At 48.0% G+C, this 512,850-nt stretch overlaps 4 protein-coding genes and 2 long non-coding RNA genes across 10 annotated transcripts; 3 read left to right on the top strand and 3 right to left on the bottom strand.

Moving 5' to 3' along the window:
* Positions 1-28,738: 28,738 nt before the first annotated feature.
* IL4R (interleukin 4 receptor) lies at positions 28,739-79,691 on the top strand. 3 transcript variants are annotated; one of them, XM_030799405.1, is made up of 11 exons: positions 28,988-29,033; positions 33,690-33,822; positions 55,164-55,251; positions 57,116-57,254; positions 59,859-60,010; positions 61,484-61,635; positions 67,521-67,677; positions 70,773-70,872; positions 73,853-73,931; positions 75,677-75,726; positions 77,162-79,691. In XM_030799405.1, exons 2-11 carry the CDS (start codon positions 33,814-33,816, stop codon positions 78,738-78,740), a joined length of 2,505 nt encoding a protein of 834 aa, XP_030655265.1. In that variant the 5' UTR covers positions 28,988-29,033; positions 33,690-33,813; the 3' UTR covers positions 78,741-79,691. The 3 variants fall into 3 exon arrangements, with proteins under 3 accessions (XP_030655256.1, XP_030655275.1, XP_030655265.1); XM_030799396.1 differs by lacking the exon at positions 33,690-33,822 and having other exon boundaries at positions 28,739-29,033; XM_030799415.1 differs by lacking the exon at positions 33,690-33,822 and having other exon boundaries at positions 28,974-29,033; positions 67,526-67,677.
* Positions 79,692-116,906: 37,215 nt separating this feature from the next.
* On the top strand, positions 116,907-169,329 carry IL21R (interleukin 21 receptor). Of its 3 annotated transcripts, XM_003261551.2 has the most exons (10): positions 116,919-117,363; positions 117,814-117,954; positions 144,754-144,818; positions 149,095-149,197; positions 152,213-152,412; positions 160,337-160,491; positions 161,916-162,093; positions 162,550-162,649; positions 163,312-163,393; positions 165,817-169,329. In XM_003261551.2, the coding sequence occupies exons 2-10, from the start codon at positions 117,905-117,907 to the stop codon at positions 166,564-166,566; spliced, it is 1,683 nt and encodes a 560-aa protein (XP_003261599.1). In that variant the 5' UTR covers positions 116,919-117,363; positions 117,814-117,904; the 3' UTR covers positions 166,567-169,329. The 3 variants fall into 3 exon arrangements, with proteins under 3 accessions (XP_003261598.1, XP_003261599.1, XP_003261600.1); XM_003261550.1 differs by lacking the exon at positions 117,814-117,954 and having other exon boundaries at positions 116,907-117,363; XM_003261552.2 differs by lacking the exons at positions 116,919-117,363; positions 117,814-117,954 and adding an exon at positions 141,974-142,065.
* Positions 169,330-177,879: 8,550 nt separating this feature from the next.
* GTF3C1 (general transcription factor IIIC subunit 1) lies at positions 177,880-268,601 on the bottom strand. Its single transcript, XM_030799353.1, has 37 exons — positions 268,355-268,601; positions 263,988-264,197; positions 256,868-257,044; positions 256,472-256,615; positions 251,688-251,784; positions 247,012-247,135; positions 229,272-229,424; positions 226,037-226,152; positions 224,340-224,649; positions 223,394-223,611; positions 220,340-220,476; positions 218,728-218,881; positions 215,859-215,962; positions 214,891-215,075; positions 212,463-212,744; positions 212,016-212,161; positions 210,466-210,563; positions 209,888-209,984; positions 209,609-209,786; positions 206,871-207,012; positions 206,316-206,451; positions 205,827-205,908; positions 205,525-205,713; positions 203,290-203,447; positions 201,504-201,646; positions 200,336-200,417; positions 198,377-198,489; positions 195,766-195,828; positions 193,750-193,843; positions 189,064-189,236; positions 187,422-187,709; positions 186,609-186,868; positions 182,546-182,826; positions 181,604-182,120; positions 180,831-180,882; positions 179,583-179,775; positions 177,880-178,839 (listed from the first exon to the last, which is right to left on the bottom strand). The coding sequence occupies exons 1-37, from the start codon at positions 268,573-268,575 to the stop codon at positions 178,627-178,629; spliced, it is 6,330 nt and encodes a 2,109-aa protein (XP_030655213.1). The 5' UTR covers positions 268,576-268,601; the 3' UTR covers positions 177,880-178,626.
* A 237-nt stretch (positions 268,602-268,838) lies between these two features.
* Positions 268,839-503,071, top strand: KIAA0556 (KIAA0556 ortholog). Its single transcript, XM_030799359.1, has 28 exons — positions 268,839-268,861; positions 294,645-294,700; positions 337,783-337,859; positions 347,656-347,825; positions 349,680-349,777; positions 367,683-367,814; positions 396,421-396,688; positions 400,129-400,260; positions 417,174-417,346; positions 418,370-418,435; positions 420,466-420,572; positions 422,797-422,899; positions 427,870-428,085; positions 440,914-441,051; positions 458,912-459,791; positions 468,417-469,127; positions 470,524-470,729; positions 473,015-473,093; positions 482,159-482,336; positions 489,001-489,166; positions 492,554-492,711; positions 494,277-494,341; positions 495,835-495,945; positions 497,689-497,828; positions 499,630-499,731; positions 500,312-500,472; positions 500,583-500,671; positions 501,276-503,071. The coding sequence occupies exons 1-28, from the start codon at positions 268,855-268,857 to the stop codon at positions 501,329-501,331; spliced, it is 4,845 nt and encodes a 1,614-aa protein (XP_030655219.1). The 5' UTR covers positions 268,839-268,854; the 3' UTR covers positions 501,332-503,071.
* LOC115831445 lies at positions 386,126-397,915 on the bottom strand. The gene is made up of 3 exons (XR_004026928.1): positions 397,658-397,915; positions 389,180-389,533; positions 386,126-386,531 (listed from the first exon to the last, which is right to left on the bottom strand). It is a non-coding gene; the product is annotated as an uncharacterized LOC115831445 (long non-coding RNA).
* Positions 427,586-438,366, bottom strand: LOC115831446. Its single transcript, XR_004026929.1, has 3 exons — positions 438,050-438,366; positions 437,580-437,792; positions 427,586-428,083 (listed from the first exon to the last, which is right to left on the bottom strand). It is a non-coding gene; the product is annotated as an uncharacterized LOC115831446 (long non-coding RNA).
* Positions 503,072-512,850: the final 9,779 nt, after the last annotated feature.

The following is a 512,850-nucleotide window of genomic DNA, read 5'->3' as shown; positions in this document are numbered from 1 at the left end:
TAGGCTCAGAGAGGCTTTAAAAACTTGCCTCCACCCCTGCCCCTCCCCGCAAAAAAGAAAAAACTTGCCCCCGGCCCGCAGACCCCCAGTTAGAAAGCCCACACTTGGCCTTTTGGAGACCAAGGTCGATGAGACATTCCTTGGCATCAAAAGATTCTCAGTTCAGAGGAAGGCCCAGGCCAGAAAATAAATGACTGAAATATCATGAGTGAGGTAATCTAGGAGAAATAGGGTGTTAGCAAGAAAGCGTCTGGCTGCAGCATCCCTCGGCCCCTCTCCTGGGACAGCCAGGCCAATCTTGTGTTTCCAGTGAAACCTCGCAGGGAGGAAGCGAACAGAAAGAAGGTGCTTGAGGGGCATGAGCCAAAGCTAGGACCTCAGTTGGGGAAGCATCCCCCAAACTGGGAAGATGGGGGCGGGAGCATTTTGGAGTGTGTGACAATGCTGTGTTGCCTCAAAGTGCCCAGAGAGGCACCAGGACTGTAGCAGGAGTAACTGCATGACATTATAAGGGAGGTTGCACCCCCCAGCCACTGCCAGGTGCCTGTGCCCAAGCTGGGAAGGAGTAGCGAGAACACCCACCTTCCAGGACCAGATGGAATTGGAAAATACTGCACTGTGGTGCCTTCTGCAGTTAGGAGACAGAGGGCCCTCTCTAAGTGTCTGTGCTGCATAGGACACTCCATCCCCTATCCTCTGTTTCCCCCTTTGCTTCTCTGTAGGCACAGAGAGAATCCAGACAACCACTGAGAGCAATTTATTATACTCTGGGGCTTGAGGGCTTGGCACCAGACTTAACTGTATTTGAAACAACAAATTCCTATGGCGTGTCGTACATCCAGAGAGAAAGCCAGTCTGAATTTGGGGCTGCATGTGCAGATCGGTGGGAATGCAGTAAAAGATAACACTATGTCTATCATAGGAGAAGGAATCCAAGAAGTCTCCCGTATACTTTCATGCCCAGATGAGGGGCAGTGTCAGCAGGGTACTGAAGGATGAATAGGAGTTCACCAGGTGGACAAAAAAGGAAAAAGTTCTACATACGGCAAAGAAGTATGAAAGACATTCTGGAGCTGTGAGCGTTCTGATATTGAGCACACAGGCCCGTAGATAAGGCAGGTAGAGAGGACCCAGAGGCTTTATCTTGTGCTCCAACACTTTGGGTAGGGAAGACTAGCTCTTAAAAAGGCTGAAATGGGTCTGAATGAGGGCTGTCCAAACTCGCACTTTTATTTTATTTATTTATTTTTTAGATGGAGTTTCTTTCTGTCACCCAGGTTGGAGTGCAGTGGCATGATCTCGGCTCACTGCAACCTCTGCCTCCCGGGCTCAAGTGATTCTCCTGCCTCAGCCTCCTGAGTAGCTGGGACTACAGGCATGCGTCACCATGCCTGGCTAATTTTGTATTTTTAGTAGAATCGGGGTTTCACCATGTTGACCAGGCTGGTCTCGAATTCCTGACCTCAGGTGATCCTCCCGCCTTGGCCTCCCAAAATGCTGGGATTACAGTCATGAGCCACCGTGCAGGGCCAAACTTGCACTTTTAAGTACCAGGACGTTTTCCTATTCATGAACTCCTTTATAAGTTGAAATTACCTGTAACTCCAATATATACATCGGATGTCATAGGGATACCTTTTTCCCTAACAACAATTGTCTTGGATGCAGAAAACGCCTCCCGATTTTACTAATACATGAAGTTGAGCCTAGGGCTGTGTCTGCAGAGACAAGGCTGGTGAGAAAGTTAATCTCTGTCATTACGGGGAACCCTCCCTACCAGAGAGTCGAGTGGAAATCCAGGGTCTGGTCTATTCCTAACTGTTGAGGGGGGCCCTGAGACTTTCATCCATACTGGTGACTTCCAGAAGGCTGACTGTCCTCTGCTGTCTCCCCAAGCTGACTTCCTGTTGCAGAACTTGGGATTCTTCTGTGTGTGTGTGTGGTGGAATCTTGCTCTATTGCCCAGGCTGGAGTGCAGTGGTGTGATCATATTAAACAGCTTCACTGACGCCTCCAACTCCTAGACTCAAGGGATCCTCCCACCTCTGCCTCCTGAGTAGCTGGCCTAAGGGTGTGGACCACCATGCCCAGTGACTTGTTTGTTTTCTTATTATTGAGTTTTGAAAGTTGTTTATAAATTTGGGATACAAGGTTTGTATTCGATAGATAATTTGCAAATATTTTCTCAGTCTGTGGCTTCTCTTTTTTATTTTCTTTTTTTTTTTTTTTGAGACGGAGTCTCGCTCTGTCGCTCAGGCTGGAGTGCAGTGCCGCAATCTCGGCTCACTGCACGCTCCGCCTCCCGGGTTCACGCCATTCTCCTGCCTTAGCCTGTCCGAGTAGCTGGGACTACAGGCGTTAATGGTGTCATTTGACGATCAGAAGTGTTACATTTTGATGAAGAGCAATTTGTCAATTTTGTTCTTTTATGAGTCATGCTTTTGGTAGCATATCTATATAATTGTTTTTATTCATCTATTTATTGTATGTATTTATTTTGAGACAGGGACTCACTCTGTCACTCAGGCTGGAGTGCAGTGGTGCTATCACAGTTCACTGCAGCCTCGGCTTCCCAGGCTCAATCAATCCTCCTACCTCAGACTCCCGAGTAGCTGGGACCACAGGCACATGCCACCACACCCAGCTAATTTTTTGTACTTTTTGAAGAGACAGGGTTTCACTATGTTGCCTAGGCTGGTCTCAAGTTCCTGGGCTCAAGCAATCCACCAGCCTCGGCCTTGAAAAGTGTTAGGCTTACAGGCATAAGCCCCCTCACCCAGCCCATATTAACACTGTTAAACACCTTTATTAAGATATAATTCATAAACCATACAATTCATCCATGTAAAGTGTACAATTCAGTGGCTTTCATCTTCAAATGCCTGTGCTGGAATTAACACTTCAGCATGCATGTCACCAACTAGAAGAGCTCGCCTTTTGTCCATAATTTTTTAAATGTAAAATTCACATATAATGAAATTCACAGATCTTAAGTGTATCATTTGATGAGTTTTGACAAAATTCATTCACCTGTGCAATGCACATCTCTATCAAAATATAGAACAATCAAAATATAGAACAATCTGGTTGGGCGCAGTGGCTCTCATCTGTGATCCCAGCCCTTTGGGAGGTCGAGGCAGGTGGATCACGGGGTCAGGAGATGGAGACCATCCTGGCCAACACAGTGAAACCCCATCTCTACTAAAAATACAAAAAATTAGCCAGGCGTGGTGGGGGGTGCCTGTAGTCCCAGCTACTCAGGAGGCTGAGGCAGGAGAATTGCGTGAACCCCAGGGGCAGAGCTTGCAGTGAGCCGAGATCGCGCCACTGCACTCCAGCCTGGGCGACAGAGTGAGACTCCGTCTCAAAAAAAAAAAAAAAAAAATATATATATATATATATATATGTAATGCATTATACATATAAATGCATATATATAATGCATATATATATATAAAATGCATTACATATATATATATATAAAACAGTCCCTGTGCTGGGATTACAGAAGTGAGACACTACACCCAGCAAATTTATGCCTTTGCATTTTATTCTGTGTATTCACAGATTTGTGCAAATATCACCACAATCAGTTTTTGAACATTTTCATGCTGTCAAGGAGAAACCCCAGACGCCTTAACTGTCAGCGTCTCACTCTCCTGTTCCCACCCTCCAAATCCCGACAAACAACCGTCTACTTTCTGTCTCTATAGATTTGCCTATTGTGAACATTTCATGTGACCAGAATCGTACCATTTGCGACCCTTCGTGTCTTTCACTCAGCATTATGTTTTCAAGGTTCATCCACATCACAGCGTGCATCAGTATTTCATTTCTCTTTATTGCCAAATAATATCCCTTGTATAGATACACCACATTTTATGTATCCATTATCAGTTGATGAACATTTGGGTCATACAAGTCGTTGTGTGGGTATATGTTTTCACTTCCCTCGGTTATGCACCTAGGAATGGAATTGCTGGGTCATGAGGTGACTGTATGTTCGAGCATTTGGGAACTGCTAGGCTGTTTTCCAAAGTGGCGTCACCACTTTGTATTTTCGCCATCAGTGTGTGAGGTTTCCAATTTCTCAACATCCTGACCCACACTTGTTATTATCTGATGATAGCCATTTTAGTGGGGGTAAAGTAGCACCTCACTGCGGTTTTGATTTGCTTTTCCTAATGATGTTGAGCTCCTTTTTAAATTTGAGACAGGGTCAATCTATTACCCAGGCTGGAGTATAATGGCACGGTCACAGCTCATTGCAGTCTTGACCTTCTGGGCTCAAGCGATACTCCTGCGTCAGCCTCCTGAGTAGCTGGGACTATAAGTGCACACCAACACACCCGGTTGATTGTTTTTATTTTTTGTAGAGATGGGGGTGTTACTATGTTGCCCAGGCTGGTCTCAAACTCCTGGGCTCAAGCGATCCTCCTGCCTTGGCCTCCTAAAGTGCTGGAAGTACAGGCTGCACCCAGCCTGAGCAGCTTTAAATTGTTTGTTGGTCACTTGTATTTCTTCTTCGGAGAACTGTCTATCCAAGTCCTTTGCTCATTTAAAAATTGGATAGTTGTGTTGTTATTATTAAGTTGTAATTGTTGTATATTCCAGATATAGTTCCCTTATCAGATATATGACTTGCAAAAATGTTCTTTCATTCTGTGGATTTTCTTTTCACTTTCTTGGTGGTGTCCTTTAAATCATGAAAGTTTTAAATTTGATGATGTCTAGTTTATCTGTTTTTAGTTTCATTGTGTCTACTTTTGGGGAATAGCTAAGAAACTACCACCTAAACCAATGTCAAGGGATTTACAACTGTGGTTTCTATTTTTTTTGTTTGTTTGTTTTAGAGATGGAGTCTCACACTATCGCCTGGGCTGGAGTGCAGTGACTTGATCTCGACTCACTGCAACCTCTGCCTCCCGGGTTCAAGTGATTCTCCTGCCTCAGCTTCCCGAGTAGCTGGGATTACAGGCGCCCACCACCATGTCCAGCTAATTTTTTATATTTTTAGTAGAGATGGGATTTCACCATGTTGGCCATGCTGGTCTCGAACTCCTGACCTTGTGATTCACCTGCCTTGGCCTCCCAAAGTGCTGGGATTACAGGCGTGAGCCACCGCGCCTGGCCTACATCTGTAGTTTCTTAGAGTTTTATCGATTAGCTCTTACATACAGGTTTTTGATCCATTTTGAGTTAGAGTTATTATTATTATTATTATTTTTTTGAGACAGAGTTTTACTCTTGTTGCCCAGGCTGGGGTGCAGTGTCACAATCTTGGCTCACTGTAACCTCCGCCTCCTGGGTTCTAACAATTCTCTTGCCTCAGCCTCCTCTGTAGCTGGGATCACAGGTGCCCACCACCACACCCGGCTAATTTTTATATTTTTAGTAGAGATTGGGTTTCACCATGTTGGCCAGGTTGATCTAGAACTCTTGACCTCAGGTGATACACCCACCTCGACCTCCCAAAGTGCTGGGATTACAGGCATGAGCCACTGTGCCCAGCTGAGTTAATTTTTGTATATGGTGTGGTGTGAGTCAAGGATACAACTTCATTCTTTTTTTTTTTTTTTTTTTTTTTTTTTTTTTTTTTTTTGAGACAGGATCTCTCACTCTGTTGTCCAGGCTGGAGTGCGCTGGTGGGATCACAGCTCACTGCATCCTCGACTTCCCCAGGCTCGGGTGATCCTCCCGCCTCAGCCTCCCAAGTAGCTGGGACTACAGGCACACACCACCATGCCAAGCTAATTTTTGTGTTTTTTGTAGAGACGAGGTTTTGCCGTGTTGCCCAGGCTGGTCTCAAACTCCTGGGCTCAAGTGGTCCACCTTCCTCTGCCTCCCCAAGTGCTGGGATTACAGGAGGGAGCCGCCGTACCCAGAAACTTCAGTCTTTTGTGTGTGGATATCAGGTTGTCCCTTTATCATTTATTGAAAAGACTAGTTTTTTGTTTGTTTGTTTGTTTGTTTGTTTGTTTGTATTGAGACAGAGTTTTGCTCTTATTGCCCAGGCCGGAGTGCAGTGGCACAATCTCAGCTCACTGCAACCTCCACCTCCCGGGTTCAAGTGATTCTCCTGCCTCAGCCTCCTGAGTAGCTGGGATTACAGACATGCACCACAATGCCCAGCTCATTTTGTATTTTTAGTAGAGAGAAGGTTTTTCCATGTCGGTCATGCTGGTCTCGAACTCCCAACCTCAGGTGATCCGCCTGACTTGGCCTCCCAAAGTGCTGGGATTACAGCCGTGAGCCACCACGTCCGGCCAAAAAGACTAGTTTTTTCTCATTGGATTGTCTTGACATAGATTAATATTTTATTATATCTACTGTATCACATATCTGTCAATCTTTCCATTCCTCTATTCATCCAACAATCTAACTTATTTTTTGATGCATTTGAAAAGGTAGGCTGTAGACACTAGAACACTTCCTTCCAACACTTCAACATGCGTATCACCAACTGGAGTTCAACATTTGTCCATAACGTTTTTAATGTAAAATTCACATATAATGAAATTCACAGATCTTAAGTGTACCATTTGATGAGTTTTGACAAAATGCATTCACCTGTACAATGCAAATCTCTATCAAAATATAGAACAGCACCACCACCCCAGAAAGTTCCCTCATGCGCACTTATTTTTATGTATTTGTTTTTGACAAATGCATGTGCGCGTGTAGCTACCACCCTAATGAAGACATAGAACATTTCCATCCCCTAAGAAAGTTTCCTTTCACATCTGCAGTCAACCTTGCCTGAGCCACCTCATTTCTACCACTATATATTAGTTTTGCCTGTTATAGAAGTTCATACAAATGAAATCATGTGATATGTACTAATTTGTGACCAGCTGATTTCACTTCTGATTAGGATTTTGAAAACAACATAGAGCAGAATAAAAAATAGTAAAATAAGTAGCTGCTTGCAGGGTGAAATACTGCTTTGTAGATCTTTGTTTCAGATAGAAGATAGATGTGTATGTGTGTGTGTGTGTTTGTGTGTGTGTGTCTGCGTGTGTGTGTGTGTGAGAGAGAGAGAGAGAGAGAGAGGCCAGGCCTGCTGGCTCATGCCAGTAATCCTAGAACTTTGGGAGGCCAAGGCAAGCAGATCACTTGAGCTCAGGAGTTCGGCCTGGGCAACATGGGGAAACCCTGTCTCTACAAAACATACAAAAAAAATTAGCTGGGCATGGTGGTGCACCCCTATAATCCCAGCTACAGTGGGGGCTGAAGCAGGAGGATCACTTGAATCTGGGAGGTTGAGGCTGCAGTGAGCCAAGATGGCGCCACTGCACTCCAGCCTGGGCAACAAAGTGAGACCCTGTCTCAAGTAAGTAAATAAATAAATGTGAGAGAGAGAGAGAGAGAGAGATTGTGTACCGGGGCAAAAGAGAACATGCGTTTCTTCCCATGGGTTATAATAAAAACGGTTTAAAAGCTATTGATCCGAAAGTTCTAGATCAGAACCCTGTCTTGTCACCCTCCCCCATTGGCTGCCTTGATCCCATATCAATGACCACAGTACTCGCTCTTTCCTTTAGGCCTTCACCAATGCCAACCCTTCACCACTGCCTACTCATCCATCAGGTGCCTGCTTGGCTTATTCTTCCTCTAGAAAACCTCTGCTCCCAAGTTTCCCTCTCAGACCCAAGTTGTATCCTAATTATTTGGCCTCTCTTTCCACCAGCTGACAGGTACTGTGTTTCATTCACCTTTGCAGTCCCTAGCTCCTGGGATGTGATGACATGTAACAGGCATCAATAAATATTCACTGAATGAATGAATGAATGAATCCCAGAGTTCCAGGTGACAGGGTTTGAAACAAACCAGCCTGATTATTTTCCAAGGCTCCCTTCCTACTTATTTTATTGTCCTATACACCTTTTTTTTTTTTTTTGAGACGGCATCTCACTCTGTTGTCCAGGTTGGAGTGCAATGGTGCAATCTCGGCTCCCTGCAACCTCTGCCTCCCAGGTGCAAGCATTTCCCCTGCCTCAGCCTGCCAAGTAGCTGGGACTAAAGGTGCTTCCACCACGCCCGGTTAATTTTTTTTTTTTTTTTTTTTGGTATTTTAGTAAAGACGGGGTTTACCACGTTGGCCAGGATGGTCTTGATCTCCTGACCTCGTGATCCGCCCGCCTCGGCCTCCCAAAGTGTTGGGATTACAGGCGTGAGCCACCGCACCCAGCCTCCTATGCACCTTTGACTTCTTAACCATCATGTTCTATAACCTCCGTCAATTGCCCTGAGACCTTATTAGCCTTTCCCTTTTTCCTCTCTCCACCCCCAATATTAGTGCTTTCGTCATGGCTACTTCCTCCAGGCCATGCTGCGGCAAACAAGGTCAGTTTGTCATCATGAGGTCACATAATATCCTTATATGAATGACTTTGCTCCAGAACCCTCCCCCGTCTTGCCAAAGGGATGTTAATTCTGTGACTGTGGATATGAGAGGAGGTGTGTGTGTGTGTGTGTGTGTGTGTGTGTGTGTGTGTGTGCATGTGTGTGTAGCAGGATACATTCTTATCGTTAAAGCATATTTTTTAACTTGGAAATTCTATGTTAGCAGCTATGTCAGGTCCTGTATCTTCTTTTTGCAGAGGGTCAGATTTGTTGACAACCAGTACATCTTGCCGAAATAAATTTCTGGGTTTTTTGTTGTTGTTGTTGTTTTGTTTTTTGTTTTGAGACAGAGTCTTGCTCTGTCGCCCAGGCTGGAGTGCAGTGGTGCCATCTTGGCTCACTGCAACCTCCATGTCCCAGGTTCATGCAATTCTCCTGCCTTAGCCTCCCAAGTAACTGGGACTACAGGTGCATGCCACCACGCCCAGCTAATTTTTGTATTTTTAGTAGAGACGGGGTTTCACCATGTTGGCCAGAATGGTCTCGACCTCTTGACCTCGTGATCCACCCGCCTCAGCCTCCCAAAGTGCTGAGATTACAGGCGTGAGCCACCACACCTGGCTGCTGAAATAAATTTCTAATAAGACAGCTCTCTCACCAAAAAGCAAATGTGTTTTAAGGGACAAATGCCAGAGCAAGTGAAGAAGAGAGGCTAAAGGGTTAGAACATTTCCATCTCCTAAGAAAGTTTTCTTTTACTTCTTTGCAGTTGACCTTGCCCCACCCATCTCATTTCTACCACCATAGATTAGTTTTACCTGTTTCAATGTCATAAATTGAATGAAGCAATTCCATTTCTCAGTATTTTTCCTAAGGAGATAAACAAGTGCACAAAGATAAATGGTCATGATGTTCATCACAGTGCTATTTAAGATAAGAAAAAATAGGGAACAGCTGGCTCACACCTGTAATCCCGGCACTTTGGGAGGCTGAGGCAGATGGATCACCTGAGGTCAGGAGTTCGAGACCAGCCTAGCCAACATGGTGAAACCCCATCTCTACTAAAAATACAAAAATTAGCCAGGCATGGTGGTGTGCACCTGTAATCCCAGCTACTTGGGAGGCTGAGGCAGGAGAATTGCTTGAACCCAGGAGGTGGAGGTTGCAGTGAGCCGAGATTGTGCCACTGCACTCCAGCCTGGGCAACAGAGTGAGACTCCGTCTAAAAAAAAGTAGGAAACAACTTAAATCTCTATCAATAAGGGGTTGATTAAATGCCCATACAGTGGAATTGTATGCTGCCAATAAATGAGTCATTATTATCTATGTCTGGGTTGGCAAACTTTTTCTCTAAAGGGCCAGAGAGTAAATATATTAGGCTTTGTGGGCCACATGGTCTCTGTTGCAACTACTCTACCCTTCCATGGTATTGCTAAGGCAGCCATACATAGATGATCTGTAAATGAATAGGTGTGGTTGTGTTCCAGTAAAACTCTATTTATACTTGTTTTTCTTTATAACCACTTAAAAATGCAACAACCACTCTTTCCTTCTGGTTTGCACAAAAACAAGCAGTGGGCCAGATTTGGCCCAAGGGATATGGTTTGCTGAGCACTGATCTATTTTCGTGGACACAGAAAGATGACCAATTGTTGGGGTTTCACTCAACAGTTACCACTTAACTTGCATGGGGTGAGTCTGTTTATATAAGTGGGGTGTGTATATGTGTATGTGCATGTGTGTGCATATAGAGAGATGTTCATCAGGATGTCACCAGTGGTTACTTTCATGATTTCAGATGATATTCACTTAATTAAGAAGAAAAAATAAAGGAGGGGGGGATCTCACTATGTTGCCCAGGCTGGTTTCGAACTCCTGGCCTCAACTGATCTTCCTTCCTCAGCCTCCTAAGGGCTGGGATTACAGGCGTGAGCCACCATGGCCAGCCTTCACTTAATTTTTTATTCTTTTCTGTGTGGCTTCAACGTTTTAATTGAGTATTGTATCAATCAATTATCCAGCTAATATAATGCTGCCAGAGCACGCATCAGGATGCAGCAATAAGTGTTTCTTGCTTGCACTGCAGTGGTTGGCTGGGCTGCTGCATAGGTTGGCTGCTGGCTGATCTAGAGGGGCCTCAGCTGAGACAACTGAGAGGACCTTACTCCACATGTCCCTTATTCTCCTATGGGCTAGCCCAGCCTGCAAACTTTCTGTAGCCATGGCAAACATGCAAATAAGTCTGATCATAGCTAATTACAAGCCTCTGTGCCATTGCATCTGCTAACATCCATTGGCCAACACAAGTCACATGGCTGAGCTCAAAGTGAGAGGACACTTGTAAGTTACATGGCAAGAAGCAAGGACCGGTAAAGAAGGGAGCGGTAAAGAATGGGAGTGTCATGGCAGTCTTTCACAAACATGGGTTATCTTCATAGTCAGCAAAGGCAGTACAGCTGGTTTTAAGCAGAATGGCTCCCAGAGCTCTAGCCCTGCATCCTCTGGGTGGTACAGGTGATAGACACCTGTGGAAGGACAGGTGACTGTCTATCTCAGCAGCTCCAGAGAAATTTAAAAGATTCTCGTTAACTCCTATCAGGTCGCATGGCCATCTCTGACCCAATCAGTAAGGCCAAGGCACTGCGGTGTTCTGACTGTCCACTCCTGAAAATCACCTGCCCACTTTTGCAGTCAGAGGTGGAGTCAATTCTACCTGAATTTTTTGGACTGAGTGTTAGGGAGGGGTGGTTCACTGGAGGCATAACCGGATGTTACAGAGGTGGCTGGCTTGGATTAGCTCTCTCCTGAGATGCAGATTGGAGTGCCAGTAGCATACTTGTGATGTGATCCCAGAGGGCACCAGTAACGGGGAGGGGGAAATGAACAGGGAGGCAAGAAAGTCAATAAAGGGAGTATTAATGAGCAGATTATTGCTGGGGGAAACTGGGTCCTCTGGGAGACTGTGTTGAAAAACCCTCAGAGAGGCCAGATGCGGTGGCTCTCGCCTGTAATCCCAGCACTTTGGGAGGCTGAGGCAGGAGGATCACCTGAGGTCAGGAGTTCGAGACCAGTCTGGCCAACATGGTGAAACCCCCTCTCCACTAAAAAAATACAAAAAGTAGCTGGGCATGGTGGCATCTACCTGTAATCCCAGCTACTCAGAAGCTGAGGCAGGAGAATTGCTTGAACTCGGGAGGTGGAGGTTGCAGCAAGCTGAGATTGCGCCACTGCACGCTAGCCTGGGCGATAGAGCAAGATTCCGTCTCAAAAAAAAAAAAAAAAAGGAAAAGAAAAAGCCCTCTTCTTGTGGTTGTGAGATGGCATCCAACCATAACAAAATTAAAATCCCATGCCTTCCACATTAAATTCAGTACAAAAGGGTGTAAGTGCTCTTGTCCCAGAAATCCCACAGAGTCTCAAGATTCACCCTGATTGGACTAGCTTGGGGCATTTAAGTAACATGCTTACCTCTGACCAAGCTCTGCGGCACTGTGTCCAGAGAAACTGGGGTACTAGTTGACTTAGGTTCGGGCCACATGCTCCAATCCTAGGCTGGGCATGGAGCCCCATCTCGACATATGAATGGAGAGGGGCGGTTGGGAGGTAGCCCCCAGGGTCAAAGCAGGACTTTTGCTGAGCAACAACGGGACAAATCTACATGGGAGACAAGCTACCCAAATCCACTATAAACAATCTCTGTGGCTTCAGCCAAATAGCTGAAAAGGAAGAACTCTGGGAGCTGACAGGTTGTCGTCCTGCAAACAGGTGAGGCTGCTCTTAGACTATAGAAAACCTTCTAAAGGAGCCCTGTTGTTCCAAGAACTAGTGCCTTAACTGTCTGGGGCTTCAGCTCCTCCTTTGCCACTTCCTGGGCAGTCATGGGTGACTCACTAAACCTCTCTAGGTCTCAGCCACATTGATAACTTCATTGTCCATCCATCCATCCATCCGTTCATTCATTCACTAAACATTTATAAGCATTTAAGTATGCCATGCACTCTGTAGATTCTGAGGATAAACACAGTTGTTCACAGCTGTATCACAGTATCTAGCACAGTGCCTGGCACATAGTAAGTGCTCAAGAAACACTGATTCAAGGAATAAATGAACAAGATAAAGTCACTGCACTCGAAGAGCTGACTGTCTAATAGAGAAAACAGACACTTAGAATTACAATATACTGTGGCATCTATCCAATGTGCTTCAGGTAAACAAGAAGGAGCCTGTCTGGAAGGCTCAAGAAGGCTCCACTCAGGAAGTCACAGGCCTTCAAGGAGAGGAGGATTTCATTCAGCAGGCTGAGAAAAAGAGGCAGCCCACAGCCAGCCCAGGGAACCGTGTCAACAACGGCGCAGAACTGGAGGAGAAGAAATTAATTTTTTTTTTTTCCCAGACATAGTCTCACTCTGTCGCCCAGGCTGGAGTGCAGTGGCGCAGTCTTGGCTCACTGCAACCTCTGCCTCCCAGGCTCAAGCGATTCTCCTGCCTTAGCCTCCTGAGTAGCCGAGATTACAGGCGCCCGCTACTACACCCAGCTAACTTTTTGTATTTTTAGTAGAGACAGGGTTTCACCACATTGGCCAGGCTGGTCTCAAACTCTTGACCTCATAATATGCCCGCCTTGGCCTCCCAAAGTGTTGGGATTACAGGCATGAGCTACCGCGCCTGGCCAAAATTAATATTATTAATCACTTTCCATGGACCAGACATTTTGTTTTTGCCTTTACACTCTTAGAAAGGACTAGAATGTATCCACCATGAAATCTTGGCATGCCTAGACTCCTTCTGCCTCTTGCTCTCCCCTCCTCTGGGTCTCAGCTCTCACTTAAATTATTGTGACACTCCCCACCCCCCAAACCCATCAGTCAATAGTTGTGTCTCCCTCTGGTTCACCATCCATACAGCTGCCAGAGGGATTGTTTCAAATTCCAAGGTTGAGCCTCTCAATCCTTTGTTTGGAATCCTTCAATGGCTCCACATCCCCCGAAGGCTGTGTTTAAGACCTTTTGTAATATTACCCTGAATTGCATTGCATGCCCCACCCCTGGCACTCCCTATGGTATACTTGTACATCTTCGAACTTTGCTCCCACTGCTCTTTCTGCCTTGGGTGCCCATCTCCCCTTCTGCCTCCAATCTGGGGGCTATTTTTACTCTCCAGAGGACGTTTGGCAATGTCTGGAGACATTTTTGATGTCACAACTAAGGGGATGCTTCTGCAATCTGCTGGGTAGAGATTAAAAATTCTGCTAAACATCCTAAAATGCACAGAAAGTCCCCCATGGCAAAGAATTATCTGGCTTGAAATGTCAGTAGTGCTGAGGTTGAGAAATCCTGCTTTGACTTTTCAGGAATGGGGAGCTACAGAAGGATTCTCAACAGAGAGTGAGAGATTTAGCTTTGGAAACTCTGGCAGCTGTCTGTAATGGCCAAGAGGAAGGCAGGACTGCAGACCAGTGTAAATCATGACCTTTCTTCCTCTTTTCTTCCTCCTTCTCCTGGAAATCAGTGAGGTAAGCTGGCAAGAGTCTATTGCTCTTCAGAAGGCCATTACATAATGGTAAAGGGATCAATTCAACAAGAAGAGCTAACTATCCTAAATATATATGCACCCAACACAGGAGCACCCAGATTCATAAAGCAAGTCCTGAGTGACCTACAAAGGGACTTAAACTCCCACACAATAATAATGGGAGATTTTAACACCCCACTGTCAGCATTAGACAGATCAACGAGACAGAAAGTTAACAAGGATATCCAGGAATTGAACTCAGCTCTACATAAAGTGGACCTAATAGACATCTACAGAACTCTCCACCCCAAGTCAACAGAATATACATTTTTTTCAGCACCACACCACACCTACTCCAAAATTGACCACATAGTTGGAAGTAAAGCTCTCCTCAGCAAATGTAAAAGAACAGAAATTATAACAAACTGTCTCTCAGACCACAGTGCAATCAAACTAGAACTCAGGATTAAGAAACTCACTCAAAACCGCTCTACTACATGGAAACTGAACAACCTGCTCCTGAATGACTATTGGGTACATAATGAAATGAAGGCAGAAATAAAGATGTTCTTTGAAACCAACGAGAACAAAGACACAACATACCAGAATCTCTGGGACACATTCAAAGCAGTGTGTAGAGGGAAATTTATAGCACTAAATGCCCACAAGAGAAAGCAGGAAAGATCCAAAATTGACTCCCTAACATCACAATTAAAAGAACTAGAAAAGCAAGAGCAAACACATTCAAAAGCTAGCAGAAGGCTAGAAATAACTAAAATCAGAGCAGAACTGAAGGAAATAGAGACACAAAAAACCCTTCAAAAAATTAATGAATCCAGGAGCTGGTTTTTTGAAAAGATCAACAAAATTGATGGACCACTAGCAAGACTAATAAAGAAGAAAAGAGAGAAGAATCAAATAGATGCAATAAAAAACGAAAAAGGGGATATCACCACCGATCCCACAGAAATACAATCTACCATCAGAGAATACTACAAACACCTCTATGCAAATAAACTAGAAAATCTAGAAGAAATGGATAAATTCCTCGACAAATACACCCTCCCAAGACTAAACCAGGAAGAAGTTGAATCTCTGAATAGACCAATAACAGGTTCTGAAATTGTGGCAATAATCAATAGCTTACCAACCAAAAAGAGTCCAGGACCTGATGGATTCACAGCTGAATTCTACCAGAGGTACAAGGAGGAACTGGTACCATTCCTTCTGAAACTATTCCAATCGATAGAAAAAGAGGGAATCCTCCCTAACACATTTTATGAAGCCAGCATCGTCCTGATACCAAAACCTGGCAGAGACATAACCAAAAAAGAGAATTTCAGACCAATATCCTTGATGAACATTGATGCAAAAATCCTCAATAAAATACTGGCAAACCGAATCCAGCAGCACATCAAAAAGCTTATCCACCATGATCAAGTGGGCTTCATCCCTGGGATGCAAGGCTGGTTCAACATACGCAAATCAATAAATGTAATCCAGCATATAAACAGAACCAAAGACAAAAACCACATGATTATCTCAATAGATGCAGAAAAGGCCTTTGACAAAATTCAACAACCCTTCATGCTAAAAACTCTCAATAAATTAGGTATTGATGGGACGTATCTCAAAATAATAAGAGCTATCTACGACAAACCCACAGCCAATATCATACTGAATGGGCAAAAACTGGAAGCATTCCCTCTGAAAACTGGCACAAGACAGGGATGCCCTCTCTCACCGCTCCTATTCAACATAGTGCTGGAAGTTCTGGCCAGAGCAATCAGGCAGGAGAAGGAAATAAAAGGTATTCAATAGGAAAAGAGGAAGTCAAATTGTCCCTGTTTGCAGATGACATGATTGTATATCTAGAAAACCCCATTGTCTCAGCCCAAAATCTCCTTAAGCTGATTAGCAACTTCAGCGAAGTCTCAGGATACAAAATTAATGTACAAAAATCACAAGCATTCTTGTACACCAATAACAGACAAACAGAGAGCCAAATCATGAGTGAACTCCCATTCACAATTGCTTCAAAGAGAATAAAATACCTAGGAATCCAACTTACAAGGGATGTGAAGGACCTCTTCAAGGAGAACTACAAACCACTGCTCAATGAAATAAAAGAGGATACAAACAAATGGAAGAACATTCCATGCTCATGGGTTGGAAGAATCAATATCGTGAAAATGGCCATACTGCCCAAGGTAATTTATAGATTCAATGCCATCCCCATCAAGCTACCAATGACTTTCTTCACAGAATTGGAAAAAACTACTTTAAAGTTCATATGGAAACAAAAAAGAGCCCGCATCGCCAAGTCAATCCTAAGCCAAAAGAACAAAGCTGGAGGCATCACGCTACCTGACTTTAAACTATACTACAAGGCTACAGTAACCAAAACAGCATGGTACTGGTACCACAACAGAGATATAGATCAATGGAACAGAACAGAGCCCTCAGAAATGATGCCGCATAGCTACAACTATCTGATCTTTGACAAATCTGACAAAAACAAGAAATAGGGAAAGGATTCCCTATTTAATAAATGGTGCTGGGAAAACTGGCTAGCCATATGTAGAAAGCTGAAACTGGATCCCTTCCTTACACCTTATACAAAAATTAATTCAAGATGGATTAAAGACTTATATGTTAGACCTAAAACCATTAAAATCCTACAAGAAAACCTAGGCAATACCATTCAGGACATAGGCATGGGCAAGGACTTCATGTCTAAAACACCAAAAGCAATGGCAACAAAAGCCAAAATCGACAAATGGGATCTCATTAAACTAAAGAGCTTCTGCACAGCAAAAGAAACTACCATCAGAATGAACAGGCAACCTACAGAATGGGAGAAAATTTTTGCAACCTACTCATCTGACAAAGGGCTAATATCCAGAATCTACAATGAACTCAAACAAATTTCCAAGAAAAAAACAAACAACCCCATCAAAAAGTGGGCAGAGGACATGAACAGACACTTCTCAAAAGAAGACATTTATGCAGCCAGAAAACACATGAAGAAATGCTCATCATCACTGGCCATCAGAGAAATGCAAATCAAAACCACAGTGAGATACCATCTCACACCAGTTAGAATGGCCATCATTAAAAAATCAGGAAACAACAGGTGCTGGAGAGGATGTGGAGAAATAGGAACACTTTTACACTGTTGGTGGGACTGTAAACTAGTTCAACCATTGTGGAAGTCAGTGTGGCGATTCCTCAGGGATCTCGAACTAGAAATACCATTTGACCCAGCCATCCCATTACTGGGTATATACCCAAAGGACTATAAATCATGCTGCTATAAAGACACATGCACACGTATGTTTATTGCGGCACTATTCACAATAGCAAAGAGTTGGAACCAACCCAAATGTCCAACAACGATAGACTGGATTAAGAAAATGTGGCACATATACACCATGGAATACTATGCAGCCATAAAAAATGATGAGTTCATGTCCTTTGTAGGGACATGGATGAAACTGGAAAACATCATTCTCAGTAAACTATTGCAAGGTCAAAAAACCAAACACCGCATGTTCTCTCTCATAGGTGGGAATTGAACAATGAGAACTCATGGACACAGGAAGGGGAACATCACACTCCCGGGACTGTTGTGGGGTGGGGGGAGGGGGGAGGGACAGCATTAGGAGATACACCTAATGCTAAATGACGAGTTAATGGGTGCAGGAAATCAACATGGCACATGGATACATATGTAACAAACCTGCACATTGTGCACATGTACCCTAAAACCCTAAAGTATAATAAAAAAAAAAAAAAAACACTAAGCTCTGTGGGCACTCCTCCCAGATGGCAAATTATATCTATCACAACAAGCAAAGTGAGTATGTCACATCTCTTAGGTTTCTGGGAGAGGTTTGTTTCTCCTGAGAAAGTGTGCTCACTCACACTCAACAGCTATGGGATCTTCAGAGAGTTACTTTCCTGTCTGTGCCTGTTCTCTTGTCTGTGAAATGGAGCTAATAACAGTACCTACTTCTTGGAGTTTTGTGAGGATTAATTAATATATTACAAGAGCCTACAACAGGGCCTGGTACATAGTAAGTGTGGTTATATGTGTTAGCTCTTAACATCATCACATCTTCCTCCCCACTATCACCATCATCATCATCACCACTACCACCATCAACATCACCACCACCACCATCACTATCATCATCATCACCACCACTGCCACCACTACCATTATCACAACCACCATCGCCATCATCACCATCACCATCATCACCATCATCACCATCAATATCATCACCACCACCACCATCACCATCACCACCATCAACACCATCATCACCACCATCACCATCATCACCATCAACACCATCACCACCACCACCATCATCACCGTCATCACCACCACCACCATCACCATCATCACCATCAACGTCATCACCACCACCATCACCAACACAATCACCACCACCACCATCACCATCATCACCATCATCACCATCAATATCATCACCACCACCACCACCATCACCATCATCACCATCACCACCATCACCACCATCACCATCATCACTGTCATCATCATCACCACCACCACCATCACCATCATCACTGTCAATATCATCACCACCACCACCATCACCATCACCGTCATCATCACCACCACCACCATCACTATCATCACCATCAACATCATCACCACCACCACCATCACCATCATCACCGTCAATATCATCACCACCACCACCATCACCATCACCGTCATCATCACCACCACCACCATCACCATCATCACCGTCATCACCACCACCACCATCACCATCATCACCATCAACATCATCACCACCACCACCATCACCAACACCATCACCACCACCACCATCACCATCATCACCATCAACACCATCGCCACCACCACCATCACCATCATCACCATCAACATTATCACCACCATCACCATCATCACCATCAATATCATCACCACCATCATCACCATCATCACCATCAATATCATCACCACCACCACCACCATCATCACCATCATCACCGTCATCATCATCACCACCACCACCATCACCATCATCACCATCATCATCACCACCACCACCACCATCATCACCATCAACACCATCACCACCACCATCACCATCATCATCATCACCACCACCATCACCATCATCACCATCAACATCATCTCCACCACCACCATCACCGTCAACACCGTCACCACCACCACCACCATCACCATCATCATCACCACCATCACCATCATCACCGTCAACACCGTCACCACCACCACCATCACCATCATCACCATCATCATCACCACCACCACCATCACCATCAACATCATCATTTTATTTTAGAGAAAGTTTATTTGTTGAACCTGACTTGCCAGAGGTAAGAGGGGTATGACTGGATATCATTCTTCCCCAAGGGTGGAAACAAGGAATCAACTCTCAGCCTCTGCACAATCTCCTGGCTATATCCACAGAGCTTGACTCAGGTTGTTGGCAAACCCCTGTGTCTTCACCCACCAAAACCAGTTGAGCCATGATTCCCAGATGGCTCCCACTCTCAAAATAATCCCACTGGGTCTGATCTGTTAAGCTGCAAAATAACAAAAAACTTAATAATAGGAACATAAACAGAGGTTAAATTTTCTCCGGTTACATGGAATCTGGAGGTTGGTCACAACTGGTGTGGTTCAGCTGCTCAAAGATGTCAGGGTCCAGGTGCAGTGGTTCACGCCTGTAATCCCAGCACTTTGAGAGGCCAAAGCAGGTGGACCACTTGAGGTCAGGAGTTCAAGACCAGCCTGGCCAACATGGAGAAACCCCATCTCTACAAAAAATACAAAAATTAGCCAGGCATGGTGGTGGGCGCCTGTAATTCCAGCTACTCGGGAGGCTGAGGCAGGAGAATCACTTGAACCCAGCAGGCAGAGGTTGCAGTGAGCCAAGACTGTGCCACTGCACTCCAGCATGGGTGACAGAGCAAGACTCCATCTCAAAAAAAAAAAAAAGATATCACGGCTTCTGTGTCTAGAAAATTCTTCACCTTACAAGAATTCCAGATATTAGCTCTTGCTGGGGTTGATTCAGTTGTTCACAGATGTCAGGGCTCCTGTACTGCAGTTGTCTTGGCCGTCTCTTATGGTGGCAAGATGTTTCACAGCAGGAAGACCCTTTCAATCAGGAAAGCCAACCTTTCCCCAGAAGCATTCCCCTACACACAAAAACTTCCATTTGGGTTTCTTCAACAGAACTGGGCCACTCAGCCACCACTAGCACAAGGGAGGCTGAGAAAGATGAAATAGAATTGTCATGATTAGGCCAGGCTTGGTGGCTCACGCCTGTAATCCCAGCACTTTGGGAGGCCGAAGCGCATGGATCACGAGGTTAGGGGTTTGAGACCAGCCTGACAAACATGGTGAAACCCCGTCTCTACTAAAAATACAAAAATTAGCTGGGCGTGGTGGTGGGCGCCTGTAATCCCAGCTCCTCAGGAGGCTGAGGCGGGAGAATCGCTTGAACCCAGCAGTGGAGGTTGCAGTAAGCAAGGATGGTACCACTGCACTCCAGTCTGGGCAACAGAGTGAGACTCCATCTCAAAAAAAAAAAAAAAAAAGAATTGTCATGACTGGCCACAGTGAATCTTGATCTATTGCCTCACGTAGGACACATTGCTGACCACAAACAAAATCTGAGTTCTGTTGACAGAGAAGACTGCATAAGGTGAGTATCATAGGTATCATAGAAGTTCAAGACGCTGTGGCTGCATAACAAACTATCCCCAAACTTAGTGGCATTTGTTTTGCACATGAATCTGCAATCCAATAGGGTTCAGTGGGGACAGGGTTCAGTGGGTTCATCTCTGCTCTACTTGGTTTAAAGTTACCTAGGATTAAACTCTTGGTTTAAAATTACTTGATTACTCAGATTAAAACAATAGCAACATTTATTTTGCTCATGGTTTTGCAGTTTGGCCAGATTTCAATCGGCTCAGCTGGGATGACTTGGTGTCAGCTTAGCAGACTCCAGAACTGGGAGGTGGAATCATCTGAAGGCTCATTTGCTCACATATCTGGACCTGGGATAGGAAGTCCTAAACAGATGAGACTCCTTGGGCTTCTATCTCTTCTCTCCAGCATGGTGGCTTCAGGGTACTTGGGCTTCTCATATATTAACTCAGGGATCTCAAGGTGTGAGGAAAGAGAGAGCGGGATTCAGGTAGAAGCTGTAACTCCTTTTTTTTTTTTTAACTCAGCCTTGGAAGTGCTGGCATAATTTCCACCATATTCTATTCATTAGAAGACAGTCACTGAGGTTGCATCATCGTGTAGGGGAGGGAAATCAGGCTCCCATCTTTTTTTTTTTTTTGAGACGGAGTCTTGCTCTGTCGCCCAGGCTGGAGTGCAGTGGCGCAATCTCGGCTCACTGCAAGCTCCACCTCCCGGGTTCACGCCATTCTCCTGCCTCAGCCTCTCCGAGTAGCTGGGACTACAGGCGCCCGCCACCACGCCCGGCTAATTTTTTGTATTTTTAGTAGAGACGGCGTTTCACTGTGGTCTCGATCTCCTGACCTTGTGATCCGCCCGCCTCAGCCTCCCAAAGTGCTGGGATTACAAGCGTGAGCCACCGCGCCCGGCCAGGCTCCCATCTTTTTGTGGAAGAAGTATTAAAGAGTTGAACCTGTTTTCAACAGTTAACCATGTCTGCCACATCTCCCATTGCAAGAAAGCTGCAAGTAAGTGGACTGTAAAGTACCATGTTGGATGGAGAATGAAGGAGAAGTTTGAAATACGCCCCCTATCTCTCCAGGTCCTGAACCATGTATCTCTATTTTTTGAAGAATCAGAATAAGTTATGCTCAGAAAAGATAATACTTCATGTTATTTTATTTTATTTTATTTTATTTTGAGATGGAGTCCCACTCCGTCATCCAGGCTGGAGTGCAGTGGAGCAATTTTGGCTCACTGCAACCTCCACCTCCCGGGTTCAAGCGATTCTCCTGCCTCAGCCTCCCAAGTAGCTGGGACTACAGGCACGTGCCACCATGCCCGGCTAATTTTTTGTATATTTAGTAGAGACAGGGTTTCACCATGTTAGCCAGGATGGTCTTAATCTCCTGGCCTCATGAGATTAAGTGCTGGGATTACAGGAGTGAGCCACCACGCCTATCCTTATTTATTTATTTATTGAGACAAAGTCTTGCTCTGTCACCCTGGCTGGAGTGCCGTGGTGCAGTCATAGCTCACTGCAGCCTCAACCTCCTAGACTCAAGTGATTCTCTTGCCTCAACCTCCCGAGTAGCTGTAACTACAGGTGTGTGCCACCACACCCAACTAATTTTGTTAAATTTTTTTGTAGAGATAGGGTCTTGCTATGTTGCGCAGGCTGGTCTTGAACTCCTGAACTCAAGTCATCCTCCCACCTCTGCCTCCCAGAGTGCTGCAATTATAGGCGTAAGCCACTGCACCTGGCTTATTTCCTTATTTTAGATGAAGAGAAGCTGTGCTGTAGTTAGTTCATTGCCCACATCCCATCAGCTGTGCCTTTCTATGTGTTTGCCTGACTTCCAGTCTCCAACAACAGCAGTTCTTTGCCTGAGTGCTTTTCTCCTGGCTGGTGGAGTCTGGTCTGCTCCCATTCCTGGTCTCCTATAGTCTGTCTGGAAGTGCTGGGAAAGTAACCACTTCTATTCCATCAGCCCTAAGCCAATGACCAAGCCAATGATGCCCACTGTCACCACTCCTATTCAACATCATACTGCAAGTCCTACCTCATGAAACGAGACAAAGAAAAAAAGAAAAGTTACACAGATTTGGGAGGAAGAAACCAAACTTTCTTTGTTTGCAGATGACATTATTGTCTATGCAGAAAACCCTAAAGAGTTGAATAAAAAACCCTCTTGGAACTAATAAGTGTGTGTAGCAAGTTTGCAGGATAAAAAGTTAACATACAAAGGTCAACTGCTTTCCTACATACCAGCAATAAACAAGTGGCATTTAAAATTAAAAACACAATGCCATTTATATTAGCACCAAAAAAGAAAGAAAAACGAATACTTAAGTATAAATCCAATAAACGTATACTGGATCTTTATGAGGAAAACTACAAAATTCTGATGAATGAAACCAAAGATCTCAATAAATGGAGAGATAGTCCATGTTCATGGAGAGTTCTTCCCAACTTGATCTTACGGATGCAGCACAATCCCAATCAGAATCCCAACAAGTTATTTTGTGAGTATTGACAAACTGATTCTAAAGTTCAAACAGAAAGGCAAAAAGCCTGGGATAGCCAAGACAGTACTGAAGAACAACAACCAAGTTGAAGGACTGACATTACCTGACTTTAAAACTATAAAATAAAGCTACAGTAATCAAGACAGTATGGTACTGGTGAAAGAACAGACAAAAACAACAATGGAACAGAATACAGACCCCCAAAATATACTAACACAAATAGAGTCAACTGGTCTGTGACAAAGAGGCAAAGGCAATTCAGTGGAAAAAGGAGAGTCTTTTCAACAAATATTCCTGAAACAACTGGATGTCTACATGCAAAATAATAATAATAAATTTAGACACAGACCTTACACCCTTCACAAAAAATAACTCAACATAAATCATAGACCTAAATGTAAAATACAAAATTATAAAATTTCTAGAAGATATCATAGGATAAAATCTTGGATCTCAGTGACCTTCGGTTTGGCAATGAGTTTTTAGATACAACACTAAAAGGATAATCCAGGAATGAGAAAAAAAATTGGTGGTTTGGAGTTTATGAAAATTGAAAACTGTATTAAATTTGAAAATCTTTGCAAAACACATATCTGATAAAGGACCTGTATCCAAAATACACAAAGAATTTTAAAACTCGGCAATAAGAAAACAAGTAACCCAACTAAAAAATGGGCACAAGATATCAACAGACAACAAATAAGATATACAGATGGCAAAAAGCATATGAAAATATGCTCAACATCATATGTCATTAGGAAATTGCAAATTTCCTAATTTGCAAACATTGACATATGCATCATAAGTCACTAGGAAATTGCAAACAATGATGAGATACCACTACATACCTACTAGAGTGGCTAAAATCCTCAAACTGACAATATCAAAAGCTGACAAGAATACAGAGTAATGGAAACTCTCACTTGTTGTTGATAGAAAGGCAAAATGGTACAGCCACCTTCGAAGACACTGGCAGTTTATTGCCAAACTTTCTTACTTTTACCATATGATCCAGCAATTGTGCTCCTTGGTATTTACTCAATTGTGTTGCAAACTTATGTCCACTCAAAAACTTGCACATGAGTGTTGATAGCAGCTTTATTCATAATTGCCAAAAATTGGAAGCAACAAAGATGTCTTTCAATAGGTAGAATGGATAAACTGTGGTACATCCACACAATAGGGCACTATTCAGTCACAAAAGGAAATGAGGTGTGAAGCCTGGGAAAGACATGGAGGAACCTGAAAAGCATATTGCTAAGTAAAAGAAGTCAGTATTAAGAGACTACATACTTTCTGATTTCAATTATGTGACATTCTGAAAAAGGCAAAACTATAGAGACAGTAAAAAAATCAGTGGTTTCCAGGATCCAGGAAGAATAGGTAGAGAATTGGGGATTTTTAGGGAAGTGAAACTACTCTTTCTTTTTTTATTTTTTTTATGTTTTTATTTTTTTATTTTTAGAGATAGGGTCTCATTCTGTTGCCCAGGCTGGAGTGCAGTGGCATGATCGTAGTTCACTGCAGCCTCGAACTCCTGGGCTCAAGGGATCCTCCTGCCTCAGCTTCTGAGTAGCTGGGACTACAGGTGCACCACCATGCCTGGCCTGTTTTTGTTGTTGTTGTTGTTTGTTTTTGTTTCTTGGTAGAGACTGAGTCTTGCTATGTTGCCCAGGCTGGGAAACTATTCTTTTTGTTGCTGCATGTGTGGATCCATGACATTGTACATTGTTAAGACCCAGAACTTGGCTGGGAGCAGTGGCTCACACCTGTAATGCCAACACTTTGGGAGGCCGAGGCAGGTGGATCACTTGAGGTCAGGAGTTCAAGACCAGCTTGACCAATATGGGGAAACCCTGTCTCTACTAAAAATACAAAAATTAGCCAGGCGTGCACCTGTAGTCCCAGCTACTTGGAAGGCTGAGGAGTGAGAATCGCTTGAACCTGGGAGGCAGAGGTTGCAGTGAGTTGAGATCATGCCACCGCACCCCAGCCTGGGCAACAGAGCAAGACTCGGTCTCAAAAAAAAAAAAAAAAAGACTCAGAACTGTGCAGCAGAGGCTAGGCACAGTGGCTCATGCCTGTAATCCCAGCATTTTAGGAGGCTGAGATGGAAGGATAACTTGAGCTTAGGAGTTTGAGACCAGCTTGGGCAATGTAGCAAGACTGTCTCTACAAGTTAAAAAAAAAAAAAGAGCCTGGTGTGGTGGCCTGTTCTTGTAGCCCAAGCTACTCGGAAGGCAGAAGCAGGAGGATCCCCTGAGCCCAGGAGTTCCAGGCTGCTCCAGCCTGGGCAACAGAATGAGACCTTGTTTCCAAACAAGCAAACAAACACAAAACAAAACAAAACAAAACAAAACAAAACAACCCCCCCCCCCAGAAACAGTGAAACAATGTATGCTATGGACTTTAGTTTATAATAATGTATCCGTATTATAAGGAAGGCACTACACACTAATGCAAGATGTCAATAAAGGGGGAAATTTTGCATGGGGGAGGGGGATGTATGAGAACTCTCAGTACTATCTCCTCAATTTTTCCATAATCTACAATGGTTCTAAAAAATAAAGTCTATTAGTTTTAAAGACCGAAAGGCTTGGAAACAAGTAAGCGTGTTAGGATGTAATGAGGATTGAGCTTATACTGAGGCAAGACTTGGGAACCCCTAGATGGGGGAACAGAGGTTTTACTATCTTGGTGCCTTTGGACCTGCTCCCAGGACTGACAGAGCAGTCACAGATAAAGTCTGGGCATCTTGGGCAGGAACTTGAACAGTGGGACTGTATGCAAGAAGACGAACTTCACATTATCTCTCTTGCACCCAAGAACAATGCCCTGTTTTCTTTAACTTTGTAATTTGACATAATTTCAGACTCGCAGGAAAGTTGGGAGAAGAGTACAAAGAATTCCCGAAGTCTCTTCCCCCAGATTTCCTGAAGCCTCTGACCACAGCTGTGCTTTCTTTGCCTGTCTTCTCAATGCCACATTCATCTCCATTTCACAACCAAGCAACAGACCAAGGCAACAGGCTTCGACTTTGCTTCTTTCTCATTTTCATCCTAATAAGAACAGCAATTGACATTCTGAATGCCTAATCCATGCCAGGCACTGTTCTGGGCGATGCGAAACGTACCTTGCCATTTCACCATTTCATAGCTCTATGAGGTGGGTCTATTATTATCCCCATTTTACAGATGGGGAAACTGAGGCACAGGGAGGATGATCTACTTTGCCCAAAGTCACATAGTCAATACGTAGCAGAGTTGGTATGCCAATGCGGGCAGTCTAGACACAAGTGAGGAAACTGATGAAGAATGACTTGACTGGGAAAACAGGATGGGAGCCCAGTTTGGGAGTCCAGGAGGGTATACAGCCCAAGCCACACATTCCTAAAGGACTTCAAAGTAGACTTTTGCTGTCGTCTCCTGATGACATGGGGCACAAACTCAGAAACACAAAGACAGGACAAAGGCAGCTTGCAGGGCTGAACTGCCTGGGATGAAGCATCAACCGTGTGGGTGTGCAGATGTGTGAGTAATGAGTGTGAGGGAGTATGAGTGTGGACGGGAGTGGAAGTCACACCTAATCCAGAGGATTCCTATTCCTCCTGAAACCCAAGCTTCCAGGAAAGCCCTTCCTGTGGCCCTCTCTCCCTAGTCCTCTCAGCGTCTGCCTGGGCTGCCCCCAGTACGGGGTTTATTACACTCAATTGCTTAGTCTGTTCACTTGTCAGTGCCCCAACCAGATCCTCAGGGCTAGGAAGTAAGGGCTGGATCTATTTCTTGCTCTCCCTAGCCCCCAGCTCACGACTTGGCATATGGAGGCATCCACAAACAGATGCCGAAGGATGGGAGTTTTTCCACACTCCCACGCCACCTCCAGGTATTTGCTCATGCTGTCCCTTCCACCTGCATGTTTTTCTGCATTGATTCAGGCACTGGTCAGAGGTCACCTCCTCCAGGAAGCCATCCCTAACCCCAGGGAACTGAGTCATCTTTACTTTCACTTCCGGGGGTGGGTTGGTGGCTGTCTTGCTCACTTGGTTGTAAGGTCTCATAGGGCAGGGATTGTGTCTGTTTCATGTCCTCAGGTCTGCGTCATCGGCGCTTGTCACAGGGTTAGACACACAGTAGGACCAAGACAGACCGAGTACAGGAAAGAATGATTGACATACGGACCAGGCGTGGTGGCTCACACCTGTAATCCCAGCACTTTGGGAGGCAAAGGCAGGCAGATCACCTGAGGTCAGGAGTTTGAGACCAGCCTGGCCAACATAGTGAAACCTCATGTCTACTAAAAATACAAAAATGAGCCAGACGTGGTGATGCACGCTTGTAATCTCAGCTACTCAGAAGGCTGAGGCAGGAGAATCGCTTGAACTCAGGAGGTGGAGGCTGCAGTGAGCTGAGATCACCCACTGCACTCCAGCCTGGGCAATGGAATGAGACCCCATCTTCAAAAAAAAAAAAAAAAGAATGATTGACATGCAGTGGCCCCTGCCCTGGGAAGCCAACCCTCACCCTCCACCACAGCACTTGATCCCATTGGGTTGTCCTTGGCTTCCACCCTCAGACTGAGAGCTCCTTGAGGGCAGGAGGGGGTCAAATTACTCTCTGGGTTCTCAGCGCTGCCCAGTGTGAGTCCAAGTATCTCCCACCTCCCCTCCCTCCGCTCTTTCCTCACTCAGGGCTCCACAGCCATGCTGGCCTTCAGCAATTCCTCCTGCAGGCTGAGCTGGTTCCCACAGGGCCTTTGCACTAGCTCTTCCATCTCCCTACACAAGTCTTCCCCCATAGGCTCTTCTGAGTCTCAGCTCAAATGGCCTCTACTCAGAAAGCCCCTTCCAGACCATCTGCCCCACTGGTCTAAGAGGTCCCTACTTTCTTCTTGGGCCCTCCTGACCTGAAATACTTTGTTGAGTGTTTTCCCCCAAGTCATCTGGCTGCATCCGGGTTCTTATGGTGTCCAGAGGTTAATGGTCTATGGGGCCTGTGTTCGAATCCCAGCTCCACCCCTGCTCCTGCTTACCTGCAGAGTGATTCTGAGTTTCTTTCTTTTCTTTTTTAAAATTTTATAAATGTCAATTTTTGTAGATATGGGGTCTGGCTAACAGGGTTGCCCAGGCTGGTCTCGAACTATGGGGTTCAAGTGATCCTCCCGCCTTGGCTTCCCAAAGTGCTGGGATTACAGGCATGAGCCACGTTGCCCAACCCATTTTGAATTTCTTAAGGACTCTGTGCCTCAGTTTCCCGATTTGTAAAACCAGTGATAGTATCACTGCCTTATAAGGTAGTTGCCAGGATTGAAGGAGTTAACATTTGCAGTGCCTGACAGATTGTTACTAGTTACTGATTGAAGGGCTGTTTTACTATCCAAATGTGGCTGGAGTAGGAGTTGGGTAAACATTTATTGAAGAATGTGCAAACACTGGCACTTGGAAACTGGGCTGTTAGGAAGGGGAGGAGGATTCCAGTCGCCCAGCCCTCCCACCCCAAACGCAACTGCTCCCAGCGCAGAGGAGGCCGCGGAGGCCTGGCAGCAGCAGGTCCTGGAGGCCTGGTCGGCGTGGGCGTTTTATTTCGAGACCAAGGGGATCCACTGCGGAGTCTCCGCTGCGCGCGACCTCGGGCTGCAGCGTGGGAGGAAGCGCGCTGCAAGACACCCCGCGGGGTGCAGGAGAGGACGGCGGCTCGGACTGTCCGGCAGCAGCGGGGACAGCGACAGGGGCGCGAGGTGGCCGGGACCCGGGCCGGGCGCGCCGGGCGGGGCGGTGCATGCAAATCTGCCAGGCGCCGGGGCGGGGCGCAGGAAGCCGGGGCGGGCTGGGTCTCCGCGCCCAGGAAAGCCCCGCGCGGTGCGGGCCAGGGAAGGGCCACCCAGGGGTCCCCCACTTCCCGCTCGGGCGCCCGGACGGCGAATGGAGCAGGGGCGCGCAGGTAGGATCCGGGGCACTCGCGCGGATCGGGTTGCGAGGGTATCGCCCGGGCACGCCGGCTGAGGGCGTTCGGGAAGGGCTCGGCCGCCGGCGGGGACCCGGGCAGCGGGGACCGCGGGGACCACGGGGACCACCCCGACTCCGAGCAGGGCCCGAGCCCGCGACTCTCGGTGCGCGCGGAGCAGCGCCCGGTTCCGTCCTTGCCGCCGAAAGGCAGCGGAGGCGCGAGGCCAGGGGTAAGTGGACACCCAGCGCTCCCCAAAGCCGGTGCTGGCAGTGAGACCTCCGCCGGGACGGCCTGCGGGGGTGGGGGGCTTGGGGTTAGGCTGTCGGGGGCCACGCAGCACCTCTTCTCCGGGCAGTGGCGCCCTGCCCCGCGCTCAGGAAGTCAGTGAGGACTTCGGAGACAGAAAGGGTGGGGAAAGTTCTGAGAACTGTAAATTTGAGTAGTAGGTCAGTGAATCGGGGCAGTCTCCGCCTCCGAATATCAGATGGACCCAATAATCGAGATCATTGACTGGGACTTGTTTTACTGAAAGGATGCCAAGTGAAACCTCCCACTAACTTCTCTGTGGCCGGTGCTGTGCGTCATGGCCATTGTACAGATGAGGTCACCGAGACCCTGGCCGCTTTAATAACTTGCCCCAAGGTGCCGCCCACTTGGGAGTCCGTGGGGTAGCAGGACTAGAGCCCAGGCAAGCCCACGCCAGATCCAGCTGCTCTCCATCTCTCAATCACGTTTGAGGAGCCCCCACATAACCAGAATCTCCGGGAGATTTGCTTAAAATGCAGATTCCCAGGTCCTTGCCCTGAGATTCAGATTCAGTAAACCCAGGAAGCTGATCTTTATTTTCTTTTTAAAAATTTATTTTATAGAGATGGTGTCTCACTATGTTGCCCAGGCTGGCCTAAGTGATCGTCCCACCTTGGCCTCCCAAAATGCTGGGATTACAGGTGTGAGCCACTGAGCCCTGATTTTTTTTTAAACAAAATCTGGATTTCTTAGAATTAAGCAAGATAGGGGACCGCTAGTTTTTCTGCTTCTGGGGTTCAAGGAATTCCCCCAGGCCAGCGCTAACCCTGCTCCAGTTCTAGTCTTTCCCCTTCCCCAGCCCTCTGGGAGGCATGACCCGCTGCACTTCCCTGCCCCCAGTGGCCTATGAGGAGCCCAAGGCATTTGCTGGGACCTCAGTGCCTTTATCAAAATCCCAAAGTCCAATGGGGAAACAGGCTCAGGTGTAGGTTTGGCCAGGATGTCCTGCACATTAGGGCATTCCAGGGTCCTGCGGGGGTTTCTCAGAACTCAACTAGCCCAGCCCATGAATGGGAGGTGACCCGCTAAACCACTCATTCACTCACTAGCACTCATTCAGCTCCTGCAGGGCCCTGGGTGGTGTTCTGGGCACTGGTGCTTGCCTCAAGGAGCACCCCCTCTGCAGGAAGACAGATGTGAGTGTGGGGGCTGGGAGGGTGCGGATGCGCCAGCGGCTGCAGGACCACAAGCCAGAGGGGATCAGCTCTTCACAGGGCACTGGGCCAGGCTTCCCAGCACCCAGGGACCCTGAGCTAGCCTTGTAAGTGGAGCAGGGGAGTCTGGCAGGTGGAGGATGGGAGGTAAACGGAGGCACAGAGTGGGTGGAGGCTGGGAGGTGTGAAAGGGCACTGTGTACAGAACCTAGGGAGTAAGCAGAAGCCAGAGATGGATGGAAAGGTGGGCTGGGCTGCATTGTGGAAGGCCGTGAATGCCGTGCCAAGGAGCTTGGGCCAGTGTATTTTACCTTGGCTTGAGTTGTAAAAGCAACAATGCAGATTCCTGGGCCCCACCCTGGGCCTCTGGATCTGAATCTGGAGGAGGCACTGGGAAGGCAGCAGGGAGGAAAACCTGCAGTCACTCCAGTTATAACACATCCAGTTACCAGCAGGTCTGAGATAACCTAAGGGTTTCCAAATGCTGGGAAGTGACTCAATGACTGATATGTTTAATACAATACAATCCCAGGTTGCAAAATGCCCAGGGCATGGGTGGGGATGTTCAGTTTTCTAATGCTCCCAGTTCAAAAAGGAGCTGAAATGAATTGTCAAAGAAGTGAGAAGAAGCCGGGCACAGTGACTCACACCTGTAATGCCAGCAATTTAGGAGGCTGAGGAGAGAGGATCGCTTGAACCCAGGAGTTTTAGACCAGCCTGGGCAACATAGTGAGACCCTGTTCCTACAAAAAAGTTTAAAAACTTAGCCAGGCATGGTAGCAGGTGCCTCTAGCCCCAGCTATTTGGGAGGCTGAGGTAGGAGGATGGCTTGAGCCCAGGTGGTCAAGGCTGCAGTGAACTATAATCGTGCCACTGCACTGTAGCCTGGGTGACAGAGCGAGACCCTGTCTCAAAATAAACAAATACATAAATACATGAGAAGAACCTTTTCTACCTCCCCCATCTCCCTGCCCTCTTCCACCCCATCTGGGAGGATGGAGGAGAGCGTTTGGGATTAGATGCCCCACCTCTTGACTGCCCTCACTGGTACCTGGGAATGAGGCCAGGACAGAAGCCGCCTAGGTACTGTGCTTCCTCACGTTTGTAAAAGTGAACTTTCTTGAGGGTTGATGACATGTTTTATAAGCTATTTCACACAATGTCCAACACCCAGTGGGTCCACAATCAATGTATATGTCTGTTGTTACCTGTCAAGACGTATAGCTGGGGAGTGACAGTATGGACTTGAGCCAGATCACCCAGTGCAAATGCTGGCTTTGCTGCTTACTGTTTAACTGACTTCCCAGAGCCTCAGTTTCTGCATTTATGAGATTATAGTGACTATGCCATTGTAGTGATTACTAAATGAGTTAATATATGTCAAGCATCCAAAACAGTACCTGGTACTATGTATTTGTTAAATGAATAATGAATACTTTTTTTTTTTTTTTTTTTTTTTTTTTTTTTTTTTTTTTTTTAGAGCCATGGTCCCTCTCTATTTCCCGGGCTGGAGCACAGTGGCACAATCATAGCTCACTGTAGCATCCAATACCTGGGTTCAAGTAATCCTTCCACCTCAGCCTCCTGAGTAGCTGGGACTACAGGTGTGTGCCACCATGCCTGGCTAATTGTTTTTATATTTTTAGAGACAGGATCTTGCTATGTTGCCTAGGCTAGTCTTGAACTGCTGGTCTCAAGCAATCCTCCTGCCTCAGCCTCCTAAAGTGTTGGGTTTATAGATGCGAGCAAACGTGCCTGGCCTAAATGAATAAATCTTTATTGTTGCCTCCTTTGAGCTTTATTGGTTGGGATTTAGTCTACTCATTTTGCAGGTGAGAACTCAGACCCGGAGATGAATGCAGTAGCCTTGCCTCAGGCCCACATCTGAGGGACAGACTCCATCCTACTTTTCTTCCCATGTATTCTTTCCTGCTTGTACCAGTTCGCTGGGGTGACCAAGAAAGACATTTCTGAGTATTCCTCCTGGCTGGCACAGCGGAGACATGCCCAGCCACGTTTAGCTAGACTTACCATGGCTGGGCTAGAAGAGAGGCCAGGAGCTTGCCTGGAGGTTGCACAGACTTGCCCTTGGTGAATGTGGATCGGAGCGCCCCAGCAGAGGCTTGAGGTCCTACAGAGGCTGGGGGATCCACTGTCAGACCGGGTGCATCACCATTATTTTATGATATCCAGCAAATTGCTCTGCGTCTCTGAGCTTGAGGCAGAGAGAAGGGCCTGAGCTTGAAGAGGGGGTCCCAGGTTTAATCGGAGCTGGCTACTTCTCAGCTCTCCAGTGTATAATCTGGAGGAAGTTGTTTAACCTCTCTGAGCCTCCCTTTGTTTGTCATGGGTATTTGCAGGGAGAGCATTCATGAGATAGTTTGTATAGACATTTTGCCCTTGGAAGGGGCTCAGTGATTGCTGTTTTTCTCTGCATTTTGGACCGAGTCCCTTCTGCATATCCAGCACCTGGCTTCCTCCTGCATTTCTTCCTCAGGAATTTATTGACCACCTATATGTGCCAGAGCATTGGACCAAGTCCTTTGCTCTCCTGGGGTTTAGATTCTAGTTGAGCACACAGGCAATGTACAACCAATACATATGTACAGATCGGCAGCTTTATCTGTTATTCTGAAATCCACGATTTCTGAAAACCGAAAGTTTTTCATAACTCATTTTGAAGCTAAACTTGAGGCTTTTTAGAGTCTTTATCCTCTTTTGTGTGATGCTCAGATGTCTTTCTGCAGAGATATTAGTGCAATTGATCGTTGGGTGCTTTCCCGCCCTGCATGATGGGCACATCGGTGGGTATTTTATACAAGGTGACCTTTCTACAGCCTGAGTCATTCTGAATTCTGAACTATGTCTGGCCCCCAGGATTTTACAGGAGAGAACATGGACCTGCAATATCCTATCAGGTGGAGACTGTGCTAGGAAGGAAAGCAAAGCTGGGTGCAAGTGGAATCAGGGAGGGCTTCCCTAAGGAGGTGACATTTGAGAGGGATGAGGAAGAGAGGGCCAGGTGGAGGGACTCACAGACAACGGAAGACTGCACTTCCTGACTGGCCTGTGCTTACCCCTCATTCTGCATGCAGAGTTCTGTCTAAATGCATCCGTTCTTGCCTTTCCAAGAAGTACTGATGTCTCTTAGGTTTCAGGTCTGGCTCTGACTGACTCATTCTCTCTTTAGGTGCCCCCACAGGCCTCCTCACCTCCTCTCGGTTGCTTAAGAAATCTGAGGTCTGCGCTAAAGCCAGCCTGGGTGCTGTAACCTCTCTGCTGAGGATGGTCCCCAGCTGGGCTTGCATCTGGAGATGGAGGAAGTGGGTCCCGGGAGGGGAAGAGGAGCCGTGGGGCCTTCCAAGGGTTTGGTGGAATTGAGTTCCTGGTGGGGAGGGGCTGTGTTCTGGGTCTTAGAGCCTTAGCCTGCAAAGCAAAGTTGAACGTAACACGCGCTCACATATCTCGAGTGCCAGCCCGGGGCTAGATGCTTAACGCTTGCTTAGCCAATGTGCCAGGGGCTGGGGACACGGGAATGAATGACCCAGAAATGAGGGCCCTCATCGAGCTGAAAGCATTCTGGGCTTGGTGACTTTGAGGAAGTGGCTTTTAAACTGAGACCTGAAGTACAAAGGCATGTGGATATCTGGGGAAAGAGTGATCCTGGCAGTGGGAACAGAGAGTGCAAAGGCCCAGAGGCACGAATGAGCTTGGTATGTTTGACCCACAGCAAGGAAGCTGGTGTGGTTGGATGGAACCAAGCAAGAAAGAGGTCTAGGAACAGAGACCAGGGAGGGAGCTGGGGCCATTTAACTTGTGTAATAACCCTACCAGATAGGAGCTACTCTGATGCAAATGTTACAGATGAAGTAACGGAGGCACAGAGAGGTTCAGTGGCTTGTCCAGGATCACACACCTGAAGGTGGCAGAGCAGGGCTGTGAACCTAGAAGCTCCAGAGTCCTCAGTCCTCACCATGGTGTTTAAACACAGTAAATCTATGCGTGAGTGCTGAAGACACACCTGCCATTTAGATCAATCTACTTTTTTACATTGTCGGTGTACTCCCTGCCATCCGTCTGCCCAGCAATACTGTGAATGTGGGCAGCACAGGACTGGTTCCTCCAAGCCCCATTTTACAGACAGTCCAATCATTTTACATATTATTTTATGAATGAGCACCTTCCTCAGTGTCTCAGACCAGGGGTCCCCACACAGCAGGGCCACACAGCAGGAGGTGAGTGGCGGGTGAGTGAGCAAAGTTTTATCTGCATTTACAGCTGCTCCCCATCGCTCGCTTTGCCACCCAAGCTCGGCCACCTGTCAGGTCAGCTGAGGCATTAGATGATTCTCACAGGAGCACGAACCCTTTTGTGAACTGCACATGTGAGGGATCTGGGTTGCGTACTTTTTCTTTTTTTTTTTTAAGACAGAGTTTCACTCTTGTAGCCCAGACTGGAGTGCAATGGTGCGATCTTGGCTCACTGCAATCTCCGCCTCCCCATGTTCAAGTGATTCTCCTGCCTCAGCCTAGTAGCTGGAATTACAGGCCTGTGCTATCACACCCAGCTAATTTTTGTATTTTTAGTAGAGACAGGGTTTCACCATGTTGGCCAGGCTGGTGTCGAACTCCTGGTTTCAGGTGATCCACCTGCCTCAGTCTCCCAAAGTGCTGGGATTACAGGCAAGAGCCACTGCACGCGGCCCTGGATGCGTGCTTCTTATGAGAATCTAATGCCTGATGATCTGTCACTGTCTCCCATCGCCCTTGGATGGGACCATCTAATTGCAGGAAAATAAGCTCAGGGCTCCCACTGATTCTGCATTATGGTGAGTTGTATAATTATTTCATTATATGTTACAATATAATAATAATAGAAATCAAGTACATAATACATGTAATGTGCTTGAATCATCCCGAAGCCATGGCCCCAACGACGGCCTCTGGCAGTGGAGGCTGGAGTCCACATCATGCTCTGTGCTGGGTGCAGGAATGGAGATGAGTGGGTGTCCTGCTCATTTCCCTGGGGAGGAACCTGAGGCTCAGGCTAGAGACTTACCTGGGTGACACGGCTCCTAAGTGGCAGAGTCCAGATTCAAACCCAGGGCTGTGGACCCAGAAGCCTGCGCATTTAACCACGGTTCTGAGCTATCCAGCCCAAAGAGGAGAGTTTAAAAGGATTACATTTCTTGGTTGGAAATCAGCGAGCATAGTCACCCAGAACCATTTTTGAAAAACTCAGAGAAGGCCTTATGTTTTCCTGAAGCGGCCAGGGAAGTATTCTGCCTTTTCAAAAGAGAAGACTGAATTCTAGGGAGGAGAGGCACCAGCTCTCTGGGCTGGGCAGGTCTCCAAGCTGGCAGGGCCACAGCCTCCCGACGGTCTTGCCTCTAGCGTATTTCTTCCAGAAGCCACATTTCCACAGGTGGGCAGCTCTAACTGGGAGAAAATCTTCTTGAGATTTAGCCAAATCAGCTTTCTTTTTTTTTTTTTTTTTTTTTTTTTTGAGATGGAGTCTCCCTCTGCTGCCCAGGCTGGAGTGCAGTGGCGCAATCTCGGCTCACTGCAACCTCTGCCTCCCGGGTTCAAGCGATTCTCCTGCCTCAGCCTCCTGAGTAGCTGGGATTTCAGGCACACACCACCACGCCTGGCTAATTTTTGTATTTTTAGTAGCAATGGGGTTTCACCATGCTGGCCAGATGGGTCTCAAACTCCTGACCTAGGGTGGTCCGCCCACCTCGGCCTCCCAAATTGCTGGTATTACAGGTGTGAGCCACTGTGCCCAGCCCAAATTAGCTTTCTAGGAGCTTCCACTTTCTGAGTCTGTTTCTGCCTCTTGGAGGTAGTGACCATCTCCCTCCAAACTCGGATATTTCTCTTATTCAGATTACACAACTGTAGTTATTTCAGGCATTCTCCCCGACTCAGGGAGTTTGGCCTGGCTTTGGACATGAGTCAATTGGTTGGAGTCCCACACAAAGACTGTTTGGTCAGAGAGGAAGGAGACTATCACCTCCTTGGATCTAGAGCTTATACTTCTGTCGATGCAACCTGGAATCATACTGTGTAGCAGCCATATCCCACTTGGAGTGCATATTGGGCTTGTCAGCTAAAATCTCCATGTTTTTCTTCTATATGAGCTGCGGTTAATCCAAGTTTCTTCTATTCCGAGAGTCCTTGTCTGAAGCTAAGAGGTTCCAGTTTTTCATGCTCTCTAATAAATCTACTTCAGGCTAAAAGGCTATCATTTTTTCTTTGAGTACTGCTTTGGTTTCATTCCACAACTTGTTACACAATGTTATTCACTGCCCAGTTTAGAATTTCCCTTTTGGTTCCCATTTTAAGACTTATTTAATTATATGCTTTTTAAATTTTTGAGACAGATAGAATTTTTTGTTATCTTTTTATTGTTGATTTCTAAATTTGGTCATCATGGTTGTTGTGGTCAATATATGTGGTTTCTATAACATCAGTGGTAGAGAATTTGCTGAGATCTTTATAGGATTTTCTGGTCATTTTTTTCCTCTTGTGTTTGAAAAGGATGTATATTTTCTGTTGGGTATAAGGTTCTAGAAATGTATCTATTTGTTTTGTTATGTTATGTTTGTTATCTATATTTATTATGTTACTATGTATTTGTTATGTTACTATGGTTTTTTTTACCTGATTTACCTCTCACTGTAATACAATTACAATTCACCATAATAGAGGATTTGTTAATTTCTCCTTTTGAGTCTGTCAGTTTTTTGCTTTATTTTTGAAGCTATGTTGTTAAGTGCATAGCCATATGAATAGAATAAGGGTTCAGGATTTTTATACCTTTTTGGTGAATTGTTCCATTTTTCTGAGATAGGGTCTCACTGTTGCCCAGGCTGGAGTGCAGTGGTGCGATCATGGCTCACTGCAGCCTCAGCCTCCCCAGGCACAGGTGTTCCTCCCACCTCAGCTTCCCGAGTAGCTGGGACTACAAATGTGCACTGCCACGCCCAGCTAATTTTTGTATTTTTTGTAGAGATGGGATTTCGCTATGTTTCCCAGGCCAGTCTCAAACTCCTAGGTTCAAGCAATCTGCCTTCCTCAGCCTCCCAAAGTGCTGGGATTACAGGCATGAGCCACCGCAGCTGACTGAATTGCTCCTTTAATCAGTATAAAAGAGCCAACTTCCAGCCTGGGCAGCATAGTGAGACCCCCATCTCTACCAAAAAATAAAAATTAGCTGGGTGTGGTGGCGTGCACCTGTAGTTCCAGCTACTTGGGAGGCCGAGGTGGGAGAATCACTTGAGACTAGGAATTCAAGGCTGCAGTGAGCTATGATTGCTCCACTGCACTCCAGTCTAGGTGACAGAGTGAGATATTCTCAAAAAAACAAAAACAAAAAAGCCATCCACCTTCTCTCTTCCAATACTTACTCAAGACGTCATTGTCATGAATTCTATTTTATTGACGTCAGTACTCCTGTACTAATAAGCCAGATGAGTTAAAAAACAACAGCAGCAGCAAAGCTTGCGTTGACGTCTCTGCTCTGTAACTATAATCTTGGGCAAGTCATTTTCTTGGTTTGGGCTTCAATTTCTTCATCCATAAAATGGGAATATGACCTGTCCTGCCTTTCCCTCTGAGTTTTTATTTATTTATTTTTTTGGTGGGGGGGTGGTTATAGGCACAGGATGGGGGCATGGCAGGCCAGGGTGGTCTTGGGAAATGCAGCATTTGAGCAGGAAATGCCTGTCCTCACCTAGGTCCATGGGGGTGGAACCCTAGCCAGGGACCACGCCCTCCTCCTTGTAGCCCTTCCCTTCTACCCTTCTATATTATTTAAAGGGACCACACTCTCCCTTCCCAGCACTACTCCCATACCAGTCCCAGCAATTCGTGAGGCTGAGGCAGGAGGATCGCTTGAGCCCAGGAGGTCGCAGCTGCAGTGAGCTATGATGGTGCCATTGTACTCCAGCCTGGGCAACAGAGCAAGATTTTCCATCTGAAAAAAAAAACACAAAAAATCAGGGTAACACACATAAAAATATAAATTTCTAACTTCTTTTGAAAAATCAAAAGATCTAGCAACATGCAAGTCTTCATTTTCATGTGGCAAAAAAGTAGCTGTTCTTTATCACAGGGGGCTGTGTTTTCCACTTGTCTCGCCTCTACTCCTTAGGTCATACAACTGTGTCCCTGTAGAAGAGGTGGCTCTGTGGCCTTGGGGGAGGTGGCTGTGGGCTGCAGGCCAGAGGCAGAGAAGTAGAGGGTTGGTGTTGGGACCGAGGTATCATCGGGAGTGGATTAAGGGGCCACTGGGATCCCACCTACCCTGAGGGTTGGTGGTTCTGAGATCTTTGCTGTCCACCCAACAGCCTAGATGGCAGCCTCTGCCCTCTCCCTTCCTTCTTGTTCTTGTCTGTTTTCTTTTTTTTTTTTTTTTTTGAGATGGAGTCTTGCTCTGTCACTCAGGCTGGAGTGCAGTGGCATGATCTCAGCTCACTGCAACTTCTGTTCAAGTGATTCTTCTCCTGCCTCAGCCTCTTGTCGTTTTCTTTACCTTTTTTTTTTTTGAGACAGAGTCTTGCTCTGTCATCCAGGCTGGAGTGCAATGGCGCGATCTCAGCTCACTGTAACCTGTGCCTCCTGGGTTCAACCATTTCTCCTGCCTCAGCCTCCTGAGTAGCTGGGATTACAGGTGCGCGCCACCACGCCTGGCCAATTTTTGTTTTTTTAGTAGAGACGAGGTTTCAACATGTTGGTCAGACTGGTCTCAAACTCCTGACCTCGTGATCCACCTGCCTCGGCCTCCCAAAGTGCTGGGATTACAGGCGTGAGCCACCACACCTGGCTTTCTTTGCCTCTTTATCACAGCAGACGTGCAGACACATGCACAGACAAGTGTAAAGCTTCATCCATTTTCACAAAATGAGTGCATGCATATGACCTAATCAAGCAGCAGTGCGTGGCAAGCCTCCCAGAAGGTTTTCTCCTGCCACTGCCAGGTCACAGCCCTGTCCTCCAAGGCCACCGTCCTGACTGCCAACTCCAAGATCAGTTTATCTCCTTTATCTAAACAGAACCAAGCAGCATTGCTGTTTTGAGCCTGGCTTCCCTCACTCAGCTTGTGCCTGTGACATCCTGTGCGTGCTGTCGTGGCAGCTGTCATTTGCTCAAGGTCTCAGAGAGTTTTCTTGGTGCTCAGAGATGAGCCTTTGCCAACCACTCCACCAACTCTGTCCCAGGTCTCTCCCACCCAGCCACGGCCTCTTCACCGCCTTGCAACCAGCCATGAAGCAAGTGATCTTATTCTCATTTCACAGATGAGGAGACTGAGGCTCCGAGTGGACCCCAGCCTGCCACGGTCTCCCACCCAGTCAGATTGGAGCCTGCACTTAGGCCCAGAGTTATGCTTCTGTGTCTCAGATGCTTGGGGGTCCCTGCCCACAAAGGTGGCCCCCATGTCAGTGTGTTCCCACCCATCCAGAAATGGTATGGGTTGAGATAACAGGAAGAGCTCCATGGGTAGCCCCCACCCACCGCCTTCCATATGCCAGTCTGCAAGCAGAAAATGAACGGGAAGCTCTTACCTGTGCCCATGTGTTGTCCTGGCTTTGGGTTTGCCCAGGGGGCAAAGTCCTGGTCATTGTTGAGACAAGTTCACTGCTGCTGAGGGCCGAGCAAATGGTGACAAAGGCCAGATTCTGAATTCCTGCCTGGTTACTTCCTGCTCCGTCACTGTCACCGTCACCTCGGGCAACTTCTGAACCCCCCTCAGCCTCATTCCTCCCTCTGTGCTTGCAGGGAGAGTGTTTGACTATATCTTCCATAGTGAGCTTTCCAGGAGAAGCAAAAAGAGTGGTGTATAAAAAAGCGAGTTTATGACTGCTTCTGTGCCAGGCACTGTGCTGTGGACTCCAGAGCCAAAGGCCTGGGTTCAAATCCCAGCCCACTCACTAGCTGTGCATACTTAGGCAGGTTCCTGACCCTCTCTGGGCCTCGGCTTCTCCATCTCTGCAATGGAGATGATATTAATTGCATCTGCAATGCTCCTTGGATTGGGTTCATGGTTAAGTGAGTGAGTGAGGCTCAAGGGCTTCTTCTTTTTTTAGAGATAGGGTCTCACTCTGTTGCCCAGGCTGGAGTGCAGTGGCATGATCACAGTTCACTGCAGCTGCGACCTCCTGGGCTCAAGCCATCCTCCTGCCTCATCTCCCTTAGTAGCTGGGACTACAGGCATGTGCCACCATGCCTGGCAATTTTTTTGTATTTTTGGTAGAGACAGGGTCTTGCCATATTACCCAGGCTGGTCTCGAACTCCTGGACTCAAGCGATCTACCTGCCTCAGCCTCCCAAATTGCTGGGATTACAGGTAGGAGCCACCACGCCCAGCCTTCAAGTGCTTTTTTGTTAGTAAGACTGGTACAACCAACGCCAAGGCTGATGAGCAAAGTTGCACCCAGTTGGGGAGGGGCTAAACCAAGGGCAGAAGGGCCCAGGGCATGGCCTTTCATGGCTGAAGGAAGTGGGGACACACAGCCAGTCGCAGTGACCTCTGCAGACCTCAGGAAGGAGGCCAGCTAGGAGCCATAGCTGTCACTAAGACAGTCAAAATCTAATCAGCACCCTGGCGCCAGAGGCCATTGTCCGCTGCTCAGGACAGTGAGTGATAGTCGATAACCAGCTCTCTGGAGGTCAGGGCCCCGAGGTGGCTGAGATCTGTGCCTGCATTAGGACATTTAAGGGGACTCCAAGCCAGGATTTGCTAGCATTTGCCCAGCAGGGAGAGGTGGAAAATTGGGGATGACCAACCAGGCCTCCCTGCTCACGGCCAGGGGAATTCATCCGGTCCTTCTTCCATTCAGCAAATATTCATGGAGCATCTGCTGTGTGCCAGGCACCGTGCTAGGCTCTGGGGAGATGGCTGTGAGTGGGATCGACACTGGCCTTGTGTGAGCTGGCCTTGCAGTAGGGGATATGAGCACCAAACACATAACGCCCGAGTGTGCAATATGCCGCAAAGAGTGCAGAGAAATAAAGCAAGATAATGGGTTGCAGAAAGATGGAGGCCAGGCTGGCTGCTGCTCCTGAGCAGGTGGCTTCTGGACACAGTTTCCTCAGGCTCTGTCTCCTCCTTTGGGCCTCTGGAATCTTCTGAAGACAGGCCTGGCTTCCAGGATCCCAGATGGAGTTGCCTGTTGACTGTGTGGACTCAAAGTGTCCAGAGTGCGCCGGAGCGCGTGGTCTTCCCCAGCAAATCTGCTTCTCTTCTCAGCTCTCCATTGTGGGAAGGGTCCCTGGGGTCCTCCCCCCCACCCCAGCCCAAGGCCACTTTCCCTCTGTCCCCGCTCTCCCCGCCCTGCTTTCCCTGCCAAGCACCACCAAGTCCCTGCTGCCTCCCCCTCCCAAACAGGCTCAAACCTGCCCCCTCTTTGCCAGCTCTCATTTCAGCCCGCTCCTCTCCTGCTTAATAGCCTTCACTGGCTCCCCACTGCCCTAGAGACAGAGTTTGAGTCTACTGCCATGGCTTGGCAGACAGTGTTGTCCCTGGCCTGCCAACCTTCCAGCTGCCATCCCAGCCACTCCTTCTCCCCCTTGCTCCAGCCAAGGGCCCCGCTTGTAGGGTGGGAAGTGGGCCGTGCCCTCCCTCCTGCCTGCCTATTCACTCGGTCTTCCCTCATTCCCTCCCTCACCCCGCCCTCTCATAAGAACCTTCAGAATCTGCCAGACGCAGTGGCTCACGCCTGTAATCCCAGCACTTTGGGAGGCTGAGGCGGGTGGATCACCTGAGGTCAGGAGTTCGAGACCAGCCTGACCAACATGGCAAAACCCTGTGTCTACTAAAAATACAAAAAAATTAGCTGGGCGTGGTCGTCGGCACCTGTAGTCCCAGCTACTCGGGAGGCTGAGACAGGAGAACTACTTGAACCTGGGAAACAGAGGTTGCAGTCAACTGAGATCCCACCATTGCACTCCAGCCTGGACTACAGAGTGAGACTCTATCTCAAAAAAAAAAAAAAAGAACCTTCAGAATCTGTAAAATGGGTTTAATAATTATACTTATCTCAAGCACCTAGGCCAGTGTCTGGCACCAAGGAAACACTGTATACCTGTTAAAATAAGAATAAAAGAAAATACCCATGATCATGTATTGAGTGCCTGCTGTATGCAGGATGTCGGGCCCCTCCCCGGAGAACTCTGGTGCGTCCCCGATAAAGAAACCTGACCCTCTCGGATGAGGGAGGGTCTTCCCTGAGGATCTGCTAACAGCCTCCTCTGCTAATCTGAAGTCCTGCAGCTTGCCCAGCAGGCTGGCTTCTCACACAGGCTCCCCCACAGGCCGCCATCTTGGAAAAGGCCAATGGCTGTGGAATCATTCTTGACTCCTATTAGCCTTCCCGTTCTCTCTCCCACCCCACAGCATCCATCCTGTCAGCAAATCCTGTGGGCTCTATCTTCAACACAGATCTAGAATTCAGGCCCTTCTCAATCTCCCCATCCCCACAGCCTGGTGTGAGCCCTGGCACCTCTCTCTGGGGCCAGTGTGGTAGCCTCCTCACTGGTACCCACTTCTACCTGTGCCCCCACCACCCAAGCAAGAGAGGTCTTTTTAAAAGTCTCATCATGTCACTTCTTTGCTCAAAACGCTCCAGTAACTTTTTCCTTGCTCAAATATTTGTTAAAAAAAGAAAGGAATGAATGAATGGCCTGTTGGCATTTGTAATAGCCAGCACATAGGAAGTGCTTGGAAAACACGCACAGCAAGAATAAATGAGGAGATGGCTGGACGCGGCATCTCATGCCTGTAGCATGTTGGAAGGCCGAGGCAGGACGTTTGCTTGAGGCCAGGAGTTTGAGGTTGCAGTGAGCTATGATTGTGCCATAGCACTCCAGACTGGGCCACAGAGAGAGATCCCATCTCTACAAAAATTTAAAAATTATCCGAGCATGATGGTGTGTGCCTGTAGTCCCAGCTACTTGGGAGGCTAAGGCAGGCGGATCACTTGAGCCCAGGAGTTCAAGGCTGCAGTGAGCCATGATGGTGCTACTGCATTCTAGCCACAGAACGAGACCCTGTCTCTAAAACAAGAAAGAGAAGGAGAATAAATGAGGTACTTGAGCAAGTGGGTGAGGATGGGTGAGCCACAGCAGGCCCACAGGGAGGCTGATGGGTGCTGTTGGTGGAGGGGGCTGATTTGTGTTCCTGGTGGCTGCAGAGCCAGTCTGTTGCCTCCCCTTCCTCCCACTGGCTGGGGTGGGGACGGAGCCAACCAGGCAGAGCTCGGGCCATTCTGGGGCCCTGGCCTGGCCTGCCTTACCATCCCAGTGGGGCCACCTACATGACTGCTGGTTCTGGAAACCCCAGTTATAGGAAGGTTGCTGTCCCAGGAAGAAGTGCATGCCTAGCTTCCTGCCAGCCCAGCCCAGCCCAGCCGTCCCAGAAGCCAGAGGAAGCTCTGGGCTGGTTTCTTATAAGTAGCATGACTAACGGATTGCGCCACAGGAGCTGAGGTTTCAGGCCAGTTTCTGTCGTGGAGTTTCAGGGGTCAGCGGCTCCAAAGCCCCGGCCCCCGCCCGAGGCCCCTGCTGTCCCTGGATTCCTCTCCACATGCTGCCTGTCACAGAGCTGCTTGCATCCTGTCTGCAGAACCAGCCGTTCCTCCAAGCCAGGTTTCCTGCCCAGAGGGAAGAAGAGCAGAAGGCCTGTACTGCCCCCTGCACGCCCCCACTCCTCTGCCCCCCGCCCCCAACCTGCTGTGGGTTCCGGAAGAGTCCTGCTGGGTCGCTTCCAGGCTGCTGCTGGCTTCTGACATTTCTAGGCTTAATCACTTAATCTCCCCCCGAGTTTTTTTTAAAGAAGTGAGTCAAGTGTGTTCTCCTGCTGGCGGGCGTGTTTTCCCAGGCCCATGCTTCTGCTCACTTCCTGGCTGGGGCCTTCACTGACTTTGCTGATTCCTAACTCTGTGACCTTGTCCTTGTCACTTGCTGTCTCTGGGGCTCAGGCCAAAGGGTCTCAGGCCAGTGGGGCTCCCCGGACAAAGTTCCAGGGTTTGGGGGACTGCATTTCAAGGGTCAGCAAGCACAGTCCTTAAACACATGGATTCTGGAGTGACAATGCCTAGGTTATGGCTCTGTGACCACCAGCAAGTGCTCTAGCCTTTTTATGCCTCAGTCTTCTCATCTATAAATGGGAACGTTAATGGCACCTACCTCATAGGGTCGTTGGGAGAACCAAATTGATTAATATATTGTAAGTACTTAGAACAGGGCCAGGCACAAAATAAGTACTGCATATACAGTTAACTATGGACAAAAGCTTGGGACCTGGTTCATGTTTAAAAATGATTATTGAGGCCAGGTGCGGTGGCTCATGCCTGTAATCCCAGCACTATGGGAGGCCGAGGTGGGCGGATCAGGGAGTCAAGAGATTGAGACCATCCTGGTCAACATGGTGAAACCCCATTTCTACTAAAAATACAAAAATTAGCCAGGCATGGTGGTGTGCTCCTGTAGTCCCAGCTACTCAGGAGGCTGAGGCAGGAGAATCACTTGAACCCAGACGGAGGTTGCAGTGAGCTGATATCGCGCCACTGCACTCCAGACTGGTGACAGAGCTAGACTCCATCTCAAAAAAAAAAAAAAAAAAAAAAAAAAGATTATTGAATTTATTATTGCTGACATTTCTTTTTTTTTTTTTTTGAGACAGAACTTTGTTCTGTTGCCCAGGCTGGAGTGCAATGGTGTGATCTCAACTCATTGCAATCTCTGCCTCCTGGGTTCAAGCGATTCTCCTGCCTCAGCCTCTCAGCCTCCCGAGTAGCTGGGAATACAGGCACCCACCATCATGCCCAGCTAATTTTTGTAATTTTGTAGAGACGGGGTTTCACCATGTTGGTGAACTCCTGACCTCAGGTGATCCACCTACCTTGGCCTCCCAAAGTGCTGGGATTACAGGAGTGAGCCACTGTGCCCAGCCTATTATTGCTGAATTTTAACCATTCATTCATTTAATATATGTTTATTGTACACATGCTATGCCTGTGTCAGGCACTGTTTTAGGCACTGGGGATAAAGCAGTGAGCAGAGCAGACATAAAGCTCTGCCCTCATAGGTCTTGTGGTCTCACAGAGGGAGGCAAACAATACATTTATAGACAAATACATAATTTAAATTTGAGGTTACCTATTATACTCCCAACTTTAAAAACTAGCAGTATATTGAGAGTGGCCATTTGACATCTGATGAAGGAATATGTCTTTTGTGAACCATTTATGTTCTTTGCCTATTTTTCTTAAAGGGGTGTTTGTCTTACTGATTTGTAAGAACTCTTCCTATATTAAGGCCATTAACCATTCATAATGTAGATTGCTACCTTTTTCTAGGCTTTTGCTTGCTGATATAGTTTGGATGTCGTCCTCTCTATATCTCTTGTTGATATGTGGTCCCCAATGTTGGAGGTGGGTCCTGGTGGGAGATGTTGGGTCATGGGGGCGGGTCCCTCATGGTTTGGGGCTGTTCTTGCCATAGTGAGTGAGTTCTCACAAGATCTGGTTGTTTAGAAGTGTGCGGCACCTCCTTCCTCTCTCCTGCTCTGGCTGTCACCATGTACGCCTGCTCCTCTTTTGCCTCCCCCATGAATAAAAGCTCCCTGAGGCCTCCCCAGAAGCCAAGTAGATAGGGTGCTATGCTTCCTGTACAGCCTGCAGAGCCATAAGCCAATTAAACCTCTTTTCTTTGTAAATTACTTAGTCTCAGATATTTCTTTATAGCAATGCAAAAATGGACTAACACACTTGAGTTCTGTCTTTTTCTTATGGCATATTTTAATCTAGGCTAGACACAGTGGCTCATGCCTGTAATCCCAGCACTTTGGGAGGCCAAGGTGGGTGGATCACTTGAGGTCAGGAGTTTAAGACCAGCCTGGCCAACATGGGGAAACCCTGTCTCTACTAACAACACAGAAAATTAGCTGGGTGTGGTGGCACACACCTGTAATTCCAGCTACTGGAGAGGCTGAGGCACAAGAATCGCTTGAACCTGGGAGCCGGAGGTTGCAGTGAGCCGACATCACGCCACTGCACTCCAGCCTGGGGAACAGAGCGAAACTCCGTCTCAAAAAAAAAAAAAAAAAAAAATCTAGGGAAGTTGAAAACATTTTTGCAATCAAAGCTATCTTTGCTATCTGCATCTTGAAATAAAATAAACATTCACACATGTAACCTCACTAATCTGATTAGAGATGGTGATAAGTACTGTGACAGAAATAAACAGGGTGCTGTGATAAGAAGTCACAGGGAGGGCCCACATTAGATGAGGGGGATCATAGAAGGCTTCTAAAGTGTTCCTGGTGCAAATGCCTGGAGAAGGGAGAGCTGGGAGTGTATCCCAGGGCTCAGAGGCCTCTGCAGAAGAGGGAGAGGGGATAGGAGGGGAATGTTAGAGGGGTAAGCAGAAGCTAGATCGTCAGGGGACTTGGCTCTTTTCTTCATTTTCTTAAATTAAACTTTTTATTTTCAGATAATTAAAGATTTACACACAGTTGGAAGAAATCATACAGAAGCCAGGCGTGGTGGCTCATGCCTATAATCCCAGCACTTTGGGAGGCCGAGGCGGGCACATCACTTGAGGTCAGGAGTTCGAGACCAGCCTGGCCAATGTTATGAAACCCTGTCTCTACTAAAAATACAAAAATTAGCTGGGCATGGTGGCTCGCCTGCAGTCCCAGCTACTGGGGAGGCTGAGGCAGGAGAATCACTTGAGCCTGGGAGGTGGAGGTTGCAGTGAGCCAAGATCACACCACTGCACTCTAGCCTGGGCAACAGAGTGAGACTCCATCTCAAAAAAAAAAGACAAGAAAAAGAAAAAGAAATCACAGAGAGACCCCTGCTTCTATGCTGTTCCCCCCAAGGGCAAGATTGTATAAATCTGTAATACAGTATCACAGCTGGGATATTGACACTGATATAATCTACTGACCTTATTCGGATTTCCCGATTTACTTGTACTCATTTTTGTGTTTGCATACGCATGTGTGGTTTAGTGCTATGCAATTTTATCACCACATGGGTTTGTGTATGCAGCCAGGATCCAGCACAGTTCTATCATCACAAGGATGGCTCAAATTCTCCTTTTATAGCCACATCCAACTCCCTTCCTGACCCACCCCCTCAGCCCCTGGCAACCACTAATGTGTTTTCCATTTCCATAGTTATGTGATTTCAAGTATGTTACATAAATGGAGTCACGGGGTGTGTACTCTGGGAACTGGCTTTTTTCACTCTAGGGCTTGGATTTTATTCTAAGTCAGAGATGCTTCTCTAATGAGCTGTGAAACCCTTGGGGATCTGTGGCCCCTGTGAAGAAGCCCTTTAGGAGCCAGGGGGCATTGGATGTGTGAGCTGGCCCTGGCCTCATTTCTGATTTTAAAATGGCTCTGGCTGTGATGTGGAGAAGAGGCAGGGTGAGCCTCATCTGCAGCAACTGCTAACTGCCCACATCCCCCCAGACTTCTCAAAAATTTGCCAACTCCCCTGCTCAAAGACCCTCAAAAGCTGCCCACTGCTTAGAGGACAGGCCTTTGACCTGAGGTCCTCACTTGGGCTTCAGGGATTCTGTGAACCCCTAAAATGGAATGCAGAATTAAGTGTATGCACATTGCCAGAAACAGGGTTTGGGGTTTGCATTAGATGCTCGATAGGTCATTGACCCCCAAAACACTAGGGACTCTGACTTCTAGACAGATAGTAGTTAAGAACCAAAGCTTTGGAGCTTGAGTGCTGGATTTAAGACCCATGACTGTCACCGCTGTGCAACCTCAGACAAATCAACTCAGCTTTTCTGTGCCTTGGTTTCCTCATCTAAAAATGGAGAAAATAATATTACCTATTTCATAGAGTATTAAATGCATTCGTATATGTAAAAGGTGTAAAAGAAAACTTGGCATGTGGTAAACTCTGTGTGTTTAAGTGAATGGTGAGGCTGCCCAGTATAGGAGGGCAGAGCTTTCTAGGTAAAGACTTTTCTAGGCCTCCTGGGATTCTCAGGCCCTCTCTGTGTTGGTTGTTGTCATACATGACAGCAGTGTTCCTTCCAAAGGGATGCCAAGTTGTGGTTGCACACTGTACTTAGATCCAGTTGATTGACAGCACTGTTCAATTCAACTATGTCCTTACTGATTTCTGCCTGCTGGATCTGTCAATTACCAAAAGAGTTGAAGTAATAGTAATAATACTATTATTATCCAATAATAGTATTATTCAGAATAATCACAGATTTCTCTATTTCTCCTTGCTGCTCTCAGTTTTTGCCTTACATATTTTGACCCTTTATTGTTAGTTGCATACACATTAAGGATTGTTATTTACATCTTCTTGGAGAATTAACTCCTGAATCATTATATAGTGCCACTTTTTTTTAATTTAAAAATTTTATTTTTTATTTTTTGAGACAGGATCTTTCTCTGTTGCCCAGGCTGGAGTGCAGTGGCGTGAACACAGCCCACTGCAGACTTAACCTCCTGGGCTCAAGTGATCCTCCTGTCTCAGCCTTCCCAGTAGCTGGGACTACAGGCATGTGTCACTTCTAAGAACTTTTCTTTAATTTACAATAGTATCAGTTTGTTCTCACGATGCTCTAAGGACATGCCCAAGACTGGGTAATTTATAAAAGGAAGAGGTTTGACTCACAGTTCTGCGGGGCTGGGGAGGCTTCAGGAAACTTATAATCATGGCGGAAAGGGAAGCAAAGACATCCTTTTTCACATGACGTCAGGAAGGAGAAGTGCCAAGAAAAGGGGGAGAAAGCCCTTTATAAAACCATCAGATCTCATGAGAACTCACTCACTATCATGAAAACAGCATGGGGGAACTGCACCCTTAATCTAATCACCTCCCATGAGGTCCTTCCCCCAACACCTGGGGATTACAATTCATATTACAATTCAAGATGAGATTTGGGTGGGGACACAGAGCCAGACCATATCACATTATTATTAATTTGTGCCTTCTCTCTTATTCTTTTGATTTGCCTAGGTAGAGATTTATCAATTTCATTGATCTTTTCAAATAACCAATTTTTGATTTCATTAATTTTCCTCGATTCATTTTCTATTTTTAATTTCATTGATGTATGCTCCAATTTTGCATTTTTTTCTTCTGCTTGTTTTAGACATATATTGCTTCTCTGTTTCTAGTACTCTAGATGGAAACAGATTATTGATTTTAGAACTTTCTTTCTAAGATATACATTCAATAATATAAATTTCCCTCTAAACACTGCTTTTGCGACATCTCACAGATTTTGATAGGCTATATTTTCATTTTTATTTAGTTAAAAATATTTTTAATTTCTCTTGTGATTTCTTCTTTGATCCATATGTTATTCGGAAGTGTGTTTTTAAATCTCCAAATACTTGGGAATTTTCCAGCTTTCTTCCTGCTAGTGACTTCTAATTCAAATCCATTGTGGCCTAAGAGCATACTTTGTATGATTTCTAATGTTTTAAATCTCTTAAGGTTGTTTTATGTCCCAGAATGTGGTCTGTCTTGGTGATTATTCCACGTGAACTTGAGGAGAATGTATATTCTGCCGCTGTGAGATGTAACATTCTATAAATGGATACCTCTGTTAATATGACCTCAGGTGACTCATTTTTTTTTTTTTTTTTTAAGTTGCTGCTTCACCATTGGCTTTTGGAGATTTTGCAGATGATAAAATCCCCAGGACTTTTCTGCTGCTCAGTCAGATTTTCTTATCCTACACTGGCGGAACTGTTGTTTGAAATTGACAAGCAGGATGGCCAGCACTACCCGGCTCATTTTATTTCATCTTTTTGGGTTCAGCCTGCAGTTTTAGGAGATGAGGTTGAAGGAACTGGTATACTGGAATCCACGGTGGGCTCAGAAGCAAACAAACGTGGGTTCTGATTCTAGCTCTGCCCTTTTACCAGCTGTGGGACCTGGTGGATGGGTTATTTGACCTCTCTGGCCTCAGTTTCCTTAGCTAGACAGTTGGGATAACAGCCTACCTTTCAGGATTCTTGTGTGGATTCGGTGAGGTAATACTTCTAAAGCGCCTAGCAAAGTGTCAAGTACAAGGTAAGTTGCTGGGCAAGCAGGGATTTTGTTTACACAAAGCCTTGACTCAACATAAGGAGGCTGTTTCCAATGGCTCTGCTTAACTGAGACCTGAGAGTGATTGCTCCATCTGTGGCGGGATACGGGCTGAAACTGCCTGGCAACATGTCAGAGGTGGGGTATTCGCAGGACATCCTTGTCCAGGATGGCAGTTGAGCTTGGCAGGTGACCCCTGAGACTCCTTCCAACTCCACCACTTCAGGAATCTGCTTTTTTTTTTCTGAGACAGAGACTCGCTCTTTCGCCCAGGCTGGAGTGCAGTGGCTCAATCTCAGCTCACTGCAAGCTCCGCCTCCCGGGTTCACGCCATTCTCCTGCCTCAGCCTCCTGAGTAGCTGGGACTACAGGCACCTGCCACCACACCCAGCTAATTTTTTGTATTTTTAGTACAGACTGGGTTTCACCATATTAGCCAGGATGGTCTCGATCTCCTGACCTCATGATCCACCCACCGCGGCCTCCTGAAGTGCTGGGATTACAGGTGTGAGCCACCGCACCCGGCCAGGAGTCTCTTGATTTAGAATGGGAACTTGAAATCATCTCCTCTTGCCGTGTACTTGACCACGATAACCTGACACTTACCTTTTTAATTATTTTACTCACCATGACAGACAATTTAAAAAGGGACAGTTGTCCCAGGCTGGCTTGTCCTTCGCACCCCCGGCACGTCGTGAGGAGTAGCGGCCAGTTCCTGCATATAGACTGGCCCTTGGTGTATATTTGTCTGACGTTTCCAAATGATTTATGCATCCTTGGCAGGAACCCAGGAAAAGACATGCTGTGCCCTTCTCAGGCATTGTTTCAGGGAGGTGATGTTGGAGATTTGTCCCATTCCTGTTGGTGAGTTTAGATCACTTGGTGAAGGTGGTGTCTGCCAGGTTTCTGTATTGTAACGTTCATTGATAAGTATTTTCACTCATTAGTTAATAAACAATACAAGTTTTGCGGGGAGTTACTTTGAGGCTGTCATAGTAAAATAGAGCTTTCCCTTCTTCCCTGCTTATTTATTTATTAGAGATGAAGTCTGACTCTGTTGCCCAGGCTGGAGTGCGGTGGTGCGATCATAGCTCACTGCAGCCTCCCAACTCCCAGGCTCAAGCCATCCTCCTCCCTCAGCCTCCCAAGAAGCTGGGATTACAGGCACACACCACTGCACCCGGCTTCCTCCATTTATTGATCTATGTCGATACAGACTCCTGGACTTTAACTCCAAGGGTTCCAAGTGGATACCATAATGTTCATTTTCATGCTCAAATTGTGCCCATTTTGTCCAGGTCAAGCTAGCTGCTGAGTACTTCCTTATTGTCTGGCACAAGAATTCCAAGCGTATCTGGTACTTTTCCTTCTCCTGGAATCAGCCATTTCTCTAAGGAGCTCTGGTTCCTTTCAGTACAGAATAGTATTTAGAAGCCAAGACCTGGTCACTAGGAAGGAATGATAATCAAATGTGATGAATGATCTTGGATTGGATCCTGGATGTATAAAGGGCATTATTGAGGCAATTAGCAAAACATAAATAGGGGCTGTGGATGATATGAGATAGCAGTGATGCATCACTGTTAATTTCCTGATTTCGATGGTTGTATTGTGGTTATGCAGAGAATGTCCTTGTTTTTCTGATATGCACACTGAGGTATTGGGGTAATTTATTCATTATGGAGATATGTGAGTGTGTGTATTGTGCCCCAGACACTGCACACAGTGCTTCAGAGGCAACACCTCAGTTCCTATGTGCTGCAAGCCTGTGAGGTTAGCCTTGGAACCATTCCTGTGCCACAGAAACACAGCCAGAGCACCAAAAGAGAAATGCTGTTAATGGCAAAGAGCTACTCACTAGCAGAACAAAGCCTGGGAGCTGCTTTTTTGAATAAGATCCCAGGAAAGAGACCCAAGCGGGAAGTGAAGGATGGGCACTTGAAATATTGCAGGGGATATAACCCAGTGCGTGCTTTTTTCTTTTTTTCTTTTTCTTTTTTTTTGCAACAGGGTCTCACTGTGTCGCCCAGCCTAGAGTGCAGTGGTGCGATCTCAGCTCACCACAACCTCCACCTCCCAGGCTCAAGCGATTTTGCTGCCTCAGCCTCCTGAGTAGCTGGGATTACAGGCACGCGCCACTACCGCCCAGCTAATTTTTTTTGTATTTTTGATAGAGACAGGATTTCACCATGTTGGCCAGATGGTTGTGAACTCCTAAAGTGCTGGGATTACAGATGTGAGCCACCACGCCCAGCCCCAGTACACACTTTTTGGAGGGGATTTGACATTATGTACCAGAAGTGCTGGGGAAAAGTACACACTTGACTCCGTGAGATTCTGCTTCTTAGCATTTTTTTCCTTTCTTTTTTTTTTTTTTTTTTTTTGAGATGGAGTCTCACTCTGTCACCCAGGCTGGAGTGCAATGGCATGGTCTCGGCTCACTGCAACCTCCGCCTCCTGGGTTCAAGTGATTCTCCCACCTCAGCCTCCCATGTAGCTGGGACTACAGGTGTGTGCCACCACACTCGGCTAATTTTTGTATTTTTAGTAGAGACAGGGTTTCATTATGTTGGCCAGGCGGGTCTCGAACTCCTGACCTCGTGATCTGCCCACCTCAGCCTCCCAAACTTTCTTTTTTCTTTTCTTTTTTTTTTTTTTTTTTTTATGACAGGGTCTTGCTGGAGTGCAGTGGTACAATCTTGGCTTACTGCAGCCTTGACATCTCAGGCTCAAACGATCTTCCCACCTCAACCTCCCAAGTAGCTGGGATTACAGGCATGCACCACCGTGCCTGGCTGATTTTGTTTAATTTTTGTAGAGATGAGGTCTCACTCTGTTGCCCAGGCTGGTCTTGAACTCCTGGGCTCAAACCATCCTCCCTCCTTAGCCTCCCAAAGTGCTGGGATTACAGGTGAAGCACCTGGCTTCTGAACATTTTTTCTTAATGATAATAGCTGGTGCTATGGTCTGAATGTGTTCCCCCAAATTCATATGTTGAAACTTCATCCCCATTGTGGTCATATTAAGAAATGGGGCCTTTGGAGAAGTGATTAAGTCATGAGGGCTCTGCAGTTGGTCATGAATGGGGTTTGTGCCCTTATGAAAGTGCTGAAGGAAGTGTGTTTGCCCCTTCTGTCATATGAAGACACAGCAGCATGGCATCATCTGTGAGGAATGGGCTCTCACCAGATCTGGATCTCCTAGTGTCGTGATCTTGGACTTCCCAGCCTCCACAACTATGCATTAGAAAATTTATTTACTTATTATTTATTAATTTTGAGACGGAGTCTTGCTCTTGTCACCCAGGCTGGAGTACAGTGGTGTGATCTTGACTCACTGCAACCTCTGCCTACCTCAGTTCAAGTGATTCTCTTGCCTCAGCCTCCAGAGTAGCTGGAATTACAGGTGCCCACCACCAAACTCAGCTAGCTTTTGTATTTTTAGTAGAGACAGGGTTTTGCCATGTTGACCAGGCTGATCTCAAACTCCTGAACTCAGGTGATCCACCTGCCTTGGCCCCCCAAAGTGCTGGAAATACAGGTGTGAGCCACTGCGTCTGGCCTGAATAATAAAATTTAAAACAATTTTTCAGAAATTCACCATGAGGTCTCACTATGTTCCCTAGGCTGGTCTCAAACCCCTGGACTCAGGTGATCCACCCCACCTTCCCGAGTAGCTGGGACTAGAGATACACACCATTGCACCCAATAGAGCAATACATTTCTGTTCTTTGTAAATTACCTGCTCTAAGGTATTTTTGTTATAGCAGCCTGTATGGACTAAGCTGATTGGTAATGTTACTCGAGACTTCACTGTGTTCCGGTCACTGTTGGAGGGCTCTGTCTGTGTTAGCTCATTTAATCCCCACAACACTTCAATCAGATGGGGCTATTCTTATTCCCACTTTATAGATAAGGAAACTGAGGCACTGAAGCACAGCTTGCTCAAGGTTCACATCTAGTCAGTGACAGAGCAGGTATTTAAACCTCAGGAAATAATCAGAGAAACGTGTAGAGGGTTGTCCAAGGAAGGCCACATCCAGAAGCATCTCCTGGGACAGTTGTTGTGTGGCTCACCCTCTGGACTTCGTGGGTCTGGGTGTTGTTTCATGATTATAGAAAGAGCTCTGTGAACGTGGAGGACCTGTTGTCGGCAGAGACACAAATGGCCAGGGCATGGCTGGGCGCAGTGGCTCAGGCCTGTAATCCCAGCACTTCGAGAAGACCAGAGGGGCAGATCATGAGCTCGGAAGTTCGAGACCAGCCTGGCCAACATGGTGAAACCCCGTCTCTACTAAAAATACAAAAATTAGCCAGATGTGGTGGTGGGCACCTGTAATCCCAGCTACTCGGGAGGCTGAGGCAGGAGAATCGCTTGAACCCAGGAGGTAGAGTTTGCAGTGAGCTGAGATTACACCACTACACTCCAGCCTTGGAGACAGAGCGAGACTCTGTCTCGGAAAAACAAACAAGCAAACAAACAAATAAATGGCCAGGGCAGGGGAGGGTTGCGTGTTGAATAAGATGAGCTCTGCTGGAAGCACAGATCAGCACTAACCTGCTTCCTCTCTCTCTGCAGATGCCTTGGCATCTCCCAATGGGGTGGCTTTGCTCTGAGCTCCTGTTCCCTGTGAGCTGCCTGGTCCTGCTGCAGGTGGCAAGCTCTGGTAAGTCACCACTTCTCAATCACTCATTTGTTGGCTATTAATGGCATGCCAGGGTCCTGTGGTATGTCACCTGGCCTTATGGAGATTACACTGCAGTGGGAGGGGACAGCCAATGACAGGTGGCCCTGATTATCAGTAAATTCTAAAGATTGTTGGAAAGTGATGGGGGCCGGGTGCAGTGGCTCACACCTATAATCCCAGCACTTCGGGAGGCCGAGGCGGGAGGATCGCTTGAGCCCAGGAGTTTGAGGTCAGCCTGGGCAACATAGGGAGACCTTGTCTCTACAAATAATAAAAATATTAGCCAGGTATGGAGGTGCATGCCTGTAGCCCCAGCTACTCCGGAGGCCGAGGTAGGAGGATCCCTCGAACTCAGGGGGTCAAGGCTGCAGTGAACTGTGATCGCACCACTGCACTCCAGCCTGGATGAGAAAGTGAGACCCTGTCTGAAAAAACAAAGAGAAGGTGATAGGGAAAGAACACAGAACAGCATAAGAGGGGGTTGGGGAAGCTGGGTGGAGTGGGGGGGATTGCAGTTTAAAGTAGGGAAGTCAGGGAAGGCCTCATTGAGCTGACTTGGAGGAAGCGGGAACCGTGCGGCTATCTGGGGAAGGCTCATTCTTGGCAGAGAGGCCCGGCACTGAGCCTGGCGGGAGGGTTGAGCACAGGAGGGAATGTGGCGGAGGAGAGTGAGCAGCAGGAGGAAGCAGCGAAGGTCAGCAAAGTGACAGGGTGGCTGAATCAAAAAGGACCTTGCAATGTTTGAGCAGAGGATCCATATCATCCATTATGTTCCAAAGGACCCCTCAGGATGCCGTGTGGAGAAAGGACGAGGGTGGAAGCCAGGAGGTCTGGAGGGAGGTCTGGAGTGGAGGAGATGAGAGGCTCCGGATCCCTCTGGGAGGTAGATTTGAGGACAGATTGGAATTGAGGTGAAAGAGAGAGAAAGAGAAGTGGCCAGGATGACTCCAAGATTTCTGACCTAAACTACTGGGAAGGACGCGGTTGTCCTTTCTGAAATGCAGAAGGATGCCAGAAGAGAAGGTACTTTGGGGAGGGGCAGGAATCAGGAGTTAGTTTTGGACATGAGATAAGCGTGGAATATTTATTTGCTATCTAAGACAGCTCCTTAACATGGTAAGCCCTTATGCAAGTTGTTGTCAGCTGAGATGGGCGTGGCACTGAGCTTGGAAGCATGGAGGCGCCTGAGGCTCGGGGGCTGGGTGGTCTCATGCTCAGGTGATTTAGCAAACTCAGTGTACATCCTGCCAATTCCAGTCCTGCTGTGGCCACTGACAAGCTAGGAGGGTGCTGAAAGGAGAAGGACCCCGATGTTTCCTCCAGCCCATCCATCTCCTCTCTCCCATTGGCCAAACTCAACCAGAAACCAAAGGCCAAGGGTACCCGCTGATGAAGACTGTGGTATCAGCCTCCTGAGCACGGAGAGGGCAGAAAGGGGTGGAGACTAAGAGGGGCGCAGATAGTGGGCAAATGGGGAAGTGGCACTTCCCCTAGCTCGAGGGCAGAGGCGTGGTGTGATGGAATGGCACTCCTTAAACTGCTACATGTTTTCCCTTTAATTTGGCCAAGAACAAGTTGTGAAGTTTGTGTAAGATAAAGGTGCACTTGGTTCGTTCTTCTCTAACGGCCCCCGCACCCATGGGTATTTCTTAAGCTTCCACAGTCATCCCGACACTAGCTGGGAAGCTCCAGCAGCCCTGGTCCTGGCCCCAGCTCTGTGGGCGCCGGCCCTCAACTCTGCCTGCGCTGTGGTTTTGTGCTGTTCCCCTCGGTCCTGTTTGGGTACAAGTCCCCCTCACGCATTGCATTCCTGGCCGCTCAGGCTGCTCCTGTGTATCCCCAGGGAACATGAAGCTCATGCAGGAGCCCACCTGTGTCTCCGACTACATGAGCGTCTCTACCTGCGAGTGGAAGATGCACGGTCCCACCAATTGCAGCACTGAGCTCCGCCTGTCGTACCAGCTGGTTTTTCTGCTCTCCGAGTAAGCCTGCGCTGGAGCTGGAGGTTTGGGGAGGTTGTGCCCAAAGGGTTTGCCCCAAGAGTGAGCTGGGTCCAGGTGGTGCGCTGGAGCGCAGGATGCTGAGTACGGTTTGCTGCTGTTTATATGGTGTTGGAGGGGAGGTCCCATCTCCGGGGACGTGTTATGTAAGATACAGGGGAGCGCATGGTGGGAGTGTTGGTCCACATGGCACATGATTATGGCTGGAATACTGGACTAAACCAGCAGTTCTCACACTTTTTGGTCTCAGGACCCTTTTTCACACTTAAAAATGAGTGAGGACCCAAAGGGCTTTGGTGTAGGTAACACGTCGTTCTATGTTTACCTAATTAGAACTTGCAATGAAGAAATTTTGTAATTTAAAAAAAATTAAAACAATTAAAATTTTTTTTTCTTATTGAGATGAAGGTCTCACTGTGTTGCCCAGGCTGCTCTCAAACTCTTGGGCTCCAGTGATCCTCCTGCCTCAGCCTCCCAAAGTGCTGGGATTACAGGCGTGAGCCACTGTATCCGGCCCAAAATGGAGAAATTTTAAGTCACAACAAACACAAGCCTGCATTCAACAAATCGTCAGGTCAATGACATGATCACAGGTCATGTAGCCTCTAGAAAATTCCACTGTACGCCAGTGAGAGAGAGTGAAAAGGCAAATAACGTCCCTGTATTATGATGAAAAGAGTTTTACCTGGTGGGCCCAGACCACACTTTGAGAACCACTGGACTAGACCCTTGATTGAGGAGTACAGTGTTGAGTGTGGAGTTCTCTGTGATGGTGGATGGACCAGGGGACCTGGCATAGGAGTCAGGTGGTTCCCTGGGCTACTCCATGGTGCACAGGATGCTTTGCTACACTGGTGCCCAGGACATAATCACGTACACAAGACACACAGTTGTGGGGCAGACTGGGGATGTACGGCACACCAGCATGCAGGGTACACCAGTAGAGGTGGTATTCCATGATTATTCTAAGGTAGATGGGCTGTGCTTTGTTTCCATTGGCTTAGTCCAGGGATTGGCAAACTATGGCCTGTGAGCCAAATCCGGCCCACTGCTTGTTTTTGTAAATAAAGTTTTATTGAAACACACTGGCTGCTTTTGTGCTACATCAGCAGAATTGAGTAGTTGTAACAGAAACTGCATGGCCCTCCTTTATCTTTTGTTTTTTTTTTTTTTTGGGACAGAGTTTCGCTCTTGTTGCCCAGGCTGGGGTGCAATGGCACAATCTCAGCTCACTGCAACCTCTGCCTCCCGGGTTCAAGCGATTCTCCTGTCTAGCCTCCCAAGTAGTTGGGATTACTGGTGCCTGCCACCACACCTGGCTAATTTTTTGTATTTTTAGTAGAGACTGGTTTTCACCACGTTGGCCAAGCTGGTCTCGAACTCCTGAACTCAGATAATCCACCCACCTCGGCCTCCCAAAGTGCTGAGATTACAGGCAGGAGCCACTGAGTCCAGCCTCCTCCTTTATCTTAATTGAAATAATTCAGAAATGGAAAGTCAAATACTGCATGTTCTTACTTATAAGTAAGAGTTACATAATGTATACACATGGGCATTATTCCATGTACGATGGAATAACAGACATTGAAGACTTGGGAGGGTGGGAGAGGGGTGAGGGAAGAGAAGTTACTTAATGGGCATAGTGTACACCATTTGGGTGATGGACCCACCAAAACCCCAGACTTCACCACTATGCAGCATATCCACTAAGAACAGATCTGGGGCTTGCCATCAAAATTGCACTCGTAAGGCCAGGCGCTGCAGTGGCTCGCGGCTGTAATCCCAGCACTTTGGGAGGCCGAGGTGGGCAGATCACTTGAGGTCAGGAGTTCGAGACCAGCCTGGCCAACATGGTGAAGCTCCGCCTCTACTAAAAATACAACAATTAACTGGGTGTAATGGCACACACCTGTAATCCCAGCTACTAGGGAGGCTGAGGCAGGAGAATTGCTTGAGCCCAAGAGGTGGAGGTTGCAGTGAGCCGAGATCGCACCACTGCACTCTAGCCTGGGTGACAGAGTGAGACTTTGTCTCAGGAAAAAAAAAACACTTGTACCCCCTAAATTTATACAAATAACCAAAAAAAAAAAAAGAAAAAAAGGAAATTGTGTGGCCTTTGAAGTCCAAAATATTAACTATTTGGCCTGTTACAGAAAAAGTTTGCAGACCCCTGGCCTAGCCCATGAGATGTGGGTTGGCTGTTAAGGTGGAACATTGGAATTATCCTACTATGGCCAAACTGTGCGATGCAGAGCTTATGTCGTTCTAAATTAATTAGTGCCACAGGTTCTTCCCTTTCATGGGCTTTCAGGGACAAGCTAAGTCCCAGGACCAGGGCTGGCAGCTAGGCAGGTGTGAGGAGCATCCCTGGTGCTTGTGGTAAGAGGCTGTGGCCAGCAAGGGAGGCAACCCTGGTCGGCTGCCCCAGCACACCCTGGCCGCTCCCAAGCCCCCAGATCTGTCCTCACATCCGTGATCGAGAAGGTGGAAGAGTCTGATGCAGTTCCTGGAGGCATGTCCCGGGCACAGCTGTGGGGCCCATCCAGCCTACAGGTGACCAGCCTAACCCAGCCCCTGTATCTGCAGAGCCTACACGTGTGTCCCCGAGAACAATGGAGGCGCGGGATGCGTGTGCCACCTGCTCATGGATGACATGGTCAGTGCAGACAACTATACGCTGGACCTGTGGGCTGGGCAGCAGCTGCTGTGGAAGGGCTCCTTCAAGCCCAGCGAGCATGGTGAGCAGGGCGGAGTGCGGCGGCGGGGGTGGGTGGGTGTGTTCCCACAGCCACCTGGGCTGAGGGTGGGGTGGGCAGGGGAGGAGGTGGGGTCACAGCAACAGCAGGAGGAAGCCGCCTGTATTTTCCCAAATCTGATGGGATTCCTGCCCCTGCCTGGGCCTCAGTCCTCCCATCTTTGAAACAGAGCTGGGCGCAGTAGACCACCAAGCCCCCTTCAGCCCAGCTGTTTCCACCCCTGAACTTAAGTGCCCAGGAAGGCATATTGAGATGAGGCGTGCTCGCTGGAAGACATGCCTGTTGCTGATTGAAAACCAAACTGGGAACAGTCCTTCCATTCTGTGTCCACTGGTCAGCTGCTGCGGCTTTGGATGGTCCCACCATGGAAGGCTGACCTTCTCCTGGTACCTGGAGTCCCTGCAGGAATCCCCCATAAGCTTGCTGGGGTGTGGTGACAGGAGTTTAAAACATGCTCTCTATTCCGGTGATGCATGATATAACATGCATCACAGGAATATAAACCTGAGGTCTCATGGGTATGATTGCTTCAAAGGAGACCAAGTTTTAAAACAGATGAATCAAAGAAAAATACTCAGTAACTCATCATAAAGTACAGAGAGGTGGCCAAAGGTGTGAAGGATGCAGCTGTAAAAGCTGAAGTTTGAGGCCGGGTGTGGTGGTTCACACCTATAATCCCAGCACTTTGGGAGGCCGAGACGGGCGGATCACCTGAGGTCAGGAGTTCGAGACCAGCCTGGACAACATGGTAAAACCCCGTCTCTACTAAAAATACAAAAAATTAGTCCGGCATGGTGGCGGGCGCCTGTAATCCCAGCTACTTGGGAGGCTGAGGTAGGAGAATGGCTTGAACCCAGGAGGAGGAGGTTGCAGTGAGCTTAACTCGTGCCACTGCACTCCAGCCTGGGCGACAGAGCAAGATTACGTCTCAAAAAAAAAAAAAAAAAAAAAAAAGTAAAATAAAAAATAAAAATAAAAAAATAAAAACATTTTTAAGAAGGCTGAAGTTTGGGTTACTTTGGCTCATACACTTTGCCTTCACTGTAGAAAGGTGGTTAATAAAGACCAGGCGTGGTGGCTTATGCCCGGAATCCCAGCACTTTGGCAGCCCAAGGCAGGCAGATCACTTGAGCCCTGGGCGATTGAGGCTGCAGTGAGCTGTGATTGTGCCACTACACTCCAGCCTGGGCAACAGAGTGGGACCCTGTCTCAAAAAAAAAAAAAAAAAAAAGGTAATTAATAAACACTAAAGTTCTATGTAGAATTTTAGCAACATTATCATTATTATAATCTTGTTTGCTATGGCTCTGAATCTGTGTGGTGCTCCAGAAGTATGCTACAGAGGTTTTGTCAACCAAAAATCTGGGTGCTGGCTGTGGTTTGCAGGCTGGGGCTGGGCTGGGTGATGGGGGAGTCACTGCATAGATCCTCACATAGAGGCCACTTCTCCCGCAGTGAAACCCAGGGCCCCAGGAAACCTCACAGTTCACACCAATGTCTCCGACACTCTGCTGCTGACCTGGAGCAACCCGTATCCCCCTGACAATTACCTGTATAATCATCTCACCTATGCAGTCAACATTTGGAGTGAAAACGACCCGGCAGATGTGAGTGGGCATGCTTTGACGTTTTTCTGTGACCTCTGGGGAACAGGGTGGGTGACCAGCAGAGGCCCAGTCCCTGGAGCCAGGAGCCTGCGAGGCAAGCCCTGGGGCTGGATAGCAAATCCCAGGAGCTAGAGACCTGGCTTCTCACCTGGCTCTGCCCTAGGCAAGTCCCTTTGCTTCCTGGCCCCCCACCCCTCACATCAGAGAAGGGGAGTTATCTCTGCACGCCACTCCTCATCTGTAAAGGTAGGGCTGTGGGCCACGTCTGTGTTTCCCAGTTTGGGGGACGCAAGCAATCGTAGGTGGCACATCGACAGCTCACTTGAATAACCCTATTATTGAAGAGAATAATAATGACTCAAGAGAGAGTGACCCGTGTCAGTTCCCTTTTGAGGCCAACCGGATAAGGAGGAAGTCTCCATAGAGCTGACTTACTAATTCCTCTTAATGAAGAGAGCAGAGGCCACACCCCAGGCTTGGACTTTCCCAAGAAAACAAGATCAGTTTGTTGGTTGTTCCCTATGGAAGCTGGTCCTGACATTCCCTTCACAGTAGTGTTGGTGGAGTTTTTGTTGTTGTTGTTTGTTTGTTTTGAGACAGAGTCTCACTCTGTCACCCAGGGTGGAGCTCAGTGGCGTGATCGTGGCTCACTGCAACCTCCGCCTCCTGGGTTCTAGCGATTCTCCTGCCTCAGCCTCCTGAGCAGCCGGGACTACAGGCACCTGCCACCGTGCCCAGCTAATTTTTGTATTTTTGGTAGAGATGGGGTTTCACCGTGTTGGCCAGGCTGGTCTCAAACTCCTGACCTCAGGTGATCCACCCGCCTCGGCCTCCCAAAGTGCTGGGATTACAGGTGTAAGCCACCGCACCCGGCCAGTGGAGTTCCTTCTTAAATACATGTATTGACATCTTTAAAAAGGGCGAGAGGATTTACAGGAAGCTATCAGGTCAATAATGGCAGGGGCCGTCCACAGTGGGTGGCTGAGTCCCCCTATTTTTGCTGCTAGTGTGCGGAGAGGTCATTTCCTGCCACCTATGTTTCCCAACCTGAATCCACCTTCCTCACATTCCCACTGGAGGGACAATCTCCGGGCATATGGGACCTGGCGTCCCACAGAGCTGCATTCCAATGCCTGCTCTGCCACTCGCCAGCTGTGTGATGTTGAGCATATCCCATAACCTCTTTGTGCCTCAGTTTCCTCATCTGTAACACAGGAGTGACAAGAGCATCTGTCCACAGGGCTATGAGAGTACAAGGTGTGTGATACAGATGAGCTCCCCTGTTTGGCACACATGCATCCTAAAAGCCATGTACCCTTTGTCTTGAGTGCCCCAGGCCACAGAGATCCCCATCTGCCCGCTGTCCCACACACTGGTCTGTCATTTGTTCCTTGAGGTTTGTGAGGGCCGGCTCTGTGCATCCCAGGAGCCCAGGCTGGGCCTGGTTGGCTGTCAGGGAGCAGGCACCCGCCACCTTAAGCTCCCATGCTGGCATCTGTCGCTGCTTCCTCTCAATCTGACTAAGCCAGGGGTGTCAATTTACATCTCTCAGGTCTGGTTTCCCCTTTGGCACTGGGCCAGGTATGGGGAAGGAGCAGGAATGGGGCAGTTGGCTCACACAGCAGAGGCTCAGAAAGCTGGGGGCATGCGGGGAAGGAGTGCACAGATGCTAGAGAATGGGGCAAGTTTTGTTTGGTCAATAAATCTCCTTCTCATGCCCCAGGCCTGTGCAAGACCCATGGAGAGTCCCAAGGATGGGCTGGGGGGAAGAGAAAGGTACCACCTTTAGAGTCCAAAGATATGTTATTTAGTATTTTCATATTTCTAGGTCTGCCTTCAGGCATGGCTGGATCCAGCTTCTAGGAACCTGTCCAGCTCTGTGCCCTGCTTTATTCTGTACTGGCTTCGTTTTTAGGCAGGCTCTTCCCTCACATAGCGGCAGATATGCCTACTAGTTGCTCCCAGCCTACATCCCAAAGCCACAGTGGGAAAAGGGTTTTTTTCTTGATGGTTCTAATAAGAGTCCTGAGGCTACTGCTCAGTGGCCTGGCTTCGATCCTGTGCCAGCCTCTGAACCAGTCACCAGCTGTGGGTGGAGAGGGTGCTGGTGGAGGGCCCTACTTGTCCAGGGAGGAGTCACATACCTGCCTCTAGGGCTGCAGGTAGGCTCAGCTCCACCCAAACCAGATGAACTGAAAATAAGGCAGGAGTGGCTTCCCCAGGGGAAACTGGGGAAGAGGAAGCAGGACTGTGCTGGCTAAAATGCCAGCCAGGTTTAAGACCTGGCACCAGATGCCAGTCATGGGATTGGATTGGTCAGCATGCCTGGGCTATGGCTTAGGGGCATGTTGGTGCTCAGGGATGCCACAGGCCTCCAGATACTGGGTCTGAGGCAGAAGGATGAAGTCCAGCTTCTCTTGTGGCTGGAACAGTGGCAACTGAGATACCCCATCTCTCCCTTCCCAAGGACAGAGCTGAACATAAAGAATTTAGTGATTGGCCAGAGCTTGGCCACATGCTCCCCCCTGATGAATGATAGGCCAGGTGATGGGATTGGCACAATTGGCTTAGACCAGTGAGGGTTGGCCCTGGAGTTGCAGGCAGTGGAGTTCTGTCCTAAGCAGTGGGCACCTAAACCCAATGACATAAAAGCTGGGCGGGTGTCCACCTGCGTCTGCCACAGCACTGCAGACACCAGCTGTGGCTCATACTGAGTGGGATAAATTCCAGAAAGAAACATTAGGAACTTACTATAAAATTTTGGGGCTAGAGCTACTCATTCATTCCCCTGGATGATTTCTAGGCAAGGTTCCATAGTAGAGGGGGAGTTTTGGCTTGGGCATTGAAGGATGTATAGGAGTTTTCTAGATAGGAAAAGAAGGGAAGGGTAGACCTGCATGATAAAAGGTTTATGGGTCTGAAAATTCATGGAATGTTTGAGGATTATGGGGATGGGGGATGTGGGAATATGTGTAGTGAAAATCACCAAACAAAGCCAAAAGTTTAGTTAGAGCCCTGAATGCCTGCCTCATAATGGTTTCCATATTTTATATGCCTACTATGTGCCAGGCACATCGCTCAGGGTCACACAGCTGGAAGTGGCAGGGCTGAGTTTCTGTTGTTGTTGTTGTTGAGACAGAGTCTCACTCTGTTACCCAGGCTAGAGTACAGTGGCGTGATCACGGCTCACTGCATCCTTGACTTCCCGGGCTCAGGTGATTCTCCCACCTCTGCCTCCCAGGTAGCTGAGACTACAGGCACAGGCCACCACACCAGGCTAATTTTTTTGTATTTTTAGTAGCGACAGGGTCTCGCCATGTTGTCCAGGCTGGTCTGGATCTCCTGGCTTCAAGTGATCCCCCTGGCTCAGCCTCCCAAGGTGCTGGGATTACAGGCTTAAGCCACTGCATCCAGCCCAGATCTGAGATTTGCACCCAGTATTTGAACTCCCAAGCCTGTGCTCTTTTTCCTCCCATGGACATTTCTCTCAGAGATGGTCTCCCAAACACCTGGCCTTCTTGTTAAAAAACAGACAAACTATAAGTAGTTCTTTGGAAGCTCAGATTTCTCTTTTGTTTCTTAGTAAAACATTGCCCAGTTGCCAGCTCCCTTCCAGGGTGTAAGATTTCTTCGGTAACTTACATCTAGCTGTTGCTTCTTGTTTACTCATGTTTAGAAAGAAAGACGAAAGGGAGTGAGAATTTTCTCTCCCTTCCCCAATCTCCCCCTCAACTCACACCCTACCCTCAGCTCCTCTGTAATAGGAAAACCTCTGAACTCCCTGTAGTTGCTCCAGCAATCTATTGGGACTTTGCTTCTTTCTTGTGAAAAAACCTCCCCTTGGCTCACTTTGCACCAATTTCCCCAAATGTGCTTCCAACCACAAGCAGAAATGGAGCTGCCAGGAACCAGAAAGAAACTGCTGGGGGCTGAGGAGGAGGACAGGGAGGTGCATAGCCCTGGATCTAGCAGGGAGAGGGGTGACAGGATGAGAACTCAGGTTGCTCACTGCCATCATAGTCAGTCATGAATATAGTGTTCATTTATCACATTTTAAAACTTTTTTGGAGGGTAAAAGTAATAGTTACATGAAATAAAAATACAAATGGTACAAAAGGACTTAGAATGGAAATATGTTTCTCTCCTGACTCCAGCCTCCTGTTTTTCTTCCTAGAGATTGACCACTGCTATCTGTCTCTTGCCAGAAGGGAAAGGGAGGCAAGGTTAGGGCAGGCAGAAGGCATGTGCATCCTTTAGCGAGAGCTTATGTCTATACAAGCAAATGTGTGTGTTCATTCATTGCTGTCTTAGTTTTCTATTGCTGCATAATAATGGTACCACCAACTTCACAGGTTTAAACAACACCAGTTTATTATCTCACAGTTTCTGTGGTTGGGAGTCTGGACGTAGCTTAGCCAGGTTCTCTGCTTCAGAGTCTCGTGAGGCTATAATCAAGTTGTGGGCTGGGGCTGCAGTTTTATCTGAGGCTCAACTGGGTAAGGGTCACTTCTAAGCTCATACGATATTGGTGACGTTCATTTCCTGGCAGGCTGTTGAACCGAGAGCCTCAGTTTCATGCTGGCTGTTGGTTGTAGTTAACCCTGAATTCCTTCCCGTCTGCTCTTTGCAAAGCCATCAAGGCAGAGAGACTTGCCTAGCAAGTAGGATATGTAAAGTCTTCTGTAATATAATCACATCCATGAAATCCTCTATATACCCCATCACCTTTACCATATTCTATGGGTTAGAAACAAGTAGCAGGTCCTGCCCACACTTGAGAAGATCAGATGACACAAAGACGTGATTCAAGGTGGGGATCATGGGGGTCATCCTAGGTTTGTCTGCAATGATCACTGTGCCATCTCTCTCTCTCTCTCTCTTTTTTTTTTTTTGAGACAAAGTCTGGCTGTGTCACCCAGGCTGGAGTGCAGTGGCATGATCTCGGCTTACTGCAATCTCTGCCTCTCAGGTTCAAATGATTCTTCTGCCTCAGCCTCCTGAGTAGCTGGGATTACAGGTGCCCGCCACCATACCCCGCTAATTTTTGTATTTTTAGTAGAGACAGGTTTCACCATGTTGGCCAGGCTGGTCTTGAACTCCTCACCTCGAGTGATCCACCCACTTTGGCCTCCCAAAGTGCTGGGATTACAGGCAGCCACCATGCCGGGCCCCATCTCTCTTTAAAAAACAAACAAACAAACAAACAAACAAGCAAAAAACATAAAAAGAAGCAGAGAACACATATACATCTACATCTTACCTTGTTTACTTAACAATAGATCTTGGAAGTCACTTCTCAGTGAGGGCTAGGTTGGGCAGAGCATTAGATTCTAGGCCACACTAGGAAGCCCATGAAGGACAGAGAGAGATGCCTTGACCCTGCCAGTCCTTTAGAAAGATCACCCTGTGCTCTTTGTATACCAAACCCTATTTGAAATCCTTACCTATATTAACCCATTTCCTTATCACCACAACCCTGCAGGAAGGGAGATAGGCACTTTTATTATCCTCATTTTGCAGATGAGGACATTGAGGTCCAGAGAGGTTATGTCACTTACTTAAAGTTCCATAGCCAGGAAGTGGTGGTAGGGACTCTTACCCTTGTTTTACAGATGAGATTGAATTATCTCACGAAAACTCAGAAAGGTTAAACGACTTGCCTAAGTAACATAATATGGCTAATTAGTTGGGGAGCCTGACCCATGTTGCTCTAGCCTGGTCACAGTTACAGAGGTGGCAAGCAATGGCCTAAACAGGACAAACAACCAAATACCCAGGCTGGTGGCTCTTAAACATGGTGGGGTCAGCTAAGGACAGCAACCAGGGTGGGCACTGGTGCCCCTTGCCCCCGGCTGGTGCACTAACGTCTCCCTTTTCTCTACCAGTTCAGAATCTATAACGTGACCTACCTAGAACCCTCCCTCCGCATTGCAGCCAGCACCCTGAAGTCTGGGATTTCCTACAGGGCACGGGTGAGGGCCTGGGCTCAGTGCTATAACACCACCTGGAGTGAGTGGAGCCCCAGCACCAAGTGGCACAACTGTGAGTATCAAGAGGCCTAAGCAATGCTAATCTTCACTCTCCATTCTTCCCCTGTGGCCAGACACTTCCCCTGGCTGAGTCTCTGGGTTTTTATATCATAGGATGCCTGTAATGGCAAATAATGAAATTACCACCTGCCATGGTGTATCTGTCAGGTAGGCAGGCTAGGCTGCAGTAACAAGCAAGCCCACAATTTCCATGGCTTAACACTATAGGAATATATTTCTTGCTCACGTAACAAGCTAACGAGAACGTTGCTGGTTTGTAGGTGGTTTCCCTTCCTGTAGAAGTCTGGGGAGTGAGGTTCTTTCCATCTTGTGGTGCCATCATTCTCCAGGACAAAGATTCTTAACTGTTTTTGTGTCCTGGTTTCCTTCGGCAGCCTGCTGAAGCCTATGGACCTCATTTCAGAATATTTTTAACTACATAAAATCCCAGCCTGGGCAATATAATGAGACCCCCATCAGTACAAAAATTAGCCAGGCATGGTGGCATGCACCTGTAGTCCCAGGTACTGGGAAGGCTGAGGTGGGAGGATCACTTGAGCCCAGGAGTTTGAGGCTGCAGTGAGCCGTGATCATACCACTTTACTCCCACCTGGGTGACAGAGCAAGAGCCCATCTCTAAAAATAAATAAATACAATGAAATAAAATAAAATAAATAGAACTACAGAGGAAACTAATTGTATTGAAATGCAGTTATAAAACATTTAAACACATTTTTAATCTAGAGATATATGTGCTTCTTTATTAAGATATATAAATAATAAGTTCTAGGGGTAGATCTCATAAATACTGTAATTTCAAAGTAGCTAAGCATAAATAATACTTTATGATACTGAAATTGTGATGTGATATGAGAATAGCTGTGAGTTTTGGTGGGGACAGGATCACTGATGCTGTCATTACTGGGGTCTCTTCCCTCCATTCTTTTTTTAAAATTTTATTTTATTTTATTTTTAAAATTTTAAAATAAATAGACACAGGGTATCACTATGTTGCCCAGGCTGCTCTTGACCTCCTGGGCCCCAGTGATCTTCCCATCTTGGCTTCCCAAAGTGCTGGGATTACAGGTGGGAGCCAGTGTTCCTGGCCCCTTCCTCCATTCTTAATGGAAGGAGATGCTAGGTATGAGAGGTTAGGGAAAGTAAAGATGTAATTTCTTTCCCATCCAAGTTCTCAGACCCCTGAATTCTACCTGCAGCCATGTTGGTCCATCAACCCCAAGTGAAGAATCCCTGCTCTAGGGCCCCACCATTGTCTGTATCCAGCCAGCAGAAGAGGCATGATGGTGTGGAGATCATATCTGCTTCTTGAAAGCAGGCAGCCCGGAAGTGGGCTGCATCACTTCCTCTCAAATTCTATTGGTGAAAATGGTCACATGACTACACATAGCCACAAAGGAGGCTGGGAACTTTCTCACTTGGAACCTGCATCCCAGAAACAACTCTTTTCAGTGAGGTATCCCACAGTTCTTTTGCAGTAGAAATATTATCTCACATAAAATGAAGTCTTACAAATGGACCTACGGGGGTTTGTGCAGCAGCCAAGTGATATCTCTTCCCTTCTGCCATCTTCCCTTCTGCCATCCTTCACACGGTGGCATTTTATCCTTAGACTTGCCACCCATGCGCTCAGGTTGGCTGTTGCACACTGCCTTACATAAAGCAGGAAGGAAAGGAAAGGCTGCTACGAGAGAGTGTACCTTGTGCATCTCTCTTTTTTAATCAGGAAGCAAACATCTTTCTAGAAGCTTCCCTAGCAAAATTCTCCTTACTTCTCATTTGCCAAGACTGTTACATGTTACATGGTTACTGTTATTACTTGCTCATTGCAAGGAAGACTGGGAACTTAAATGCCTGGAAAAGGGAACAGAATAATCGTGATTGGCCCAAGCCTTAGGGAGGGCATGGCTCCCTGACAAGGGAGAGAGGAAAAAGCTGTTGAGTGAAGAAGACTGCTTCAGTTTCCCCATCTGTATAATGGGAGGAGTAAGGGCTGTTGTCAATGAAAGAAGATTCTTCAACGTGGTGGGTGCAGTGGCGGCTGGCAGTACCCCGACCCTGCCACTGCACAGCCCTCTCAGCATTGCTCATCCTGCTCTGTGGATATCAGTTGAGCCACGTGTCTCCTGCCCTGGGCTGTGAGCTCCATAGGCAGGGTCTCCATGGCTGTATCTCCAGAACCCAGCACAGAACCAGGTGTCTGGGAACATTTTGAATTGATTCTCATCTGCCATTGGCCTGGGGAAGGGAAATAGCTTGTATGAAACAGATAACAATGTGTGGGACCCTCATTCATTATTTCAGCAAATAGTTGCTGAGTTCCTCCTACATGGCTAGCCCTGTGCTAGACACTGGGGAATCAGCAATGAGCAAAGCAGATAGAAATCTCCACTCTTGTGGAGCTGACATTCTGGAGGGGAGAGACAAAAAGCAAACATATAAAGAAAGAAGGAAATCACATGGATCTGGATGACAGTGAATGCTGGGAAGAAAATAAAAGCAGAGGAAGGGGATGGAGTGATGGGAGGGCAACGGTAGGGAGGGTGTCGGGGAAAACTTTTTGGAGAATGTGGTGATGAAAGTGAATAAGGAGAAGTCAACCATGTTGAGATGATGGCAGCTAATGGTGTGGACAGGCCACTCTGTTCTGAGTGCATTATCTATTGATTCATCATGGAATCCTTGCAACAGCCCTGCACGATAAGTTCTGTCATTAACCCCATAGTACAGATGAGGATGCTGAGGCACAGAGAAGATAAAGGACTTGTCCTGTGTCACACAGCAAGGAGCCATCCAGCTCCTAAGTTGGTGCATTTGACTTCTGTGTTTCCGGAAAGAAAGAGCAACAAGTTCAAGATCTGGAGGTGGCACTGAGCTTTGGAGGAGCAGGGGACAATGAGGCGGCCGGTGTGATGAGGACTCAACGTGCAAGAGGGAGAGTGGCGGGGAGATGAGGTGGAGGGGTGGTTGGTGGTCAGATCGTGGAGGGTCTCGGAGGAGGGTCCTGACCCTGCGTCTCCAGTCCTGGGAAGTGGAGCCCAGGCTGTATCACGGCTGACCTCAGCTCATGGCTTCACCTCCCACTTCCAGCCTACAGGGAGCCCTTCGAGCAGCACCTCCTGCTGGGCGTCAGCGTTTCCTGCATTGTCATCCTGGCCGTCTGCCTGTTGTGCTATGTCAGCATCATCAAGTGAGTCCTGGGCCCAGTGCTGCCAAGCAGTCCCTCTGGAGTGCAGGGTGGCAGGGACTTGCCCCTCCAATCTGCCCCTTTGCAGTCCTCTCGTTCAGTAATACATATTTATTGAGCAGCTACTACACACCTTGAGAGTGGAGCTGAGAACAAGATTGACAAGGACCCCACTTTTTTTTTTTTTTTTTTTTGAGACGGAGTCTCACTCTGTCACCCAGGCTGGAGTGTAGTAGCACGATCTCGGCTAACAGTAACCTCCGCCTCCTGGGTTCAAGCAATTCTTCTGCCTCAGCCTCCAGAGTAGCTGGGATTACACGCGCACGCCACCATGCCTGGCTAATTTTTTGTATTTTTAGTAGAGATGGGGTTTCACCATGTTGGCCAGGCTGGTCTCGAACTCCTGACCTCATGATCTGCCCACCTCAGCCTCCCAAAATGCTGGGATTACAGGTATGAGCCAACGCACCCAGCCAGGACTCCACATTTCTAAAACCAGCATCCTACTGGGGAGACAGAAAATACGTATCAATCACAAACAGGTGGTTTTCCATAGTGACCCGTGCTCTGAATGCACTAGACCAGGGTGGAGGCCAGAGATCTTCTGGGGTGCTTTTTGCAAGGGGGACCAGGATAAGGCTCTCCAAGGAGGGAAAATCTGAGGGGGGCCCTGACTGGGGAGAATGAGCTGGCCAGGGATAACCAAGATAGAGTCATCCCATATCCCCTTACGACGCTGGGTGCCTGGGCAATTGGGGCCATTTGGGGGCATGTGGTAAGAGCCAGAGGAATTTGCGACGATTGCCCTGATGGAGTCAGGAGACCTGGGTTTGAATCCTGGCCTTGGAGCTTGGTAGCTGGTGGCTGACAAGTTGCTGAAACCCCTAAGCCTGGGGTTCCTGCTTTGCAGATTGAGAGTGATGGTGAGAACATATTTCATCAGCCAGAAAAGGCCGAATCACAGTAAAGGCTGAGGGAGGAGATGAGTGGCGAGTGGCTGGGAGGTGGTGGAAGGAGCCTTGTTTCCAGAGAGCTCTTGCCAGCCCTTGGAATCATGGTGTCTCAGAACCTCAGTCCTCCCATCTCTGAAATGGGACTAGCAAGCTCAACCTCACCAAGTCAGGATTAGAGGTGGCTAAGAATTATTAACATGATTGATGAAAGTGCCCACTCTGGGCCCAGCACACACCAGGTAGGCAGGGAATGCAAATTCCCCTCCATATCTTGTCACTGATGCCTCCAAGCAACCTTGGACTGATCGCCTTGCTCTAAGCCTCAGTTGCCCCATCACCTGTACCTCTTCCCACTCCCCATCACCATATCCCAGCATGCCAGCCTGTTTGCTGTTCTTTGTCTTTGGTTTCTTGTTTTGTTCTGTTTTTTAGACAGGGTCTCACTCTGTTACCCAGGCTGGAGTGCAGTGGTGCGGTTACGGCTCACTGCAGCCTCCAATTCCTGGACTAAAGTGATCCTCCCATTTCAACTTCCAGAGCAGCTGGGACAACAGGCGCATGCCACCACGCCTGGCTAATTTTCTTATTTTAATTTAATTTTATTTTATTTTTTGAGACAGAGTGGAGTCTCAAAGACCAAGCTGGAGTGCAGTGGTGCGATCTCGACTCACTGCAACCTCTGCCTCCCGGGTTCAAGCGATTCTCCTGCCTTAGCCTCCCGACTAGCTGGGATTACAGGCATGTGCCACTACACCCAGCTAATTTTTGTATTTTTAGTAGAGATGGGGTTTCACCATGTTGGCCGGGATGGTCTTGAACTCCTGACCTCAAGTGATCCACCCACCTCAGCCTTCCAAGGTGCTGGGATTACAGGCATGAGCCACTGTGCCTGGCCAATTTTCTTACATTTTGTAGAGACTGGCTGTCACTTATGTAGCCCAGGCTGGTCTTGAACTTCTACCCCTTTATCTTTATTCATGGCACTTATTGCCACGAATGAATAACCTCATATAAGCATTTCTTTCTTTTTTTTTGAGATGGAGTCTCACTTTGTCCCCCAGGCTGGAGTCCAGTGGCGCGATCTCGGCTCACTGCAACCTCCAGCTTCTGGGTTCAAGCAATTCTCCTGCCTCAGCCTCCTGAGTAGCTGGGATTGCAGGCACCTGCCACCATGCCTGGCTAAGTTTTGCATTTTTAGTAGAGACGGTGTTTCACCATATTGGCCAGGCTGCTCTCGAACTTCTGACCTCAGGTGATCCACCTGCCTTGGCCTCCCAAAGTGCTGGGATTACAGGTGTGAACCACCATGCCCGGACTCATATAAGCATTTCTGTCTCCATTTATCATCCATCTGCCCCTCTTGAAGGTCAGTTTCACCAAGGCAGGCATCTTTGTCTCGTTCACTGTTGTGGCCTCAGGGCCAGGCACAGTGAGTCAAACGTAGAAGGTGCTCAATAAATACATGTTGACTGAAACCATGGGCAGAGGCTAATTCAGAAGCGGTCTGAGGACCTTACCTCCCAGTGATGATGCACCATGGCCCCAGGCAGCCCAGGAAGAGAGAAGGGGTGTGTTTCTCCCTAGGTCCCCCAGCTTCCCAGGCCATCCCAGGCCACTCCCTGGTCATTGGCCCTCAGCTGCTCTGAAAAAGGGATTGTTGAGGGGTACCTAGAATCCTCTCTCTGCAGTTTGAGTCTTTCCTAATCCCCTGGGGTCTCATTCCCACTGAGGACACAGGTGGCCTCATCAGGAACTCTGCTCTGGGTAACAGAATGCGGGAGTGTGAACCTGGCTCTGCCACCTACCAGCTGTCACTCCACCTCCTTGGGCCTCACTCTCCTCATCTGTAGAACAGGGTTAGCAATAGAATCCATGTCACCAGGTTAGAGTGAGGAGTCAGTGGTTTGACCTCCAAAAACTAACCAGCCTGATCTCTGATGCCAAATAAGTGTTGGTGATAACGACCACTTTTATGGGAGGAGTGTTCACCTGTCATTCAGAGATCAACACCTTTTCCTTTTGTTTTTCAGGATTAAGAAAGAATGGTGGGATCAGATTCCCAACCCAGCCCGCAGCCCCCTCGTGGCTATAATAATCCAGGATGCTCAGGTAGGAGTAGGCGTGGATGAGGATATGTGAGACTGTGTACATGAAGAAGTGTGGTTCAGAACACCTGGGCTGTTAAGGACATTCATTGGCTTCTGGAATGGCAAATAGACAGTCAGGAAGGTTGCAGGGGAGACAGAGGCAAAAGCCGAATGAGGTCATTAGCAGACCAGAGGCTTTCCCTCCCTTCCCCTTGGCAATCCCAGCCTGGGGTGGGCTTCTCTGGGGTTGGTTTCCTGTTTTTTCCCTCCCCTTGGGAGAATGACCCTTGGGTCATCATCACTGTGTCATTCCCTGGGGAGGTGCCAGTACCAGGGCTAGAGGCCAGAAGGAGAGGAGGAAGGAGAGAGTGACAGGCTTCCTGTGTCTTCTTCTTAAGCATAGGAAACTGCCCCCGAAGCACCAGCAAATCCCTTCCGGGTTCTCGTTGGCCTGAAATGTATCCCACCCCTAAGCCAGGGGTGGAGTCACCTTCCCCAAGGCGATGGTCCTGTGGGTGAGTGGGTGGGGTTTGCCTGAGCAAGATGAGAGTTCTCTAGGAAGGAGAAAGGGGGGATATAGGTCCTGTCTAGAAGGGAAGGTCTGAGGGTCCTTGTGTTTCCAGGGACTCTGGAATCTAGTGGTGTTGGCTTTGAATCCTGACTCTGCCACTCACTGGCAGTGTGGACTTGAGCAAGTTGCTTAATTCTCTGAGCCTCAGTTTCCTCTTGTGGGTTATAACAGTGTTTACCTGGTAGGGCAGATATTAGAATTTATTGAGACGATATGTATAAAGTGCATATTCCAGCCTCTTGCAAATACCAAGTGCCATTTATGTATCAGTGTCTGCTGTGTAACAAATGACCCTGAAATGTAGAGGGTTACAACAACAACTTTATTTAGCTCATGCTTCTGCAGCCTGGCATTTGGGGCTGGGCTCAGCAGTGAGGGTGGCGGGGGAGGCTGGGCTGGACTGGGCAGATCTGGATTGAGCCGACCCGTCCCCGTAGCCTCCCTCTGTGTCTGACAGTTGGCTTTTTTTTTTTTTTTTTTTGAGACAGAGTTTTGCTCTTATTGCCCAGGAGTGCAATGGTGTGATCTTGGCTCACTGCAACCTCTGCCTCCTGGGTTCAAGCAATTCTCTTGCCTCAGCCTCCCGAGTAGCTGGGCTTACAGGCATGTGCCACCATGCCAAGCTAATTTTGTATTTTTAATAGAGATGGGTCAGGCTGGTCTGGAACTCCCGATATCAGGTGATCCACCCACCTCGGCCTCCCAAAGTGCTGGGATTACAGGTATGAGCCACTGCACCCAGCCTAGTTGGATGACTTTTACCTGGGACAGTGCAGGTGCCTGAGCCATGTGCCTCCCACTCTCCAGCAGGCCGGCCCAGGCTTGTTCATAGAGTGGCTCAGTTTTCAAGGGTGGGAAGTCCCAAGGCTTCTTGAGGCCTAGGTGCAGCACTGGCATGATATCACTTCCATCACATTCTATGGGCCCAAGCAAGTCCCAGGGCCAAGGTAGATTCAAGGGATGGGAGGAGATTCAGAGCACTCCTCTATAGCCACTTTTGCCATCGACCACAGTCTCTGTAAATATTAGGACAATGTCATTAATTCCCAGGAATCTGAGGCTCAGAAAGCGTAAGTGACCTGTTGGACTTCTGATCTGTGTGATGTCGAGGCTTGCACCCCTTCCTGAGCATTGCCGTACTCCAGGCCGGGCTGCAAGGCCACGCTGCTCTTTCATTGGCTGTCTCTGTATTTTAGGTGTCACAGTGGGAGAAGCGGTCCCGAGGTCAGGAACCAGCCAAGTGCCCGTATGTATCTGAACTCAGGTCACAGCCTGCATGCATTGGGAAGGTGATAGAATTGGAGAGGCAAGCCCCTAGCTCCATGTCTGCCTTCTCTTCCCCTCATTCGGTAATTGCCCTGTGACATTAGCCTTCAAGGGATGGCAGGAGGAGGGGTGTTCTGGAAACGTGGACTGCTGGCCAAGCCCCCTGAGTTTCACTGGTGTGTCAGGTACATGGTGACGCCCCTTGGGAGTGCTGTTATAGTTAACAACCAGAGCAGCCGTGCCTGTTGTTAAAATCTTGACCTAATTGTCTACTTGTTGGCAAATAGCCACTATCCTGAACACTCCCCTCCTTTTTTTTTAATATACAGGATCTCTCACTCTGTTGCCCAAGCTGGTGTGCAGTGGTGTGATCATAGCTCACTGCAGCTTCAAACTCCTGAGCTCAAGTGATCCTCCCACCTTAGCCTCCCGAGTAGCTGATACTACAGATGTGCATTACCACGCCTGGCTGTGTTAAAAGGTTTTTGCCTGTAATTCCAGCTACTCAGGAGGCTGAGGCATTAGAATCATTTGAACCCGGGAGGCAGAGGTTGCAGTGAGTGCAGACTGTGCCACTGCACTCTAGCCTGGGTGACAGAGTGAGACTCTTGTCTCAAAAAAAATAATTAATACAAAAAAAAGTTTTTGTAAAGACAAGCTCTTGCTGTGTTGCCCCGCCACCGTGGCCTCCTTAGCTTCTTCCCTGGGGCCTGCTGGGCCTTTCCATACTCCAGAAACTAAAGGGGGTCCAGGACCCTGCTTCAACCCTAGGACCCTGCATCCTTTTGTTTTTTTGACACGGGGTCTTGCTGTGTCCCTCAGGCTGGAGTGCAGTGATTCACTGCAGCTTCAAACTCGTGGGCTCAAGTGATTCTCTGGCCTCAGCCTCCTGAGTAGCTGGGACTACAATCATACACCAACATGCCCAGCTAATTTTCCTTTTTTTTTTAATTCTTGTAGAGATGTTAGAGACAGCCCGGGCTCTGTTGCCCAGGCTGTTCTCAAACTCCTGAGCTCAAGCGATCCTCCCTCCTCAGCCTCCTAAAGTGCTGGGATTACAGGCATAAGCCACCGCACCCGGCTTCCATATCCTTTCTAATTGGTCATGGCTTGGGATAATGGTGTTGCTTTTAGTTATCATCATCCATAAAGACTTTTTCTTATTCAACAGATCTGAGCTTGTATTTGGTGCCCAGGACATGTGCTGGGTTCCCGAAATCCCAAAGACACAGACCCTACCCTCAGGGATTTCCCATTCTAGCAACATAGACTGATCAATTACTGATGATAATGTTAGAAGGCATGTCTGCAGTAGACAGCCATCAGGACATGGTGATTTCAGGCTGGGCTTTGAAGAATGAATAGGAGTTTTTCAGGTGTCGAAACTGAACCCTGACCAAACTTTGCTTTTGCAGACACTGGAAGAATTGTCTTACCAAGCTCTTGCCCTGTTTTCTGGAGCACAACATGAAAAGGGATGAGGATCCCCACAAGGCTGCCAAAGAGATGCCTTTCCAGGGCTCTGGAAAATCAGCATGGTGCCCGGTGGAGATCAGCAAGACAGTCCTCTGGCCAGAGAGCATCAGCGTGGTGCGATGCGTGGAGTTGTTTGAGGCCCCGGTGGAGTGTGAGGAGGAGGAGGAGGTAGAGGAAGAAAAAGGGAGCTTCTGTGCATCGCCTGACAGCAGCAGGGAGGACTTCCAGGAGGGAAGGGAGGGCATTGTGGCCCGGCTAACAGAGAGCCTGTTCCTGGACCTGCTCGGCGGGGAGAATGGGGGCTTTTGCCAGCAGGACATGGGGGAGTCGTGCCTTCTTCCACTTTCGGGAAGTACTAGTGCTCACATGCCCTGGGATGAGTTCCCAAGTGCAGGGCCCAAGGAGCTGCCTCCCTGGGGCAAGGAGCAGCCTCTCCACCTGGAGCCAAGTCCTCCTGCCAGCCCGACCCAGAGTCCAGACAACCTGACTTGCACAGAGACGCCCCTCGTCATTGCAGGCAACCCTGCTTACCGCAGCTTCAGTAACTCCCTGAGCCAGTCACCGTGTCCCAGAGAGCTGGGTCCAGACCCACTGCTGGCCAGACACCTGGGGGAAGTGGAACCCGAGATGCCCTGTGTCCCCCAGCTCTCTGAGCCAACCACTGTGCCCCCATCTGAGCCAGAAACCTGGGAACAGATCCTCCGCCGAAATGTCCTCCAGCACGGGGTGGCCGCAGCCCCCGCCTCGGCCCCCACCAGTGGCTATCGGGAGTTTGTACATGCGGTGGAGCAGGGTGGCACCCAGGCCAGTGCGGTGGTGGGCTTGGGTCCCCCGGGAGAGGCTGGGTACAAGGCCTTCTCAAGCCTGCTTGCCAGCAGTGCGGTGTCCCCGGAGAAATGTGGGTTTGGGGCCAGCAGTGGGGAAGAGGCGTATAAGCCTTTCCAAGACCTCATTCCTGGCTGCCCTGGGGACCCTGCCCCAGTCCCTGTCCCCTTGTTCACCTTTGGACTGGACAGGGAGCCACCTCGCAGCCCGCAGAGCTCACATCTCCCAAGCAGCTCCCCAGAGCACCTGGGTCTGGAGCCAGGGGAAAAGGTAGAAGACATGCCGAAGCCCTCACTTCCCCAGGAGCAGGCCACAGACCCCCTTGGGGACAGCCTGGGCAGTGGCATTGTCTACTCAGCCCTCACCTGCCACCTGTGCGGCCACCTGAAGCAGTGTCATGGCCAGGAGGATGGTGGCCAGACCCCTGTCGTGGCCAGTCCCTGCTGTGGCTGCTGCTGCGGAGACAGGTCCTCGCCCCCTACAACCCCCCTGAGGGCCCCAGACCCCTCTCCAGGTGGGGTGCCACTGGAGGCCAGCCTGTGTCCGGCCTCCCTGGCACCCTCGGGCATCTCAGAGAAGAGTAAATCCTCATCGTCCTTCCATCCTGCCCCTGGCAATGCTCAGAGCTCAAGCCAGACCCCCAAAATCGTGAACTTTGTCTCCGTGGGACCCACATACATGAGGGTCTCTTAGGTGCATGTCCTCTTGTTGCTGAGTCTGCAGATGAGGACTAGGGCTTATCCATGCCTGGGAAATGCCACCTCCTGGAAGGCAACCAGGCTGGCAGATTTCCAAAAGACTTGAAGAACCGTGGTATGAAGGTGATTGGTCCCACTGACGTTGGCCTAACACTGGGCTGCAGAGACTGGACCCCGCCCAGCATTGGGCTGGGCTTGCCACGTCCCATGACAGTAGAGGGCACTGGGTCGCCGTGCCCCACGGCAGGCCCCTGCAGGAAAACTGAGGCCCTTGGGCACCTCGACTTGTGAACGAGTTGTTGGCTGCTCCCTCCACAGCTTCTGCAGCAGACTGTCCCTGTTGTACCTGCCCAAGGCATGTTTTGCCCACCAGATCACCATGGCCCACGTAGAGGCCCACCTGCCTCTGTCTCACTGAGCTAGAAGCCGAGCCTAGAAACGAACACAGCCATCAAGGGAATGACTTGGGCGGCCTTGGGAAATCGATGAGAAATTGAACTTCAGCGAGGGTGATCATTGCCGAGAGGTGCTCATTCATTTAACAGAGCTTCCTTAGGTTGATGCTGGAGGCAGAATCCCGGCTGTCAACGGGTGTTCAGTTAAGGGGAGCAGCAGGGGACATGAAAAATTGCTATGACTAAAGCAGGGACAATTTGCCGCCAAACACCCATGCCCAGCTGTCTGGCTGGGGGCTCCTTGTATGCATGGAACCCCCAGAATAAATATGCTCAGCCACCCTGTGGGCCGGGCAATCCAGACAGCAGGCATAAGGCACCAGTTACCCTGCACGTTGGCCCAGACCTCAGGTGCTAGGGAAGGTGGGAACCTTGGGTTGAGTAATGCTCGTCTGTGTGTTTTAGTTTCATCACCTGTTATCTGTGCTTGCTGAGGAGAGTGGAACAGAAGGGGTGGAGTTTTGTATAAATAAAGTTTCTTTGTCTCTTTATTTTTTATGTATTAACCAAACATACCGCCATACACTGCTGTGAGTGTTGTGTCTCTGTTAATTCCTGGAATTCACCCATCCAGAGGAACCAGGATGCAAGAGGTTAAGAAACTTGCCATCTGGGTTTGGGTTCCCCAGACAAGGATTCAAATAGTTGATTAAGGAAGTAATCCCAGGAAACCCTGCTAAGGTAGTGGGAAACTGAGGCAGGGAAGGACACGAACCAAGAAAGTGTTACCTGAAAGGGGTCCAGATGCAGACCCCAAAAGAGGGTTCTTGGATCTCACACAAGAAAGAATTCAGAGCGAGTCCGCAGAGTCAGTGAAAGCAAGTTTATGAGGAAAGTAAAGGAATAAAAGAATGGCTACTCCATAGACAGAGCAGCCCCGAGGGTTGCTGGCTGCCTATTTTTATGGTTATTTCTTAATTATATTCCAAACAAGGGGTGGATTATTCATGCCTCCCCTTTTTAGACCATATAGGGTAACTTCCTGATGTTGCCATGGCATTTGTAAACTGTCATGGCGCTGTTGGGAGTGTAGCAGTGAGGACAACCAGAGGTCGCTCTTGTTGCCATCTTGGTTTTGGTGGATTAGAGACGTCTTCTTTACTGCAACCTGTTTTATCAGCAAGGTCTTTATGACCTGTATCTGTGACGACCTCCTATCTCATTCTATGACTAAGAATGCCTTAACCTCCCAGGAGTGCAGCCCAGTAGGTCTCAGCCTCATTTTACCCAGCACCTCTTCAAGACGGAGTTGCTCCAGTTTAAATAAACTTCTGACAAAAGGGTGAGTTATCCAACAGATTACCAGCATGAGCAACTGACGCTTACCTGCTGGGGATCTCTGGAAGACCTTGGACAGCACATGCCCAGTTATGCCTGCAAGGGAGAGGGAGCTGGGGTATTTGTCCACCAGCTCCCATCTGTCATTGGCTGAGAGCTGCTTCCAGGAGCATTAATTCTCCAGCACTTCCAGCTACTCCAGGAAAAAAAAAATTCTTGAACTGAGAGTTGGAGGTGTTGAGAGACTCTGGCACACCAAGGAGACATGGACAGGAGACCAACAGTGGCTGATACACTGCCAAGGTCACACAGCTAGTTAGCAAAAGATCTATACTGGAATCCAGACAGTGTCTCCATCACTCAGGCTCTCTGTAGTGATCTGCGCTTCACATCCCAGGCAGGCAGAGGGACGGTGTGGGCCTTAGATGGGAGGGCTGGGAACCTGAAGCTCCTATGTCTGTATCACTTTGCGTCTCTGAGTAGCTGCCCTGATTTCACACTTGAGGGGCTTAGCCATTTTAGATTCCTTCCTGCTCTAAGAGCCTACATAATACACTGAAAATGATGGGGAGCCCTTTACCTCACATGCAGCCTGACGTTTGTTAGAAACACCTCCTTGTGCCAGGCGTGATGGCTCATGGCTGTAATCTCAGCAATTTGGGAGGCTGAGGTGGGTGTATCACTTGAGGTGAGGAGTTCAAGACCAGCCTGGCCAATATGGTGAAACCCCATCTCTACCAAAAAATACAAAAATTAGCCAGGTGTGGTGGCAAGTGCCTGTAATCTCAGCTACTCGGGAGGCTGAGTTGGTAGAATTGCTTCCACCCAGGACACGGAGGTTGCAGTGAGCTCAGATCGTGCCATTGCATTCCAGCTTGGATGACAGAGTGAGACCCTGTCTCAGAAAAAAAAAAAAAGACCTTGTTCTAAGCCCAAATCTACCCCTTTAGCTGCCCAAATTACACAGTTTACAGATGGAGAAACAGTTTTAGAGACGAAAAGGGCCTTGCCCGAAGTCACCCAGAGAATGGCAAAGCCTGAACTAGACTTCTGGACTTCTTGCCTCCAAAAGCTCTTTATAATAAAATATAATTTTAAATTAAAATAGGTATCTATTTAGGGCCAAGCAATATGCTAAGTGCCGTCCAGCCACTGTGTCATTTACGTCTCCAAACAGCTCTAGCTGGCAGGCTCAATGATTAGCCCAATTTTACAGATAAGGAAACAGGTCCAGAGAGGTTGAGGATTAGCTTAGAGCCACACAGCCAGGAAATCCTGGAGCCAGGATTTGAACCCAGGTCTGACCTAAGAGCTCCCAGCCATCGTGATATATCAGCTCATGTCATCCTGACACCTACGCAGATGTCGGCTCGAATCCACTTTGCCTGAGCATTGTCTCAGAAAAATCTAATTTAAAAATTAGGCAGCAAATAAAAAATACATTTGAGTGCTAGAGATGCAACTGGACTGGGAGCCCAACAAAGAATAGAGACTGGACTCATGGTTCCCTCCCCAGGAGCTTAGGCAAAAGAAATCCAAGTTGTTGGCCTCAGCAACTATTACTAACTGGCTGGGCTTTGGGAAGCTACAGAGGGATGGGAACACCTGGTGGATCAGGTGGGCCCAACTCAGGCCGGCCCCCACCCTGCAGGAAGTAGGCAAGGTTCAGGGTCGTGGGCCCAGCGAGATGCCGGCTGTGGGAGTTTCCCTGCAGCCTCCGGGGCTGGACCAGAGGGCAGGAGGGGACGCCCCTGGGTAGCAGCGCCAGAGTGGGCTGAGTGACCTGGGCCCCTGCAGGGGGGCTTCCAGAGATGTTGATTTTGGGGTACTCCCTCAGCCCTGCCTTTACACAGAATTTGTGGGGGATGAGGGGAGGGGGAAGGAGCGGGGAGGAAGGCAGTGAGTGCATCTGAATTTTTTTTTTTTTTTTTACAAAAAATGGCTTATTGCATTTTTTGATTACTCTATCAGCACGTGCAGACCTTTTCCTATTCAGAGAAAGCCTGAAGGTATAAAAAGGAAAGTGAAGAAAAACCACCGGAAATCCCATCCCCGCCCCAGCATCTGGCACTGTGTGGGCGATCACAAAATGAGCGCTTGTTTTTGAAGGCGTAGTATCTCTGTGAACATCCGGTTGAACAACCTTTCTGACTTTATTTTTCCCACGAAAGTTATTAATTAAAAAACAAAAAGCAAAACACCAAAAAAAAAACCCAGCAAGTGTTTGAGCTCCCACCACGAGGGAGGCCTGACGTCACTGGATCCTCCCGACAGCTGATGAGGCTGCGTGGGACTTGCCCACGACGTGCCATTACCGAATGGCATAGCCGGGCTTCGAACCCGAGTCCTAACTAACCACCCTGTATATACCATGGGCTCATCGTTTTCCCTGGTTCCAGCTCAGAACAGAGACTCAGAGGAACAAGGGCTCTGTGCTCACCCTGCCTGGTTAGGTCCAGGCTTTCCAATTCCAAGCTGTGTGACTGTGGGAAAAGTGTTTGCCCACTCTGGGACTAAATTTCCTCCTTGGTAAAAGGCACACAAGAGCAGTACTCTGCATGCCACAGTGGTGGGGTGAGCAGCAGATGACCTGGTGGGTGGAGGCCAGGTGACACTCGGCTGCCTTCAAGCTTAACTTGCCTGTGGTGGTGGCAGGACCGTGTCAGTTCTTCCACAAATCCCACCTGTTTCCACGACATTTATTGACAAGTCAGGGGCACCGGGCTGTGGTGGAAGGGGTGCAAAGAGGAGGTCAGCTCCCTGGTCCCTGCTGCCCTCTGGTGACCACATCGGCATCAGCGCCTGCTCCATCCCAGCAGCTCCAGGTCCATGCCATGCCCAGAAAACTTGGCCTGGGAGATCCCACCCGCCCCGACCCGATCCCACCTCTCTTCCATCTCTGCATTTTCCAGAAATTCCCCTAGCACCAGACAAAAGCGCCTAATGTCCATTAGATATGCTGTGTGGCGCCAGGCCAGCATGTAACCTCTTTGTGCTTGATTTGTTATCTGTAAAATGGGAATCATTATAGTATCTGCCTCATGTAGCTATTGTGAGAATTAAATATGTTAGTACCTGTGAGGCCCTCAGAACTATGCCTGCGGCTGGGCACAGTGGCTCACGCCTGTAATCCCAGCACTGTGGGAGGTCAAGGCAGGCGGATCCCCTGAGGTAGGAGTTTGAAACCAGCCTGGCCAACATGGTGAAACCCTGTCTCTACTACAAATACAAAAATTAGCCAGGCATGGTGACGGGTGCCTGTAATCCCAGTTACTCGGGAGGATGAGGCAGGAGAATCGCTTGAACCCGGGAGGCGGAGGTTGCAGCGAGCAGAGATCGTGCCACTGCACTCCAGCCTGGGCAACAAGTGGGACTCTATCTCAAAAAAAAAAAAAAAACTATGCCTGCAAATAGTTAATGCCTTAAAAGTATTTGCTAACATTCTTCTTCATTTTTTTTTTTTTTTTTTTTCTGAGACAGGGTCTTTCTCTGTCACCCAGGCTGGAGTGCAGTGGCCCAATCCCGGCTCACTGCAGCCTTGAACACCTGGGCTCATGTGATTCTCCCACCTCAGCCTCTCAAGTAGCTGTGACCGCAGGCGCACACACCACCAAGCCTGGCTAATTTTTTTCAAATTTTTTGTAGAGACAGGGACTCACTATGTTGCCTAGGCTAGTCCCAGACTCCTGGGGTTCAAGCGATCCATCCACCTTGGCCTCCCAAAGTGCTAGGATTACAGATGTCAGCCACCGTGCCCAGTTTGCTGACATTATCCTTAATATTACACTGAATATGTCTGCGGATTTTGTGGGAGGTGAGGGTATAAAATATAATTAGAGGAAATAATGACATTCTAAATTTAATTTGACTTTATTACAAAAAGGGCAGAATGGAGCAACAGTAATCCAGGACAAAAAAATTGTTCCAATCCCATCATTCAACCCACTTGTGTTTGTAACTGTTTGTGCCACTTCTGTATGTTGTTTGCATGCACAGCCAGTGTTTGCATATTTGCAGTTTTATATCATTCATTTCTCATCATACATATATATATATTTATATTCCTGACATTTTTCTACAGACTTTCTCTCTTTTTCCCTTATGTTCTTCCATACCGTGACTTATAGGACCTTGCCCAGACTCAACTTCTCTCTTCCCCATGGACCCAAGTTGCTGAGCTTCCAACAGGTCTTTATAGCGAAGGAGAATGAGACAGAGAGAAGCAGAGATGCAGAGAGAAAGACAGAGAGAGAAGACTAAACTGATTGATCTCAACTCCATTATGATATCTGATTCCAACCACAGAATGACCCCTGATCCAGCCACAGACTGACTTCTGATCCTGGCCACAGTCCACCTCCTGTCCTCAGCCACAGAATAGCTCTGACTCAAGCCAGGAACTGAGTCCCAACCCATGTTACTGACTTACTCATGATCCTGGTTGCAGGCTGGCCCCAGCCACATGCTGACCCCTGACCCTCACCACAGATGGATCTTTGACCCCACCCATAGAATGATCTCTGATTCTGGCTGCCCTGAAGCACCACTCCTATATACTGATGACCCACCTTAGCGTGATCCCACCCAGGAACTGGCATTTCCTGGAACAGGCTCTTGGCCACCTGCTGCTCGGCCCTGGGCACACCAGGCTGTACTCATCCTCCCCCTTCCACCACCATCCATGATTTCCTGATTTCTAGCAGCAAATTTAGCTTGAGTTGGTCAACATAGCTGGGCTGCCTGACTTTCCTCTCCGCCATGGAACCACAGAGCAAGCCAGCAGTTCTCCTTCCTAATCAAAAAGCAGCAGGGAGGAGAAGACTCCTTTGCCACCTTCCTTTCTGCTTTGGATGGTGCTTTGGCAGCCACTTTGCAATCATGAGGAGACAAGCCTGGAGATGAAAGGAGGCATCCTGAATATGGCACAGTAGAAGAAGAAAAAGGCCTGCCTGGATCTTTGATTATATCACCAAGTGATCAAACCAACCTTAAATTCTTAAATAAACTCTAAGTGTGCTTTTCTTTAAACCACTGTGAGTTTTCTTTTGCAGTCATAAAGCAACCTTAAAAATTGTAGTAGGTACAATAATGAACCCCTAAATATGTCCATGTCCCAATCCCTGGAACATGTGAACATGTTACATTACATGGCAAGGGGGGATTAAGGTTGCAGATGGAAGCAAGGTTGCTAATCAACTGACTCTTAGATGTAGAGGGAGATTATCCTCAATTATCCAGACAGGCCCAGTATAATCCCAAGGATCTTCATAAGTGAGAGATGCAGCAAAAACCAAGTCAGAGAGAGATTTCAAGATATTATGCTGCTGGCTTTGAAAATGGAGGAAAGGGCCATGGGCTAAGGAATGCAGGTGGCCACTTGAAACTGGAAAAGTCAAGGAACAGACTTCCCTAGAGTTTCTGGAATGAACACAGCCTCGTTAACACCCTGATTTTGAGCTCAGTGAGACCAGTTTCAGACTTCTGACCTCTGGAATTGCAAGATCATAAATTTCAGTTTTAGGCCACTAAACTTGTGGAAATTTGTCAGAGAAGCAATGGGAAATGAACACGCAGGTGCATTCACACATCCAACTTTAGGCTCTGGACTCTTCCTCAAGCTCCTTCCCCAATCCCCATCCTCTCCCTCTTTATTGGCACTCATTCTTCACTTCCACAGGATCCTGCCAAATTCCTATCCATTCCGTATAGGCATCCACCCTCTCTTGTTAGAGTGGACATAGGGCAGGCCGGCTCCACAGCTGTGCACCAGACAGCAGCCCATACCCCCATGCTCGGAGGACCCCTACTCTTCAATGTCATGCTCTGAAGTCCCCATTTTGAAATTCTTGGCCAGGCACAGTGGCCCACACCTGTAATCCCAGCACTTTGGGAGGCCAAGGTGGGCGGATCACTCGAAGTCAAGAGTTTGAGACCAGCCTGGCCAATATGGTGAAACCCCATCTCTACTAAAAATACAAAAATTAGCCAGGCATGGTGGTGCATGCCTGTAATCCCAGCTACTCAGGGAGGCTGAGGCAGGAGAATCACTTGAACTCGGGAGGTGGAGGTTGCAGTGAGCCAAGATTGTGCCACTGCACTCCAGCCTGAGCAACAGAGCAAAACTTTGTTTCAAAAAAAAAAAAAAAAGAAATTCTTAAAAATTGTCTCTCTGAAGTTGTGTTTTGTAGGGGGGTTTAGTGAGACCAAGGAGCACCCGCTGAGGGCTTGGAGCCTCAGCTCACACATGGTCCCACCTCCTGCCTGCTTCCCTGGGACACCTGCCACCTGCCTGCTTCCCTGGGACAGGCTCCTGGCCACCTGCTGCTCTGTCCCCGGCACACCAGGCCCTACTCATCCTCCCCTTTCCACCACCATCCACGACCACTGCTGCCTTCTGCCCTTGAATGAGGCCTGGGCACAGGTGCAAAGGATGATCAAGGTCAGTAGCTCACCTCACGGGACCTTGAGGTGGAGCTTGGTGACAGCCATTCCTACCCCAGAGGTAACTGCTGGGCAGCCAGAAGCCACAACTCGGCCCACTCCTAATCCAGGAACCAAGAGTGACCATCTTGATTTCTCAGCCCTTTTGTTTTGTTTTGTTTTGCTTTTGAGACGGAGTCTCGCTCTTGTCCCCCAGGCTGGAGTGCAGTGGCTCAATCTCAGCTCACTGCAAATTCTGCCTCCTGGGTTCAAGCAATTCTCCTGCCTCAGCCTCCCAAGTAGCTGGGATTGCAGGCATGAGCCACCATGCCCGGCTAATTTTTTATTTTTAGTAGAGATGGAGTTTCACCATGTTGGCCAGGCTGGTCTCAAACTCCTGGACTCAAGTGATCCGCCCGCCTTGGCCTCCCAAGGTGCTGGGATTACAAGCATGAGCCACCGCGCCTGGCCAAATTATCAGCCCTTTTTGAATAAGAAGACCTGCATTTTTATTTTGCAAAGTGCCCCTCCAATGATGTAGCCATTCCTGATGCGGGGTCATTCCCTCTCTCCCAGGCTGAGCTCTCTTCTCCCTCTGGACCCTAAAACATCATCACTCCCCTGTGTCTTCACCTGCCTCCCTCTGCTGGCCTTTCTTCATTGCCACGCATGTCTACTCAAGTCTTTCCATCTTCAGACAGCCCAAGCTTCCCTCCACCCCGGCTCCTATTTCTCTCTCTCGCCTTCTCTCCCTTAGCCACAGTGCTTGTGTTCAAAAGCTGTCTCCTCTTTGGGCTCCACTTCCTTCCTCTGCACCCACTCCTCAACCCTCTCTGTGCAGAGTCTGCCTGACTCTGCTACAAAACTACTTTCACTGAAGCCAGCTCCACCACCCAAGCCAAGTCTCAGTTTCAATCCCTACCACTCTGTGGCACTAGCATCTCCCTCACTCCTGAAACTTGGCCCCTCTTGGTCCTCTGACACTGGCTATTTGTTCCTGTCCAGTCTCTTTTTCTTTTTTCTGAGGCAGAGTCTTGCTCTGTCACCCAGGCTGGAATGCAGTGGCACGATCTCAGCTCACTACAACCTCCGTCTCCCAGGTTCAAGCGATTCTCCTGCCTCAGTCTCCCAAGTAGCTGGGATTACAGGCACCCGCCACCACACCTAGGTAATTTTTTTGTATTTTTAGTAGAGACGGGGTTTCACCATGTTGGCCATGCTGGTCTTGAGCTCCCGATCTTGTGATTCACCTGCCTCGGCCTCCCAAAGTGCTGGGATTACAGGCGTGAGCCACCATACCTGGCTCCAGTCTCTTTTTCCAAGGTCTTCTCCTCTGCCCTCTCTTACACGTTAGGGGTCCGCAGGGCCCATCTTGGGCCTTCCCCATCTCCTCTCCTCTTTCCACAGAGTTAATTACAACCTTCACTAAATCTGGACTGGAGTTGCATGGAGCAGGAACTGTGTGGTCCACAGCCCAGCACAGTGCTTGGCACATAGAGTATGCTCAATAAACATTTACTAAGTGAATGAATGAATGAATGAATGATGTCTTCTAAATATATCTCCCAAGCTGAGATCTCTTGCCTGAACTCCAGAGTCATACATTCAGCTGCAATTGGGTATGTCACAGTTTCCACATCTCCCACCCAAACATTTCGCATGTCCTAGCTAGTAGCCATTCCTATCTCATGTGACATGTTATTATATATTGTATATACTATTAAGTCTTTTATTTCTTATTTCTCACCGGGTCTCCCATATCTCCCCCATAGAAAGTAGACTCATGGTGGGCAGAGATTTCAGTTTGGTTGGCTCATTGCTTTATCCCAGGGCCTAGAACAGTGTCTGGCATATAGTAGGTGCTCAATAAATACTTCTTGGCTGGGCACCATGGCTGACGCCTGTCATCCCAGCACTTTGGGAGGCCAAGGCAGGTGGACTGCTTGAGCCCAGGAGTTTGAGACCAGCCTGGGCAACATGGCAAAACCCCATCTCTACAAAAAATCCAAAAAGTAGCCAGGCATGGTGGTGCATAACTGTAGTCTCAGCTACTGGGGAGAGGTCGAGGTTGGAGTGAGCCATGATCACACCACTGCACTCCAACCTGGGCGACAGAGACCCTGTCTCTAAATAAATACATAAAAATAAGTAAATAAATACTTCTTGAACAGATGAATGGATCTCCACAGAGACATCCCCACATCTCAGATTCAGTATATCCAAACGAGCTCTTTCTCATCCTCGCCAAACCTCCTCCTTCTGGTTCCTGGTTTTGATTGCTAAAGCAAGAGAGCGGGTGCCCCTCAATTGCCTACCTCCTTCCTCCCTGCAGAACTTCCGGTGCTGTGAGTCTGTCCCTGGGACCCTGCTCTCCAGCTCCTCTGTTCAGCCATGTCAGCCTCCCTATTGTAACCCCTGGGTTTATGTCAGTAGTGTCTTTATCAAACACTCCCCCATGCCAGGACCAGGACCATCTTTGTGACTGTGTCCTTCCCTGCCCCCTGGGGTCCCTAAGATGATTTTAGGTGGCATGTGGGCATAGTGAGCTGAGAAAAAATTCCTTTTTCAGTTCTCTTTCTCTTCTCCAGATCAGCCTCCCACAGGCTGCAGCATCTAGCTGGAAGTTAATCACTCGGTTTTGGTTTCAGTGGGCTTGTTTTTACAGTTCCCTTCTGTTTACAGTAAAGGATCCTGATCGTTCATGTGTGATGGTGACAATGTTTCATTTGACAATAAAGTGATTTAAACAAAACGAGGAAGCCAATATGAAGAAAATGTAATGATGGAGAAAAAATGTAAATACAGCAGAAATCACTTGTGTGCATAGGGATGAGAGTTTGGGCAACACTGGCGTACAGGCCCTGTCCAAACCTCTTTGCACCTGGCCCTGGTTCCCTCACGTCTCATGTCTTCATACACATGACCTGACCCCTCTAGACACCATCATCTGACTACACACCACCACCCAGCCACAGTTCCCAGCCCACACCATGCAATTTCAACCTCCAAGCCTTTTCTCATGCCTTTCCCTTTGGCAGGCACGCCCCTCCCTACCACTCTCCGGAGGAACCTTGCTGTCCTGCCTGCCCTGTATCTACTCTCCCTTCTTCTGACATCACCACCTGGTGGTCCTTGCGTCTTCCCACTCTCAGTTCCAGAGAACTGATCTCACTTCCAGAGAACTGATCTCACTAACTCCTAGCTTTCCAACAGGGTACATGACTCAGGCTTGGCCAATCAGAGCATTCCTTCCCCAATCTGAAGATTGGTTCAGGGACAGGCATATGATTGAAACTGACCAATGAGAGCTTTTCCTGGTAGCATCATTGGAACCATTAGGAAAACATGCCTTCTTTCCTTTGGGCTTTGAAAGCTGGTAGGTGATAGGTCTTGGCTTCTGAGGGCCCTGCTTTTCTTTGGCCACCATCGAGGCTTCCTCAGCTTGCTTGAGAATGAGACTAAAGCCAGTACAAAAGAAAGCAGATCCCAAAGTAGAACCTTGCAACCTGAAGAAATTATTTGAGAACCTTGATCCATCCATGCCTGAAACTATACTCATAAACTTCTTATTTATTTTTTATTTTTAAAAAGTATTATTATTACTTTAGACACAAGGTCTTGCTCTGTTGCCCAGGCTGGAGTGCAATGGCATGATTATGGCTCACTGCAGCCTCAAACTCCTGGGCTTAAGCGATCCTCCTGCCTCAGCCTCCTGAGTAGCTGAGACTACAGGTGCAAGTGACCAAGCCTGGCTAATATTTGTATTTTTTGTAGAAACGGTGCCTCACTATGTTGCCCAGGCTGAATGTTGCCCAGGCTGATTTCAAACTCCTAGTCTCAAGTGATTCTCCTGCCTCAGCTTGGGATTACAGACGTGAGCCACCATACCCGGCCTAAACTTTGTTTTTAAACAGCCATTTTTGTCACTTACAATTACAACCAGAAAGCTCCCTGTGGTTGAAACATAAGCTTATTTATTTATGTATTTATCTGAGATGGAGTTTCACTCTTGTCGCCCGGGCTGGAGTGCAATGGCATGATCTCGGCTCACTGCAACCTCTGCCTCCCAGGTTCAAGGAATTCTCCTGCCTCAGCTTTCCGAGTAGCTGGGATTACTGGCACCTACCACCACGCTCAGCTAATTTTTGTATTTTTTAGTAGAGATGGCGTTTTGCCATGTTGTCCAGGCTGGTCTCAAACTCCTGACCTCAGGTGACCCACTCGCCTTGGCCTCCCAAAGTGCTGGGATTACAGGTGCGAGCCACTGCACCCAGTCATAAGCTTATTTTTTATTGAGATAAAATTTATATGACATAAAATTCACTATTTCAACCACTTAAAAATATATAACTCAGTGGGTTTTAGCGTATTCAGAATGTTGTAGTACACACATCTCCACTGTGTAATTCCAGAACATTTCCACCATTGCCTTTTCTCTAAAAAAAAAAAAAACCAAAATCCTTATCCATATCTGTCGGTCTGAATCGCCCTCCCCTGATTCCCTGGCAACTGCTGTAAAACATCATCTTCTCAGGCCCAGTGGCAGCAGGCCTTTCCCTGTGAGTCCTCCCCTCGATGGGGGGCAGAATTATTCTCTCCTTTGTCCTTGGGCCTCTTTGATCACTTATTGTGATCGTCATTTATTGCAATCGACTACTTGCGCCTGTAGTCCCAGCTATCAGGAGGCTGAGGCAGGAGGATTGTTTAAGCCCAGGAGTTTGAGGCTGCAGTGAGCCATAATCGTGCCACTGCACTCCAGCCTGGGCAACAGAGCAAGACCTTGTATCTAAAATTTAATGTAAAAATTATTTTTTTATATTAAATCATGGAATATTTCAAACATACAGAAAACCATGTCTCCTGTATGTCTCCTAAAATGCTCCTTGATGACAGGGACACAGATTCACTACTTCTTCTATGCCCCAATCCTCAGCCTAGAGCCCAGCCCAGATTAAGTGTTCAGTAGAAAAACAAAACAAGGCCGGACGCGGTGGCTCACGCCTGTAATCCCAGCACTTTGGGAGGCCGAGGTGGGCAGATCACAAGGTCAGGAGTTCAAGACCAGCCTGGTTAACATGGTGAAACCCCGTCTCTACTAAAGATACAAAAAATTAGCTGGGTATGGTGGCAGGCACCTGTAATCCCAGCTACACAGGAGACTGAGTCAGGAGAATTGCTTGAACCCGGGAGGTGGAGGTTGCAGTTAGCCGAGATTATGCCATTGCACTCCAGCCTGGGCAACAGGGCAAGACTCTGTCTCAAAAAAAAAAAAAAAGGAAAAACAAAACAAAAATGTGAGCAGACGTTCACTGCAAACATCCCAGTCCTAGGCCAGACCAAGACATAAAGATTCTGACAAATCTCTGTTGACTGGCTGACCGACAGCCTCGGTCAATGTGTCCATGATGGACAATACTCTTATCTTTGTGTGTGAAGGGCTGGCAGGGAGCAGGGGAGGGACCGAACCCATCGCTTCCCACACTCTGACATTTCATTAAACCCAGAACTAAATTTACAGTTGTTTCCCATATCTGGGTACCCTCTAAAATTTCCCCAAGCTGCACCTACTTCAGATGCTTCAAGGTAGCATCGTGGAGAGGAAGGGCAGACCAATGATCTTGGGGATATTGACTTATTAATAACTTCCATCTGTCTCAGTGGTCCCATCTGTACAATGGAGCTAAGAATATTAAATACTCCATAAGATCATCTGAGGATTAAATGAGTGAATACTTGTAAAGCACCTAGGATGGTGCTGGTTCATTTACAAAATCTGCTCAACGGGATGCTTTTGCTGGGGGAACCCGGTGGTGCATGAGATCACTAAGCTGTTGCACATCCTATTTCCTCTGCTTGCAAATAACTCTTTTCTACCCCTCACTTGCTGCTTTACTCCCTTCCATTTCAGCTTAGATACTACCTCCTCCAGGAAGTCCTCTAGCTCCCCAGGCACTTGGTTAGTGCCTCTCTTCTGGGTTCCTTAACACCAGTACTTCCCCATCAGCACAGGCAGCAATGGTCTCAGCACCTTCAGGTGCACAGTACCTGGCACAGGGTAGGTGCTGAGTGAATGAAAGAACAGATCGGAATATGCATCAAAAGATGAACAAGAGGTTTGGTTCTTGTCCCTGGCACTTCTAACTGAGACTCCTTACTCTGTTCCAGGCACCGAAGCTCTGGCTCCGTCCTCCTTGTGTCTGTGGGAAGAAACAGTGTGTTGAGTCCAGCTTACACCAGCTCCTGTGGTCATCTTTGCCTCTGCAGCCCCTGACATCACCTTGGTAGCCTGAAATTGGCCACACTGAGAGTATCTACACCATGCAAAGCAGCAAACACTGTGTTTCAGGATTTTGCAGCAAACACACATATTGGGTTTTTGGTTTGTTTTCTGTTGTTTTTGTTGGTTTACCAGCACATCACTGGTTGTGATTTTAGGGGCCATAAAAAATGGTTGTTTTGAGCTGGGTGCAGTGGCTCGTGCCTGTAATCCCAGCACTTTGGGAGGCTGAGGCGGGCAGATCACAAAGTCGGGAGATCGAGACCATCCTGGCTAACACGGTGAAACCCCGTCTCTACTAAAAATACAAAAAAATTAGCAGGGCGTGGTGGCGGGCGCCTGTAGTCCCGGCTACTCAGGAGGCTGAGGCAAGAGAATGGCATGAACCTGGGAGGCGGAGCTCGCAGTGAGCCGAGATAGCGCCCCTGCACTCCAGCCTGGGTGACAGAGCAAGACTCCGTCTCAATTAAAAAAAAAAAAAAAAAAGTTTGTTTTGGTCTCACCAGGGCACATTCTTTTGATGCCAGGTTTTGGACAAGCAGTTCCCTCTTCCTGGCCACTGAGTCCCTTGCTGGGCCAATCACAGCTCCCTCATGGCCCCTGAGCTTTTATGTAGGACAAGGCCTGTGCTTATTCATCCCCACTCTCTCCCCAGCGTGTGAGCAGCAGCTGTCCATAAATGTTTGTTGATTGACTGACAGACAGTTCTTGGTAAATATTTTTGTGAGAGTTTGACCTTTCCCCCATGTGAATGCGGGGAAACCACGGCAGGCTGAACTTTCAGTAAAGCAGAGCCTCTTTGAGGAAGGGAGTCTTTGCAGAAACTCACCACAGCTGCCTGGAAGCCGAGTCATTGCAGCCCATCCTCCGCCTGTGTGTGCAGCCTGTTGGAAGATCCAAATGTCTCCGCCCCGCAGGTCCCTAAGGTGCAAGATGAGGGTAGGGGAGGAAGTTGTGACTTAGGGACAGGGTCTCTTGATAGGGTGGGAGGCCCTGAGGAGAATGGGGCACTGCTGAGGGACTTGCACACATACAAGCACGTGGAGAGGTGTACACATGTCTGCAAATTGCATGTGCATTTTGTCCCACAGGCCATGGTCTCATCTTAGGGAAGTTGCTGGAGGCTTGAGGTCCTTGGGCCACAAGGGGGGCTGAACGTAATGCAGATCCCTGTCCCCTACACCCCATCCACTCCTGTCAAGGGCCCAGGTTGTGCCATGTGGCTTCTGCAGGGAGGGAGGTTTATATTCATATGTGTGCATGTAAGCATGGGGGCTGTGCTGTTTACGGACCCCTAATGCATGAGGCAAATTCAGCTCTGCAACTTGTGCATAATAAGCACTCCCTAACTATGAGCTTTCTTTTTTTTTTTTTTTGAGACGGAGTCTTGCTCTGTCGCCCAGGCTTGAGTGCAGTGGTGCAATCTCGGCTCACTGCAACCTCCTCTGCCTCCCGGGCTTAGACGATTCTCCTGCCTCAGCCTCCCAAGTAGTTGAAATTACAGCATGTGCCACCATGACCAGCTAATTTTTGTATTTTTAGTAGAGACATGGTTTCACCATGTTGGACAGGCTGGTCTTGAACTCCTGACCTCAGGTGATGCGCCTGCTTTGGCCTCTCAAAGTGCTGGGATTACAGGCATGAACCACTGCACTTTCTATCTGATTTGGTCACACATGCCTCCCCCTCCCCTGGATTACACACTCTGGGAGAGTAGAAACTCAGTTTTCTTCACTTTTATATTCCCAGAACCAGCACAGTGCCTGGCACATACATAGTAGGTGCTCAAGAAATGTTTATATGCAAGTGTGCACACATATATATGCCTGTGCCTACGTGACAATGTGTGTGTACTTCCACATGTGTGAACTTGTGAGTGGAGGTTCTGCATGCTTTTCACGCAGGCATATTAACAGGGACATGCACACCTGTGTGTAAACATGCGTGAGTTGGGTGAATTCTCGCTGCCTATTGACCATGTATGATGAATTTCATGCTACAGGGGAATCTATGTCTTGGTGATGGGGTTGTATGGGCCTATGAGTGCATGAGCAAGAGTGGGATTTCATATGCTGATTTGCACATATATGTATGTGAGATATGTTGATATGTACACAAGGGGACTTGTGTGGGCATTTGTGAAAAAGATGAGAGTGTCATGTTTAACAGCTCAAGCTCTGCAGCCAAACTGTCCCAGTTTGAATCCCAGGTTCACGTCTTCTTATCTGTGTGACCATGAGCAAGTTACTTAAATTCCCTGTGGCTTGGTTTCCCCATCTGTGATATGCGCTAGTAATAATGCCTGCCTTCTATTGTTGGGGGGTGATATGGTTTGGCTGTGTCCCCACCCAAATCTCATCTTGTAGCTCCCATAATTCCCATGTGTTGTGGGAGGGACCCAGTGGGAGATAATTGAATCACAGGGGCGGGTCTTTCCTGTGCTGTTCTCATGATAGTGAATAAGTCTCATGACATCTGATAGCTTTAAAAATGGGAGTTTGCCTGCACAAGCTCTGTGCCTGCCTCCATTTACATAAGATGTAACTTGCTCCTCCTTGCCTTCGGCCATAATTATGAGGCCTCCCCAGCCATATGGAACTGTTAAGTCCAAGTAAACCTTTCTTTTGTAAATTGCCCAGTCTCAGGTATGTCTTTATCAGCAGCGTGAAAACAGACTAATACAGGAATACAGGGAGACAACAGAAGGCAGACATTATTATTATTACTAGCTCTTATCACAGACAGACAGAGATCAGGATTATTTTCAGTCCCACTTGTGGCCCAAGGACCCTAAGCCTCCAGCAACAACACAGGCTTGGAGTTGTTTAGTGGAATAAATAAGATATTAGCATCGGGCACCAAGTAAGTACTCAACACCTGCTACTGCTGCTGTTTTCATTTGTGTGTTGTGCAAGCCTGTGTATGCACATCTGGGTCCTCCAGCATGTCCCCCATCCCAGCCCTAGAGAGAAAAGGACAGTGTTTGATGGGTACCGAGATTAGCATGTGGGTTCCAAGAAAATAACCAAGTCATGGTCTCAGATGACTGGAGGGTGGGGAAGGGGTCTCCACTCTGAGCATCGCTCCCTCTTCTTGGGGGACCTCACTGCCCACTCATCAAAGAGGACATAGTCACCTGACTCCATCCTCCCCACCTGGAGAGGCCAGACTTTTCCAGGCCAGCTCACTGCTTAGGGGAGGCAGAAATGAGAGAATGGGTGGGGAGCTCTCTCCAAGGCAGAAGGTGGTCCCAGCATGTGCCATGGTGAATCCATTTGGAGGTGGTTCTAGGTGTGCCCATCAGAGGTCTGTTGGGCTGAGTTCTTTCACAAATGCCCATAAAACTGAAAGAGCCAGGTGCCTTTCAGGGGCCTAAAAAGAGCTGCAGTACTCAGGAAGAAAATACAGTGCTTCTAAAGGCAGCCAAGGAGATTGGCACTCACAAGAGTGATTAAGGAGAATGCCCCAGGTCCTTCGTGGTGGTGTCATTCAGAGCATTCATTCATCCACTGATTCACTCAAATTATGTTTCTTGAGTCCCAGCACTGTCCTAGGCCCTGGAGGATACAAGACTGGCCCCTACCTGCATGGAATTGGCATCAAGTGCATAAGCAACAACAATGCAGTGTGTTCATAAAAAGACTCGGAAGCTTGGGCTCAGAGGAGGGACAATTGACCCAGACTTGGGCAATCAGGGAAAGCTTCCTGGAGGAGATGACATCTAAGTTAAAATCTGAAGGACTGGAACTAGTTTTCCAAGAGATGGCAACAAAAAGACTGCACCAGGTGGAGGACACGGCCCATGCAGGAGCCCGGAGGAAACAGCCCATTCCGGCTGGAGCACATCATGCGAGAAGGGAGGGTGAGGTGAGAGGCTAATTCAGCAGGAGGGAAAGGCAGAGCTGTGTAGGCCACATGTGAGATTTGAGACTGAAGGGGCCTTGCCATTTGTAGGCCAACCTGACTCAGGGGGGCAGGGGTGATTCTCTTTCCTGGAGTGAATCCTAAGTGGGGCTGAAGCAGGGCTGACTTTTTAGTGAGCACATACTGTGTGCCAGGCACTGCCCTAAAGGGACTGAGGAAGGTTCTGCAGTGAGCAGAACAGAGTCCCTGCTCTCATGAAGTGACACCTATGAGGACAGAGAGCCAAAAGATGTGCAGGTGAGCCCACAGTGTGACGTCAGAGGGCTTGAGTGCTATGCAGAACAGGCAGGCAGGGGAGGGGCCAGGGGAAATTAGCGGGTGGAGAGCTGTTTAGGAGGTGCCAGGAAAGACCTCACCAAGGAGGTCTGAATAGAGGCTTGAGCGAACTAGGGGAATGAGCCACGCAGATATCTGGAGGGACAGGGAGAAAGAGATTGTTCTAGGAGGAGGGAACAGGCTGTGGGAAGGCCCTGGGAAGGGAATGGCATGATGGGGATGCAGCCAGGGGGCCAGAGTCAGAAAACCGGGGAGAGGAAAGAGACAAATTCAGAGGCAATGGGGATCAGCCACGGAGGCCCTTACTGGCCACACACAGGACCTAGGGTTTGTTTGACCAACCATAGGAAGGCTTTGGATGTGGAAGTGACATGATCAGATGATTGTCGCAAAATAATCGTTCCGGCTGCAGTTAGAAGGGGATGTTTTTGGTAGGGGAGGCCCTGATTTTCCAATGCCCAGAGCAGGCGGCGACCACAGCTGTGGATTCTGGGCATGCTTTGAAAGTGGAACCAACAGGAATTCCCAACAGGTGGGATTGGGGTGGTGAGAGAAAGCAAGGAGGCAAGAATGATCATGCTATTGTCGCCATGGGGACCCCGCCCCACACGCCCTTCAGCTCTTCAGCCTCACTCCAGGTACAGGGGGAATGATTCCCACCTAACCTCTGCTGTTTGTGGCAGCCTGCTCTTCCAGGCACAGCATCCTCCTAATTATCCCGGGGGGGTGAGTATTCTCACCCCAATTGGCAGGTAGGGGTGAAGAGGCTCAAAGAGAGGAAGGACCTTGCCTGGGGTCAGGCAGCCCTGGAGGCTGAGTTTGGCACTGCCGACATCTTCTATAGGACTCTGGATCCAGTGCTCCTCCCCCTACAACATGAAATCAGAGGTTCTCAACCTGGGGGCAATTTTGCCCTCCAGTTGACACCTTTGGTGGTCACAACTGGGGGAAAGGCATCTAGTGGGAAGAGGCCAGGGATGCTGGTCACCATTCCACCATGCACAGGATGGCCCCCACCGTAAATGATCCAGCCCCCAAATGTCAACACTGTCAAGGTGGAGAAACCCTGCCAAATATTCTACTGAAGGGCTGGAGATACCATAGCTCGGCAGCCTCCCCCGAGTCCTCCAGGGCCTTCTCAGACACCACTCAATGGGTCTGGGTGCCCCTCCCTGAAAGGGAAGCCAGCCTGTGCCAAGATCGCAGTGCACAGCCAGCAGCTGTGGTGGCCGTTTCCCCAGCGACAGAGGCCGGTTCCTGGAAAACTAAACTTGGTATCCTTTGTGGCTTATCTTCTCCTTTCCAATCAGACCCAGGCACATGGGCCACATTCCCTCATCTGCAGACAGTCTCCCAGAGCCCTACAAGTCCCCAGCCCAGTTGGATAGGGACCAAGGGTAGCTTGCTCCCATCACTCCCCTCCTGAGATCCTCCCATGGCTCTGGCCTTCGATGGGGTGGGGTTCTGCTCCTGCTGCTCTGCAGCGAAGCTTCTCCAGGCTCTGGCACTGTCTTTGCCAGCAGGGTATGGCCTCGACACTTCCTCCTTGCTCTGGTGGCCCCCTTTGCCCTCCCCACCCACACCAGGGCCCTCATCATTCCCCGAACAGGCGGGGAAGTCACGCCCTCATGTCTTTGGCTTACCAGAGAACCGACTCCAGGCTCGGTTGGTCCTCTGCTGTGCTTCCTTCCTCTTTCAGCCAATTCTGATCTTTATGATTTTCCTTTTCTTTCTTTGGGGTTTATTTCACTGTCATTTTCTAACTTTTCGAGAGAGACGTTTAGAACATTAATTTTTAGCTTTCCTTATTTGCTAATTTGTGGATGTTAAGGCTACAAATTTCCCTCTAAGTATTTTTTTAGCTGCAACCCACAAGTTAACATGTGATTTTTTTTAAAACCATTCAGTTCAAAATGTTTTCTTATTTTCCATTGCAATTTTTCTCATTGTCTCTTGGGTGATTTAGAGGCGTATTTCTTGGTTTCCTGTCCACGTTTTCAGAACGTTTTGAAATGCACTTTCCTATCTTTTCAACATGCTGAACTGTTCTTCATCCTTCCAAGGCCAGAACAAGTGACCCCTCCTCCATGCAGCCTTCCCTGACACTCCCTCCACACCATGGCCAGTATCATCAGGGTTCACTCATGTCTGCTGTCATTGCACTTTGTACCAACCACCAATATAGCACTCTAAGGTCACACAGTAATGTATCTGTCAAGATTCTTTCAGTTTCAAGTGAAAGAAACTTACTTAATCCAAACTGGCTGAAGCCAAGAAGGAACTTATTGTCCTATTTAACTAAAATGTCTTGGCTTTCAGGCATAGCTGGATCAAGGGATCCTGATTCCTGATGGCCCAGTTTATCTCTCGAGTCACTTCTTCCAGGTCAACCCCATCCTGAGGCAGTTTCTCCCATGTGGCCACAGAGACATACAGCAGCTGCAGGGAACACATGAATACATTCTCCCGGCTCCAAGTGCAGAGTCTTTGCCCCAATCAATCCCTCTAGAGTCTCATGGGATCTCTTAGACTCTGACTGGATCTGTTAATGTGGCTTAGGGAATACAGTGGATTGGTTTAGGCTAGGGTCATACATGCTCCTAGGTAAAGGAACTGAGAATGGAGGGGGCATGATATCTCAGAAACAACCGGGATACAGTGATCAGGAGAAGAGTAAATCAGGGCTAGAAAACAAAACAAAACCAAAACCAAAACAAAGACAATATGCTACTGCTGTTAATAATAATCATACTAGTCTAGTAACAACAACAACTATAAGTACCTTTTTTTTTTTTTTTTAGATGGACTTTTGCTCTTGTCGCCCAGGCTGGAGTGTAGTGGCACAATTTCAGATCACTGCAACCTCCACCTCCCGGTTTCAAGTGATTCTCCTGCCTCAGCCTCCCCAGAAGCTGGGATTACAGGCATGTGCCACCACGCCTGGCTAATTTTTGTATCTTTAGTAGACATGGGGTTTCACCATGTTGGCCAGGATGGTCTCAAACTCCTGATCTTAGGTGATCTGCCTGCCTCAGCCTCCTGAAGTGCTGGGATTACAGGCCTAAGCCACCATGCCCGGCAGTACCTCTTATACTTAGTACATGCCACTAACCCAAGTGCTTTGCTTTTAGACCTGTGTATCCACCTTCCTGTTGAATTTAAAACCTTTGACAGTGAAAAGAAGATCTGTTTTGTTAACTGTGAAAATTTTGGAGGTGGCAGGGGAGGGAGGAGATGGGCAATTCCTCCTTTACCCTAAGACTGTAATCAGCTCACCCCACCGCACCCCCACCCCGATCTTGGAGGCTGGGGCTCAGCCCCAGGGCCCCCTAAGAGAAAGCTTGCAGAGGTGCCCAATCAGCTCAGTGGTTGCTGTAACCCTCTGTCTTAGCTGCTCAGAATGCTATAACACAATGGCCGGGTGGTTTGCACAACAGACGTTTATTTCTCACAGTTCTGGAGGCTGGAAAGTCCATGATCAACAAGTTGGTCCAGGAATAATATTAGGGATCAGAATGCTAAGGAAATTCCTTCGCCCATTTGTGCCAGTCTCTGGTAGGCATATTTTCAGTGCACCACCTGAATTCTCTGTGCAGCATCTGGAAAACTTTGGTAAAATCCCATCTCCCCAGCTCTGCAGTTAGAAAGGAAAGCCAGCTGATTCCATGCCTGACAAAGTCTCTCTTCCTGGCTGGCAGACAGCCACCTTCTTGCTGTGAGGGAGATTGAGGGCAAACTCCCTGGTGTCTCTTCTTATAAGGGCACTAACATTATCAGATCAGGGCCCCACCCTTCTGAGCTCATTTCACCTTAATTACTTCGTTAGAGGCCTCATCTCCAAATACGGCCACATTGTGGGTTAAGGCTTCAGCATATGAATTTGGCAGAGGTTGAAAGCGGCACATTCAGTCCATAATTATCTCCTTCCATTGTAAGCCCTCCTACGTCTTTCTAAGAATCAGAGACACACAGACACTCAGCATGAAAGGAGACTTCATTGCCCTTGGTCCAACCACACACTCAGTTAATCCAACCATACCCCCACAGTGAGGAGTTGTTTACATACCACCAGGGACAGGGAGCTCAATGTCTTCTCCAGTTCATCAACTCTCACTGTGCTGGTCTGGACCTGCTCATGACCCCCACCCTGAGTCTTCTCTTTCCAAATACTTCTGCTGTCTCATGGTTTTTTTTCACTGTCTCCACACCAGCTGCTCTACCTTCTCGGTTGCCTGTTCTGAATATACATCAATTTGCCAATGTTCTTTAAAAAAGAAGGCCCAGAACTGGATGTAGACTGTAGGTGTGGCCGGTGCAGTGAGTATAGCCTCCCTTGTTCTGGACACCATACCTCTATTAATGCAACCCTAGGGTGCTTCAAGTTCCCCTTGGCTGTGACACACTCTTGACTTTGGGAAAATCTCGCAAGCATTTTCCATGTGACATGTTGGTTCTGTGGTTCTAATCTTCATATACAAGTAATTGAGTATCTTGCTTGAAGTAAAGGACGTCGCATGCTTCGGAGGGACCATGGCTCACATCTCTATAGATTTTTTTATACCTTCCCTTCTCTGCACCCTTTTCCCACCATACTGAGGTTTTGTGACCTCCATTTTTTTCTCTTCAAAACGAAATGGCTTGGTTATTTTTCTGAGATTCCAGAAGTAAGATATCATTTTAAAAATCAGATAATACAGAATAATATAAAAAATTAAAAATAAAAATTCCCGCCATCCAGAAATGGGCCTATTAACCTTTGAGGCTAGATGGCCCAGGTTCAAATCTTGACCCCGCCACTTACTGGCTGTGTGCTTGTGAACCAGTTGCTTAGTCTCCTGCACCTGTTTTCTTATGTCTAAAATGGGTATATTAAAAGGTAGTTTGGGGCTGGGCACAGTAGCTCATGCCTGTAATCCCAACACTTTAGGAGGCTGAGGCAGGAAGACCACTTGAGCCCAGGAGTTTGAGACCAGCCCTGGCAATATAATGAGACTTCATCCCCACAAAAAGCTTTTTAAAACTTAACCAAGCGTGGTGGTGCACGCCTGTGGTCCCAGCTACTCGGGAGAGTGAAGAGGGAGAATGGCTTGAGTTTGGGAGGTTTAAGCTGCAGTGATCACACCGTGATCACACCACTGCACTCCAGTTTGGGCGACAGAGTGAGACCCCGTCTCAAAAATACAAAATTAAAATAAAAGGTGGTTTTGATAGCTTAGTGCAGACGGCAAGTCCCTTACAACTGTAAACAATTTTGTATTATTGTTATTAATAATTGTGTTGGTTACAGTTCTGTTTCTCCGGAGAACCCTGACTAATACAGATACATCTGTTTTAGTCAGCTCAGGCTGCCATAGCAAAATACCATAGACTGTGTGGCTTAGGCAACAGTTTATTTTCCCACACTTCTGGAGGCTGGTAGTCTAAGTCAGGGGGGTTGATGGTTGTTTTCTGAACAACCTTTCTAGCTTGCAGACAGCCACCTTCTTGCTATGTCCTCACATGGCATAGCTACAGAGTATTCTGTTTCACAGATGTTTTATAAATTATTCATCCAACCCTCTCTTCATGATTCATTTCAACCTAGTCAGTACTTTATACACACAGCATACCTGGTTATACCTAGCATAGCTTGCTTCACCTGTTTGGGCACACAGATAAGCCCCTTCCTCCTTTTGATAGTCACTCAATCCCCTTGTATGGTTAGAAGTTCCAACTTCTAATAGAGACCAACCACAGTGGCTTAAACACTTAAAAGCGAATTCCTTTATGGAATGAGAAGTCTAGAGACAAGTGATTGCTGACATTTGTTCATGACCCATGATATCAGGGCCAAGTTCTCTGTGATTATCCTCTTCTTTTTCTTTAGCTCCAAATGGCTGCTTGAGCTCCAGCCATCACATCTACACTTTACGCAGGAGAAATGAGGAAGGGGAATACTGGAAGGGCCATAGGGTGCTTCCAGAAGTTCCATGTGAACACTCCCATCACTAGCTGCAAGGGAAACTGGAAAGTGGTCTATTAGCTGGGTCTGTTGCCATCCAGAATTATGCTATGGTCCTGATATGAGAAAGAAGGACAAGATGGAAGCTGGGACACAACTAATTGTCCCTATCATGGTCCCTGTAGCAGATGTTGAAGCCTTACCCTTAACTTCTCAGCTTTATACACTAAAGCATTTTTACTGCAAACACCTGCAACTCCCTGCTTGAAGGTTCATTTTTGGCAGCAGGGGCACACAATCGGCAAGCTGGAAGTGTCGGAGAGTCGTGGCCCTGGAAGCAGCCCTCAACTAACAACAAATGAAGTCCTGGAAAAGAAATATCCCAGATTTCTTGTTTCTCCTTTGGGACAAGTTGGAGACATGTTCTATATTGTCTCCCAGAGAGGTACCCAGTGGGATTCAGTTCCATTTGCCAACAGCAGTGGCCTTCTCCTTAAAGCACCCTCTACTGGCTTCCTCGCTTTCCCTGCCCCACTTCTCTATTCCCCTGTAAGTGTTTCCTAGGATTATTTCCCAAATCTATGACTGATCCTTAAATCCTTGTCTTAGAATTTGCTTCTGGGGGAACCCAACCAAGACACAACTCATGTGCCAAACAGCAATTGATGTGATCAATGGCTAGGGCAGTCTGATCAGCCCATTAGAGATCCTAATTTTGGAAAGAAATTTACAAAATTCTTAGTCTTATCATCTGCTTAAATGATACCCCTATTAGTCCAGAGCCTAATACAAACCAAGATGAGCCTTTAAGGCAGGATAAACATATTCTTTCTGTGTTACTCATAACTGAGGGCACTATTTATTAGTTTTTTTCTTTATATTCAGCCATTGCTCTTAAACCTGCTGTCTCAGGGTAACTGAGTGAAAAGGGAGTTCCCAGTTTCAGCCACATGTTGCACACAATCCAGCCCTCTAGACGTCTCCTTCCTTTGTGGTTTGCTCCCCATGAAACATCCCCTGTCCTTTCTTGGCTGTGGCCCTCAGCAGACCATCTGGTCTGTTAGAGGAACCCCACAATGTTGGACCTCAGAAAGGAATGCATCAGTTAATACCACTGAACTTACACTTAAAATTGGATAAGATGGTACATCATATTAGTCTGTTTTCACGCTGCTGATAAAGACATACCCAAGACTGGGTAATTTATAAAGAAAAAGAGGTTTAATGGACTCACAGTTTCATGTGGCTGGGGAGGCCTCACAATCATGGTGAAAGGCAGAAAGCAAAGGGCACATCTTACATGGCGGCAGACAAGAGACAACGAGAACCAAGTGAAAGGGATTTCTCCTTATAAAACCATCAGATCTCGTGAGACTTATTCACTACCACAAGAACAGTATAGGGAACACCACCCCCATGATTCAATTATCTCCCACCGGCTCCCTCCCACAACATGTGGGAACTATGGGAGCTACAATCCCAGATGAGATTTGGGTGGGGACACAGCCAAACCATGTCATACATGTCATGTGATGTGTATCTATTACAATAAAAAATTAATTTAAAAAAAAGAATGGATGAGGAAGGGGTTGTCTGAGAAGAATTTTCAAAGATCTAAATAAATGGAGAGAGTGCCTATATCCAGGATTGAAAGCCTCCAAGTCTTTAAGGTGGTAGAGTTCCTCAAATTGATCTATTGATTCAAGACAATCCTTGTCAAAATTCCAGTAGGAGTTTTTGCAGAAATTAGCAAGCTGAAACTTATATGGAATTTAATATTTATAATGGAAATGCAAAGGACTCAGAATAGCCAAAACAATTATGAAAAAGCAGAACAAATTTGGAAGACTTCTACTTCCCGATTTCAAAACTTACTACAAAGCTGCAGTAATCAAGGCAGTAAGGTACTAGTAAACGGACAGACATATAAAGCAGTGGATCAGAATACAGGGTCCAGAAGTTAACCCATATATTTATAGTCAACTATCAAAATAGGTGCCAGGGCAATTCAATAGGGAGAGGCAATTCAATCTTTTCTAAATATTGTGCTGAAACATTTAGATATTTATATGAAAAAAGATAAATTTAGATCATTACCTCACAGCATTCACAAAATAAGTCAAAATCATAATTTTAAAAAGGTAAGGCTGGGCTCAATGGCTCACTTTGGGAGGTCGAGGCAGGTGGATCAGTTGAGCCTGGAGTTCAAGACCAGCCTGAGCAACATGGAGAAACCCCATCTCTACCAAAAATACAAAAATTAGGCGGGCATGGTGGTGTGCACCTGTAGTCCCAGCTACTCAGGAGGCTGAGGCAGGAGAATTGCTTGAACCCAAGAGGTGGAGGTTGCAGTGATCTGAGATTGCAGTAAGCCACTGGACTCCAGTCTGGGCAACAGAGCAAAACCCTGCCTCAGAAAATAAACAAATAATAAAAAATAAAAATGCAAGAGCTAAAACGATTAAACTTTTAGAAGAAAATATGAGAGAAGATTTTTGCTACTTTGGTTTAGGTGAAGATTTCTTAGATATGGCACTAAAAGTCCAATCCACAAAAGAAAAAAAATTGATAAATTGGGTTTCAATAAAATTTAAAAGGGTTATGCTTCAAAAAAAGAAAAACCATTAAGTACATTATTTAAAAATGGCAGAGTAAGGAACTCCAAGGATCAGCTCCTCCACTAAAGCAAACATTAAGCTGGAAGAAACTGTCAAAAGAAACTTTTTTGAAACTCTGAAATCTAATCAAAACCCTTTAGCAACCAGAAGAGGCTGCTAATTCTTGGTAAGAAAATATTGTAGCATTTTTGCTTACTTGCCTACCATCTCACATTCATCAGCTTAGTCGTGGCTGTGAGTACAGTAGCCTGCATTCTTGGCATGTCTTGCTGGTACCAGAAAGAACAACACAAGCCTTGGTGTCAAAGAATTGTGTTTCTACATCTTGATCTGTTTGGCATCTCCCTAAAGGATCAACTCAGGTGCTTGTCTTTGTTTTGCCCTCCCCCTTCCCCTGAACTCTAGGCTGGAGCAACTTCCCAGGCAATGTCTGTTGAAAAACTTTAAAGACACAAACTACCCATGTGGGGCAAGGGATGACAGACAAAGCAAAAAGCAGAAACCGACCAAAAAGCCGGAGAAGAAAAAGACTAAGGAGGAATATATATGGGGGAATAAGAGCTTTGAAACGCTTCCATGTATACCAGGGAATCTAGAATATAACACATATGCACAGGGCTGAAGTCATGCACAGAAATGATATGAGATGACCCTAGGCTTGCACCTCTGGCTAATTGGGCTCTGCACAAGCAGAGGTGAAGGCTAAGACAGAATTGTAGTCTGGCTGGCTAAGTGTAAAGAAGGATCCCAGCTCAGAGCCAATTTACAAAGACTAGGGGAGTATCTTTTATTTCGTTTTTCTTTTTGGCTGCAGGTATTTAAGGAAACCTCTCACAGATCTCTCACTAACTGCTGAGATAACAGAATGGAGATTTCAGTGAACATACACAAAAAGGGATATAGTCTTTGCAAAAGTAGTTTGGAAAAGTCACTAAATAAATGAATGGCTGAAGCTCACAGCAAATGACAAAAGCAAGGCTTGTGGACAGGGGAAGGGAGAATGTAATTTCTAGAATTACCACATTGTAACATTCAAAGTGCCAAGTTTCCAACAAAAACCTATAAGGTATACAAAGAAACAGGAACACCCAGCCCATTCACGGGGGGAAGAATGGATAGAAAATGTCCCTAAAGAAGTCCAGACATTGGAGCTGCTAGACAAAGACATTAAATCAATTGTCTTAAATATGCTCAAAAAGCTAAAGGAAACCATGAGTGAAGAACTAAGGTAAACTAGAACTATGTAAGAACAAGTAGAGAATATCAATAAGAGCTAGACATTATTTAAAATAACCAAATAGAAATTTTGGACCTGAAAAATATAATAACCAAAATGAAAAATTTATTAGAGAGCTCCAACACCAGGTTTGAGTAGGCAAATGAAAGAATCAATAAGCTTGAAGCTAGGTAAATTGAGATACTCCAGTCTGAGGAGCACAAAGTAAAAAGGAAGAAAAATAAACAGAGCCTGAGAGACCTGTGAGACACCATTAAGTGTATAAACATATGCATTATGTGAATCCCAGAAGGAGGGGAAAGAAAGGACCAGAAAGAATATTTGAATAAAGGCCAAACATTTCCAAAATTTGATGAAAGATATGAGTATGTACATCCAAGAAGCTCAATGAACTCCAACTAGAATAAAACCAAAGAAATCTACACCAAGACACATTATAATCAAACTGTTGAAAGACAAAGACAAATCGAGAAACTGGAGACTAGCAAGAGAGAAGTAACTTGTCACATACGAGGGGTCCTCAACAAGATTAATGACCAAAGTCTCATCAGAAGCCACAAGGCCAGAAGACAGAAGGATGATATATTTAAAGTGCTGAAGGAAAAAACCCTGCCAACTGAGAATTATTTATCTGGCACAACTTCCTTTCCAAAATGATTAAGAAATTAAAACATTCAAAGATTGAAAAAAAAAAAAAGGTGAAGTACTTCATCACTAGGAGGACTTCCCTATAAAAAACACTAAAGGGAGTCTTTCAGGCTGAGATGAAAGGACACTAGAGAGTAAATCAAAGCCGTATGAATAAATACAGAACACCAGTAAAGGTAAATATAAAAACTAGTATAATTATATTTTTGGCTTATGACTCCTCTTTTTGTTTCCTATATTATTTAAAAGATACATACATAAAAATAATTATAAATCTGTGCTAATGAGCACATGCCACATAAAGATGTAGTTTGTGACAATGACAACAAAAGAGGGGCAGGGATAGGAGTAGTATAGAGTAGAGGGAGCTGTGTAGGAGTAGAGCTTTTGTACTGCTATTTAAACCAAGTTTTTATCAATTCAGACAATATTGTTATAAATTTCCTGTTAAGTGTAAACCTCAAGGTAACCACTAAGAAAATAACTACAAATATACAGAGAAGAAATGAGGAGGCTATCAAAATGGTGCACTAGAAGAAAATCAATCAATACAAGAGAAGGCGGTAATGAGGGAATTGAATAACAAAAGAAAATTTGATATAAATGAAATGAATTAGCAAAATGCAGAGGTAAACCTTTTATCATGAATCACTTTAAATGTAAGTAGATTAAACTCACTGCTTAGAAGACAGAATGGATTGGCAGAAGGAATAAAAAACATGATCCAACTATATGCTGTCTACAAGAGACTCACTTTATATCCAAAGACGCAAATAAGTTAAAAGTGAAAGGATGGAAAAAGATATTCTACGAAAATAGAAACCAAGAGAGAGCTGAGGTGGCTATACTAATGTCAGATAAAATGGGTCTTAAGTAAAAAATTGTTACAAGAGACAAACAAGGATATTATATGTTGATAAATGTGTCAATTCGTCAAGAAGATTGGTCAGGTGGTGGCTCATGCCTGTCATCCCAGCACTTTGGGAGGCCAAGATGGGTGGATCACCTGAGGTCAGGAGTTCGAGACCAGCCTGGCCAACATGGCGAAACCCTGTCTCTACTAAAAATACAAAAATTAGCAGGGCATGGTGGTGCACATCTGTAGTCCCAGCTACTCGAGAGGCTGAGGCACGAGAATTGCTTGAACTTGGGAGGCAGAGGTTGCAGTGAGCTGAGATCACACCATTGCACTCAGCCTGGGTGACAGAGCAAGACTCTGTCTCGAAAAAAAGAAGACATAATAATTATGACCATACATGTGCTAAACATCAGAGCCCAAAAATATATGAAGCAAATATTTACAGAACTGAATAGAGCAACAGACAGTTCTACAATAATAGTTGGGGACCATCTAGACAGAAGACTAAGAAAGCAGGGGATTTGCACAACTATAAACCAACGAGAGCTAATAGACACACATAGAACCCTCCACCCAACAGTAACAGTGACCACGAAGTGCACATGGAACATTCTCCAGGACTGACTATATGTTAAGCCACAAAACAAGTCTTGATAAATTTTAAAAGATTGAAATCATATGAAGTATCTTCTCTGATCACAATGAAGCTAGGTATCAATAGCAGAAGGAAAACTGGAAATTTTACAAATATGTGGAAATTAAATAGCATATTTTTAAACAGTCAATATGTCAATGAAGAAATCACAAGGAAATTAGAAAATACTTAGAGACAAATGAAAATGAAAGCACCGAAAACACACCCAGAATTATGGGATGTAGCAAAAGCAGTGCTAACAGGGAAATGTGTAGCCCTACATGCCTTCATTAAAAAAAAAGAAAAAATAAGATCACAAATCATAACCTAAGTTTACTTTTTAAGGAACTAAAAAAAGAAGAACAAATGAAACCCAAAGGTAGCAGAAGGAAGGAAATAATAAAGATTAGAGTGCAAACAAGCAAAATAAAGAATGCAAAATAAAGAATACAAAATCAATAGAGAAGATGAAAGAAACAAAGAGTCGTTTCTTCAAAAAGACTGACAAAATTGACAAACCTTTAGTTGGACTAAGCAAAAGAAAAAATACAAATCACTAAAATCAGAAATGGAAGTGGGAATATTACTGCAAATCATACAGAAATAAAAAGGATCACAAGGGAGTACTGTGAATGACTGTATGCCAACAAACTAGATAATAATAATTGGCAACTTAAATATTAAAGTTTGGTAATGCAAGTTGCCAAAACTGACTCAAAAAGAAATAGAAAATCTTAATAAATATACAACAAGTAAAGAATTGAATCAAAAACCTCCCAATGAAGAAAAGTCCAGAGTCAGATGGCTCTACTGGTGAATTCCACTAAACACTGGAAGAAGAATTAACATCAGTTCTTCTCAAACTCCTCCACAAAACAGGAGAGAAATCCAGACAACAGAACCACAAGAAAATAAAACTACAGACTAATATTCCTTATGAATATAGATATAAAATTTCACAAAAATACAAGCAAACTAATTCTACAGCACATTAAAAGGATTACACTGTGACCAAACAGGATTTATCCCAGGAATGCAAGCGTGGTTCAACATAAGAAAATTAATCAATGCAATACATAACATTAATAGAATAAGAAAACCCCCATGATCATCCAAATTGATGCAGAAAAGCATTTGACAAAATTTAACACCCTTTCATGATAAAAACAGTAAACTAGGAATAAGAGAGAACTCCCTCAACATGATAAAGGCCATATATGAAAAACCTGGCTGGGCGCAGTGGCTCATGCCTGTAATCCCAGCACTTTGGGAGGCTGAGGCAGGCAGATCACCTGAAATCCGGAGTTCGAGACCAGCCTGGCCAACATGGTGAAACCCCGTCTCTACTAAAAATACAAAAATTAGCTGGACATGGTGGCACACACCTGTAATCCCAGCTACTTGGGAGGCTGAGGCAGGAGAATCACTTGAACCCAGGATGTTGCAGTGAGCTGAGATCATGCCACTGCACTCCAACCTAGACCAGAGTGAGACTCCATCTCAAAAAAAGAAAGAGAGAGAGAGAAAGAAAGAAGAAAGAAAGAAAGAAGGAAGGAAGGAAGGAAGGAAAGAAAGAAAGAAAGAAAGAAAGAAAGAAAGAAAGAAAGAAAGAAAGAAGAAGAAAGAAAGGAAAGAAGAAAGAAAGAAAGAAAGAAAAAAGAAGGAAGGAAGGAAGGAAGGAAAGAAAGAAAGAAAGAAAGAAGAAGAAAGAAAGGAAAGAAGAAAGAAAGAAAGAAAGAAAGAAAGAAAGAAAGAAAGAAAGAAAGAAGAAAGAAAGAAAGAAAGAAAGAAGAAAGACCCACAGCTAACAAGCTAACATCACACTAAATCAGTGAAAGGCTGAAAACTTTTCCTCTGAAAAAGGATGCCCACTTTCACCACTGGTATTCAACATTGTACTGAAAGTTTTAAACAGAAAAATTCAGCAAGAAAAAGAAATAAAAGGCATTCAAACGGGAAAAGGAAGGAGTAAAAACTACTGCTATTCGCAGATGACATGATCATATATATGGAAAATTCTAAAGAACCCACAAAGAAATTACTAGAGCTAATAAATTCAGCCAAGTGATGGGGTATAAGATCAACATACAAAAATAAATTGTGTTTGTATATACTAGCAATAAACAACCCCAAAAGGAAATTAAATAAATTCTATTTATAATAGCATCAAAAATAATAAAATACTTAAGAATAAATTTAACCAAGGAGGTGCAAGATTTGTACACTGAACACTATAAAATATTGCTGAAAAAATTAGAGAAGACCTAAATAAAGTTTTTTAAATTCTATGTTAATGTAATGGAAGATTTAACATTGCACTCCTCAAAGTAATTTATAGATTTAATGCAATTCCTATAAAAGTCCCAATGGCCTTTTTTAAAAAATGAAAAAATTGATCCTAAAAATCATGTGAAATTTCAAGGGACCCAGAAAAGCCAAAACAATAAAGTTGGAGGACTCAAATTCCCACTTTTAAAATTTACTGCAGAGCCAAGATTGTGCCATTGCACTCCAGCCTGGGCGACAAGAGTGAAACTCTGTCTCAAAACAACACAAAAACAAAAACAAAACAAAAAAAAAACAAAACTTACTGCAGCGCTACAGTAATCAAAACAGTTTGATAATACTGGCACAAGGCTAGACATATAGATCAATGGAATTGAACTTAGAGTTCAGAAATAAACCCATGAATCTATAGTCAATTTTTTTTCATTTTTTTGCATTAAAGCACACTATCAAAAAAGTGAAAAGACAGCTACAGAATGGGAAAAATATTTGTAATTCATATATCTGATAAAGGTGAGTTTCCAGAACATATAAAGAACTCTTAAAATTCAACAACAAATGATGAACAATCAAATTTAAAAATTGGCAAGGGGCTGGGCACGGTGGCTTACGCCTGTAATCCCAGCACTTTGGGAGGCTGAGGTGGGCAGATCACCTGAGGTCAGGGGTTCGAGACCAGCCTGGTCAACATGGTGAAAACCCGTCTCTACTAAAACCACAAAAATTAGCTGGATATGGTGGCACACGTTTGTAAGCCCAGCTACTCGGGAGGCCGAGGCACAAGAATCACTTGAACTCAGGAGGTAGAGGTTTCAGTGAGCCAAGATCACACCACTGCACTCCAGTGTGGGAGACAGAGCAAGACTCTGTCTAATAATAATAATAAAATAAATAAAATTTGGCAAAGGACTTGAATAGACATTACTCCAAACAAGATACGCAAATGACTACCAAGCACATGAAAAGATGGTTACCATCATTAGCCATTAGGGAAATGCAAATCAAAACCACAATGAGATACCACTTCACATCCGCTAGGATGGCTATAATAAAAACCAATAGAAAATACATATTGTCCGCTGGGCACGGTGGCTCATGCCTATAATCCCAGCACTTTGGGAGGCCGAGGCAGGCAGATTACGAGGTCAGGAGATCGAGACCATCCTGGCTAACACGGTGAAACCCCGTCTCTACTAAAGAAAATACAAAAAATTAACCAGGCGTGGTGGCAGGCGCCTGTAGTCCCAGCTACTCGGGAAGCTGAGGCAGGAGAATGGCGTGAACCCGGGAGGCGGAGCTTGCAGTGAGCCGAGATTGCACCACTGCACTCCAGCCTGGGCGACAGACCAAGACTCCATCTCAAAAAAAAGAAAAAAAAAGAAAAGAAAAAAGAAAAAAAAAGAAAATACATATTGTCAAGGACATAGAGAAATGGGAACTTTCAGACATTGCTGGTGGGAATATAATACAGGGCAGCTGCTGTGAAAAACAGTTTGTCAGTTTCTTAATAAGTTAAACTTATTTAAAAGTTAATAAGTTAAACTACCTTTAACTCAACAAGTCTCCTTCTGGGTATATATCTAAAAGATTTGAAAATGCATGTCTACACAAAGACTCACATGCAAGTGCTCATAGCATGCTTGTTTGTAGTAAAGGAAAAAGTGGACATACTCCAAATGTCCATCATCATGAAAGGATAAATGAATGTGGCATATCTATGCAATGTAATATTCTTCAGCAATAAAAATGAATTTTTATTTATTTATTTATTTATTTATTTTGAGATGGAGTCTTGCTCTGTCTCCCAGGCTGGAGTGCAGTGGCACTAGCTCTGCTCACTGCAACCTCCACTTCCCGGGTTCAAGCAATTCTCCTGCTTCAGCCTCCCGAGTAGCTAGGGCTACAGGTGCACGTCACCATACCTAGCTAATTTTTGTATTTTTAGTAGAAACGGGGTTTCACCATGTTGGCCAGGCTGGTCTCGATCTCCTGGCGTGTGCAACCACACCAGGCTAATTATTGTATTTTTAGTAAAGGCAGGGTTTTACCGTGTTGTCCAAGCTGGTCTCGAACTCCTGATCTCAAGTGATCCGCCCACCTTGGCCTCCCAAAGTGTTGAGATTACAGGCATGAGCCACCGCGCCTGGCCTAAAAATGGATTTTTAGATATGTGATGCCAACACATGCTACAATGTGGTTGAAGCTCAAACACGCGATGCTGAAAGAAGCTAAAAACAAAAGACAACATATTGATATGAGATGCCTAGAAAAAAAAAAAAGCAAAATCAGTAGAGGCATAAAGTAGACAAGTGGCCCTGGAAATGGAAATGGAGATTGACTATAAGCAGGCACCCATCAGGGGTGATGGGATTGTTTTAAAATTGGATTGTGGTTATAATTGCACATTCGATAAATTCACTAAAAATCATTGAACTGTACATTTACAGTGGCTCGATTTTATGTTATGTAAAGCATAGCTAAATAAAGCTCTTAAAATAAAAATAAAAAAGAGGAAATGGGTTGAGGGAGGGGGTGTGTCAATTATTTTTTCCCAGGAGGCCCTTTGGCTGAAATGCAAATGTGACCACTTCCTCCCCGCTGACCAGCTATGAGTACTGAGGCATGGTTGGAGGGCTGCTGAGATCCTATGGTACCTTCCTTCCAAGGGTATAGGGGCCATACTTATGAGACATTTACAGACCCAGAGGAACCCCTCAAGGGACCACATGTCTATTTCTGAGGGGACTCAGGTTTACCCCAGTGGACATGGGCCTGGCAGCTCCAAACGCATCTACTTTTTAAGCACCAAGGGACTGTGACCCCTGCTGATCCCACCCACTCCCCAACTCCTGGCCTGAATTGAAAATGTAAACTGAATTAAGCCACTCTTAAGATGAAACCCTCCAATGAGACTTCCCATTTCCTTTGGAACAATCTACCTTCCTCACCCGAAACTGTGAGGTCCCGTGTGGTGTAGATGTGTGATTTCCATGCCTTCATCTTCTACTGTTCCTCCATTTGCTCACTGTATTACGCCATGCTGTTCTCAAGTTCCTGGAGCCAGCCACATTCTTTCCTACCTCAGTGCCTTTGCACTTGCAGATCCTTCTGCTGATGATGTTCTTCCCATGGCTGGTCCCTTCTTAGCACCTAGCGTACCCCCAAATGTCACAATCTTGATCTCTCATTGGTTTTCTATGACATTTGGTACAGCTTGCATTGAGTTTGTCTGTTACTTCTTTTTGTCTACTCTCCCTACTAGAATATAGGCTCCATGGGGGCTGTCACTGTGTGTATATTTCTGTGGGCTAGCCCCAGGACGTAGCCAAACTGCATAATTTTGGACAAGTCACTTAACCTCTCTGAGCCTCAGTTTCCTCATCTGTAAAACAGGGATGATGATGATGATGATAACTATCTTCTAGACTCATTCTTTTTCATTTTGGGGATTTTATTTTTGGAGACAGAGTCTTGCTCTGTTGCCCAGGCTGGAGTGCAGCACTACAGTCAAAGCTCACTGCAGCCTTCAGCTCCTTGGCTCAAGTGGTCCTCCCACCTCAGCCTCCAGAGTAGTTGGGACTACAGGCGTGCACCACCATGACTGTCTAATTTTTAATTTTTTTTGTAGAGACAGGGTCTTGCTATGTTGCCCAGACTGGTCTTGAAGTCCTAGCCTCAAGCGATCCTCCCACCTCAGCCTCCCAAAATGCTGGAATTATAGGTGTGCACCACTGCACACAGCCTTCTCGAGTATTTCTGAGGTTTAAATGAGAGGGTGCATCTTTAAAGTCCTTAAAACCCTGGCACACAGTGAGCTTTCAGCAAATATTAGCTCTTTTTACTGTCTCTTCTCCTGATCTTTCAACCACCACAAATTTCAGTGCATGTTATCAGAGAATGCACCCTGAAGATCAAGAGAAAGAAAAACAAAAGCTGCATCTTCCCAAGATTCGTTCTCCAGAGAACACGACACATTTCGGTAGCTGGGAAGAGCTCTACAGGGCCAGGATCCTTCAAATCAGCCAGAGGGGAATTTGTACCAAGTTCCTCAAAAACAGCTAGAAAAAAAAAGAAAGAATAGCAAGACGCTTTCTCTTTTTTCTCTGGAGTGGTCACGAAGGTCAACAGCAAGTTGATTCCCAAAAATGAGTCAGCAGGGAGAGCTACCAAGTGCATCTGAGCTGACCTTGTTATCAAAACAGCACAAAATAGCCTCCCTTAACTGTGGGACATTTCATCCTGGTATGGCCCTATTTTCACAGCCTGGTATAAGCTTAGAAATCAATTACATCCAGGTTCAAATCCCAGCTCTAATTCTTCTTGGCTTGTGTGACGTTTCACTCCTCTGGGCCTCAGTCTCTCCATCTGTAAAATGGGACTAATCTTGTCTGCCTCACACTTTGTGGGATAAAGTGAGATCATGTAGGCACCAAAGTAATTCGAGGTGGTGGTGATGGCAGTGGTAGCGGTGGTGGTGGTAGCAATTCTCTTGCTCTCCTTCTTTGGAGACTGCGCTAGGCATTAAGCTTGTTAAATTTTGTCTCCTGGTTTCTTAAATGTCTTCCAGAAACATCTGACCCTCTCATGGGCCTCTGGCATGTTAGCAAGATGAAAACTCTCTTGAGAATTTCTTTTCTCTATTTTCTTCTTGAATTCCCATGTGTTAAAGTCTGCCCTCTTCCTCATAGCTAGGCACCCCCATTTGACAGATGGGCAAAGTGAGGCATTCAGAGAGGTGATGTGACGTGCCCAAGGGGTCCTGTTTCCTGGAGCTCTGCAGCAGGAGACTGGATCCAAAGGAAATGGAGGCAGAGAGGCATGGGGATCAAGCCGGAGCAGAGGGTCCCAAGCTCAGACCCTACTAGGCAGGTAAGTCTCAGGAATAAGAAACAGGCTGGTTTGCAAAGTCTGCAAAAGGGGCTTCCGTGGGACCTTGGGCAAGGTTCTGGTCCTTCTCTCTGTGCTGAGGGGTTGGACTCGGCCACTGAGGACTCCGGGTCCACGGGTCAAACTGTGCCACATCTTCACACCTCTGGCCTCAGTTTCCACATCTGTGCAACGTGGTGGTTCCCGGAGGCACTGCCTGCTTCATGGGTTATGACTGAGAGGCCTGTGGGGATGATGTCACAGTTCCCTAAGAGGGAAGTGTCACCCCGATGGCCCCAAATGTCTTACTTGCAGGTGACCTTTGGTGACAGTGGGTGCCTGCTGTGGGGCCGGGCCCCCTCCCACCTCTTTCTCACTCCCTCCCAGGAGGAGCCCAGCTGCGGGTGGGCGGGACTGGTGGGGAGCCGCTCACCACATCCTCCTCTTCCTCCCCACTCTGCACATGCGGCTGGGTGGCAGCCAGCGGCCTCAGACGGACCCACTGGCGTCTCTCTGCTGAGTGACCGTAAGCTCGGCGTCTGGCCCTCTGCCTGCCTCTCCCTGAGTGTGGCTGACAGCCACGCAGCTGTGTCTGTCTGTCTGCGGCCTGTGCATCCCTGCTGCGGCCGCCTGGTACCTGCCTTGCCGTCTGCTTCCTCTGTCTGCTGCTCTGTGGGACACCTGCCTGGAGGCCCAGCTGCCCGTCATCGGAGTGACAGGTCTTATGACAGCCTGATTGGTGATTCGGGCTGGGTGTGGATTCTCACCCCAGGCCTCTGCCTGCTTTCTCAGACCCTCATCTGTCACCCCCACGCTGAACCCAGCTGCCACCCCCAGAAGCCGATCAGATTGCCCCCAGCACACGGAATGGATTTCTGAGAAAGAAGCCGAAACAGAAGGTAATTCCAGCCCTGGTTTTCTGCTGGGACCAGGGTGCCTTCTCTGCCCAGGAGAGACTGTTCCCTGCCTGCTGCATCTAGTGTCACAGTGGGAGGCCTCGGAGGACTGTGCCCAAGTCACAATTGGGGACACTGAGGCAAAGAAGGTTCATGCAGTGAGGCTGGGCAGAATTGAGGTTGGGGTCTCTTGTTCAGCACAGCTTAGGGGCCCGGCAGCAGGGAAGTGGCTGAGATGACCCTCTGTCTTGAAAACCAGCCTCCAAAAGGTAGCGGGCTGGGGAAGGAAAGCCAAACCTAACATGTCAATCACCCAATTCTGGGCGGCTGAGCCGGGAGGTGATAGGCATGGGTGCAGAGCCTGATGGGACCCATTCTGTGTCAGTTTCTGTGTCTTACCACCTTGATTCCACCCAGTCATTCAAAACAAGGGCTGGTGTGCCCATTTCGCAGATGAGGAAATGAGGCTGTGAGAGGTAGAGTGATTTTCCCTTGGTGACTCAACCAGGATGTAGCAGGTCGGGCAGTCAAGCCAGGTGACCCCATGAACTGTCGCTGCATCTTTCTCATGAAGCACGGGGAGTGGGTCGGATGGTAAGAGGCCAGCCCAGATCCCTGTGCATGTGGAGGAGAGGAGGGTGGGGAGGTCGGTGGAGGCTGAGCCTTGAAGGATGGGAAAGGGAGAAAGATTTCTGGTGGAGGAGTCCTGGGGAGCGGGGACTTAGGACTCGCACCAGGAATGATGTCTCTGCTCAGTGAAGGCGGAAGACCAGGTGCGGGACATTCAAAGCCAGGAGGCTGCTTCTAGGAGGACATCTGTGATTCCCTGGGGGGAGAGTGGGGCTTTCAGAAGCACATGGTGGAGTGGGGGAAAACCTGCCAGGTCAAAACCCGGCCACGCGCCTTCCTCACTCGGTGAACTTGGACAAGTCTCTCTGCTTCTAGCCTCGAGAAGCCATGGTTTTCTCATCTATGAAATGGGGACCAAGGTACCTCCATCCTTGTGGAGCTAGTTGTGGGGACCTCAGGGCAGAACAGGGTGAAAGCTGTGCTCCTAACTGGCCCTTTTCCTTTGAGGAAGAGAGTTTGTGGCATGAGAAGCTTTGAGCCCATGGAGAAGGGCCCAACTCCAAGAGTGACAGAGGGTGAGGGACACACTCAGGCTGCTGTGGTCCTGCCTGGCCACCCACCTGGCTCTGGTCCCCCCAGTGCCAACTCACCATGTTGTAGGCACTTAAGGGTCTCCCGTAGTCCTCAATAGGTGAAGCAGGAAGCCTCATTCAGCCCATTTCACAGATGACAAGAGTGAGGCTTAGTGGGGACAACCTTGCCCCAGGTTAACTGTGAACAGATGACATGGAGCTGGGATTGGATGCCAGTGTGTAGGACAAAGCCACCACCTGCTAGATAGAATAACATGAAAACAAGACTTGTGGTCCTGGGTAGTTTCTGGGAAGCAGCATTGGATGGGGATGGTTGAGTATTCATTCCTATGGGGATGGGCAACCCCCAGAGGAGAGGCCCTGCTCACTTGCTCCCCACTGTGGGCTCAGTGATGCCCCTGTCCTGCCAGCTCCTCTGCCAGGAGGGTGTCCGGATCCTTACTCAGTCCCGCAGTGGAGGTAGCTAAGAGCCCTTGTGATAGGAGGTGGCAGAATCCAGGACCAGGAGAGGTGGGGAGAGCAAGGCAAAGACAGCTCTGAGCTCAGACTGCAGGCTCCCACTCCCCAGCAATCCTGGCTTCAGGCCAGGAGAAGAAACTGAGAGGTGGGGGTTAGAGCCAGTAAGGGGCTTGTGGGCAGTAGAGTAGGGGGTGGATACCGGAGGAGGAGGCCCATTCAAGAGAAAGCCAGCCACCAGAAGTTCTGGGAGGAACCCACCTCTTTGTAGCATCAGGACAACCTGGGTGCCTGATAAATAAATGAATGAAAGGAACGGGGTATCCATTCCTTCCACAGCCAGAGAGGGAAGCTAGTGCCTTCAGCATCCTCACAGGCAGGCACAGGGGCCTTCTCCACATAACTAGGAAGGGGTGCCCATGGTTAGATGGGGGCACTGGAACTGGCTTCCCAGCATACCACCCCTTGTGACTTTGAGCTGTGGAACTGGCCAGACCTGGGTTTAAGTCCCAGCTCCACTGCTTAGTACCTGTGTGACCTTGAGGAAGCCACTTAACCTCTCTGCAGCTCAGTTGCTGCATCTGTAAGAGTGGGAATAGGAATAAGAATGCCTGTCTTAGGTCTGTGGTGAGGATTTACTCACCCTATTCTTTATTGAACATCTACCATGGCCCAGGCACCTCCCTAGGTCCTGAAGCTCTGGGGTACACAGAGAGAGCCAGTGTGACAAGGAAGGCAAAAGAGCTGGGCACAAATGGCTCATGAGAAGTGGCCGCTATTATGTTTTACTTTTTTTTTTTTTTAATTTTTTTTTGAGACAGAGTCTTGCTCTGCTGCCCAGGCTGGAGTGCAGTGGTGCGATCTCAAGTCACTGCAACCTCCATCCCCCAGGTTCAAGCGATTCTCCTGCCTCAGCCTCCCGAGTAGCTGGGACTACAGGCACCTGCCACCACACCTGGCTAATTTTTGTATTTTTAGTGAAGACGGGGTTTCACCATGTTGGCCAGGCTGTTCTTGAACTCCCGGGCTCAAGTGATCTGCCTGCCTCAGCCTCTCAAAGTGCTGGGATTACAGGCATGAGCCACCGTGACCGGCCTATGTTTTACTTTAAATATGTAAGAGCTGTTTGCTTTTAGCTATGAAAATACAGATAAAAAATAAAATAGTAAATATTATTGGTCATATTGGCATATATGAGACCTCAATAAACGAGAGCTCTTACGATGATTCTGCTTCCCCCCTTTTACAGATGGGGAAACTGAGGTTCAGAGCAGGGTGGGGGTTTTTCTAGGGTCACTCAGGGAACCGTCTAGAAGGGAGCAGTGAAGAGGGCAACAGATGCTTCCTCCAGGAAGAGGGTCTTCTCGCCCTCGCAGTCCCTTCCTCACACGCCCTCCTTCCCTGCCCTCCAGAGCCCCCAGACTCGTGAAGGGGAGGGGAGGGGGCAATGGGAGGAACCCACCCCCACCCCTGGCTCACAGGTGCCACCGCCCCCACTCCCTGCCCTGGCCCCAGGCCAAAGGGACTTTTCATGACAGCTCAAATGAGACCTCTGAGTAAACCTGGAACTTCTGAAACGACCTGAGAATATTCCCCGGGCTGGGGGGCAGGGGCCCCATGGAGGGCCCCCAACTGCTCAGGACATCTGCATCAGGAATCCAGCCTGCTGGTCTCTGCAGCCCACAGGAAGGATCTGGCCACCCCAACCCCAGCCCTGAATTGTCCCCAGGGAGCTGGGGCAAGTGCACCAGCCGGGCTCCCAGCCCAGGCCCCTGCCATCCCCCACTGTGTGAACAGGACAAGGCCCTGGGCCTCTCTGGGCCTCCTTTCCCCATCTGCCAAGTGGGCTTGACTAGGACAAGGGCTTGCCAACTTTCCCCAGAATGAATCAGTAACACCAGTCCACTTTGGCCAGGGCCAGGGCAGGCTGATGGGGGCTGCTGGGAACTGAGGGGAGAGAGAGGGTGGGTGGCCAGCCCCGCTCCACCTCGTGGCATAGTTCAAAGCCTTCTTTCACTGCTCTACGCGCAACCCCTCCTAGGCTGGAGGAAATGGAGCTGGAGTGAGATCTGGCTGCAGAGGCTGAGCGGTTGCAAGGTTTGGGCAAGGCTGCAGAGGATGGCAGGGCTTGCAGGGAGATAGAGGTTGCACAGGCAGCGGGGGTGGGGAGTGGGGGGTGTGGGTGCTGGGACTGGGACCTCATGCTCCACAGCTAGGAGAGGTTGCACAGGCTGGAAGAAGTGCCAGAAGGGAAAGATTGCTGGAGCTAATAGAGATTTGCTGCCTGGCTAGGAGAGAGAGATAGGCTGAGATGTCGCACAGCCTCAGAGGTTGCACGAGCTGGGCAGGGGAAGGCCGTTCCTCTCACCTTCATCTTCTACTGATTACGCTGTAAGCCTGAGGTCCCCAACATACCTGTCTTCAGACACCCATAACCCACCCCTTGCCACTGGTGAAAAAAAAAGAAAAGATGAAAAGCAACTAACACTAACCACACACCTAACACTAACCACACTAACCTGCCTCACACTCCTCATCCAGGCTAAGCCTGCTGCCCCCATTCCACAGATGAGGAAAGCTGAGGCTCAAACAAAGGCAGAGATACAGCCAAGTTCCCACTGTGAGTGAGTGACGGAATCTCCTTTCTGACCCAGGGCCACTGGGCTAGTTCTTCCCCCAGCCTGAGAACTCACTGAGATGAGAACTTGCTGTGTGACCCTGGGCAGCTCACTGTCCTTCTCTGAAAGTTCCTTGTTACTAATCTGATGACATTACTCATGATTATTCACACTCTGGGAGCAGAAGGTGTTGCCTGAGGTGGGTTTGGGGGTAGTTTCTGGGGCCAGTGAGGAAGCTAATGAGGAAACCAGGACCTCTTAGGGGCTGTCTCAATTTTTAGCCTCATTCATTCATTCATTCGTTCACTTAACATTCTTCTTCAGCTACTTATTGGGCACCTACAGGTCCCCTTCTCTGCACTAGGGATACTGTGCTGAACAAAATAGGTCAATTACCCAGCCTCTGGGAGCTCATGCTTCAGTACAGAAACAAGTTACAAAAACATACACAGAGATATTTACAAAACTATTCCTCATATTACACCTGCTATGAAGGAGACAAACTAGGGGATGTGGGGTACAGAGATCTGTGGCATAGACCCAGTTCAGATAGGGTGGATGGCCTCTTTGAAGAGGCAACTTGAAACCTGAGGATGAGAAAGGAAAGAAGCTGGGGGAAAAGCATTCTAGGCAGAGGGAATGGCATGTGCAAAGGCCCTGATGTAGGGAAAAAAGGTTGAAACATTAAAGCTTTTATCTTTGGCCAGGTGCAGTGGCTCATGCCTGTAATCCCAGCATTTTGGGAGGCCGAGGAGGGCGGATCACCTGAGGTCAGGAGTTTGAGATCAGCCTGACCAACATGGTGAAACCCTGTCTCTACTAAAAACACAAAGTTAGCCAAGCTTGGTAGCCTATGCCTGTAATCCCAGCTACTTGGAAGGCTGAGGCAGGAGACTCACTTGAACCCAGGAGGCCGAGGTTGCAGTGAGCCAATATCATGCCACTGCACTCCAGTGTGGGTGACAGAGCGAGACTCCATCTCAAAAACAAAACGAAACAACAACAACAACAAAAAACATATCCTCACCAAATACATAAGGCTCTCAATCCCCTAAGCTCCAGAAAAAGGGGTCAAAAAGGGTAAGATTTAACTTTGGAGTATACGGTCTACATAGGTCTTAACATTGAGGATAATGTTGGTTCACAATTCATTCCCATAGAAAGCATTCTCTTTCATTTAGTGACTCGTGTAGCAAATGTTTTGAGCACCCACTGTGGGCACTGGTTAGTCACTGGGGATTCAGCAGTAACAAAGAAACACACTGTCCCTGCCTAGATGGTGCCCAGAATATAGATGAAAACACCATGAGCTATGTACTACTTGGAGGGTGGACCCCAGAGGAAGGAGTGACTCATGTTCTTTGGAGAAGTCAAAGATTGACAGAGGAGCTGCCATTTGAATGGGATTTTGAAGACTGAGTAGGAGGCTAACAGTCAGTCAAAAAGGGCAGATAGTTTCCGTGGCTAAAACAGCACATGCACAGGTGTGCAAGCCAGGTGAATGGAGCATGTTGGTGAGGCTGTCAGTGGTCTGAAGAGCCTGAAGTCCAGTATGAATACTGGGGGCTAGATCCTGAAATGCCTTGAATACCAGACAAGGAATTTGGGGTTTTTCTCTTGTGGACAACAGAGAGCCATGGAATGACATGGTTGGAGTAAGAATGGAGTTGGAGAAACCACAGCTCTATAGCTATAGCAGGAAGGTCAGAGAGGAGGACCAGCAGGAGAGCAGGTGGGCAGAAGTCCTTGAAGACCCTGGATAACTTCAGGAGTTCTTTCTTCTGTGTTCCCTCTCGGGAAGTCCCTCTGCCTTAACACTTCCTCTTCTGGTGACCTGTTGGCTCCTGTTCCTGGCACCTCTGGGGAGTCCCTCTTCACCCACCTCATTTCTTTGTGATCCCTATGGGAAATAGGGCCATTTTACTTTTACCACACTCCCCACCTTTCACTTTCAGCCCCATGTCCCCACCTGGGTCACATTGGAGAGAATGGCCAACTTGAGGAACTAGACGGATCCCATTCCTCTATCATGTGACAGAAAAAAGATACAGGGAAACCAAGAACTTGGGTTCTTTCCAGTGTGGGGAGGTTGTAAATAATGCTGCTATGAACATGCTGGTACATGTCTGCTTGTGCACATATGCTTGCATTTCTCTTTGGTTATATAACTTGGAAATGGAAATGTTGAGTCTCTGCTCAGCAGAAGTTTTCCAAAGAGGTTGTGTCAATTTACACTCTTGCCAGAATATTGAGTAGAGACAGAGAGTTTAGTTATTCTGTATCCTTTCCAGCACTTGGAATTGTTTGTGTTTATTTCTCTCTCTCTCCATATATATATATAAATAAATTATATATATTCATTATATATATTTATATTATATAAATATATATTTATATTATATAAATATATATATTTATATTTTATAAATATATATATTTATATTATATAAATATATATATTTATATTTTATAAATATATATATTTATATTTTATAAATATATATATTTATATTATATAAATATATATATTTATATTTTATAAATATATATATTTATATTTTATAAATATATATATTTATATTTTATAAATATATATATTTATATTTTATAAATATATATATTTATATTTTATAAATATATATATTTATATTTTATAAATATATATATTTATATTTTATAAATATATATATTTATATATATATTTATATTTTATAAATATATATGTATATTTTATAAATATATATATTTATATTTTATAAATATATATATGTATATTTTATAAATATATATTTATATTTTATAAATATATATATTTATATTTTATAAATATATATGTATATTTTATAAATATATATATTTATAAATAAATGTTTTTGTATTTATATTTTATTATAAATTTACATATATATATATATATATATATATATATAATTCTTTCCCTCTTCCTCTTTCAGTTTCTTTTCCATTTGCTTATTGCAAACTTTTGATCAATAAAAAATCTTAATTTTAATGAAGTTTATTTATAAGTCTTTCTTTAAACAGAACTTTCTATGTGCTGTTTAAGAAGTGCTGCCTGCAATGAAGGGATAAAAATATTATTCTGTGTTTTCTTCGAGATGATTTATTGTTTTACCTTTCACATTTAGGTCTACAGTCTATCTGTAGTTTATTTTTCTGTATGGTGTGAGGTAAGGGTCAAGCTTTACTTTTTCCATATGAATATTCAATTAATATACCATCATTTAAGAAAACATCATACTTTCTCTCCACTGCCTTGCACTGGTGACTTACTGAAAATCAAGTAGTTGAATACATGAGTTTATTTCTACTGTTTCTGTTCTTTTCCATTGGTTAGTTTGTTTTTCCTTCCAACAATGCCTTAATTTCTAAATTACTTTATAAATCTTGACATCTTCAAAGTTGTCTAAACTATTTTCAGTCCTTTGCATTTCTATATAAATTTTAGAACTATCTTGTCAATTTCCACCAAAGAAAATCTTGCTGGGGATTTTTTTCTTGAAACTTTGGATTTTACTGAAACTTTAGTTCAATTTGGGGGGGACTAGCATCCTTAAAACATTAAATTTTCCAATCCATGAACATAGTATGTACCACCACTTATTTATGTTTTCTCTAATTTTTCTTAGTAATGTCTTGTAGGTTTCTGTGTAGAAGTCTTGTACATCAACTAGGTACAGTGGCTGATACCTGTAATCCCAGCACTTTGGGAAGCCAAGGTGGGTGGATCTCTTGAGGTCAGGAGTTCAAGACCAGCCTGGCCAATGTGGTGAAACCCTGTCTCCACTAAAAATACAAAAATTAGCTGAGTGTGGTGGTGCATGCTTGTAATCCCAGCTACTCGGGAGGCTGAGGCAGGAGAATTGCTTGAACCCAGGAGGTGGAGGTTGCAGTGAGCAGAGACTGTGCCTCTAGTGACACAGCTGAGTGACAGAGCAAGACTCCATCTCAAAAAAAAAAAAATTCTTGTACATCTCTCATTAGATTTCTTCTTGGATATTTGATTTTTTGATGCTGATGTAAATGGCATAATTTTAAAATTTCTTGACTGTTTGTAGTGTACAGAAATATAATGAGTTTTTATACTTTACAATTTTATTAACACTTTTTAAAGCTAAAGTTCCAGATGTAAAAAGAAATAGCTATCAAACCCAGCCCACATCAACTGACCACCAGTTGAGGGCTTCCTGCCTTTCTTTGCTTTTGTAATGTTTATGGATCTTTTCCTCTGCTAATCTAACAAGTGAGGGTATTGTAGTGCAAAGTATAGTGTCCCAGGTTTGGATTTTATTAACCAGTAGATCTTTTTTACCCTTAACAATTTTAGATGTACAGTACAATATTGTAAACTGTATGCACATTGGTTTAGAAGAGATCTCTAGAACTTTTTTCTGTTGCATGGGTGAAACTCTATACCCATTGAAAAACAACTCTTCATTTCTCCCTCCCCCAGTCCCTGGCAATCAGCATTCCACCTTCTGTTTCTATGAGATTGATTACTTTACATACATCATATAAGTGATACAATGCAGTATTTGTTTTTTTGCCATTGGTTTATTTCACTTCGCAGAATGTCCTCAAGAAGCATCCATGTTGTAACATATAACAGGACTTCCTCCTTTTTAAAGGCTGAATAATATTCCATTATGTATGTACTACATTTTCTTTATCCATTCACCTATCAATAAATTTAGGTTACTTGCTCAACTTAGCTATTGTAAATAATGCTGCAGAAACAGGAGTGCAAATATCTCTTTGAGATGCTGTTTTTATTTCTTCTAGATATATGTCTGGTGTTTCTATTTTTTTAATTTAAAAAAATCTAAAAAGTTTTGCATCATTTTACAATCCCATTAAAAGTGCACAAGGGTTTCAATTCTCTACATCTTCACCACCACTTGTTCTTTTCTTTTTTTTTTATAATGACCATCCTAACAAGTGCAAGATGGTATCTCATTGTAGTTTTAATTTGTATTTCCCTGATGAGTAGTGATGCTGAGCATCTTTTCATATGCTTAATGGCCATTTGCTGATCTTCTTTGGGGAAATGTCTATTCATGTCCTTTGTCCATTTTTTTTTTTTTGAGACAGAGTCTTGCTCTGTCACCTAGGCTGGAGTGCAGTGGTGTGATCTTGGCTCACTGCAACCTCTGCCTCCCAGGTTCAAGCAATTCTCCTGCCTCAGCCTCCTGAGTAACTGGAATTACAGGTGCCTGCCACTATGCCTGGCTAATTTTTGTATTTGTTAGTAGAGATGGGATTTCACCATGTTGGCCAGGCTGGTCTTGAACTCCTGACTTCAGGTGATTCGCCTGCCTTGGCCTCCCAAAATGCTGGGATTATAGGTGTGAGCCACTGCACCTGGTTGATGTACAAGACTTCTACACAGAAACCTACATTACTAAGAAAAATTAGAGAAAACATAAATAAGTGGTGGTACATACACTGCCGGCCATTTTTAAATTGAGTTATTTGTTTATGTGTTGTTATTGAGTTGTAGGAGTTCTTTGTATATTCTAGATATTAACCCCATATCTCTTGTATGGTTTGCAAATATTTTGTCCCATTCCATAGGTTGCCTTTTGATTCCATTGATTATTTCCTCTGCTGAACAGAAGTTTTAAAGTTTGATGTAGTCTCATATGTCTATTTTTACTTTTGTTGCCTGTGCTTTTGTTATCATATACAAGAAATCATTGCCCATTCCAATTTCACGAAGATTTTCCCATACGTTTTCTTCTAGGAGTTTTATAGTTTCAGGTCTTATGTTTAGGTCTTTAATCCATTTTGAGTTAATGTTTGCATATGGAGTAAAATAAGGATCCAACATCATTCTTTTGCATATGGATATTTGGTTCTTCCAGCACTATTTCCTTGAACAAACTTCCTTTTCCCTCTTGTATAGACTTAGTGCCTTTGTAGATAATTTGACTATATACACTAGGGTTTATTTCTGGGCTCTCTATTTTGTTCCATTGGTCTGTATAGCTATCTTTATGCCAGTACCATACTGTATTGATTACTGTAGCTTTTTAATACATTTTGAAATCAGGAAATGTGAGGCCTCCAGCTTTCTTCTCCTTCTCCTTCTCCTTCTTCTTCTTCTTCTTTTTTTTTTTTTTGAGTGTTCTTCTTTCTCAAGATTATTTTGGCTATTTAGGGTCCCTTGAAATTCCGTATGAATTTTAGGATGAGTTCTTTTTTTATTTCTACAAAAACAGTCATCGAGATTTTGATAGAGTTTATATTAAATTCAGTTTTCTGTGAGTAGTATTGTCATCTTAACAATATTAAGTCTTCCAATCCATGATCATGGGATGTCTTTTCACTTATCTGTGTTCTTTAATTTCCTTCAAAAATATTTTATACAAGTCTTTCTCCTCCTTGGCTAAGTTTATTCCTAAGTACTTTTCTCTTTTTGATGCTATTGTAAATGAAATTTTTTGCCTAAGTTTCTTTTTGGATTGTCCATTGTTAATATAAAAAATGCAACTGACTTTTGAGTGTTGATTTTGTATCCTGCAACTTTGCTTAATGCATGTATTAGTTCTAACCATTTTTTTAATATTTAGGGTTTCCTACATATAAAATCATGTAATCTGTGAACAGAGATCATTGCATTTCTTCCTTTCCAATTTAGATACCTTTTATTTCTTTTTCTTACCTAATTGCTTGGCTAGAACTTCCAGTTGAAGAGAAATGGCAAGTGTGGGCATCCATGCCTTGTTCCTGATCTTAGAGGAAAAGCTTTCAGTTTTTTACTGTTGAATATATTCACTGTGGGCTTTTTATATATAACCTTTGTTATGTTGAGGTAGTTTATTTCTATTTCTAGTTCCTTGAATGTTTTCTTTATCATGAAAGAGTATTGAATTTTTTCAAATACTTTTTCTGCATCAAGTGAGATGACCATGTGATTTTTGTCCTTTGTTCTATTAATTTCATGTATTACATTTATCTGATTTTTGTAACTATCCTTGAATTCTGCAGATAAATCCTACTTGATCATGGTGTATAGCCTTTTAATGTGTTGTTAAATTTGGTTTGCTAGCATTTTGTTGAGGATTTTTGCATCAGTATTCATCAAGAGTATTGGTCTGTAGTTTTGTTTTCTTGCATCTTTGTCTGGCTTTGGTACTGGGGCCTCCTAAAATGAGTTGGGAAGTGTTCCCTTCTGTTCGATTTTTTGGAAGTGTTAGGGATGAATTGGTGTTGATTCTTTAAATATTTGGTAGCATTCTCTAGTGAAGCCATTTGGTCTTGGGCTTTTTTTTTTTTTCTAGGAGGTTTTTGATTACTGATTCAATCTCCTTTCTAGTTTAGGTCTGTTTAGATTTTCTATTTTGTCATGATTCAGTCTGGGTAGGTTGTATATGTCTAGGAATTTATTAATTTATTTGAAGTATCCAACTTGTTGGCATATAATTATTCATAGTAGTCTCTTAGAATCATTTTTATCTCTGTGTCATAGTTACAATATCTCCTCTTTCATTTCTGATTTTAGTTAATTTGAGTCTTCCCTCTTTTTTTCTTAGTTTAACTAAGGGTTTGTCAATTTTGCTGATTGTTAGAAATACAATAGATTTTTATATTGATCTCATCTTCAGCTTCTTTGTTTAACAATTATTATTCTAATAGTTTATTTGTTGAGTATCGTGGACTTTTCTGGTTCCTCAATTCTTAAATAACTTAAGCACATAGTTTTCTAATCTTTGTAAATTAAAATTTCCTTGTTGTTGCCTTATTATGTTAATTAGCACCTCTAGTATAAGATGTTTTTGTTTTTGCCGTGACCTCCGTGAGGAAGTGTTCAATATTTCACAATTAAGGATAATGTTAGCTATGTATAATGTGTGTGTGTGTGTGTGTGTGTGTAATCATAATTAGATTAAAGAAGGCTCTATTTTTGCTTTCCTGACAGGTTTTAAAAATCATGAATTGGTGTTGCAATTTATTAAATGTGCTTTCTGAACTTATTAAGTGATAATATAAATTTTCTTCTTTATTGAGTTAATGTGGTGAAATTGATTATGGTTTCTAAATGTCATACTAACCTTACATTCCTGAAATAAACCAATATGATAATAATATGTTATCTATTTTTATACATATTATTAGATTTGACTTGTTAATATTTTGTTTCAGATATTTTGTAGATTGTTTATGAGAAAGATTGACCTGTAATTCTACTTTCCTTTAATGTCAAGTTATGGTATTAAGACTGCCTTTTATTTCAGACATCAATGAAAGCACTGATGTGTTTGGGATTATGTCTACCATCTTGCTATTTGTTTTCTTTTTTGACCTACCTATTCTTCCTTCTTTGTTCTAGTTTTTAGAAAGTCAAGTTTTAAAAATTATTATTCCATTTTTCCTATTAGTTTGTTCATTGTACTTTCTTTTACAATTCTTTTTGTGCTTATCTTAGAGATTACAACATGCATACTTATTATTATTAGGATCTACCTAATATGAATTCTTCTAAAAGTTCATGGAAAATTCAAACTATGAAAAAACTATGCATGAAGTTCAAACTTTTTTCTGCACCAAAATAAACTTGTACTAACTTGCTATAACATGTCTGAACAGGATCTGGTTTGAGGCACTAAGAAGGATAAGGCGTCTGTTTGCAAAAAAGCCCCTATCATTGCAACATGAATTCTGCTAAAATTGAAGCAGGAACAAGCATCAAATTTATGGTGCAACTAGGGTAGAAGAATGGTGAAATCAATGATGAAGATAAAGCCCTCCGTGGCCGATCATCCACATCAATTTGTTAGGAAAAAATTCATCTTGTTCATGCCCTAATTGAAGAGGACCAACGATTAACAGCCCAAACAATAGCCAACACCATAGACATCTCAATTAGTTCAGGTTACACAATTCTGACCAAAAAATTAAAGTTGAGCAAACTTTCCACTTACTGGGTGCCAAACCACTGTGCCCAGATCAGCTGCAGACAACAGCAGAAACTTCCATGCAAATTTTAAACTAATGGGATCAAGATTCGGAAGCATTTCCTCACATAATTGTAACAGGAGATTAAACATGGCTTTACCAGTTCATCCTGAAGACAAAGCAGTGGCTCCAAAGAGGTAGATGAGGTTCAGTCAAGGCAAAAGCAGACTGGTCAAGAAAAGCCAAGGTCATGGCAACAGGTTTTTGGGATGCTCAAGGCATTTTGCCTGTTGACTTTCCGGACAGCCAAAGAACGATAACATCTGCTTATCATGAGAGTGTTTTGGGGAAATTAGCCAAAGCTTTAGCAGAAAAATGCGCAGGAAAGCTTCACCAGAGAGTCCTCCACCATAGCAATGCCCCTGCTCATTCTTCTCATCAAATAAGGGCAATTTTACAGTTTCCATGAGAAATCAGGCATCCACCTTAAAGTCCTGTTTGGTACCTTCTGACTTCTTTTTGTCTCCTAACCTTAAGCAATCTTTAACGATCACCCATTTTTCTTTAGTTAATAATGTAAAAAAGCCTGCATTGATATGGTTACATTCCCAGCATCCCCCAGTTCTTTGGAGATGGACTATGTGCCTGGTAGCATCACTTACAAAAGTGCCTTGACCTTGACTGAATTTCTGTTGAGAAATAAAGTTTATTTTTAAATTGTTATCTTTAGCTCCATGTTTCCATGAGCTTTTTGAAGTCCTCTTGTAAAATTTGAAGTCCTCTTGTACAAAGTCCTCTTTAACTTTATTCACCTCTTCTTACCTTTGGGGTTTCATGGTCGTGTATTTTAATTCTGCATATAGTTTACATCATTAGTATGTTAAGAAATTAAAAATCATAGTAATTCACTTATTTATTTATTTATTTTGAGACAGAGTCTCACTTTCTCACTCAAGCTGGAGATGCAGCTCACTGCAAGCTCCACCTTCCGGATTCAAGTGATTCTCCTGCCTCTGCCTCCCTAGTAGCCTGCACTACAGGTGTGTGCCACCACACTCGGCTAATTTTTTGTATTTTTAGTAGAGACTGGGTTTTGCCATGTTGTCCAGGCTGATCTCGAACTCCTGACCTCAGGTGATCCACCCACCTCGGCCTCCCAGAGCGCTGGGATTACAGGTGTGAACCACCGCGCCCGGCCTAATTCATATATTTAGCATTGTTTCTGTTGCTCTTCATTTCATCCTACAGTACCTTGCTTCCCATCTGGAATTATTTTTCTTTTACCTGAAAAATTCACTGTTGTATATCTCTTGATGCAGGTCTATCAGCGACAAAATCTCTCGCTTATTTTTGTCTGAAAAAAAAATCCTTATTTTGCCTTCATTTTCAAAAATCTGTATTTCAGATGTAATTCACAAAACTGAAAATGTACTCTTAAGATGTGCAATTCAACGAAGTTGTGCAGCCATCACCACTAACTCTATATTTTCATCACTCCAAAAACAAACCTACACCCATTGCTGTTACTCTCTATCCCCCGGCCCCTCAGACTCAGCTCCTGGCAACCACTAACCTGCTTTCTGTCTCTATGGATCTGCCAATGCTGGACATTTCATACATATGGAGTCATACAATATGAGGCCTTTTGTGTCTGGTGTCTTTACTTTGGCATGAATTTTTAAAGTTCATCCATTTTGTAGCACGTATCAGTAGTTCATTCCCTTATATGGCTAAATAATATTCTACTGCATGGATATACTACATTTCTTTATCCGTTCACCAGCTGATAGAAATTTTGCTTGTTTCCAGTTTTTTGCTGTTAGGAATAATGTTGCTGTGAACATTTGTGTACAACGGTTTGTAAATTTCTTTCTGGACATATATCCGCAATTGTTTTCTTTCCTTTTTCTTTCTTTTTTTTTTTTTTTTTTTTTTTGAGACAGGGTCACACTCTGTCACCCAGGCTGGAGTGCAATGGTGTGAAAACAGCTCACTGTAGCCTCAAACTCTTGGGCTCAAGTGATCCACCTTAGCTTCCTGAGTAGCTGGGGCCACAGGTGCATACCACCATGCCCAGAAAATGTTTTAATTTTAATTTTTGTAGAGATGAGGTCTTGCCATGTTACCCAGGCTAGTGTCAAACTCCTGGGCTCAAGCAACTCTCCCACCTCGGCCTCCCAGTATGCTGGGATTACAGGCACGAGCTACTGCATCTGGTCAATTCTTTTCACTATATACCTAGGTGTGAAGTTTCTTGGTCATATGGAAACAGTCACACATTGCTTAAAGACGAGCATACATTCTGAGAAATGTGTCATTAGGTAATTTTGTCATTGTGTGAATGTCATAGAATATACTTACATAAACCTAGATGGTATAGCCTATTACACACCTAGGCTGTATCTTACAGCCTATTGCAAATTGGCTACAAACCTGCACAGCATGATACGGTACTGAATACTGTAGGCAATTGTAACACAATTGTAAGTATTTGTGTATCTAAACATAGAAAAGGTACAGTGAAAACATGATATAAAATATGAAAAAATGGCACACCTGTGTAGGGCACTTACCATGAATGGAGTTTGCAGGATTCGAAGTTGCTCTGGATGTCAGTGAGTAAGTGCTGAGGGAAGGTGAAGTCCCAGGACATTGCTGTACACTCCTGTAAACTTTATCAACACTGAACTCTTAGGCTCCTCTAAATTTATTTGAATTTTTAAAATAATAAATTAACTTTAGCTTACTGTAACATTTTTCCTTTATTTTATTTTATTTTTTGAGACAGAGTCTCACTCTATCACCCAGGCTGGAGTGCAGTGTTGTGATCTATGCTCACTGCAACCTCCGCCTCCCAGGTTCAGGCAAATCTCCTGCCTCAGCCTCCCAAGTAGCTGGGACTACAGGCGTGCGCCACCACGCTCAGCTAATTTTTTGTATTTTTAGTAGAGACGGGGTTTCACCATGTTAGCCAGGATAGTCTTGATCTCCTGACCTCGTGATCTGCCCGCCTTGGCCTCCCAAAGTGCTGGGATTACAGGCGTGAGCCACTGCGCCTGGCCAACATCTTTCCTTTATAAACATTTTAGCTTTTTAAAACTTTTTGAATAACACTTTTGTAATAACAGTTATCTTATTGTAATAACACTTAAGTGTTTTCGTGCACTCTTTTACTAACACTTAAGACACAAACACATTGTACAGCTATACAAAATATTTTTTCTTTATATTCTTATTCTAAAAGCCTTTTTATATATTTTTTAATTTTTTTTTTTTTTTTTACTTTTAAAATTTTTTTTTGTTAAAACCTAAGACACGCCAGGCATGGTGGCTCATGCCTGTAATCCCAGAACTTTGGGAGGCCAAGGACGGCAGATCACCTGCAATCAGGAATTCGAGACCAGCCTGGCCAACATGGTGAAACCCCATCTGTACTAAAAATACAAAATTAGGCTGGGCGCGGTGGCTCATGCCTGTAATCCCAGCACTTTGGGAGGCCGAGACGGGCGGATCACAAGGTCAGGAGATCGAGACCATCTTGGCTAACACGGTGAAACCCCATTTCTACTAAAAATACAAAAAAAATTAGCCGGGAGTGTTGGCAGGTGCCTGTAGTCCCAGCTACTCTGGAGGCTGAGGCAGCAGAATGGGGTGAACCCAGGAGGCGGAGGTTGCAGTGAGCCAAGATCGCGCCACTGCACTCCAACCTGGGGGACACAGCGAGACTCTGTCTCAAAAAAAAAAAAAAAAAAAAAAAAAAATTAGCCAAGCATGGTGGTGGGAGCCTGTAATCCCAGCTACTTGGGAAGCTGAGGCAGGAGAATCGCTTGAACCCAGGAAAACCGAGACCACGCCATTGCACTCCAGCCTGGGCAACAAGAGCAAAACTCCATCTCAGAAAAACCCAGAAAACAAAAAAACAAAAAATCTAAGACACAAGCAGACACAATAGCCTAGGCCTACACAGGGTCAAGATCATCAATATGACTGTCTTCCACCTCCATATTTTGTCCCACTGGAAGGTTTTCAGTGGCAAAAACACACATGGAGCTGGCATCTCCTATGGTAATGATGCCTTCTTCTGGAATCCATCCTGAAGGACCTGCCTGAGGCTGTTTTACAGTTAACATTTTTGTTTGTTTTTAAGAGTCTCGCTCTGTCACCCAGGCTGGAGTGCAGCGGTGCGATTTCGGCTCACTGCAGCCTCTGCCTCCTGAGTTCATGCGATTCTTGTACCTCAGTCTCATGAATAGCTGGAATTACAAGCACACACAACCGTGCCTGGCTAATTTTTGTATTTTTAATAGAGACGGGGTTTCACCGTGTTGGCCAGGCTGGTTTCCAACTCCTGACCTCAAGTGATCTACCTGCCTCAGCCTCCCAAAGTGCTGGGATTACAGGCGTGAGCCACTGCACCTAGCCCTGCATATGCTATACTTTTATATGACTGGCAGTGCAGTAAATTTGTTTCCACCAGCATCATCACAAGCCCATGAGTAAAGTGTTGTGTTATGACATCACTAGACAATAGGAATTATTCACCTTCATTATAGGCCTATGGGCCCGCCTATATATATGTAATCTGTCATTGACTGAAATGTCATTATGCAGCACATGACTGTATTTAACATTTTGAGAAACTGCAAAACTGTTTTCCACAGTGGCTGCACCATTTTACATTTTCACCCTCTGCCCCCCATTCACATTTGTGATTGATTATTATTATTACCATCCTAATGCATGTGAAGTGGTATCTCATTATGTTCTTGATTTGCATCTCTCTAGAGAGTAATGTCAATGGCCACCTTTCCATGTGTTTGTTGTTTGGATATCTTCTTTGGAGAAATGTCTATTCAAATCTCTTGCCCATTTTAAATTTTAATTCTTGTCTTTTAGATCTTGAGTTGCAAGAATTCTTTATATATTCTAAATACCAGACCTTTAACAAATACATGATTTGCAAATACTTTTTTCCCATGCTGTATGTTATAGTTTTACTTTCTTGATAGTATCTTTTGAAGCACAAACATTTTAAATTTTGATACAGTTTAATAGATCTATTTTTTCTTTGTTTACTTATGCTTTTATGTCATATTTAAGAAACTATTATTGTCTCATACAAGGTCATGAATATTTAAACCTAGGTTTTATTCTAAGAGTTTAATAGTTTTACATCTAGTCTTTAATCTATTTTGCGTAAATTTTTATATATGGTGTGAAGTAGAAATCTAGCTTCATTGTATTGCATTGTGGATATCCATTTGTGCAGTACCATTTGCTTTAAAGACTATTCTTTCCCCCCATTGAATTGTTTTGGCACCCTCATGAAGAATCAGTTAAACATAAATGTATGCACTTATTTCTGAACTCTCAGTTCAATCCCATTGATCTATATGTACGTCTATGTGTCAGTACCACAGTGTTGATAAGTGTAGCTTTGTAGTAAGCTTTGAAATAAGGAAGTTTGACTCCTCCAACTGTGTTCTTTCTCAAGATCTTTTTGGCTATTCTAGTCCCTTACATTTCCCTATAAATTTTAGGACTAGTTTGTCAATTTCTGCAAAAAAAAAAAAAAAAGAGCCAGCTGGGATTTTTATAGAGATTACTTTGAATCTGTAGATCAATTTTGAGGTGTCATCTTGAAACATTGTTTTCCAATCTATGAACATGGTATATCCTCCATTTATTTAGGTTTTCTATAATTTATTTCAATAACATTTGTAGGTTTTATTGCACAAGTCTCACACTATTAAACGAATTCATCTCATGTTAACATAACTAATGAATTTTGTTAAATTTACTTTAACCATTTTATTCTGTTTTGTATTATTGTAAATGAAATCACTTTCTTAATTTCATCTTCAGATTATTTATTGCCAGTGTGTATAAAATATCATTATTTGTGTCTATTGATCTTATATTCTACAACTAGGCTAAATTTGTTTATTAGCTCTAATTGGTTTTTGTTTTAGGTGTAAATTCCTTTAGTTTTGTATATACAAGATCATACTATCTGCAAAAAGAAATGGCTTACTTCTTCCTTTCCAATCTGAATGTCTTTTTTTCTTTTCCTTACCTAACTGCCTTGGCTAGAACCTCTAGTAAAATGTTTTATAAAAGTCGCAAGAGTGGACATACTTGTCTTGTTCGTGATCTTAGGAGCAAAGCTTTCATTTCTTTACCATTAAGTATGATGTTAACTGTGATATTTTTGTAGCTCTCCATATCATATTGACCTCACCTTTACTTTTTAAGAGATTTTTTTTCTGGATATAAAATTCTAAGTTGGCTTTTGAAATTTCAGCATTGAAAGAAGTTGTTTCATTGTCTGCTGTCTTCCGTCATTTTGTTAAAAAGTCAGCTGCCAGTCTTATTGTTTCTTCCTTGAAGGTGAAGTGTCTTTTTTTTCTGCATACTGCATATCTTTGTCTTTTATTTTTTAAAATAGTTTTTCTATGATATGCCTAGATGTGGTTTTCTTTGTATTTATCCTATTTGTGGTTTGTAGAGCTATTTAAATTTGTGGCTTAATGTCTTTTGTTAGTTTGGAAAAAAATTTTAAGATCACTGCTATTGCTTCTAACTTGTTTTCTCTCTCTTCTGTTTCTTAATGGCAAATGCATGTATGTTAGATCTTTTCACAATGTCTTCTATGTCTCTTTTGCTCTCTTCTGTATTTTTGAACTTTTTTTCTCTGCATGCTTCAATCTTGGTATTTTCTATTGACCAATCTTCCAGTTTACTAATCCTCTCTTCTGATGTTGCTAGTATGTTGCCAAATCCATCTCTTCAGTTCTTATAAACTTCAGTTATTATATTTTTCAGTTCTAGGATTTCTACTTTTTAAATAGGTTCCAAATTTCTGGTAGAATTTTTGAACACATTAATCATAGTTATTTTAAATCATATCTGATAATGTCATTTTCCAATTCACCTATGTAACTGTTTCTATTGTCTATTTTATCTTCATTGTTGATCATTTGATACTGTTTTCTGCTTTACCTTGTAATTTTAACTGAATGTTGGACATTACGTATAAAAAGTATAGAGGCTTTGGATGAAGCTAACTTTTTCTAGATCGGTTTAAATTTTCTTCTAACAGACATATAGCATATAAGCAGATTACACCTTGGTGCAGTCAAGAATGAACTATTTCTAATTTTTCCTTATTCCCAAGGAATAGTATTTTCTAAATAGCTGGGTACTCACCAGGGCCCATCTTTTTTTTTTGCCAGGCCCTGAACTCTAATTCTTCCCTCAGCTTGTAAAACTGTGAAAATTCCTTCTTAGTTTTCCCACCTATTAGCAGGTGTTTTTTGTTAAATTTCTTGGCATGCTACTTATTTTCAGTTACTTGGCACATGATTTGAGGGGAAATTGCATGCAGAATTTCAATGCATTTTTCCTCTCTTAAGTACTATATAGCTTGGCACTCTCTTGTGCAGTTTTTTTTTTCTGCTTAGTGGTTGCCCTCGGTGGGAGGATTAGTCTGACAACAGCTACTTCATTATAGCCAGAAGTGGCAGTCCTCATCCATATTTTATTTTACAAAACTAAGTCTCACTTACATTTAAAATGTTATGAAATAGTTTGAACATACAAAAGGGCATAAAATATAATCAACACCCATGGTAGCTTCACCAAGCTTTACCAAACTGTTGAGACCCTTGAACATTCCTCCTTCTCACACCCCCTCCTTTTCCACACTATTCAAAATTTGATGTTATTATCCCCGTGAATTTTTAAATATTTTTGTGATGGTTATGCTCACCTAAACAATATATAGGATGATTTTGTATGGTTTTCAGTGTGGTGTCGATGGTGTTATTATGCCTATGCTGTTCTCTAACTTCCTTTTTTCACTCCAAATTTTGTTTGCGAGAGTCATTCACTTTGTTATGTGTGGCTGTAAATGATTCATGTTTACACTGAGTGACAATATTGTGATTTATTTTTTCACTCTCCTGATGGCTATTTAGATTGTTTCCAATTTTTCACTATTAAAATCAATGCTGCTATAGACATGCAGGAAGAATTTCTTTGCCAATTTACATAAGAGTGAAGTTACTGGGTTTTAGGTAGGGCTTGTGTTTGCTTTTATTAGGTCATGCCAAACTTTTTACCAGACCAGTTGTAATAATTTACATTTCCTCTGGCTATAAATGAATTCCTGTTATGTCATATCCTGAGCAACATGTGATGTCATCAGACTTTTAGTTTTTGCCGATCTGACGAAATTAAAATAGTATGTCTACATGGTTTTTCTTTTCCTTTCTTTTTTTTTTTTTTTTGAGATGGAGTCTTGCTCTGTCACTCAGGCTGGTATGCAGTGGCATGATCTTGGCTCACTGCAACCTCCACCTCCCGGGTTCAAGCGATTCTCCTGCCTCAGCCTCCAGAGTAGCTGGGATTATAGGTGTCCACCACCATGCCTGGCTAATTTTTGTATTTTTAGTAGAGATTGGTTTCACCGTGTTGGCCAGGCTGGTCTCGAACTCCTGACCTCAGGTGATCCACCCACCTCGGCCTCCCAAAGTATTGGGATTACAGGCATGAGCCACCAGGTTGACCATGAAGTTAAGCACCTTATATTCTCCATAGCACTCACTTCAATCTAATTTCCTGCCCCAAGCTTCTCCATTTCCCCAGAATCTCCTGAAATTTGGTCAACTTTTAGTGTGAATTACAGCAACTCCAGGAAACATTTCTCAGCACTGAAACTGGTGGGTAAACGCACCTACAGGACTTCAAATTCCATGACACTTTTAATGCTCATGACAAACCTGCAGCAAAGATTGATGACCTCCATTTTATAGATGAGAAAACAGAGAATCAGAGGGGTTAGAGTACTTGCCCAAAGACACACAGCTGGGACCTGGCACACTCCAACTCAGGTGCACTTCACTCCTCCGTAGGAGACTGCAGAGGCTGGGTGCTGCAGTGGTGTGTCAGGCCATTCTTGCATTGCCATGAAGCAATACCTGAGACTGGGTAATTTATAAAGAAAAGAGGTTTAATTGGCTCATGGTTCTGCAGGCTGTACAAGCATGCTGCCAGCATCTGCTTGGCTTCTGGTAAGGAGGCCCTCAGGGAGCCTTTACTCAAGGCTGAAGGTGAAGCAGGAGCAGACACATCACATAGCGAGAGCTGGAGCAAAAGAGAAGGGAGAGGCACCACACACTTCTAAACAACTAGATCTCAGGTGAACTCACTCATCACCAAGTGGATGGCGCTAAGCCATCATGAGAAATCTGTCCCCATGAACCAATCACCTCCCACCAGGCCCACCTCCAGCATCAGGGATGACATTTCAACATGCGATTTGGGTGGGACAAATATCCAAACCATATCAAGGGGCTCCTGTAGCAGGAAGCCTCCTAAGACACCTTCTGTCCTTGCAGGAAACACACATGGTGGCCCGATCTGTATCTGAGGATAAGGTGCTGTTGCCCTCAGGGGTCAGCCTGCATGCAAAGACCCAAAAGGGGATGGATTTGGGGCAGAGAAGGCAGTGGAATTAGGGTAGGCCCCACTTGGTGCTGTGGGAGCATGAGGAGGGAGTGATGGAGAAAGTCTGTGTTTTTAAGCTGATGTTTCCCAGAAGTGAGCAGTTTATTTTAAACAGTGTTAAATATCCCTGGATCCCCTAGTGAAAGCGTTAGGCCCTTTTATCACTTGCCCTGCTGATGGAGGAGGCAAGACTCTCGATTTGGTGCTATCGCGTCTTAAACACTACTGTCTCTTTTTTTTTTTTTTTTTTTTGGAGACAAAGTGTCTTGCTCTGTTGCCCAGGCTGGAGTACAGTAGTGTAATCTCTGCTCACTGCAACCTCCACCTCTTCCTGGGTTCAAGCAATTCTCCTGTCTCAGCCTCCCAAGTAGCTGGGATTATAGGCACACACCATCACGCCTGGCTAATTTTTGTATTTTTAGTAGAGATGGGGTTTCGCCGTGTTGGCTAGGCTGGTCTCGAACTCCTGACCTCAAATGATCCTCCCACCTTGGCCTCCCAAAGTGCTGGGATTACAGCATGAGCCAGTGTGCCCCGCCTCCCTTTCTTAACTTTAAACAAAGACAAATCACATCTCCAGCTTCTAGGACTCTCAGGCAGGCAGTAGCATCTCACTAAAATTCAATTACTGCCTTTGTTTTTCTTGTATTTAGTTTTTATGTTTTATTGTATTTAGTTTTATGGTAAGTTGATTGTTTTGTTCAAGTAACACTTATATAATATCTACTATATGCCAGGTACTGTTCTAAATGCTTTATAAATGTTGACTAGTTTAATTCTCCCAAAGACCTATGAGGCAGGTGCTGTGATTATCGTTACTCCCATTTTACAGATGAGGCCCAGAAAGGTTAAGCAAACTGCCCTAGGCCACAAAGCCTGTAAGTGGCAGAGCTGGGATTTGAACTGAGACCGGCCAGCTCCATAGTCTGTGTCTTAACCAGCATGGCACACACTGCCTATTTCATGCCAGTTATCTGCTGATGGTCATGATATAATATTTTTGAGACATGTTTATTGGAGTAAAAAATAGGAGGCAAGGTAAAGATCAATAGTAAGTGGATAATTAATAGTAGCACCAGTGAAAACCTCAAACGCAATAGGCAGTGGCAGGAATTCTGCAACACTCCAGTGTGGCTGCAGAGATACAGCACGTGGACCATGAAAGTTGAGTTGAGAGGATGGGAGGGGAAAGGTGTTGGAGGGGAGGAGTCTGCTCCAGCAGAGGCAGAGATGCATGATGAAGCCTGGGCTGCCGGGGAGACGATGAGTAATTCAGGGCAGTCAGCCAGTAATGGCAGGAAACCCATGCACTGGTACAGCACTTCACAGTCCATGAAGCACTACCACATCTGCTTTCTCACAGCCTCTTCTTCACTGCCAGGTGCAGTGAGTATTGTCCCCATTTCAGAGATGGTAACTGAGTTCAGAGAGTAAAAGAGCCAGAGAACAGCTACTATTTGCTCCGAGATCTTCTGGCTTCAAATTCTGAGCCCTTTTCTCTACTCCACTGTGTCAGGGATCTTTGGTGGCAAGTGACAGAAGTAGAATTCAACATGATTGAGCAACATAGGTGGTTTTTGGTTCATGGAAATGAGAAGTCCACAGGGTGGACATCAGATATGGCTGGATCCAGGACCTCACATGATGCCATGGGGATTCCTGACTTGTATTTCTCAGTATGGCTGTCATTTTCAAGGAGGCTGTCTCCAAGAGGTGACAAAGATGGCTACAAGCTCTGAGAAGATACCAAAAAAAGTATCAGTTTTCTAGAGTTCTAGAAAAAAAATCTCAGGACTGCTTTCACTGGCCTTGCCTGGGTTGACATCCATCCCTGATGCAATCACTGTGGTCAGACAGATGGGGTGTTTTGATTGGCCAAGCCTGGGTCAGGAGCCCACTTTGTGGAGCATGGGGTGGAGTCAGCCTCAGGCAAACCACTGGAGGCAGCTCAGATAGAGGAGCTCTTTGGGAAGAGACGCCGGGCAAGCAGAAGCAGCAGGGTACCCCCTCCGCATCCCTAGGGCTCTGTGATGTAGGCAGAGGTAAGAAATTAGGAGGGATGAGGAGTTTTTTGTTTGTCTGTTTGTTTTTTTAAAGACAGAGTCTCATTCTTTCATTCAGGATGGAGTGCAATAGTGCAGTCACGGCTCACTGCAGCCTGGACCTCCTGCACTCAAGCGATCCTCCTTCCTCAGCCTCCCGAATAGCTGCGACCACAGGCACGCAGCACCCGGCTAACTTATTATTTTTACTTCTATTTTTATTTTTGGTAGAGACAAGGTCTTGCTATGTTGATCAAGCTGGGGATGAGGAATATTGAATCTGGGCAAAGGAGTTTGCACTTTTTGCTGTGCTGTGGTCAAGATAAAGCCATCAGGGAGTGACAGGAACAGAGCTATGTCAGGACTCGCACCATGGCTGGGATGATGGATGTGGACAGAATAGTGGGGGGGGGGCAGACACAGACTCCCCCTCCTGCGATCAGAGGCCACATCTTCAAAGTGCGATAACGGGACCTCTGTGGGGGTTGGAATCACACAAGATTCATATTCCTAAAAGCAGGTTGGAACTGCATCTCTCCCAACATTATTTTATTTAAGTAGCGATGTTATTGCTTAGGATGATGCTGGAGTTAAATTTTTAAGTGTGCTTATCTATAGAAAATATATTAAAATATATATTAAAATAAACAACAGTGCACACAATATACAAATATGGCCAAAATTTTGGAAGTGAGATATTTTGGCAACTCTTGGCTAGATCATTCTGAGACCCCCTCCGTTTCTGATGCCCTACATTCTCCATCAATTAACAGCTGTAGGTTGAGTGTTTATGTGATGGGGGCCATCCCCAGGGTTTTATGCAAATCACCTCCTTGAATTCTCACAAGAAGCCTGGAAGCAGGCCTTGCTGTTTCCACTTTACAAGGCTCAGAGAGGGCAAGGGACTGGACCGGAGCCACACAGCTGGTCATCTGAACCTCCCTGGCCCCCCAGCCTGAGCCCTGCCCCGGGGTTCTTTGATGACTCTGTGAGGGAGGTCAGAGGGAACTACGGATGGGGCCAGAGTAGGATCTTTGGGAACCCTGGCACAGAGGAGGAGGATCTTCCCCTTGTGGAGTCAGGGATGGCGTCTGGAGAAAGCCATGCCTGTGACTTGGGTCCTGCATGGGGCATCCCTCTTAGGTTTAGCTTTAGCTCCATTCTTGTCTATAGGGGCTGGTCTGGGAGGGGCTCCTGAGTCTGGGCAGGTGGACCACTGCCCTCTGGCTGGCACTTCCTCAAACAGACACAGAGCTGGTGGGTGAAACAGACAAGTCCCAGGAGGAGCCTGGCATCGCCAGCCTGGTGGGTCATTCCTCTGCCCAAGACAGAAGAGGCCACTCTTTCTGGATAAGCTCACTCTTTCCCCAAAGAGTTTCCTTCTCCATCCTGGCCCAAATTAGGAGGTCAGGTTGTCTCTGTTTCGTCAGGCCTGGATTTCCTAGCATGCTCCCCAGTGGGCTAATCTGGGCTTTGTGATGGAGTAAGGAGCCTCATTATTGGGCCGACCTTATCTGAAGTATTCAGCAGTGGTTAACTTTATGGGTAAACTTTGGATTTATTATTCAGTAAGAAGCCAGTTTATTGATGGCTGGGTGCAGTGGCTCATGCCTGTAATTCCAGCTGAAGCGGGTGGATCACCTGTGGCCAGGAGCTCGAGACCAGCCTGGTCCACATGGCAAAACCCTGTCTCTACTAAAAACACAAAAATTAGCCGGGTGTGGTGGCGGCCACCTGTATTCCCAGCTACTTGGGAAGCTGAGGCAGGAGAATTGCTTGAACCTGGGAGGTAGAGGTTGCAGTGAGCCAAGATCGGGCCACTGCACTCCAGCCTGGGCGATAGAGTGAGACTTTGTCTAAAAAATGAAAATAAAAAAGCCAATTTACTGGGCTATCAACATGGGTGTTTATAGGAAGGAAGATCCAAAATTGCCCCTTAGCAGATCCCACTTTCCAAACTAGTTTTTTTCTCCTTTTCTCTCTCCCTTCCTCTCTTTTTCCCTCCCTCTTTCTTTGTTAGACAGACAAATACATCAGTTTAATTTCACACACAATGCTACATCAATAGACTCAGCAAGGGCAAAATAGTCAGCAATCTCCTCCCTCTTTAGATTCACCTTGTACGGGACATGGTGGCTCACACCTGTCATCCCAGCACTTTTGAGAGGCCGAGGTAGGAGGATCACGTGATCCCAGGAGTTTGAGACCAGCCTGGGCAATATAGCAAGTTGCCATCTCTACAAAAATGTTTTAAAAATTAGCCAGGCGTGGTGACACGTGCCTTCAGTCCCAGCTACTCGGGAGGCTGATGCAGGAGGATCGCTTGAGCCCAAGAGGTTGAGGCTGCAGTGAGCCATGATTGCGCCACTGCACTCCAGCCTGGGCAACAGAACATGACCCAATCTCTAAAAATATTAAAATAAAATAATAAAACAAATTCACTTTGCATTTGTGATGTGATGGGGCGGGGGCAGGAAGAAGGTGGGAGAAGGGATTCTCGGGGTGAATCTGCCATTTCTAAGAGGTAGGAGTTCTTGGGGACATCCACAGGCCCCTCGGGATCTTGCTTTTTTCTTAAGACAGTTCCAAGAATCGGGGGCAAGTCTACCTGGGAAAAGACGGGATGGGGGGAGGTTGGGGGAGCCCTGAGCCCCACCTGGCTCACCCTCCACTGTACGTCTCTTGCAGGCCCGTGGGAGTCAGCATGCTGTGTGGCTGGGCCGCCCCCTTGCTCCTGCTGCTGCTCCAGGGAGGTAAGTGGCTGCCCCGTGGTCTGCGGGTGGGGAGGGCCCCCATCACAGAGCTGAGCCAGGACCGGGCTGGCTTTGTGGACTCAAAAACATGGCTAGAGTCCACAGATTCAGAACAGATGGCATCCGTGCCCTTGAGGCTGACACGAGTCCAGTAGCCGGCTCTCCACTAACCAGAATCCACCCACCAAAGGGCTCCACGAACCAGAAGCGGTAGACATGAGTCTCAGGTGGCCCAGCCCATGGGCTTGTGTCTTCGGGTGTCACTGTGGAGATGAGAGGCTTCATCCTTCGTTTCCCCTGACCTCTGCCTTGGCTGGCTCCCAACTCTCTGAGTGAGGAAGTTCTGCCTTCCATCTAACCTCAGTTTCTCCTTATGTAATGATTCTCCTTGGAAATGTTTTTCAACAATTGCTGCGCCGGGTGCGGTGGCTCATACCTGGAATTTCAGCCCTTCGGGAGGCCGAGGAGGGTAGGTCACTTGAGTTCAGGATCTCAAGACCAGCCTGGGAAACACGGTGAAGCCCTGTCTCTACAAAAGAAAAAAAAAAATTATCCAGGCACATGCTTGTAGTCTCAGCTTTTTGTGGGGCTGAGGCGGGAGGATTGCTTGAACCTGGGAGGTGGAGGTTGCAGTGAGTCAAGGTGACAACTGTACTCCAGCCTGGGCAACAGAGCGAGACCCTGTCTCAAAGCAACAGCAACAACAACAACAATAAACAAACAAAAAAATCGCTGGATGCTTAGCAGGCACTGGTGGTCCCTGGGCTGGGGACAGGAGGAAGAGCCAAAAGGAGACCGAACCTTGGTAGGCAGCCCCTGGAGGACCAGATGTTGTGGTTAGAGGGGGTGACATTAGAAAGCAGAACTGGGAAGGCCAGGAGTCTGACTGAAAGAGCACTGCCTTGGACTAAGAGATCCTGGAGGGCTTCCTGGAGGAGGGGGTCATGAGGAGGCAGGATCCAGCACAGACTTGTGTGGAGGCCGGCCTAGGGGCAGGGGAGGAACTCAACGGCTGCTCTGCTGACTCATGGGCATTTTTCTCTGGTTTTTACCAGAAGACCCAGGACCTCAAATAGCTCCTTCAGGAAACAGATGTCAAGCTCTGATTTTCCCTTTCTGAGTGGCAAGCATCCTCATCTTGGTTCTAAAAAGCCTTTGGGTCACCCACCATGGCTCCACATCTGGTGGATGCAGATAACAAGCCCTGGCTGCATGCAAAGCTCGGAGCGTCATCCCATTCCACTGTCCCAACAGCCCCGCAAGGCCCATGTTGTAATGACACCCAGTTTTTTGGCTGAGGAGGCTCAGAGAGGCTAAGAGACAGGTGCACAGCCACACCACTGAGCAGAGGCAGAGCTGGGATCAGTTCGCTCTTGGGGTCTGTCTTAGTCCATCTGTGCTGCTGTGACTGAATACGTGAGACTGGGTAATTTATAAATAATAGACTTTTATTGCTCGTAGTTCTGGAGGCTGGGAAGTCCAAGATCAAGACACCAGCAGTAGCTTTGATTCCGGTGAGGGCCCCATCTTTGCTTTTTTTTGGGGTGGGGGACTGAGCCTTTCTTTCTCACCCAGGCTGGAGTGCAATGGTGCAATCTTGGCTCATTGCAACCTCTGCCTCCCAGGTTCAAGCAATTCTCATGCCTCAGCCTCCCGAGTAGCTGGGATTACAGGCACATGCCATGGCTAATTTTCCTATTTTTAGTAGAGTTGGGGTTTCACCATGTTGGCCAGGCTGGTCTTGAACTCCTGACCTCAAATGATCCACCCACCTCGGCCTCCCAAAGTGCTGGGATTACAGGCATGAGCCACTGCACCCAGCCCCCATCTTTGCCTTTAAGATCTCACCTTGAACACTGCATCCCCCAGAGGGGACACACGCTGCATCCTCATATGGCAGAAGGACAAAAAGGGGCTGAATGTTGGGTTCGTCCAGCCCTCTTATAGCATCAATAATTCATTCGGGGGGGGCTCTGCCCCCATGACTTAATCATCTCCTAGAGTCCCCACCTTTTTATACGATCACATTGGCAACTGAGTTTCAGCATATGAATTTTGGGGAGACACAGACATCAAACCGTAGCATGGCCTTCACCACGCTGTGCTGCTATCTGTTGAGTGACAGCTGTGTGCGGGCAGCGTGCAGGCACAGGCACGATCTCATCTCAACACCTCAACAGCCTCTAGGGCAAGCAGTGTCTCCGGCTTACACATGGGGAGGAGAAGCAGTTTTGAGTCACATGTTTACAGTCACAGAGCTGGAAACAGCACAGCCACTTTGTGCACCTCTCACTGCCTCCTGCACGCTTTCATAACCCCAGACATGGGATGGCCCTGGGGCTCTCTGCCCTGTGGCTGGGGTACTGACCAGGCATATTCCCACCTTCTCATCCCTGGTGCCACCTCCATGCCACTCGGGGGCTGCTGTTGCCTCCCCAAGTTTGGAGACAAACCCTGTCCCTTAGTAGCTTTGGGCCTGGCTAGGAATGGCAGCTCTTCTCCAAATTCCTAGAGCTCTGAGAAAGAATCACGAGGATACAAACTCAGAGATGACACAGCTACTTAGACGCTCTGTGTTGAGGTTTTGCCAAAATCAGTCCTGTTTTCTCCACCAAGTGCTGGAACTAGCTCCTTTGCACCCCACCAACAAGTCCTGTGTGTCTCCCTGAGGAAAGCCCCCTCCTAGAGCAAGATTTATTTCCATGACTCAGACCCCTTGGTAGCCACTGCCTGGAGAGAAGTTGAGAAGCATTCTGAGGTCACTCCCAGGGGAGGGAGTGCTGTGATCCATCAGCAATGTCTGCCATGCGTGCAGCTATGAAAAACTAGCACAGACTAGGTTTTTCCTTCCCTGGGTGAGTGTCTCAGCAGCCCAGACCAAGAGAGATGAGAGGCGTGGTCTAGTCTTGGAGCCTCATTGTTCTCATCTCTATAATGGACTAAAGGATATTTCCAGACACAGTATTCTTGGCTCCGAATATAGGTTCAATCCTAGAGTGAGACCCAGGAAGGGAACCTACAACCATCACCTCATGGGTCTTCATTAGTCAAGGGAAAATAGGAAAAAGCCACTGAAAATGAACCTACTTAAAAAGGGGAACAAGGTCAGGCACAATGGCTCATGCTTATAATCCCAGCACTTTGGGAGGCCGAGGCGGGTGGATCGCTTGAGCTCAGGAGATTGAGACCAGCCTGGGCAACATGGTGAAACCCTGTCTCTACAAAAACACAAAAATTATCCAGGCATGGTGGTGCACAACTGTAGTCTCAGCTACTCAGGAAGTTGAAGTGGGAGGTTTGCTTGAGCCCAGGAGGTGGAGGCTGCAGTGAGCCGAGATCGCACCACTGCACTCCAGCCTGGGCAACAGAGCAAGAGATCCTATCTCAAAAAAAGAGGTGAGCGGTACAAGTTTCTAGTAAATAGCAAAAAATAGTGGAATTGGCACTCGAATATACAAAACAAAACTACAAATTATTCCATTGATTTTGTCCAACATTTAACAAAATTTAGATGATGATTGCACCCCTGTTTTAGAACACAGTGAAACAATTAATGTTTGGGGAGCAGGATGGAAAGGTGTTAAATCTTCCAACAAAATTGCCCATAGGGCAATACCTTGATGACTTCTTGGTGGCGGTGGCGGTGGCGGTGGCATTTTTGGCCGCAGGATCACGCGGAACTTTCTGCAAAAGTGTCCGAGGGCTTCTTAATTCTCTCACGGTTTCCTACTCCTTGAAGCACCTCCTGAATCTCCGAGAGTGGGTGTCCTGTGGAGCCAACTTCTGTAGAGCCGAGACCTCCTCCTTGTCAGGGTTTTGGGACATTTTCAGCATAGCTGTCGTTGACTCTATGAGGTCCTGACCCTCTTGGGGTGTGTGGGTGTGCGCTGGCTGGGTTCCTACCGCATCTGGGACATTTAGGATATTGCCATTCTGAGTGGGAGCTTGGCCAGGAGGGACACAGACCTGGTGGCCGGGCGCAGGGCTCTGGCAGAGGGTGCTGAGCTGGGGACCAGCTAGTTTAATATTATTTGCCATCACAAGCATCCTGTCTTCATAGTCAGCCTTGAAACATTGGTGCTTAAACAACGAATTTCCAGGTGGTGAGGCCCCCTGGGTGCCAGGCCTACATCTTAGCAGCTCCTGAGTCCTCATATTTGTCCCGGCCTGGGGACCCCTGCACCCATTCTTCCTCCAGCCCTCGAAGGGGTGGAGAGGAAGCTCTGCAGTCCCAAGCCACCCCCCACCAAGGCCTCTCTCCCCACTGACCCTCCAGGCTGGGGCTGCCCCGACCTCGTCTGCTACACCGATTACCTCCAGACGGTCATCTGCATCCTGGAGATGTGGAACCTCCACCCCAGCACGCTCACCCTTACTTGGTAAGTGGCCGGGCCTCACCAGTCCCCGGGGATGCAACTCAGGGTGCCTGCTCAGTGATTCCCCCAGGAGGACGCTGTGCACTGAGGACCACTGTGCCCGCCTTTCAGACAACCACTCAGGGCTCACAGGGCTTGAAAAGTCAGGAGCCCACAGGGTTGGTCTATCCACCAGCTTCAAAGGCCACTCTCTCGCCCACACAGGTCGGCCATGGTTTTGAGACGCCGGGAAGGCCGGTCTCCCGCATGACTTTTCAAGCACTTAGTAGGTACCAGGCCCCCAGCTACATGCTTCCCATGAATGGTCACTCCCAACCCTCACAACGATTACTCCCATTTTACAGATGAGGACATTGAGGCTCAGAGAGGTTAAGCAACTCACCCAAGGTCACACAGCCAGTGAATGCTGGAGCTGGGATTCAAATTCAGACCGCCCAACTCCAAAGTCCATGGGTCCCTTTTAGACCCTATGCAGCTCAGGATAAAGAAGAACTTCCGTTATCCACCAGCTCTTTCATTCATTCAAAACCATTTATAGGCCAGGGGCAGTGGCTCATGCTTCTAACCCTAGCACTTTGGGAGGCCAAGGAAGGAGGATCACTTGAGCCCAGGAGTCTGAGACCAGCCTGGGCAACATCACAAAACCCTGTCTCTACAAAAAATAAATCAGTCGGGCATGGTGGCACAATCCTGTAGTCCCAGCTACTTGAGAGTCTAAGGAGGGAGGACCAAGCTCAGGAGGTCGAGGCTGCAGTGAGCTATGATCATGCCACTGCACTCCAGCCTGGACGACAGAGCAAGATCCCATCTCAAAAACAAAACAAAACAAAACATGTATTAAGTTCCTGCCAGACACTGTTGCAGGCACTGGGGATTCAGCAGAGCAAGACTGACCAGGTCCCAGATGCCTTGGAATTGACGTACCACAGTGGGGCGGAGGCTGGGGGAGACAGACACACAAAACAGCCAACAAGATGCTTTCTCTTTTTTTCTTTTTTTCTTTTCTTTTATTTTTTTGAGACAGGGTCTTGCTCTGTCGCCCAGGCTGGAGTGCAGTGGTGGGATCAGAACTCACTGTAGCCTCGACCTCCTGAGCTCAAGCAATCCTTCCACCTAAACCTCCTGAGTAGCTGGGACTACAGGCATGCATCACCATACCTGGATAATTTTTATAGTTTTTGTAAAGACAGGGTTTTGCCATGTTACCCAGGCTGGATTCAAACTCCTGGGCTCAAACAATCTGCCCACCTCAGCCTCCCAAAGTGCTGGGATTACAGGTGTGAGCCACTATGCCAGGCCCAAACAGGATACTTTCTTTCTTTTTTTTGGAGACGGAGTCTCACTCTGTTGCCCAGGCTGGAGTGCAGTGGCATGATCTTGGCTCACTGCAACCTCCACCTCCTGGGTTCAAGCAATTCTCCTGCCTCAGCCTCCCAAGTATCTGGGATTGCACCCAGGTGTGCACCACCATGCCTGGCTAATTTTTGTATTTTAAGTAGAGACAGGGTTTTGTCATGTTAGCCTGGCTGGTCTCGAACTCTTGTCCTCAAGTGAACCGCCCACTGTGCCCACCTTTCAGACAACCACTCAGGGCTCACAGGACTTGAAAAGTCAGGAGCCCACAGGGTTGGTCTATCCACCAGCTTCAAAGACCACTCTCTCGCCCACGCAGGTCGGCCGTGGTTTTGAGACCCCGGGATGGCTGGTCTCCCGCATGGCCAGCCTCCCAAAGTGTTGGGATTACAGGCATGAGCCACTGTGTTCTGCCCCAAACAGGATACTTTCTAATAATACTGGGTGCTATATCAAGAACAGGACACTGGACCTCAGGTAAAGGGACAACAACTTTTAGTGAGAAGGAGGCAGCCAGGGAGCTGGGCAGAGGGCACTGCCAGTGCAAAGGCCCTGTGGGAGAAGAGCTAGTGAGTTTGAGGAATAGGGAGAAGGTCAGTGTGGCTGGAGTGGAGTGAGGCAGGGTGAGGGGGAATAAGGAGCAAGTTCAGGCTGGGAGGCTTGGAGAGCATTTACTCCACAGGAACTTCTATTCCAGCAAATTTAGCAGAGAACTCAGTCCACACATCCCTATTGGGCCTAGAGAGTGGTCATGTTCAGATCCTGAACATCTAGGTAGGGAAGTTAATATCTGGTAAACTCCTATACATACTTCAAAACCCATCATTTTTGTCCAGTGGGAGTTAAAAAGCCACAGCATTTTCCCTAATCCCATCCCACCAGCTTTCCCAGAAGTCCACCCAGAGGAGGAGATGAGGTTTATTTAGCTCTTTCCCTGGCCCTCAGCACAGGCTCTTATTAGATATTCAGTGGACTGGGGACTGGGCGAGGTGGCTCAGTCCTGTAATCCCAGCACTTTGGGAGGCCGAGGCTGGCAGATCACTTGAGCCCAGGAGTTCGAGACCAGCCTAAGCAACATGGTGGGACCCCATCTCTACAAAAAATACAAAAAGTTAGCTGGGCATGGTGGTGCAGGCATGTAGTCCCAGCTACTGAGGAGGCTGAGGTGGGAGGATCAGCTGAGCCTGGAAAGTTCGAGGCTGCAGTGAGCCGTGATCACACGACTACACTCCAGCCTGGGGGACAGAGTGAGACAGAGATCTCAAAAAAGTGGATTTGGACAGAAAGGAGAGAAGGAAACCCAAAATACCTAGCGCCCTTCCTGTAGGACAGCCATCTGGTTGTTGGGACCAACAGGGACAGATTTAGGCTTGGTCCAAGTAAGAATGGCCCAAATTTCCAAAATTGAGAGCTGCTGCCAGTGAGTTCCTGGCCCCTGGGAGGTGTGCAAGCTGAGCCCGGACACAGTTCATTGAGGATGCTGCAGGGGAGGTGATACCTTCCCTGGGAAAAGGTTGGTTGGACCAGGTGACCACCCCCCAGCCCTGCCTCAAATCCCTCCCAGCCCTGAGAGTCTGGGCTTCTGCCCTGGCCCTGAGCACTGAGCCCACCACCATCCCCCCTGCCCCTGGCTTCCAGCCATGACCGGCTGCTTTGTCCTTGAAGGCAAGACCAGTATGAAGAGCTGAAGGGCGAGGCCACCTCCTGCAGCCTCCACAGGTCGGCCCACAATGCCACCCATGCCACCTACACCTGCCACATGGATGTATTCCACTTCATGGCCGACGACATTTTCAGTGTCAACATCACAGACCAGTCTGGCAACTACTCCCAGGAGTGTGGCAGCTTTCTCCTGGCTGAGAGCAGTGAGTATCCTGGGACCCCAGGCTTAGGGTGGCGCTCAATCTTAGCTCACTGCAGCCCTGACCTCTCCGGGCTCAGGTGATCCTCCCACCTCAGCCTCCCGTGTAGCTGGGACAACAGGTGTACGCCACTACACCCAGCTAATTTTTGTATTTTTAGTAGAGACGGGGGTCTTGCCATGTTGCCCAGGCCAGTCTCAAACTCCTGGGCTCAAGTGATCCACCCGCCTTGGCCTCCCAAAGTGCTAGGATTATAGGTAGGGGATGGGCCCCCTACTCCCTGCCCTCTGGGCCAGCTCTCCTCCTTCCATCAGCTCTGACCTGGCCTATGTCCTCACCACACCTTAGAGTTCTGTTTTGAGTTGTGCTATTTTTTACTAAAGTGTGAAAGGTTATTAGGTTTGAGAGGTATTGAAGGAGCTAGGCTAGGACCTGGGACTTCTGGGTTCATGTTCCGACTCAGCTCTGCCCGTCTGTGTGACCATGGATGAGGCATATCTACCTCTGGGACAGCTTCCCTATTTGTAGAGCAAATATCCTTTTAACCCTGACTCTCTGGGATCCCGACCCCATAATGAGGCGAATGGAGGACACTGAGTCACAGAAAAAACCCTCTTGGGTTTTTTCCCCTTCATAAGCTCCAGGGAGGCCTGGGATTTCCCTCCAGGCTGGAGGTAGAGGGGGGTCCCAGGGGCAGGAGGGCCTGGTTGGTGGGAGCAGTTTTATCTGTGAGTTCAGAATTAGGGCAGGTGGCAGGGCGAGGTGGCTCACGCCTGTAATCCCAACACTTTGGGAGGCCGAGGCAGGACGATTGCTTGAACCTGGGGCTTCGAGACCAACCTGGGCAATATAGCAAGACCTCATCTCAGAACACAAAACAAGAACCAGGGCAGGGGCCAGGCGCGGTGGCTCATGCCTGTAATCCCAGCACTTTGGGAGGCTGAGGCAGGTGGATCATCTGAGGTCAGGCGTTCGAGGCCAGCCTGGGCAACATGGTGAAAGGCCATCTCTACCAAAAATACAAAAAAATTAGCCGGGCGTGGTGGCACACGCCTGTAATCCCAGCTACTCGGGAGGCTGAGGCAGGAGACTTGTTTGAACCTGGGAGACGGAGGTTGCAATGAGCCAAGATCATGCCACTGCACTCCAGCCTGGGCGTCAGAGTGAGACTCTGTCTCAAAACAAAGCAGAACTAGGCAGGGCATGGAAGGGCCTGGGAGGTGGCTTTGGCATGGGGTGTGTGTGTGTGTGTGTGTGTGTGTGTGTGTATGTATGTGTGTGTGGGTACCCAAAGCGGCCCCAGAGGCAAACACAGGCTGCAAAGGGAGCCTGCCCTCAGGAAGGCCCCGCCCACGAGCTCGGGAGTTTCTGCCCCTAGATTCCCAGCAGAGGGGCTGGGGTATGAGAGGTGTCTGTGATTCACACTCTGGGGGTCCAGGTTTGCACCTCTTTGCTGAGTGGATGTCACACCACAGAGCGTGAGAGTGAAGCTTCACACACTCCCGGACACATGCACACTCACGCAAATTCCCAGGGTCACAGACTCATGCACACACAGACTCATAGATGCGCCCTCAAACTCACAGATGTCTCCCCAGCACCAGCCTTCATGGCATGGACACAGAGGCCCACACTGCCTCTCTCTCTTGCTCTCTCTCTCTCTCACATACACACTCACACATACATACACACATGCACACACACACCCACATACACACATACACACACTCATACACACATCACTCACACATGGGCACACACATGCACACACTCACACATGTATTCTCACACGCACACTCACACGCACACACACGTGCACTTTCTCACATATGTGTGCACACACATGCACGTACATACTCATACACTGTCACATCACACACACGGGCACACACATGCACACACGCACTCTCACACACATGCACACTCATGCACAGACACACATTACCCACGGGCACACACATGTGCACACTCACACATGCACAGACACACATGCCCTCACACACATGCACACTCACATGCACACACACACCCCACTCACGGGCATGCACATGCACACACACACATGCACACACACATGCCCTCTCTCACACATGCACACACGCCCTCTCTCACACATGCGTGCACACACATGCACAGACACACACATCACTCGCAGGCACACACATGCACACTCACACACACATGCACAGACTCACACACATGCACTCACACACTCTCTGGGCCAGCTCTCCTTCCATCAGATCTGACCTGGCCTATGTCCTCACACACACGCCTTCTCTCATGCATGCACACACATATGCACAGACACACACACACACCACTCGGGCACACACATGGACACACACACATGCACTCTCACACACATGCACAGACTCTCACATATGCCCTCTCACACACATGCACACTCACATGCACAGACTCACACACATACATCACTCACGGGCACACACATGCACACACTCACCCACATGCACTCTCACACACATGCATCCTCTCACACATGCACACACTCTCACACACACTCACACACATACTCTTTCACAGCCACACGGATCTGGGATCCAGGACACGAGGTCCCATCAACACGCATGCACTATCTGGAGCAGGGGCCCCTCCGGGCTGAGTAAACTGAGGCAGGCAGCAGCCCCACCACCCAGGCTACCCCACACCCCTCACTCCCACAGCTTCTCAGAAGCAGAGGAGAGCTCAGGGCAGAGAAGGGGCCCCTCCTTGCCACTTCTCTTGCAGCGTGAATCCAAGCATTTCTCTCTGGCATCCCCTCCCTCCCTGCCAGGATCTGCAGCTAGCCTGGGCCCCGCTGGGGTAGGAAGTGATTTTCTAACCACCTCCCGCCCAGGGTCCCTTCCTCCTCCTGGGCCCTGGGCCTCGCTGGGCTGAGCAGCCCCTCTTCACGACCCCCAGGCTCTGCAAACATCTCCCCCGTACCCACGGGGCAGTTCTCAGTACCCTGGTGTCTTCCGGGACTGATCCTCACCCAGCCACACAGGGAAGCCCAGAGCCGGCCTCCAGCTGCCCCAGGGAAGACAAAAGAGGTGTTAGACAAAGAAGCTAGTCCCAATCGAATCAGAGTATAGATCTTCATTTGAAAACCATCTACCTCAGCATTTACTGAGCATTTTAAAACTCAGCTTCACAGAGATGTCTTTGTGATGTGATGCTTAGCAGTTTGGTCTGAAGAAGAAAAATATCCAGTACCATACTGTTTTGTGGCATGAATATAGCCCACTGACCAGGAATTATTTAACCAACCCACTGCAAACTTGTGTGTGGAGCAGCTCTGAACTGATTTTACTTTTAAAGAATTTGCTCAGGGACCTGTCATCCTTTTTATAAAAAGGCTCACTGACAAGAGACAGCTGTTAATTTCCCACAGCAATCATTGCAGACTAACTTTATTATGAGAAGCCTATGCCAGCTGGGAGTGATTGCTAAGAGGCCCCAGTCTTTGCATTCCACAGCCTTTTGCTAAAGTTTTGCACTTTTTTTTTCATTTCCCATTTTTAAAATAAGTAGTTACTAAGTTAACTAGTTATTCTTGCTTCTGAGTATAATGAATAGGGATGTCTAAACCTATTTTTATAGATGTTATTTAAATAATGCAGCAATATCACCTTTTATTGACAATACCTAAATTATGAGTTTTATTAATATTTAAGACTGTAAATGGTCTTAAACCACTAACTACTGAAGAGCTCAACGATTGACATCTGAAATGCTTTGTAATTATTGACTTCAGCCCCTAAGAATACTATGATTTCATGTGCAGGTCTAATTTCAAAGGGCTAGAGTTAGTAACAGTACTACTTACCAGATGTAATTATGTTTTGGAAATGTACATATTCAAACAGAAGTGCCTCATTTTAGAAATGAGTAGTGCTGATGGCACTGGCACATTACAGTGGTGTCTTGTTTAATACTCATTGGTATATTCCAGTAGCTATCTCTCTCAGTCGGTTTTTGATAGAACAGAGGCCAGCAAACTTTCTTTGTAAAAGGCTGTATAGTAAATTATTGCAGGCCACCTGTGTCTTTGTCATACATTCTTCTTGTTGTTTAGTTTGTTTTTTTCAAACGACCCTCTAAAAATGTAAAAACGATGTTTAGCTTGCAGCTGTACAAAAACTGCCCAACAGGCAGATGTGACCCTCAGGCCATCATTTGCCAGTCACTGAGAATTAGTTTTTGTTGTTGTTGTTTTTGAGACAGAGTCTCGCTCTGTTGCCCAGGCTGGGGTGCAGTGGCGCAATCTCAGCTCACTGCAACCTCTGCCTCCTGGGTTCAAGCAGTTCTGTCTCAGCCTCCTAAGTAGCTGGGACTACAGGTGCACGCCGCCACACCTGGCTAATTTTTGTATTTTTAGTAGAGACGGGGGTTCCACCATATTGGTCAGGCTGGTCTCGAACTCCTGACCTCAGCTGATCCACCTGCCTCTGCCTCCCAAAGTGCTGAGATTACAGGCATAAGCCACTGCACCCAGCCGAGAATTAGTATTTTTATGTATGGTTAAACCTTGGCGTCTAGCCATATTTTGTTTATATCATAATACAATGGATTTGTGAAGAGCAGATTCCATGAGTAACTCTGACAGGTATTTTAGATGATGATCTCAACAATATTCTTTCAAAATGGCATATATCTTTTGTACAAAGAACTTGAAATGTAAATACTGTGTTTGTGCTGTAAGAGTTGTGTATTTCAAAAACTGAAATCTCATAAAAAGTTAAAAAAAAAAAAAAAAGAGGTGTTAGAAACGATTTCAGTCAAAAACATCCCATCCCTGGAACAGCAACAGCAACAACCCAGTGTTCACCATGGCATTCTGTAAAACGTGCACCTCTGTCACCTCGGGGCGTGGTGGGAGCCGTCAGTGCGGGTTTCAGGATCACAGGCAGCCTTAGAGCTCCTTTCTGGAGGCCTCGAAAGGTTCATTTGTTAACCTGACAAATTTTATATATATATACACATATATATATACATATATATATACACATATATATATACATATATATATACACATATATATATACATATATATATATACACATATATATATACATATATATATACACATATATATATACATATATATATACACATATATATATACATATATATATATACACATATATATATACATATATATATATATAGAGAGAGAGAGAGAGAGAGTGCCAGGGTGTAGCTCTGTCCTCCAGGCTGGGGTGCAGTGACACAATCATAGCTCATTGCAGCCTGGAACTCCTGGGCTCAAGCGATCCTCCCACTCCAGCCTCCTGAGTAGTTGGGACTACAGGTGCACATCACCACCCTGGCTAATTTTTAAATTTTTTGTAGAGCTGGGATCTTGCTGTGTTGTCCAGGCTGGTCTTGAACCCCTGGCCTCAAGCAATCCTCCCACCTCAGCCTCCCAAAGTGCTGAGATTTTTGGCATGAGCCACCTTGCCCAGCCTAATTTGCCAAATATTTATTGAATTTATTGAGGGCCTACTGTGCCCCAGGCTGTGTTCTAGGGGCTGTGGGCACAGATTGAACCTGGAGGACAAAACCTCCACCCCAAGGATAAGAGCCCAGCGAGGGAGGCACATGGTAAACAAAATCACAGGGTGAGAGGTGCAGAGTGTTAGATGGTGGCAGACTGAAGGTGCAGAAGGTGGCTGGGTGTGGTGGCTCACACCTGTAATCCCAGCACTTTGGGAGGTCGAGGCAGGTGGATCACTTGAGTTCAGAAGATCAGGACCAGTCTGGCCAACATGGGGAAACTCCTTCTCTACTAAAAATACAAAAATTAGCCAGGCGTGGTGGTGCGCACCTATAGTCCCAGCTACTTGGGAAGCTGAGGCCGTGTAATCACTTGAGCTTGGGAGGCGGAGGCTGCAGTGAGCAGAGATCACGCCACTGCACTCCAATCTGGGTGACAGAGATTCTGTCTCAAAAAAAAAAAGAAAAAAAGAAAGAAAGAAGAGAAAAAAAGGAAGGAAGGGAGGGAGGGAAGGAGGAAGGAAGGAAGGAAGGAAGGAAGGAAGGAAGGAAGGAAGGAAGGAGAACAAAAAAAGAAGAGAAAGTGGAGAAGGTGAGGGCAGAGGCCTGCAACTCCTCTCCAACACTAATAGACACTTGTCACTCAGTTCCTCTGAAGTTACTGCCTTCTGCTAAATAGCTTCATCCCTTTGAACTTGAAGCCCCATAATACAGGAACTGGGCCCATTTTACAAGCGAGGAATTTAAGGCCTTTAACATATTGCGTTCTGTTCAAGTTCATGAAATGTCCTTCGAATAGGGGAAAAACAAAATGCCGGCTTTGACCTTTACCTGGAGGCCGCCCATGAAAGCTTGCTGTTATGGCTCAGAGCTCGGCTCTTGCACTTGCCGGGAGATGCTGAAAGATGAGGACCATCAGATTGGCCTCCCAGGGCCACTGTGGGGTGTCAAACTGAGCAGAGCACGGCAGCCAGGCAGGCTCTGCATAAATGGCAGCCCTCCCCATTAGCATGCATGCTAAGAAGAGTCTTCAACTGCCTGAAGTAGCTGGGGTTGAAAGAAAATGATAACATCATTTAGAACAGAAATGAAAAATGAATGGATTTGCCAGCACGTTGCTGAGAACATTTTTGGGTGGATTGCTAACTTTAAAACTTAAGATAGGCTGGGTACAGTGGCTTGTACCTGCAATCGCAGGATTTGGGGAGGCTGAGGTGGGAGGATCACTTGAGGCCAGGAGTTTGAGACCAGCCTGGGCAAATATAGTGAGACCCCATTTCTACAAAATAGACAAATAATTAGCCAGATGCGGTAGCACCCCTCTGTAGTCCCAGCTACTTGGGAGGCTGAGGTGGGACGATGGCTTGAGCCCAGGAGGTTGAGGCTGCAAGTGAGCTATGATGGCACCACTGCACTCAGGCCTGGGCAACACAGTGAGATCCTGTCTCTAGAGGGAAAAACCCTTGGAGATTTCACACGATGATTCCAGGGGTCTCCCGTTTCCCATTCTTCACCTCATATTGAAACTTGCCCTTCAGTGCATAGAATGCAGGGTTTCAGATTTCATGTGTGTGCGTGTGTGTGTGTGCATGCACGTGTGTGTGCGTGCGTGTGTGTGCATGCACGTGTGTGTGTGTGTGTGTGTTGCATGTGTAGGCATGCATGTGTGTGGGTGTGCATGTGCACATGTGTGTTTGTGTGTGTGTGTGTAGGCGTGTGTGTATGTGTGTGTGTATGTGTGTGCGTGTGTGTTTCCCTAGAAAACTTAGAAAAGCTGACCACTCTGTGCTGCTGGAGCCATTCACTTTTAACTCTTTTCTTTCTTTCTTTCTTTTTTTTTTTTTTTGAGATGGAGTCTCTCTCTGTTGCCCAGGCTGGAGTGCAGTGGCACAATCTTGGCTCACTGCAAGCTCCGCCTCTCGGGTTCACGCCATTCTCCTGCCTCAGCCTCCCTAGTAGCTGGGACTACAGGCACCTGCCACCACGCCCGGCTAATTTTTGCATTTTTAGTAGAGATGGGGTTTCACCATGTTGCCCTGGCTGGTCTCGAACTCCTGACCTCAAGAGATCCACCCGCCTCGGCCTCCCAAAGTGCTGGGATTACAGGCGTGAGCCACCGCACCTGGCCCGACTCTTTTATTTCGTCACAGTCCCTAAACCGGCTTCACCCCTCTCTGTGACCTGCCCGCCCCTGAGTTTGCAACCCTGATCAGGTCTAAATTTCTCAGGTCCCAGATGAATAAACTGAAGCCCAGAGTTGGGAGTGCTTTGCCCAAAGACACTCAGGGTTGTTGGTCTTCATCTCATCCATGTTGGGTCAGGCACGGTGGCAGGGGTGGGGGCAGGCAGGACTTCTTCCCATCACCAAATCCTTTTCACCTACAGCAAATTCTCACCCCATTTTCTTTTCCTGGGTTTTTCCACCAAGTCAAGCCAGCTCCCCCTTTCAACGTGACCGTGACCTTCTCAGGACAGTATAATATCTCTTGGCGCTCAGATTACGAAGACCCAGCCTTCTACATGCTGAAGGGCAAGCTTCAGTATGAGCTGCAGTACAGGAACCGGGGAGACCCCTGGGCTGTGGTGAGGAATGTGGGGATCAGTGCAGCTTTGTGGGAGGGGAGGGGAGAGGAGGGAGTGCAAGGGCATCTGGGTGGGAGAGACGGGTGAGCAACGTCATTCATGGCCAAGAACAGAGACCAAGGGTGGGAACACTCCCTTACAGCAGGCCCTCCTCCTCCCCTCACTTCTCCCCAAGGTAGGAGACCCCTGAATAATCTGTCCTCCCCAAACCTGTCTCCTCGGCTGTCAGCATGCCAAAGAGACTGTCCCTTCCCCAGACTCCACCCCAGGTCTAGTATAGTCACAATAGAAGAAGTTTCAGAAACGGGGCAATCTGGAAGCTTCCCAATTGCTTAGAATGGCCATAGTTGGAGAGTTCCAGAAGTATCAATGATTAAGAAGGTCCAGCCAGGTGCGGTGGCTCACGCCTGTAATCCCAGCACTTTGGAGGCCGAAGCGGGTGGATCTCTTGAGGTCAGGAGTTCGAGACCAGCCGGGTCAACATGGTGAAACTCTGTTTCTACTAAAAATACAAAAAATTAGCCTGGTGTGGTGACATGCACCTGTAATCCAGCTATTCTGGAGGCTTAGGCAGGAGAATCACTTGAATCCAGGAGGCAGAGGTTGCAGTGAGCTGGGATCACACTACTGCACTCTAGCCTGGGCAACAGAGTGAGACTTGATCTCAAAAAAAAAAAAAAAGGTCCAGTGTTAGAGGCCCCATTGTTTCCAACATGAAGGCTTTGAGAGATGTCCTTCCAGCCCACTATTTAGAACAGTCACAAGTGAGATCCAGTCTCTAAAAAATAAAAAATAGTAACAATGATAGAACAGTCACAGCTGAAGAGTTCTAGAATTGCCCATCTTTTAGGATGGTCCCAGCTGAAGATGTCCATGAGTGCTATACTTTAGAAAGTCCCCAGTGGAAGACTTCCAGAGGTATCCATTGCTAAGATATCTGTAGTTAGAGTTCTAGAAATGCCTGCTGTTGGGAATGTCAGTATGTCAACTCTTGGAATTCTTCAACAGTTGAAGGCATTCTCAACTGATGTACCGAGACTTATATCAATACATCAGTTGAGAATGTCCTCAACTGTTGAAGAATTCCAAAAGTATGCATTGCCTGGAATGCTGCCAGACCATTGCCAATCCTGAGATATGCCCAGTCCTGCAGGGAGAGTCCACTGCCAGGACTGTGAGTGGCTGAATTGGGATCAAAGAGAAATCAAACAGAGCACCCTATCACATGCAAGGGCCAGGCAGTGCTGGTGAGTCTGTGCTCCCCATGCCTGAGTCCAGCTACTCAGGCATAGGCTTGATTCTTGTGGGAAGAGAAGAGACACTCAGCCCCTTTGATGGAAGCTGGGAAAAGACGTGGCTCTGCTGGAGACAGGGGCTGGCATGGTTTAACCCTGACCTGGTGCATCGTTTCCTTGTACTGGCAGAGTCCGAGGAGAAAGCTGATCTCAGTGGACTCAAGAAGTGTCTCCCTCCTCCCCCTGGAGTTCCGCAAAGACTCGAGCTATGAGCTGCAGGTGCGGGCAGGGCCCATGCCTGGCTCCTCCTACCAGGGGACCTGGAGTGAGTGGAGCGACCCGGTCATCTTTCAGACCCAGTCAGAGGGTAGGTGTGAAGCTGGGATGGACACCCCACTCCTGGTACCAAATCTTGTCCCGTTCTAGCCACCCTAAGCCCTGAGCTTTCTGGCATAGCTGGGAGGTATTCAGTTGTTCATCCTCAGATGTATCCCTTCAGTGACATTTCTAGAGCCCCTGCTGGCCAGGCCCTGTTGGGTGCCAGCTGCTTCTTCTGTCAGGCATTTGATTCTTCTAACTCTGAAGTGGGAATCACCCCATTTTTCAGATGAGATAACTGAGGCTCAGAGAAATGAAGTTACTTGCCTGGGGTGAGGAATGAGAACAAGAATTGAACCCAGATCTATCTCACTTCAAGACACTAGCAGTAGCAGCCTCTCCTACCGCCTTCCACTCTACCCCAGACCCATTTCCCACCATGCCCAGCCCATGTGGCCTCTGGTAGAGTTGGTGCCATTTAACCCTTTCTTTGCTTCCTTCCTAGAGTTAAAGGAAGGCTGGAATCCTCACCTGCTGCTTCTCCTCCTGCTTGTCATAGTCTTCATTCCTGCCTTCTGGAGCCTGAAGACCCACCCATTGTGGAGGTGAGGCCAGGGGATCAGGAAGGCAGGGAGGTGGTCAGCCTGGGCCACTGCCCATTTATGACACACGTGGGGTTGGAGAACATGCCTGTCATCATGGTAGCAATGATGATGATGGGATAATAACCAACTCACAGCCACCATGTGCTGGACACTGTGGAGGGCACTCACTTTACCCCCATGGCAGCCCTAAGAGCTTGAGACACTGCAGTTGCCTTTATTTTACAAATGGGGAAACTGAGGCATGGAGCAGTCAAGGAAAAAGTCACACAGCTGTGGATTTTAAGCTTTGAGGTTTAAGGGGCTTAATGGGCCCCTAGGTGGTGGAGAAGAGGTGACTGTAATACTCCACGCCTCTGAAATGGCTTCTCTGCACACCCCTGGTTGCAGATAAAGAAGTTGAGGCTCAGAAGGGGCAACATTTGCCCAGCACACAACAGGCAGCCAAAAACATAACCTTGATATCCCTTTAGGAGCCTGCGAGGGAGACTTGCTGCTCCCATTTTACAGATGGGGAAACCAAGCCCCGGGGAAGGAGGGAGGCACCTGGGCTGTGTCTTGGGATGCTCGGAAGCTCCTGTAGGATGAAGCTGGGGAGTGTCTGAATGGGAGGCCAGGCTGCCCTCTGGTGATGTCAGGGTCCTCAACCCTCTCTGTCCCCTCAGGCTATGGAAGAAGATATGGGCCGTCCCCAGCCCTGAGCGGTTCTTCGTGCCCCTGTACAAGGACTGCAGCGGAGACTTCAAGGTGAGCTCCCCACCCTGTGATGAGCTCCTCTGAGCCCCTCCTCCTCTTCAGGAGCCCACCTCCCCTCACCCCAGGCTCCCCAGCCTCACCCTACAGGCCTAGAGCATCCAGGTCTCAGCCAAGCCAAAAGCCAGGCCTCAGTTTCCCCACGTGCAAAGTGTAGACAGTCATTCTTGTGGTTCAGAATTGGCAGAAGAATTAAACAAGATTTGATCAGGTGTGGTGGCTGCCGTCTGAAATCCCAGCACTTTGGGAGGCCAAAGCAGGTGGACTGCTTGAGGCCAGGAGTTCAAGAACAGCCTGGGCAACATAGGGAGACCCTCACCACCACTCTGCCTCCCCATCTCTACCAAAAACTTAAAAATCATTCAGGTGAGGTGGTGCACGCCTCTAGTCCCAGCTAATCGGGAGGCTGAGGCAGGACGATCATTCACAGGCTGCTGTGAGCTATGATCACACCACTGCATTCCAGCCTGGCCAACAGACAGAGATCCTATCTAAAAAAAAAAAAAATCAACAAGAAAAAGTAAACAAAATAATGTAGCATTGGCCCAGCCCAAGGAGCCAGACTGGGAGAGGGAGTGAGGCTGGTGGTCTCTTGCGTCACAGATTGCCCCGCTGGTCCTTTCTTAGGTGCCCTTAATCTGGGTTGGAGAGGGAATGGGTTCTGGAAAGGGCCTGGCCCCCGGGGCAAAACACACTAACGTTTGCCAAGCCTCCAACTTGCCACCACCCACCAGCACCCACAGGTTGTCTGTGCCCATTTACAGCCGTATCACCCACCCTGCAGCAGTGGGAGGGGCTGCCACAGAGAGGATGTGGTGACAGAGGTGAGAGGGCCAGCCCCACCTGCTGCAGCCGAGCCTGAAAGTCAGACAGTGTAGACCTAGAGCGTTGATTGAGCCCCTGCTGTCTGCCTGGTGCTGTGCTGGACACCCTCCGTGCCTCACTCATTCTCATATTCACAGCAGCCCCTGCAGAATGGATGTTCCACTGCCCCCAGGGCACCCACGAGGAGGCCAAAGCTCAGAGTGGGCAGGGAGGAACCTGGACTCCAACCCACATAAGACCCACCCTTTCCTCTTCCCTAAAGCTCAAATATCACATTTATTTTGGGTTGCTTTTTACCAGTACTCATCTAGCACTTGCTATATACCAGGCAGTCCCCTAGGAGCATCACAAACAGTGACTCATTTAACCCTCATGACGACCCTATGGGTGGGTGCTATTATTAGGTCCATTTTACAGATGAGGAAACTGAGGCACCAAGAGGGTAAGTAATTGGCTTAAGGGCACACAGCTGAGAAGCAACTTTGAATCAGTGGTGGTGGCCACATCACAGTTCTGAGATGAGTTTTTGAGGAAGAGGAGCTCAAAACAGGGAGATACCCACTCCTGGGGATTTTCCTTGCCAATTGCATGAGGATTCTGGTGTCATGAGTGGGAGTCCTGGCAGGGGAGGGAAAAGGAGGGTCCTTCAAGTTTAAGGGCCACCGCCTCAGCCAGCATCACCCACATCCTTTATCCTCAAAATGTACAAAGGCCTTTCCAAGTGGCTTTGCATTGATCCACTCTACCCATTCATTTTGTTAATAAACATTTATTGAGCACCTACTGTGTGCTAGGCACTGGGGCTACAGCCATGGACAGAAGAGACAAGACTTATGTCCAGGGGCCAAGTGTCTGTCTGGTGGGGACACATAAACCAGGAGAGTGCTAGGTTTCAAGAAGCATCAAGGAGGCGGGAAAGCAGGAGATGGCTCAGGGGTACCTTAGACCTCAGGCCCTCCTGCCCCCATGTCTCCTTGACTCAGGAATCTTGGTCCCTGCCTGGGCTATGGGGCCACCAGTTGTCTGAGTGGTCGCACTACTAAGGGTAGCAACTCCCTTCTACAAGTAGGGAAACTGAGGCCCAGAGTAGGAAGGGGACACCGGTGGGACCCCCACTAGGGTGGGAGCACATTGCAGTCCTGATTCCTCTCTCTCTCTTTGTCTCTCGGTGTCTTTGTCTATCTTCATGTCTCTGTCTGTCTCTCTTGATGTCTGTCTTGTCCCTGTGTCTGTGTCTGTCTTTCTGTCTGTTTAAACCCTCACCTTGGCTGGGCACAGTGACTCATGCCTGTAATCCCAGCACTTTGGGAGGCTGAGGCAGGTGGATCACCTGAAGTCAGGCGTTCAAGACCAGTCTGGCCAACATGGTGAAACCATGTCTCTACTAAAAATACAAAAATTAGCCAGGTGTGGTGACAGGCACACTTGAACCTGGGAGGCAGAGGTTGCAGTGAGCCGAGATGGCACCACTACATTCCAGCCTGGGCAATAGAGCCAGACTGTCTCAAAGGAATAAAAGTAAAAAAATGAATAAACCCTCACCTTACCCTCATCCTGTGCTGTGACTCTCTCTCTCTTTTTCTCTCTCACAGAAATGGGTGGGTGCACCCTTCACTGGCTCCAGCCTGGAGCTGGGATCCTGGAGCCCAGAGGTGCCCTCCACCCTGGAGGTGTACAGCTGCCACCCACCACAGAGCGCGGCCAAGAGGCTGCAGCTCACAGAGCTACAAGAACCAGCAGAGCTGGTGGAGTCTGACGGTGTGCCCAAACCCAGCTTCTGGCCGACGGTCCAGAGCTTGGGGGGCTCAGCTTACAGTGAGGAGAGGGACCGGCCGTACGGCCTGGTGTCCATTGACACAGTGACTGTGCGAGATGCAGAGGGACCATGCACCTGGCCCTGCAGCTGTGAGGATGACGGCTACCCAGCCCTGGACCTGGACGCTGGCCTGGAGCCCAGCCCAGGCCTAGAGGACCCACTCTTGGGCGCAGGGACCACAGTCCTCTCCTGTGGCTGTGTCTCAGCTGGCAGCCCTGGGCTAGGAGGACCCCTGGGAAGCCTCCTGGACAGACTAAAGCCACCCCTTGCAGATGGGGAGGACTGGGCTGGGGGACTGCCCTGGGGTGGCCGGTCGCCTGGAGGGGTCTCAGAGAGTGAGGCGGGCTCACCCCCAGCCGGCCTGGATATGGACACGTTTGACAGTGGCTTCGTGGGCTCTGACTGCAGCAGCCCTGTGGAATGTGACTTCACCAGCCCCGGGGATGAAGGACCCCCCCGGAGCTACCTCCGCCAGTGGGTGGTCATTCCCCCGCCACTTTCGAGCCCTGGACCCCAGGCCAGCTAGTGAAGCTGACTGGATGTCCAGAGCTGGCCAGGCCACTGGGCCCTAAGCCAGAGACAAGGTCACTTGGGCTGTGATGTGAAGACACCTGCAGCCTTTGGTCTCCTGGATGGGCCTTTGAGCCTGATGTTTACAGTGTCTGTGTGTGTGTGTGTGTGCATATGCGTGTGTGTGTGCGCATATGCCTGTGTGTGTGTGTGTGTGTGTGTCTTAGGTGCACAGTGGCATGTCCACATGTTTGTGTGATTGCATGTGCCTGTGGGCCTGGGATAATGCCCATGGTACTCCATGCATTCACCTGCCCTGTACATGTCTGGACCCACGGAGCTCACCCATGTGCACCAGTGTGCACAGCAAACGTGTCTGTGGTCAACAGATGACAACAGCCATCCTCCCTTCTAAGGTCTTGTGTTGCAAGCTGGTCCACAGCACCTCCGGGGCTTTGTGGGATCAGGGTATTGCCTGTGACCAAGGCCAAGCCCAGCCCTCCAGCGTCTGCCTCCAGGAGCTGCCAGAAGTCCATATCGTTCCTTATCACCTGCCAGCAGGAAGGGAAAGGGGATAGAGTGAGCCCATGGTGACCCTGGGAATGGGAAGATTTGGGGAGGCCCATGGACGAAGGTCTGAATCCCGACTCTGATACCTTCTGGCTGTGCTACCTGAGCCAAGTCGCCTCCCCTCTCTGGGCTAGAGTTTCCTTATCCAGACGATGGGGAAGGCATGACCCACCTGGGGGAAATTGGTGATGTCACCCGTGTACAGTACGCAGCCCAGAGCAGACCCTCGGTAAACGTCAGCTTCCTTCCTTCTGCGGCCAGAGCTGAGGCGGGTGGGGGTGAGAACATCAATCATCAGTGACAGCCTGGGCGCCGGTGGGGCCGTCCCGCCTGCAGAGGGCCACTCGGGGGGGTTTCCAGGCTTAAAATCAGTCCGTTTCGTCTCTTGGAAACAGCTCCCCACCAACCAAGATTTCTTTTTCTAACTTCTGCTACTAAGTTTTTTAAAATTCCCTTTATGCACCCAAGAGATATTTATTAAACACCAATTATGTAGCAGGCCATGGCTTATGGGACCCTCCCCCTGTGGCACTCATGGAGGAGGGGTGCGGGTTGGAACTATGCAGTGTGCTCCAGCCACACGTCCTGCTGGGCCCCCTACCCTGCCCCACTTCAATCCTGCCAATAAATCCTTATTTGTTTATCCTGGAGAATTGAAGGGAGGTCAAGTTGTTTGTCAATGATTTATCAGAGAACCTGTTGAAATGTGAATTAAGAAGCTAAGAAAATATTTCTTAGCAACATTTTTTTTTTCTTCTTTTGAGACAGAGTTTCACTCTTGTCGCCCAGGCTGGAATGCAGTGGTACGATCTCGGCTCTCTGCAACCTCTGTCTCCTGGGTTCAAGCGATTTCCTGCGTCAGCCCCCGAGTAGCTGGAATTACAGGCACACACCACCATGCCTGGCTAATTTTTGTATTTTTAGTAGAGCTGGGGCCACCCTAGCCCGGCCCCGTCTTCCTCCCCAAAGGTCAGACTGCAGGCTGCAGGGCTGTGCTGGAGGAGCCAGCAGCTCTGGCTCACCCATGCTTTTGGAACAGGGTTGGGTTGGAAGTCAGCAGAGGTCAGTCCTGCTGAAGGCTCCTTCGTGACTCATCTGTGAAGTGGGGTGGTTGGGAGAGGTAGCTGAGAGAATGCATGAGAGTCCTCGGTGCCTGGCAGGAGGCTGGAAGGTTCTAGAACACTGATGGTTATAAGAGTGGGACTGTGAGCCTGGGATCGGGGGATGTGAGACTTGGATGGGAGCACAAGAGTGGAAGCACAGCTTCTGCACGGAGGCGGGGCAGCCCTCAACACCCCATGCACCTGCATCCTAGGGACTGTTGGGTCCAGATGTGCTGTGGTTTTCACACCTTCTTGGGGGCAACAGGTTCCAGGAGCCACCTGTGGGTGCCACCTGAGCCACAGGCTCCCAGGAAAGCAGCGCAGCTCTCCTGCACCCAGAGCTTGCTGGGTGGGGGAGGGGAACACAGATGGTTGGGGAAGGCCTGAGGCCAGACTGGGGGGCTCTGGACTGGGGCAGATGAGGCTCCTCAGAATCCCACCTTTGAAGGGAACTCAACTTATAAGCACAGAGGAGCAAAGTTGGAGGGCTGGGAGCAGTGGCTCACACCTGTGATCTCAGCACTTTGGGAGGCCAAGGCAGGTGGATCACTTGAGGCCAGGAGTTCAAGACCAGCCTGGGCAACATAGCAAGGCCCCATCTCTACAAAAATTATTATTATTTTTAAAAATTAGCCAGGCGTGGTGGTGCTTGCCTGTAGTCCCAGCTACTCGGGGGGCTAAGGTGGGAGGATCGCTGGAGCCCAGGAATTTGAGGCTGCAGTGAGCTGTGATTATACCGTTGCACTCCAGCCTGGGTCACAGATCAAGACCCTGTCTCTTAAAAATAAAAGTTGGAGACAAGAGCTGGCTCACCTGAAAGGACGGATTAGTAGGTAGGCGGGTGGATGGAGGATGGATGGATGTGTGGGTGGATAGGAGGGTATTATTAAGTTGGTGCAAAAGTCTTTGCTATTACTCTTAATGGCTTTAATAAAAAGCTTGAAGGAAGAATCGTTGGTTGGATAGACAGAGATAAACGCATATTGGAAACAAAGATAAAGATAAAACACAAGTCATACCAGGCCAGCAACTCTGTCTATTTTGTTCACTGCCTTTAGTCCCAGCCTGGCACATAGTAGGCACTCAATAAAGCCTGATTCGTAGCATTTGCTTATTTCCATGGTGTAATTTCATGCTCCTGATATGAGTCTAAACACAAAGTTGGGAAGAGATATGCACAGTCTGCTCTCTTGGCTGGTATGAGTGAGTCCCAGCTCACCGATGGTAGCCCAAAGAGAACATCAAAAGGGGCAGGGGGCTTCAGGGAGGAGGTGGTGTTGGTTGGACTTTGAAAAAATGAATAGGAGGCTGGGAGTGGTGGCTCATGACTGTAATTCTAGCACTTTGGGAGGCCGAGGCGGGCAGACCATTTGAGGTCAGGAGTTGGAGACCAGCCTGGGCAATGTGGTGAAACCCAGTCTCTACTAAAAATACAAAAATTAACTGGGTGCAGTGGTGCGCACCTGTAATCCCAGCTACTCAGGAGGCTGAGGCAGGATAATCTGAGAGACGGTGGTTGCAGGGAGCAGAGATCGCACCACTGCACTCCAGCCTGGGTGACAGAGCGAGACTACGTCTCATAAAAAAAAAAAAAGGAAAAATGTATAGGCGTTGTTAGATGTACCAGCTATTTGTGGCAGAGGGAAGAGCTTGGACAAAGACCTGGAGATATGACTAAGGGTCAGGAGCAAGTGGGACAGGTGGCTCCTCGCCCTCCAAAGACCAGGCCAGAATTGCTGACAAACCTCACTTAAGGGGAAGGGGGACCGATAGCAACATCACTTTCCCAGCTGCCACATTCCTCACCTTGCCGTCTGCAAGCTCTGAGGGGCAGAGTCATCCATTTGACAGATGAAATGAAGGCACAGCTCAGGCTGGTGACCCGCTTGAGGTCACACACTGAATGAGTGATTGGAGTTGGAACCAGAACTCTGGGCTCCTGATGCCAATTTCAGCTCTTTTTCACCTTGCTCTGCCGGAAAGTACCTAGATCAAGAGGTGAGGAAGGTTTAGCAGACCGCTGTGGGTGCCTGCTGCATCTGCCTGTGCAGCAGTTTGGAGATGTGGCTGACCCCAGCTCTGGGAGTGGCTACGTGACCCAGGCCTGTCCAATAGGACATTTCTTCCCCCTGGCAACAGTACAGTTTAGGGACAGACATACCCTAGCTGGTCCATGCTCTCTTTCTGCTGGGATTACTAAGCTGTAAGGAGGGTACTGGGAGGGGCAGCAAGAAACACACAAGAAAGCAGAGCTGAGAGATGGAGACATAGTCCCAGTAATAGCTCTTGAGATCCTGGATCCAGCCATGCCTGAAACCACATTTCTCCTGGACCGTTTAGATACATGAGTATGGAAGTCATTATGCTGTTCACCATATGCTGGGCACATGGCAGGATTGTACGTCCTGACCCTCTGTAGCCAGATGGGGCCATGTGACTGGCTGGGACTGGGCAGTTGTGAGCAGAAGTGATAAGTCTCACTTCTGGGCAGAGCATTTTTCAGATGTCTGCCATGCCCCCTAGGGTGTTTTTCCTCTGTCACAGAGACAGATGATGATGGTGACTGCTCCATCTGCCTGGGCACCTGGGCCCTTGAGTGAGGAGATACAGACTGAAGTTTCAGTTCACTTGTGATAGACGTGTATCATGAGCAAAGAATCAATCCTTTGTTGTTCTAAGCCGCTGAGATGGGGCCGTTTGTTACCACAGCATAACCCTGCCTACCCTAGCTGAATCAATGAGCTGATAAATTTCATTTTTTTGCTTAAGCTGGTTTGAGGTGGGTTTCTGTCCCTTGCAGCAGAAAGTGTTCTAGCATTATTCTGATATTATCTCCACAGTAAGGACTCTCCTTCCATCCTAAGGAAGGACCCTGTATTAGTCCTTGTGTCACTATAAAGAAATGCCAGGCTAGGCTGGGATCAGGCCTATAATCCCAGCACTTTGGGAGGCTGAGGCAGGCAGTTCCCTTGAGGCCAGGAGTTCAAGACCAGCCTGGCCAACATGGCAAAACCCTGTCTCTGCTATAAATACAAAAATTAGTCCAGCATGGTGGCACATGCCTGTAATCCCAGCTACTCAGGAGGCTGAGACGTGAGGATCTCTTGAATCCAGGAGGCAGAGGTTGCAGTGAGCTGAGATGGCACCACTGCACTCCACCCTGAGCGACAGAGAGATCCTGTCTCAAAAAATAAAAATAAAAAAGAGAAATACCAGGGTCTAGGTAATTTACAAAGAGGCTTAATTGGCTCTCAGTTCTGCAGGCTGTGCAGGAAGCATGGCACCAGCATTTATTCTGGGTGAGGCCTCGGGAAGCTTCCAATCACAGCGGAAGGCGAAGGGGGAGCCTGCGTGTCACCTGGCAAGAGTAGAAGGAAGAGAGCAAAGTGGGAGGTCCCAGACTCTTTTAAACAACCAGATTGGCTGAGTGCAGTGGCTCATGCCTGTAATCCCAGCACTTTAGGAGGCCAAAGTGGGTGGATCACCTGAGGTCAGGAGATTGAGACCAGCCTGAGCAATGTGGTGAAACCCCATCTCTACTAAAAAAAATACAAAAATCAGCTGGGCTTGGTGGCTTGTGCCTGTAGTCCCAGCTGCTTGGGAGGCTGAGACAGGACAACTGCTTGAACCCAGGAGGCAGAGGTTGCAGCGAGCCGAGATCACACCACTGTACTCCAGCCTGGGCAACAGAGCCATACTGTCTCAAAAAAACAAAACAAAACAAAAACAAACAAACAAAAAACCCCACCAGATCTCCCATGAAGTGACTGGGATCAACTCACTCATCACCAAGGGGATGGTGCTAAGCTGTTCAGGAGGGGTCTGCCCCCATGATCCAATCACCTCCCTGCAGGCCTCACCTCCAACTGTGATTGAGAATCACAGTTCAACATGAGATTTGGAGGGGACAAACAACCAAACCATATCACCCCATTCAAAGGGCCCAGAAGACCAGGCTCTAAGGGCAAGTCATTTGCTGTCACTGAGCTTCAGTTTTCTCTTTTATAAAGTGGAGGTTAGGAATCAGCCACTCGGCTTGCTCTGGGAATGAAAAGAGAGGGTGGAATAAGCCCTTATTAGATGTCAGTTGTCTTTGTGTTTTTTGTTTGTTTGTTTGTTTTTGTTGTTTGATTTTTAGACAGAGTCTCACACTGTCACCCAGGCTGGAGTACAATAGCGTGATCTCCGCTCATTGAAACCTCTGCCTCCTAAGTTCAAGCAATTATCCTGCTTCAGCCTCCTGAGTAGCTGGGATTACAGGCACGTGCCACCACACTCGGCTAATTTTTGTATTTTTAGTAGAGACGGGGTTTCACTATGTTGGTAAGGCTGGTCTCGTACTCCTGACCTGAAGTGATCCGCCTGCCTCAGCCTCCCAAAGTGCTGGGATTGCAGGCGTGAGCCACCGCGCCTGGCCAGAGGTGGGTTGTCTTTCTATCATCACCTTGAGCTAGGCTCCAGGTCAGAGGAGAAGAGGGCTGTGGCCCCAGCCCTTCCCAATCTCCTTCCCAGAGAGTTCATAAATGCTTCCCTCCAGATGCCTTGAAGCTTGCATTGCTCTCTGCTGGGATGCAACAAACACATAACCCCAGCTCTCCAACCATCAACAGTTCCTGCGAGATCTCAGCCTGGGATGCTGTCTGGGGGTCCCAGTTGCTCTAACAATGGGAGGAGACAGAGGGAAGTGAGGGCCCAGAAAAAGGCAGTGATTTGCCTGGAGTCCATCATGCCCTGCCCTATTCCTGAGCTCCTTTTGGTCCCCCCACTGGAGGTGAAAGCCCCTTCCTCCCTCCTATTTGGGGATGTTGTTTGCCTGGGCCCAGCTGCTGGCCCCATGGTATGGCACAGCCCTGTACAGCCCACCCAGCCCCAGGTGCACCGGCAGAACCCAGGAAGGGGACTTCCGGGGGAAGATGGAGCAGTGAGCACGTGCACTGCCCCTCCCAGGAGCCCATTCCACTGATAGTAAAGGAAGCAGGTGCTTCCTTTAAACTCTCGACAGGGAAGAATAAGGAGAGGACTTGTCTGCCGCCAGGAAACACCCACGCATTCGTGCAAGATGAGAGGATGGAGTCAAGTCTGCTCAGACGTCACCTTCTCCGCGTTGGGTTGGGCCCTTTATTCAAAGTGCAACACCCCGCTGCCTGGTTTTGTTTTTTCCGTCACACTTATCATATACCCTTTCATACATCTGTGTTATTTATCCATCATATTTACTGTCTATCCCCACTAGAGCAGGGATCTAAGTCTCCGCTGGGTCTCAGAGCCTAGAATAGTGCCTGGTATAGAGCAGGTGCTCAAAAATATTGAATGAGTGAATGAATGAATCAATCAATCAATGGCAGAGCAGTGACTGGCAAAGCAGTATGCAGAGAGGAGGGAACTATCTGCCCCAGACCTAGAAAGGGCACAGAATGAGGTGTGGAGATGAAACAGGCCGCCTCCTAGGGAGTCTGTAATGAGAGCAAGAGCCCTTCCGTCATTGCTGAGACCATGGGGCAATCACAGGTCTTCCCCCTGTGTCTAAGGGTGACAAATGTGAAGGTTTCTCTTTCAAAAATCGATGGCCCCAGGCCAGGTGTGGTGGCTCATGCCTGTAATCCCAGCACTTTGGGAGGCCGAGGTGGGTGGATCACCTGAGGGCAGGAGTTCAAGACCTGCCTGACCAACGTGGCAAAACCCCGCCTGTACTAAAAATACAAAAATTAGCTGGCTGTGGTGGTGGGTGCCTGTAATCCCAGCTACTCTGGAGGCTGAGACAGGAGAATCACTTGAACCCAGGAGCCGGAGGTTGCAGTGAGCCGAGATCGCACCACTGCACTCCAGCCTGGGCGACAGAGTGAGACTCTGTCTCAAAGAAAAAAAAAAATTGATGACCCCAGATAAGAAACCCTTTCATCTTACTCTTTAGGGAGTCTCCTAGCACAATGCTGGCTCCCACCCAACCCAAAACAAATCCCATCCCTGGAAGGCAGTGCGATGGGGAGGTCCCTGAGGCTGGCAGACTGGGAATACCAGCAGATCTGCTTTCCAGCCTCCAGCCCTGTGGACATGATTTTACCTCCTGCACCTCAGCTTCCTCATCTATGAAATGAGTATACTGATCAGGGCTGTTGTGGGGCTGGGAGTTAAGGTGTATAATGTGCCCAGAACAGTCGCATCTGGCAGGTGCTCAGGAAATCTTGTTGCTAGGATATCATCGATTTTATGGATAAGTCATGCCCTGCCCCAGTCAGTTCTTACTGGCCTCACCCTGGAGCCAGTATGGACCAAGAGCACTTATTTGGAAACCAAGACGAAGTAACGGGAAACAGAGACGCTTGGACGGCTGCTGCCACCTGCTGGTAAGCACTGCAATCTGTAGGTGTCGGCTGAAGGCAGTGCCCGCGCGCTCTGCTGTCCAGGGGGAAAGGGACACAGAAGTGCATCTGCCTGGCGCTTAGAAAGGGGACCCTGGACAATCGCCACAGCAGCCCTCTGCGGTAGAGAATATGGGCGATGAGGACAGGGTGAACTGGCAGAGTTTTGCTTAATTCAACAAAGGCTGACTTCTACCCTTTGGGCGGATGGACCTGTGTTGGGCATTGGAGGTAAGGAGGGAGACTCCACGCACGCGCATACATGCACACTCACACACACACATGCCCACACACAAATACATACATACACAGCATGTATGTGCACAGATACACACATTCGCGACTTCAAAACCTTTGTGGAGGCCGGGCGCGGTGGCTCACACCACCAACATGGAGAAACCCCGTCTCTACTAAAAATACAAAATTAGCCGGGCGTTGTGGCGCATGCCTGTAATCCCAGCTACTTGGAATCTGAGGCAGGAGAATCGCTTGAACCCAGGAGGCGGAGGTTGCAGTGAGTCGAGATCACGCAATTGCACTCCAGCCTGGGCAACAAGAGTGAAACCCTGTCTCAAAAAAAAAAAAAGAAAAAAGAAAAAAAAAGTTCGTGGAAAATGGAATTCAAACATTAAAAATAAGAAACAAACTTTCTTTCTCAACATAAGTTCCATCAAGGTCAAGACACTTTGGTGGGCAATGAGACCAGCCACTCAGCTCCTCCCTGAAAAACTGAGGGTCCTGGGAATTTTACCATGGCAATGCCATCTTTTTACATTATTAACTGAAGAAAAGTGCCCTTTAAAGATTTTTTTTTTTCTTTTTAAGATCAGGAAACAAAAAGAAGTCAGAAGGAGCCATATCAGGACTATAAGGTGAGTGCCTAATAATTTCCCATGGAAACGCTTGCAAAATTGCCCTTGTTTGATGAGGAGTGAGCAGGGGCATTGCTGTAGTGGAGAAGGACTCTCTGGTGAAGCCTTCCTGGGTGGTTTTCCGCTAAAGCTTTGGCTACTTCCTCAGTACACTCCCATAATAGACATGCTGATGCGGACGTGGCCGGGGGGTCGCTGAGTGAGCCGTGCTGAGGGCGTGTTTTATGTTACAGGCCCAGGCTTCCCAGGGCGTGCACAGACATATACGGATGGAAATGGGAAGAGGGAAAGTGGGAGGGGCCCTGAAGGAGAGGGGCCCAGAGGCTTTAGCCGGATTTGAAATGTGTTTAACAGAGAACGCATTCATGTATTTGCTTATCTAAGAAAAACAAAAAAGGATTAAGAGTGAGGAGGGCAAGACTGTGGGGTACATGGAAGCTGGGGACACAAAGCCAAGGTGTCCAGGCCTCGTGCGGGTGCCGCAAAGGGGTCAGAGACCCATTTTTGCCCCTTTGTAGGTTTTGTTTGGTAGTTAGTGCTTAATGTTTCTTCCAAATTTGCATTCCTTCACAGCCTGGGCATACACATTTTAGTTTTCCACAGTTGCTATCACTCCCTAGTATTTAACCCAAGGCCCCTTTCCTCTGTTACCTGCCTGGCCCCTGAAGGCATCTCAGCTCACAACTACTGGTCAATGCTGTGGCTTCTGGAGACTTCTGTGCAGAGCTTGGAGGGGCACAGAGCTGCCTTGGAAGGATGGATAGATGGATGGGTAGATGGATGGATGGACAGATGAATGAATGGATGGGTAGGTGGATGAATGGACAGATGGACAAATGAATGGGTGGATGGGTAGGTGGGTGGATGGATGGATAGGCAGATGGATGGATGGAAGGACAGATGAGTGGATGGATGGGTAGATGAATGCACAGATGAATGGATGGGTAGATGGATGGATGGATGGATGGATGGATGGATGGATGGATGGGATGGATGGGTAGGTGGATAGTTGGGTGGATGGATGGATGGATGGATGGATGGATGGATGGATGGATGGGCAGATAGATGGATGGACAGATGAATGGATGGATAGGTAGGTGAATGGATGGATAGACGGGTGGGCAGATGAGGGTCTTCATGATGGGTAGGAGGAAGGGGAAGAAGCAACAGATTATCCTTGGGCAGAATGGGGATGTGGGCTGGTGTTCACAGAAGCCCCATCTCACCATCTGAGAGCTGTCCCCACCATCCCTATGTCCCATCTCCCAACACATGCCCACACTCTCCATCATCTGGGAGGCACAGGCAAAGAAGGAAACCTGCTGAACCCGACTATGCACTTGCACCCGGTGCTCTTCAGCTCATCTGGCCCTCCCTCGAGGGAGATACTCTTCCCCCAGTTTTCAGATGACAAAACGAAGGCTCTGAAATGTGAATGCGGGGTCAGTTTTTAAAGAAACATTTACTGGATTCCCAAACCTTTCTTCCACCACACCACACTTTCCCAGATAATTAGCATTTGTACAGTATTTTATTTACGAAGCAGACCACATCCATTATTCTACTTGATTGCCTCAGAAATCCCATAGAACACTATTGTTTCTACATTTGAGTGAAACTTTAAAGGGAAAAAAAATGGACACTAAGACCTGACCATGCTTGGCAGTGCGGGGACTCACTCTCAGGACTCTGACTCCCAAGTCTCTGCCTTTGTCCCTCCTCACCCAGAAGTGTCGCCCAGAGTGACCAGGGCCCTGGTCCCTCATAGAGGGAGGATGGAGACATAGGGTTGGAAGGTGGGTTAGGTCAGGGGTACATGTTCCCCAGAGGGGACACTTTTATAGGTGAGAGAAGCTGCAGGTGGGTGTGAGACACAGCTGGCCAGGTTGGGGCACACCCCACCTAGAAGGAGCGGCCTCTGCTTAGCACTTCTGACTGCTACAGGCAGGAAGCTAAGTCCATTGTTACTGGAACTTTCCATTTTAAGAGAAGACAGAAATCTGAATTTTTTTAAAAAAAATGTTAACTCTACATTTTAAAAATGTTGGCAACTAACTTAAATAAATGTAACAATGTGAGCTCAAGAGAACTTCAAGGGGCCAGACCCATCCCGCAGGCCCTGCCAACACAGGCTGTGCTGAGCTGAGCTGATCGTGGGCCTGGCACTAAGCTGGGAGTTGCTCTGTGGGGGACAGGCCTGGGACCAGCTGAGAAGGTGGTGAGGGAGCTGCCTGTGCCTCTCTCTCCATCCTGGAGGCCATCTCTCACCTGCTGGCTGAGGCTGGGCGGGGCTGCCGAGCTTAGGATTGGGGCCTTCCCTCTTCCTTTGGTTTCAATGGGAACAGCCATTCCAGGTTGTTCTGCAGCCAAAGCAGAGAGTCCCCTAGGGGAATCACTGATTCTTTAGGAAACACACAAAACAGAATGCATTTTACTTCCCTTTAATCAAAAAATAAATAAGTACACTCCACAGGGACTTTTTTTTTTTTTTTTTTTTTTAATGAGGAAAAAAGGTGAAAGAACAAAATAAAACAAACAAAACCAAAACCTACAGGGACTCTTCATTTCTGGCCCACGGGGAATCACCAGCCAGGCCGAGGGACACGGATAGCCAGCCCAGCTGGGGCCTGCCAGGTGACTTGCAAGGCCAGGAAGGGAGCCGCTCTGCTCTGGGTGGTTCAGTCCCAGCCAGGGGTTGGATGTCCTGCCTGCAGAGGGGCCACAGTCCCCATGGGGGGCCCCTCACAGCAGGGCACACCGATCCCTATTCTGCAAGGTGTATCCCACAAGGCCCTTCCTCTTGGTGGCACCTGGGCACTCAAAGAGCCAGGAGATCCTGCAGAGATGGCTGGAGTCTGGAATGTGAGGTGTGCACAGGCGGGGCAAACTCCGGAGACCCAGAGACAAGAAGCACCAACTCCTGGTGTGATGAGGCCAGTTCCCAAGGGGCAGGCCCAGAAGAGCCTGGGGGACAGGCAGGTGGGGGAGCCCCTCTTTCCAGAGTTCCAGTACGGTGGGAAACATGTCGGGCTATGACTCTGGCCAGAGCACCCGTCCCCTGCTGCAGGAGGCTCGGCAGACCCAAGGCCAGGGCACAGTGGGGTCTGCCAAGCATCAGGCAGGAGTGGTGTGGCAGGCGGTGGCTGGGAGGGAGGGGATGCCCACAGGGGTCCTAGAGGTGGATCCACTTGTTCCAGTTGACCTCGTGGGGGAACACACGGCCCAGCCGGAGGGTACAGTCCAAGGTGGGCTCATAGAAGGCCATGGGGCTCTCGTCCAGGCTGGAGGGCACCTCCACCTCTTCCACCACGGGTGTAGAGAAGAGCGAGACGGGCCTTGGCTTTCTCAGCCAGCGCTTCCGGATGCAGCCGAGGGACTCCAGGCCCTGGAAACACCAGACACACAGGTTACAGCGGCACTGCCCTCACTTGCTTGTTGATTTATTCTTCAAGCATTTATGGAATGCCCTCTCTATACGAGGGAGCGACTTCCCAGAGCAGGGGGCACCTGAACTGGGCATGAGGCAAGTGGGGATGTACCAGGAGGGTTCAGGCAAAGGCCCTGGCGGGAGAGGCAGCAGCCCGAGCAGCAGGTGTACAGCGCTGGCTGGAGCCACCACACTGAATCTCATTTGTGGAGGCCTGCAGCGCGGGCTGCATCCCAGCTTCCTGTGAGCCAAGACTGGCTTCCAGGTGGGGTTTTGTTTGGCTCATGGGGTATCTGACACTGAACGTCAAGCTCCTAGCTGCCAGAGAAGCTAGAGGCCCCAGACACACTGGGCCATGGGAGCACAGGGCAACTGTCAGCCAAGCAGGAAGCAGCTGCACCAGGGGGCAGCTGCTTGACCCGCGGGGCCCGGCGGGCTCATGAGTTAGTGACCCCTGGCACAGAGAAAGCATCAGAGACAAGCACCCCGGGCACCCCATCTTCCAGCCTGGCCAGCAGCATGGAGCTGTTGAAGGACGCTGAGGGATGGCCTGAGAGGCAGGAGCCCAGGACAAGCTGGGGGAGGAGTGCAGGCAAGCAGTATGGTGGCACTGCATGCTGCCTGGGGCCTGAACATCATGGCTGGGCCATTGAGTGCACCCAGCCGCCCCACACCCTGCTGAACCCGCGAAGGCCCCACACCTGGAGCAGCTCCAGCACGGCGACGGGCTGCAGGACCCCCTGGTAGTGGCGCAGCAGGCAGCTCTCGGGGATGCCAGGCCTGGTCATGATGTGGTACAGCATGGCCTCCATCATACCCTTGCATACGGGCAGGTTCAGGTGGCCATCCACAACACGCCACGGCCGGCCGATGAAGCAGACGCTCTCACAGTCCCTGCAGGGAGAAGGCTTGACATCAAGGCTTGGCAGGGGCAGGAGGGCAGCTCATTCAGACAGAACACTAAGGCTCAGGGGCGTCCTAGGCCTGGCCCAGGTCACACGGCTGAGACCGGCCACCTCTTGCTCTTTGCTCTCCAAACTCCCCGCTTCTCTCCTGTCTGGACAGAGGGGCCCTTGACTGCCAGCTGGGTGGAACCACGACGTGGGGTCCTGCTCAGATGTAGCTGTAACTGAGGCCTCAGTGGGCCCACCCACATTGGCAGGAGTGGGACAAGGGTTGTGACTCCTGGACCTGCCAGCTCTCCTGGCAGCCCAGGCAGAAACCACCTCCAGGTTGTGGCAAAGCTCACAGGAGCATGACCCTGAAGCTCTGCTCCATGCCATGTGCAGAATTCCAGGCACGCTTTCCTCGAAACAGACGTTTCTGTTACTAAACCAGGGACTGAACAGCCACCCGGGGCCTAGGAGTGGCGCGGACCCGGAAGAGCTGGACACCAGGCTCTCATCACTATGGCTGGGCCTTGGAGGGGGCACACCTGAGCTCCTGAAAGCCAGGACACAGGGCGCTTGGGCCCTGCCAATCTGGGGTCAGTACACACACTCACAGGAGGCGCCCCCACCAGATGGGCTTCTGCGGCCCCCTTGCTTCCTGTAACTCTGTGGCATGGTTGTCCCAGGGGCAGCTGGGCATTCAGGGCTTATCCCTCTGTGGACCCCTGGCTCATCTGCAGGAGCGGGTGAGTTGCCTGTGGGCCGTGAGGAGCCAGTGAAGCACAGCTGACAGCACCAGGCATGGTTCTCCACCAGCACCCTGGGCATTCTGGAAGCGCAGCCCTCATTCCAGGCCGACCTGGGCATTGCCGGTGCTCAGCACGCCTGCTGCTCGCCCACTGCGCCCCTCCAAGTACCCCTGCCGAGAACCACGGTGCCGGGCAGGCTGTCAGAGCTGGTACCTGGGGAAAGACCCTCAAAGACCCTCACACAAATCCTTACACTCAGTCCCTGTCAAGAGCCCCGCCCCAGGCCCCGGAGCCAGAACCCCACACCCACCTTTCCCGCGCTGCCTGGGAGATGTTGCCGGCTCCAAAACTCTCTGTGCACCCTGAGGGAAGAGGAAGAGAATGTGAGAGACTCAGAAAGTCAGGGAAGCCATCTCTGCCTCCCCACCTTCAGCATGGTACCTAGCATGAGAGGGCACCTTGAGGCTCAGGGGATGAAGTGTCAAAAAAAAGGACAACGAGCATCTCACAGAGTGGCCACCCTGGAGGTGGCGGGGCTGGGCAGACTGCTGCACACAGCACCACATGCAAGCAGCGTCCCAGGCCCAGACGAGCCCCACATCACAGGAAGCCAGCGAATACCTCATTTTCCACCCAGAAGCCCTGACCACAAGGGTGGTGTAAAACTCGAGGCAAAAACACCCCAAAGAAAACAAAAACGCCCAGAGAAGCCACATGAGAAGTCCGCTGCTGATGACAGACGCACAGGAGAGGAAAGGGCATGCTGCCACCCGAGGAAGTTGAGACCCCCATGCCGTCACTGCCCCACAGCAGCCGCTGCAGCGCACACGCTGGCCCCACCGCCTGAGCTCCTGCTCCAGAACTCACAGTGCTGCCTGGGGATGTGGGAGGCCTGCCCTCCCCTGGAAATGCATTTACAGGCAGTATCCCGCTCAGGACTCAGGCTCTGAGAAGCGAAAGTCAAGCCCCTTTTGTGCCAGTGGCAGGTCCCCCATCCCAGAGGAAGGTGTGGGGCCCATCAGGGCGGAGGGGAGGGAAAGCGAGGGTGGGGTGAGGTGGGGTAGGGGACAAGGCGCGCGGTACCTCTGGGGTCTTCAGAGCCCTCTAGAGGCTGCGCCTGGCCGCTCAGCTGCTCTTGGCCTGGGGAACTGAAGTCCCCGACACCTTCTTGGTCTTCCCGTGCTGCTCCCGCTGCAGTGGTGTCTTCAAGAGCTGGGGGTGGAGATGGGGCCTGGGCTTCTGCCCCGTCTTCAGCTCCGGGCCCAACGCTGGGGGCCAAGTTTGAGTCCTGGAGCGCTAGCCTCTTGGCAGGGGTCATCTGGGTGCCCTCGGCGTCGGTCTCCCCATTCTCACTGGCCCAGCTGGCGCACCTCTTGGTACCCCTGGGGCTGTGAGAAGGAGGTGCCTGCCCCTCGGTGGGGCTGTCTTCGCTGGAAGACCCCTCCGGGGGTCTGGCCTGGGGGTCTTCTCTCTGGATGTCGGCGTCTTCTCTGTCTTTCAGCCGCACGGAGTGCAGGAGCCAGGGCCAGGCAGACCCCATGGCTACCAGGCGCGCAGTGTTGCCGCCGACCTCCAGCACCTGATGCTGCTCCAGGAGGGCCTGGGGAGGCAGGAGACACGTGGGGTCTGTGGGGAGCCGGGGATCCTCTCCACGCTGGTGACAGGGGACGAGCGGAGTGGCCTTCCCTGCCTGGCGGGTTGAGTGCCCCGAGCAGCCCAGGCCCACGAAGCGGGCCTGGCTCCCAGCCCCGGGGCTGCCCCTTGCTAGCCCTGTGCCCTGGAGCAGCCTCTCTTCCTCTCTGGTGGCTCATGAACCACATCAGCCGTGTGACCTTCGGGGATCCACAACTGCACCCTCAAAGCGGACGTGAAATGCCCCAGTTTTCAAATGTTAATGACTAATTCAATGTTTAAAAAGAACGCAGCATGCTATGCCCCAAATCAAGCCCGTCCTCAGTGTGCACCTGGCCTGGGAGCTGCAATTTCCGCTTCAGTGATATCTGGCTAACCTAAAGCACAGCTCACCTGGATGCAATCTGCGAACGTCCTGGTGCGCCCACCACCTGCCTTCTCCAAGGCCGAGAACTGTCTGCGCAGCTCCTCCTTGTCAATCCCAAAACAACCCGTGGCTATAATGGCTTCCAAGATCTCCAAGGCAGCAGTCAGGTCTTCGGGATTATACCCAGACAGCTCCAGCCGGAGGACAAACTCCTCCAAGCTGCAGGTGTTTTCCTGGGGGCTTATCAGCTTGGTGAACGTGTCAGGGAGGCAGGAGGTTCCCACTGTTAGCTCTTCCAGAGGAGCGGCTGTGGGGACACAGAGGAAGATCAGAGGCAGCCCAACAGAGGCCCCCCTCCCCTGACCAATGCACAGGCCACACTCAGGAAAGGCATGCTCCAGCACCAACTCACTGCTTCCCCGACAGCCACAGGGGTCACCTGCTGGGCAGACACACTGGGCCCCTGGCAGTCAGGCTCCTGATCTGTGACCCTGGGCCTCTGACTACAGCTGACTGGGACACAAAGCTGACTAGATTTCTCCTGACCACTATGATTCTCCTGCTCAAGATGTAAAGTGAAGGGCACAGAGGCTGAGGACTGGGGTTCGAGAACCGTAAAGTCCAGTGCTCTGAGGGGGAGTCCCTGACCAGGGCTGGCCCAGTCCCATCCCTTCCTGCTGCTCATGTACCCACTGTTCCTTAGACCCTGTGAGATACTCCAGGTCCCTTCTACCCACCCTACTTTCGCCTACACCAGCCAGAGCTGGCTTCTGTTGCTTCCTATGGAATATGTCTCTGCTAAAGCCATAATTGATAGGTTATCACTACATTTTTGCCCAGTCCAAACTCCAGACAAAGTATAGAATTCTAACTGTGGTTATGAAACATACAGTGAACACCATCAACTTCAACAGCGCACCCCACTTCATTGTGCTTCACGGATATTGTGTTTTTGGGTTTTTTACATACTGAAGGCTTGCGGCAAGTCTGCATCAAGAGAATCTACGGGCACCACTCAACACCGTGTGCTCGATTTGTGTCTGTCATGCTTGGGAATTCTCAGAATATTTCAACTTTTTCATGATTATCATATCTGTGACGGTGGCCTGTGATCAGTGATCTTTGCCCTTACTATTGTAATTGTTTTGGGGCACCACAAACCATGCCCACATAAGACAGCACACTTAATTAATAAATATCGTGTGTTCTGGCAACTCCAGGGACCAGCCATTCTTAATTAATAAATATCATGTTGTGTTCTGCAACTCCAGGGACCAGCCATTCCCAATTTTCCTCCCTCTCCTGGGGCTCCCTATTCCTGAGACACAACAATATTGAAGTCAGGCCAGTTAATAACCTTATAATGACCCCTCTGCGTTCAAGTGAAAGGAAGAGTTGGACATCTCTCACTTTACATCAAAAGCTAGAAAATATCAGGCTTTGCGAGGAAAGCATGGTGACAGCCAATATAGATGAAAGCTGGGCCTCTTGTGCCAAAGTTAGTCAAAGTTGTGAGGGCAAAGGAAAAGCTCTTGAAGGAAATTAAAAGTGCTACTCCAGGGAACACACAAACAATAATGAAGCAAAAACAGCATTATTGCTGATATGGAGAAAGTTTCAGCAGTCTGGTTAGATCCAACCAGCCACAACCTTCCCTTAAGCCAAAGCCTAATCCAGAGAAAGGCCCTAACTCTCTTCAATTCTATGAAGGCTGAGAGAGGTGAGGAAGATGCAGAAGAAAACTTGGAAGCTAGCAGAGGTTGGTTCATGAAGTTTAAGGAAAGAAGCCGTCTCCGTAACATAAAAGTAAAAGGTGAAGCACCAAGTGCTGATGGAGAAGCTGCGGCAAGTTCTCCAGAAGCTCTAGCTGAGATCACTAACGAAGATGGATACACTAAACAGATTTTCAATGTGCACAAAACAGCTTTATGCTGGAAGATGCCATCTAGGACTTTCACGGCTACAAAGGAAAAGGCAAGGCCTGGTTTCAAGGCTTCAAACGACAGGCCACTCTCGATAGTAAGTAATGCAGCTGGTGACTTTAAGTTGAAGCCAGTGCCCATTTCCCATCCCCAAATTCTTAGGGCCCTTAAGAATTATGCTAAATCTATTCTGCCTGTGCTCTATAAACAGAACAGCAAAGCTGGATGACAGCACATCTGTTTACAATGTGGCTTACTGAATATTTTAAGCCCACTGTAGAGACCTACTGCTCAGACAAAAAAGATTCCTTTCAATGGTATGCTGATTCATGATGCCCCTGGTCACCCATGAGCTCTGATGGAGATGTTCAAGGAGATGAATGTTGTTTTCATGCCTGTTAACACAACATCCATTCTGTACCCCATGGATCAAGGAGTCATTTCACTTTCAAGTCTTATTATTTAAGAAATACATTTGATGGCCGGACATGGTGGCTCACACCTGTAATCCCAGCACTTTGGGAGGCTAAGGCGGGTGGATCACCTGAGGGTAGGAGTTCAAGACCAGCCTGCCCAACATGGTAAAACACCGTCTCTACTAAAAATACAAAAATTTGTCGGGTGTGTTGGTGGGCACTGTAATCCCAGCTACTCGGGAGGCTGAGCTAGGAGAATCACTTGAACCTGGGAGGTGGAGGTTGCAGTGAACTGAGATCGTGCCACCGCACTCCAGTCTGGACGACAAGAGTGAAACTCTGTCTCAAAAAAAAAAAGAAAGAAAGAAATACATTTCGTAAAGCTATAGCTATTATAGTGATTCCTCTGATGGATCTGGACAAAGGAAATTGAAAACCTTCTGGAAAGGAGTCACCATTCTAGATGCCATTAAGAACATCTGTGATTCATGGGGAGGTGGTCAAAATACCAGCATCAACAGGAGTTTGGAAGAAATTGATTCCCACTCTCATGGATGACTTTGAGGGGTTCAAGTCTTCAGCGGAGAAAGTAACTGCAGATGCAGTGGAAATAACAAGAGAACTAGAGGTGGAATCTGAAGATGGGATGGAATTGCTGCAATCTCAGGATCAAATTTGAACAGATGAGGACTTGCTTCTTATAGATGAGCAAAGAAGGTGGTTTCTTGAGTTTCTTGACATAGAATCTGCTCCTGGTAAAGACACTGAGAACATCGTTGAAATGGCAACAAAGGATTTAGAATACTACATAAACTAGGTCTGGCATGGTAGCTGATGCCTGTTGTCCCAGCACTTTGGGAGGCCATGAGACCAGCCTGGGCAACAGAGCAAGGCCCTGTCTCTACAAAAAATTAAAAAATTAGCTGGCTGTGGTGGCACATGCCTATAGTCCAAGCTACTTAGGAGACTGAGATAGGAGGATGGCCTGAGCCCAGGAGCTAGAGATGACAGTGAACTATCATCGTGCCACTGCACTCCAGCCTGAGCAACAGAGCAAGACCCTATCTCTAAAAAATAGGCTTGGTGTGGTGGCTCATGCCTATAATCCCATCACTTTGGGAGGCGGAGGTGGGAAAATCACTTAAGGCCAGGAGTTTGAGACCAGCCTGGGCAACATAGCGAGTCCCCGTCTCAATCATTTCAAATAAATAAATAAAAATAAAAAGTAAAGTTTCAAAGGTCATCAATAGAACTAAAATAGTGTCAAAATTGGAAGTAAAGGAGGCAGGAGATCATGAATGTGAGCGGAATACTTATCTTTCCTAGCAAGGGGTCAAAAGATAATACCTAAAAGGTTCCTAAGAGCACACACTTTAGAGTTGCAGAGCTAAGCACCAGGAGACTAGAGCCCGGGCAGTGACAGGGCCGCCCGTGGAGAGTGGGCGGGGTGGGGAAGGGGAAGTGCTCTGCTCTTCCTTGTGAGCGCGCCTGAGTGACTGCTGGCGCCTGCAGCACAGCTGTGACTAAAAGAGGCGGTGCGGGGAGCTTTCCCACAGAGATGTGGACACAGCACAGGCACCTGGGGAAGGCATCCCTTGAGTCAGCTGCAAGGATGGGGTGTGTTTTTCTGTGTCCTGTGGCTGCACGCCTGGCCTGGGGAGCCTGAAGGTCTAGGTCCCAGGCTGGGCCTCAGGGTCTTCCTGGATGATGGCGAGGCCAGGCCCTCCCACAGCACCAGCAGGAGCACTCACCAGCGGGCCTGAGCCGGGCGGGCACAGGGGTGCAGCGGAGCTGGAACTTCATCTGGCAGGAGTTGACCACGATGCTGTCGTTGGGGTTGAGGTTGCGGGTGCTGACGATGCCAGGGGAGTAGTAGCCCCTCATAAGCAGGTAGTTGGTGTGGGAGGCCTGCGCAGGTTTCACCTCCATGCTCCGGCGCTTGCCCCCTACGCCTTCGTCCAAGTCATCCTCTTCATCCTCGTCATCCTCCAGACTGCCGTCCTTCCCCAAGCTAGAAGGGAATTGTGACCTGGATACCTGAGCATAGGCCAGCCAGCTGCTACTGCATCCTCTCCCCTCCCTCAAGAGGCCTCTGTAGCTGGGCTTCAGCAGTGGCCCCAGCAACTAGCTGTGCTTCATTACCAAGGCTGGTGTGGACGGCTGCCCCAGATCCATCCCCTTTCCCACCTTCCCGCGCACCGCGCTCACCCCTTGTCACATATCTGCATCTCTGTGGGGACTGTTCCTCTTGCCCGTCTCTCAGCCCAGAAAACACTCATTTCCCCAGGAAGCCCCAGTTCCGTTGCAAGGCCCTCAGGAACAGTCCTCCCTTCTCTTCCCTGCCCCTCCCCTGCCCCGCTGTGCTGCATCCTCTTTGGCTGATTCCCGTTAACACCTGGGAGGCACCAGCAGAGGACACCTTGGACACCGGCCTATAATCCCGTCACTCATCTGCAACTCCCATCCCACAAGCTCCCGGAAGGCACTGCTGACCCCTGCCCGTCTGTATCTGGCCAATGCCTAGCACGTGGCCAGACCTGATGCTGCAGATGCGGGACTCTTACCTTTTGATGACCTCATTCTCCACCATTGAGCTGTCTACCACGATGATCTGCTCTGGGATCCTGACATCCACGGAAATGAGGCCCAGAGAGAAGAGGGTCAGGACAGCCACACAATTTCCTCCAGGGCCGTCCAGTGAAAAGGCCACCATGTCGTTTGTGGGCTCGTTATTATCCTGGTCTTTGAAAGAGAAACGATCAGGCTGGTCCAACTTGCCGGCAGCCCGCATTCTGTCCAAAAACTGGAATGACTCCGTGCAGATGGTGCTTGGAAATCGCCACGTAAAAATCCTACACAGACAAAAAGAAAGGAAGGGCCTGACTGAGGGCCAGCCGTGGAAAACCTTCATTTGGATGGGCTATAAGCATGTCAAATCATTATGGTGAGAACTAAGCAAAACGCCCCACTTCTCCCCTAAAGCCCTCTGTCTCATCCCAGATGAAGGCGCTGCATTCCCACCTAGCGGTGTTTGTGTCTCTCTTCCCCGCTTGCCTGAGTACCTTCCAGGCAGAGTCCTGTCTCCTCATCTAATTCAATGTGGCCTCACCTGGCGCTCCAGGAGGGCGCTGGCAGGCTCACCTTACAGGGGCTCACTGTACACAGCTGCTGAACTAGGGATGGTGAACATGCTTTCTCTAATAATAGTCTCCGCACAAAGCCAGCCCTGGTCTTACACGTGTGCCCAAGCTGTCTCCATGCAGCGCCTGGTGAGTCACTTTCCCGGCTCTGTCCAGAGAGCAATATTCCACGACCCTGCTACCAGGGTCAGAGGGAGGGACCCAAAAGGCCTTCCTTGTCTGCTGACCGCTGCCCTTGGTTCAGATGGGGACATGTGGTCAGAGCAGTGTCTCCGTGACAAATGGCCTTGTTGGATTTGGACACGTATCTTCTGCTGCCACACCTACTTCCCAGAGGCCTGTCATTCAGGGTGAGGATTTGGGGAGGAGGAAGTGTCTGCCGTCATGGGGAAGGGATGGGATCAAGGAACCAAAAAAAGATTCATGGTGCTGTCTCTGAGCATCTGACTGCAGCCCCGTGCAGACCTGAGGGCGGGCAAGGAGAACAGTGTGAAGGGGAAGCCATCAAGGTGGCAGCTTGGAAATGTTCTCAGGGACTCTCTGCGTGTGGTCAGGAGGCTGGTGGTGCAATGCCCTCTGTGGCATGAAGCCACACTGCAAGAGTGCTTCAGGAGGGAGCCCCAGGAGGATGCCTGTCTGAATGTACCTCCGCACCCCAACCCTGCACTGGCTGCTGGTGCTGCGAATGAGCCCACGAGGCTTCCCAGGTCTCAGGGCTACGCGGAAGAGGGACTGAGGCTATGCTGGAACTGGAGGGTGGACTTCCAGCCACGCCAATTATTAAATGCAAAACTGATTCCACTCCATCTGACGAGAGAAACGGAAAGAAACCGCCTGCAAAATGGTAATGCCACCAACACAAAGATGCTGCCAGCGCTCACCTGATCCCCACACCAGGAAGGAGGTGAGGGGCTGCAGGAAACCCCAGAGCCTGCATCTTGCATATGAGGCTGTGAGGGGCCCCGGCTCCTACACGCTTTCATGGCCACGGTGCTTCCTTTGCTCCTCTTTACAGACAGGGCGTGGCTCAACCTCAGAGTACCCAGGGCTCCTGACAGGTACTCACCTGTAGTAGGTCTGGGATAGCTGGTAGGACATTGGCACGAAGGGCAGGGCCCGGTTCTTCTTGGGGCCCAGCGTGTGGTTGACCCGGCGCCGGTTGACCAAGCTCCTCTTCTGGCACTCCATGAAGGCCTTCACAAGAACGTGGTCCTTGTACTCCCGATAGAGGCGGAAAGTCTGCAACACAGCACGGCGAGGGTGAGTAGGGTTCTCCAGGCGGCCAGGGAGAGGGCTGGGGTATGTGGAGGCAGAGGCTGCGGCTGATGCTTTATAGAGGAAGTGACCGACTGTAGGAGGCCCAGGCTGGTGTATGTGTGTGTCAGTGAGTGTGTGTGTGAGTGTGTGTATGGGGGGGAGGGGTGCTGAGGAAGTCAGCAATCCCAATTCTCAGGCCATGACGTCACACTTCCAGAGACCAGAGACCACAAAGGACAGGGAACTGTCGAGACAGGGGGGCTATTCACTCCCAAGCCGATTTCTTTTGGATGCAGACAGAGGGAATCAACACAGAATCATCTGGTCTACCACTCTGTCCCTTGGCCTCCCACCCAGCCAAAAGCACGTCAGGTGGGTTCTACCTTCCAATGCGTCGGGTTCGTGCCACGTGCACTGGCCCATCTAGTCCATGCCACCACTCTTTCTCACCATCGTCCCCAGCTGACTGGTCTCCCTCCTTCCCCATGTCACCTTTCCCCAACCCCTGACCATTCTCCACAGCAGCCAAAGTAATCCTTCCATGCCTAAATCAAACCACACATTCCTGCTCTGCCTCAAAACCCCCGAGGACTTCTCTCTGCAGATGCGACCACAACCAGTCCTTCGCGACAAGAAGCCTGATGAATGGGACCCTGCCCACCTACCTGCCACTCTGGCCTCATGTCCCCCAATACCACCTCTTGCTCACTGCCCTCCAGCCTCCTGGACCTTCTTACACTTCTTGAAAAAGCCCAGGCATCCTACCTTGGGGCCTTTGCCCTGCTGCTCCCCTAAATCTTTGCATGGCTGATTCCTCAACAGTCAGGGCTCAGCCCAAATATTTCCCCTCAAATAACAAATCCTTCTCCATTCTCCTCCTCTGCGGTCAATTGCCTTATATGATCCTGTTTTATTTTCTCCATAGCAGCTACCTGAAACAATCTCATCTGCTGACTCATTGTTTGGAAGTCCCAGGAGAACACAGTTTCAACTCCTTTTTTTTTTTGAGCCAGGGTCTCACTCTGTTGCCCAGGCTGGAATACAGTGACACCAACATAGCTCAATGGAGCCTCGACCTCCTCGCTTAAGCGGTCCTCCTGCTTCAGCCTCCTGGGTAGCCGGGACTACAGGGACTATGCCTGGTTAATTTTTGTATTTTTTGTAGAGATGGTTTTTTTGCCATGTTGCCCAGGCTGGTCTTGAACTCCTGGCCTCATCCTGCTTCAGCCTCCCAAAGTGCTGGGATTACAGGCGTGAGCCACCATGCCTGGCCTAGATTCAACTCTTGCTGCTGCCACCCCAGTGCCTAGGTGGAAGGAAGTGCCTCTGCTGGACACGCCATGGTGACTTCATGACTCAGTCTGCTAAGTCTCGTGGACCTGGGCCCTGCCTAGTCGACGAGCAGCTCAAAGGACTGTGTGGTCAGCAGAGTCTCTGTTACTCCAAGCTTCTGCAAAGGGCAAGCAACCAGCAGTTCCTGAGTATCTAGCATTTGCCAGCCTCTGAGAGAGCTCCTATAGGACTGTCTCCCAAAAGTGCTGGCCAAGAAAATTCCCTGTCATGGTCTAAGGATTTTAGGTGTTGCCCCCAGGACCTCGAACGACAGAGGAGGCTGAGGCACAGGGACTTTAAGTGATCCTCTGAGGTCACACTGTCAGGCAGGGGTGGGTCAGAGAAGAGCAACCTCACCACTGCACCTTCCTTCCAGCGGAGGGACACAAGGGGACCGGGGACCAGTGCGGTGGTCAGCTGGGACTCTGAGGCAGCGTGTCTGATTGAAGCCTGTGCAACTCTGCTTCCTCTAGACAGCACCTGTGGGCCAGTCCTGGGCATGCAGACCATCAGACCTTATGGGGGAACACTCTCCATGTGGTGGACGGGAGAAGCTGGGAGTGGCCATTACACCATCATCCTTCCCTAGAGCACTGGAGGGAAGCTGCATCTCACTCCTTGTGACAAGCCCTCTGTGACTTTGCTCTTCTCTTCCATTTGAATATAATGAGCGAGCAGGTGTATTCCCACACAACAGGATAGGAGCGCTCGCTCAGGCCATGTGTGGTGAGTTGGGGGATATGGTCCGCCCACTCACATTTCCAAGAGGCTGGGCTGTCACAGGCACAGGGAGCCCACCTGCAGCCTTCCACTGGCTTCCCGGAACCTTGAGGGGAGCCTCGCGGGGTCCCCTATGGGGCTCTGACATTGCTGTTGGCCTTCCAGTCCTCACTCAAGAGTCATTGAAGAAGTGTCCTGCTTCCTGCTCGGGGAGGGAGGCCACGCAGGCCGGTGGTCTTTCTAAGGTGACTTTCCATGCCCCTGGGGGTTGAGACAGAGTGACTAGGCCTTCGGTACCACACATCAGAGCCCAGGTGCCACCTGGAGATGGAACTGGAGGAGGAAAAAGCCGTGGGGTAATACTGGGGACGGGCCTGGCTGGAAGGCAGGGAGCCCGGCTTTTGCTGTTGGGGCTGGGCTTTCTTGTTTGGAGGTGGGGTACAGTGGGAAGGATCCCCAAAGTCCCCTCCAGCTCTGAGCCACTAATTAGCACGACAGCTGGAAGGCCCACCCCACAGCCAGAAGTCAGAAATTTGGATTCCCATGTGCAATGTTGGAAAAAACATTTTTTGAAAAAAAAAAACTGTTTTTTCCTTTTAAACAAGTGTGAGACCAGTAAAATACAGTCTGTGGACTGTTTATTTGGAACTTCACCCAATACTATTTATTCTTTTCTCAGCAACTTCAGGCTCAGACAGGGCTTTGCTTTCATCTACAAAATGCTGGGGTGGCAGAGGGTGCATGGCACAGATACTAGCCTTCCACTCCAAATGTGTACACTTGACCGTATGTGTAAAACAGGCAGGAGGAAATAAAACACAGGGTTCAAGGGATGCACAGCAAGTGTATGGAGGACATTTCTTGGGCCTCTCTGATTGATGGTCCCACGTGTCCCTGCAGGAGGCACAGAGAACCTCCAGGTGGTGATTAAAACAGGAGAAATCAGATGCACACTCAGTCTTGGGTGTGCTGAGGCCTGGCCATGGCTGTTAAAGACTAGGGCCAGGGTGCTGCTCTGAAGCAGGGCATTCAAGCCCAGCCTGGCATTTTCCTGAACCAGGTCCATTTCCCCTAGTCCTCCCTGCCCCGCTGTGGCCAAAGTAACAAGCATGTGCAGCGCCCCGCCAGGGTAGACACTGCTGTTTCTGCAAGGGTGGCCCATGGGCCCCTTCGGGATTGGGGAGGGTGGCACACTCTTATCAGTGCCCCACTCCGCTGCTCTTGACTGGAGTCTCTGAGGATAGGGCTTGGGCTCCACATGCTACAAGATCTCTCTGAGGACTCTGACGCGCCCTAATGATTGGGTCCTCACCCATTTGAATTCATCGGCAGGACTAGGAAAGTCCCTTTGTTTTCTTATTCTTTTTTTCCCCTTGTATTCCAAATTAGGTGGCTTGTTAATGTAAGCCAGGAGCAGATTTTTAGGGTCAGTGATTAAATACAAAATGAATGGGTCTTCCTTAGAATTCACTTGTGATGACTTGGGGGAGAACGAGGCCATGGGCGGCACTGGCTGGGCCCCCTCAGCACCTCTCTGTTGGGGTCTTAGGTGATGACTGAGCTATGTGGTCTCAGGTGTGTGATTTAACTTCTCTAAACCTCAAGTGCCCACATTTGTATAAGAGTAGTGAGACCACTGACTTCCCAGGCTCCACTAGGGGTTCACCGTGATTTCCCTTCCTCACTCTCATCTTCCTTCAGCTGCAGTACAGCGGCCACGTGGACCTGTGTCCTCGGGAGACACATGACTCACTGCCCACAGAATGGCAGCTTTCCCATCCAGTGACCTCCCACAACCAGAATATCTCGGCATTCCAAAGTGATGATTTGAAAAGCTATACCATATAGCTCAATTACTTTCTCAGGTCCTTTGCCATGCCTCATTTCCTCTCCTGCTTCATTTTCTGTCTTCAACATTAGACTTAAAAACCTCAGCTCTGGGAGGGATTGTGGAGGTCGCTGGATCCCATCTCCACGCTTTAAAGACTAAAGAGAGAGATGAGGAAAGCTGGCCAACGGGTGCAAAGCTTCAGTTCTATGAGATGCTAAGCCCTGGAGGCTCACAGCTTGGTAATGACAGGTGACAATCTGGTGCTGTACACTTGAAATGCACCAGGAAGAGAGATCACCAAGTGTGCTCACCATAATGAGAAAAGGTACTATGTGGGGTGATGGATGTGCTAATTGGCTTGATCGTGGCGATTATTCTGCGATGTATACGTACATCAAATCCTCCAGTTGTATACCATAAACATACACAATAAACACAAAGAAATAAAAACAAAACAACGATAAAAAAATAAAGTTGAAAGACATGTGGGCTGGCATGTTCGGGGAATCAGCCTGAGAGCCCACCGTGGAGAAGGGCACGGGCCAGCACCTCACAAGCCTGGCCTCGGAAGGGCCCACATCCCCGCTGTGCTGCTGGGCAGCCGGCACCCACCTGGAATGACTGGTAGGACTTCATCTGACTGTCTGAGAGGGCCAGCGTGCTCTGGATCAGGTTCTGGAGCACCAGAAAGTGGATGTCGTCCACGCTGAAAGAGAGGGGGCGGCAGGGCGCCATGAGACCACAGGCACTGCTCAGCTCAGACAGATGCAATTCTTAGGGAAAAAAACTCGAATCTCACAAAAGGGACACAAATGCCAAACTATTCACAAAAGAAAACACAATATATGATGGTTTCCAGGCTTTACTAACAGGTCCATTTTTGCAGGAGAAAAGCTTCTTTTAGTGGATAGGGGGTGACCTACTCAGACGGGTTTACATGACCACTAATAAATGTAGTTAGTACTTCTCTTTTCTTTCCCTCTAATTTTAAACGAGTTTTTCTCCGAAGAAAAAAGTTTTCTCACTGAAATACAGAGCTAAAATCAAAGTGACTATTGATTATCCAAGATGGAAAAACAAAACCTGGGCTTTTGGAACCGAGTTTTGCTTGGAAAGCTCATGGGTTCAGAGTTTAAATCCTTTCCTCAATCTACCTTAAGGCTTGGCCAGTGATATTCAAGGCTAGGGGGTCAGGAACTTTTCCTCTAAAGGGCCAGTTAACACAGGCTTTGGTCTTGGTGGACTCTATGGAATCTGTTGCAACTATAGCTGATCCTTCTGCAATGTGGTCTGAACTGTGCAGATCCACTTATACATAGATTTTTCTTTCACCTCTGCCACCCTAGAAACAGCAAGACCAACCTCTCCCCTTCCTCTGTCCCTTCAGACTACTCAAAATGAAGACGACAAGGATGAAGACCTTTAAGATGATCTACTTCCACTTAGTGAATAGTAAATAATTTTCTCTTCCTAATTTTTTTTTTTTTGAGACAGAGTTTTGCTCATGTCACCCAGGCTCAAGTGCAATGGCGTGATCTCAGCTCACTGTAACCTCCGTTTCCCAGGATCAAGTGATTCTCCTGCCTCAGCCTCCCGAGCAGCTGGGATTACAGGTACCTGCTACACCCAGCTAATTTTTGTATCTTTCAGTAGAGACGGGGTTTCACCATGTTGGCCAGGCTGGCCTTGAACCCTTGACCTCAGGTGATCTGCCCGCAGCGCCCTCCCAAAGTGCTGGGATTACAGGCGTGAGGCACCATGCCTGGCCCCTTATTTTTGTTAATAGTTTCTTTTCTCTAGCTTATTTTATTGTAAGAGTACAGTATATAATACATGTAACATACAAAATATATATTAATGAACTCTTTGTTATTGATAAGGTTTCTGGTCAACAGTAGGCTATTAGTGGCTAGGTTTTGAGGAGTCAAAAGTTACATGTGGGGCCAGGCATAGTGGCTTACGCCTGTATATTAATCAACTGTCTATTATTGATAAGGCTTCTGATCAACAGTAGGCTATCAGTGGTTAGGTTTAGGGAGTCAAAAGTTATACGTGAGGCCAGGAGTGGTGGCTTACGCCTGTAATCCCAGCACTTTGAGAGGCCAAGGTGGGCAGATCACTTGAGGCCAAGAGTTTGAGACCAGCCTGGCCAACATGGCAAAACCCCGTCTCTACTAAAAATACAAAAATTAGCTGGGTGTGGTGGCGGGCACCTGTAATCTCAGCCATTTGGGAGGCTGAAGAATGAGAATCACCTGAACTGAGGAGGCAGAGGCTGTAGTGAGCTGAGATCAAACCACTGCACTCCAGCCTGGGCGAAAGTGCCAGACTCCGTCTCAAAGGAAAAAAAAGGAAAAAAAAAAAAGTTCATGTGGATTTTTGACTGTGCAGGGGGTTGGCGTCCCCTCACCCACAAGTTGTTCAAAGGTCAACTGTACTCACCTCTGATGTTCTCGCATAAAAGCAGCATAGACAACATACAGAATGGGCATGGCTGTGTGCCAATAAAATTTTATTTACACAAACAGGTAGTGGGCTGGATTTGGCCCTAGATTACCCCAGTGCAATAGGTTGTCAGCCACCAAGTTAAGTAGCTGAGGAAAAGCTACTCTATACATCAGTACTTACCTGTTAAGTTCATCCTCTTTCCTGGTTTGATCTTTTTCATCCCCAATTGCCAAAACTCGGTACCTGCAAAAGAAACATAAGAGCATGTCAATGAAACAAAACAGCTCCTCACTAAGCAAGCGGATGCTGGCTCAAGATGGCCATTTATTGGCTAAAGTGTTGGGAGTGGGAGAAATGTTAAACTCACCAAATGTCGAGCGCTATGCATGTAAATTAAAATGAGAATATACCCTGTTCTGCCTGTTATAAAAAGGAGGGCTGAGAAAATGTGCAATGTTCACTTACCGACAATTATGTGGCAACATGGAAAAACGTGAATTGGCAAAGATTCACTGTTAATTGTAAGAGGAACGGGATCTAAAACTGTGGGTGTGTTACAATCCAAAAAAAAAAAAAAAAAGCACAAGAAAGAAAATGTCCCAGAAGTAATCTAAAAAAATTATTCTCATAGAAAAAGGAAAAAGGTGGTTCCCAGAGGCTGGGAAGTGGAAGGGAAGGAATGAAGAAAGGAAAGATGTTAAGCAAAGGGTATAAAGTTACAGCTAGACCACAGGAAAAAGTTTTCATGATTTAAAACTGCATGGTGACCACTGTTAATAACACATTACATATTTTGAAATTACTAAAATAATAGATTTTTAAGGTTTGTATTGCCAAAAAAAGAAGTTGGTAAGGCAACAGATATGTTGGTTGACTTGACTTCATCCTTCCTCAATGAACACATATATCAAAACATCACACTATACCCCATAAATATATAAAATTATTATTCATCAATTAAAACAAAGAAATATGAAAATCCCCAAAGAGTAGCCATATTAGGTGTTGGAATTACAAACCATTTCCTCATTTCTTTTTTGAGTTTCATGTAATATTATTTTACTGTATTTATACCAAGCAAGTAAATTTAAGAATAAATCATAGAACTGCCTTTTTATAAAATATGGCAAATTGGCCATTTGTAGGACATTTCTTCGGTTTCTAACAAACTAATGGAAAAATTAATCTTGATTGCAATAGTAAATTCCTCTTATAATTTAGTGCCAAGAAAAAGAAACTTTTCAGAAAAATGTGAAAACCACCTCTGCTTCCTGGGTTCAAGTGATTCTCCTGCTTCAGCCTCCCAAGTAGCTGGGATTACAGGCACGTGCCACCACACCCAGCTAATTTTTGTATTTTTAGAAGAGACAGGGTTTCACCGTGTTGGCCAGGCTGGTCTCGAACTGCTGACCTCAGGTGATCCACCCGCCTTGGCCTCCCAAACTGCTGGGATGATGGGTGTAAGCCCCAACACCTGGCTTGGAAACATTTTCTATTCTGCCTTGCCTGCCAGAATGCTCAGGATCACAATCAGTATTAAACTGTTACACTTGCAACTTTTTCTTCTCTCTAAATGGTTCATGGGCTCTCCTTTAAAAATCTCTGTCTTCTTTTATGATTAAAAGTTGAGGCCGGGTGCAGTGGCTCACGCCTGTAATCCCAGCACTTTGGGAGGCCCAGATGGGCGGATCACGAGGTCAGGAAATCCAGACCATCCTGGCTAACGCGGTGAAACCCCGTCTCTACTAAAAATACAAAAAAATTAGCCGGGCATGGTGGCAGGTGCCTGTAGTCCCAGCTACTCGGGAGGCTGAGGCAGAAGAATGACGTGAACCTGGGAAGCGGAGCTTGCGGTGAGCCGAGAGCGCGCCACCGCACTCCAGCCCGGGTGACAGAGTGAGACTCCATCTCAAAAAAAAAAAAAAAAAAAAAAAAAAGTTGCCCCATAACTTTACTGAGAATATGTGGAGATATAAATTACAAATCAGTAAACAGGCCATTGGATTGACTTGAAACCAAGCCATTTTGGAATTCTGGGGAACAGTTTACTGCAAACCAAAAACAAAACCCGGAATGTGGGTAAAGGATATCAACTCTGAAAACGAGTGCAAACTGCTTTTTAGGCATGGCAATACAGTGGGCGAGACATACATTATCTGTTGAGTGAATGAAGGAATGAGGTCTTCAACTGAAATGTTGAGAGCAAGGGTGCTGTACAGTTCACAGGCAGAACTGATGGACGCCATCATTTTACAGGGAGAAATTCAGAAAAACAGTGGCTCGAGGGACTTTTTGGGTGAGGATGGTAGAGAAAAGGGATCTACGTTTGGAAGATGCTGAGGAAACAGGCCTAGTTCACAGAACTTAAGATTTAAAAATTGCACAGGGTTCTGTGCTCATACCCGAGAATCTTCTTCCAAACGCCGAGTGGTTACAGACCCTCCTATGTTCAAATCCTGGCCCTGGTACTTATAAGCACTGTGACCTTGGGCACGTTACTTACATAGGAATTTCCTCAAAGGTAAAGTAAGCAAACCTAGCAAAAAGTACACCAACCAAACAAGGAAGCCTGAAGGACCAATGGGAGAATGAACATAAATGCCCAGCAGGGTGCTGGGTCCCATTCTGTGTTCAAGCCACCCATGAGAGGAGAGACAGGAGGGCCACTGCAAGGCCAAACGCAGCCAGGCGGGTGCTGTGCGCTTCCCGGACCTGCTGATAAGGGAGACAGGGCTGGCCTTTTCCTCTTGCCCTGAGAGGGCCACATGGAACCATCCCAGAAGCGGCTTACCTGGCAAACAGCTCCTGGAGTGTGTCTGGGATTTCAAGGTTAGAATTCCTTAGGGCTGAACTGAACTTTTCTTTAAGCTTCTCCACAAATTCTTTAAACTCGTCGGCACAAACCTTTCAACATGAGAGCATGAGAGGTTAAGCCCTTACTCTTCCTAAAGGGAGGTTTTGCTAAGATGCACCAAGGAATATCTTGTAACAAACTCCTGCACCAGCTAAGTCCAAGAACTACTGACCAGGTGCCTCCCCTGGTCACCTGTCATCTGTCACCTGTCATCTGAGAAGCTCGGTCTGTAGAGGGGGCACCTCACCACTATGCTCAGGAAACTGCGGTACCTGGTGCCAGCTAACACGCCGACAGCCTCACACCTGCATCACTGGCACTCTCCCAAGCCCCAGGTGAGATGACTCAAACGTGCCCCACACAGTGCTCCCTCACAGCCTCCCTCCTCCCAGGCCTGGTGTTCCCTGGTTCACCCGTGTAGTCAGCCTCCTTCCTCTGCCCCAGCCTCACACTCCACGGGTGGCCCCCAAATCAATTTCCTCCTCTATATGGGCACTGCAGTCATCTCAGTCCAGACCTAGATCTGAGGAGTAAGCTGGTTACGTCACCCGGTGTGCAATGCGACATGGTATGCTCCCGCTCCTCCCTGGCGTGGTGGCTGTGCAGGCACAGCCCCTGCTGCATCTGTGCCTGCGCTGTGCCTGCCAGCCCTGCGGCTCCCTCTGCCCTCACTGTCACTGCCCCAGCTGCCATGGTTTCCAGTCTCGCCCAGTGCTGACACCTTTACTAAGCCCACTGGCAGACACTGTGGGTGTCTGTGGGTCACCTATTCCATTTTTCCCCACACTTTCTGATTAGCCAGTCTCAATTTGCTGTGGAGAGGGAGGATGCCCAGCCTCCTAGGATACACCAGGACACTTTAAGCCACTCATGGCAGCCTGGGTCCCCTGTGCTATGTCCCACTGTTTCCCAGCCACGTGGCCCAGGTCTACCAGGGGCTCCTAGGAAAGGCTGCCCCCTAGTACAAGGGCCATGTGGGTCTATTGCTGCCCCTCTCTCCACTGCTTCCTGCTCTGGAATTCTGTTGTGAGGACTTGAGCTCTCATAGTCAACATTTGCAACCAGAGGGTGACTAGCATAGGATGGAAAGCTGGCCACTGCTCCTGGAGCAGAGTGTGGCGGCAGGAACCTGGGAGCCTGATGACATCTCTGCTCCCCTGCACCAGACCAGGACTGCCTACCCTCAACTGCTTGGCCTTTGGGAAAAAGGAAGCCGTATACTCCCATTAGGTTAGGTTTTTCTGTCACTTCCATCCAAAAGCATTGCTGAGCCTCCTCCCTGACCTCTGTGGGCCTGTGCCTTCCTCTTCCGGGAGCTGACTGCACTGTCCTGCAATGGCCATGTACTTCTCTGTCTGTCCCACTCGCCTGTGGCTTCCTTGGGGAAAAGGCAGCCTCTCCTTGTCCACTGGCCTCACTTGGCACAAGTCCTGCCACACACACTGTAGTGTCCAGGGTTAGCACAGAAATGAAAGATGAGCAGCCTCTGAGGCGAAGGGCAGGAGTCTGGGTCAGCAGACAGCTTCCCTCCTTGTCAGCCACCGCCTTGGCCCCTCTGGACAGAAAACTCAGAAAGAAAACCCACACCCAGTCTGCAAGCTTTCTAGGAAGCCTGTAATTTCTGAAGAGATGTTCTATTTTCTTAAACAGGCCCAAGGCACAGCAGCCCTTCAAAGTGGCCTGTCAGATTCTAATCATCTTTAAAAACAGGTGCTTGAAGCCAGATCAAGTCCAGGCCAACACCAGAGAGCTGACTCGGTGATTTCTCAAGTGAGCAGGAAACAAAGTCCACGTTCCTAAGGCTGGCAGGGGCACTGTGGGACGAGAAGAACTGACTGAAGTCTAGCTGCCCCAACCTCCCAAGCATGCCGAGCCCTACACTCACACAGGACCTACCTTTGGGTCATCGTAGTCACCTCTTCGATTCATGAAATCTCCAACAAGCGCTTTATCCTGGTACACCTCAGCCAGGCACACTCTGCAGGAAGAGGAGACAAAGCTGGAGTCTGGGAATTGCAATGATGCCCGTGTTCGGAACCTTCAGAGAGCTCCATTCTCATGTTTTTGGCCTTGGCTGACTGTGAAGCGTGAGTTACTTATATGCCTGTTGCATGACTGCAGCTTTTACGAATGAAGGATTTGGGGTCAGCCAAGCCTGACCTCGGTCAGGTCTGTTCACACTTTACACCTTGGCTTCTCTGAACTTCCATCCTTCATGTGTAACCGAGAACACTGAGTCCCAAACTGTCTCTCACGGGGGTTTGGCCAGGACCATATGGGCTGACCTATGTGAAAGTGCATCACACAATTTAAAAACATCAAAAAGGCTTTGGAGTTTATTATTCTTAAGCTCTCTAATCTACTGCAAAGCAGGTGTGTCCACTCCACTAAACTTCACATCTCCACGATATAAGGAGAGCCTGACTTGCCCAAGAGAAAATGAAGGGGAAGGCGACGAGCATTTGCTGGGCTCCCGTCTGCCAGGCACTGCTGCCTTCATAAAGAGCTTGCCAGGTAGAGACTCGTTCCGCTTTACAGCCTGGTAAGGCAAGGGGACTCCCTGAGGTCACACACACAAGGGCAGGGCAGGAGGACAGTTCTCAGCTCTGCTAAGAACATGGCAGAGGGCATCCTGTCCAATGATCCCAGGTCCTGCCTAGCTTGCTGCTGGAGGGAGCCACCAATCAGAGCTCTCAGGAACTGCTCTGAGGGCCGAAAACAGCAGGAAAAGCCAGCCTCTGCCTCTGCCTCCACCACCTGCTAGGCATGTGGTATTTAGCGAGTCAGCCTATCTAATCTCTGCTTCTTCATCCAAAAAAAGGATACCACCACCTACTTCTCATGGCCGCTATAAGGTCCAAGCAATACCTTGCATGGGAAAGCACCCAGAATCATGCTTGGCCCTCACCCTCAAAAAACCAAGGTCCATCACCCCAGCAGACTCCAACACTTGGCCAGCCCATCAGACACCTCAGTGTGCTACAGCCGCACTTCCCACCAGACTCTTAAGCAAACGGGATGACGTAACCGTGTCCCGGAGTGATGGGGCTTCAATGAGGCTTACTTATAGTTGAGATAGGCCTGTGGGTTTTTGACTATGTAGCGAGCTCTTCGTCCAACGGAATGAGATGTTTTATCCAAAGACTCTTCAAACGTGGCATGCAAAATGTCCCGTACCACCTGCCAGGTGACAAATGGGCCCTTCACCTGGATGAAACACAGAGCCAAGACAAAAAGTCAGTATCCTCAGAGCCCACATCATGGAGAATTACCATCAAAAAGTGGACAGAATGTGTTTTGTGCAGGCTCCTTCCTCAGAGAATCCCCACAACTGTCACCTCACAATATTTACTGGGACCACCATGTGCCAGACACTGAGAGAGATTCTGGGCAGACAAGCGTAGGACGAGGCCTCAGTGACCAGTGGGAAAGAGTGTATTTTGGCAGGCGCCATGTGTGACAAAGGTGCCCAGAGGGACGGGGGGAAACTGCCTGAAAGGGCGCTGTATTAGAGGGAATCATGGGGATGTAAAGTGTGTTTACTTAGAGGTTTTAGTGTCCTAATTATGCACCGTGTGTGCTCAGAAATGTTCTGTATGTTGTGCTTATATGTTATGTTAGTAGAAGCAGAATGTACAAAATTAGCAGACCCAGGAGAACATCTTGGTCAATAACACAGGAAGGCAAGGTCGACATGAGAAAGCCACTTGACGAGTTATTTTCTTACATCCCCAAGGATGAGGTGACCCAAAAAGCCTGTAAGTTCTGGTAAGCGGTGAGAGTCCACCAACACTGACCTATGCAGGACCCTCCCGCCTCCTTCAGCTGCACCAGAGCTGGAGCAGATGGAGGGATGCCCCACTTCCCCGACAGCTCTGCAATGACGAAGCCATTGCAGATGCAGGGAACAGAAATTAGGGATGGCAACATGTCACCTTTCAGGTTCTTCCTTGGAAAAGAGGTTGGGATGGAATTCAGGAGAGGACTGAGGGATGAGAGAACAGGGGACAAGCGGTCAAGACAAGGGATCTAATAGTTTGCAAGCAAGGAGCATCTGGGCACAGAGCCCCAGCTGGGTTTCTCCTGCCTGGCCTGGCTGAGACCCGGAGGCACACCCGGGCTCCTCCGAAGCTGCCTCGTGGCACTACTGCCTGGAAGGGGCCCTGGACTGGACTGGCAGAGCTTTTTCCTGGAAGGCAAATGAGAGGTCTCGCTGCCTTGTGGACCAGCCACACCAGTGAGCCAAGGGGTACCAGACGTTGACAGAAACAGCGTGAGAAGTATCCGGCCAAAAACAGAGAAAGAGCAGGGTAATTACGCCCAATTGGCAGATCATTCTGGACATGATGGGCAGTTACAGGAAGGTAAATGGGAGCTTTTCAGGCAATGAAGGTGGGAGGAAGGAGCAGGCCAGGGTTAGACTCCTGGTGAGGAGAAAGAACAGCTCTGAACTAGTTTGCCTGCAGCTAGGCAAACATTTATGTGTATGCAGCTGAAAGCTAAAAAGAAATGTAGAAAAACAGAATGGTATTAATTTGTAGGATTAGCTGGGCATGGTGGGGTGCACCTGCAGTCCCAGGACTATGAGAGGCTGAGGTGGGAGGATCACTTGAGGCCAGGTTGAGGATGCAGCGAGCTGTGATCTGGCCACTGCACTCCAGACTGGGTGAAAGAGCAAGGCTCTATCTTTCTAAAAAAGAAAATGTGTAGGATTCTGGGCAATGCTTTTCCCAGTGGCGAAGCAGAGCAGCTGAGAGGAGTGGTCTCTGGCTGGGAGTCCCGGGGAGGCTCAGACAGGAAGGAGCTCCGAGTGAGGGGCAGGCCCACCGCTGGGCTGGGCTGGTTGGTACCTTGGTGTTGAGGACATTGCTGGCAATGCGGCACAGCACGAGCAGCCCATCCTCCTGCATGGACCAGGTGACGCGAAGCCGCGTCATCCGTTGCAGGGCACTCTGGTCGGCTTCATCGTGGTAGCGCAGCCTTTTGCTTTTTTCTCCTGGGAACTCTCCTAAAAACACCAGAGGGAGAAGGGAGGAGACCTCTAACACCTGGTTTGGAGCTGTCACTCTGCAGAGGGGCAGGGTCCCTACCCAGCCAGTGAGATGTGACTAATGGTATTGGTTATCAGATACTCAGTGTGTCTAAAGTCACACAAACTAACTGCAAAAGACTCAGCCCCTTCTGATAGATTTTACTTTTTTTTAAACCCCTTTCATCATTTATCTTGACCAAATTTCACAGCAACAGGTTGGAAGGCTCAATACAGCCTCTAGTTAGTTATCTGCCAATCTCCAATCTCCCCCACTGTGACAGAGTCCTTTGAAGGCATCTTGTACAGAAGCCTACAGTGCATGCTCGGGGCGTACCCGCCGAGTGAGCAGGACCAGGGACTGTGCAGTCACCGGGCCCCCACGCTCCCTTGGTCTGTGACTGCATGGGTGTTGTGTAGACTTGAGTGCATCTGGGGACAATATGGCCTCTGCTCCAGGGCCATGGAGAGGGTGGAAGGAGACTGCATATAAAACAGCCAGCACACAGTGGTGGCTACTGAATAACTAACATCAGCAGTGAGATCTGTGTAGTTAATAACTCAACAGCACCACCACCACCACCACCAAAACAGCAGTCTAGCATCAGGGAATATTCAGTGTGCCTAGCACTGGTTTATGCTTTTTCAACATATTATCTTATAATTAGAATACTACTTTATAGCAACCTTATGAAATGGATACAATTGTTATCACTGTTTTTTGTTGAGGAACACAGAGACATACAGGGACTTGCTGAAGTCACACAGCTGAGTCAGCAGCAGAGGGAGGATCTGAACCTTAAGAGCGTAGCCACGGGGCTGCCAAGATCTCCTGCCCAGGGGAGGTTTTGATAGCACCTTCACAGGACAGACACCATATGCCACTGCCAATCTCAAAAGACTGTTTAGCGAGTGTCTTCCAAATTAAGGCAGCAGAAAAGTGGGGCAAGGAAATTTGGACTCGAAGTGACACCACCACATTTTGCATTGTGATGAATTCAGGTTTTTGAGCCAAATTGGTCTTACACATATCTACGACAGGCGAAACTGAGGGGGCCATTTCAACTGATGGAATGCTATTTGTTATGAATGCCAGCCAAATAAATCACTAAAAACAGGTTCCTGTTTAAACATTCTGTCTTTATCTGAAATAGCTACCAGCCGTCAGTGGCTGCTATTAAAACTCATGGACCACTTAGGCAATATGAAAGTGGTCTAAAAACTGGACACTGGTCTCCTTACCACCCCCTCTGCTATAAATACTGGCCGGATGAAGAACTCAAAATGGCAGTCTAAAGGGCACCGCACAATGGGTGCATCAAATCAGAAGGTGCTGCAGGCTTACACGACTCCCAGCTTTCCTCTAATTTAAAAATGCAACATGGGCCCAGCACGGCAGCTCACTTGAGGTCAGGAGTTCCAGACCAGCCTGGCCAATATGGCAAAACCCTATCTCTACTAAAAATACAAAATTAACCGGGCGTGGTGGCACACGCCTGTAATTCCAGCTATTCGAGAGGCTGAGGCAGGAGAACTGCTTGAGCCCAGGAGGCAGAGGTTGCAGTCAGCCAAGATCACACCACTGCACTCCAGCCCAGGCGACAGAATGAGACTCTGACGCAAAAAAATAAAAATTAAAAAATTAAAATGCAACATGCCTTTGAACTTTGGCCTGATTAGCATAAACACAGATATTAAAAGGTAAACTCCCCCAAAATCAGGATTTTGGCTAGTTGTGATGAGGCTGTTGCTGACATTTTTTCAGCTGAGATGAAACTAGGCATTTGAACTGAATGAGTTCCTAAAGTCAGAAGCTCTAAAAGATACAAAGGCGGAGAAAGCAGGGGAAGCATATGGGACATTCGAGGCTCTCTCATCTGCCAGATGGATGTGGAAATAAAGCAAACATCGCAGAGAGTCAGCGCCACACATCAAGGGAAGGCGGAAACCCGCGCTGAAGGGCAGAGCTCAGGCCCGGCTGGAGTGAGGCTGTCACACGTCTCCAAGCCAAAACATAAAGACAAGGCCCAGTAAATGTAAATGATCACCACGTAACCTTTCTTCCTTCTCTTGATCTTCTTCCCAGGGTCCTTCTTTAGCCGCTTCCGCTTCTGGCTTTTCCCACCCCTCACTCTCCGGTTTCGGTCCAGCGAGGGCTCTCGGTCCACCTCAAACTGCTCTTCCCAGCCAGCACAGAGCTCGGAGCCTACTCTTGCTTCCCCCCAAATATTCAACCTGCTGTTGCCTAGACATAATCACAGGAGACAACAGTTTCAGGATGAGTGCTGCAAAGGGTGGTCATTTAGGCCCTGAACTGGTACCATATTTACTTCTGGGGTGAACGCCCAGCACACATACCTCTGGCACTGAGGGGCATTGGGCGCTTGGACAGAAATGTCTGGAGCCTCACTGTGAGTCCATTCTCTGCGGCGGTGTTCTCCTATGAGACAAGCACAGCACTGGGATGAAGCATGAGCTTCCACAAATCCCCAGCCGCCCAGAGTAACAAATGCACCAAGGTCTCTGAGGAAGCTAAGGGCCGCTGTCCACTGACGGCCAGGGGCTGGAGTCTCCTGCCACCTGCTTTACCATTGTTCATGCACTCCCTCCTGGAGGACCTGTGTCACCCAGACCTTCTGATCCTTCTTTAAAAAGGAATACCTGTCCACGTCACAGAGTAAGTTAGCATCCACTGGGAAAAAAACAGGCCAGGCACACATTTAAGGGGCCTGACGCACCTTCAACACAAACAGAAGCCAGTATTTGAGTCTCTGGTCAGGCAGGGACGGACAGGAGGGCGAGTAGCGAGGACCCCTGAGATTGTAGTCCGGTGTGACACACACCCACCTTTTTGGCCTGGTTGATGATGTAGCTGGTCCAGATCCAGTTGCGCTTGAGGTGTCCATAGAAGCTGGAATCGAGCCCTGCGGCGCCCAGCCCATCTCCGGGGATCAAGCCTTCATCTACCACCTCACGGCTTCCACTAAAAGATAGGAAATCAACAGAAAAGAGCTCTTCTTGGTCATCACCGAAAAAGAGAGCCCATGGCATGGGGTGAGGGACATTTATTTATAACCAACTTTCACCTTTCCAGAAAAACACCCCACAGGTAGCAATGAAGAATTTGGGGGCCCTAAGTGTTGATTGGTTTTCACTTTTGCAAGATAAGTCAAAAATCCAGATTTTTATATAAAATTCCCAAAATAAATTTTGACAACCGATTACATTTTTAAAAACAAGATGTGGGCTAAATAATGCCTGGAGCCAGCCATCTGCAGCCTCTGCACCGGAGACACAGGCCGTCTGGCCTGACATCCTAAGCCAGACAAGGGCGGGCAGGCATCTGAAATGAGCACCACCACAGCCCAGTCCTGGCCGGCCGCGCTTGGGACGGACACGCACGTGGTGTACTCCAGCATGGCGCACTTGCGCTCCAGGTTGTGCTTGTCCATGGCGCTCTCCTGCTCCTTCTGCAGGCTGCCCTCCTCGTCGCTGCCCTGGTCTGTGCTGCTGTTCTTCCTGACGCGCGGGCAGCGCACCACGCCTGGAAAACCAAACATCAGGGTGACCGATCACGCCTTCCTGCTGCAGCTCTGGTGGCTACTGCCTCTGGCTGGGTGGGGAAGATTGGATTCCCTGCCTGTGAAAAGGCTTCCTGGCCACTGGGGGGTCTGAGATTGGTAAGACCTCTTCGTACAAAATATCCACACAAGAAAGTCAGAGGGAACAGAGGAAGAGAGTTGGAGTGCTGGTGGGTGACCTGAGGAAAGGGTCTATGCCAGACTGAATTCACTGAAGACAGAAGGCAGGTAAGGCAGTCGAGAGAGCCCGGCAGGCTTAGGGAGTCCAGCGCAAGGGAAACCCAGGCCTTCCTGCCTCCCGGAAAGCCCCAGGAGCTGCTGGGGCCAAGGTGGCAGAAACAACTGCCCTTGCTGGTGGTGGCAGGGATACAGAGGGGCCTGCACAGACAGATTGCTGAGATGCACTGCATGCAGCAGGCCTGGGCCCCACCTGGCTCCAGGAGCAGCCAGATGTCTCCTAAGTGCTCAAGAGGTTTGCTAAGGGAGTTGAGAAATGATATCCAGTTATTCTATAAGGCAGAAAATTGCATTCCTTGCAAAGAAATATAAAATACCACTAAAAGCACTGCTTGATAGGTGAGGGAAGGTTTGCAGACTCTCAAAGACTCTCTCTTAGCAGGCTTGCAGACCTTGGCTCGATGGCATGGCCGGTGGGGCCAGGGTCAGTGGGAGCTCAAGCCCCACACCCAGCAGCTGGAACTTTACATGAGACGCCTTTCCCAACTTCACCTTGGGCCATATGGTGGCGGCAGTGGAGCTCTCAGCTTAGAAATAAACTAAGATTCAGGGGGGTTACAAGTAGCTTACCCAAGGTCACCCGTTTGAATGGACCCTTGAAACTAACAGTATTTAAGGCAAAGCTTCTCTCATATAAATAACAGCGGCACCACAAGTCTGCTTGTGAAAAATGCAGACTCTCCGGATAGGGCCCAGTAATCAGCATTTCATATGCTCCTCAGGTGATTCTTACGCAGGCTAATGTTCATGCAACACCTGCTCTAAAAGATGACTGCATCTCATTATATGATGCTTTTCCCCTCATCCTTGGGGCAGAACCTCTTCAAATGTTTATTGAATGAAGGGACAATCAATGCTTGATTAATGGGGCTCAATAAGCCTCTGCCATTTCTGCTCATGAACACCTAAAGAGATGGAAATTCACCAATTGTCAGGCCTGAAAAACTTTGGTGCAAATTCATGCTGGTTCACAAATTTTTATCTAGATATAAATGCAGGGGAATTAGGGCATTATTAAAATCTAAATTGTCAAAAGCCTAGCTCACTGCTGAATGCCAGAGGATTCTATGAAACACCCTGTTCTAAAATATGTCTGGACCCATGAAAGTTTCTAAATACAAGTGCTATTACTCTTGGCATTAAATAATTCTGCCAAGCAAAATGTGTGACTCCCACTTCGCAAAAATCAAAGTGTGATACTGGATCTTTCAGCTTTAAGAAGGGAGGAGCAGAATGGAACTCCTCTTGGAGGTGCAAGCTGAACATGGCTTCCTTTCCCTCCTGGTAGAGGTGGCAGGAAAAGGCCAGGTGGAGAGAGGCCTGGAGGAAAAGCACCGCAGGGGAGGCTCTCTTGCCTTCCGCAGACCCTCCATGCATTTGATCCACATATACAGGATGCCAACTATGCAGCCGGCACTTTGTGACACATCATAGGGATGGAAGCCAACTATTCTAGGCACAAGGAACTCCCAGGATGAAATGGAATGATGCTATAAAGGTGTGGACAGGCTTTCTCTGAGAGGTGACACCTGAAGTAGGAGTGGGCATCTGACAAGCCAGTGTGGGAAGGAGGGTCCCCCTAGGGAGGGAGAGGGGTGTAGGCAGAGGCTCCCCACAAAGCCCAACTCAGCCAAGTCACCAGCACATCGGGTCAGTTCCCTCCAAAACACCTCTAGGCCTGCCCTGTCCTCCTCACTGTCACCAGTGGATGCCACTCTCCTCCCACCCACATGGCCTCCTCTCTTTCTCCAACATACTACTCAGGGCCTCAGCTTGTGTCACTCACTGCCCCTGCCTGGGATGCCCTCCCCAGCTCTGGCCCGGGCTGGCTCTGCCTCATCCTATAGAATTCAGTTCCAGTGTCTCCTCCTCAGCAAGGCTGCTCCTGAGCCCTGGAATAAACACCACCCCAACCAACACCTAGGCCCTCATTGCACTCCTGTGAGCTGTGTCTCCTCTTCACACTAGATTTTGAGTCTCAGGAAGGCAGGGCGGGGTGTGTTCTCACTGCGGCACAGTCAGGCACAGGAAGTGACACACAGCCGGTGTGTTTAATAAATACCTACTCAAGGAACAAATGAAGACAAAGTGCGGCCACTTGGGCTCAACTGGGTGGGGGAACCAGGAGCACGCCACCCATTCAAGGCCTGCCACTCTGCTTTCCAAGGGATCCCCAGGGGTGCTCTGGGCCTCTGGTTCTGGGGAGCACTCGGAACATACCACTGGTTGAGGCAACTCCTAGGCTTTTCTAGCCCTAAATCCCAGTTAGCACACAGAAAGGAGCAAAAGCAGCCAGGTCCAGCAGAGACAGCCGACACCCACCTAGTGGGGTATTGAGGCAGACGCACTGCAAGTCAAACCAGTAGTTTTCCACATCCTGCATTGAGTTCAGGACATAGAGACGCCTCTCGAAGGGCCGGCTGCTGCGGGCCAGGTTATAATGTGGGTCGCAGATGGTGGTGTCAACAATGACTGCATTCTTCTTCAAGAAGATAAAGACCTAAGGGGAGACACCAGACACGGAGAACCCACATTGGGTTTGGCTGCTTGGAGACGGTTTAACAATCAGAATTTCCTTCGTTTGGGCTTGAGGGACATTACCTGATCTTTATCCTGAAACTTTTCCGTGGGACCAAACTGTAGCAGCCCCATGTAGCACAGCCTCTGAAGGTTCTCCACCACCGAAAAAATGTACCGCCTAGAAAACAGAGAGGGGGGGAGGTTCCCATCACACCACACTCGCAGCTGGCCGCAGGGGTCTGCATGTAGGGTGAGGGGTGCGACTTCCTTCTTCTCTTTTCCGCCTGGTCACTGGAGGACCAGCCTCAAGCCTACACTGCACTGAGGCCCAGAACTACCCAACCTAACACCCAACCAGGGCCACAGAGATCAACCCCACTGGGGATTTGATTTGGAAAGTAAAAGTAATGAAAGGGAAAAAAAAATTCCGATACTTGCAGACATTAGCAGCAGATTTTACTTTAAAAGAACCTTCAAATCAAGTAATAAAATGTACCAGCCCATACTTCATTAATATTAGTAACTTAATAAGAATCTTGAGTTTTTGCAAGCTGGAAGTTAGAAACCTTTTCCTCTTCCTGTTGAATGATGGCTCAGAGCCCTGACTTAAGGGTTTGTTTGGACCTGCAACCACTCTGGGTCAGGTTCAATGGCCTCACCTCTTGTACAGAAGCTGCTGCCGAATGGGCCTGGGGAGAAAGCGGATCAGCGTGTGCTTCTTCAGCGGGTCGTTCAGAAATTCCTCCAGGTTGTCCACCTGAAGAGGTGATGTGCAGGTTCAGCTCGCCCTGAGGGCCAGGGCGACCTGCAAGAATCTTGAAAAAGTGCTTGCCACTATTTTCTGACCGTAGTCTCCCTGAACCTGCCCACTGGGCTCTCCTTCCTGCCCCACCAAGTGCCCCTGCATCTCTGCCTTTGGCCTTGCTGCCCCTCCTCTCCAGCCCATCTACGACACTGCAGAGGGCAATAAACAGGTGCTCTCATACCCTGTTGGTGGGCATAGAAATTGCTAAACCTTTCCCTGGGGCAACATAAGAATATATACATTTATATTAAACAAGAAAAGATGAGATAGAGAACACGCGTTCCTTTTGAAGCCAGTGATTCTGCTCCTATCCTTACCCAAAGGAAAAAATGCTGGAGCCACCAATCTATGTCTACCCAAAAGGTATTCATCAACATGTCGGAATAAATACCTACTCAACAGTAGCAAGAAAGTGGAATTTAAATGTCCAAAAGTAGAAAATATTATGGTTAAATAAGACACATAAGAATACTATGAATCTACTTAATATCAAGTCTAAAAAGTTAATGATGCAAAAAATACGAAACATTCTTTAGTCAAAAGCACAGACAATAAAAGAGTGAATATAGTTTCAATTCAGTTTTTTTTTTTTTTTTTTTAAGGGAGATCACACACACACCCGTGTACATACAAGTATGGCAAAGCAATAAAAGACTACAAAAAACTTACCAAGAAGATAATTACTTAGTAGTAATTATCTCTCTGAGTGATACAGTTATGGGTAATTTCTATTTTATCTTTCTCTATTTACCAAATTTCTAAAAACAACATGTTTTGGCCGGGTGCAGTGGCTCACGCCTGTAATCCCAGCACTTTGGGAGGCCGAGGCGGGCAGATCACGAGGTCAGAAGATTGAGACCATCCTGGCTAACATGGTGAAACCCCGTCTCTACTAAAAATATAAAAAATTAGCGGGGTGTGGTGGTAGGCGCCTGTAGTCCCAGCTACTTAGGAGGCTGAGGCAGGAGAATGGCGTGAACCCGGGAGGCGGAGGTTGCAGTGAGCAGAGATCGCGCCACTGCACTCCAGCCTGGATGACAGAGCAAGACTCCGGCTCAAAAAAAAAAAAAACAACAGTTTTATTGTTGTAATATAATTGTCTATCTTTCTGTCCACCTACCTACCAATAGATCCATTTAGAAGAGCGAGTCTTTAAAGTATTTACCCGTCAACCACCCACCCATCCACCCAATCATCTTTCTAATCTAATCTAGTCTAATCTATCTCAAACAAATCCTGAAAGTATTTTCCCTTGACTGAGCATCTGCCTATCCATCTATCCACCCATCCATTCATCTGGGCAACCCCAGGTCTTCAAGTATCCTCCCTTGCCCAGGTGAGTGTAGGCCCTCCAGCCCAGAGCCGAGGGGCCAGTCCTGTGATGATGGCTCCTGTCACCAATACCTTGTAGCTGACTTGCACAATCTGGATGAAGATGGAGAGGGGAAGGCAGAGGAGGATGTCGCTGACGAGAGCCCAGCCAAAGCCGAAGTCCCTGTGGACTGGGAGTGGGGGGATGTAGCGCATCCACGAGGCATCGTCCACATACACTAGGAAAAAAACTCACGGTTACCCCCGGCAGCCAGGATCCCAGTCACCATGGTGACACATGGTAACGTCATCTCCCAGGAGGTCTTGCTGTCCTTACCCCTAACTTGAGGAAAATTCTACTTGTCAGGCAGGAATAAAGATGAGGAAGAAAGCCTGCATTTCAGGAAGTGTGGATTATGTTTCCATTTGGATCAGAGGCTGCAGCCAGTTTATATAAGGAAAAGAAACTATCATGTTTCTCCCTGGATCCTACTACTGGGCCTGCCTGCCCCAGGTGTAGGAGTGGCAGGGGCCTCTCACCTGTCTCTGTGGCAAGCTCCACTTCAGCCTCCCAGGTGACACCGTCTTGGCTGCCTTTAGATGGGGCTTCAGAGCAGGCCTCCCAGGCACTTCCAGAGGAGGACGGCCGGATGCCTGCCCTGCCTGACTCGTGCTTTATCGTTCTCCGTTCACTGATGAGGCTTGGCTTCTCCATGGTGTTGCTGGCAGGGTGCCCGTAGATGAGGTACCACAGAAACATGTGGACCACCCGCAGGCGAGGCATTTTGGGCAGAAACCCTAGAGAACGCCCCAGTCCGGGAACTAAAGCAAGAAAGGGAGAGGGCGGTGCTTGAAAAATCCCATACTGAATTCAGTTTAATTCATTAAAAAATGATTGAGTACCACTATGTGCCAGGGGCCAGAAAGATGGCAAATATTCTTACTGTCTTAGAGCTTACTTTCTAAGGGGCAAGATGATAATAAAATATAATATCTAAAATAGCCCATCAGATGAAAACAGCTGGTGCAGAAAATAAAGCACAGATGGGAGGAGGGCTGCAGTTCTACAAAAGGAGAGGCCTCACTGGGGAGCCTTAGAGTGAACTCCAGTTGGTGAAGGAGCTGCCGGCAGTGCAGAACCCTTGGGGCGTGCCTACAGGGCAAATGCAAGGGGCCTGAGGTGGGGGTGTGTCCCGCACATTCCTGGAAAGGGAAGTGGAGCAAGGAAGCAGAGCGCAGGACCTGCGGCAGGAGAGCAACCAAGCAGGGAATCAACAAGGAGGGTGGGAAGGCTTGGATGCCCCTCCACATCTCATGTTGGCATGTAATCCTCAGTGCTGGTGGTGGGGCCAGGTGGGAGGCATCTGGGTATGGGTGATCCCTCATGGCTTGGTGCCATCCTCATGAGATCTGGTTGTTTAAAAGTGTGTGGCACCTCCCCCAACTCTCTCTCTTGCTCCTGCTTTTGCCAGGTGATGTGCCTGCCCCCCTTCACCTTCTGTCATGGCTGGAAGCTTCCTGAGGCCTCAGTAGAACCCAAGCAAATGCTGGCACCATGCTTCCTATACAGCCTGTAGAACTGTCAGCCAATTAAGCCTCTTTTCTTTACAAATGACCCAGCCTCAGGTATGCCTTTATAGCAGCATAAGAATGGCCTAACAGAGGGCCTGAGAAGCTACTGGATAAGGATTTCTGGCTTGATGAGAACTGTGCCAAATATTCCATAATCTCAGTTTTTGTTGTTTGTTGTTGTTGTTGTTTTGAGACAAAGTCTTGCTCTGTTGCCCAGGCTGGAGTACAGTGGCATGATCTCAGCTCACTGCAACCTCCACCTCCCTAGTTCAAGCAATTCTCCTGCCTCAGCCTCCCAAGTGGCTGGGATTGTAGACACCACACCCAGCTAATTTTTGTATTTTTAGTAGAGACGGGGTTTCACCATGCTGGCCAGGATGGTCTCGATCTCCTGACCTCATGATATGCCCCATTTGGCCTCCCAAAGTGTTGGGATTACAGGCGTGAGCCACCACACCCAGCCATCTCAGTTCTTTTAAAGGGGCTTATTTCTTTGTTGATACAAATGCGCTGTTGCTTGGTTTTCCCCAGTGACAGATGATGGCTGTGAGAGGAGATAGGCACAGCAAGAGGGTGCAGAACAGGCAGTCAGAAGGCCCACCCGAGGAACACCCGTGCTGCCCCTGGTCCATTCGAGTGCAAATGCTGTCTAGTGGCACACACTCACGCTGCTGTTCCTCTTTCACCTGTGCCTTCTAACAGGGAAACCTTGAGAGTAAAGACTACACTGTGGGGCTGCAGCCCTGGGAAAGGGAAGTCACACACACAACCTCTTCCACTTGGAATCCCTGGGTCTGCTGTGTCCTGGACCTGACGCTGCCTGACAGACAGCCGGGCCCCGGTGAGTCAAGTTTGCCCTCCTTCCTGAACCAGCACATGTGCCGTGGCCCGGAGAGGAGCTGAGCATGCTGATTATAATGCCATGGCCACCTGCCTTGCTCAGCACAAGTTTAGAAATGAGGGATGAGGGAACCTGTCAGCGCTCCAACTCTGAGGAAATTATAGGAGCACTCAGACTCATCAATGACTGTGCTGCCAGGGGATTCGTCGAGTTGGGACAGGGAGAAATTTTCTATAGTTTGTAGAATGTTCCAGCTCAAGGACGTTCAACAGAAGAAATTAATCTTTCCTCATATTGGGATCTAGCAGGATTTCATCTGAATCTCTCCAAAGCCTTGTAAGGTATGGCAGGCAGAATTGTTCCCATTTTTGCAGATAGGCAAACAGATGCTGGAAGAAGTTATGCAGCCAGAGTAGCAGGATCCAGCCCACAGCTCAGACACGATTCTTCTGACTGCGGCTCGGAGCTCAGATGGAGAGGACCAAGTGCCTCAAACATTGTCATACAAACAACAAATCAAATGTAACTAAACACAGACAAGAAGCTGCAGCTTACCTACAATGGGGTGATAATTTCTAAGTGGGGTTATGCCCATTTTATTATCACTTTTTTTCATCCGTCCGCTTTCTGATCTAGAGGAAGCACTCAGCTGAGAGTCCCCTGATCCACTTGGGCCCTCTTTTCCTTGACTGTCTTCTTCTGCCTCCCCTTGGGGCACTGGAGGCTGGGAAGTTTTAACCCTGCAGTTCAAATAAACATGCAATAATGTACTGAGAAAATCAAGGGCTAAGAGAAAGGACAGAGTCTGTCCGCATGAATCAGATACAGCCTCTTGGCCTGGGGGTTTCAAATTCTGCTCCCTGTAGGGGCCAGGGAGATGATGCAAACAAAATGTCAGGTCACTGAAACTTTTGGGGGTGGTAGGGATTGTGAGGCCCTGGAGAGGGCACCCCCACTTATGGGTGCTGCCTTGTGAGAAAGGGAACCCAATGTGCTAGATCTTCGGACATGTGTATCAACGCTAGAAGTCAGGAATTATATGAGAAATTAACCAGCAACTGATTCAAAGTATGTGTGGCCAATACTTGGCAGATCCCACAAACTAGCATGTGCAAGCCAGATCAGCCCTCTGCCTGCCTGTGAGAGTTTCTAGTTGAGACACAGCTGAGAACTTTCTCCCTCCCCTGAGTTTTCTCTCAGCTCATTACATGGTTTGTGAACAAAATTAGAAAAGATCTGAGAAAGGCAACCAAAATCACTGTGAGCCATTATGAGACTGAGTGAGTGTCAGACATCAGAGGCCTATGATGGGGAGTGCTCTGTCCACACTCTATCAGACAGAATAAAGACCATTAGGACTAAATTGGTCCTTATTGAGACTAGGAGATCATGAACCATGAACTCCAAACCAACAAATTCACTGATCCATGCAGGTATAAAGAAAGGGCTCTTCTGGATTGCTGTAGGCTGACACACAGGCCTGGCAGCCTTGCTATGGGCTCTTCCCAGGCGCCTCCACTTGCCTGTTGGCTGTGCTTGAATTGGAGATCCGGAAGCGGACCTGCTCAATGGCACTTCTCACCAGAGGGTCGTTCTGGTCCATGGACGGGTGCACCACCAGATCCACCTGGAGAGAGAGGTTGGAGCATCCCACAGGGTGAGGGAAGAGCTGAGGAAGACTTGGCTCCACAAGTCGATTCCTAGTGGAACCTCAGTCATATCTGTTTTCATTAACATTTCCAAAACACAATTAGGAGATCGAAACAAAATTTGTTGCTGAACAGTTTGCTGGTACAGCTACTGGCGGCGAAATTCCTCAAGTGACCAAGTGATCAGGCTCTGCCATGGGTGCCGGGGCTGCTCAGCCCCACTGAGGAATCTGGCCTGGACACAGAGCCGTCCCCCTGCAAGTCCCTCACTGGGCTGTCACAGCCCACTGGTCTCTGTTGCTACCTGGTGGGCTGCTCCGTGCCCTCTTCCCACTATCTGAGAATTTCCCAGTTGCTCGTGAGTCCTGAGGGCTTCCATCTGGAAAAGGTAAGCGGCTTTCATTAATCTACCCTTGCTGAGAGTGCCGTCATGGGACTCCTGCCAGGCGCACGTCCAAACAAACCGGCAGAGGATTTAGAGCTGCTTTTGTTGTTTTACCTTTTCCGAGCTACTGAAGCTCAACAGTTAAGGTGGTTATCATTTCATGAGAGATACACAGGATGTAAAACAGACTGTGTGGAAGGGAAGTAACTTGAATGCCCAACAGGGAGAGGTGGAGTGGGGCAGGGTGTGTGTGAGCACACCAGCCATGTTGTGGCAGGTGAGGATGGCCAGGCCCCCAGGGAGCCAGGCTTCTTGCCTGTCTCTGCTGAGGCCAGGGACAGCAATGTCAGGCTGTCTGAGCATCCACTCTGGCCAGCAGCTTCATGCTGAACATGGGCTCAGAAAGATCTGGAAACAGGGGGCAGGAAGCAACGTCTAGACAAGGGCTCCCGAATGCCACACTTGGCTCATTTTCTCCCAATCCTCATTTGTGAAATAAGGCCCACCCCGCCCCCACCCCCAACCAGCAGCTTTGTGGTTTTGTGAAGCTCAAATGAGACGCAGTAAGGCAACATTTCAGAGAATTCAAAGGCAAGGAAGAAATATACAGCATTCACATTGCCCCACTTTCCGGGCAAGACACAGGAGCAAAGGCAAAAGACTGACACAGGCGCACCAGCTCCAGCTCACATGGCCCCAGCAGATCAAAGGCTGCCAGCAGCACATGCTCTGGGTGCCAGAGAAAGTCCTGCCTGGAAACCTACGCTGGTACTAGAGTCACATGCACACGACGGAAGCCCTTTCCAGCCGGAAAAAACAGCTACTGTAGTGGGACCTTGTGGCAAGAGGCCTGGGCACTTTCATTTTTGAGGTTATGTGGCCCCCCATGCTTACCCGCTGCCCCCATCCCTCGCCCACTCCCTCCAGCAATGCCTGGAGACACAGCTGATGCCTATGCCTGCCTGTCTCTCCCTAACCCTAGACTGGAAGGTGGGGGGGGGTTACTGTCTTCAGTGACTGCACTCTTTGAAGATCAACAGAAATCGAAGGCACTGCTACTACCGGGCTGCAGTTTTTCTTGGCCTTCACTGAGAGAGGTCAGCACAGGAACCCACTGCTCAGGGAACAAGTGGCAGGCTGGTGGGGGAGTGGGGAGCAGGGGGCCAGGGGACATTATTGTTTTATTTTAAAAATACTTATAGCAGATATAAAAACTGATGAGAGCTGTCAATGTGGAAAGGATAGACACTGTTGTTTCTTAAGTTTTTTGTACTGCTCTGCAGTTTTCAAATTTCTCAAAAAATAAAAGCAGAAAAGCAAAAATGATCCTGCTAGCTTATTAAGAAAACAAAATATCAATGCAGAGCTTTCTTAAGGCAGAGATTTAAAATGCAGTCAGAAGAAAAGGTCAGGAAATTACGAGTGACTGTCCCCACACAACCATTCCCTTTGGCCCTGGTGCCTGGCTGTACCATCACAAATTACCCTGACCGTGAAAAACGTGTGCCTTAGAATGTCCGTGAAGCTGCTGAGCTACAGTTGCTATGGGAATGCATCCCTCCCAAATTTTAAATTTTACAGAAATAGGTATGTCGCCGGGCGCGGTGGCTCAAGCCTGTAATCCCAGCACTTTGGGAGGCCGAGGCGGGCGGATCACGAGGTCAGGAGATCGAGACCATCCTGGCTAACACAGTGAAACCCCGTCTCTACTAAAAATACAAAAAATTAGCCGGGCGTGGTGGCAGGCGCCTGTAGTCCCAGCTACTCGGGAGGCTGAGGCAGGAGAATGGCGTGAACCCGGGAGGCGGAGCTTGCAGTGAGCCGAGATCGCGCCACTGCACTCCAGCCTGGGGCACAGAGCAAGACTCCGTCTCAAAAAAAAAAAAAAAAAGAAATAGGTATGTCGAGGTAGAAGAGATGTACTGCTCCCATCAGATAACCCGGCAGCATACCCTCACTGACTCGATGCCATCGCTTCCTCTGGGATGTTGCCTCAGCTCTCCAAGGAAAACATTCTTGCTGCTTAGTCTAAATTTCCCACCTAAATGTTATTTCATTTGTCCCGCAATGACTGAACTTCAGTATGCCTCCGCCTGCCTTCTGCTTCTTCAAGGCTGACCGCAGGGCTGGATGCCTGCGCAGCTGCTGCTTGGAGTTGACATGCTTTACAATCCTACCAAGTTTTTGCTCTCTTCTGTTTCCAGCTAACCCGTATTCCCCCAATCAGGAGGCATAATGGGAAATTCCAAGTCACTGGTAATAAAGCAACTACCAGGACACAGCAATGACAAGAGAAGCTAGACAAAAACTTCCAACAGCACGAGGCTGGCTCTGGGCATCGGGGGAGGCCCTGGTTACCTTCTTCTTGATGCCATCTTGAATGACGGTGGTCCGATACAATCGCAAGAGACCTTCCTCAGACAGGTTCCGCACCAAGCGGACAATGGACTTCTTGCAGCACTTGGTGGACACGCCTTCCTGCTTCTCCTGATCCATGATCATCTTCTGAATCCTAGGCATCACAAAATAAGCAGATAACACTCCCAATCTCAACGTGGAAGGCCTTCCTCAGCCCAGGCAACAGGGACATGCCTCATGGTACCCAACAGAAACAGGGAAGGATCAAAGGGGGTTTCCCCATCCTGGAAAGAATGATTTCTTGGGACGTTAATGATTGTTTCCCTCTGTGGCAAATGTATCAGGTAAGGACAAGCCACCAAAGACAGCAGCTCCACAGCTGAGCCTTTCACTGGCAACTCAAGAGACTACGATTTGAGATCATGATGGCAGGGAAACTGGGCACCTTGATAGAAACCTGTCTTCACCAAGTCGAATGCTAATCTAACACCCAGATAAGGGCTGCTCTGGTTTATCACTAGCCCCTAAGATCTGAAGTGCGTTTTGTCTTCTCTCTGGATACATCTTCCTCTAGGTCTTACTGAGTCACTATGGTGATCCTTCTAGATCACTGATCATAGAATGCAGGGCCAGTGGGCGTGGTGGCTCACGCCTATAATACCAGCACTTTGGGAAGCCAAGATGGGCAGATCACTTGAGGTCAGGAGTTCGAGACCAGCCTGGCCAACATGGTGAAACCCCATCTCTACTAAAAATACAAAAATTAGCCAGGTGGGTGCCTGTAATCCCAGCTACTCAGGAGGCTGAGGCAGGAGAATTGTTTGAACCCAGGAGGTTGCATCATGTACTCTAGCCTGGGTGTCAGAGTGAGACTCCATCTCAAAAAAAAAAAAAAGAAAAGAAAATAGAATGCAGGGTCAAAAGGGACATTAGGAACACCTAGTTAAACCTCTCATGGCTCAGAGGCGAACAAGGTGACAGTGTGTGCAGATGGTCCCTACCCCCTCCCATTCAGTCCTCGTTAGACACGGAGTATGAGGAAGAAGCCATGTCCCTGATGGAGGGTAAGGCTCCTCCTCACCAAGTGGCTCTCACATTGGGTGCCTCAGAAGCCTTAAAGATGCCACCCAGGAGGTGGTGGTGATGGGAGCTTACAAGAACCATATCAGAGTTCAGAGCCTCTACTCCATCCCAAACACAGAAGCTCTACTTGTGTCTCTTGTTTTTTCTCCTCCAGAAGACTCTATTTGCGCAAAATGCACCACAGAGAACTAAAAGTCTGGAAGTAACGCTACTACCCGCTTAAGTGTCTCCATAGCCCTTCTGGAGCAACCATCTTCCAGGTAAGGAAAAGACAAACACACTTTCCCTGTGACTTCTGCTTCCTGCTCAGTCATTTTCTTTCTGTCTAGCATGCTGATATTCCTCAGTATCTGCTCCTTTTGAATAAGAGTAAACTCTAAATCCTCCCTACTGCAAAAGAACGAGATGCGAATCTACACAGTGGGACAGAGATTTGAATGCCCCTCAGTGGTGTCCGTGGCTTGTGATGACCAACTGGTAGGAGGATTACTGTTAGTGCAAGCAGACAGACAGACGGACAGCTCCTTACGTGAATAAACTCTCGATTAAGCGAAGATTGGTGACAGCTTCTATGATCAGATTCCTGCGTTTCAGCAGTCGGTAAGTTTCGTGTGGTTTGTCTTGGCCTGAGCTGTGCCTCCCAGTCTTCAGGGAACTGCTACTCTCCTAGAACAGAGACCGAAAGCACAAGATGCAATGGGCTCGGCAAGGCCTGGGGGACAAGCACCACTCCTGTGGGTGCACTGGCCCTCTTCAAGAAACTTCTACTCCCATCTTTCAAGAAGGGAAGCCAAGCAGCCTGTTCTCCTACACAGAATCCCACTACTCTACCATCTCAATGCTTTGAAAATCAAAGACATTGGCCAGCGGAGGACCCCGGGCCACTTTATGAAGGTCAGCTGGTTTCAGGACAGAAATCAGAGGCATCTACTCCAGCAACTCCTGAAAAGGTGGAAGGTGTCCCCTCAATTCCCCCTTGGTTCTCCCATAGAGGAATGGAAGAAACTGACGTACGGACAATTACATGCCAGGTATTGTTGGGCTTTTTTCATCAAAAACTCTTAACACTTTTATCATCATAGTTCCCATTTTACAGAAGAAGAAACCAGGGCTCTGTGTGGCTAACTTTCCAGGGTCTCATGGGGAGTGAACATGCCAGGATGGGGCCTCGGACTCCAGATGGAAGAAGCCAGGGAAGTCTCTGGGCAAAAAGTGACATGAGGTAGAGGGGGGCTCTTGAGTTCAGAAGAGGTTTCCTTGAGGAAAATTAGGATGAGTGGATCTGTGCTTCCTCTTCTATCCCCGCTTAATTGTCTACTTCTCTCGTAATGCCTTTCTCTCTTAATGAGCTTAAAATGAACCTGTTTCACCCAACACTGGATCAAAATCTGAAAGCCCAAAGGTGAACCCTATATGGAAAAGAAATCCTAACTCTAATACACATCTTGTGACTCACTGGACCCAAGTCAATGCCTTATGGTAGCCCCAGGGCATGTTCTGCTTGTCACCTCCCAGCTTGGAGTAGCACTTTCAGGAAATGAGAAAGCGCCCAAGGCGGTCACTCGGTGATGGTGCCTGAATGGCCAGGCCCCAGCCCACTTCCCTGCCCACTGTGGGAGCTCCCGGCAAGACACAGTTCTTTGCTGAAGGGGGAAAGAATCAAAGATTCAAGAAGAGTCCCAAGAGGGGCAGAAAGTCTTTTGTTCACCCTCGTGTTTCAGGGTGAAAAGTTTGGGGGAAAACCACGTGAGTCAATCTAGCCAGTTTCCATGGGGCTGCTGGACAGCAAAGAGAACGTGCTCTGCCAAGAGCCTCCCTGCAAACAGTGGGTGCCATTCTTCTCAGCAAGGACACGGGGAGGACCACGGTGCTGCCATTACTCTGGGAATGGACTTCCATCAGAGAGAGGAAGAGCTGAACTAGGAAACAAGCCAGGGACTTTAAGACCTGGTGGGAATGCACAGAGGTGCAAAGGGGATGGCAGGGGGAGGAAGGCAGGTGGGACTCTAGGGGAGCTGCTGGGCTTCACTGCTGGCAGGCCCGGCCTCCCTGGTTAGAAACAATGCCAATCCTGACTCCATAGAGAGTTGTGGCAGCCAATGAACAGAAAAGGCCTGAAAGGGTCTAGAAAAAAATCAACGCCACACCCCATCACCTCTGCCATAGGAACACTTCCAAAGCACAAGCCTCCATTCCAGAAAGGGAGAAGCGGCGTAGGGTAGGGACCGCGCAGGCAAGTTACTCCATCCTAGGGGCCTCGCTTTCCTCTCACATACCAAAGCTGACATTGACCTTACAGGGCTGAATGAAACAGCAGTGGCCAGGCGCAGTGGCTCACACCTGGAATCCCAGCACTTTGGGAGGCTGAGGCGGGAGGATCACTTGAGCCCAGGAGTTTGAGATCAGCCTGGGCAACATGATGAAACCATCTCTACAAAAAAATACAAAAATTAGCCAGGCACAGTGGCATGTGCCTGCAGAAGAGGAAACCTGCAGTCCCAGCTACTCAAGAGGCTGAAGCAGGAGGATCACTTGAGCTCAGGAGGCGGAGGCTGCAGTGAGCCGAGCTCACACCACTGCACTCCATCCTGGGCACCACAGCAAGACTCTGTCTCAAAAAAATTAATTAATTAAAAAAATACATAAAGAAACAGCAGCAACACCATCAAAAGCCACCCCAGATCATGCATCTACTCCGTGCTAGGCGCCTCGTTCTCTACTCAGTGTTTCCAAAATACAGGGGGTGGCACTGGTAGTGTCTGAGGTACTGTTATGTCACAAGTGTTGACATGGCATTAGGTGAACCGAATCACATAATGGGAAAGACATTCCTTATCAACTGTCTTTTAATCCTTCCAATTATATTGATGAAAGTACTGGTTTGACTTCACTGTGTCTTTAACTCCTTGATATATAACAGTAACTGGCTGGAATGTACTAATACAGTTTTGACTTTATTGTATCTATTCTATGATTACTTTCCTTTTTATGACAAATGATATTGGCCATTTATCTAAAGCAGAGTTTCTCCACCTTGCCAGTGCTGACATTTGGGCCAGGAAATTCTCTGCTGTGAAGCACTGTCCTGTGTATTGTAGGATGTTCAACAGCATTCTAACCTCTCCCGATTGGATGCCAGTAGCAGCCCCTCCCTAAGTGTGGCACTGAGAACTGTCTCCAGATATTGCCAAATGTCTCCTATGGGTAAATGCCAATCCTGACTCCATAGAGAGTTGTGGCATCCAATGAACAGAAAAGGGGTAAAACTGGGTAAGAACCATTGATCTAAATTAGGCATACAGGTTTCCCTCTAAAATAAATCTAATTGAAAAGAATAAGCTGTTGGAAATGAATAAGCCACTGGGTGGATAACCATGCAGGCAATCTCTGCGTAGGGCCCAGGCCGCGTGAGGGTGGTGTGTAAATAAGCACAGCGCTACTGCCTGGGAAGCACAGGCAGGCCTCGGCATGCAGCACTCTCGCTGTGGGTGATTCCACTGTGATCATGTGATTCCTAAGCACAGAAACGATGAGGCTACGGGCTCCTTCTCGGAGACAACTCCCTCCCTCTGCATGCACTGACCTTTGGGTTTTCCACCCGGACCTCCTCGATCACAGCTATGTCACCACTGTTGCTGTCCGCACAGTGGGAGACAAAGGACACGTTGGGTTCTGAGACGCTGCTGGTATCTAAGAGGTTGTCCCTGCTGGTAAGGCTCTGGCAGGCTCTCTCTTCAGCAGCTCCTGGGAAGGAGGGCGGCTGCTTTTTCAATGGGTGTAGGTTTACAACTTTCCACCCACCTGTGGTGGAGGGAAGAGATAGAACAAATCAAGGGGGAGGCCAGGAGGGCATTCATGCTTGGCAGTCAGACCAGACCCACACAGGCCAAAGGATTCTGCTGAGAGTCAGTTGAAAGGTGAGGGAAGTGGACCAGCAGCAGCTTGGGCCTCTCCTTCTGGCCTCTCATCTGCAGCAGGGTTTCTCCACCTGGCCAGTGCTGATGTCTGGGCTGGGTAATTCTCTGCTGTCAGGGGCTGTCCTGTGTATTGTAGGATGTTAAACAGCATCCTGGCATCTACCTACAAAATGCCAGTAAGAGTCCCTCCCTAAGCTGGACATTTAACGATGTCCCCAGGGAGCTCAGAGCTGGGTACCAGATTTGCAAACGTGTCATCAGCACCACTCTCTATGCATTTAAAAAGTTTTCTATAACTAAACTAAAAACTTGGAGGAGTCTTAGACTGTTGGAGGGAAGCGGGCAGAGGAAGCTTATGAAATTCCATCCTTTAACAGTAAAAACAAGCAAACAAAACATGTGCCGTGAAGAAATGATTTGCAAGCAGCCAGGAGATACCACAGGACCCTCTCCTCCAAACCCATGATGATGTGGTACAAGTGACAGCGTCAGGCCTCTCATTAGGACGGTACCAAGGGCAACCGCAGGTGTTTGCTTAACTGAAGGGGTGTTTCTTGCAGGTGCCCAGTAGTGCAGTGCACGCAGCCCCTGCCCACCCCACGTGCTCCCTACCCTTGGTTGGGGTGGAGTGATGAGGCTGGGTCTTGGGCCGGAGGTTCGCAGAGGCTCTTGTGTCCTTCTGGGACCCTCTGCCTCTCCGCTTGCTGCTGCTCCTCTCCTCCTCACTGTCCGACTCAGAGAGGAAGGTGTCCTCGCCTTCAGGCAGAAGCGACTCCTCCTGCATAGACGCCAGGCTCACGGTGGTCAAGAGCTCACTGCGGGCCTTCTCTCTTTGGTACTGCCGGCTTAGGTCGCTCTCCTCTGCAAACACGCAGGAAATGTACTTGGTGGTTCGCTGCCGACCTTCGTCTTCCATGAATCCCTAGAGGGAATAAGATGTGTTTATCCCACTGCAAAGAGGGCATCATACCCACAGGGGTTCAGGTGGTCTGTGGCGTCTATTTCCTTATTGGCTTTCTTCTGTTTCTCCTGTCTTACTGCCTGGGCCCTGGGTTGGGCACCACTGATGCTCCCTCCAGGCTCTTCCTCTCTGTAATCCCCCGGTCTTCCTTCCACAGAGATCCTTCTCTGAAGTACAACCCTGAATGTGTGTCTGCTCTATGAGGCTATGAGCTTCTCAGGGACAGGGCCCTGACTTAACCTTCCATATAGCCCCAGTGCCTGGGACAGGACGTGGCCCACACAAAACGGACAGTAAGCAGCAAGCATTTGTGATGCAGACTGAAAAGTTAGACTGTGGAATGCGAGCTCCACTTAGCCGCTGCCATGAGGATTTGTGGACTGGGCATCAGTGATCCACACCCATTTTAACTTCTAGAACAGGACAAGGGGCTCTTTCCAGGGCCTTTGATAGGAAAAGAGTAATATCTAGGTACCACCACATGCCAGGGATGGGGCTAAGTGTGCTGTAGTCATTCACCCAACTATAATACTGCCTTCCAGCCAGATGACCAGATCGTGAGCAAGATGAGAGTGGCATGTCAGGGGCTGAGACCACAGGTCTGAATTACAAAAGAGTGCCAGACAGGCATAGCTGGCCAACTTGATGTCCCCAGGTGCCAGGCAAGTAACATGCATAAGGAGGGCCAAGTGGGGATGGTGGAACGCTGGAGAGCACTGCTTTGTCTGAAGCAGGTGGACAGAGAGTGGCCAGCCCCAGCTGACTGTCCCCACATGGGAGTAGGTTCCTGGGGTGGCCACATCACCTTCTGACTTTTTTTCTTTTTGAGATGGAGTTTCACTCTTGTTGCCCAGGTTGGAGCGCAATGGCACCAACTCAGCTCACTGCAACCTCTGCTTCCTGGGTCCAAGCAATTCTCCTGCCTCAGCCTCCTGAGTAGCTGGGATTACAGGCATGCACCACCAGGCCTGGCTAATTTTTTGTACTTTTAGTAGAGATAGGGTTTCACCATGTTGGCCAGGCTGGTCTCGAACTTCTGATGTCAGGTGATCCACCTGCCTTGGCCTCCCAAAGTGTTGGGATTACAGGTGTGGGCCACCATGCCCGGCTACTTTCTGACTTTTCAAAGCTGACAAGTCATTCAATTCTTAAAAAGTGAAGACAAACAGGAACTACAGTGAAGGCGAGACATAACATGGCTATGGACTGCACTCAGCCCCGGGGAGGCCATCTGCCTCCTTGACACAGATGTCAGGCCATCGAGTCTTCTGACTGAGATGCTCGCTTGCAAATACACTGCACGCATCTCCAAAGACAACGAGTGTTAGGGGAAGGCTCATGATGTTACCTTGACAACTTTGAATCTTTGAAGAAGTCGGCACAGCATTCTTGCTTCTAGTTTTCCCACATTCATAGCCACTCGGATTTCAGCTTGGGAAATTCCTTTTGTGCCTCTGCGCTCAACTGTGAGAAACAATACACATGAACCCAAACCGCTGCAAAGGAGCTGTTCTGCACAAGTCAGTTTCCAGCCTACTTTTTCAGCAGACATTTCAATGCTGTGAAATTAACAGACAGAACAAAACATACGCCATTTCTCTCCCTTATCCTCCCAAGCGTGCTTCCCTCCCAAGCCTCTGAGTAATATACTATACTAGGCTAGTAATACTAACAGCTAATGTTTGAATGCTTACTATCTTACAGCCCCACGTTAAAACACTAAATGTCAGGTGATCAACAGCTGAAATACTAAAATGCAGGAACCCAATAGGTTTTACCCAATGGCAGGAAATTAGCCCTTTCACATGAATGAACTGTTTCAGATAAATGAAATTGACCTCTTTAAGAAGCATCAAAATAATTTTTAATTCAGAACTTTTCTTAATGTGTATTCTTCATTTCCCAGTATTTCTTGATAGACACAGAGACATTGTGGACACTGACTACTGCACTGTCCCGTAAGAGTCATGCAAGCGAGGACTTTGAAAGGAAATGATATTCCTCAGCCCTGGAGTAAATGACTCGCAGACCACTGGCCCCCACTGGTGCTGTGTGTAGCTTGTCTACTCCTGGACTGTCACAAGCTGGTGTATGTCAGGATTGTGAGTATATCTGCCGCTCAGAGGCCCTTTAAATGCATCCTACTAAGCTGGAACTAAGAACTCCAGGAAGGAGCCGGCTTAGGAACTGGCAGGTGGGCAGGGAGTCCCAGCAGTAAAGCACACGAGCCGCAAGGCAGACTTGGTTGCAAAGCTCTTTGACTTTTCAGAAGTATCTTCCTCTTGGCTGGGTGCAGTGGCTCACACCTGTAATCCCAGCACTTTGGGAGGCCGAGGTGGGCGGATCACGAGGTCAGGAGATCGAGACCATCCTGGCTAACACGGTGAAACCCCGTCTCTACTAAAAATACAAAAAAATTAGCCTGGAGTGGTGGCGGGCGCTTATAGTCCCAGCTACTCAGGAGGCTGAGGCAGGAGAATGGCGTGAACCTGGGAGGCGGAGCTTGCAGTGAGCTGAGATCACGCCACTGCACTCCAGCCTGGGTGACCGAGTGAGACTCCATCTCAAAAAAAAAAAAAAAAAAAAAGAAGTATCTTCCTCTTTATTTCCTGATGCATCCATAGGCTTGAAGCTGCCTAGTAAAATCAGTCTGAATAAGGGAGGTTTTGCTATGTCATACACATATAAAAATAAGCAGCAGAATGAAGAGAGATGACTAGGATGTGTTCCTGTACTGATCTAGCAACATGCTAAAAAGTAGGGATGAAAGGGCTAGCCAGGTGCAGTGGCTCACGCCTGTAATCCCAGCACTTTGGGAGGCCAAGGCGGGCGGATCACCTGAGGTTAGGAGTTTGAGACCCGCCTGACCAGCATGATGAAACCTTGTCTCCACTAAAGAAATAGAAAATTCGGCTGGATGCTGTGGCTCACGCCTGTAACCCCAGCACTTTGGGAGGCCGAGGCAAGTGGATCACGAGGTCAAGAGATCGAGACCATCCTGGCTAACATGGTGAAACCCCGTCTCTACTAAAAATACAAAAAAATTAGTGGGGCATGGTGACGGGCGCCTGTAGTCCCAAGTACTTGGGAGGCTGAGGCAGGAGAATGGCGTGAACCCGGGAGGCGGAGCTTGCAGTGAGCTGAGATCGCACCACTGCACTCGAGCCTGGGCGACAGAGCGAGACTCCATCTCAAAAAAAAAAGAAATACAAAATTAGCCAAGCATGGTGGCACATGCCTGTGATCCCAGCTACTTGGGAGGCTGAGGCAGGAGAATAACTTGAACTTGGGAGGCAGAGGCTGAAGTGAACTGAAATGGCGCCACTGCACTCCAGCCTAGGCGACAGAGTCAAACTCCATCTCAAAAAAAAAAAATAGAAAAAAAAAAAAGAAAGAAAAAAGAAAGGGTTAAGGGCAGCATTTCCCCAGCTGTGTTGTGTGGAACCCATTCTGAGGGACATGAAGGGAGCTACCAAACAGCCCTCCAGAAAGGTTGGGCTGACCCAACAGCTCAATCAGATCCCCTGCAGCCGCTTCACCTTCTGCTCTGTCCTCCTCCCTGCATGGACCTGAGGCCACATCACCTACGACACTAGGTCACTGATGTCCTACACAGAATTTAGGGGACTTGGGGGAAGGGTTAGGAATGGGAGAGAATGTTTTCTTTGCCCATTCATCATAGATTCCGGGCCTGTGGTAACTCCAGACCAATCTTAGAAAACAACAGGTAGCTCTTAAACCTTTGAATAATAATAGTAATAGTTTTCTTCTTCTCAGTGCTTTCTATGCACCAGGCCCTATAGCAGCTCTTTTAATTTGATGTCATTTATCCTCATAATGTGCTAGGGTGGATGCTCTCACCATGTGATGGTTAACCTTAGGTGTCAATGGGACTGGATTAAGGGATACCCAGATCACTGGTCAGGTTTTATCTCTGGGTGTGTCTGTGATGGTGTTTCTGAAGGAGACTGGTGTGTAGCTCAGTGGACTAAGTGAGACAGATCTGCCCTCCATGCAGCCAGGCACCATCCAACCAGCCAGGGGCCCAGACAGAACAAGAAGCCAGAGGAAGGCGAAATTGCCCTGTCTCTCTTCTGGAGCTGCAGCCCCCTCTTCTGCTGCTCTTGGCCATCAGAACCCAGGCTCTCCAGCCTTAGGTAACTGGGACCTGCCCCCACGGCTTCCCTAGTTCTGATGCTTCCCTGGGCCTCCAGCTCGCAGACAAGTTAGTGCGACTTCTCAGCATTCATAATTGCACGAGCCAATTACCTTAATAAGCTCCCTCTCATATATCTATGCTTATTTTTCCTACTGATTCTGTATCTCTGGAGAACTCTAAGACACCTGCTTTTACAGATGAGGAAACGGGACTCAGAGACCTCATTAAAGTCATATGGCTAAGTGGCAGAGCAAGGATTCAAACTCCAACCTGACCTCGAAGCCTAAACCCTTCTGGGGAACCAAGGCACTTCCCATTGTATTACATTCTCTATAGCAGAGCTCTCTCTCCACATGTGGGCAAAGTGCTTCTTGACTCAATTTCTCGGGAACCATATCCAAGCTGGCATGGGAACAAGACTTACTGAGGTCGTAGGTCTGTGTGAGCATATCCCGCTCGAACACGATGTCCACTGGAGGCACTGTCTTGGAGATGACCTCCTCGTCCTCGTCATCGTCATGGTCATTCCGTTTAAATTCCTTCAGCAGCTTGAGGCACCGAACCATGACGTCGGTCCCTGGCAACACAAGCACGGGTTTTCTAGCAATGAGTGAAAGCAGCGCTGTGTGGGGGAGGTGAGGGGTTCCGAAATATCACAGCATGTGTCGGCAGAGACAGAGATCCCCACAAAGGTCACACACATCACCATGTCTGGACTTTTAAAAATGGCTCATCTTGGGCCACAAGACCTGAAAATGTATTCCATAAAGCTGCTTTTTGTTTTTAGAAGAATCAGTGAAGAAAGCAATGCAAATGGAAGGAATAACGAGGTGCTATTAGTCCTGTTAAATCAATAGTCGCCTTCTCCTGCTGGAGACCAGCTCCGTGACAACAGGAGACGTGCCTGTCTCTTCCTATTCCCTTCCCAGCACCCAGGACACGGCCCACACTCAGGAGGCACACAAGCAGTATTTGCCAAAAGGATGAAAAACATCTTTTTCCTTTTAAGCTAATACTCTGCCAGTAAGGTGTGGCAGCAGTGTAAACGAGCTGTATAACCCTTCTAGAGCATTTCAAGGGGACTTTATAATGATTCCAAGTGTAAACATTTATTCCAAGAAAACAACTCAAAAAGAGGCAAAGCCTATCAGTACTAATAGGTCTACTACGGCACTCTTTATAGCATCAGAGCGATCTTATGCGTACTACAAAAAAACCAGCAACGGGGGTAGAGGGGTGGCATACCTACCAGCCACCTCACTTTCTGTGGACTAGTGTGTACATTCAAATCATCACACTGTGTGATGCATCTACATTGCAACCTACAAAAGTAAAACGTGAAAAAAATAACAAACTTGTGCCTACGGCTATAACAAGAGAACGATATATGTATATGTAGGTAAGAACTAGAAAAGGTACAAGGAAAAATGGGGACTTCTTGATACTTGACATGAGCTAACTCATTTGGTCCCAACAACCCTCGGATGAAGACGCTAAGGAACAGAGGGGTTGAATAACTTGTCCAAGCTCCTGACAGCTTGTAAGTGACGGGAAAAATGACTCAGTCAGGGTCATAGGTCTCCAACATGAACACCAAGATATCCTGTGATACACAACAACCTGGAGTGGGACAACCACCCTGTAAAGATGTTCACGTCTTCATCCCCAGAACCTGTGAACATGTTGCCTTCCATAGCCAAAGGGACTTTGCATAAGTGATTAAATTAAGGCATTGTGGATTTTTGAGGGTCACTGTTGCCAGGGTGAAGTTAAGAATTTTGAGGTAAGATTATCCTCTATTATCTGGGTGGGCTCAATGTAGTATCATAGAGTCCTTAGGCTGGGCATGGTGGCTCACATCTGTAATCTCAGCACTTTGGGAGGCCAAAGCGGGGAGGATCGCTTGAGCCCAGGAGTTCAACACCAGCCTTGGCAACACAGCAAGACCCAACTCTACAAAAAATTTTTAAAATCGGCCAGGTGTGGTAACATGTGCCTGTAGTCCCAGCTACTCAGGAGGCTGAAGTGAGAGGATTGCTTGAGCCTGGGAGGTCGAGGTTGCAGTGAGCCAAGCTCGCACCACTGCACTCCAGCCTAGGTGACAGAGTGAGACCCTGTCTCAAAACAAAACACTAAACAACAACAACAAAAAGTCATTAAGAAGAGAGAGGCAGTAGGATCAGAGTGAGAGACTGGAAGATGATACACTGTTAGATCTGAAGACAGAGGAAGGGACCACAACCCAGGGAATGCAGGTGCCTCCTAGAAACTAAAAAAGGCCAGAGAATGAATTCTCTTCTAAAGCCTCCAGAAGGAACACTGCCCCGCAAACATCTTGATTTTACCCCAGTGAAAGCCATTTCAGATAGCAATAAATCTGTATGGTTTGAAGTCACTAGGTTGGTGGTAATTTGTTACAGTAGTCATAAGAATAACAGGGACAGGCCGGGCGCGGTGGCTCACGCTTGTAATCCCAGCACTTTGGGAGGCCGAGGCGGGCGGATCACGAGGTCAGGAGATCGAGACCGTGGTGAAACCCCGTCTCTACTAAAAATACAAAAAAATTAGCCAGGCGTGGTGGCTGGCGCCTGTAGTCCCAGCTACTCGGAGAGGCTGAGGCAGGAGAATGGCGTGAACCCCAGAGGCGGAGCTTGCAGTGAGCCGAGATTGCGCCACTGCACTACAGCCTGGGCGACAGAGCGAGACTCCGTCTCAAAAAAAAAAAAAAAAAAAAAAAAGAATAACAGGGACAGCTTCTCCACCAGCTTTCATCAGCACATCGATGCACAGAATCCTGGGTGCCACAGCAAGGAGTGGGCACTGACGCTGGCCCTGGAGCCCAGCCCTCTAGGACAGGACCCTGCCCATGAAGTGTGAAATGCCATCCCCAACAGCACAGAAGACTGAGGTCCGAGGAAAGTCAGGCCCAACCACCTTCACTCAAGCAGGAGGTTCTTCTGTGGGCAGAGCATGTGGCTTGCAGGTGAAGTTCACAAATAAGCATCTCAGGGCCTGGAACTCAGGAGATGCCTGGAACTCAACAGACCTCAGGAGATACTCTAGGAGGGGCCAGTCTAGGGCAAGCGGCCAGCAGAAGTGGTCCCCAGGTACAAACCTGGTGCTGACCCCTCCACTCCTCACAGCAACAGAAAGTCCCCCAGGGCACGGCTTTTCATTAGAGGCAACCTAAGGCCCCGGTGCAGGCCTGGAGCCTCGGCTTCTGCTGGCTCCCTGCCGGGGCTCCTGCCGTCCCTCTTGGCTCTGCCCTGTGCTCCAGACCCCTGCCCAGCCCTCTATTGCAATCTCTCTCTATCAGAATGGGAGGCTTAAGCAATCCAGAGGGGAAGTATGGGGACAAGGGGACTCTCGGGACTGTGGACATGAGCAAGAACTATCTGAAGGCTCGGGCACTGGGACAGGGTTGCCTGCCAGGCTCCCTTTCTACAAGCAGCACCTCTAGCAGCTGGTGGTCAACACACCCAGCACACAGGAAGACAAGACCACCACACCATTCCCCCCAAGACTGTCCTCTAGACAAGCCCCTCCCAACCCCCACCCCACCATGCTGCTCACATGAGCAACCTACTGCTCCTAATAACACTACAACCATTTATCCAGTACTACATCCCGGATGCTGTCCTAGGCTCCCTGTGTGCCCTACGAACTGACCCTTACCATAGCCTGAGGAGGTAAGGGTGATCATTCCAGTCCCACATGAGAACACTAAGGACCTGAGAAATTCACACAAACAAATGCCCCTTTGCCAGTGAGAAGGTGGCATTTACCAGGCAGTCTGGCTCCAAAGCCCAGGCTCTAAACCTTTGGTTTAGACACCCCTGATTCAAAATATCCCTGTGACTGAGAATAGATGAGTGACACAGCGCCAGGAACACTGGCTTCTGCCTGAGCAGCAGCACGACACAGCACTTGGTGGAGTCAGACCCGAGGCGCCCTCAGCCAGTGGCCCAGCGCTATTTCTTCTCCTTTTAAACTTCCTTAAGAGGCTAATTAGCTAGGAAAAGATACACAGGACAGCCCTCAAAATAAACACGGGTGGAAGACAAGACAGTACTAGTAAACTCATGACTTCAGTGGGCAAAAAAGAGAAAAAGCCTCATAGTCTTCAAAGCTTCTGATCTTGGCTGGGAGCAGTGGCTCACGCCTGTAATCCCAGCACTTTGGGAGGCCGAGGTGGGCAGATCATTTGAGGTCAGGAGTTTGAGACCAGCCTGGGCAACAGAGCAAGACTTCATTTCCATAACAAATACAAAAAATTAGCTATAGGCTTTGGAGGTGTGCATCTGTAGTCCCAGCTACTCGGAAGGCTGAAGCAGGAGGATTGCTTGAGCCCAGGAGTTTGAGGTTGCAGTGAGCTATGATCACACCACTGCACTCCAGCCTGGGCAACAGTGAGACCCTGTTTCAAACAAAACAAAACACAGCAAAAAAAACAAAAAAAACCCTTCTTTTCCCACCAAGTTGGTTCACTGTCCTCACGTCTCTACTAGTGGAGCAACTGACATCCATCCCATCACAGCCTCCAACAAATGGCACAACTACCTCCTGAATAAATGTTCAGAGGGAAGGTAGGGATGAACTTGGGCTCCAGAGCCAGGCAGAGAAGTGTTTCCATCTCAAGTTCCATAGCTCCCCATGTCTGTGACTTTGAGGAAATTATTGAGTATGACTCTTTGTTTTCCGATCTGCAAAATGGGATGACAGTGTTCTCTGTCTCACGGGGTTAATGTTAGCATGGCTGAGACAACATCTGTACAGAGGCTGGCATGGAGCAATCCCTCAACATGACCACCCAGCACTTGCTGGGAGCCAGGCACCATGCCAAGGGCGGTACATGAATTAACCCATAAAATCCCACAACCCCAAGGCAGGCAGGCCCCTGTAAGCTCCATTTCACAGATGCGGAAGCTAAGGCACTTGCTCAAAGTGATGGCGCTATGGAGTGGCAGAGCTAGGATGTCAGTCAGCCCAGGCTGCCAGCCTGCAGTGGATGTGCTCGGCCAGTAGGGGAGTTATTCTGAATAGTACCACCAGCACCTAGCACAGGGCAGAGGCATGACAAACATGAGTGGCATTCAAGGTGGCAGGCCCCCCCTTATTGTGGGATAAGCCCCAAACTGCCCTCTGGTCATGATGGCTTGACTCCTAGAGACTTGTGCGAAGGCGCCCCCCTGCTCTGGTTCTGAGCATGAGGCTCAGTTGTTGGCCATGGAGGCTGAGGGCGATGCCGGAGGACTATGAGCTGTTCTGTGCAACCACAATAGGCATCGTCAGCCCCAGGACCCACAAGGCACCCGTGACCCGGAGCGGGTGCTGTGGGTGGGCCACAGCTGAGGCTGGGCCCAGCGTGAGGCAGCTGTGCTTCCAGGCCTGGAGTGACTCTTCGGATATTTTGGCCATGGGATCTGCGGCTCTGCCTGCCCCACAGGGCATAGCTGATTTCTCTGCTGTGAATCCCAACTGCGCTGACTCTCTTCTGTATCCGCCCGGCAAGTAAGCCCTGTTTTATTTACCCAAGCTGTGTCTGGCTCTGCTCTTTCACAACATGCCAATCACAGACATATTTTCCTTTCCCCATGCCGTCACATATATATATATATTTTTTCTTTTGAGACAAAGTCTCGCTTTGTCGCCCAGGCTGGAGTGTAGCAGCACAATCACTGCAGCCTCGAACTCCAGGGCTCACAGGGTCCTCCCACCTCACCTCCGAGTAGCTGGGACTACAGACATACACCACCACACTCAGATCTTTTTTTTTATTTGTTGTAGAGACGGGATCTTGCTATGTCACCTAGGCTGGTCTAGAACTTCAGGTCTCAAGTGACATTCTTACCCTGGCCTCCCAAAGTAGTGGGTTATAGTCATGGGTCACTGAGCTAAGCCTAGTGCACATCTTTCCTTTGGAAAACCTTGTGCTGGAGAGGCAGTCCAGCACCGTGGTGGGGAAGCCAGACTCTCTGCCACAGAGCTGGCTGTGAGCCCTGCTGCTGTGTCGGGTGGGCCTGGACAAGATGGCTGACCTCCCTCAGCCTCAAGTGTCTTGCCTGAAAACTAGGGCTGGTGACAGTGTTTAGCCTTGTGGGGAGAACCGTAACAGATTAGGCAGGTAAACGATGAAACAGTGTAGTGTGTGCCTTGTGATTCCAAGGGACCATCTGGAAGGAGTTCCACCAGCCCTGTGTGCCTTTCCCACAGTTCTAGAGTTTTACCAGGCTCAGAATTTCCGTTTTTATTATTAAAATCCCTCTGGCTCCTATTTGCCTTTTTGAAGGTGCCTGTTCCAGACTACAAGTCAGCTAAAGCCAAAAGCCACAGGGGCAGAGCAAGACCCGAATAAGCGCACGTCATCCAGGGTGAGTGAGGCCTACTGCCCCATTTAAGCTGCCACCTCAGTGACCAGCAATTCCCCTGGGAGGAACTGGGGACTTGCTAATGGCAACCCCTGGTCCCTGTACACAGGGCTTTCTTCCCAAGAACAAAAGGCAAGTGAGATACAACCAGCACCCGCTCACAGGCATGAGGAGTTTCAGGCATTTTAAAGACATAGCATGCTAATATTAGCAGTCCAACACAAAGGAATCACATAGATCTTTTGTGTCCAGGATCCAAGATGGACTTCATTCAGACATTCTGAAGACCCAGAAGAGAAAAACAGAAGGAGTGACTCCTTAAGGAGCACCTAGTATGAGCCAGCCATTGTGTTCGGTGTTTTCGGAAGCGATTTTACTTACTCATCACGTGGCTTCTGCAAGTTATTATTGCCATTTTAAGAAAAAGAAAATTGACACTCAGAGTGGTCATGTGATCTAACTGATGCCTTCCACACTAGGCCACCTGGCTAGGCTAGAATTTCAAATTTCCATCAGAAGCACGATTCATGGTAAAGGAAAAACCAGAGTAGCTGTGAGGCAGAACCAACAGTCTGTGTTTCTCCCATTCCCAGTGAAAAATCCATCTGGCCTCCTAGCAAAATGGCGCTCTCAACTGTGATCAACCCAGGAAAGAAAAGCAAGATGGGAACAAACGAACCCCACAGCAGCTTTCCTCTTTAAGGGTCACAAGCAATGGGAAAGTCCTACCGGTAAGCCAGGCAGATGTCACGTAAATTCAGTGTTACCTCCCCACCACCCCCGCCCAAGACACACACACACACACACACACACACACACACACGCACACTTGGCCAGAGGCTGAAAGCACAGAATTCAGGGAACATTGAATGACGGAGGTGGGGGTGCTGCAGCACACACCCCAGGGCAATGGTGGTACAGGTTATATTATGGGCTCTGGAGTCAGTCTGTCTGGTGTTAGCCCGCCTCCGGCAGCCTTTGCTGGTTGTATAACTTGGCTATGTAATATGGCCTCTAGGCCTGTTTCCTCAGCTATAAAATAGGGACAATAATAGTATCTTCCTCATAGAGCCCTTAGGACAGCGCCTAGCATAGAGGTAGTGCTCTGTAAATGTTTGCTACTGCTTTTACAACTCTGATCGTTACTACAACCTTGGAAATGCACAGCTTTGGAGGATCAAGTGTCATACCCAGTCACCTGGGCTGAAAATATCAGAGTGCTTGGGGCCTTTAACTTGATTTGATTCCACAAGCATTTCTTCTGTGCTGGGCCCAGAACACATATGGATGAAAGAGACAGGTTTCCTGCCCCTACAAAAGGTTGTGTGTGTGACAGAGGCCAGCGGGCACCACAGGAAGGACAATGTGCTCAGGCTTCACATGCCTGAGTTTGAATTCTGGCTCAGCCGTGGGGAAGCTCCTTACCTCTCTGAGCCTCAAGTTCTTCATGGGTAAAATGAGGGTAATTCTAACAGCATGCCTAGAATAAGCTGGTAGTAAGGACTAAATTAATGAATGCATTCAAGGGCCCTAGCGTAACACTTGAGGCAAATTAGGCACTCAACACATGCTCTCTGGTTGGCTGACTACTAGCAGACTAGCAGGGCCAGCCAGCCATGCTGGGAAATGTGCTACAACACCCTCAGGACCCTGCTTTAAGCATGCACAGAGCTTGTAAATGATAAAGAGACAGGATGGGGCTAGGCAGCAGACAGCAGAGAGAAGAGGTGGCATTCGGGTGGGACAGTAAAGGATACTAAGAATTGTCTGATAAGGCAGAAGAAGACAGGTGTTCCAGGCAAAAGGAAGGGTATGAGCAAAGGCACTGCGGTGGAAAAGAAGGGGCCTACTGGGGAAGGGGAGGGGAGAGGGCAGGAATGAAGGTGAGGATACGGAGAAAGGTAGCTGTGGAAGGTTTCTATGCCAACCATAGCATATTTTCTTGTTTATTTTGTAGGCATGATGTTTGGGACTGAGTGGAAGCTATTTCTGCAGTGGACATGGAAGCTGGCTTGGAGGGAGGGAGGCCTGGAAGGGAGTCCAGATCTGCAGACCCTCAGGCCCCTGGGAGCTGTCCTAGGCTGGTTTTACCTTTAGCCAGTGTCCCAGCCAGGCTCAGGCCCCAAGCACTCACCTACCCGACTTCCACTTCCTCTTGAGTTCAGCCCAGTCTCACATGGGAGGCAGCAGAGTAAGTAACCGATACTCTATTCAAATCCCTGCACCAGCACTACCCAGCTCTGTGACCTCGGGCAAGGGACTTGTGCCTCTGTTTTCTCATCAGTGAAATAAAGAAAAAGAAAGAGGGGAAGAGAAAAGAGAAAAGCAAAGAAAAGAAAAAAGAGAGAGACAGAAGGAAAGAAAGAAAGAAAATAGTACTGACAGGATTGCATGGTTAGAAGGACTAGAATGAAGGAAACAAGGCTGGACATAGTGGCTTACGCCCATAATCCCAGCACTTTGCGGGGACAAGACAGGAGGATCACTTGAGCCCAAGAGTTCGAGACTGGCATGGACAACAAGCGAGATCCTGTCTCTACAAAAAAACAATTTTTTAAAAAAATTAGCTGGTGTGGTGGCACACCCCTGTAGTCCCACTACTTGGGAGGCTAAAGTGGGAGGATTGCTCAGCCTGCAAGGCTAAGGCTGCAGTGAGCCATGATCACAGCACTGCACTCTGGCCTGGGTGAGACAGAGTGAGACCTTGTGTTTGGTTTTGTTTTGTTTTGTTGTCATGGAGTCTCACTCTGTCGCCCAGACTGGAGTGCAGTGGCGTGATCAGCTCACTGCAACCTCCACCTCCTGGGTTCAAGCGAATCTTCTGCCTCAGCTTCCTGAGTAGCTGGGATTACAGGCGTGCGCTAACACAACCGGCTAATTTTTGTATTTTTAGTAGAGATGGGGTTTCACCATGTTGGCCAAGCTGGTCTCCAACTCCTAACCTCAAATGATCCGCCTGCCTCGGCCTCCCAAAGTGCTGGGATTACAGGCATGAGCCACCATGCCCAGCCAGCCTTGCCTGGAATGTCATCTCGATGTTTTTTCCACTTCCCCCCACTCCAAGACTGACCACAAAATGGGGTAACAATATGGCATCCCACCCAGTTCTTTCCTCTTTTTAGTGCCTCTAGACAAGCCCACAGGGTCTTAGGTTTTTCTCACTAATTGTACAAGGAAACAAGGGTACTGACAATAGTACACATGGGGGTTTACAAGGGTTTAGAAAATTATATAAATGCTCTTGGTGTACAGCTTCAGAGTCAATCACCTCCCTAAACCCTTGGGCTGAGTTAGTAGCTGACTTGAGGTCCCCAGTGCTTTTTTTGTTGTTGTTGTTGTTGAGATGGAGTTTTGCTCTGTCGCCCAGGCTGGAGAACAGAGGTGCAATCTCAGCTCACTGCAACCTCCGCCTCCCAGGTTCAAGCGATTCTCCTGCCTCAGCCTCCCAAGTAGCTGGGATTACAGGCACCTGCCACCATGCCCAACTAATTTTTGTATTTTTAGCAGAGATGGGGTTTCACCAGGTTGGCCAGGCTGATCTTGAACTCCTGACCTCAAGTGATCCGCCCACCTGGGCCTGCCAAAATGTTGGGATTACAGGCCTAAGCCACCGCGCCCAGCCTCCCCAATGCTCTTAAAGTGTGATCAATAGATGGGAAGGGCTGGTGTCAACTGTGCAGTGCTAACAGCAGCAGCGAACCTCTCTAGAGGGCTCTGAGCCAGGCGCTATTTAAGGAGGCCACATCCCACACTGAAAAACATCCAGTCCCTGCACTGGCCCCATGGATACGTCCGCTGCCAGGCCCTCACCCTGTATGGTCATTTCCCGTGCTCACAAGTTCTGGCACTTGCCTTCGACTCTTCCTAGCGTAGGGAGCATTCCCTTCTCAGCCTGCAAAGGCATCAGCTAGCTACACCTTACAGAGGTCTTGCGAGAAAATCTTAGGGCCTCTCCCTCAGCGCATGGCCAGTCACCCATCCTGTTCCAGCCTGCTTCTCTTCCCCAGTCCTCACACTCCTCCCACCTGTCCCCAGTGTGCTCTTCTGAGAAACACATTTCCCTGCTGAGGGAGGCCAAAGGCTCCTGCTGTCTGCAGGACTGAGTGGCTGGCCCTTCCTGGGGGAGATCAAAGAGGGGGTGGAGGCCAGTTCCCGGCAAAGGGCGCTCCCCAGGTGTCTGGGTCCCCTCCAGAGAGCTGCCTAGGACTCAGCAGAAGTTACTCAGCCCACAAATTCACACCCTTGGGGCTCTTACCCCTCTTTAAAGTTCTGGCTTTCAACAGAGCTTCTGCCATATTAACATGTCTTTCTTTTATTTCTCTTATTCATTTTTTAAGCTAGTGTTCTTTAATCACTTTTTAACTATTTTAACCATTTTCCCTCCAGCATAATCAATTTTCTAGGTTTTTAAAATTTTTGAAAATCTTTTTCTGCTCTTTTTCTGTTCATGTTCACCTTTTATCCTTTTTGTTTTTCTAATCTTGATTCTTTTTAACTCCAGTTTTTTGGTTTCAAAGCTCCTTTAAACCTTTGTATTTATTTGCTGCATTTTAATCATTCTTCAAATGGTTCATTTCTTTTCTCTTAGCTTGTATACATCAATCCTACTTTAACTTTTTAACTGTTCCTGTTGGCCATTTTAATTATCATAATTTAATTTGCTATACCTTGCTAGGGTTCTTGGATATTACTTACTTTTTAAAATTTTAATAGCTTTATGGAGATAAATTTGCATATCACGCAATTCATCCATTTATCTGTACAAGTCAGTGGTTTCTTACTGCATTCCTAGGCCCCTGCATCCACCACCAATCAATTCTAGAACATTCTCATCACCTCAAACCCTTTCTCACTCCTGTCTCCCTGCACCCCTCCCCTAAGCACTCACTAATCTACTTCCAGATTCCCCCATTATGGACTTTCCTATAAATGGAACCATACAGTTGTGGCCTTTCATGACTGACCACGCCTTCCCCATCGAATGGTCTTGGCACCTCTGCCAAGAATCATTTGACCACAGATGTGTGGTTTATTTCTGGACTCTCAGCTCTATTCGGTTATCTGTCTACCCTTGTGCCAGTATTACACTGTCTCCATTACTACTGCTTTGCAGTAAGTTTAAAAAGCAGGAAGTGTGAGTTCTCCTACTTTGTTCTTCTTTTTCGGGATTGTTTTAGCTCTCCGGGTCCCTTTGCATTCCCTGTGAATTTTAGCATCAGCCTGTTAAATTTCTGTGGAGGAGTCAGTTGGGATTCTCACACGGACTGTGTGGAATCAGTAGATTTGTCTGGGGAGTATCACCTTCTTAATACTGTGAAGTCTTTGGATCCAGGAACCTGGGATGTTTTCCATTTACATAAATCTTAACTTTCAGCGACATTTTGTAGTTTTCACAGCGTATATGTTTTGTACTTCTTTTGTTAAATATATTCCTAAATTATTGTGAACAAAATTGTTTTCTTAATTTCATTTTCAGATTGTGCATGGTGGGTCTATAGAAACACAATGGACTTCTGTATACCAGTCTTATGTCCTAAAATCTTTTTTTTTTTTTTTTTTGAGACACAGTCTCGCTCTGTCGCCCAGGCTGGAGTGCAGTGGCACAATCTCTGCTCACTGCAAGCTCCGCCTCCCGGGTTCACGCCATTCTCCTGCCTCAGCCTCTCCGAGTAGCTGGGACTACAGGCGCCCGCCACCACGCCCGGCTAATTTTTTTGTATTTTTAGTAGAGACGGGGTTTCACCGTGGTCTCGATCTCCTGACCTCATGATCCACCCGCCTCGGCCTCCCAAAGTGCTGGGATTACAAGCGTGAGCCACTGCGCCCGGCCAACCTAAAATCTTACTGAACTTTTTTTTTTTAGAGTCACAGGGGCAACAGCTCTGAGGAGAGTCAATCTCATTCACAGCTACTTCACCCCACAGCCCTTTCAATGCTGAACTTGTGACAACCTGAAAAACCCAGCCAGTTGACCGCCTCAGTCATTAGCCCCAGGGAGCACAATTTCTGTGAGTTGTTTCCAACTGTGATCATTTTCCCACAGACTGCTGAGTTAACTTCTACTTCTCTCCCTTTCTTTTCTCAGCACAATTTAATAAACACAGGATGACTGGTAAACACGTGAAGAAAATAATCCAAATTTGCAAAACAGATCAGTTCAGCGGGGCTGTTTACATTACCAAAGTTTTTTTGCTTTTTGCAAAACAAATCACTGAAGCCTTCTGTGCAGTGAAATATGCATTTGAAATAAGCCTAAATCCAAATTCGTTGTTTAAGGAGTTTTAGAAATAATTCATATACTAGATCCAGGTATATCTGTAAATTTAAATGAAATAATACATCATCTTTATTACTTGAGCTTTGTCTCCTCCATAATGCCTTAGAGGGAAGGTTTTATGTTAATTTTGCAAACTGGAAAGACAAGGCTCAAGGCAAAAAAACCCTGAAAACTGCCTTCATCCCTTGCCTCCTGCGCATGGAAAGTAACTGAAGCAGCACTTAATTAAATTAAATTAAATTTGCTCAGCATCTGCTTAGCGCCTATTCTGTTCCAAGCAGACACTGTACAGCCTTTAAAAAGGACATAAAGCATGTAAAGTGTGTGGTCACCACCCTGAAGGAGCTCATGAGCTAGCTGGAAAGAACTCACACAGATGAGTAACTGGGCTACCACGTGCCATGGAAGTGAGGGAAGGACTCACCACGAGCCCAGGTTTCCAGCCGCAGCAGCAGAGGTGGGCGACAGTGTGGGCAAAGACATCGTCCCTCCAGCCATCAGAATGGCTCCTTGTGCATGCGTGTGACAATCTAAACATCCTGACCATCATCATCTTGGTGCCTGCTGCCTTAATCCAGCACAAGGAGCCAAAACCACCACTGTCTGCGCTGTAAGTCATGCTAATCTTTCTTCTGGAAAGTCCTCTTGTCCCAGCCCCAGGCCTCAAGATGATGGAAACCACTCACTGGGCAATGAGTCCTATGCATGAACTTACTTTCAAGGGTCAGGCAAATGACATACCAGCATGAAGCAGGCCACAGGCTACACAGTGGGAAGCGGGTGTCCGTGGTGAAAGGGGAAGGTGAGCCCCTCTGAAATGGGGCAGCTCCCTCTGCCTAGCCAACTGCTAATAAAGGAGTAAAGTTCAATGTTTCCTAATTGTATTTTTACAGAGAAGTTGACAGTCAGACTTTTTAGGTGAAACTTTCTGATTTTTAAATGCGGGCAACAAATTCAATACAAACAAACACTGTGAGCCAAACAAAACACACAGCTAGATTGGGCCTGTGTGTTATCAGCCTGTGGCCCTGCTCTATGTCTACTGTCACCTGTAAGTCTCACAATACCCTGGAAAGTGGGTACTATTACCCCCTAGATAATTCAGATGAGGAAACTGAGGTATACAGAGGTCAAATCACTTGCTGAAGGTCACCTTACCAGACAGTGATGGAAGAAGAATTCTAACCCAGGGCTGTGTTACTCCCAAGTCCATTCAGGTGTGAGGTGTTAGTTCCAAGTAAATTTGGTTGGTTTAAACTTCCAGGGACCTTAGGCTAGGGAGAAGCCTTTCTCTACAGTTGCCTGTCTACCAAAAAATGTTCTTTAAGGAACTAAGGTTCCTCCTTAGTTTCCTTTTACTTTAAATATAAATTACTTCTGTCTTTTCCTTAACACCTTTCTTCCAACAGGACAGAAAATAAAAATGATTAACAGCTCCACAGGCCAAGAGTATTTAGGCATTCAGGCCATTAGACTTCAAAATCAAATACTGAGGGCTGAGTGCAGTGGCTCACGCCTGTAATCCCAGCCGTTTAGGAGGCTGAGGCGGGCAGATCACCTGAGGTCAGGGGTTCAAGACCAGCCTGGCCAACATGGTAAAACCCCATCTCTACCAAAAATACAAAAATTAGCTGGGTGTGGTGGCGCACGCCTGTAATCCCAGCTACTTGGGAGGCTGAGGCAGAAGAATCACTTGAACCCGGGAGGCAGAGGCTGCAGTGAGCCAAGATCATGCAACTGCACTCCAGCCTGGGCAGTAGAGAGAAACTCAGTGTCAAAAAAAAAAAAAAAAAAAAAAAAAAGGAAGAAAGAAAGAAAAGTCAAATACTGAGGAATCACCTAACAGTTAAGTCCCCAGGACACCTGTCAGTTCCATGAGCCTTTTTTCTTCCTTGCCACAGGACCCAACAATCTTTTCTATTTTCCTCTCTACTTAAAGGCTGATGCGACCACACTTTTCCTCAAGGAGTTCCAGTCATTCAATCAATCAGACATTTACTCAGCACTGAGAATGCGTTAAGCACTAGGAACTCAAAGATGAGGTTTTGCTCCAGGAAGGTTTCCTTACCTCCCAGCTGCTCCTTCTTTGTTTATATACCTGTGGTATTGTAATTATCTGTGTGTTACCATCTCCTCCACAAGACTTTTCTCAGACACAGGGAAGCCAGACAGGTGGCCAATGCTTCCATTAACTAAGCTAGGCAATAAAGAAAGAGACAAGCTTCCCTAGATGGGCAGTTCACAGTCTCTTGACAAATATGCCTGCCTACCTTCTGCAGGGCACTGAGCCCCACCCTGGGGGTGCTGTGGGTCTGTCCTCATTCAGCACACACTCTCCTGAGGAGTGTGAATGAAGTCAGTCTCCATAGGCAACTTGCTATGCCCACAAAGTCAAGCACACAGGCTATAAGCAATCTTTTCTTGTACACCTTTTTGGTTTCCTTGGAATTTTTTTTTTTTTGAGACGGAGTCTCACTCTGTCACCCAGGCTGGAGTGCAGTGGCGCGATCTCTGCTCACTGCAAGCTCCGCCTCCCAGGTTCACGCCATTCTCCTGCCTCAGCCTCTCCGAGTAGCTGGGACTACAGGCGCCCGCCACCATGCCCGGCTAATTTTTTTTTTGTATTTTTAGTAGAGACGGGGTTTCACCGTGGTCTCAATCTCCTGACCTCGTGATCCGCCCGCCTCGGCCTCCCAAAGTGCTGGGATTACAAGCGTGAGCCACCGCGCCCGGCCTCCTTGGAATTAATAACTGCACTTTTTGCCATTTGCTTGGTTTTCTATGTGCATGTCACTAACTCTAAGGATTCTTTATTTTTCAGTTTCTTCTGCTCCCTACTTTATTTCAGTATCCTATGTTTGTTTGTTTTTCTTATGAGTTTTCCTGAAATATTCAGGGAGGCATTAAAATGCTGCCCAAAGCCCTGTGTTTTGGAAGTGGAGAGGAGGAAGAGAGAAGTTACCATCACGTGGGCTTCCATGAAGAGGGAGCTTGCAGGGGCTATTTTGTTGGGAAAACCCCCAAATTTCAGTATCTGGAGGATTTTTCTCATGGACTGGTCAGTTTCTTCAGAAAAAGGAGTCTCCAGCCTCTGGCCTAGGAAACCGTAAGTCTGCCTGTCAGTGTTGGAGGAGCCGAACGGTTCTAGGAGCCCATGTTCCCCTTTGGGAAGCTACTGGAGGATGCACATCAAACGACAGACTAAAACAAGAGACGGCCAAGCTGGGTGCAGCAGCTGGGAAACTCTCACCTAGCAAGACTGTCACAGAGCCCTCATTTTTGGCACAGTGCCCAGTCTCCAGCTTGGTCTCATATCTTTGAGCCTAGAAACCCTCTGGCATGCTCTCTAGAGACAACGCCAGACTTCTGTCTCTGTGGGGAAGGGCCTCTTACAGGGTTATAATTTCTCACACAGACCATTAACCAATTCTCTTTTTCTAGCCCTATCCGTACTTATGCTTTCAAAGGCACCCAGTATCCCCAAGTTTTAGTTGATTTCAAGTTCTGAGGTGTCAGTTTTTGGCTATCGCCCTTCACAGGCACTTAGCTTTCCCAGTCTGGTCAGTCAATTGCCATTTGCCCATCTGCCTTTCAGCGGCCAAATGTCATCGCCAGCTCTCCCTTTTGTCATTTCCTGTCCTGTTTTCTTTGTAGTTGAGGGTTTACTCCTCTTATATCCCTTTTCATCACTATGGTGAAGTTTGGGTGGAGTGCAGATAAATGCATATATTCCAACTATCACCTTTTACCGAGAACTCTGACCCGCAGCTTTTAAAATGATTCTGGTTAATCAGGAGGAGTAAAAAGGATGGGACAAAAATCAAGAATAGATAAAAATAACTGGACTTGGTGGCTCACGCCTATAATCCCAGCACTTTGGGAGGCTAAGGCAGGAGATCACTTGAGCCCAGGAGTTCAAGACCAGCCTGGGCATGATAGCAAGACTTCGTCTCTACTGAAAATAAAAAGAAATTAGCCCAGCATGGTAGGGTGTGCGTGTAGCCTCAGCTACTCATGAGGCTGAGGCAGGAGGATTAGCTTGAGCCTGGGAGATCAAGGCTGCGGTGAGCCATCGTTGTGCCACTGCACTCCAGCCTGGGAAACAGAGCGAGATCCTGTCTAGGAAAAAAATATAATGGAGGCTGGAATGCAATGGCGTGATCTCGGCTCACTGCAACCTCCGCCTCCCAGGTTCAAGCGATTCTCCTGCCTCAGCCTCCTGAGTAGCTGGGATTACACGCACGCGCCACCACGCCTGGCTAATTTTTTGTATTTTTAGTAGAAACGGGGTTTCACCATGTTAGCCAGGCTGGTCTCCAACTCCTGACCTCAGGTGATCTGCCCACCTGAGCCTCCCAAAGTGTAGGGATTACAGGTGTGAGCCACCGTGCCCAGCCTAAGGAAGGTTTTTAAAGTTTCATAGTATGCTCCTTAAGTTAACTTTCTTAGAAGGCTCAGATCCTACCTCTGCTGAGTACTGATTGTTTAACCTTCTATAAGTTACTCAGCATCTCTTCACTTTAATTTTCTTACATATAAAATGGTGACAATGCCACCAACCTTACAGGGCTAGATAACGAGATCATGCAATACAGAGTAGGCACTTCACAAAGGCAGGCTAAAGAATGATGAGTGGCTGGCAGTGGTGGCCCACGCCTGTAATCCCAGCACTTTGCAGGGCTGAGGCGGGTGGATCACTTGAGTTCAGGAGTTTGAGACCAGACTGGGCAACATAGCGAGACTCTCTCTCTACAAAAAAATACAAAAATTAGTCGGGTGTGGTGAGGCTGAGGCAGGAGGATCATTTGAGCCCAGGAAGTGGAGATTTCAGTGAGCTGAGATGATGCCACTGCACACCAGCCTGGGCAACAGAGAAAGACGCTGTCTCCAAAAAAAAAAAAAAAAAAGGGGCTGAGCGTGGTGGCTCATGCTTGTAATCCCAGCACTTTGGGAGGCCAAGGTGAGTGGATCACCTGAGGTCAGGAGTTCAAGACCAGCTTGGCCAGCATGGTGAAACCCTGTCTCTACTAAAAATACAAAAAATTAGCCAGGCGTGGTGGCGGGCACCTGTAGTCCCAGCTACTCCGGAGGTTGAGGCAGGAGAATTGCTTGAACCCAAAAGGCAGAGGTTGTAGTGAGCAGAGATCGCACCACTGCACTCCAGCCTGGGCGACAAGAGCAAGATTCTGCCTAAAAAAAAAAAAAAAGAAAAGAAAAAAGAGGAGACTACGGTGGCTTAGTATAAGGAGGAAAAGATGAACTTGTTTATTTGGGCACCTGATAAAACTATGATTTTGGAGGACACCACAGAGATGTTTGCTGGAAGTTTGTTCAGCAAACATTTTCTAGGCACTTTTTATATGGACAGTCCTGAGCCAGGCACTGAGGCGTAGAGTTAAATAAATATGTGAAATCATTATGCCGCAAGGCAGAATGTGATCAGAGAGAGAGGCTGAAGCTTAGAAGAGAGAAGTGAGAGCCAGCCAGCCGAGGGAACAGAAGCTGAGACTCTGCGTTACCTTTCTTTGTCTTACAAGGTCCACATTCAGGGTGGATCTCTTGCAAGCGAAGAGACACCACCTTGGCTAGCCCGGCGTTCAGCATATACTGGTACAGACGCTTAAACGTCCTTTCACACAGCCCCTGCCAAAACACAATTTAAAGGCTACTATTAGACACAGCAAGATGTCTGAAATGACTAGAAAGTCATGTAAATGAACACAAGTTCAGGACCTGAATTAATTGATTATCTTGAGGTACTAATGAGGAAAGCCTGCCAAGCTACCTTGTCAAGGGACCAAAACAAGGTCCAGAGCAGGATATAAACGATTCTACCTTTCGATTAGAGAGGGGGAAAGAGATTTGCTTCACCAGATCCTGGAAGGGTGCGCGGGGGTGGGAATGAGGCAGGCAGGAGTGGAGGAGTGGAGACTGAAGACTTCATCTGATACCTTTTCATGTTGTTTTGATTTTTTAACCATATAAGTGTACTACTAATACAAACACACACACACAGATACACACCCCTGTCCCCCACGGGCAGGAGAGAAAAAAAGGGGAAAAAATAGGTTAAAAAATTTTACAGGCTGGGTGCAGTGGCTGACACCTGTAATCCCAGCACTTTGGGAGGCCGAGGCGGGCAGATCACTTAAGGCCAGGAGTTTGGACCAGCCTGGCCAACATGGCGAAACCCCATCTCTGCTAAAAATACAAACATTAGCTGGGTGCGGTGGCATGTGCCTGTAATCCTAGCTACTCAGGAGGTTGAGGGTGAGAACTGCTTGAACCGGGAGGCGGAGGTTGCAGTGGGCCGAGATCGCACCACTGCACTCCAGCCTGGGTGACACAGTGAGACTCTGTTTCAAAAAAGAAAAAAAAAAAAAGAAATTGTAAAAATGTAAATGTGGTCTATGAAGTTACAACAGAATGATAATGGGTATTTCCATCTCATCACTCCTATTTTCGCAAGGCTGAAAACCAAAATGATCCTAGGAACATCTCCCCTGCAGGGGTGACCAACAGCAGCCTCCAGTGCAGGTGGTGCTTTTAAAATTGATACAATGTTTTTCTTCAAGAAAGTAATTTACTTGCCAAAATTGAAAAGTGAGCCATTTCACATAAAAAAAGACCTAGATTCTGGCTTCTCTTGAAAGGCTAGGACTGCAGCTCCTCACAGCAACAGTGAACAGAAGCCTCGATCAGCTGCTCTTCAGCAGGGCCCGCCCGGCTCCAGGGGGCCACAGCCTTTGCGCTCCCCCATCAGACCCTCCGACAATGAAACTGAAGGTCAGTTGCCATTTATCACCATTTTTGTGCTGGTTTTCTCTAATGGTAGTTAAGAGGAAAGTTAATTTCTTAAACCTATCCTGCATCAAAAATTTATTTTATACATGGCCCATTTTGCTTGTGGGTATCACCCTCCTGGGCACTGCTGCCATGTGATTTTGCAGCCCCTGGCAGGTTACCACAGCTCCCAGCGAAGGAGCGAATGGCAGGAGGCACTCGTGACTGAGAGCTGTTCACTGAGTCTTACAGCTTTCCTCTTATACTCTGGGGGAGAGACAGGGAGCAAATGTCTGTGGGCTGCCGCCGCCACATATGTGTGGTTACCTCCCAGGCTAACCAGCACTCCAGCCCTTGGGTGTCAGAACATATGGCTATCAAAACAATACAGATGACTCACATATGGCTCATTCAAAGCCACTGGCTTGTACATGGCATTTATCGTTAATCTAGCCGTGCCCCCAGCATCATAAAAAGACCCCATGGAAACTCATCCATCAGATCCCAGCCCTTGACATATGGCACTAAGCCCTGGACCATCCTAAGAGGGGAAGGATGATGTAGTCTTGCCTTCTGAGGGGCTGCCATCAACGACTTGCACAATGTGGCCAGCAAAAAGGGAAAGAGGCAGTGAGTCTTCATACCAAATACCCCCAAAAGGCAGCATCTATATTCATGGCCTCAGCTTCATCTATAGGCTAATTATTCACTGAATCCTGCTCAGCTCTCTGTGACCCCAATTTCCAGCTACTGACTAGACATCACCAGGGGATAGTCATGGAAGATCTTGATACCCAATACGTCTGAAACTCAGATTTGTCCTGTGCCTCCTCCTCACCCAAATCTGCTCCTCTTTCTGACCTATTTATTCAACTCCCATTCAGCAAATATTTACTGAGCCTCTACAGGGAGCCAGGCACTGTCTTCATCGTGAGGGCTCGCAGTGAGCAAGCAGACATGATCCCTGCCTCACAAGCCTGCCTTTGTGCTGCCTCATTGAGCAGCAGCCACTCCAGCGAAACTCACTGGCTTCCTCTCGAGATCCTCCTTCTTCAGTCACCTCTACATCCCAGTGTAGGCACTCACCACGTCCTGTTAGTTTCACCTCCAAACTGTTTCTCAAACAATTCCAGCCCTCATGGCCACAACCTCGCCACCTTCTTCCCATCCCCTTCCCTCCACCAGCTCATCTGCCTAGACTGCAACCTCCACCTCCCAGGCTCAAGCCATTCTCTGGTCTCAGTCTCTTGAGTAGCTGGACTGGTGCATACCACCACCCCTGGCTAATAACTTCATTTCTACACGGCCAGCAGCAGTGCATAAGGCTAAAGTTCCAAGGCTAAAGTCCCCACTCCTCAGCCAGCACTCCAGTCCTTTCTGATTGGGCCCCTACCTTCCTATCCAGCCACACAATGTGCCGGCTGCCCTCTGGATTACTGCCCACTTCTAAGCATGTTGCATGGCCTTCCACAACTCATGCCTTTGCACCAGCTCTTCTCTTTTCCCTCAAATGCCACTTTCCCTCTGTCTATGTGGGGAAAAGCCCAGCTCAACTGTGCTTTTGGCACAGCTCTTTGAGGCTTTCCCCAGTTCTCTAAAGAAAGCACCCCTTTCCCTCTACCGGCTCAGCTACATCCTTCCAGGTATGTGTTCACACGCCTGCCCTTCTGACTAGACAGCTCCACAACAGTGTGAGACCTGTCATCCTGGCTAACTTTCACCATCTTATTGTGGAACACAGTTCTAACTCAACATACACACTCCCTGAAGTATTTGTTCAATGAATAAGTGAAAGGCTGTCCAGTAACAGTCAAGGCTTGCTGCTAACACAGTCCACAGGGCTGACCTGAAACCTGACTAGCCCTGTCTCCCTGCCCCCAAGTGACTTGGTAGGAGAGAGGGTTTCAATCTCCAGAGTCTGCATGGGCTGGACAAGTAACATTAATCCACATGGTGGCCAGGTATTTGTTTATTAAGCCGGTAGGAAATTCCTTCATTTCTGCCAGGGTTTCCTGAGAGGCCTTCTCCATCTATCTTTGATTTTCTACTCTGATAAACTCAGACACAGAGAAGCAAAACACTTCTCCCCTACTACAAACAGCAGTGCTCATGGAGTGACAAATGGCCCTGCCTCCCTGCCTCGTGTCTGAGAGGTGACAGGAAGCAGGTGGACTGCGGGGGACCCAGCCAGTGCACAACTAGTTCCAGCTAACTGCTGTCAGGAGAGACGGCAGGCCCAGGCTTCTCATTTCTCGAGACAGACTGGAAACCTAGATTTTTATGGAAAGTCTCAATTTCTTAAAAAATGCTAGGTCAAATTTATTTTTAACAGACCAAGTCTGGCCCACAAGCCTCCAGACTGTAACCACTGCTTTAAAGAGGCTTAGGCAGGCAGTGAATCTAGCAATGCGGAAGACACCTCCTCCCCCTGTGAACAATGAAATCAGAGAACTCCACCGATGCAACGCGGAGAAAGAACAAAGGACTGTCCTGGTGCCTGCTGTCAGACTGAAGACCACTCATTAGGGGACTAACTACTAGTCACCAAAGAGCTTGACTTCAAATGTTCAGTTTTAAGTTCTGGTTTCACCTGCAGGGCAATCTTGTTTTCCTCCCATCTCTAACGTTGGCTCTTTCCTGACTTGCACTGAAACCTTCCAATCACATTGGAAGCAGCTCCCCTCCGCCTTTCTCCCTCTCGCGCTTCCTTTGCCACAGCCTCTGCTCTGGGGCCCAAAGACGAAGCAGGTCAACAGCTGCCTTCCTCTCTGCGTCCTCTCCCCTCCCCCTCAGGACAGCCCCTCTGCTATTTCAGTACAAAACTACTGGGAACAAGATCATAAGCTTGATTACAGAAGTAAACCTAAATGCCACATTTTCCTATTCCGTCTGAACTTTGATAATAGGTCCTAGAACGAACTCCAGGGGAAAAATGGAAGTCAGGCAAAGGCAAGAATTTAAAGGAAGGACAAAGCACTCTCTCATTCTAAAAAAAAAAGCTGGGCGCAGTGGCTCACGCCTGTAATCCCAGCACTTTGGGAAGCTGAGACAGAAGGATACTTGAGGTCAGGGGTTCAAGACCAGCTTGGCCAACATGGTGAAACCCTGTCTCTAATAAAGATATGAAAATTAGCAGGGCCTGGTGGCGGGCACCTGTAATCCCAGCTACTCGGGAGGCTGAGGCAGGACAATCTCTTGAACCTGGGAGGCGAAGGCCGCAGTGAGCCGCTGTCGCACCACTGCACCCCAGCCAGGGCAACAAAGCACCGTCTCAAAAAAGAAAAGAAAAAAACAACAAACAAAGGAAAATCTCATTTGCATCAAATCCAGAATAGGGCTTTGGGTTGCAATTCATTCATCTATGCCTGACAAGATCACACCCAGCCCCACCCGTAGGAAACCCCAGGCTCACCAGCTCTTCCCTCAGCTTCCCCAGCGTCTCTATGTGGTTAGTCCGTGTGCTCAGCATGACCGAAAGCTTCTCCATGAGGATGTCGTATTTGCTCCTCCTGCAAGAAACACCGAGCAATTCGTTTTTTCAAACCTGTTGCTGAAGTCAATATTTACTGCCTGTTTCTTAAAGATGACAAAGCAAGACTTGACTTAATCATTTAACAATAAATAACAGAATCTTTTAGGTCTCATAGATCATCTAGCCCAACTCCTACCTTCTACAGGGGGAGAGACTGTGGCTGTCAGAGGTTCTGTCATGTCTAAGGCCACCTTTCTAGAGGCAATGTATAGACTAGATTCTAGGACTAAAACTTGCATGACATGATTCTGTAAAACACCTTTCATTTTTACAATACTTTTAAGTTTAGGAAGTATCACACATATCTTCTTACAAATCACTTGGTGAGGGGCCGGGCAAAATCCCAGCACTTTGGGAGGCCGAGGCAGGCCGATCGCTGAAGGTCAGGAGTTCGAGACCAGCCTGGCCAACATGGTGAAACCCTATTTCTACTAAAAATACAAAAATTAGCCAGACGTGGTGGTGGGCGCCTGTAATCCCAGCTACTTGGGAGGCTGAGGCAGGAGAATTGCTTGAATCTGGGAGGTGGGGGTTGCAGTGAGCCGAGATCACACCACTGCATTCCAGCCTGGGTGACAGAGCGAGACTCCATCTCAAAGAAAAACAAAAAACAGATCACTTGGTGAGGAAGGATGGGAGTTATTCTACAAAGTTAACACGCTTTACTGAAGTTCAGGCTGGAGACACAAACCTAGGTCTTCTTCCTCTAAAACCAGTCCTCTCCTCACTCACTGGGATGCCACTCTGATTCTGAAGCTCCAGTTCCTGCTCCTGACTACACTGGCATGGCAGAGCCTACCTTCCCTCTCATTTCTACCATGAAGCGGATGTCATGATCAATGCTTCCAAGCTAACGGCCAGCAAAGGAAGCCATTTAAAAACACTGAGGGCCCTTGACTGTGTAAGTCTAGGGGGAGCCTAGGGAGGGGTGCAGGGAGAAATCTTGTGGCCAGTTCAGCTGGACAAGCACAGCTTGGTTTGACTTACAGTCCTAGAGGGAGGGAGAGCACATGTATGGGATCCAGAGACTACACCCACTTCCCCATCTGTACTGCCTCTCAATGAATCAAAGAATAAATGGAGGGACAGACAGGTAATGCATATGAGCCACTCTGCATAGGAGGCACTGTGTCACAGCCATTTAATACAAGAGGCAACAGTGGTTCAAAGAGGTCAAGTGACTGCCCAGGTGAGGGGCAAAGATGGAAATACAGACCTTGACTTAATCCAGTGTTCTCTCTCCTACCCCACAGCTGCCACCCTGTGTTCTTGGGCTGAGCACAGGCTACACACAAGTGAAGTTTGGTGAGACAGTTCCTTAACCAATGGACAGTATGACCCAATTAAAATGTGAATTCATAAAAGATGCTGCTCTCTAATACTGTACAGTTGGCTCTTGGACAACATGGATTTGAACTGACCGGGTCCACTTATACACAGATTTTTTTTTTCATATTTATTGAAAAAATATATTAGAAAATATATAAAAATATATTAGAATTTTTGGAGATTTGTGAGTTTGAGAAAACTCATAGACAAACTGTATAACGTTAGAAATATTGAAAAAATTAAGAAAAAGGTATGTCATTAATGCATAAAATATAGGTGGATACTAGTCTATTTTATCATTCATTACCATAAAATATACACAAATCTATTATAAAAAGTTAATCAGAACTTACGCAACCATTTACAGACCATACATGGTGCCATTTGCAGTGGAGGAAATGTAAACAAACATGAAGATGCAGGATGAAATCAAATCTGCATAAAATTAACTGTAATACACAGTGTACTACTGTTAATAACTTCGTAGCCACCTCCTGTTGTTATTGTGGCAAGCTTAAGTGTTGTGAGTATCGGCTTAAAAATGCCAAATGATGGGCCGGATGTGATGGCTCACGCTTGTAATCCCAGCACTTTGGGAGGCCGAGGTGGGCGGATCACCTGAGGTCAGGAGTTCGAGACCAGCCTGACCAACATGGTGAAACCCCATCTCTACTAAAAATACAAAAAAATTAGCCAGGCGTGGTGGCACATGCTTGTAGTACCAGCTACTTGGGAGGCTGAAGCAGTAGAATTGCTTGAACCTGGGAGGCAAAGGTTGCAGTGAGCCGAGGTTGTGCCACTGTGCTCCAGCCTAGGCAACTGAGTGAGACTGTCAAAAAAAAAAAAAAAAAAAAAAAATCTCATCTCTGTGTGAGTAGTTCCTCTCTAGTAAATTACTTGTGGCAGTAAAAAGTGATCTCTTCTGAGGTTGGGAGTTCAAGAACAGCTTGACCAACATGGAGAAACCCTGTCTCTACTCAAAACACAAAATTAGCTGGGCGCGGTGGCGCATCGTTTGATCCCTGGAGGCAGAGGTTGTGGTGAGCGGAGATCGCACCATCGCACTCCAGCCTGGGCAACAAACTCTGTCTCAAAAAAAAAAAAAAAAAAAAAGAGAAGGCCGGGCGCGGTGGCTCACGCTTGTCATCCCAGCACTTTGGGAGGCCGAGGCGGGCGGATCACGAGGTCAGGAGATCGAGACCACGATGAAACCCCATCTCTACTAAAAAAAATACAAAAAATTAGCCGGGCGTGGTGGCAGGCGCCTGTAGTCCCAGCTACTCGGAGAGGCTGAGACAGGAGAATGGCGTGAACCCGGGAGGCGGAGCTTGCAGTGAGCGGAGATTGTGCCACTGCACTCCAGCCTGGGCGACAGAGCAAGACTCCGTCTCAAAAAAAAAAAAAAAAGAAAAAGAAAAAGATGATCTCTTGCAGTTCTCACGTATTTTTCCTCGTGTTTACTGCAATACCATAAACCTTGACTGGCACCATGGGACCCACACAAAGTGCCACTAGTGATGCTGGAAATGCTCCCAAGAAGCAGAGAAAAGTCATGACATTTCAAGAAAAAGTTAAACTGCTTGACATGTACTGTAGAGTGAGGTCTGCAGCTGTGGCTGCCCACCATTTCAGACAATTTATCTTGTTAACAATGTAAACTTATGGTATCAATAAGTACAGTACAGTATTGTAAATGTATTTTCTTAATAACATTTTCTTTTCTCTAGTTTACTTTATTGCAATAATACAAGAACAGGCTATAACACATGGAACAAAATATGTGTTAACTAACTTTATATTATTGGTAAGGCTTCTGATCAACAGTAGGCTATTAGTAGTTAAGTTTTTGGGGAGTCAAAAGTTATGTGTAGCTGGGCACGGTGGCTGACGCCTGTAATCCCAGCACTTTGGGAGGCCAAGGCGGGTGGATCACTTGAGGTCAGGAGTTCGAGACCAGCCTGGCCAACATGGCAAAACCCTATTAAACTCTACAAAAAATACAAAAATTAGCCGGGTATGGTGGCAGGTGCCTGTAGTCCCAGCTACTCGGGAGGCTGAGGCAGAAGAATGGCTTAAATCTGGGAGGCGGACATTTGACAGAGGTGCAGCAACGATGATTTTCACCCCTGGAGATCCGCAGTCAACAGTCTATGCACATGTGTCGAGCACTTTCTTTGGCCCAACCCATGTGCACTGTAAACTTTAACATTTATATGTAATCATTCCCCCCACTCTTGGGAGGATGCACCTCCCCTCCCCACTATCCCTCATTGCTGCCTACCTCCACCCCAGAGAGCTGCTGGCCAGGTACTGAGGGGCTCAGGGCTTCCTCAGCTAACGGCTGCTCTTCCCAGGCCCTGCACCAGCTTGACCTTTTCCCATTCTGGCTTCTGCCCCTCCCACAAAAAAGGGCATGAGGTTGTGCAGTGATGGCTGAGACCTCTGCAGAGTGGTGAAACTTTTCTGTCCCTCATTCCGATGCCAGGTAATTAGTCACCCCAATGGCAAGGATGAAGAAGTCAGAGATAACCTACTCACTCCCCTAGTCTCCCTGGTCCTCAGAAGGGAATGTGCACATTTTACCAGTTTGCTATGTCATCTGGACAACAATATTCCGCTAAAATAGCAATATCACACATTGCTACCGCTTAGCAGAACCTTGCCATCTCGTCCATATAGGTTATTATGGTTGAGTGCTGCAAAACATCCAATGTGAAACTGACATAATTCAACTACAATTCTGCCACCACAACAAATCTGACTTACTTTTATTTTTACATCTCCCCAAAATGTCACCAAAATGTTAATGGTTCCTATTGTTAGCTGTGAAGTTATAGATTTATTTTTCCTTCTTTTCTGTATAGTTTCCTGGTTTTCTAAACAAGCAGGACTTATTTTCACAAAAAAACAGATAACAAATATCATTTTTTAAAAAGCTATAGTCATATTCTAATTTGGCTTCTATTATTATTTTTTTAAGAGACAGGGTCTCACTCTGTCACCCAGGCTGGAGTATAGCAGTGCAATCATGGCTCACTGCAGCCTCAAATTCCTGGGCTCAAGCGATCCTCCTACCTCAGCCTCCTGAGTAGTTGGGACTACAGGTGTGCACCACCACGCCCAGCTAATTTTTTATTTTTATAAAGACGCCATCTTGGTATATTGCCCAGGCTGGTCTGGAACTCTCGGCCTCAAGCAGTTCTCCCACCTCAGCCTCCCAAAGGGCTATGATTACAGGTATGAGTCACTGTACCCAGCTGCCCCTACAATTTTTAAAGCATACTACACATGGCTGCAACTAAAAAACCTAATGTTTTGATCACTACAAACCATACCTGTCCACATGAAACCGGTTCAGTAGGAGGAGGATTGAGTGTTGCTGGGCTCCAGTGGGTAATCGGATCACATGGGACTGCATTGTAATTAGCCCGTTTTTGTTCAAAATTTTTCTGTGATAGTGCAGTTTCCCAGCATCAACCCTGGAGGAGAAGAGGAGCCATGTCATTTGCTTTGCTGGTAGCTTTATCAATGTATAGAGTCTCTCACTTGGACATAAACACCAGAGACACAAACCTCCTGTCCAGCCAACCTAAGAAAACAGTCACTGTGAGACCACGGCCTTGAAACAAAAAGCCATGCCTCAGGGAAGACACCGCAGCAGGCCCCTGCATTTGGGGTTCAGGGTGCAATGACGTATAATTTAAAGCAGAGAAGCAAATCCTCTCACTTACTTGAAAGCAGTGGTGTGAAGGTCTCGCTGGAGCTCCCCTTGCCACCTGGACCGGCCTAGCCGTTCCAGGATGCAGTAGGAGAAGTCAGGCAGCTTCAGGTCCGGATCCCCCTCCTGGCCTATCAAGGCCCTGTACCGCATGGCCTGGGAGGCAACGATGATCAGTTTCTTCCCCCACCTGCAAATCGGAAACAATCGCATGAAGAAGTAAGTTTAACTGATTTTAGGAAAACTGAGAGAAGAAAAAGAAATGTGCAGAATCCTCATTTTCTGCTTCTTCTAGGAGTTCACAAGACCCCAAAATTAAGTTAAGCAAGTTTTCAGTCTTAGAAGTGTAGTGTGCTAAAAAAGACAATAATAATAATAATAATAATAATAATAATAATAATAATAATAAAAGTAGTGTAGTGTGCTGAAGGAACAGAGCCAATCTTATTTCCTTGCTGAAAGCAATGAAATCCAACTCCTCATCCCGCTCCTCCTGGAAAGCTCTCCAGGGCCCAGCCCTCCCTGCCTTGCTTATCTCATCCTCCACAGCTCTGCCCCTCACCCACAGGAGTCTTCCTGTTCCTAAGACAAGCCTCAGGGGTGCTGCCCTTGCTGTTTCCTCGGCCTGGCTGCTTTTCCTCCAGGTCTTTAGGTGACTGATTTCTTCTCATCATTCAGGTCACAGCTCAGTTGTCAACTCCTCAGGCCTTCCAGAAAATGCCAACTAGAGTTCCAGCCCCACCCCCACCATTTCCATATTCTTCATAGCACTTAGCACTCTTAGAAATGACTATATATACACACACGCACACACATACTTTTTTTTTTTCTTTTGCCAACTTTCTTGTCAGTTTTCCTCATTCAAATGTAAGAGCAGGCACATTGTCAACCTGTTCACCAGGACATCCTTAGTGCCTAGAATAATGAATTTGGGTGTTAACAGGGGCTCTGTGTATATTTGTTAAGTAAATGATCTAGCCCAGTGAGCTGGACTGATAAAACAATCTTCAGAGTCAAAAGCACTGAACGGTGCAATCAGTGGACCTGCAGTCTCATTTTGGCTTCACTGCTGAAGGCCAGACCTTGCACAAATCATTAGTTCCTTCTTCTAAATTGAAAAGTGAGAAAGAATGCACCAAAAGAGGCCAAAACCACTTCCTAGCAAAAGGCATGTGAGGACAGCCCAAGTGAGAAGACTCATTTCTGTGCTGACGCCTAACAGTCTTTACTGCGCATTCCCCATCTCTGATGATGGAGACTCCACCACAGTGCCTGGCCTGCTCAATCTAACTGACATCTTGAGCAAATTGACCTGCTCCATTCACCCACTCTCAGAATCCAAGCCCTGGCCCTGCAGCTGGGAGATCCCACAAGGATGTGCGCCGGGGAACCCATCCCTCACTCGCTCCTTGGCATCAAGTTACTCAACTGGAGAAGACTGAAGTTTGAATGTGTCCCCTGAAAGTTCACGTGTTAGAAACCTAATTTCCATTGTAACAGTATTAAGAGGAAGAATCTTTAAGAGGTGATTAGGCCATGAGAGTTCTGTTCTGCCCTCTTGAATACATTAATGTTTTTATCGTGGGAGTGGGTTAGTTATCTCGGGAGTGGGACATCCTTGCCAGATGCTGGTGCCATGCTCTTGGACTTCCCAGCCCCTTGAACCATGAACCAAACAGACTTCTGTTCTTTATAAATTACCCAGTTTGTGGTATTCTGTTATATCAGCAGGAAATGGCCTAAGGTAGAGGACCTCCCTTTCCCAGATGAAGAAGTCACCAAGGGTCCACATATAAAAGCTCACAGGCTACCAATTCTGTTCATTGGGAGCCAACATCCACTCTTCTCAGCCCTAGTATTTGCAGATGCCTGGTCACGAGGTCCTTCTGCAGCCACACCACTCAACTCAGTCTGACAGTTTTCCTTCCTTCTTCCCCACACCAGATGACTTTATTTTTACCACTAAGTAGGCATGAAGAAAAAATGAGGCTGTTTTAACTTAACTGCATCTTTCTTCACATTGTTTGACACCTGAAATTAGTATTTTGCCTAAGTCACAGAAGCCCATATAGTGCATCTTCAAAAAGAATGTTACGTTGTGAATACACAGACAGAAAGTCCACTTTATATATCCGAATTTCACAAACTTAGGACCTATGCTCTTTTGTTCCCAAAATAGGCTCATTAAATTAAATTATAAGAGGTCAGCTGGGGGAAAAAAAGTTTGAAAACAGGGCACTGGTTTGCTGCTTTTAAAACATCATTACTCTGACTAGTTTACTATCCTTCACTGTCATGATCCCAATGTTTCTGTTAATTATTGCGAATTAGCTGATTCGATGACTCTTGCTAGTTTTAATTTGCTGACTATGGTCATCTTATAGGTTATCAAATGCCAATGAAGGACCATGCAAAGTACACCAGGATACCAAGACAAATAAAAACAGTTTCTACCTTCAAGGAGCTCACAGGCTACTGAAGGAGAAAAAAATTTAAAATGAATAATTCTAGTATGAGGTCATAACTTCTCTCACAGAAAGAGGCTCTAGTTGTTGAGGCTGTAAAATGGCATAGATGAGGAGCCCTAATTCAAATATGTGTGTATAAACAAGAGTGTGTGCACAGGGATTAGGGAAAACCCCACAAGGAGTGACTCTTTTCTTTTTTTTTGAGACAAAGTTTCCTGTTGCCCAGGCTGGAGTACAGTGACGCGATCTCAGCTCACTGCAACCTCTGCCTCCAGAGCTCAAGTGATTCTCCTGCCTCAGTCTCCCGAGTAGCTGGGATTACAGACACTTGCCACCGTGCCAGGCTAATTTTTGTATTTTTAGTAGAGATGGGGTTTTGCCATCTTGGCCAGGCTGGTCTTGAACTCCTGGCCTTAAGTGACCCACCCCCCCTTGGCCTCCCAAAGTGCTGGGATTACAGGTGTGAGCCACTATACCAGGAGGCAAGGAGGTGACTCTTGTATTAGCAGTGAGCTGGGTGGATGAGAGAGTGAAGGGGAAGGACGCAGAAGCTGCACGGTTACAGAGGCATGAAGAAGCATGCCTGCTCCTGGAGGTAAGAGGTGCAGCACGGCTACAAAGTCTGGAGTGTGGTAGCCAGCTAGAAAGCAGAAGGAAGGAAAGCTCGAGAGGCCAGCAGCGTCTACATCCCCAATGGCTCTCTGATGCCGTGCTGGGGAGTTCAGATTCTGTAACATGGGTCAGGGGTTACAACTTCAAACATGTATTTCTAGAAGCCAGCTTTGTGCCAGGCATATTATAGAACTGAGAGATATAGCAGTGAACAAGAAGGATAGAGTCCCTGCCTTTGAACAATGTATAATCTAGTGAGGAAACGGTGACATAAACAAACACTTAAAACCATTTTTGGTGCCATAAAGAATACTATGATGGTGTCTGGGCAATGGGGGACACTTCCAGAGGAGTCAGGTTGAAGCCTGAATGATGTGGCGATGTGAAGATTTGTGGGCAGAATATTCTTGGCAGAAGGAACAGCACAAGGATTTCCTTGAGACAGAAAGGAGCCCAGCATGTTGAGGCTGAAGTGCAGTGCAGAGTGAAGAAACTGAGGTCGGAGCACTGGGTGAGCAGAGGCACAATCACATAGAGCCTGTTGGGACCCGATCAGGAGGGCAGGGAGCACACACGAACACAACCTCACGGTGTGTGGAACTGGGTGGTACATGGCCAGCTGAGGGGAACTCTGGCCTATATCATCCTGTAAAAAATTGGTCTCAGTGCAGCTAGATCTTGTGATTTTTCAGGAAAAGCTAGAAATCCAGGTTTTTAAATGTTAGCAATGAAATAAAATTAAAAACCAAACAGAATACCATGCTGGGCACACAAAGCTCAGCTGTGGGCAGATTTGGTCAGTTTGAAACCTCTGCCTAGTGTGGTCAGGGTACATCCCATCACATTGGGGCCTAGGAGAGTCCCACGTTTATGGCTTGTACAGCCACGTGCATGAGAGTACATCTGACCAGAATAAAGAACGAGAAAAGGCAGTACTATGGTTTGGAAGAGGCTTGTCCACAACAAAACTCATGTTGAAGTTTAACTACCAGTATGCTGGGTACAGTGGCTCATGCCTGTAATCCCAGCAGTTTGGGAGGCCAAGGTAGGCAGATCACCTGAGGTCAGGAGTTCAAGACCAGTCTGGCCAACATGGTGAAACCCATCTCTACTAAAAATACAAAAATTAGCCGGGCATGGTGGCAGGTGCCTGTAAACCCAGTTACTCAGGAGGCTAAGGCAGGAGAATCGCTTTAACCTGGGAGGCGGAGGTTGCAGTGAGCCAACATTGTGCCATTGGACTCCAGCCTGGGTGACAAGAGCAAAACTCCGCCTCAAAAATGAAAAAAAAAAAAAAAAGTTTAATCCCCAGTGCAGCAGCATTGGGAGGTGAGGCCTAGTAGGTGTTTGGGTAGTGGGGGATGGATTCCTCATAAATAGATTAATGCCACCTGGAGAAGAGAATGAGTCTCCTTCTCCTGGGAATGGATTGGCTCCAGAGAGAGTGAGTTGATGTAAAGCAAGGATGTCCTCCAGGTTTTGCCCCTCTGCACATGTTCACTGTCCCTTGGACCCTCCACCATGTTATGAGGCAGCACGAAAGTCTTGCCAGAAGCCAGTGCCATGCCCTTGAGCATCCCAGCCTGCAGCACTATGAATTAAATAAGCCTCTTTTCTTTGTAAATTACCCAACCTCAGGTATTCTGTTCTAGCAACACACAACACACTAAGATAGGAAGAGAAGGCAGGTTTGGGGTGAAGGAGAGTGATGATCACACTGGTATGCATGGCAGATTATTGGAATAACACATATTCTGCTTGGGAGAGAGGTCTGGGACTAGACAGAGTCTTTAGAAGCAGTTAATGTGTCTTTTTTTTTTTTTTTTTTTTTTTAAGAGATAGTGTCGACCAGGTGTGGTGGCTCACGCCTGTAATCTCGACACTATGGGAGGCCAAGGTGGGTGGATCACCTGAGGTCAGGTGTTCGAGACCAGCCTAGCCAAGATGGTGAAACCATGTCTCTACTAAAAATACAAAAATAAGCTGGGCGTGGTAGCATGCACCTGTAATCCCAGCTACTCAGGAGGCTGAGGCAGGAGAATCGCTTGAACCCGAGAGGCTGAGGTTGCAGTAAGCGGAGATCATGCCACTGCACTCCAGCCTAGGTGACAAAGCAAGACTCTGTCTCAAAAATAAATAAATAAATAAAAAGAAATCAGGTCACGCTGTATTGTACAGACTGGAATGTGGTGGTGCAATCATAACTCACTGAAGCCTCGAACTCCTGGGCTCAAGCAATCCCCCCATCTCAGTCTCCCAAGTAGCTGGGACTACAGAGTGTGCCACCATGCCCAGCTAGTTTTTTGTTTTTTAATTTTTTGTAGTGATGGGGTCTTGCTATATTGCCCAGGCTAGTCTTTAACTCCTGGCCTCAAGCAATCCTCCTGCCTTGGCCTCCCAAAGTGCTTGGATTACTGCTCAGCCCACCAGCCAACATTTAAATGGTGGAAGGAAGTAGGTGAATTCACAAATAAGCTGGTGAGGAACAGCAAGGAAAGTAGAAAAACAAAATAAGGCAGGAAGCCACTGGCACAAAAGCTTTGAGTCCTTAATAGTGTAGCAGGGTCAAGGAGATTAGGGGCCTAACAGTGTTCATGGCCCCATGGGATCTTAGAGGATAAAATTGGGAAGTGATAAAGTCAGGAACCAGGATTGCAGTGGGCAAAGAAGTGAAGGGGAGGTGAAGAGGGAGAAAGTTAATGGGGCTGATTCATCTAAGAAGCATGGCTGCAGAGTCAAAGAGACAGCCAGTTACAAGTGGTTTGAGGTCAAGAGAAGGTTCTGCTGTGAGATGGGTGAACTGTGTTCATGTGCTGAGGGGAAAGCTTCAGTAGAAATCAAGGACAGACAGGGGGCAGTGGCTCACACTCGTAATCCCAGCAATTTAGGAGGCTGGGGTGGGAGGATTGCTTGAGACCAGAAGTTTGAGACCAGCCTGAGCAACATGGCAAGACCCTATCTCCACAAAAAGTAAAACTTAGCCGGGTGTGGTGGTATGCGCCTGTGGTCCCAGCTACACAGGTGGGAGGTGGGAAGATCACCTGAGCCCAGGAGGTCAAGACTGCAATAAGCTGTGATCACACCACTGCACTCCAGCGTGGGCAACAGAGTGAGACTCTGTCTCAAAAAAAAAAAAGAAAAAGAAAATCAAGGAGAAAGATGAGCTAATTGAGAGGTGGAAAAGAGCAGGGGTAGAGGGAGCTGCGCTGGGGGAGGGGAGGAGGAGGAAGGGATGCATCCAGATCACAGCCTTAGACAGGGCCACCATTTCTCACCTCCTCCGAGATGAGAGTAGACAGGGAAGAAATGTGGAAAAGTCTGCAAGTCAAGAAAGAAGGTGGAAGTTAGCAGAGTTCACATTGCCCTGAAAAGTAGGAAGGCAGGCAGGAATGGAGTTAGGTGCTTGAAAAAAAATGATCATTTGGATTAGACACTCTGGGGAATTGGGATACTGACTGAGGATTCACAAGAGAACGGCTTGGCAGCACAGGACCCAGCTAGGAAGAGAGAAAGGGCACCATTCAAGTGTTCGAGGACTGTGAGCACAAAGGAAAGAGAAAGGCAGGACCCCTGACCCCAGTGAAGAAGGCAAATGAAGGCCAAGAACTGGCTTAGTGCAGGGCTAGTTAACTCTGACAGACTCCAAGGTTGTAGGCCAGATCCAAGTGCTCTGACTACACATTCAAAGCACTCAGATTCCCAGGAATTTCTTTTTTTCCTTTTTTTTTAGTAGACAGGGTCTGACTCTGTTGCCTAGGCTGAAGTGCAGTGGCATGACCTCGGCTCATTGCAGCCTGCCTCCGCTTCCTGAGTTCAAGTGATTCTCATGCCTCAGCCACTACAGTAGCTGGGATTATGGGTGTGTGCCACCACACCCGGCTAATTTTTGTATTTTTAGTAGAAACAGCGTTTTGCCATGTTGGCCGAGCTGGTCTTGAACTCCTGGCCTTAAGTGATCCACCTGCCTCGGCCTCTTAAAGTGCTGGGATTACAGGCATGAGCCACTGTACCCGGCCAGATTCCCAGGAATTTCTGATGGTGCAAAATAGTTACCTGTCAAAGGCTTCCACCATCGTACAGCGAGGCTGCAAGGACTTGGTTCTGATGTCATTGGTAATGTTTTTCCTCTCCTTAAAGTAGCGGCATGAGCCCTGGATGCCATCCTTATTCTCTAAGATCATATGAATGGGGTAGACGTCCTCCAAAACCACCGGGTCCCTCCTAGACTCCAAAATTCCAGTTTCCAAATCAATTTCTTCATACCTAAGGAGAAAAACACAAATATCAAAGCCCAGCTCAGCTTCAGATACAATGCATGCTTGGCTGTGTTCTTTTGACAACCTCCAGCAGAGATCAGAGAGAAGTGAGATCACTCAGTTTTCCTGCCTTATAAATGCAGATAATCTTGACAAGCAGGTTCCTGCCTTTCTATCCCACAGAACGCAGACCTTTCCAGGACTCCCCAGACTATTCCAGAAGCTGGGTGCTGGGACCTAAACCTCTTTATTGGCCAAGTCATGGGCTTTTGTTTCCCTCCAAATCTGGTACTCAGTCTCCAAACCACCAAGTTGGACGAAATGATTCAAGGCTTTCCTCCTCTTTTTTGAGATGGAGTTTTGCTCTTGTTGCCCAGGCTAGAGTCCAATGGCATGATCTTGGCTCACTGCAACCTTCACTTCCCGGGTTCAAGCAATTCTCTTGCCTCAGCCTCCCAAGGAGCTGGGATTACAGGCGTGTGCCATCATACCCAGCTAATTTTGTATTTTTAGTAGAGATGAGGTTTCACCATGTTGGTCAGGCTGGTCTCGAACTCCTGACCTTGGTGATCTGCCTGCCTCAACTTCCCAAAGTGCTGAGATTACAGGTGGGAGCCACCACAAGTGGCCAAAGCTTTCCTCCCTTTAAGATCTCATCTTTCCATCTCTCCTTAGTTATCTCTCTAATATCCTAATCCATTTTCATGGTTTGCATTACCGCCTGCATGTTAACAAGTCTCACCTTTGAATTCTCAGTCCTTTTTCTCCGAATACAGATCCAGTGTCTTCAATTGTCTATTAAATGCCTCCCATTCCAAATATGATTGCCTCTCCTCAGCTCCAATTAAGTCCCTTCTTTCCCTTCTTACTACCGCTTTCTTCCACGTGCCTCTTACAACACCATGGAGACATTTTTCATTTGTGCCTCTTTCATGCAATTAGCCAAGCTTGTCAAGTTTTCTTTTTTTTTGAAAAAAAAAAAAAAAAATACATATATATATGTATATATATAATTTTTTTTCCTCACTATGTTGCCCAGATTGGTCTTGAACTACTAGGCTTGAGTAATCTGCCCAGCTCAGCCTTGCAAAGTGCTAGGATTACAGGTGTGAGCCACCTTGCCTGGCTGCTTATCAAGTTTTATTTTGAAATCTCACTCACATCCTACACTAGTCTAATTGCGGCTAAATCCCATGTACATGTTTCAGCCCTTTCCTTCCTTGCCCTCTCTGTGTTATCTGTACTATTTAACCCTCCATTCCTTTTTTTTTTAAGGGACTTGAGTTTTGATCTCGTCACCCAGGCTGGAGTGCAGTGGCGCAATCTCGGCTCACTGCAACCTCCGCCTCCTGGGTTCAAGTGATTCTCCTGCCTCAGCCTCCCTAGTAGCTGGGATCACAGGCACCTGCCACCACACCCAGCTAATTTTTGTATTTTTAGTAGAGAGAGGGTTTCACGATGTTGGCCAAATGATCCACCCGCCTCGGCCTCCCAAAGTGTTGGGATTACAGGCGTGAGGCACCGCACCCAGCCCAACCCTCCATTCTTAAATCATCCTGTCTCCACCCAAACTTCCAGAACACCACTCTGACCTGACTGTCCTCTACCTCTCCAGCCACACTGCCTCAGTCTTCTTTTGAAAGTCCCTTACCCTCCATCCAGCCTTGAAATGTATGTGCACTGCAGGGCTATGTCTCAAGACCTCCAACCACACTACACTCTCTCTTAGGGCTGATCTTAGCCAGCCGCTTTAATTACCAGCTGCTAGGAATGACTCACAGATGTCTAGCTCAGTCCCACCCTCTGGCCTGCTTTCACTCCCACGAAGCCAGATGTTTACTAATTAAGACTCTTCACTTGGACAACTCAAAAGAACCTGAAGTTGAATGTGTCACATATCTCTTCAGCAAAGTCCCCACCTCCCCCAGACTCAACCCCCACGCTGTTCTTCCGTGTTCCCAGCCTCAGAGATGAGAATCAGGGTTTGCTCAGGTGCCCAAACAGCAGCCTACTATGTCTTGACTGCCTGTGCTCTTCATCCCCACACCCACCATGGTAAGCCAGACCACGACTAGATTACTAAAAATCTCTCAACTTTACTCTTTGCCAGTAGTCTGACCCTCTCTTCAGTGACTTCTCACTGTCCTTTTGATAAAGGATAAGCTTTTTTTTTTGAGATGGATTCTCCCTCTGTCACCCAGGCTGGAGTGCAGTGGCACAATCTCAGCTCACTGCAGCCTCCGCCTAGCTGGGATTTCAGGCGTCCACCACCACGTCCGGCTAATTTTTGTATTTTTAGTAGACATGGGGTTTCACCATGTTGGCCGGACTGGTCTTGAACTCCTGACCTCAAGTGATCCGCCCACCTCTGCCTCTCAAAGTGCTGGGATTACAGGCTGATAAACTCTTTAAGTAGGTTAAAAGACTTGATTCCAGTCCAATTTGGCTAAGGGCAGAGTAAATTCTGAACTCAGACCTTCCTCAAAGTCTGGGTTCTTCCCTTGCTAGTTGACCTTTAGCATGCCACTTGACCCCTCAGGGCCTCGATTTTCTCCTCAGGAAAATGGGGAGAATATTACCCATCTCCTAAGGTTTCTGAAAAATTAAATAACATGTTGTATGAAGGATCTTAGCACAGTCCTAGCTATTCCTCATTCCCTACCTCCAATTCCACACTTCAGCTACTTACTTCACATTTGCTGTTCTCTGTCCAACAGTCCTCTTTGCCAACTGGCTGCCTAAATCCAACCTTTAAGTTTTGTCTTGAACATTATTTTATTTTATTTTTGAGACGGAGTCTCACTCTGTCACCCAGGCTGGAGTGCAATGGCTCAATCTCAGCTCACTGCAACCTCTGCCTCCCAGGTTCACAAGTGATTCTCCTGCCTCAGCCTCCTGAGTAGCTGGGATTACAGACATGCGCCACCACGCCAGGCTACTTTTTGTATTTTTAGTAGAGATGGGGTTTCACCATGTTGGTCAGGCGGGTCTTGAACTGCTGATCTTGTGACCCATCCACCTCAGCCTCCCAAAGTGCTGGGATTACAGGCATGAGCTGCCGCACCCGGCCTGTCTTGGACATTATTACCTCTTGGAACCTCCCCTGACCCTCACAATATGGCTTAAGAGCACAGATGCTGGAAATGGCCTGGGTTCAAATCAATTCTTAGTCACTTATTGCCCCCAGAACCTTAGGTTACATAATCCCTCTCTGTGCCTCAGTTTCTTCCTCTGTAAAATGAGGAAGATAACAGCATCTACCTCATAGGTGAGGATCAAGTGAATTTAATCTCCTGTTTAGAGGAGTTTAATCAAGTGAGGATCAAGTAAGTTTAAGCTCCTAAGCTTCTAGAACAGGTTCTTAGAACAGCAATGTGGCCGGGCGCCTTGGCTCACGCCTGTAATCGGGGAGGCCGAGATGTGAAGATTGTCTGAGGTCAGGAGTTCGCGACCAGCCTGGCCAACATGATGACACCCCATATCTACTAAAAATGCAAAAATTAGCCGGGCGTGGTGGAACATGCCTGTAATTCCAGTTACTCAGGAGGCTGAGGCACGAGAATCGCTTGAACCTGGGAGGCGGACGGAGGTTGCAGTGAGCCGAGATCGCGCCACTGCACTCCAGCCTGGGCCACAGAGAGAGACTCTATCTCAAAAAAGAAAAAAAAGAACAGCACCTCACCCATAAAGTCCCTGATAAAAGTCAGCTTTTAGCATTATCGCTAATTGTCCTGATACGCAGATCTCGAGTTGCCCTAGGCTATCTGCACCAAATGAATATTCCTTGAGGGTCTGTTGCTCTCAAGAGTCTCCAGTCTGGCTCTAAAGTGTCTTCCTGCTCCAATCCTATCCTCCAAGGTAAAGGAAACATTATTTTAAGCCTGAAGAATATCCCCAATCCTGTTCGCCATTACCCCAAAACACAAACAGGGACAAAACGGGACATCACTAGATTCTCCCCCTCCCCCCGCCAACTCCATCAGACTCCAGGGCCCTGCCAGGCCTGAGGGACCCCAGATTAGCCTTACCGCCTCGCTCCAACTCAATCAACAGGCCTCCGGTACTTGCATGGCCCCACTCCATTCCCCCGCCCTGCCCCCAGCTCCATCAGCCCCCGGGCCCTGCGCCCGCGCGCCCGCCCGCCAGGCCAGGCCGCCCGCTGACCGGTCCTGAAGCTGTAGGTCGGGTCGCTCCCGAGGCTCCTCATAGAAGCTGATGCCCGGGTGCGTGGCTAGGGCCCGCCAGAGAAACTCCTGCGTGCAGGGTTCCAAAGGCAGTGGGAAGGGCGGCACTCGCGTCTCCAGCCGGCTCCACAGCGCTGGCAGACACAGGCCATCGAGCCCCTCCAGAGCCACTTCGTCCAACAACGACTCCAACGCGTCCATTGCTACTTTGGTCGGCGGCGCCCGGGGCGCATGCGCAACGCACCCCCAAGGGCCTTGGTCCAGCGCGCCTGCGCACAGCGATCCGGGGCCCAGGAAGGTGGGTCAGACCCAGGGTTCGGAGGAGGAGTTCCAGCGCGCCGCCTGACGTCACTCTCCGGGGGCGGGCTCAGTAAGTGGAGCTCCACCGTCATTGGTCCGAGGCCCCGCAGTAACCAGGGGAACTGCAAACAGTGTAGAGGCCGCTTCCGGTTCGAGCACCCGGAACCGCCGCCTCTAGGGATGGACGGTGAGTGTCTGTGGGCCCCTCCGGGAGGTCGGGCTGTTATTCTCCTATCCCTCCCGAGCGCGCTTTGGGCAGAATCCTAGGCCATAAACCCCTGGACCACCACTTCCTGACCCAAGGGGGTCTCTGAAATGAGGAATAGGGAGGCTTAGTGGTCCGGAACGCGGAGGAGAGCCTCGGGGAGTGGTCAGTGCTGTGACCATTCTGCCCGGCTGTGGTCGTGAAGGAAACCGGTACTGGCTGGGAGCTCAGTGAAGGGACGTAGGGTGGGGAAGGAAAAGTAGAGGTCTGAGGAGGGTCTTGTGAATGTTGGGATGTGGAACTGTGGGATTTGGGTGTTGATATGAAGATAAGCTTGATCGTGGGAGTGCAATCGTCAGGTGCTGGGAAAGGGAATTGGTGCGGCGGGTGAAGGGAGTTTAGGAAATACTCCCTTTCTGTGCCTTGGCGTTAATAATAATAGCTCCCTTTAACAAAGTGCTTTCCAGTACCACGAACTCTGTAAGTACTCTTGGGCAACACCTCACTAAGCTTCATACCAGCCTTTTGAGTTCAGCGTTGTTCCATTTTACAGATGATGAAACTGAGGCTCAGAGGTGTTAAGGAACTTGCCCAAAGTCAAACAACCAGCATGTAGCAGAGTGAGTGAGAAACCCAGACACCCTGTCTCTGGAGCTGAATTACGGAGCTTGAGATTTGGACCGGTTTTGAGGGTCCCTTTATCCCAGAGGTTGTAAATGCAGATGTCTGCAGAGGAGAGTTTAGTGAGCCGGATTGAGGCTGTAACTGAAAATCAATTCCTCACCTGAAAGGAAAGCTGCTCACCAAGCACCAGCTGATTGTCCTCATGGGGTACTTCTCAAAAACAGAGATGGCCAGTCACTCTGAATGCCAGAGACAGCTTGTGGGCCCCCGTTTAGGGATCCCTGGTTAGAGTCATGGTATTGACAATTGGAAGCAAATGGAAAATAGGCTATTCTGATATCTCACTTTGCAGATGGGAAGACTAAAGTCTAGAGAGACTGGTAGGGTCTGGGCTAGAGTCCAGATCATTTTTCTAATTACAGCACTGTCCCTCACTTCTCGGGAATTTGTTCCTGGGGAATCCACATTTTTATATTCACTGAATGTAGTGTGGAAAAAAATGTTTTTAATTGAACATTCTGTCATATGCTTAAAATATATCTTTGCCCTTTGTACTTTAGAGGCACTATAAAATGTGCATTACCATTTTGCCCTCTGGAAAGGTCAATGTAATGTTGCTCTAGTACATCAGTTCTCAAACCTTTTAAGCCTTGGGACCCCTGTATACTCCTACCTCAAAGAGCTTTGTTTATGTATGTTTATGATATTTACCATATCAAAGATTTAAACTGAGAAAATCTTAAAATGTCCATTAATTAGTTCCTTTAAAAATAATAAAAATTGGGCCAGGCACGGATTCGTGCCTGTAATCCTAGCACTCTGGGAGGCCGAGGCGGGCGGATCACTTGAGGTCAGGAGTTCAAGACCAGCCTGGCCAACATGGTGAAACCCTGTCTCTACTAATAATTAGCTGGACGTGGTGACGCGTGTCTGTAATCCCAGCTACTTGGAAGGCTGAGGCAGGAGAATCATTTGAAGCCGAGATCTTGCCACTGCACTCCAGCCTGGGCAACAGAGCAAGACTCTGTCTGAAAAAAACCCAATAATAATAACAATAATAATATAATTGGCCAGGTGCAGTAGCTCATAATAATAATAATAATAATTGGCCACGTGCAGTGCCTCACACCTGTGATCCCAGCACTTTGGGAGCCTGGGTGGGTGGATTGCTTGAGCTCAGGAGTTCAAGACCAGCCTGGACAACATAGCTAGACCCTGTCTCAAAAAAACTCCAACAACAATAAACCCGTTACTTCTGAACATAAATAATATTTTTAATGGAGAACAGTTACATTTGCCTCAAAAAAATGAATAGGAAGAGTAGCATTATTTTATGTTTTCTCAAGTTTATTCAATAGAAATAGAAAAAACTTCTCTCATTTCTGCTTCAGGATTCAAACTGTTTTGTTATGCTGTTTTGGCTGGTGTGTATGAAGAAAATTTGGCCTCATGCAAATATATAATTGGAGCAGAGAGAAATATTTTAATTGCCTTTTCAGATAACTGTAGACACGCTCCTTTCATACTATACAAAATTTAGCAAATGGCAGTTTCTTTTTTTTTTTTGTTTTTTTTTTTTGTTTGAGAAAAAGTCTCACTGTCGCCCAGGCTGGAGTGCAGTGGCATGATCTCAGCTCACTGCAACCTCTGCCTGCTGGGTTCAAGTGATTCTCCTGCCTCAACCTCCCGAGTAGCTGGGATTACAGGTGTGAACCACCATGCCCAGCTAATTTTTTTTATTTTTAGTAGAGATGGGGTTTCCCCATGTTGGCCAGGCTGGTCTCAAACTCCTGACCTCAGGTGATCAGCCTGTCTCCACTTCCCAAAGTGCTGGGATTACAGACGTAAGCCACCATGCCTGGCCTGCAAGTGGCAGGTTTTTTTTTTTTTTTTTTTTGGAGATGGAGTTTTGCTGTCGTTGCCCAGGCTGGGGTGCAATGGCCTGATCTCTGCTCACCGCAACCTCCGCCTCCCAGGTTCAAGCGATTCTCCTGCCTCAGCCTCCCAAGTAGCTGGGATTACAGGCATGTGCCACCAAGCTCAGCTAATTTTGTACTTTCAGTAGAGATGGGGTTTCTCTATGTTAGTCAGGCTGGTCTCAAACTGCCAACCTCAGGCGATCCGCCTGCCTCGGCCTCCCAAAGTGCTGGGATTACAGGTGTGAAGAACCAAGCCAGGCCACAAGTGGCAGTTTCTTAGTCACAGTGTGTCATCTGAAGCCTTACAGGTGAACTTTTATACTGTGTTACATTAAAATCCATTGGTCTATCTTGCCCTTTCATTGGCTGCTTTACCCATATATGATTTTATAACATCAGCCATTGGTTGGTTAGAAAATGTTGGTTCAGTGAGTTATGCAAATCTAAACGTTGACCTTTCAGATGCCATTATACAGTATTTAAAAAATCACATCTGTTAATATCACCACCTATTTCATTTTAAAAAGGAGTTCAAGTATTAGGAAACTATCAAACTCAAGGTAGTGGAAACAAGTTTTCAACTTGTTTTCACTTGACAGCTTGAATTTTAACATTGGCAACAAATACTGTCAGCTGTTTCCTTGAAGTGACAGACTCACTTATTTCGTATTTGAGAAAATTTCTGCCAAATTCCCAGCACTGAATAACCATAATTTGTCTATTATATTCTTTACTGCCATGTACTCACATTTAAAATAAACAATTATTTTTATTTAAGAATGTCCTAATGGTTGGGTTCAGTGGCTCACCCCTATAGTCCCAACACTTTGGGAGGCCAAGACAAGAGGATCTCTTCAGCCCAGAAATTCAAGACCAGCTTCGTCAACATAGTGAGACTCCATCTCTACTAAATAAATAAATAAAATAAATAAATAATAGGCATGGTAGCATGCACCTGTGGTTCTAGCTACTAAGGAGACTGAGGTGTGAGGATCACTTGAGCCCAGGAGGTCAAGACCAGCCTGGGCAACTTAGTGAGACCACATCTCTGTAAAAAGTAAAAAATTAGCCAGGTATAGTGGCTTGTGCCTGTAGTCCCGGCCACTCAGGATCACTTGAGCCCAGGAGGTTGAGGCTACAGTGAGCCATGATTGTGCCACTGCACTCCAGCCTGGGCAAAAAGACCTTGTCTAGAGAGAGAGAGAGGAGGGGGTGGGGTGGGGGGAGAGAGGAGAGAGAAAGAAGGAAGGAAAGAAGGGAGAGAGGGGAGAGAGAAAGGAAGGAGGAAAGAAGGGAGGGATGGAAGAAGGGAGGGAGGAAGGAAGGAGGGAAGGTTTCCAGTACATTGTGGTAACACTGCCTTGATTCAGACTGCAAGCAGTTTTACCCATCATTGCTTTGTGTCATAAGTACAAATGTCAACACAGGGCCAGATGGGGTGGCTCATGCCTGTAATCCCAGCACTTTGAGAGGCCAGGGTGGGTGGATCACCTGACGTCGGGAGTTTGAGACTAGCCTGGCCAACATGGTGAAACCCTGTCTCTACTAAAAATACAAAAACCCTGTCTCTACTAAAAATACAAAAATTAGCTGGGCGTGGTGGCATATACCTGTGGTCCCAGCTACTCGCGGGAGGCTGAGGCAAGAGAATCGCTTGAACCCAGGAGGCAGAGGTTGCAGTGAGCCAAGATCTTGCCACTGTATTGCAGTCTGGGCAACAGAGTGAGACTGTCTTAAAAGAAAAAAAAATCGACACAGTGAAAAACTCTTCAAATTATGATTAAAATACTTTTGTCTTTGTGGACCCCTCCTTCTCCCAGGATCTGCAGAACACCCTTTGAGAAACATTGCTACAGTCCATTTTCAGGAAGGCTGCTTTGTGCCTTCTAATGAGCATCTCTGCACTTGCAGTCTTAGGACGTTATTGTAGCCTAGTAGAGGAGTATGTTCATTTTCAGATTGGTCCCCAAAAGGAAAAATTTATTCTCAGAAGTATTTACCCTAAGGTCATATTTGACCTCCAAAGAATCCCATTTTCTGTTCCGATTTTTAAAACTTTGATTTACACTTTTTTTTTTTTTTGAGACAGAGTCTTGCTCTGTCACCCAGGCTGTAGTGCAGTGGCATGATCTTGGCTCACTGCAACCTCTGCCTCCCAGGTTCAAGCGATTCTCTTGCTTCAGCCTCCCGAGTAGCTGGGATTGCAGGCACACGCCACCACGCCCGGCTAACTTTTTTGTCTTTTGTTAGCAGAGATGGGGTTTCACCATGTTGGTCAGGCTGGTCTCGAACTCCTGACCTGAGGTGATCCACCCGCCTCAGCCTCCCAAAGTGCTGGGATTATAGCCATGAGCCACCGCACCTGGCCCTGATTTATACATAATTTTATAGGCACATACCTCTTTATTGGATAAAGTGAAGCATACCTTATTGTGATTCTAACCAACTAGATAAGCCAAGCCTGGCCTTATTAGAAAGGTGTTTACTTCCTAAATTCACAAAAGCTTAAATGTCTAGCAGATGCCCTCCAAACTGGACTGTAATTTAGTTTATTTGGCATGTCTTAATCACCATAGCTTTTCACAACCCTTTCCGTGGCCTTTTGATTTTGACTTTGGGCAGGTCCTATCTGTTTCTGTGATTCAGTGTAATGTCCTTAGGTTTGGGGGCCAGATAGCCCTGGATTTGAATCTCTGCTGTACACTTTGACCTCTCTGAGCCTTGGTTTTCCTGTCAGTAAAATGGACATGATAATGAAGCCTACCTTGTTTTGTGGCTTCAATGAAACAATGCATCAAGTCTGGCATATAAAAAAATGTTCCTGGCTGGGCGCGGTGGCTCACGCCTGTAATCCCAGTACTTTGGAAGGCCGAGGCAGGCAGATCACCTGAGATCGGAAGTTCAAGACCAGCCTGACCAACGTGGAGAAACCCTGTCTCTACTAAAAAAATGCAAAATTAGCCAGGTGTGATGGTGCATGCCTGTAATCCCAGCCACTTGAGGGGCTGAGGCAGGAGAATCGCTTGAATCTGGGAGGCAGAGGTTGTGGTGAGCCGAGATTGCGCCATTGCACTCCAGCCTAGGCAACAAGAGTGAAACTCCGTCTCAAAAAAACAAAAACAAAAAAAAGTTCCTACGGCCGGGCGCAGTGGCTCACGCCTGACTTTGGGAGGCTGAGATAGGTGGATCACGAGGTCAGGAGCTCAAGACCAGCCTGGCCAAGATGGTGAAATCCTGTCTCTACTAAAAATACAAAAATTAGCCAGGTATGGTGGTGGGTGCCTGTAATCCCAGCTACTCGAGAGGCTGAGGCAGAGAATTGCTTGAACCTGGGAGGCGAAGGTTGCAGTGAGCTGAGATTGCACCACCGCACTCTAGCCTGGGCCACTGAGTGAGACTGTGTCTCAAAAAAAAAAAAAAAGTTCCTACATAGTGGCTGATGTTATCATTATCTTCAAATAGGCAGACTTCTTCCACACAGTTGACAGAAGAGGGAAGCGTGCTGATGAAGCTCTGTAGCAGATGATAACTTTTGTAATTAGCACACTCTTTGCTTAAGAGAAAATCCAATGTTTGACATTTTTTATTCCATGAAGGTACATTGGCAGCATGTGTTTTCTGCCTATGAAAATGTTTGCCTTTCTGTTGAAGTTGAATTTTCCCCAGTGCTTTAAAAATATGAAATGGTTTAGGAAAAAAAATTATATTTCATTTTCAAGGAACATAATAATTAGACAAAAGTTCAGCACATCGATATAATTAGAAAGGATTTGGAAGTTGTTCATTTGCTTTTCACTGCTCCCCTAGAGCAAATATTCAACATTTCCCCTGTTTATACTGTTCATTTGCTTAGCAAACTTTCTCAAATAATTAATAATGCCAAGATGAAATTTAGCCTCGCTTGTCCAAATAATCCCAGACTGCAAACAGGTGATGGTTGAATTAGGAAGGTTTTGCTGAGAGTACACTGTCGGTTTAGCTGGTCTCTCCTGTCCTTGTGTGGTATTTACCTGGCTTCTTGGTGATTTATCTGTTTCTCTTACTACTTAAACCCAGCAAAAAAAAAATAAAATAACAATCAAATGCAATAAAACAAAGCAAGCATTCAGCAGGTGAAATAAACATGCATCCCATATAGTCTTTGTGTCTGTTCTGTTTTCTTTTCTTCTTGTTCCGATCCTTCTATCTGATTAATTTCTCTCAAATTTTTTCAGAGTTCATTCCTCCTGTCACTTTAACTTATAGCAAGTCGGCACATAATGTTTTGTTTATTTTTCCTTATGAGATTCATTCCATGATTCAACATTTCAGTGCCTTCTGTGCATTGGAATTCGAGATGCCAAATGAGTAAGATTGAATCCAGGTGAAGGGGATATGGGAATTCATTGTACTATTCTTGACATTTTTCTGTGAAGTTGATTTTTTTTTTTTTTTTTTTTTTTTGAGATGGAGTCTCACTTTGTAGCCCAGGCTGGAATACAGTGGTGTGATCTTGGCTTACTGCATCCTCCGCCTCCCGAGTTCCAGCGATTCTCCTGCCTCAGCCTCCTGGGTAGCTGGGATGACAGGCACATGCCACCACGCCCAACTAATTTTTGTATTTTTAGTACAGATGGAGTTTCACCATATTGCCCAGGCTGGTCTCGAACTCTTGACCTTAGGTGATCCAACCCTAACACTTGGCCTCCTAAAGTGCTACGATTACAGGTGTGGATTTTTTTTTTTTTTTTTTTTTTTGAGACAGAGTCCTGCTCTGTTGCCCAGGCTGGAGTGCAATGGTGAGATAACTCACTGGTGCGTCCATCTCCTGGCTCAAGCGATCTTCCTATGTCAGCTCTCCAAGTAGCTGGGACTACAGGTGTGTGCCACCATGCCCAGCTAATTTTTTATTTTTTGTGGAGATGGGAGTCTTGCTATGTTGTCCAGGCTGATCTCAATCTCCTGAGCTCAAGCAATCCTCCCACCTTGGCCTCCCAAGTTGCTAAGATTACAGGCGTGAGCCACTGTGCCTGGCTGGAAATGAATTCTTTATATCAGAGCTTGCATAAGTGGGCTGAAACAGCCCACATGCATGTTTATTTGGCTCATAATGTTTTGTTTTTTAAATTTTTGAATTAGTTGTCAACATTGAAAAATGAGCAGATTTCTCATAAATACCTGATTGTGGTGTTTTCTTGAAAATATCAATAAAGTCTGTTAACACCAAATCAGAATTCTGCATGGCAACAATTGTCCCACCACCCGAGTTAAGTGGAGACGTTGCCCTTTAGGAGGGAGGTGGCCTGTCTAATGACTGGCTTCTCTCATTGTGTCTGTCACTCCTAGGCCTGTCAGCATTTGTACTTAGAATTCTACTTTAGTATTAACTTGTACAGTTTTGAAAACTCCTGTGGACTTCCTCGTGTGCCATACTGGACTATACTTATTCTTTTTGTTTGTTTGTTTTTTGTTTTTAGAGTCTTGTTCTCTCACCCAGACTGGAGTGCAGTGGTACGATCTCAGCTCACTGCAGCCTCTGCCTCCTGGGTTCAAGTGATTCTCCTGCCTCAGCCTCCCAAGTAGCTGGGATTACAGGTGTGTGCCACCACACCTGGCTAATTTTTGTATTTTTAGTAGAGATGGGGTTTCACTATGTTGGCCAGGCTGGTTTCGAACTCCTGACCTCAAGTGATCTGCCTGCCTTGGCCTCCCAAAATGCTGGGATTACAGGCATGAGTCACCATGCCCAGCTTCTTTTTGTTTTAATCTGAACAAAAGGGAATATATTATCTGCCTTTAGAAACTTCATAGTATGGTGAGAAAGCAGACATAAACAGGTGACTACATTTCAACATGGGAGTCCTTAGAAGATAATATTTGTAGAGGTCTTCCCCTTTCCCAAAGCAGTGTAGCCCACTGCCTGCTCTTGTAAATAAAGTTTTATTGGAATGCAGTGGCACCCTTTCACATACATACAGTCCACGGCTGTTTTCTTGCAGAGTTGAGTAGTTGTAAAAGAGACTATGTGGCCCACAGGCCAAAAATATTTACTATCTGGCCCTGTACAGGGAACATTTGCTGACTGTTGCCATGGCAGATCTGATTTGATTCCTGAGACAGCTCAGTGGGATACTGTGATTGTGTCTGTTTTATACCACACACCTAGTAGGTAGCAGAGCCAGGACTCAGTCGAATAAGGTCTACACTTGGTAGTATGTTATGGAAGGCCCATTTCAGCCTTGTCACTGCCAGTGTGTGGCCAGGTTCTCACACCTGGAGAGTGAGTCTGCGGGGAAGACCTGGCCACTGGGCTGATGGAAGAATATACATTTTGAGAGGTATCCGTTTTGACTACATTCCCAGCTCCCTCAGCATCTAGTCCCATGACTGCTTCTCTGTTTCCAAATGGGAGTAGGCTAGTGCACAGCAATGTGGTTGGTTGCAAGGAAGAACTTGAAACTGTTTGCAGAGCACTTTATGTATAAGTAAGAAAGTGTGACTACCGATGTCCCATGAGGCTTTGCAGCTTTAACAATTGCCCCATGGATCATATCACCTTGAAGTAGAGAATTTCTCTGGGGAATTAGCTCCCCTCCAGCCTCATCTTTTTAGACACTTGCCTACCTGCTCTCACACCCAGAGGTTTTACACTGCACTGTTCAGCGTCTATCAACATGTTTTTCCATATTCAAAAATAGTAATTTCAGGCCAGGCATGGTGGCTCATGCCTGTAATCCTAGCACTTTGGGAGGCTGAGGCAGGAGGATCAGTTGAGCCCAGGAGTTTGAGATCAGCCTGGGCAACACGGTGAGACCCCATCTCTACAAAAAATTGTTAAAAATTATTTGGGCATGTTGACACATGCCTGTGGTTTCAGCTACTCGGGAGGCTGAGGTGGGATCACCTTAGCCCAGGAGGTTGAGACTACAGTGAGCTGTGATCATGCCACTGCACTCTAGCCTGAGCAACGGAGCAAGACCCTGTCTCAAAAAAAAAAAAAAAATAGTAAGGTCATGGTGGCTCATACCTATAATCTCAGCACTTTGGGAGGCCGAGGCAGGCGGATCACTTGGGGTCAGAAGTTTGAGAACAGCCCGGCCAACATGGTGAAACCCCGTCTCTACTAAAAATACAGAAATTAGCCGGGCATGGTGGCACCTGCCTGTAATCCCAGCTTCCTGGGAGACTGAGGCAGAAGAATCATTTGAATCCAGGAGGCAAAGGTTGCAGTGAGCCTAGGTCACGCCACTGCACGCCAGCCTGGGCAACAGAGCAAGACTCCATCTAAAAAAAAAAAAAAAAACCAGGTGTGGTGGCTCACACCTAATCCCAACAGTTTGGGAGACCGAGGCGGGCAGATCACGAGGTCAGGAGTTCGAGACTAGCCTGGCCAACATGGCGAAACCCCGTCTCTACTAAAAATACAAAAATTAGCCGGGCGTGGTGGCGGGTGCCTGTAATCCCAGTATTCAGGAGGCTGAGGCAGGAGAATCGCTTGAACCTGGGAGGCAGAGGTTGCAGTGAGCCGAGATCACGCCACTGCAGTCCAGCCTGGGCTATAGAGTGAGACTCTGTCTCAGAAAGAAAAGAAAAAGTAATTTCACATAAGAACCTGGACTTCTCAGTCTCTTGATAAACAGGGTGCTTTGGGCCCTCAACACTTCCTTGTCACGTAGCTCTGGTCCTCTATCACTGAACAGTGGCCACCCCCTTGACCTGGGACATGTGCTGATGACCCCTTCTGGCTAGTGTTACCTGTCATCTGGTGCTCACTTCTTCCATTGAGCATATTGGCCTCCTTTGCAGGCATCTGAGATTTCAATCCCAGCCTGAGACACTTGGGGAGGTTGGCCATCTCTGGAGTACACCGTCTTCTTTCCCACCTCGCTGCCTTGCCCGTGCTGTGTTCCCTGCCAGCTGTGCCCTTCTTTCAAGTCACTTCCACACTGTAAATTGCAGTGACCAGCACCACCTGCAGAATTAGCTCCTTCCCCATGGCAGGACCCCATAGCTAGTCAGGCATTGTGTTGTATCACAGAGACAGGCTCTATGCTTTTCTCCCTCTTTTGAGGGTAGAGACTCACTTCTTTCCTTTGTATGCCCAGCACCTGGCACAAGGACTGCACAAGCAGATCCCATGAGTGTTTGCTGGGTTGACACTGTAACCAGGAAAGAGATTAACGGATTTGTTCCCTAGTGAATTGCTGGACATTCTCCATGAAGTAGACAAAGGAAAGGGCCTTGTAGCCAAGCTTCCAGGGACCGTGGCTGGATCCTTTTTCTCTTTTTTTTTTTCTTTTTTTCAAGACAGAGTCTCGCTGTGTCACCCAGGCTGGAGTGCAGTGGTATTATCTTGGCTCACTGCAACCTCCGCCTCCTGGGTTCAAGCAATTCTTCTGTCTTAGCCTCCCAAGTAGCTGAGACTACAGGCGCCCACCACCACGCCTGGCTAATTTTGGTATTTTTTTTTTTTTTTAGTAGAGACGGTTTCACCATATTGGTCAGGCTGGTCTTGAACTCCTGATCTTAGATAATCCACCCTCCTTGGCCTCCCAAAGTGTTGGGATTACAGGCGTGGGCCACTTCGCCCAGCCTGGTCCTTTTTCTCTAGTGGACACGTATGGTTTCCCCAGACAACCCAGTCCTCATACTATTCCCGCTCCTAGCTTCCTGTCCTGTCCCCCGCAGCTGCTTCCCCTGCTCTCCCATTAGCATTCCTGTCCTGGCCCAATTTCCTTTCCTAGTGAAGTCACTTTCTCTCCCAGCTCCCACTTCACTTCAGAGCCCACTGCTACCTTGACCACCGTTAGCAGTGGACCCTCTGATTTAACATGTCCTTTGGGGAGAGGAAAGTTATGGGTAAACATAGCGCCTGGCAGGAAGTCAGAGCACTACAGATATCTGGTTACCTGCAGGGCCTACCACATTTTTCTAAACTCTAAGTGAACTTGCAATGCAGTGTGTGTGTGTGTGTGTGTGTGTGTGTGTGTGTGTGTGTGTGTGTTTCCCTGCAACGAGTCTCAAACTTCAGAAACATTTCATGAACTCTCTAATGTCACAAAAGTTAGAGCTGGAAGGAACTTGACAGATCTCGCTTAGGGTCCCATTTTGGGGACTCTGTAGTATCTCAGAACTGTGAAGTTCCCTTGAGGGGTCACACATTTAGAGGCCTGCAGGGGCCAGGTAATGTAAATGGCTGTCCTGGCCTGAGTTTATTTCATTATGCTGCCTGTGTCAGTTTCCAACACCTAAATACACATTGCATGACCAAGAATATTCTTCAGTTTCATAAAGAAATCTGTTGTCAGCCAGGGGCTATGGCTCATGCCTGTAATCCCTGTACTTTGGGAGACTGATGCAGGAGGACTGCTTGAACTCAGGAGTTTGAGACCATCCTGGGCAATATGGCAGACCCCAGCTTTACCAAAAAATGTTATAAATTAGCTGGGCTTGGTGGCACATGCCTGTAGTCCCAGCTCCTTGGGAGGCTGAGGTGGGCGGATCACTGAAGCCCAGAAGGTTGAAGTTATTATGGTGAGCCATGACCACACCACTTTGACTCCAGCCTGGCCGACACAGTGAGACCCTATCTCAAAAAAATAATAATGGTGATAATAATAATAGGACCTTCCCATAAGGCTGCTAGGAGAATGCAATGAATTCATCCATCTAAAACCCTTAGAACAGGGCCTGGTGCTTGGTAGCCTCTCAGTACAAATTAGCTATGTGGAGAAGGAACACATCTCTTTCCTTAGGATTCTGGGAGATCTCATGCACTACTTCCAGCATTTCTCAAGGCAGATTGGCAGATCATTTTTGGGAGATGCAAATACTCAGAAGACACTTTAATTAGGGTACACATACATACCCATGCACGTTTTCACAAGTGCAAAGTCTTCACTCGTACACTCTGGGGAGCTGGAATGGCTGGATAAGGCTGGGTTGGAGTGCAGACTGGGAATGGGTTTAGGAGCTTGTCTGATGGATACAGAGGTAGACTGAAATATATTTCAGCCTGGGAAGCGTGCTGTCACATAAGCCTCTGATTAGATTACAGAAGTGTAGCATTTACTTATCTTTACTATTTCAAATGGAAAAAAAAATCAATATTTTCCAATTATCTTCAATGGGGTATTAAACTGACTTTGTCATATTTCATTTCACCATCCCAGAAAGAGCAGGGGGAAGGGATCAGGAAAGCACATTGCAAGAGCAGATGACGTCTTCACTGCAGTACCTGGTCATGCCTCCTGTCCCTTCCAGCATTGTCTATTCAGAAATTCGGTCATTCACTCCTTCATCCATTTCAGAAATTTCTACTGATGCACACTCCATTCTAGGCACTATTCCAGGTGTGGAGAATTCACTGATAAGCCAGATAGCAGCCTCTGGTTTCATGGGGCTTGTTTTTAGTTGGGGAGACAGACTACAAACATATTAATAAGAAAATGTCAGTAAGTGCCGTGCAGAAGGTTAAGACAGGGAGGACTGAGGGCTGGGTCCCTCTGGAGAGGTGGGTTGTTTTAAGCTGAAATCTCATTGCTAAGAAGGATCCCTCATAAGACCAAGGGCATGAGTGTTCTTGCCCCAGAGGAGAGGGCTAAGGCCCTGAGGCAGGAAGGAGTCTTGGGTCTATGGAGCAGAAGAAGGATGTGGGACTAGGTGCAATGGCGCATGCCTGTGGTCCCATCTGTGCAGGAGTCCACTTGGGAGTATCGCTTGAGCCTGGGAGGTCGAGGCTGCAGTGAGCTGTGATCACACCACTGCAGTCCAGCCTGGGCAACAGAGCAAGTTTCCTTCTCTAAATACAAAGAAGAAAGACAGTAGGGCTGCAGGGAAGAGGGAGGAGAGGTCCAAAATATCCCATGGGCCAGGCCATGCAGAGCCTGGTCAGAATGGGGCTTGGATTATTTTCTGCATGCACAGGGAAACATTAGAAGTTCAGGCAGGCAAGCGGTAGGGTCTGGTTTTTATATGGCTGCCATAGGAAAATCCGGGCAAGAGTGGAGGCAGGGATACCTACTAGGTGGCTGTTGAAAAAGTTGGTCACATGCGGTGGCTAATGCCTCTAATCCCAGCACTTTGGGAAGCTGAGACAGGTAGAATTGCTTGAACTCAGGAGTTCGAGACCAGCTAGGCAACATAGTGAGACCTCATCTCTACTAAATAAAAAAAAAAAAAAAAAAGCTGGCCATGGTGGCACATACCTGTGTCCCAGCTACTTAGGAGGCTGAGGCAGGAGGATCACTTGAGCCCAGTAGGTCGAGGCTGCAGTGAGCCATGATTATGCCCACTGCACTCCAGCCTGGGCAACAGAGCAAGACCCTGTCTGGAAAAAAAGAAAAAAAAAGTCCAGGGGGAGTTGACGGGGCCTGGCTTGGAGAGAGGGATAATAGGAATGAACAGATTCCAGATCTATTTGGAAGCCCAAGTTCAGTTGAGCTGGCTGAGATCCATGAATAGTCAGCAGTTTATGGGAACTAATAACTGCTAAGTACCTACTGTATGCAGGGCGCTGTTCTGAGAGTTTTACATGTAGTGCCTTAACCCTGACAATAGACTTAAATGGAGTTAGGACTAATAGGACTCCCAAATGGGTAATGAGTAGCTAAGAGAGACCTGCTGACCCAGAGCCTCCCCTCTCAGCCGCCACACAGCATTGTCCCCAGGCTCTTATCTAATTATGAAGCTCCCAGAAGAACACATGGCTAAGCATTTCTAAACCAAGCAAATGCGCGTTAATGGTGTGCATGTTATAAATAAGCATTTCTGTATGCCAGCTGCTGTTTGGGTTTGGAAAGGAAAAGAAGATCTTAGCATGACTTGTTTATCCCAGGTAATTTGGCAGTAAACTGGGCCCCAGAAGTCGAGTTACACAGAAAATGCAAAGGAAAAGTGACAGGGGTATCATATCAGGCTTTCCAAAAAGGAAGGTAACTTAAAGGCCCACATCAGCCTGGAGGCACACGTGGGGAATGAAGGGAAGGGGTGTTGCAGAGCCGGTGTCTACCTGGCTTGCTTGCTTGCTTGCTTGCTTGCTTGCTTGCTTGCTTGCTTGCTTGCTTGCTTTTTTTTGACGGAGTTTCACTCTTCTTGCCCAAGTTGGAGTAATGGCGCAATCTCGGCTCACTGCAACCTCCATCTACTGGGTTTAAGCGATTCTCCTGCCTCAGCCTCCCTAGTAGCTGGGATTAAAGGCATGCACCACCACACCCGGCTAATTTTTTGTATTTTTAGTAGAGACAGGGTTTCACCATGTTAGCCAGGCTGGTCTCAACTTCTGACCTCAGGTGTTCCGCCCACCTCGGCCTCCCAAAGTGCTGGGATTATAGGTGCGAGCCACCGCGCCCGGCCCTACCTGGCTTTCAAACAGTCCTGCTCTTTGTCTAATAGATTTCTGTTGTTTTAGTGGGATGTCCTTAAAGAAGTCCCCTCAAAACGGGTCCATGGCATCAAGATAAATAAATAATAGGAGTCCGGGCACGGTGGCTCACACCTGTAATCCCAGCACTTTGGGAGGCCTAGGCGGGTGGATCACCTGATGTCGGGAGTTCGAGACCAGCTTGGCCAACATAGTGAAACCCCGTCTCTGTTAAAAATGCAAAAATTAGCCGGGTGTGATGTCATACCCCTGTAATCCAAGCTACTTGGGAGGCTGAGGTGGGAAAATCACTTGAACCTGGGAGGCGGAGGTTGCAGTGAGCCGAGATTGCACCACTGCATTCCAGCCTGGGTGACAGAGTGAGACTCTGTCTCAAAAAAAAGAAAAAAAGAAATAATAGGAAAGTCAGGTGCACTGCTTCACGCCTGTAATCCCAACACTTTGGAAGGCAAAGGTGGGAGATTGCTTTGAATCCTGGAGTTTGAGCCCAGCGTGGGCAACATAGTGAGACCCCTGTCTCTACAAAAATAAGTTTTAGCCAAGTGTGGTGGCACATACCTATAGTGCCAGCTATTCTGGAGGCTGAGGTGGGAGAATGGCTTGAGCCCAAGAGTTTGAGACTGCAGTGAGCTATCATCACACCACTGCACTCTAGCCTGGACAACAGAGTGAGATGTCTCATAAAAAAAAAACAACAAAACAAACAAACAAAAAAAAACAAAGGAAGAATGGGAAAGTGGGAGATTTGTCTGCCTAGTTATGTACTGAGTTGGAAACTAGAGGCCTGATTTTTTTAGCCTGTACAGAGCCTTAAAATTTTTTAAATTATTCATCATTTAAAAATTAGAAGACTGGATTTACCACTTCTCTGGAAAATCGAATCCAGCAAAACCAGGCCCACCTTTCTGTATGGAAACCAGCAGCTGTTTTTTTTTTTTTTTTTTTTTTTTTGAATTTTTTTAAGAGATGGAGTCTTGCTTTGTTGCCCAAGAGCTGCTCCCACCTTAACCTCCCAAAGTGATAGGATTACAGGCATGAGCCACTGTGCCCCTCTTGGGCAGCTGTTCTTAGGCCGCCTTGTCCCCATCCTGCCACCTTCCTCTGTTTGCCTCACTCCAACACATGCGTATCTTTGCAAACGCTATAGGTAGAAGCCAGAATCAAGGTTCAGGAAGCCGGCCGGGCGTGGTAGCTCACTCCTATAATCCCAGCACTTTGGGAGGCCAAGGCAGGCAGATCACCTGAGGTCAGGAGTTCGAGACCAGCCTGGCCAACATGGCAAAACCCAGTCTCTACTAATTCAAAAATACACTGGGCGTGGTGGTGGGCGCCTGTAATCCCAGCTACTTGGGAGACTGAGGCAGGAGAATCACTTGAACCCGGGAGGCGGAGGTTGCAGTGAGCCAAGGTTGTGCCACTGCACTCCAGCCCCAGGCAACAGAGTGAGACTCTGTCTAAAAAAAAGGAAGTTGAAATGGGGGTGTGGGAGTGGGGGTAGTAATGACAGGGGGTGCTCTCCTTCCTGGACTGGAAGAACGGTGTGCAGGCAGCAGGGGGGGGCAAGCACGCTGAGCATAGTGGGTCAGTCGTTGGACTAACGGGTTGCTAACCCTTCCTTGCTTCCTTGTTGTGTAACCGTGGGCAGTTTGCTTTGCTTGTGTGACCAATGCGGCTTTGTCATTGCAAATAGTAGGAAATCCCAAGAGCTATCACCTGGGGAAGAAGCTGACAATGGCAGGTGCTCAGAAAGCACTGGAGAAACTGACTCCCTTTGAAATCAGATCATCAGACAACCCATCTGCACCTTCCTTTATCTTTTTTTTTCTTTTTCTTTTTCCTTTCTCATCTTCTCTAGCCATTTCATAAAAACTTTGCCCTCAAATAAATGAGCAGGTCACCAGTAGCCTATTGGCTTCACTAAGGAACTGTTGTTTCAATTTCCAGAAACCATATTTTGTCATCATTTCATTCTTATCTCTCACACATTACTGACAGATCTCTTAAAAGAAGGCAGTTTGTCCTCCAAAAATATTGTGTTCTGTTTCCAGCAAGGTTCGGGGTCCTGAGGTTCACGGAGGCTCCTCCATCTCCCTCTGACAGACCACCTGCCCCATCTTAGGTCTTGGATGGGAGAGTCTATAGCATTTCTCATTATGTTTTTCACACATTTAAATCAGCCTTTGGACATTGCATATTTTAAGTTTGTTTTAGCTTTTTGACTAGGAAATAGATCCAAATAGATCATTCAAAAATAAAAATAAGACCAGGCACAGTGGCTCACGCCTATAATCTCAGCACTTTGGGAGGCTGAGGCAAGAGGATTGCTTGAGCCCAGGAGTCTGAGACCAGCCTGGACAACATAGCAAGACTCCACCTCTACAAAAAAGTAAATAAGCAAGATGTGGTGGCACACCCTTGTGTTTTTTTTCTGTTTGTTTGTGTTTTTGTTGTTGTTTGAGAAGGAGTCTCCCTCTGTCGCCCAGGCTGGAGTGCAGTGGCACGATCTTGACTCACTGCAACCTCTGGCTCCCAGGGTCAAGCGATTCTCCCACCTCAGCCTCCTGAGTAGCTGGCATTACAGGCACCTGCCACCACACCTGGGTAATTTTTGTATTTTTAGTAGAGATGGGGTTTCACCATGTTGGTTGGCCAGGCTAGTCTCGAACTCTTGACCTCAGGTAATCCACCCGCCTCGGCCTCCCAAAGTGCTGGGATTACAGGCGTGAGCCACTGCACCCAGTGGTGGCACACCCTTGTAAGCCCAGCTACTCAGGAGGCTAAGGTGGGAGGATCGTTTGTGCCCAGGAATTCCAGGCTGTAGTGAGCTATGTTCACACCACTGCATTCCAGGATGGGCAACACCGCAAGACTCAGTCTCTAAAAGATAATAGTAATAGGAAAGTAAAAATAAAAACAATATAAAAAACATACATTAAGAAGTCCCTCACATGCCTCTCTGGGTAATTCTTTATGCAAATAGAACCAATATGAGTATATATTTTGATTTTCCCTTTTTCTTAGAGAAAAGGTTACATGCAACATATACTTTCTGGTCTTGATTTTTTTTCCACCTAAAATAATGACCATCTTTTAAGGATATATAAGGAGTAGAATATAAGAAGCTTGCTCATTCTTTCAGCTTTACAGTGTTCAATTACATTGTGCAGATTCATCATATTTATTCAGTGACTTATTATTTCTGATATTTGCTATTACAAATCATGATACAGCAAATACCTTGCGCATTTGTTTCCTATTTGTGGACACGTCTTCACGGCTGATTCATAGTAGTGATATTGCTAGCTCAAAGGAAAAATGCATTTGTGCTTTTGAGGGATTACAGGCGTGAGCAACCGGGTCTTGCCCCGGGAATAAGAAAGTTTTTTTTTGAGACCAAGTCTCGCTCTGTCACCAGGCTGGAGTACAGTGGTGCAATCTCAGCTCTCTGCAACCTCCGCTTCCTGGGCTCAAGTGATTCTCCTACCTCAGCCTCCCGAGTAGCTAAGACTACAGGCACGTGCCATCACGCCCAGCTAATTTTTGTATTTTTAGTAGAGACGGAGTTTCACCATGTTGGCCAGGATGGTCTCAGTCTCTTGACCTCGTGATCTGCCCGCCTGGGCCTCCTGAAATGCTGGGATTACAGGTGTGAACCACTGCACCCGGCCGGAAATAAGTTCTTAATCCAAAACTCTTGTGATGGGGAGGCCCTTACACTGGATTTCTTTACCTGCAGATTTCTACTGAGTTCCTTTTATTCTCCAAAACCTGCCCTTTCATGCCAAGGCTGAGCATTTTACCAGACTCGATGAGAGTGAGGGTCTAATGTCAAGCCTGCCTCTGCACATTTGGTATTTTCTGCCCCTTGCCATCTTCTGTATCTTCTCAGTAAGCCATCTGGCTAGAAGGGAGCTAGAATTCCTTCACGGGGAATTCTTTCCTTTCAGTCTCTTTATTAATTGCTGTGGGAGTCCAAAGCACATTAAACAGCTGCATCCCAGAAGAGTTCCTTACCTGGAACTTCCTCCTGAGCACATGCTTGTATTGCCTTTGTTTTTGTACCAGCCTTTACTAACCTGGCCGAGGGACAGTGGAGTCTAATGCTTAGGAGTGCAGACTCTGGAGCCAAATTGCCCAGATTCAAATTAAAGCTCCACCACTCGCTAGCTATGTGATATTGCACAAGTTTCCTAATCTCTTTGGGTCTCAGTGCCCTCATCTGCCAAATGGGAAAATATAGTGCCTATTTCATAGGGTAGTTATGAGAAGTAAATGATTTGATGTATGTGCTTAGCCCCGAGCCCACAGTGCCTGGCACGTTGTAAACCCTGACTACAGGTGAGCTCCCACAGTAATGGTGATGATGATAATGATGGCAGTGGTGATGATGGTTGACAGTGACAGGGTGATGTCAGTGGTGATTACAGTGACAGTGATGATGATGACCATGACAATGATGTTGATGGTAATGATGATGACAGTGATGATGGTGATTATGAGCGCATTGAGCCCTGCCACTTAACAAGCTACATTTTTGTGATCTTGTGCAAGCAGTGCAATCACTCACCCTGTTTGTTTCTCATTTCTTCATTGTTTTGTACCAATAGGAATAGTACTATTCATCTAAAGCAAGAGTCAGTTAAACAGCCTGTGGACCAGATCTGGCCTGTCACCTGTGTTTTTTTTTTTTTTTTTTTAGACACAGTCTCGCTCTGTCGCCCGGGCTGGAGTGTAATGGCACCATCTCAGCTCATTGCAACCTCTGCCTCCCGGGTTCAAGCAATTCTCCTACCTCAGTCTCCCGAATAACTGGGATTACAGGCGTCCGCCACCACACCCGGCTAATTTTTTTTCATTTTGGTAGAGACAGGGTTTCACCATGTTGGCCAGTCTGGTCTTGAACTCCTGACCTCAGGCAGTCTGCTTGCCTTGGCCTCCCAAAGTGCTGGGATTACAGGCATGAGCCACCTTGCCCAGCCCCCCCCCCCCTTTTTTTTTTAATTTAAAATTTTTATCTTTATTTTAGATTCAGGGGGTTGCATGTGCAGGTTTGTTACAGGGTATATTGCATGATGCTGAGGTTTGGGCTTCTATTAACCTTGTATAGTGAACCCATATAGTGAACATAGTATCCAATAGAAGTTTTTTAGCCATTTCTCCCTCCCATTTTCAAGTCCCCAGTGTCTATTGTTCCCATCTTTATGTTCACGTATACCCAGTGTTTAGCTCCCACTTGTAAGTGAGAATGTTTTTTTAAAATAAAGTCTTATTGGAACATGGTCACACCCATTGATTTGCATATTGTCTATGGCTGCTTTTGCTGCGGTGGTGGAGTTGAGTAGTTGCACCAGAGACCTTGTGGTCTTATGACCTTATGGCATACATAGTGAAAAATATTTACTCTCTGGCTCTTTACAGAGAAAGTTTGCTGACATCTGGTCTAAAGGAGTGGTTGTGAGGATGCAGGAGATGATGCCTCTGCATAGAAACTCGCCACATAGTAGGTGTCCAATACAGTGGCGCTGCATCAGCCAAGCATTGAACTTTTATGAACTCAATGCTGGGCTCTTACCTCCACCCCCACCACCCTCCTCCCACCTGAAGAGGATAAATAGAGGGAGTGATTACAATATGAATAGTTTAATTAGGAATATCATGAAATTATATTCTGCATATATATTTTTATCATGTACTATACATTTCCATATGCATCAGATATGCATGCATATTAGTCTACAGCAGTGGATATAAAAAGCTATGTCCTGTAGACTGTACTTTACGGGTTGTTTAAGACTCTTTATCAAGGGTAATTTTGGCACTGATTTTCCCTTTGCCTGATGACTTCAGAAACTAACATCCAAGGAAGATGCAACTCCCCTCTAAATGGTAGCGATGAAGATTATCTTCATCTAGAGCAAAGTGTCAGAATGTGCTAACCATTGAAAACGAATCCTATGTGCAGATAAAACCTTGCTGAAATCATAAGTGGGAGAATAGTATTGTAGTTACAAAATTCAATGCAGTCACTTCTTTTTTTTTCTTTTCCCCAGACAGACATCTGTTCTATAAAGTAAAGTACACACGTATAATTTACATTTGGCCTTATTTATTGCTTCATAGCTGAAACAGGCAGGTCACCCTGCAAAATGCAGAGGAACACCCCCTTAATTTTGCAAGTGGCATATATTGATATTAACGTTGCCTTTTTCCACTTCCTTCTTTGAGTTGTTGTGAGAATAAATGAGATATAGGTAGGAAGATGCTCAGAGAAGCTAAGTGCAGTAGACAGGCACAGTGTAACCTGGTTACAGCACTTCCATCCTTGACAGCCAGGAGCTGTCTTCGCATCGAGCTAATCTGGAGGAGAGAGAAAGGCTCAGTGATGCAAGGACTGGGCCAACCAGTCTTCTAGGGAGCTTAGATAATAAATGCTGTTAATTGAGTGAATTATCTTCATTGGAAAATAAGCAAATTATTTTCTGATTTAATGAATTAAAAGGCTTCCAATTAACTCCAGTAGAAAGATTTGCTTTTATGTTTTATTTTATTTTATTCTTTTTGTTTTGTTTGTTTGTTTTTATAGAGACAAGGTCTTGCTATGTTACCTAGGCTGGTCTTGAACTTCTGGCCTCCAGTGATCCTCTTGCCTTGGCCTCTCAAAGTGCTGGGATTACAGGCGTGAGCCACTACATCTGTCCTACTTTCACATTTTAGTAGTTAAGCTCTATGTTCTTTGCATTAATGTAACTGGACGACTGAACGCAGGTCTCATGCTTGCTGCTTGCAGAGTTCAGTTAATAAGAGTGAGGTCTGGTAATAAGAAAGTGAATTTATTAACCAAAACTAGTAAAGGGGAAGTGGTCGGATTCCTATCCAAAGTAACCACTTCCATTTTGTGGTGGAAGAAAACTTCAGTTTTCCCTTACAGGAGTGAGCCAGGCGCAGTGGCTCACTCCTGTAATCCCAGCACTTTGGGAGGCCGAGACAGGCGGTTCACCTGAGGTCAGGAGTTCGAGACCAGCCTGGCCAACATGGTGAAACCCCATCTTTACTAAAAAAATACAAAAATTAGCGAGGCATGGTGGTGGGCACCTGTAATCCCAGCTACTTGGGAGGCTGAGGCAGGAGAATTGCTTGAACCTGGGAGGCAGAGGTTGCAGTAAGCAGAGATTGCACCACTGCACTCCAGCCTGGACAACAGAGTGAGGTTCCATCTCAAAATAAATAAATAAATACATAAATAAAAAGGGAAAACTTGATAAAGAAATGCAAGAATTGGGCTGAGTACCATTTGTGTGTCTTGTTCGGGTGGCCATCTTGGGTCCCAGTCTACCTGGACATTGGGCTGGCGTCATCTCAACAATGGCCAGGTTGTTAACTTGCCACCGTGAAGTCATCTCTGCAATTTTGCAGCTGGGTCTCTAGGCTTGCTCCAAGATTAGCCCCTGGAACTTCTAAGAGGCACATAGGCAAATACTAGTATACAGTTAGAGAAATGTGAAGAGAGTATATACGATGAGAAAGGGAGGGACATGGAGTCTATTTTAAGGCTAAGAGAGGCCGGGCGCGGTGGCTCACGCTTGTAACCCCAGCACTTTGGGAGGCCAAGGTGGGTGGATCACGAGGTCAGGAGATCGAGACCACGGTGAAACCCCGTCTCTACCAAAAATGCAAAAAATTAGCCGGGCGTGGTGGCGGGTGCCTGTAGTCCCAGCTACTCGGAGAGGCTGAGGCAGGAGAATGGCGTGACCCCGGGAGGCGGAGGTTGCAGTGAGCCGAGATTGCGCCACTGCACTCCAGCCTGGGTGCCTGGGTGACAGAGCGAGACTCCGTCTCAAAAAAAAAAAAAAAAAAAAACGCTAAGAGAAAAGGCTTCTGCAGTTTCCTTTAAGGTTCAATCTTGAAATCCAAGAGAAAGGGAAAAAAAAGTTTTCAAATGCATTTTGAAGTTAAGCTGCCCAGTTACGTTAATATTTTGGTTTTTGTTTGTTAGTTTGTTTGTTCTGAGACAGAGTCTCACTCCTTCACCCAGGCTGGAGTGCAGTGGTGCAATCTTGGCTCACTGCAACCTCTGCCTCCCAGGTTCAGGTGAATCTTGTGCCTCTGCCTCTGGAGTAGCTGGAATTACAAGCATGTGCCACCACGCCCGGCTAATTTTTGTATTTTTAGTAGATATGGGGTTTCACCATGTTGACCAGGCTGGTCTTGAAGTCCTGACCTCAGGTGATCCACCTGCCTCGACCTCCCTAAGTGTTAGGATTACAGGCATGAGCCACTGCACCTGGCCACATTAATGTTTTGTTTTTATGGTCCACCTTAATTTTTTAAACTGTTCTTTATTAGTATAACATAATTTTAGAGATGAAAAGCAACCATAAAGATGATTCAGCCTAACTCTTAAAGAAAAAAAAAAAAAAAAACTATGGCCCAAAGAGACCTAATGACTTATCCAAGGTCCCATAGCTGTCACTTGTCCCTCGGGACTAGATCCCCAGGAGGCTGTGTGGCCAGCAAAGCAAGGGCCTCAGCCAGGTGCTGGGATCTGCCGTGCTCACCCTGGAGGAGCTCTGCTCCCTCCTGCTGCCTGTTCTTGCCCTGGGCCCTGTGGGGCCCTGCTGGCATCTCACTGGCCTCTGCACTACTCCTGCTGCCAGGACACCCCAGTCTGTCAGTGGCCCAGACCCCAACCCGCTTTGTGCCTAGCAGCTCAGGGACAGTCCCCTCGCTCTGCATGATGAGGCCTGACTACCTGGCATGTCATTGTCCCTGGCAAGCCTTAGGGCTCACTCGGCATCCTTAGACTGACAGCCAGAGCCCTGTGGTCAAGGGTTTCTGGGAGCTGCTCATTCTAGCTCCTATCCCAGAGCAGCAAGCCTCAGGAGGTCCTGATAAAATTGGCCTAACAATCAAATCTCTTGATACCTAAATCCTGGGGTGTGTGTGTGTGTGTGTGTGTGTGTGTGTGTGTGTGTATGTCCCCTAACTAATAAACTGTTTTTTAGAGCATTCAGCAAAATTGAGCAGAAATTACAGAGAGCTCCCATATACCCCTGTCCCCACATACATCTCCCCAACTATCAACATCCCACACTGGGCTGGGTGTGGTGGCTTATGCCTGTAATCCCAGCACTTTGGGAGGCCAAGTGGGGTGGATCACATGAGCCCAGGAAATTGAGACCAGCCTGGACAACATGGCAAAACGCCCATCTCTATAAAAAAATTTTTTTTTTTTTTTTAAAGAATACCCTGTATTACAGTGGTACGTTATGCTGGTCTCTTTTTCATCCTTAAATCCTAGGTTCTTTGTCTTAAGGCAAAAAAGAAAACACACACACACACACACACACACACACACACACACACTGAAGACAAAGGCAGGCCTGTAGCCAGTTTCAGATTAGTTCATTCTATCCAGGAATCCTGGCCTCTGTCAGTCTACCCCAAGGCTTGTGGCTGGTGGTAACTCAGCATGACAGCTCACACACGGAGATAGCCCTGCCCTGTGTCTCCCTCTTCTCTGTCTCTCAGAACCAATTCCAAATTCCTGGGACTGGGATTCTGATTGGCTGCAGTTGGGTCAGGGGTCCATCCATAGCACAGCATACTGAGGTTCAGGGCATAGGATTATGTATAATCATGGCTGCCCAGAGGCCCTGCTGGGTGGATGGAGGGGAGAGGAAGAGAGAGGAGGGCAGTTTAGGGTATCATTATGAGCTGACCAGATAAACCAAAAGATGTCTCCCATACCATGATACTGTATGATCCACGCCCTCCTGTAAATTCTCCAGTGGCCTCATTTCGAAATCCTTTTACACATTGGCCCTAGAGTCTGGCCGTGGCCAGCGGTTCATCCTAGGCCTTGGCTCTTCCCTTTATTCACACTTTCTTGGCAAAAGCATCATCCCTTGAGCTTTATCACCAGCCGTGACCCCTCCCCCACCCCTCACTCACATGCAGACTCGCTAGAAGTGACCATGTCCAAAGACATGTGTCTTTTCTCTGAGACTCAGTCCCCATTGCTTTCCTCTTGCTAGGCTGTCACTAAGCATTTTTTGCTTCTGTCTTCTGAGTGCTCTTACCTAAGGGGACACTGGTTGTGGCATTTTCACAAATAGCCACTGGAGAGTGAAGTTGGGCAGTTTAGGAGATACACTGACAATAATGCAGTGACTCTTGTTTTATATTTTCAAACCAAAGCAATCCATTAATTTTGCATCAAGTCATTCTTTTATAATGGACACTTCCATAAAAGCTGTGAAAACTACATTTGAAACAGCATATTTAAACATTATGATGTCACCCTGTTGAATTTATGCATACCTTCAAATGTTAGTCTTCTAGCTCTCCCAGAAAAGCAACAGTTCTCTCTGAAATTGCCTATTATGTGAAATGCAGGTGATTACCACTAATTCACATCTGCACTGTTGCCTATGTGGTGGATTTGGGGGTTTGGTGCAGCACATTGGTTTTCTGTCATCAAAGGTTATGTGTGTGTGCACAGAGGAAGGCATTCTTGTGGAAGGCATTTATGTAATTCCAAACAATTTAATAAAAATGTAATTCAAAGGGGAAAACTACAGTCCCTCAGCCCTTTCAGAGTACAGATAATGTTCCAGATTAAAGGCTGGAGCTTTGTTCATTATAGTCAAATAACGTAAGTGTGTGAATTACCATTTTCCTTGCCGTTGGTCTATTTCAAAAGTGTGCCATTTTCCCATTATAATAATAGGCTGCATTTTCTTAAAATCATTTGATTATGATTGGTCCCGTCTATTCAGTTTGCAAATAAAAAGCTTTTGTGATGATAAACTAGCTGTTCTAAAACAGCCTTAATCTTGGTTCTACTTTTGAACTGCAACAGGTCAGACTCCGCGAAAGGCTGAGAGAAGCCGGTCCTGCTCACGAGAGAAAAAAGAGGTAAATGTGTCCGTCGTGAGGGCTGATGGGAGGCAACTCTATTTGAAAGGACCTGAGGGAGCAGGGTGGTGAATAAGTGTCCCTAAATCTACTCTTTTCTCTCGGGGTCCCAAGCTTGAATCCTGGAGCAAATGATAGTGAGCAACTAGACTTACCAACCCAGTGTCACTTGTAATAATCATCTCTAACTGAGTGTATCAGTTAGCTTTGTCTGTGTAACAAATCATCCCAGATTTTAGTGGCTTAAAACAACAACCATATATTTAGTTCTGGATTTGGTGGGTTAGGAGTTAGGGCTTATCTGGGCAGTTCTGCTGTTGGACCAGTCTCCTCATGGGGCTCACTCATGCTTCTGCAGTTCATGGCTGTGTCGACTGGGGGGTAGCTGAGTGTCAGGGTGCCTCAGTTCTCCTCCACACCTCGCCTCTTGATGGGATACATACTTCTCATCTGCCAGCAAGCTAGGCAGGTTTTTTACATGGTGCTTCAAGGGCTCAAGAGTGCAGGAGTGGTAACTGCAGGACTTCTTGAGTCCTAGGCTTACAGGTCACACACTGTCGCTTCTACCACTTTCTATTCTTTTTTTTTTTTTTTTGAGTCGAGTCACGCTCTGTTGCCCAGGCTGGAGTGCAATGGCATGATCTCAGCTCACTGCAACCTCCGCCTCCCGAGTTCAAGCAATTCTCCTGCCTTAGCTTCCCAAGTAGCTGGAATTACAGGCACCTGCCACCAAGCCCAGCTAATTTTTGTATTTTTAGTAGAGACGGGGTTTCACCATGCTGGCCAGGCTGGTCTTGAACTCCCGACCTCAGGTGATCTGCCCGCCTCAGTCTCCCAAAGTGCTGGGATTACAGGCGTGAGCCACCACACCTGGCCCCACTTTCTGTTCTTGAAAGCAGGTCACAAGGTCCCAGATTCAAGGGGTGGGGAAATAGAGCTCACCTCTTGATGGGAAGAGCTACAAAATATTGTGGCCATTCTTGAAATCCTCCACCTTCCCCCCTCCCCATCTCTGAGCCCACCTACTCTGTGCCCGGCACCAGGGGGACCAGGACTAGAGGTTAAGTGAAACACAGTCCTTGATCTCAGGGTATGCACTGTCTAGTTGGAAGAGAGCTACAGCACGATCATTACAATACAGTGTGAGAAGTGCCATCATAGAAGGACAGAGAAAGTGAGATTTTCATACAGAAACCAGTCACCTGACTCTTCCAGCAATATCAAGACAGCCATTGCAGAAAAGGTGATATGCAGGCTGCTGCTTGAAGGATGACTAGGAGTTTTCCAGGCCAAGGAATCAGTACAATCAAAGTCAGAGAGACATGAATAAGGAAGGTTGCAAGATCATGGTGCCTAAAGCAAGTGGGAAGTGGTAGCAAGGAGCCAGAGGTTACTCCAGGGCCCTTTGATCATGTCCCAGGCTTATAAGAATATAAAATTGAGTCTTATTTAGTGGAGATGGGGCAGGAGTGCAGGGGAGATAAATTGTGTGGCTCATCAGAAACATTGCCCAATCCAGAAATTCATCCAGACATATCTACTGACACTTGATTGTAAAGTGTCATCATTCCTATAATGAAAGGGCATTTGTCAGGCTCAGCTGGGTCCAGGGCCTCAAAAATGGCAAGAAGACCTGGTCTTTCTCCTTCCATCTCTGGGCTGTCCCAGCCAGCTCTGAGGTTGTAAGCTGGGGCTGGACTGCACTCAGCGTCGTGTGAGTTACATGACCTTCACCTTCTGTTGTTTCCTTCATCAGCTGTAACCAGAACAGCCAGTTTGCGTTTTCTTTTTCTTTCAATCAGCCCACCTGGGATAAGCCTTAGGAACTTCGATGCTGCTAAAGAGATCTAAGTGTCGCCCAAGTAGGCAGTCTAGGGGCAAAGCCAGGGTGGATTTTCCCACTCCTTCTGGTAAGGACTCTTTCTCTGGAGGCAGAAGCAAGTGCCTGTCTTCCCACAACATCCTTCCAGAGAACCTGAGGTAGAGGAGCAGGGATGGAAGTGAGCCCAGACCTGCAGGCCTCCCTCAGTTAACTGACCCGGGGTGAAGACCAGCCCGCAAGCCAGGAAAGAAACCTTAAACCCGCCCCCTGGCCTTTGGTCACAGAATAGCAGCATCCTATTTATGCACATTAAGAAATTAACTGGGAAACTACGGAGCAGGGGGTGGGGGGGAGGGGGAACTAGTTGAGATACTCGTCCCTTCTCTCTCTGTCTCTCTCTAGCAATGGGACTCCCCTAATTGCCGCTTTCCCAGCCACTCCCATTGTGCCCATCGCCCGAGAGCATTTCAGATCATTTCTCTTCTGGGAAGTGCTTGTAGTGAGAAACAGAGAGTGAGGCTGTTTATCACAATACCCAGGCTTAACCTGGAAAGATATTTCACTTGGTTTCAGGCCTTTTGAAAAAAGGAGAGTGCTAACTCTCTTAACAGAGCTTTTGTTCGGTTAGAAAAACAAAACAAAAAACCAACCCCAAACAATTATTTTAAAAAATAAATAAATAAAGGCTTGGCGCAGTGGCTCCTGCCTATAATCCCAGCATTTTAGAAGGCCAAGGTGGGTGGATTACTTGAGTCCAGGAGTTCAAGACCAGCCTGGGCAACATGGTAAAACTCCACCTCTACTAAAAAACAATTATTAAAAAAAAAAAAAAAAAAAAAAAAAAACAAAAAAAAACAGCAAGCTGCCAGGACTCTCGTCTGACAGATTATAACATGCCTTTTCCACCCACCTCTTCTTTCTGCATCCCGTGCCCTCTCTCCTGACTTCCCAGCCCTCTGTGCCTTACCCAGGATGCCAGGTGTAGATCAAACTATGTCACCATGAAAGGCAAGGAGAAGACCAGCTGTCTCTCCCAGAGCTGGTTAGAACAAATGTTGTATTTCTCAGGGTGGTGAGGTGGTGTGGCCAGCGCACTCCCTGGAGGGTGAACACGTAGGGTTGGGATCAGGTACTTCTTTGAGGGATCTTAAGCCACCATGACAAAGGGAGCGTGTGGCTGTTGTCAATGAACTCGCCAGGCCAAATTCAGCCCAAAGATGTGTTGTATCTAGCTCGTACCCTGTTATAATTTTTAAAAAGTAGGTGTCCACATTTAAAAGTTGTGGATTTTTTTAAATGTTTAAATCCACATTTAAAATGGTTAAATCCACATTTAAACATTGCCAACCACGGTACTTAGCAACATCTGGATATTTGAAAGCTCCCAGGTAGCTGGGTGTGGTGGCTCACAGTTGTAACCCCAGCACTTTGGGAGACTGAGGCGGGAAGATTGCTTGAGCCCAGGACTTCAAGACCAGCCTGGGCAACGTAAGACAGACCCTTTCTCTACAAAAAAAATAAAAAAAATTAAGCAGGTGTGAGGCTGGGCATGGTGGCTCACGCCTGTAATCCCAGCACTTTGGGAGGCTGTGGTGGGCAGATCACCTGAGGTCAGGAGTTCGAGACCAGCCTGGCCAACATGGTGAAACCCTATCTCTACTAAAAATACAAAAATTAGCCTGACATGGTGGCGGGTGCCTGTAATCCCAGCTACTCGGGAGGCTGAAGCAGGAGAATCACTTGAACTCAGAAAGTGGAGGTTACAGTGAGCCGAGATCGGGCCACTGCACTTCAGCCTGGGTGACAGAGTGAGACTTGTCTCAAATGAAATGAAATGAAATGAAATGAAATGAAATGAAATGAAATGAAATGAAATGAGATAATAAAAATCAGGTGTAGTGTCTTGTGCCTGTAATCTCAGCTACCCTGGAGGCTGAGGTGGGAGTATCACTTGAGCCCAGGAGTTCAAGGCTGCAATAAGCTATGCTCACACCACTGCATTCCAACCTGGACAACAAAGTAAAACCCTGTCTCAAAAAAAAATTTTTTTTTGATAAATAAAATAGAAGTTCCCAGGTGATTATAATGTGTAGCAGTTTGAGAACCACTGGCATAAAGCACTTAGCACAGGGCCTGGTGCAATTCCTTCATTCATACATTTATTCATTCATTCATTCATACTTACATAACTAACCCAATGTCCAGGCCTCTTTCCAAACCAGTTAGGTGAAAATATCTGGGTGTGCAACCTGGGCATCAGAATTTTTTAATCCCCCAAGTGGTTCCAATGTGCAGCTATGGATGAGAACCAGCTCTTTCCATGGATTAAGTAGACTGTGTCATACAAAAATTAGCCAGGCGTGGTGGTACATGCCTGTAGTACCAGCAACTCAGGAGGCCGAGGCAGGAGAATCTCTTGACCCCAGGAGGTAGAGGCTGCAGTGAGCCAAGATCACATCACTGCACCCCAGCCGAGGCGACAGAGTGAGACTCTATCTCAAAAAAAGAAAACAAAATAAATAGCTCTGGCTGTCGACCCAGGTGCTTCTTTGTAACCTGTGCCTGGCCTCCCTGGTCCCGAAGGCACCTCAGTTCTCCACCGCTGTCACAGATACCAAGAGGCAAAACCAAAGAAGAGAATGATAAACATTATAGATGAGCCCCAAATAAAGCTCCAGGGAGTGCCAGAGGAGGGAAAGACTTCCTGGGAGAGGTGGCCTGAACTGAGGCATTGGAAAGGTTATGGTCATTTCTTTTTTTTTTGAGACATAGTCTTAATCTGTCACCCAGGTTGGAGTGCAGTGACACGACCTCAGTTCACTGCATCCTCCACCTCCCAGGTTCAAGCGATCCTTCTGCCTCAGCTTCCTGAGTAGGTGAGATTATGGGTGCGACCCACCATGCCTGACTAATTTTTGTATTTCTAGTAGAGATGGGGTTTCATCATGTTAGCCAGTCTGGCCTCAAACTCCTGCCCTCAAGGGATCTGACCGCCTCGGCCTTCCAAAGTGCTGGGATTACAGGCGTGAGTCACTGTGCCTGGCCAGGTTACAGTCATTTCTGAAAAATCTAGCTTTGATGGTTGGCCTGAAGTCAGTAGATAATTTCAGTTCAGCTGGTAAAAATATTCTCAGCCTCGTTTCTAACAAGTATTCATGGTTCCTGCCTGTGGAGATTATATAGTGTTTATGGCCCTTGGACATGAATTGTTAATGATTTTGAAATTGTGGTCATTGTAGTTTACTTAAAAATCATTAGGAAGTAAATTTATCATGCATTGTTAGAAAAAAGGAGATCACAGAGGAGGAAGAAATATTTATTCATCTTCCAGTTCATCCCTACAGCATCCACACTGGTGCCCAGGGCACTGTGGGGCTCATGAGCATGGCGCTGGGGACATGTCCCCTTACTGCTCAGAGCCACTGAGGCCACTGGTGACTCTGTGAATTAATACCTCCAGTTTGCTGTGAGGGCTGCAGTTCAGGTCCTGAGGCCAAGCAGCTCTGCCTCAAGTCCCAGCTGTGTGACCTTGGACAAGTCTCTTGAGCCCTCTCACCTTGTTTGATAATGTCCACTTTGGAGAGAGTTAATACAGTCATGTATTAACGTACCTAGCACGGTGCTGGGCACACAATAAATGTTCCATAGATGTTAGTTGTCATATAACTTAAAGTGTCTAGGATTTAACAGAGAGATTCACAAGGAGAAGGCAGCACAATTAATTACACTTCCTACAGAAGGGGCCTCCCTCACTCCAGCCAGACTTGAGGCTGATTCCAGCCTTCCTGCTTCCTGGCTGTATGTCCCCAGGCACCTGGGCCCCAGGCAGGCTAGCCCCAGGGCCCTCATTCTTAACCACTCTGAGAGCCTCCCGTGATAACGAACAGCCGTTTTTGCAGTTGATTGGAGATTCCAAAAAATGCTCTTGACAGCACACTCATCTGCTGAACTGACTTTGCAAGGATTGCAAAAGTCATTGAACTCACCTAAGTAGAAAATGTTAAGCCTTCCCTTTGCATGCCTGCACACGCGCGCGCACACACACACACACACACCCCTTCCTGCTAGTAACAGAGACTCCTGGTGCAAGGCTAGAGGCTTCCTTCATTTTTCCCAAGCAAAAGAGGAGACGGGTCTGAGGAGAACACAGCAATGGAGGGAGACCAGGATCCAGGGTGCCTCCAGGGACGAGGTTATCTGGACAGCCCTCTCTGTCTCTTCAGTGTGCAACCACAAACACACCTCTGCTCTCCTCTGGGTCTTCTGGGTCTCTTTATCTTGTTGCTATCTTTTTTGTTTTTTGTTTGAGACAGGGTCTCGCTGTGTCACCGAGATTGGAGTGCAGTGGTGCTGTATCAGCTTACTGCAACCTCTGCCTCCCAAGTTCAAGTGATCCTCCCACCTCAGCCTCTTGAGTAGTGGAGACCACAGGTGTGCACCTCCAGACCCAGCTAATTGTATCTTTTGTAGAAACGGGGTTTTGCCGTGTTGCCCAGGTTAATCTTGAACTCCTGGGCTCAAGCAGTCCTCCCCTCTCGGCCTCCCAAAATTCTGGGATTATAGGCATGAACCACCTAGCCTGGTCCTTGTTGCTGTCTTGATCCTCCTATTAGCTCTTCCTCCTCTATAAGCCCAGGCCACAGGCCAGTGAGAGAGTCTGGCCTGGCTAATCAATACTAAAGAGTATCCAGGGAATACAATATTCCTGACACCAGCCTTCAGTTGCCTTCCCAAGAGGCAGCAACTATAATCAATTTATTATGTGTCCTTCCAGAAATATTCTACAGGTATGCAGCTATGCAGAACATATGCTTTGTCTCCTTTACCCACCCATCCATCCCCCTCATGCAATACACATTGTTTTCTTTTTGATTTTTTTTTTTTTTTCATTTAACAACATATCTTGGAGAGCATTCCTCAGCAGGTCGTATGGACAGACCTCACTGTTTTCGTGGCTGCCTAGTACTCCATTGTAGATTTACAGGAATGTAATTCTTTACTTGAAACATTTAAGGCCAAATATATTTCACTTTTTATATACTTAAAAAGTTATACCATCCTAGGAGGACCTGGAAAAGCACTCTATAATCAAATACATTAATATATGTACAGAGCTCATTGAGGTGGCTCATGCTTTTTATCCCACCAGCTACTTGGGAGGCTGAGGTGGGTGGCTTACTTGACCCCAGGAGTTTGAGTCCAGGTTGGGCAATATAGTGAAGCCCCATCTCTAAAACATATATATGTATATATATAAAATGTGTGTGTACAGCAAAATATGAATATTTATACTAAGTGGGTAAATAAAGGCTATAAATTTTATGTCACTTCAGATCAGGTTTTGGTTCTAAATAATTGCATTAATGTATTACTAATTCCTGATTAATGAATAGCTAGTCTATTAATAGTCTTTTGCTACTGTAAGAATACCTTAAAGAATATTCTGGAGCAGACATCCCTGTACACATAGGAATAGCCAAAGGTTAAATGCTTAAAAGTAGAACTAATGGATCAAAGGGTGTGTGCTCTATTTAAATTGATGTTTCCAATTAATCTTTTAACAGTGCATGAAAGGGATAGAGCTTTTGTTGTTGTTGTTGTTCCAGGTTATCTCGTAGCAAGCTGGCCAGATTCAAGTGTGGCTGTCCTTGACTGAGGTTCCCACAATGGAGCCATTCAGTGGCCACTCCTATAGTTCCCTAGTTCACTTGTCTTGTGGGAGTGAGAGGAGGGATGTTTACTTGAGAAGGACTTGGAGGCATATCTAGCACCTTGATTTTTTTTGTTTTCCCATAGGTTTTTGGGGAACAGGTGGTATTTGGTTACATGAGTAAGTTCTTTAGTGGTGATGTGTGAGATTTTGGTGCACCCATCACCCAAGCAGTATACACTATACCTAATTTGTAGTCTTTTATCCCTCACCCCCTTCCCACCCTTTCCCCCCGAGTCCCCAAAGTCCACTGTGTCATTCTTATGCCTTTGCATCCTCATAGCTTAGCTCCCACTTGTCAGTGAAAACACACAATGTTTGGTTTTCCATTCCTGAGTTACTTCATTTAGAATAATAGTCTCCAGTTCTATCCATGGTGCTGCGAATGCCATTAATTCATTTCTTTTTATGGCTGAGTAGTATTCCATCGTATATACATACCACAGTTTCTTTATCTACTCATTGATTGGTGGGCATTTTGGTTGGTTCCACGTTGCAATTGCGAATTGCAGCACCTCGATTTCTGCAAGCCATCTCTTGCAGCCCTGAGCTCATAAGATTTGTCTTGGCTGATTACAGGCACCAGTAAGATAGGTGACTTTTCTGTGAGTTTCAGACTCCACTAGTGCGCAAACTGCAGATACTTCCTTCCCTTTTCTCCATTTAGTTCTCCATGTTCTTGCAACTTCAGTCCTGTTGCCCCGTCCATATTTACAGATCTCAATTGCTTTGTTTAAAGAAAAGTTTTTTTAAAGGAAGAAAACAAAAGAAAAGGCAAGTTGGTGGTGTTGCATTACAAAGAGCCTGGTATGACAGCTGACATTCCAACTCTGCACTTTTACCAGAATGAAACCTTTTAGTTCATATTTCTGGGCAGAGAAGAACAAAATCTATTTTAGATTCAACTGCCAAATGTATTCCCACTTGTGAAATTATTGTCAGTCTTTCTGCCTCTTGAGGTCTTGGTCTCTCTGCAGCTTTGAGAACTTGAAGAGAGGGGCCCCGTTAACATTGACAACTTCTGATTTATGCAGGGCAAATAAGACACAGGGCAGGATTAGAAGCAGTGCAGCAGAGGAATTGAGCCTGTGAACCCTGGAACCAAACAGCCTGGATTCCTAGGCTAGCTCTACCACTCAGGCAAGTGACTTACCTTTTCGTGATTCGACTTCCCCCTCTATAAGATGGGAATGATATAAAACCTGCATTTCACAGGACTGTGGCAAGGATTCAGTGAATTCATACATATCAAGTGCTTAGGACAGAACCTGGCACATACTCAGAGCTCAATAAATGTCAACAATTATAATTTAGGACTGGCAGGGCAAAATATCCTATTTACAAAACTAATCCCTTGAAAGTCACAGGTGGAGAAGTCTTGCTGAGAAAGAGCAGGACACAGATTGGGCCCCTTTGGTATGATGGAAGAATGGTGCATAATCCCTCCCTGTTGGAATTCCTTTGTATCTGAGTCCCCAGCCTGTCCCGGGACCTCTGCAGTTAGGTTGGGCACTGCAGGAGATGGGTACACCAACACCCAAGTTTAACAACAACAGGGCCAAGACTCCAGCCCCAAAAAGCAAAGAGAATCAATTTCTGATAAAATGCCAGGAAGGAGATTGACATGTCTAAAACCTTCCTGGTATCAGCTTAGCTTCCAGCACAAGATTAAACTCTAGGAAAAACCCATCAGAGAGCTGCAATTTGTGACCAGACAGAGATAATGTTGACAGCTTCCCTTTCCTGAGTCTGTTTTGGATAAACAATGCGCCCTTCAACAGAGCACCATTAAAGTTTTCTCTATCCTCAGATCTTAGGCATGAAATAGCCTTTAAGATAGCTCCCTTTACCTCCTCCCTCCACCCCCAGAAGTCACTGTATGGAATATGGTTAGAAGAGAGAATGGTGCTAAGAGGAGATTCCTGCAAGTTACTCAGGAAAGGTATGTCTGCAGGATAAAAACACCCCATGAAAACTGTCACTTACTCTGGGGACACTTTTGGAGGAGCAAGACACAGGTCATGAAAGTGCCAGGCCATGTGGGCTCCAGTCGTGGCTGCTGTCACTGACCATGGACACACTTGCTTTCCCCTCTCTGAGCCCGTATTTCCTCTGTGGTCCCCCAAGTCTGACAAGAGCCAATACTTCTGTGACTTCAGCTTTAGTAGTGTCCACAGGCCATGTCTGTCAGCTTCTGTTTAAGTGATAGAAAGCTTTCTTAAACCAGCTTCTGCCAAAGAAGAGAATTTGTTGCCTCACTTAGCTGAAAAGTTCAGGGGTGGACATCAGGCATGGATGGATCTAGGTGCTCTGACTTAGTCCCTCTTGACTCTGCTTTCTTCAGTGGCAGGTCTGTTCTCCACCAGGTGGCAAGATGGCTACCAGCAGCGTTAGGCTTACAGTATAGAGGCCAGATGGCATGGTGGGGGAAGCTCAGGTGCTAGATTTAAAAGGTTTGGGGATGAATCCTGGCTCATCACTCACCCAAGCAGCTCAGCCACCTCAGAGCTTCAGTTTCTTTCTATATAGAATGGGGATAGTGTCAGCACCTGTCTCACTAGGTGGTCAGGGTGCCAAGAACAGTGCCCTACAGGTCGTGAATCCCTGAATAGTGACTGGTGCTTCTTCCTCCTCTGCTTCCTCCTCCTTCTCCCCTTCTCCTTCCTGTCATTTTCAGAATTCTCTCAGCAACTTCAGCAAAGAGTGAGCACTCTCCAAGGCTAACTCTTCAGCCACGGCCCCAGATAGAGACTCGCTGGCCCATCTAGGGTTGTGCACTTGTCCTGGAGACAAAGGTTGGGTGGGGTCAACCCTACGTTAAGCACATGGTTAGGAAGGGATATTTTCCAAAAGGAAAATCAGGATACTGGTGCCAGAAAAGGGGAAAGGCAGAAAACAGCAGCTGTCCCCTTCATGGCCACTGTGTGGTGGGAATAGTAACTGACAGCACAATTGTTAAAAATTATGTTCAAAACTGGGCATGGGGGCTCACGCCTGTAATCCCAGCACTTTGGAGGCCGAGGTAGGTGGATCACCTGAGGTCAGGAATTTGAGACCAGCCTGGCCAACATGGCAAAACCCTGTCTCTACTAAAAATACAAAAACTAGCTATGTGTGGTGGTGTGCGCCTGTAATCCCAGCTACTCAGGAGGCTGAGGCAGGAGAATCGCATGAAACCATGAGGCAGAGGTTGCAGTGAGCCAAGATCGTGCCCTCCACTTGCACTCCAGCTTGGGCAACAAGAGTGAAATTCCATCTCAAAAAAAAAAAAAGTGATGTTGACATCTGTTGTCTTGACTCTTCACAATGCCCGATAAGGCAAGGAATATTATCCTTATCTTACATGAGAGGAAGTCTAGGCTCAGAGTGGTGAGACAGCCTGCCCTGGGTAACACAGCAAGTACAGGGCTCAGCTGATAGCCTGTGTTCTGTGCACCCTGGCAAAGTGGCAAGAACACGCCACTCCCCCTCCTCCCCGCAGGCCCTTGCTGCTGGTTTACAGCCAGACAGGAGGACCCCGAACTCCTGTGACCACAGGGCTGGGCAGAGGCAACGACTGCCAGGTAAATGTGAGCCTCAGTTTCCTCATCTGGCAAGGGGAGCTGGTCTGATACCTCCCCAAACTCAATGCAATTAACTATAGCCAGATTCCAGTTAGAAGCCACTAGACACAAATCAAAACTACAATAAGATATCATCTCATCCCAGTTAAAATGGCTTTTATTAAAAGACAGGCAAAAACAAATACTGGCGAGGATACAGAGAAAAGGGAATCCTTGTACACATTTGTTGGGAATGTAAATTAGTACGATCACTATGGAGAACAGTTTGGAGATTCCTCAAAAAAGAGCTACCATACGATCCAGCAATTCCACTCCTAAATGTATACCCAGAAGAAAGGAAACGGGTATATCGAAGGGATTTTTCCACTCCCATGTTTCTTGCAGCACTGTTCACAATAGCCAAGACTCGGAAGCAACCTCAGTGTCCAGCAGACACACGTATGAAGAGAATGCGGTACACACACACAATGGAGTCCTGTGCAGCCAGAAAAAAGAATGAGATCCTGTCATTTGCAAAAACATGGGTGGAACTGGAGGTTATTACGTTTAGTAAAATAAGCCAGGCACAGAAAGACAAACTTCACATGTTCTCACTTATTTATGGGAGCTAAAAATTAAACTCATGGACATAGAGAATAGAAGGATGGGTCCCAGAGGCTACGGAGGGTGAAGGAGAAGTGAGGATGGTTAATGGGCACAAAAAAAGTAGAAAGAATGGCTGAGCGCAGTGGCTCACACCTGTAATACCAGCACTTTGGGAGGCCGAGGCGGGCGGATCACTTGAGGTCAGGAGTTCAAGATCAGCCGAGGCAACATGGTGAAACCCCGTCTCTACTAAAAATACAAAATTAGGTGGGCGTGGTGGCACATGCTTGTGAACCCAGCTACTGGGGAGGCTGAGGCAAGAGAACTGCTTGAACCCTGTGGGGAAGGGGGCGGGCGGAGGTTGCAGTGAGCCAAGATCACGCCACTGCACTCCAGCCTGGGCAATAGAGTGAGACTCTGAAAAAGAAAAAAAAAAATAGAAAGAATGAATAAGACCTAGTATTTGCTAGCACAACATGGTGACTATAGTCAAAAATAATTTAATTGTATATTTAAAAATAATTAAAAGAGGCCAGGTGCAGTGGCTCACACCTGCAATCCCAGCACTTTGGGAGGCTGAGGTGGGCAGATCACTTGAGGCCAGGAGTCTTGAGACCAGCCTGACCAACATGGTGAAACCCCGTCTCTACTAAAAATACAAAAATTAGCTGGGTGTGGTGGCACACACCTGTAGTCCCAGCTACTAGGGAGGCTGAAGCAGGAGAATCACTTAAACTGGGAAACAGAGGTTGAGTGAGCCGAGATCATGCCAAGGCACTCCAGCCTAGGCGATAAGAGGGAGACTCTGTCTCAAAAAAATAATAATAATAACTAAAAGAATATACTTGAGTTGTTTATAAACACAAAGGATAAATGCTTGAGGGGATGGATACCCCTTTTACCCTGATGTGCTTATTATGCATTGTATGCCTATATAAAAACATCTCATGTAACTCATAAATATATACACCCATTACGTACCCACAAAAATTAAAAATAAAAATAAATTAAAAATTTTTTAAAAAGAAGCTGCTGAAGGCCAGATGTGGTGGCTCATGCTTGCAATCCTAGCATTTTGGGAGGCTTAGGCAGGAGGATCACTTGAGCCCAGGAGTTTGAGGCCAGCCTGGCAACATAGTGAGACCCTGCCTCAACAAAAAATTACAATTAAAAATAATTACCAATTAAAAAAAAGAAGCCACTGAACTGTGCCTTCCTCCCCACCACCACTATATAATTCAAAACAAAAACTGAAATAAGGTCAGGTGCAGTGGTTCACACCTGTAATCCCAGCACTTTGGGAGGCCAAGGCAGGAGGTTCACTTGAACCCAGGAGTTCGAGACCAGCCTGGGCAACATGGCAAAACCCCATATCTACTAAAAATACAAAAATGAGCCAGGCACGGTGTTGCATGCCTGTAGTCCCAGCTACTTGGGAGGCCGAGGTGGGAGGATCACCTGAGCCCGGGAGATTGAGGCTGCAATAAGCCAAGATCGTGCCACTGCACTCCAGCCTCATTGACAAAGCAAGACCCTGTCTCAAAAAAAAAAAAAAAAAAAAAAAAACAGAAACTGAAATAAGTATAAAGAAGTTCAATAAAGTTCTGGACTTTTCCAACTTCTTTTTTTTTTTTTTTAATATAGAAACCTAAACTCTTTAAAAAATACATTGTTTGGGCCACTCATGCTTTATTGAAGTCCTGGGAGATGGCTTGGCACTGAGGGGGAACGGTCCCGGGCAGGCAGGGCAAGAGGCTGCGGCAGACAGCCTGGGTTCACATCCTGGCTCTACTACTAGCTGTGTGGTTTTCAGCAATTACCTAACCTCTCTGCACGTCAGTTTCCTCAGCTGCAGAATGGAGCTGAAAATAGAGTACCTCCTCCTGGGGTTGTTGAGAGAATTAAAAGACTAATACATGTAAAGCACTTAGAACCATATCTGTAAGGGCTGTTTAAGTATTCGCTGTTTATTACTCATTGAGTCCCTCTGTCAGATCCTGTCTTCACCATGTTCCATCAGCTGGAGTAGCTGGGGTTGGGGTAGGGAGGCAGGGTTGGTGTGGTTGACACCTGCAGATAGCCAACCCAGTGGACCCTGCATTCAACATTTAATTTCTTTCTGATTCCACAACTAATGCATGCTGATTGTCAAGAAATTAGAAAATGCAGAAAGGTACAAAAATGATTCGTTATCGTACCACCTAGATAATCACTATTACAGATGCTCCTCAACATACAATGGGTTATGTCCCAATAAACCCATCCTAAGTTGAAAATACTGTAAATCAAAAGAAAATGCATTTAATATACTTAACCTGCTGAACATCATAGCTTAACCTAGCCTACCTTAAATGTGCTCAGAGCACTTAAATATTAGCCTACAGTTGGGAAAATTCATCTAACACAAGGCATATTTTATCATGAAGTGTTGAATATCTCATGTAATTTATTGAGTACTGTACTCAAAGTGAAAAACAGAATGCTTGTATGGGTACTTGAAGTACAGTTTCCACTGAATGTATATTGCTTTCATACCACAATAAAGTCGAAAAATCCTAAGATGAGCCATTGAGATCATCTGTATTTATTTTTATGTTTCTTTCTAGCTTTTTTTTTCCTTTTCCCTTTTCCCTTTCCTTTGTCTTTTCTTGTCTTTTTCTTTTCTTTTCTTTTCTTCTTTTTTTTTTTTTTTTTTTGAGGCAGGGTCTCACTTTGTCACCCAGGCTGGTGTGCAGTGGCATGAACACGGCTCAAGTGATCCTCTCATTTCAGCCTCCTGGGTGGCTGGGGACTATGGGCATATGCCACCATCTCCAACTAATTTTTGTATTTTTTGTAGAGACAGGGTCTCGCCATGTTGCCCAGGCTGGTCTTGAACTCCTGAACTCAAGCAATCCTCCTGCCTCTGCCTCCCAAAGTGCTGGGATTACAGCCGTGAGCCACTGTGCCTCTAGCATTTTTTTCTACGCAACTACATATATTTCAGAAACAGGACCATACTAAGGGACAATGAAAAATGCCTACTTTGCATTATTCTTTTTAAAATGTATTTATTGAGGTATAACTTATGTGCAGTAAAATAAGCTTAAGCATATAGTTTTATGAATTTTTATATATAAATATATAAAATCAGTTATTCACATCAAATGTAGAATAATCTATATTTAAGAGGTTTTCACATGTCCTCTCCCAGTTAATACCTCTCCAAGGATAACCACTATTTTGACTCTGTTTTGTTTTGTTTTGTTTTGTTTTGTTTTGGAGAAGGGCCTTGCTCTGTCACTCAGGCTAGAGTGCAGTGGTACAGTCACAGCTCACTGTAGCCTCAAACTCCTGGGCTCAAGCAATCCTGCCTCAGCCTCCCAAGTAGCTGAGCCACCATGCCTGGCTCCATCCATGTTTTTTAATGCATCAGTAGTTTGTTCTTTATCATCATAGCATAAGACCTTAAATTCTTCTTGGAAAAATTAAATTGCAAAATAATTTGAGTACATGGTTATTATAAAAAAATTTTCAAGTTTGCACGTTAAACAAAAATAGCCCATCAAATTTACCATCAGTCTCATTCTCCTTCCCAGAAATAACTGCTGTTATACATTGGATGTTCATCTTTCTGGAGCTTTTTCTATTTATGCAACTCTATTCTTTTTTGTTTGTTTGTTTTTGAACCGGAGTCTTACTCTGCTGCCCAGGCTGGAGTGCAGTGCAGTGGTGTGATCTCACCTCGCTGCAACCTCCGCCTTCCAGACTCAAGGGATTCTTGTGCCTCAGCCTCCCAAGTAGCTGGGATTATAGGTGTGCACCACCACTCCAGCTAATTTTTTTTAGTAGAAACAGGGTTTCACCATGTTGGCCAGGCTGGTTTCAAACTCCTCGCCTCAAGTGATCTGCCCGCTTTGGCCTCCCAAAGTGCTGGGATTACAGGCATGAGCCACTGTGCCCAGCCTATGCAACTCTATTATTTATTTCAATTAGGAGTCGCTTTGGCCACAAATAGCAAAATACCCAACTAATAATGGTCTAAACCAGGGGTCAACAAACTTTTTTCTGTAAAGGATCAGGTAATAAATACTTCAGTCTTTGCGGGCCACATGGTCTCTTGTCACAACTACTCTGCCACTGAGCACAAAAGCAGCCATAGTCAATATGTAAATGAGCATGGCTGTGTTCCAGTAAAACTTTATTTGCAAAAATAGGTGCCTGGCCAGATTTGGCCTGTGATTAATTTGCTTACCCTTGGCCTAAATAATAGGGATTTGTTTGGCCCTTGTGGTGGGAAATCTGGAAATAGCCTCATGAGAAAATCTGAATTTACACTTCACCCAAAAATATCTGAGACAGCCTGTCTTTCTAACTGTATGGAATAGTGATTAACATCTTTTTATATATTTGCCAGTCCTCTTTGTCTTTATTCCTGTGTTTTGGAAAACACAGGATCTGTTTAATCTTCCAGATCACTAATTTTCTCTCTATCTGTATCTATTCTGCCCTTCAGCATGTTTTGATTTCTTTTAATTTTTAAATTTAATTTAATTAATTTATTTATTTGTTTTGAGACAGAGTCTCGCTCTGTGGCCCAGGCTGGAGTGTAGTGGCATGATCTCCACTCACTGCAACCTCTGCCTCCCTCCTGCCTCACCCTCCCGAGTAGCTGGGATTACAGGCACCCACCACCATGCCTGGCTAATTTTGTATTTTTAGTAGAGACACGGTTTCACCATGTTGGCCAGGCTGGTCACAAATGATTTATTTTGATGACTAAATCTTTTATTTGTGATTTTTTTTTTTTTTTTTTACATTTCCCAAGTTACCATCAATGTAATTTTTTAATTAATTCTTTTTCTGTAGTAGGCTGTTCTTGTTTGATAGATGCAATGTCCTTCCTCTCTTATCCTTCTGATAATATTAAATATATTTTAAGTGTCTCTGCTTGCATTATTATCTGTTTGATTGTTATTTCTTCTATTTATTAGATTAGTCCCTGTCTTTCATGGATGTTGGTTTTCCTGGAATGTTTTGTGATTTGTGGATATGTGTTCTTCTGTGTAGTATGATTTCCTGTTTCCTATTTTCTTTTTCTTTCTTTTTTTTTTGTTTATAGAGAAGGTGTCTCACATGTTGCCCGACTTGGTCTGAACTCCTGGCCTCAAGCATTCTTCCTGCCTCGGCCTCCCAAGTGCTAGGATTACAGGCATAAGCCACTGATTTCCCATTTCCTTCTCTGTAGATGCTATAGATTGCTGCCAATACTTACGGGCAGAGGGTCAGAACTTGCTGCGAGAAGTGATGTAATTCTTGGTCTTGAGAGCACAGGGTCTCTTTCTTTCTGGCTATGTTCTGTCTTTCTGTGCCAAAGATCCATAGTCACAGCTCCTGAAGGCTGGTGGGATTGACAGGCTGCCTCCTGGTATCCCCACGGGAGCTCTCCATCAATCTCTTTGACCCTTGGCCTGGGGCCTTCTCCTCTCCCTGGAGAAAGTGCTGCTTCTAGGTTTGGAGCAACCCAGGCCCACCTTCACCTTTTGCGGCTGTCCTACCTAGCTTCTGTTTTGGTCTGTGTTTTTGTTCATTAATTCTATCTGCTATTCACTTCTCAGGGATTTCTCAACATTTTTAATCTGCTAGTGGCACCCCTTTTTATTTTCCACTTTAGCCTCCCAAAGTGCAGGGAAATAAGCATATGCTACCATAGACTTTAAATGGTGTCATTTCTGTGGACTCGGGTAGGAGAGGCTGATATATAGACTTGCTCTTGGTTTTCCAAACTTGATTCATTCTGAAGGAGACTTCCTGTGTGAGTTTTCACCTTCCTGGTCACCTTCATCTGGAAAAGTTAATCTTTCTCTAAAAATACACTGAGAACCAAATGGGATATTCCAATTTTGAATGGATCAGTATAGAATATAGGAATGGAGTTGCACTTTCTTTCTTTTTTTTTTTTTTTTTTGAGACGGAGTCTTGCTCTGTCGCTAGGCTGGAGTGCAGTGGTGCGATCTCGGCTCACTGCAACCTCCGCCTCCCAGGTTCAAGCAATTCTCCTGCCTCAGCCTCCTGAGTAGCTGGAATTACAGGCGTGCACCACCATGCCCAGCTAATTTTTGTATTTTTAGTAGAGATGTGGTTTCACCATGTTGGCCAGGGTGGTCTTGATCTCTTGACCTCGTGATCCACCCGCCTTGGCCTCCCAAAGCTGGGATTACAGGTGTGAGCTACCACGCCCGGCTGGAGTTGCACTTTCTAATGAAAACTGGGTTCAAATACCATATCTGCTCTCTACTACCTTGGTCAAGTCACTTCACCTCTCTAAGCCTTAGCATTCTCACCTGTCAAATGGGGATAATGATAATAATACCTACCTCCTATGGTTAATGAGAGTGTCAATGGAAATAGCAAATGTCGAGTGTTCAGCATGGGGCCCGGCATGTATTCGTTGCTAAATATGTTAGTGCCCTTCATCTGTCTTAGTCTGAGCAAATATTTCTGACACACTCGTTTTGTGCCATGGTAGTGGTGGTTTTGGCAGCCATACCATAATGTTAGCTCATACTGAGCACATCAGCTAAAAGTCCTGTCTTTTGCCTCCTGAACTTTTCTCAAGCCACCCTTCCCTCCCAGTGCCTCCCCTTGTACAGGACCTTTACCTTGGCCATGATGCATTTTATCAAGCTACTCTTGCTCTATCTCTAACCTGAAGAAATTGATCTGAACCCAGATTCCGTCATCCAGTTTATTCTGTGTGCCTCCCATCTGAATGTCATCCGCCAACATAATAAACAGCTTCAACAGCCAGATCCAGCCACTGATAAAATTATGGCCTGGGAGAGGACCAAGGACAGAACCCCATGACATGCCACTCTTCCAGGGAAAAGTAATTTAGATGACTGGGCACGATGATTAATTTATTTAGTTCCTGTAATAGTGTGTCCTTGCAGCTTGATTATAATATTAGCAACCATGTACTCCATGTTATTTACCATGGGCCAGGCAGTGAGGTAAGGGCTTTGCATATATTACTCTTTTTTTTTTTTTTTTTTTTTTTTGAGACAGAGTTTTGCTCTTGTTGCCCAGTCTGGAGTGCAATGGCCTGATCTTGGCTCACTGCAACCTCTGCCTCCTGAGTTCAAGCAATTCTCCTGCCTCAGCCTCCCAAGTAGCTGGGATTATAAGCATGCATGGTAAAGCCCTGTCTCTACAAAAGTACAAAAAAATTAGCTGGATGTGATGGCATGCATCCGTAGTCCCAGCTACTCAGGAAGCTGAGGTGGGAAGATCACTTGAGCCCAGGAAGTCGAGACTGCAGTGAGCTGAGATCGCGCCACTGCACTCCACCCAGGGCAATAGAGTGAGACCCTGTCTCAAACACACACACACACACACACACACACACACACACACACACACACAACTAGATGTGGACACAGGAGCATATAGATGAGTGTGGGGGACCAGCATGTTGTTCATCATGATAGAGGTACCATCACGCCCAACTAATTTTGTATTTTTAGTAGGGATGGGTTTCACCATGTTGGCCAGGCTGGTCTCGAACTCCTGACCTCAGGTGATCCACCCGCCTCGGCCTCCCAAAGTGTTGGGATTACAGGCATGAGCCACCACACCCAGCTTATTATTTTTGTTTCTTACAGCAGCTCTACAAGGTAAGTATATTACTTAGGACTTGGTTAAAAAAATAAACTTAGTCTAGTTTAGCAGAAGGGGAACTTCATTACTTTCTCACAGGCTCTGAAGCAGTGGAGCTTCACAGAATCATCTGGATGTGAAGAACAGATGGAGCCCTCCAGGGTCCTGGGAAGTCCTCTCTCTGTAGCTCTTATCTATCTACCTCTCTGCTTCTGTGTCCTTCTCACTAGGTACAAATCGACTTTCTTTCTTTCTCAGTTCACCTGGCAGAAAAGAGTTCCTACCAATGACTCCTAAGTTCACTTACCCACTTAAAGAGAGTAGCCAGATCTGCCCTAAACCCCTTAAACCACCCCCTTTTTTTTTTTTTGTCTGAGACGGAGTTTTGTTGTTGCCCGGGCTGGAATACAATGGCGCGATCTCGGCTCACTGCAACCTCCACCTCCCAGGTTCAAGCAGTTCTTCTGCTTCAGCTTCCCAAGTAGCTGGGATTACAGTCATGTGCCACCATGCCCAACTAATTTTATATTTTTAGTAGAGACGGGTTTTCTGCGTGTTGATCAGGCTGGTCTCAGACTCCTGACCTCAGGTGATCTGCCCGCCTTGGCCTCCCAAAGTGCTGGGATTACAGGCATGAGCCACTGTGTCTGTCCTAAACCTTTTTTTTAGACAGGGCCTCCCTCTGTTGCCCAGGCTGGAGTGCAGTGGCATGATCATAACTCACTGTAGCCTCGACCTCCCAGGCCAAGCGATCCTCCTGCCTCAGCCTCCCATGTACCTGGGACCACAGGTGCACCACCACACCCAGCTAACTTATTTTATTTTTTTGTAGAGATGGAGTCTCAAACTCCTGAGCTCAATTGATCCTTCTACCTTTGCCTCCCAAAGGGCTAGGATTACTTCAGGTGTGAACCACAGCACCTGGCCGAGCCTAAACCTTTTCATCCAAACCTCTCAGGATTATTGGCCCTACTTGGGTCAGGCACCTGCTTCTGGTCCAGGAGCCTATGGTTAGCGGTGGAGTCACACTGTCCCAATATGGCGTCCAGGAATCTCAGTGCTGTGACCTTGTGGCTGATGGGACAGTGACATCCAGAATCCAGCTGCACATTTTACAAATAAAAGTGAGGCCCTAAGTCACACAACTAAAAAGAAACCAGGGCTTGTTCAAGACCAGCCTGGGCAACATGGCAAGACGTCGTCTGTATAAAAAAAATTAAAAATTAACTGGGCATGGTGGTGTGTGCCTGTAGTCTCAGCTACTTGGCAGGCTGAAGTTGGAGGATCACTTGAGCCCAGGAAGCCAAGGTTGCAGTGAGGTGTGTTCATGTCATTGCACTCCAGCCTGGGTGACAGAGTGAGACCCTATCTCAACAACAACAACAACAACAACCAGGGCTTGTTCCTGGTCTGTCTGATGCTGAAGCTCATGTTGTTAATGCTCTGCTCCTTACGCTGGGCCACACTGTCCCAGGATGGTTTTGGTTGTGGTGTCCGTGACTCACGTCTGGCCAGTGACTCAGGCCAGAGAGCCCAGGGACCCACCTTGTGTCATCTACCATGGTCCAGTCCCCATCAAGGGCTCTGAGATTCCTGGTCGGTTTACTTACTTCTTTGCTGACTTGAAAGTCACCTCGGCCCTGGCTGAAGTCTCAGATCTCACAATTTCATGGTGGAACCTGACACTAAAGGTGACAAGCAGAGACACTGGAGTTCAATAAAGCTAGGTGTTTTTTGTTTTATTTTGTTTTTGTAAGGACAGGGTCTTACTGTCTTGCCTAGGCTGGTCTTGAACACCTGGCCTCAAGCCATCCTCCCACCTTAGCCGCCCAGAGTGCTGGTATTACAGGTGTGAGACTGTGCCTGTCCAAAGCTAGGTTTAAATTCTAGCTCTGTGACTTCTCATTGGATGACTCTCTATGCCTCCGTTTCCTTAACGGTAAAATAGAGATAATCATAATAACCAGTTTATCAGTTGCTATGATGGGTCAGTAAGATAAAACATGCAAACCACTCAGTACAAACCAATTACTCAGCACAGAGCAATCAGTTGATGAACTCTGAAACAATGGGGAAAGAACAGGAGTCCAGAGGAGGAAGTCTTTACTCAGCTAACAGGACAGGCAGTGGGAAGGGGACTGGCCAGGGTTTCAGGAGGAATTGGCATTGAAGCCTGAATAGATGATGGCAGGATTGGGGTAAGGCCCAGCAGATAAGAACAGATGTGGGCCGGGCATGGTGGCTCACGCCTGTAATCCTAGCACTTTGGGAGGCCTAAGTGGGCGGATTGCATGAGACCAGGAGTTCAAGATCAGCCTGGGCAACATGGTAAAGCCCTGTCTCTACAAAAGTACAAAAAAAGTTAGCTGGGTGTAGTGGCACGCACCTATAGTCGCAACTACTCGGGAGGCTAAGGTGGGAGGATCACTTGAGCCTGGGAGGTCGAGGCTGCAGTGAGCTGAGATCACACCTGCACTCTATCCAGGGCAATAGAGTGAGACCCTGTCTCAAACATACTCTCACATACACACACACAAAACCAGATGTGGACACTGGAGCATGTACAGGAGTGCGGGGGGCCAGCAAGTTGTTCATTGTGATAGAAGCAAAGAAAAGAATAGGTATTGGGAGCAAATGAGCATCACCAAGTCTGGTCGTGTAGACTGGGGCCCTATAGAGGAAACTTTGTGCGCTCATTCTTTCATTTATTTGGCAAATATTTATCAAGCACCTGCCGTGTGCCAAACATTGTCCTAGGCCCTGGAGATTCAGCAGTGAACAAAATAAACATAAATCCATGCCCCTGTAGAGCTTATGTGCCAGTGGCTGGAGGCAGACACTAAGCAAATAAATAAGCAAAATATAAAGGGTGTCAGAGAAGAAATAAAGCAGGGAAGGGGGCTGGGGAGGACTGAGGAGGGATGTGACATTAAATAGGGCCCTCAGAAGGGCCTTGCTGAGAATGTGAGCAGAGACTACACGAAGTGAGAGGAAGCCACGCAGATCTCTGGGAAAGGAGCATTTCTGCAGAGGGAACAGCAAGGGTAAAATTGTGGGGACAGGGCATCCGTGTGGCTGATGGAGGAAGGACAAGGGTGCGAGGGTGGTGGGAGAGAAGGACAGAGGGGTCAAGGCCAGGTCGTGTAGGGCCTTGCGTCATTTGTAGGGCCTGGGCTTTTACTCTGGGGGCGGTGGGAGCCAGGGGAGCATTTTGAGCAGAGGAGGACCGTGACCTGGTAGGCTTTAACAGGACATTTGTATACCTGAGTGTATCCATAAAATATATGTGGTATTTTAAAATGTATTTTCTTTTTTTCTTTTTTTTTTTTAACCAGAAATGGTGTCACACTGAATGTACTGTTTTGCAGCATGCTTTTGTAACCTGTAACTTGCCTATTCTCCCTGGGCTGTGTATCTTGGAGATCTATGCTTGATGTTATCTGCTCTTCTATTTTTTAACCTGTTGCATCAGATTCCCTGGTATTCAGCTGTTCTCCAGCTGGAGGACATTAGAGTTGCTTTCAACTAGCATTTTGTCCATTCTTCTCAGGCACCTGCGTGGCTTTCTCAAGGCTGGATTGCAAGAGGGAAATGGCCGGGTCTGTGTAGATGAAGGGTCTGTGGGATTTGGTGTCTTGTCTCAGTGGATACTGCCACGTTGCTTCCCAAAGTGTCCGCTTCTCTGCCCAGCCCTCAGGTTTTGAATGAAGAAAGCCACAGAGATCTGGGTTTTAGAGTAACGCACAGGGAAGGGGCTATGGGTTGGAAGGTGGGACCAGGAAGCCAAGAAATCATGGACTTTGTGAACTGCCGTTTCACTCTTAAGAACATGCATTTGGGCCGGGCATGGTGGCTCAGGCCCATAATCCCAGCACCTTGGGAGGCTGAGGTGGGCGGATCGTCTGATCTCAGGAGTTCAAGACCAGCCTGGGCAACATGGTGAAACCCCATCTCTACAAAAAATACGAAAATTAGCTGGGCATGGTGGCGTATGCCTGTTGCCCCAACTACTCAGGAGGCTGAGGCGGGAGACTTACTTGAGCTTGAGAGATGGAGGTTGCAGCAAACTGAGATTGCGCCACCACTGCACTGCAGCCTGGGCGACAGAGCGAGACTCCATCTCAAAAAAAAAAAAAAAAAGAATGTGCATTTGGAGAGAACATGAGCTACTTTAGGGGCTGACCAGACTCTCCCAATCCCCTCCTTCCCTCTTGAAAACAGAGCAGCACAAATGAAAAACCGTCTCTCTCCTGTCTGCACACCTGGCTTCTTCCCGGGCAGCTGCTTGCTATTCCTAAGCCAGCTTCACAGCCCAGAGTTGCGGCCACACCCCATGTGGCTGCTCAGCCACTGAAGGAAGACTCAGGAGTTGAGGGCCTTATGTCACACACCGCCACGGTGACCATATTTCAGAATTAAAATTGAGGCCTGTGACCTGAGGAGTTCATTGGACTTTGGGGATTTGGGCCTGGCCTGTTTGAATTCAGGACCACTGTAGGAAATCCTGGCCATCAGGATCATTCATTCGGTTCACAGTACATTTATCAGTAGCTTTTGATGTTAAGGCTCAGCCTGCCCTGGGAGCTGATGGTCAAGGAGGAACGATGTGCTGTCTCAGGGTTCCCAGGACGCAGACTCTGAGCAGGAGATACACATGCAGGGGTTTATTGGGAGGGCTCTTGGATGACACCTGTGCGGGGCAAGGGCAGCAGGCTTGGGCAGAAGGAGGAGTTGTGCAGTGCAGGCCTTGGGGAGCCCACAGATCCTGGGTGGAAACAAATGGCCCTTCAGAGATGTCCCAGTTGAGACAAGGAGCTGGGGTCTTTGCACCTTTGGCATCAACCAACATCAGAGATCTGGCATAACCTTGGGAAGGATGGATTTCTTCCTGGGAAGGGATACAGCTGTAAGCCACCAGCCATCCACACTTCCAGCAGCTGGGGCATGTGAACGATCTGGGTCCCGCAGCCCAACACCCGCTGCCCATGCAAAGCCCATAGCCACTGCCTTTGATAATGCTTCAGTGAGGGGTGTGTGGAAATGCTTCAGGAACACAGCTGAGGGAGTGGAGAAGCCAGCCTGGGATGGAGGCCAGCAAGGAGGAAGTGGACCTTAACTGTGCCTCGAAGCCCTAAACTCCGAACCCGTACACCAGAAACTGCTCCTCTGGATGCTTCGAAGACTCCTCAAGGTGAGGCAGTGACCTCGCAAGGGCAGTCAACACAAGGGCAATGACCTTGAGAAGCAGCCAGAAGGGCTGCGTGGCTATTGAGATGGGGGTTGGGAAGGTGGGAATGAGGTCAGGAGAGTGGGGAGAGCAGATTGCATTCATACGCCAGGCCACACTCAGACCTGCTCTCCCTCCAGCCTTCGCTCCATGAATGGTGCCCCGTCCCTCCAATGATGCAGGCCAGAAACCCTGGAATCATCCTCGATAGACCCTCTCCGTCGTCTCTTCTTTCCAGCCTGTCACCAAGTCCTGTGCCTTCACCTTGGAAGCCTCTCCTCACTGACCCTCCACGTGGCTGACACCTCTCATCTGAGCACCTGCAGTAACCTCTCACCTGCAACCTGGCACCCATTCTCTGCCACTCAACCCCTTTCTTACTCCAACTTCCGCTGTCTGCTCCAGGAGCACCATGTGGCTTCCCAGTGGTCTGAGTCTCAGGGCAGAACTCCTGCCGTGGGCACGCGGTGTTTGTGGTCCATCCAGCTCAGTCCCATGTCAGTCTGTGTCCTACGTGCCTGCCTTGTCCCTTCTGCTCTGTGGTCATGTGCGTCTGCTGCCTTAACACACCTCCACTTTGCTTTGAGCACTCTCCCCTCTCCTCCACAATTAACCCGTTCATCCTTCAGGTTTTGGTTCTGTTGTCCTCTGCAGCGAAGCTTCACCTGCCCCACTTTTAAAACCACTCATCGCCCCTGCCTCCCCCACCTTCCGAGCGCTGACGTCACACATTTGGTAGGTCATTTGATTAAAATCTGTCTTCCTCACTAGACCACCAACTCCATGAGGCTGGGGACATGCCCTGGCATGGATTAGGAGGTGTTTAGTAAATCTGGAAGAAGGTAGGAAAGAAGTGCGGTGAGGAGGGAGGAGGGAAAGGAACGCAGTCCCACATGGTCAGGGAGGAGACCAGGGTCAGACAGAATGAGCATTTACTGTCGTCTTTAAATTCCTAGATGAACATTGTCTCACATGGTAAAAATCTTGACTGCAGTATGTGTGAGAGAGGCCCATGAACCCCACCGCACTGCCCTACACTTGAGAGTGATATTTCAGCACCTGCCGTTAGCACGAACAGGCTTTGCCCTTAAGCAGGCCTGGGATGTCAGAAGCCAAGACTCTCTAGCTATCTCCTGGGATCAGCCAACAGGCTTTGATCCCTCTCCACCCCAGCCCAAGACAGGTTCCTGGAGTCTCCTGGCATCTGCTTTTACAAACACTGTTCCCTTCTGGCCCCTGCCCCACCATCCCCCGTTCTCCTGGTGAGCTCTTTTACAATTCGGTGGCTTGTTTTCTCTTCTGCAGAGCCCACCCAGCCCCGCCAGTAATGCCAGGCCCCCTCCACTCCACCACCCACTGCCCTTGTGGCACAGGTGCCTCCTCTTTTTTTTTTCTTAGATGGAATTTCACTCTTGTTGCCCAGGCAGGAGTGTGCAGTGGCGCAATCTCGGCTTACCACAACCTCTGCCTCCCGGATTCAAGCGATTCTCCAGCCTCAGCCTCCCAAGTAGCTGGGATTACAGGCACACACCACCACACCCAGCTAATTTTTTGTATTTTTTTTTTAGTAGAGACAGGGTTTCCATGTTGGCCAGGCTGGTCTCGAACTCCTGACCTCAGGTGATCCACCCGCCTCAGCCTCCCAAAGTGCTGAGATTATAGGAGTGAGCCACTGCACCTAGCCTCAGGTGCCTCCTCTTGATAGCACCTGCTGCACTGCACTGGAGCAATTGTTACGTTTCCACCTCTCTACTCCAGGTTCCTTGAGGCCACAGATTTTTGTCTTCCTCCCTTTCCTTCTGTTCCTCCTCATTCTCTCCTTTCTGCAAATCCTTTATAAGCTCCTTGTGCATGCCAGGAACTGGGAGATACAGCAGTGAGCAAGCTGGCATTGTCTCTGCTCTCGTGGGTCTGGCGTCCTGATTGGGGAGGCCATCCTCTCCAATCTGTATAAATGAACAGAGATGCTTTCAGAGAGTGAGAGGTGCTACTGGGTGAGGAGGCAGACAGGGACAGAGGTTGTTGGGAGAGGCCCCTGGAAGAGGGGATGCTACTAAACAAGCTTACCCTTGAGCGAGGAGGGAAACATTGCAGGCAGGGGGAACAGCAAGGGCAATGACCTTTATTTATTTACTTATTATAGAGATGAGGCGGGGGAGAGGGGAGGGTGCTCTCGAGATACTTCCCAGGCTGACCTCGAACTCCTGGGCTCAAGTGATCCTCCTGCTTTGGCCTCCCAAAGTGCTGGGATTACAGGCATGAACCACTGTGCCCGGCTGGCAATGACCTTGAGAAACAGCCAGAAGTACCACGTGGCTATTAGGATGAAGGTGAAAATGAGGTCAAGGAGGGTGGCAAGGCCAGATTACACTTGTCTGTCTATCTCTGGCCCTTCCCCGATGCCCAAAGAATATGTGTCGGATCAATAGGAAGAGAGTGCCCTCCCCTCTTCAGGGGGCCGGCGGCAGCCCCGGGGTGTGGGGGAATGAGCATCTGCTCAGACAGCCCTGCCTGCTGGGCTGGCGGTGATAGATGCCCTGCGTTGGGAGGTTCATTTCATTAGAAGGAAAAGTTCTGGGATGGAAATCAGGTGGATGGAGGCAGAGGTTGGCAGAGGGTGGCTGCCTTTCTCCTCCCATCAGGCCCGGTGGCCAGTCCTGCAGGATTGAGAGGTTCTGACAGGTAAAAGTGGCCCTAAATCAATTCCACTAACAGCACCAGCCTGGGAGGGCGAAAGCAGCTTGCCTCTCTTCTCAATTATTAGAAGCTGTTTATGCTGCCCCAGACCTGAGCCCACTCCCGGGCTGTCCTCAGGCAAGGAGGGTAGGGGCAGCCTCAACCCTTCTACCTGCAGGCCTTGTGGAAGCCTTCTGAGCCTCCCTCAGCCCTTCTCAACTCAGGACTCGCTTAAAATCCAGTTGAGAGGATGTCAGGTCTGCCCCAAGCCCTCCAGTAGCTTCCCGGCCACCTCAGCATCAGGCCAGAGTTTGCAAGGCCTGGCAGCCTCAGGGTCTGTCCCACCCCATCTCCTCCCACTCCCCTGCCTTGTTCAGTCTGTTCCGGCCACACTGGCCTCTGAGCTCTTCCCTAAATGTGCTGAGCCTCCTGGCCTCTGCACTCGCTGTTCCTGCCATCTGGAAGCCCCTTTTATCCCGATACCCTTGTAACTGCCTAACGGGTTCATTCTGCCTGCTGCCCAGATACAGCCAATTTATCAAAACAGGGGACTTTAAACAGAAACAGAGTTTAATACATGTAGAGCCAGCTAGACAGCAGACCAGAGTTTTATGATTACTCAAATCAGCCTTCCTAAAAAGCTGGAGGCTAGAGTTTTTGGGGGTGTTTTTTCTTCTTCTTTTTTTTTTTTTGAAACGGATTCTCGCTCTATCACCCAAGCTGGAGTGCAGTGGCGCGAGCTCGGCTCATTGCAACCTCGTTCTCCTGGGTTCAAGTGATTCTTCTGCCTCAGCCTCCCGAGTAGCTGTGATTACAGGCGCCCACCACCATGCCCGGCTAATTTTTGTATTTTTAGTAGAAACAGGGTTTCGTCATTTTGGCCAGGCTTGTATTAAACTCCTGGGCTCAAAGTGATCCTCTCACCTCTGCCTCCCAAAGTGCTGGGATTACAGGCATGAGCCACGGCACCCAGCTGAGGCCAGGGCTTTTCAAGGATAGTTTGGTGAGCAGGGAGCTAGGGTCTGGGTGCCTTGATTGGTTGGAAGGTGTAATCAGAGGGGTGTGGCTTGGGCCATCTGGTTGTCAGAAATACAAAAGCCTGAAAAGACATCTCAGAAGACCATTCAGGATCCACAATCAGGATCTGCCAGAGTACTTGGGGAAGTTGCAAATCTAGTGACCTCTGGAATGATGGCTGGCAATCATTGAACTATGCCTAGATTTTAGCAGAATTCAGGCCCCTTTCATCCTCCTAACCTGGTGGCCTTTCATTAGTTTTACAAAGGCGATTTAGTTTTGGGAAGGGCTATTATTATTTAAACAATAAACTAAATTTTCTCAAAGTTAGCTTGGCACACGCCCAGGAATGACCAAGGGCAGTTTGGAGGTGAAAGGCAAGATAGAATTGGTTATGTTCAGAATTTTCTCTCTAGTATAATTCTTACAAAGGTGATTTTACCCTCAGGGTGCACCTCCCCAGAGAGGCCCTCTTGGAGCCCTGAGCCCTACCACCCCCAACTGCAGTGAAGGGAAGAGGGAGCCCCTCCCCTTCCTCCTACACTCTTCTGCCCCTTCCTACTTTCTTCTTTTTTAGAGATGGCATCTCACTATGATGTTGCCCAGGTTGGTCTCCAACTTTTGGGCTCAAGTGATCTTCCTACCTTGGCCTCCCAAAGTTCTGAGATTACAGCGCTTCCCACTTCCTTTTTTTTTTTTTTTTTTTTGATAGAGTGTCCCTCTGTCGCCTAGGCTGGACTGCAATGACACGATCTCGGCTCACTGCAACCTCCGCCTCCCAGGTTCAAGCAATTCTCCTGCCTCAGCCTCCCAAGTAGCTGGGATTATAGGCACGTGCCACCACGCCTGGCTAATTTTTGTATTTTGAGTAGAGACTGGGTTTCACAACATTGGCTAGGCTGGTCTCGAACTCCTGACCTCAGGCACTCCGCCTGCCTCGGCCTCCCAAAGTTTTGGGAATACAGGCATGAGCCACTGCGCCTGGCCACCCTTCCCACTTTCTATTCTCCATAGCACTTATTGTCAGGTGACATACAATATATTTTAATTTTAAAAATTGATTGATTGAAACGGGGTCTCACTCTGTCACCCAGGCTGGAGTAGAGTGGTGCAGTCACAGCTCATTGTAGCCTCAATCTCCTGGGCTCAAGCGATCCTCTCGCCTCAGCCTCCCAAGTAGCTGGGACTACAGGCACATGCCATCATGCCTAGCTACTTTTTAAAATTTTTAGTGAGATAGAGTCTCACTGTGTTACCCAGGCTGGTTTGAATTGCTGGACTCAAGCAATCCTCCCAACTCAGCCTCTGAAGTAGCTTGGACTGCAGGCACACACCACCACGCCCAGCTACTTTTTAAAATTTTTAGTATAGACAGGGTCTCACTGTGTTGCCCAGGCTGGTCTTGAGCTCCTGGGCGCAAGTGATCCTCCGGCCTCAGCCTCCCAAAGTGCTGGGATTACACTTGTGAGTCACTGCACTCGGCTGTTTTACTTTTTTGTAAATCGTCTGTCTTCCTTTCGCTAGAATGTGAACTCTGTGGTAGTAGAGACTTTGCTGGGCTCACTGTTGTATCTCCAGAGACTAGTTCAGGGCCCAGCCAGGGGAAGTGTTCAGCCAATATTGAAGAAATGCATCATTGTGTGAAATAAAGTAGACGCCACCCACCTCCCAGGGTTGTTTGAATGTGGAAGTTTTGGCTCTGTGTTTCCCAGTGTGTGTTTTGCCTACCTCTGCCACCTTGTAGGTGGCAAGTAAACATTTTCTCTTTTAGTAGGTCTGTATTTATGTCTATGGTTACCTTCTGGCAAGCAATAATTATTTTCCATTTATGGCATTAATATAAACTTTCCTTTTTAAAGTAAACTCATTCAAGTTTTTGTTGCTGTTGTTGTTGTTGTTGTTTGTTTTTTTGAGATGGAGTCTTGTTCTGTTGTGCAGGCTGGAGTGCAGTGGCGTGATCTCAGCTCACTGCAACCTCTGCCTCCCGGGTTCAAGCAATTCTCCTGCCTCAGCCTCCTGAGTAGCTGGGATTACAAGCATGTGCCACCATGCCCAGCAAATTTTTTATGTTTTTTTAAGTAGAGATGGGGTTTCACCATGTTGGCCAGGCTGGTCTCGAACTCCTGACCTCAAGTGATCCACCTGCCATGGCCTCTCAAAGTGCTGGGATTATAGGTGTGAGCCACCACACCTGACCTCAAGATTTTTTAATCTCTCTATCTTTGTGAGTCTGAAAGATAATTGATAAATAACACCTTGCAATTTTAGAAGAAAACTTTTCTGAGAATAAAAAGAAATGCTCTTTATTTTCCGCTGGACATGGATTGAAAATGATGTTTTAGATAGCTATGTAAGAAAAACATTTTTATAAAAATACACCATAACTGTGTCCTAGGGTCCTAGATTCTGGATCTGCCTTGATAGTCTATAAAACCTGAGACTAAGTAGAAAATCTCAAGGTACGTATTGGTAGCAATAAAGAATGGTATATAGCAGGTAGGGTAGTAATAAATGTAACTCTAAGGTATTCGAAAAATAGCCCAAACGCTCCCTTTGATTATCCATCTGGTGTGCGCGTAGGATGTAATATTTTGTTAGGACACCTATCCTAGGGCATGAGACACTCAAATGTTTGCTGCAGTGTTTTGTGCTGTTTCATTCCACCTCTAGGGGGCAGTATCAACCGTCGCTTTAGGTCTTTGTTGCTTGGCTTCTGCTGGTGTGATGGGTGCATTGACTGCAGAGTATATTTATTGCTCTGTTTTTGAGGATGGGAATATAACTGATATGTTAGCAAATGCAGTCAAAAGTAGGCTCAGGCCAGGTGCAGTGGCTCACGCCTGTAATCCCAGCACTTTGGGAGGCCAAGGAGGGTGGATCACTTGAGTTCAGGAGTTCAAGACTAGCCTGGCCAACATGACAAAACCTTGTCTCTACTAAAAGTAAAAAAAATAGTTAGAGGCGATGGTGGACGCCTGTAGTCCCAGCTACTGGGGAGGCTGAGGCAGGAGAATTGCTTGAACCTGGGAGGTGGAGGTTGCAGTGAACTGAGATCGTGCCACTGCACTCCAGCCTGGGCAACAGTGCGAGACTCTGTCTCAAAAAAAATGAAAAAAAGAAGCAGGCTCAAATACTTTCTCATTTAACTCATATGCACTGAGGATGGGCTACACAGCGCTGGGACACAGACTCACTGGGGGAATAGAGGAGCTGGCAGTTGGGGTGGGTTTTGAAGGAAGGCTATGAGTTTTGTACTGTAAGATACATTTGGATCATCTCTTCTTGTGGGCTTAGGGCCATTGGAGCATTCATCAAGGTATCATTTAGTCCTCTATGAAATGCTTCTCTGAGCCCTTAGACATGGCAGGGACTTTGGATTCAGATACCATCTAGTATTTGTTCTATCACTGTACCACCCAGTACCCACTCTGGTATAAATCTCTCTCATACACACACACACACACACACACACACACACACACACACACACTTCAAACTGGCCCAAGGAAAGAAAGGGATGTATTCACTCAAGTGACTAAAAGGTTAGTGCTGATTTCGGGCATGGCTGGATATGGTGGATTAACCACCATTAAAGGATCTGGTTGCTATTTGGCCTGTCTCTTACTGTCCTCCATTCTGCTGTCTCTATGTTGGTATCATCACTCTTGGACAGATTTTTCTCTTTTTTTTGGTAGAAGTGGGATCTCACTATGTTGCCCAGGCTGGTCTCAAGCAATCCTCCCACCTCAGCTTCCCAAAGTGCTGGGATTATAGGGATGAGCCACCGTGCCTGGCATCTTGGGCAGATTTTTCCATGGAACATTTAGGGATGCTCATAATGGTGAACCTAAGAAGTTGGTAAAATGACTCCTTCCTTTGTGTGTGAAGAAATGACGTCTTCCTCCCTTGCCTATTAGCCCTGGCTCATATCACTAATAATTGTAGAGGAGGAGAGATGAGGACTTTTCCAGGAGGGTCTTTGGGAGGCATAGCTTGGGAAGCACACCTAGCCATGAACCATCACATGGCCGGGGAGATGGAATGCACTGGCCGGGCCTGCAGCACTTGCTTTCCCTTGCAGTGTTAGAAGTGTTATTTCCACCCACGCCACATGGACCGAGAGTGGATGAAAGGTGGTTTCCTAGAGGAAAATCAAGGTGTTATACCCAGAACAGGAATGGATGCTGGTGCCACATAAACAAGGGTTGTCTGCTGTCTCCACTTAGAGGCTCTGAGACCTTCAGGCAATTTGCTTCAGCTTTCAAGGCCTCCATTTCCTCCTCTGTAGAATGGGCATAAGGATCTTAGAGCATAGGATTGCTGCATGCGTTAAATGAGCACCCACAGACAGCATTGATAAACAGCAGTAAAGGATGCCTGAAAAGCTGGACCCCAGTAACTTCAAGCATCAGCTTGTCACCCATAACTCGTCCTTTAGTTAGGATGTGGAGCCTACAGGGAGGCAGCGGGGAATCGAGTGACTTGGGGGTGTGGAAGAGCTCTGTGACCCCAGACAGTCAGTCTTTTTTTTTTTTTTTTTTTTTTTTTTTGAGATGGAACCTCACTCTGTCACCCAGGCTGGAGTGCAGTGGCACGATCTCAGCTCACCACAACCTCCATCTCCCAGGTTCAAGCCATTCTTCTGCCTCAGCCTCCCGAATAGCTGGGATTACAGTCCTGCATGGCGCTAACCACCATGCCTGGCTAATTTTTATATTTTCAATAGAGATAGGGTTTCACCATGTTGGCCAGACTGACCTCGAACTCCTGGCCTCAAGTGGTCCACCCGCCTCCCAAAGTGCTGGGATTATAGGCGTGAGCCACTGCGCCCGGCCACAAACAGTGGCTTCATGGTCTCAATGTTATCCCGTCTAAGTGATGGTTCTCTGGTGAGACCTGCAGTCAGCACAGTTGGGTATCCGGCATTCTCAAGCCCTAGAAACTAACACTGCACTCTCAGCTGCTCCTGAATGCAGCTCAGGCTTCTGCATTCACTAATCAACCCTGTTGAGGAGAATTCCAATATGCTAGCCTCAGAGGAATACGTGATCCTTGAAATATGGACTGTCTTTAAGTATAACTGATTCTTGGCATTTCATTCCAATTCCAGTTTTTTTTCCCCTAGAGAAAATTAATAACATGGCCATTGGTAAAATTCTTTTTTTTTTTGAGACAGCGTCTTGCTCTGTCACCCAGGCTGGATGGAGTGCAGTGGTGCAATCATAGCTCACTGCAGCCTCAACCTCCTGGACTCAAGCCATCCCTCACCTCAGCCTCCCAAGTAGCTGGGACTACAGGTGCACGCCACCATGACTGGTGAATCTTTTTTTTTTTTTTTTTGTATTTTTGTAGAGATGGGGTCCTGCTATGTTGCCCAGGCTGATCTCAAACCACAGTCCTAACTTCTCCCTTACCTCTACAGTGCCTAACTCTTGGTAGGAATTTTTTTTTCCTTAGAGAAAGGGTCTCGCTCTGTTGCCCAGGCTGGAGTGTGGTGGCACGGTCATAGCTCACTGTAGCCTTGAGCTCCTGGGCTCAAGCTATCCTGCCACCTCAGCCTCCCAAGTAGCTGGGACTACAGCCTCACACTCCCACACCCAGCTAATTTTTAAAAAACACTTTTGTAAAGACAGTCCTTGATAAAATTCTGTGCCCTCTCCAGGGCCAGCATTGGGGATAAAGACAAGGATACCAATAAGGACATTGAGACTCTGCTTTTGTGTCACATCCAAACTCCTTGGACCCTCTGCTGTAGGTCACTTGCATCTCCTCAGCATCTGACAATCTAGCCAATTCTTGATTCTCCCTTATCTCCCTGCAAGCGCCACATCCTAACCGAGGGATCGTTTATGAGTGACAAGCCAATGCTTCAGGTGACTGGGGTCCAGCTTTTCAGGCATCCTCTGGCCCGTCCATGAACATTTCATGTTTCTTCATACCCCCAAACCTTTGTTCAGGCTGGTCCTGCTGCTTGGAATGCCCTTCCCTTTCCTTGTTGCCCAGGTAACATTTCAACTTTCAGATCCCTGCTCAAATGTGTCCTCATGGATTCATTCACTCAACAGTTTCATTGGAATGCACAATGAACAAACTAGACAAAGCTGTCTGCCTTCATAGAATTCTCATTCTAGTGCAAGGACACCCCAGTAAATAAAAGGTGTAATAAGTAAAATAAATTAGACGTGTGTTAGCACAGGGAGGGATGCAGGAGAGGGGGCATGCAGTGTATGCACTCTTTGCAAGTTTCACTATGGTGGTCAGGGGAGACGTCACTGAGAAGGGAATATCTGAGTTAAGTCTCTTTTTTTTGAGATGGAGTCTCGCTCTGTCGCCCAGGCTGAAGTGCAGTGGCACGATCTCAGCTCACTGCAAGCTCCACCTCCCAGGTTCACACCATTCTTCTGCCTCAGCCTCCCGAGTAGCTGGGACTACAGGCGCCCACCACCATGCCCGGTTAATTTTTTGCATTTTTAGTAGAGACGGAGTTTCAGTGTGTTAGCCAGGGTGGTCTCGATCTCCTGACCTCATGATCCACCCGCCTCAGCCTCCCAAAGTGCTGGAATTACAGGCATGAGCCACCGCGCCCGGCCAAGTCTTTTTCTTTTCTTTTTTTTTTTTTTTTTTTTTTGAGCTGGAATCTTGCTCTGTTGCCAGGCTGGAGTACAGTGGCATGATGTCAGCTCACTGCAACCTCCACCTCCTGGGTTCAAGTGATTCTCCTGCCTCAGCCTCCCGTGTAGCTGGGATTACAAGCATGCGCCACCATGCCCAGCTAATTTTTGTATTTTTAGTAGAGATGAGGTTTCACCATGTTGGCCAGTGGGTTAAGTCTTGAAGGAGGAAAGCAGGGAGAAATGGTCAGATTCTGGTTATGCAGTAGTTTTCATGTGGAGCTGATGGGTTAGATGTGGGATGGGAGACAGACTGGGGCTTTGAAGATGACTCCAAGGATTGGAGAGACCTTCCTGGGGATCTAATTGAGACACTTGGCATTGCATTTTGTGTATTTTATTATAATTCTGTCCTTTGGGAGGGGCCTAGGTGCCTTTGATAATCTGATGAAAGTTATGGACTCTTCCAAGAACACGCTTGTGCATGCAATTAAATGGGTGTTCTCGGGACCCCCTGCAGGGATCCCTAGACAGTGTGTGGTTGCTTGACTGGTTGCAGTTGCAGCCCACTTTTGTACAACATCGGGGGCACGATTCACACTGCACACATGATTGGGGGCTGTTCAGTCCAGCACCCCCAACCAACAACCAGCAGTTGATTACAGTTGTGAAAGGAAAATAAATCTTGAGGCCCCCAAATCACTAAACTAAAGGGAAAAGTCAACCTGGGAGCTGCTTAGAGCAAACCTGCCTCCCATTCTACTCAAAGTCACCCGTCTGCTCACTGAGCTAAATGCATATCTGATTGCCTCCTTTGGAGAGGCTCATCAGAAACTCAAAAGAATGCAACCATTTGTCTCTTATCTACCTATGACCTGGAAGCCCCCTCTCTGCTTCCAGTTGTCCCACCTTTGCTTCGAGTTGTCCTGCCTTTTGCGGACCGAACCAATATTCATCTTACATATGTTGATTGATGTCTCATGTCTCCCTAAAATGTATAAAACCAAACTGTGCTCTGACCACCTTGGGCAGATGTCGTCAGGACCTCCTGAGGCTGCATCATGGGTGCGCGTCCTCAACCTTGGCAAAAGAAACTCTCAATTAACTGAGACCTATCTCAGCTATTCGGGGTTTACAGAGTCTATACACACAAGTTGGTATCTGAATATACACTGGGTCGGAGCTTTTGTTAAGCCTTGATCGCATATGAAAGGGGGCCAGCCACACAGTAAGCCCTTGATAAATGTTTACTGAGAAACAATGAAGATGAACTTGGCATTTTTTCAGGGTTTTCACACCTTTGCTGGGTGCCTTAAGTATTCATACATCCATTTTGTAGGCAAGAAAATAAAGCCTCAGCACAACGAGGGTTAACTGAATTAGGCACGAAAAGGGGTATAATCTTGCCTGGTGCATAGTAAGTGCTAAGTCAACCTTAGCAATTATTGTCACAGAGCTGGACAGCGGTGAAGCCAGGACTGGAGCCCAGGCCTCTAGGCACTCAGGCGAAACTTTGTCTCCTTCCCTGTATCATGGGTCTGCCTTCCAGGAATTTATAATCTGACTGGGGAGCCAAGATGAGCAAGAAAGAAAATGATCCCAAATTACTTCCACTTTAATCCTAGTTTATCCATATAGCAGCCCTGTGAGGTAGACCTTATCAGTATTCCCTTTTTGCAGACAAGGAAACTGAGGCTCAGATGAGATAAACAGCAGAATTCAGGGCTCACACCCACACCTCCAAATCCCCAGATAATTAGTGAGTAGTATATGTAGTTAAATGCTAACAACTTAGCACTTAATTATATCTGATTTCACACCGTATTGTATATAATTTAATACTAATTGCAGGCTTTCAGAAGGAACTGAAGTGAGTAGGGGAGAGAATGGCAAGGGAAGCCTTCATGGGGACTTTGGGAACTGAGCTGGCCCTTGGAGAGTCTGGGAGTGGAGGCTGGAGGGGGCCGAGTGGTTTTCTGGAAAAGGGAATAGAATGATTAAGATATCAAGTTAGGAGTGAGAATGGGGCGGAGTGGGACTCGTATGGTGCTGTTTTGGAAATGGAGTTCCATAAATGCACTTATAACTAATGTTCATTGAGAACTTTGTAAGTGCCAGGTACTATGCTAAATCCTTTCCACTGTTACTGCATCCAGTTCACTTAACCCTGTGAGGGAAAGAAAAGTTCCACCAGACAATAGGTACAGGCATCACCCCATCTTATAGGTAAAGAAACTAGGTGGCAACCTTGTGACACAGAACCAGGCTGGACTGCAGAGCCCATGTACCTCCCAGCTCAAGTTCAGAGACCATATGACTGGAGCTGGGGGTGTTATGAATGGTGGGAAATAAAGTTGACTAGTCTAGGGCCTTGCTACCCAAAGTGTGGGCCATGGGCATTACCTGGGAGCTCATTAGAAATGCAGACTTGGGGCCAGGTGCGGTAGCTCACGCTTGTAATCCCAACACTTTGGGAGGTCGAGGCAGGTGGATCACCTGAGGTCAGGAGTTCGAGACCAGCCTGGCCAACATGGTGAAACCCCATCTCTAGTAAAAATACAAAAATTATCCAAGCAAGGTGGTGCATGCCTGTAATCCCAGCTACTTGGGAGGCCAAGACAGGAGAATCGCTTGAACCCAGGAGGCGGAGGTTGCAGTGAGCCAAGATCGCACCACTGAACTCCAGCCTGGGCAACAGGACAAGACTCCTTCTCAAAAAGAAAAAAAAAAAGAAATGCAGACTTGGGCACTTCCCAGTCCTACTGAGTCAGAATCTGCATTTCAAAGCAGGCACGGTGCTACATGCCTGTAGTCTCAGCTACTCAGGAGGCTGAAGTGGGAGGATCAGTTGAGGCCAGGAGTTTGAGACCAACCTGGGCAACATAGTGAGACACTGTCTCAAAAAAAAAAAAAAAAAAAGAATCTGGGGCATGGAGGCACACTGGCGCACGCCTATAATCTAAGAACTTTGGGAGGCTGAGGCAAGTGGGTCACTTGAGCTCAGGAGTCCGAGACCAGCCTGGGCAACACGACAAAACCACGTCTCTACAAAAAATACAAAAAAAAAAAAAGAAAAAGAAAAAAGAAAAAAATTAGCCATGTATTGGCACCTGCCTATAGTTCCAGCTACTCGTGAGGCTGAGGTGGGAGGATAGTTTGAGCCCAGGAAGTTGAGGCTGCAGTGAGCCGAAATCGCACCACCGCACTCCAGCCTGGGAGACAGAGTGAGACCTTATCTCAAAAAGAAAAAAAAAGAATCTGCATTTCACCACGATCCCTAGGTGATTTGTAGGCACATCAGCATTTAAGAAGTGGAGATGGATGGATGTTCCAGTTTCTCGAGTCTTTCTGATGACATCTCCCTCCTGGCAAAGGAGGATCGATGCATTCCCCGGAGAGTTTGAGGTGAAAGCCCAGGGCAGCCAGCAAAAGCTGAGATTTCTTTGAAGTCCCATATTTCATCTAAAAAGGTCATCCACTGTTTCATGCCATACCCATAATATGTCAACAGTCATTTTAATGTTTCAAAATGGTTATGTAAATTGCCATGGAGCAGCATCTGTGTTCTGGGAAGATGCATGGGAGGGTTTCCTTGTATCTTAAATGGGGTAATAATCACTACTTCAAGGGCTTCTATGAGGATCAAAGGAGAATCGTGTATATGGAAATGCTGGGTAAACTGTTTGCACAATTTATGTGTTATTATTCTGGAAGAAGGCGAGAATCCTCCCCAGACCCACTCTCCTGAAAGCCAGCTCTCCCGAGGGCTGAGGCCTCCTGCGCTTTTCTTGCACTCAGGATGAGACAGGACTCAGGCTTAGGGGAGGACAGAGTAGCCTCTGTAGGCACCTCCAGAAGCCAGGAAAGCTAGTTTGTTTTTTGTTGTTGTTTATCGGGTTTTTTAGAGAGACAGGGTCTCACCCTGTTGCCCCAGCTGCAGTGCAGTGACACAATCATAGCTCACTGTAACCTTGAACTCCTGGACTCAAGCAACCCTCCTCCTCAGCCTCCCACATAGCTAGGACTACAGGCATGCACCACCACACCAGTTATTATTTTTTTTCCAAGACAGAGTCTTGCTGTGTTGCCCAGGCTGGAGTGCAGTGGTGCTATCTCAGCTCACTGCAACCTCCAACCCCCGGGTTCAAGCGATTCTCCTGCCTCAGCCTCCAAAGTAGCTGGAATTACAAGTGCCTGCCACCTCACCCAGCTAATTTTTTGTATTTTTAGTTGAGATGGGGTTTTACCATGTTGTCCAGGCTGGTCTTGAGCTCCTGATCTCAGGTGATCCACCTGCCTCAGCCTCCCAAAGTGCTGGGATTATAGGCATCAGCCACTGTCCCTGGCCACACCCTGCTATTTTTTAATTTTTATTTGTAAGAGACAGGGTCTTGCTGTGTTGCCCAGACTGGTCTCAAACTCCTGGCCTGAAGCAATCCTCCCGCGTCAGCCACCCAGAGCACTGAGATTACAGGCATGTGCATGCCCGGCCTTGTTTTTGTTTTTGTTTTAATTTCTTATAATTTCATTATATCACCCTTTTTTATTATTACTTACTTCATGATTGGCCAACTTAGCCAGAAGGAAAGTCCCAGTGAAACTCAGAGGTTGCAGAGATGTCAGAATAGGAGAGAACATGAGGATACAGCATCCTGTTCCTGAGTGGGTCTAGAGAGAGGGAAGTCGGGAAGGAAAAGTAGAGGCTCCAGGGGAAGAGGGAAGCAGATGGCAACAACCTGGGGCCCTACAGGGAATAGGAGGAGAAAGGGCATCAGGGTGTTAGCCCTGGACTGGGCATGACTGGGCTGCACATAAGGCTCTTTTCCACGTAATTGGAGGGAAAAGTGAAGATGGGAGGGAGAAAAACCCAAGACTGGTGAAATGGAGACTCAGGCAGACAATGACCTTCCACAATTGAGGGCACAGGGTGAAGGCTAGCTAGAGAAGGCACAGGCGGAAAGCTGCATGGGAAGAGTGGCTCATTCAGCACTGCAGATGCAGAGGAAGAGAATTTGGCAAGTAGGACGTTTTTTAGAGACAGGGTCTCACTCTGTTGCCCAGGCTGCAGTGCAGTGGTGCAATCGTAGCTCACTGTAACCTTGAACTCCTAGACTCAAGCCATCCTCCTGCCTCAGCCTCCCGAGCAGCTGGGAATACAGGCATGCACCACACCTGGCTTTTTTTTTTTTTTTTTAAGAAATGGAGTGGGAATCTTTTTAATTATTATTATTTTATTTTTTTATTTTTTTATTTTTTTGAGACAGAGTCTCATTCTGTTGCCCAGGCTGGAATGCAATGGCATGATCTTGGCTCACTGCAACCTCTGCCTCCCAGGTTCAAGCGATTCTCCTGCCTCAGCCTCCCAAGTAGCTGGGACTACAGACATGTACCACCATGCCTGACTAATTTTTTGTATTTTTAGTAGAGACGGGATTTCACCATGTTAGTTGGGATGGTCTCAATCTCCTGACCTCGTGATCGGCCCACCTCAGCCCGGCCTGGAGTGAGAATCTTAATGATTATGATGAGGATGAGAGAGAGAAAAGGAATGCCCATCATTCTCAACTTGGGCTGGCATGATGGATGAGCAGTTTCCCATGGCTCAGAGCAATTGAAAAGGATGGAGAGAAGACCTATTGCATTAAGTTAAGGTGGTCCTAGGTCTCTCTTGGGTAGGGTTCTAGTAGAATAATGGGGCTAAAGCCAGATTTTGAGAAGTTAAGAAGAGAATGGTAGAGATGTATATTTTTCTCTCTCTTTTCTTCCCAGGATAAGCATTAAGGTTCCCACACAAGTTGCATTTCTGATACAAATGCCCTACTTGCCATTTAAAACTTAATCCCCATAACTTGCTATAACTTGGGACCAGTACCAAGCTGATATTGTATCATTAATCCTCCCCTTGGCAACAAAGTTAAAAAACAGCAAATTGGCCAAGTGTGGTGGCTCACGCCTTTAGTACCAACACTTTGGGAGGCCAAGGTGGGAGGACCACCTGAGGTCAGGAGTTCAAGACCAGACTGGCCAACATGGTAAAACCCTGTCTCTACTAAAAATATAAAAATTAGCTGCACATGGTGGCACACACCTGTGATCTCAGCTACTCAGGAGGCTGAGGCAGGAGAATCTGGGAGGCGGAGGTTGCAGTGAGCCAAGATTGTGCCACTGCACTTCAGCCTGGGCAACAGAGCAAGACTCCATTTCAAAGAAAAAAAGAAAAAGAAAAAGCAAATTGCAAAGCATTGTTTATTGTATGATCCTATTTTTGTTTAAAAGAATACATGAGGCCGGGCGCGGTGGCTCACACTTGTAATCCCAGCAGTTTGGGAGGCCAAGGCAGGTAGATTACATGAGGCCAGGAGTTAAGATACCAGCCTGGCCAACATGGTGAAACCCTGTCTCTACTAAAAATGCAAAAATTAGCTGGGCATGGTGGCAGGTGACTGTAGTCCCAGCTACTTCGGAGTCTGAGGCAGGAGAATCGCTTGAACCTGGGAGATGGAGGTTTCAGTGAACTGAGATCGCGCCACTGCACTCCAGCCTGGGTGACAGAGCAGGACTCTGTCTCAAAAACAACAAAAAAAAGAAATAAAAGGGTATATGGGGCTGAGTGCAGTGGCTCATGCCTATAATCCCAGCACTTTGAGAGGCCAAGGCAGGAGGATCACTTGAGCCCAGGAGTTAGAAACCAGCCTGTGCAACATAGTGAGATGCCATCTCTACTAAAAAAAAAAAAAAAAATGCTTTTTAAAGAGTATATACATGTTTGTGTGTAGATATGTATCTTTGTATATTATAAACAAAAGTACCTGGAGGAAGATATATATATCAAATTACAATAGCAGTTTTACTGGTACATGCATATATCACTTTAAATATATGTAGTTTATTATACGTTACTCTCCTCCAGCCGTAATAAATTATACCAGGGATTGTCTCTGATGGTCAGATTATAGTGTATTACTTAAAATTCTTTTGCCTCCAAATGACAGAAACTCAGCTGAAACTTCTAAGGCAATAACTGAATTGTCCGGATACTTCTTTAGGCATAGGTGAATCCAGGGACTCAAAATATGTCGTTAGGAATCTGCCTCTGCATCTCTTGGATCTGCTGTCTTTTTTATCAGCTTCATTCTCAGGCGGTTCCAGGCCTGCATCTCATTGGCACAGCATTCAAATGGGAAGAAAGCAGCTCTTTTTCCAAGGGTATCAGCAAAGTCCTGAGGCTGACTCGGTTCATGGTTCACCCCTAAAGTGGTAAATCACTGTGGCTGGGGGAAGCCCTATGTTGATTGGCAAGGCCAAGGTCATGTGAACCTAGAGAAGAACAAAGTCACTTTCAAGGTCATCTAAGGAAGCCAATGAACTGCAAGAAGGGGCTGAGCAGTTCCCCAATGGAAACCCAGGGCCCTGTTGGCAGAAGAGGAGACACAGAACCACAGATGTCCACTCCAAGAGGGTCTCCAGTCTGGGTCGTAGATTTCTGTAATGACTGCATTGTTTATAATTAACATACATTTATCTTGAAATGGCAAGGGGAAAATAAGATTCACCTCCCCTTTTTGTTCTTTGAGACACTCTGTTGCCCAGGCTGGAGTGCAGTGGTGCAGTCATGGCTCACTGCAGCTTCAACTTCCCAGACTCAGGCAGTCCTCCCCCTTCAGCCCCCCAAGTAGCTGGGACCACAGGCATGCACCACCCAGGCCTGGCTAATTTTTAAATTATTTGTAGAGATAAGGTCTCCCTAGGTTACCCAGGCTAGTCTGGAACTCCTGGGCTCAAGCAATCCTCTCGCCTCAGCCTCCCAAAGTGCTAGTTTTACAGGCATGAGCCACTGTGCCCCACCAAGATCCCCTTTTAAACAACTGATTTGGGTTGCCTCTGGTTATGACAATTGAGATAACTAAATAATGAGTGTTGAGAAAATAGTACAGCCAAAATCATTTCAGAGCCCTTGATCTTAGAGGGCGTGGGAGGAACAAACAGTAACAAGAGGCGGGAATTGACCTTCTCCTTTTCATAGATGATTAAAGGTGTGTATGCCTAAGACCCGTGGGGCCATCAGACAGTCTCTGGGGCTCTGGGTCGCTGGAGTGATGCGCCTGGGGAGCTGGGCCTTCGTCAAGGGCAGCCTCCGCCTCTCAGCCTCCTGCGCCGGTGTGTGCTGCACCTGCGCTCTCAGTCAGTGCTTCCCTGCATTCCGATATCACACTGCTCTGTTTCTTCATTTCAGGGTTACGCTAAGGACATGGTGACAGACTTTGATGAGAAACATGATGAGTATTTAATATTGCTTCAGCAGAGGAACCGGTAAGAGAAGCCGCTCGACGGCAGCCCTTGATATTAGCCAAGTAAAAATCTATTTAGATTTATTAACAGCAGGCAGGCCCTGTCTCACATAGGAATGGGATGCAGAGTCCCCCTCCACTCAGAGGCTTAGAATATTATCTGCAACCCTAGCTCCTATTTCTCCATTCACTGATTTAATTGCATTTTTTAACTGAGCTGTAGCAAACTGTTCGACGTGTAAGTACCATCTCTTCCCTCCCTGCTCCTGTTCTGGGAGAAGATAAGGTTGTCAAAAAAGGCTCGGATTTGGCAGGGCTTGTGCAAGAACCACCTGAAGAGCCCAGTCTGTGAACGTGCAGGCTTTGACAGTCCCTGAAATCTGAGCCTATAATCATGTCATGCAAAAATTGAGTCATTTTACATTGGCGTTTGAAGTTGGTCGATAAGTCATTTGAAGTTAAAGTAGGACTGATTTTGTCTCTGGAGTGCTTGTTCTTGAAAAAGCTTGCAGTAGGTCCAGTGTGTAGCGATCAAGGTCAAAACATCATGGTCTGGTTTGAAAGAGGCATCATTGCCTCGGTTCCTTTGTAGGGCTGAGGAAGTTCATTTTCAGTTCACCGCAGTTGGTCTTCAGGCCTCAAACTTTGCAATAAGCTGGGGATTTGCAAATTCAGATGCTGGGGGTGGCCAGGCAGTGAGTGGAGCCGGCTCAGTGGGACAGTGGGTACCTGAGCTCCTGTCTCCAAGCTGCTCAGCCCAGGCCAGCTGTCTGTGAGACCACAGTTCCCCCCGGGTCCTGATCCTCCCAAGTCTGCCAGAGAAGCTGGAGATCTGCATTTGGGCTGTGAAATCTCCTGAGTTTTAAAATATTGGTAATGAATTCAAGTTAAAGCACAAAGCAAACAGAAAAACAATGCAGGCCCACAGAACTGGTGGGAGAAAGGGGAAGAAAGGGGAATGGGTACGAATGTGGGCCTCTGTGTTATCAGAGTGGGCTTAGGGTCTCGCAGACAACAGAGTCTGGGGTAGGGAGGTGTCATCCTGCATTCGACTTCAGCTCTGGTCTCACTGACTGGACTCGGTGTTATCAACAGGGGCCCTGGTGGCATGTTGCATGGGACAAGTTTTTGTAATCTCACGAATTGCAGGAGTTTAGCATCCCTGCCCACCAACCCCTTTACTAAATTTCAGTAAGACCCTAAATTCCATCTATGATAGCACCCACCCACTTTCCAGATACCCATCTACTGAGGCAGCACCACCCCTGGTAGAGATCTTGGGAACAGACAATCTCTCCAGGGCCAGCCAGAAACGCCACAACAGTGTCCTCTGTGCCCAGCAGCTCTGTGCTCATCCCCCTCCATCCCCACATCAACCTCAAACTAGAACAGCGAAGGCTTGTGCTGATGAGACTGACGTGGGTTTCCATCATCATTAATGCCACGGAGCAGGATGTTTTTATTCAATCTCTGGCAGACTGGATGGTGCCACTGAACACCTGGGTGATCGTTTAATCATCTGCATGTGACTTGTCTGGGGAGAGGCTGTCACAGTTCCTTATGAACAAATTGTTTCTCATTAATTGGGTGATCAATAAGTGTGCGATCAAAGAGGCACTGGCCAATAGTATAAATGAGAATTTCCAGAGACAAGGTTATAGCACAAAGACAATTAAAAGCTATATCAAAACTGAGTCGCCATAAAATTTGGGGGGACATGTTGTCACCAAGATGGAGCTGTGATGATGACAGGAAATTAGAAGGTAGAGCTAGAAAGAAACACCTTCCAGTGGAGTCTTGTGAAGAATGGGAATCCCCCTGAGCCATTGTCAGTGAAATCTCAAAGGCACCTTTTGCAGAGTGCCAGCCATATGCCAGGCACCTCAACCCATCATTTTACTTTATCTGCACACTACCCAATGGGGCAGAGTAACTGCACCCATTTTACAGGCAAGGAAGTGGAGGCTCTGAGCAGTGAGCAACTTGCCTGAGGTCTCACAGCCAGAAAGTGGTGGAGCCGGGCTGGACTCTACGTTTTGCTTGATGTTGTCATAAATAATCAAGAGGAGAAAAAAAAAACCTGCTGGATTGCCAGTGGCCCTAGGTTAAGTGAGGAGGGGTTTTGTGGGAAGAACTGCAATTTACTTGGAAATCTAGTTATAGGACCAGATAGAAAACTTGCCTCTGAGCTTTACCCTGGACATTGAGGGAGATGAAAACCCAGGCTGCTTATCTGGGTTGTCTGTAACCTGAGAAGGGGGGATGTAATCATTGGAGTGAGTTCTGAGCAGAGATCTGCCTAGAACACAGCTTCCCATAAGAAACAGGGCAACATTTTTCTTTTATTCATTCAGCAGGATTTCACTGAGTACCTTCTAAGTGCCTGGCATTGCCGTTAATGCAAAGGGAAGCATTGTGATAAGGAAGACATGGACTGTATTAGTTAGTATGTTTTGGCTGTAAGAGACAGAAACTCAAAGTAAATGGACTTAATCAGCTAGGAAACACTGGCTCATGGAATTAAGAAATCCAGCATCGAGCTGGGCACGGTGGCTTCTGCTTGTAACCCCAACTATGCAAGAGGCTAAGGCAGGAGGATTGCTTGAGCCCAGAATTTCAAAACCCCGTCTCTAAAATATTTTTTTAAATAGCCAGGTGTGGTGGCATCCACCTATAGTTCTAGCTACTCACTACTTAGGAGGCTGAGGTGGGAGGATCACTTGAGTCTAGGAATTCAAGACTGCAGTGAGCTATGATCATGCCACTGCACTCCAGTCTGGGTGATAGAGTGAGACACTGTCTCAAAAAAAAAAAAAAAGAAATTCATCATGATACTCTTGGCCTCAGGCATAGCTAGATCCAAGTGTTTAGATTATGTAATCAAAATCAAGTACTCTCCATTTTCTATACCCTAGTTTTCCCATATTAGAGCCATTCTCAGGCAGGTATTTCACTTGCAGTGGCCAAGACAGCAGGAAAAGCCCCTACGTACATCCTACCTAGAAGCATTAGGGATCTTTCCTAATGCTTCCAGCAAAAGTGCTGAGGAAGGTTCCCATTGGCCTGGCGTGGGCCCAATTCCATCGCAAGCTACGTTAGGCCATTTTTGCATTACTATAAAGTAATGGCTGAGACTGGGTAATTTATAAAGAAGAAAGGTTTCATTGGCTCACGATTCTGCAGGCTGTACAGGAAGCATGGTGCTGCCATCTGCTTGGCTTCTGGGGAGGCCTCAGGGAGCTTGTATTCATAACAGAAGGCAAAGTGGAAGCAGGCACATCACATGGTGAGAGCAGGAGAGAGAGGGTGGAGGGAGGTGCCACACACTTTTAAATGGCCAGATCTTGGGAGAACTCACTATCGCAAGGATAACATCAAGGGGATGCTGCTAAACCATTCATGAGAACTCTGCCCCCATGATTCAGTCACCTCCCACCAGGTCCTACCTCGACACTAGGGATTACAATCCAACATGAGATTTGGAGGGGACATACATCCTAACTATATACAAGCCAATCACTCCCTGTGTCTGGTGAGACGGCACAGTCTACTGGCCGTTCCTTGGCCACCCCACTAAATTGTGCAGTGGAGTCAGTTTCACCCGGTGGAGTCAGTTTCATGGAGTGAAAGAAGGAATGGTGCTGTACCCAGAGGAGATCTGAGGGGCTCTGTTTGGAAGATGGGGGAGATTCCTGGCCAGGCAGAGAGAGCAGGTGTCCACCACACAGCTCTTACCCTTGAAGAACTCCCCAGTGGTGGCAGGGTGAGCTCAAGGCCACCTATAACTATGACAAAAGAAGCAGAAAGTGATTGTGTGCTCCAGGAGAAGACTGGGGGCAGGGAGTAGGGGGACAGAGTCTGGAGATGTGACAGCCCCGCCTCACTCCTGCAGAAACCCTCCCAGCTGCCTGTCCCAGTGGACTCTCAGTGATTCTTGTCACTCAACCTCATGAAAGAGGTAATCACCCCCGACAAGATTCATAAAAGAGCAGGCAGAGTGATCAAAGGGCTGAGTGATGAGGATCGACTGAGAAGATGAGGGCCCTTGTATCTGAAGAGGTGACAGCAGAGAGGGGCTGTAATATACACCTCTAGACTGTAGGGGGTAGACCCAGATTTGCTCTCCAGGTCCAAGAATCCAGCAATGCTGTGATCATTTGGTCCCTGAGAAAGGTCATTCAAGGAAAACTTGCCCACAAAAGTGCAGGGCCTGCAGCCCCAGGAGAAGATCCAGGCAGAAAGAAGGAAGGAGAGAACCAGCATCACTGGGGGCCTCACCTGGACCTTTGTCTGAGCCAGAGCTTTAACCCAGTCTATCCTTTTGTCCTCATGGCAGCCCAGGGAGGTGCCGGCATCTTTAGTCTCCTGTTACAGAGGAGGAAACAGACCCCAGGGAGGTTTAGGGACTTGCTCAAGGTCATGCAAGCTGGGGAAATGGCGGAGCCTCTGGCACTGAGCTCCGTACTCCACACTCACCTCCTCCACCTGCACAGATGCTCTTATGTGCAGCTCTGTGGAGCATCCTATGGGACCTACAGGTTCTGGGGAGGAATGGCAGGCTTCTTTTTGCACCCCTGCCCTCTCTGTCTTTACCCTTCAAGACTGGACTCAAATGCCACCCCCTCCAAGGAGCCCCCAGTTGTGAGCCAGTGCTCCCTCCTCTGACCTCTTCTTGTTCAGAGCCTCTGTGATGCCTGATGCTAGAGGCAAGAAACCAGGAAAGAGCAAGGGAGAGCACAAGCACTGCAGCCCCACGGGCCAGAACTTAAATCCAGGTTGGAGGTTTCCTTGGCTCTCTGGCCTTGGGCAAGTTCATTTCTAAAACAGGCCAACAGAACCTCAATCCCAGGATCACTGAAGGGTGAAGTGAGACAAGGCTGTCGAAGGCCCATAGCAAGCCCCCTGCCCAACCCAGTATTCACCATCATCATCATCATCATCATCATCATCATCATCATCATTATCATCATTCAGTTATTGACTGATTGATTGATTGATTGAGATGGGGGTCTCTGTTGCCTAGGCTGGAGTGCACTGGCGTGATCATAGCTCACTGCACTCTCCAGCCCCTGGGCTCAAGTGATCCTCTTGCCTCAGATTCCCTAGTAACTGGGCATACGTGTGCGGGCCACCACATCCAGCTAATTTTTTTAATGTTTATTATTATTATCATCCTTTCGATATAAATGCCTTCTCCCCAAATGACATCCAGGTAATTCTTGAATGGCTGGTCCTTGGGGAACCCTCTCAGGCAACCTGAGATGACCGAGATCTGGAGGAACCCTGTGGTTCATCTATAGTGCCATGGCAGCCACACCACTCAGAGACCACTCAGTCATAAGCCTAGTCACAATTAGGCCGCCACCCCCTGAGAACACAGTGACCTGCCCTTTGTGTTCACTGGGTCCTCCTTGCCATCTAAGTCCCTGCCCCAGTGGCCCACAAGGAGGATAATCCTCCCTGACCACCCCAGCCCCAGCCATGTCAGGTCCCTAGACTCTGCCTCATCACACCCTGTACTCCCCACTCACTGTGCCTTCACTTCCTCATCTGTGCAGGTGATCCCAAAGGCCAACATGGGCATAAAATGGAAATGATGAGTGTGATGTGCGTCACATGAATGGTAGCTGTGAGCACTAGGGTGTTCATCCATGTCTCCTGCCCCAACTTGAGATCCTTGGGGTCACTTGTTCCAGAAACAGGCATTGAGATCGGACACAGTGGCTTATGCCTGTAATCCCAGGACTTTGGGAGGCCAAGGTGGGTGGATCCACTGAGCCCAGGAGATCGAGACCAGCCTGGACAACACAAGGAGACCCTGTCTCTACAAAAAAAATACAAAAATTAGCCAGGTGTGGTGGCACACACCTGTAGTCCCTGCTACTCGAGAGGCTGAGGTGGGAGGATTGCTTGAGCCTGGGAGATCAAGCCTGCAGTGAGCTGTGATCATACCACTATGCTCCAGCCTGGGGAACAGAGCAAGACCCAGGAAAAAAAGAAAAGAAAGAAACAGCCATTGAGAGCTTTCCTCATTCAGCAGGCACCATGGCCCATAGGACAGAGGCTCAGAGTCCAGTGCAGGGGAGGAAGAATAAACAAATACCAGATACATCCATAATATAATGTTAGCCAGTGATAGTGTGCCATTGGAAAAAGTTGAACCGGCAAGCCAGTAGAGGGTGGCAGGGCAGCAGGAGGGAAGAGTTCGATTTCAGATAGGGCAGGAGTGGAATCTGATTTATCTGAGTCCCCTGCACCTAGGACGGCTTTTTATGTAAAGTAGGCTATCAATTTTTTAAAAAACACTTTTCTTTGATGCCACCTGAATATTACTGATGCACTCCACTGCAGTAGGGGAGTTCCTTTAGCAATTCCTTTCACAGTCTGAATAATTGTCTCCTAATTTATCAGTTTCATAAATCTACATTTTCATAAATCATTCTGCTTAAGGAGGGGCACGCGTGAACTGCCAGTCTCAGATCCTGGGTAGCTGGATGCCGTGACTGTTAACATGGCATCAGAAGGCAGGGAGAGAAGTGGAGGCAGGCTGTCTGCCTGAGTGATCAAATTCCCCGCTCTGCCCCGCCACAGGCCTCCTGGGACCTAGACTCCTGCTCCCTCCCTGGAGACTGACGGTGCCTACATTGTCCCTTGATTGTTTGCTCCTGCAAGCGTAGCTATTGCTGTGTTTGGAAATTGTCTCTTAGTTACTTGTGTTTTTCTTCTGTTTTATGTTGTTGCCCAACAATCAGGCATCTCCCAGGCTTCCAAGGCTGGCAAGAGATAAGCAGCCTGTAATAAATGTTCCTGCCACAATTGGTGAAAAGATGAATGTATCAGCCGCTAAAGAAACATTTAAACAAAGAAATCACCCACAATGCCACCACCTTCCCTCAACAACCCATTTCATTTTACATTTATCACCTTCCACGCTGGGTCCACAAACACACAGTTTTCCAACTTTACCTTTACTACATATGTCTTTTTCTTTTCATTTCATTTCTTTTCTTTTTTCTTTCTTTCTTTTTTTGGAGACAGGGTCTCTGTCTGTCACCCGGGCTGGAGTGCAGTGGCATGATCATGGCTCACTGCAGCCTCAACCTCCCCAGTTCAAGACATTCTCCTGCCCCAGCCTCCCAAGTAGCTAGAACCACAGGTGCATGCCATCATGCCCAGCTAATTTTTATATTTTTTATAGAGACGGGGTTTCACCATGTTGCCCAGGCTAATCTCAGAATGCCTGGGCTCAAGCAGTCCAGTCTGCCTGCCCCAACCTCCCAAAGTGCTGGGATTGCAGGCATGAGCCACTGTGCTCTGGCCTATGTATCATTTTTATTCTGCCTTTTTCATCACCACTCCCCCGCCCCCCACTGAACAGATCACAAACAATCCCCCATGTTTCTATACAGTCTTCATAATGATAACATCTGTGTAATAGCAGCATCCACTTCTCTGGTGTTGGACATTTGGGTTGCTTCCAGGATTTGTTATTACTGAACACTGACTATCTTCTTGCCCAGAGTTCATATGCTTAGGAACAATTTGCCGGAATGTGCTTACTGGGCAAAGACCAAACATATGGCATTTTCTATATTTTCATACTACTTCTGAGAAGGTTCTATGAATTACCAGCAGTGTCTAAGTTTGCCAGTTTCAACATCATCTTGCTAGCTTTACAAGTTGTCTTCGTTTTGGTGTAGACTCTGGAGCCAAATTGCCTAAGTTTGCATTCTACCCCGGCCTCATACTATAACAGCTCTGTGACCTTGGGCAAGTTCTTTAACCTTTCTATGCCTTATACTCTTCATCTACTAAATGGAGATAATAAAAGTGATTACGGCCAGGCACAGTGGCTCACACATGTAATCCCAACACTCTGGGAGGTCGAAGTGGGCAGATGGTCAGGAGTTCAAGACCAGCCTGGCCAACATGGGGAAACCGTGTCTCTACTAAAAACACACGCAAAAAAAAATTAGCCAGGTATGGTGGCACACGCCTGTAGTCCAAGCTACCTGGGAGGCTGAGGTAGGAGAATCAGAATCGCTTGAACCCCAGGAGGTGGAGGTTGCAGTGAGCCGAGATCACACCACAGCACTCCAGCCTGGGTGGCAGTGCGAGACTCCGTCTCAAAAAAAAAAAAAAAGTGGTTACCCTGTAGGATTATTGTGAAGAGTAACTTCTTCATATCATTGATCATCATTATTCTCTGACTCTCTGTCTGTGAATTTGTGTCATCACTAAAACTGATCTGTAACCCCACAGTCGATACTTGCTGCATTTTTGCGGTCACTTGCAGACACGTGCAGAGAGGCAACATTTTTAGTCCCCCGATACACACGTTCCCAGCTGATATAGAACAAGGCAATTATCTGCCTCTCATATTATAAACAAGTGTCCTTTTTGCCGTGTACGTAGTGCCATGCTTTTCACATTTTTGTGCTTTCTGCTGGTGATTTCGTTGCTTAAACTGGCCTTATACATAGTGCAGAAATGCTGTTCAGTGTTCCTAAGCATGAGGCTGTGATATGCCTTATGAAGAAAATACATATGTTGGGAAGCTTTGTTCAGGCATGAGTGATAGTGCTTTTGGCTGTGAGTTCGGTGTGAATGAATCAACGGTGTAATAAGGCATCTTTAAACAGAAACACACATACACAAGGTTCTGGGTGGATTGGTTCATGAAAATGTGACCAAAGACTCACAGGCACCTGACCCTGTATTTCCTCTAGGAGCAGTAGTTCCAAATTCTCTAATTCAGAATTCACAGTGACTTTCTAGACCACTCGTGCTGCGAATAATGAGAATCGACTTTAGGTTTTTAAAACAGAGGTTAGCATACAGTATGCACCTTTTATGTGATTGCTATTATTTTTTAAAATTTAAATTTTGCTAATTTGATTGGCACTTATTTAATTACTGAAGAAGAGGCACACTTGTTGCTAGGTTGGCTGGTTGTGTAAATGTAGTTGATGTAGGGGCGTCTAAAGCTGTGTATAAAATGCAGGCGAGTCTGGCGTCCAATGGAAGCAGTTCTCTGGGGTCCGAAGAAGACACTGTACCCTGCATATGGCAGTGTGACATCAGGATTGGGTAAAGGACCAGGCTCAAGGTGTAAGGATGGGCTTCAGTGAAAGCTAAATTAGGGACCTGGCCACACTCCTGCCTTTTAGCCAAAAGACGTGATAATCCTATTGTTAACCTTGAACCAATGCCTGCATTGATATATTTTTTAACTGCATTAGAATATGAAATGATGGCCTTTGAAATATCAGGGGTGAGTGTTTTGAGAACACATCTATTCACTGAAGCAAAACATTAGCCCACCTGGTCTGACAAAAGCTGTTTTCTGATTGTAAATGGATGGTATGAAATCTCTCTCACAAAGCCTGAGAGCCTAAAAACCACTTTTTGTTACACATCAAACAAAGTTTCACACAAAGTGAAATTGCATAAAATTGGGATCTTTTCAGAAAGCCCAGGCTGTATGATAGCAGTGTGTAAACACACGCTTCCTCTCTGCCTTGGCCAGCACGCGGCATGAACTGGGTGTGTTCTTTTTCGCTAATGTGTATTTGAGCCTCAGAATGAGAGCTGCAGAAACTTCCCTGCAGGGCCCCAAACTGTCTCCCCCTCGTGGCTTCTCTAAGTGGATAATGGGCCTGTTAGAGGCTGTTCGTAGACAAACAGCTGGGCACACGCCCCCTGGGCTCTGATTAGAGACGCTTCACTGTGGGAACAGCAGTTCACTCCTGGCTTGGGGGTACAGCAGCCCAGACTCTCAAATGATGAGGAGGAACAAGCCACCGTTTCTCTTTCAGGATATTAAAGCATTTGAAAAGCAAGGACCCCGTGCAATTGAGGCTGGAGCACTTGGAGCAAGGTTTCTCTGTCTATGTCAACGGTGCCAATTCGGAGCTGAAATCGTCACCACGGAAAGCCATTCACTCTGACTTCTCCAGAAGTGCCTCCCACACGGAGGGGACACACGGTGAGCACAGGCCCTCCAGGCTGAGTCTCAGCTCTGTTAATCAAAATTAATTAGGGGCAGGGTGCAGTGGCTCACACCTGTAATCACATCACTTTGGGAGGCTGAGGCGGGTGGATCACTTGAGGCCAAGAGTTCCAGACCAGCCTGGGCAACATGGTGAAACCCTATCTCTACTAAAAATATGAAAATTAGCCAGGCATGATGGCATGCACCTGTAGTCCCAGCTACTGAGGAGGATGAGGCACAAGAATCACTTAAACCTGGGAGGCAGAGGTTGCAGTGAGCCGAAATCGCACCACTGCACTCCAGCATGAATGACAGAGAGAGACTCTGTCAAAAAAAAAAAAAAAAAAAAAAAGGGACCATGGAACCACGTCCTGTGCATGTGAACAACAAACACAAGTTAACTATACCCGCGTGGCCAGAAAGAGAGCATAAGAATGAGAAAGAGAAATCCTGTTTTATTCCTGTTTAAACTAGTCTTGGCCTCTACTACCCCAGAGCAAAGGCAGCCAAAGCAGTAAATTTCTAGCTTTTACATTTCCTGGGTCTTAAGTCAGTACTTTAAGGAAATGTCTAGGGAAATTTTGGATTATATCTGATTTTTCACTTGATATGTCTTAACTTTAGTACCTAACCCCTGTGTAATATTTGATTTTACCACTCATTTCTGCATTTAATCTATACCGTGCATACTTTAAATGGATTTCACGTGCCCTATAAGAAAACCACAGGAAGCTTGTGTGTAATAGAAAAATACCCAACCCAGCCTAGCATAGACACAAAAAATGATTGGGCAGTTGAATGAATGAAACGGCAGAGCACGTGGAGTCAGGATACCACGGGGAAGCCACTTAGTCTCTCTGTGCCTTTGTTTGCTCATCTTTAAAATGGGACTCAGCTAGGCATGGTGGCTCAGGCCTATAATCCCAGCACTTTGGGAGGCTGAGGTGGGCAGATCATTTGAGCTCAGGAGTTAGAGGCCAGCCTGGGCAACATAGTTAGACCCTGTATCTGCAAAAAATACAGAAAGTAGCTGGGCATGGTGGTGCATGCCTATAGTCTCACCTATTCAGGAGGCTGAGGCAGGAGGACTGATTGAGCCCAGGAAGTCAAGGTTGCAGTGAGCTATGACTATGCCAGTGTACTCCAGCCTGGGTGACAGAGCAAGACCCTGTTTCAAAATGAATAAATAAATAAATAAATATTTAAAAAAAGTCAAAACAACAACAAAAGGGCAAGAAGAGAAAGTGATTCCTGAAATGGTTTCCTAGGAGAGCCACTGCAGTTGAACTCAGAGTGTAGCTTGAGCTCCCCAGCCCCCAGGGCAAAGAGGAAACCAGTGGCTCTCCTAGCTTTCATGGTGGAGGCAGACCTGCTGCTGTTAGTAAGGAGAATTCAGCTTTTCCTGGTCCAGGTTTCAGGGAGAAACAGATAACAGGATTCTGTGTACTTGGAACACCAGCAGTACCTTCATTCATTCATTCAGCAAAGAGATACACCCTCTACACTCTTTTACACAAGTGGTGACCTCTTGTACCTACTGTCCTGAACCTTGTTTCTGTAGCTTAGAGACTCTTCTCTGTATATACAGACCTGCCTGATCCAGCCATATATTATACATATTATTCCATGGCATGGATATGCTGGAACTTATTTACCCATTCCTTTTTTGCTCAACATTTAGCTTGTTTTCTGATGTCTTGTTGCCACAACAGCGCTGTAGTCAATGTCCTCATACACAAGACTTTGGGCACACTGATATGCATTTTAGACATGAGTTACAAACCAACCCAGTACTGTGAGCTTGTCATCAGTGCCTCACCAAGTCTCCTTCCCTCGTCTCTGGTGCAGATTATGGACGAAGAACTTTATTTCGAGAAGCTGAAGAAGCCTTAAGACGCAGTTCACGGACAGCCCCCAGTAAAGTCCAGCGCCGAGGATGGCACCAGGTCTGGAGACTGTGGCCCCAGCCCACACTTTAGAATACAGAGTGTGGGTGGCTGTGGGAATAGAAATACAATCAGAGCATTTAAAACCCCCATGGGCCAGGCACAGTGGCTCCTTTATGCAATCCCAGCATTTTGGGAGGGTGAGGTGGGAGGATCACTTTGAGCCCAGAAGTTCGAGACCAGCTTGGGCAACAAAGTGAGACCTCATCTCTACTAAAAATAAAAATAAAAAATTCGCCAGGTGTGGTAGCATGTACCTCTAGTCCCAGCTACTCAGGAGGCTGAGGTAGGAGGATTGAATGAGCCCAGAAGTTGAAGGCTGCAGTGAGCTACAGTTGCACCACTGCACTCCAGTCTGGGCAACAGAGCAAGAGCCTGTCTAAAAAAAAAAAAACAAAAAAACCATCCTATGGGGAGTAGGTGGGTCTGGCTGGGCATGGTAGTGTGCCCTTTCTGCCTATGGAACTGACCTCTGGAGAGACCTCTCTGCTGCACGGCCCTCCCCTTTGGATGTGGCCACTCCAGCCCCACTTGGGGGTGTAGGAAGGTCAGACTCAGAGTCCCATCATGATGACTCATTCATTCAGCTATTTTTTTTATTGAGTACCCACTATGTGCCAGGCACAGTTCTGGATGTCAGGGATACAGTGGGTGCATATAACAAAGCCCCTGCCCCATAGAACTGAGATGCCATTTTGGGTTGCAGCTGGTGTGCTGATGTCAGGAGCTTGCATTTCGGAGCATCTACCCCAGGTACCACACATAGGCTCAGCTCCCATGTAACTCGTCTCCTTTGCCCTCCCAGCAGAACTGTAGAGTATGTTCCAATATTGTCCCTCTTTATAAGGGGCGGTAGAGATGGAGGTTCAGAAAAGTTCAGTGAGTTTTCTAAGGTCAACAGCTAAGAAGCGGCAGAATCAAGAGTCAATCTTAGATCTTTTGCCCCAAATTCTGTGTTCTTGCTCATATAGTTCTGGATATTTTACCTCATAGTCACTCGTACCTTACCGAGGACCAGCAGGTCCCAGCCCCATTAAATGAAGAACGACGAGGTTCACAAACTTGGAAAGGAAAGCTTTATTTCTCAGAAAGGGTGGCAGCCTCCCTCCCGGGTGGCCATTCCGGCAGGCTAGGAAACACATCCTCAGGCCAGAAGCCAGAAACCTGCACTTTGAAGTTCAGACGGTTAAGACGGATTTATGCTGAATAGGTCACCCAATATACATATTCAGTAAGCTGTAGGAGGAGTTATGAATATTTATAAAAGGAGAAATATGCGCATGTGCAGTTGAGCTTCATGCCTCTCTATGGATCCCATCGTCAAAAAATGGCGGCATTAGCAGGATCTGAGGATGGAGGTTTTGGCCTTCTGATGTCAAAAGGCGAATCAGGAGACACGGAAACCCTCACTGTGCATCCTCTATAGAGGGGTCAGAACCACTCCATGGTCAGTGATCCCTTACCAGGAAGAAATGCTGGTCAGTTGTGTAGTAACCACAGAAGGGAGGGGCAGCAGGCAGGCTGGTTGGGAGGGGCAGCAGGCTATTGGTTGATATCAGCGGTGGAGTCTTTGAAAAGGGCTGGTTTCTTTCTTTTTTTTTCTTTTTTTGAGACAGAGTCTCACTCTGTGACCCTGGGTGGAGTGCAGTGGTGTGATCTTGGCTCACTGCAACCTCCGCCTCCCGGTTTCAAGCAATTTTCCTGCCTCAGCCTCCCAAGTAGCTGGGATTACAGGTGCCTGCCACCACACTCGGCTGATTTTGTATTTTTAATGAAGACTGGGTTTCACCATGTTGGCCAGGCTGGTCTCAAACTCCTGACCTCAGGTGATCCTCCCGCCTCTACCTCCCAAAGTGCTGGGATTACAGGCGTGAGCCACCACGCCCGGCCAAAAAGGGCTGGTTTCTTTTTAACCCTTAGAAAAGAAAGCCTCCTGGCAGTTAACAAGGGAGGGGATATAATGAGGCATGTCTGACCTCCCATCCCATCATGGCTGGGAACTCAGTTGTAAGGTTTCTCTGGGGTCCCCTTGGCCAAGAAGGGGTTCATTTAGTTGGCTGGGATCTTGAGATTTTCTTTTTATTTCTCAGCCCTGACTGTACATTTAAATGGCCTAGGGAGGTTTTAAAATATAGATGCTCAGGCCCCACCCCCAGAGATTCTGGCTTGCTGAGGCTTAAGCAGTGTTATTTTTTAAATTACTGTAATTTTTTCTCTTTAAAATTTATTTTTTTACTACATTTTTATTTTTTTATATAAAATAAAATTTAAATATATTTTTATTTATTTTTACATATTTTTTATTTATTTTTATTCACTATATTACCCAGGCTAGTCTTGAACTTCTGGCCTCAAGTGATCCTCCTGCCTCGGCCTCCCAAAGTGCTGAGATTTCAGGCATGAGCCTCCACGCCAGGACTGTTGTTATTTTTTAATTTGTGTTCACCAAGATTGGGAACTACTACCACATACGATTTCACACCGTACTAAATGTATGGGTCTATAGTTAAATGCTTTCATACCCTTTATCAGCCCACCCACAATAACCCTGTAGGTCAGAAAATGTCCTCATTGTGCTACTGAAGAAGTCAAGGCCAAGAGAGGTAAGGTGACTTCCTCAGAGTTGCATAGCTACTAAGGAAGAGGGCAGGCTGGGATTTGAACTCTGGGCCTGTGGTTATAAACCCAGTGGTCTTTCTGCCTCCCCACAGGGGCATCTTCAAGTCATTGATTAATTGGGGAAGGGTGTCCCTGCCTGATCTCAGTGTTGAGGAGCAAGGCCTGGAGGACACACAGCCTGGAGGCCTCCTTTTGTCCCCTGCAATGAATATTAATTTGTTGCTAATGAGGCCTTTCTCCACTTCTCACTTAAGACAGTTCTTCTAGTTGTTTTGAGAGCCTTCTATTATCAGGAGCCATATTCGTGTCTTATATTGTGGCTTAATAGCTGGCCCTAGAGTCTGTGCAATTTAAAAAACTTAGCCTAAGATTAATTAGCATCCTCCTCAGTCTCTCCTTGTGGTCCCACACTTCACAGGGCCTAATCATAGCTAATTTCCTGATTTCCTGATGCCTCGAGGGCTGTAATTGTCCTTCTACACTGTATCAGTCAGGGGTCAGGCAGTGCCTAACAGCAGAGACCACTCAGGCTATTTTAAGCAGAAACAAATGCGGTGCAGGGAGTCGGGTGCTTATGACGTCCTTGGGCTAGCATGAGGAGTGGACTCTGGGCTAGGCCTCTAGGAATGGCGCCTCAAAAGCGTGGCCACTTAGCCTGGGCCTGCCAGGAGAGCGGCTGCCTAGGACACCGTTGGGAAGGTGGGGTATCAGCATCAGGAAGGCGTCACCTTAGCTGCAATCCAGGAATCAGGGAGTTACTGCCCCAGCTGTTGGCCTCAGAGTGACCCCACGCCTGCTAGGACAGCGCTATGAAGACCCTGCCCCACAGCGTGGCCAGCCAGTCAGGAACATTGTGGAAGAACTCGATGCCCTGTGCTGAAACAGAGCAACTGAAACAGCCAACATCTATCCCCCTCCTCTCCTCACCTCACTTCTGCTTTCCCTGGCTCGTGTGAGGCCATCTGATTGGCTGAACCTAAATCACACCCAGAACCCAAGCCAAAATGTAACCATAATAGGTCCATTGCATGATGCTGGCAAGTCTATACACATAGACACCGGGTTTCAGCAGAGAGAGAGGTCTAATTGTAGGGCCGCTAAACGAGGAGATGGGAAGAAACCTCAAATCTGTCTCCCAGAGGAGTTTGGGGCCAGTGTTTTTAAGGGTTTTGGAGTAGGCTGATGTGTGGAGATCATTGATTGGTGGAAGAGTGCAGGGGGAAGTCACGGGACAGGGAGATGAAGAAGCTGTGTTCTCACGTGGATCCCGTTCTTCTGTGGGGGCCTTGAAACTGGCTAGCGTCAGTTGTTTTGCTGGAATTTAAGATCTGAAAAACATCTTAAGCAATTCTTAAACAAAAGCCTTAATGATTCTACAGTCAGAAATCTATAAGGAATAATGGGAATGCTAATGGTCAGTATCCAGTGAATTTCAGTAACAAGGAAGTGGGTCAAAGTGCAGTGATTAATGCTGAATTATAACTATATTCTGTGAGAATTCTTGTTAACCCTGTGAGGACAGCTTTAGAAAGGGAGTCTGGGAAATGCAGTATTTGGCTTTCTGGCCTCTACCCCCCAGAAAGGCTCCCCAGGAGGAGTGTGGGATGGGTACCGAGTGCCAGCCCCCTCCAGTCCAGAGCATGGACTCTGCTCCACACACCCAAGCCTTTGGGAACCACTCTTAAAGATAGACACAAACCAGGGAGCATTCAAAAGTGGTGAATGAACTACAACATGTGTCATGAATGAAATCATCTGTTAATTTAACAGACATGTATTGATACCCAGCAGGGCCCAGGCACTGTGCAAGGCTCTAGGGTTCAAAAAAAAAAAAAATTCAAGAAGGCTCAGTTCCTGCCTTTGAAGCTCGGGCTGTGAAGACATGGGGACTGCTTAACTGGGAGGAGGGTGTGACACCTAACTTCAAATACATGGATGGCGGGCCTGGCGGGGTCCAGAAGTTAACCACTTGAAGTGTGGGTCAAATCTGCCCCCAGATAATGGTTGTTGGGCTCACACAGCTTTTAAAAGACTTTTAGAAGCTTGCCAACATTTAAATTAACAAGATTTTATATTAAAAATATATCTAGCCAGGTGCAATGGCTCATGCCTGTAATCCTAGCACTTTGGGAGCCCGACGAAGGAGGATCACCTGAGCTCAGGAGTTCAAGACCACCCCAGGCAACATAGCGAGTCCCATCTCTACTAAAAATAAAAAAATTAGCCAGGCATAGTAGTGCACACCTCTAGTCCCAGCTACTGAGGAGGCTGAGACAGTTAGGATCGCTTGAAGCCAGGAGTTCAAGGGTGCAGTGAACCATGACCGCACCACTGCACTCCAGCCTGGGGGACAGAGCAAGACCCTATCTCAAAATCAAAAATCTAGATTTCTTCTTCCCTGGAAGAAATGGAAAAGTCTGGCCCCCACGCTGGGCCATCCTCCTCCCCACTAGGCAGCCAGCAGCAGGAGCCAAGTCCAGCTGCTGTGTTTGGACAGGGCATGAGCCTTCCTGTTTGCCAAAGTCCCCACCACTCCCCAGAGCTTCAGTGGTGAGGCTGAGTGGTAGCTGTGGTTTATTATCAGATTTAGGCTATGATTTCTCTTATCTCGTGTTTCCATTTCCCACCTGGTTCTTTGGGGCATTTGAATTTGTAGCCCCAGGAGAGTGGAAGGAATGGGCTTTGGACTGCTCACTGGCTGTGAGCCCTGGAGCTGGCTGTGTAACCTCTCTGAGCTATGTGCGTGTAGCCTCTGTGAGCTGTGTGCACTGGAGCTGGCTATGTAACCTCTCTGAACTGTGTGCCCTGGAGCTGTCTGTGTAACCTCTCTGAGCTGTGTGTCTTGGAGCTGGCCATGTAACCTCTGTGAGCTGTGTGTCTTGGAGCTGGCCATGTAACCTCTCTGAGCTGTGTGCCCCAGAGCTGGCCATGTAACCTCTGTGAGCTATGTGCTCTGGAGCTGGCCGTGTAACCACTCTGAGCTTTGGTTTCATCATCAATGAAACCTCCCAGGGCTGCTGGAGGGGAGCGTGTGCAGCGTGCATTACAGGTGGTCTGTCGGCAGGGGCTGCCTGCTGCTTCAGGTGGGAACAGGTGACAGACAAGTCCAGAGGAATGGCTAAGAGCACAGACCCTGGAACCTTCCAGCAGCCCCAGTGCAAAGCCTTGGCTCCACCTCCTGCCAGCTGCACAGTGGCTAAGATGCTTAACCCCTCGGTGCCTGCTCTCTCATTTGTCATGTGGGGTTGGTAATGGTAATTAATGAGGGCAATTAATGAGGATCAGAGGGGCCCGTGTTTGGAGAGAAGCTGAAGCAGTGCCTGGCACAGGAGAAATAGTGAATGATGCTGACTGTTGTTGTTTTAATCAGCAGAAGGGCAGATGGGGAGGGCAGCTCAGCCTGGAGGCCTCAGGGTTCTTCACTCTAGTATGTTCCTTTGCTCACTCATACTTTACTTCATTCATTCCGTGCTCATGTATTGAGCACATACTCAGTTTTGGCACTTACAGATGCCAAAGTGAGGCCAGCCCTGCTCTCCTGGAGCTCATGTTGATGGGGAGTGGGTGGGAAGGTTGGGAAGGGAAAAGACCAAAGGCAAGCAAGCGAGTTGGAGGACAGCGCTATGAAGGAAAGACAGAGGACAGCAGCCTGAAAGACAAGGTGTCGGGGAAGCGCACCTTCAGCGAAGGTGGGCAGCACAGCCTCCCAAGGGGCCGCATCGCAGCCAGGGCCTGAGAGTTACCTGGAGCCAGCCCCGGAAAGATCTGTGGCTGGGGGAGGGTTTCAAGTGAGGGGACAGTGACAGCAGCGGGCACTGGGCACAGGCTGAGAGGAGGCAGGACGATTAGGACAGGGTGGCAGAAAGGGTGGGGATGAGGGTGTCAGGGTTGCAGGTAGGAAGAACCGGCCATGCAGGGCCTAGAAGACCATAGGAGGAAGTTTGGATTTCAATCTAAATGTGAGGAATTTCCAAGAGGGTTGAAACAGTAGAGCGCCACGTTTGGGTTCATGTGTGCAGAAAGGATCGCCCACAGGAGCAAGGACCAGGAAGCCTTTGAAGCAGGGCTCCCTCTCTCTCCACCAACCTTCCCCAGCCCCCGTCCTTGCACTTCTGTTCCCTGTCCCTGAGCTGCCGCCAACTCGTAGCTTCAGTGTTCCCCTGATCCATCGTGCCTTCTCCACGCGTGGTTTTACACTCCCTCCATATTTGTTAGTTGAAAATTTCCAAGACAGAGACAGTCTGAATCTCTCAGCTCATCCCTTTCTCAGGGCATGGCCTGGGCTGCTGCTGCTTAGCCTGGATGAGGCACCCCCTCCTACCTCAGTCGGCTATGACTAGAGCCCCTCAGAGACCAGGTCATTTGGTGCAAACCCTGCCTGCCCTGGCCACATGAGCAGGAACCATGAGTCCTGTAGCTTCTTGTCAAGAAGGCTGGAGGTAGAACAGTGAACAGACTGGGCGTGCCAGCTATACCATTATTACCTTCATGAGGAAGATGGGCTGGATTGGTTTGCTCTGGCTCCAAGACGTGGAGTTAAGTCCAAAGTTTCTCCATGGTAGAGAGTCCATGGAGACAGAGTCTTGGGTGCATAGGATGGAGAGGAAGCAGTCTTTCTATCCTAACCCTTTTGGATGGGCTCCTGCCATGCTTAGAGGCAGCCGGGGGTAGGCAGAGTGGTCAAGGCAGCCAAGCCCCCAATGGCCAGTGGCCAGTTCTCAAAAGCTACTCCACCAAGAGAGGGACCACAGTCCTCTCACAGTCTTGGGGTTTCATTTGTAGGGCCGTGCCAACCAGGAGGGATCAGCAGGGCCACACGGTCACCTTGTGTATTCACATTGGTCAGCAGGGGACACCATGGTGGGATGCAGTGGTCCCAGTGCACAGTGAGCGCCTGCAGTCCCAGCCTTATTCACAGTCCACACAGCCCCCTTGCCTCCCCATTCACCCTCTGTACTCTCCTCCTGGCTGTCTTGCTGGAATTTTTTTTTTTTTTTTTTTTTTTTTTTTTGAGACAGGTTCTTGCTATGTAGCCCACACTGGTCTTGAACTCCTGGGCTCATGCGATCCACCCACCTTGGCCTCCTAAAGTGCTGGGATTACAGGTGTGAGCCACTGCCCCCAGCCCTGAAACTCTCTTGAATTACACACCCTGTTTCTACTGACCAAGCCCAATCCATTTACCGCCTCCAGGAGAACAGGTTTCTCTTCTTATGGTCTCACCCAACAATAAGAAAGCACATTTGGGTAGAGCTGCCCTGACAGGAGGGGGCTACATCAGGTGCACTGGCCTCCAGATCCCTTGACCAGAAGGTCACAGAGTCATCCCAACTCTGGCTGCTGGCCAAGAAGCCGATGACCTCCACCTGTAAAACCCTTCCCAAGCCCCTCTGATTCCTGGGGGTTTGGGGAGGATCATGGCGATGGCTGTGTTGGGCTCCCGAGCTGCCGCCTTCCCTGTGGAATGGGCTGGTGGTGATGTGTGGCCTCTTGTTCATACTGTCCTTTTTCCCCCACCACTTCTGGGCCTTAGATCTTTCTGCTGCTATCTGTGGATTAAGATTTATGGCTTCCTCAGCCTTGTAATACTTGGGTGGACAGCGGCCTAATCAACAGAGCTGTCGTTTACCAAAATGCTGTCAGATTTGATGAACGTCATCGGCTCTTAGCATTAAATTGCTAGTGAAGGGATTGGCCTTTCAGCAATTTACTGTGGGGTGAGCTTTCCTTAAAGGTCTCTAAAGCAAGTTCATTATTAAAGCAGAGGCTTTGCTCTCACTCAGCCACCATATCCTGTGTCCTGTTGTGGCCTGTGCAGCTTCAGCACCTTCAGAAAATCTCACAAGTAAAAATGGGAAGTGTTGGGGACCCTGTCTCTTGTTATCTTCCTTCTGAGTTCTGAAACCCCTGCAGTGAGGACAACAAATGAAACAAGCCATAAAGCATTGGCCTTTCCAGTGACTTTGCACAACACAGACTGTCAGAGTGGGGAGCGCTGCTATTTCTAAGAGATCAGACAAATCAGGGATGAACACATGAAGTCAGCCGGACCTCCCCACCCTAGACCTGCCTTTGTCAGTGTTTTAGAGCTCTCCTACCTCTAGAGGGAGCCATTTGCATACTGCACAACCCAACCCGCACAACCATATGGGGCAGCCCCCAGCCTTGCTCTTTTTTTTCTACTTGACAATAAGCTTTAATGCACACCTTTTGGAACACTTTGCGAAGAGGGGTGGCAGATATGAACAAATAACTCTGGGCATGAACTGGGCTGAGTGTGGGCCGGGTATGAAATAAGCTGGCCTTGGGCTGCAAAAAGGAACATGGATTTGGGGGTGTCAGGGCTTTTAAATCCTCCTCCTGCGTATGATTGATACTGCAAGGGTCTACCCAGGTCTGGGTGCTGCAAGTGGGCAGAAAAGAGCAGCCGCTTCAAAACACCCACTCAGGTACAGCAGCGTGCCAAGCGGGGAGCCAGCCAGGTGCACAGTCATCATCCCTTGCAAGGGCGTGGAGGTGGGAGGCAGGGAGCTGTGCACGGCCTGGGGGGCTGGGTTGGAACCTGCCAGCCTGGGCTGCTCACTGGAGGTGAGCCTTCCGTGTGGGCAGGGCTGCTTTCAATCTCCTCCCAGTGGTGGCAGAGGAGCCTCCCTGGGGCTGGGGGCGGGAGAGCAGGCCAGATGGAGGGACTATTTATTCCCCTCTCCAGCACCCACTCAACATTAGAAACTCTTTCTGGACCACATTAATTTTGTCACATGTTGCTTCATAAACACATTTTCCCATTATGTGTGTTATGTGACCTCCTTGAGGGCAGGGCATTGGTTTTTAATTTTTTTTTTTTTTTGTATCTTCCTGTGTTTTCAGAACCTTGTATGCAGTCGGCGCTCAGTAAAAGATTGCTGATTCAGTGCCTTAATGCCGACTGCAAACATGGGTCCTGACACCTCTGCAAGGTGAGCAGTGGTGCTAAAGGGAAGATGGGAAAACCATAGACGAGATAGAGGCCGGGCGCGGTGGCTCACGCCTGTAATCCCAGCACTTTAGGGGGCCGAGATGGGTGGACCACCTGAGGTCAGGAGTTTGATACCAGCCTGGCTAATGTGGTGAAACCCTGTCTCTACTAAAAATACAAAAAAATTAGCCGGACGTGGTGGTGAATGTCTGTAATCCCAGCTACTCGGGAGGCTGAGGCAGGAGAATTGCCTGAACCCAGGAGGCAGAGGTTGCAGTGAGCTGAGATCGCGCCATTGCACTCCAGCCTGGGCGACAGAGTGAGGCTCTGTCTCAAAAAAAAAAAGAAGAGAGAGAGACCTGGGCTTTCCTTGAACATTAGAGCTCTCTTTCTTGCTTTCAGATCAAATCCAAGGCTAGCAGAATTGTTCATCCTGATTCTTGGTTATCTTAAGTTCAGGCACATTTGGGTCCAGGAGCTCAAATGATGTAATGACCTATTCTTCTCTCTCAACGCCCCCGTACCCCATGTGGTACCAAGACAAGCCACCAACAGCTGCCCACTTAGGTTCCGCCACCCTGCTACCACATCTCTTCCATGCCCCAGAACCAATCACCCAATCACTGGGGGCCAGGGGAATCGCATGCTCTGATTGCTAGGCCTGGGTCACGTGCTTCCACCCGTTGGAAGGACTCAGTGCCATGTGAACCTCTTGGGGCTCGGGCAGGAAGTGAGGAGCAAGACACCATCTCAAAAAGCCAAAACAGGGTGCTTTTACCAAACACAGGGGAGTATGTGCTGGACAGGCAGAAACAACGGCTTCCACCACAAAGCCTTGTCGATCTCCTGATCTCATGCTATTGGAAATTGAATATGCGTGCGTGTAAACCTGGGATACTGCTCAGGTTCACATTCTGATTCCCGAGGCAAAGAGGGGCCTGGAATTTTCATTTCTCACAAATTCCCAGGAGATACCAATGCTGCTGGTCTGCGGACCACACTTAGAGTACTAGTCCAGGCCCCCTTTTTCTGGACAAAGGACTAGAAACCCATGGGGAGGCCAGGCCGCACCCTAGGCCCTGGCCAGTGCTGGTGAGTCAGGCAGCTCCTCAGGCCTGGGCCCCGTGCCCCGTGGTCCCTCCTCCTTGCCCCCTCTCGAGCCATCTCTTCCCCAGCTAGAAGGCCTACTGGTATTTGGATGTAAATTGAGTAGTTTCTGGGGGGGAGGGAGGAGCATGCTCTCCTGGGAGGTATGGTAGAAAATTGTGCACTATTCACAATAGCAAAGACTTGGAACCAACCCAGATGTCCAACAATGATAGATTGGATTAACAAAATGTGGCACATATACACCATGGAATACTATGCAGCCATAAAAAGTGATGAGTTCATGTCCTTTGTAGGGACATGGATGAAGCTGGAAACCATCATTCTCAGCAAACTATTGCAAGGACAGAAAACCAAACACCGCATATTCTCACTCATAGGTGAGAATTGAACAATGAGAACACATGGACACAGGAAGGGGAACATCACACACCGGGGCCTGTTGTGGGGGGCCTGTTGTGGGGCCTAAAACTTAAAGTATAATAAAAAAAAAAAAGAAAATTCAAATCAGTGATGAACTTCAAAGCCTTTACAGCTTCATCACAGTCGAGGCAGGAAGACCTCCAGGAATCTCTGGGCCTGGAAACCCCCAGTGTTGGTTATATGTTCCGGGTAGTGCTTTCCCTCCACAGGCCCTAGCGCCGAGGCTAACACATGTGCTAAGAGCAAGTTGATAGGGCCTGGGAGGAAGCTGCGCCATATGTGGAGCTGGAACCCCGGGGCAACATGGGACAGATCGTCAAGAGATTGAGCAGCAGAGGAGCAGAGAAGGTGAAAACAGCAGGGGGCACTGGGAGTCCAGAGGGGCATCTGCAAGCAACCCATCTTCTATAGGAAGGCGTGGCCATGCACTTTCCTGCTGCACCCCGCCTCCTCCCTGTTCTCCCAGGCAGAATCCCTAGCTGCTTTTCTTCAGCCCTTTCCACCATCTCTCTAAGATCTTTTCTTCAAATGATCTGTAGCTCAGCCCCTGCCTCCTTTTTTGTGTTAGATATGCTTGAGAAATTCCCTTTTTTTTTTCTTTTTTCTTTTCTTTTTGTTTTTCTTTCTTTCTTTTTTTTGAGATGGAGTCTCGCTCTATTGTCCAGGCTGGAATTCAGTGGTTTGATCTCGGCTCACCGCAAACTCCGCCTCCTGGGTTCAAGTGATTCTCCTGCTTCAGCCTCCCGAGTAGCTCGGATTACAGGCATGTGCCACCATGCCGGCTAATTTTTTGTATTTTTAGTAGAGACGGGGTTTTGCCATGTTGGCCAGGCTGGTCTTGAACTCCCGGCCTCAGGTGACCCGCCTGCCTCAGCCTCCCAAACTGCTGGGATTACAGGTATGAGCCACCACACCTGGCCAGGGAAGTTCTCTAATCCCATTCCAAAGGCCACTGTAGCCCAGGCTGGACACATTGTTTTTTAATTTTTTTTTTTATTTTATTATTATTTTTTTTTTTGTAGAGACAAGGTCTCACCATGTTGCCCAGGCTGCTCTCAAAATCCTGGTCTCAAACAATCCTCCCACCTCAGCCTCCTGAAGAGCTGGGATTAGAGGTGTGAGCCACCACACCCAGCCCAGGTGGGACACATTTATTCTTCAACATGCCTGCTGGGGGCAGTACAGCGTGGTGATTTAGAACAAGAGTTCATCCACAACCACAGCCCTTGGGCCAAATCTAGCCTCAGCCCATATTTGTAGATAAAGTGTTACTGGAACACAACCATGCTCATTTCTTTAGTCATTGCCCGTGGCTGCTTTTGAGCTGCAATAGGATTGCTGAGTATCCTAACAGAGACCATATAGCTTGCAAAGTCTAAAATACTTCTGGCCCTTTACAGGAAATGTTGGCCCATCTTTGGTTTAGTGTCAGGCCTGTGATTAGGCTGTGCAACTTCCTCGCTGTGTGGCCTTGGGCAAGTGGCCTACACCCTTGTGACTCAGCTTCCCTCTTGGGTTGCTCTGAGAACTAAATGAGCGGCCAGGCACGGTGGCTTACGCCTGTAATCCCAACACTTTGGGAGGCCAAGGTAGATCACTTGAGGTCAGGAGTTCGAGACCAGCTTGGCCAACTTGGCAAAACCCCGTCTCTACTAAAAATGCAAAAATTATCTGGGCCCGGTGGCAGGCACCTGTAGTTCCAGCTACTCAGGAGGCTGAGGCAGGAGAATTGCTTGAACCCAGGAGGCAGAGGTTGCAGTGAGTCGAGATCACACCACTGCACTCCAGGCTGGGTAACAGAGTGAGACTCTGTCTCAAAAAAAAAAAAAAAAAAAAAAAAAAGAACTAAATGAGTGAATGCACCTGAGTGCTTGGAGTGGCACCCAGTGACATGGCACATAGTGTGAAAGCATTGATGGGGGTGCAGGGCATTGTGAACTTGGATCAGAAAGGAGTTCTGTCCAAACTGCTAGAGTTTGGTAGGTCAGTAAGACTCTGACATCATTTTCTTCATCATCTAGATAATCCTTATGTTTACTAAACCTGCAGAGAATTGAATATTACAGGGGGTGAAAAGTTCTAACTCCAGGGCTTCAAGGGAAATGCATGCCCTAACTACCACCACCACCCCCCACTTTTTCTTTTTTATTTATTTTTTTGCTGCTTCTAGGACCAGTTCTAGGAAATTGCTTTTTCTAGGGCCAGTTCCTCCCTAGTCCATCTTCCAGAGACATAATCTTTTGTTTTTGTTTGTTTGTTTGTTTGTTTTTTAAGCAGGGTCTCACTCTGTTGCCCAGGCTGGAGTGCAGTGGCGCAATCTCGGCTCACTGCAACCTCCACCTGCCAGGCTCAAGTGATTCTCCTGCCCCAGGCTCCCGAGTACCTGGGACTACAGGCACACACCACCACACCTGGCTAATTTTTGTATTTTTGGTAGAGACAGGGTTTCACCATGCTGGCCAGGCTGGTCTCGAACTCTTGACCTCAACTGATCTGCCGTCCTCAGCCTCCCAAAGTGCTGGGATTACAGGCGTGAACCACCGCGCCCAGCCAAAGATGTGATCTTGATCATGCCTTCCCCAGCCCCTCTTAGCTCCAGAGCCTCCTATGATAACAGCCCTAGTGGGCATCTGGCTGGGTGCCAGCCCCATTCACAGGCTCCCACGGAGCCCTTCTCTCTCAATTTCCTCCTGCATCATTTTTCTTTTAGTCACTTGTCCTTCTCTGAGCCCTTCTTTGCTCACTTTTTCTTTAGAGACAGGATCTTGCTTTGTCACCCAGGCTGGAGCATAGTGACGTGATCATAGCTCACTGCAGCCTCGAACTCCTGGGCTCAAGTGATCCTCTTGCCTTGGCCTCCCAAGTAGCTGGGACTGCAGGCACGTATCACCACGCCCGGCTAATTTATCTATTTATTTTTTTAGAGATGTGGTCTCACTATGTTGCCCAGACTGGTTTCAAACTCCTGGACTCAAGCAGTCCTCCCATCTCAGCCTCCCAAAGTGCTGGGATTACAGGCATGAGTCACCTTGCCCAGCCCCTAATTACCCTTGAGTACCCTTTATGTGAGTCTTAGAGTTCATGCACGTACTCTGTGTCCTGTTCTGTCTTTCAGTAACAGGGCCAGGACAGGGCGAGGTAAGTAAGGCACCTGGAGCAGAATATTAAAGGAGGCCTCATGCTCGGATTTGTGCATGGACAGGTCGGTGCCTGAGAGTGAGACTCCCCTCAAGCCAGCCCTGGCCCTGCTTACTGAGTCCAACACAGCCAGCTTTACCTCCAGCCTTGGAGCAGGTGGCAGTTTCTCTGGTTCACTACCAGAGGACATGGTTGGCTGGCTTTTGGGGGCTATGCCGAATGAAACTTACACCTAAGAGGCAATCTGGTGACCTGTGCAGAGTTGATGCCATGTAAATAGGTGCAGCTCTGTGGTGCTGTGTGCCAAAGCCCCAGCCAAGGGCTCACCTGCGTCACTGCGTGTCATCTTTGTGGCAGCTCTCTGATGAAGATTCATGAGTGCTGTCTTAACAGATTTGGAAACTGGGCTCAGGGAGGCTAGGTGACTTGCTCAAGGTCACACAAGGAGTAGGCATCAGAGTTCCAGGAATTGCATAGCATGCCTGAGTCTAGAACCCAGGCCCTTCACCACACAGGAGACACAGTAACAGAAACGCAAAAGTAACAAGTGCCCAGAGTGGGTTAGCAAGTGGGATGGAGTTGAGCTGCTTGCAACAGAAACTAGATTGCTGCAGCTTAGAGACCATGGCTCCTGTTTCCTCACTGGTGAACAATGCATTTGGAGGCAGCCTGGTGGCATGGGTGGATGGTGCCACCAGGAACCCAGCTTCTGTGTTGCACTGGGCCATCTTTGGTGTGTGGCTTTCTTCCTCATTCTCACAAGATGACGGCTGTGTTCCCAAACATCCCACCCACATTCTAGTCAGGAAGAAGGGTAGAAGGGTAAAGGACAGAAGTCCTGTCTGCACTGAGTCTCTCCTGATTACCAGGAAAACAGAGTTTTCTCTGAAGCTCTGCCTCGTAGACTTCTAACCACTAGCATTGCCACACCTGGATCTCGTGGCCATCCCTAGCTGCAAGGGCCCCCAGCAATGTGACTGTCTTAGTGGGGCACATGGCCACCTCAGTAGAGTCAGGCAGCTGACAGATACCGGGTAGGCAGAGAGCATTTTCTCCAAAGCTAGGTATGGTTTGGATGCATGGAAAAGATTTGGGAGAATGGCATTCAGATTGGGAGAATAGCATGAGCAGAGGCACAGAGGTGGGAGAGTTCAGGGTACAAAGGAGGGCCAAGACTGTCACAAATAACTTTAATCCTCTTCACACTGGTTTAAGCAAAAAGGAGAATGTTTCAGTGGGGCTCGCTTCAGGTGCAGCTGGATCCAGGGCTTCTAAAACCCATCAGGACTCTGCTTCATCCTCTCAGCTCTCTTTGCTCTTTCTGTTAGGGACAGGATGGTCCCCAGCAGCTCCTGACAGACTTCCCTCTAGCTTCACATCCCGCAAGAAGCGAGCACCTCTTTCCCACGGCTCTAACAGGAATCCAGGGCTGTTCTCATTGCTACCTTAGGTCCATTTCTATCCCTGGACTGGCTGGCCATAGCATGTTATAAGGGTGGAATGGGTGGATTGGCCAGTCCTGCCTCAAATCCCCACCATGGGGCCACATGTGGACCGAGAGTTGGGAGGAAATTGGGTCCCAGAGGAAAACAAGGGAGGTGTTTCCTGAAGGACACAGCCTGGATGCTGGACTGATGGAGCTGCAAATCCTCGCAGCCCCAGAAGCCCTTTGTTTGGCCTAATTATCAGGTGTGTGGTTGTCTGTGCAGCAATCAGGGCAAGAAGGTGGGCTGTGGCCACGTGGTAGGGAAGCTTGTGTGCCAGGTACATCAGTGAAGGTGCAGGTTTGGCTGCTCCAGCAGGGAGACACAAGTAACAGTGGCTTGAACAGCATGAAAGCTGTTGTCTCTGACACAACACTGCTTAGATGGGAGCACTCGCCCTTGCTCCATGAGGTCACCGAGGAACCCCTGTTACTCTGACCATCCTCCAGATGTTGCTTTTCTCCCCCCAGCACCAGTCAGCTCACTCCCACCTCCCCACTGCAGCTGGCAGGGGAAGCTGCAGGGCCTGGGGAAGCTGGCCCCTGCCCTTTGAGGAGACACCTGGAAGATGCAATGCACATCCCTCCCTCCCACCCACAGCTCGTGAATCAGAACATGTTCACATGGTTCCTCTTAGCTGCAGGGGGACCTGGGACTCCATGTGCACATCTGGAACTCCAGGCAATAGAAGAAGGGGAAAGTGGACATTGGAGGGGAGTCTGTAATTGGCCACACCAGGCCAATGAGTTTCCTTCCCAAAGAACGATCCAAGGAATACTAGAAGAAAGAGAGGCCCCAGTCCAGAGTGTCCGCAGTCCAGAAAGTTTGGGAAATGTCCCATGCTGTGTTTCATTTTAGGATATCCACAGTGTGAGTATGTAGGCCAGGGTTTCCCAAACAAGTCTGATCACAAAGCCCCCCCTTTCTTTTATTTAAAGACAGGGTGTCACATTGTCACCCAGGCTGGAGTGCAGTAGTGTGATCTTGGCTCACTGCAGCCTCGAACTCCAGGGTTCAAGCGATCCCCCCACCTCAGCCTCCCGAGTAGCTGGGACAACAGGCATACACCACCACACCTGGCTAATGTTTTTTTTTTTTTTTAATGGAGTTTCACTCTTGTTGCCCAGGCTGGAGTGCAATGGCATGATCTCGGCTCACTGCAACCTCTGCCTCCCGGGTTCAAGCGATTCTCCTGCCTCAGCCTCCTGAGTAGCTGGGATTACAGGCATGCGCCACCACACCTGACTAATTTTGTGTTTTTAGTAGAGACAGGGTTTCTCCATCTTGGTCAGGCTGGTCTTGAACTCCTGACCTCAGGTGATCCGCCCACCTCGGCCATCCAATGTGCTGGGATTACAGGTGTGAGGCATCATGCCCTGCCACCTGGTTAATTTTTTTAATTTTTTTGTAGAGATGGGGGTCTCACTATGTTGCCTAGGCTGGGCTCCAACTCTTAGCCTCAAGTGATCCTCCTGCCTCGGCCTTCCAAAATCCTGAGATTACAGGTGTGAGCTACCACGCCTTGACCACAAAGTCCTTTTTGAGAAGTTTAGCACCTACTAAAAGTCTACTGATAAGGAATTTCCAACTGACTGGGCATAGTGGCTCATGCCTGTAATCTCATCACTTGGGGAGGCCGAGGTAGGCGGATCACTTGAGGCCAGGAGTTCAAGACCAGCCTGGCCAACATGGCAAAACCCCGTCTCTACTAAAAATACAAAAATTTGCCACGTGGTGGTGGGTGCCTGTTGTCCCAGCTACTCAGGAGGCTGAGGCAGGAGAATTACTTGAACCTGGGAGGTAGAGGTTGCAGGGAGCCAAGATCGCACCATTGCACTCCAGCCTGGGCAACAGAGTGAGATCCTGACTCAAAAAGAAAAAAAGAACAGAATTTCCAACCAAAAAGTTATTTTTAAAAATTCTCCTGCATGTTCTTTGGACAGCAAGAAGTAGTAGACTCTTGAGCGAGGCGGCATGGCCCATCCAGTGCTGGCCCAGATGGGGAGGAGGCCTGTGGCCCATGCTCGTCATGACACCACTGCTGTTGCATGCAGGCACACCACCCCATGGTATCTAAGCCTGTAGATCCTGGCTGCACCTCTCCAGTGCCAGTCCCTGCCCCGAAGAGGAATAAAGACCTCATTCCACCTTATCTGAAATGGTCTGCATTTTTGTACAGAAAACTGTACAGATCAGAACAGAAGCTGGCCCGCGGCTCCACATTGAACCTCCTGTGGACTATTCTGATGATTTTGAGCTGTGTGGGGATGCGACTCTCCAGGCAAACAACACTTCTGAGGATCGTCCACAGGTAGGGATGGCCTTGGCCTTGTGCTCGGGACACCTGAAGGACGGCGAGGCTCAGTGCTGCAGTGGCCCCTCGGGGCACTTTCTGACAGTTATTTATTCTGTCCTTCACTCGCCACTGTGTTCCTTCACTCTTGCATTCATTTCACACAGTTTGATGAGCAGACCTTGGGCTAGAGGTCAGCATTCAGAGGCACCCAGTGACCAGGGGTTGATGAGGCCGGGGTCTGACCTCTAAGGGTCACCAGCACATATTCCCTGTACAGGGAGAGAATGCAGAGAAGTTGGGGCAGAGCATGGCGCAGACAGAGGAGGGAGAGGATCCCAGAAGGCTTCCTAGAGGGAGTAACTGTTGTCCTGGGTCCTAAAAGCTGGGTAAGAGTTTGAGGGGCAAGTTGGTGAGGGCAGGCAGGAATTGCTGATGCTCAGCCTGTCCACATGTGTATACATGCACCTGATAAATATTTCGAATACCACCCCCAGGGCGGCAGGAGCCACATGTTTAAAAGCCTAGAGGCCTATGCAGCTTTAGCTTGGAGTCCATGTCGGTTTAGCAGCTTACAAGGTTGACAACAGGACATTTTACTCCCCATCCTCAGATTGCCATTTCATTCCTGAAATCCTTTGAACTGCAAAAGTGTATCCCAGTCCTTCCTTCCACAAGCATTTGTTAAGCAGCTCTCACTGACCATCAGGCCCTGTCCCAGGCACCAGAGATTCAGAAATGAACAAAACTGAAGAGATGCCTATACTTTTTTATTTTTGTATTTTTTTTTAAAGACGGAATTGTGCTGTGTCACCCAGGCTGGAGTGCGTTGGTACAATCATAGCTCACTGCAGCCTTGAACTCCCGGGCTCAAGCCATCCTCTCACCCCAGCTTCCTGAGTGGCTGGGATTACAGGCATGGGTTGCACCCAGTGAGGTGCCTGTTCTTAATCAACTTATGTTCCAAAGGGGAGACAGACAGTGAAGAAAAAAGGAAGAAATAAATGATGAGATCATTTCAGGTATCAATAAGTTCTCTGAAGAAAACAGAAGAGAAAGATGGGACAGCAAGATGGTGTGGGAGAGAAGGCAGTGTTAGCCAGGATAGAGAAAGAAGCAAGGCCTCTTTCCAGCATGACATTTCAGTTGAAACCTGATGGATTAGGAGTGACCTGGGGCCAGGCGCTGTAGCTCACGCCTGTAATCCCAGCACTTTGGGAGGCCAAGGTGGGCAGATCACCTGAGGTCAGGAGTTTAAGACCAGCCTGGCCAACATGTTGAAATCCCATCTGTACTTGTAATACAAAAATTAGCTGGGCATGGTGGTGTGCACCTATAATCCAAGCTGCTTGGGAGGCTGAGACAGGAGAATCTCTTGAACCCGGGAGGCAGAGGTTGCAGTGAGCCAAGACTGCACCACTGCATTCCAGCCTGGGCGACAGAGTGAAACTGTGTCTAAAAACAAAAAAAAAGGAGTGGCTTGGCAAGGAGCAATGAGAAAGGCATTCCAGATAGAGGAAGCGGCAAGTGCAACGGCATGAGGCAAGGCTTGTTCAAGGAGCAATGAGAAAGGCATTCCAGATAGAGGAAGCGGCAAGTGCAACGGCATGAGGCCAGACTTGTTCAAGGAGCAGGATGCAGGCACAGTGTGAACAAGGGGGATAAAGAATGAAGGAAGATTAGGTGCACTGGGGTAGAACAGGCTTGGGCCAGGGTGGAGGTAGGAGTGGATGGTTGGGTTTTACTCCAAGAGCATTATTTTTATAAATAGAATGAGTAAATCATCTCCATAGTTATGTAGAAGCAAAATTATCCAGAGGTGGTAGGTCAAAGTCAAGTTGCTAAGCCAGACCCTGCCCCGTTTGCCAGAGCGGCATTTGTTCAACTCTGGGCCCCGGCTGCAGATTCAGTGACGTCACCGCAAAGGCAGAGTCTTGCTTCTGTGTGTCGCTTTCGTGAAGTGAGAAGGACTCTTACAGGAGGTGGGAATGCTGTCCAGGAAATGTTCCTCTGATTTTGGTTTCATGCTTGTACTTCCTTATTTGCTGATAAAGGAAAGACAGATAAAGAGCAAGGATCACTTTGTTTCACATCCTGGTTGCAAAAAACCCGAGTATGTTGGAAAATTTTTGTTTCCCTAAAACAGAATATAAAAGTCCTTTTCTATGGAATGATCCAACGACTTTGTTTCTCTGCCCAGTCCATTAAAGTGGGGTTAAACAGTAGGCAAAATTGTGGACTTTACTACCTTTAAAACTCAAATCCCAAACAACACAGACAATTTGCTTTTGAACTAAACAGGCCCCTGCTCAGGATCAGTCTGTGCAAAACCGCCATCAATTTCTCTTAATTGGGAGGCTGGTTTTTAGCCAAGCACAATATGTTACAGTCCCAGCCCCAGATGTGTGTGTGCCCTTCAAGCAAGAGGCCGTGGTAGTTTGCCTTTGGTCAAGCATTGGGCACCTCTCATTAAATTAACATACAGCCCTTCCTTTGCGAGCTCCCAAGCTCCCTACAATGCGAGGCAGCAGCATTAAGTCCCATTAGCATCCTTTTGTGCACGTGCTCCGCATAGGCATGGCTGCTGCTCCGCCAGCACTTAATTTTCTCCACTCTGAGTGCTTGATTATATTTCTCTCTTTTCTTTTTTTTCCCCATCTTGAGGGGGCACTCCATAAGACTTCACAGTCAATTTCCTCCTGGAGTTATTTTCCTGCAAAGTGAAAGAGTAAAATGGCAATGCCAGTTTTCGGCAAAGGCAGAAGCCTTAAGAGATGCAATCTGAACAGGGAAGAAAAAAAAAGGCACGTGGCTAAATATACTTAGCCACCTCACACTGTTTGCAAGCGCAGCCTGAAATGGAGCAAGAGGAAATGCATGTCCGCATATGTACTTTTCATCTGACCTTCACTGTTGAAACACACCAGCCTCTCGCCTTTAATCACATCTTCCGTGAACTTCAATTTCATAGCTTCTCTGAGATCACAGACTGGCTTGCTGCAGACATGTTCTGTTGCCCTCCACCCCGTTGACTTGTACATTGCTTCTAAAAGATATGAATTACTAGCTGACATTTTTATTTATTTATTTATTTTGAGACGTTGTCTCACTCTGTCACCCAGGCTGGAGTGCAGTGGTGCGATCTCGGCTCACTGCAACCTCTGCCTCCAGGATTCAAGCGATTCTCTGGCCTCTGCCTCCCGAGTAGTTGGGATTACAGGCGCCGACCACCACGCCCCACTAATTTTTGTATTTTTAGTAGAGATGGGGTTTCACCATGTTGGCCAGACTGGTCTCGACCTCCTGACCTCAGGTGATTTGCCCGCCTCACCCTCCCAAAGTGCTGGGATTACAGGGGTGAGCCACCATGCCCAGGCAAGGGGTCCACATTCTTATACACCAACAGTGACCAGAGCTGAGGAACAGCTGTCCCCTTAGGTGTGTGTGCTCCAGTGTACCACCATCCTGGGTACCATTCCGGACACTGAGGATAAGGCAGAAGAGAAACAAGTATCATGTGTCAGGAGACAACAGAGCTGATAAGAAAAATAAAATAGGAAGGGGATAGAGAAAAATGGCCAGGGGCTGCTATTTTATATGGGGCGTGCAGGGGCCTCCCCTTGATGAGGTGATACTTAAGTAGAGGAGAGGTCAGAGAAGCAGCCATGGGTCAGATTGCACGGGGCTTGAGGGCAGAAATAAAGATACGGGATTCTCCTTAAGTTTGAGGGGAAACCATCATAGCTGTTTTACATCTCTGGTGAAAGGAAGACACCGCTTTCCAGAGAGTTCTGCCAAAGTGCCAAGTCTTAGTTATGTTGGCTTTCCTGGGGACATGGTTGTATGCTGCAATGGATGATATGTTCACCATTTAAGTGGTATTGTCTCTGGCCGGGCACCATGGCTCACATCTGTAATACCAGCACTTTGGGAGGTGAAGGGTCACTTAAGATCAGGGGTTTGAGACCAGCCTGACCAACGTGGTGAAACCTGTCTCTACTAAAAATATAAAAATTAGCCAGGTGTAGTGGCACACACCTGTAATCCCAGCTACTCAGGAGGCTGAGGCAGGAGAATCACTTGAACCTAGGAGGCAGAAGTTACAGGAGCCATGATCGAGCCACTGTACTGCAGGGGCAGAGTGAAACTCCATCTCAAAAAAAAAAAAAAATTGTCTCTGTTGATGTATCAGGAATGAAACAAAGTGTACATTTTAAAAAATTACGATACTTATTTTCCTGATAATGCATAATTGATATAAAAAATTCAAATGACAAGGCTACCGTAAGCGATGATTATGCCACTGCACTCCAGCCTGGGTGACAGGGCAAGACCCTGTCTCTAAAAAAAAAAAAAAAAAACAAATGATACAAAGAAAACAAAAGTCCTTTCATAATCCCACTGCCCCCAGAGATAATTATTTTGAGTAGATGGGTAGATAACCATCTGGACTAAAAATGGCATATTTCATTATATCCAAGAAGAGATCATTGATCCAGAATATCCTGGACCTGTCTCATTCCCAGTGAGTGGTATCTCCCAAGTTTAGTTACCTCTGAAGTCCCTGAGAGCGTGGTAGGTGACAGGAAGACAGGGCCACCCTGACGTCTTCTGGAATGCCTTCTGAGTGTTCTCTCCATTGGGTGGATGGTGCTATGGGGTGAGTCAGGTTTTTTCCCACAATAACAGTTCAGTGTCTTAAAGTCGTTATTGCTGACATTTATAAACGACTAAAGGCCACCATCCTTGGCCAGCCCACCCCAACCCTGCCCCCAGCCAGGCTCCGCAGCACATCCCTTCAGTCTTTCTTCATTCATTCCAGTGATGAGACTTAGGGCAGTTTCAATGCGTGGGGTTACCATAGCAGGAACTTATGGCAGTTCCTGATGTTTGGGGTTACCATATAGATGACCTCTGAGTGGGTGCCTTTTTAACATTTTTAATGGTTATTTTCACATAAATAGGATTATACCATCTATGCTATTTGATTATCCCACTTTTTCTTTTTTTTTTTTTTTTTTTTTGAGACAAAGTCTCCCTCTGCCACCCAGGCTAGAGTGTAGTAACACAATCACAGCTCATTGCAACCTCTACCTCCTGGGCTAAAGCAGTCATCCTGCGTCAACCTCCCGAATGGCTGAGACAACAGGCACTCACAACCACATCCAGCTAATTGTTGGGGAGTTTTTTGGTAGAGATAGGGTCTCATATCCCACTATGTTGCCCTGGCTGGTCTTGAACTCCTGGTCTCAAACAATCCTCCTGCCTCAGCCTCCCAAAGTTCCAGGTATTACAAGGCTGAGCCACCATGGCCAGCCCCATTTACTTATTTACTTATTTATTTATTTAAAGACAGAGTCTTGCTCTGTCACCCTGGCTGGAGTGCAGTGGTGAGATCTTGGCTCACTGCAACCTCCGCCTCCTAGGTTCAAGCAGTTCTTCTGCCTCAGCCTGTCATGTAGCTGGGACTACAGGCACGTGCCACCACACCTGGCTAATTTTTGAATTTTTAGTAGAGATGGGATTTCACCATGTTGGCCAGGCTGGTCTCGAACTCCTGACCTCAGGTGATCCGCCTGCCTCAGCCTCCCAAAGTGCTAGGATTACAGATGTGAGCCACTGTGCCTGGCCTCCCATTTTTTAAAAAACTCAACAACAGACCTTGGCCATCTTTCTACACTGGTACTCACTCAACTGCCATACAGCTCTGTGGTTCAGAGCACTGTTTCAGGAGTTGGTGGCCTGAGTTTGGATCCTGGTCCATTGACTGGCTGTGTGCCGGCAATGGTGTTGATGTAGCAGGGATGAGAGTGATCAGATCCACTTTAGGAGCAAGAGCAGAAGGTGATTTAGTGACGAGAAGATGGGAGGCAGAGAGACCAACAGAAGAGCGAGGCCCCAGCATGTCTTCAGGGACAGGAAGTTGTTTTTACCATGCCCAGTTCTCTGTGCTTGTCCCTAGGATACCAAATCTCCCACCAGTACCAAGCCCTGTGGTTTTAACTTCTCCCTTCTGAATGCATGTGGACATTCTGACCCTTCAAGCAGCGCGGACAAAGAAAGGATCCTCTTGACTATTCAGGGTGTGATGGTAAGATCAGTTTTCAGCATCCTAACCCCTAAGGGCTAGGGATCTTTCCCATAGCCAAGCAGCTGTGCCTGCCATAAGATGGACTCCATGAGAGAGTCTAGGAAAACCACAGGGCGGGCACAGTGGCTTATGCCTGTAATCCCAGCACTTTGGGAGGCTGAGGCAGGAGGATGGCTTGAGCTCAGGAGTTAGAGACCAGCCTGGGAAACAGCAAGACCTTGTCTCGACTAAAAATTTAAAAAATTTGCAGGGTGTGGTGGCGTGTGCCTGCAGTCCAGGTACTTGAGAAACTGAGGCTGGAGGATCACTTGAGTCCAGGAATTCAAGGTTGCAGTGAGCTATGGTTGTGCTACTGCACGTCTGCCTGGATGACAAAGAGAGAACCTGTCTCAAAACAAATATACAAACAAAAAAAGCTCTGGGCTGCTACCCCCTAGAAGGGATATATATACATATATATATTTTGTTTGTTTGTTTGTTTAAAGAGATGGAGTCTTGTTCGGTCTCCTAGGCTAGAATACAGTGGTGCAATCATGGCTCACTGCAGCTTTGAACTCCTGGGCTCTAGTGATCCTCCCACCTCAGCCTCCCAAGTAGCTGGGGTTACAGGTACGTGCCACCATGCCCAGCTAATTTTTTATTTATTTATTTATTTATTTTTGAGAGACAAGGTCTTGCTTTATTGCCCAGGCTGGTCTCAAACTCCTGGCTCAAGTGATCCTCCTGCCTCAACCTCCCAAAGTGCTGGGATTACAGGCATGAGCCGCTGCGCCTGGCCGGAAGATGTAAAACAATTCACAAGAGATTTGACTTAATGACATTACATTTAAATAATAAGAGCTCACGTTAAATGAGCACTTACCGAGTGCCAAGCACCATGTTGAGCATGTAACACCCATCACCACATTAACCCTGTGAGTTAAGTTCCAGGGATTTTCATTCCCATGTTGTGGTTTGAGGAAACTGAGGAATAAAGAAATAATGTTGCTCACCCAGGCCTCAGGGAAGCACCTGCTGGAAGCCCAGGCTCATGACTCCTTGTTCCTTACAATTCACAGTCACAGGCGGGGAATATTGCACTCACCTGGTTTTGCTCAGAATGTGCCACAGTCTGTTGTGAATATTATTGATGTTATGCCCAGGAGCAAGGTGTTCAGAGGTGACCATCCATCAGTTATGCTTAATAATGTTTTAAACAATGATAGAGAGAACCTCTCCTTAGCCGAATATCTCCTCAGTGAATCCATGACTGAAAATGTGGATGAAAAGTGTTTTTCAAAAGCAAAATCCAATGCGAAACAGCCAGACAAACCCAAATTGAAGGGGATACTCTAAAAACAACTGGCCTGGAGTCTTCAGAAATGTCAGTGACAGCCAGATGCGGTAGCTGATACCTATCATCCCAGCCCTTTGGGAGGCCGAGGTGGGAGGAATGCTTGAAGCCAGGAGTTCCAGACCAGCCTGGGAAACATAGGGAGACTCCATCTCTACAAAAAATTAGTTGGGTGTGGTGGTGCATGCCTGTAGTCCCAGCTACTTGGGAGGCTGAGGTGGGAGGATCACTTGAGCCCGGGAGGCCAAGGCTGCAGTGAGCTATGATCATGGCACTACACTCCAGCCTAGGCAACAGAGTGAGACTCTGTCTCAGGAAAAAAAAAAAAAAGGAAGGAAAAAAAAGTCAGTAGCATGAGAGACAAAGGGTGCTGTTTCAGATTAAAGGAGAGTAAAGAAATAACACAATAAGGCAATGTGATGAGATCCTAGGGGTGTGAGGGAGAGGAATTGCTACATAAAAGGAGAATTTTGGAAAGTGAATGAAATTTGAGATGAACTATATTATATTAGATAATATTGTATTGATGTTAAATTTTCTGAGTTTGATAGTTACATTGTGGCCATGTAAGAGAATGTCCTTGTTCTCTGGAGACACACGCTGAAGTGTGCAGGCATGAGGGGCTGTGCATAAATGGGTCAGGATCAAGAATATGTGTGTACATATTGAGAAGGAAAAAGTGGGAGGGGAGAGAAGGAGAGAAATGTGGCAAAATGTTAACAACTGGTGAATATACGTGAAGGGTATTTGGGTGTTCATTATACTAGCATGATAAGTTTTCTGTAGGTTTTACATTTTTTCAAAATAGAAAAAGCTAGCACATTAAAGAGGAGAGGAGCTGCTCCAGTAGAACTAAGCATCACCAAAAGAAGAAATAGAGAAAAATGGTCGGGCACAGTGGCTAACACCTATAATCCTAACATTTTGGGAGGACGAGGCGGGTGGATCACCAAGGTCAGGAGTTCAAGACCAGCCTGGCCAACATGGCAAAATCCCATCTCTACTAAAGAAAGGATACCTAGTTAAAAAACAAAAAACAAACAAAAAAAACAAGGCCAGACGCAGTGGCTTATGCCTGTAATCCCAGCACTTTGGGAGGCCGATCTGGTGGATCACAAGGTCAGGAGTTCAAGACCAGTCTGGCCAACAAGGTGAAATGCTGCCTCTACTAAAAATACAAAAATTAGCTAGGTATGGTGGTGTGCATCTGTAATCCCAGCTACTTGGGAGGCTGAGGCAGGAGAATTGCTTGATCCCGGGAGTCAGAGGTTGCAGTGAGCCGAGATCATGTCACGGCACTCCAGCCTGGATGACAGGGCAAGACTCCATCTTGGGAAAAAAAAAAAAAAAAAAAAAAACAGCATAGTAGGATTGTATCAATGTAGTTTCCTAATTGTGATGTTATGCTGTAGTTATGCAAGGTATTACCATTGGGGGAAACTGGGTAAAGGGTACATGGGCTCTCTCTTTATTTTCCCTTACAAATGGCATAGGAAATCTATAATTAGCTCAACATAAAGAGTAAAAATTAAATACAAACACCAATACCCAGGTCTTACCACTCAGAGGATCTGATTCTGGGTTTGCACTCAGCCATTGTTCCCTTTTTTAAGGTCCTTATGTGACTATAATTTGTCGCAATGTTTGAGAACCATAGTTATAAGGAAAAGATAGAGCTGCAGTTCTCAAAGTTGGATATGCATAAGAATCACTTAGGATATTTGTTTAAGATGCATATTTTAGGCCTGAACTTTTAAGCTAATAGAATTTGTAGATAGGAGGTAGCACATTTTTAACAAAAGAACTCCCAGTGATTCTGAACCAGAGACCTGAAGATTAGAGCACACCTCCAATGGAGGGAGCATCTTTTAAGATACTTTGGACTTTGTGACTTAGATTTGAGGACTGTAAATTAGGGACATTTTAAAAAATCAAAATTAAAAGCTCTTCTACATCGTACAAAGTTAAGATGACCAACCAGTGAAAAAGCAACAAAAATACAGAGTTTCACCAAGGTCAGAAAGGTACAGGATGGAAGATGGGGTCTGCCCTTCTCTTTGAAACCATATTCTGCACTTCTGGAAACCTGGAGGGGAGACGATGTCCCTTAAAAAAATAACAGATGAAAGTACAGAAGCAGAATAGCTCCTAAAAATATCTCCTGTACTACAGGTCAATTTGTTTTTGTTGTTGTTATTGTTTGCTTGTTTTTTCAGAGTCTCGCTCTGCTGCTCAGGCTGGAGTGCAGTGGCATGATCTCAGCTCACTGTAACCTCTGCCTTCCAGGTTCAGGCAATTCTCATCCCTCAGTTTCCTGAGTAGCTGAGATTACAGATGTGTGCCAGTATGCCCAGCAATTTTTTTTTTTTTTTTTTTTTTTGTTTTAGTAGAGACGAGGTTTCACGATGTTGGCCAGGCTGGTCTCAAACTTCTAACCTCAGGTGATACACCTGCCTTTGTCTCCCAAAGTGCTGGGATTACAGGCGTGAGCCACCATGCATGGCCTGTAGGTCAATTTGTATCCAAAATAGTGACCATTAATATCAAGAAAAGACTGAATTATGTTCAGCATACTCTTTTAAGAAGACAAGAAGTATTCATATATTTTCAAAATATTTACATACAGAATAATTTGTTTAGGTTTTTTACTACTTGAATGGGTAAATTTGGCTGGGCTCAGTGGCTCATGCCTGTAATCCTGGTGCTTGGGAGGCCGAGGCAGGAGGATCACTTGAGGCCAGAAGTTGCAGATTAACCTAGGCAACATAGTGAGATCTCATCTCTATAAAAAATTAAAATTAGCTGGGCATGCTAATGTGCACCTCTAGTCCCAGCTGCTCGGGAGGCTGAGGTGGGAAGATTGCATGAGGCCAGGAGTTTGAGGCTCCCCTAAGCCGTGATCGCACCACTACACTCCAGCCTGGGGGACAGAGCAAGACCCTGTCTATACAAAAAAAAAAAAAAAAAAGTGAATTTTAGATAAATAGAAAATTAATTTTGCGTTGTTATTATATTAAGACATTATATTAAGACAGTACTATGTTATGAAAATAAATATGCACCCATCCTATTTGGTTTTTGGTTGTAATAATTGTTATTATATTAAGACAGTACTATGTTATGAAAATAAATATGCACCCATCCTATTTGGTTTTTCTAAGTTTGGTTACATTTTAAAATGTGGCTCAAACTTGAGAAAAAACAATGCAGAGAAAATAGAGGCATGTAGGAGAGGCTTTCTGATTAGGTATGACTTGAAAAAATATGCTAAAATGCAGGATAAGGATAGAAATACACTGAGGAATGGGAGGGAGTGTGGCCAAACTGAGGGCTCAAATTCATGACTAGAAGGGCCAGCTTCAGCTCACAGATGTGTTCTGTTGGCCGGCTTGGTGGCGCGCCATAGTTATCATTGTTGCTGTTTGACTTCGACTTAGAAAACTTTTCTTCTGAGCATGCACCCCCAGTTTGGCCTGGTCCCCACTCCCTATTGTACAACACTGTGGTTTATTTGATAGTTTATATAACATTACGCCTCCTGAAGATGTCAGAGTTTGCGAGTCTTGTTTTAGGGAGGAGAAAGACCAAGTGACAGATTCCTCAAGCCTGGGAAGGTAGCTTGGGTTTTTCCATAAACACTCTGGGGCCTTGGCTAAGTCACACTCCTCTGGAGCCCCCATTTCCTCCTTTAACAAGAAATGGTGAATTAAATATCTCCTGCACCTGCCAGCTCTGAAATCGTAAATCCTAGGTATGGTTTATAAGAAAATCTTATTCTCATATTACAAAATCCATGGATTGGCCGGCAGTGGCTCACGCCTGTTATTCCAGCACTTTGGGAGGCCAAGGTGGGCGGATCACCTGCGGTCAGGAGTTTGAGATCAGCCTGGCTAACATGGTGAAACTCCATCTCTATTAAAAATACAAAAATTAGCCAGGCATGGTGGCGCATGGCTGTAATCCCAGCTACTCAGGAGGCTGAGACAGGAGAATCGCTTGAACCCGGGAGGTGGAGGTTGCAGTGAGCCGAGATGGCACCACTGCACTCCAGCCTGGGCAACAGAGCGAGACTCCATCTCAAACAGAACAAAACAACAACAACAACAAATCCATCGATGGGAATAGATGATACATAATAGTTTGTGGAGCTCTGGCTCATATCAGTACTTTTTTTTTTTTAGAGATGGGGTCTCACTATATTGCCCAGGCTATAATGCAGTGGCTATTCACAGGTGCGATTATAGTGCACTACAGCCTCAAACACCTGGCCCCAAGCCATCCCCCCCCCAAGTAGCTCAGACTACAGGCACACACCACCGCATCCAGCTATTGCTGTAGGTCTTTTGCAAGTTCAGTATTTAGGGCCTCAAACACCTTCCCCCATCCCAGATCTAAGCTTCATGATAGCAGACATGTGCTCCGTCTCATTGCCTGCTGTGTCTCTGGTCCCTATAAAAGTGCCTGGCATAGAGGTGGTCTGCAAATAAATCTTCACTGAGCAAGTGGATTGAATGATTAAATCAATGAGTGAGTGGTATAGCTGTTAATTAGGCACCCTGACCAGCCCACACAAGGGACTTCAGTCATCACATCACTGAGTTATGATTACAGTGAGTGTTTTCCAAACTGTGAATCAGGACACATAATCTAATAAGGAATTTTTGTGTTGCTTGGGGTAGAGGAGTCAGTTTGAGATATGTAGTTTGGATCCTGAAATACTGGGATTTCTGGCACATGTTCTTAATGTGAGAGAATATTTTAAATCACCTGAGTGAAGCAGGTGGGTCAGTCAGGGCATGCAGGGAATGGTGGGGATGGTAGCAAACAATCACAGTGGACTGTCATCGTGTAGAAATATGGGCCTAGTGGTGCCAGGCTTTCTAGGTTTAAGAGAAGCCAGGTATCTGGGTTTCTGGGTTTCTTTCTTTCCTTTTTTTTTGAAACAGAGTCTCGCTCTGTCACCCAAGCTGGAGTGCAATGGCATGGTCTCGGCTCACTGCAACCTCCGCCTCCCGGGTTCATGCGATTCTCCTGCCTCAGCCTCCCAAGTAGCTGGGACTACAGGTGCACACCACCATGCCCAGCTAATTTTTGTATTTTTAGTAGAGACGGGGTTTCACCATGTTGGCCAGGCTGGTCTCGAACTCCTGACCTCAGGTGGTCCACCCACCTAGGCCTCCCAAAGTGCCGGGATTACAGGCGTGAGCCACTGCGCCCGGCCTGGGTTTCTTTATGTTTGATTTCCCCCAATTATTTTTATGTTGGCAACTAATTTACAGTTTGTTTGTTTTTCAGACAGGGTCTTGCTCTGTCACCTAGGCTGGAGTGCAGTGGCGTAATCATAGCTCACTGCAGCTTCGACCTCCTGAGCTCAAGCTTTCCTACTGCTTCAGCCTCCCAGGTAGCTGGGATTACAGGCACAAGCCACTGTGCCTGGCTAATATATATATATATTTTGTATAAATGGTCTTGAACTCCTGAACTCAAGCAGTCCGCCTGCGTAGGCCTCCCAAAGCATTGGGATTATAGGCATGAGCCACCATGCCCAGCCTAATTCACAATTTCCTGTGGACCAAACAAAATATACCTGCTGGCCAGATGTGGCCTTTAGACTACCAACTTGCAACTTCTGGTTTAGATAATGAAAGCTTTGTCAGTTCCTGATGAGACAGGAGGAAGAGGTCTTTCTCCTTGACAGTGGCTCTTGACCTAGCTCGTCTACTACCCAGAAACATCAAAGGCCCCCAGGGATGACCAACTGGACAGCTCAGACCAAAAGACGGCTGGCTTATGGCATTAGAAAGGGCCCTGGGCAGGTGGGTCAGACAGCACAGGGCAAGCTGAGCAGGAATAATTTGGTGATGAGCATGAATGATGTGAAATGATGCTGAACAAGCACTAAATGCCCATGAATTACAGGTCCAGAAGTAAGAGATGTAGTGATCCCGTCCCTCAGTAGGGTGTTTCTGCAAATGAAGGTGCCGGATGAATTGAACTTAATAAAGCATATTTTTCAATCTTAATGAAAATGAAGGTTAACTTCTGAATCAATATTAGAATAACTTTAATATCTTGCATTTATAGCCAACTTAGAATTTCTTAGGTATGATGTGAAACAATTTTTACATTATTTCGTATCATTTTATCTAACACCTAATACATGGGTGCCTTCTCATTTAAAACGATTCAAACAGTTTAAAAGTTAATTGAGTATAATATGAAAAGCTGTCTATATCTACCCAGCCAAACCATCTCCAGCTTTTACTTTTATCGAACAAGTATACGTTATTTATTTAGTCATCCATTCATTCATTTACTCATTTATTTTTTTTTCAGCTTATTTCTGCTTTCATCTTAATTCCTCTCTTAAACTTTTTGGTATCACATTGGTTCTCCCTGACCTCCACCACTGTAACCTGACTTAAGTTAAATGTTTAATTTATTTTTTCTTTTTCTTTTCTTCTTCTTTTTTTTTTTTTTTTTTTTTAGGTAGAGAAGATGTCTCACCATGTTGCCCAGGCTGGTCTCAAACTCCTAGGTTCAAGTAATCCTCCCGCTTGGCCTCCCAAAGTGCTAGGATTACAGGTGTGACCCACCACAGCTGGCCCATTTAATTTTTATACTATTTTCTAATATATCAATTAGGCTATACATTTAGGCTATACATTTTCCTCTGAATATTGCTTTGTATTTACTCTGCAAATTTTACCATGTAGTACTATGTAATACTTTCACTGTCATTTATTTATTTATTTATTTATTTATTCTGAGACAGAGTCTCGCTCTGTCGCCCAGGCTTGAGTGCAGTGCAACAGAGTCTCACTCGGCTCACTGCAGCCTCCGTCTCCCAGGCTCAAGTGATTCTCCTGTCTCACCCCACCAAGTAGCTGGGACTACAGGCATGTGTCACCACACCCGGCTAATCTTTTTTGTGTGTGTGTGTATTTTTTGTAGAGACGGAGATTCACCATGTTGGCCAGGCTGCTCTCGAACTCCTGACCTCAGGTGATCCGCCCGCCTTGGCCTCCTAAAGTGTTGGGATTACAGGTGTGAGCCACTATACCTGGCCATTTATTTCTAATTGGCTTATTAATTTAGGGTGTTTTTTTCCCCTCCTGTATGTTTATTTCTTCATTTAAGACAGGGTCCTGTTCTGTCACCCAGACTGGAATGCAGGGCGTGATCACGGGTCACTGCAGCCTCAACCTTCTGGGGTCAAGTGATGCTCCTGCCTCAACCTTGCAAGCTGCTGGGACTACAGGCATGTGCCACCATGCCTGGCTAGTCTTTTAATTTTTTCATAGAGACAGGGACTTGCTATGTTGCCCAGACTGGTCTTGAACTCCTGGCCTCGAGCAATCCTCCCACCTCGCCCTCCCAAAGTGCTGTAATTTCAGCACGAGCCACCACGCCCAGCCTCTCTTCTTTATGTAGGAGAGTTTTCCCAAACGTTCTAAGTAAACAGTTTTTTGTTTATCTAGTTTTGTTTTTTTGCTATTGTTTGTATTAGTTTCTAATTTGGCCACATTATGATTAAAAATGGCCTAAAATTAAAGATGGTTTAATTTCTGGGTTTTGAAAGTTACTGAGGTTTTTTGTTTGTGGCCTACCAGATGATTTTTATGAATGTTCTATGATATTCCAAAAGAATAATCATTCTCTTTTTGGTACAGTGTTCTCAATATTATCTGTTAAATCACACACAATTAGTTGTAATACTTAACTGGGTGATTCTTAAAGTGTGGTCCCAGACTACCTATATTAGCATCACCTGGGCTGCTTATTAAAGCCGTGAATTCTCACACCACACCCATAGGTATAGAACTGGATCTGGAGGAGGCATGGAGTGCTCAGAGCCTGCATTTTTAATAAGCTTCCCTGGAAACTCTCATACTCATTAGTAAACAACCGCTGTAGAGCTTGACTTACTTTTTTTTCTATTTAATCTGGTTGATGTCTGTGAACTTGTCAATTTTCCCCTGCATTTGTTTTTGCCTTATATATTTCAAATATCTGTCATTCTTTGCATATAGAGTCAAAATGTTTTTTGAGAGAGTGTACCTTTTATCCATGTGAATATATCTGCCTCAAAATCTTTGTCCCATTGAAAACACTAAGTGGGCCTTTTCAGCAAAAATTTCAGGGCCGTAAAAACTTCCATAGAAGGAGCATTGTGGGCATGTGCATGTGTAGGTGAGTCCAGCATCAAGATGAGTGAGAGGGAGCCCTGAGGCTAGAGTGGGGGGCCACTTTTAGGGCTGCAGCCTGTCCCCAGCTATATTAAGTAAGGGGCAGCAGAGAGGCTCACCTGTCAGCTGAAGCCAGGGGTGCCTGCACGCTTGTGTCTTTCTTTAGCACTGGAAATTTTTCATTTATTATTACTACTGTTATTATCATTCTCTTTCATTGTTTCTGTTCTGTTCTCCGGAGGTTTTGTTTTTGTTTTTTTATTTTTCTTGAGACAGGGTCTCACTCTGTCACCCAGGTTGGTATGCAGCGGCGTGCCTCCCGGGTTCAAGCAATTCTCCTGCCTCAGCCTCCTGAGTAGCTGGAATTACAGGCATCCACCACCACACCTGGCTAATTTTTTGTATTTTTAGTAGAGACGGGGTTTCACCATATTGGCCATGCTAGTCTCGAACTCCTGACCTCAAACAATCCACCCACCTCAGCCTCTCAAAGTACTGGGATTATAGGCATGAGCCACCGTGCCCAGCATGCTTCCCCCTTTACTCATTTCTCTCTCCTGCCTCCCTGTGAAGAGGTGCTTTCTGCCATGATTGGAAGTTGTCTGTGGCCTCCCCAGCCTTGGAGAACTTTGAGTCAACTAAACCTCTTTTCTTTATGAATTACCCAGTCTCAGGTATTTCTTCATAGCAGGGTGAGAACAGACTAATATACCATGTCTGTGTTTTTATTTTTATTTTTTTGAGACGGGACACTCTGTCGCCCAGGCTGGAGTGCACTGGTACAATCTCAGCTCCCTGCAACCTCCACCTCCCAGGTTCAAGCAATTCTTCTGTCTCAACCTCCCAAGTAGCTGGGACTACAGGCGTGCGCCACCACGCCTGGCTAATTTTTGTATTTTTAGTAGAGATGGGGTTTCACCATGTTGGCCAGGCTGGTCTTGAACTGCTGGCCTCAGGTGATCCACCCACCTTGCCCTGGCAAAGTGCTGGGATTACAGATATGAGCTACTGTGCCCAACTCACCATGTATGTTTTAATCTGCAGTTTCCTCTCCCTTTAGTTCTTTATGGATGTGATCTCTCCCCTCTATCTTTCAGGAATCCCTGAAATTTTCTAGTCAACCAGTGGCATTCCTTGATATTTGGTCTCTATCCTGCTATCCCTATCCAATCTCCTTATGGATTGCTCAGCCAGGGTGATGCTGAGGGGTTTGGCCAGGGGCCCACAAACCAGGAAAGCACTGGGCAGTCTCCCAGGCCCATCTACTTCCTGAGTTCATTTTCTCCTCTATCACTCTCTTCCCCAAGACAAAGATTGTTTTGGTTTTTCTCCAGTGATGCACTTTAGAGGGTGAACTCCAGGGTACTTTATAAATACGCTTAGCTTTGAATTAAAATTTATGAAAAGAAAATCAAAGGTTGAATAGGGGCGGTAAGAAGGTGTCAGAAAACTAAAAATTTTGCCCAGGTATTTAAAACACATGTATACTTCAAATTTTCCTAGCCTTAGTTCTATCAAAATTGATGTAGGGGAATGAGTTTTGTTTTGTTTTGTTTTGTTTTTTGACAGAGTCTCACTCTGTCACCCAGGCTGAAGTACAGTGGTGCAGTCTTGACTCACTACAACCTCTGCCTCCCGGGTTCAAGCGATTCTTCTGCCTCGGCCTCCTGAGTAACTGGGATTACAGGTGTCCACCACCACACCCAGTTAATTTTTGTATTTTTAGTAGAGATGGGGTTTCACCATGTTGGCCAGGCTGGTCTCGAACTCCTGACCTCAAGTGACCTCGGCCTGCCAAAGTGTTGGGATTACAGGTTTGAGCCACCATGCCCGGCTGGTCGGGAATGCGATTTTTAAAATATGCAGAGTTAGGACAGGCATGGTGGTTCACGCCTGTAATCCCAGTACTTTGGAATGCCGAGGTAGGAGGATCACTTGAGGCCTGGAGCTCAAGACCAGTTTAGGCAACATAGTGAGACCTTGTCTCTACAAAAAACTTACAAAATTAGCCAAGTGCAGTGGCACACACCTGTAGTCCCAGCTATTCAGGAAGCTGAGGTAGGAGGATCACTTGAGCCCAGGAGTCAGTGAGCTATGATTGTACCACTGCATTCCAGCCTGGGAAACAAAGCAAGACCCTGTCTCTTAAAAAAATAAATACATACATACATACATTCATACATACATACATACATACATACACACATACTCAGAGTTGACCCTAAAGTAAGGGCACAAGCCACTTTATTATGGACGTGACTGGCAAGCCCTAAGTTTGGGTTTTTGGCGCTCATTACTCTGGTAATCTGTTATGGATTACATAAGAGATGTTGCCAGATTGTAGATTCCGTAAGCCTGTCTTGTTCATCACTCCATCCCTAGCACCTAGCAGTCACACCTGCTTATGGGGGACACGTATATTCAACAAAAAATATTTGTTGCCATGTATGGTGGTTTATGCCTGTAATCCCAGTACTTTTGGAGGCCGAGGCAGGAGGATCGCTTGAGCCCAGCAGTTCGAGATCAGCCTGGGCAACATGGCAAGACCCCATCTCTACAAAACACAAAAATAAGCTGAGCATGATGATGTACACCTGTAGTCCCAGCTAACCAAAAAGTGGGAGAATCTCTTGAACCCAGGAGGTCGAGGTTGCAGTGAGCCATGATCGTGCCACTGCACTCCAGCTTGGGTGACAGAATGAGACCCTGTTTCAAAAAAAAAAAAATGTGTTGAATACATGGATGAATGAGAAAAAAGAACAAATTAATCAACTAACTCTTCAGTGCTGGGTAAAAAGCCTTCATGGTCCAGGCAGATTAATAATATGAATGTATAAAATGCCTCATATAGTACAAGAGAAGTTAGTGGGAATTATCGCAACTAGCAGTGTATGCCAGACTCAAGACATTCAAATCCCAGTTTTACAAAACTGCCAATCAAATGAGAGACACTATTGGCGTTCCGGGGGCAGGGGGTTGGTTGGGGAGGTCTGGCCTTTCTGCCTGATGTCAATGACCTCTACCTCCGAGACTGCTGCTAGCTCTTGAGGACTGTCTTAAAGTTTCCACTGTGGCTTCATGGTCTAAGCATCCAAGCTTCTAATAGGCAGATTCAGTAGCATCTGAGAAATAAAAGATGCCATCATCAAAATTTTAAATTTTCTGTAAAAACTAGAACCCTGTTAAAGCAATCACAAAACACTGATTCTTAGCTGTTAATTTCATTTTGTCCCCTCAGCAGCCTTTTTTTTGTGAGCTAATCAGGGCACATTTTCCCATAGCAAAGGTGGGGGCTTGAAGCTCAGCAACTCACCTGGGGACACAGGGTAAACTGAGTCAGACCCAGAACTTAGACCCAGCTCATTCTCCTTTGTAAGTAGAGTTAGGAGTTTAATGCTTCATCCACTCAAACTTAACACATACATGAACACGTTTAGTGGCCTCAAGGCAGCTTTGTGTCTAAAGCTCTTACGGGCAGGTTTATCAATTTTGTGCAAGTCAGTGGACAATCACTGTGCCCCTGACTTTCATCCCTCTCTAGAGACCAGTTGCTTCCAAGTTGGTACCAGGCAGGGAATAAACATGGTCACATGGTTAAGAGTCTGGACTTTGGAGTCTGATATAGTTTGGCTGTGTCCCCACCCAAATCTCATGTTGAATTGTAACTCCCACAATTCCCACATGTGGTGGGTGGATCCAGGTGAGAGTTGATTGAATTATAGGGTGAGTCTTTTCTGTGCTGTTCTTGTGATAGTGAATGAGTCTCAGGAGATCTGATGGTTTTTAAAATGGGAGTTTCCCTGCCCAAGCTCTCTCTCTTGCCTACTGCCATCCATGTAAGATGTGACTTGCTCCTCCTTGTCTTCTGCCATGATTGTGAGGCCTCCTCAGCCATGTGGAACTGTAAGTTGACTAAACCTCTTTTTCTTCCCAGTCGTGGGTGCGTCTTTATTAGCAGCATGAAAACGGACTAATACAGAGTCAGATGGTCATTCCTCCATACCCTGGCTCTGCCATTACTGGCCATGTGACCTTGAACTTGTACTTAAGTCCTCCAAGCCTGTAAGATGAGGAGACCTACTGCACTGGCGTGTTAGGAGGTTGAAATGAAATAAGGTGGCTGGGTGTGGTGGTTCATGCCTACAATCCCAGCACTTTGGGAGTCTGAGGCAGGAGGATTGCTTGAGCCCAAGAGTTTGAGACCAGCTTGGGCAAAAGAGTAAGACCTCATCTCTACAAAAAAATTAAAAATTAGCCAGTTGTGGTGATATGCACCTGTAATCCCAGCTGTTCTGGAGGCTGAAGTGGGAGGATCGCTTGAACCCAGGAGGTGGAGGTTGCAGTGAGCCAAGGTGGTGTTACTGCACTCCAGCCTGGGTGACAGAGCAAGACCCTGCCTCAAAAAAGAAAAAGAAAAAGAAATGAGATAAGGTGCATAGATAAGTCAGCTTAGTGCCTGATAATGTAACAGAAGCTTAGCAATTAGTAGCTATTGTTTTTGATGTTACAGTTACTGATACTATTATTGCAAAAACTTCATGTTTGATGGTCACCTGATGTCACTCTTTTCCTAGTTCAGCAGAAAGAGGAAGCTCAGGCGTAGAAGGCATTAATTCACTGACCATCAAACCCCTGCTGCATTTCAGTCAGTGATTCTTCTAGAAACTACCTTTAAGTCTTTGTATCAGCGTCCATCCCTCCACCTTCTCCCTGGATCCCCAGTGAGGAGACCCATTTGTGTGCAGTCCCTGTCATCCGATCTCCACCTGTGGTGTTGGCAGCCTGGCCTCCATGCAGAGGGCTTTCTGTTGAAAGGGCTTGAACTTAACATTTTAAACACTGAACACTGAAATCAAATATAACAAGGTTTTGAAGCAAAGCTATAAAGTATGTTTTTTCGGAGAAATTTCTGGGTGATGGCTTCAAAGCACCTGGTAGATCCCACAGCATGGTATCTCTTTGAAGTACAGGCAGATTGGCTTTCAAAGCGACCAGCCCAAGGTCCTCATCTTTCCAGATGGAAAGGTTTTGAATGGCTTCCTCCAGGGAATGTTGCTCCTTAGTTTGTCTCCCCTCTGCCCCTAGGACAGATGGTTTAGATCACGTGAGCATTATAAGGGCCTAGGTTCATCCAGTGTGAACAAACGCATTCGTTTGCTTTGCGAAGAAGCTGCCAGCCACACTGAATCTAGGCTGCTCTTTTATATGTATTTTCTTTGAGGAGAGGGGTTTTTTTTGTTTTATTTTTTAATTTTTTAACAGTAGAGTTGGGGGTCTCACTTTGTTGCCCAGGCTGGTCTCGAATTCCTGGGCTCAAGCAATCCTCCCGCCTCCGCTTCCCAAAGTGCCGAGATTACAGGCATGAGCCACTGCGCTTGGCCTGTATATATTTTGCAAATACAATCATGGCATTTAAATTTCCATTAATTTAAAAGAAGAAAAAGAAACCAAATTGAAACAGGGGGAATTATTGAAATTCAAATTTCTTTATCACAGGAAATATTATTTCTTAAAATAGCCATCAGTTTAATACATTAGGAAATAAGAGGTTAGCGTTTGCCATTTTTAAAAAACTCTAGTTTCCATTTGAGATGCATTTGGGGTTGACTTTCTGGTGTGGAAAATGAGGCCACCCGCATTGCCTGCCCTCTCCTGATTTTTGTTAGCTAAGCTAAGGGCTTAGGTTTATAGCATTGCATTCTGGTCCATCTCCCTAATGTACATAAATGCTTAGTATTTATTCAAACTTTTAAGTGGCTGCGGCGCTTACCATTAGACCTTTGATCACAGCTTATCCATTTCTCTATCTTTATTTTGATTTCCTCTTTCATTGGTCTGGATTTTGTCACCTGGGTGATATTTTCTGAGAAGAGCTCATGAATGCCATCTGTATTCCCTGGGTTTCTGGCTGTTTGAGATGGATGGTGTGTTACTTTCCAGTCTGGACCTCTTGGCTGGATACTTTATTCTCGAGTTAGACAGATGCTTCTCCGTTGTCTTCCGGCATCGAGTGCTGCTGTTTGTCATTGGCTTTTGGGAACCAAACGTGTTCCAGGGATAGAGATGATTTTTCCAGGCAGCTGGCTGTCCAGGGTCCTCCACTCCACCATTCCCCGCCACTCCTCTAGGAAATTTATTTATTTGCAAGAAGGAGGGACAAGATTTAAACATAAATGTAAATGTATCATTTTTTTAAATTACAAAACTGGATGCATGCTAATACTAAATAATTTTTTTAAAAACAAAGAAGAAAAAGAAAGTCCTGGAAAGGCTCTCAGAGAGATCATTGTTAATAGTTGGGTGCTGGCCGGGCGTACTGGCTCACACCTGTAATCCAAGCACTTTGGGAGGCCAAGGCAGGTGGATCACCTGAGGTCAAGAGTTCAAGACCAGCCTAGCCAACATGGTGAAACTCCATCTCTACTAAAAATACAAAAAATTACCCAGGCCTGGGGGTGTGTGCCTGTAAGCCCAGCTACTTGGGAGGCTGAGGCAGGAGAATCGCTTGAACCCAGGAGGCAGAGGTTGCAGTGAGCTGAGATCGCACCACTGCACTCCAGCCTGGGCGACAGAGCAAGACTCCATCTCAAAGAAAAAAAAGGCAGGTGCCTATTTTTCCAGACTTTTTCTATGCATATATGCATACCTACATGTATAGAAATTAACAATGATTTTTAAAATTGAGTTCGTGTTATATGTACATTTTTCAACATGCTTCTTTTTACTTTAATGTATATCTTGATATCTGCTCAAAGAAGTGTAAAAGTAGAGCTACCTCGTTCTTTGTAAGAGCTGCCTGGGGCTCGGTGAACACCTGCTCCATCAGTTATTTAATCCGTCTCCCATTGATAACCACATGGACCATTCTCTATTATAAAGGATGCCTCAATGATCTTTGTGTACTTAGGACTAAAGGATACATTCCTGGAAGGGCTAGGTCAGAGGATATGCATATGATTCATTTCTGGTCAGTCATATCTGTCATCCCTGGCTCCAAAATAGATCTCGAGTCCTCCTCCCTGTCCCCACCTCTGCTGCCACCTTCCACTTTCACCTGCAACTGCAGCAAAGCTGGTAGCCCTGTTTCCACCCTTGTCCCACCTCCTAAAATCCACTTGGTATCCAAGAGCCATAGAGATCTTTTAAAAGCAGAAATCAGGCCAGGCGCAGTGGTTCGCGCCTGTAATCCCAGCACTTTGGGAGGCTGAGGCAGGTGGATCGCCTGAGGTCAGGAGTTCAAGACCAGCCTGGCCAACATGGTGAAACCCCGTCTGTACTAAAAGCCGGGTGTGGTGGCGGGTGCCTGTAATCCCACCTACTTGGGAAGCTGAGGCAGGAGAATCACTTGAACCCGGATGGCAGAGGTTGCAGTGAGCAGAGATTATGTCACTGCACTGCAGCCTGGGCAACAAGAGCGAAAATCCGTCCAAAAAAATAATAAAAAATAAAAGCAGAAATCAGATAACGTTGTATCTCTGCCTAGCACCCTTCAGCAGCTTCTCATAGGGCATAGAACAAAATCCACACTCTTCCCTGAGGCCCACAAAGCCCTGTCCCCCATGACTGCTGCCTCCCTCTTGGGAGCACATGCCGTCCAGCCGTTCCTGCCTCCTGGCCTTTGTCTCTGCTCTTCCTACCCCCAGACAGCCTTGTGCCCCAGACACTACCGGGTGGCTCTTCATCACTCAGCCTTCCCTGACCACCATTCATCAGGGCTCGCTCAGCCAGTCGCCCTGTCACATCATCCAGACAAGGGCTTTCTTCACAGTCCCGGCCACCTCTGAAATGTCCGTTTATGTTTCTCTATGCATTGTCTGCCTGTCTCCTCCCACACTGTATGCTCCTATAAGGGCAGAGGTTTGCCATCTTGCTCTGCACTGCTACCCTCCCGCCCTTAGCACAGCACCTAAGCACATGAGTATGCATGAAGCCTTAATGAGTGGTGGTTGCCATATTGTCTTCCCCGTTGGTTGGGCCATGACAGATGCAAGAGAGTCTGTGTTATGCGTGGATAATCTAGAAGGAGCAAGGAGGCGTGGCGGAGTGCAGAAGTCATAGCTATGCCACTTAATCACTGTGAGAAGTTGGACCATCATAAAGGCTGGTCACAGTTCATCAAATTTGGGGGTATCTCCACAATTCAGTCACTCAAAATGTGGGGTTGCAACATAGTGAAGGTCATGAAGAGGCCAGAGGAAGTTGGCTCAGCTGACCATGGGTTCAAGGGTCCTAATGCCCCATCCAAATCCTTCCTGAAACTGGCCATGTTTGGTGGCTGCACTCTGCCTTAGACATCAGTTGGGACAATTTGGGGCCCTAGGACTGAGATTTCCTGGACAGTGACAGCAGTCTCCCAGCTAGGAACATAATCCACAGTGACTGGGCAAGAGTAGGGGCTGCAGAGAGAGGGATGTGCCCATTGTTTTCTCACCCAGCCTTGCGCCCACCCCAGCAGAACAGAACCTAAGTTGACCTTATTTGAGAATTGGGAGTTGGGCCAAGCATAAGAGCCAATAGGCTATCTTGTTTTAACTAAATTCATGTTATCCCAGGGTTTTACTCTATCTATCTGTCTTACAGGGTTTTTCTGAGGATCAAAGGAGAGAAAGGGTTGAAAATGTTTTCTAGAGTACAGAGCATTATTCTACTATAAAGGATTACTAGTTTTACAGCTGCCAAAATTTTACAGCAGGTCACCTAGGAACCTATGTTGCCCTGGGGAGGAGCAGTGAATCTGTTGCCCCCCAACTGCCCACCACTGTCAGACTTTGAAGACATAAGCCATGACCTCAGTCTGGTTTGCATGAAGGTTGCGTGAACCAGCTCAATACGCTCAATTAGGAGACCTGATGTTATTTTTTTAAACACCAGTGGTGAACCCGCACTTGCTTTCATCGTTTCTCAGCCTTGGCATTTTGGCCGGATCATTCTTTGTTATGGGGCTGTCCTGGACATTCTGTTATGTTTAGCAGCATCCCTGGTATCCATGTAATAGATCCCAATAGGACACCTCTCCCCCAGTTGTGATCAAAAATATCTCAAGTCATTGCTGGATGTCCCCTGGAGTTGGGTGGGGGGACAAAATTATTCCCGGTTCAGACCTCTGCTTTAAAGCAATTCTGCAAGGTAGGGATTTGTTCATCTATTTTTATGGATGTCAAGATGCAAGTCAGAGGAGGCAAGTAACTTGCTAAGGGTCCCATCACCAGTGTCACCTCCAAGGTACATGAGGGCACTCTGCATCTGCCCACAGCCACCACCTAGTCATCAATGGAATCTATTCAGTCATTCAGCAGATACTGGTCGAGCACCTACTATGTGCCAACCAGTGTTCTAGTTGCCCAGTAAGTATCATTGGTATCTGGGTGTGGTGGCTCATACCTGTAGTCCCAGCTACACAGGAGGCTGAGGCGGGAGCCTCACTCAAGCCCAGGAGGTTGAGGCTGCAGTGAGCTGTGATCACACCACTGCACTGGGCAACAGAGATAATTAATTAATTTTATTAAATGTGTATCACCAATACTTGGTATCAAGGGATGGAAGGGAGAGAACTCTAAAAAGAGACAACTGTATTCATTTCCTATTTGCTGCTGTAACAACTTGCTGCAAACTTGGTGGCTTAGTTCTGGAGGTCAGAAATCCAAAATTAGTTTCACTGGTCTAAAATCAAGGCATTGGCGAGACTGCATTCCTTCTGGAGGCTCGAGAGGAAAGCTCATTTCCTTGTCTTTTTCAGACTGTAGAGGCCACCTACATTCCTTGGCTCGTGGCCATGTCCTCCTGTTTCAAATCCAGCACTATAGCTCACTCCTCCCTGACCTCTGCTTCCATTCTTACATATTCTCTATTTGATGTTGATCTTCCTGCTTCTCTCTCATAAGGACCCCTATGATTACATTGGACTCACCTGGATAATCCAGGCTCCTCTCCCTATCTGGAGATTCTTCACCTGATCATATCTTCAAGGTCCCTTTGCCCTGTAAGGCAGCATTTCCACAGCTCCCAGGGGCTAGGATATGGACATCTTTGGGGGCCATTTATCCAGCCTACCACAGCCCACCCTCTAGCCCCCAAAGATTCACCTCCATCCCACATGCAAAATATATCCATCCCATCCCAAGTTTTCCAAAACTCTCAATCCATTACCGTATCAACTCAAGTCCAGAATATCACCTAAGTCTCATCAGCTCAAAACTCCAAAATCTCATCACCTAAATTGGTTATGGGTAAGACCCTGGTATGACCTATCTTGGGGCAACATTTTTCTCATCTATAGATGAGTGAAACTAGAAAACAAGTTATCTGTTCTCAAATACAATGGTGAATCAGGCGTAGGATAACAGTTAACAACATTCCTGTATTGGTCCATTCTCACACTGCTAATAAAGACATACCTGAGACTGGGTAATTTATGAAGGAAAGAGGTTTAATGGACTCACAGTTCCACGTAGTTGGAGAGGCCTCACAGTCATGGCAGAAGGCAAAGAAGGAGCAAAGTCACAGCTTACATGGTGGCAGGCAAGAGAGCTTGTGCAGGGGAACTCCCTTTATAAAATCATCAGATCTCGTGAGACTATTCACTACCGCAAGAACAGTATGGGGAAACTGCCCCATGATTCAGTTATCTCCACCTGGCCCTGCCCTTGACACATGGGGATTATTACAGTTCAAGGTGAGATTTGGGTGGGGACACAGTCAAATCATATCAAAATTCCCATTTAAAAGGAGGGTAAATAAAAGGGAAAAAAGGAATCACCAAACCCAAGCAATTTTAAAGCCCAACTGGGCAAACTCTGTTAGCTTTCAAGGCTAATTCTCCGTGGTTCGGGGCTCTGTTCTCTTGGCCCACAGCTCCATCCTTGGAGTCATTCTTCCTTTTTCAGGAAGAGCAGCCTGTGTTTGTAGATGAGCCATTTCATCAGCCAATTTCCTGCCTGTAGAATTTTGGGGAGTCTGACAACCTTTCATTTTGTTCTTTCTTTCTCCCATTCAGTCCAAGCTGGCAGTATTTCTCCTGGTATGACATTCTCAAAAGTCATGTGAGACTCCCATGTATGTCTCTAGGATTTGCTCCATTAGACAAGGGACTCCTCTGCAAATCTTTCCTGGAAAATCCCCTCTCTGTCCTGGCTTCCGCTGAGATGTCTAAGGGGATCCATGAGCCACATGTCTAATCTCCTAAAAGAGCCCTCCATACGACTGAATATTTTGCATCTTTCTGAGGTACAAGAAAAAAGGTTGTCCAGCCACACCTTTAGTTTTCTCTCCATAGCATACTTTTCTGACAGTGAATCTCCTAATTTTAGAATCTTCTGCAATCTGGATAGGCTAAAAATCATCCAAATCGCCAAGTCCTGGTTCCCTTTTCCTTAACAGTTCTTCCCTCAGTCTGTCTCTTTCCTCTCACATTTTACTTTAAGCAGCAGGAGAAAAACAGACTGAATCTTCAGCACTTTGCTTGGAAATCTCCTGAGTTAAATATCCAAGTTCATGTCTTACATGTTCTGCTTTCCACAACACTGTAGGACACAATTCAGCTAAGATTCTACTGCTACATAACAGGATTCCCTGGGCTCCGGTTTTCAGTTACATGTTCATTTCCTGAGTCCTCACCAGTGGTGCCTGTAACATCTATATTTCTATCATCGGTCTGTGTAGGATGATTTCTCTAAGATGGGAAAAGTGTTCTATACGGTGTTTCTCACTTCCTCCTCAGCCCTCAGGAGTTCACAGGTTCCAGGGATTAGGACGTGGACATCTTTGGGGAGCCCTTATTCAGCCTACTGCAATAACTATTAGGTTTATTGGTCAATTATCAAAGCTTTATTGATTGCTTCTCATTTTCTTAGAACTACATTGGATACTATATAGGCTACAAGGGGTAGTATAGCTAGGCTGACCAAACATACTGGTTTGCCCAAACAGTCCCATTTATATATATGTGTGTGTGTGTGTGTGTGTGTGTGTGTGTGTGTGTGTGTGTGTGTGTGTATCTCTAGGCTAGAGTACAGTGGCGATCATAGCTCACTGCAGCCTCAGCTTCCCCAGGCTCAGGTGATCCTCCCACCTCAACCTCCTGAGTAGCTGGGACTACAGGCATGCATCACCATACTCAGCTAATTTTTGTTTATTTTTTGTAGAGGCAGGGCCTCACTATGTTGCCCAGGCTGGTCTTGAACTCCTGGTCTCAACCAGTCCTTTTGCCTCAGCCTCTCAAAGTGATGGGATTACAAACATGAGCCACTGTCCCAGCTCCGTTTATACTTTTTGTCCCAGTGTAAATATAGTAGTGCTCACTTTCTCTCTGAAATATCTTGGTTTGGGTGATTCATGTCCTGGTCACTCTAAGTATAGATCTTAATGCTTAGCCGTAAGGAATCTACAATTTCATGTAGACAAAAGAAACATGAAAAAAATCGTCAAGCAGTTGTAGTTAAGTGCTAAATAGTATGACATTTAGATGCTGCTCAACACCCTACAATATGCAGGACAGCCCCTAACAACTACCTGCCAGACATTTTACCATCTGGAATTTTAGGGTCATTTGGAGGTCTTTGGGAGTTCATATTCAAAGTGTGGTCCCTGGACCAGCAATATCAGGATCACCTTATTAGAAATGTAAATCCTCAGGCCCCATCCCAGACCCACTGAATCAGTGGGTGGGACTCCACAATCTGTTTGAACAAGCCCCAGATTTTAACAAACCATATTGTCTGTTTCTCTCTCCCTCTCCTTCACATGTGCACTCCCCCCCACCCCACCTTCCCCCAGCATCTCCGGGATACAAACACCACAGTTAATATTAACAACACTGCTCTGTCCAGGGAGTTACTCATTTTCCCCTGCCCTTTGTTTTCTCATCTTCAAAGCAGTGACAACACAAGGGTTGAGATAATATTGTTAAATGTTAGTTTGGGGAGAATAGTTCTTTGGCTCAAATGATCTATTTTCAAATAAGTTTTTCTCAAGGTACCATATTTATCTCTCATCTCTCTTCTGGGCTTTTTGCAGGAGCTGAGAAAAAGCCTGGAACTTAGTGTAAATCTACAAAGGAAACAAAAGGATTGTTCCAGTGATGAGTATGACTCTATCGAGGAAGACATACTCTCTGAGCCTGAGCCAGAGGACCCGGTGCTGGTGGGCCATCCCAGAGATGACTGCCCTCCTTCCAGTGGGGACTTGGCACAGAAAGATGTTCCTGGGAAACAGGAGACAGAAGGACGCTCTCCCCCGGGCCCAGACACCCTTGTGGTGCTGGAATTTAACCCAGCTTCCAAAAGTGAGCTCTGTCTTGTGTATCATTTCTTTGCCATTGGTGTCTCTGCATCTAATAGCAGGACTTAAACTTCCAGTGGTCCTTTGAATTCCACTTCGGGTAGAGTGTCTCACAGGCCAGGGAGGTATATCAGTCAGGTCTCTGTTGATTGCAAGACACAGAGCTTCCCAAAGGCTTCCTCAGGGCCCTGAAATTCCAGATGGTAAATTCCTGGCAGATAGTTGGAGGTGTCTGTTCTGTACATTGTAAGATGTTTTGCAGCATCTACATACCAGTTGGCTAATACAGAGTAGCTTAAGCTAAGGGACTATTTATTGACTTGAGTAACTGAAAGGTTCTGAGATGTAGCAGGACTCATTTTCTCCCCTCTCCCTCTTCCTCTTCCTTTCCCTCTCTGTCTTCATCTCTCTCCCATCTCCCCTCTTCCCTCTCCCTTTTCCCTTCTGGCCTCTTCCCTCTGTCTTCTCCCATTTCCCTCTCCCTTCTCCCATCTCCCTCTCCCTCTTGTTCTCCTTCTCCTTCTCTGCTTTCCTGTGTCTTGCTTCCATTCTTAGTAGACTATCCAACATACAAAGGCAGAATTGACTTTAAATAAGACACTGACTTTGCAACCCCTCAGAAAGTGAATTTTTCTTTCCCAAAAGGTCCCGGCAAAAGTCCCAGACCTGGTTCTGCAACCCACAGGGGGTCACATGCTGTCTCAGATTGGATCACTGTGGCTCTGATGGGCCAGGTCCAGCCAGTAGGACTAAGGGATGTGGTTATTACCACCTAGCCACATAATAGTGCGGTAAAGCTCTCATCTCCAAAAGAAACTCAAGGTGAACCTGAAGGAGGGAGGATGCTGGCACGCAGAAACAGCGTCCGATGGAGGAGGTTTGTCAAGAAGGATCTTGGAAAGTAGAATGGGCAAAATGATTGTTGAGGGGCAGGGAGGAGAGAGAAGGACTTGGGAGGTAGGGAGAGGCCTACTTGCAACAGTCGTCATCCTCTGTTCCTGAGCTTTGACTCGGGCTGGCCTGGCCTCTGCCTGCACCTCTGTCTCCTATTCATGTGCACTGTCAAAGCTGGGTGTGCCAAGAGAAGACAATCTTTTCTGAACCATGGTGAACCTAAGGAAAGAGAAATGAGGGAATGTTTGGAATCAGACAGTATGTCTATTTGCGAGGGTTGCCCTGACAAAGTACCACAGACTGGGTGGCTTAAACAGCAGGAATTTCCTGTCTCATAGTTCTGGAGATTGGAAGCCTGAGATCAAGAGTCAGTTTCTTCTGAGGCCTTGTCCTTCTTTGTGGCTTGTAGACAGCCATCTTCTCCCTGTGTCTTCACGTGGTCTTCCCTCTGTGTATGTCTGTGTCCTGATCTCCTCTTCTTAGGAGAAGTTATATTGTATTAGGGCCCACCCATATGACCTTGTTTTTACTTAATTACCTCTTTAAAGACCTTGTGCCCCAAATACAGTCAGGGGTACTGGCGGCTAGGATTTCAATGTATGAGTTTGGAGGGGGCCGGGCACAATGGCTCATGTCTGTAATCCCAACAGTTTCGGCAGCCAAGGCAGGAGGATCACTTGAGTTCCGGATCAGCCTGGGAAACATGGCAAGACCCCATCTCTACAAAAAAATGTTTTAAAAAATTAGCCAGACGTAGTAGTGCATACCTTTAGTCCTAGCCACTTGGGAGGCTGAGGCAGGAGGATCACTTAAGTCTGGGAAGTTGAAGCTGCAGTGAACCATGATCATGTCACTGCACTGCAGCCTGGGTGACAGAGTGAGACCCTCTCAAAAAAAAAAAAAAAAAAAAAAAAAAAAAAAGAGTTTGAAGGGGACACAGTTCTGCTCTGGAAAATCCACACCCACCCAATAATTGACATCTCCAAAGAAGACATTTGTCCATCAGACATGCTCTCACCATGTTTGTTCTCACCCCAGACCCTTGCTTGGGCTGTTCCCTCTGCCCAGATGACCACAGTCCCTTTCCTCTCCACTCAGAACCCTGAAACCTGGCTCTCTGCTTTTCCCTCCAGACTACACTCAGAAGTTGCTCATTCCACAAAGCCTTCTTCACACTCCCACCACATCCACTTGGGCCAGCCCTCCCCCATGCTCCCATAGCATCATCATGGTGCTGGGTTCACTGGCCCCAGTTGTCTTTCTCTCCACCCACCACACCTCCCCATCCACCAGCCTGTGGGCACTGGCCGGCTCTTACCCTCCACTTCACCAGCATGCAGCACACGCCCAGCACATTGCAGCCCCTCAGGGAACCTTTGTCAAATAAACAAAGGTGTTAGGCGCACCTGCCGGAGCAGCAAGTGGTCAGGGCAGTGTTAATAATGGTCCCACGTGGGACCCACTGGGCCTGCAGACGGCATGGCTGCAGGGGACACAGGGAGGGAGGGGATGGGGCTCTAAAGAGGTGACTGAGTCTCCACCCTAGAAAAGCAGGGACCTGACAGTTATTCCTGGGTGTGAAGGACCAGGCCACAAAACAGTTGATGCCAGGCACAGTTCGATTGATACTGGGGCATAAAGTGAAAAGAGAGAATTTGAATTTCTTGACATTTTGCATGTTTGATTGGTTTTTTCTGAGATAAGGTCTTGCCCTGTCACCCAGGCCGAAGTGCAGTGGCACGATCATAACTCACTGCAGCCTCAAATTCCTGGGAGCGATCCTCTTGCCACAGCCTCTAGAGTAGCTGGGACTACAAGCACGTGCCAACACATCTGGCTTTTTTTTTGGAGAGGGGGAACGGAGTCTTGCTCTGTGCCACTGGACTCCAGGCTGGAGTCCAGTGGTACAATCTCAGCTTACTGCAACCTCCACCTTCTGGGTTCAAGCAATTCTCGTGCCTCAGCCTCCCAAGTAGCTGGGATTAGAGGCACCTGCCACCGTGCACAGCTAATTTTTGTATTTTTGGTAGAGACAGAGTTTCACCATGTTGGCCAGGCTGGTCTCAAACTCCTGACTTCAGGTGATCCACCCGTCTTGGCCTCCTAAAGTGCTGGGATTACAGGCGTGAGCCACTGTACCCAGCCTATTTTTTTCATTTTTTGGTAGAGACAAGGTCTCACTATGTTACCTAGGCTGGTCTTTAACTCCTGGGCTCAAGCAATTCCCCCACCACGGCCTCCCAAAGCACTGGGATTACAGGTGTGAGCCACCACCTGGCTGCCTAGCCAAGAAACATTAAAATTTGAAAATGTGTGCATGTCCTAGAATCTTTTATGTACTTACCAAAATGTGATGCTGGGCACACCGTGGCTCTCAGCAAACTTGTTTCGTCGCCTGCATTATTCACATCTCTAATCCCAAACTGCACAGAGTAGTTCCACGGACATTTGTTGAATGAGTAAGTGAATGAATAATGAACAAATGCCTGAACAGAATGTCCAACTTGGCTTGCGCTCAGTGTCTTACATGAAACAATTGTTTTCCTACAGGTCATAAAAGGGAAAGGAATTTGTCTGCAAAGCGGAAGGACAATGCTGAGGTTTTCATTCCCACCAAACCTGAGCCAAACCTGACTCCCCAAGCTCCTGCTGTATTCCCAGACCAAGAGAGGATGTGCTCCAGTAAGAGTTCCAGGGGCCCCTGAGCAGGGGAGCAGGGCTGCGGCTGGGTCACTCTCTGGGGTGCCATGATGGGAGGCCGCACTTCATTACCCTCCTTGCAGAAGGCTAGCTGCCCTTTAGCAAATGTATTAGTCAGGGGTCTGCAGAGGAACAGAATGAAAAGGATATGGAGGGAGAGTGAGAGAGAGAGCTTAGGATAAGGAATTGGCTCATGCAATTGTGGAGGAGCGAGTGCTGTAGTTCAGGGGCCACCGTGCAGGAAGAGCCTATGTTGGAGGTGAAGTCCAAGGCAGTTGACTGGAGAAGTCACCCTCACTTGGGTGAGGGCTGGTCTTTTTGTTCGATTCAAGCTGTCACCTGATTGGCCGAGGCCCACTCACATGGTGGAGGGCAATCTGCCTTACTGTCCTGATGACTATGTTAATGTCATCCAAAAATGCTCTTTCAGAAACACTCAGAATAATCTTTGACCAGATATCTTGAGTTCCCTGTGGCCCAGTCAATGCATAAAAGTAACCATGAGAGCGACTTTCTGATTCCACCACCAAGGTGTAGTTGTCATTGAAAATTTCTTTTATTTTCGTTTTACTCTTAAGTGAACTTGCTTACTTCAGATGAGTAATAATATGTGCAAATGGTACACAATTCTGAAGGTACAAAAGAGTTGATGGTGAAAAGAGCAGCTTTGTCTGTGTTCTAATGACATGAGAGGTTACATTTATTCACTACTTAGGATGAGCCAGCCACTACTGTAAGCTTTTACTTCTATCATCTCATATAATCCTTATAACTAGCCTTTAAGGTAGGTTCTGCAATTGTCTCCATTTCACAGATGAGGAACTGAGGCACACAGCGGGCAAGTGGCAGCTGAGGCTTTGTAGCAGGGGCTGCCATGTTGGTTTACGTTTCGACAAGATTCCTCTGGCTACCACTTGGAGCCTGGCCTATAGGGAGCTGGGGAGGATGCACGGTGACCAAGGAAGAGACCAGGTGGTTCAAGATTTAGAGGGTGGGGGCTCAGTCTTGATGTTACCAGGGAATGGATCCAGACAGTAATGGAGCTTGCAAAGGAGCCAGTTGTAAGTATGAGATTAGTTGTGACTTTCTATCCTAAACAACCTAGGGTAAGAACCTGGGCACTGGGGAGCCTACAGTGATGGGGGGCCATGGCTTGTCATGTGGCTGGGTGCCATGGTTTGAATATTTGCCCCCTCCAAGACTCATGTTGAAATTTAATCCCTAATGTGGCAATACTGAGAGGTGGGCCCTTTAAGAGGTGAAGAGGTCATGAAGGCTTATCCAATGGATCAATGCATTCATGGGTTAATGGATTAAAGGGTTATCACGGGAGTGGGACTGGTGGCTTTATAGGAAGAAGAAGAGAGACCTGAGCTAGCACACTCATCCCCTCACCATGCACTGCCTCAGGACTCTGCAGAGTCCCCACCAGCAAGAAGGCCCTCGTCAGATGCAGCACCCTTGACCTTGGACTTCTCAGCTTCTATAACTATAAGAAATAAATTCCTTTCCTTTTGATATTACCTAGTTTCAGTTATTCTGTTATAAGCAACAGAAAACAGATTAAGGCACTGGGGTAGGATTTGAGTCTGTGTCACTAGCAAAGGAGACTGAGGCAACCCAGGTCCCGGAGCTGGGATCTGTGCGTGCACAAGCCATGCAGTGCCAAGACCCCTGTCCTAGGTCTCTGATCTGCATCCTGCTTCGGCCTGTAGTGACCAGGAAGAACTGTGGCCAACTGGAGCCTGCATCCCAGTGGGGCCTTCAAAGTACCACAATCAGAGTGGCTTAAACAATGGAAATGTATCATCTCACAGTTCTCGAGGCTGGAAGTCTAAATTCAAGGTGTTGGAGGAGCCAGACTCCAGTAGGGCAGAGCTAGCCCCAGACTGGTTCCTGGGGAGTTTTTGGTGGGACCCAGAGCCTGGAAAGAGGCCTGCCTGGGGCCCGAGGAAGGTAGGAGTAGGAGGCAACCCCTGTCGGCATGTCAAGGTTCCTGCAGCCAGTAGCGTCACAGAGTTGTCACATTGTTAAATAGATAATGGAGAAATGATCTGTAGGGGACAAGAGCCAAATAGAACATGAAAGATGTCAGAAAAGTCTGACGAATTTTGGTTCTGTCAGCTTTGATGAGATGGGAGCTGGGAAAGGGAGAGAGAGGAGAAGGGAGGTATGGGGCAAGATGAAGGCCTGAGTCCGCTTTGGGAGCTCCCTCAGCAGGTGGGGAGTGGGGGTGGCAGTCCCAGGTGCCATTGTTCCTTCTGCATCTCCTAGATTGGCCTCACTGACTGCTGTTCAGGTTGATAAGCCTCAGTCTATCCTGCGGGTACTGTCTTCACTATCTGAACCAATCTAAATGGCTTTTCAGAAGTTCTTCCAAAACAAGTTGGTAAAAAAGTATGCCACTGCACGAACCCCCCTAGAACCCCTAGTAGGGCAGGAGTGGCACAGTGGTGGTTGTGTACTTTTCCCAGCATCCTACTGAGCTAACTGGGACTTCCCTCTTTTGTATATGTGCCAAGATTGCTATTTTTTTCATATTCAAGTAACAAAATTAAGAGTCAGTAATTACAAAGCACTGAACTAGCTCCCAAGCTGTGTGTAGGACTACATATGTAATCTTGCATTTAGTCATCCACACAGCCCCGTGTAATAGGTACTGCTATTATCAATATTATTGTACAGAGATGGAGGCACAGAGAGGTTAAGGAATCTGTCCAAGATCACACAGCCTGTAAGTGATGGAGCCAGAATTTGAGAACCTGGGCTGCAGAATCTCTGCTCTTAACTACTCCACTATAAACCCCTCTCGTGCCAACTGAACTATTATTTGCTTAATTACCCACATTAATTACCATCAGCCTAGTCCTAAGCAGTAACATGCCTGAAAATCAGAGGTTTGAGTCACTTGTTATACTTTTTTCTCATGCTCATCAATATAAATATATTACTATTAGTATTTTAAAAGTTGAACCATGTATCAACTAAAATCATCTGGCATAGTACATTAGCTTGCTAGGGCAGCCATAACGAAGTACCACGATCAGAGTGGCTTAAGCAATGGAAACGTATCATCTCACAGTTCTCAACGCTCCAAGTCTAAATTCAAGGTGTTGGCAAGGGCCATTTTCTGAAGTCACTGGGGGGTAGTCCATTCCAGGCCTCTCTCCTGACTTCTGACAGTTCCTTGGCTTGTGGCAACATAACTCCAATCTGTACATGGTATTCTCCATGTATGTCTCTGTCTCTGTGTCCAAATATGCCATTTTTATAAAGACAGATGAATGCCCAACCTAATGACTTCATCTTAACTTGATCATCTGCAAACACCCTATTTCCAAATAAGGTCACGGTCACAGGTACTAGGGGTTAGGGCTTCAATGACCTTTTTAGGGGACACAATTCAACCCATAATATATGCTTTCATGTCTAGCACTTTGAGAAACAGAGCTTAATTAATTTATGATCTGCCTTTTTCCAAAAAGTTCTGACATGGACTAACAAAGTTCTATATACAGTGGGTAGTGCAAGACTTTGAAAAGTATTTGAGGAGGCCAGGCGCAGTGGGTCATGCCTGTAATCCCAGCACTTTGGGAGGCCAAGGTGGGTGGATCGCTTGACCCCAGGAGTTCGAGACCAGCCTAGGCAGCATGGCAAAACCCCATCTCTACTAAAAACACACAAAAAATTACCTGGGCATGGTGGCATGCACCTGTAATCCCAGCTACTCGGGAAGCTGAGGGAGGAGAATTGCTTGAACCCGAGGGGCAGAGGTTGCAGTGAGCTGAGATTGGACCACTGTATTCCAGCCTGGACAACAGAGCGAGACTCTGTCAATAAAAAAATAAATAAAAAATTTAAGAAAATGAAACTGGAGAGAAAACAAGAGTAGAAAAATAAGATGAAACCAGGGGGTGAACAAATGAATGCCTAAAGTAGTCACAGTTGTAACGCTGAGCTTCCTGGCCACCATGGCAAAGAAGCATGCATTCATATAAAAAATGCATGTCACTGGGTCCATTTAATAAAGATCAGATTACCAGCTATTCCTGGTATTTAGTTCTTAGGGTAGTTTGTTCCATCATTACTCCTAAAGAGGACACTATTTGAGGTAGTGGAATTCTTATTTTGAACAGGTTTGGAGCTCAGCCTTTGCTTATTCAATATACTTGGCTCTAACATAAGTCAAATTTGAAGAAAGAGTACTATGGCTAAGAGGAAAGCTGAAAAGCCTGGCATTGTCACTGCTCTCACACTGAAATGGGATTATGGTAGAGCCACATCTTACCTAGATATTAGGCTGTAAAGGCAGTAAAAAGTGCAGGAGACCAGAATTACCCTTAGAAATCCCTCAAATTGATGATTAAGTGCAGCATGTATGGGTTTATATAGATGACCTCATACAGATACATCAACTCTCAGTAAGCCCAAGACAGTCTGGAGGAAAAATCACAGCTTCTTGGCTGAGCCCCAGAAGAAGCAGTTGGCCTTGTTTAGGGTTGGGGTTGTAGGTGAAATGTGTGTTTTTAGACACTGGCATCATGCTCAGAGCACTGGGATGTTCACACCACCAGAGGCACAAGGAACCTGAAACTTCCTAAAAGTGTAGCAGAATCACAAACCAACTCACTCTCCTCAAGGCAACATCTGGAGGGTGGGCTGCTTATGTGCTTTACTGTTACATCTGGGGTGGGGGAGGGATGTCTTTTTTGGTACATACAGAATTTGACTTTTTATATCTTCTAAGGGAATTGAACCTTTTATCATTATGTGTTGTTTCTCACTCTAGTAATGCTTTTTGCCTTAAAGTCTACTTTGTCTGATATAAAGCTACTCCAGCTTTCTTTTGGTTAGTATTTGTATGGTGTACTGTTTTTTTATCCTTTCACTTTCAAACTTTCTGTATCTTTATATTAAGGTTTGTCTCTTATAAGCAGCATGTAATTGGTTTTTAGTTTTATCCTCTAACAATCTATGCGTTTTAATGGGAGCATTTAGTCCATTTATGTTTAATGTAATTGCTGATATATGTGAGTTTACATCTACTGGCTTATTGTTTGCTTTTTATTTGTTCTTCCTGTTTTATGTTTCTCTTTCTCTCCTTTCTTGCCTTCCTTTGAACTGATTGCTTTGTATTATTTCTCTTTTTTCCTCTCTACTAGCTTGTTAGTTATACATTCTTTTATTATTATTATTCTAGTCATTACCAGAGATTACAACATGCATTCTTGACTTACTAGGGTTTACTTTAAATTAGCAAGTTTACCACTTCTCACTTAGTGGAAGTATCTTACTCTAACTCTGTTTTCTCCTTTCCCAACTTAAATACTTTTGTCATGCATTTTAACTCTCTCTAGCTTTTAAACACCACTAGACATTATTTCTAGTGATTATTACTACTGATTATTATTACTAGACATTATTACTACTGATTATTATTTTCTAATAATAAATAATAAAAATAATAAATAATAAAAGACTGTAGCCTCTGAGCCTGTTGCCAGCTCTGCTCAGCTTCCCAGCCTTGTGGCAGCTCTCATCAGAATCAGTAGTACCTTAAGAGGAAAGGCCTCCAAGATGTTGGGTCTACATCTCTGAGTTTCTTTCTCCAGTCTACTGTATCCCTGTAATTCTTCACAGCCCTGTTCATTCTCCATGCCTTCAAACGGATCTCTTTTTTTTTTTCAAATAGATTTTTTAAATATTTAAAAATATTTTCTAGGTTTCCTAGTTGTGTTCCAGCGAGAGGTTGGTCCGAATTAGATAGTCTGCTATTCCAGAAGTGTAACCTTTTGCTTGTACCCTGTAAAGAGTTCTTTCTACCCTTGCCCCTTTTTCTTAGACTAAGCCCATAAAATTGAATTTGTGTCAATTAAATGTGCGTGTGGTGCAACTCCAAGAGAGCTTCATTCCTTTCTAGCACTGCAACTGTCCCTAGTTCTAATGAAAGGGCCTCATGTCCTGTATTGCTCCAGCCTCAATTCGTAAGCCTTCCAAAAAAGCTAATATAATCTCCTTCCAGAAACCTGTTGTCTTCTTGAGGGTGAAAGAACATTAGTCTTTAATGCAGAAAGTTTACTGTCCAAGTTGTCAGAGTGCTCTAGGGAAGTAATATATCTGAACCACTTTTCCCAGACAAGCTGCCAACCACAGAAATAAAGCAACACCCCTCAGTGTGAGTGAATTAGAGGAATTTGACAGCCCTGTGCTTAGTGTTCCTGTCAGGAAAACCTGCAACAGCAAGACCATTCTGCCAAAGTCCAGAGACTCCTAATATATTAGCCAGCGTTCATTAACAGTAAGTGACAGAAACCCTAATCGGCCCAAGCAACAAAGGAGAATGTCTTGCTCACAGACCTAAAAATTCCAGAATAGTAGATTTGGCCTCAGGGATGGTGGGATCCTGGTGCTCAGATGGTCTCTCGGGAAGCTGTTTCATCATTTAGCTTTACACTTCTCTAGCCCAGTGGTTCTCAAACTTGGACATGCATCAGAATTACTTGCAAAGCCAATTAAAACACAGATTGTTGGCCAAGCATGGTGGCTCATACCTGTAATCCTAGCGCTTTGGGAGGCTGAGGCAGGAGGCTCATTTGAACCCAGGAGTTCAAGACCAGCCTGGGCGGTGTAGTGAGACCTTGTCTCTATTTTGTTCTTAAATAAAATAATAATTAAAATAATCAGATTGGCCAGACATGGTGACTCACACCTATAATCCCAGCACTTTGGGAGGCTGAGGAGGGTGGATCACCTGAGGTCAGGAGTTCAAGACAGCCTTACCAATACAGTGAAACCCCGTCTCTACTAAAAATATAAGTTAGCCGGGCATGGTGGTGGGCACCTGTGGTCCCAGCTACTCAGGAGGCTGAGACAGGAGAATTGCTTGAACCTGGGAGGCGGAGGTTGCAGTGACCCGAGATCGTACCACTGCACTCCAGCCTGGGCAAAAGAGTGAGACTCTGTCTCAAAAAATAAAATGAAATAAAATAAATAAAATAAAATAAAATAATAAATATAAAAAAATCAGATTATTGGGCCCCAATCCCAGAATTTCTGCTTCAGTGTGTCTGAGGTAGAGGTAAGTGTTTTAATTCCTAGCAAGTTCCCAGGCAATCCTGACGTTACTGGTTTAGAGAGCACATTTTGAGACCCATGTCTCTAGTTACTACCAGGCAGGCATTTCATTTGTGGCCTAGAGATGGCCCCCCAGTGGCTCCAGGCTTCCTTCACTATCTGCTTTGCAATCCCCAGGTGAAAGAGACAGTTCTTTTCTTAGTTCAAGAACCAGCTCTCTCCTGAACCAGCCTCCCTCCTCCATGGTCAGGGAGAGGTATTCTGGCATGGCCCAGGCTGAGCCAGAAGTGGAGTCAAATCTGCACAGATCCACTCCAGCCAGGGCCAGGAGTGGGGTCATAGCCACCCAAAAGGCTGAGAAAGGTGAGGAAAGAATGATTCCCTGAAGGAAACGATAGGTGCTGTGAAGATCATGGTGCCAGGTAGACAAAAGCCACTGCTATCCATTTCATATAAAAATGAACCACATAGATGGCCAGGTGTGTAGATCATGCCTGCAATGCCAGCATTTTGGGAGGCCAAGGCAGCTGGATCACTTGAGGTCAGGAGTTTGAGACCAGCCTGGCCAACATGTCAGAACCCCATCTCTACTAAAAATATGAAAATTAGCTGGGTGTGGTGGCACGTGCCTGTAGTCCCAGCTACTCAGGAGGCTGAGGTTGGAGAATCACTTGAACTTGGGAGGTGGAGGTTGCAGTGAGCTGAGATCACGCCACTGGACTCCAGCCTGGATGACAGAGTGAGACTCCATCTAAAAAAAAAAAAAAAGTTAACCACATAGGACATTTTGCCACAGATTCTACAGAAGCAGTGTAGAGCAATGGCCTGTAACATCCAAGAGTAGAAGTCATTTAGTCTGGGGGCCTTGATTGCTATCCTTGAAAATCACCTGCACTCCTGGGCTCAAGGAGAGACAGTGGCAGCATGAAGACAGTTAGGGCTGCAGACAGCACCTGCCATCAAGAAAAGTCCCAAAAGAAGCTTTAGAGATGAGAAGAACACAGGCCTTAACAAGCCAGGTCTGTCGGCTATTACTGCCTGACAACCCACCCCAAAATGTAGTGGCTTAAAACAGCAACCGTTTTATGATTGCTCATGAGTCTGTGGGTGGACTGGGCTGTTCTGTAGTGAGCTAGCAGGTGGCTGGGCCAGATGGTCTAGGACAGCCTTACTCACATGTCTGGCAGTTTTGTTTGTCCTGAGGACCTTGGCTAGGACAGCCCATAAGACCCATAGAGTCTTATTCTCTGGCACTGGTGATCTCAGGGCAGCAAGAGAGGACAAGCCCATGCCTGGGTGCTTTTTAAAGACTGCTTGGTCGTGATTGCTGATGTTCTGTTAGCCAAAGAAAGTCACCAGGCAAGTCCGGCTGCAGTGCCTCATACCTGTAAGCCTAGCACTTTGGGAGGCCGAGGCGAGAGGATAACTTGAGCCCAGGAGTTCAAGACCAGTCTGGGCAACAAAGTGAGACCTCATCTCTACAAATAATAATAATAATAATAAAACTAGCTGGGTGATGTGGTGCATGCCTGTGGTCCCAGCTACACAGGAGGCTGAGGTAGGAGGATGACTTGAGCACAGGGAAGTCAAGGCTGCAGTGAGCTGTACTCATTCCATGGCACTACAGTCTGGGTGACAGAGTGAGACCGCATTTCAGATAGATAGATAGATAGATGATAGATAGATGATGATAGATAGATAGATAGATAGGTGATAGATAGATAGATAGATAGATAGATAGATAGATAGGTGATAGATAGATAGATAGATAGATAGATAGATAGATAGATAAATAGATAAATAAAAATAAAATGAAAGCCACCAGGCCAAGCCCAGCTAGAGAAACAGACACTACCTCCTAATGGAAAATGCTGCAAAACCACATTGCAGCGGTTCACATACAGGGGTGGGAGGAATTCGTGGCCACTTGTTGCAGTTTCCGATGACATAGGAAGCAGGTAGCCTGATAACGTTGGCCAATTTTGAAATGCGTGGAGGCTTTGGAGCACTCAGGCCTAGAACATTGTCCCAGGGTACACACTCCCTTCCCCACCTCCCTCTTGGCTTTTAGAAGTGAGTATGGACATCTGAAGACAAAACAAGGCTACGTCTACCATTTCCCTGGACTTTTTGCCACACAACATAGTGTACAGTTTCAAGGCCTACCAGGCATGTGACCACAGGGAGTGGGGTGCACTGTGGAAACTGGAGCACTTCGGCCCCGTCGAAAGGGGGCGCCATCACCCAGCTCCAGCCAATGGTTCCCATGTATGAATACCGTTCCAGGGTTGCCAAATGGTATTACTTCTCAGGAGATGCCAGGAATCCCAATTTTCAGGTAGATTTCCTTGGGTTTTTTGTTTGTTTGTTTTTTGTTTTTTGTTTTTTTTTTTGAGCTTAGCATCTATTTTCAATTTTTCTAAAAAGGTGAAAGTGACACAATACATCTCTGTAGGCAGGTTATGCCTGTGGGCTGCCAGTTTATGATTGCTATAATAGACCCTTGTTGTCCTTAAATTTCATATTCGCCATTTCTGTGGCTTCCCAGGTGACCTCCAAGGCCCCTTGCATGTAGTAAGGGGTAATTTTGCTGAGACTCTGAATTTGAGCTTTTCAAGTCACAGCTGGTGGCTGGTGAGCCGACCGGCAGCCTCATGCCCTCACGTCTTCTGTGTGACATGTGTTGCATTCATGGTAAATTTCCTGAATTGATGTACCTTTTGTTTCTCTGTGAGAGAGAGGAAAGCCAAACACTGGTGAAGTGAAGAGAAAGCGACGTTATTGGAAGAGGGATGGCTCTCAAGCAGAAAAGAGCAGTTTGGAAGAAGTTAAAATGTGCAATTTGGCTTTTGCTGGTGGCACAAATGGACTGTGTGAATAGATCCACCGTTCTCTAGATCTGTGATGGGAATAAATCCACCATCAGGGGGTATTCAGGCTAGCATTCGCCCAAGTGAGCGATGAGAGCATCAAAAAGAATTAAAAGGTGGTTACCTCGTGCGCACTTGCATGCAGTGTGAGGGAGTACACAGAGGGAACGTGATTTTGGAGAACTCGGGTGCCGTGTAGGACGGTTCTGGAAAGCCAGGATGGGAAAAGCTCTGGTAGTGGAGCTGCAGCGTTGACCTTCACTTGGAGAAAGGGTGATTTAATTTTTAAAAACATCTTCTTAGCATGATATGACTCAAAGGGCACAGGCAGCACCTGATGATCATGTTGCTGGAGGAGCATTTCCTCCCAAATGAAAGACACTCAGGGGCAAAAGGGTCTGTGCAGTTAAAACTGGTCTCTACTGGAGAAAGATGCCTTTGTGAATCTCCTTGTCCAAGAAGAAGTGAGCATAGGACTGCAGCAGCCAAGGACAGATTGTCCCGCCTGCTCACAGGTCATGAGACAAGCTTCCAAGCTATCTCAGAGGCCCCTTGTTCCATCCCAGCCCCAGACTGATGAGGCACAAGAGGAACAGGTTCTTGCACAAAGATTGGCAGTAAAAAGATAAGGGTCACCACATGGTTCTTTTTAGGCAAATTTTATAAGTGCTCCATGCGGGAAATGGTGAATGAGCTTGTGAATTTCAGGTTCTGCTTGTCCTGGTGCTGCCCAAGCCTTCTACCAACGCTAGTGTATGCACCCCATGTGTCAGGAGCTGGCGCATTTATTTAGCTTTGACAGAACTTGGTCCCTTATTTATGGAATTGTCTATAGGGTCTAAAGGGAGCTTGAGTTTTTCAACTGTGCTTTGCTACAGATGATGGAACCATGTGGTTGGGTGATATTCACAAATACTTAGATTTACAAGGTTTGGGGTTTAAGTCATTTTTCATCCATCTATTTAGCAAAAATTATAAATAATGCCAGGTGTCAGGGATGTAACAGTCAACAAGATGGGTCTGACCTCATGAAGTAGCTGAGGCTCTACAAGAACTGAGCCCGCAACCTCTCCACCCTCGTTGCTAACCATCCTTCCCCTTGCCCCCCATTCCAGCCCCCTTGCCACTCCTCAGTGTGCTGAGCTTGACCTAGCAGGGCCTTGGCACCTGCTGTTCCAGGCGGAGGGAACAGCAGGGTATTCCCAGGGCTCACTGCCTTCATGTTCCCACTCAGATATCCTCTTCCCAGATGGTACATCTCAAATGACAGTGCGTCCCCTCCCGTCATGAGCAGCCCCTTACCCTCTGCATGTACCTGACCCGTGTCTGTCTCTGCTTTGTGACTACGAGGTCAGTGAGGGCAGAAAGTGTGCCTGTTCCTCCAACCCCTGTGCCCCCACACCAAGAGCAGCATCTCACTCAAGCAAAGAAGCTCACAGCATAGTGCAGGTCGTAAGCCTGGTAACGAAGTACCTTTGATTTTGTGGATAACCCATTTCCGCATTAGGGGCGAGGGTGTGTCTATACTTTGGGGTGTTTTGGCTTCAGCTCCAGTATAGCTCAAAACCACATCCTTCAGCTTCCTTCACTCCTTTTTCTGGTCCTCCTGGCTATTTCAGGAACCTGATCCTTTTTGCACTGAGTAAGGAAGATACTGGTGAGGTCTTCGCCATCCTTTTACCTGTTGCTTGTTTCCATAACGATAAGAATCTGCAACACAGCTTGCTAAACAGAGCTTCTTCCAGACCTCATTCTCAGCCCGTGTTTGTTTTACTTTCTCATCTCTCCTGTTGCCCAGCAGGCCAAGTGACAGATGAGAAGGGCAAAGAAGCCTCCAGTGGGCGAGCAGAATCCCTGGCTCACATGTCTGGCAGCTTCTTACCTCTCTGTCCTCAGGAGCAGCATCAGGGATGATGACAAGAGACAGTACATCAAAGTCGGAAAATGGCCTGCTTGATTTTTTTTTTTTTTTTTTTTTTTGAGATGGAGTCTCGCTCTGTGGCCCAGGCTGGAGTGCAGTGGCATGATCTCGGCTTACTGCAACTTCTGCCTCCCGGGTTCAAGCGATTCTCCTGCCACAGCCTCCTGAGTAGCTGGGATTACAGACGCCCACCACCATGCCTGGCTAATTTTTGTATTTTTAGTAGAGACAGGGTTTTACCACATTGACCAGGCTGGTCTTGAACCCCTGACCTCAGGTGATCCATCCGCCTCAGCCTCCCAAAGTGCTGGAATTACATACGTGAGCCACTGTGCCTAGCCCCACTTGATGTTCATTGCGCAGAGCAGCCATCCACAGGTGCCGTGAAGGTTTCTCCGGGTGCCTTTACCCTTCTCAGGGAGCAGCTGGGACGTGCCCTGGCCTGTACGAGAACAGCCGGTGGGTTCTGTTGGCCCTCACGACATTTCTTAAAAACTGGAATACATTATGAACAAATAAAATTCAGGGGATTTCACATAAATTTCAGATGCTACTTTTCTTGGGGGGAAAAAAGCATTTGGTAACACTAGGAGCACAGTCCTATAAGGCAAGCATTGGCTGGAGCTGGGAGGTGGCTTCTATTCAGTGGCACTCCGGCCCCTGGCATTCAGTGACACTAAGATGGTTCCTGGGGCATTCGCACTCACAGCCCCTTTCTTGGGTGCCTGGCAGAACTTGCTATTCCTTCATTTTAGCTTAGCATTCCCATAAAAACCCACCATCATCCCCATCAGCCCAGTGCCTGGCTATCCTGGAAAGCAGCCCAGTAGAGCCTCCGGATGTCTCCTGCCTTCTCCTGCCAGTGACATTCTTGATGTTGCCACCCAAACATTCAGACACAGCGTTCTAATGGGGCATAGCAAGAGTCAAGTGCTTCGACAGGAGCCCTTAATAATCAACAGCCGATGGTTTACTAAGGTCCTGAAAATGGAAGCATGCTGTTTTTCAGAAAGCCTTGCACCAGCTCAGAAGTATACATAGATCCCCCAAGACGTCATACCTGTAAATTTCATTAGTTTGTTATAGGCCAACATTAATACCAATCTTTGATACCCTTAAATGATCCAATCCAGTTGCCTATGTAAAATTGACATCTCCAGGCCAGGCACAGTGGCTCATGCCCGTAATCCCAGCACTTTGGGAGGCCGAGGTGGGTGGACCACTTGAGTCCAGGAGTTTGAGATCAGCCTGGGCAACATGGTGAAACCCTGTCTCTACAAAAAATACAAAAATTAGCCGGGCATGGTGGCGCGTGCTTGTAGCCCCAGCTACTCGGGAGGCTGAGGCTCAAGAATTGCTTGAACCTGGGAGGTGGAGGTTGCAGTGAGCCGAGATTGCACCACTGCACTCCAGCCTGGGCAACAAGGGAGACCCTACCACAATAAATAAATTAATTAATTAATTAATTAATTTACATCTCCAGTCTAGACTCTCTCTCAAACTCTGGATTCCTGCATGCACAGGTCAACTCAACAGCTCTGTTCCGGTGCCACACTCACATCTTGAACCCAGCTTGTCCCAAACTGAGCCCTCTGCTCCTCCCAAACTTCCTCCACCCACACTTGTCCACAGCTCAGCCGAAAGCAATCCCATCTTCCACTTTAAGCCATCACCCGTGGAGTCACCCGTAACTCCTCTCTTCCTCTGCCATCCACAGCTGGACTGTTAGGAAGTCCTGTTGGCTCTGTCTCTGGCAGATGCCTGTAATCTGACCACATTCTGTGTCCCCTCCTCCACCACTGTTGCCTCCTGTCTCCTGGACAACTGCAGTAGCCCCTGACCATCTCCCTGCTTTCACCCCCACCTCCTTTCAGTTTCTTCTCCACTCCACCCCTACATCAGATCTGGTCTTCTGCTCTGAATTCCTCAGTGGCTCCCCATTTCCCTCAGACCATGGGCCTTACAGTGCCCTTCAAGGCCCTGCATGACCTGCCCTCCCTCAACCCCTTTCAGGCCTTTTGTCAACCCATACCCCTGCTGGCTCTGCTCCAGCCCCGTGGGTACCTGGCTGCTCCGAGAACACATCACACGCCTCCCATCTTTGCGCTCGTGCCTGGAGCACACTTCCCTGGTCCTCTGCGAGGCTCTCTCTGCCCCTGATACCCACACTCCAGATCTCCCTTATCCCGATCTGCTTTGCATGGTTTTTCATGTCAGTTTCCACATCAAACACTGTGTTTTAAATTTATTATTTCTCCAGCTTATGGTCTCTCACCATGTGAGTGGGGGACTTGGTATCTCTGGTCACTGCTGTGTCACCAGTGCCAAGAACAGAGCCTGGCACAGATAAATATTTCCCCAAGGGTTGAGATTCAGTAAGTAAACTCTTTAAGCACCCCAAAGAAATATTTGGAGCAGTTCTATATTTTAATGGAGTATGTTTTAATATGAAAAAAATCCAAACATAAATAATTGAGAGGATGTTACAGTGACCTCCCCTCCCCGCCCCAATGTATCCATCCATTACCCACCCTTGGCAATAATCAATTTACAGCCAATTTCATTTCATCATCACCCCTACCCATTCCCCAGATTTTTAGGAAGCAAATGGAAGCCTTCATATAATTTTATCTGCAGGCATTTTAATATTCTTTTCTTTTTAGAGCGTCATTGTACTCTGTTGGGTAGGTGTACCATAACTTATTTTATTAGATGCTTAGTTTTATTAGGTGCTTCTTTTATATCACTGTATATTTTATAAAACTATCTTTCCATTCATGGGAACTTCCAGAATCAACTGCAACTTTGCAATACTTGTTTTCTTAAATTGGGGTGTTATTACTTTGTAATTCTTGTTACCCATGCAAAAGCAAAACAGAAAAAAGCAATAATATTGCAAAATACCCATCCTTCTTCCTAACATTATGTATTATTCTTTACAGGTATTCTGTAAGAAAGTTAATTTTTTAAATAACTTTTTGTTTGGATACAATTTTATTTTTTATTTTTATTTTTTTAACTTTGAGTTTCAGAAATACATGTGCAGATTTGTTATACAGGTCAACTGCATGTCACAGGGATTTGGTATACAGATAATTTCATCACCCAGGTAATGAGCATAGTACCTGATAGGTATTTTTTCTGGTCCTCTCCTTCCTCTCACCCTCTACCCTCAATAGACCTCAGTGTCTGTTGTTCCCCTGCTAGTATCCGTGTGTTCTCATTGTTTAGCTTATAAGTGAGAACATGCGATATTTGGTTTTCTGTTCCTGTGTTAGTTTGCTCAGGATAATGGCCTTCAGTTTCATCCATGTTGCTGCAGAGAACACGATCTCATTCTTTTTTGTGGCTGTATAGTATTCCGTGGTGTATTCTGTAGTATTCCACATTTTCTTCTTCTTCTTTTTTTTTTTTTTTTTTTTTTTTGAGATGGAGTTTCACTCTTGTTGCCCAGGCTGGAGTGCAATGGTGCGATCTCGGCTCACTACAACCTCTGCCTCCTGGGTTCAAGCGATTCTCCTGCCTCAGCCTCCCAAGTAGCTGGGATTACAGGTGCCTGCCACCACGCCCAGCTAACTTTTGTATTTTTATTAGAGATGGGGTTTCACCATGTTGAACAGGCTGATCTCGAACTCCTGACTTCAGGTGATCCACCCACCTCGACCTCCCAAAGTGCTGAGATTACAGGTGTGAGCCACCACACCCGGCCTCCACATTTTCTTTATCCAGTCTAGTGTTGATGGGCATTTAGGTTGATTCCATGTCTTTGCTATTGTGAATAGTGCTAGACAAACAGACATGTGCATGTGTCTTTATGGTAGGATGATTTATATTCCTTTGGGTATATACCCAGTAATGAGATTGCTGGGTCAAATGGTAATTCTGTTTTTGTTCTTTGAGGAATCTCCATGCTGCTTTCCACAATGGCTGAAGTAATTTACACTCCCACCAGCAGTGTATAAGCATTCCCTTTAATCTCCAACCTCGCCAGTATCTGTTAGATTTTTACTTTTCAATGGCCATTCTGATTGGTGTGAGATGGCATCTCCTTGTGATTTTGATTTGCTTTTCTCTAATGATTAGTGATGTCAAGCATTTTTTCATATGCTTGTTGGCTGCATGTCCTGATACAATTTTAAACTTAAAGTAACATTGTAAGGATAGTACACTAACACTTCCACCCTTCACCCACATACCCAGATTCACCAATTAACATTTTAGTCCAATTGCTTTTGCTTTATATTCTATATATATATGTAATTATATAAAAATTATGTATAATTATACAAAAATTATATATATAATTCTATAAAAATTATATATTTATACAGAAATATTATGCACACACATATGTGTATGCCTGCTATCATGTATTGATCTGTAAATTAAATTACATAACTATAGATAAATCGATCGATAGAGGGTGTGTGTGTGTGTAAATATTTGAGATGAAGTTGCAGACATCATTCCTCTTTACCCCTGAACTGTGTTTGTGCATGTGCATGTGTGTGTGTTCATGTATGTGTGTAAACTATTTGAGATGAAGTTGCAGACGTCATTCCCCTTTACTCCTGAACTGTGTGTGTGTGTGTTTGTAAGCTATTTGAAATTAAGTGGCAGACATCATTCCCCTTTACCCCGAACACTGCTATATATATCTCCTAAAAACAAGGGCATTCATTATACATAACCACAGTACACTAACGAAATTCAGGATATTTAGCATTAATAGAATACCACTGTCTAAGCCATAGACTGTATTTGAATTTTCCCAGTTGCCACAATAATGTTCTTTACAGCACTGCTCCCTCCCCAGGACCAAGTCCCCCCAGGGCCACCACTGCATTCAGCAGTGTCTGCATAGTCTCCTGTAATCTGGAACCGTTTTCTTTTTCTTTTATGGCCTTGACATTTTTGGAGAGTACAGGCCAGTTGTTTTATAGAATGTTCCTCAATTGGGGTCTAATAGATTTTGAGCTGCAATCCGAGCATATAATCTAAAGGAACGTCCCCCTGTCTTCTGCCCTCAGGACCTGGAAGCCGGCGAGAGAGACCCCTGTCTGCAACCCGCAAAACTCTTTGCGAGGCTGAGGACCCAGAGGAAGACGCCTCTGCTGTGCTCCGAGCCATCCAGGTGGAGAACGCGGCCCTGCAGAGGGCGCTCCTCAGCAGAAAGGCCGAGCAGCCGGCCAGCCCACTGCAGGTGCGCTCCGGGCTGGGAGAGGAACCGGGGGATGCTCCCTGGACTGGGCAGTGTCTGAGCTGCAGTTGAGAAGAGCAAGTGGGCAGAAGAGGGAGGTGTAGTGGGCATCGCTGACCCCAGACTCATCCGTGTTTCCGCTGTTCAGTCACCCTCTGACCTGCTAAGGCTCCCATTTCTTCCGCCTTCTTTTAGCTCTTTATTTCACAAAGCCTAAGCTGGGTGCTAATCTGCCTCCAGTCCTCACTGATTTCCCTGCAAACCCTGGATACCTTAGACCAGGGTTGCAAACTGGTGGGTCAGTGAAGAATGGAGTCCACAACAAGCTCTGGCTTCCCAGCAAAGGTCTCATTCCCGAGCATGGGCCCTTCAGGCCTCTGCAGTGGTGACTGCTCCCTATTGTCCTGCCCGTGGCCCACTTCACTTGTTCGCGAAACCTCTCTGGGCCCGCAGGGGTTTGAGTTTCCGCCTGCTGCCTTCAGCTTTGAGCAGCCAACAGGAGGATAAATGGTGGGTAGGGCAGGGACCTTGGGGAGCTGGAGGCGTTGGGTATCGCTTGGTGTGCACATCCTTTCTCAGAAGCTTGGTCTGTGAGTCGCCTGTTGAAACCCTTTTTCTTAGCTTGTCCCCCTGATGCTCACAGTAGCCCTGAAACAGGCAGCGCTGGTTTCATTGCCTCACTTCACAGATGTGGCCACTGCTACCCAGAGAAGCAAGGTGGCCTGCTTCTCTCAAGGACGAGGTGATCACATCTTTGGAAGTGGCCGAGGTCTTCCCACCTGCAAGCCCAGGGCCCTGTCACCAGCACCGGTTGTTCCCCAGGCTCTATCTCGGGGCTGCTCTTTGGGGCATCCATCGAGCAGCACCTATTGTCTGTGTTCCCAGACCTCTGACCTTGCCCCTGAACTTTACATCTATGGTAGCTTGAGAAGGTCCCTGCCCTTTTCTGTGCCCTCATCTTTCTGTGAACAGCATGGAGTGAATGGCTTTGTTCCAACATCACATCATGTGATCACATCCTTCCAGGATGCAGAGGGACCACCAGCAAAACCATGGACCAGTCTGCTGGAGGAGAAGGAAGAGACCCTTGAGGTCAGTGCCAGGCAGAGATGAATGACAAAGCCCCACGCATGTGCATAGCCTCCACATGGAGGAGCCTGATGGCCTCCAGGGCGCTTTCCTTCACACTGTCCTACCAGGTCCTCACTGTGTGCCCTGAGCACTGGTGTCATGCTGCCCATTTCACAGATAGGGAGACCGGGGCTGGCGTGGCTTACCCAAGGTCACGAGTTGAAGCCAGAACTCACCCAGGCCTGCTGACTCAAACTGTTGTCATATTTCTATTTATTTATTTATTTATTTATTTATTTATTTATTTATAGTTTAGTTTAGTTTTTAGTTTAGTTTAGTTTACTTTAGTTTAGTTTAGTTTGGTTTAGTTTAGTTTAGTTTAGTTTAGTTTGACAGAGTCTCACTCTGTCGCCCAGGCAGGAGTGCAGCGGTGTGATCTCAGCTCACTACAACCTCTGCCTCCTGGGTTCAAGTGATTCTCCCACCTGAGCCTCCCAAGTAGCTGGGATTACAGGCACACCGCCACCACGCCTGGCTAATTTTTGTATTTTTACTAGAGACAGGGTTTCACCATGTTGGTCAGGCTGGTCTCGAACTCCTGACCTCAAGTGATCCACCCACCTCAGCCTCCCAAAGTGCTGGGATTACAGGTGTGAGCCACCACGCCTGATCTATATTTCTATTTATTGACAAGACAATGCAAAAACAGATCTTAGTACCTTGAATAAATAAATTTTTTATCTGTATCTAGCTAGGTCAATTAAGTGTATCTCAGCAAATTTGGTCCCAGCAAATAAGGACGTGAATTAATAAAATGCCCAGGACCGTCTTTGCTTGGTTATACACAAGTCTGTGCCGTGTGCTCAGAATACAGAGGCAACTGAGACAGATGAGCCCCAGCCCCATGCAGCTTACAGGCAACAGCAAATAAAACCATACATAAACAGGGTGAAGTCAGAGAGCGATGACAATCACAGCTGCTAATATGTGAGAGAATGACAGGGTGTGGGGTGGTGGCTGCTGCTGACAGGGTGGTCCTGGGTGCCCCTTGGAAGGCATGTCCCATCTGAGCTGAGCCCTGCCTGTTCGGAAGGCACCAACAACGGGGAACAGCATTCCAGATGGAAGGAACAGGGGAAAAGATTTGAGGTGCGAATGAGCCCAGCCTGATCAAGGAGCAGGAAGAAGCCCTTTGTGAGGTGGGGAGGCGGGGACGGGAGAAGCAGATGGAGACAGAGCCCAAGTGGGACAGTGTGTGCATGTCACACCCCAGAGCACTGGAGCTGTTTGCTGTTTGCATTGCTGCCACTTGTCCTGCCAGTTCCCATCATTCTCGTCTGTCGCTAGCCTGTGTTTCTGACAGGCCCTGCAGTAACTGCCCAGGTCCAGAATTTCTGAATGACCTAATTCCTGACCCACAGAGATTCCGGGGACTAAAATCGTCTGCAGATGGACAGCAGGGCACATTTTTAGCGTCGATGATAAATGAAAAAGAAGGGGAAAAGGCTCAGAGAATTAAAAGTGAAAGGGCCTAATGCTGTTACTGGAATTCTTCAGAGTCTGCTTACTTTGTACAAAGCAGAACAGGGGCTTGGTTGAGATGGTGAGAGGATTTTCTTTTCTTTTTTTTTTTTTTTTGAGACAGTGTCTCACTCTGTCACCCAGGCTGGAGTGCAGTGGCACGACCATAGCTTACTGCAGCCTCAAACTCCTGGGCTCAAGTGATCCTCCTGCCGCAGCCTCCCAAAATGCTACGGTTACAAGCATGAACCATTGCGTCTGGCCAGTGAAGCATTTTGATAAGAGAAGGTTTCCAGTAGCTCATTGAAGTGGATTGTTTCCTAGGGGCGCCCTGGTCATCGGAAGCTGAGATGGTGTGAGGGGTTCTAGATAGAAGCTCCAGGCAGTTGCTGTCACCCTCACATTCCTGTTCCTGTTTTCTACAAAGGGACTGTCAGACTGAGCATGCCTGCCCTTGACCATGACCCTGCTGTGTCTTAGGCCAGGAGTGTTGCCTGAGACATCTGTTTAATAAGCCTTTCCATCCTCAGCTGCTTCCCATCACCACGGCGACCACTACTCAGGAGCCGGCCAGGGCAGCAGGGGGAGCCAGAGCCATCAACCAGGCCATGGACAGAATTGGACTTCTGGGAAGCAGGTACTACTAAGGCTGAGGCCACACCCGAAACCCTTTAGCAGTGCAGCCATGGGGATCTTCTTCATGAGGGTTCTTTGCTTTTCCTATGTTTTTTCAGACCCCTTATTTCTTTCTTTGAGACGGAGTCTTGCTCTGTTGCCCAGGCTGGAGTGCAGTGGCACAAACAGCTCACTGCAGCCTCAAACTCCTGGGTTAAAATGATCCTCCAGCCTCAGCCTCCTGAGTATCTGGGATCACAGGTGTGTGCCACTGCACCCAGCTAATTTGTGTACTTTTTTGTAGAGATAGGGTCTCACAATATTGCCCAGGTTGGTCTCCAACTCCTGGGCTCAAGCAGTCCACCCACCTCGGCCTCCCAAACAGGCGTGAGCCACTACACCTGGCCCCAAACTCTGTTAAACTATTCCTTTAGACTATATTCTGTCTCCCCCACCACCCCTAAAGCACTCAAATTGACTTGATTTCTTTTAGGCATATGGCTCTTATCTTGGTCAGTTTGGCCCCAACCTGTGTAGAATTTGAACCTTCTCCAGGTTTCCAGTAGAATACACCATGCAGCACAGGGTGTTAAACTTGTTCCCCAGCTGGTCTAGGGGGCGAGGTTGGCCCACAGCAGCATCCTTCAAAGCTCCTTTTCTCTATTAAAAGTTTGTTCAAACTCAGCATTCTGTTCCATTAACATGTAGCAGCAGTTATTGGAACTGTCAGGTTTTATTATCAAAATAAAGCCTTCCCTCTAGTCTTCAGACAAAATAGATCTTCAGAAAGATGCACCAGGCTGAGAGCCTGTAGTTTCTGGCATGCCACGGCACACAGACACACTCCGAGGGCCACTGCACAGCTGTGCATGTTGTGCACTGTGCAAAGTGCCTGGCTGAGAGGTGAGAAAGGGCTGAAACTCAGCCTGTGTGCTGGTTACTAAGCTGAGGGTCTGGCCTGGGGCTGCATCAGCCCAGAAAGGGGGTGGTGGTTTTTCTGCATGAAGAAGGAATTCACTAGCCAAGCTGTGTGCCCTCCAGGTCTGTGTCCACCTAGAGGGAGCCCTTTGTTATAACTTACAGGAAAACTGAATAGGCTAAAGGCAGCGCCATCCATTCCTTTAAGACTCTCCAGGACCCAGGTGGAAATCAGGGCTATGTACCATTGTGACCATAATAAGAACTCGCAGATTCTCCTGCATGTACAAAGGCCACAGCTGGGTGCGGTGGCTCATGCCTGTAATCCCAGCACTTAGGGAGGCCCAGGCGGGCAAATCACCTGAGGTTAGGAGGTTGAGACCAGCCTGGCCAACATGGGGAAAACCCATCTCTACTAAAAATACAAAAAGTAGCCGGGCACGGTGGCGAGCACCTGTAATCCCTGCTACTCAGGAAGCTGAGGAAGGAGAATTGCTTGAACCCCAGGGGCAGAGGTTGTAGTGAGCCGAGACTGTGCCATTGCACTCCAGCCTGGGAAACAAGGGCGAAACTCCATCTCAAAAAAAAAAAAAAAGAAAGAAAAGGCTGCGCCATGAGGATATTTTACATCTGATGCAGTTTTATTACAAGCAGCATGCACTCCACCAAACGCCTCGTTCCTCGGCATCAAGATCCTTTTGTGCTTCAGGGTCTTGGGGGTACCCAGACTTAAACTGCACACGTGGGCATGTTTGCAAATGATGAAGGCACGCTCTGCTGGGTTTAGAATGCCATGTCCTCAGAAACAAGAGGAGCAGAGCAGATCTCCAGCCCAGGAGTCAGCAAATTGTTGCTATAAATGGCCAAATAGTAAATATGCTTTGTGGTTGGTTTTGTTGTTGTTATTGTTGTTGTTGTTGTTGTTATAGTTTGTTTCTTTGTACAACCTTTTAAAAACATAAACCATTCTTAGCTCACAGGCTATACAAAAACAGGTCGCGGGCTGGATTTGACCCATAGGCCTTAGTTCGGCTGACCCCTGCTCTTGACTCTCAAGTTCTAAGCTTAGGGAGGTCAGCTGGCCACGTTGCCCCAGCAGTGTTTCCCCAGCTGGGCTCTGATTCCATCACTAACTGTGTAGCCATTTATAAAGGGAGAAAAACAGCAAGCCTGCCCTTGCCTTTGAACTGGATACAGAGTGCATACTTCCTCTTCAAATCATTTCCTATCCCCGAGAAGGAAATGTCAGTGTGGCACTTTGGATTGGAATGTTCTCTTTTGTGTATCATTTACTACTTCCTGCTTGCTAAAACCAAATCCCATTTCAGACAACAGCAGAAGCTTCTGAAAGTCCTCCAGGCCCTCGAAAGTGACTCTGCCCATCTCGGCAGGGTGGTTTCACCAACCAAGGAGCAAGTATCAGAAGCAGAGGTGAGAGCCTTGACTTGATTTTCAGTTGTACATTCAGGAAGTTCCCTCAGAACAGTCATTTCGCATCGGTGGGGATTGCTCTGACAGTGGTTAAATGAGCATCTCTCTGCCTGTGTCTCCACCCACCCCCCCTCCCTGGCACACAGAGGTATATATGATGAAGAGCAGGGGCAGAGAAAGGAAGATGTGGGCCAGAAGTTTCAGCAGAGAGAAGCCTGTCTGCACAAGAGGAAATATAAATAGCGTGGAAGCCCATAGGAAAATCAAGAAATGCAAATTACAGCAACCTAAATGTCCCATTTGTGCTCTGAATTGACAAATTATTTCTGATGATAACCTCTAGTGCTAGCAAGGTTACAATAAAGCTGTGGCAGTCCCACATACATGGCAGGCAGCTGTATAAACAGGTGAAACCCTCTTGGAAAACAGAATGCTTGACCTTAGGAAGAGCCTGAGAAACACTTATGTCTTTCCGCCCCACAATCCCACTTCCTTATCTAAGGAAATCACCCCACAGAACCAAAAAGCTAGAGGCAGGAAGATGTCTGTTATAGAATTATTGGAAGTAGGGAAGACATTTTTTTAAAACCTAAATGTCTCATAACAATGGAGTTAATCAGGAAAGTATGATACATCAGCATGATGCAGTAGTATAAAAGGATGGAAGCTATCGTTACGAGACGATGCAGACAGGAAACGTTAGAGATATCAGCCCAACTGTAAAAGGTGATGTTAATCTTCGAGTCCAAAATGATTGCAACAACCACACAAAGATGTGGCCATATAAGTGTGTTGATGGAGCCAGGACACAAAATACAAAAGGGAACTGTGGCATCAGAGTGGTAGGATTAACGGTGATTCAATTTTCTTTCTTTCTTTCTTTCTTTTTTTAGACAGGGCCTTGCTCTGTCACCCAGGCCAGAGTGCAGTGGCACCATCTCGGCTCATGGCAAACTCTGCCTCCCAGGTTCAAACTATTCTCCTGCCTCAGCCGCCTGAGTAGCTGGGATTACAGGCATGCGTCACCATGCCCCGCTAATTTTTGTATTTTTAGTAGAGACGGGTTTTTGCTGTGTTGGCCAGGCTGGTCTCTAATTCCTGGCCTCAAGTGATCCACCCGCCTCGGCCTCCCAAAGTGCTGGGATTAAAGGCGTGAGCCACCACACCTGGCCTCCATTTTCTTTTTTTTTTTTTTTTGAGACGGAGTCTCGCTCTATCACCCAGGCTGGAGTGCAGTGGCACGATCTTGGCTCACTGCAAGCTCTGCCTCCAGGGTTCACGCCATTCTCCTGCCTCAGCCTCCAGAGTAGCTGGGACTACAGGCGCCCGCCACCGCGCCTGGCTAATTTTTTGTATTTTTTTAATAGAGACGGGGTTTCACCGTGGTCTCGATCTCCTGACCTCGTGATCCACCCGCCTCAGCCTCCCAAAGTGCTGGGATTACAGGCGTGAGCCACCGCGCCCGGCAGCCTCCATTTTCTTTTGTGCTAAAAGGTGTGTGTCCCAGCACTCCCTTCTGCCCCCACCTTCACTCAAGCCATTCTTAGTATTATTTGGTATGGTGGTCACCAATCTTACTACTGGCCAGTGAGGACTTAATGCAAAGTCCTCCCAAAGCCACATATAAAGTCCTATGAGAGCAGAAAGGCCCCTGAGTTGGCCTGGCCTGGCCTGGACTAGAGTTCCAGCTTTGAATCTGGCACCATCATTGAGAGATTGTGTGACCTTAGACAAGCGTCTTAAGCTGTCTGGTCCTGGCTCTCAAATAGCGTCAATAATCCATGCCCCACAGGCCACTGTGAGGATGAAACGGGAAAGGTCTCTGAGAGCATACAGCTCAGTGCAGGGAGAAACCAGCAAATATCTGCTGAAAGTTCACTGAGAAAAATCAAAGCTGTGCTCCCCACTGCATGGAATAGTTTCTTTATTTTTATTATTTTAATTAATTAATTAATTAATTTTAGAGACAGGGCCTTGCTCTTTCTTCCAGACTGGAGTGCAGTGGGTGTGATCACAGCTCACTGCAGCCTTGAACTCCGTGCTCAATCGATCCTCCCACCTTGGCCTCCTGAGTAGCTGGGACTACAGGGGCCCCCCAGAATACCTGGCTATTTAAAAAGAAAAAAAATTTGTAGAGATGAATCCTTGCTATGTTGCCCAGGCTGGTCTTGAACTTCTGGGCTCAAGCAATCCTCCTGCCTCAGCATCCCAAAGTGCTGGGATTACAGCTGTGAGTCACCACACCCGACCAAGTTTCCTTATATTACGGGAGACAGAAAATCCAGGGCAAACTGACTTATACAACAAAGAGAAGAAAAATGACAGACTCTTCTCATTGAAAATGACACAGGGAGGGCCAGGTGGGGCCTGATCCAGCAGCTCGCACTGTGTCTTTCCCCTCTGTCTGCACAGTGGAAAGCTCAGTCCCACCCCCTGGAGCTCAGTCCCATCTCTGCTCCCATCTCTCCTCCCTCCAAATAGCTAGAATGGTTCTACCTTGCACCCCTGTATCATCAGACTCCACTGTCAGGAGAGAAGCCCGTTTCTCCCCCAGGTAAATCTGTGATTGGCATGCTTGCACTGGCCTGTGCCGGGGTGCTTGCCTGTCACTGAGCTGCTCCCTTCTGGTGGCCCAGGGAACAGGACACATTGCTTCCTTGGACCAGTCTTGCACCTCCCTGGAGTGGGAAAGGGTCAGTCTCCCTATGCTTTGTGGCTGAGAAAAGAGACGCCGTGGCTTCCCCTCAAGGAAAATCAAGCGGTCTCAGCAAGAGCGGGGACAATGAATGACAGGGGCCAGGAGCTTCCCAGCCAGTGTCCCCCTCCCACCGCCAAGTGGGATCCCAAATTGGGCATTACAGAAGCAGGAGGAGCCACTGAGTAGCAACAGACAAGTTGTGACACTTGCTTAGTTAATAGATCCTTCAGCTTATTCATTTATGAACACAGCTGAGGAATTTGCACATTTCAGATTGCACTGGGTCGGAGTTCTAGCAGCCCCTCTGAAAGGTAGCCTGCCTCCCATCTGGCCCTCCTGCCTCCCACCAACAAGCAAGGTGAACAATGCCACTTCTTCAGCAACCCCCAGACTGACCGCTCACCTGGCCCTGGATTGCTCCACACAAGCACAAGCTCATTAACCTCCCAGTCCCCTGGAGTCAGCTAGGGACTCAGACCCAGGGCAGCAGAGGCTTGGCCAGGACCCCACATGGCTGTGGAGCAGAAGGAGGAAGCTGTGGGTTTCGAGGGCCCAGCTGATCAAAACAGGCCCTATCTTTTATCTGGGAGCTGTGAGCTGACCTCTCTCCCTCCTCCCTATCCGCATTCCCACCATGTGACAATCAAGGCCCCTCCAAACACACACTGAGAGCGATAGCACGTCTCGCTGGCTATTAATTAAAAAAATAAGTAGGGAACAGTTGCTGTTCATTTGCTTGGCTCCCTGCTCACAGAACCATTGCAGATTACCTGTGCTAATTAACAGAGGGCATGTGCACGCGGGGAATGCACTATTTTGTGAGCGACTGATCCGTGGCAACCAGTGCTGCAATCAGCCCCGGAGGGCCTCAGGAAGCCATTCCGAAGGGTGGCCGTTTGTTGATGGCATTCATGCAGTCTCTCAGAGTAGACAGCCGACGCAGGAAGGAGGCAGGCATTAAAAGCAATGAAGGAGAGAAACAGAAAGAAACAGACACTTACAGAGCTCACCCAGGGCCGGGGCTCGTGATGGTGCCTTCTTAGGTATTCATATCTTGTTTAACATCTGTGACAGGATTATCGCATAGGTGGTGTCATGTCATCTTCCCCAACCAGGCCGAGGGATGTCAAGTGACTTGTCCAAAGCCAGGGGACCATGTTACCTACTATATCAGTCCACTAGGGCTGCCATAACAAAATACCACACACGGGGTGGCTTCAACAACAGAGATTTGTTTTCTCACAATTCCAGAGGCTGGAAGTCCAAGATCAAGGTGTTGGCAGGTTTGGTTTGTTCTGAGGCCTCTCTCTTTGGCTTGCAGACAGCTGCCTTCTTGCTTTGCCCTCATATGGCCTTTTTCTGTGTCTGCATCCTTTGGTGTGTCTCTCTGTGTGTCCAACTTTCCTCTTATAAGGACACCAGTTAGATTGGATTAGTACCCTCCTCCACAGCCTCATTTTAATTTAATCACCTATTTAAAGGCCTTATCTCCAAATACAGTCGTATTCTGAGGTACTGGGGATTAGGGTTTCAACAGATGAATTTGGAAGGGATAAATTCAGCCTGTAACCTTTTTGTTTTGTTTTGTTTTTGGTTTTTTTTTTTTTTGAGACTGGGTCTTTCACCCAGGCTGGAGTGCAGTGGTGTGAACACAGCTCACTGCAGCCTCAACCACCTGGGCTCAAGCAATCCTCCTGCCTCAGCCTCCTGTGTAGCTGGGACTGTAGGCATGTGCCATTGTGCCCAGCTCATTTTTTTTTTAAATTTTTTTGTAAAGACAGGATCTCACTTTGTTGCTCAGGCTGATCTTGAACTCCTGGCCTCGAGGAGTCCTCCGAGCTTGGCCTCTGAAAGTGTTGGGATTACAGGCGTGAGCCACTGTGCCCGGCCTCAGCCTGTAACGCCTACTCAATTCAGCAGATGTCGTGACAAGCTTCTGGGTGCCGAACACTGAGTAGTGGGGGAGAGACACGCATGTTCAGGCAGAATTCAATGCTTTTTAGACATTTTTATTTATTTGTAAACTCTCAAACAGAATGCTCACAGAGTGCCAGTTACACAGGGCCTCTATTTTGAATGCTTTACAGTATGAATTCATTTAATCATTGTAATAACCATAGGTAGTGGGTGCTATTCTTATCCTCATTGTACAGATGGAGAGACTGAAACCCTGAAGGTTAACTAACTTTTTGAAGGCAGTGGTGGCAGAGGCAGAGCCGAATTCAAGCCTGTCATGACTTAATCCTTTGGTGTTATTTTTCTCTTCTTTAAGGACAAACAGAGAATGAGGGCAGACGAGATCAAAGATGCCATCTATGTGACCATGGAGATCCTGTCCAACTGGGGCAACTCATGGTGGGTGGGTCTCACAGAAGTCGAGTTCTTTGACTTGAATGACACAAAGCTTTATGTGTCACCTCACGACGTGGATATCCGGAACACAGCCATGCCTGGGGAGCTGGGCCGCCTCGTCAACAGGAACTTAGCTGTGAGTGGAGGGAACACTGGATTGCTTCTTGGCTGTGTATTCCCATGCATTTTCTCTGCCCTTGATAAATCTGTGTTAAGGTTATGAGTGGAGGGAGGGGAAGAACAACAAAATCTGGCCAGGTATGGAGGCTCACACCTGTAATCCCAGCACTTTGGGAGGCTGAGGCAGGCGGATCATTTGAGGTCAGGAGTTCAAGACCAGCCTGGGCAACAAGGGAAAACCCTGTCTCTACAAAAAACACAAAAAATTAGCCAGGCATCATGGCTCGTGCCTGTAGTCCCAGCTACTTGGAAGGCTGAGGTGGGAGGATCTCCTGAGCCCAGGGAGATTGAGGCTGCTGTGAGCTGTGACTGTACCACTGTACTCCAGTCTGAGCAACAGAGTAAGATCCTGTCTCTAAAAAAAAACAAAAATAGGCCAGGTATGGTGACTCACACCTGTAATCCCAGCACTTTGGGAGGCCGAGGCGGGTGGATCACTTGAAGTCAGGAGTTCAAGACTAGCCTGGCCAACATGGTGAAACCCCGTCTCTACTAATAATACAAAAATTAGGCAGGCATGGTGGCACATGCCTGTAATCCCAGCTACTTCTGGAGGCTGAGGCAGGAGAATCACTTGAACCCAGGAGGCAGAGGTTACAGTAAGCCGAGATTGTGCCACTGCACTCCAGCCTGGGTGACAGAATGTGACTCTGTCTCAAAAAAAAATAAATAAGATAAAATCTACCAGGGTTATTCATTTGGGCAAAGTTGGGCAGGAGCCTGAGGGAGTGGTGCTGGCAGAGGCCCCAGACACTCTCTCCCTAAGCTGTTTCCCAGCCCCTGCTCTGTGGGTTTTTCTTGGGGGAGCCAATTCACCTTCTTTTATCCACCTTGCAGTTTTCCACAGTCACCATCAAACACTGGACCTCAGGGGTCATTAAGGTTAATGGATGTTCTTTGTAGTTGAAGAAACTACAGCTTGGAGAAGGGCATTGACTTGGCCAAGGTCATGCAGCTGGAAGGTAGTGGAGCCAAGTTCACATCGGGCAGCCTGGGCCAGGACCCTTGCCCATACACCCTCAGGACCCTGCTGCCCTAGGTCGTGAGGTGCACACTCCACAAACGTTGAATGTTTCTTTCCTTTAAATATCTAGCAGAGCCAGGTACAGTGGCTGACACCTGTAATCCCAGCACTTTGGGAGGCCAAAGTGGGCGGATCACCTGAGGCCTGGAGTTCAAGACCAGCCTGGCCAACATGGCGAAATCTTGTCTCTACCAAAAATACAAAAATTAGCTGGGCGTTGGGGCGCATACCTGTAGTCCCAACTACTTGAGGCTAAGCCAGGAGAGTCGCTTGAACCTGGGAGGGGAGGTTGCAGTGAGCCAAGATCATGCCACTACACTCCAGCCTGAGCGACAGGGCAGGACTCCGTCTCAACAAATAAACAAACAAACAACAGAATTTACAAAAAAAAGATAGGGGAGGGTAGTGGCATTTTTTCCTTCCTGCTACTTGCAAGTTGTACACAAGAGACTGTGAGCTAAACTGAGCCAGAGTAGCAGCCACGTCATCTTTCCTATGCTGGGCCTCAGCTTCATTCATAATTATCTCCTGGGAGACCCGGGAAGATGTTGTTATTGCGTGATCATAGCTCACTGCAGCCTCAAACTCCTGGGCTCAAGCTGTCCTCCTGCCTCAGCCTCCTAAATGGCTGGGACTACAGGCACACAACACCACATCTGGCTAATTTTGTAAAATTTTTTATAGAGATGGGGTCTCACTATGTTACCCGGGATGGTTTCCGTGGCCTCAAGTGATCCTCCTGCCTCAGCCTCCCAAAGTGCTGGGATTATGGGCATGAGCCACCATGCCTAGCCTTTGCTGTTATTGTTATTATTATTAATAGTATTAATGCCATTGGGAAAAGTAGTTAGTGTTATTCCCATTTTAAAGAAGAGGAAACAAGAAAAGGGGTTTTTGAAATCTCTGGTTCTAGAGACCCAGATTCTGTTCTTGACTCTGGCCTTGGCAACTTGCCTGCCTTCTCTGAGGGTGGGTTTTTTTTTTTTTGAGACGGAGTCTTGCTCTGTCCCCCAGGCTGGAGTGCAGTGGCGCAATCTCGGCTCACTGCAAGCTCTGCCTCCCAGGTTCACGCCATTCTCCTGCCTCAGCCTCCTGAGTAGCTGGGACTACAGGCGCCCGCCAACACGCCCGGCTAATTTTTTTTTTTTTTTTTTGTATTTTTAGTAGAGACGGGGTTTCACCGTGTTAGCCAGGATGGTCTCGATCTCCTGACCTCGTGATCCACCCGCCTCGGCCTCCCAAAGTGCTGGGATTACAGGCTTGAGCCACCGCGCCCGGCGAGGGTGGGTTTTTCTGCCTGCTGAAAAATGGGAGATTGGGTCAATCATCTGTTCAGATTCTTAGATTTCCAGCAGCAGAAACTGAGTCCAGCTCAGTTAGCAAATGTTTAAAAAGTAAATGTGTTTCAAGTCTTTTGAGTAGCTAGTGTACTCAATGCCACGCAGGCCAGGAGAGGACGGGCCTTGTGGGAAAGTTGGGGTTTTAGGGAGCATCCCGGAATGCTGGCCACCACAGGTGTGGTCTTCTTTTGGGAGTGGGAGATGAACAGGAGGATGTGAGATCCTTCTGGAAAGATTCTTCTCTTGGACTTGAGGTTCTGGGGGAGATCGTGCTGTCCTACTTAAAGAGTTGACTCTTTTGGCCTTTGTGTTAGTGGTCACTTCCATGGCATCCGAAACCATGACTAACTTACGTCCTAAACTGGGTCATGACTGAAGGTTGGGGGCTGCTTTCAGAGAAGGGAACAAAATGAGAAGCGGAGATGGAGAAAAGGATAAAGCTTCATTCCCTTAGTTCATACAACAACCATTTATTGAGATGCCTCGGCAGTGTCGGTTGGCTGGTTGGTTTGTCCTCGCAACTCTCTGCTGGAAATAGTCTCAGGAGAGGAAGGCTGATGGACCAGACTGACTAGGGCAGGACATCTTGATGCCAGTTCCACTAAGATGCCCCAGCGGGGCAGGAAGAGATTCTCCCTAAAGGAGTTCAAGATTGCTTAGAAAAGGTGTAATATATGTCACAAATAAAAATAAAAATTAAGAAATTCAAGATTGCCACTCAAAGAAAGGCGGGCTGGATGCTAGATAGCTGAGAAGCAACAACTGGCCGCAGGGTTGGACTGGGTGGGTCTGACTCCCCTTCTAGATCAGCAGCTATGTGATCTCAGCCCTCAAAAGACACAGTCCCTGAGCTGTGGATAATGGCTGCCTGGGTGCTGTGGCCTGGCCTATCCCTGCTCTGCCTCCAGATTCAAGTCTATGGGCTCCCATGCTTGCTGCTGGGACTTGGCCCAGCCCTCACCACCCCTCCTCTGCCCCACTCTTGCAGAAAGCAATGGCATTTTGGAAGCCTGCTCTCCAGAACAGAGCACACTAGGGACAATAAAAAGCATCATTGGATTTGATGGGGACCAATTCTGATGATTGCTTTCCCTTTCTTCTGTTTAGCAGAGACTGGGGCGCTTTGCCATGTGATGGCCCACGGTTTTGGTGTGTTTGAGGTTTTTATTTTTTGGCCCTGTGACTGGGACGTGAGGCAGCTGTGTCACCCTGGGCTGCTGGGTCTCTGGGCTCATTCGCAGGAAGGCTGGATTCCCCCTTCTTCCCTGACTCAGGGCTTCCCTGCATCCTGGGTCCCAGGCCCGGGGCTACCGGAACACACTGCCTCTCAGAACCATCTAATTGCACCGGCGTGTGGCAGCCACAGCCTGGTGCATTGCCTCGTTTAACCCTCACATGAACCTTGGGATGACTCTCCTCATTTTATCAATGAGAAAAAAGCAAGATGCAGTGAGGAAGAGGCACTTGCCCCAGGCCATGCAGCATGGCTGATAGAGCTCACCCGACAGCCGAGGTACCTAGAAGCGGAGGCTGGGTTTGAAAGAGAAAATGCTTCGGTGGAAGTGAATTGGGGCATTCAAAAGATGTGGGAGTGCCCCAGCCTCTATGGAAACTCCACCCTTCTGTGCCCGTACTGTGTCTCTCATTGGCTGCATCCCAGCCCAAGGCCTCAAGATGACTGCAGATTTATACACCCAGCCCTGTCTGCCCCTCTGAGTTCCTGACATGAATGTCAGCTTCCTGCTTGACATCTCTTGGATCTCTACTGGCCATCTCAGACTTCATTATTATTATTACTATTATTATTATTATTATTATTATTATTATTTTTAGAGACAAGGTCTTGCTCTGTTGCCCAGGCTGGAGAGCAGTGGTGCAGTCATTGTTCACTGCAGCCTCAACCTCCTGGGCTCAAGCCACCCCCCAACCTCAGCCTCTCAAGAAGCTGGAACTACAGGCACACACTACCACACTTGGTTAATTTTTTTTTTATTTTTTGTAGAGATAGGGTCTCACTATGTGGCCCAGGCTAATCTCAATCTCCTGGTCTCAAGCAGTCCTCCTGCCTTGGCCTCCCAAAGCACTGGGATTACAGGCATCAGCCACCATACCCAGCCCATTTCAGACCTCAGAGATTTAAAACTTAAGTTTTGATTCCCCTGCCCTCTTCCCCACATCACTTCTTCCTCCAGTATTTCTTGTTCAGTAGCCAGCATTGCTGTTGACTCAGATGTACCACCTAGAGTCTTCCTTGATTGCCCTAGGAAATTATGAATTTCCTATGAGTCTAGAATTATTTCCAAATAAAAAGTAAAAATATATATATATGTGTGTATTGCACACTTTCATGTATTGGGGATTGATATGGTTTGACTGTGTCCCCACCCAAATCTCATCTTGAATTGTAAAAATACCCACTTGTCAAAGGCAGGGCCAGGTGGAGATAATTGAATCATGGGGATGGTACATTTGGGCACAGTGGCTCACACCTATAATCCCAGCACTTTGGGAGGTCAAGGCAGGAGAATCACTTGAGGCCAGGAGTTTGACACCAGCCTGGGCAACATAGTGAGACCCTATCTCTACAAAATAAATAATAATTAAAAAGAATTAACATGTATGTGTATGTATATTTATGTGTATATATATGTGTGTGTGTGTGTGTGTGTGTGTGTGTGTGTGTATGTGTGTGTATATATATATCTCACATTGTACCCTGCCGCTACTTAAAACATGTCCACTGTGACTTCTGTTTACCTTTGGAAATAAAGCCCAGGTGCTTTCCTATGGCCTGGGGTCTCTCTATGAACAGGCCTCCACCTCCCCCTCTGCCTACTTCACACACCCATGCTTCACACCCAGGCTCCAGCAGCCTTGGGCCTGCCCTCTCTTCTTCCAGCCCACCAACCTCATTCCTACCTCTCCAAAACCCTTTCCTCCAACTTTTCACGTTGCTTCTCCACATTCAGATTTCAGCCCTAATATCACTTTCTCAGCAAGACTTTCCCTCACCCAACAATCTGGAGGAGTACCTGTTCCCTCCCACCCTGGTCACTATCACATCATCATTTTTCATTTCTTCAGAGCACATCTCACGGTAAGAAATGATCTTGTTTACATGTATATTATGTCTCCCCAGTTTAGCTGAAAATTCTTGTCTGTCCTGTTTATACTGTATCCCCAGTACATAAAAATGTGCCATACATTTTTTTTTTTGTTTTTTAAACAGAAACATAGCTTACTGTTTTTTGTTGGTGGTGTTTAAGCTTACAATTTTTAAACTTTTTATTTGGAGATAATTATAGACTCACAGGAATTTGTAAAATAGTACAGAAAACAGAAGAACAATAGAGAAAGTCAATGAAATCAAAAGTTGGTTCTTTGAGCAGATTAACAAATTGGCAAACCGTTAGCTAGACTAACCAAAAAAAGATGGGGGAGAAGATTAAAATTACTAAAATCAAGAATGATAGAACATTGCTATTGACCTTACAGAAATAAAAAGAATTACAAGGGAAAATGAAATTAAGAAACAATTATGTTTACAATAGCATCAAAAGAATAAAATACTTAGGAATACATTTAACAAAAGAAGTACAAAATGTATACTCTGAAAACTACAAAACATTGTTGAAAAGAAATCTAAGATCTAAGAAACTGGAAAAGCATCCCATGTTCATGGATCAGAAGACTTAACAGTGTTGAGATGGAGATGATAATACTTCCCCAAACTGACCTATCACTATCAGAATCTCAGCTGACTTCTTTGTACAAGTTGACAAGCTGATTCTACAATTTATAGGGAATTTCAAGGGACTCAGAACGCTAAAACATTATTGAAAAAGAATAAAGTAGAACTCACACTTCAATTTCAAAACATACTACCAACTCTGCAGTAATAAAGACTGCATGGTACTGGCATAGGATAGACATCTAGATCAATGAAATAGAATTGAGCATCCAGAAGTAAACCCATGGATTTATAGTCAATTGATTCCAACAAGGATACCAAGACCGTTCAATGGGAAAAGCATAGTCATTCAAAAAATGGCCTTGGGACAAATGCGTTTCCACATGCGAAAAAATGAAGGTAGACTTCCACCATATGCCTTATGCAAAACTAACTCAATGCATCAAAGACCTAAATGTAAGAGCTAAAACTTTGAAACTCTTAGAAGAAGACAAAGGTATAAATCTTGAAAGCCTTGAATTTGTTAATGAAGTCTTAGCTATGACATCCAAAGTACAAGCAACCAAAAAAAAGAAAAAAACAGATAAATCAGACTTCATCAAAATTAAAAACATTTTTGCTTCAGATGACACTATCAAGAAAGTAAAAATACAACCTACAAAAAGGAGAAAATATCTGCACATCGTATATCTGATAAGGGTCTAATATTCAGAATATACAAAGAAAAAAAACTCTAATGACAAAAAGATGAACAACCCAATTAAAATATGGCCAAAGGACTTTGAATAGACATTTCTCCAAGAAGATGTACAAATGGCTAATGAGCACATTAAAGATACTTAATATCATAAGTTGTTAGGGAAATGCAAATCAAAACCACAATGAGATATCACTTCACACACGCTAGGATAGCTGTAATTTTAAAAAAGAAAAGAGAAAATAAGTATTGGTGAGCATGTGGAGAAATTGGAACCTTCATTCTTTGCTTGCGGAAATGTAAAATGGCGCAGCCCCTGTGGAAAACAGCTTAGCAATTTCTCAGAAAGGTAAATGTAGGGTTACCCATGACCTAGCAATTCCATTCCTAGGTGCATACCCAAGATAACTAAAAACATGTTTATTTAAAAAAAAAAAACTTGTACATGCATGTTCATAGCAGCATTATTCAGAATAGCCAAAAAGTAGTAGAAACAGCCAGATGTCCATCAATGGATGAATAAAGAAAATGTAGTATTTCCACAAAATGGAATATTATTCAGCCCTAAAAAGGAAAGAAGTATTGCTACATGCTACAACCTGGATGAACCTTGAAGACATTATGCCAAGTGAAAGAAGCCAGACACAGAAGGCTATATGTTGTATAATTTCATTTATATGAAATGTCCAGAATAGGCAAATCTGAAGACAGAAAGTAGATTAGTCATTGCCAGGGGCTGGGAGGAAGCAGGAATGGGGAGAGACTGCTAATGAATGTGGTTATCTTTTGGAGGGTGGTGAAAATGTACTGGAAGAAGATAATAGTAATGGTTGAACAACCTTGTGAATATACTAAAACACCAGTGAACTGAACGCTTTAAAGTGGCAAATTTTATGCTATGTGAATTATATCTCAATTTAAAAAAAAAAAAGACAGAGAAGTCTTATACACCTTTCCCCAGCTTTCCCCAGTGGTAAATCCTATGTAACTGTAGTACATAGTCAAAACCAGGACCTTGACATTGGTATAATGTACAGACCTTCATACATTCACTTGTGTGTACATGTATATAGTTCTTATGCAGTTTTATCACACATGTAGATTTCTTTCTAAAGTTACAGACATCGAGATACACAGCAGTTCCATCACCACCAAGGAGTTCCTTTGGGCTCCTCCTGTATAGCCACACTTCCCCATGCCCAGTCCTGACAATGGAAACCACTGATCTGTTCCTCTACCTACATTTTGTCATTTCAAGAATGCTACGTAAATGGAATCATACCATTTATATAGCTTTTTTTTTTTTTTTTTTTGAGATGAAGTCTCACACTGTCACCCAGGCTGGTATGCAGTGGCGCCATCTCGGCTTGCTGCAACCTCCACCTCCCGGGTTCAAGCGATTCTTCTGCCTCAGCCTCCCGAGTGGCTGGGACTACAGGCGTGTGCCACCACGTCCGGCTAATTTTTATATTTTTAGTAGAGACGGGGTTTCACTATGTTGGCCAGGCTGGTCTTGAACTCCTGACCTCATGATCCGCCCACCTCGGCCTCCCAAAGTGTTGGGATTACAGGTGTGAGCCACCACGCCCAGCCAATTTATATAGCATTTATGTCATTACCAGAGTTGGTAACCTTTCTGAGACTCGCTTTTTTCACTCAGTGTAATGCCCTTGACATCCTTCCAAATTGTTGTGTGTGTCAATAGTTTGTTCCTTTGTAATGCAATAATTTATTAAATTGGAGCTACTTCTGAGGGCAGCGCAGTATCTCCCTGCGGGTTGCTATTCAGTGTTATGTTAATGCTGGAGTTTAAAAGCCACCTTTGATTTAGGAGTTAGAAAGTTACCTGCTCAGAGAAGCCTTCTTTAACCATCCATTATAAAATAGCTGTTCCATGGGCCATGAATAATTTTCTCTTATTTTTTTCCTAGTATGTGTTCCTGCTTGATTTTTTTTTCTTGGAAACATTACCTGTTTGCCTTCCCTCATAGCACAGAGCTGCTAGGACCTGGTGGGTCAGGTTCCCTTGCACATGCCCCGGGTCTGGCTCAGCATCAGTCCCCCAGGAGGGACACTGTACAGTGTTTGTTGGGCAAGTTATAGAGTAGATGTGTCAGTGCCCGCTTCCACCCTTTTGTCCTAGCACTTCAGGGCATGCTGACTGCTTTTCTGAATGGCGGCATTGAGATTTCTTTCCTGGAGGATTCTTTTTGTGGCCTCCAGGGCCCGCTTTACCTCCCATACAGAGAGAAATAGAGGCCCCCCAGGAGCAGCACTCAACCAACATTGGTGGGAGTTGGAGTATAAATTCCCTAGCTCCCTGGCCCCATTGGTGCAGTCACTCTGACGCCTGTTCCACCCAGGCTCCCAGATTCCCTGGGGGGATTAAGTTCCAGTTGCCCACAAGAGCAGCTGTCTTGATAACATACCCTTTATGAGCCACCTTCCCTGCCTTGTCTCACTTCCCAACTCTCCCATTGATATTTTCTGCTCTGTCTAAATAAGCTACTTACACGTAGATCCTTGCCTCAGGGTCTGCTTCTAGGGGAATCCAGAGACAGAATGAATTAATGCATGAAAGATGGAGGTTTGGATCCTCACTCCACCACGTAGGCGCTGCGCAACCATAGGTGATCCCATCCCTCGCTGAGCTTTGGCCTGTTTTGGTCAGTAGCACATACGTTACAGCAATGCCCACCTCCTGGGGTTTCCAAGTGAAAGAAGCCATGAACCAAGGGCGGTAACAGCAGCATGAAGGCGCCCAATTCCCGTTCTGCCATATTCCTTACCCGCTGTGTTGGGGAGGGAGGAGCTGCAGACGCTCTGCCTCCTGCCCTGGCACCGAGGGGTTTTCCCAGCATGTGCCAGGTCAGCCCTGGGCAGCTTCCCATCAGCCTTTCTCTCTGAGATCCTGTCTGTGGAGAGAAAACATCAGAAGGCTGGGTTGCTAATGAGGCCCAGAGTTATCCGCAGGTTAATGTTCTTTGACTTTGAACACCACAATTCCCACTTAGCCCTCCTGTTATTCCTCCTGCTGACAGAAATGTGAAGGGAAATCAATTACAGTCCCCTAGCCCACATCTAAGGGTCAGCCATCAGTCTCTTCCTTTGTCAGGCAGCCACAGTGCCCCATTTTAGGCCCCCACTCAGCAAAGGAATGAGACTCACCCGCTGGATTTGGGGATGTGGTTTCTTGACCCCTTGCAGCTGCCCAGAGCACTAGAAGTTCTTGTAGAGCTGGAGAAACTTGCCAGAATAAGTCAGAACCCCTTGAACTCATCGTTCTCCCTTAACAAAAGCCACCTCCTCCCTCCTGAAAGGCACCATTGTCACCGAAACAAGTCCCCTTTGTCCTCCACCGCAGCTGGAGCCTGGGCCTCCCATCTCCTGGGGGCCGATAAAACCCCAGATCAGCCAATCCTCCCTCCCTGGCTCTGTCAAGTAGCAGGCACGTTCCTGGTGACGGGGAGTCTGTTGAGATGTTCTCAAATGCAGGGTGATGCCCCTTTGAGATAAAAGGGACAACTCAGCCAGTGTCAGGCCTGCGGAGGTTGCTTATTGGCAGATGGGACTTGCTGCTGCTGCTCAGCCCCTAAACAAGGACTGCGGACTCAATGCCTACAGGAGCCAGGCCAAGGCAGAAGAGGGAAGCAAGGTGGATGTGAAGCAGTAGGGAGTGGTGGGGACTGTGGAGCCCTGGGAAATGGCGGACTTCAAGGGCTGCACACTCTTGGCTCCAGGAAATGGCCATCAGGGCTCCTGAGCTGCCATGTCTTCCAAGTCTGCAGAGGGGTCAGAAATCTGGCTGTTTGGAGAAATCTCCCTCCTCCACCACCACCTTTTTTTGAGACAGAGTCTCACTCCGTCACCCAGGCTGGAGTGCAGTGGTGCCATCTTGGCTCACTGCAGCCTCCACCTTCCGGGTTCAAGCGATTCTCCTGCCTCAGCCTCCCCAGTAGCTGGAATTAGAGGCCCACCACCACGCCCAGCTAAATTTTGTATTTTTTTTTTCTTTTAGTAGAGACGGGGTTTCACTATGTTGGCCAGGCTGGTCTCGAACTCCTGACCTCAAATGATCCACCCGCCTCGGCCTCTCAAAGTGCTGGGATTACAGGTGTGAGCCACTGCACCCAGCCCTCTTTTTTTTTTTTTTTCTTAGAGACAGGGTCTCACTGTGTTACCCACGCTAGAATGCAGTGGTACCAAACTCCTGGGCTCAAGCGATCCTACCACTTCAGCCTCCTGAGTAGCCAGAACTACAGGCAAACAGTGCCATACCCTGCTAATTTTTAAAATTTTTTTGTAGAGACAAGGTCTCTCTATATTACTTAGGCTGGTCTCTAACTCCTGGCCTCAAGTGATCCTCCTGCCTCAGCCTCCCAAGTCACTGGGCTTAAAGGCATGAGCCACTGCACCTCTGTGAATCACCCCATTTTTAAATGTTGGCAATGAATTTGTGTTTGCTTTTTTGTTGTTGTTGTTGTTTACACTGCATGAACCAAACAAATACCTCTGCAAGCCAGATCCAGCTTACAGTCTCTTCTCTGTTTGTTTTTTTTTTTTTTTTTTTTTTTTTTTGGAGACGGAGTTTGGAGTTCAATGGCACGATCTCGGCCCACTGCAACATCCACCTCACGAGTTCAAGCGATTCTCCTGCCTCAGCCTCCTGAGTAGCTGGGATTACAGGCATGCACCACCACACCCAGCTAATTTTTGCATTATTAGTAGAGACAGGGTTTCTCCATGTTGGCCAGGCTGGTCTCGAACTCCTGACCTCAGGTGATCCACCCGCCTCCACCTCCCAAAGTGCTGGGATTACAGACATAAGCCACCGCGCTTGGCCTACAGTCTCCTCCCTAAAGCTTTAATGAAAGGGCAGATATTAGGAGGCACACTCCATGTGTGCATTCACGTGGTCATTTATTTATTACACAAAGGGTTTTGTTCTTTTTTTTTTTTTTTTGGCATCTTCCATGTGCCAAGGAACTATGCTAAAAGCCTAGGATTCTGGAATAACTAGACACAACCCCTTCCCTTGAGCTCACGGCTGAATGGGGGCATGACATGGACGTGAAAAGAGATGATCGTGGGACACCGAGGTAGGCACCAAGCTTGGGGACTGCAAGTAGCCGAGGGCACTTGGATTTAGCTGAATTCCCCAGATTGAGAAGGTTAGGAAGAGAATTGCAAGCAAGCAGAGGCCCAGCCTGTGCCAAGGCACTGGGTCGAGCCAGCGTGGATGCGTTTGGGAGCAGCTGTGAGTTTTGTCCCAATGGAGAGTGAATAGGTATTGTAGAAAGCCAAGAGGAGGCAGCTGGGGCTGAGAGAAGTCCCCTGGTTTGGCTTTTTCCATCTGTACCCAAAGCACTCATGACATGCAATTTTGTCAGTGCGAATGAGAATGACAGCAAGGCGTCTCTGTTCACCTGCCCCTGGGGCTTCCATCGCCGGGGCGGGGGACCGGCGGGGGGAGGGGGGAAGAGTCTGCAAACTGAAGCCTCCGAGCTTGGAAACCCTGAAAGGAACAGAATAAATCCCAGGGCTCAGTGCCCTGGCCCTGGCCCAACCAACGCCTGAGCCAGTAGCTTTCTTTCTTTTCTATTTAAAAATTTTAAAAATTCGTCAGGGTTTTACAAAAGAAAATCAAAGGCTTTGTTTGCCAGGTTAATCAAATAGCGTCCCATCCTTCTCTCTAGCGTCTTTCCCCTCCCCCAGGGCTCTCCTCAAAGCCGATTAAGTTGATTAAAATAAAGCCCGCTGCATTTTAAATTCCGTCTGGTTGGCAGATCAGAGGGGTCCGTGTGGCAGCTTTGTGCAGGGGGTGGGACGGGGTCAGTAGCCTGCTGTGAAGTGCCGTCCAGACGGGGTGATCTGAGTCCCCAGCCTGGGTGATGGCAACGGGGTGGCCTGGCTGTCTGCCCTGAGCCCTCACCAGGCCTCTCCTGGTTTTCGAGTCAAAGAGCCACTGCCATTTTACTTTGGGGAGAGGCAGAAATGTGCCTAATGATTTCCCTCTCTTGCTGGCCTTCTAGGGCAAGAAAGACTCCTCCCCGTGGACCTGCCCCTTCCACCCACCACTCCAGCTGTTTTTTGTTATTCGAAACACAAGACAGCTGGGGGACTTCCGTCTGGCCAAGATCAAGATTCGGAATTACTGGATGGCTGATGGCGTAAGTAACAGGCGCTGGTTCCCCACTGGGCACTGGGTTGATGGAAGCGCTTAGCAGTTTGCCAATAGCCTGATTCCTAAAGTTGCAAAATGGATACACGGAAGCCCTGCTGGCCTTGTGTGTGCAGCAAGAGCCTGCTGGCAGGTTCACACTGCATTCTCATAGCCCCCAGGGACAGAGCTTCCGGCTGCTGGCGTTGGGAGGTGGTATCAGGCCACCCTTGGGGGAACTGGAAAAATACAAGCTGAGACTCAGTTTTACAGATAAGGAAACAGAGACACAGAGAGGTTATGTAACTTGCCCCAAGTCACAGCCAGTCAGTGTCAGAATGAGAATGTGAATGCCTGCATTTGGACTCCAGGCCCTTTCTCTTAGCCTTCACTTCTCAAATGTTAACTTTCACTGACTCATCTGTGGGATCTTGCTAAAATGCAGGTTCTAATTCAGCAGGTCTGGAGCAGGGCCTGAGATTCTGCAGGCCTAGCCAGCTCCCAGGCGTCCCAATCTTCCTGTTCTGTGGACCTCACTGTGTCTAGCCAGGCTCTTAACCTCTGGCTGTTGTGCCCCTCTGGTTCTATTTTTTATTTTTTAAAAGACTAATCAAGTACAGCAATGAGAAGGGGCAATAGAATGGAAAAAGGAGTCAGATCTGTAACTGACTGTGATCAATTGAGATAACTTGCTACCTTTGGACCCACCACCTCGGTTGCAGGATCTACGCCCTCCTTTCTAACCTCACACTATCTACCCTCATGCCGCTGCCTGTGCCCACACCCTTTCCTTCCTTTTCTGGGCTGTTTTTCATGCACTCATAGTTCCGTCAGGGAACTATGGCCTATCTGCCCCTCTTATGGTAGACATAGGAGCAAGAGTTGTACTTTCCTTTCAAATCTGTAAGGGAAGTGATCGTTCAAGTGAGATTATAAATAGAAACGGAGCCTCACCTTCTATCTTGCTAGAGACATTAGGGAGTGGTGGGGAATATGGCAGACTGGCAAGCCCATGCCCTAGGGAAAGGGAAGGCCACTTTTCAGCTTCAACTAAGGGTTGCTTTGTAGAATACCAGCCAGTTCTGCTAGATCTTCCCAACATGCCCAGTGAGCTGGATATCTGAGTTTTGACATGAGCCTTCCTTATTTGTAAATGTCAGTAGCTAATTTAAGTTCTTTTTAAACCACCATACAATTCAAACAAAACTCTGGGCTGGAACTAGCCTGCCCTAGACTGCATGGAGTGTGGAGAAAGGAGCCCGCCTCAGGCTGGGAGAGACCAGGGAAGGTTCTTGAAGGAACACACACCTGAGCTGTGATGGCAAAGGACAATGGCAGTCAGCCGAGGCAGGAAAGGAGAAAGTGTATCCTGGGTGGAGGGCTCTGCATGTTCACAGGCACGGAGGTGTGAAAGAACACAGCCTCCTAATTGCTCTCACTGGCCCTAGGCCCAACCCTTCAGTCTGTCTCCAGCAGCCACCAGGGAGATCCAATCACACATCTCTACTGCTTCAAACCCTCAGAGCCTCCCCTTGGCCCAGAGGATCAAGGTCAACCCCCTGAGTGTGACATCAGAGCCTCCTAATCCCCTCACGCCAGGCCCTGCCTCTCTCCTGTCAGAATGCAGGCTGCCTTGGCTTTCCACCCCCTGACCATAGTAGTGATACCTTTATCCCTGCCCCCCACACCCCCATCTCACTCAACTCAGAATGCCCATCTCTGCCTCATATTCCTGGAAACCCAGATGTCACTTTCTCCAGGAAGCCGACCCTGCCCCCTGCCCCTTGCGCTTCTCTGGGACCTCATAACCATGTTCCACCATCTCCTGACCAAAATTTATGGCTGCTTTCCCAGGCCACCATGGACCCCTTAAGAGTCATCTCCACCCCTGAGTCATCTCCACCCCTGCCCTAGTGAAAAGAGAAACATGCGGTTGATGAATGAATGAATGAATGAATGAGCTCATGTTCCTAATAATCCATAAGCAGTTGTGTTATCCTTACTGATATCCGGATGAGAGGATAGGAGAGGCTAGGTGGCTTGCACGAGACCACATGGCAGGTTGGAGGCAGTGCTGGGAACCTAGTCCCAGAGAGGCAGTCCTGCCTTCCTCCCTCCCTCCATCCCTCCCATCCTCCTTTCCTGAGCTGCTTCTTGCAAGTTCTGCCACCCACTAGCTGTCCATCCACCTAGTGATCATGTCGCGAGCACCTGTCAGTTGCGAGGCACCTCGAGTCAGGAAACTAACAGGACAGGTAAGCCCTGGCCAGCTGTGTGTTTGCACAGTGCTGCCCAGAGCTTTCTCTGATTTCTGATCATTGAGGTTGTTTGTTTGCTTGTTTGTTTTTAAACAAACACCTGAAGTTTAAACTTGAGAAAAAGAAGGCCAAGCCACTGGGAACTTGTGGAAATTTCTCTGGGCGTGTCTCCACTTGCCAGACCTGGCCTCTTGTGTGCTCAGAGGCTGACCCTCAGACCCCGGAATGCAGCCTCAGCCCACATAGCCATGGCACACTACGAGCATCTGGGGTCGGGTCCTCTCATTCCAAGTCCCACTCAGTGCTTCCTGGCAGGTGGCCATCGGCACCCTCTTCTGGAATGGGCAATGGAACAATGCCAGCTGCCCGCACCTGTGCCCTGCAGCTCGGCCCTGTCACTGAATATATATCTCAGGGCAAGGAAAGCAGATTTTATGTGCAGGATTACAACAAAGATAAGCTTCATCCCTTTTGGCCAGGGCCTGCCTTTCTTCTTTAACCTATGCTCAGCCTTCCTTGTGCTTATAGAATTGTTTAAAAAGGCACAGGGTCTTAAGAGTCCCTCAGGAGCATGGGGTGTCATCACGGGTGCTTGGGGGAGCTGTTGGCTGCAGGGATTTGAGACCCGAGGTCTTTCCACACCCAGGGTAGAGTGTGGAGGACTGCGGTTCCTGCCAGGGCACCGCTTATGTAACACACACCCATCTGTTGCCAGAATTTACCAGGAGCAGAAAAGCGCAAACAAATGCAGCTGCAGGTTGGTTTGATTTAATATTCTCCAGAGGATGCTATTACTGTGTGTTTTAAAGGAGATAAAATGAGAGTTTATAGGAAATACAGCTCGGCCTGGTAGACATGGCTTGTTAATACAGTGTTTTGTGTATGGGAATCTGAAGAAGAAAAGTTAAATGTGGGCAGCTAATCCAACCAGGGCTTATTTAGAACGGAAGAAAGGAAGGGACTAGAAAAAGGGGAGTCTCTTTTATTGGGAAATGTGCTGCCTGTAAAATCCTCATGCTAGCATTTATGGGCTCCTTTCCCCCTCACTTGGTGATGCTGTAAGTGTCAGCTGGGCCAGAGGAGAGGGATGGGAGAGGCCAAGTAAGGACGTGGAGGCTGCACTGCCACTACAGCAGTGCACAGAAGGCAGCACACAGATGCCTCTACTTGTGACAGCTGCCGTTTATTCAATGCCGCAGGTATCAGGCACATATAGGCACCCTGTGGGCACTCAGTAAATATTCAATGCATGAATGAATAACTGAACAAATGAATCATCTCAATTAACCCCCAGTGATCCTATGAGGCAGGTGGTGGTATTTCCCATCTTATAGACGAAGAAGCCAGAACTTAGGACAGTGAGATCCCAGATGGCAAATCGGCTGTGTCTCTTTTGCCAACTCGGATGGGAAACAGCTTGCTGGAGTGCCGTCCTGAGAAAGATCTGGAACCTTCTTTCTGGTTCATCAAGGAAAGGATGTGATGATTGATCAGCCACGTCTGCCGTGTGCTCAGGAGGATGTGATAACATGTGTGTCATATCTTTTGGTGTTCCCCAGATTAAGTGACTTGCCCAGCTAGCAGGTGGTAAGAGACAAAGCCGGGAAGGGGAATTTGAGGTCCGCTTGTCTTTCTCTGGTTTTTCACAGCACTGCTTCTCCTGCAGAGTGGCATCTGTTGGGAGGAAGAAACCGATAGTCTCCCTTCTATAGTAGGTAATAACTCATCCAAAAAGTGGGCTTCCAGCAGCTCCCCATGGTCCATCTGTTTGCCTTTATAATAGCCATGTTAGTTATGTGTGACAGTACAGATAGGCGCACCATCCCCATCATCACCCACAGCGTCACCACGCAAGTGCCGCCTCCAGCCTGGTCACACCAGGAAGTGGGACAGCAGTGAGCATCCAGGCAGGACGGGCACCCAGGGTATATTTTATATACAGAAAGGCACTCGTTAAATTGTTTTTGATAAATGAATGCTACGTTTCCCCAGGGGCATATTTCTGTGATATATCATGTGGTCTAGGCTAGGGGTCCCCAGCCCCCAGGCCACAGACCAGTACCAGTCTGTGGCCTGTTAGGAACCAGACCGCACAGCAGGAGGTGAGCACCGGATGAGCGAGCATGACCGCGTGAGCTCTGCCTCCTGTCAGGTCAGCAGCGGCATGAGATTCTCATAGGCATGGGAACCCTACTGAGAATTGCACATGCGAAGGATCTAGGCTGCACACTCCTTATGAGAATCTAATGTCTGATGATCTGAGATGGAACAGTTTCATCCCAAAACCATCCCCACCCCTGCCACCATCCATGGAAAAATTATCTTCCACAAAACCAGTCCCTGGTGCCCAAAAGTTGGGGACCACTGGTGTAGACCACCACTGCTCGCTAGAACTTTCTGTGATGGTAGACATGTCCTGTATCTGCCCTGTTTGGTACAGTAACCACTAGACACAGGTGGCTGTTGGGAATTTCACAAGCAGCTAGTGCCACTGAGACACTGACTGCACTTTACATTGTAATTAATTAATTTTAGTTTAAAGTAGCCACATGTGGCTGGTGACTACATAGGGGACCACATGAGTCTCAGTGCTGAGGGTACAGTGGTGAACAAATAGACAAGGCCCTGTTCCTTCTGTTGGGTAGGGACAATAAACAAGGATACAACGAATAATATGATTTCAGGTCACACTAAGTATTCCGAAGACAATAACACAGGACAGTGAACGAGGGTCACAGGGTGGAGGAGGCTGGGCTGCTTGGAGCCAGGTGGCCAGAGGCCTTCCCCGAGCTCAGTGATGACCAGGAGCAGCCATGGGGCATCTGTGGGAAGGGCATTCCCCACAGGGCACAGCAGGAGCAAAGGCCCTGCGGCAGGAGTTCGAGGACTGTGGTTTCGCCAGGTGGCTAGAGCATGGGGAACAAGGAGTGTCATGGGAGGTCCCAGAGGGAGGTGGGGACCAGATCCTGTGGGCCAGCAGGTTTGGATCTGATTCGGAGACAGGTAGAATATAGTATGGTCAGAGCCAGCCCATCTGAGACCATGTGGCCTGGGGCAGGTTACCTCACATCTGTGTACCTCAGCTTTATCTGAAAAATGGGATATTGTCCAGTGAATGCGTGTAAAGTGCTCTGAATCATTCCTTGGCCTCCTGCCCTCTATACAAGGGTCAGCTATTAGTGTCATCGCCAGAGGCTTGTTAGCAGGGTGACATGATCTGATGGAGGGTGTTTGTTTGTTTGTTTGTTTGTTTGTTTGTTTGTTTGTTTTTCTAGACAGTCTCTCTCTGTTGCCCAGGCTGGAGTGCAGTGGCGTGATCATGGCTCACTGCAGCCTCGACCTCCTGGGCTCAAGCGTTCCTCCCACCTCCGCCTCCCAAGTAGCTGGGACTACAGGTGTGCACACCACACACAGCTAGTTTTCTTTTTATTTTTTGTAGAGATAGGCTGGTCTCAAACTCTTGGCCTCAAGTCATCCTCCCGCCTCAGCTTCCCAAAGTGCTGGGATTACAGGCGTGAGCCACCACGCCCAGTCCTGATTGAGGAATTTAAAAGACTACTCTGGTTGATTTGGAGAATGGATCAGGGGGCAGAGGGAGCCCCGAGAGAGGAGGCTCAAGGCATAGAACAGCCTAGCTAAGAACAGCCTCGCTGAAGATGGTGGTGGCCTGGATGAGGGTGTCAGTGCTTTTGGAGTGCACTTTGGGTGGACTCAACTCATCCTATGACCATTTGCATTTTCAGCAATGCCTTTTTCTGGGAAGAAGTTTTCAAATGAATGCAAAAGTGGAGAGATTAGTTCAGTAATGAGGCGTGTATCCATCACCTGCTTCAATAATTACCAACATTCTGCTATTGTTGTTTCACGTATCCCCCTAACATTTGAAAGTAAATTGTAGCTATCATACTATTTCACTCATAAATCCTTCAGTATACATCTCTAACAAAAAAAGACGTTTGTTTGTTTATTTTTCTGTAACCTTGGTGGCACTATCGTGCATGGCCATAATTAATTATCATGCTCTGATACCCACTTCATATTTAAACATTCCTAATTCTCTCAAAATTGTTTCTTTTACACTTGGTTTGTTTGGATCTGATACAAACCAAGACCAAACATGTCAATGACTTGGAAGTTAAAGATGTAACCTTCATTTGGTCACCCAAGTCAGTGTGGCCTGATGGCTCTGCCCCATGGCAGAGTCTGGGCACTGTGGGGCCCAAGAAGTATGACGGGCATCTTAGCAGGGCAACTGGTGGAAAGGGGAGTGACCCCATTGCATGGGACGTTTCCTGAGGTGTGGGCCTCAGGCTTGGTCTAGGCCACTGCCAATGGCCAGAGGGCGCTTTCCGTTGGGTGGGATGCAGTGAGTATAGTCTGTGGGCAGAGTCCTCACGCAGGCAGGTACAGGCACAGTAGCCATGAGAGTTCCAAGAGGGTCAGCTTTAAAGCAGGTCCCCAGCCAGCAGGGGAAGGAGAGGTGAACAGAGAATTCAGCCTTTATTTATTTGTTTATTTATTTAGAGACAGAGTCTCGCTTTGTCACCCATGCTGGAGTGCAGTGGCCCGATCTCAGCTCACGGCAGACTCCACCCCCTGGGTTCAAGCAGTTCTCCTGCCTCAACCTCCTGAGTTGCTGGGACTACAGGCACACGCAACCATGTCCAGCTAATTTTCGTATTTTCAGTAGAGACAGGTTTTGCCATGTTGGCCAGGCTGGTCTCGAACTCCTGACCTCAAGTGATCCACTTGCCTCAGCCTCCCAAAGTGCTGGGATTTACAGGCATGAACCATTGGGCCCAGCCACATTCAGCCTTTAAAGAGAGCAGCCCCACAAGAACATTGGGATTCAGAGCCAGGCTCTACTCCTAAAGAGAATGAAAGTGGACGCAGAGCCGGCATGGAAGCTGAGACCCATGTCCTGTGCTGTGCAGACCAGGTGGGCGGGCTGCAGCTGGAAGTAGGCAGAGGCCTGGGCAGGGGAGGGCTGCTCACCCCGGTGTAGGTGCTGACTGGCGCAGCAGGAGAAATCACAGATTGCCTGGAGGGTGGAGCTTCCCACCTGCCTCCTGCCAGGACTGACTCAGTAGCTGAGCCTGTTGATTGGAGTTCTCAGTAGCAGGGCTATTTATCAGCCAGGATTCTCTTGGTAGCAAAGGACAGAAAACCCAATTAAAACTGGGTTAAGCACAAAATAGAAGTCTTTGGCTCATGTAAGAGAAGACGCTGGGTGGCTGGCTTTAGGTATGGCGGCATCCAGTAGTTCGCATGATGTCATCAGGAATCTGCCTCCATCACTTAACTCTCTTCTCTGTGCTGGCCTCATCCTCAGGTTCCACGTGGTAGCCCCCAATGGCATCAGGTTCATGTTTATTTCAGCAGCCCCCGCAGAAAGAGACTATCCTCATGAAAGCTGCAATCTAGCACCTATTATTATTGGTCAGACCTGCATTGCTACCTGGGGTGGACCCACATTATCCACATGAAGTGAAATTAAGAGAAGGTTGAATTTTCAATGGGAAATTGAAGTGCTGCCTCTAAAAGAAGGAAAAATCACCAGGGAAGATAGAAAATCATACCCAACCTAGGTCCTTTTTCTTTTTCTCTAAGAACATAGGAGTCACATGCTGTTGAATTTATTCATCAGCTCCCAAACTTAAACCTTCCTTGACACTTAGCCACATATCAAAGCTGCAGGCCTGACCACTGGATCGCTATTTCTGGCCTTTCTTACTGCGAATGCACACTACTCCCACTTGGCACACCCAAACCCTGCCCGTCTGTCCACCCACGCCAGGCTTCCTTCTCCACTTCCTTTTTCTGTCCACGCCAGCTCCTGGCTCACAACTTTGATCCTCTGACTTCCCTTTGCCCCTCACTATCAGGCATCTCTAAGTCCTACCAGTTCTATGTCCAAAACCAGTCTCCTTCCCAATCCAGCTCATCCCTCCCCTTCTGCCTGTTGCTGCACGATGCGTCATTCCCGTGTATCCCCATCTTCCCCTCCACTGCTCATGGCTCAGCCCCTCCTCTCATCAGCAGAGGTTTGTCAATTGCCCCAAGCCCAGGCGTTGTGCTGGGAATCAGCACTGATATGCTGCCTGCGCCTGCCAGCTCATGCCCAGGCAGGGGAGGCCCGGGGGCCCTGCAGTGAAGGGGATGAGCCCAGGGCCTCCCAGCTGCAGAATGCTTCAGGGGAGCAGCCATGACTCACAGCTGTCACAGCCTCCCAGAGCATCTTGGGAAGAAGGCTGGACACAGAAGCTGTGCACTGGTCACCAGATGCAGCTCACAGGTAGACTTCCGCTGGATCACATGATGTTTTCAAAATTATTTTAATTAATAGCCAACATTTTAAAATTGGGAGGTTTTGCATGAAAATGTGAAGTTTTTTTGCTTTTTTTTGAGAAACTAGAAGATCCCACATTTATACCTGGAAACTTGAGTGGAGCTGAGTCACGGCGACACCGTTGTCCTTACACCCCATTGCCTGTCTCATTTGCGGTACTTGTCTGGACCCTGAATGCGTTTGCATTGGTGACTTCTACCACTCCCTGACCCCAAAATCTGGCTCTCTGGCTCTTTCATGCTTATACAGCTTTGACCTCCCACTGGCCCCCATAAAATTCTTCTCTCCTCTCTGCCTTAGCTCCTGCCATCCCCAGAGCCTGGAACACTTGACCCGTCTTGTTACAAACCTGCCTTTCAAAACATTGAGGTTCAGCTTAAACCTGACTTCACAAACAAGCCTCCCCGTACCTCTAGCCTGCCTTAGGCCCCTTCTGGGGGTCTCTAGTGACACCCTTCCTGGCACCAAGTCCCTGCTTCCTGAGGGTGTTCCTTAGGGTCCTGAGCTTCTGATGTACAAACAGGCACCCCCGTCCAAGTCTGCCCTGCGATGCGTTTGGTTTGGTCCTCACAGTGTTTACAGCTTATGAATTGTTTAATGACAACATTTGGAAATTGGCTTTTGATGACCTGGCAATATTCCCTCTCTTTCATCCACTGGCTGGAGCTGAATGCTCCCTGCTTCCTCTGGACTTGAGGGTATGCGTCTTTCAGCTCACAGACCCCCATGGCTGCGGTGCCACTAGCATTTGAGCATGCAACCTCTTCACCTACAGCTGGTTGTGAACTCTTCAAGGAGAGGACCCTGGCTTGCTTCCTTTGCATCCCACACAGGTCAGGACCCCCCACCCCCCACCAAAAGACCCCCATAGAGTATGGGCTGCATTGAATAAAATTGCAAGAATTGCATGCCAAGGCCTCAACCCAAACTTAGCAGAGTTTTGACCTCAGAGTGCATGGGGCGCCTCCTATGGCTGCTGCCAACCTCTGCCAGAAACGGGGATTGCTGCACTGGGCCCTGCAGCGCAGTGTCTCTGAGCCAGGCCAACCTTGAGCAGCCAGCCTCGACGGGTCTATACATTTAGGTGCAGTACATTAGGTACAAGACATGAGGGTGGCTCCTGTTTCTTGCATATGTGGCAAGCAGTATTTAAAGCACTTTACATAAATCAGCTCATTTATTCTGCAAACAGTCCTATGAGACTGGTACTGCAGTTACCAGCTCCATTTTACAGATGGGGAAACTGAGAAACAGAAAGGCAGAGCAACTTGCTGACAATCACATGACTGCCAGGCAGTCTGGTGCCCATTTCACAGCCTTGCCTTCTTTTTCTTTTCTTTTATTTTTTTTTGAGACGGATTCTTGCTCTGTTCCCCAGCTGGAGTTCAGTGGCGTGATCTCGACTCACTGCAACCTCCACCTCCTGGGTTCAAGCGATTCTCCTGCCTCAGCCTCCCAAGTAGCTGGGATTACACGTGTGTGCCCCTACACCTGGCTAATTTTTTTGTATTTTTAGTAAAGATGGGGTTTCACCATGTTGACCAGGCTGGTTTCAAACTCCTGACCTCAGGTTATCTGCCTACCTTGGCCTCCCAAAGTGCTGTGATTACAGGCATGAGTTACCGCGCCTGGCAAAGCCCTACCTTTCTATAGAGCGACCGCTGTCACTGGAAAGCCAGGCCCTGCAGGAGGGCAGCCATTACTCCACATGTTAGCACCGACCCAGTGTTGCCACACAGCCTAAATTTTTCAACAGAGGCCAGAAATGTACCTTGTTATGTGAAAGCTCCCAATTTGTAAATATTACTAATAATTCTAAAATTCTTAAATGCTTGGTGAGCTAAACAAGCATGGTTTCATCCAGAGGACCACCAGTGTGTGAACTAATCAGATCCCATCCACGTTTGTCATCCTGAGTCTGTGATGCTGGGTGGGGCATGGCATGGTCTTCCCAGAGTGTGGCATATAGTAGGTGTTTGTTAAATGTCTCAGTGTCTTACCATCTTCTGTCCCTTCAAGGAAATTAAATTTCGTATCACAAAGAATGGTGTTCATTGGCCTTCCTCCCAAGGGACACGTAAAAGACCATGAAGGTCACTCCCCAATGAAACCAGAACTCCCTGTAAGTTTAGTCCCCAGAGCAAGACCTCAAGACAGATAGGAATAGCCATTTCCCCTGTCCTTGAAGGTCTTGCCTCCTGGGGAGGACAAGCATGTGTCCGTGGACACTTGGTTAAGCAGTAAGCCCACAGCTCTGCTTCACTGTTGCCACAGTGGAACCGTGTCGCCATGAATTTTTGTTGGGCAGTTGTGTGTTCATTGCAAGAGACATGCCATTCTACACTGGGGCCAGGGAGGAAAGTGGCCTTGCTGAGTTAATTAATTACTTAGATTGAAATAATATTAACATTGTAATAAAAATGCATTACAGTTTCAGCACAGTTGATTCTCGCCAACTGTAAAGAAGGAAGATAAGGGCAAAATGTGGGCCAGAAAAGGTGTTCCCATTAACTACACACCAGCCACAGAGTTTCAAAGTGTTCTTTTCAAAATCCATTGCAAAGGGTGTTTGAGGCAGCATGAACAAAAGGCATAAAAATATCTGTAGTTAAAGAAGGAAAAAAAATATATTCACACCAAAGAAACAAGAAGGACACACACACACACACACGCAGAGACAGGGTTCTAAAGGTTAAGGTTAAGACGTTCGGCAGGAAGGAATTTCATCGTGCACTTCGTAGAAGAAGACAGAGCAAGGGAGAAAGAGCCTGGGGTTAAAGCCCTAACGACTGAAGCAGGAGGAAGCAGGCTGGTTCTTGAGGAGAGAAAGGATTTTCCCCCTGGATCCTTTCCTAAAGATGTCCTTTATACAGAGCTGCACTGAGGCGGTGTGGAGGAATCCAGACTCGCAGAATCTTCCATCCTGTTTTCTTCATGGGGCAGATGTGACTCTCATACAGCCTCTAAGCACACTCTTGTGGTATAATGACACTTATGTGGTATATACGTAAATATGTAGAAAAATGTCTCGAAGGACTGGAACCCACACACATACACACACCCACCACCCAGTGGAGGTGGAGGTGGGGGCTGGGGTGGGGTAGGAGACAGTTAGTCCATAAGGACTTATTTATTATTTTTATTATTATTATTATTATTTGTTGTTGTTGTTGTTTGGTTTTTGGTTTTTTTGAGACGGAGTCTCGCTCTGTCACCCAGGCTGGAGTGCAGTGGCACGATCTCGGCTCACTGCAAGCTCCGCCTCCCGGGTTCATGCCATTCTCCTGCTTCAGCCTCCCGAGTAGCTGGGACTACAGGCAACCGCCACCACACCCGGCTAATTTTTTGTATTTTTAGTAGAGACAGGCTTTCACCGTGTTAGCCAGGATGGTCTCAATCTCCTGACCTCGTGATCCGCCCGCCTCGGCCTCCCAAAGTGCTGGAATTACAGGCGTGAGCCACTGCGCCCGGCCTTATTATTTATTTATTTATTTATTTATTTATTTATTTATTTATTTTTTGAGACGGAGTTTCCCTCTTTTGCCCAGGCTGGAATACAGTGGCACAATCTCGGCTCACTGCCACCTCCGCCTTCTGGTTTCAAGTAATTCTCCCACCTCAGCCTCTCAAGTAGCTGAGATTATAGGCGCCCGCCACCACGCCTGGCTAATTTTTGTATTTTTAGTAGAGACAGGGTTTCACCATGTTGGCCAGGCTGGTCTTGAACTCCTGACCTCGTGATCCACCCGCCTCAGCCTCCCAAAGTGTTGGGATTACAGGTGTGAGCCACTGCACCTGGCCCATAGGGACTTATTAAAAAAAAAAAAAAAGCCAGGTGCGGTGGTTCACGCCTGTAATCCCAGCACTTTGGGAGGCCGAGGTGGACGGATCATCTGAGGTCAGGAGTTCGAGACCAGTCTGGCCAAGATGGTGAAGTCCCATCTGTACTAAAAATACAAAAAATAACCCGGCGTAGTGGCGTGCCTGTAATCCCAGCTACTCGGGAGGCTGAGGCACGAGAATCGCTTGAACCCAGGAGGCAAAGATTGCAGTAAGCTGAGATCACACCACTGCACTCCAGCCTGGGTTACAGAGAAAGACGTCTCAAAAATTTAAATTTAAATTTAAAAAAGGGTAGGGGCTCAGAGCTCCACCAGTACAAGTGATCCTAACAGTTGCTAGGCTAGCATGGGCCAGGACTGTGGCTTTCTTGGAATCTAGCTTGACCCACAGAAAGATGGTGGTTAAGACCTTAGCGTGCCAGCCATAGTGGCTTACCACACACCAGCTGTGTGACCTTGGGGAAGGCATGTGCCTCAGTTTCTCCATCCATAAGATGGGGCCCCAATGCTTCCCTTGCAGGATTGTTCTGAGGACGGCATAGTACAAGGCAGTCTGTTATCCTTTAAACAGAATATCCAGAGAAGTGACTAAATTCATTCCTTACGGGGGCCCCACTCTGGTGATCCTTGGGCCACATCTGCCCATGAATGTGGCTTGTTTGGCCTGCAGAGTGCTGGAAACATTTCAGAGCTCAGAGCTGCCAGGCAGAGCACGACCCTCCCACCTCCCTATGACCCCTGCATACCACTGGTTTCCACCTGAGCCTACTCCTCTCTCTTACCTGCCTGACCCCTGCTTCTGCCTGCTTCCCTCTCTCAGTTCCCTCTCTGCCAGACGTCTTGGTGGGAACAGAGCAGCTGACGGCTGGAGGTCAGATGGGCTCTGTACTGGGGAAGGAAGATGGGTGGCCATGTCATGGAAGCCGGGCACCCTATGAGGAAAGCTAGGATGCCCACCTTGTGACTGTGCTGGACTAGATGCTTTCCCCATCACCCACCACCTCTTTAGAGGAAGGTGTTTCTGTCTCACCAGATATCCCTGTGGCAGTAATTTTGCAGAACCAGTCCTTGAAAACTGCCCGTGCTGTCCTTCTCAAATAGCTGTTTCCTGGTGAATTCACAGCATACACTTGCTCTGTGCCTCTGCTAAACAGAGAATCCATCTATATAAACATGTAAAAGAGTGCTTTGAGAATCGACTTTTCTGACAGTCGGCAAATAGTAGCCTGCCACCCGCAATTGGATGATTGAAGCCAAGTTCCTGTGGCGTAACGCAGGCTGGACGGTTCTCCTTCTAAATTGCTGCAGAAACCTCTGTAACTCAGTGATCCTGAAATTTGTTAGCTCCTACTCACCTAACTTTCGGGAAGGCTAAGCAGGGGGTTAGTATAGGTGAACATCTCCAGGGTCTTAGATCCCATCTCCCAAGAGCAGATCAGAAGCCAAGGCAACATGGGAAATAAACGATCTGGAGGTGAAACCCACAGGCCGCCGCTTTCATTCTTAGAGCACTGTTGAGAGAGCAGTGCTGTCCAGGAGAGAATACCTGTGTTTATTCATTTGCTATTCCAAAGTAATTTATTTATTTATTTATTTATTTATTTATTTATTTTGAGACGGAACTTCACTGTCGTCACCCAGGCTGGAGTACAATGGCACGATCTCAGCTCACTGCAACCTCGGCCTCCCAGGTTCAAGCAATTCTCCTGCCTCAGCCTCCCGAGTAGCTGGGATTACAGGCTCACGCCATCATGCCGGACTAATTTTTATATTTTTAGTAGAGGTGGGGTTTCACCATGTTGGCCAGACTGGTCTCAAACTCCTGACCTCAGGTGATCCGTCCACCTCGGCCTCCCAAAGTGTTGGGATTACAGGCATGAGCCACTGTGCCCGGCCCAAAAATAATGTTGAGTGGCTACAATGTGCCCTTGGACAAGATGGGCAGGGCCTCAGCTGTCTTGGAGCCTAACTTTGAGTGGGAAAAACAATAAACAAGTTAAAAGCTGATAAGCAAGACCATTCAGAGACTAAAAGGAAATAAAACAGGGCAATAAGATAAAGAGGGACCGATGAGGCGGGGCTGCCCTAGAGGGGTGGTCACGGAAGGTCCTGAACAGAAGGAGGAGCAAGGCTGTGGGCATCTGGGGCAGAACACGCTAGGCAAATGCACAGGCTCTAAGGCAGGAACAGGCTAAGCCACATCAAGGAATCGAGGCAGGCGCCAGGAGCCAGAGTCAGAGAGGTCAGCGGGCACCCCCGAAGGGGAGTAGGATTTATTGTCAGTGCCATAGGAAGTCACTGGGCAGCTTTAAGCAGGAGGCTCCCATGATCTGATTTCAGTTGTTAAAAAAAGACTCACTGCTGTGTGGAAAATGAAGTGAGTGCAGGGTTTGGGGGAGACAGCCCAGAGTGGAGGCAGACCAATTAGGAGGCGATGGTGGTGTCTCTGGGGGAGACCCTGGTGGCCCAGGCAGCAGCACACTCGGGCGAGGAGGTCAGCTCCAGGGCGTGTTCTGGAGAGAGAGCCGAGGGAGAGCCCCTGGGCTCAAGACCAGCCTGGACAACATAGTGAGACCCCGTCTCTACAAAAAAAAATTTATTTTAATTAGCTGGCCGTGGTGACGTGCACCTGTAGTCCCAGCTATCCAGGATGCTGAGATGGGAGGGTCACTTGAGCCCAGAAATTCAGGTTGCAGTGAACCCTGATCGAGCCACTGAACGCCAGCCTGGGCAACAGAGCAAGACCTTCTCTCTTAAAAAAAAAGAGAGCATTCTGTTTTGGGCATTTTAATATTGGAATTCCTGTTAGATATCCAGGAAGAGAGGCCAAGCAGTCACTTGGGGCTTGGTGGAGAGGTCAGGGTTGGAGATGAAAATAACTGGGAGCCTGGGACCTGAATGAGACCACCTGGAGAGCAAGGGAAGAGCACTCGGGAGGCCTAGGACTGAGCCCTGGGCAGCCTAGTCATTCAAGGTGCAGCCGAAGAAAAGGAAGCAACCCAGGAGTCCGGCAGGCTCAGCCAGCGAGGCAGGAGGAAAGCCGGGTGGGTGCAGAGCCACACAAGTCCCAGGGAGGAAAGTCATCGCAAAGGAGGGGAAGCTGCCGAGTACTGCCGAGCCGCCACACCCACCCACTCCTAGGAGAAATTCCTATTTCGTATGGCAGTCAGCTGGACCCTGTAATTTACTTTAGGAACCAGACACTTCTGAGAGTCATTAGTAATGACACCAGGTATAAATCAGAATTGTCCCAGACAAACCAGGATGGCCTGTCACCCTAGTTATCGGTGCCCAGGCCAGGTGGGTTCCACGTGGAGGTGGAGGCAGAAGCCCAACGGGAGGAGGAACAAGGGGTAGTGGGAGGAGGAGCCACAGGGACAGTGACACTCAGAGATGCACTGATGGGGTGACAGACAGATCATGGCGGTGGGGGGGCCCTGCAATGGAATATTCCTTAGCAGTAGAAAGGAAAGGAACTATCAGTTCCCGTAACACAGGTGAATCTCAGAGCAGTTATGATGACTGAAAGAGCCGAGCAAAAAAGACTACATGCAACATGATTCCTTTATGTAAACATTCCAGAAAGGACGATCAGTATATAGGGAGGGACCATAACTGGGTGGTTGCCTGGGGCTGGGGAAGGAGGAAGGGGAGACAGGGGTTACCAAGGGGCACGAGGAAACCTTAGGTGTGATAGGTACAATTGTTCTCTTGAGTGTGATGGTTTCATTGGCATAGACACATGTTAAAACTTATCAAGCTGTACCCATTAAATATGCACAGTTTATTGTATGGGGTGTGTATTCCATTCCTCGATAAAGCTGGGAAAAGAGTTTTGCTGTAAAGAGGATGACACAAGTGGAACAGTAGCAGGAGATGTGATTTTATCTTAAGCATAAAAGGAGAGAGAGTTGAACCTGCATGACATAGGGGCATTTAGGCTGGCAGTGAGAGAGGAGAGCGAGGTGGGGACCGTTTGTGAAGGTTACTGCATGTCATGTGGAGGGCTTTGGAATTTATCCCATCATCGGTGTGGTTCTGCACCCCATTGTGTGAAGAAATCATCCGGAGAACTTGTTCTGAGTCCAGAAGTTACCTACAGGCTGCCCTTGAGGCAGTGGTCCTCACACGGTATCCTCCTGGCTCGCTTCCGACTGCAGCTGCCTTGGACGTGGGACAGTCCCCGCATGTGGACAGTGCCCTGCCTCAGGTGCTCATGGGGTGCTCTGCTGTGGGAGCACACTCAGCTCATGCATGTGTGGGGGCATCAGTGCCCCGAGGGCAGCCTTCAACAGGCAGTGGATAAATGTCCCAGTCTTGGAGAGACATTTGTGACATGCATTTAAGCAGAAGACTCCCATGATCTGATTTCAGTTAAAAAAAAAAAAAAAAAAAAAAAGACTCACTGCTGCATAGAAAATGAAGTGTGAGTGCAGGGATTTGGAGGAGACACCGCAGAGTGGAAGCGGAGAGACCAATTAGGAGGCGGCAGTGGTGTCTCTGGCAGAGACCCTGGTGGCCTGGGCAAGGAAGGCAGCAGCACATTCCGGGCAAAGAGGTCAGACCCAGGAAGTGTTCTGGAGAGAGAGGCGAGGGACAGATGGCAGATCAGATGGGCAAGTGAGAAAGAGAGGGATCAAGGGGGCCACGAGGTTTTTGGCCACTGCTTCAATGGTGGAGCCATTTTTAAGATAAGTGAAGACTAGGGTTGGGGAAAGTGAGTTCCTGGAGTGCCGCAGAGGGCACCCGTGGGAAGGAGCACCAGTTGGCCACAGCAGTGACCAGCTCATAAAAACTGGGTTTTTCCTTTTTCCTGCCCTATCTTGCTTTCCCCATTTCCTCTTGGAATCACCTGCCAAATACTCAGCTTGCACCCAAGTCCTTGTGTCAGCCTCTGCTTTTACGGTCTCCCAATTATGATGCCCACGGAGGCCAGGAAAGTTGTTTTATAAGCACTCCAGGCTTTTCGACGCAGATGGTCTCAGGAACTGGACTTTAAAGAACACTGCTATAGGCTGTGAAAAAACATGAAGGATTTCACACAGGGGAATGACTGGACAGATTTGCTCTGGTAGAAAATGAACTCTGGTGGCTATGTGAAGTCCAAGTTAAAGTAGCAAGAGACAGGAAGCAGGGAGACCAATTAGTAGGCTATTACGAATGTCCCAACAGGAGGTAATGATGACGAAGGCAGCGATTGAGGCCGTCTCTTTGTGAAAGTCCTTTGATTTATAGAGTATGTAACGGTTCACACAGAAATGAGACCAAGCCTAGTTTCACACCCCCAGCACTGTCGTTTTCAAAGCTTGCATTTCTAGCATTTCACATTTTCTTTTCTTTTTTTGGTATCTTCGACTTCCAAATTTTCATACATCAGTCTGATGCTATGCATCTTCACTTTGTTAAATCTTATGGTTTCAGGATCTTGACATTGGTGCCAAGAACGTGAAGCTTTATGTCAACAGAAACCTCATCTTCAGTGGCAAGTTAGACAAAGGAGATAGGGAGGCCCCGGCTGACCACAGCATCCTGGTTGACCAGAAGAATGAGAAAAGCGAGCAACAGGAGGACGCCATGAACGCTCACTTGGAAGAAAGCAAAGGCACACACGAGATGGCTGGTGCCAGCGGGGACAAGGAGCTTGGTCTTGGTTGCTCACAGCCAGCTGAAACATTAGTGGATGCAAAGCTTTCTTCACAAGGAAATGTGTCTGGCAAAAGAAAGAATTCTACTAATTGCAGGAAAGACAGTTTGTCCCAGTTAGAGGAATATTTGAGACTGCCGGCAGCCCCCACTTCGATGGGTGACATGCCCAGTGCTCCTGCCACCTCCCCACCTGTGAGGTGCCCTCCTGTCCACGAGGAGCCCTCTCTCATCCAGCAACTGGAAAACCTCATGGGCAGAAAAATCTGTGAGCCACCTGGGAAAACCCCGTCCTGGTTACAACCTTCTCCCACTGGGAAGGACAGGAAGCAGGGAAGCAGGAAGCCGAAACCCCTCTGGCTTAGTCCCGAGAAGCCCCTGGCCTGGAAGGGCAGGCTCCCATCAGACGATGTCATCGGTGAGGATCCCGGAGAGAGCGAGGCCGGGGATAAAGGCCCTCGGCATGAGCCAGGGTGGGGGACCAGCCGGAGTGTCAACACCAAGGAGAGACCCCAGAGGGCAACCACCAAGGTCTGCAGTGATGACTCAGACATCTTTAACCAGCCCCCCAACAGAGAGCGCCCTGCTAGTGGGAGGAGGGGCTCAAGGAAGGATGCTGGCAGCAGTAGTCATGGCGACGACCAGCCAGCCGGCAGAGGTAAGCTCCAAAGAGCAGCCCGACTTGGGCATCATCATCCCAGCGCCTCTAATTGGCATGAAGCCAGTTAGCTCCCTGGACCTCAGTTTCCTTATCTGCAAAACAAGGTGGTTGTTCTCAACTAAGGTTCACAAAATCACTGTCTCAGGGGCCAAAGAGGTGCATAAATGAGTGAAATGGGCAAGACACATTTTGCATGGTAAATTCATAGATGTATTTGTCATTGCCACCAAGGTATGTCCTTTTGCCCATTTTTCTTGCAACACATGGCTTTTCCAAGCCATTTTCCAAAAGACTTTGTTCTCCTACCTTTCATAGAGATGTCGGTCTCTAATCACTTCACTTTATCCTTAACTGTACTGTTAGAAAAATAGCTGGGTACAGTGGCCAGGCCTGTAATCCCAGCACTTTGGGAGGCTCAGGTAGGAGGATCACTTGAGCCAAGGAGGTCGAGGCTACGGTGAGCCATGATTGCGCCACAGCACTCCAGCCTGGGTGACACATCAAGACTCTGTCTCAAAGAAAAAAAAGAAAAAATAATAACACAAGTGTGCTGATGCATAGCAATTGACACTTGCCTGGGTGTTGGAAGTGGCACAGGAAATAGTGAGGACTTTGGCAATTTGGAGACCATAAGCCCACCCACAGGGTGGCTGCCACTCCACTCAGGTCTCTAATAAGCATTTAGGAGTGCAAGGCCAGGCCGGGCGCAATGGTTCACACCTGTAATCCCAGCACTTTGGGAGGCCGAGGCGGGCAGATAACCTGAGGCCAGGAGTTCAAGACCAGCCTGGCCAACGTGGTAAAATCCCGACTCTACTAAAAATACAAAAATTAGCCAGGCATGGTGTTGCGTGCCTGTAATCCCAGCTACTTGGGAGGCTGAGGCAGGAGGATCACTTGAACCTAGGAGGTGGAGGCTACAGTGAGCCGAAATTGTGCCACTGCACTCCAGCCTTGGCAAGAGAGTGAGACTCCATCTCAAAAAAAAATAATGAATGCAAGGCCACTGTACCAGACCTCCCCTTTACTTTTTTCAAGAGAAACCAGAAATATTTCTTATTTTTTGACTTTGGCAACTGAGATATTTTTAAACTACTGTATGTGTCAAAAAAAAAAAAAAAGGCACATCTGCTGGCAGGACTCACCCTGAGAGTTTTGTGAACTTTGCAGTAGATGATTCGATGATCTTCAAGAGCGTTCCTGATTATGAAAGGAGAGCCCATCAAGGCAGGGAGTCTCAATATTTGCACTCAGATTTGGCTCCTGGGAAGGAGTACGGAAAGCAGCTAGGAGTCAAACCATTGAATCCAAACTCAGCCGCTTACAGATCTGGGACCTCTAGCCAGGCACACAACTCTCTGGGCCTCAATGTTTTCATCTGTAAAATGGTAATAACTTCCCCACCCAGTGTGGCAGGGAAGGAATGAGATGATGGCTTCCAAACAGCAACACTGAGCCTGTCACATGATGAGTGCTCAGCGAGTAGTAGTCGTTATTTCACCACTAGCTTGGACGAGGTCCTTTTCCATCCACAGAGCACTCAGGCCAGCCATGCCAGGGCTCACCCCTAGAGCCTCTGGATTTAACCCCACCCCATACCACGTGGGAGCACAAACCCTGGAGCCAGGCTGCTTGGGCACGTATCCTGGCTCCATCACTTCCAACCCACACCTCGGGCAGATTCTGAAACCCTGCTGAGCCTCAGTTTCCTCATCTGTAAAATGACACTAATAATACTTGGGGTGCTGGGAAAATAAATGAGATCATACTTGTGGGGCATTCAACACAGTGCCTGGCACACAGGAGCCCCCAAGAGATATTAGCTGTTCTGTCGTCATCATCACCCTTTCTGTGATGCTGCCTCTTGGTGAAATATCTATGCAAAGCCAAGGCATGCATTTTTTTTTCTAGTTTTCTTTTCTTTTTTCTTTTTTTTAAGTTTTATTTTAGGTTCTGGCATACACGTACAGGATGTGCAGGTTTGTTACATAGGTAAATGTGTGCCATGGTGGTTTGCTGCACCTATCGACCCATCACCTAGGTATTAAGGCCAGCATGCCTTAGCTATTTTTCCTAATGCTCTCCCTCCTCCCACTACACCCCCCAACAGGCCACAGTGTGTGATGTTCCCTTCCCTGTGTCCATGTGTTCTCGCAGTTCAGCTCCCACTTATAAGTAACAACATGTGGTGTTTGGTTTTCTGTTCCTGCATTAGTTTACTGAGGATAACGGCTTCTGGCTACCTCCATGTCCCTGCAAAGGACATGATCTCGTTCCTTTTTATGGCTGTATAGTATTCCATGGCGTATATGTACCACATTTTCTTTATCCAGTCTATCATTGATGGGTATTTGGGTTAATTACATGTCTTAATGCACGCATTTTTTTAATGATTCAAATCGGCATCTTCTCTATTAGGGAGTGTCTAGCAGATATACCCCTGACATGTCACTTAGGGTACAGGAACAAGTTCCTGAGACTCCAAGTGTCATCCTGGACAGAGCTGCCTCCTCTGATTCCCCATCCTTACAAATTTTTGCTGCTCACCCCTTCTGAGACTTAACACTGAGGCTCAGTTAGTGTCAGGAGGAGGGTAAGGTGGAAAGAAAGAGTTGAGGAGCTCTCTGAGGGCAGGCGCCTGGCTCATGGCAGGTCCTCCACAGTGTGGGAGGGCCATTGTAAGAAAGAACTGCAATGACCAGGTGCACAGCATGTTTGCGGTAAGCCAGGCTCTGGTCCAGGCACGTTACCCAAATAACCTCCCAACAGATTCATTTTACAGATAAGGGGAACGTGAGATTGAAGTAACGTTTTTCAGGTCACATAGACAGTAAGGGTTAAAGCAGGACTGGAACCCAGACAGATCAGCTCTACCATACATGTTTCCAAACACTACCCTATAGTAGTCACAGCCTATGGTCACAGCCATCATCACCCACCTGCCCCAGGAAAGCCAGGCCTTCCAAGCTTTCCCAGCAAACAGTCGGTGCAAAGCCTCCAGGAGTTCCGAGGCAATGGTGTTACTCTAACTTGCCCAAGTTCAGGAGATTTTGTTTCACTTTAATTTCTTTCCAAGCATTTCAGGGCTTGGCTCAATGGCACATTAAGAACCAAGCCCCTGAGATTTCATGCTTCTTAAGCCAGTCGTGCTAAAAAGGAAAGTTGCTTCAAAATTTTAAATTATCCATTACCTAGAGCCAAATCCCATAGCCATGCCCTTCTGGAAAGGTACAGGCCAACCCACCAAGAATGCTGGTAGAATGAATGACTGCCCAAGTTCTGTTCTGGGATTGGAATTTTGTTGCTAGTATAAGAGAGAGCCTGGGTACTGGGTGCACTGTCTCACACCTGTAAACCCAGCGCTTTGGGAGGCCAAGGTGGGAAGATTTCTTGAGGCCAGGAGTTCAAGACCAGCCTGGGCAATATAGTAAGACTCCATCTCTACAAAAGTTTAAAAAAAAATAGCTGGGTGTGGTTGTGTGTGTCTGTAGTCCCAGCTATTTGGGAGGCTGAGGCAGGAGGATCACTTGAACCCAGGCACTGAAATGCCTGAAAAGATATTAAAGTGAAACAAAGTCTGCAGTTCAAGTCTGGAGTTCAAGGCTGCAGTCAGCCATGATCACACCACGGCACTCCAGCCTGGGTGACACAGCAAGACCCTGTCTCTAAAAAAAATGAAAATTGAGCTGGGCACAGTGGCTGTTGCCTGTAATCCCAGCACTTTGGGAGGCTGAGACGGGAAGATCACCTGAGGTCAAGAATTCGAGCCCAGCCTGATTAACGTGGCAAAACATCATCTCTACTAAAAATACAAAAATTAGCCAGGTGTGTTTGTGCGCACCTGTAATCCCAGCTATTCGGGAGGCTGAGGCCTGAGAATCGCTTGAGCTCGGGAGGTGGAGGTTGGAGTAAGCTGAGATCACACCACTGCACTCCAGCCTGGGCGACAGAATGAGACTCTGTCTCAAAAAATAAAATCATAAAATAAATAATAAAATAAAATAAATTTAATTAATTAAAATTAAAGTAATATAATGTAGGGAATTTATGAAAATCAAGACAGAGCAGGATCCGATCTCTAAAAAAAGAGAGTGAGAGAGAAAGAGCAAGCCTGAGAAATCTTATGCTCAGCAGAGCATCTCGTTGAATGCCATCTGCATTTTGGAAGTATTTTCATCAGGGGTCAGTTGTTTACAGGTGGAGGAGATCTCATCAGTCCAGTTTGAGCAGTAAAGAGGATGTTATTTGGAGAATCCTTAATGATCACCTTGACCCCAAAGGTAGAGAGTGTAGCCACTCATCACAGGGGACTGGAAGGAAGAACCAGAAAGTTGGCAGGAACCAAGGATGCTTCTTTCTGTTTCTTCTGGGCCCTACCTCTTCTTCTCTGTGGGTCCTCTTCCCCTCACTTTCCTCATGATATCAGCTTTCTCTGCTACTCACACGGCCTCACAGCTATATGAGGAGAAATGTAAGGAAATGGTCTCACAGCCCTGGAGTGACTATGCCCGGCTCTTGTTCCTGCAACCAATTCCAAAGTCTCAGGGGAGAAGCCTATTGTCTACTTGGGTCAGGTGTCCACTCCTTGTCCAATCAGTGATGGCCAAAGGGTGATTCACTGGAATAAACATGGCTCTGTGATATCCCTCTAAGTACTTCATCGTTTCCTGTTTTAGTAGCAATTACCACATACCTCATGGTAGTGCAGTTGATTTTGACAAACTTCAGTTCAGAGCTCCATAGTCCCATTCATCTCAATCTAGGAGTATGTCAGGAATTTTGATAGCACCATCTCATCATTGGGGGCCCTCCCAGATTGTGTTGACTGCAGGTTGAAGGAGTGGCTTTCTGATGTCTGTGCAGATTGTAGAAATATTGGTGACGACAGGACAGAGCACTGATCCCAGCAGCTCCCCAATTCCCCAATTCCCATGGAGTCTGTAGACAGAGAGGTCCATGGGCCCCCAGCCAGCTCCCATGTCAAAGAGGTCTAAGAGCAAGGCTCAACTCCTCTGCTTTTTTTTTTTTTTTTTTGAGACGGAGTCTTGCTATGTCACCCAGGCTGGAGTGCAGTGCCACAATTTCGGTTCACTGCAACCTCCACCTCCTGGGTTCAAGTGATCCACCCACCTCAGCCTCCAAAAGTGCTGGGATTATAGGCATGAGCCACCATGCCTGGCCATCTACTCCTCTGCTTTTAAATCCAGAGTGTACAACTCAGGGAGAATAGGTTAGAAAGCAGACACAGAATGAAAGCAAAGTCCCTGCCTACCTCGCACACTCAGGCAGTGTCCCTGACACGTGACATTCGGTGCTGTCTCCTTGGTGCACTTGCAAACCAACCCAGGCCATTCATTTTAGTGAGTGGAAATCAAATCACATAAACTGAAGTCATAAGAATCCATCTGGGTAGTTCCTTCTGCCACATGTTAAGCCCCGTGCCTGAGGGGAGAGGATGGAAGAAACCTCTGGTATCTTTTTAAATGGCAGATGAGAAGTGGGGGAGGGCAGAGGACAGGGGCAGAGGAACTGACAGGTGGAGCGGGGAGTCCCTCAGCCTCTAGGCCTGATCCTGAGGGCTGCACAACGGTAGTGCCAGTGTCCAGCCCTTCACTGGCATTTCCACACACCAGGAGCTGTGCTGCGCACTGGGACACCTCCAGGAGCGAGGATAAAGTGGCAGAGAAGGCCTCTCCAAGGAGGCGGGTGACAAGCAAAGCCAGCTAGGTGGGCCTCCGGAGGAAGAGCACTCCTGGCAGGGGTGCAGCAAGGGCAAAGGCTCTGAGGCCAGAAGAGACAGCCTGGCCAGGGAGCAGGAGGGCCAGCGGGGCTGGAGCTGAAAGATCCTGGTGGGGAGTGCAGAGGGGAGGGGGCAGGAGTCAGCGGCGGCTGTACTCAGGGCCGTGGGCATGGTGAGAGTCAGGCTGTCTTGATTCTCGGTGCAGGAGAGACAATGCCAGCTAGAGGGGTTGATGACAAATTCCATTTTAGGCACATAGAGACTGAAGTGACAGAGTGGACGTGTCTGGACCTTCCAAGAGGTCATTGGAATTGAAGGATGGTGCCCGGGGAAGAGAAGGCAGAACTTGACCTGTAAAGTTAAGCAGGGCCTGCCTGGGAACCAGGAGCTAAGTGAGGCAAGGAAGGATGGCGGTGTCAGGAGAGGAGCAGCCTGGGCCTTGGGACACCCCCAGACTGAGGGTGTGGAAGGGTGGGACTGGGGTGATGGAGAGAGTTGTCAGTAGGAGAGGCAGAAAACTAGGGAGGTATAGTGGCTCCTAAGCCAGTGGAGCGAGAGGTATCAAATGGAAGAGGTTTGCCAAGGATGTCACACATAGACTGAAGACTGACAAAGACTGGGAGGTTATTGTTCACTTGGAGAAGGCATTTCAGTGGCGGGTTAGGGAACTGTAGGAGTCTTACGGATGCAAAGGCCAGAAAGCCACCAGGAGTTTGACTTCAGGCACAGCTGGATCCAGGAGTTCAGAAGTTGTCATCAGGATCCTCCATCTCTTGACTCGTGTTCTCGGTGTTGGCTTCATTCTCAGGCAGGTTCTCCCTATAGGGTAGCAAGATAGCCTTTGGCAATTCCACATATACATCCTTCCAGCTTCAGCACCACCAGTTTAAAGAGTGCCCCTCCTTGAGGCCAGCTTGGAAGGATACTGTAGGCATTGATCCAATTAGATGGCCTGAAGGGAGGGGGGTCCCCAAAGGATCCCCCAAATCTGAGTGGAAGGGGAAGTGGAGTTTGAGTGAGCAAGACAATCCCACTGGAAAGAGGCACCAGGTGGCAGGGGCTTGGGAGAGGCTGGGAGGGGTGGGAGGGGTGGCAGAGCACCTGAGCGAAACGGAGAAAATAGCGCCGTGGCTGGAGGGAGCCACAGGAGCGGGTCGCCTTCCTGTTTCTTCCTTTCTTCTCTTCCAGGTAGGAGAGATTTATGCATGTCTGCAGGCAAAGAGGGGAAGGTGCCAGTGGGGAAGGAGTGATTGAAGATTCTGGAGAGAGGAGATAATTGATGGAGCCGAGCCCCCTAGGAGACAGGCAGGAAATGGAGTGCAGGGCACAGTGCGATATGAAAGGAGGAAAAACAGAATGTCAGTGTCAGCAGCCGCTGTTTTTGCAGGATGACACCCTTAGATGGCAGTGAGCCATGGCGTGGCTGTGAGAACAGGCCACTGCGTGGTGTGCACGCCGTGGCTCTCATGTTCCATAAGGAGCGTGGGGCCTTCAGATCAGTCTGGGACCGTGTTCTCCACACACTTGGGACACAGGCTTTAGCCATGTGTGCAAGTAAATTCCTTACCTTATAATATACCTGGCTTAATGGCTTTTTAAAATAGCATTTTTGGCTGGGCGCGGTGGCTTACGCCTATAAACCCAGCACTGGGATTTGCCCAGCTGAGGCAGGTGAATCGCTTGAGCCCAGAGTTCAAGACCAGCCTGGGCAACATGGCAAAACCCCATCTCTACCAAAAAATATATATATATATAAATTAGCCGAGCATATTGGTGCACACCTGTGGTCCCAGCAACTCAGGAGGCTGAGATGGGAGGATCACCTGAGCCTGGGAGGTTAAGGCCATAGTGAGCCATGGTCACACCACTGCACTCCAGCCTGGGTGACAGAGTGAGACCCTGTCTCAATAAATAAATAAATAGCATTTTTTTCTTGATGATTAAAGTATTACAGGCTGGGCCCAGTGGTCATGCGTGTAATCCCATGTACTCGGGGGGCTGAAGCGGGAGGATCGCTTGAGGCCAGGAGGTCAAGGTTGCAGTGAGCTTTGATCACACCACTGCACTCCAGCCTGGGCAACAGAGCGAGACCCTGTCTCTAAAAAAATTAAAAAGAAAGAAAATAAAAGTAATGCATGTAGGGAACTTTAAAAAAATCAAGCTACAAAGAAGAAAATAAAAGTCCTTCCTGCTCCCCACCCAGAAACCAGGAAGAACACTGTTAACACGGGTGCATGTCACCCGTACCAGGATATGCTGCATTTAAATCCTTTAAACATTCTTTTACACACCTTCCACCTGCCATTAAATTGTCTTTGAAAACACCTTTAGAGTCACGTGACTGTGACATCCTCCAGCGCACACCCTCTTGTTGCTGACTCAGACACCTCAGGCAGCAGCATTGCCCCTGGTCATGCGAGTTTCTACAGTGGGGAGCGACCCCTGGCAAAGTTTCTAACACAGCCAAATAGTCTTCCCTTGGTTCACACGATGATTGCATTCTTAGAAAATTCAGTCTATGAAAAAATGCTTCGTGTTTTTGCAAAAACAACCAGATTCTGGAATTGGGTGATCTTAGACAATTATTTTACCAACCTGAATGGCCTGCAGGACAGTCAGAAGCTATGTGGGACAGGAGACCAAGCTCTGTGCCAGGGCCCCCATGCAGGTGCAGGATGGTAACATGCCTGGCCCCAGCTGTCCAGTGCCAAGAGGCCTCTTGGCTAAAAAGACAGCCAGGAACAACCCCACTGGTTTCTAGAGGGCTCCCCTGGAGGTGGCCCTGCCTCACTGAGAGCCACCACAGAAGACAGTCTCTAATGGTCCCCACTTCCACACATGCCACTCACAGGGCTTCCCCCATCTTGTGTCCTTTCTTCCAGAAGACACCTGGTCTTCCAGGATGCCGTCACGGTCAAGGTGGCTCAGTGAGCAGGAGCACACACTTCACGAGTCATGGAGCTCCCTCAGTGCCTTCGACCGCTCCCACCAGGGACGCATCTCCAACACGGAGCTCCCGGGGGACATCCTGGACGAGCTCCTGCAGCAAAAGAGCAGCCGGCACTCCCCCAAGAAGGGGGAGCAGCCAGGGCCGTCGAGAGGGCAGGATGGCTACTCTGGAGAGACAGATGCCGGGGGCGACTTTAAAATCCCCGTCTTGCCTTATGGACAGCACTTGGTCATTGACATCAAGTCTACCTGGGGGGACAGACACTATGTCGGCCTCAACGGAATAGAAATATTCAGTTCCAAGGGCGAACCAGTGCAGATTTCAAACATAAAAGCAGACCCTCCCGATATCAATATTTTACCAGCCTATGGGAAAGACCCCCGTGTGGTCACCAACCTCATCGACGGGGTGAACAGGACCCAGGATGACATGCATGTCTGGCTGGCCCCCTTCACGCGGGGCAAATCCCACTCCATCACCATTGACTTCATGCACCCTTGCCATGTTGCCCTGATCAGAATTTGGAACTACAATAAATCTCGGATACATTCCTTCCGAGGCGTGAAGGACATCACAATGCTGTTAGACACCCAGTGCATCTTTGAAGGAGAAATCGCCAAGGCCTCTGGAACCCTGGCGGGAGGTACGGTGTGGCTGTAAGAATTTTCTCAGAGCCCCTATCTGCGACTTGCTGAGAGTCTATGGGGAAAAACAGAGCAGCTGGCTAGCCAACAACAGATCAGTCCTTCCTCTTTCTTTTTTTTTTTTTTTTTTTTTTTTTGATACGGAGTCTCGCTCTGTCCCCCAGGCTGGAGTGCAGTGGTGAGATCTCAGCTCACTGCAAGCTCCGCCTCCCGGGTTCACGCCATTCTCCTGCCTCAGCCTCCCGAGTAGCTGGGACTACAGGCACCCGCCAACACACCCAGCTAATTTTTTGTGTTTTTTTTTTTTTTAGTAGAGACGGGGTTTCACCATGTTAGCCAGGATGGTCTCAATCTCCTGACCTCATGGTCCGCCCGTCTCGGCCTCCCAAAGTGTTGGAATTACAGGCATGAGCCACCGCACCCAGCCCTTTTTTTTTTTTGAGGCAGGATCTTGCCCTGCACAGTGGCATGGTTTCGGCTCACTGCAGCTTCGCCCTCCTGGGCTCAAGCAGTCCTCCCACCTCAGCCTCCTAAGTAGCTGGGACTACAGGTGCACCAACCCACTTGGTTAATTTTTGTATTTTTTGTAGAGACGAGGTTTCACCATGTTACCCAGGCTGGTCTCGAACTCCTGGGCTCAAGTGATCCACCCACCTTGGCCTCCCAAAGTGCTAGGATTACAGGCATGAGCCCCTGCACCCAGCCACAGACCCGGTCCACTCATCCCCTCTTACAGCATGAGTGTGCTAGGCCTGAACTCATTCAGCTCCTTCCATAAAGCACCTGTCTTGGTCCGTTCCTAGAACCCGAGTCTGAGATGGGGCATTCTTTGGCAAGTGACTTATGGAAGGAGTGCTTCTAAGAGAAACCTGGCATAGTGAAGCAAGGATATAGTTTCCAGGAAGCCCAGCCTCAACCAGATCTTGAGGGAGCTCTGGAACATAAATTTCAGGTCTTTCCTGCCTGAAGGTGAAGGAGCAGGGCGTTAGAACCCCACCTACCAGGCAGTCATTGGAGCCAAGGCTTCCCAGGTTGGGGATGTAACTCCCACACCCTTCCAGGCAAGGCACTCTGAGAAAAGGATCCACCGAGATCTGGGTGGGGTACCAACAGCGTCTGGGATAGTGCCTTGCCCACCCCAAACAAATGTCACTTGCCTGATGACGTATCACAGTGATTCTCATGAAATTAGATCCCTTCCTTAGATCCATGTGATGCTTATGGTCCGTGCATTCCATTTGCAAATCTGTGAAGACTAATAAGGCTCACACTAATCAATACCAGTCAGGGGTTTGGGGTTGTATAGCACAGAAGTGGATGGGTTTAGGCTCTTGATCTACAAATCTCTGGGATGTGAAGTGAGTTGACCCTTCTGTCATCTTGGTAACCCATTAGCCCCAGAGCACTTTGGAGACACGATCTTATTCACGACCGATGATGACATTCTCGAGGCCATATTCTATTGCGATGAGATGTTTGACCTGGACGTGGGGAGCCTGGACAGCCTGCAGGATGAGGAGGCAATGAGGAGGCCCAGCACGGCCGACGGCGAGGGGGATGAGCGGCCCTTCACCCAGGCTGGCTTGGGGGCTGATGACCGGGTAGGACTGGAGCTGGGGGGGCTGTGGGGGGACCCCCAGATAGGTTTCTTCCCCTAACTCAGAGTAGAGCAGGGAGAATTAAGATGGATATCCTTTACGCTGCTGGTGCCACTCTGTTGACATTTCCCATCTTTCTACTTCGTTTTTTTGTCCTCTATGTCATATTTCATTCTCTAATTATTTTTATTTTTTTTTTAACCAAAGTAAAGAAAGTATTCAAATTTTAATCAAAGCCAGGAGAAATGAGCTGTGTGTCATCTCTGCAATTCAGAGGTTGGCAGTCTCGGGGGAGTTTTTGCTTTGGGTTACATTTTGATCATGCACTGTTGTTTTTGATGGAAGGACTAGGAATGCTTTTCATAGGCAGAGTTACAATTAAAATAATGATCATCACAGCCATGGTTTCATGAACACATATCATGATCCAAGCAGGGTACACAGTGTTCTTGTTTCACCCTCGTGACAGCCCTCTGAGTAGAGACTATTAACATTGCCATTTCTGAAACTGATGCTCAGACAAGTCAAGTGACTTGCCCAAGGGCACATCGTGACAGAGAAACGAGGGTAGAACTTGAATGCGTGATTCCACAGTTTATGCTTTTAATTGGTAAGCAACTTATTATTTTTTTATTTTGTTTAGAGATAGGGCCTGGCACTGTCGCCCAGGCTGGAGTACAGTAGCGTGATCATAGCTCATTGCAGCTCAAACTCCCGGGGCTCACGCGACCCTCCCACCTCAGCCTCCTGAGTAGCTGAGACTACAATGCATGCCACCACACCTGGCTAGTTTTTTTTTTTTTATTTTTTGTAGAGATGAGGTCTTGCTATGTTGCCCAGGTTGGTCATGAACTCCTGGACTCAAGCGCTCCTCCCACCTTGGCCTCCCAAAGTGCTGGGATTACAGGCAAGAGCCGCCACACTTAGCCAGATAAACAAATCTTTTAAAATGAAAGATGACCTTCAGGGTCAATTCAAGTCAGGACCAATAGGAAAAAGAGGAGATGGTTAAAGAGGGTAGGGGAGAAATGGGGACAACACAAGCCATAAGGGATGGGGCTGGGCTGTGGGAAGGTCATGACTGAGGCAGGGCAGCGACATGTCGTGTGGACCCCACGGTGTTCACTGGGGATTGCACCTCACAGCCAGGCAGAGTATGGGATGCAGGAGCAGGGCACGGGGAGGCACAGGCAGCTGGGGAGTGCGTGGCCCTCCCCCTCCCCACATCTAAGGAAAGAGGGGCAAGCCCATTGTTGCCAGTTCTCCTGATCTTTACAAGAGAAGCCAGAAAGCTGGATTTTTCTGTAAAATCTCTCCATTTAAAAATGCTGGCAGTGAATTCAGATGTTTTCAAACCTTCTTTGGGCCACAAGCCATGCCTGTGCTCCTGATTCGACCCAGGGGTCTCCAGGTGGGAGGCTACCTTGGGCGCTTCCATTTGCCCAGCGTTTTCCAAATGACAAAGGTGCTCGTAAAGGACTGTGATGGGCCCAGCGCTGTGAGAGGCTGGGGGGATCACTCTCTCCGTCTCGTGAGAGACCAGCACCTTCACTTCGTTTTGCACCTTAGCTTTCCTGGCTGTGAAGTAGTAAAGTCTCTTTTGCCTTCACTTATGGTGCAAAGAGACAATGAGCAAGTAGTTTATACATAAGGCCCAAGAAGGGTGTGGTGGCCCACGGTTGACTCTCTGAAGACCAGGATTTTTTATCCTGGCTACCCATGGAAGTAACTTGGGTGGATCTTTAAAAATGTCTGGGCCCCACCTCTAGAGATTCTGCATCAGTGAACAGCCAAGGTTAAGAACCACTCTCTGTGGTTTGAATTCTTCCTCTTCTTCCTTCCTTCCTTCCTTCCCTCCCTCCCTCCTTCCTTCCCCTCCTCCCTCCCTCCTTCCTTTCCTCCTTCCTTCCTTCCTTTCTTCCTGTCTCCCTTCCTTCTCTTCTTCCCTTCCTCCTCCTTTCCTTCCTTCCTTTCTTTCTTCCTCTAGCTTATCACATAAGCATTTATTGAGTCCTTCCCTGTTGGAGGAAATCTAAACACCTTAGCTGTTAGCATCAGGCTCCTCCCCAGCCAGTGAGAGCTGCTGACAAGGATGCAGATCCTGGAGGGTCAGGGTCTGCCCATATCACTGGTCCCATAGCTTCCACAAAGGCAGAAAAATCCAGGAAAACACACAGGGACTTACCTGGGCATAGGGTGGGCAGTGGTAAATGCAGAAACAGCCAGCCAGCTGTGTGGGTATCACTAAAACCACCCCCTTTTCCTCTGCTTCTCCAACCCATGTGCAGGTCCCGGAGCTAGAGCTCCCATCCAGTTCCCCTGTCCCCCAAGTCACCACGCCAGAGCCAGGCATCTACCACGGAATCTGTGAGTAGCTCTCCTGGAGCAGTGTCGGGTGGAAGGAGGACCTTTCAGGGTCAGGGGGAGTTGTGGCCACTTGGGACAGGGTTTCCCTGGACAATCGGGTGGGTTGGACACTGTACAGAGACACCAGGCTATGGGGCAAGTGGAGGCTGAAACCAGCCTGCGCTCAGCTCCCTGGCCCTAGCAGGGCCACCTCACTCCAGAGGAGGGGCATCTCTTTGCATTTTGCCCTCCCTGAGGGGCATTTTTGCATTTTGCATGCAGACACCCTATGTGTTAGCTGTGACCCTGACCCAGGAGGCTGTAGTTGGCACCCAGAAAGTGTAGAACAAGAGGACATTAGAGCCTGAAGAGACCCAAGGCATCTGTTGGTGCAGTGCCCCGAGCTGTCTCTTCCAACTCCACCAAAGAGCAGATGCACAGGCAGAGAAAACCTGCATCCACTCTGCCCCGGGGGTGGGGGCAGGTGCACAGGCCCAGGGTACCAGGTCTTCTGACTTTTCAGAAGAAGTCGGAAATCTAGAGTCTTATGCGAAGTCTCCAGATTCTCAAATGTGGGTAACGAATTTTCTCATGTTTTAAAATATCACATGGGCCAAATAAACACTTACTGTGTATCTGGCCAGCTGGCTGCCAGTTTGTGACCTCTGAGCAAATCCCAGGGGTTTTCTGCTGGGCCTGTTCATCACCCTTCTTTTTCCATTGATCCTTCCAGCCAGTTCCTCTCTTCATCCATGCGTGTCCACGTCAGCCCCTCCCCGTCCTGGGGAATCTTCAAGCCCAAGGTCACTGCTGATTGTGACCTCCTCCCTCCTGCGCCCTGCTAACCAGGTTCCTGGCAGCCTCACTTCCTGCTCTCTCCTGCCCCCTGTGAATGTGACCCGCTTCTACTTTATCTTCTGAGAACAAAAGATGTGACACTGTCAGGCTCCCCTCCCCTCCTCATCTTCAAAATGAAGCTGGAGCCTCTCCGAATCCTGGTGTCAGCCCTTCCAGTACCTCCCCATGCCATCTCTGGAGTCCACCTGCAGGCATCTGTGCAAGCCACACCTTCCGCCTAGGATGCCTCCCTGCTCCATCTCTGCCTTCTGACGACCGCCTGTCGCTGGCTAGGTTCCCTAGACGCAGACCCTGAGATGGAGTTTATTGGGGTGTGCTCTTGTCAGGGAAGGGTGGGAGGCAGGATTGGGCAGAGGGAGAAGCTGGTCTGCGGTTCAGCCACTTCAAGGCCTTAGCCTGCTCTACAGGGAGCTCGGAACCTGGGATGGCCCTTTGGGGTCATCCTGAGTTGAGTGAGGGGCCATGTCTTTATCTGTATCAACATGGCACTGGCTATGGGCTGCCCCTGGCGGGGGGCATGGTTTTTTATTTTACTTTTTAATTTGTATTTATTTATTTTGACACAGTTCTACTCTGTTGCTCAGGCTGGAGTGCAGTGGCATGATCTCAGCTCACTGCAACCTCCGCCTCCCAGGTTCAAGAGATCTCCTGCCTCAGCCTCCCGAGTAGCTGGGATTACAGGTGCCCACCACCACACCCAGCTAATTTTTATAATTTTAATAGAGACAGGGTTTCACCATGTTGGTCAGGCTGGTCTCGAACTCCTGACCTCAGGGGATCCACCCACCTTGGCCTCCCAAAGTGCTGAGATTACAGGCATGAGCCACCGTGCCCGGCTGGAAATGGCTTTTTGCAAGGAGACTCTCTTCAGCCAAGGGCAATCACAAGTCAAGGACCTCGGTGGTGAGCTGCCAGCTGTCAGCACTTCCCGCCACCAAAGGACTAAGTCCTTCTGTTCCTGGGGGTGGGAGGTGGGGTCTGAGCAGTGCCCTAATTGAGCTCCACATCCCCTCCCTTACAGCCCTTCTGAGACCACATCTCCTCCCCAGGAGTCTTCCCTATCATCCCCTGTGAAAATTCATCTCTCCCTCACCCACTCCAAAATGACCAATGATCTGTTAGAAGGTTCCTTAGAGAAAGGTGCCTTATTTGGAATTCTCATAGCCCCTTACATTCCAGGGCGCACTCTCAATTACTTTCGAATAACAGCACTTTTAAAGGCCAACCTAACATTAGGCAAGAGCCTGGGTTGAGGCTTGGTTTCATCTCCCAGACAGGCACTGTGCTGGGCTTTCTCTGCCTTATCTCACTGTAACACTCCTAGCTTTGTTTTTCATGAGATCAGGCAGCTGAGGCTCAGAGAGATGGAGTCACCTACCTAAGGTCACACGGCCAGTAGGGAAGCTGGGAGTAAAAGCAAAGGTGTTTGAATCCAAAGCCCGCATCCTCACCACACTAGCAGATTGCCTTAGGGTTCTCACTGGGAGACCACCTCACATCAGAAGTCTCTGTGCAAGAGTCAGTGTCCCCCATGAAGCTGTGAGGTCCCAAAAGACAGCCATCGTTTTTTATTCAATTTGATTCTCCCCTAAGTTGGTCAGGATTTTTTTTTGGCAAGGGATGAATAATGGAAATTTAATTCAAGCTGAGTTCAGCAAAAAGAGGAACTTACTGGCTTATGCAACTAGAAGTTAGGGGTCGTCAGTTTCCACACAGCTGCGTTCAGTTACGAAAATGATGGCATCAAGACATGGTGTCTGCCTCCCTCTCCCTGCCTTCTTTTCATCTCCTGCCATTCTCCCATTCAGCGCCATCCATGTGGAAAGTCCTGGAAGCTCCAGTTTATGCCTCCTTTCTACCCAGCAGTCCCACATGAAAGACAACTTCTGTTTTCCTGAATCCCAATAGTTGCAACTACTATCCCAGAATTAGATCTCTGGGCCTAGCTTGAGTCATGTACCCATTCTCTTTTTTGTTTTTTTGTTTGCTTGCTGTTATTGTTGTTTTGAGACAGGGTCTCTCTCTGTGGCCCAGGCTAGAGTGCAGTAGTGCAAACACAGCTCACTTCAGCCTCAAACTCCTGGGCTCACGAGATCCTCCCAGCTCAGCCTCCCGAGTAGCTGGGACTGTAGGTGTGCCACCATGCCCAGCTAATTCATGTCCATCCTTAAGTCATTCACTGTGACTCACCATGGTGGGTAGGGCAGGAGGTGGGAGATGGAAAACACAGATTGGCCAGGCCTGGAGCCCAGAGAAAGGGGTCAGCCACCCAAACAGTGTGGACTGAGCACAGGGTGGTTCTCCAGAGCAGGTCAGAGTGTGGTCACCAGAAGGAAGGCAGGAATGCTGGCCAGGCAGAAGCAGCCACTGTCCCCTTCATCTGATGATTTCCCCAAAGATGCTGTCTGTAGATGTGTTTCCTGCTGACCCGGCTCCTGACCTTTCGCAGAGATGTTATTTCAGTGCCTTTGGGAATTTGGCCCTGGAGTAGAGCTCAAAGACCTTTTTACTGCAAGGCAAGTGTAATTTCTCTTCTCTTCTCAGTAGGAAGGCAGAAGAGCCTCTCAACCAAGCACCCTCTGCGTCTGTTTTGAGGCCTGTGATTTCTGAATCTCCTCTCTGAACCTTTGGCTTTTTCCTCACAGTATTCAAAATCCTCAACTCGCTTCACCACTCTGTGCAAGAGCGGAGCACAGAGAGAGCTCTAATAAAGTGACCTGGGGGGGATGTGTCGGGGTTGGTAAATACGGCCGATCCTATTAATGTTTTGAAAGGGGATATATGACTTGCTAATTTGCAGATGACACTAATTTTGGAAGTTTTGCAAATATCAGCAATGATGAATAAGAAAGGAGCTGAGAGGGTTGAAACATGGGGGAGAAATAACAAAATTAATTTCCATTTGTATAAATACTAATTGATACACCAGAGGAAAATGAATATGGAATGTTGGATATTAGCTCGAAAAGGAGAGTAATCACTTTCAGAACAGCCCCAAATTAGATGGAATCGCAGTGCAGCTTGCCAGGCAAACAAAGAGATTGCAGGCTTGGGAGAGTCTGGGCCGGCATCTCTTTGTTGTCACAAAGGGAGGTGGCATTTCTCCCTCACGCTGATCTCCATCATCCAAATCCACATCTTCCTCCACCTGTGGCCCTTCCATCTCAGGAGTGGTGCCCACAGCCCCTCTGTCACCTGGGTCAAAACTTTTTTCCCCTTCCTTCTGTATCCAGACCATTGAGAATCCTGGTAGTGCTATCTCTGAAACAGATCCTGTATCTGTCCCCTTCAACCCTATTTTCATTGCCACCAGCCTCGTTCAAGCCATCCTTACTGCAACAGCTTCCTCCCTGGTCTCCCTATAAAATCCAACTGATGCGAGCTTTGTAAGATGCAGATCAGATCATGTTTTTCCCCTGCTTCAGCATAGAACCGTTGCAAAGAGAGGAAAATCCAAACTTCTCGATATGATCTAGCCCCTGCCTACCTGTCTGATTTCATTTTCTTCTACTCTCTTCCTTGGCCACTTAGTTCCACCTATGGGTCAAATTTGTTCTCCTCTCGGCTTGGAATGTTCTTCTTCCAGAAATGCAAAAGCATGATGGATTCCTTCTCAGCACCCTGGTCTCAGCTCAAATGTCACCTCCTTGGGGAGGCCCTCCCTGACCACCTCTGCTCATATTCAGTCACTCCCTATCCTGTTGCTATTTTTTTTTTTCCTGAAGACATGCCAGTTTTATTATTAATTTTTTTTGCACACAAAACAATAAACATTTTCTAAAAATACAAACAAAAAGATGCATATCAAACATATTAGGAAGGTTGCACATGGGAAGACGGGGAATAGAAATGGGGGGTGGGAATTAAAGAAAATAAATGAGAGAGGGACTTTGTATGGATCAATGATAATAACTCAGTCCTCTATTTGACAAAGAAGAAGGAGAAGGAAGAGGAAGAAAAAGAAAGTCGGATAAAGGATCAGAAAGGGAGGAAAATAGAAAAAATTAGAGTATGACTCCAGGGTAGACCTGTTTTGTTGTTGCTGGGTTGGTTGGTTGGTTTGTCTGTTGAATTTTTCATATGTTTTGCCATGTTGGCCAGACTGGTCTCGAACTCCTAGCCTCAAGTGATCAACCCACCTCGGCCTCCTAGAGTGCTGGGACTACAGGCGTGAGCCACCACGTCCAGCCCCCACATTGCGTCTGGCCTCCGTGGTAGACCTCCCAGATGGGGCGGCCGGGCAGAGGCGCTCCCCACATCCCAGACGTGGCGGCCAGGCAGAGGCGCTCCTCACTTCCCAGATGAGGCGGCCGGGCAGAGGCGCTCCTCACTTCCCAGACGATGGGCGGCCGGGCAGAGGCGCTCCTCACTTCCCAAACGATGGGCGGCCGGGCAGAGGTGCTCCTCACTTCTCAGACGATGGGCGGCCGGGCAGAGACGCTCCTCACATCCCAGACGGGGCGGCCGGAAAGAGGCGCTCCTCACTTCCCAGACGGGGCGGCCGGGCAGAGGCGCTCCTCACTTCCCAGACGATGGGCGGCCGGGCAGAGGCGCTCCTCACTTCCCAAACGATGGGCGGCCGGGCAGAGGTGCTCCTCACTTCCCAGACGATGGGCGGCCGGGCAGAGACGCTCCTCACATCCCAGACGGGGCGGCCGGAAAGAGGCGCTCCTCACTTCCCAGACGGGGCGGCCGGGCAGAAGCGCTCCTCACTTCCCAGACGGGGCGGCCGGGCAGAGGCGCCCCTCACATCCCAGATGGGGCGGCTGGGCAGAGGCGCCCCTCACATCCCAGACGGGACGGCTGGGCAGAGGCGCTCCTCACTTCTTCCCAGACGGGGCGGCCGGGCAGAGGCGCTCCTCACCTCCCAGATGATGGGCAGCCGGGCAGAGACGCTCCTCACTTCCCAGACGGGACGGCCAGGCAGAGACACTCCTCACTTCTTCCCAGACGGGGCGGCCCGGCAGAGGCACTCCCCACTTCCCAGACAGGGCGGCCTGGCAGAGGCGCTCCTCACTTCCCAGATGGGGTGGCGGCTGGGCAGAGGTGCTCCTCACATCCCAGACGATGGGCAGCCAGGCAGAGACGCTCCTCACTTCCTAGACGGGGTGGCGGCTGGGCAGAGGCGCTCCTCACCTCCCAGACGGGGTGGCCAGGCAGAGACGCTCCTCACTTCCTAGACGGGGCGGCGGCCGGGCAGAGGCTGCAATCCCAGCACCCTGGGAGGCCAAGGCAGGCTGCTGGGAGGCGGAGGCTGCGGCGAGCCAAGACCACGCCACCGCACTCCAGCCCAGGCAACACGGAGCACCAAGTGAGCGAGACTCCGTCTGCAGTCCCAGCACCTCGGGAGGCCGAGGCGGGCAGACGACTCGAGGTCAGGAGCTGGAGAGCAGCCAACATGGCGAAACCGCGCCTCCAGCCAAAGGACAAAAAGCAGGCAGGGGTGGTGGCGTGCGCCCGCAATCCCAGGCAGCCCGCAGGCGGAGGCAGGAGAATCACGGGAGCCGGACGCATGGAGTCTGCAGCAAGTCGAGTATACTCCAGCCTGGGCCACAGAGGGAACAAAAGAAGAGAAGAGGAGTGGAGTGGAGTGGAGTGGGGTGGGGTGGGGTGGGGTGGGGTGGGGTGGAGTGGAGTGGAGTGGGAAGGAATTTTTCATAGTGTTCATCGCTCTTGGAACTGTCGTCTTCCTTTATTCATTATGTGTTTATTGACAGTCTTTGCTAGAATGCAAGCTTCTTGAGTTCAGAGATTGTGCTCTGTTGTTCATTCCTGCAGCTCTTATGCCAAAAATAGGTTCTGGTACACAGTAGATGATCAATAAATATTCGTTTACCGTTGACTATGAATTTGGTAAAACCCAATAGTTTTTGTTTGTCTCATTTACTTGCAGATATCTACTGAACCCCTACTTTTTAATTAGTCATGTGTTTAAAATTTTTACTAAAAACATTCATTGAACATATCTACTAAGCACTGTTCTGGACTCTGGGGATACAGCAGTGAACAAAACCAGCAGAGTCCTGGCCTCAGGGAGCTTCCATCTTAGTGGAGGAGACTGATGAAGACAAATAAGCAAATCAGTGTAGACTCGATTGTCAGGAAGCATTCAGTGCTATAAACAACAAGGCTAGCAGGGTAAGGATGTAGAGAGTGATGGGGTGAGCGGGGCTGTTTGAGCTCTGGTTATTAGGGAAGGCCTCTCAGGAAATGATGTTGGAACACTGACCCATGCTGAGAAGGAATGTGTCAGCTAGCTTTCGCTGCCGAACAAGCCAATCCAAAATCCACTGGCTTAACACAACTACCATGAATTATATTCATGATTGACTCGTAATTCGGTGGCTTGGCTGGGCAGCTCTGGGTGAGCCGGCTTGGTTGGCCTCTACTGGGCCTGCTCGAGTTCCTGATCAGCAGGGAGGTGGACCGGCAGCTGAATGACCTAGGACATCTTCACCCACTGGTCTGGCAGTGGGAAGGCTGCTGGCCAGAGACAGGCATCTGGGTTAGCTGGGCTGCCTCGCTCGGCAGTCTCAAGCCCCGAGTGCTTTACAGGCTCTGCTTGCATCACGTGGGCTTCTGTCCCAGTGTTCAAAGCAAATCACGTGACCCAGAGTCAGGAACGGAGAAATAGACTCCAACTCTGGATGGGATAAGGGGCAAAATCACATTGCAATGGCAGGGACACGGGGTGAGAGGAGTTTGTAGCCAGCTTGCATGTGACTGATGTGGCGAGAAGCCCATGTGCAGGGTGTTGTGCTGGCCACATATGTTTTTTCATCTGCCCCAGAGATGCTCAGAGCTACCTTGGCACCACAAAGGAGGAAAAGGATCTGAGGGCTAAGTTACAAAAAGTATGTTGGGAGATGACAGGGGCGTGGGAGAGAAAACCAAGCTCCAGGGAGGTCAGGTGACCCAGCCCCTCTTCATGGCCACAAAGGAGTCCTTTCACCTCTCTGGGCTTCCAGTTCCTCATTTGAGCTGCAAGGGGGTGGTGCCAGATAACACCCCGCTTCCTTCTGCCCACTCTGTGGTGCTGGCATTTCTGTGAACGCTGCAAAGAGTGAGAGTCTTATACTTAGCTACCCAAAAGGGTGCTAAAATACGTGGCAAATTCTCTAAGGGAAGAAGGGTTTATTGTGTTTGGTCTTGCTCTAATGAGAGACCGTTAAGGAAAGAGACGTTCCAGCCAATTATCTGACAGGGCTTGATCAAGAGATTCATTCCATTTGAGCTTCCGGGGCAAATGAATGACACCTGGGCTGTTTTGCTCCAGGGCCACAGAAGGTCACTTCTAAATGGTCTCTGATCAAGAGAGGGTGGGAGCAGAGGCAAAAGGTCACTTCCTTTACTCTGAGCCCACGTGAATCCTTGTGATAGCAGCCAATTTGCATAAAATGTCAGTTTCCAGCGCCGGGACTTACTGATGTAAGTCTCTATGTAGTTGCTGGTTTAATCATTCCATCTGTACTGAGCTCCTACTGTGTGCCAGGCACTATGCCAGGCTCGGGACACAGTGGTTTAGAGAAACAGATGGGGTTTCTCCCTCAAGGAGTTAGGCATCTGGCGGGGCAAGTGGATATTTACCAAATGATCACGAGATTACAGCGGTGACCAGTGCTCGGAAAGGGAAGTGTACAGTGGCATGGCAGGTTATCAATGAAGATTTGACCTGGTCAAAGAAGTCAGGAGGGATTCTCTGAGGAAGGGAGCTGGGATCTGAAGGGTGAGCACAAATCAACCAGGCCATGTGAATTCTAGAGAGGGGTGACAGCACATGCAAAGACCCTGTGGTTGGGAGACAGGAATATAAATACGAGGAACTGAAAGACAGTCTGGGTGGGGCCTAGGGTCCCTGGTGCACAGTGAGGTCAGAGAAGTAGATAGAAGTCTGATGGGGAATGCGTTGTTGGCCAGAAAGCATGAGAAGCCACTAAGGATGTTCAGTGTGGGGTGGGACAGCACAATCTGTAGGCGGAGGAAGGACTCAGGGCTATGTGCAGGTTTAACCCTCGTCCATGCAGCCTACCATTGTTTCCTGAGCACTGGCAGTGGCCTGGGCCCAAGGCCACCTAGAGGAAAGCTACAGAGCCCTCCCGCAAGGCACTTTGGGTCTAGGTTGAAGTTGCTAGAATATAGAGGCCGAATAGCATTCCTCTTCCCGTCTTCATTTTAGATGTCTCCTTGGAGCCTCTGGTGCTGATGGGCCACTTCTCTTCCTGTTGCAGGCCTTCAGCTGAATTTCACTGCCTCCTGGGGAGACTTGCACTACCTGGGGCTCACTGGCCTGGAAGTGGTGGGCAAGGAGGGCCAGGCGCTGCCCATCCACTTGCACCAGATCTCCGCTTCCCCCAGAGACTTAAATGAGCTCCCCGAGTACTCTGACGACTCCCGGACCCTGGACAAGTAAGTGTCTATCAGAAGCTTTACTTTCATGACCACAGGGTTTTGGGGACACTGTTCTGCCTCTGAGACTTCAGATTCAGACATCAAATAGAATCGCATATGTCCCTCCCCTGGCCACCCTGTGAGGTCATGTGGTCAAGGGAAACCGAGGCTCAGGAAAGAGAGGTGGGAGGTGATTCTCCAGGACCACACAGCTGGAAGTGTCAGGTGGGATTTGAAGGCAGGTTCCCATGCTTCCAGACACAGCCGTGGTCTGCGTTTTCTTCTCCGTGCTTAGCAGAGCGTCTCGCACACAGTAGCTGTCTGTAAATCTTTGCAGTGGACGGTTCAGAGTTTACGCATGAATGACCCAGGCCTCTCGGGGGCTGAAAGCTCCCTCTCCCCTCCTTGAGGTTGGAGGTGATGGCTCAGGAAGCCTCCACAGGCGGTGGTGGCTGCACTTTCCCCTGCACTTGTCAGATTTCATAAGCCAAGGTTGGGTCAAGTCAGTAAGGGGGGAAGCCTCAGATACAGCATCAATCCACATGGATCTGCAGCCCACAGACCAGCACTCGGTTCCCCTGCTCTGCACAGCCAGAGGGTCTGGGCGCTGCTCAGAGGTGTGAACTAGGGGAGTCAGAGGGATGGGAGTTCAAATCCCACCTCTGCCCCATGCTGACTATTAGGTAACTTTCTTAACCTCTTCAATAATAACAGCAATGCTTATGTCCTGAATGGTATTGCCTAGGTTTTCTTGTAGGATTTTAATGGTTTTAGTTCTAACATTTAAGTCTTTAATCCATCTTGAATTAATTTTTGTAGAAGGTGTAAGGAAGGGATCCAGTTTCAGCTTTCTACATATGGCTAGCCAGTTTTCCCAGCACCATTTATTAAATAGGGAATCCTTTCCCCATTTCTTGTTTTTGTCGGGTTTGTCAAAGATCAGATAGTTGTAGATATGCGGCATCATTTCTGAGGGCTCTGTTCTGTTCCACTGATCTATGTCTCTGTTGTGGTACCAGTACCATGCTGTTTTGGTTACTGTAGCCTTGTAGTATAGTTTGAAGGCAGGTAGCGTGATGCCTCCAGCTTTGTTCTTTTGGCTTAGGATTGACTTGGCGATGCGAGCTCTTTTTTGGTTCCATATGAACTTTAAAGTAGTTTTTTCCAATTCTGTGAAGAAAGTCTTTGGTAGCTTGATGGGGATGGCATTGAATCTATAAATTACCTTGGGCAGTATGGCCATTTTCACGATATTGATTCTTCCTACCCATGAGCATGGAATGTTCTTCCATTTGTTTGTATCCTCTTTTATTTCATTGAGCAGTGGTTTGTAGTTCTCCTTGAAGAGGTCCTTCACATCCCTTGTAAGTTGGATTCCTAGGTATTTTATTCTCTTTGAAGCAATTGTGAATGGGAGTTCACTCATGATTTGGCTCTCTGTTTGTCTGTGATTGGTGTACAAGAATGCTTGTGATTTTTGTACATTGATTTTGTATCCTGAGACTTTGCTGAAGTTGCTAATCAGCTTAAGGAGATTTTGGGCTGAGACAATGGGGTTTTCTAGATATACAATCATGTCATCTGCAAATCCTACAAGAAAACCTAGGCAATACCATTCAGGACATAGGCGTGGGCAAGGACTTCATGTCTAAAACACCAAAAGCAATGGCAACAGAAGCCAAAATTGACAAATGGGATCTAATTAAACTAAAGAGCTTCTGCACAGCAAAAGAAACTACCATCAGAGTGAACAGGCAACCTACAGAATGGGAGAAAATTTTTGCAACCTACTCATCTGACAAAGGGCTAATATCCAGAATCTACAATGAACTCAAACAAATTTACAAGAAAAAAACAAACAACCCCATCAAAAAGTGGGCAAAGGACATGAACAGACACTTCTCAAAAGAAGACATTTATGCAGCCAAAAAACACATGAAGAAATGCTCATCATCACTGGCCATCAGAGAAATGCAAATCAAAACCACAGTGAGATACCATCTCACACCAGTTAGAATGGCCATCATTAAAAAATCAGGAAACAACAGGTGCTGGAGAGGATATGGAGAAATAGGAACACTTTTACACTGTTGGTGGGACTGTAAACTAGTTCAACCATTGTGGAAGTCAGTGTGGCGATTCCTCAGGGATCTAGAACTAGAAATACCATTTGACCCAGCCATCCCATTACTGGGTATATACCCAAAGGACTATAAATCATGCTGCTATAAAGACACATGCACACGTATGTTTATTGCGGCACTATTCACAATAGCAAAGAGTTGGAACCAACCCAAATGTCCAACAACGATAGACTGGATTAAGAAAATGTGGCACATATACACCATGGAATACTATGCAGCCATAAAAAAGGATGAGTTCATGTCCTTTGTAGGGACATGGATGAAACTGGAAAACATCATTCTCAGTAAACTATCACAAGGACAAAAAACCAAACACTGCATGTTCTCACTCATAGGTGGGAATTGAACAATGAGAACTCATGGACACAGGAAGGGGAACATCACACTCCGGGGACTGTTGTGGGGTTGGGGGAGGGGGGAGGGACAGCATTAGGAGATATACCTAATGCTAAATGACGAGTTAATGGGTGCAGGAAATCAACATGGCACATGGATACATATGTAACAAACCTGCACATTGTGCACATGTACCCTAAAACCTAAAGCATAAAAATAAATAAATAAATAAATAATAATAATAACAGCAATGCTAATAATAATAACTGATCATATAACTGCTAGTTTTTGAGCACTTATTAAATGCCAGGCACTGGGTTATGCGAAGCAGGTGACAGGTGACACATGTTCATCCGTTGAAGCCTCAAACAGCCCTTTGAGGAAGGGACCATTATGAGCCCTACTATACCGATGCGGAGACTGAACTATGCAGAGGCCACCCAGACTACTGCAGTGGCAGAGTCATGAATTGGAACGCAGGCCTGTGGGATACCCACCATCCACTCACTTACCCACTAAGTTATACTGTCTCCCCTGCCTTGGTTTCCTTATCAGTAGAATGGGGACAGTCATTCCCATGGCATGTCGCATTGCAGCCACATCCCTTGGCCTGGTGCTGAGCTCATGCAGAGTTGGTGGCAGGCTTCTCCCTGCTTTTCTATAAGGTGGCCCTGAACCGTGGCCTCACCCCCTGCTACCATTAACTGCTCCTGGGTCCCTCTGACCACCCCCACAACCTGGCAAGTCACTCTCCTGAGTATTTAGGCTTGGAGCCTGGAGACCTGGCTCCCAGTCAGCTGGAAAAGTGATCAATGCACAGTGCGGCTTGTGGATCCTTCCCACCCACCTGCTAGATTATCTGCCAGCAAATCCCAGGCCTGATAGCATTTCCTCTTTAAGTATTTCAGTGTATACCTCTAAACAATAAGGGATTTAAGTGAAAACATAATCCTGGTACCATTGTTATACTTGAAAAACTTGCCTGTGCGCAGTGGCTCATGCCCGTAATCCCAGCATTGGGAGGCCAAGGCAGAAGGATCACTTGAGCCCAGGAATTCGAGACCAGCCTGGATAACATAGTGAGACTGTGTCTCTACAAAAGAAAAAAAAAATTAGCCAGGCACTGTGGCACATGTGTGTAGTCCCAGCTACTTGGGAGGCTGAGATAGGAGGATCACTTGAGTCCAGGAATTCAAGACCAGCCTGGGCAACATAGTGAGACTGTATCTCTACAAAAAAAAAAAAAAAATTAGGCAGGTACTGTGGCATGTGCCTGTAGTCCCAGCTACTTGGGAGGCTGAGGTAGAAGGATTGCTTCAGCCTAGGAATTCAAGACCAGCCTGGGCAACATAGTGAGATTGTGTCTCTACAAAAAAAAAAAAAAAAAAAAAAATAGCCAGGCATTGTGGCATGTGCTTGTAGCACCAGCTACTCAGAGGCTGAGGTGGGAGGATCACTTGAGCCCAGGAGTTCAAGGCTGCAGTGAGCCATGATTGTGCCACTGCATTCCAGCCTGGGCAACAGAGCGGGATCCTGTCTCAACAACAACAACAAAAAGTTAACAACAATATATTAAATTACCAGATATCTAGCAGATTCATAGTCCCCCCACCCGCCCTTTTTAACAGTTTGCTCCAGATAAGGTCTATGTGTTGTGATTGGTTGCTATGTCTCTTAAGCCTCTCTAGGTTCTCTTTCCCCTTTTTCCATCTTTTTCTTGTAAATTACCTGTTGAAGAAACCAGGTAGACCTGAATTTTACTGGCTGCATCTCTATGGTATTGTTTAGTCTGCTCCTTGCTCCCCTGTATTTCTAGTACACTGTTAATTAGATGTAGAGTCCTGAACAGATTGAGGTTTGACCACTAGGGCAATACAACCACATCGATGTCAGTGTGTGGCCCGGGGGACATATAGAATGTCTGGTTGTCAGGCTGTGATGTTGGAAGCCAGTCATGCTGGCAAAGTCCATTAATTCATTAGGGGTTGCAAAATGGTGGTATTTTACACCTACTACTCTTTTTTAAATTTATTTGCTGAAATAACTGCAATAAAGAGAGAATTTCCCTCAATTATTTGGCTACTCTGTGGTGAAATTCAGATGGGAAAAGCAGCCTAAGTGCTGGATTCACTCCCCTCCTTTTCTTTTTGGCTTTCCAAATAACTTTATCTAGCATCGTCTAAAACATGTGTTTCTTTTTAGGGATTATTATAAACTCATAGATTTTAAACATACAGTACTGCATTCGAAGAGTCAATTCTTTGAAGTTTTTATCCCGATTGATGTTTAAATCGGGATGCTGGGAAGTCCTGAGTCCTTTTAAAACAGTCACCTTTCTTGCCTTCTGATGTGACAGATGCTTCAGGCTCATCTGGTATATTTCTTGTCCCAGACCTGCAATCAGCCATTTCTCCAAGAAGCCCTGGTTCCTTTTAGTGGGAAATGGTATTTAGAGACCATAATCTGGCCACTAGGGATGCTCACTGCTACTCGGTCGGTTGCTGTTTCTAGGCTTTTTTATGGATAGAGCTAGGAATTCATTTAGATGTTCTTGAGAGCATCTATAGAGTCTTCCTTTCACTGTTGGCTACAGATGCTCCAGCAGTTCTCACTGCTCTCAGAATTGGGCAGGTTTGCTATGGAGCAGCCCCATTTCTAGGACAGAAAGATAATTGCCTTTGGAAGGAAATAGAAGGTTCTCTAGTCGTCATCCTCAGTCAGCTTAGTTCCACAAACATTCCATGGTGGAATTGCTGAATTTCCTCAGTTTTAAGATGCCAGCAATTGTCAGACACACCATCCATCAATTTAATAACAGCCTTTTAGAGAACAAAGCAACATTGCCTCCTTGGGTAAACACTTCGATTATGAAATTTTTTTTTTCCAAATTCACAACTTTAAAACGTAAAAGGAAACAAAAAGTTTTGTTTCAAATCTAGGAAATGTGGCAGCAGGCCAAGTTTCTCCCAGTACAGCAGCTGCAACGTACCAGGAATCCAGGGTGTGGAGTGGGGAGGGTTCTGGAAAATGAGAGGGAGAGGGAGGTTTCTCAAGAGGCTGCCAGCTGGGCCCTTTTTTCCAGGACCAGGCTTCTGAATGGCAGTGCCAGACACATGGGCCAGAGCCACAAGGACAAGGACCTGAGGCCTGGGCTGAGGCATGCGGGGCAGTCCGGGGAAGCGAGAGGCACGATTGTCCTTGGGACAAACACAGGCCAACTTGAGGATAAGCAGGATGTCCCAAGCAAGGGAACCAGAAACTGGCCAGGACAGGAGTGCAATAGGGCTGAGGTGACAAGCTCAGAGTGCCAACTGGGAAGAGCATGAGGGAGCATGAGGGGCTCCCTCCTACAGGTCAGAGGCTTCCCTGGGATATCCAGGCTTGCGGTCACAGAGCATGGTCCAGCCAGAGCAGCTCCCACAGTCACCTGCCCCTCCTTCTACTTGTTCCAAGCCAAGAGCTGCAGAGCTCACCTGGTGCTTTTGTACCTCTCTCCCCCAGCATGGGAAGGAAGGGCTACACTTCTTTGCAACTATGCTGTAAAGCCAACACAGCAAATTTACAGAAAGTTTGGAAACTTGAGAAAAATACTCACCTCCATACCCTCTGACCCAATTATGTTTTTCACTTTTGCACCCTCTCTCCTGGTCCTTGTCCTCATTTCTCAGCTTTATAATCAGTGTCCTGCCTCTTCCATGTGACTGCAGTGTCCTCACAGTGGCACCTTAACCCCTGTGAAATTTACTTAACCATTTCCCGATTTTGAGATCTTTTAGGTTGTTATCCTTTTTTAAGCTAGTGTAAATAACACTGTAATGAGCATCTTGGTTCGGATAGCCTTTCCCATATATTGAATACATTTTCCTTCTGGGGAAGAAAATCCCAGAAATGGGATCACTGGGCTAAAGGATTCTGAAAAATGATACATTTTCCCTTTTAAAAAAAAAACCCTGATGATTGCTTTTCTCCACCTTTAACAGCATAGCCTTTTTTTTTCTTTTAAAAAATGTGTTATTTCATAGATGAGAGACAACTTCTGACTGTTGTTCTCATCAGTCACACCTCCCCTTAATGAGCCTGACACAGCCAGGCTAGTGCCAGGCAGTGGGGATATACTCAGGGGCGAGGGGGTGGGGACCCCACTGTGATGCGTCATGTGCCCACTGAGCTGCCCCCCTGCCGCTCCATCCCCATTGCTGCAGGTTAATCGATGGCACCAACATCACCATGGAGGATGAGCATATGTGGCTGATCCCCTTCTCGCCGGGGCTGGACCACGTGGTCACGATCCGCCTCGACAGGGCCGAAAGCATCGCAGGCCTGCGCTTCTGGAACTACAATAAATCTCCCGAGGACACCTATCGCGGGGTAAGCCGGGGAGCAGCGGCCGCGCTCGGTCCAGCATCAGGGAAGCAGCACCTTGATGAATGGCTGGCGTGGCAGCCGGAGAGGAGCATAAATCCTCCAGAACTTTCCAAAAGGAGCTGGGGGCATTATGTCCAGGGAGGGAGAGAGCTGCTGTTTCCTTCTGCAAATGGCAAATGCAGGCTAAAGAGCTCAGGGCATTTCCAGGGAACTGCACAGCGCCGTTTCTCCTGGTGCTGGGGGGTCCTAGACAGGTCCAGGCCCCAGCTTGCCACGGTCAGTTTCAGCCCTCAAGTCCATTGAGTGCTCGGGTGGCCAGGCCTCTGCCGAGGGCTTCACGGGCATTCATCGTTTCACTGGATTCTCATTCCAGCCAATGGGAGGTGGGTGTGATTACCCCCATTTCTTAGGGTCTGAAACTGAGGTCCAGGAAGGTTCACCCACCCATCCAAGGCCACACAGCTGGAGTCTCCACCTTGGCCAGCCAGACCTGGAGCCCACACTGTGATTTCCATGTTTTGCTGAGTAAGAAGCAGCAGGGGGGCTTCTGAGACTCAGTCTCGGTGGGAATGAAGAAGAGAGCCTTGGAAGAGCCCTTTTCTCTGGCTTTTCTGGCCTCAGGTGACTGAATGGGTGCCCTCCAGTCATGTAAAAGTGACAGTGAGGCCACCGAAAGGTAGCAATTCAGCTAGGGCCCTACTATCAGGAGGGCCTGAGTCTGAGTCTCAGCTTGGACCCTACCAGCTACGTAACCTTTGGCATGTGGCCTGCCTTCCCTGGGCCTGTCTCCTCATCTATAAAATGAGGAGGGAATAACACCTGCCATGGCGGATTGGCATCACTGTTGCCAGGTAACAGTTGACAAAGCCAGGACTCAGCCTCAGGTGATCCCCAGATCTGGGCTCCCCACCATATACCCACCACGGAATTTATTCTAGGGCCTTAGGAATTGTATCACGGACCAGGTGTAGAGGCTTACGCCTGTAATCCCAGTACTTTGGGAGGCTGAAGCTGGAGGATGGTTTGAGCCCAGGAGTTCTAGACCAGCCTGGGCAATACAGAGAGACCCCCATCTCTACCAAAAAAAATAGGCAGGCTTGGTGGCACACACCTGTAGTCCCAGCCATTCAGGAGGCTAGGGCAGGAGGAGCTCTTGAGCCCAAGTTGAGGCTGCAGTGAGCTATGATCTGATCATTGCACTCTAGCCTGGGTGACAGAGCAAGACACCATCTCAAAGAAAGAAAAATGAAAAAAAGAATTGTGTCACATCTTACAGCAGGATCGGCAGCCCCTGGCCCTCCCCATGTGGCAGGAGCTGAGCCAGCATGCTCCTCTGAGCAGGCCGGTCACGGACCCTCCCAACGCCACCCTGTGTCTCTATGAGCACTCCCCTGGGTTCGACACATTGAAGAAGTCAGATATATTGACATTAAAAACAGCCTTCTGTCTCAAGTTGTGCCTTTGGGCCTTAAAATTCCCTTGAGCAAATCACAGTCTGTCTGGTAGAGCTTCTGTGACCTGAATTCACCATCTGGGGATGTTGGGCTGAGTTCCCATCTCACAGGTCTGGGCCCCACCAGCCAGACAATGGCTACAGTGGGATGAGGTGGGGGTGGGGGAGAATGGGCACGTGGCCTGAGATGGGAGATCCCCACTGCAGTGAAATGGATGCTTTGACTCAGATCCCACATCCCAAAAGGCCTTTCTGAGCACCAGGGGTCCCTGGCATGTGGTTGGAAGCCAGGGCCTTGGACTCCTGGAGTTGGGCCTTCAAATCCCTTCAGTGGCCCTCAGGCAAATCACTTAGTCCCTGTGAAGTTTAGCTTCCTTCCCTATAAGATGGAGGTGGTGCTAGAGGTCACCTCGAAGGGAATGAGCAGAGGACACGTGGCCAGCTCTGCCCAGGGAAGTCAGGGATGCTTCCTGGAGGAGGTGTTGGCCCTGAAGGATGGACAGGGACTTCCTGGGCCTCTGCTTTGCCATCACTGAATCCACTTTTGGGTGACTCTGTCCAGGGCACACTCTGGCAGTTCCAGGCTTATGTCCTGCTAGCTCCAAGCCCAGCAGAAGAGAGAGCTCCCCTTTCCAGGCAAGCCAGCAAAACCCCAGGAGTCATGCTGATGGGCCTGGCCGTGTCTCAAGTTCAGCTCAGGGGGCCCAGGTAGGAATCCCCCTTGAGGAAAGCAGATGGAGAGATGGAGGACGGGGACCAAGTTCTAGTGACAACCATGCCCGAAGCCAGGTAGCACCACACTTCAGGTTTATGTGTCCTGTGAGTAACTGACATAGAGGGGCTCCCAAAATGCTGAAGGAACGAGGGGCCCCAGGGGCACATGAGAGCCAGGCCAGGGACCCTTCCTCCCTTCCTTTCTGCAGGAGGAGCTCCTCTGCCTCTCCCTAGGGGAAAGCCAGCAGTTGGATCAGCAGCTGCGCCCATGTTGCTGACCACGAAGGTGGGCTAAGGTGTCGAGGAGAACCAGGCTCCAAAATCTGAAATCAGAGAGTGATGGCTGTTGCCCCTCCCTGCCCATAGAGCAGGTGGTGGCTGGGCCGCCTCAGACTCTACCATTAGGACTTTGAGATTGACCAGTAGAACCTGGCCATCTGGCTGGAGAACTCTGGCTAGAACAGGGAAAGATGTTGGCTCAAATCCACATGAATTCAGCAAGCTCTTAGAAAGCATCTGCTGTGTTCCAGGCCCTGAGGCAGACAGAGAGGTGGTCCAGCCAGACCCTCTGCCATAAGAGAGACCCAGAAGCCACTGGGGATGCTGCTAGGCATACAGGCCCAAAAAGGATGAGCTCAGTGCCATGAGAAGAAAGATCAGGAAGAGGCCTGTCCTGTCCTAAGGGAGAGCTCCCAGAGGGGTATCGATGTGTGAGCCAGGGGTTGAAAAGGAGTGAGCGATAGAGGCTAACATTCACAAAGTATACAGTTTGTGCCAGGCACTGTTTAGGGCACTTTACATAGGTTAACTCATGACCATGCCCATTTAACAGATGAGGAAATTGAGGCATAGGGAAGGTAGGTAACATACACAGCTACTAGTGGTGCACATGGAAGCGCCTGAGTCCATGCCCTTGACCTCCATGTCATGCCGCCCCAGGCCGCTGCAGCTGGTGAGGTGGGCGAGGCCTTGGCCAAGTCACATGCCACCCCTGAAAGCTGTGGACCAGTGTCCGCTGTAGCCGGGGGCTCACCTGTCTTGTCCTCTGCTACCTGCCCAGCGCCCACACAGCACCTGATATGGGAAATGGACCTCGGTCAGGTGGCTCTGCGAAAGGCTCCCCATGGTGAGCACAGCTGCCAGCAGCTCCGGTCACTTCAGCACCGCTTCTGTCCCCACATGGCCTGCCTCCCTTCAGTCATGTTATTTCTTTTGTTTGCCAGGCCAAGATTGTCCACGTCTCCCTGGATGGCCTGTGCGTCTCCCCACCAGAGGGCTTTCTCATCCGGAAGGGGCCAGGCAACTGCCACTTTGATTTTGCTCAAGAAATCCTCTTCGTGGACTACCTACGGGCTCGGCTGCTGCCCCAGCCAGCCAGGAGGTGAGGGGAAAGTGGGCGCCACGCACAGCCCCTCCCGGCCCCTGGGCCCGCTTGCTTTGCAAGTTGCTCTGATGTACATACTGAAAGGGTTTTGAAACGATGATCAAACACATTGCTTTTCAACTTAGTCATTTTCTAAAGCTCAGCCAAGCCTCACCGGAAGCCTGTGGAATGGACTTACCTTGTCTGGGGATATGTGGGTTTTTCAGTCTGGAGTGCTGAAGATTTTAAATGCTTCATTGCGTTTCCTGCTGGGAAAAGAGGCTACAGCCTTCCTCCATTTCAGAAATGCCTGCTGGCCAGTTTGGGGAAGGGCCTTCCTTCTCCCGTTTCTGTGTTCCTGATTTAGAAAGATTCAAGGAGAAAAATAGAGCTTAATATTTCATGGATTCACTGGGATTTCTTGGCCCCAGTCTCAGCTGCATTAAGTTCATAACGATTTGTAAATGCCACGTTAAGTTTACTCATTTAAACCCCCTGATGTCCAAACGCCAGAGGCCAAGCTCTCGAAACAAAATGAGTTTCCCTGCACTTTAGCAGGGTTGGCTGGCTGGGCCGGTCACTGGGAAGTCACTTAATTGTAACATTGCCCTTGAAATGGAAGAGAACCAGGCTAGGGCTGGAGGGCACTGACAGTGGACCAGGGAGAGGGGCCCCGTAGGAAGGCCGTGGAAGAGAGAATCCTTCCCGAGGGCCCGCTGTGTGAACACTTTGATGTGTCCTTTGGGAAATCCTTCCAGCCACCCTTTGACCTAGCCAGTATGATGCCCATTTTACAGATGTGGGAACTGAGGCTCTGGCTGGTGGAGCCAGGTGCTGAAGATCATGAAGCCAAAGCCATCAGGGCTGTGCCTGCCTTCTAGCCTCCTCTCGCTTCCCTCTCCCCGTCCTGCCCCAGACTCCAGCCCTCTGGCTGCTTTCTGGGGCAAACACCAGCAGCCCAGTGTCTTCCCACCTCGGGCCTTTGCTCTGCTGCTCCTCTGCGTGGAAGGCTCAGCTCTGGCACTTCCCAAGGCTGCCTCCTCCTGGAGGCCTTCTCAGAGCACTCCCTGAGGCAGACTGCCCCACCCAGTCCCTCTGCCCTGTCACCCTGTCCTGGCTCTCAGCACAGCGTGGACCCTCCTTGTGTTTAAAGACATAGAGGGGGTTGGTTAAGAAAGGGGGCAGTGGTACCAGACAACCTCGCGTCCCATCCCGCTTCTGCCACTACCAGCTGCATGGCCTTCAGCAAGTGACCTCAGTTCTCTGTGTTCCAGTTTTCTCATCCACATCCCAAGCATCTAAAAATACCCACCTCCTAGGGTTGTGTTGAGGAATAAAAGAGTCCATTTCAGGAAAGCCCTGAGCCCCGTGCCTCCCTGGCACAGCATCCTGCCGGCATTGGCAATGACTATCATCTAGAGCGGGAACTCCACGCGAGCAGGGGCCTCATCTGTCTTTTCCCTGCTGCATCCTAGGGAACGCTAAACTGCCATGTTTCTTCAAAGCCTGTTACCTGGGGGTAACTGGCTGGTGATTCTGGGCCGTCATGAGCTTCTTCATGGTGCTGTTTTGTGCTTTTTCAGGCTGGACATGAAAAGCCTGGAGTGTGCGAGCATGGACTACGAGGCACCGCTGATGCCCTGTGGCTGTATCCTTCTCCTCCCGCCCCACCAGCACATTCTGGGCCCTGAGGCAGCGCCTGGGCCTCAACTGCCCAGCCAGGTTTTCAGGCGGCCACAGCTGAGGCAGCTGGAACTCCATGCAAGGAAACCAAGGCAGAGGATGGGAGGCCTCCCAGGTCCTCAGGGCCACTAGGAGCTGCGGGGACTGGGGTAGCCAGGCTAGTTCCAGATCTCACTCCTGGCAGTTGAAGCTAGAGGGGGCAGCACCCAGGACTCCAGCTGGGAGGGGCTAGAGAAGCTGACACTGACCCCAGTGGCTGGACTGGGGAAGGGGGGTGTCCTGGAACCAGCCAGGGAGGAGGTGAAGATAGAAATAGCTTGGCAATCCAGGCACAATAGCTCACACCTGTAATCTCAGCGCTTTAGGAGACCAAGGAGGTTGTATCACTTGAGGCCAGGAGTTTGAGACTAGCCTGGGCAACATAGTGAGACCCCATATCTTAAAAAAATAAAATAAATTAGCTGGTGGCACATGCCCATAGTCCAAGCTACTTGGAGGCTGAGGTGGGAGGACCCTTTGAGCCCAGGAGTTCGAGGCTGCAGTGAGCTCTGATTGCACCACTGCACTTTAGCCCGGGCAGCAGAGCCCAGCACTCTGGTACTACTATAATTTCCATTTCACAGCTAGGAAAACTGAGGCACAGAGAGGCTCAGTAATTTGCCCAAGGCTACACAGGTGGGAAGGGGTAGGGCCCAGGGGAGGTGAACTCAGGCAGCCTGGCTCTAAGACCCGCTCTCTAGCCGGCCAGTTCTGGAACTGTCTCTGGCTATGCCATCATCTGGGAGCCACTCGGCTCCTTTTCGTGCCTCCCACCCGGCCTGCTCCTGGGAGTGCGGGGAGCGAGCAGAGCACGGGGCTGAGGAAGGGCTTGATGCCCAGCTCTGCACGTGGGACTTCAGCAGCAATGGTGGTCTCCCTGCCCCGGCCCATGGCCCCTGGTGCTGTGAGGTTTATGTGTCCCCTTCTTAGCCTCCTGTGTACTTGAAAGGGACAGAGGAGGGAGCAGGTACTCTGTTCTTGTCATTTCACAACCAGAGAAACTGGAGCATTTCGTTCAATACCATACAATCAGTTTGTGACACAGATGTTTCCCCATCCTGCCTGCTCCCTGGAGAGCGCCCTGTCCTCCCGTCCTGTCTCCTGGGACCTAGAGGAAGGCTTTGAATTCCTAATACGCACACACGGGCACATGCACACGTGCACACATGCATGCATACACACACACACACACATGAACACTCACATGCACACACGTGCATACACGCATGCACACACATGCAGTTTAAGAAAATGTGATGCCACCTATATTTTGATAGGCTCTAGTCGCAATAAGAGAAAAATGTTTTTCTCTCATTCATCAATAGAAACCCAAAACAATTCCTCTTATCTTTGCCATTGTTTTACTGTATTCTGAAAAAAAAAAAATTAAGCCTTCTTTTCCTTAATAAAGTATCCCAGTCATTTTCCAGTTTCAGCTTCTCACCAGCTGGGGCGACCCGTATTACATCGGCCTCACCGGCCTGGAGCTGTATGACGAGCGAGGAGAAAAAATCGCCTTGTCAGAAAACAGTATCCTTTGTAGGACAGGAGCGGGCTCCACCCAGACTGAAGGGAGCATGGGAGGGTCAGGAACGGGGCAGAAGCCTTGTGTGCAGAGAGAAATGGCCCTCTGGGAACAAGAGCCCAGGGGGCTTGGCTTGTAGTCAGATGCTGACCCTTGAGGACGGGCAGCAGAGAGCAGCTCCCAGCCCTGCTTGCTAAGACATCAGGAGCAGGAATTCCACAAACCAAAGAGTCCTGTGGTCCAGTGAATTGAGAGAGGCCGCCAACTATAGCCCCCACCGCCTTCTCAAAGAACCACAGATATTTTGGAGTACCAAAGGCTCTGACAGGGTCTGCAGGGAGAAGCCTGTTGCACTGTGTTCAACTCAGTGTGTCCTGAATTTCTTAAGCATGGAATCCTTTGCCCATGGTATGCCCACACCAGAATTTTTTGCAAACTGTTAGCCCAGTGCATTTTAAAATGAGTTGCTAATATTTTTAGAAATCAGGAGGTTTCACATGAAAACCCTGATCTCCGGTTTCCCCTGAGAAATTGGCAACACAGGCCCTTGATTATGCATAGTGACAATGGCTGGACCTGGTTATCTGTTGCCATTTCTCCCCAAGCCTACCCTTCTGGTCTACCTTAGCCCCCCACTCCTCCCATTGTTATCTACCAGGCCCTGAAACACACTGCTATTATTTACTCAGGGCTCGCTCTGTGCTACCTCATCTGCCCTCACAACAATTTTGTGAGGTGATTGCTGCTGTTATCCCCATTTTACAGATGAGGAGCCTGAGACACAGAGAGATTGAGTAACTTACCTAATGTCACACAGCCAGTGAGTCTGTGTCCAGACACCAGCTCTTGACCAAGAACTAAGCTATCCTGCCTCTTTCATGTAACCTGCCTGGCCCCCTCAGATCTTGAATCTGTGATCCCTGGCCCACCACAGGGAAATACCAGGGCAGGTTGAACCCCAAAGCCTGCCTTGCATCTGTTTGGGGTCCCTGGCTTCCAGTTGGATCCTTTTCTGCCTTCCCCTGGTGCCACCACCCTCCTCAGCTGGGATGAATGATTCTTGATGTTTTTGATCATTATTAGCAACTCCTTGAAGCTATAAAGTTTCATTGATTTTACCAAAGGGCTCACATCTGGTGCGCTCTGAGATCCTCACATCCATTCTGGGAGCTGGAGGTTTTTATATCCATTTACAGATGGGAAAACAGGCCCAGGGTTGACCTGCGACTTGCCCACGCCCTCACAGGTCATAATGGCAGAGGCAGAACTAGAAGCTGGGTTCTGCAGATCACATTAGCTGGGTCCAGCTGCTCCGAGGTCCTTCCACACTGCCCAGGAAGAGAGGCTCGGCACGATCCTCACATGCCAGGGTAGAATCCAGCCACTGCCCCATTCCCTTCCAAAAGAAAACCTCTGCAGAGCTTGCCCTCCACCCTCTCAAGCAGCAGCAACATTTTATGTCCCCAGCTCCGGCAGTTCCCTGCAAGGTCTCTTTTTCAGCTGGCCTTCTGTGTGGTTTCCTTCTCTCTCTACTTGAAACTGACCACCTCTCCACACACGCCTGCTCCCCTTGGGCCCGGCACTCCCTGTTTCCCCAGGACACGTCCAATTCAGCTGTCACTGCTGCGGCTGCCCAAAGCATCAGCCCTGCCAGCCCCAAAGTCCCCCGAGCCACGCCGTCAGCCTGAGGGCGGCTGGCAGCCGCAAGCACACAGATTTGGGTTATGGCAACTTAGACGCCTCCTCAGATATTGCGGCCTTCCCCGACAGCGTGAACTCCCTGGAGGGCGTGGGCGGGGACGTCCGCACCCCGGACAAGCTCATCGACCAAGTGAACGACACCAGCGATGGCCGGCACATGTGGCTGGCTCCCATCCTGCCAGGCCTGGTGGGTTCCTGGCAGCGGCCACCACAGTTGCTGGCCCTCAGGCGGGCAGGGGGACTTTCTTTCCCTGGTCTCAGTGACACATCTTTCTTCCAGGTCAAGTTAATCTCAAGCCAAGATGCTTGGGAGCTGTCAGAAAGGTTTAGGTCTTTGCTAACTTGCCTGATGGGGTCAGCTCTTCCAGGCCAGCAATTCTTTCTCTTTCATAAGGGGACACCGGGGCGAAAGGGGCCCCATGGGAATCTGAAGCCAGGAACCCCAGCACAGCTGCCTGAGGGCTTGGGCATTCTCGGTCCCTGCAGGCAGCCCTCTCTGGTTCTCTGCTCTGCCTGACTTTGCAGCCACTGTGCCCTCTTCCACCCCACCCAGCTCTCTGCACACTCACAGTTTCTGCCCCTTCCTACATCACTGGGTAGATAACCCCAGCACGGCCGCCCTGCCTTCCTTCTGGCCCCAAATTGGCCTGGTCAGCTCTTCCAACCAACTGACTCAGTTTCCCAGATCTCAAACCTTGCACTGGGTCCTGCTTAGCTTTTAGCTCTGAGGCCTCGTGGTGAGCGGACGTGGTTGGTTGTGGTGGAGAGGAAGGGAAGAGGCCACAGGGCACGGACGGGGTGGTCAGCCCCCCTCCAGCCTCTCAGCCTGGGGCCAGATGCCTGGTGGAGATGCACAGCGGGTTCTTGGCAGCCATATGACTAGGGATGTGTCCCTTGTCCATGCCATGGGACTGAGTGGGGGATCAGGGGCACCTTCTTCTCTCAAAACACAGGAAGGTACAGCGTCAGCAATTCTATGACGGAAGTTTTCCAAAGGCCACCCTAAAATTAGACCCCCCCATTGAGCGTCCATCAGCTTCCCCTGCGCCATTGCAGAGGGGGCAACACAGCTCCGTCCTCCCTGAGACCCGGGCCACCCACTGATAGCCAGCGGGTATTTTCCGTTGTCTAGCACTGGAAGGCCTTTTGGGGTCAGGCGACTTCAGCTGTTGCTCTCACGGCTGGACTCCAACATCTGTATCTGCCTGAGCCTCACAGGCAACTGAGTTTGAGGACCCTTGCCCTGACCTTTACTGTTTCCATGGTCCAGCCAGGAGGCTGGCCCTCCCCGAGCAGCCGCACTCCCTCTTGGGACATTCTAAGGATGGTCACAGGTTGGGGACCAGGGCCCGGGGCAGGACTGAGCCTGCAGCCTGTGGCCACCGTGGAATGCTTATTTCTTGATTCTGTCTTGCAATGGAGGGCTGTTCGAGGCTGCTCCGTCCCACTTTCCCCACTGGATTCTGCCCCGATCTAGACAGCCCCCTCCTTACTCCCCCAGCGGAGGTTCACAGACACACACTGGACATTGCCCAGCAGCACCTTGGCGTTGCTTCTCAGTGATGGTTTGGGGAAAGGACAGACAGGGTCAGATGCTGATCACCATGGCTGGTGCTCAACCCGAGCTGGGGACTGTCCCTTTAGCTCATGGGGCTCTAGACTATTTCTGGGGCTGACCTGAGGGGACGTGGGGGAGGGCCGAGGATGTTCCCAATCCTCCACTGGCATTTAAATGAGGGCCCCGACAGGCCCAAGAACACAGGCCCTCCAAAAGCCAGCTCAGCGGTTTGTTGCAAACGCAGCCACACATGACCAGACTCAAGATGGGCTTCGAGGAGATGAAAGGGGGCGGAACTCCAGGCTGGCCCACGTGGCAGGCACTGCCTTGGGCACCACCGCTCACCCCAGCCCACGCCTGGCACCCCCAGCCCAGCCAAGCGCCTCTGTTTCCAAACATGCCTGTTTTAATTAGTTCTGCTCTCTGACAGGTGAACCGGGTTTATGTGATTTTCGATCTGCCTACCACCGTGTCAATGATCAAACTGTGGAATTATGCGAAAACACCCCATCGAGGGGTGAAGGAGTTTGGCGTAAGTACTTATTAGCTGAGTTTTTTGAGATAATTATGCTCGTTGGTAATTAGGCCGCCGGCAATTATCATTTGTCGCAGTTTGATTTACTTCTCTCTGTTGCAACCCTCAACACAAATGCCTGGTCGTCAGATGCAGGAGAATTTCCCACCCAACCATGAATTCAGAACCTCCTGGCAGTGATTTCAGTGTCACCCTGAACAAATAGAAAGTGGGTTTTCTTTCATCTTTTCCTCTAGAATCCCACTGGTTTGGGGCGGTGACCCTGGGATGGGGAAAACAGGGACCGTGAATACCAGAGACCCAAGTTTGCCTCCAGCTCTGCCGCTTGTGCTAATGGTACTAAAGCCCCTCAGGCCTCAATTTCCTCATCTGCAATGTGGGCTGATAGCTCCTGCCTTTCCCAATGGTTGTGAAGATCTGAAATCACAAGGCGGACACAGCACATAGTAGGCGCTTGTTCCTGACGGCCCCATCTTCCCGAGGAGAAAGCCTTGGCTCACAGCAGTAACGCGCCGTGTCCAAGGTCAACGTGGGAGGGAGGAGGGGGACCCATGAGCCCCGCCCCGTGTCCCTGCAGCTGCTGGTGGACGACCTGCTCGTGTACAATGGGATCCTGGCCATGGTGAGCCACCTGGTGGGGGGCATCCTGCCCACGTGTGAGCCTACCGTGCCCTACCACACCATCCTCTTCACCGAGGACAGGGACATCCGCCACCAGGAGAAACACACCACCATCAGGTATGGCCCCAGCCAGCCCCATGGCCTCCCCACCAGCCCTAAGGAGGATGGATGGCTGGGACACACGGCCAGGAGCCTGATCGAATCTTGTGTTTCCTTCCCCGCCACAGTAATCAGGCTGAGGATCAGGATGTCCAGATGATGAATGAAAACCAAATCATTACCAACGCGAAACAGAAGCAGAGCGTTGTTGACCCAGGTCAGTGGCGTTTCTCTGCCCAGAGCATCGTGCCTCGGGAGCTCGGTCTGAATACAGAAGGAGCTGGTGGCCTTTCACCCCCGCCCTCACCCCTGCCTGCCCCTGGACCCCTCTCCTCTGCCCAGGAGCCTGCCCAAAGGCCTGGGGAGGGACTGAAGAGGATGGAACCAGGGGAACAACATGCTTCCAGCTTCTTGCAGGCATCTGTAACACAGTGAAGCTTCCTGAATCTAAGTGTCATGGGCACAGAGTGGGGAAGCAGTCAGGGACAGAGCACCACGTTAAAGGGGTTTGCCCTGGGCCGTGGGAAACCAATAGAGAATGCCCAAGGTGAGGGCTTTCCGGAGGAGGTGATGTTTGAGCTGGATCCTAAAGGATGTAAGGAGTGTGCCAGGCAGCCTGGGCAAAGGCCGAGAGGGGTGTTGTGGCAGATCCTGCTCCAGGCGGAGGAAAGGGGCCAGCGTGCCAGGCACCCCGAGAGCAGGGACTTTTCCAAGGCCCTTGAATGGCAACCCAGACTGCTGGATTTCACTGGGGAGTGTGGGGCACCCCTCCAGGGTTTGAGACTTAGTAACTCTGGTCCCTCTGGGCCCTGTCATGACAGCCTTACGTCCCAAAACCTGCATCAGTGAGAAGGAGATGAGACGATGGCGCTGCTGACTGGTGAAGAAGGGAGAGCTGGTCCTGCCACTCCGGTGGGCTCCGTCACCAGCCCCACTCACCACCTGTGTCCCTCACCCTCAGTCCCAGGAGCTGGAAGCGAACTGCAGTGTTGAGGGGAGCCCGCTGGGGAGAGGGGACTCGGGAGGACAGCCCTGGATGCTACCGGAGTGACAGATGGCTGTGGCTGCAGGGCGCGGCGATCCCCTGCAGTTCTGGGTTGGCCGCAGGGAGCCCAGGACACCTGCCTTCGTGCCTCTGCTGTGAGACCCAGCAAAGCAGGGCCCATGACCACTCGGTCCTGGGCTGACCCTGACTCAGAACAGGACAATGACGGGGTGGGGAGGTGTCCCATCCAGCCTCAGAGGGCCCAGAGAATGGCTGAGCAGGACAGTGGGAGCCAGACCCCACCCCGCAACTCCAGTAGGCAGGGCGCTGCCCAGGGAGACTCTGCCTTCAGAAACCTGAGCTTCAGCCGCCAACACCCCCGATCCCCTGCACATCCCTGTCTCATTTGGGGACTGGTGGAGCTGGCTGAGAGGTTGGGGTAGTTTCCTGGTTACAGGGGTCCACAAGACCCTCTCTCATCCCGGTATAGGGGCCTCTCTCCTCTCATCGGGGCTGATAAGGGATTGGCCAAGGCTGCGCATCCTGCAGAGGGAAGGAAGTCAGCTGGGCCACCCACCATCCACCTTGGCAAGAGCTGGGCCTGCTCTGGCAGGCCAGGGTATCATCTCTGTGCTGCTGCCAGGCCAGGAAGGGTGGGTGGGCGGCCAGCAGGCTGGCAGCTCCAGACCCCAGAGGGCCAGAAGAACCCACCCCAGTGCCCTCTGGACGCAGGTGTTGGGGGATGCTGAGGACACTCCCCCATCTCCCCTCACCCTTGAGCAGGCCCTCCCTGCACTCTCTGCCACATGTCCTTCCTGGTCTGATCGCGGCTGTGCTCACTGATGCGGCTGCTTTCTGTCTCTGCCCCTGTGCCCTTGGAGGCAGGCAGTGAGGTGCTCCTTTCTCGGGCCCCCCCCCTTCTCCCTCTTCAGCCACTTCCCAGCGAGTTGGAAATGTGCCTTGCACCCCCAGCCGAGTGAAGCCCAGAACGCTTCTATTTCCATCGATGTAACAAGCTCGGATCAGGGACCTAATTGGTTTCCCAGTGGTGGGTAATTTCTCGTTCCAAATATTAATCCGTTGTTTTTCTGGCGCCCAGCCCGGCCCGCCGCAGTACTGTACTCGAGGTACGTTCCTATGCAACCGAGAGCCCCGGCAAATACTTCATGAGCTTAGCAGCCTGGGCTCGAGCAGCTATGCAAATGCGCTTTTCATTTGGAGCACGGGGCTGATGTGAAGATAAGAATTGCTTCTCCCAGAGAAAGATCCATCATTTCTCTAGCTTCCAAGCCCCCGGCACCTCTGCTCAGCTCCCAGATGTGACGAGCACCTCCCACCGGGGGGAGTCAGGGGTTGATCAAACCAGCTCTTGTGACCCAAACCAGTGCCGCTGCATTAAAGGGAGCCCCAGCTACTCCTTCCCAGCTGAGATGTGGGTACAGGTCAGATTTGTCAGGGAGATGGCACTAACACGACACAAGCTCACTCCCAGAACCTCAGCTGATGTTTATAATAATCGTATGTACTGTGCAATTTAGGAGGGGGAAAAAAAGCTGTATAGGCTTTAACTCTAAAATAAATTTCTATTTTTTTCCTCTTGCAAAATTAATAAAAGATGTTATTAAGAATATAGTCCGAGTCACTGGATTTGGGGTCAAACAGGGAGTCCATGCTGCCTCCAGGAGCTGAGTGACACAGAGAAGCCCTCACTGAGCTGTAGATGGGGTCATGATCTCGCCCTGACTACTGAATGAGATTGTCATGCCGTATCAACAGACAACAGTAGCCCATCCATAGAGAGTGGTTATTACCTGCCTGGCTCTAACTTGTTTAATCCACGTAACACAACCCTTTGGGGTGGGCACTATTATTATCCTCACTTTACAGATAAGGGAGCTGAGGCACAGAGAGGTTGTGCAGCTTTCCTGGGACACACAGCTTTGGAAGCTATTAGCCAATGCACAAATCCTGAGAGGGCCCCTGGAGTTGAGGTGGGGGTGACAAACCTTGGGTCTTTGGCCCTGGGGTTTCCCTTCACCATGTGTGGATCCTGGAATGGCGGCCCCCAGACCCCCAGTTCCTGGGCCTCCTCCCTGCCACCCCCCACACCCCTACTGCCTCCAGGTATGAGTGTTGGCAGCTCGTGTCTTCTGGATAAAGCAGCCCTTGAGTGGAAAGAGGGCTCAGTTGAGGAGGGTCACACTGCAGTTCAGGCACCGGCAATAGCATTGGCAGCAGGTAGGAGTCCTTTAGAAACCCCACTTTGCTTCGCTGTGTGGGTCAGAGGAAAGAGTCCCTCTGTCCAGCCAGGAGAGGCCCAGCCCCAAGCATAGAGGGAAAACAGCAGGGGCTCCGGCCGGCCTGCTCCATGCCCCCTGTTCCCTCTGATTTCCTAAAATACGGAGGCCTGGCTGTGCCCAGCCACCCTGGTGTTGGAGAGCAGTTGCCCTCCCTCCTTTTGGTGGAGGGATCTCTGGGCCAGCCCTGGAGACCCTCGAAGGCAGCCCAGACCTTCCAACATTCCCTCTGTGAGAGTGGGAGGCCGGCAGGGGTGTCCCAGCCTCTCAGCTCTGCTGAGCCTCTCCAGCCCCTGCCAGAGCCCTGGGCTGGAGTCCTGTTATTCAGGGGCCAGACAAGTGATGTCAGGGAGTGATGTCAACACTGGCCTGCAAGGACTGTGGTTGACACGGCGGCACAGGCCCTTCGAAGGGGTCAGCAACATCTGGTCTTCAAGGTTCCTAAGAGAAGCCAGACAGCCAGGCGTTTCTTTTATCTTTAATGTGAAATCTAACTTCTTTAAATGTTGGCTCGACTTCAACAAACAGGCATACACACACTGAGTGAGCCAAGTATTAAATAAAACCTGTCCGCAGGCAGGCCCCGGTCCGTTCACCAATCCTGCTTGCTCAGCGGGCCTCCCTTTCTGCCCCACCTCCAACCTGGGGTTCAAGGAATGTCCCAGACTGGAATCTCCCAGCTCCTCTTCCCTCTCCAGGGAGGAAAAAGGAGAGAGGGCTCCTTCCTGGCCTGTCACTCCCACTCCTCAGCCCCCAGATGGGCAGAAAGACAGGACAACCGTCAGGTGACACCTCTGGGTCCTGGAAGCGGCACCCCCCACCCCAGCTGTTGTGGGTAAACAGAGGCCCTCCTTTCCCTCCACATCCTGACGCTTCCTATTCTGTGCAACGGCCCCCGACCCCCAGCGCCCCAACAAACAGGAACATAAATGACTCCCAGGCTGCCACTGTCAGGGGTCAGGGGTCAGGGGTCAGGGCTCGTTGGCTCCCTGGCATAGGTGACTGGAAATGGGCCTCCGCTGCAGCTGACAAGAGGGTTACGGGCTCCCAGTGGAGGCTCCCACAGGCCTCCAGCCCTTGGGGACCTGCCTCCTCTGTTCAGTAGTGGGAAGGACCTGCTTCCCACCCACCCCGGAAGTTCCAACACTGGCACTGCCACCCCAGAAGGACCCAGAAGGACCTCCAGTGCCTGCCAAGGGGGGCTCTGCAGCCAGGCAGCTGGCAGCTGCCCCATGCCCAGGCACATGTGCTGAGATGCCCGGGATCCCTCTCCTGGCCTCACCTCCCGCCTCACTTGGAGCCAGGACAGTCCCTTTCCGAGGCCTCCAGGCCCCATCTGGCCTCTTCGCAGTCCACAATCCGGTGGCCCAGCCTCTTGGGTTTGGCGGACTCACTAGACGATGCTTAATTTTTTAAAATGGGTTGCCTTCTTTATTATCAGGTTTCACATTAAAATTCAGATTCCCTGCTTCTCTGGAAAGACAGGAAGATCTGGCAACCGGGTCCCACGTTCCCAGCTGGCCCCAGAGCCAGAGCAGTGCTCTCCAGATGGTCCTGGTCCCCACCAGCCCCTCTTGTCCCACCCTTGCCTGCAGTCCTCCCTCGCATGACCACACACACACACACACACACACCCGGCCAGCGTGAGTTTGCAACCCCTGAGATAGAAGCAGGTTAAGGAATGTGGAGGAGAGGAGGGGACGTGGGGACAGTGCTGCGGGGCCCAGTGGGCATGGAGTTGGCAAAGCTGGGCCTCTCGCGATGAGACCCCAGCCTCCCAGGCATGCACAGTGCTCTCTGGGGCCCTGAGACTTGAGCCTCTGACGGCCAGAGGCCGGGGAGAGCAAGAGGTGGCCAGCCTCCATCCAGTATGTTGCGTATGTCCCCAGGTGCTCTGGGGATGCCTCCCTGACTGTGTGGGCATGTCCCAGATTGCCATGTGCAGTGTGGCATTTATGACAGCACTCCAGTCTCCTAGCCTCTCTGGGAAACTGCTGCACTCACAGCTCCTGCCACAGGGGCAGCCTTTGGCAACCGTATGCTGTGATGATGACAACAAAACTCCTAACAGCGGCCAGGCACAGCAGCTCAGGCCTGTAATCCCAGCACTTTGGGAGACTGAGGCAGGTGGATCACTTGAGGTCAGGAGTTCGAGACCAGCCTGGCCAACATGGTGAAACTCCATTTCTACTAAAAATATAAAAATTAGGCTGGACACGGTGGCTCAAGCCTGTAATCCCAGCACTTTGGGAGGCCAAGGCGGGCAAATCACGAGGTCAGGAGATCGAGACCACGGTGAAACCCCGTCTCTACTAAAAATACAAGAAAAAAAAAAATGAGCCGGGCGTGGTGGCGGGCGCCTGTAGTCCCAGCTACTCGGAGAGGCTGAGGCAGGAGAATGGCGTGATCCCGGGAGGTGGAGCTTGCAGTGAGCCGAGATCGCGCCACTGCACTCCAGCCTGGGCGACAGAGCAAGACTCCGTCTCAAAAAAAAAAAAAAAAAAAAACAAAAAAATTAGCCGGGCGTGGTGGTGGGCGTCTGTAATCCCAGCTACTTGGGAGGCTGAGGCAGGAGAATCGCTTGAACTGGGAGGTGAAGGTTGCAGTGAGCCGGGATTGCACCACTGCACTTCAGTCTGGGCAACAAGAGTGAGACTCCATCTCAAAAAAAAAAAAAATCCTAACAGCCAATACACACTAAGCCCTCACCCTGAGAGCAAACGTGCTGCAGTCTCTCCTGAAGGCACACAGCAGTGAGATGCAGTGAGACCTGGGCTGCAGGCACCACTCTCCCCAGAAAGCTGGTGAGGACTCACACACAGTGGCCCTGGGGCCAGCTGCCCGGGTCCCAGTCTAGGCTCCACCAACCACTTCCTGACAGTGCGACCTTGGCAAGTGACCTTAGCCCTGGGCCCTGGGCTTCCTTACCCAGGCTGTAGTGGTACCAGCAGTACCTCTGTCATGGAGAGGAGCGCTCAGGCGCCAGGCCCACTGGTGCTCACATCAACTCCATCTACCATCAGATGGAGGCTGGGATGTGACTCCTGGATCTGGGGTCTTCACTAAAGCAACGTGGCACTACCTCGCACCCGGCCCATCTCAAATTTCCAGGGCACCATCCCAGCCTTGGCAGATTGGTCCACAAAGGGCACTGGCCTTAGAGCAGCCAGCCCATTGGCTGAGCAGAGATTGACGTCCCGATGTCCTGCCCCTCCTCCACCAACTCTTTCCCCTTCCCTATCCATTCCCTTCCCTCCCCTGATTGGCCCCTGGGATTCTTCCTCCCTTGCCTCCTCTCCCTGGGTTCATCCTGCTTGCACCTCCCACCCCCGACACACACACCCTAGAAGTTCCCAGGAGGGCTGGGAAGAAGGGGTAAGAGTGGGTGCACCCGGCTGGGCATGTTGCACCCACTCACCAGCTTGGCCCCATCACAGAGCTTCTCCCCTGCAGAGGCCCCTCTCTCTCCCCCGGAGTCCCAGGACCCCTCATTACCCTGGGTCCCGGCTACTCCTGGCAGCTGCCCACTCCCCTGCCAGGCCTGTGGCCATCAGCCCGGCCCCTGGCCTCCCCTAAGGCAGAAGCTCAATGTCAGTGCAAGATGACATGTGGCCCAAGGAGCAATTACCAGGGTGACGTGAGCCGGGTGGTGCTGGGGACAGGGCAGGGGCCCTGCATGGCGATTTCCTGTCTGTCCATGCAGTAAATCCCCACACGGAGGAGACTGGTTTTTCCTCATGACTGATGGTCCCGGGCTGGGCTGAATTTGTCTCAATCCCACAGCAGCCAGGCCTGGGGCGGGCACAATCGCTCAGTGCCCCACAGCTCAGCTCCCGGGCGAGGCTCAACTCCAGGCCCCCCGACGTCTTCCATGTTTGGAAGCCCTGGGGCCACATCTTCCATGTTTGGGGGCAGGGAGTGGGCCCTTTTCTAATTCATCCACTCAGAGAGCAGCTTTTCCTGATTTCCACCAAGGCCTCTTCTGGCTGGCAGCATCCCAGCCTGCACAGACAGCATCAAAGCCCCAGACAGGAGCCTGGCCCAGCTCTGTCACTCATCTCCAAGCCCCATGGGTGCCACTGATCAGTTGCCCACTTCCCTCCATCCCCGGGGCCAGCGCAGCCCAAGCCACCGCCATCTCCCAGCAGGACCCTGCTGCAGCCCCCTCTGGTCACCCTGCCTCTGCCCTGCCCCCCATTTCTCAGGCCTGCCCCACACACAGCCAGAAGAAACCTCCCAAAATGCAGAGCCCATCGTGCCTGCCTTTTAAAACCCTGCCTTTTAAATCAGTGTCTCCTGTGGCCTTCAAGATGAAGATGACGGCCAAACTCCTTGCCACAACCCCCAAAGCCCCACAGTCTCTGACCCCAGCAGACCCCATGTCCTCGCCCCGAGCTCCAAGCACTCTGTCTTGTCATGCAGTGCTGCACATGGCCACACGGCACTCATGGTGCTCCTCCAACCCCAGGGCCTTTGTACCCACGGTTCCTCCCGCCTACCCTGTGCCTCCTGCCTCCTTTCTCTCCCTTCATTCTGTGCTGCAATGGTCCTTCCGAGAGGCCCTCCCTCATCCTCTGGTCTAAATCACATCTTTCCTTGGTTCACCTACATAACACCTCTCACTATATAAAGTGATTATTTTATTATTTAGGAGTGTGTGTGTGTGAGAGAGAGAGAGAGACAAAGAGAGAGAGAGAGAGATGGAGTCTTGCTCTGTCGTCCAGGCTGGAGTGCAGTGGTGTGATCTCTTGGCTCACTGCAACCTCTGCCTCCTGGGTTCAAGCGATTCTCCTGCCTCAGCCTCCCGAGTAGCTGGGATTATAGGTGTGCACCACCACACCCGGCTCATTTTTGCATTATTAGTAGAGACAGAGTTTCACCATGTTGGCCAGGCTGGTCTCGAACACTTGACCTCAAGTGATCTGCCTGCCTTGGCCCCCCAAAGTGCTGAGATTACAGGCGTGAGCCACCACACCCAGCCCATTTAGGATTATTAATAATCTAATCTGGCCGGGCGCGGTGGCTCACGCTTGTAATCCCAGCACTTTGGGAGGCCGAGGCAGGCGGATCACGAGGTCAGGTGATCGAGACCACGGTGAAACCCCGTCTCTACTAAAAATACAAAAAAATTAGCCGGGCGTGGTGGCGGGCGCCTGTAGTCCCAGCTACTCGGAGAGGCTGAGGCAGGAGAATGGCGTGAACCCGGGAAGCGGAGCTTGCAGTGAGCCGAGATTGCGCCACTGCACTCCAGCCTGGGCGACAGAGCAAGACTCCGTCTCAAAAAAAAAATAAATAAATAAAATAAAAATAAATAATCTAATCTCCAAGAGGGTGAAGATAGTGTCTGTCTTTCTTGTTCGCCATGGCCACTCCAGGGCACAGCTCTGTTCCTGTACACAGCAGTCCCTCCATAACTAGTTCTTGGATCAACGAGGCACATAGCAGGTCTGCGGTGGCCTCGGGATTTGAACCCAGGCCTAACTGCACAGCCTCAGGGGCTTTCTTCCATCCTCACGTCCTCCCAGGCAGGGGCTTGACACCGTTGCTGCAGCGGCTCTTCCCAGGGGATGATCCTCCCGCAGTATGCCTCGTCCTCAGGCCCGGCTGCCGCAGACGAATCTCCATGAATCAAGCTGACATTTCCATTACCCGAGGGACACGAGTGTGTGGCCGGGATGGCTGGCTTTGGCGGGGGTGGCGGGGATGCGTGCCCATCACAGCCACCAGCCAAGGAGGGAAGGCAGCCCAGTTACTCACGGAGGCCCGGGCCTGCCCATCAGCCCTTGGCCAGAGAAGGGACTGTGGCTTCATGGGTCCTCTGCACCTGGGGAGAGGGGGGTGACATGGGCCAACAAGCAACAAGAGAAGCACAGAGCATGTGCAGACACAGGTGTGTGCCCAGGGCCACGTGTGTATCGTGAGCATGTTTGTTCAGCATTAGCACATGTGTGGCATTTCATCCAGAGCCAGCAGAAGCACACATGAGCGTGTGTGCACAAGGTCAACAGAACACACGGTGTGGATGAGCAGTGAACATGCAGTTAGCACCTAGGTACATACAAGGTGCTGACTCACGCTTGAGCGATATCAACGTGTTGTGGGGGGCAGAGGGGGTAGGGTCAGCACTTCGAAGCAAAGTCAGCCCCTGATGATCATGGGTATGTGTGACTGGGCCACAGTAAGCTTGGCATGTACACACAAGCCAGGGCGTGTGGATACAGAGACAAGGGACGCAGGTGCCCAGGGCAGAACGAGGTTGTGTAAGCACTCTGGGCTGTGGGTCACGCAGATATATATGAGTGTCAAGACCAAAGACACACACACAGCCATTCTCTCCATGGTCGGAGCCTGTCAGGGCAGCACAGGGGAGGGATAGCTGAGAAAGCTGTCTGCGGAGGTCGGGAGAGGGGCCTTTTCTTTCCCATCCAGGCCTCTGGGTGCTCCACCAGGCAGGCACCTCCTGCCTTCAAACTAGATGATGACTCCCACCTTCCAGATTCAGGCAGACGCTGGCATTCACCCTCTGCATAAAGACAACTCTCATACAAACCCGTAGTAAACCCACTGGGATTACTCACCCAGCCTGCCTGGAAGTGCTTCCTCTTATCTAACCAGCAGCTTTCTTGCTGCAGGCTCCATGAGACTGACAGACAGCTGGTTCTCAGCCCCTGCCCAGGAGGTGCCCAGAAGGAGACCAGAGGACTTGAAGCTCAGTGGCCCTGGGAGCCTCCAACCTCTCTCCCTTGCCCCGTGACAATGGCTGTCGCTCAAGCTGTCCACATATCATAACCACATACCACTTGCACGATTGTTTATTTAATATTTTTCTTTAAGCCAACTCTTTTATCTTTTTACTTAAATGCCTATTTTGGTTTCATCCTAAGCAGTAACATCTGTGAAATCATAGCACTGATGTGCCCACTGTACATTTTTTTCTAATACACATTTACATAAACACAACTATTAAAATAGATTAAAATTTTGCCCATGTGTCAACTAAAACCATCTGGACCTCCTGCGGTCCACTCGCCAACTTCAGAAGGACCCCTGGTGAGAATAAGAGCTCCTAGATGCCTGGTGGCCAGGCTAGATCCCTGTCAGATCTGTCCCTGCCCAGGCCCATATATGGCAGCCGCCCTCTCTTGCATGAGGCCAAAGCCCAAATTCCTTGTTCTGACATTCAAGGCCTCAGTAGAGCTGGACCATAATTGCTCTCCCAGGCCCATTTCCAGCCCCGCCTTAAGCCCCACCTAGTAGGTCATTAATATTTACTGAATGAATGGAAAGTGAATTAACAAATTGTTCGCTTGATGAATCAATGCGTGAATGAATGAGCACAAACCTCCAGCTGGCTGTCCCCTGAGCCCCTGAGACTCAAGACATCGGAACCACGAAGTCTCCATCTTCTCTATCCCCCAAGCTGACCCTGTAATCTGAGAGTCATCACCAACTTTCCTCTTCTCCCACTCAGTCTATTCCCTCCTAACTGGCTCCTGAATCTGCCCGCATGGTCCCTGCCCCAGGGCAACTTTCCTAAGCCAGCCCACTTTCTTCTCTTTCTTGAGTATAAGAGGGATGAAGAAGGGAGAGGCATCTCCCACATCTATTCTGTGCCCATAGCTGCGGTGATCTTCCTCAAATGTACACCCAGGCACATCCCAGTCTGCTAAAAGCATCCCACTGCCCACTCCCCATTGCCCCAGGGTAAACTCTAAGCTCCCTAAGAAGGTTGTTTCCAGTTCCTCCTGGCCTGGCTCCACTGCCCTCTGACGCCTAATTTCTCACCACTGCCTCCTGACCTCCCTGCTCTCCACACCTGCCATTGGCACTATTTTAAGGTCCTCTAATATACTTTCTTTCCCTGCTATACTCTTGCCTGGCTGATGCCCAGACAATCTTCATGTCTTGGCATAAACATCATTTTCTCAAAGGAGCCTCCCTAGACTACAGCTCCCACAGCCCCAATTTCCCCTTGTCCTGTTAGTAAACACCCACAAACTGTTTACATGTGCCAGGCTCTGTTCTAGACACTTCAAATATGTTACCTCATTTAATTTGCACAACAGCTTGAAGAGGTAGGTATAATGATTATCCGGATTTAATGGATGAGGAAACAGGCACAGAAAGGTCAAGTGACTTGCCCAAGGTCACAAGTGGAGAAGGTGGAATCTGAACCCAGGCTCGTGACAATAGATGCCCTCTCTGGATGCTCCAGCATCCTACCTCAAGTGCCTACCACAGTGCTTGGCACATAGTAGGGGCACAGTGAACTATATCAGTGAATAGATGGATGCACAGCTGGATGGTTGAGTAATGAGGATGGGTGATGCATGGAAGGAGGATGGATGGAAGTCTGATACAAGGAAGGATGACAAGTAATCAATAGATGATGGATAGATGGATGGATAGATGGATGGATGAATGGATGGATAATTGATGGATGATGGATAGAGGAAGGAATGGATGGATAACTGATGGATGATGGATAGAGGAAGGAATGGATGGGTGACAGGTGTATGGATAATGGATGGATAGATGATGAATAGATGAAGAAATGGATAAAGAATAAATGGATAATGCAGAAATGGATAATGGATGGATGGATGGTTGATGGATAATGGGCAGATGGACAGATGAATGGATGAGTGGATGATGGATAATGGTTAGATGGAGGGATGATGGCTGATGAATGATGGATAAAGAATGGATGGATGATGGATAGATGGATGAATGGATAGATAATAGATGGAAAGATGATGGATGTTGGATGGAGGGATAAATAATGGATAAATGAAGAAATGCATAATGGTTGGATGGATAAGGGATGAATGGATGACGGATAGATGGAGGAATGGATAATGGATAAATAGCTGATGAATGGATGGATGAAAGGATAGACAATGAATGGATAGATGATGGATGGATGGATGGATGGATGATGGATAGATAGCTGATGAATAGGGTGGATGATGAATGGATGGATGAATGGATAGATAATGGATGGATAGATGATGGATGGATGGACGGGTGGATGGATGGATGAAGGATGGATGAATGGATGATGAAGGATGGATGGATGACGAATGATAGATGGATAATAGATGATGAGTGGGT

Source organism: Nomascus leucogenys, chromosome 2, assembly GCF_006542625.1.
Source record: "Nomascus leucogenys isolate Asia chromosome 2, Asia_NLE_v1, whole genome shotgun sequence".
Lineage (NCBI taxonomy): Eukaryota > Metazoa > Chordata > Mammalia > Primates > Hylobatidae > Nomascus > Nomascus leucogenys.
This window is presented reverse-complemented; position numbering and strand designations above follow the sequence as displayed.

Coding starts and splice junctions, on each gene's coding strand:
- IL4R (XM_030799396.1), top strand. CDS start 28,872: ATGCAAATCTGCCAGGCGCCGGGGCGGGGCGCAGGAAGCCGGGGCGGG. Junction 57,255..59,858: donor CTGGTTTTTCTGCTCTCCGA/GTAAGCCTGCGC, acceptor CTGTATCTGCAG/AGCCTACACGTGTGTCCCCG. Junction 73,932..75,676: donor TAATAATCCAGGATGCTCAG/GTAGGAGTAGGC, acceptor TCTGTATTTTAG/GTGTCACAGTGGGAGAAGCG.
- KIAA0556 (XM_030799359.1), top strand. Junction 417,347..418,369: donor AGCCGGCCAGCCCACTGCAG/GTGCGCTCCGGG, acceptor ACATCCTTCCAG/GATGCAGAGGGACCACCAGC. Junction 499,732..500,311: donor GAGGGGTGAAGGAGTTTGGC/GTAAGTACTTAT, acceptor GTGTCCCTGCAG/CTGCTGGTGGACGACCTGCT.
- GTF3C1 (XM_030799353.1), bottom strand. CDS start 268,575: ATGGACGCGTTGGAGTCGTTGTTGGACGAAGTGGCTCTGGAGGGGCTC. Junction 226,153..229,271: donor CACACAGACCTACGACCTCA/GTAAGTCTTGTT, acceptor TGTTTCTCACAG/TTGAGCGCAGAGGCACAAAA. Junction 179,776..180,830: donor TCCCAGGCAGCGCGGGAAAG/GTGGGTGTGGGG, acceptor TTCTCCCTGCAG/GGACTGTGAGAGCGTCTGCT.
- IL21R (XM_003261551.2), top strand. CDS start 117,905: ATGAACTGTCGCTGCATCTTTCTCATGAAGCACGGGGAGTGGGTCGGA. Junction 144,819..149,094: donor CCTGCTGCTGCTCCAGGGAG/GTAAGTGGCTGC, acceptor CTGACCCTCCAG/GCTGGGGCTGCCCCGACCTC. Junction 152,413..160,336: donor CTTTCTCCTGGCTGAGAGCA/GTGAGTATCCTG, acceptor TTTTCCACCAAG/TCAAGCCAGCTCCCCCTTTC.